Genomic DNA, 554,224 nt, shown 5'->3' on the forward strand with positions numbered 1-554,224 from the left:
CAGTGTCCAGACATATGAGGGGTGGGTGCATATCACTACCAGCAGTGGACAGACATATGAGGGGTGGGTGCAGAAGACTCCCAGCAGCATCCAGACATATGAGGGGTGGGTGCATATCACTACCAGCAGTGGACAGACAAATGACGGGTGGGTGCAGAGGACTCCCAGCAGTGGACAGACATATGCGGGGTGGGTGCATATCACTACCAGCAGCGTCCAGATGTATGAGGGATGGGTGCATATCACTACTAGCAGTGGACAGACATATGAGGGGTGGGTGCAGAGGACTCCCAGCAGTGGATAGACATATGAGGGGTGGGTGCATATGACTCCCAGCAGTGGACAGACATATGAGGGGTGGGTGCATATCACTACCAGCAGCGTCCAGACATATGAGGGGTGGGTGCAGAGGAATCCCAGCAGTACGGGTACAAGTACTACTAGTGCGTACCCGTACGTGTACTAAGGTAGTACACGTACGGGTACACACTAGTAGTACACGCACGGTGCTTGCACTAGTAGTACAGTGCCTACCCGTACGTGTACTACCTTAGTACACATACGGGTATGCACTAGTAGTGCGTACACATACGTGTACTAAGGTAGTACACGTACGGGTACGCACTAGTAGTACACGTACAGGTACGTGTACTACTAGTGCATACCCGTACGTTTACTAAGGTAGTACACGTATGAGTACGCACTAGTAGTACACGTACGGTGCATGCACTAGTAGTACAGTGCGTACCCGTATATGTACTCATTTCACACGCTTACAATGGTAATACAGGCGTACACATGACAGGAATGGAGGGCTACGAGTCGCACATGGATGTCCATCAAGTACTTGTCATTGCATACTTACATGTGCAGGCCCTAGGTGTGTTAGCCAGTGATATTGCACAGGTCATCTCATCTAGTTGCACAATTGATGTGTGATGACCTGTGGACACATGTCATGTGTGATGGGGCACTATGTGGCACACCTCACCTTGCCACTTGCCACATGTGTGTCTGTAGTCCAACTGTGTCATGCACAGCAACAGTGGGATGGCACAGTAATCAACACCCGCACCTGTCTCCTGATGCCAGGGACACTCTATCAACTGACAGGTCTCGATCACCGTGCCCCTTTGGGACTATGTCAGGTGTGTCAGGTGTGTGTCATGTGTTCCCATGAGCTTGATGTCAGTGTCCCGTCAACTGCATCTGCTGTTGGTGCATCCAACAGGGGTCTGTGTGGAGATGGGCATGTAACACATCTATGCACACCATGCCACATGTGGATTCCCACGACTGTAGGGTCTGTGTGCATCGTGCATCATATTTTCCCAGTCAGACACGTGTGCATTGTCTCAATGGCTGTGTCTTTTAGTTGTCACGTGTACCCCTTCATCGTAATGTGTTTGATATGTACATTTGACATTCCATGTGACCTGTGCGTGTGCCTTGCAGTCAGCTGTCTGGATGAGATGACATTCTTCCAATGCAGCTATGTGGATGTGTCTCACTCTGGTGATATCTCTGGCTGTTCACTCAGACTGGCCCCCAGCCCATTTCAGGGCATGTCATGTAGACTTGACAATCAACAGGTGTATCTGGCTTTTTGTAGGAGTGCCAGCAAGCTTGCATATGTGTCCTGGATGTATTGCACACACCCGACTCCATAGTTACCTGATGTGTATTAGCAGTGTAGCATGTGCTATGTTCATTGACATTGTTGTTGGCCGACTCTCAATCTTCATTCATCCAAACAATGTCTTGCAGGGCACCACCTGTCCCAAGACTAATGCCAGACTTGGGTGCCATGAGGGAACGTGCCTGCATCCGAGGTTACAGATTCACTCAACAGTTGATTGAGGACTTGACCGACAGGCTGGCACCACACCACCAACTGCGACACAGGTATCCTACTGCACTGACCCCAAAGATGAAGGTGATGGCAGCCCTAAATTTTTTTGCCACAGGTACGTTTCAATTCACCATAGCTGATGTTGGTGGCATGTCACAGACAATGTTCAGCCGTGTCCTGCGTGATGTTTTAGCAGACATGTTGGAGCACCTTGATGAATTCATCACATTTCCTACTCCTGAGGAGTTGACAGATGTCAAGGGTGATTTCTATGCCCTGGGAGGGATGTCCCATGTCATTGGGTCCATTGATGGTACACATGTGGCTTTGGAACCACCACAGGCACAGGAACAAGCCTATCGCAATAGAAAACATTACCACTCGATAAATGCCCTTGTGGTGTGTCTTGCTAACATGCTGATTTCCCATGTCTGTGCACGTTTTCCAGGATCAGCACACGATGCCTACATCATGAGGCGTAGCAGGGTGCCACAAATGATGCTGCGGCTGCACAACAAACGAGCATGTCTTGTTGGTGGGTATACTCTGTTTGTCCTATGTGTTGCGGTATCTTTGGCTCTTACGGCATCTCCTGACCCTGTTTTTTACATGATGTTTCCATGTAGGAGACTCTGGATATCCCAACATGCCATGGCTAATGACACCTCTCCGCAACCCAAGAACAGCTGCAGATCACAGGTACAACGATGCACACGGGCAGACCAGGAGAGTAATTGAGAGGACGTTTGGCCTCCTGAAGAGCCGATTCCAGTGCCTGGACAAGACAGGCGGGTCCCTCCCTTATGCCCCGGAGAAGGTCTGCCGAATCTTCCTCGTGTGCTGCATGCTGCACAACATGGCAGTTGAGAAGGCAGTGCCACTCATTCTGGATCCAGATGAGCAGGAACATCCACCCGTGGAGGATCATGGGCTTGCTTACGAGGCTAGTGATGATGATGAGGAGGAGGATATCTGGTGTCAGCTCATACGCAACTTCTTCTCATAATGGTGAGTCACTGGGTATGAATGTGCAAGCTTGTAGCATTGAGTGGCATGTGTTGTAATGTGTGTGTCCAGCTGACTGAATGCAAAGTGACTTGGATTTGTGTTCTGATGTGTCACTAGAGTGATGATGTCATGCCACACAGTTTTGCGGAGAGACATTCTTTCAAATTTGCATGTGTCAAACATTGTTCATGTTTGGTAAATGTCCATGTGTGCGGTGATAATTGATTTAGGTGACTTCTTGTGTGTCTGTCATTCCCAGGTATTTAGCGCCTGTTGTCTGCTCGTGTCATCGTTGTCCTCCTGCTATTCCTCATGAGGATTGCAACGTGTGCTGAATCAGCGTTCCATGCACGGACATGTGGAAAGGGCAGTCTTGGTAAGGTTTGCAGAAGGATTTTTTGTGGTGGTACAGGTTTGGAATGTGTGGGGACTGCTTCTGTGCATGTTGTGGTACCATGCATACATGTCTTCTCACCATGGAGCATATAACATGTAGCATCACTCCCATGACATGATAGTCACCCTTCTTGACAGTCATCTGTAGTGGAGTGTGGCGTCTGATGAAGGCATCAATGTGTGTAAACCTTGCCTCTGAAACATTGCAGATGCTACGGGTGGACATAGTGGGGGACATCACAACAACAGGCTCCATGGGAAATTGCAGCCTCTCCGTGTGCAGCAGGATGTGTTTGGCTCATCCCCTTAACTTGTGTGCCAGTTAATTGGGATTGACATCATCCGTGTTGTGAAGGGGGTGTCCAGCGTATGTCCCACATGTTCTGTCAACTGACCTGTGAGTCTGTTAATATGGATTCATATCCCTTTGTGTGTGTAAGTGGAATAAAGGTGTTCAGCACAATCCAAAGTGCCTCATCTCTGTCACTGCAGCTCTCTTGACAGTTTGCATGCGTCATCTATGGCATAATTGTCAAAGATTGAGCATCTGTGTGTATGTGTACTTTGGCAACATGCATGCAGTGCTTTATGGCTAATGATCTCTATTGTGCATGAAGTACCTTGTTGGGTATGTATTTGTGCAGCTTGCTCCCCACAATGGGATGTGAACGCCTGCTGATGGTGTGTCTCCTTTGCGCATCTCCGCATTTTGTTGCCTGATCCAGTGACTGTAATTTATGGTGATCGTTCATACATTTTCTCGTAGTGACCCATGAGTGACCTGACACACCTTCCTTTACATACACCTGTTGCACTGTGCCTTTCAGACCTTGTCTTTGTGTGCTACTTTTTGCCTAATTTCTAACCCCTTCCGCCTGCTGCTGCCTCACCTGTGGCACCGCCCCACCGAGTGCCCTGATTCTGCAACCCCCACGCCTCCAAAATGCTCTGCCCTTCCCCCTCCACCCATTCGAAATGCAGGCAGCAGCTTTTCTGTGCCACTGTAGCCCCAGCGCCGTGCCAAAGGCAGGTACGTATGCGCCTGCAACACGCACAGTGCACGACCCTCTAGTCTTTGCATGACCCACGTCACACAACAGGCTCATGCTGCAGCCACTCTCCAAGCAATGTCATCGTGACAATCATCCTCCTGCTATCAGGCAACCCCTAAGCACACACACAACACCTTCGCATGCTCAGTGTGCTACTCCAACTGCCTACACAGCGCTGCCCAGCCTACAAGACCCTGTCAGAACAACCAGGTAATGTGCCTCCTACTCCACACTTGCTCCATCCACCAGCACCCCATTGGACTCTGTTACCTCCTCAACACAACAGCCCCACACATCATCTTCATGACAGTAACCTGGACAAAAGCATCCTCAGCACATGACGTCTTCATTGCCATCTCACACGGATACAAGACCACCCGCAGGGACGGCAACACCAGTCCCGGGGGATGAATTGCTATTTATTCACAAGTACACCCTCAGGGTCACAAATCCAGGTTTGCAGCAACTCCATGGCAACCCTCAGTGTAACACTCCTCTACAGATCTGCAGGACTACATCCACTATTCCGCTAAGCCATCAACACGTACATCTGCACGCACGCCCTCACCTCCACGGGCTACATGTGGTTGTGTGCCAGTAACTTCTTGCTGGAGGGGAACAACACCACCATCCATCATTGTTCTATCAACATTTGATTCCACGTCTCCGACAAGCAACACACTGCCCCACACCCCGCTACCGATCCCCCAAAGATGCTTGATGTAAGTCACCACAGACAAGCTGTGTGGGACACTCAAAACAACAACCCCACCACACCCTGCAACCTCACGCACTGGATCAGCAACTGATCCAACAATCTTGCCACATTGACGGACTTTCCTGTGAAGCACAACAACAGTTCAGGCACCTGGGACGAGGCAGACCTACAGGACTCCTACAGACTTAGCCGGACTCTTGTGCATACCTTGCAACACAAAGAGCCATCATTTGCCTTACAGCCCTGGAAAACACTACACACAGCCATCACCATATCATCAGCAAGGACAAGTGGAGATCCTTCAGATAGTGCCAAGACACCCAAACACACGACATCAAGGAGCTCATCAGCATTATGAGTGAACTGACAGCAGATCTCCATCCAAGACACCCCAGCCTTGCAAGGCAGATCACATCCCTTGCAACTTTGTACCACTGCAAGCTCACGGGCATACACGACAGCCTTGGCACACAGACGCAGACAGCACTATTATCCGCAGGAGAAACCCCCATCAGGTTATGGACTCCCATCGGCAGCAATGACACAACCTGGCCCATTGCAACATACACTCTGGCACTCCATCAGGCCCCTTCCCACACAACATCTAAACCACATCATTCCACATCCTTGAAGCCCACGTCCATCGCGTCCTGAATGTCTCCTTTGAGTTTGTCACATTCCATGGGTGCAGGAGGCATGCAGAGACCCAGGCCCTTCTTAGACAATGGACGGCAGTACCGCAGGATCTCCTGGTACATCACCCTGCTTCCATACCCAGCAAATGTCATCAGGAAGACACTCAACAAGCAAATGACAATTTTCCTCCATGCAGCCTTCTCCAGGCAACCGGCACCAGACCATCTTCCACAGTAATCACACCACTGCAACCATCAGCATTGCCACCACCAACCACAACTTTGCCATGCTCAACAATGGTGAGGCCACCACCCTTGACCTCTCAATGGCATTCTACACCATGTGCTACCACACTGTCAGTTCACACATCTCCAACACTGGTATCCAGAGGAGGGCCCAGGGTTAAATCAGAAAGTCGCTCACCAGCAAGGTCCAGGGAGTCTGCCTCCACCCTGCAACATGTGGTACACTGGGGTCATCTGGCCCATGCCACAGGGCTCTTCTCTCAGCGTGACGATCTACAATGTCTCCATGACCCCCCTCTCCACCATCACATGCGCACACGACCTCATCATCATCTCGTCTGCCATTGACACCCAGATGCTCCTCCAACTCACCAAAGACCCAGCCATTGCCAGATCCAAACTTCAAGAAGGCATGAGATCCGTTGAGGAATGGCTGAACATCAGCCACCTGAGGCTGGACTTGGACAGGACAGAGGTCATCATCTGAGGATTGTCCCCTTACAGCTGGCTCAACTCCTTGTGTCCCACTGGTCTGTGCACCGCACCAGCACCCAGTGGCCACGCACGCAAGCTGGTGTTCATCATGGACCCATCGCTGACAATTACCATGCAACTCACCACCACAACTCCATGCAGCCCACCTTGCCCTGGCCACCATTCATCACATCCACATAAAAACTGCATGCAGGAGATAGTTCACCCACCTCGCAAAACAGACCTGGGACTCCCTCCCCGGGCACATCAACATGACCCATGACCTCTACACCTTCATGATACTCTTCCAAATTGGTCTGTCTGAGCAGTATTGCAAGCCCCCCCTCAGCATCTTGAGGCCATCACGTGTGAGTATTGGGCTCCATGTCTGTATTTTGTGATACATTGTGACCCATGTGTGTCCTCGACCGGACTCAGATCCAAGTGTATGGATGGCTGGAGTTTGTTCCACACTCAGGCATACTTCGACATATCCCCACACGTATGTTGTGTAATCATGCTAAATGATTGCAACATAAAATTTCATGTCTTAATTTTTTATTTATAGCTCTGGGGCGTGATTTGTGCACAGAAAAAGGTGCTATGCAGGGACCATAGAATCCAAAGTTCACAGGGGGAGATGGGATCCTTGGCATTTGAAGTCATCAGAGTCCACACCAGAGTTTTTGGCATCATTGGTCAGACTGTGACCAGCAAGTCCATGTGGCAGATGATGTCAGTCAATGAGGTGATGCTGTCGCACATGAAGGCCAGGTGCCAGGCCAGGTGACCTGGGAGATGTGGATGGGCCGCTGCCTCTCATGGTCTTTTCCGTGGACGACCCACCTTCCTCGCGGGACCCTCAGATGCAGGCCTTGACGATGCTTGGGACGCTCGGTCGGACGAATCCTCCTCCTCCCCCCTTCCTGTGGCTGGTGGTGGTCTTCGCCTGGTGGCACAGGGAGGGTTGCCCATGTTGTCGGCGATCCGACGGAGTGAATGGCTTATGTCCCTTTGCACCGCCAGGAGCTCAGCCAGTCTTGCCTCCATCCGTCCTTGGTGTTCTTGTTGACTGGTGTGTTGCTCGGCCTGCTGGTTCTTGATCTCTGTGAGGGTCACCACTACCTGGCTGAACTCCCTGGTGTCACGCCGGTATGCCTCCATGATGTTGTGGATGTGTGAGATACCGGTCCCTTCAGCTGGCTGGTCAGGTTCTCGCCTCCGCCGTCCTCCACTCCCACCACCCCTGCCCACATGAGCCTGGCCTGCCGTTGTGGCACATCGGGTCTACGAGACCCCTGAGGGATGGCAGTGTCAGTGTTGTCTGCCTCCTCCTGGGTGCCCGCCGCACCTTGTCCCTCCTGGTCAGACTGGCTCAGTTGTTCACTGAGGGCAGGGCTCCTCGGTGTCTCCTGGGATGTGGCAGGAATGGGGGTGGTGGTTGGCAGAGATGGTCCTAAACCAGGTTCTGCAGGGGCTTGGACACCAGAGGGTCCAGGTCGGTCGGGGTCATCCACGGAGTGTTGAGAGGCGTCGCTGCCGGTGGGATCAGGTTCCTCCCGAGCCTGTGACTGTGATTCTTCCCCCCCATTGTTGGGGGGATACTCATCACGTTGCCCTGTGTGTGAGACAAACAATGTTAATGCTGTTTCATGCAGCATGCATGTTTCATACACATTCAAGTTGGCACTGTTCCTCCAGGTAGTTGTATGTGCCTAGCATTCTCATCAATGTTCACTTGTGGATGGGTATGTTGCGGGGGACAGATTAATACGTTCTCCAGAGTCTTTGACATGTCGATTTGTGGCTTGGATGCTTCTTCGCCTATGTATTGGTCTTGTTGTGTTGCATGTCCATTGTGACAGTGGGTAAATCCATTGCCTGTCCTGGTGGTGTCTGCTTGTGTAAGGGGTGTGTGTGACAGGGCCTGCTGGTGGGTGTAGTGTGATTTGGCAGTGGGGCTCCCAGGTGATGTAGCTGTCCCCCATGGAGCAGGCTGCCATGACAGTGAGTGTGAGTTCCTGTCCTAGATATCTGACCTTGTTGTCTTGGTGTTTGTGTTTGCACTGGTCACAGGAGGGCCTTGTGCTGCCTACACCCAGGCCGAGTGTGAGCTATCTTGTCAGTACTTTCCCAATCCCTGTGCATTGCGCATGGTGCATGGGTATATAGCTGGGCCATATGGGATGAGGGCAATTGTGTCTGATTTATGATTCAAACATGCGTTTTGTGCCACCCACCCTCCCAGCATACCGGACATCCATTCTTGGGTTGGTGCTTCATGTAGCATGGGACGTAGCATGGCCTTGCTTTCTCAATGGGGCATACACATGTTATTGGCATTAGCGTAGTTTTTGACTGTGGTTCTGGCCAGTGATGGCTTGGGGGTAGTTGCGTGCATTTGGTGTAGTTGGGGTGTGGATGGCATTACCCCTATGTTACGTAAGTTGTTTGTGTACTCACCAGGCTCTGCAACTCCTTGGAGTCCATGTACTCCCACCGGCGGAAGCATGGCCATCACCTTCTCCTCCCAGGGATGGTAATGTACTGGTCTGCGGGGCGCACCACCTCCAGTGATGTTGCTCTAGGCGTAGTCGTCTTTCATTTGCACTTGACCGCCCTCCGCAGATCATACCACCTGGCTTGGCATTCATTCCTGGTCATTCTGATGGGTGCAACAGCATTCACCCTATCGACAATCCTCTGCCACAGGCGTGATTTTTCAGCTATGCTGGTCTGTCTGACCAATGTTCCAAACAGCTGTGGCTCGACTCTGATGACTTCATTGACAAGGATCTCCAGCTCCTCCCTTGTGAACTTTGGATTCTTGTCTATGGGCATGGTGTGGGGTGAGGGTGTGGATGGTTGTGGGTGTGTGGGTCTGAATGTGACGGTGTGGGTGTGAATGTGTAGAGGGGGTATGTGTGAAGGAGGTTGTGTGTAGGTGTATATGGTAAGGTGGATGGGTGCAGTTGTTGGTGTGTGCTCTGTAGCTGCAGTGAGTCTGTTGCAAAGGCTCATGGTTTGTGTGTGTGGGCTCTTTTTATTGGTCCATTTGTGGGTGTGGCTCAGTTTGAATTTTTGGTGGGTGTGTCATAAGGGGTGGTTGTGAGTTTGCCCCTCTGTTTGCCTGTTTGGATGTGTCCAGGTCAGTCCTTTCCATTTTTTGTGCAGTGTAGACGTGTTTTGTGGTGTTGTGCGAGTCGAATAGACCCTCCTTGTGCTGTTTTCCAGTGTCCGTGGTTCAGTACGGTACAGGGATACGAGTCGTACAGACACACGGCCCCATGCGTTGTGTATGTACGGGGCGTACACCGCCATTGCTATGTATGCTGCGTACACCGCCATCTCTTATGTACGGTGCGTACACCGCCATCGCTATGTACGGTGCGTACACCGCCATCGCTATGTACGGTGCGTACACCGACATCGCTGATGTACGGTGCGTTCACCGCCATCGCTATGTACGGTGCGTACACCAACATCGCTTATGTACGGTGCGTACACCGCCATCGCTATGTACGGTGCGTACACCGCCATCGCTATGTACGGTGCGTACACCGACATCGCTGATGTACGGTGCGTTCACCGCCATCGCTATGTACGGTGCGTACACCAACATCGCTTATGTACGGTGCGTACACCGACATCGCTATGTACGGTGCGTACACCGCCATCGCTTATGTATGGTGCGTACACCGCCATCACTATGTACGGGGCGTACACCGCCATCGCTATGTACGGTGCGTACACCGACATTGCTACTGTACTGTGCATACACAGACATTGCATTTGTACAAGTCATTCCCCGTGTACGGGACGGACGTTTTCCGTACAAATCGTAAATCGGTAAGCCGGTCCGGATTGTACTTGTACGCTCGGACTGTGTTTTTACGATTCGTACGGAAAAGTGTCTGGGTCCGTCTCGTAAAACTTTTCCCGCTACGATTCATACGGATCGGGCTGATCCGTATGTACTTTTTCCCGTACGAATCGTACTTCACGGGTCGGACGTGACTTGTACGATTCGTACGGAAAAAAATACGGATACGAGTCGTACAGGAAAAAAACAATATAGGATCGGAATCGACCCCTAAAGGTGGGCGGAATTTGCGAATTCGCGCTACGCAAATCCCCGCAAAACGGTAAAAAATCTCCGCAAGCACGCAGAGAGTTCCGCGAACACACGGAATTGCTTGTTCCACCTGTTCGCGATGCTTTTTGCCTGTTTGCGAACGCTGTTTCCAAATTGTCCACTAGAAGTCATTGTATAAAGAGAGCAATAATCAAATATTGGCCACTGTTGAGTTTGGAGGAAGATTTTAATGGGATTTTTTCAAGACCACCACGATTTGTGTATCTACGTACACGTAGCATTAAAGAAATGCTGAACCAAAAAGATGATCGAAAAGACAGGATACACAGGGGAACATTGCCATGTCATAGTTGTGGAAATTGTAATACTATAATTAAAGGTAATCAATTCCCCCATCCCAACAAGGGAACTCCGATTAGATTAAAAGTCACAGCCACTTGTGACAGTAGTAACCTTATTTACATGTTAAAATGTCCATTTGGACTAGCCTACGTAGGCAAAACTGAGCGCAAAATAAAAATCCGTCTAACTGAACACAAGAGCAACATTCGTTCAAAGAATTCCAAATCCACCATAGCCACGCAGTTCAACTCGTACAATCACAATCCGAGCCAGTTACGATTTTTGGTATTGGAACAAACACAAATTCTTACGGGAAGAGATAATACACAACATTTACTGAAAAGAGAAATACACTGGATTAATTTTCTGAATACGGTACATCCAAAGGGGCTCAATGAATGTGTTGATTTTAATTATTTTCTTTGAATTGATGCCCTAAAGAATTGGATATGAATGGCAAGATACTAAGACACTCGATAAAGGACTATTATTAATGATTAATGACATGTTTATATACATGACAATGAATGTGTTGATGTTTCGAATTTTTGTTTTCCTATCTTCTTATATTGATATATTGATCTTTGAGATGTATAGTAGCTTATAAAACTTATGTCTACAGGTCATATTTCATTGAAAAAAATGGTGTTACCAAAATGTTCACACACAAGAACACATATACACCACGTGTGTACCCGGGTGCTCATACCATCATTTACAATATTATGATTCTCTCATACTCCAAACATCGTGGTCTATTTGAACTCCATTTATATGGAGTCTGAAGTCTTTATTTCTTTTTTGACCGGCACCTCACCTCGTTTTGGAACGCAAGTCTTTTCACTTTACGATCACATGACACTTTAGGGTGGGCCCATAGAGGTTTTAACCTAAGTTTGGTAGTTGTGGATTACATTCTATGCGGATACCGAGGAGATACATCTTTTCTACCCGGAGTAAGCGTATTAACTTTTTGGACGCTTCTCGTCTCTTAGTGTACTTATTGGGTAAAAATGCAACGTTCACCGTTCTTCGTCATTACCTTGTTTTACAGCCGACAGAATGTTGAATATGTAAACAACGCGACACACGAGAAAACATAACATTGCATCGTGAGTTTTAACTTTTTGATTTCAACGTGTTTGTTCAATGGTTTTATGTTTCATGTTTCACACAGCACTTATATTATATTTACAGGTTTCACACCAAAAAGTTCGGAACCGCATTTTCTGATGTTTATGTAACAACTGGAAGGAATTGTGAGTAATTGAAAACCTCTTGCTATGCTTGTAACTTTCACCACCGATTTCTGCGGTGCACTGACCGCACGCCACAAGCCTTTTCACTTTTGATGCAGTTAAGCACTTCGCACTATCGACTCGTCTTTGTGTTGCACAATATCGTTTACCTGCATGCGTCCACGCATGATTCACGAGGTATGAGCACAACTAGATCTTCGCACACATTTATTTCGAATTTTTCATTTTCAAAACTTTATTGAATCGTCCATAAGTCTTTAATTTGATTCACGTGACAAATCACATCACACAATAATTGTGCACGAGTATGAAGTCGGGGATATAAGGTACTTTACCTTTCATTAAACGATGACCGATTTAGACAACTATGTACAATGATGGTACCAGTATAAAATTCAAAAGTTGTTACTTTATGTTTAATAATTGCAGAAAATAAGTCCCCTGATGAAGGAAACGGCCCAAAATGCATTGGGCATACTAAATGAAACATATGAAGACTATAATCATTATTGAAGAGAAAAAGATTTGAATAAATTACACTGAAGAAAAATCAAGAAACACTTGTTTCAACTTTAATGAATTTTTCCATCAGAGTGCACCCTGGGGACGTTTCCACCGCAAGGGATAACGCAGGTCTTGATATATTTTTCACCCTCATACTCAGGAGGGTTAACCAGGTGTGCGATTGCCCTAAAACCTACAGAATGTCTCAATAAAAAAAATATTTCTTTTCACCAAGTTTATCCTGACATTATTTTTCAATTGCATATCTTTGATTCTTAAAACTGTTAATGATGAATATTATATGTGTATTACATATTTATGCTTTCAATTATGACAGGAAATTCAACAGTTTTTCTAAATGTTAATTCTGTAAAGTTCATACACTAGTAAGTAAAGAATGTGATGGAAATGTAAATTGTGGTGCAAGCATTCATCATGAAAATATACACTTACACCAACCAAAGGGTGATTTTTTTTTAAAGTGTTAATACAGATGTGTTTATTTGAATTTGATAAGTGATATCAATAAACACATAGGTGTCGATTCCGATCCGGGAAAAACCGGGTACGAATCGTCGTACGGAGCGTTTTCTCCGTACGACTCGTACCCGGGAACTCCACCGTACAAACCAGCAAGTACGAATCGTACCGAAATACCATTTCCGTACGAATCGTAAAAAACACCGTGCGACAAAAAAATACATACAAGTCCGATCCGGGACAGCGCGTACGCGACATTCGCACGGAGTCAGGCAGCGTTTTACGGACCAGCAAGTACGATTCGTACCCACAGCACTCCGCATGGCAATATTTTTACGGGATCCAAAAAGTGCCGGAAAAGCTAAGTATGCTGCGATGCGTGAGGAAAAGGGGGCCCGGTACGCACCGTACCCCCAGCCCTACATGTACGCACCGTACCCCCAGCCCCCCGCATGTACGCACCATACCCCCAGCCCTACATGTACGCACTGTACCCCCAGCCCCCATATGTACGCACCGTACCCCCAGCCCTACATGTACGCACCGTACCCCCTGCCCCCCGCATGTACGCACCGTACCCCCAGCGCATAGCGCTGGGGGTACGGTGCGTACATGTAGGGCTGGGGGTACGGTGCGTACATGCGGGGGGCTGGGGGTACCGTGCGTACATGTAGGGCTGGGGGTACGGTGCGTACATGCGGGGGGCTGGGGGTATGGTGCGGACGTAAGCGGGAGGGGTGGGAGGCTGGGGGGTGCTGTACGACTCGTACCCCTCGCCCAGGTGTACCTGGGGTAGTGGTGGTACACAGTTTGCTCCGTACAGGACGTTTTACATACGATTGTGTATTCGGAACGCCGGTACGGATCGTACTTGTGCGCTCGGACTTCAGTTTTACGAATCGTACGTAAAACTGTCCGGGGACGGATCGTAGACTTTTCCCGAGGTCATTCGTATGTATTTTTCACGTACGAATCGTACTTGGCCATTTGTAAGGGACTTGTATGATTCGTACGTAAAAAAATACGGATACAAGTCGTACGGGAATTTTTTATTACGGATCGGAATCGACACCATAATCTTTACACCCTAAAACAATACTGTTGGAAAGTGGGTTATTGGTAGGGGCAAATGTAGGTCTGCTACTGGCAGTAAGGCCACTAACACATGATAGGACTCAGCATAGGTCTCAGAAAATTGTTCCTATGCTCAACCCTTGGTAACGTGGCTGTGAGCAGACAGGCGTAACTACCAAGACAGGTATATAAAGCATTTAAAAACACTATTTCAGTACATATTTAAAACACAACACATAATAAAAATCCAACACCAATTTATAAAAATAGGAGATATTCTTATCTTTAAAATGGCACCAAACAGACAAATATCCAATGTAGGGAACCGAAGATATGAATTTTCAAAGATTTAATAAAATAAGCACCATATTGTGACACCTGCTCGCGATAGACCGGGGCAAAGTCAAAGTTTCAGGCCGGGCACGAGGGAGCCCTGAGCGGCTACAGCTCCCGGCAGGTCCCGGTCTCAGTTTCTACCTTCACACTCAGAAACTTTTCTGGAGCTTTTCCTCCGGAGGGTCCTCAAAGCTCTCAGCCAGTCCGGATCCGGTGAGGGTTCGTCGGCTTGACTTGTGATGAGGTCCCAGTCAACTTCCCTGGAGCAGACATAGAAAATATTTCAAGTTTGCATCAGCGGGACAACCCAGGAATCCAGGCCGACACGTGATGGAAGGCAAGCGGCTGGGCTCTCGCGGTTGCTCCCGGTCACCTTTTCTACAAGCGGACTTAGAAACTTTTCTGGAGCTTTTTTTCGTGGGTTCTCTTGATGCTCCTCATGTAGCTGGATCCGGTGAGGGTTCGCCGGCTTCAGATTTTCTCTAGTCCTGGTCAATCTCTGGATGTTGATGCGATCGAGCTTTTAGCAGGACGAACCTGGAAAGCTTGGCCGTCTCGCTGTTGAAGGCAAGCGGCCTGGCTGGCCAGGTTGAGTCGGTCCCTCTATGGAGCTTTTTTTCAAAGTTGCTCCAAAGTTCTCCAAACTTCTTGAACTTTTTCCTGAAGTTCCTCAAGGGGTCCCAACGTGTCTCAAACTTACTCCAAGGGTCTGGAAGCTCCAAGATGGTTTCTTGAAAGTTGAGGACGTCAGTTCCCACAATCCACTGGTACAAAACCCTTACAAATTCACTGATGGGTCTCCAAGGAGTAGATTTAGTTGGTGATGTTCCAGTTGAGCTCTTTTGATCTGTAGCTTTCAGGGAGTCCACTCTTTAGTTCTTTTCCAGCAAGGTAATCCACAGGGCTGCAGTTTCAGATGGTGCAGTCTTCAGAGGTCATGCCTTAGAATTCTTTGCACAGCAAAATCTTCTCAGCAGGGCACTTCTTGCTTCAGTAAGCTTCAAGCAGCAGATCTGGAGGGCGCTGCCCCTCTCAGATACTTATTCCAAGTTCTCTGGGTCAAGCAATAGGGCACTTCTGACTAATGGGAGCAGGGTAACTCCTCATAGTTATGACCACATTCTGTAGAGTGTGGCATTATTTTGTCCCAGAGTGCATCAAATCTTCCAAATCCATAATGGCTGATTTTCCAGCAAGCAGGTAAGAGCTGGCTAAACACACCCCCTAAGATGGCTTATTTCCATAGACTCTCCCCCTACCATCTGCACATACCTTCCCTAATCCTGGGTCTGGTAGGGGTCAAAAGTGTAAAGTGGAAACTGACAATGTTGCCATCCCTCTGCCTTTGAAGCACATGGTTTACGACTCCTCCCCCTGGCCTGGCATTCCTATGGAACAGCATACTGCCCTCCCAGCAGAGCTGGATAACCACAGGGGCTCTTTATCACCACTTCAAGGCAGCCTGGTTAATCCACTTAACTCTGACCAATCAGGTCAGACCACTGGAAAGCTGAATTTGGACTTACAAACAAGAAAGTCTTATAACTTCTTGTATGTATACTTTAGGAGAAATTCAACAATATGATATTGTTGGGTTTATTAATACCATTCTGGGAAGTCTTTGAATGGCATGTCTAGTCCTTTCCTATCAATAGTTATTAATCAATAACTTCCTAGCTACCATGTTAACCTATGTATCAAGGGATTTGCAATGGGAAAAATGACTTGGGCCATTTTTCCAGCACCATGACTAACAAAAACAGATGTTATAAGTACTTGCCTTATATCTACAGGAACCCCACCCCATGTGCAACTAGGGGAGACTTTAGGGGTTCTGAATCTGTAGAAAGATTGCAGATTTTCCCTTTACAGTGCTCCTAGCATCAAAGTCGAATTTGAGTAGCACTGTACCAATGTCGGGAGTGAAATGTGAAATTTCACTTTACCCAGGCATATAAAAACTCATTTTATAAGGGCGTACCTTATAAATACCTGATCCCCCACCCCATGGGATACCTAGGGGAGACCCTGGGAGTCCCTAATAAGCCAAAACATTGTAGGTTGTCCATTTTTAAGTGCCTCAACCACCAAAGCAGAGTACGGGCACAATTTACTTTTTAAAAGCAGTCCTGGCACCCAGGGCTGATTTTAAACTGACCTTAGGCCTTAGCAGTGCTCAAATGCAAGTGCAGAAAAAGGCTGCTGGCCTCTAAATTACCATGCCCCAGGCTACTGGGGACTTCTAGGTAGTTTCAATCCCCTGCCCTATTATATACTAGGGGCTTATAGGGTAGGTCATGCCAATCACAGGGGTACCCCACCATACCATTGTGTACCCTAGTATATGTAGGTGTTTTAACTGTATTCTAATGTGTTTCTCTCAGCATAGCACTGGCCCTGGGACTGGTTAGGCAGAGCCCAGAGTCAGTCAGAGTCAGTTACCACCAGCATCAGTCAGTAAAAAGTTGGGGGGTGCCCAGGGAACAGGATGACTTTGCAACAAATAGACACAAATACCATTTAATACAATACAGGAAATGGACTAGACAAGGGGAAATGTTCTATCAATAAATAGATTAAATGATTCAAGTTTGGAAGTAACATTGATTTAACAGTTATTTTAAAGCAAACGTTTTACATTGTTTACTGCAATTTCCACTTTATATAAAATGTCACTTATCCCAGAAATGTGTAATCCATATATTTATAAGGGAAACAGTCGGAACACGGTTGCCTCAGCCACGCATGTTCCGACTACGCAAGCGCTGCCATGCTTGACTTAATCACGCATATGCCTTAACCACGCATATGCTTGGTTAAGGCACTGCACAGTCTAGCTGCTAGAGCTGGCTGGCGGAAGCAGCCAAGCAGCAGGAAGGATTGGGAGAGGACATGACCCGGTGTGGTAAGTGGGGCTGGGGCTGGGTTTTGGGAGGGGGCAGTTTGTATGGTTGTGGGGGCTCGAGGTAGTTTTCAGGGGTATAGGGGGTTCAGGGTAGTTTTCAGGGGTGGTGGGGTTCGCCCACGTTTTTAGGGCTGGGGCTAGAGGTAGTTTTCAGGGTTCAGGGGAGCTTGGGGTCGTTTTCAAGGCTGGGGGATTCAGGTAGTTTTGAGGGCTGAGGGGTTTTGGGGTAGTTTTCAGAGCTGGCGGATTTGGGGTCGTTTTCAGGGCTGGGGGGGTCAGGGTAGTTTCTTGGGCTGGGGGGGTTGGGTAGTTTTCTGGGCTGGGGTCGGGGTAGTTTTCAGGGCTAGGAGGTAGTTTTCAGGGCTTGGGTGAGCGGGTTGTTTTTTAGGAGGGAGGGGTTAGTTTTAGGTGTCAGGGCATAGGTTTGGGGGGCCTTTTAGGGCTCAGGGCAGCGGACAGGGATCCTAATACTTTTTAGGGCTTGGGGTCAGGGTAGATTTTAGGGCTCGGTGGGGTAGTTTTTAGGGGTTACAGGAGGAAGGGGTGGTTTTTAGGGCTCAGGGTACATTTAGGGCTTAAGGAAGAGCAGGGTCGTTTTTAGGACTGGAGGCAGGGAAGTCTCTAGGGCTCTGGTGGAGGGAGTTGGGTATCAGGAGGGAGGGGGTAATTTTAGGACTCAGGGTGGGGTCAGCAGGGCCGGACTGGCCGTAGCGGGCATGGGCGTTTCCCCGGTGGGCTAGAAGGGTGGGGGCCGGTTTTGTACCGGTGGGGCACGTTTTTGTTGCTGGGGTCTGCTTTGCAGAAGTGCTGCAAAATTGGCACCTTGTAACAAAAGCGCAGCAACAATGTTACAGCCTTGGCAATTACATCCAACGGCTGCCCTTCACCGCCCGGGGGCCGATCGAATGTAATTGCCAGGGCTGGTTTGCAATCCCAGTCTGGCCGTGGGGGGCAGGGGTCGGGGATTAAGACTTACCTGTCAAGTCTTAACCACAGATATGTGTTTACCATACATGCCTTAGCAATGCATGATGCATTGCAAAAACATGGGTGGTAGAGGCATATTCATGGTTAAGACATGCATTGTAGAGACTGTATGTAACCGGTATGCGTGGTAAACGTATGCGTGGTTCCATCACACAAACAGTTATAATTTATGAAAATTTATTAAACACACCTGAATGTTCACTTTTTGATTTTTGGATTGATGTCAATGTTTGGGTAAGTGTCCATTATCATGAAGGCAGTTTGCACCAAATTTGTATATTAAATAAAATGATTCAGGTTTGTTTACATTTTTTAGATGACAACATTATTCACATATGCATTACACATTAGTAGGTTATTGCTTGTAAGAGCGATTTAAAAATGCACAAGTCCAAAGCAAATGTTAACAGAGAAGTCAAAGGGTAACAAGTAAAAATAGAAGCTTACCTTCGATTTGTGCGACAACAGGGTTGATTTGCTTCGTGGCCAAGTAGCATCAGCAAAGGCAGGACTTGGACGATAGGGGTCCATGAGTGAAAAGGCAGTGTGAAACAGAAAGTAGGTAAGTTTCTGCCTTCTTCCAATCGGCAAACTCAGGTGTGGAGGTTTCTCTGCCACATTTGTATTGGCAGGAAGCCACATTGTGATTGGCCCCGTGGACAAACTGGCTATAGTTCTTCCGACATCTGCTTTTTCCTATGGCGTCGTCGATGCAGGAGGGACACTCTGACCGAGAGGGCGGCACTCGGATGGTCTTTCGGTCATCAGCCCACCAGCATCTAAATAGAGTATGTGGACCTCCTAGTAGGTGGATGGAGAATCCGACTGAGAATCCAACGAAAAAGTGAAGGCTGGAACAATTCCACCGGTTCCGAGGAGCTGCGAGGCTTCGATGCAGATTCCATCATCATCTGCGAGGTTGCTGTCGATGACGGATGCAAGGGCCTGCACTGAGGATGTGACACGCAGCGGCGGTTCCAAACGCAATGCGGGCTGCGGAGGTGATGCAGGTTTTTGCGATGGGTCCAACCCACACAGCAGTGGAGATGCATTGGTGCTGCGCGGGGCTGTGCTGTGCAGCAGAGGAGATGGGTTGTTTCCGCTAGATCCACAGAGGCTAGCAGAACATCTTAAGCCCACTTCCAAGGGTTCGGGACTGGGATGGCACCACTTGGCAGGGTAGGCTCAAAGATGGCAGAGTCCATGTACAAGGTTGTTGGAAATCTGCTATGTCCCTGAGGCTTCACATCAGCAGACAAGCCAACTAGACCTTGGAGTCACTCTGGGGTGCTGGGTTCAAGAGATGCAAGTCCATTTTGTTTGGCAAGAGGGCGGCAGATATATAGATATATATATATTAACTGAAAAACCATAGGTTTCAGGAACGTTATAGTTAGTTGGACATTTCACTCGTACAAAACCATAGAAATTCCGGTGTTATAGTTGGTTCAGCTAACTATAACTCGTGCCCCCGCAATGCACTGCTGATGACGTCACATATAACATCATTCATGACATGGTCAGTGACATCACTGATGACATCACTGATGACATCTCAAATGACATCACTGATGACATCATTGATGACATCATCCAGTGACTGTGTTTCTGTAAAGTTTAATTTTGTTTGTATATATGCCAAGCTGTATTGAGGAATGAGTGGGTGTATAAGTGTCTGTATGGAGGATTTAGTAGGTACGTGACTGACAGTATAAGTGACTGATTAAATGTATCTTACTGAATGCATGGGTTAGTGACTAAACTGTGTAAAAGTCTGTATCAGTCTGTCTGTTGTTGTGTAAGCTGCTGCATGGGTTGGTGAGTAGCTGCATGAGTGTCTATATGGGTTATTGATTGCTTGCCTGAGTATTTGTATGGCTGCCTGAGTGTGTGTGTGGGTGGGTGGGAGGTGTGTGACTCTGTGCATAGATGTGTGAGTGGTTGATTCACTGGGTGTATGGGTTCAAGAGTGCATGTGGAAACAGCTGTATTGGTGGCTGAGTGTGTGTATGGGTGTGCTGGTGAGTGAATGGATGTCTCAGTGGTACACGTGCAAGTAACTACATATGTAAAAGGCAGTATGTGTGAGTGATGGTGTATGTAAATAACTATATGTGAGAGTCAGTAATTGTGAGTGTGGCTGCATGGATGAGTATGTATTTGTATCAGTAATTCTATAAGAGAGTAATTATGTGTTAGTATCTGTATGAATAAGTGAGGTTGTGTCTGTATAACTGTATAGGGGAGTAAATGGAAGTATGATTGATTCTTTGCATGACTGACTAAGTGTGTGAGTAACTCTGGATATGTGGCAGTGTATGAGTGTCTGTATAGGTGTATGAGTGCATATGATAGTGTTGTATTGATGAGTGACTGCATGTATGAGTGACTGTATGGGTGAATGAGTGGATGTTTGTGTAGACCTAGGAATCAGTCAGTACGTATTTAGTAACTGGTATTGATGTGTCTATTTTTTCGAAAATGGTAGTCTGTATTTTAGAGTGAGTGTATCAAAGGTTATTTTCAGGTGTGAGGCGGTGCATCAGATTTTCACGTGGATGATGACATCAGTGATGTCATCAGTGGTGTCATTTGAGATGTCATCAGTGATGTCATCAGTGATGTCACTGAACATGTCATGAATGATGTAATATGTGACATCATCAGCAGTGCATTGCGGGGGCGCGAGTTATAGTTAGCTGAACTAACTATAATGCCAGAATTTCTATGGTTTTGCACGAGTGAAATGTCCAACTAACTATAACGTTCCTGAAACCTATGGTTTTTTCAGTTAATTTCTATGGTTTTTTTAAATGCTAATTAATAACTATAACGTGCCTGAAACCCATGGTTTTTTCAGTGAATTTCTATGGTTTCTTAAATGCTAATTTCTAACTATAATGTGCCTGAAACTTATGGTTTTTCCAGTGAATTTCAAAGGTTTTTTTAAATGAAAATTTGTAAGTCTAATGTACCTCAATCCTATGTTTTTTTTTCTCTCTCTCTCTCTCTCTATATATATATATATATTAAAAATTTGTGAATAATTTTTAGTTAGGAAAACTATATTCATTCTTTATTTTTTAAAATAGTATACAAAAGTCGCGCACCCATTGCGCACCCTGCACAATGGCTGCGCGCATTCCGGTAGCCATTTTGAAAAGTCGCGCTGGGGTCACGACTTCGGCGTCATTTGTAAAGTATGAAATATCTTTAAATTATTATAAATAAAAGTTTTCCTTTAAGTGTTTGTCTAAATGTATTAATAAAAGTATTTTTGAAGTATTATTTTTCAATATAATTTCGACTAAAAATTATTCGATTATTATTGGATTCGGAGGTTGGACACCCTCTTCCGGGTGGGGTATGGCTTGAGGATTCTATTCAAAAGGTGAGGAATCAACAGGCAGAAGTATCCATCAGAAGAGCAAGTTACTTACCTTTGGTAACGCTTTTTCTGGTGGTTACAGTATCTGCCTGTGGATTCCTCACTGTCCCACCCGCTCCCCGTTGTCCACCTACTTCTACTAAAAAGATGCTTTTACTGTTTGGCATGAATGTTTTTAATATGTCTTAATCATGCTTATGTTTTAATAGTGAGAAACGCTTGATCTGATGCTATTTCTTTATGCCTTTATTGGTTATGCATTTGTGTGTGTATATATATATATATATATATATATATATATATAGCAAGGCTCTTGGGAGCCGAAACGTCAAGACGACACTGCCAGCAAAATAAATAGCACTTAACTGGAGGTCCGTGTCCGTGTGGTCTTTGGAGCAGAGGTAGCGTCATTGCCTTCTTCAAATTTCTTATCGGTTCCTGTATATTAATATAAAGGAACCGGTACCATTGAACTCGTATGTCTTAACGCCATATTGGAGTATGCAATTCCTCAATTAGCCCGATTGGCTAATTGAGGAATTGCATACTCCAATATGGCGTTAAGACATACGAGTTCAATGGTCTGTCTTTGATTTCCATGCTAATTGTAAAATGCATCATGTGACCTATACCGTAATTTTAAAGGTGAGCCGTGTTGTGGCGCGAAACTTAAAAACATAAGACTAAGGCGTCAGCCGAAACGCGTCATGTTTTAAGAGCGGAGAATTGAATAAATTTGAAAGAATAATCCCCCTACGAGTGCTTGCCTTGTTTCTGGAAGGAGGAAGGAGTGAGCGATCATATATATATATATATATATATATTTATTAGTATACTATGTATACATGTGAAAATGTATCGGTCCACCTGTTTACCTCGGTTGTACGGAAAAAATGGGTGGAACTGACGTCAGTACGCCGACGAGGTCCTCTTATGGCTCCTATGACGTCATATGGTGTCGCGAGCGGAGCCGTGCGATTATGACATCGTCGTCGACATGGGAGAGCTAGGAAAAAATTTCCGCGGAATGCTGGCGCAGGGGATATTCACCTAAGTGTTCAGGCTAGTCCTTTGGGAGCAACTGTTTCTGTTGCCACTCCAGAAACCGAAACCAGTGATCCGAGGGCAAAGGCCCTGCAGATGGCACACGAGGTGGGGAGCCCAGTCGTGTGCACAGGCGGAGCAGCAAAGTGACAAGCACCACTACCCACAGAAAAGGTAACGAGGGCACTGAATAACACAGTATCTTCTCTTTGTATCTGGCAGGAACAACAAGGCTAAAATGCCCTAGTTCCAAAATGTAGAATTAGTGCTACAACGGTCTTCAAGAGGACCTGCGATGGATGCCACTTCTGCCTTCCGTACAATAGAGGCGGCACATGGGTCACGCGGTACGGTCATACTGCGGTGAGACGCACACTCGTTGACCTCTCATGGCACTGCTCCACACTTCGAGGACAACGCTTTCCATTAGCTGTGTTTTCTGATGACGTGTCGCGCCGGCCCGTCCAACAGCAGAACCCCTTTAGATTCAAACAGACTCTTCCACTCTCTCACCGGAAGTGAAACCAGGCCACGCGGACACTTTCACAATACAATAGCCGGGAATGCACTTTTCGGTAAAAGAAAACATTCCTTCCTCCTAATTTATCAAATAAACGACTCACTGAAGAACAGGGGCCAGCTTCGATCAGTAAACAGCCGTTACAAAGACTTTTTTACTTGGCGATACCATTACAACGCATGCATTACCATGCATGCGTTGTACATCGCAAAGTCATTACTACGCATTTTTTTAGAATGCATGGTCATTTACCACGCATGCCTTTACAACAAATTTTGTTGTAAAGGTATGTATGGTAAATGTTATAACAACAAAGAGAACCTATGGTCGAAAATATATAAAAAATGACACAGCAAGTGAGTACCATTACTGGTGAGAATGAATCCCATCAGCCACCAGGGTAGCAACCCACATCATCTGGGATCCAGTGGCCCTTGCTGTGCTCTCCTGATAGAACAAGGCAACAGCTATCGCGGGCTACCAGAATCTTACTCATGGTATAAGATGTAGTATCTACCGTAATACAGGAAAGATGTGGTTTTTAGCGTTAAATGGTGGTGAATAAAGCAGTGCAGTGAGTGTGAAAAATTAAAATCATCTACTGAAACAGATATAGTATTTTATTGGTTTTGTTTGAGTGATGAAAATAAAACCAGTGCAAGAGCTGCTTTGAAAAAATAACAGCTCACGTCCAGTTGGAAAACAGGTCTACATGTTTCAGCCTATGGATTGTGTGGTAATCCGGCTTTCGTCAGGACCTAGGATGTTTTGCTACTGCTAATTAATAATGTGTGATAACGAAATGTGTATAACACAGTGAAAGGAAATTATACAACCTACTTGGGTTGCGGAGTATATCTTTCAGCACTCTTTTCTGAATTTGTCAGGAGTGTGCATCCATTTCCTAGAAACAAAAGAACATTGGGTGCCAATTGCAATACAAACACTTGCTTTGTCATTTATAGCTATGTTTAGAAAGTTCTATAACAGTGCTGGGTCCATTGATGCCGTACATTGCGTACATTACAAGTGACCTATAAAAAAATGCTTACCCGTCGTTATACGGGGTCGCTCCTCTCCTCACCAGGCATCTGCTCTGGGAAATGAGGTTCTGCTCTGAATAAACATAAACGGGTGTATACTTTGTTTACCCAAATCGTACACATGTGCTAAGCACACTCTAAAAAGAAAGCAAACACATTTATTGCCAAACGTCCAAACGTCAGGAGACTCGATGGTTTAACCCATCCAGAATTACCTCAGTTATGTAAAGAGACCCTGGGTTTGAAAGGCTCGCAATCATCGGTTGATGTTCTTAAAACCAAAATGTTGTTTCTAAACAAAATCCCGCAATATGCTAATTTCTTAATAAAGCAAAGGTTCTGCATAGTGAATGAAAATCTTATTCGGATGTTTCTATTTGACAACAAATAGCGGATCGTCCTTCTCACCTCACAGACCACTATACTATAGCGTCATGCCCAACTGAAAGTTTACCGAGTTAAGAAAAGATCAAGACGCCCAGTTAAAAAGTAACTCTTTGGTTATGTGGTTAACTAACCTGTCCATCGGTACCTCAGGCTTTTGTTGAGCAGGAAGGGGAGGCAACGATGCGTATATGTTAGAGGATTAAATAATGCCGGTTAACTGGCGCAAAACTCCCGCGTCACTATTGAGCGCCAGGACCTGCGCCGGGACCTGCGCATCATGGGAGTAGTAGTTTATTCACTTTAGTGGAGAAATATCACTTTTATTCACGGAGTGTTGTAACCTCATGTATATGCTGTGTCTCTGTTCTTTAAAATTCTTACAGAAACACAAGCATGCAGGTAAACCGAACGTGGCTAGAATGTTTGTACAGATTTCTTCTTTCGTTTCGGCCAACAAATACCCATGACGCTATGAGGCATCATGGGAGTAGTGGTCCATTTGTCAATCAGAAAGTGCTGGTGAATTACATTACAGCCATCAACCACTTTATTAAGCCAGTGTTTATTAAAATATAATACTGAGTAAAGTTCCCCTTGTTAAAGGAAGAAACGGTACCCCACCTGAGATGTTATTTAATAAACCTCGTTTTCACTTGTTTTACTAAACAAAAACACTCTGAGCGGTACTGGCATACAGCGCATTATAGTCTTGCTGTGATCTGAGGAATTTTCAAGAAATACCAAAATGGACCTAAAGTGCTACCCAGGGTATTTCGTCATTCAATCCCTGTGTATCACTTTTGAGTTTGTAGACCCATCTTTGTTCTCTCTTAAACAAAAACTGTGTGATATCACTTATATGTGCAGGGATGTAGGGTTGTTCGAGCACTAGCCATTTCAGATCCTCCGCTTTGTGTTTGTAATCAACAAAGTGACTAGTGAGCCTGGTGGATTGTTTTTTGCACCTAATGGTGCTTTTGTGTTCACTAATCCGCAGCTTTATCTTGCATGTAGTCATCCCTACATACCGCAGATGACAAGGGCAGGTAATAATGTAGATGACCTTATCTGAGTTGCAGTTAGTGTGTTTATTCAAAACCCATGGTCTTGTTGTCCCTATATCTACACATTTGGTATGTTGAGTTTGCGGGCATACTGAACAAGAACCGCAGGGAAAATGACCTTGCACTGCCGGTAGGTTCCATAGAGTGTTGGTTGTTGTGGTTGATACAGTCTTAGGTCTTGTGTGTACCAGACTATCTCGTATACTGGTACCTCTTTTAAAAGAAAACAATGGAGGTAGAAGGGACTCAGATCCTATATTCAAAATACGCCAATGTTTGCGTATTGTCTTTTGTACCTGATTGGAAGAGGTGTTAAACGTGTGAACAAAGGTAAGTCTGTCTAACGGTGGTTTATTAATTGGTGGTTCTAAGAGGGCCTCTCGATTGTTATTGGAGGCTCTCTTCCAGGCTTTTTTTACCAGATGTTGGGGGTAGCCACGGTCTCTCAGATCTCTTGACAGATTTATTGCATGTCTCTGGAAATTGTGTTGTTCCGAACAATTTCTCCGTATACGGAGAAACTGGCCTACTGGCAAATTCTCTCGCAGAGCTTTTGGATGGTGACTTGCAAATGTAAGGAGAGAATTTCTTGCCATCGGCTTTTTGTACAGCTCACTTCCCAAATACCCTTCACAGGGGTATATAGAGATGTCTATGTACGTACATCTGTTTGAGCAAGAGCATGTCCTGACTAACACCAACCCGTTCAGAGATCAGATATTGCTATGGAAGCGATACATAGATGATATTCTGGTCATCTTTAGAGGTACTACAATGGATAATACAGCCTTTCATCAGTGGCTCAACCAGCAGAATGCTTTTCTCAAATTCACAGTAGAGTTTAGCAAGAAATGCTTGCCCTGTTTAGACATCTCTATATACCCCTGTGAAGGGTATTTGGGAAGTGAGCTGTACAAAAAGCCGATGGCAAGACATTCTCTCCTTACATTTGCAAGTCACCATCCAAAAGCTCTGCGAGAGAATTTGCCAGTAGGCCAGTTTCTCCGTATACGGAGAAATTGTTCGGAACAACACAATTTCCAGAGACATGCAATAAATCTGTCAAGAGATCTGAGAGACCGTGGCTACCCCCAACATCTGGTAAAAAAAGCCTGGATGAGAGCCTCCAATAACAATCGAGAGGCCCTCTTAGAACCACCAATTAATAAACCACCGTTAGACAGACTTACCTTTGTTCACACGTTTAACACCTCTTCCAATCAGGTACAAAAGACAATACGCAAACATTGGCGTATTTTGAATATAGGATCTGAGTCCCTTCTACCTCCATTGTTTTCTTTTAAAAGAGGTACCAGTATACGAGATAGTCTGGTACACACAAGACCTAAGACTGCATCAACCACAACAACCAACACTCTATGGAACCTACCGGCAGTGCAAGGTCATTTTCCCTGCGGTTCTTGTTCAGTATGCCCGCAAACTCAACATACCAAATGTGTAGATATAGGGACAACAAGACCATGGGTTTTGAATAAACACACTAACTGCAACTCAGATAAGGTCATCTACATTATCACCTGCCCTTGTCATCTGCGGTATGTAGGGATGACTACACGCAAGATAAAGCTGAGATTAGTGAACACAGAAGCACCATTAGGTGCAAAAAACAATCCACCAGACTCACTAGTCACTTTGTTGATTACAGACACAAAGCGGAGGATCTGAAATGGCTAGTGCTCGAACAACCCTACATCCCTTCACATATAAGTGATATCACATGGTTTTTGTTTAAGAGAGAACAAAGATGGGTCTACAAACTCAAAAGTGATACACAGGGATTGAATGACGAAATACCCTGGGTAGCACTTTAGGTCCATTTTGATATTTCTTGAAAATACCTCAGATCACAGCAAGACTATAATGCGCTGTATGCCAGTACCGCTCAGAGTGTTATTGTGTAGTAAAACAAGTGAAAACGAGGTTTATTAAATAACATCTCAGGTGGGGTACCGTTTCTTCCTTTAACAAGGGGAACTTTACTCAGTATTATATTTTAATAAACACTGGCTTAATAAAGTGGTTGATGGCTGTAATGTAATTCACCAGCACTTTCTGATTGACAAATGGACCACAACTCCCATGATGCCTCATAGCGTCATGGGTATTTGTTGGCCGAAACGAAAGAAGAAATCTGTACAAACATTCTAGCAACGTTCGGTTTACCTGCATGCTTGCATTTCTGTAAGAATTTTAATGAACAGAGACGCAGCATATACATGAGGTTACAACACTCCGTGAATAAAAGTGATATTTCTCCACTAAAGTGAATAAACTACTACTCTCATGATGCGCAGGTCCCGGCGCAGGTCCCGGCGCACAATAGTGACGCGGGAGTTTTGCGCCAGTTAACCGGCATTATTTAATCCTCTAACATATACGCATCGTTGCCTCCCCTTCCTGCTCAACAAAAGCTTGAGGTACCGACGGACAAGTTAGTTAACCACATAACCAAAGAGTTACTTTTTAACTGGGCGTCTTGATCTTTTCTTTACTCGGTAAACTTTCAGTTGGGCATGACGCTATATAGTATAGTGGTCTGTGAGGTGAGAAGGATGATCCGCTATTTGTTGTCAAATAGAAACATCCGAATAAGATTTTCATTCACTATGCAGAACCTTTGCTTTATTAAGAAATTAGCATATTGCGGGATTTTGTTTAGAAACAACATTTTGGTTTTAAGAACATCAACCGATGATTGCGAGCCTTTCAAACCGAGGGTCTCTTTACATAACTGAGGTAATTCTGGATGGGTTAAACCATCGAGTCTCCTGACGTTTGGACGTTTGGCAATAAGTGTGGTTGCTTTCTTTTTAGAGTGTGCTTAGCACATGTGTACGATTTGGGTAAACAAAGTATACACCCGTTTATGTTTATTCAGAGCGGGGCCTCATTTCCCAGAGCGGATGCCTGGTGAGGAGAGGAGCGACCCCGTATAACGACGGGTAAGCATTTTTTTATAGGTCACTTGTAATGTACGCAATGTACGGCATCAATGGACCCAGCACTGTTATAGAACTTTCTAAACATAGCTATAAATGACAAAGCAAGTGTTTGTGTTGCAATTGGCACCCAATGTTCTTTTGTTTCTAGGAAATGGATGCACACTCCTGACAAATTCAGAAAAGAGTGCTGAAAGATATACTCCGCAACCCAAGTAGGTTGTATAATTTCCTTTCACTGTGTTATACACATTTCGTTGTCACACATTATTATTTAGCAGTAGCAAAACATCCTAGGTCCTGACGAAAGCCGGATTACCACACAATCCATAGGCTGAAACATGTAGACCTGTTTTCCAACTGGACGTGAGCTGTTATTTTTTCAAAGCAGCTCTTGCACTGGTTTTATTTTCATCACTCAAACAGAACCAATAAAATACTATATCTGTTTCAGTAGATGATTTAATTTTTCACACTCACTGCACTGCTTTATTCACCACCATTTAACGCTAAAAACCACATCTTTCCTGTATTACGGTAGATACTACATTTTATACCGTGAGTAAGATTCTGGTAGCCCGCGATAGCTGTTGCCTTGTTCTATCAGGAGAGCACAGCAAGGGCCACTGGATCCCAGATGATGTGGGTTGCTACCCTGGTGGCTGATGGGATTCATTCTCACCAGTAATGGTACTCACTTGCTGTGTCATTTTTTATATATTTTCGACCATAGGTTCTCTTTGTTGTTATAACGTTTTGGAATCAGGGGGTTAGGAACCTATTTGTCTTTAAACATTTTCCCCTAGATCCCTTTTGATATATCTGGCAGATTCTAGATATATATAGTTAGTGATGTATGGTAAATGACCATAAGTTCTAAAAAAATATAGACGATCCACGTCGTTGTAAGGAAACAGAGGCTGTTCCGTTTCCTCACAATGATGTGCACCGCCCCTCAGAGACGACATGAAGAAGGAACCACGAGGAGAGGGGAACCACAAGCAGTGATAGGTAAGGGGGATTGGGCATGGGGTGGTGGTTACTTTTCTGGGGTTTAGGGTAGGTCAGTGGTGTTTGGGTAGTGTAGAGGGTCGTGCTGAGGGTAGTGTTTTAGGGTTTAGGGTAGTTCAGTGGTGTTTGTGTAGTGTAGGGGGTCGTGCTGGAAGTAGTGTTTAAGGGTTTAGGGTAGTACAGTGGTGTTTGTGTAGTGTAGGGGGTCGTGTTGGTGGTAGTGTTTTAGGGTTTAGGGTAGTGCAGTGGTGTTTGTGTAGTGTAGGGGGTCATGCTTGGGGTAGATTTAGGGTTTAGGGTAGTGCAGTGGTGTTTGTGTAGTGTAGGGGGTCGTGCTGGGGGTAGTGTTTTAGGGTTTAGGGCAGTGCAGTGGTGTTTGTGTAGTGTAGGCGGTCGTGCCGGGGGTAGTGTTTTAGGGTTTAGGGTAGTGCAGTGGTGTTTGGGTAGTGTAGGGGGTCGTGCTGGGGTAGTGTTTTAGGGTTTAGGGTAGCACAGTGGTTTTGGTGTACTGTAGGGGGTCATGCTGGGAGTAGTGTTTTAGGGTTTAGGGTAGTGCAGTGGTCTTTGGGTAGTGTAGGAGGAAGTGCTGAGGATAGATTTAGGGTAGTGCAGTGGTGTTTGGGTAGTGTAGGGGGTCGTGCTGGGGGTAGACTTAGGGTTTAGGGTAGTGCAGTGGTGTTTGGGTAGTGTAGAGGGTCGTACTGGGGTAGATTTAGGGTTGAGGGTAGTGCAGTGGTGTTTGTGTAGTGTAGGGAGTTGTGCTGGGGGAGTGTTTTAGGGTTTAGGGTAGTGCAGTGGTGTTTGGGTAGTGTAGGGGGTCATGCTGGGGGTAGTGTTTTAGGGTTTAGGGTAGTGCAGTGGTGTTTGGGTAGTGTAGGGGGTCGTGCTGGGGTTAGTGTTTTGGGTTTAGGGTAGTGCAGTGGTGTTTGGGTAGTGTAGGGTGTACTGCTGGGGTAGTATTTTAGGGTTTAGGGTAGTGCAGTGGTGTGTGGGCAGTGTAGGGGTACTGCTTATGGGTAGTGTTTTAGGGTTTAGGGTAGTGCAGTGGTGTTTGTGTAGTGTAGGGGGCAGTGTTTTGGGGTTTAGGGTGGTGCAGTGGTGTTTGTTTAGTGTAGGGTTCGTTCTGGGGGGTAGTGTTTTAGGGTTTAGGGTAATGCAGCGGTGTTTGTGTAGTGTAGGGGTCGTATTTTAGGGTTTAGGGTGGTGCATTGGTCTTTGGGTAGTGTAGGGGGTCGTGCAGGTGGAGTGTTTTAGGCTTTAGGGTAGTGCAGTGGTGTTTGGGTAGTGTAGGGGGTAGTGCGGGGTGTTTTAGGGTTTAGGGCAGTGCAGTGCTGTTCGGGTAGTGTAGGGGGTCGTGCTGGGGGAGTGTTTTAGGGCTTAGGGCAGTGCAGTGATGTTCGGGTAGTGTAGGGGGTAGTGCTGGGGGGTGTTTAAGGTTTAGGGCAGTGCAGTGGTGTTCGGGCAGTGTAGGGGGTCATGCTGGGGGTGGTGTTTCAGGGTTTAGGGCATTGCAGTGGTGTTCGGGCAGTGTAGGGGTCGTGCTGGGGGTGGTGTTTCAGGGTTTAGGGCAGTGGTGTTCGGGCAGTGTAGGGGGTCATGCAGGGGTGGTCTTTCAGGGTTTAGGGCAGTGCAGTGGTGTTCGGGCAGTGTAGGGGTCGTGCAGGGGGTGGTGTTTCAGGGTTTAGTGCAGTGGTGTTCGGGCAGTGCAGGGGGTCGAGTTGGAGCTGGTGTTTCAGGGTTTAGGGCAGTCCAGTGGTGTTCGGGCAGTGTAGGGGGTTGTGTTGGGGGTGGTGTTTCAGGGTTTAGGGGAGTGCAGTGATGTTTGGACAGTCTAGGGGGTTGTGCTGGGGGTGGTGTTTCAGGGTTTAGGGCAGTGTAGGGGGTCGTGCTGGGGCTGGTGTTTCACGGTTTAGGGAAGTGCAGTGGTGTTCGGGCAGTGTAGGGGGTCGTGCTGGGGCTGGTGTTTCAGGGTTTAGAGCATTGCAGTGGTGTCCGGGCAGTGTAGGGGGTCGTGCTGGGGCTGGTGTTTCAGGGTTTAGGGCAGTGCAGTGGTGTTTGGGCAGTGTAGGGGGTTGTTTTGGGGTTGGTGCTTCAGGGTTTAGGGCAGAGCAGTGGTGTTCAGGCAGAGTAGGGGGTCGTGCTGGGGGTGGTGTTTCAGGGTTTAGGCCAGTGCAGTGGTGTTCAGGCAGTGTAGGGGGTCGTGCTGGGGCTGGTGATTCAGAGTTTAGGGCTGAGCAGTGGTGTTCAGGCAGGGTAGGGGGTCGTGCTGGGGGTGGTGTTTCAGGGTTTAGGGCTGAGCAGTGGTGTTCGGGCAGTGTAGGGGGTTGTTTTGGGGTTGGTGCTTCAGGGTTTAGGGCAGAGCAGTGGTGTTCAGGCAGAGTAGGGGGTCGTGCTGGGGGTGGTGTTTCAGGGTTTAGGCCAGTGCAGTGGTGTTCAGGCAGTGTAGGGGTCGTGCTAGGGGTGGTGTTTCAGGGTTTAGGGCAGTGCAGTGGTGTTCGGGCAGTGTAGGGGGTCGTGCAGGGGGTGGTGTTTCAAGGTTTAGGGCAGTACAGTGGTGTTCGGGCAGTGTAGGGGGTCGCGCTGGGGGTGCTGTTTCAGGGTTTAGGGTAGTGCAGTGTTTTTTGTGTAGTGAGACAACGCATGTGCTGTGTCGCTAGGTGAGACCTAAAAATCATTGCACCAAGATGGCTGCCAACACTGCCTGGATTGAAGTGTTGGCAACCAATTAGAGCCAAGCTTGTGCTTGTGTAGTTAGGTCCCACCCAGATATATAAAGATTTTTTTCCTTTAATATCTCGAAAACTACTGAACGGATTTACACCATTTAAAACAAGCATTTGCAATGCAATAGGTCTCGCATTTACGCGAGTTTGAGCTATTGGCATTGTAAATAACAATGCCTTTTATTTATGTTTTAAAAACAGAAACAAAAATAAAAGGCATTGTCATTTACAATGTCAATAGCTCAAACTCACGTAAATGCGAGACCTATTGCATTGCAAATGCTTGTTTTAGTTAGGGGTTAGGGTGTTAGGCCTAAGGGCAATGGGGGGTTCGGGGTAGTTATAGGGACAGCGTGGGGTGTGAGGGGGTTGGGTAGTGTATTTAAAGGAGCAGAGTTTTAGGCCTCAGGGCAGGGGAATGGGTAGTTGAGGTTGTTTTTAGGGCTTAGGGGCTAGCGGAGTCGTTTTTAGGGCTTAGGGGTGGGCGGGGTAGCTTTTAGGGCTATGGGAGGTCGGCATAGGTTTTTAAATTAGGGGTTAAGGTTTTAGGCCTGAGGGCAGTGGAAGGGGTTGGTGTAGTTTTAGGGACAGCGCGGTGAGTAGGAGGGGATCGGAGGAAGGTTTTGGGCCTCAGGACAGGGGGGCAGGTAGGGAGTTTGTAGGGCGGGGGAGGGGTTCAGAGAAGTGGCGACTTTAGCCACACATACCCCTTTACCATTCATGGCTTTACCATGAAATTGTGTGATAAAGGCATGCATGGTAAAGGAATGTGTCTTTAGGACGCATTTGGGGTTCGAGCTGCGTTGTAGAGGCACATGTGATTAAGCCATGCGTGCCTCTATCATACAATCTCTGCAGCACACATAGCAAGAGGAATACATCTCTCCCAATGGTTTTTGTGCAGGAAGGTGCCCCTCCCTGCACAAAAACAATCCTGCCTGCAATGGAGGCACCCTGGTGCAAGGGTGCTTAGGTTGGAACTAGGCAACAAATTAATCAGCGCAGGGGTAAAGAACAGGAATGCACCTTGTTTCATAAATACGGTGCATTCCACCCGTTTCACATTGGCGTAGGACAGCGCAGCAAGAAAACTTGATGTGCTGCCCTACGCCAATTCCTCGTAAATGAGGCCCATTGTTCGGGGGGGGGGCGGGGGGGAAATAAACACAAGCATTGAAAATGCAATAGGTCTCGCCTTCGTTTATGTTAAAGCAAGTGTAGAGAGTGGTAGTGAGAGAGGTGGAGAGGTAGAGAGTAGTAGTATAGAGTGAGTATTTGAGAGTGAGTAGTAGAGATTGAGTATTAGAGTAGCAGAAAGTGAGTATTAGAGTAATAGAGAGTGGATAGTAGAAATTGAATTGCAGAGAGTATTAGAGAGTTAGTAGAGAGTAAGAGAGAGTGAGTAATAGAGAGTGAGTAGTACAGTGGATAGCATAGAGTAATAGTGATTGAGTAGTAGAAAGTGAGTAGTAGTTAGTAGTAGAGTGAGTAGTAGAGAATGAGTAGTAGAAAGTAGAGAGTGAGTAGTAGAGAGTGAGTAGATAGCAGTAGAGGGTGGTTGAGAGTGATTAGAGAGTAGTAGAGAAGTAGAGTGAGTAGTAGAGAGTAGTATAGAGTGAGTATTAGAGAGTGATTAGTAGTGATTGAGTAGTAGAGAGTAGTAGAGTGAGTTGCATAGAATGAGTAGTATAGATGAGTAAAGAGTGAGTAGAGGGTAGAGAGTAGTTGAGGTGAGTAGTAGAGGTGAGTAGTAGAGAGTCTGTAGTAGAGTGAGTAGTAGAGTAAAGAGTAGAGAATAGAGAGTAGAGAATAGAGAGTAGTAGAGAGTGAGTAGTAGAGAGTGAGTAGTAGAGAGTGAGTAGAAGAGAGTGAGTAGTAGAGAGTGACTAGTAGGGAGTAAAGAGTGAGTAGTATAGAGTATTAGAGAGTGAGTAGTAGAGAATGAGTTTTAGAGAGTAGTGTGTGTAGTAGAGAGTAGTAGAGAGCGAGTAGTATTGAATGAGTAGCAATTAATAACAGCAAGCTGCGTACTGAAAGCGGCATTTTAATATAAGAACAGCGTAGTGACACCTTCAAAGCTTCCGTTGCTCTAACTGCAAGCTGCGTACTGAAAGCGGCATTTTAATATAATAACAGCATAGTGACACCTTCAAAGCTTCCGTTGCTCTAACTGCAAGCTGCGTACTGAAAGCGGCAATTTAATATAAGAACAGCGTAGTGACAACTTCAAAGCTTCCGTTGCAAGCATTACCTTTAGCTGCGCACTGAAAGCGGTATTATAATAAGAAGGAACGGCAATTAATAAAAGCTCAAACACTCATCTGGATCCCTTAAGCAAGACGTGGTGCCACAGCACCTGCTGTACGTGTGACTGCACTTTGGTACGGCTGACTTTAGAGCAGTCTGTGGCCGCTGTGCTGCTGCTAGGCCATCGCTCAAGCAAGACGCGGTGACACTGCACCTGCTGCACGTCTGACTGCACTTTGGTACGGCTGACTTTAGAGCAGTCTGTGGCCGCTGTGCTGCTGCTAGGCCATCGCTCAAGCAAGACGCGGTGCCACTGCACCTGCTGCACATCTGACTGCACTCTGATAGGGCTGAAAGCGGATTGTAAAATAAGAAGGAACGGCAATTAATAATGGCAAGCTGCGTACTGAAAGCGGCATTTTTAAATAAGAAAGAGTTTTAAAGGAAGAAGGAACGGCAATTAACAGCAAGCTGCGTACTGAAAGCGGCATTTTAATATAAGAACAGCGTAGTGACACCTTCAAAGTTTCCGTTGCCAAAACAGCAAGCTGCGCACTGAAAGCTGCATTTTAATAGAAGAACAGCGTAGTGACACCTTCAAAGCTTCCGTTGCTCTAACTGCAAGCTGCGTACTGAAAGCGGCATTTTAATATAAGAACAGCGTAGTGACTTCAAAGCTTCCGTTGCTAGGACACCAAAATAAACAAGAAGGGCTGGGCGAGAAGGGAGGGGGGAATGCCAGCAACAGAGGAGCCCGCGAAAGTGAAAGTGATCGGATTACGATCGCTACGGAGTTAAGACACATGGCGCTGCGCGCGTGCACGTTCACGTGCACTGTAGCTTTAGGCCACGGCAGCACTTTGAAAAGCCCAGATATAAAATGTCTCTTCGAGCCTTTGGCTCGCGAGACCTAAAAAGGGCGCTTTCTGAATCAAGCACTATCTTGAGATATGTTTAATGTGTTACTTAAGTGGGTGGCACAATCAGCCCTGCAGACCCATTAGTGGCATTTAGATTACAGGCTCTTGTCATAGGTAGTGCCAGCTTATCAGGGACTTACAAGTAAATATGCCAGTAGGGTATAAGTCAATCTTTCCATGTTTTAAGGAGAGAGCACAAGCACTTTAGCACTGGTTAGCAGTGGTTAAGCGTGTGAGTCCTAAGGCCTGAAAAAACAAAGTCAGTAAAAAATAGGAGATCTGAAGGTAAAAAGTAGGGGGAAAACCACGACATTGTCAAGGACTTGCTTTCCCCACAGCTGTGATCATTCATCCAGCTGCCCAAGTTTGAACTTTCAGCGGTACACACATGACATTGTAACGCTATTAAAGTGCTTTAGAAAACAAGGTAATTTATAGTGTTTTTCTCTAGCAGCAGCCCAGATAGATGGAGGGCAGTCATTAACCTATAGGGAATTTTAAGTCTTCCTAGACAGTGCAACTGTCACCTTTCATTGTAACCTACAACATTATTCTGCAGTTCTTTACTTCCACACAAATACATATTCGTTAGCGTGCTATCTACGTATAATCCTTCTCATCCGTTACCATATAGCAGTCCCTTAAAGCCAGACCTACTGGCATTGCCAATGCTTCTTATGACTTGCATTGGACAAAGGGCAGCTTTTTGTATTCGGCTTTGGCTAGGCACTCAGGAAGATATTTGGTCAAAGGGGAATATTTTTGGGCCAAACTCAGACCAAATACCAATTGAAAGCCAAACTTTGACCATTACTGCTTCTATTTGGGAGGTCAGTCGAAAGTAGGGTTGGTCATTCATTTCTAGTTAGTCAGAGATATGCTGTCTTTGTTGTGCGAGACAAGGTGCTATTGGCCGTGCACCCTCTCTCGTGCCTGCATCTCAGGAAATGATACACTCTGTACATCTCCCTTCACTTCCTGGTCACTTCCTCCTCGCCGGGGAGCCCGGCTTTGCACTCGGTTCATCTGGGGCGCTCTGCATGATATGTGCGGTCTGCGCGCTGTCCACAACCGCACCACCTTTCGCATCTCCGCCTGATAGTACGAGGGGAAGCGGGGAGGGGCGCAGGGGCTTCTGGGTGCAACAAACAGCGCGGACGCTCAGGATGTGAGAGAGAGAAACACATTAAAAGACGCAAAACCCAGAGCTGATAGAATGGGAAACTTCAGCTGCATACCAAAGGAAAGGTACGTGCTACTCCCCTGGGTAGTACATTTCTAAAGTATGCCTCCTGCACCCCCCAGGGGCCAAGACACCTCCGAGCTTTTCCGTAGACGGCTGCTTGACTCTAAAATGAGTCTTCTGAACAGAACATTTTTCTCCCTGTGTTTTACACTTGCATCGTTTAAATTATAGTGAATCTTAAGAAATGTATTGGTAGAAAAAGCCCTCTGCTTTCCGTCCCGCATAAAAAAAACAATTTCAACTAGTTGAGCATTCCGCTGTTGTTCATCTGCTCATAAGCTCCGAGTCCTGGACTGTAGCGCGTGACAGTAGTGAGAAACGCTTCTTTACAACAGAGTGAACGACTCCAGGGTCAAACATGAATGTCGTACAGCCCTTCACTTCCGCCCCAACTAGTAAGAGTTCAATGTAGGCCAAATGATCAACTTTGGAGCATATGTCCACAACGTGTCCGACTATCGGCGACCAGCCACCACCATTCAAGGACAGCTACCACCTGCTAAAAACATGAAACAGTATGAAGTTAAACTATATACATACTTGATTTCAAAGACATTCCTGGCAGAGAATGTTCTTGACCAGGGTCAGACCCGCCTGTAGCGCAATCAGACAGTGCCCGATGGGCTGGTCTCACAGGCCAGTTTGTGGGCCAGCTTTTCGGCTGTTCGTCGGCTTGTTTTATGGTCAGCTGGTCAGGTTTTTACTGTTTTTTCCCTGATATTAAAACAAACATTGCCTGCAGCAAGCTTAAGTCCATGCAGTCTTCAATACTTTGCAAAACACTTCAGCAACGTGTCTTTAGAATTTTAAAACTGCCCCAAATTGCAAACGTGGACCACTTTTTAGGTCGAGCCTAAACAGCGCATGCGCTGTCGCAAGACCTGTAGTAAATACAATATTGAGGGTAATTTCTCCTGCTGCTTTGTGGCATTGCTTTTGCTAGCAGGCTTCTGGTTGGCTGTGGATGCGATACATCACTTCCGTTTTTAGGTCTTGCCTGACCCAGCGCATGCGCTGGTCTGGCGAGACATTTTGTGAGGGCTCCAAAAAGTGCTACCAGGCCAGCCTAGAGCTACAGTGCATGTGCGCGGGCGCGCGCGTCGCGCTTTACCGCGATTACTCTCACTTTTGCGGCCACACGGCCGCTTTGATGTTTGATCGCGATTGCGATCACTTTCGCGGCTGCAGGGCCGCTTTGATGTTTTCCGTGAGGCTTCAATAGATTGCAGCAGTTAAAACAAGCATTGGCATAGCCAATAGGTCTCGCTTTTGGGACCTTATAAGTGTTTAGTTATGCAACTGTTGCATGGCTAAACACTTAGAAGGTCCCAAAGGCGAGACCTATTGGCTATGCCAGTGCTTGTTGGAGAAAGCAGCCCCGACCAACTACAGTTAAATTACACTGCAGGGCTGTATCTTTTAACTTACTGACTACTTTGTTGTTTTTATGCAATGGCGCCTGGTTTGGCCATAACTGTAATATGCACAGCCGCTTTCATCTGTGTTGTCAACCCCCCCCCCCATCACCACCCGCCCCTCGCGCCTTGTTTGCTTTGATGTGGGCTTTTCTTCCTGTACGCGTTCACCCATTGCCAGTATGGAGCGGTTTTCTATCTACGATGGGCGCTGCACTGGTAGCTTTCTCTTTTGCTTATATCCTAAGAAGCGCTTAATGCACCATCTTCCTGTTCACAGCTCCAGCTGGTTTATTTTGTTCTGTACGTGTGTTTGAAATGTCTTCTGTATGGGTTCACCCTTCCGATTGCCTATATTGCTAATAATCTTAAGGCATTTGTTTACAGCTTTCGTCATTCTTTTATTTACATTTGTCAGATCGGCAGGTCTCTGCGTTAATGTTTTTTTGTATGCCTGGGGCCAGCGCCGAATCGAACCCAGTTCCACAATTTCAAAGGCAGCAGCTCTGAATAGTATACCACATCCTCTCTCACTAAACAACCAGCATTTTTTAAGGTTGTTTGTCTTTGTATCGCTCACTGAGTTACCCTCCCACTATGCACCCACCCTAAACCCCTTCCTCTTTTGTTTCCCTGAGCACCCCCACTAGAGTGTTGATGTGCTGCTATTATCCGTTTGGGCAGCTTTGAGAGCTTTGAAGCCAAACGTTTGAGCTCTGTAGAATTTTACTGTCAAGACGAAACTATGACAAAATGCCAGAAATAAAAAAAACAAGCATTTACAATGCAATAGGTCTCGCATTTGCGCGAGTTTGAGCTATTCACATTGCAAATAACAATGCCTTTTATTTGTGTTTTCGTTTTTAAAACATAAATACAAGGCATCGTCATTCACAATGCCAATAGCTTAAACTCGCGTAAATGCGAGTGTACCGGGGGATGGAACACCACGGCTGTCAGATGGACTCTTACCTGTCCTGTAAAGGGCTTAAAGGGTGATAGTGCATCTCAAGAATTGTATTCTATGATTTGTCTAAACCGACGGTTTAAACTGTTATCTGCCAAAGTTTCACTGAAGCTCAGCCGGAGCTTCTGCGTCTCAGCTGGGAGTCTCCAACCGTGGCTTTCCTCCCTTGCTTAGGACTTTATGGGTCCACTGGCTCTTAGGGAGCTGAGGGTTACTTTGAGAGACGGAATGCCTTATAAATATTGGGATAATGGGAATGGCGTGATTTCAGGGTGAATACATTTCGGTGTTGACATTAGATTCCCATCAGCATTCCCATCAGCATCACAGGAGTGATGACAAGGGAAATGAGGTTTAGTGGCTGTGGAAACGACGAGTGACGGGTATAGGAGGAAAGATGAATGGTTAGTATGGCAAAGACACAGATGACTTGCGAAGGGGATGGACAGGGCAAGAGCATCTGGCATCTGGTGCTAATCCAGTGACAGCCCCCCCCCATCATCATTACCGGGGGCCTATACACACACAACCCGCCACGTGCTGCTGGTGCTAATGTAATGACAGCACCCCCCGCCCGTGCCAATCCAATGACAGCACCCTCCCTCATCATCACCGGGGGCCTATCCCCCCACGGGCTTCTGGTGCTAATCCAGTGACAGCACCCTCCCACCATCATCACCGGGGGCCTGTACACCCCACCCCATCACTGGAGACCCATAAACACACCCCACCCACCACTTGCTGCTGGTGCTAATCCAATGACAGCATCACAGGAGACCCATGCACCCCCCCCGCCCGCCCGCCACGTGCTTCTAATCCAATGACAGCACCCCTCTTTGCTGCTGGTGCTAATGCAATGATAGCATCCCCCAATTCATTATGAGGGGCCCATACACACCCACCCTCAGCATGCGCAGCTGTCACTAATCCAGTGACGCCCACCCCCCTCTGAATCTATTATAGAGCCTCCAGCGAGCCCTGCTGCCACTAATCCAATGACAGCGCCCCCCTCCTCCCCAAAAAACCTTTTTCTCGCCCCTGCACAAATATATTAGAAGGCTTCCTTACTTCTCGCTATCCTCGGGGTGTGGGGGCACGAAATCAATAAAAAGCCTTCTCTCTACCCCCACCCTCCATTGCCGAAGGGGGGGGGGGGGGTTTACGAATCTAATTTTAAAAAATGCTTCTCCGTACCCCCGGGGGAGAGGGGGCACGAATAAAAAGCATTCTCTCTACCCCCCTCCCCACCTCCTCTAGTGGGGCGGGGGCACGAATGTAATGAAAAGCCCCGGTCACAGTTAAAGCCCCCGGTTTTGGGGCCGAAGGGTCCGCGCCCACCTCAGATCCAGTCCCAGCCGTGGGTGAAAATACCCCACGGGGCTCCCGGAACGGCCCCACCCACCCAGGTATTTACGGGTCTTTGTTTGGAAACGAACTGATACACAGTAACAACCGGTGCCTGATACACACGGACCGGCCTTTGTAGTTACAAACACTTCCTTGTGTTTCTAACAAACCGATTCCGAGGACTGCACCCTTCAGGGAGGATTTCCATATTTCACATCACTATGCGCAGCGGACGGATTTACTTTCGCCGTCCCTAGAAACCTCACCCGCTTTCCAGGAAAACTGAATCAAGGATTTGAACGGGTTAAAGATGAAGATAACAGTTTAACGCTGCAGGAAGAAGCGCTCCTCTCGCAATGGAAACCTGCACAAAAGTACAATGCAATGAAATATCGATGCGGTGAAGAAATCTATAGAATTACAGGTTACTGAAAATAAACGGAAACAAGCCTGGGATTATTGTACTCCGGGTACAGAGGGGCCCGGATGCCCGCCACCGCCTGGCCCTGGCCGGGAATGACGACTCCTTCTCTTCACGTGCGCACGCCATGACGTATTTGCTCGGCTTTCCTCGCCTGTTACCTTTTACGACGAACGCAAAGCAGGCGAGGCCGTCCCAATGGGACGGCTCAGAAAGCCAAGCAAATACGTCACCAACACCTCTTTTCCAATGGCTGGCCACCGTTTAGCATAAACGGTGACGCCAGCCAATGGAAAAGAGGGGCGGGGCTTAATGCCCCTTACAGAAAATACCCACATCTCATTTAATGCGCGCAGCCTACGCTAGGCGAGACCTAAAAAACGGTTATTGAATACTGGAGGAGAAAGCTGTGAGAATGATACACATGAGAGAGAAAAAAAAGCGTAATGCTTTCAAAGCGAAGACAGTGAAACCGGCAAGGTGCTGGGTAGGAGCTAAATGTGAAGAAAAAGCAGCGAAAGTGATGCAGGCAGCGATACAAATGCACACATAAGCAGAAAGCGTTCTCTTTGAAGTCAGCAAAACATATACAGGCCCACACAGACACTAGCGCGCACACACATAGGGCTATAGGGATCACTTTACCTGTTCTCAGTGCACTCCTGATGTTCTCTCTCAGCCTGTGACCTTGCGTCACAGGACGGGCCAGGGACCAAGCGCCATCAGTGTGCAGGAGGTACTCACCAGATTTGCTCCGTGGGTTTGTGTGCCTGTTGCAGAGATCTACGTTTAAGTTGAAGGTCAGAAGTTTGACTCTCTCAGCAGGGTCATCCTAGACTTTCATCCTTCCAAGGTCGACTCAATGAGTACTGTTGAATTGGGTCTTTTGTAGCAACTGCTATCAGAGAAAGGTGCATATGGCGCGAATTGAGATGTGAACCTCAAATTGCTTTTGACAAGAAAAACCTGAATTAGTGCACATATGTTAAGTGCTTTTGTATAGAAGAATTTTGCCATTTGTACGGCTCATGGCACTTAACACTGTAGCAAGTGAAGTATGGACTAATTTATTAGGTAACGATGGTTTAAACGCAGGACCACTGGAATTATGCTGCTCTGTGGCTGTGGTCTTTTCTGTGTCATTATCGAGTTTCCGCACGTGCCACATAATCTATCATCTTCCTCGTAATTTGCAAATTTAAACAAAAAAATGGTTCACACTCAAACAGATCGAAAGTCACTAAAACACTGCTACCCGAGTTGTCTATGCCACATAATTCCAGGGAAATTAAGTGATTTGCACAGACTCACAGAATATTGAGGCGATGCCGAGACTCAGTCTGGTTCCCCAATTCCCATGTCGACAGCTCTGGCCATTATTCAGCATTCTACCACCAAAGCGGCAGTAGGGTAAGCAGGACTAGCCTCTGGCATTTTTGTTTAATATATCAGAAAAATGCATGCGTCTTTATTAAGGGCAAGTAAACAGTTTTTGAGCCAGTACCTTCCTATAGGAGGACTAAAGCACCACAGAAGCAGTATGTTGCTTTTGGTTTTGCTACAGACAGCCCAGCCACGGTAAGCTGCTTGTAGTCAAACGGCAGCCTTCCTCACCTTTAAGAAAGGCAGTTGTCTTTTAGAAATGGTAGGCCCTAGTTAACCCCTGAATTGTAAGGCATGTTCCAATGCAGCTGCGGCCCGTGGAAGGAGTTCCGTGGGGCGGAAAGCGGGGCGGGGGAGGGGCAGGGTGGGGGTTACTAAACACCGGAACATGGATAATTGGAGGTAAGTAAACAATTAAATAAATAAAACGAATTTCGTTGCGCGTGCTGCATCGCAAAATGCGATGCAGCACGCGCTACGAAATTCATTTTATTTATTTAATTGTTTACTTACCTCCAATTATCCATATTCCGGTTTTTAGTATCCCACACCCTGCCCCTTCCCCGCCCCGCCCCGCTTTCCGCCCCACGGAACTCCCTCCACGGGCCGCGGCTGTTCCAATGTAATAGGTCTCGAATTTGCTAGTGTTTAAGCTATTGGCATTGTAAATGACAATGTCTTTTATTTATTTGTTTTCAGAACCTGCAAGCAGTGCGTAAATACGCACTTTGTGCTTATAGTATTTGCTTAAAAGAAGCAAGGCTGGCAGTAACTGCGCCTCTTTTACTGTCAGTCTTGCTTCTCGTAAGCAAGGACTATAAGTACAAAGTGCATGTTTACACAACGCTTGCAGGTTTTCAAAACACATAACTGAAAGACATTGTCATTTACAATGCCAATAGCTCAAACTCTCGCAAATGCGAGACCTATTGCATTGCAAATGCTTGTTTAACTATGTGATTCACTTATGGAGGCCACTTTTTAGCTATGTGAGTTGCTAATTGAAGCCACTTTTATTTTGGAGCCTGCGCCTTATTACCTATTCCAGTCCGACCCTGTCCTTAACTCTCCCAACCTGGCATGCACTACACACCAACCTGAAGTCCTTACTCATCCAAAGACCCCATGTCTACCTTAAAGTTACTTGGATCTCCTCTGTAAAACCCCCATCCCCTCACCGAAAAATTAAAGAGCCACCTGTGAAGCTGTTTTTTGTACAGGAGTGCGCTGGTGTACCCAACGCCACCTTACTGGTCTTCACTGGCTTCCAGTGCTCTTTAAAGCTTTGGTCATTGGGGAGAGGATGTGGCTTTACAGCCAAAGCTACTGATTTTGAAACTGGGGAACCAGGTACTCCCCTAGGCATTGGCCTGTGATTCTGGGCACATCACTTTATCTCCTCGTTCCCCGTGCCTCAAAAATAAAGAAAAAATAATGTGACCGTGTGTAATATAACTGGTGCTAATGTAAAGCTCTCCAATAGTTTGGGTCGAGTTTGCGCTATATGAAATTGCAAAAAGATATAAATATGGCGATCTACAGTAGGGCACGGATTCAGTGACAACTAAATGCAAACTGTTACGGTGCAGACGTCTTTTAGCCAGAAAGCCACAACATTTGTTGTTTTCTTTTGTGGCCCTCTTTTAACATGTTGCTACTTGGTTATATATATTTATTTTCAGTTATATTTAGCTCTTGTATTTCCTATTTTAGTGTTTGTATTATTTTGCAGTGCCAAGAAGCTCCTATTACAGTGCTCTACACAAATAAAATGAACCCAGACCATGATTTCTGAGTTATGCGGAGACTGGCTAAGCCGGGACGCCAATCTTTTCTGTACTGAGAGCTACTAATGTTCAAGTAAAAGCTTTAACAGCTACTAATAATATTAGTGCAGTATAATTTCAATTTTTTTTAGATGTATAATATTTCAACCAAGCTAAAACGTCATAATTTAATAAGCTGGGCTTCACACAGGTGAGCTACTAAGAGGTAGCTGGAGAGCTACAGTAGCTCACGAGCTACAGTAGCTCACGAGCTACTAGTTGGAGACCCCTGCGAGGCATTAACACAGGGACTATGACTAACCTGTGTTCAAGTTGCGGATAACACTCCTATGTCACAGCCTGACTCTCTGCAGTCCTGTGATTCCATGTTAGCCTGTGCTTTTATTTCCTTTGTGCCATTGCACATCTTGGGCCTGATTCACAAAGGTACCTTGCACATTTGAGTAAGTTTACACTTTTGAGTAAGTTTACTACTTTTCAGTGTTCACAAACTCAGGGGTATATTCACAAGAACGTGTGCTAAACAGCTCCAAAAAATGTTAACACAACTTTATACATCGCAGCCTATCGCAGGAAAATAACCCAGTGTCAACGTGGAATTCACAACACGGTGGTACCATGCGATAGTATGCCGAAAACGCAGCCAATGTCCGCGATACAACCACTGCGACGGAGACAAAAACACAAACCGCAATGCGCAAAAAGATGCGATGTGCCCAAACGCGATAAGAAAACAGTAACAACCAGCGAGAAGCCAGCAATACCCACGTGTAATGCGGGAAAAAGCACAAGAACAGCATACGGAAAATGCCACTAAAAAACTACATCAACTGCGGAGTACCACAGATGCATCCTGGCCGACTGCAGAGGACAACATGAACCCCACAATCCCCACGGAGGAACACCCAGGAATACAGGGCCCATGGAATGGCAATGAGAAGAGGAAGAGGAAGACAGGGTACAGTCGCCAGGAAAACCCGATTATCGCCACGGATGAGCCAGAACACCACCACCAACTGTACGTCACCTCCAACGTGTCATTGGCAACAAAGAGGCAAAGATGGCACACCACCTCGGACCATGTGAATGCCGTCGCATGGCAGAGGAGGACAATGGAAGAGCACAAGAGGCTCTGGACTGATGTGAATGGCAAAACCAAGCAGAAACTCGCTGCCAACACGAAAGCAGCAACGCACCCCGAAGGAGGGGGGCCAGCAGAACACCAGGAGCTGAATGACATGGAGGTGATGGCCACACGGTGACAGGAGTCGGGGATCCGGACACTGTCCAACATGACCCGACACCACATCAACAGGGTGCGCACAAACAAGGGAGTGTGTGGACATCGGGAGATGGGCGCAATGGCACACATGCACAATTAAGCAGAGCACACTGCACACCCACAATGACTCAGGATCATGTCCCTGATCCCACAGGAACACTTCAGCACACACACAAACACCAAGTAGTCCCACGTACACCATGTGCCCAAAGGGGCACCCACCCACCACATCACCAAGCACACAACCAACACATGCACACATGCGAAACACAGCAAACATGCATATACGTCAGCCACACTGACAATGCAAGAGACATCACATGACGAGTAGCATGGCTGCAGTCCAATCACCATGACAATGTACACAGCACGACACTGAGGTGGCTGAGTGCGGACCACAATCGGAAAGGAGCAGGTCACACTCGGACACAACCACCTGCACAAACAACCCCTGACGACAACGACATATCTGCGGATAAACCATGCCCAAGAGTCACAACTCGACAAAGAGCACAAGTTACCCAAGTCTGCAACATCCCAGCACCGTGGAAGCACAGAACTGGCAGGCATACCTCAAGAAAGGAACCAGTGGCAGACAAATCAGAGCCACAGGAGCGAATCACCCACCGTGCAGCATACGCACAGAAGTATAAGTGCTCCTCGACATTGACAACATCCCGGTACAATCAGCAACATCTCCACAACAGAACACAGGCACAACTGGTGCCTAAAATATGCACAACATGGCAAATCACATCTGGCACAGCAGGAAACGGTGAAATAACAATGTACAAGTACAACCTGTAACCTGCAAATATGTTTTATTCACCCATGCTGTGCTTTTGGACATTTGGTACTGTCCTATGATTGCCAGGGACGGCCACAATGTGACGTGCTCATGAGAAGAAATTGTCAATGATGGTGTTCCTACTGGCCATTCCTGCCTCAGCTGCATTGGGATGTGGGCCACCTGCCCCATCGTCACCATCATCGTCCAGTACTTATGGAACTGGGATCCATAGGGCATTGGTGCGTACACAGATGTTGTGCAACACACAACATGCAACGATCATCTTTCACACAATGTCCGGGCTGTAAGGAGCTTTCCACCTGTGCCATCCAGGCACCTGAAATGTGACATCAACCCGCCAAATGTGCGTTCAACAATGCCCCTGGTACGTATGTGGGCCGCATTGTACTGCATCTGGGCGGGTGTGTTTGGGTCTCGGAGGGGTGTCATCATCCATGGGCAGAGTGCATATCCCTGATCACCTGTGGCAGTGCAGGGAGAAAAGAGTCAATACTTGGTTCGGCAGGATGTGATGGCAGGCCCACTAATCCAGTGACGCCTGTGCTGGCTGTGTGTGGGATGAGTGTAAGCCAGCCCTCGGGGAGTAGCTGGTGCTGGCAACAACTCCAACAGTCATCAGGCCCTCAGAAATGCAATGTCAGAACAACAAGGGGGGATGACTTGAGTCGCACAGGGTTAGTGGCTCCGGATGGACAGCGGCCGGCACGGGCCCACCGCCACGGGACACTGACCTGCGGGAGACTGGGGTAGGGTCATGAGGGCAGACAAGGGTCTCGTATGTGTCATAGGTGCCTTCTGCAGAGTGTCTCGGGGGAGAATGGGAGGTCTACCCCCAGGGCATGATGCAGAGGGCACATGCCAGCTGTGTCCCGCAACATGGCGGATATGAATGCCACAGACTCATGCCAGACACCAAGTCCGTACCTGCCCGTTGCTGATGACAACCACCAGGCCACAGGCTCAAACACCAACGATGTTCTGCCGGAGGCTGACAGTCATTCAGGGCACACAGGGTTAGTGGCACCACGTGTCGCAGGACTGCGATGCGGAGTCTGGTGCTGTGGCCGCTGCCACGGACTTGGGGTCACTGCCATTCAGGACTCAGAACACAGTTCCACATGTGGGACCTACTGGGATAAAGAGGACACTGGTAGAGTATGTCAATGAGAAAGGAGTAATGTGGCCCAGCGTCGTTGGGGCCAGCAATGGTCTGCAGAGGCTGCAGAGGTCGCGGGACTGGGGCTTGGAGCTTGCACAGGCACGTGGTGGGCCCTCTTTGACACACAACGGTGTCAGCGGGGGAGCAGTGCGGCCTTGGAGCACTGGAGCAGGCAGGCCTGATCTGGGTATCAGCGTCTTGGGGTGCAGCAGGCGCAAAGAGTCGTCGCCCCGCTGCTCACAGTGTCGGCCTCGTGGCGGACTGCGTGTCGCCACCGTGTCAGTGACGTTGGCCTTTCCAGGAGAGAACCACGCTCTGCACCACGGGGTTTTTTTTCCACACCCCTACACAGCCCTGGCGTACTCAGGGTCAACCCACTACGCAAATGCACACAGGGGTGGACGCAGCAAGCAACATTTCCGCTATCTGACCCATGGTCTGGAGTGACATGGTTGCGTCCACTGTTCACTACTCTCCATTCACCAGCAGTTGTGGTCTGCATGGACATATCTGTGGTTTGTATACCCATGTCTGTCCTGCACATCCACGTCATTGTGTACATTACCATTCACGGGTCACTTGCATCGTTCACATATGGCTGCATTCCGCATCTCCACATGTGCAGCTGTTGTGTGGCTGTGGTGCCATGATATAGCTGTATTGTGTGCAAGGGTAGCCCAGGATTACCATTCGGTAGTGTTGTCGTGTCTGGTAGGTGATCATGTTGATTGACATGTTGTATGTGGTTTGGTCACGTGTGCATTCCCACAGTTGTGCGCTGTGTGATAGTGGCTTTGAGGTGTGTGGTGTGTTGATTTGGCACTTACCAACGAGCAGTCCAGTTCCATATGTGCCATCCTGGAAGCGCTGATTGATGATGGACTGTCGGATGATGTAGGAATTGTGCACACTGCCGGGGTAGTTTGCGACGACATTGGTGAACATTCCCCGGTGGTCCACTATTGCCTGCACATTGATGGAATGCGTGTGCTTTCTTTTGCGGTAGTGGTGTGCAGTATCCGGAGGAGGCACAAGTGGGACATGTGTGCAGTCTGTTGCCCCCAACACTGCCATGAATCCAGCTATGGCGTAGAAGCCTTGCTTGGTCTCCTGCTATTCCTGCGCAGTGTGGGGGAAGTGATGGCATCCAGGACAGCTGTGATGAACTTTGATAGGGCTGGCTGTGAGACCCCTCCGACTCTGGCAGTTGTTGGTGGGAAGGTACCAGAGGCCAACAGGTGCAGCACAGCCAGCAGCTTTGTCTGCGGAGGGATGTTGGTTCTCCACTGTGTTGGGACCGTCAGCCTTTGGGCGATGTGGGTCATGATGCAGATGATGGTTGACCTTTTGAGTCTGTAGTGGGCAATGACTTCCTCGGGCGCTAGGTCTGTGAGAGTAGTGCGTTTTCGGTAGCTCCGCTGTCTTACTCTGTTCTGCCTCTGAGGTGGTCGGGGGGGCGGGTCTGGGTCCTCGGGGTGCTGGTGGTCCTGGGGTGGTGGGTGTTGTGGCCCTGTTGGGTCTCCGAGCTGCATGATGAGTCGCTCCCTGGCGTTGTTTGTTCTCCGGGTGTGGCTGTGTGTTAGGCTCCATTGCCTACTGCAGGTAGTCGTCCGGCTTTACACCTGCAGGAGGCAGGTGTTAAATACCTGCTGCTATCGCGGCTTATTGCGTGGTTTTGACTCACATCGCGGATCTGGCAGTTCGTTGTGAAAGTGGTGTTGTGGTTTTTTCGTGTGTTTTAGCACGGGAATGCCTACTCTGCATCTCATTAGGGTTAGTTGGTGGTGTCCACCGTGAAGATAAATTTTGAGGCAGTTATCGCGGGAATACTGGCGATATCTGCAGTTTACACCGGCTTGTGAATGGGGTGTTAAATCTATCTCCACTTTTGATGCGTTAAGGTGGAGATAAATCGGAGATAAGCCCTTGTGAATATCCCCCTCAGAGTCTAACTTACTACTAATGAACACAGTGGCAACTCCAGTACAAGATAAAAAGTAAACCGTGCAGTCCCCTTTGGTAAAGTATAGGAACCATTAAAGATGTATTTAACTCAAAGATGAATATTACAAATATTTGTAAGTTAAATATTCATGCAAATTAATTTGATATATTTACTTTAAATGTACAAAATATGCCACAGCACCATTGCATTGATTTTAAATCAAAACATTAATTCATATAAATACATTTAATTAAAACGTTTTTTATGAAGTTTAATTAAAAATATCCCTAACTAAAGTCTAAAGAAAAAAAAGATTTTAATCTTTATTAACAATTATTAAAATTGATTTTTTATTACTAAAATGTATTGTTACATTAAATTTTAAATTCAATCTAGGTTGTTTAAACAATTTCCAATTAAATAATAAATATGTACTATTTATATATATATTTTCAACATTGCTGGTACATCTTAACAGTGGTCTTCTTCACAGTCTGATCCCCACCCGATATCTGTCACTCCATAGGGATGAGCATGGAAGGCTTCCCCTAGCGTAGCAGCAGTTTTTGTTATCCCTGGACACCATCCTTAACCTCCTCTTCACCAGACTGATCGCCCACTCCTGTTTACCACCTGCTTAAAGGAAAAGGGCTCTTTATTTAGGCTGAAATGGAGACTCATATGTGGTTTTGAACCTGGAAATACTGGGTTGGCATGTTATTCTCCATTCCGTGTGATTTACTAACAATAGCTGGGATTAATGTGGTAGGTACTAGTCATAATTGTACATTCCAGCCCTCTATCACTGCGCCTTAATCCAGACGACTTGCAATGAGGCATTCAGTGTATCCAGGAAAGTTCCCCCTTTCAAGTCAGCTGCCTCAGATTTAAAATCAATGCTCGCTGGTGTTATGCCCAGCAGGGTAAAATCAGCCTTTTATCATTCTGAGGCGGATGAAGTGAGGATCAGTTTCAATTGGTTAAAATAATTATACATGTAAATCCTCTATATGAAGCATTTCAGATAAAATCACATTCTGAATAAAAATAGTTGTTATTTTTACTATTACAGTTTAGTTCACTACAGACCTTTTGTAAAGTTAGGTGTCCATTCAGTGGCCAGATCTCATAGATTGCACCAATAATTTTGAAAGTTCCTTCTGAGGCTGTGAAATGGTTGACTGTGATTATGGGGAAAAGCACATTTATGGAATCAGTTTCTGGAGAAACGTTCTCCATGAACCCGTTTCCTCCATTGTTTTAAAAAAATTACATTCCCTGGATGCTTTATCTAACATGATATTGGAGATGCAATGTACTGCAGTGTGACGTACCATAGTAAAGTGGTATTACATGTACCCAGGGACTGTAAATTAAATGCTGCTAATGGACCGGCAGGATATAATGTACCACCCACTAAAGTATCCCTTTAAAATATGTCTCAGGCATGCTATTGCAGCCTGTTTGCAGTTTTAAACTGCCATTATGACCTGGGAATATTAAACATTTGCCAGACCCAAACCTTTCTTTTTAATACATATAAGTCAGCACTAGGGTAGGCGCTAAAAGGACATCAAGCAGGTTGCATTGTATTTAAAAAGAAGGTCATGTGTTCTTAAGTTTTACATTTCCTGGCAGTGGAAAACTCCCAAATTTGTTTTTCACTACTTCAAGGAATCTCTCTATCTGGATGACTTTGGGTTACGTTATTATGTTTAATAAGTGCTAACGTTTGATTGAGAACAGATAGGAAGGTCACGTTTGAACTCAAATTAATTGTAATTTTAAACCCTCTTTAATGGTAAAGTCAGATATTAAGTCACTATTTTGGAAATTTAAATTTTAGAAAGTTGACATTTTCCTGTCCTAACCATTTGATGGCTGCAGCCTCTGTCCACATGACTGTGAATACTTTGGCAGTTGGGCTTTGTGTATTCTTTGCAGACAGTGAGACAAAGGGGGAATAGATGTTGTCAGGATTGGTAACCATTTAAAGATGTTTGGAGCAGAGCTTTTCTCTGCCCCACTTACATTTCAAAGGGATTCCTCCAGCACACTCACAAAAGTACTTGACAGTAGTATTTGTAACCCCAGACTACTTGGAGCCTTTGCAGGGGAAACAAGGAACTTTCCTGAAGTAGATGTGGGGGTAGCCAGAATGTCATCCCACTTTGAAGGCTGGAACCAGGTACATATATTGGACCTCCTGAACCACCTCTTCCATATACTCCTGGGCATGTGGAAGAATTCGGAATGGGCTGCCTTGTACTCAAGAGGATTGGCCTGCTGCTTAAAGCCTATGTTGTTTCCCATAGGATTGCTCTGCTGCTTGAGGCCTGCCTTGTTTCTCAGAAGACTGCCCTGCTGCTACCAGAGGACTGCCCTGCTGTTTAAGGCCTACCTTGTTCTTCATAGGACTGCCCTGCAGCTTTGGGCCTGATTTGCTGCTTCAAGGAGAGAGAGGACCCTCTTCTTGATCCCAGGCTACCTGAGTGACTCTTAGGGTCAGTTGGCTAATCTCTTGTTTTTTGCTACAGGGACACAACATACTGCATAGGCCTCCCCGCAACTGCCCAGCTTACTGGCTGCACTCTGCCTGCCTGGACTTGGACCTGCACCTGGACCTGCCTTATCCCTGCTGGCCTCTTCTGGAGTGAGAGTCTCATTCCCAAGAGGTAAATGCCCAGGTCCTGAACCTTTGGCTGACATCCTCCTGGCTTAATTGAAGTTTCCATCAAATCAGGTGTGAGGCAACGCGAAACCCAGCAAATCCTCCCTACACAGGATAGTTGGGCAAAATATCGGAAACAAAAACATAGTGGGACAGAGTATTGTGTCAAAAATATTGAGAACAAGAATATTGTGTAGGTTTTTTTTTCTATGGGTAAGTAAAGCTTTATTATATATAACTCCACATATATGTACCTTGACAATATATATATCTTCAAGATACCTAGATGTGAAGTTAAGAATAGTAAATTTATACTCACCGATTTGCACTTACATACTCGACATTCATGTCCTTGACATTTCTGACACAATATTCTGTCCACACGATATTTGCGTGTCCGATATTCTGTCACTGATCCACGCACAGCTGGAAGCTTCACCCGAACTGACGCAGAGTGAACCAAAGCCCTGCAAAGCCTTGCCGCACAGCTGAAAGCTTAATTGAAACCAAAGTGGGGTGACGAAAGCCCTGCAAAGCCTAGCCGCACAGCTGTAAGCTTCATCGAAACTGACGCCGAGAGACGCAAAGTCTCGCTGCACAGTTACAATCCTCTTCAGAACCAATAATGAGGAATGTGAAGCTCCGCAAAGCCTCACCACACAGCCTAATCAGAACCAACAGCAGGCAACTCAAAGCCTTGAAAAAGCAATGCTGCACAGACTACGCTACCACAGACACTAAGGACATAAAGTAACTTGACCCTGGGCCTGGCCTGCGCTCTATCGCAGTTGGCCAGAACTTGTGACTTTGTCCCATGCCAGCGCAAACAGATACCCTCAGTTGACAATTTGTGCTTTTAGGCGCTATTTTATCTAAATCTTTAAAATTCAGTATCTCCAGTTCTACTGATTGGATAGTTCTGGTATTATTTAATGTATTAAAATGTGCTCTAGTTTTCTTAATTGTTTTGGGCCTTTTCACTTTATTACTGTTTGTGTGCTGCATAAATACTTTACAAATTGCCTCTTAGTTATGCCTGATTGCTTTGGGGCAAAGCTACCAGTGGGTTTAGCACAAATGAATTCAGTGACTTTTGTGGTTCACCCTGACAAGGGCTGTGGTTGTTGCTTGAGAACTATTTTCACACCCCTCAACCAAAAACCAAATTTCGTACAGTTAGCGTTTACCTTGTTAGAGGGACAAGTGGTGTTCAGCCACACAAGATCAATAATAACAGGTCTGTGATGCCCTTAGATGTCCGGGACTGCACCCATGCGACACTGAATGTATCAGTTTGTGTCTATCCTTTGCTGCCAGATGCGGGTAACCTGTTGAACACTCCTTTGTGATAGCATCTTGGGATTGCAATTATTTCCTATGAACTAGAAATTCCCAGTAAGTGTGGGTCATAAGCTTGTGCTGTCCCTACCGTTTGTGTACACCACCCATCACTACTACCGATTGAGTGGTTTAGTGAGGTCTCGGATAGGTCCAGCTGGGGTAGGCAATGGCTCTGGTGGAGCACCTAGAAGATCATCAAACTTAAAGTAAGTGTGTTATTACTATGCTGGGAACTGAGAAGACAGATACGATCTTTTTCAGCCTAGAGGACACTCTCTCGGCTACTAATAGTCTCAAGGTGTTAAAGGCCCCTGTTCCCGATCGTATCCCGGGTGATTTTTATAAATCAGAACCTGGGCTGTGGGCTAAATATGTGAACATCCTCTCTAATGCTATAGCAAGGAGTTGGGAGATCCCAGACACCTGGAGAGGGGCAGAAATAATTCCAATATTTAAAAAAGGAGACGTTACTGTATGTCAAATTATAGGCCCATTAGCTTAGTAGATAATCTCCAAAAGGTATTTGCCAACCAGGTCTTAAATAGATTGCAGGAGTGAATGGAAGATTAGAGGATATTAACTCCCTTTCAGGTAGGATTTGGTGGTAAAGTTAGTACTTTAGATCAGGTTTTTAAATGTTTCCTCCTTTATTGGAAATATGTCCTGTGGGAAACCAGAAGGTTTATGTGGCATTTGCCGATCTGCGTGCGACATTTGATCTTATACCCGGGGAGAGCCTATGGAGAGTACTGGCAGACATGGGAGTTCCAGCGGAGTTAATTGTAGTACTATTGCACTGCTAGTAAAGGTACTGCACAATGTAGTTTGTGAATAGGCCCCTTTATTGTTAAAGTGTGCTGACTATATCAGACTATGATGGCACACATCACCTGCAGGTGGTACCTGTCCTGTTCGGTGCAGATGTGTTGAGGCACAAGCCAGGGCTGTCCAGTGTCGCCGTTCCTGTTTTTGTTGACCCAGGAGCCTCTATCTGGGCCTATCCTTACAATACCTGATAATGCCAGTAGACAGAATCCAAGCAATCCTATAAAGGTGTTTCTCTACGCTGATGGCATTTTACTGACTCTATGATTATGTCCTTTGTATGCTCATTTTCCCTGTTCTCTTAATATAAAATCAACTATAACAACTCGAAAGTGCCTCCCATGACTGGTTGCATGACCAAACCAGCATACTTGGTTATTCTGTGAGATGGATTCCAAAAGGGCTGAAATATTTGGGCATTAAAGTGAAAATAGGGCTTGCCGAAATGGTGGAAAACATCATGAAGCCTTCAATATTCCAGACTGGCAATTATTTATTTCCAGGAGAGCCAGTTGAATGTATCACTGTGGAGCCGGGTGCAAATCGTAAAAGTGACTATGTACTTCCACTTAAATTTAAAGAAGACTTGTTCAACAAGATTGACATAGATGTTAAAAGGTTATATGAGGAGATGCCTGGCCTAGATTGAAACTCAGTTCTTTATGAGCATGTACTACCTTCAGAGGCGTAAATCTTCCTAATGTGGCATTATATTATTATGCAAACCATATATCTCAAGTGATTTGCTTCCTCCCAAAAACTGTACATAAACCTGCCTGGAACTCCATTGAGAAAAACCTTATTCCGTGCCTAGTCTTGGTGTTGTCAGTATACAGAATCCTCACTTACTCCCTTTATGGCATAAATCTGGTGCCTGAGAGCATGATAACAGTTTGCAGTCAGTGTCATAACCTTCTTAAGATCAGTCCATATGTTCATTCGACACTCCACTATGGGGTAATGTGAGGTTTTCCTAGCTGATAACAGACCTATGACTGGAAAGGAATGGGAAACAATAGGCATTAGAATCCTCAATCAGTTGTCTACGATAGGGGATTACAAGTCATTTCAAGACCTTCACAGTGAATTTGGCCCTGCTGAAGGCTTCTATTGCCGATATAGACAGACATGTAAGTGTCTCAGGGGTCCTTTATGGCCTCTGCCTCCAGAGCTCCCTAGTTCTCTGCTTTTAACAGACGTGGACGTGTTTGGACAGTGGAAAGGGTAAGTATCAGTGACTTAGGGTCTTCTGGTCTTGAAACTTGAAACTTGGTATATACACTACACTTGGCACCCATGGAATCTGTAGCTAGACTACAATGGTAAGTTATCCTCCATAAAGACTAATATGAGTCTACCTGGTCAGACCTTACGGAAAGCTATAACAAGGTGCTCTGAGAATCAAAAATGAAGGGCCTGATTCACTAAGGTAAACTGAGATGAAAATGTAACTTTGCGACTTTTAGTATTCACAAAGGGCATTTGCAAGTAGTAAAGTTAGACTTTTGTCTTAGTTAAACTTACGTTTTCGTCTTAAGTTTAACCAACACCAAAACTGAGACAAAAATCTAACTTTACTGCTCGTAAATGCCTTTGTGAATACCGAAAGTTGTACAGTTAGAATTTAATCCCAGTTTACCTTTGTGAATTGAGCCCAAAGTTTTCATAGTCAAAATGTTCCCCCTGTGGCATAGTTATTCATGACTTTTGTACTGGGATGGATTACTCTGCAGTGACTTATATTGGAGATGCAATGTACTGCAGTGTGACGTACCATAGTAAAGTGGTACTACATGTACTCAGGGACTGTAAATTAAATGTTGCTAGTGGGCCGGCAGGATATACTGTACCACCCATTAAGTATCCCTTTAAAATATGTCTCAGGCATGCCATCGCAGCCTGTTTGCAGTTTTAAACTGCCATTATGACCTGGAAAAATTAAACATTTGCCAGACCCAAACCTTTCTTTTTAATACATATAAGTCAGCACTAGGGTAGGCGCTAAAAGGACATCAAGCAGGTTGCATTGTATTTAAAAAGAAGGTCATGTGCTCTTAAGTTTGACATTTCCTGGCAGTGGAAAACTCCTAAATTTGTTTTTCACTACTTCAAGGCATCTCTCTATCTGGATGACTTTGGGTTACGTTATTATGTTTAATAAGTGCTAACGTTTGATTGAGAACAGATAGGAAGGTCACGTTTGAACTCAAATTAATTGTAATTTTAAACCCTCTTTAATGGTAAAGTCAGATATTAAGTCACTATTTTGGAAATTTAAATTTTAGAAAGTTGACATTTTCCTGTCCTAACCATTTGGTGGCTGCAGCCTCTGTCCACATGACTGTGAATACTTTGGCAGTTGGCCTTTGTGTATTCTTCGCAGACAGTGAGACAAAGGGGGAATAGATGTTGTCAGGATTGGTAATCATTTAAAGATGGTTGGAGCAGAGCTTTTCTCTGCCCCCCTTACATTTCAAAGGGCTTCCTCCAGCACACTCACAAAAGTACTTGACAGTAGTATTTGTAACCCCAGACTACTTGGAGCCTTTGCAGGGGAAACAAGGAACTTTCCTGAAGTAGATGTGGGGGTAGCCAGAATGTCATGCCACTTTGAAGGCTGGAACCAGGTACATATATTGGACCTCCTGAACCACCTCTTCCATATACTCCTGGGCATGTGGAAGAATTTGGAATGGGCTGCCTTGTACTCAAGAGGACTGGCCTGCTGCTTAAGGCCTATGTTGTTCCCCATAGGATTGCTCTGCTGCTTGAGGCCTGCCTTGTTTCTCAGAAGACTGCCCTGCTGCTACCAGAGGACTGCCCTGCTGTTTAAGGCCTACCTTGTTCTTCATAGGACAGCCCTGCAGCTTTGGGCCTGCTTTGCTGCTTCAAGGAGAGAGAGGACCCTCTTCTTGATCCCAGGCTACCTGAGTGACTCCAAGTGTCAGTTGGCTAATCTCTTGTTTTTTGCTACAGAGACACAACATACTGCAGAGGCCTCCCCGCAACTGCCCAGTTTACCGGCTGCACTCAGCCTGCCTGGACTTGGACCTGCACCTGGACCTTCCTTATCCCTGCTGGCGTCTTCTGGAGTGAGAGTCTCATTCCCAAGAGGTCAATGCCCAGGTCCTGAACCTTTGGCTGACATCCTCCTGGCTTAATTGAAGTTTCCATCAAATCAGGTGTGAGGCGACGCAAAACCCAGCAAAGCCTCCCTGCACAGGATAAGTGGGCAAAATATCGGAAACAAAAATATAGTGGGACAGAGTATTGTGTCAAAAATATTGAGAACAAGAATATTGTGTAGGTTTTTTTTTCTATGGGTAAGTAAAGCTTTACTATATATAACTCCACATATATGTACCTTGACAATATATATATCTTCAAGATACCTAGATGTGAAGTTAAGAATAGTAAATTTATACTCACCGATTTGCACTTACAACATTCATGTCCTTGACATTTCTGACACAATATTTTGTCCACACGATATTTGCGTTTCCGATATTCTGTCACTGATCCACGCACAGCTGAAAGCTTCACCCGAACTGACGCAGAGTGAACCAAAGCCCTGCAAAGCCTTGCCGCACAGCTGAAAGCTTCATTGAAACCAAAGTGGGGTGACAAAAGCCCTGCAAAGCCTAGCCGGACAGCTGTAAGCTTCATCGAAACTGACGCTGAGAGACGCAAAGTCTCGCTGCAGTTACAATCCTCTTCAGAACCAATAATGAGGAATGTGAAGCACCGCAAAGACTCACCACACAGCCTAATCAGAACCAACAGCAGGCAATTCAAAGCCTTGAAAAAGCAATGCTGCACAGACTACGGTACCACAGACACTAAGGACATAAGGTAACTTGACCCTGGGCCTGGCCTGCGCTCTATCGCAGTTGGCCAGAACTTGTGACTTTGTCCCATCCCAGCGCAAACAGATACCCTCAGTTGACAATTTGTGCTTTTAGGCGCTATTTTATCTAAATCTTTAAAATTCAGTATCTCCAGTTCTACTGATTGGATAGTTCTGATATTATTTAATTTATTAAAATGTGCTCTAGTTTTCTTAATTGTTTTGGGCCTTTTCACTTTATTAAAGTTTGTGTGCTGCATAAATACTTTACACATTGCCTCTCAGTTATGCCTGATTGCTTTGGGGCAAAGCTACCAGTGGGTTTAGCACAAATGAATTCAGTGACTTTTGTGGTTCACCCTGACAAGGGCTGTGGTTGTTGCTTGAGAACTATTTTCACACCCCTCAACCAAAAACCAAATTTCGTACAGTTAGCGTTTACCTTGTTAGAGGGACAAGTGGTGTTCAGCCACACGAGATCAATAATAACAGGTCTGTGATGCCCTTAGATGTCCGGGGCTGCACCCATGCGACACTGAATGTATAAGTTTGTGTCTATCCTTTGCTGCCAGATGCGGGTAACCTGTTGAACACTCCTTTGTGATAGCATTTTGGGATTGCAATTATTTCCTATGAACAAGAAATTCCCAGTAAGTGTGGGTCATAAGCTTGTGCTGTCCCTACCCTTTGTACACACCACCCATCACTACTACCGATTGAATGGTTTAGTGAGGTCTCGGACAGGTCCAGCTGGGGTAGGCAATGGCTCTGGTGGAGCACCTAGAAGATCATCAAACTTAAAGTAAGTGTGTTATTACTATGCTGGGAACTGAGAAGACAGATATGATCTTTTTCAGCCTAGAGGACACTCTCTTGGCTACTAATAGTCTCAAGGTGTTAAAGACCCCTGTTCCCGATCGTATCCCGGGTGATTTTTATAAATCAGAACCTGGGCTGCGGGCTAAATGTGTGAACATCCTCTCTAATGCTATAGCAAGGAGTTGGGAGATCCCAGACACCTGGAGAGGGGCAGAAATAATTCCAATATTTAAAAAAAGAGACGTTAACTGTATGTCAAATTATAGGCCCATTAGCTTAGTAGATAATCTCCAAAAAGTATTTGCCAACCAGGTCTTAAATAGATTGCAGGAGTGAATGGAAGATTAGAGGATATTAACTCCCTTTCAGGTAGGATTTGGTGGTAAAGTTAGTACTTTAGATCAGGTTTTTAAATGTTTCCTCCTTTATTGGAAATATGTCCTGTGGGAAACCAGAAGGTTTATGTGGCATTTGCCGATCTGCGTGCGACATTTGATCTTATACCCGGGGAGAGCCTATGGAGAGTACTGGCAGACATGGGAGTTCCAGCGGAGTTAATTGAGATACTGATTAGGTTGTGTGAAAAAAATACTTGCAGGTTAGGTGGGGCAATAGCGGTGAGTTGACAGAGCGCTTCACAATTGCAAGAGGGGTTGGACAGGGGTGTGTTTTGGCTCCCACCTTGTTCATCCCTATATATAAATGATGTGGTCGGGGAACTGACAAAGTGTATAAATGACTCCTGACCCTTAACGGGGCTAAAACACCTATATTTTTGTTTTGCAGATGACTCATTATTAATTTCTAAGTCCTCGATGGGATTACAGAACCTGCTAAATAAATTCTTGGAGTTCTGTGGCCACAGAGGTTTAGAATTAAATGTTGAAAAAAACAAATTCATGGTCTTTGGCAAGAATGTTACACGTGCTGTCCACTTATGGTGGGGAATGACCACCTGGAAAAGGTTTTCAGCTTTGAATAACTAAAGGAGCCCTCACGATAACACTTAGAACAAAGGCCATCCTACGACATGCGAGGCATTCGAGGAGAGTGATGCCCCGGGGCCTCTGAGATGGACACAATGCGAGAGGTAGGCCTCCCAAGATGGAACCCATCCTCTTGAAGCACAGACCAGGAGGGAACCGATTTGCAGTGCATCCCTGGGCTGAGACCCCCTAAGGGCCATGCCACCTAGAACCTCTCATGCCTGATCTTGGCCTGCCTGGGTTTCAAGTGACTAAGGACTGAAGAGTGACCTGTTGTGGGGGGCAGTGTAACCTGGATGAGAAGGAGCTGGTTCTCTTGGTGGATATGTTGTGCACCTCGAAGCAAGTGTGAACTGCTTTGAGGGTTGAGAGGAAAAGCTGACCCCAGCCCCTCAAGCTTCTAAAAGTGCATAGGAAGTGGGTGAGTCATTTTGATGGTGTGAGGGGACTTGGATCCCTTTGCCCTTGGTGCCTTCTACCAGGGCAAGGGGGACCCCAGAATGATGGCATGCTTTTGGACTGCTTGCTAGGCTGATGACTCTTAACATGCAGGGGTTAAGCCATGGCTTCCACCGGCCCCAGTGGGTGGTGGATAGCTAATGTGCAGATGGGGAAACCCTCCCTCGTTGCCAGGTCCCATGTGATCACACTGGGAATTAAAGATTTGTGTGGTTCCGTCTAGAAGTGTCAGTGGTGTAGGAGCTGCCTACCTCTGCTGCCGTGGGAGCCTCTTGCTTGCCTGCTCACCATGGCAGGAGGTTGGGGCTCCTTTGCCGAGCACCTGTAGCCACCCCGTGAAGGCCTTGCCACCAGGCAGATCCCAGGGCGGGGTGGTGTATGACCAGGCAGGAGTCTGTTGCTCCTGCAGGCTGAACAACTCCTGTAATGTCCCATCATGGGTGAGGAAAGCTGTGGATTTTACCTGGGAGGCCCAGGCCCTGCAGGTCAGGGCTCCAGGCACCAGGCAGGGCCACCTTCCCTACTTGGGCCAGGGTAGTATCACACGAGGAAGGAGTCGCCTCTTTCTTCAGACAAGCCACGTCTAAAGAAAGGTGCGCGTCTGCTATTAAAGTGAAAGCGTGGCATAGGCGCTTTTACAATAAAAACATGTGTTTTGTCAAGTTGACAACCAAATGATTTTTTTTGTCAAAGCGCCCCATGCCGCCCTTTTACTTTAATGTCGGCTGCGCCCCTTTCTTTAGACGCAGCTTGTCTAAAGAAAGAGGCGTGCCCTCGATGAATGAGAAAGTGCTGCATGGGCACTAGTAATTTTAGAGTTTAGCTATTGCATTGCCAATAGCTAAAAATCTTTTAAATGCGAGACCTACTCCATTGCAAATGCTTGTTTATTATGGAAAGCTTATAATAGGCTTTGAGAATTTATTTAGGGAAGCGAATAATTATTATTTGCCGAAAATGAAACTCATGTAGTTGTGAAAAATGTATTACTTACATATTATCTTGAAGCACTGATATCGCACACTCATTTAAGATGCTCTCACGCTCGTTCCTTCTATTTTAAAATGAACACAAACTAAAGATATTTTTCTGTGTAATAGTTTCCGGACTTTTAAATTCCCTAGGAGACGTCCTGTAGTTTCAATCGCAGTATGTGTCCTTGTGTTTTGTTGTTTCCTTGTAGTTAATTCTTTATAGTATTGCATGTAGTTTCTGAAAGTTAGCACTCTACAATTTGTGAAATGTGTTCCTTCGCTGCTATTGAAAATCCAGTTAAAAGCATCTTTGAGGTTTCACCTGTAAAAATGAAAAATGCAGGTAACCATTTCTATGTATCATACATGAAAGCTCCAACACGTTCTGGTGAGGAAAAGATGATTTTATATTATGTTAAAAGCATACATCTACAAAGGAGGGGAACCACCTGCAGCAGACTTGAACCAGAAGGTTCTAGTATAGCTAGCACCACCCTTCTACAGGTACTGCACTACAATATCGATAACTAAATATCGAGCAACAAACTATTGGTCATATAGAATAGATCAGTAAAGATTTACTATTCTGAACTCTACAATGTGAGAAAGTGCCTCTTTTTGCATGGTTAACCCCCACTTTTTGCCTGGTTCTGATGCGGTTTCGATTGTAGTGTGCAGGTTCCTGCGAACCACGTCCCCTGTGCAAGTGCTTCTTCCCGAAAAATAAATCCCCAATTGGTACTTCTACCCTCTGTAAGTCCCTAATAAATGGTACCCTGAGTACCTAGGGCCTGGTAGATGAAGAGGGTCCCAATGGTAGGCCTGGGCAAAAATTTCGTTCCGTTCGCGGAAATTGCGATAATTTGACATTTTTGCGTTCCGCGGAGAGCGCGAAAATGTCAAAAATTCCGGTTTCCGCAGCTTGGCGATAATTTGTTTCTTGCTCGCTCTGTAAAATGATACATTCTCGCGCGCGCGCGATCGCCTTACCTGAATCCCTGCGTTCGCTGACAAGTTTTCTTGATCCGGTCGCGTTCTCCATGAGATGTTGTATAGTTTTTAGCCATTTGCGCTGTCTCGCGACAGTTCGCGCCCGCAGTGACGTCATGCGTCGCGCGATCACGTCTTTCTTCTCGCGATCATGCACCGCGAGAACAACTCAAAACAAGATGGCCGCGCCCGCAAGCAACCACATGGGTAAGTTGGCGACCCGCAACCATGCAGAAAATCTCGCGAACGTGCCGGAAAAAAACTTCCGCATCTTCGCGATATTTCTGCTTGTTTGCGATAATTTTAAACATTCTCGCGATAATTTGCGAAGGTTAATTCCGCAAATTCCGCCCACCCCTACCCAATGGTACCCCCCTCGCTGGGACGATGCCACTGCCCTTGCAGCTTGCATGCCCCTGTGAGGGAGAAAACGACTAAGACGACATGGCACTCTGGCTGGGTGCCATGCCAGCCAACACAGCCTGAAGGAATAGGTAAGTCATCCCTCTAGCAGGCCTCACAGCCCTAAGCCAGGGTGCTCTATACTATAGGTGAGGCCATATCTGCCTGAGCAGATATGCCCCTACAATATTGGGGTCCAGTCCTTAATATTGTATTTGCAAGTGAAGCCATAGAGAGTACATGGGCTGAAAACATGACAACTCGAGATCCCCAGCACCTTGATGGCCTCACTGAATATTGGAGTGGTCAAACTACTCCTCTCAATAAATCCACACTGATGCCACTGTGGAATTTATAGTACAATGTACCCAGAGGGCCCCTCAGAGGTGCCCCCTAAAACCCTGCCAACCCTGGTGTGGTCTCTGACTGGCTGTAGATAGCCAGCCACCACCAGGCATGTTTCTGAAACCCCAGCTCTCTGGGACCAGAAACAATGCACATCCAGGGCAGATGAGTCCCACCTCCTCACCCAGGATGGGCCGGTGCTCAAAGAGGAAAGCTTCAAAGGCCTGCCGCCTCTGCAATGTGACCCCCAGCCTCCGCTACTGGCAGCAGATGGCAGCCCCCTTCTTACAACCCCACTTCAGGCAGGAAGAACTGCCCTCCTCCGCCAACTCCACCCCAAGGTGGGAGAGGGGAGATGAAGCACCCACCATCTTCAGTCCCCACCATCTTAAAGATGGGGGGACCCATCCAATCAGGACGAGGTCTATGCCCCCCTCCCACAGGAGGGTAGCATAATAGAGGGTGTAGTCACGCCAAGTAAGGTGCCCATCGGCCCTATCTTCTACTCCCCTAAAACACCTCCTAAATGTAGTATTAAGGTGGCTCCCTCAGACCTAGAAACTAGATTTGATGGACCAAAAGAAGAAGGTGAAAGACGAACGCTGAAGTACCATGAACTGATATGCTGCAGATAAAACTCGGTAAAACCCTCACCACCTGAAACCGGTTTGACCAATGGCCTGCTGTTCTTCCAGAAACCCTGCAAGGCCTCCAAGAAACCACAAAGACCTTTCAACCTTCAACAAAGAGCCAAGAACCTCCCTTCGGACTAGAGGCTCTAGTCCCTTGTGTCCGCCGGTATAAGAACTGCAACAGTGAGGGCCAATACTTGTGTCGACGTGACTTACTGCTACAAAGAACTCCATACCGCAGCGGTAGTGTACTGGCACTTGTGTCGACTCAACTCTGCCCTGCCAGAAGAAAGCATCCCAGCTGGATGGCCTCCACTACCTCGAAGCATCCTCTCGGCTCCACCACCCAAGCTATTCCCAGCTCTGTAAAAGATCTTCAGGTAGACAGACACGCAGTAGATTCACACAGCAGAGGTTTTTTGGTAACACCTCATCCATCAGCCGTTGGCCAGAAACAGCAAGTAGAGACACTAAACTAAATACATTCCAAGTTCCATGTTCCATGGAACTTTCATAGCATGGATGTAATGAAGAAAGACACCACACATCTCCCTTCCAATAAGGAAGTGTACAGGAAACACCAGGTAACAATATACAAAGAAAAGATAACATTATAATTTCATGAAACTGAGAAAGGTACTAGTTAACATAGTATTTAAGATAGGATGGCATAGTTGTCTTTCATCCACTACGTCTTAGATCCGGACGAGACAACTTATTAGAGTCAATAGATCTCTCCTTACCACTCATTTCCAACTCGGGATGAGATTTGAGAATAAACACAAGACTCAGATTCCAAATTCTTCCAGCCTCCAATTTTATAGCATTTTAAAAACATTTTGTTGCACAAATGGGTTTTGGGTACTTGGGCCAGGTCATGGTACCTATAGGAGCCTTCACTCTCACCAAATCACCTACACTTCTAGCAACCTGCTTTACCCTTTTTCTTTCATAAAAATGTATTTTATTCTTAAGCTGTAATCTTTCTTCTCTTATCCTCAAAGCACCAATACTACTATCTTTTATACCTTTACCCCAAGTCATCCAACCTGGGCACAATTTGGTGTTTGGAGCCCTTCCTTTGAATAACTCAAAAGGAGACTTTCGAGTAGAGGTGTGAGGTGTAAAGCGATGAGCCAAGATACATTTTTGCAACTCCTCTTTCCAATTTAAGAAGCTCACTCTGGACAGTTGAATGTTTTATTTTATCACTCTATTAAATCTCTCAACATTCCCATTGGCCTCTGGATGATAAATTGCACACCTTTTGTGTTGAATGCCACATGTCAGCAAGAAATCATTCATCTGCTTGGAACAGAATTGGGGACCATTATCTGACAAAAGCGTTCTTGGAAAACCTTCCCTTTTGAACACGTCCTGCAAAAAGGAAATTACACATGCAGAAGTAACATCAGACATGCAGGAAACTCCTCCCATCTAGAGTATAGATCAATCAAAACTATCAAATAAGGAGTAGCATGTTCACCAGTAAGTGGCCCAACTATATCTATGGCGATATCTTCCCAGGGACTATTTGGTAACCTTCGACAAACCAGGGGCATAGTCCGAGGGGTACGAATTTTATCGCTGAACTTACATTGCATGCACTCCCTAATCTCACACTCTATCTCCAAATCCATACCAGGCCACCAGAAACTAGCTCTCAACCTTCTCGTTGGTTTTCAATATACCCAAGTGTCCCTGATGTGCTTCTTCCATTAGTTTCTTCTTTAACGACGAAGGAGGAACCAACTTAGTGCCTCTCAACAGAATTCCTTTGTCGACAGCCAATTCATCAGCAATCATTCACCAAGTTTTAGACAAAGACTTATCAAACACATCTTTTGATTGTATCATGTTTATAACTTTCACCAACTCACAATCTTTTTGCATATCTTCTTTCCACTCATCCTCATTTATAATGCCTGAGGTTATTTCACAGACACTGACTTCATCCTCCAGGACATCTTCCATTATCTGATCATCTTCCACATCACATACCAAGCGGGACAGACAATCAGCAGATACATTATCAACACCTGGCAGGTGTTCAACCTAAAAATGTAAATGCTCTAGGCCAATTACCCAACGCCTTATCCTTGAGGAAATGAAATCCAGACCCTTCTTGGAAAACATTTCTTTTAGTAGTTTGTGATCAGAACATACTTTAAAATAAGTTTACCAAATAAAATTACGAAACTTATTTAATGCCCAGTAAATGGCCAACGCCTCTTTTTCAATTACAGAATAATTTAAATCTGCTCCACGTAAACTTATTGGTGCACAAGCAATGAGATGTTCCTTACCATCCCCAGTTTGTTTTAAAATTGCTCCTAAGCCCTTAGAGCTAGCATCTGTCACCACTGTAGTTTTGATACATGGAATATAGGTCTTCAATTTGGGAACATCTTTCAAGTTCTCTTTTAACTCTAAGAATTTATCCTGACATTCTTGCGACCATATAAACTCTTTGTTCTTACCAAGAAGTTGACTCATGTTATTGGATTTGCTTGCCAAATTATTTATGAATTTGACATAATACTCAATCATTCCCAATAATTAAACAGCTTCCTCTTTTGTTTTCGGTGAAGCTAATTTGAGAATAGTTTCCACTAATTCCTTCTTTGGAATTACACCTGTGGATGTGATACGATGTCCCAAATAGTTTAGTTCTGGAACCGAAAACTTACATTTCTCAAATTTCAAAGTGAGGCCAGCTTTTTCAAGTTTCTCTAGAACTACTCTTACTCTGATATCATGTTCTTGCTGAGTTGAACCAAATATTAATAAGTCATCTTGGTAGCATTTGACCCCTTTCACACCTTTTAAAATAGAAGACATCACCCTCTGAAAGACTGAGGCGGCAGACACTAGACCAAACTGCATTCTCTTATACTTGAACGTACCCATGGGAGTGATGAATGCTGTCAGGTCTTGCGAGTTCTGAGTTAGCTCTATCTGGTGATATGCTTGTGTAAGATCTAGAGTTGTGAAGAACTTATCACCATAATCTTGGTTATGTTTGGCAGGAGAAATGTATCTACTACTACCTCCTTGTTAAGTGACCTGAGGTCCACACATAGTCTGATGTCACCATTTGGCTTGTTAGCAACAACAACTGGTGCCAACCACTCGGATGCTTCCACAGGAGTAATGATCTCTTGTTTGAGAAGTTTTTCTAATTCCTGTTCAACCTTCTCCTGTATAGCAATAGGAATTCTCCTTACTTTAACCACTGAGGGCACAGCCCCACTTTTCAGTCTGATACAGTTCGTATACACTTTTAAGCACCCTAAGTCTTCTTTAAATAAATGAGGAAATTCTATCACAAAACCATTTGATTTGCTTTCAAACCCTTGAACTTGTACCTGAGGTTCAGCATTGGGATTTAGTGTGACTGCCAATAAACGCTAGTGTGGCCACCCAAGTAAACCATCACCTTGTTTGGATATGTACATTTTCCCCACAATCAACTTATTTTCCATCTCAATGCAAGCATTAAAAAAAACCCACATGCTAATGGGTTGGCCACTATATCCTCCTGGGTTAACATCCATTTTATGTAAGCAGTTTTTATCCTGAAACCACTTACAGAAGGTTTCTTTTGGAATAATAGTGAGATGGGAGCATGAGTCAAATTTCATCTCCAGATCAACCCCATCAATTCTTACACTTCCAATAGGATGATCAGTTTGTTTTGTTTCACTAACTTGACAAATTACCTCTTTTATATCCTTGTTTTGAAATCTTCTCTGTTTAGATCTACAAAATGTTATAAAATGTCTCTTTTTTTCCACAACCATGACAGACAACACCCAAAGCTGGACACATTTTAAAATTCGCTTTGTGACCAGATTTCCCACAACAAAAACATTCAAATGAATTTCTAGAAACATTCTCCTTCACTACCTCTTTAGAGGGTGTTTTTTAATTTTTTAGGAGACATACATTTTCTTGTACCTCCTTTAAAGTAGATTGTGTTTTACTTTTCTCACACTTTAACTCAGAAACGCATTTTAACATGTGTTCAACACTTTTTGCTATAGAGATTACCTCTTCCAATGGAGGTTCATCCTTAAGCCAAAACTCTTCACAAATTTTATCCTCTCTACACTTTAGAACAAATTGATCTCAGAGTCGTTCTTCATGCACATCTCTTTCAAAGCTTCCTACGCGCAGACAACACTTCAATTGGGACGATCCTCACGCCATTCTCATGCTGTGCTTTCCTCGCACTGATCGCGCACCGAGCACACAATGCCTGAAAAGGCTCTGACTCTCGTGCTGCAAACTTTCACGCGCCGACCGCACGCCGACTCCTCGCGTTGCCTTAGCTGTTGAAGAGTGATGGCGGAAACCGCGCGCTGCTTTCTTTAACTGCTATGCTTCTCATTTAAGTTGGACAATCCCCCCTAAAAAATGTATTTAACAGTACCTTGCAGGTCCAATCCGCCCGCATACCGTGGGAAGGTGTTTCAAAATCACAGCTCCCTTCTTTTAAGCACAGACTTGAAGAGTGTCACCATATTAGAACTGCGAGCACATTCTTCACCTTTTCCGACCTGAAGTTGAGGTGCTTTGTCTGCTTATGTCCAAAACACATCCCATCCTCGTCACCAGTAAAAGATCTTCAAGTAGATGAGACAGACACGCAGTAGATTCACAGCAGAGGTTTATTGTTAACACCTCATCCATCAGCCGCTGGTCAGCAACTGCCAGATGAGACACTAAACTAATTACATTCCAAGTTCCATGTTCCATAGAACTTTCATAGCATAGGTGTAATGAAGGAAGACACCACACTCTGCCCCCGGGAGCCCATATCCTCTTGTAAGTGGCCCTCTCTGCCTCCTCCGGCACCTCCTGCTTTGCCTGTCTGACCAGGACCTCTCTGTGATGGTCCAATGTCAGCGCAACTCCTTCATCCAATTTTTAGCAGCCTGCTCCTGGCAACCGCAATGGCAGCTGTGTGGGCGGTCTGCTGAATACCCTCCTGCTTCCGTGCTCTCCGCGGACTGTAAGGGTAAATATTATTGCCGGTATAGCCGCATGGGCATAGATACTGAATCCCGCACCTTCTGGGTTCCCCCAGTCCCCTGTGACTGACCTTTCACTCAGTGTTGTTCTGAGACACCCAAAGACTGGACTGGAACTCTAAGTGGCGTATTTGCCTGTTACCCTGCATAATGCTTTCCTCCACTGGATAATATTAAACTGTTCTGAAGTTGTCAACTTCTGAACCTGAAAATATTTTTAATTGAAAACATACTTACCTGATTGCGAAGATCTTGGTCTTAAAAAAAAGCACAAAGTACAATTTTTAAAAATTGAGCTAGATCCTTCTTGAGTTGTGTGTCCATTATTAATAACTGTTGTGGAAAAAATGTCTTACACTCCTCTGTGTTAGGCCTGAGGCTGCTCGTCCACACCCCCACTAATAGAGCACTTTGGGTTTTACAATGAGCCCTGTACACTTTTGGGGAACCCGTGGATTCTGTGCATGGTATTACCAACTAGTGGCAATATCATATACAGAGCCAGCTTCCAACATTGGTGGTGCAGCGTTGGAATACAAGCATTTGACATTTGTTGTACCACTTGATTGATAATTGATTTCATTGAGGAAATGCAAAAATTGTCTTTAGAATTAATTAAAAATAGTGCTAGGGTCTTGGTTAAGTCCCCCATTGTTTTTTTACTCTCTAAGAAGACCCCACTTACTTTAAACACCACGGCTGAGACTACAGGGACCAGCCAGGAGCACAGCCTGGGTCCCTATGCACATCTTAAAGTTTCTTAACTTAAAGATTTGTGCAAAGCATGGAAACTTGCAATGGGTCCTAAACCCAATAAAGCCCATTTCCAGCAGTTGCTGGCAGATAATGACAAGGCCCTGGGAAACAGATCTTCCCCCACTGGGGAGGAAGTATTAGAGGAAGAGGAGGAAGTAGATGGGGAAGACACTGACACTGGGGGCTTTGCCTAGCGCAATTACTGCCTGTCCAGACCCTACCTTGCCGCTATCTCCTGACACTGACCTGAGCTCCGGGGGTCGCTGAAGGTCGTTCCCCGCCGCCGCACCACCATCTTCCAGAGCGGCCGCAGTGTGGGATAGGACCACAAGCACCACGAGCCCTTGCGGCAGGAAGCCGCCACCGCCAGCACAGATCTCGCGCCAGGAAGCGTGTAAATACCGAGAGCATTCTCGGCAGAGCGGGGGGCTTTGCCTAGCGCAATTACTGCCTGTCCAGACCCTACCTTGCCGCTATCTCCTGACACTGACCTGAGCTCCGGGGGTCGCTGAAGGTCGTTCCCCGCCGCCGCACCACCATCTTCCAGAGCGGCCGCAGTGTGGGATAGGACCACAAGCCCCACGAGCCCTTGCGGCAGGAAGCCGCCACCGCCAGCACAGATCTCGCGCCAGGAGGCGTGTAAATACCGAGAGCATTCTCGGCAGAGCGGGGGGGTTTGCCTAGCGCAATTACTGCCTGTCCAGACCCTACCTTGCCGCTATCTCCTGACACTGACCTGAGCTCCGGGGGTCGCTGAAGGTAGTTCCCCGCCGCCGCACCACCATCTTCCAGAGCGGCCGCAGTGTGGGATAGGACCACAAGCCCCACGAGCCCTTGCGGCAGGAAGCCGCCACCGCCAGCACAGATCTCGCGCCAGGAGGCGTGTAAATACCGAGAGCATTCCCCGCGACACGGGACTGCGCGTGGGAGAAGCCCGGGACAAGGGCGGGACCGTCTGCGGCCGTCCGAGGCCGGAGGAGGCCGGGCTGGGCCATCCCATTTGGCTCGCGTGTCAAGCTGGTCACCTTTCCTCAGCCACAAAAAGACTTCCGCGAACGTTAAGATAAGTCAGGGAGGGGCGTGTAGATTAAATATTGTCAGTTGTGTTAAATATCACATTTGGGGGCACAACAATTTGCTTTGTTTTGTTATACCTTACTGTTGCTATAGCCTGTGTGTTACCAGCGTAGGTCAATTTCTCACTGTAGTGGGCAAGTTAATATATTGTGGACTTTTTCTTCCGGGTCAGTCTCAATCGTCATTTGGAGAACAGGTAGCGCGAAGAACTATACGCACGGCAGTATACGTCCATTGCCCCAGTGGTGACATGGGGAAAACCAGAAAAACCCCAATTAGACCAGGGACGGGAGTTAGGGGCACATTAGATGCATTCATTACACGTGCCGAATCCCTGTTGACACATGACATACAGTTAACGGAGCGTAGATTGTCCCTTGATTCCCTATTGGCACACAAACGCTCTTCGTTGGGGACAATAGCGGAATGTGTCACGCCTGGAGTGAGTAAACCGGCAGGTCAGGGACCTCACTCGCAGAGTAAGACTCAGGGCTCTACATTAGTACAAGTTCACACAAATAGGTGAAGTGATGGGGATGATGAGCTACCGATACTGGTGGGGCCCGCGGCAGATAAAGTGGTTAGCGGACCTGGGGGTGTTCAGGAGGGTGCCCAAGAACAGGATGCGATCACTCCCGGGGGTGAGAGGGTTCTTAATGCTTTAGTGGAGAAGGAAAGGGTAGTAGTTACCCGATCAAAAAAAGTTTTACTAGTGCCAGACCCCTCTCCAGAAAGTGTCACCACTGAGAGTTTAAAGTCCTCAACCAGGCCACAAAGTAAGGGGACAAGTAAAACTAAAAATGATACAAAAGCAAAAAAAGGTGGTTCCAGAATAGACCCTATAATAGTTGAGGATGAAAGTAATAGGCCATCTTGTTTACAATGTAATTCCAGCTCCTCCGAAAACAGAACGGATTGGTCGCAGGAGCTATTGAAAACACTCGAATCCAAATTGGAAGCCCTTTTTCTTAAACACTTGGCCCCCTTGGTGGAAGACATAAAGAAAATTGAGGAAAAAGTCAGTAGGTTGTTTGAGATGGAAAAATGTGTACACCCAGCCCCCCAACAAATTACGAATCCCGATGGGCTAGAGATTGTATCTTGCCCGGGACGAGCAGGGACGAAGCAGAGGGTTGATCGCAATGTGAGTAATGATAGTGACACACTCCCTATCCTGGCGCCTGTGAGTCTCCAACAAGAGGCTAGTACAAAAGCCCAGATAGTAGCCACCTGTTCCCAGAATGCCCAGGTGCTGAGTTCCCCGGGCCTGCAGACGTTAGATTTGCCCCCTGCATGTTGTCCCTACACAATAGTTTTAGCAGGGGTCCCTGCCCAAAATGGGGAAAGAGAAGAATCTACAGGTTCCTTGATAAATAAGGTCAGTCACTGGCTGCACAATAACGCGAAGGAATCCAAGCATTGGAGAACGCACATTCTCATGGCAAGGAGGGTAGCTTGGATTGGTCCCTCAAAGAAGAAGTTTGATGGAGATTGTGTTATTGTCAATTTTAGACACCCAGAGCTGGTAAACGAACTGTTGGGTTACAGTTATGTGGCTTTTGACAGTGGGACGACTATAAAAATGCTCCCTCTGAACTTTTTCTATAGGGACCAGGCAAAAGCATTGCGCCAAGGGCCACGAAGTAGAGGGGAAGTTCCGTTAATAAGATCATACAGACTGGGGTCAGTCTCAAATAGGTTCAATCCATTGTCTGATGCGGCAGTGATGGATGAACTAGATTGACAGACTCCAGTCGAAAATTCGGAAAATTCATCCCCTTCAGCCAATATCATGCTTGGGGATAATGTTGGTATCATAGGAAATATCCTTTTATCCGAAATCCCCCATAATGAGGTTGTAACTATCCACCTAGCCAATAGTTCGGCAGCAGATCAGAGTAGCTCAGCAGAAGTGGGATCTCAAATTCAGTATACCCCAGTAAGGAATATGACCACCCCGGGGGTCGGGGAACTTAGGGTGGTATCGTGGAACATTGCTGGAATCTCGTCCAAATTAAGAAACAAGGAATGGTTGGAGTACAGCAAAAAGTTTCACATTATTTGTTTACAAGAAACTTGGGAGTCAGATAGTAGTGCCCCGCATCTAGATGGGTACAAAATGTTTTTCGTGCCCGCCCAAAAATCCACGATGGGAAGAGCGAAAGGGGGATTAATAACGTATGCATCTCTGGCGCTACAAGGGACATGGGAAGGCATGGGCTGGAACTCGGAATATATTCAGGGTCTTAGTTACAGCAAAAAGGGGGTAAAATTTGTATTGATAAATTTTTATAATGCGGGCCAATCAATGCAGAGGCTGGTTGATCTGAAGGACAGACTGGCTGACTTGTATTCTAGGGGAAAGCACCCCCCAAATGTGATTTTGGTGGGCGATTTTAATTGTCACCCATGCCCATATATGAAATGGGGCGGGGGAACATGGAACTCTTGTCCATCCACTAGTGATTGGCACCTTGAACACACACAGGAAAGTAGCGAATTAAGCAAGATTCTGGGCATATACAATCTTGTCCCTACAATGGACTTGATCAAGCCCAGGATCTCGAACATCATAAATCCCACTTTTAAAGGCAGGGGAAAAGAAACTATCATTGATTTTATTTTTATTTCTTATGGGTTTAAAAGTAGGATCATAGATTTTAATATAGAAATTAGTATTTTTAGTGATCACAACCCACTGGTGTTGTCATTGCTGGACGCGGATGCTTCCGTGCAGTTAAGGCCCTGGATGACAAGGGGAAATTTGGAAGCAATTGACCAGGGTAGGCGAATACGTTGGTCTAATACTGATGGGGAAGCATTCTATAAAAAACTTCTCGCAAACCCAGAAAGCGGGATATGGTTGTGCCTAAATCAAGAAACTAGAGGCAAAGAACTGATAAGTGCATTTGAAAGCATGGCAAGGGATATTGACAGGTTATTGAGGATTAAATCACAAGCACCGCCCAATCTCACACCTAAATGGTTTGATAAAGCATGCTCCAGAGCACAAAAAGAATTAAAACGGGCACTCAAAAAGGTACCGAAGGACAGGAGCATGATAGTGGAATGTAGGGCCCATTATAAAATGGCCATAAAAAAGAGGAAAAAATCTATCCACTATGAAGCTTGGGCGAATTTAAGGGAGGCAGCCGAAACGAGAGATATGTCACGGTTTTGGAGGGTGATTAATGATCCTAGTTTCCAGCCCCCGAATAGCGAGAAGGTCTCCTGCAATATCTTGCCAGAAGCTTGGGTCTCCCATTTCAAAAAATTGTATAACCAGGGCAGCACCATGACTCAATACATCTCTGATGTAGGCATGTTACCAAGTTCATGGGTCCAGTTTACAGTGGGCGAAATTAAAGACAGAATTCAAGCCCTGACAAGGAACAAGGCCCCCGGCCCAGATGGGATTCCCCCCGATCTATTTTTATCCCAGGTTGACCTGTGGGCTCCAATACTTACTAGAGTTTTTAATACAGCAGTGGAAAGGGGAATGCCCAGGTCCTGGTCAACTGCTACCATCGCCCCCCTCTTCAAAAAGGGTAATAAAAGCGATCCTCAATGTTACCGCCCGATTTCACTAATTGATGTGTCAGCAAAGGTTTTAGGGAAGGTAATTCTAAACCGTTTGATGGACTGGGCTGAGGAAAATAAGATTATTACAGATACTCAGTACGGTTTTAGAACGGGTCGCTCTACATCAGATCAATGTCTCAATCTATATAATCTGGTGGCTAAGTATACCCTTGCCGATGATGGGACAGTTTATCTTGCTTTTATGGACCTAACTGCAGCTTTTGATCGGGTCAACCGGGAAAAATTATGGGAGATTTTAGAGTTGCTTGGGGTGGACCCCAGTTTGATTTTTATTTTAAAAACTCTACATAGGGACACAACTGCTCAGATTAGATACAGCAATGAGGGGAACCTAACTGATCATTTCGCTTGCACTGGGGGGGTGAGACAGGGTTGTATTTTGGCGCCCTTTTTATTCACGTTATACATAAATGGTTTGGATAAAGCCCTAGGAAAATTGGGGGTTGACTGCCCTAGAGTGGCCAATAGAAGTATACCTGTTCTGTTATATGCGGACGACGCAGTACTCCTCGCACGAACAGGGAGGGGTCTGCAGGCCCTCATTGACGGTTTTTGTGGGTTTATGGCACACCTATACTTATCTCCCAACTTAACAAAATCCTATATTATGGAAGCTGGAAAAAGACCAATGAGGAATTTCAGTTTCAAAATTGGGGGTCATAAGCTCGAGAAGGTCGAGGTTTTTAATTATCTAGGAATCATTTTTGATAAACACCTCAAATTCACGCCATTAGTCATAGAAAAGTGTAAACAGCACACAAATATAATGGGTTCAATCATGTCCCGTGCCACGAGGTTAGGCCACTGGTCCCCGAACGAAGTATTGAATTGATATAATTCAATCTGTTGCTCCAAAATTATGTATGGGAGTGAGGTCTGGGGTACTAGAAACACCTCCATGATACAACTGGAGGAAAATAAGTTTCTTAGAAGGATCTTGCAAGTACCACAAAGCATCCCGGCCTACATTATACATGAAGAGTTAGGGCTCCCTTACATCTCTGATAGAATAAGCCTTAAACCAATAATGTGTTGGATTAAAATTTGGACTAATCCAGATGCTAGCTTTAGCAGAGAAATAATCACAGATTGTATTAGAAGGGAAAAAGTCACAAAATACCATGGCTCAAATTCGTGAAGGACAAGTTGAAGTGGCTGGGCTATGTAAGATGTTTTGATGAACCCACATCCATGACGTCCCAATCGAAAACACTCATAAAAGCAGAATACTTGAGGCGGGTAGCCTGCTCTAGAGAAGATTGTGAAATATTGAAAGGGTCAGTGCGTGCATATATACTTACGAAATCTGTTGCAGGCATAGAACCTTACTTGGCGCAGATTTATAATAAAAATGACAGATTTTTAATGACCAGATTTAGACTGGACCTTTTACACCACATTTTAGCTGTTCCCGAGGGATTCACAAAAGATATTGGTTCAAAGGGCCCCTGTGGCTGCGATCTGGGATCTCCACAGGATACCCTTCATTTTGTATTCTTTTGTCCTCTGTATGAATTCCCGCGGTATGTTTTTTTAAAACCCATCCTAAAAGCGAATAAATTCACCCACGTCAGGGTAGCTCTTTTATATTTAAAACTTTCCGCGGAACCGCTTACACTGTTTTGCACTGTGAACTTTTTAAGACTTGCTGCAAAATTGAGGAAATCATCGTTGTCAGTGTATTGGAGGTGGGGTTTCGCTTCATGTTATTTGATACGTACGAGGCATATAATAGTAGTACTAGCCAAAGAAGTATGTAAATGACGTATTGGATGGTTTAGCGCATTGGGGATGTTATATGGTATTTTTAATGATAAAATTCTTTTATAATATGTGTTTTAAGTAGTCTATGATCGTATATTTTATTCTGGATGACGGTTTTTTGCACTTTATAGTTGCTTGCACCCTGCACTTTAATAAGTAACAATTGATGAACTTATAGTCTGCCAGTTGTTTTGTGTAACTCAGTCAATGAGGCCATGGACAGGCCATTCAGAATCGACCTATTTTGTTTTGCTCCCACTGTGTTAATGAGTTTTAATATGTGAATTTGTTTGCAATATTATTTTGTAACATGTGTAATTATTTTTGTTCTTTTCTTGGATGTTTTTATATCCGAATAAAGATATTTTGATGATGACTCCATCACGACCCCCTCAGATAGGAACTTATCTGGGGGAAATTGTCCTAGTAGTGTTCCAGATGAGGTAGACCCTGAAGATGCAGATCTTCAGAAACTGGCAAAGAGGATAGCCCCAGAAGCTAAACTCCTAGCCATTGAGAAAGAAAGAGCTGAGATGGGCCTAGGACCAATCTATAGTGGCAGCAAAACTATAAATAGGGAGCTAGACTATGTTGACCCTTAAATCCCCAAAGGGATTATCCCTAAATATTTCGAGGATGAAGATGTCACAAAGTGGATCATTGCATTTGAGAGAGTCTGTCTTAGTAGACAGGTCCACAGGAAGCTATGGAGTGCTATCCTATAGGAAATGTTCTCAGGAAAGTTCAGGCATAGACACCTGACAGTTAATGAGAAAGATGCTACATCCTATGACCTCATGAAATGTATCCTGATTGAGGACTTTGAATTCAGCACTGAGGAATATAGGATCAAGTCAAGGGAGGCCAAGAAAACCCAAGGCCAATCCTGGGTAGATTGCTCATAGAAAACCCTAAGAGGCTGGTTGAATGGTAACAATGTACATGATTTTGAAGGGCTGTATAATTTGATTAAGAAGGAGCAACTTTTAAGTAATTGCATCAATTCCTTGTATACCTGGGTCCACTTTATCCTCAGAAATTGGGTGAAGATAAGGGTCACCAAAACTAACAAAAGAAAGAGGCCAAAAAGCCCTCCAAAGGAAAAAGGGTAACCGTAAAAATAATCGAGAGTCTTCTAGAGCCCCCAAATCCCTGCTCAGGAGGGTGGGCCCAGAGTCTCTACACAGTCTAAGGGGGAGTACTAGGGTAAGAACTGGGATTCCAACAAGGCTTGCTGTCATGACTGTAAAGCCACAGGACACCGAACTGGAGATCTTAGCCGTAAAACAAAACAAAATGTCTCTCGTCCCTCTGCAGTACCAGCAGTTGCTAACATGCAAATGGGATCCCAGGTGTGGCCTGACCATGTCAGTAACCATACTGAAGTACCATCATTAGTCTTTGAGGGAGAAGTAGACTTAGTCTATGCTGCCTGTCCAGATAATATGCAAAAATACAGGCAGTTTCCCATGATTAATGGGTCCAGGATAGTGGCCTTGAGGCATACTGAGGATCATGTTACCATGGTGACCCAGCAGCTAGTTCACTCAGATCAGTACCTGATTGGAAGGACCTATCCAGTCAACAATGCTATCAATATCATTATAGTCATCCAATGTCTATGGTCACTTTGAACGGGGAGGGGGAGTAGTTGGAAAAAGAAATAAGTAGTTGTGTTCCCAACTGTCCCTGTAGAATGTCTGCTTGGAAATGATTTGGAGACTTCCCCTTAGGCTGAAGTCAAACTGAGGACCCATGCCAGCATGGAAGGTCTCTCAGTATAGGGCTGTGTTACTACCAGAGCACAGAGCGGAGCTCTGAGTGAAAAAGAGGTGTTGGATCCTGGATGAATGGACCAGCTATCCAAGAGAAAGGACAAGAAGACTGGGGGACCAGCTTCTAAACAAATCAAAAGTCAGAACCTTTCTTCTTAGAAAGAGGACTTGGTATTCCAAGAGGGAACTGAGCCTGAAAAGATTGGGCCTTACCAGGCAAATCTCTTGGGCCCAGTGGGGCCCTCTAGGATGGATCTTTGTCCTGGACAAGAAACCTGATATCAATGACACCCACAGAGTCTATTGGGAGGATGGGCTCCTATACACTGAGACCCGAGACCCTAAACCTGGTGCAACCAGGAGGGTGGTAGTGCCTTGGAGCTTTAGAGAGTTTGCCCTTACTTTGTGGAAGTTATTGTACCATGCACCCAGAGGGCACCTCAAAGGGGCACCCTAAAACCCTGCCAACTATGGTGTCATCTCTGGTCGGTTGTAGGCAGCCAGTCACCCCCAAACATGTTTCTGGTCCCCTTTGTAGAGAGCCCCTGCTCTCTGGGACCAGATACAATGCACATTCTAGACAGAGGTGTCACACCTCCTCCTCCAGCATGGGCCAGTGCTCGATGAGTTAACCTTCAAAGGCCTGTTGCCTTTGTAATACGAGCCCCAGCCTCTGCTGCTGGCAGCAGATGGCGGCCCCTGGTTTACACTCCCACTGCAGGTGGAAAAACTGGCAGGAGAACTTAAGAAAAATAGGAGATGTGCCCATCTCTGCCAACTCCACCCCTAAGGTGCAGTAGGTGAGGTGAAGCACATCTTTCAGTCCCCGCCATCTTGTAGATGGGGGACCTGTCCAGTCAGGTTTAGGTCTATGCCCCCTCCCACACTAGGGTGGCTTAATAGATGGTGCACACATCCTTAGCAGTATGCTTTTACCTTCACAGGCATGTTTTCAGGCCAACTGTAATGGAGTGTGGGCAGGATACACCAAGGCCCTGCTTCACACTGGTAAAGATTCATGTTTGTGTAAGTTCACTCTTTCTGATATTCACAAAACTTTGATTTAATAGTAACTTTATGACTGAGGAGACTCCTCATTAGGGGTGGAGAACTCAGCACATCATAAGACAGGCCTGTCCTACCTCTTCATGAGGTGAGTTCTCCTCCCAGAAAATAGAGCCTCTGCAGTCGTAAAGTAACTATTAAATCACAGTTTTGTGAATATCGAGAAAAAGTAAACTTACACAAACTGTAAGCTTACCTTTGTGAATGAGGCCCCCATGTGAAATGGTCCCAGTGAAAGTCTGTAAGTTGAAAAGTTTACAAAGTTTCTCAGATCCACCTCACAAAGGGACTTTGTCACTTTTTTGGACGAAAAATCCTCTCTGTGCAGAAGGTCAATGACATTTTAGCCACCACTGTGGAACTGAAGACTGGATAACCGAAGCAGGTTGGTCTTGCAGACACTCTTGAGCTTTTGAGATTTCTTGCTGAAAATCTTCTAACTCAGACATTTCTTTTAGAGGTGTAGAGATCTCCACATGGGACAAAGCTTTAATTCAATCCTAAATTGTGGAATTGCAGGTAAGATACTTTTCCTAGCAAGTCCAGCTCACGCTCTGGACCTCTAGAGGAAAAGTTTTCAAAAGTTTCCAAACCTTCGTTACGTAGTTGAACAACCACAGAAGTACACTTCTAAGGCCCCAGGACATCAGGGGAAGACCTTTAAAGATTCTTAGGATGTTGGACAGAGGCCAACAGCAAAAGACCACCCAAGGTTCGGTCGATACTCATCAGCTGGGCAGGTCACACAGGAGGCCAGGCAACTTACCCTTGCAGTCCACTTCTTTGTACTGGGTACAAGAGGGAGCAGGTTCAGTCTTCTTCTGAACTTCTTAAGGTCTTCCCTTGGGGTGCCACATATATGGCTGGCACTAGCTAGTGGGTAAAGGGACTCCTGTGAAGTCCACACCAATGGTTCAAATGTTCCATGGCCAGTGAAACCGGGTGCACATGGAACTGCAGAGCATGGCCATCTGACAAAGAGTGTGTTGGCCAGACGCAGCTGACGGAGGTACTGAGTTGAGTGGTGAGCGGCGCTGACCCCGGGACCATGGTCTGCTGGTTCGTGGCTGACCCAGAGTGGGTCGTACGAAGAGCCGACAGCTGCCTGGGATGGTGAGGAAGCCTGTGCGGTACCAACGAGGCCTGAGGTGAGGGCCAGACCCTGTGGGGGGAAGACTGACACACGACCTAGCGGTATTGATCCGGGGCCCTCTCCCCCCGGTAAACTGAGAGAGGAATTGACAGCACTGCGGGACATCGGGGAGGGCAGTTGTGAGGGACGGCATGCAAGATGAGAACACTGTCTGGGCCTGAGTGGCAGACAGTGCGGCTTCCACAACCGGAGAGTCCTTTGGCCTGAAGTAAGGGGGAATGAGGCAGAGGGTGGACGCAAGACCCGGACCACACTGCGGCCAAGGGAAGCGAGAAACCATCGAGGCATCCCGCTGTCAGAGGGGAGGTGTCAGCCTGGTCGGTTTGGATCGGTCCGACCCTGCATTCCCAGCCATTTCACACCAAGGGGCCCACTGCAGTGTCGGGGGGGGGCAGAGATTCTCTTGCCCTGTAACCAGCCCCACTCCCACATGGATTGGCCTGAGCCCAGGAGCGACTGGGAACGAGTGGAGTGGGGCCCAGCCGGGAGACATGATGCAGGAGGTTGGCCCAATTCTAACAGATTAAGAGGCGAGAGGTGCTTGGAGGTCAGGTTCTGAGGTGGGGGTGATGTCGGGCATGAGAGGTGGAATTCTCTCCGGGCCTGGTGTGGAAGGCGGGTAGTGGCCTATTGAGTGACAGGGAGCGGCCCTGATCGAAATAACATATTCCGTCTCTGGGTGGGGAGCCCTCTGCGAGTTGCATAGCCATCTCCACAGGGCGGTGATTGACTTGAATCGCCCCAGCTGTAGTCGGTGAGATGATGGTGATGGAGCGGGACCCTCTCAGTCTGACAATATGAACAACTACGCCATTCCGATGCCCGCAAAGGTCACGGAGGAAGATGTTGCTGAGGAGCTCACACTGGGAGCAATTATGGAGGCAATAAGGGATGTCCTGGGCACACTAGAACCCAAAATAGACTCTTGTCTGTGGAGGTCACACTAATTAGAGCAGACCTCTCCAAGCTGAGTGAAAAAGTCTTGACGGCTGAAACACACATTGCTCAGCTTCAGTTCACAACAAAACGTCTGGAGTCATAGGTGCTTATGCTGACTCAGCAAGCCCTACAGATGGTGGCGAGGCTGGAAGATAGGAGGGGAGAGCAAGGAGAAACAACATAAGAGGGGTGGTGGTCCCATAGGGGGCGGAGGGCCCCAGCATTGACCTATTGCTAGAGGATTTCATAGTGAATATCCTGCAGCCTAAAATTATTTTCAATTGAAAGAGCACACAGAGATCTGGTGCCCCTGACAAGCGGGGGCTCAACCCTACACGATTATTGCAAAAATCTTTAATTAAATCTTTAATTACTCTGATGAAAGATGCAATCCTCCAGATGGCCAGAGTGAAAGGGCAAGTACATTTTGACACCTTGGTCCGATTCTTCCTTGACTTTACATTGCAAGTGCAGAGCCAAAGGAGGAGCTTTGGACCAATGAAGACTGAACTCAGAGAGAGAGAGAGAGAGAGAGAGAGAGAGACATTAAATATATGATGCTTTTCCCTGTAAGGCTTTGTGTGATTGTGGACGGAAAGACCTGGCACTTTGCGTCCCTGCAGGAATTCTGGGAGTGGCTGGAGGGCTGGCACACAGTTGGGCGGAACAGAGGCAAGGGTCCAGGCCATAATTGAGGAGCAACTAAAGGCGGCACAGAAGTGGGAGATTCGCATAACCAGCATCCTGCGAGGTCACTAGTGGCAAAGCAGCAGATGGAAGAGGGGTGCGTAGGGACCTAAATAGATGGGGCTGCCTGTGAAGTAAGAGGGTGTGGGGCCTGTTATTGATCCAGAAGAAGGGTGAATCCTGGGGCATAAGAGCCAGGACACTGTTACAAACTGCCGGACTCTCTGCCGCAGGTGGCAGCTTGTTGTGGTACATGGGGACTGAAGTCCGAAATGGAGCTCAATCGGGGCTTTCAGTATTAGACAAGCTTGTTGATTTGCCTTGGTGAGCCGAGCCCACCCCATTTGAAGTTCAGACATGTTATTGAATGGGGGACAGGCGCTCTGCAGGTTGGGTAATTGGGGATGACACAACCAGTTTCACAGGGTAGCAGGGAGGGGGGAGGAGGACCAAGGTAGGGGACAAGGTGTTAGTTATGTACTTGTTATATGTAGACATCTCAGTGATAACTCAGTGAGTGGAGAGTGGGGTCATAGTGCAAAGAGTGGGAATCGGGGACGTGGACAACATTCCTTCGCAGCTCTGTGGATCTGGGAGGGATGGAGTCTAGACTTTCGCATCAATGCCTAACTGTCAGACATGATATGATATGGTCCTGGAACGTTAATGGCCTCAACGATAAGGTGAAACGTACAGTAGCCTTGCAATTCATTAAGAAACATGCCCCAGACATTATTCTATTACAAGAAACGCACCTCTGCAGAAATCATTGTAACGCCCTAGATAGATACGGGTGCGCTCTACTGGCACACGCGGGGTACACCACGGCCTCAAGCGGGGTAAGAGTGCTATGCAGGAAAACGCTCCCCTTTATCCCGGTGAAAATATGGCTAGACCCTTTGGGTGGAATGTGGCGCTGAGAGGCCAGTAGCCAGACCATTAACCTCTGCTCGGTGTATGTCCCACCCAGGCTACAGGCCTCCATGCTAGATGTGCTGGATCCTCTATTACTCGAGCTCCCACAGGGGCTACGGATCATGGAGGGCAATATGAACTATGCACTTTCAGTTGAGTTGGGTGTCTTGGGTGGGGTATCCTCGGGAGGAGGGCTGGGCACTGGTTGACTTGCTTTCAGCCATGGGGCTTGGTGACATCTGGCGACACCACCATCCCTCAGACAGTACACTCACTTGCATAGCAGCCTCACACGGCTAGACTATTTGGTCACACAAACCCACATCATGGGCTAATTCAAGGAAGCTAAACATATAACCCAGGGGATACACGACCATTTCCCGGTTGAGGCCACGCTAGAGGGTCCTCCGCTGGACTTCGTCCTGCCCCGCGGGTCAACCTGTGGTTCCTCCGAGATACACACTTTAGGTCTAGTGTCAGGAAATGTGCCGACCAATTCTTTGCAGAGAACCTGGGATCATTGGACTAGGGGACTAGGGGGTGACAATATGGGAGGCATTCAAGACAGTACTTAGAGGCCACGCCCAATTCCAAGCCTAGATACGGGCCTCCTAAAAAGAAAAGAGAATAAAATGCACTGCCTTGAGAGTGAGATTCTGAGTATGGAGGCCCAGGTGGAGAGGGAAGAGGGGACGCCTGGTGAATTGACACACCGCCTTGGCTTACGCCAGAAAGATTTAAGGGAGGTTCTGGAGGATGATGCCAGAGCTCGAGTTATGGCCTCACAGCACAGAATCTATGAGATAGGGGACAAAGGCCAGTAAATTGCTGTTGTGGCTGGTGAGGCGTCCATGAGGTTGGTCCCAGAGATAATGGATGACCTAGGAAATAGACATATGCCTGGGAGAGAGATTGCAGAGGTGTTTGTAACTCATTATGAAAAGTTATAGACATCTACTTCTGGGCACACAGAATCGGACTGTAGCGACGTCCTACAGGACATTGCTCTATCCGGCATGTCTGCCAAGGACGATTGGAGGGAAAACCTATGGTGGAGGAAATAAGTACGGCCGCCCGGGCTCTCCAGTCGGGGAGGGCCCCAGGGACCAGTGTCCTGCCATAGTAGCTGTTAAAATGTATGCTCGATAAAACAGTACCACATCTCCTTGTTCCAATGTTCCAGGAAGCCAGCCAGACCGGTGTTCTGCCACAGAATCAGCGGATGGCAGTGATAGTAGTGATACCCAAAGAGGCGAAACCCCGGATGTGCTGCGGGCCATATAGGCCGATATCCCTCCTTAACTTTGAAGTGAAGGTCCTGGCAAAGGTCCTTGCCATGTGACGGGGCACAGTTATTTCCCCTCTTGTACATCCAGAGCAATCTGGCTTTATGCCACACAGGGGCAACAGGCTTAACCTGCGTAGACGATCCGGGATCCTGCATGTCACAGAGTCAGACTCCTCAGAGCCATCGGCTCTCCTGTGCCTGGACGCCAGAATGGCTTTTGATAGCGTGGAGTGGAATCATCTGTAGGTGGTCTTGGTGCACCTGGGTTTTGGGCCAAGGTTTATTGGTTGGATAAAGTTACTATACGACCAGCCACTGGCAAGGGTGCGGGTTAACCTAACTGTGTCCCAGGAGTTTCCCCTACAGAAGGAGATGAGGCAGGGGCCCCTGCCTTGATCTTATTCTACCTAGCTCTAGAACCACTAGTCTATGTCTGGCGTCCATGGCAGTCTATAGACAGAATACTGCTAATATTTCGTATCTTTGAGGACTTCTCGGGATGCTGCATTAACTGGGATAAATCCATGCTGTTTCCACTGGTGGGGGAGGCCCCCAAACTGACGTCATGGTGTAAAGTTGCCCTGGAGTTGGATTGGTTCAAATACTTGGGGATATATATAATGAGGAACCCCCAAGAGTTTTACAAACATAATCTGTTAGCCCAGTTTAATAGATTTAAGAGGGATGCCCAGCTCTGGCAGTCACTGCCTTTAACGTTAATTGGCCATGCTGCCTTATTTACAATGATGACACTTCCACGCCTAATATATGTATTGCAGAACACCCCCTACCAAATACCGACACCTTTCTTCCGATCAATTGAGGCCGAGCTGTGATCCCTGTTGTGGGGTGGAGGTGCAGAATGCTGAGCTCTACATAAACTACAGAGGGGTGTATTTGAGGAAGGACTGGCAATCCCAGATGTAAAGTTGTATTCCCGGCCTCCCAGCTGGTCATGGTGAATGACTGGGCCTTTGAGGACCGGATGGAACCAGCTTGTAGAGATGACAGGTCGTATATGGCCAGGGGTCACCTCACCCTAGTCTATGATAGGAAAAAGAGTCTGGGGCTACTGGCACACACGCAGACGTAGTTAAAATCCGGCGGGAGGCAACAAAATACTTGGGCTGGGAAGGCAGGTTGACGGCAATGACCCCCTTGTGGGCCAGTGACTGGCTTCATGAGGTGAGCAGGTTGAAGGGTTTCGGTAAATGGGAACTCCTTGATTTGGAAAAATTAGGGAATGTTTGGAGAAACCAGGCATATGTGTCATTAGCTGTGCTCCCAAAAGAGTATGAAATGGGTCCTGGGGAATGGCTGCAGTATTTGCAGCTGGGCCATGCGCTTCAGGGTCACATTTGAGAGGGTGAATACTTGACTGAGGCATCCCCCCTGGAGGACAGACTCTTGATGGACCTCCTGGAGGGGAAGCCAATACCCTTAATATACAAATTGCTGGTAGAAAAATGCCTCATACCCCCTGGGACCGTCGCATGAGAGGGTGATGTCTGCTCAATAGACGACGAAGACTGGATAGAGGCCCTCAGGGCCCTAGAGATGTAGCAATAGGTCTCCGGTTCCGACTGATCCAGTTGAAGGTCTTTCACCAAACATATTGCTCCAGAGGGTTGTTGCATCATCTGGGCAGGACGGAGTCATCCCTGTTTCACAGGGAGTGCGTATAGGAAGGAACATTCTATCACCATTTATGGTTTTGTCCGGTGATGCAGAAATACAGGGGTGAAATCGCACAGGTGGCGGGGGTGGAGGTCCTTAAACACACCAAAAGGAGTAGAGAGTGATCAAATATATGTCTCTGTGGTGGCACGTGCTCTGTGTGGAAAAACCGCCCTCACTCACACAGTTGTGTGACATGCTTCATCATAGGGCTGCTTCAGTACACCCCCACGCAGACCAACGCCTGGGGACGAGCAATAGGGTTGGGGAAGGCAAGACACAACATATAAAAAATATATAGAAACAGTTAGGCTGGGATCACCGAAAAAGGAAGTGCAGTGTGAATTAAAACTAGCTCGGAGGTGTCGCAATGGGCAAATTTCATTCCTGGACCCTCCGGCCAGGATTAAAAATGTGAAGGATGGTGATGACTGGAAGAGATTATGAACTTCTTACACCCCTCCTTATAGCCAATTTGTCGACATGTTTCAGCCGTCGTTATGTGCCCAAAGTAGAAGATCACGCCGGCCTTCGTCAGGACCTTTCTAATCCCAAATACACAGTCACCTCGTTACCTGAAGTGTGGTTGTCCAAGAACAAATTGTTCCTACACCGAGGTATCCCCTAAGTAACACTCTCCCACAATACTACAGGGAAGAGAAATAAAAACAACAAATATGAAATGTCAGTATTAATCATTCCCTCTCGTAGGCTAGCTTCACCACAATGCATCAATCATTGTCAAATCACCACATCTCAGGTATAGTGCCCGGATCAGTATCCTTTATTAAAGATAACATGACTTCAATCAATATATGTGAAGCTGGTGTAGCTTCACCTACGAGAATCGTATCGCAGATCGTTGCACGTATGTTTTTCCCTTGCACACCTCACTCAAAATCAAAAAAGTCAAATGGTGCAGTGACACTTACCGAGTTTACACTAGAACATTACTAGAACTGGCGAGAGACAAGGAGAGACACCCTGTAGTCACACTCTGGGGGAAATAAATCAACAAGGAGACACACAGTGGTTAGATGGTCATGTATCAAAAAAACTTCCAAACTGGATTGACCCCTTCAGGTGTGTAAATATCAATGATCATGCCATGAGATCACTGTTCTTAGTACCCTCTATAAGTGGATAAGGTAAAGTGTACCCCACGATCCTAGAGAGTGCCCCTTATACCACATAGCTGCCACATACAAATGCGGTATTATCACCACTTGCCCCAGGTCTCGTCCTGTGTGCGATTCTTGTGGGCGTTCACAATATCTCCCCTCTGTTCCATTATGAACTCCGTTCTCCGGTCCGGTTGCGCACCCCTCTCCTTACTTCATCAAGGTAGGTGCTCTTCCCTCAGACCGCTTGACTTTTCCCGCCGTGAAGGTGAGCGGAGCGGAGTGTTTCACGTTTAAAATACCAGCCCCGACTCCGTGCTTCCCGTCACGTGGGAGCTAGGGCATTGTCTGCATCAGGAATGACGGTGAAGTCTGCCGACAACGAGCTCCGTTGCCCAGGGCGATGAAGACGCTCCTTCAGTACGGGCGGAGAAGTCACTAAAGCTACCCGTCCTTCTTAATTGCATATCTCTCTGGCAGCGCTCGTGTATAGCACAAAGGCCCGCACCTCCTGGACATGAAACTTACGTCCCATAGGCAATGCCCAACAAGTTAATAAGGCTAACCATGCAAAATGAGTGCAATAAGTACCATACGCTGATGGTAGTTAAAAAAGCGGAAAACAAGGGGGTGGGGTGGTTGCCCAAATATCAGTGGGACAGCAGGGCAGTGAAGCCCTGTCACTAGCAGTGTGGGGTGTTGCGCAAACGGACACAGGTGTTCAGAAAGGGGAGCTAGCCTACAGTGTATCCTGTATCTATGGTGGCAAGAGTCCCTTCCACCATGAGGCAGGTGTCAAGTGTATTACAGTTTTTCAACCACTCTTTCAAAGTCTATATGTAATCACAGGGTGGTTGAAGGTCATGTATGGGAAAGGTTCCCCTGGCACCCAAGTAGCTCCTGTTGAGGATTCCCGGGAATGAGGCTTGGCCCAGTTACATCAAGATATGGTTGGCGGTGGCTGTGGTGGTAGCGAAGCATAACATAACAAGGTTCTGGGGGGGACTGGCTCAGCCGAGGGTGGTAGACTAGCACACTGACCTGTACTGGTGTTGGCAGGCAGAGCACACTATATATCAGAGCAGAGGATGTCTGAAGAAATGGGGAAAGATTTGGGGACATTGGCAAGCTTACCAAGGGCTGTAGTGAGGGGCATTAGACAGGCAGGGACGGTCGCCCTACAATGTTGTATCCTCTCTGATTGCAAAATGATAACTGTAAACTCACTGGTCAGATTATTTTGTGTGAAAATTGTACCACTGATGTTACTACTTGTTGAGTGGTTTACAACAAAAAGATGTTTTAACAAAATGTAAAGTTACATATCCCTGGCCTACCTTCTTTTTCAGTACTTCCTGTTTGCTTTTCTGTAAATCTGCCTAAAAACGCAATGTGGCGTTAGAGTGAATGGAGTAACCCAATATCCTGCAGAACCTGGAAGGCAATCGATATAGGGAACCATTGGTTCTGTAGGGTGTAAGATACAGAAAAAATTAATTATTGATCAAACTCAAGCAAGCCACCCATTTGGCTTGTTATCTACACATAAATGTATAAATAAATTGATCCATGAAATAAAGCATTGACACCAGAAGTAGTTGAAGAAAAGTACTAAGGTACATTATAATTCATATACCATAAGTGCATATACTATCCCAAAGGCCATTGATAACATATATACAGTGAGTGAACGACCAACATTCAGTATGTAATGTACAATTAGTGCATGATGTCACAAATATAAACATTTAAATACACACACATTTAAATATACAAGACGTTACATGTGTTACATCACAGTACAAAACACAGAGATTTCTGCAATGGTGATGTCCGGAAATGTGTTCAAAGGGATTCAGGTCTACGTCTCCTTATTAATAGGTTATGAAGTATGCTTTATAACAATATGGAGCACCAGAAAAGTTTGTCAACGTTTCGACCCAATTATGTCACGTGCTCGGATTATGCATCAACGCGGGTCTTCATCAGGACAAAAAGAATATAAAAGGATGGCCTCTGTATTGAAGAATAGTTGTTGTCAATGAGGGGGATAGGCAATGAGTCACTATACTATATACTTTGTGACTCATTCCTGTCTATTTCCATTGCGCTGGCGCAGTTTTGGCAGCCTACCACCAACGCAGGCAACCTTGCACCAGGCAGGATTGTTTAGGTGTAGGAAGGAGCACCTTCCTGCTCGAAAACAATCCTGAGATGTGTGCTGCAGAATATATAAAAAGAGGTACAAAATGAGGAGAAATAAACATATTTTTGCTCGTTATGCCTCCCCTGGGTATCTGGCAAGGCGTCAAAAACCATAGGAGATGCGTGGAAACACCCATGCAATGCCCATGGAACGCCTACCCAGGGCACAGTAACGCAAGCATGGCAATTTGCACTGAATTACACCAAATTTGTGGGGCCACGCAAAGTATCTTTGAGTGACTTAAAAAAATATGACTTAAGGTTTGTTTCGCTCTTGCACCTCGCTGCATGGTGCAAGAGCGACACAAACTGGAGCATGAATATGACCCTGGGTACTTATAGTTAAAGTAAATGTGTTAATTAGGAATAAGCAAACTTAACTATGTTTAAAGGGGAACAGTCACTTTACTCCTGAATAGCAGGGGTATTAGTGCACAGAGTTCGAAGTCCAGCAAAAATAGGGCAAAAAAAGGCAATAAGTCTTTGGTGAACACTCAGAAAAAGCTAATTTACTACAATCCCCTAATAAATGAGTTGTGGCTGTTGAACCAAATTGTCAAATACAGGAGTATGGACTGTAGACTCGAGTATTAAAGCCTTTTTCTGTCCATTGTCGTTCTGAGTTGTTGAGGGCTGTTTAAAATGAGTAGGTCTAGAAGTGTTCAGACCCAGGGCATTGAACCTATGAGCTATAAGTAAGTACCCAGCAAGGATAAGCATTTGACAGAAGAACAGGAATTGTGATATTAAATTAAGTAAGATCTGCATAGCTCCTCACTCTTAACACCACAAAGAATGCCTGTAGGAGGCTGGCTTAGTATATGGTGCATAAGAGGGGCTTATGGTCTCTCTGAACAATGAAGTGAGTACCAAACGGGTAGGGTCTCAACTTTTTAAAGGCCCATACCACCACAAAGGCCTCCCTCTCAATAGCTGACTAACGTTTCTCTCTCAGGGTCAACATTCTGCTTATAAAAGCTACTGGTTGATCCTGGTCCTATGCATTAAGTTGTGATAACACAGCTCCTACCCCTATCTCAGAAGCGTCTGTCTGGACAATGAAGGTTTTGGAGTAATGAGTAATTTGCAGAATAGGAGCAGTGCATATAGCCTGCTTTAGGTCATCAAATGCCTTTTGAAAGCTAACTGTCCATTGAACATTCTTTGGCATTATTTTGGAGGTGAGATCATGAAGGGGAGTCACAATGGACCCATATCCCTCAACAAACCTCCTGTTCGGCCCAAGAAAGCCCTGACCTGCCTCATGGTAGTGGAAGCAACCTAGACCTTTATGGACTTCTAGGAATACCTAGGTCTACCAAATAGGTGACCTCACCTTTATTTTCAAGGATGGTGTGGGGGCCACTCCACTTCTCTTGGAGGGGTCCTGGGGCCATAGGTTCCAACACTCACACTTTCTGTCCTGGCTTAAAAACAGTCAGTACAGCTCGTGGCTGGCCTCAAGGTTTTAGCTGGACATCTTAATGTACTCAGCCATACGTGAACGCATGCCAAGGTCATAGCCCACAATATCCTGTTTAGGAGGTTTGAGAGGTTGGTCCCAGCCCTCCTTAACCAGACACAATGGATCCCTAACTAGATGTCCAAACAGAAGCTCAAATGGGCTGTAACGAACCCCCTTCTGAGAAACGTCTCTGTAGTCAAAGAGAGGGCAAGGTAGTAAGACATCCCATTTTTGCCTAAGCTTTTCTGGGAGTCCCATGATCATACCCTTGAGGGTCTTGTTGAACCTTTCAACATGCACATTGCACTGTGAATGGTAGGGTGTGGTGAACCTATAGTCCACTCCACCCTCTTTCCATATTGCAGCGATGTACCTAGACAAGAATTTTGTACCTCTGTCTGTGAAGAACTCCTTAGGAAAACCCACGCTGAAAAAGATCCCCAGGAGGGCCCTGGCCACCACAGGAACTGTAGTGCTAATACGGGGGATACCTTCTGGTTATCTAGTGGCATGGTCCACTACCACTAGGATATAACTGTGTCCAGAGGCTGTTGGAGGGTTTAAGGGTCCAACATCAACAATGTCTGTCCCTACCCATTCAAAGGGAACCCCAACCACTGTGAGTGGAATTAAGGGGGCCTTTGTAGTGCCACCTGACTTACCACTGGTTTTGCAAGTGATACAGGAGCGACAAAACTCATTGGTGTCTTCAGACATGTGGGGCCAATGAAAACGAGGGACGCGCCTGTCCCAGGTCTTGCTTTGCCTGAGATGTCCTGCTAGGGGAATGTCATGTGCCAGGGAAAGAAGAAAACCTCTGAACTTCTGATGTATTACAAACCTCCTGGTGCCACCAGGTTTGGGGTCTCAACTCTCAGAGTACAGGAGCCTATCTTCCCATTAGACCAAATGGGGTCCACTGACATCCCCTTCCTCCTCAACTGCAGCTTGCTGTCTGAGCTGTTCAGGAGAGGGGCAGGATTTCTGCTCCAAACTCAAGTCTGCCCTGGAAGGTACCCCTGCCCCAAAGAACTCTGTCTGCTCAGACCTAAGTTCCTCTGGGACAGTTCCTTCACAGGGACTGAGATCATCTCCCTCAGGAGACTGATACTCACTGGGAGTCTGGGAGGAGGATACATCTTTACCATTCCTGTCCCTCCTCTTAGGATCCAGCTGGTCCATTCTTCCAGGATCCAGTGCTCCCTCGGTGCTGAGCTGTTTGGCCTTAACTCTGGTGACAGCAAATGCACTGGCAGAGATGCCCATCATCTGTGCATGTGTCTTGAACTCTACTTCAGACCAGACTGAAGTTTCCAAATCATTGCCCAAGAGACAATCTACAGATAGGTGTGGAGAAACTACTACTTTCTGAGGGCCAGTTACCCCTCCCCAGCTGAGATTCACAACTGCCAAGGAATGGTCAGTCCTGACATTGCTAGGGTGTGCACTTGGTACAACTGACCAAGTATGATCTGTTCAGGGGACACACGTTTCTCTATCACCATCGTGACACTGGCCCCTGTGTCCCTGTAAGCCATTGCTTCTTTCCATTGATCAAAGGTTGTTGTCTGTACTTGCCCATGTTAGTGGGAATTACTAGTAAGGTTGCAAGAGCCATGCCCCCATCACAGACAATGACAGCCTGAGTGGGGGGTTCTGACAAAGCCCGAACCCACCTCAGAACCCACGGTTAACCCTACCAATCCCTTGGTTGCTGTACTACCACTTATACTGGTGCTAGGGGGAGTAGTTGCCTTAGGGGCAGTGGTAGTAGTTTCCTTGGCCTAGGACAATCAGCATCTCTCGTCCAATGGGTTTTTACTTTACACAAGTTACACCAAGGTTTCTTTTTACCTTTCTTGGAGTTTTGGGACTCACCCCTAGATGCAGGTTTTTGGGGACCTTGAGAAGACTCTGTTTTATCTTTGCCCTTCACCACACCCTTCTCTTGGGATTTAGAAGAATCGCGCTGCTTCTGGTCACCTCCATTGCGATGGTGTTTCTGCTTGACCCTGGTGCAGACCCATTTGTCTGCCTTCTTTCCCAACTCTTAGGGCGAGCTCAGATCAGAGTCCACCTGGTACTGGTGCAATTCCAGAATCTGACAATTGTTAAGGATGTGCTCCCTCATCAACACATTATACAGTCCTTCATAGTCGTGTACCTTGCTTCTATGAAGCCAGCCTTCCAGACCTTTGATAGCATTGTCAATGAAGTCCACCCATTCATGATTGTGTTCCCTCCTGAGTATCCCTGAACTTAACTTTGTATTGCTCAGTGGTTACGTCAAGCCCATCTATGAGGGCACCTTCAGAACTGAGTAGTTGTCAGCATTATCTTCTCTGACAGTGGTGAGCTTGTCTCTACCTTTGTTAGCAAAGGAGAGCCACAGGATAGCTGCCCACTACCCTCGAGGAAACCTTCTGAACTTTACAGGTCCCCTCTAAAGCAGTGATCCAATTATGGATGTCATCCCCCTCCTGGTAAGGAGGGACTACCCTGCTCAGGTTCCTAGTATCAAAGGAGGTTTCCTTAACTGTAGGGAAACTAGTGCTGCCACCATGTGACTCTAGTCCCAAATTCTTTCAAGCTCACTGGACTTCCTGGTGGTACTCCCTCTCTAAAGAATCCTCCCTCTTGCTAGTGATAGAGCTCCCATAAGCATTGGAATTAGCAGAGGAGGACCTATACCTCCCCTAAATTATCTGGACCCTCCCAGGAGGTACAAAGGGGGGCCTACTAGAGACACCCTCTGCCTCATCTGTATGGTTCCCTTGGGGATCAGAATTTACCAGCGTGGAGTCATCAGGCTCCTCCTGGTCATGCTCAGAATTAGGGTCACTAGGGGCAACCCCTCCTGATCCATCCTTCTGAAGCATCCCAACCCACTGGGTCCTTTCCCCCTGACCTATCAGGGTTCTGAAAGTCAACTAGGATTAGCAGCTCTAAGAGGTGCTTAGTGGTTGGGTTACTCCCTGTGATTAGCTTCCAAGAGCTACACAGGGTCCTCAGTTCCTGGAACTTAGGTCCACTGAATCTAAAGTACTGTGCCTCATTGTGGTCTATGACTAAAGACATGATGTCTAAGTGTAGTGTGGTCTTGCACCTACCTGCCCTAGTAAAAACACAATTTCCTAAGATTGGAGAAAGGGTTGTGCTAGACCCTTAACAACCAATCTAAATGTTCATTAGAACATACTTGTCTGAGAAATATTATTTGTGCCTAATGCTAGTGATGGTATTTCAATTAATCCATACCTAGATTAGCTGGTAAAACAGTGCAGAATTAAATCCCAACCGCTGCACACCAATGTAGGAGGCTGGCTTAGTATATGGTGCACACTTATTTAAGTGTAGCACCCTGCACTAATCCAGACAACCCTTATGGTGATTTTAGTGGTCTTAGACAACCTTAGAGAGCTCTCTAAGTGGTAGCTGTGGAGAGCAGTCGTCAGGCTTAGTCTAGGAGCCTAATCCTATGGTGTAGGTTAAATGAAAAAAACACACATAGTGTAGGTTTAAAAATAGGTATTTATTATAAACACTCACTAACACATTGCAATATCTCCTACCCAGAGATATAATCACAATACACACAATACTTCAACAATAGAACAGGTAAGTAGCACAAATACACAGTGCCCTCACAAACCTTAGAGTGAGAATGTGCATTTCACTATGGTTTTAATCAGGGTAGTGACCACAACTCATTAAAATTGTTCTGAGTGGATCACTATCTCCTGTTTTATATCTCACTTATCCCACACATCACTGTCACCTACACTAGTTACTATAGGGCCCTCACATGCCCTACACCCATCGGCATCGGAAAAAAGATCTCCGCGAAGAAGGCCCCCCTGGGTCTCCATTCCATAAGGAGGAACTTTCTCTCCTGTCTCCCCCTTACCCACACCCTAGTACCTCCAGTCTACTTACCACCACCTGCCACATCGTCGGAACTGCATACCAATTCTGGTTCTCGACCCAAGGAACCACCCAAGGTAAGTACCCAGGAACCACACGGAGGCCGTGTGCAGAGTGGGAACACGACAGCATGCACAACACAAGTCAATGGGGAAGTTGCGGTTGCAGTTTTCAAGAAGAAGGATGCTTTCCAGAGGACCCTGAAAAAACCTGTGGAAGATGGAAGGTTGGAGCGTCACCCACCCGTGGATACCCCAGGAACCAGAATACCTACACCAGGGAAGCCAGGTGCATAGGTGGTAAGTTATGTCAGAAACAGCCGTAGACCAAAATGGAGGACTTCAGTGAAGATGCCAATGGAGAAAAAGGTGAAACCAAAGGTGGATTCTTGAAAAGGATTACCAGCAAGCAAAAGGGACAGAGTCTATGCCACTTGGGAGTGACCAGGAGGCACGGAAGACCAATGACCGCTGATGAACGAAGATGCAGGAGAGTTGACAGTGACCTTGTTCCTGTAGCTGTGAGGACTAGGCAATGTTGTGGAAGACCAGAAGGTGTTCATGAGCTGCCCCACGTCAGACGTCGAGAGACAGGGGTCAGTGTCCGGCAGAAGCATCAACAAGCCATGGCAGCAGAAACAGACGAAGAAAGGAAAGAAGGTGCGGTGTCGGTACCAGCAAGGTCCAAGGGACTCAAAACGACTACATAAATCAGAGCTAGCACCAAATAAGCATGGGTGCCCACTGAAGCCAAAGAAGACCCTCAAGAGGACCCACAGGCCAGAGGCACAAAAGTCGCAAGAGGAACTCGAGGAGCTCACCAATTATGAATGACCACGGTGCAGAGGATACATTGGGGACAAAAATCTTAGTCACGAGAAATGCTTAAGGCTGGTGCTTAAGATCTCTTGAGGAGAAAGTCAACAAGCCTTGGCAACTGCAAGTCGACGCAGTGCACAGTGAGCTGCTCCAGCGGTTCCGACAAGGGGTACTGGCTTCAAACTTACTGTGAAGACAGGGCAGACCTCGAGGGAGTTGCAGACACCACCACCTGTGTTGCTGAATCTTTTGAAGTCTGTGGGAGCTAAGGAGAAGCAGACCCGTCAGCTTATTTGCAGTGCCTGCAGATGCAGGGGAGCGACTCCTTCACTCCAAGGTAGAATCCTTTGGGTGTCCTGGATGCCCACAGGTCTGGAGAAGGACCTATATGGAGCACAGGCACAGACAACGCAGAATATTGGCAGGACAATGAGACCAGGAGCAGCAGGAGTCTTCCAGTTGCAGTCTGGACAGAGGGGAGGATACTCCCATGTTGTTTGTCCAGTTTTTCACCAGAGCAGGAGCCAACAGCTCCTTTAACTGGTTCCAACTGGAGTATGCAAGAGGTCTGGTGGCACTTGCAAGCGCCCCCACCCCAGCTCAAAACACTAAATCCTGTCTCGGAAGTGGTTACACAATCTATTGTCCTACCTTCCCCTGCTTGAGTCTGGCTCAACTATATGCAAACAAAACGTGGTATAAAGGAATAGATATGGAGATTATTTTTGTATAGAGCACACTTAGTTACTCTATCTCTAGTTTATTAATCTAGAAGGATTTTATCAAAACATTTTAACATTTCTGCATCAAGAATGACATAGAATCAAGAAGGGGACAATAACTCAAAAATACAGATATACACATAAATTGTACATACGCAAATTCCTAACATACAAAAGAACACAAGCAACTTATACATACACGCTAACCCCTAGAAAAGCACAAATAATTTCTACTAGTGTCCTCCAAATAATTTTAGGACGGACCACTGGGAGATAGTCCAGGAGGTACGCTGGGACTCAATCAGTTAGTGTCGAACCTTCTCAGCGTACTTGGCATTGAGTCTCCAAACGTTGCTTAATTTCTGTGATTCCTCCTTCAAAGAAAGGGTCTACGCAATCGCGTTTCGGCCTTACACTTTCCTCGGCCTCCTCAGGACAGGGTAAATGCAATAACTGTACACACACTACAAAAAAGAAGAAATATATATATACACATATAAGGATCAGTCCTCTTGTCTCCACATAAACTTAATCACAAGCAAAGTCATTGTAGTTCTCCATGCTGCCCGGGGGGAAGGGTGGTTGGTGACAGCGGCCAGTGGAAACACCAGCACCCCAAGGCCATACAACTAAATACACCACCAAAGTGAAGGAAAATATCACTATCCAATGAACTACACCCAAATATCTCTCAAACCTCTCTCTTCTTACAGAAAGGGAGGAGAAGGGAATACCAAACAAGCACCCCCAGTGCACAGCCCACCGACACTCGTTTTCCGTAAGTAAACGGGGTCAAATGGGGGTGGGGGAAAGCTGATATATGTGTAGTCCTCTTTTTAGGTCTGCCCTTGTTGTGTAGCGCCGGAGGTATAGAAACAGGTGTTCCACGTTAGCCGTTACACGCTGACCGGCGTCTTTGGGAGTTTCGAGCATTGGTGCTGGACCCTGATAACCAGTCGGATTTTTCCTAAGGTAAGAGCTTATGGTGTAGACTAGTGGGACTTGAACGTGTGTCTACTTCTATACGCTTTAAGAGATTTAAGGGGTCCGCTTCTGCCTCCTTCAGGTTGTGGACCAGACTAAAAGACTAAACGGAAGTTTTCTACACGTAGCTTTACAAGGAGGGACTTTGCTTGCGAGGAAGGTAAGCCCTCGGCGACTTGGAACCTCCCGTGCACTGCTCTGACGATTGTATATAGCGCATTTTGAGACCTTAGCTCTTTTTCATTTTTGTCATGTATTCCGTTAGACCCGTCATTTAATGGGTCTCCGGGGACCCGGATGACCCCATTACACAAGCGTCCGGATGTCCACCGTCCTAACGTGAGTGCCAGCGTTTAAGGTTTAGGTTGAGATACACGTAGTAGTAGAACACAGCATGTTGGCACATTGGCTGTAAATTTTCCATCACATAAGCAGGTGTTTGTTTGTGGGCTGTAGAGTGTGAGATTTGGTCTCCATCTTATCTGTGTTTTATGCACCACGAGTGTCGGTGGGCTGTGCACTGGGGGTGCTTGTTTGGTATTCCCTTCTCCTCCCTTTCTGTAAGAAGATAGAGGTTTGAGAGATATTTGGGTGTAGTCCATTGGATAGTGATATTTTCCTTCACTTTGGTGGTGTATTTAGTTTTATGGCCTTGGGGTGCTGGTGTTTCCACTGACCGCTGTCACCAACCACCCTTCCCCCCGGGCAGCATGGAGAACTACAACAACTTTGCTTGTGATTAAGTTTATGTGGAGACAAGAGGACTGATCCTTATATGTGTATATATATATTTCTTCTTTTTTGTAGTGTGTGTATAGTTATTGCATTTACCCTGTCCTGAGGAGGCCGAGGGAAGTGTAAGGCCGAAACGCGATTGCGTAGACCCTTTCTTTGAAGGAGGAGTCACAGAAATTAAGCAAAATTTGAAAACTCAATGCCAAGTACGCTGAGAAGGTTCGACACTAACTGATTGAGTCGCAGCGTACCTCGTGGACTATCTCCCAGTGGTCCGTCCTAAAATTATTTGGAGGACACTAGTAGAAATTATTTGTGCTTTTCTAGGGTTTAGCTTGTATGTATAAGTTGCTTGTGTTCTTTTGTATGTTAGGAATTTGCGTATGTACAATTTATGTGTATATCTGTATTTTTGAGTTATTGTCCCCTTCTTGATTCTATGTCATTCTTGATGCAGAAATGTTAAAATGTTTTGATAAAATCCTTCTAGATTAATAAACTAGAGATAGAGTAACTAAGTGTGCTCTATACAAAAATAATCTCCATATCTATTCCTTTATACCACGTTTTGTTTGCATATAATTGTTCCATACCCAGGTATATATAGGGTCATAACCCTGTTGTTTGTTTGAGTCTGGCTCAACAGCAAGAGGGCAGAATCATGTCTGTGGTTTGCAGCAGCACTAGCTTGCTGTTAGACACTGAAAGGCTGGTACAGAGAATACATCCAACACTGGAATCGGTTTTGAGTAGGATTCCAACATGTTTGATACCAAACACAACCAGTTTCGGTGCAGCCAATACATAGTTAGACATCTCGTATTTGACTTGACGTCCACTATATGTCTAAAATGGCTGACCATACTTACAAAGTTCGGAGAATCGACTTTGTACTGGGGTCCTGTTCATGCAGGGCACTCTCACACTCACAACCCGGCAATCTGCCTTTAGGATTGAAAGGCCTACCTTAGGGGTGACTTATAGGTTTTAAGTGTAGTGACCTCATATATAAGGACATTTATATGTGTAGCGAGTGGCGCTAACACCAGCTCACACAGGCTGCAATGGCAGGCCCGTAGTCACAGTATGAGTGGTCTCTCAAGGATGGCATAATACATGCTGCAGTTCATGGGAGACCCCTGGTGTACCTATGCCCTGATTCCCTTAGTACCAAATACTAGGAACATAGAAGGGTACACCAGTAGCCAATTTGTGAGGTACCAAAGTACTTACCATAGTCGAATTTAGATAGAGACCACAGTGACTGGGGTCCTGATTAGCAGGATCCTAGACAGACTAGCTATAAATACCAAGATTGGGGAGTGTAGAGGTAAAGCCCTACACGGGCAATGGAGGTGGATATACGTCCTCCACATAGAATCAGTTACAAAACAGAAGAATCCACCTCTGGGGGGGAGGGGAAACCTGGGGTCAGATATCATGGGTGGTGGAAGGTGTGTATCCTACAGTGGTTGGACGCACACTGTGTTTGTTTAAATACCCCTCACACACCAAAATGGCCCTTGGTGTCATGCTTCATCATAGGGGTCTTCCCGCCCCGCTGCGGGACGGGGCGTGCTACGACCTGCGACTACGCGGGAGCACTGATAATGTAGTGCTATGTGTGATGCAAAAGAGAGAGTCTGGGGTGCATGTAGGTGGGTGTATTAAAAAGGACCTGGCCTCGTTAGACAAAGAAACTTTAATAGGTCATAGGAGGCTGGTGCTGTTAAAAAGGTGGCGCGGAGATGTCCTGCGTAATGTGCGGATACTCCTAATGAGTCAACATGTTTCGATGCAGCAAAGCATCTTCGTCAGGACAAGAAAAAGATCCCTCCTGTATTAATTACGTGTCCTCTAATTCGAGACTATTAATGTATGTGAAAATGCAGTCAATAAAGCATTTATATACAATACCTAATGGTATGCCTTAATCAGTGTCTGAAAGAAAGAAAAAGAAAAATGATAACTGAGTGTCCCAGGGAACATAACACACAGTACCTGCAAAAGTAAGCAGTTCGCCACATTGTGACATTAAGTGATGTTTAACCATAAGTCTTAAATGCAAAAAGAGGTGTAGTGACCTGTAGGGAAAAAGGAGACAATATAAGACATACACACAAAAAACGAAAAACACACACTCTATCGATTAGTGAGCAGCTCAAATGTCCAATAGGAAAAAGGGAAAAAGATTGCGTAAGTCTGATACATACTTATATATATATATGTGTTTTTTCTTTTTCTTTCTTTCAGACACTGATTAAGGCATTCCATTAGGTATTGTATATAAATGCTTTATTGACTGCATTTTCACATACATTAATAGTCTCTAATTAGAGGACACGAAATTAATACAGGAGGGATCTTTTTCTTGTCCTGACGAAGATGCCTTGCTGCATCGAAACATGTTGACTCATTAGGAGTATCCGCACATTACGCAGGACATCTCCGCACCACCTTTTTAACAGCACCAGCCTCCTATGACCTATTAAAGTTTCTTTGCCTAACGAGGCCAGGTCCTTTTTAATACACCCACCTACATGCACCCCAGACCCTCCCTTTTGCATCACACATAGCACTACATTATCAGTGCTCCTGCGTAGTCACAGGTCGTAGCACGCCCCGTCCCACAGCGGGGCGGGAAGACCCCTATGATGAAGCATGACACCAAGGGCCATTTTGGTGTGTGAGGGGTATTTAAACAAACACAGTGTGCGTCCAACCACTGTAGGATACACACCTTCCACCATCCATGATATCTGACCCCAGGTTTCTCCTAGACAGACTAGTCAGACAACCAGAGTGACACCAGCAAAAGTGGAGGCAACCATGAAAGCAGATCCTACTTTCCTACAATGCCTTTCACTTTCCATTGCCATGTGCAAACTAATGGTATCAGAAAATGTATAATGCATTCCTCACTGCCAAAAATGCAACATCTTTGCTTGATACCTTCCATGTATTTGTACCTAATATCCATTACATAAAACCCATAATAAAGGTTTACAGTGACTGAAGATGGGGATGCGTTGTGAAATGTGTCCTTTAATGAGCACAGTTGTCAAAGCTCATAAATCGTGGCACATCAAAAACATTGAAAGCACCAGCATATGATGTGATCTCGACTTCCTGTTTTTAGGTTTTGCCTACAGAAAAGCTGTTTGTAGTTGAAGACTTAGAGCCCGATTATGAGTCCGTCTGTCTGACTGCTGACTACCGGGGCCTCTGGAAGACCGCAATACCGGCGGTCTACCGACCACTGTATTACGAGCTGACTGTGGTACCCCCGGTGTGGCTGCAGAGGTCATTTGGTGGTGTTGATTGGTTTTTCATGTATACCGATGCCTGTGTGAGCATTTTGACTGCATATGTGTCGAATGCACTCATATGCACGATACATGTGAAGAAATACCACCTACCTATTGCCGGAGTTCAGCCCATATGTGGGCAGTCCAGGCAATGTGTGTATGGTACAAAAAGGATTTACCTCTATCTCGCTGCAAACAGGGTCATATTCCTCGGGGTGAAGATGCTGCTGTAATGGGGGGGCCTGAAGAGAGGGATCTACGTCAAACTCTGATGGGAAGAACACTAAAGGGGTGAGTATGCCCCTCAAATCCTTTGTTTCTGCTGACCTTTAGACGTTGGTCCCGCAGCTGCAGTTGACTTGTCAGAAATCCAACTCGTATTGCGGACAGTGGTGAGACTCCTCAGGACCGCCCTATGGCAGCTGCTTCTCCCCAACCACAGCTGTGGCAGTCTGCAGATGGCTGGAGGTATCAGCGGCTCGACTGCTCTCTTTGCAAAGGCAATCCAACAATCTCGTAATACGGCAGTCAGACCGCTCAACTCGCGGGTTTGGCAGTTCACAGACCGCTTTTGCTGGTCTCGCAACTTCGATAATTATTGGTAAAAGCATACAAATCAGATGTTGTCAGTGGATCATGCATCAAATTCACTCCATGTACTTGCCTTAAAGGGAATTCCACTAATGAAGTTGTCCCTATTTCTGAATCACTTGCAATACTTCCTGCCTTTTCCTCAGTCCCTTTTATTCACTGTCACTTGCTACCATTTTTCTCGATATTTCTTCAAATCATTCCAGTCTCTTGTTTCCTCAATTAAATCTTTAATATGAGCTCTTAAAGTAATCAAGCCTATTTCTTTAAACTCATCATGAGTTAAATCCATTTTCTAATTTCGTTTTGCATTTTTCATTTTGCTAACATCAACTTGTAACTCATCAGTTGAATCTTCCAATTTATTGTGAGCGACGTTAGCCCACCTAGCTGCTTCTTTTATCAAAAATCTAATTTCATTGGCAATGTAAATCCACATTTCCTTACAACATCTCACCAAATTCATTTTTCAGAATTCCAATGAAAGGTTCTTTAGGAGGTGGCTCTATCACCGCAGCTCTCTCATGAGAACCCTGTGTCTGATCCTCTGCTACCCTGCTCCCACTTTTATTTGGCGCTGCCATCCAGTGGCGGCTCCTCCGCTAGGGCAGAGGAGCGTCACCCCACTACTTTCTCATAGTGCAAGAAGCAGAAGCATTAAATGGTAATAACTTTCAGTTATTACCATTTAATGTTTGGTTGCGGGCAGGCGGATGGACAGGGCTGCTCTGCGAGCAGGGGAGGAGTGGTGTGCTCGCCCATTCCTGAGTGCGCAATGACAGTTTGGTTGGCCCCCTGGGGCCACCCAAACCAGTCATGTGCACTCTGCCCTTCTCCATGCAGGCTGCAATGCGGCCTGTATGGAGAACATGGACTCTCCATAAGCCCCTGGCTGGGCGGTGTCCCGACCAATCACAACGCTGCTTGCAGCACATTGATTGGATCAGGTGAAGGAGCTTAGCTTCCTGTGTCTGTTTCCTGCTCCTGCCGGAGGCATTAGAGCAGGAGCAGAGAAGGCGCGGGACCCGGCCGGTGGAAAGGTAAGATTAATTATTATTTTTTATTATTAAATTAAACCCCCACGCACCCTGCATAACCCCCCTCCCTGCGTGGACCCCGTCCACCACCCACGAGCCATCCCGGCCGCGACTGCTGCCATCATGTCCCTAACGTCTGTCAGGGCACTTGGTACAATTCCAATAGGGGCTTGTACCATTCCCATATCTCCCCTAGCATCCTTACCAACCCCCACAACAGTCTGGCTTGCTTCCATTGACCTAGCCATATACGGAGGTGGTTTAGAATTCACCAGTTCACTTAGGATTTGATTATCATCTGAATGACTTCTTTAGGTTTTTATCTTTTTTTCTCTCTTCTCTTTTTAGTTGCCATGCAATTCCATTTATTAAACACCTCAACCTATGTAGTTCTAGGCATTGATGTCATTTCTATTGGACTTGGCCCTTTCTGAAGGGTCATTCCCAAACTTTTCACCTTCATCCTCCTGTTTTCTGAACCCATTTTTGTTAGCTTTTTGGACTGTGTACCCTTTACCACTGCTAACCAGTGCTATAGTGCCTGGGCTCTCTCCTTAAAACATGGTAGGATTGGCTTATGTCCAACTGGCATGCTTTTTATTTTTTATTTTATTTATTGGTATTTTCAAAACAAAGTCTTAAACATTAAAAACAATGTGCCAGTTGCTAATTAGCACACCAAATGATTACATCCAGGTATATCATCATCACAGTGGGAATTACATACGTGCATTTACACCTCGAAGTATAAGTAAGTTAAAGATTGCGCACACAATGTACAGCCTTTAAACAATCAAAACAGTCGGAAGATACTATCTATAGAAAAGGGTACATCTGGGGGCTCAAATAATCCACCCGTCCCTCCTTACTCTTGCCTTTAGGTCTGTTTCAGTTGTCTAGATTGCCCCACTTGCAGTGCTCCCCATCTCGTCACCCACATGTCCCGTGAAACCCACAGTGTCTGACCGCGTATCCCCTGCTGTCTCCTGCATCAAACCATTCTCCCCTTGCGGCTCACGTGCCCATGTCACAAATGGTTCCCATATAGCTTTAGGTCTGCATGCTGATGGCATTAATTCTCAGAACGTGGTTAGTTGTGAGTGTCCAAATGTTACATCTCTCATCCATTCTGTTATGCTGGGTCTCATCTTCCTCCCTCAGTGAATTGCCACAGATCTTTTAATAAATAGAAGCAGCAAAGTATGTAGCTTCCTGTTTTTTGCAGGTGTATCTTTTACATACCCCAGTAAACCCTGAATGGGGTCTGGAGCCTCCTGTGTGCCTATGATGTCATGTATTTTTGTAAAGATGTTAACCCAGAATGACTCAAGCTGTGGACAGCTCCATGCCATGTGTAAAAAAGAGGCAGAGGCAGAACCACATCTCCAACAGCCATCATCCTCCTTCAGACCCATGCGATGTAAATTAACAGGGGTTCTTTAAAACCGGTGCAGGTATTTAAAATGTATTAAGTTAAGTTTATAGTTTGGCGACAGGGCCTTAAGCTGGCCACAGCAATAGGCCCACTAGTCTTCCGTGAGCGGCACTGGCAGCTCATCATTCCATGCCTGTAGTGCCCTTGGATGCGTCACTGGGGCTGAAGATTGCTTGCTATTGTAAATGCGTGTAATTAATCTGTGCGGGGAATCAGTCTTAAGGACATTTTATAAAGCAGACAATGTGGGCAGTGGACTGGGGAATGTGTCATGTAGTGCTCTACACGTGGACCTGAGTTTATGATGCAAGAACAGTCCTGAGAATGGCACCGCTCTATCGTCCACTGCTTCTGGTGGGTGTTTAAATGTACCTTTTGGATATAAGTCCGCAAACGTGTGGATCCTCATTTTGTTTGCCAACGCACTGCTGGCTACTTTCTCCATCGTCGGTAGCAGCGGATTTTGTGCCAGGGAGATGGATGGGGCATAGAGGACAGAGTGATTTGCCCTTTGCTTTAGACCATTCCACGCCCATCTCAGGGTATTAACTGTGTCTATATCACTGTGCGGCTGCTTTCCAATTTGTCCATCTGTCTCTACCGCTATATGGGGTTGAAAAGGGGTCGGATGCACCCAGTAGTGGAAGTATTGCGCATGTGCGCTCAAGGCATACAATTGTATGTCCAGTGCTCCCAGGCCCCCTTGGTGCAATGGTAAGGTGAGAAGTTCCCACAAAACTCTGACCTGCCCAAATCAGCAACCCGAGCAGGGACCTCACTGTTTAAAAAAAGGCTTGAGTTAGTGGAAGTGATATATTAACAAATAAATAAAGTAGTTTAGACAGCACCACCATCTTGGCCAATGCTATTCGTCCAGCCAACGAGAGAGGGATACAGGCCCAAACGATGATTTTCCCTTCCAGTCAATTAATGGCTCTCCCATAGTTCGGTTCCCATATATCCTGCAGTTTCCTGCTAAGCCATATCCCCAGATATTTTATCGATTCATTGGCCCACTTCAGGGGAAATTCGGAGTGAGTGGGAGTTGTGGTGTCAGTTAAGGGAAAGATGACTGATTTATTCCAGCTGATGGAAATCCCGGACAGGCCCCCGAATTTTATCAATTCGCGCAGCAGTGGATCAAGATTAATTACCGGGTCAATGACATACAATGTGACGTTGTCAGCATATAACGATATTAAAAGGCTTCTGGTACTAAACCCAATACCCCTGGAGGTGTGGTGCTGTCAAATGCGGGCTGCAAGGGGCTCCATGGCTGTTGCAAAAAGCAATGGGGAAAGTAGGCAACCCTACCTTGTACCTCGTGGAATGGCTTGGACACAAGACCGTTCACTCTAATCCTAGCAGAGGTCTTCGCGTAAAGCAAACGCATAGGGCCGCCCAACTGGCATACTTAATTTACTTATACGTCCCTAGTAAAGTGGTACTACCTGTGCCCTGGGCCTGTAAATTAAATGCAACAAGTGGGCCTGCACAACTGATTGTTCCACTCACTTAAGTAGCCCTTTAAAAAGGTCTGGTCTGCCATTGCAGCCTTTGTGTAAAGTTTTGAAACTGCCATTTTGACTTGGCAAAACAAACCTTTTGCCAGGCCTAAACCTTCCTTTTTAATACATATTAGTCACCTCTAGGGCAGGCCCTGAGGGCAGCCAAGGACAGCCACAAAGGTAGGCTGCAGTGTATTTTAAAAGTGGGACATGTACTTTAAAATTTTACATGTCTTGCTAGTGAAAAACTGCTACATTTGTATTTCACTACTGCAAGTCTTACCTTTCCTATAGGATAACATTTGAGTTACCTTATTACATTTAATGAGCTGTAACTTCCAAATGGGTGCAGGTAGACAATTGGAGTTTGTTGTCTAAAGAGTTGTAATTAAAAGCCCTCTTTAATGGTAAAGTTGGATTTTTAATCACAATTCTGAAAATGCCACTTTTAGAAAGTGGTGCCTGCAGCCTTATCCTGGGTCACATGCCTAGGTGTAGCTAGCAGCTGATATGTGTGTATTGTTCTCAGACAATGAGACAAAGAGAATATAGATGGGGTAGGATGGGCCACTCTGAATTAACATGGGGGAAGACCTGTCACCTACCTCACTTGCAAGTCACAATGCCTGAGAACTCTGACAAAGGGCTTGACACTGGTCTATTGTGACTAACAATCTGGGGCCAGGACACAGAGGAAAGGGATGCCTGGCAGCTCAGGGGGTTGGAAATCTCTGAAAGCTTCCTCCACTTCAAAGTGGGCACCAGGTATAAATGTTGGACCTCTGACCCCAACACTTCAGTACACTTTTGGACCTATGGACTCTGCCAGGAAGAAGGACCATGTGCTGCTGAAAGGAATGGCACTTTGCTGGACTGCTGCATTAATAGACTGCTGCCCTGATGTGCTGCCCTCTTGCTTGAGTGGGAAGGATTGGGCCTGTATCTCTGACCCCAGGGCCCCAGAGTGACTTCAAGGGCTAGGTGGCTGGCCCCCTGATCAGAAGCCTAAGGGATATAACAGGCTTCCAACAGCCTTCAACCTAGCACCTGTACTCTGTCATCTGTGAGTCCTGCCCTCCCAAGTGGTGCCACCCCAATCCTGGACTCTTGAAAGTGGGCATGAAGTTGCTCTGCTAAGCCCAGTTGTGGTGCCCACCAGAACCGATGGGAAGCGACGCAAAGCCCCACAAATCCTCGTCACACAGCTGTCAGCCAAAGCGGATTTGATGCTGAGCGACACAATACCTCAATGCACAGTTGCCAGCTCCATCAGAACTGACGCAAAGAGATGGCAAGCTACGCTGCTCAACTCACCGGAACCGACATAAAGCAATGCAAAGGCCCACTGCACAGCTTCATCTGGGCTGACAGTGAACAGCGCAAAGTCTCGCAAAGCAATGCCGCGCAGGCCCCAGACTAGGATTTAAGGTTCTGTGTTCAGAAGACCTAAGTGGGTCCATGTAGCCAGCCTGCGCTCCATCACGGTTGGCCTGAACTTGAGAATTTGTCCTAGTCTGGCGCGACCAGATAACCAAAGTTGGTGCTTTGTGCTTCTTGGCGCTATTTTCACTGAAATTCTTACATTTGCATATCTCTGGTTCTACTGATTGGATGTTTGGCATCTTGGTTTTGATTTATTTATCAAAATGTATTCCATTTATCTAAATTGGTGTGCAATTTTTCTTGTGTTGTGTTTTTACTTTATTACTGTTTTAAGTGCTGCATAAATACTTTAAACATTGCCGCTAAATTAAGCCTGACTGCTTTGTGCCAAGCTGCCAGAGGGTTGAGCACTGGTTAAATTGGGATTTGCTTGTGTCTCATCATGGCAAGGATTGTGGTTGCTGCTTGAGTAGGGTTTTACCCCCCCCCCTTAACCAGTAACTTAATTTCTCACAATATCATCTATAGTTTGTCTCAGGAAATCTAACTTGTTATTATTAAAAGTGCCCTCCAATGTAAACTGCAAAACCTCATCATGTTCTGTATATTTATTCCCTCCAGAGATCCAAATGCATGTGTAATATCCCACCTCTCCCTTATTTCATATGCTGGTGTTCCTTCACTCGGTAATTTCTGATTCTCCTTAGGTACCTCTTTTTTTGGTTTAGGTTTTGAAAATATACCACCCATGTTTTACACCCAACTAACATCAAAAAAACTCAAACCACAACAAAACTCTATAAACAAACTTAGCAAACAACAGCCAATAACAGTGCAGCTCTGTCAAAGTTCAACCCATCACAGCAAGACTATGCCAGCTACCGATCAAAATGATGTCTTACCAGTCCCAGCGCTGTTCACTGGTTGCACAACTAATCACAGCACGATTTCCTCGTGAGCAGGAAAACAATTATAGAACCATGTTAAATCACGGTATCTAGACAGAATATCGAGTTGGAAATGTCGTGACACAGAAATATCGTCAGCAAGAATATCTTGGTCAAGAAAATCGAATTTAAGGTAAGACATATTGTTTTCAAGAATATAGAAGTCATTAATATCGTTTGAAAAAATATAGTTGTTTAAAATATTGATTTTTAAATTAGTGTTATGTATTTTAGTTTATATTTTAAATGTATGTGTTTTATGATTTTTTGTATAAGTATTATTTATATGTTTTAATATGCATATGTGTTACATTTTTAGTAGTTATCAATTTTATTTTAATGGAAATTGTGTTTTTAGTTTCGTAGCGGGTCGTGGGTTTATAGGGGAATAGGGTGGGAAGTAATTTAATTATAATAAATTAATGATTATTTTTTATGTATGATTATTTATTTAATTGGGACTTTATAGTGTTAATTGTGGGAAGTAATTTATTTGTACTGAGGAGCTCATTAGGATGGCTGATGGACTGGAGTCTCTCCGCCATCCTGGAGTAAACCGGGACCATCTGCCATGCATGCGGCGGTCCCGCACACTGGATCAGGATGCGTCCGCAACCATGGCAGAGGGATCCTGCATTTTAACATTGTGGCGGGTGCTGCTGACAGCAGCACCCGCCGCGATGTGAAAATGCCGGGTGTTGCATTTCACAGCACTACCTGGCAGGCACCACGCGGTGCCTGCCATGTGGTGCAGTGAAATGTAGGGGGGAACCATTGGTACCCACCCAAGTGCACCCTCACCTCCCCCTACATATGGGGGCCCGCAACGGGCCCCCATCATCTTTCCCCACCAGCTAAATGCCAGGCGTAGCCCGCATCATGATTTGGTGGACGGTGCCTGCTAGGCAATGCCACCATATCTGGCCTTGAGGACCGTCCACCAGGCAATCCGTGAGATTGCTTTAGGCGGACTGGTGGCAGAAGGTCTTTGCGTCCACCACGGTCCTTGCACGATTCCCTCCACCATCTTAATGTGGCGGGGGGAAAAGCACGGTACGCTTGCGGAAGGACTGCCACCACATGGCTGGCAGTGACTGGCCTTCCGCAGTCGTAATCAGGCCCTTAACTTTTACTTGGATATTAATTATTATTAATTAATCTACTGGTAATTATTTATGGTAATTGTGTAATTTTTAGGTGCGGGTTGTGGGGTCTTTGGGGGTAAACGGTGGGAAGTAATTGATTTTTGATTCATTAATAATTAGTTAGTAATTTTACTTAATTGATTGAAAATTAATTATAGAAATTGTGAAATTATTTTTATGTCCGGGTTGTGGGGCTTATAGGGGCAAAGAGTGGGAAGTAATTTATGTTTAATTAATTAGTAATTAGTTGTTCATTATTACTAATTAATTGAAAATTAAATATGGAAATTGTGGGTTGTGGGGTTTATATAGGTAAAGGGTGTGAAGTAATTTATGTTTAATTAATAATTAGTTGATCATTAATATTAATTAATTCATTGATATTTAATTAGGGTAATTGTTTATATTTTTGTGTGTGTAGGTTTTACTTTTATAGAAGTAAAGAGTGGGGAGTAAATTAATAATTTTTAATTGTGTAACTAATTTTTTTACAGTTTATTTTAGCAGTGGTTTGTGGGTATTATAGTGGTAAAGTGTGGGAAGTTAATTAATTGTTATAAGTTTTAGTTTGTTTTTTAATTATTAATATTTCTTTAATTAGTAATTCATTATATTAATTATGAAAGTACAGTTTTTTTTATTTAGATGTGGGTTGTGAATTGTGTAGTGTTATATGGTAGGAAATAAAAAAAGTACATTTATTTAATAATAAATGTTTTTGTTTCTAAATAATTTCTAATTAAAGATTTGTTTGAGAATTATTTTTTATTTTATTAAATATTATATTTGTAGGTATTTGTCATATGTATTTAACATTATAATATGTTTTTTTAATTTTTAATATTACATTTCTTTGTATTTTAATTTTTTTAATATTTATATATTTTGTTTTTTAAATATTTCTGTTGTTAATATTTTGTTTGTTTTTCATTTTGAACTGACTAGAGTGAGAATAATAATTGTTATCCCTCCACAATCCAACACTTTCCCTACTGTTGCACTGATTGGAGTACGAATAGTAAATGTTATCGCGCCACTATCCAACACTTTCCCTACTGTTGCACTCACTGGAGTGGGAATAGTAATATTTACCCCTCAGCTATCCAACACTTTCCCTATTGTTGCACTCATTTGAGTGGGAATAGTAATGTTTACCCCTCCAATATCCAACACTTTCCCTACTCTTACAATTATTGGAGTGGGAATAGTAATTTGTACCCCTCCACAATCCAACAATTTCCCTACTGTTGCATTAACTGGAGTGGGAATAGTAAATTTTACCCCTCCGTTATCCAACACTTTCCCTACTGTTGCACTGACTGGAATGGGAAATGTAAGTTTAAAGATGTTTAAATAGCTTAAGGTTTTAATTTATAATAGAATGTTTTTTTAATTAGATTTCAATATTATTTATATATATATATATATATATATATATATATATATATATACATATACATATTTGTAAATTTCTATTTAAAATGATAAAATAAATTATAATTAGTAGTTTAATAATTGTTTTAAAGTAAATATATATATTGATTATTATGTCAGTCAAAAATCTTTATTCGGCTAAGTAACAGCCATAAAAGAACAGATAAAAGACATTATTTAACAAAGATAAACATGATAAGATTTTAACCGACCTAATCAATACCCAGAAATTCCTTTTCCAACAATATTACGGAGCCGAACTGCAGAGGAGATATACTTGTAGGACATAAGAGAAGTGAATTCATATTTTAAAAGGAGTAGATGACATAATGCAGGTTGACACTTTCTAATGTTTAAAAATCTTAATAATGGTTTTAAAAAAGTGTGTCTCGGGTTAAGATAAAGTTTACAAAAAAACATAAAGTGCAAAGTGCTCTGTGTAGAAATTGAATTAGATGGACACAAGTCTAATTTAGGATCACAATATACATCACGTGGGTACGAAACCAGCAAATGAGCAATACCCATGCTGAACCTGATCAAATGAAACATTTTGGCTTGGTTAAAATAAAAGGAAAGATAGGATTCAATTTGTGGGGAGCTAATTAACAATGAGTGCTCTACAACCCTTTTATTTTACCATCTCTTGACTATCTCTTACATGTTTCAAATATGAGAGGAAGTCACTTTTGAGCTTGGCTTTTGGAATTGCAGATATGTTTCCAGGTCTATTAAAGTAGTACTGCAATCCGAGCTTTTAAAATTGATCTTGCAGATAAGAGAGCCAGGGAATTTTTTTAACACAATCCAATTTCAGACGATCTAAAATTATATCACGATTCAGGGCTGGTTCCTTTTTTACCCAGATGCTACACCAAAGCATCAAAGGTGCTAATTGCATGTGAAAGGATAAAGGTGTTACGCCTAATTCATTGTGGCACATAGTGGCAGGGGTGCTTTTGGGTAATGTCAACACACGTTTTAAATCATATTCTCCGCTCTCTGGAGGCCCGAAGTATTAGTACAGCCCCAGACTCCAGTGCCATATAAAGTAACGGCGCATGTTCGTGCTTTATATATGTCTATAATTGCTTTTATGGGGCGAGAGCCTAATTTTTTTGTGAATCTAAAAATGGCCTCCACATTTTTGTTGCAGCCCTGAATCCTTGCATGAACTAGGTGGGACCAAGAATTTTCTTCATTAAAAAGAATACCTAAATAAGAAAAAGTTGGCACCTGACACAATGTTTCATTCTTTATATAGAATGTTTTTGTTTTAGATGGTGGTTTGCCTGCTACCATGACGTGTGATTTTGCAACATTTGTTTTTAACCCAAGGTCACTCATAAATTCATTAAAACTGGTTAAAAGCCTTTGTAGTCCTAACCCAGTTTTCAACATTAGGACACAGTCATCAGCATATAACAAGGTTGGTAAAGACATGCAGCATATTGTGGGTGCATCTACATTTCCTATTCTGGTGTGGCTTTCGAAGTCGTTTATGCATAAACAGAATAGGAAAGGGGCGAGGACACATCGATCTTTATAGGTGGGGTAAGCTCGCCAGCTGCTCCGTATCGTACTCTTCCTGTGACTCCCTGTCACAGGAACAATAGATGGATCAATGCCCATAAGCAGCATTTTGTCCCACAATTTCCCCCTCTGCACCCAGTCAAAGGCAGACGTCAGGTCCATAAACCCAAGGTAAAAGGACCCTGACTTAGCCATGGTATATTTGCCAATGACCAGATGCAGATTAAGGCACTGTTCTACAGTGCCCAGGCCTTTCCTGAAGCCGTATTAAACAGCGGAGAACTTTCCGTTTTTTGTTATCCAAGTCTCCAATCTCTCCAGTATTACTCATCCTATGATCTTACAGAAACTGTCAATTAAAGAGATTGGTTGATAACATTTAAGATCCGATCTATCTCCCTTTTTGTATATAGGGACCATTATAACTGATCTCCATGACTCCGGAGGGCCCTGGGCCACGTAACATCTTAATATGTTTGTTAGCAACGGTAGCCATAGTGGGATATTTGCTAAAAATAAATCCGCAGGTATACCATCCGGCCCAGGGGCCTTGTTCTTTACAGTCTGGGAAAGCGCCCTATTTACCTCATCTATAGTTGGGGGTTCCAAGGGAGATACCACATATTGAGAGTAGGCACCACATTGTGTCTCAGTGCTATTACTGTAGAGACCAGCAAAGTATTTCACCCACATTTGAGGCATAATTGTTGCATCAATATTGCCATTTTTTGCGTCACGAATGAACTCTTCTTGACAGTTTTCCAGAAAAGTTTAGAGTCTTTACACTGAGATGCCAAGTGTAATTGGCCCCATGCTTCTTACCTAATCTCCATCTTACGTTTCTCACGTGCGTGCTTATAATCTATGCGCATCTGTCTCACTTCCACCTTGTCTAGTGATTTGATTTTTAGGGTCTTAATTAATTTATTATGTAATTGAGAACATTCCCTGTTGAACCACCTTTTATTTTTCTGTATTCTGTTTGGCTGGTTCTTGGTTAGGAGTACCTTTATTGTCTCGGTTATTGCCTTATACGATTTAATCATGGTTGAGGAATTTAGGTTTTCCCCCAGACAATCCATTACTTGCCCAAGGTTGCTCTTTATAATCTCCACCAAAACAAGGTCTGGATTAACAGTAGATCACTTCCGAGTTAACCCCTTATTTTTAATATAAGACAAGGGGACTAATTTGACTGGTATAGTAAGAAGATCTGATGGGACCACTAATTTTAGTGTTAGTGGGTAATGATCACTAAAATTTTAGGTATATTTAAAATCACAGTTTGAGCGTTAAAATAATCAGACAGAATAATAAGATCAATCAACGTCCCTTGACCTCTTCCTATATATGTTACCACTTCAGAATTTAGGAGCTCAAGAAAATCTTAGGTTAAAAAGAGTGAAAATTTCAACAATAAAGAATTCAAAATATTCCCACAAGGATTATGTTCGAAGTGGTAACCACCCACCATGTCCCTTGCTAGACAGTGACATGCCTCACGTTTAGACAGAGAGCACAGTTTACAATTAAAATCACCCCCCCAAACTATTATGTAGTCCGTTTTTATCTCCTCAATATGCTTCATTAGTGCAGTTTCTAATTCCTGGTCAATGGTAATGTTTGTACTATTAAAATTATTAGGATAAAAATTAATAACCATGAGGGTCAAATTTTTCTTGAACAAAATATTAATAATCCATGGGATTCCAACTGCATTTTCCTAACTCTGCCATATAGGTGCCGATTCCGATCGGGTAAAATTATTTCCCGTATGACTCGTATCCGTATATTTTTACGTACGAATTGTACAAGTCCCTTCCCACCGGTGAAGTATGATTCGTACGTGAAAAATACATACGAATCGCTTCAGGAAAAGGTCTACGAGACGTACCCAGACAGTTTTACATACAAATCGTAAAACTGAAGTCTGAGCGCACAAGTACGATCCGTAACGCCCTTCCGAATATACAAGCGTATGTAAAACGTCCTGTACGTAGCGAACTCTGTACCACTCGTATCCCGGGTAAACTTGTGCCCGGGATACGAGTCGTACAGCCCCCCCTCCCCCCCGCATATGTTTGCATGTCCCCCCCGTATGTCAGCACCGTACCCCCCCATGTCCACACCGTATCCCAGCCCCGTACTTGTACGCACCGTACCCCAGCACCGTACCCCAGCCCCGTACTTGTACGCACCGTACCCCAGCACCGTAACCCAGCCCCGTACTTGGACGCACCGTACCCCAGCACCGTACTTGTACGCACCATACCCCAGCACCGTACCCCAGCCCCGTACTTGGACGCACCGTACCCCAGCACCGTACCCCCAGCCTCGTACTTGGACACACCGTACCCAAGCACCGTACTTGTACGCACCGTACCCCAGCACCGTACCCCAGCCCCGTACTTGGACACACCGTACCCCAGCCCCGTACTTGGACGCACCATACCCCAGCACCATACCCCGGCCCCGTACTTGGATGCACCGTACCCCAGCACCGTACCCCAGCCCCGTACTTGGACGCACCGTACCCCAGCACCGTACTTGGACGCACCATACCCCAGCACCGTACCCCAGCACCGTACCCCAGCCCCGTACTTGGACGCACCGTACCCCAGCACCGTACCCCAGCCCCGTACTTGGACGCACCATACCCCAGCACCGTACTTGTACGCACCGTACCCCAGCACCGTCCCCCAGCATCGCGTATGTACAGACCTTACAACAACATTGCGTATGCGAGCACGGTACAACAACATCACGTATGGACGCACCTTACATACGCGAAAACGACTCGTACTGAACCAGGACACTGTAAAACAACACAAGGAGGGTCAATTCGACTCGCACCACACCACACCACACAACACGTCTACAGTACAAAAAACATCAAATGAATGACCTGGCACATCCAAACAGGTAAACAGAGGCCCAAACTCACAACCACCTCTTATAACACACCCACCAAAAATTCAAACTCAGGCCCACCCTCAAATGGACCAATAATAAGGGCCCACACACACAAACCATGAGCCTTTGCAACAGACTCACAGCAGCTACTGAGCACACCCCAACAACTGCACCCATACACCTTAACATATACACCTTCACACACACTCCTTCACACATACCCCCCTTCACATTCTCACACACACCTTCACATTCACACCCACACACCCACAACCATCCACACCCTCACCCCACACCATGCCCACAGAATCCAAAGTTCACAAGGGAGGAGCTGGACATCCTTGTCAATGAAGTCATCAGAGTCGAGCCACAGCTCTTTGGAACATTGGTCAGACAGACCAGCATAGCCGAAAAATCACGCCTGTGGCAGAGGATCGTCGATAGGGTGAATGCTGTTGCGCCCATCAGAAAGACCAGGAATGAATACCAAGCCAGGTGGTACGATCTGCGGAGGGCAGTCAAGCGCAAAATGAACGAGGACTACGCCCAGAGCAACATCACTGGAGGTGGGCTGCCCCGCAGACCGGTACATTACCATCCCTGGGAGGAGAAGGTGATGGTCCTGCTTCCGCCGGTGGGAGTACACGGAGTCGAAGGAGTTGCAGAGCCTGGTGAGTACACAAACAACTTACGTAACATGGGGGTAATGGCATCCACAACCCAACTACAACAAATGCACGCAACTACCCCCAAGCCCTCACCGGACACCACCACACTCAAACACAACGCTCATACCACTAACATGTGTATGCCCCATCCACAAAGCACGCCCGTGCCATGTCCCAGGCTACACGAAGCACAAACCCAAGACTGGATGTCCGGGATGCTGGGAGGGTGGGGCTCACAAAACACATTGTTCAACTCTGAATCAGACACCATTGCCCTCAGCCCATATGGCCCAGGTACATAACATGCACCATGCTCAATGCACAGGGACTGGCAAAGTACTGACAAGGTAGCTGACACTTGGCCCTGCTGTGAGGGACACCTTTATTACTCAAGCTCACACTGAGGGAAATGCATCAATATGAACAGACTCACAGGTCATTTGACTGAACATGTGGGACCTACGCTGGACACCACCTTCACAACACGGATGTTGTAAATCCAAATGAACTGGCACATAAGTTAACAGGATGAGCCAAACACCTCCTGCTGCACAGGGAGAGGCTGCAATTCCCCATTGAGCCCGTCATGGGGATGTCCCACACTATGTCCACCCGTAGCATCCCGTATGTTTCAGAGGGAAGTTTTACACACATTGATGCCTTCATCAGAATCCAAAAACCATTACAGATGACTGTCACGAAGGGTGACTGTCAATTCATGGGAGTCATGCTACATGTTATGTGCCCCATGGTGAGTCAACATGTATGCATGGTAACACAACATGCACAGAAGCAGTCCCCACACATTCCAAACACGTACCACCCCCAAAATGCCTTGCTGCAATCCTTACCCAAAATGAAATTTCCCCATGTCCATGCATGGAACGCTGATTCAGCACACGTTGCAATACTCATGAGGAATAGCAGGAGGACAATGATGACACGAGCAGACAACATGCGCAAGAACCTGGGAATGACAGACACACAAGAAGTCAGCTAGAAGATTTTTCTCCACATACATGGTCATTTACTAAACAGAAACAATGTTGTCCCCATGCAAATTTAAAAGAAAGTGTCCCTGCTAAAATGTGTGGAATGACATCATCACTCGAGTGACAAATCAGAACACACATTTAAGTCACTTAGCATACAGTCAGCTGGACACACACATTGCAACACATGCCACCCAAGGCTACAAGCGTGCACACTCAGACCCAGTGACTCACCATTATGAGAAGAAGTTGTGTATGAGCTGACTCCGGATATCCTCCTCCTCCTCCTCCTCCTCCTCCTCTTTTGCCTCGTGACCAAGCCCTTCATCCTCCACGGGTGGAGTGGCACTGCCTTCTCCACTGCCATGTTGTGCAGCATGCAGCACACGAGGAAGATTTTGCAGACCTTCGCCGGTGCATATGGGAGGGACCCGCCAGTCTTGTGGAGGCACCGTAATCGGCTCTTCAGGAGGCCAAACGTCCGCTCAATCACTCGCCTGGTCTGCCCGTGGGCATTGTTGTACCGGTGATCTGCAGCTGATCTTGGGTTGCGGAGAGGCGTCATCAGCCATGGCATGTTGGGATAGCCAGAGTCTCCTACATGGAAACATCATGTAAATAAGTGGGTGAGGAGATGCCCTAAGAGCCAGATATACCGCAACACACAGGACAGAGTATACCCACCAACAAGACATGCTCGTTCGTTGTGCAGCCGCAGCATCATTTGTGGCACCCTGCTACGCCTCATGATGTAGGCATCGTGTGCTGACCCTGGAAAACGTGCACAGACATGGGAAATCAGCATGTTAGCAAGACACAGCACAAGGGCATTTATAGAGTGGTAATGTTTACGGTTGCGATAGGTTACCTCCTGTGCCTGTGGTGGTACCAAAGCCACATGTGTCCCATCAATGGACCCAATGACATGGGGCATCCCTCCCAGGGCATAGAAATCACCCTTGACACCTGTCAACTCCTCAGGAGTCGGAAAATGGATGAATTCATCAAGGTGCTCCAACATGGCTGCCAAAACATCACGCAGGACACGGCTGAACAGTGTCTGTGACATGCCACCAACATCAGCTATGGTGAATTGAAACGTACCTGTGGCAAAAAAATATAGGGCTGCCATCACCTTCATCTTGGGGGTCAGCACAGTGGGATACCTGTGTCGCGGTTGGAGGTGTGGTGCCACCTTGGCGGTCAAGTCCTCAATCAACTGTTGAGTGAATCTGTAACATTGGATGCAGGCACGTTCCCTCATGGCACCCAAGTCTGGCATTGGTCGGGGGACAGGCGGTGCCCTGCAGAAAATTGTGATGAATGACGAAGATTGAGAGCATAACAACATCAATGTCAATGAACAGAGCACATGCTCAACTGCTACTACACATCTGCTAAATACAGAGTCTGGTGTGTGCAATACATCCAGGACACGTATGCAAGCTTGGTGATACTCCTACGAAAAGCCAGATACACCCGTTGATTGGCAAGTCTACATGACATGCCCTGAAACGAGCTGGGGGCCAGTCTGAGTGAACAGCCAGAGACATCACAGGAGTGACATACATCCACATAGCTGCATTTAAAGGATGTCATCTCATATAGACAGCTGACGGCAAGCTAGACGCACAGGTCACATGGAATGTCAAATGTACAGATCACACACATTGCGATGAAGGGGTACACGTGAAAACAGAAAACACAGACATTGAGACGACGCAGATATGTCCTCATGTGAAAATATCATGTCCGATGCATACAGACCCTGCTTACGTGGGAATCCACATGTGGCATGGTGTGCGTAGATGTGTGCCATGCCCATCTCCACACAGACACATGTTGGAGGCAGCAACAGCAGATGTAGTTGACGGAACAGTAACAGCAAGCTCATGGTAACACATGACACACACTTGACATAGTCACATCGGGGCACGCTGATTGTGAAATGTCAGTTGTTAGTGTCCCTGTCCCTGGCATCAGGGGACAGTTGCGGGTGGTGGTGACTGTGCCATACCAGTGATGCTGTGCTTGACACGTTTGTACTACAGGCACACATGTGCAAAGTGTGAAGGGGAAGTGTGCCACATAGTGCCCCATCACACATGACATGTGTACACAGGTCATCACACATCACTTGTGCAACTACATGAGGAGACATGTGCAATATCACTGCCTGACACACCTAGGCCCTGCACATGAAAGTCTGCCATGACAATGACTTGATGTACAGCCTTGTGCGAGTCGGAGACATCCATTCCTTTTGTGTGCGCCTCCTATCACCAGTATAAGCGTGTGAAACGCACCATGCACACGCTCTGAGAGTGTGTATACGGTCCGTATCACTATAGTAGTGGTGCCATAGGAGTATGCGTGGTACGGACCGTACGAACCGTACACACGCTCTCAGAGCGTATGTACGGTCCGTATCACTATAGTAGTGGTGCCGTAGGAGTACGTGTGGTACGGACCGTACACACGTTCTCAGAGCGTATGTACGGTCCGTATCACTATAGTAGTGGTGCCGTAGGAGTACGCGTGGTACGGACCGTACACACGCTCTCAGAGCGTATGTACAGTCCGTATCACTATAGTAGTGGTGCCGTAGGAGTACGCATGGTACGGACCGTACACATGTCGTGTGTATGGTCCGTATCACTATAATAGTGGTGCCGTAGGAGTATGCGTGTTATGGACCGTACACACGTCGTGTGTACGGTCCGTATCACTATAGTAGTGGTGCCGTAGGAGTACGCGTGTTACGGACCGTACACACACGCGTACTCCTACGGCACCACTACTATAGTGATAGAGACCGTACACAGGTTCTCAGAGCGTGTGTATGGTCCGTGTCACTATAGTAGTGGTGCCGTAGGAGTACGCGTGGTACGGACCGTACACACGTCGTGTCTACGGTCCGTATCACTATAATAGTGGTGCCGTAGGAGTACGCGTGTTACGGACCGTACACACATCGTGTGTACGGTCCGTATCACTATAGTAGTGGTGCCGTAGGAGTACGCGTGGTACGGACCGTACACACGTCGTGTGTATGGTCTGTATCACTATAGTAGTGGTACCGTAGGAGTACGCGTGTTACGGACCGTACACACACGCGTACTCCTATGGCACCACTACTATAGTGATACAGACCATACACAGGCTCTCAGAGCGTGTGTACGTTCCGTATCACTATTGTAGTGGTGCCGTACGTGTACGGGTATGTGTGAAACACACCATACATGTTTTTTTAAATCAAAAATTACATAGGTGACAAGTATTAGGCCCAAAATGCATGCTGGTTGTCATGGATACAATGGTTTCAGTTGCAATGTGGCCATCATGTGGGCTTGAAAAGTCAGTTGGCCCAAAAATTACAATGTTGCATAGTGGTGTTTGCCTTGCTATGATGCTCAAAATTTGAACCATGCAAATTTGTGTCATAGGTGTATGTTTAAAGGGATTGGAGGAAACGTAGGATGCAAATGAGTCTGACCAATCACTCTGTACTCCTGTAAATGAAAGCCCCCAGCAAGACAGATATAAGTCAGCCAGAACCCATGAGAGGGCATTTGCCTGCACAACATTCCTGTCGACCACACTGCTGCTGTCTGTGCTTCCTCTGGCACCATGTCGCGGACTGAGGAGAGGGCCCAGCCATTCACCATGGAGGAGAATGAGGCCTTGCTAAATGTCCTCCTCCCACAGTACCCCAGCCTGTATGGGAGACTAGGAGAGCAGGTGAGTGCTGACCCCACTACCTTTGACTGTGCACCTTTTTCGTGGCTGTCACTTCTGGCATTGTGTCCAGGTGTGACAGACATGCAATGAGGTTTAGGGGGGTCTCAGGGGGGAAAGGCTTATGTCTGTCATGCAGAGCATGAAGTAATTCCTGTGTGCACTCCTCACTTGCATTGTGCTTACTGTGACATTCACTGCATAGTGCATGACACATTCAGCCTGGCAAATCCTTGGATGGCATTTTTTGGCTATTGTCCTGAGGTGATTCAGTGGTCCCCCCGGTGTGACAGGTGACTGTACCCACGGATGTGTATGAGTTGAGGGGAGCTGTGGTGATAGTGTCCAAGTGATGTGTACGCCCTCCTGGACATTGATGTGTGTGAAGGTTCCTTGTCATGTGGGTGAGTGTCTATGTGAAGTGTTGCACCACAGCTGCATGGAGGAGGCAACAACTCTACCCATTTGATGTGAGAAGTAAGCCGTGCTGTGTGTCTTACTTGCTGAGCTAGCCCGACACCTGTGACACCCCACAGGCAAGTGGCACATGTGCAGAGTGAGGTATGTATCCGCTGTTGCCAATGGCAGGTGATTGATCTGTGCCTGTGTGTGTCTGTGTACTCTGCTGAGGTTGCGTCAGTGAGCTGGGGCATGTAACTGCTTTGAGGTGCTGTCCATCAGCCTGGTGTTGCATGTGATGCACAGTGTGTGCCATGATCAGGGAGTGTGTTGCACCACTCCTGCCACCTGTGTAGTTTCAATGCCATGTAGTGCATTGGGGCTTCCACAGAGGCCTATGTCGATATGAGTAAGATGGGATTCCTTGGCAGCATCCTATGCCCTGTTCAACATATCATCGATGTTCAAATGTGTGTCTCTGTGACATGGAGCAGGTGTAGTGATGTTGTCTCACTTTGTCATCCTCACAGGTAACTGCCTACGAGAAGGGGGGATCTGGAAGCGGATCGTTAGGGCCGTGAGAGTGGCGGGGGGTCGCAGTCGGCGACTAGCCCAAGTCAGAAAACGGTGGCAGGACATCCGGTGCTGGACCCGGCGGATTGCCCGGGTCCAGCTGGGGCTCTCACCTCCAAGCCCCCATGGCGGGCGCCGACGCCTGACCACCCACATGATGCGTGTCCTGAAGGTGGTGTTCCCTGACCTGGATAGGCAGTTACAAGAGGGACAGCAGCAAGGAGGGGGTAGGTACCAGTCTGTTTGTTGTGTTGTGTGTCCCCAGCTTTTAGAAGTGCTCTGTAGCCTGGATACACTGCCAGGGTTTAAATGTGCAGTGCATATTCTGTTCCCCAAAGTCAACCGGTGCTCTTATTCGTCCCTTCCCCTGCTTGACATGTGTCCCCTGGTCTGTGTGTAATCACAATTGCACATGGTTATCTAGCCTGCCAGTTGATCCAAGTGCACATTGCTTTCTGCATCATGTGGGAGGGTGGTCTGTGACATGTGTTGTTACCTTGCCTGTGCCCTGTCCTGTTCACTCTGTTGGGGGTCCATATTTGTTGGCACTGATGATGAGTCTCAACATGGGAGTGTGAGTTCTCAAATGAACACCCTTGCAGCATGCATGACCAATGTTGTGGCCTCAGACATGATGTGCATGAGTGGGAAATATGCATAGTGCCAGGACGGTTGCTCATGTTACAGTCAGGAACAAGGAGCAGTGTGCCCACTACAGTCCCCTGAGACACCCTTGCCTCGTAATCATGTGTGTCATCCAACACTGTGTCCATTCTCAGTGTGTTCAGCATATGTTTGCCTCTGTGGCATTGTTCCCTGGCCTCATTTGTATTTATCCAAAGTGTGCTACATGTGTCCACTGGACAGGGAGACCCTATTTGGCTTGTGCATACTCACACTGGGCAGTGCCTGTGTGTCTATTCACAACTATCTGTCGATGGTTGTTAGTCACAAATATGTGTTGGCAGCCTCACGAGGAGATGTGGAGTACATTTGGGAAGTCATGCTGGACATTTTAGTAAAGCCTGATTAAGAGGTGTCACTTCTTGATCTGTCTCATTCACATTGTCTCAGGTATGGGGGATTTGTGCGGGCGAGGCCTACATGGCCAGACCTTATGTCTCCTTGCCAGGTCTGACCTGTGTGTGATAATTGGCTGGACAGAGACTCAACGTGCAGTGTCCCAGTGATGTTGTGCAGGGTTTAATGTTTGTGCTTTGCAGCATGTGTCAATTGTTTAAATACATGATTCCTGCTCATTCATTTTTTGCACCAGTGTGTGGTCAAGATGCTACGTAGTTTGGTCTTTGTGTGCTGACATCTGTGTGGACATTCTGGCTTGCCATGGGGGTGTCTCCTCAGTGCAGGTATGCCTTTTTACAACACAATAGCAGGCCCATTAGCTCATGCATTGTCCTGGGTTTGGACATATATAAATGTAAAGGTACTTATAGAGGGCACTGTCACCAGACGGACACCTTGCGCCTTGCGGTTTCCTGGCGCTGATACTCATACCGCTGTAGAACCCCTCCTGGCTTTCCCTGTGAAGTGTCCACTCCTGGGCACCCCCAGGGTGAAGCCAGGCATCCTTAGCGCTGTTGGGGCCGGTGTGGAGGCTAAGCAAGCTATTGCCCAGAGTTGCAGCGTGGGGCCCGTGATTAGAATAGGCACCGAGGCGAGAATAGACAGGTCCGAGGAAATTGAGCCCGAGCCCCGCCAAGGCGGGAATCGAACCCTGGTCCCTGGCCAGAACTCTGCTTCAGGGTCTGCCGCTCTAACCATTGCGCCACACTCCTCCACATGACAGGCAGTGGGTCAGATGTGTTGGCAACTGTGTCATCAGGTAACGGATGGCCATGTGACAACTGACATAATTCAAGTTGTTAGTCACAAGGTATTGTACCTTGGCACTCACAACACTTGTCAACAGGTCTTCATGTTTTCTATGCTTTAGTTTGATGTTTTGTTGCTAAGAACAATTATGTGCCAGCATTACAGATGTCTCCCAAGGAAGTGCACACCACACCACCTTTACACTTTCAGGGAACACGCTGGCACAATTTTAAAGAAGGCACTGTTCTAATGAGACAACATATACATGTTCCCCCAGTGTTGTGGAAATTGGGTAAGTCCTTGGTTGTTGGTGATACCAACTTACGTCATCAAGCCCTCCGTGGGCCCATGTATATGTACTTTCTGCAACAACATTTCTTTCTAACAGTGGCTTCTTTAAAGAAGGCTGCCAGCTTCTTCAATGACTGGGTAATTGTAGTTTTATGTGCACCTCCTTGGGAGCCATCTGTTATGAAGGTACATGTGTGTTCTGTTCACAAAATTGCACATTCCCACATTCTGACCATGTTGATTGTGTAAAGTATTGTGATTCCCAAGGGACCAACTTTTTTTCGTTTTGTGTTCCAAAGTACTTACAGGTCTCTGAGTGTGGGGACACCTTTGGTATTGAGGTGTGTTACTTTGCCATGGGTGCACCACTACTGTTTCTTTCAGGGTAAACAAGAGGTGGCATGACTTCATTGTATTGCTGTGCTCACCTGTTCCCAGACACTAGCTCCTCAGTGTTTTCTCATTCAAGTTTTGGGCTGGTGTGTCCTATTGTTCCTTGTGTCCAAGTGCCATGGTGGGTCTACCAACTGGGGAGTACAGGGCTTACATATGTGCGGAGCAATCTAGCTGTTACTCATGATGCATTGCCTGATATGCACTGTGACCTATTGTTTTTGTACTCATGTGTCAGATGTATACAGGTGACTGATGTTTTTCTGTATCTTCACCTTGCCCACAGCATCATCATTGGAAACCGAGGGAGACACCTGCACGGACCTGGATGAGGGACCCAGCACCAGTGCCACCACTGCTGGCGAGTCTGCGGGAGCCAGTGGCACGGAGGGCGAGGGGAGTCAGTCAGAGGACCTGTCTGGTGGCGATTCCAACTACGACGCAGACGGGTCCGAGGCTTACCTCATCGAGGGGGCGGAGGCTGCTACAACACCTGGCAGCAGCCCAACATCTGTCCCAGCCTCCTCCATTCCCAGCACCGCCCTCCCAGTTGCTCCGGTCCCTTCTGTCCGTGCAGGGCACCACCATGTCCCCTTCGGGACAGGCACCGCAACCCCCTGCCCCTGTCACGCCCTCAGTGCAGAGTCTGTGGACATACTGCGGCAGTTGCAGGTTGGGCAGGCATCGGTGCTGACTGTCCTCCATGGCCACACCACACTGCAAACACAGATGGTGTCGTTCATGGAGGGCATGTCAGCATCGATGTCTGAACAACGCAGGTTTCTGCGGTCCACAGACTCTTCACTGACGGCAGCAGTGAGTCTCCTGCAGCGCTTTGTCCCCCCCTACCCCAGCCCCATCCACACTTCCCTCTCCCATACCTGTCCCATGCACACCCAGACATTCCCAAGCACGCACCCCACCAGACACAGGCAGCACACCACCAAGTAAGGGCAAGCGCACACCTCCTGTCACACACACTCAGGGGGATGTAGGCACACCCACTGGGTCTGGGGCAAAAAGACATACACGCAGCCACAGTCTGAGTCCGCAGGCCTCACAACCCAGTCCCTCCAAAAGCACTCCCCTTGGCTCCCCTGCCAAACTGACACCCGAAGAGCTGGCCATCACCCCCACTGTGACACCACCCCGCAAGCGGGCGAGGAAGTCCCCGGGCAGGGTAGTCAAGTCCCCCCCGTCCACCCCCTCCCCCATGAGCCCTGCACCCCATCCCTTGGCCACCCCCCCCTCCGTTGGCCCTGGGGTTTCTTCCGGTGTAGGGCTTACCCTGGGCGCCCTGGCAGCAGTGTGCAGCGACGTGCTCAAATCCACCTTGGGAGCTGCCCCACCCCCTGCGTTGGAGACGTCCACCCCCGCACCCACCACACCTGCCCTTCCCCCTCTTGTCCCTGCGGTGCCTGGTCCTTCTCCACATGATGCCCCCCCCCCGGTCGACGAACCTGAGGGTTCCAATGTGCAGGCAAGCTAGGGGAGACACGTGCCCATGTGTCCCCCCCAAGGACTTCTATTGTGGACTGGCCATTGGCCTTTGTATATAGTGTCATTTTTTATTTTTTATGCTGAATAAAGCATTTTATTTTTACTTTGCACACTATTGCATTTCAGGTATTGATGTTGGTGCTGAGGCTCCTGGAGTTGGTGTTGTGGTAATGTGTAATGGTTCTGAGAAATGTTCTACTCTGATGGTCATGAGGTGGACCATGGTTTCTGCGTGCCATCACAAGGTCTCTGCAAAGAATCATTGGTAGTGTGTGTTATTGTGGTTTTGAGACATTGTCCCAAGGAGTGTTCCTTCCTCTGTGGCACCTGACATCTTCCCTGCAAAGAGTTGCACAATTTTTGTGCTGACCTGTGTCTACATTTCCTTTGTTGGTGACGGATCCCTTCAACTATGGCCATGCCTGCTCAGCAATGTCTCTGGCTGCATCGTCTGTGCCATCCTTGCTAGTCACTGTACTTGTGTATTGAGTATGTCGAAATGCCTTCATGGAGAAAGTTTACCTTTTCAGCACTATGCATGTGTGTACTCCCGGCCTAGCACACATATGGTACTTTTTCAGCAGGGTATTTGGGCAACTGACTCACAATTGTGGGCATTGTATCTGTGGGAAATCCACCCTAGTCCTTCCATGAGAGACAACATCTTGGTGGCTGACCCAGCACCTGAACATTCCTATCAGTCCTGGGATGTGCGTGACAGTATGTGTTCCCTTTGGCTCTCTTAGTTTAGTAGGCAGTGACATGACTATACAGTCTTGTGGCATGATCTCAGTGTGTGTATTGTGCTGCATCCGCCAGGGGTGGGTATGCATGTGTTGTTTGTCCTCACACCCACATGTGGTGTGTCATGCAGTGGGGGAGTGACATCCATCATCCTGGGAGTGGGACACTGCTGTCAGTGATGTGTTGTTATGGCACTATTATCATTGTCCACAGTTAGGGATGCGTACATACACCCATGGAGTTGTGGTCATGTGATAATGATGTACACCCCCCCCCCCATGTCTCTGTCCACTGCTGGGAGTCCTCTGCATCCACACACATATGTCTGTCCACTGCTGGGAGTCATATACACCCACCCCTCACAGGTTTGTTCACTGCTGGGAGTGATATGCACCCACCCCCATGTCTCTGTCCACTGCTGGGAGTCCTCTGCACCCACACACATATGTCTGTCCACTGCTGGGAGTCATATACACCCACCCCTCACATGTCTGTCCACTGCTGGGAGTGATATGCACCCACCCCTCATATTGCAGGCCACTGCTGGGAGTCCTCTGCACCCACCCCTCACATGTCTGTCCACTGCTGGGAGTGATATGCACCCACCCCTCATATTGCAGGCCACTGCTGGGAGTCCTGGGCACCCACCCCTCACATGTCTGTCCACTGCCGGGAGTGATATGCACCCACCCCTCATATTGCAGGCCACTGCTGGGAGTCCTCTGCACCCACCCCTCACATGTCTGTCCACTGCTGGGAGTAATATGCACCCACCCCATGTCTCTGTCCACTGCTGGGAGTCCTCTGCACCCACACACATATGTCTGTCCACTGCTGGGAGTCATACACACCCACCCCTCACATGTCTGTCCACTGCTGGGAGTGATATGCACCCACCCCTCATATTGCAGGCCACTGCTGAGAGTCCTCAGCACCCACCCCTCACATGTCTGTCCACTGCTGGGAGTGATATGCACCCACCCCTCATATTGCAGGCCACTGCTGGGAGTCCTCTGCACCCACCCCTCACATGTCTGTCCACAGCTGGGAGTGATATGCACCCACCCCTCATATTGCAGGGCCACTGCTGGGAGTCCTGTGCACCTACCCCTCACATGTCTGTCCACTGCTGGGAGTGATATGCACCCACCCCTCATATTGCAGGCCACTGCTGGGAGTCCTCTGCACCCACCCCTCACATGTCTGTCCACTGCTGGGAGTGATATGCACCCACCCCCATGTCTCTGTCCACTGCTGGGAGTCCTCTGCACCCACCCCTCACATGTCTGTCCACAGCTGGGAGTGATATGCACCCACCCCTCATATTGCAGGGCCACTGCTGGGAGTCCTGTGCACCTACCCCTCACATGTCTGTCCACTGCTGGGAGTGATATGCACCCACCCCTCATATTGCAGGCCACTGCTGGGAGTCCTCTGCACCCACCCCTCACATGTCTGTCCACTGCTGGGAGTGATATGCACCCACCCCATGTCTCTGTCCACTGATGGGAGTCCTCTGCACCCACCCCTCACATGTCTGTCCACTGCTGGGCGTGATATGCACCCACCCCCATGTCTCTGTCCACTGCTGGGAGTCCTCTGCACCCACCCCTCACATGTCTGTCCACTGCTGGGAGTGATATGCACCCACCCCTCATATTGCAGACCACTGCTGGGAGTTCTCTGCACCCACCCCTCACATGTCTGTCCACTGCTGGGAGTGATATGCACCCACCCCTCATATTGCAGGCCACTGCTGGGAGTCCTCTGCACCCACCCCTCACATGTCTGTCCACTGCTGGGAGTGATATGCACCCACCCCCATGTCTCTGTCCACTGCTGGGAGTCCTCTGCACCCACACACATATGTCTGTCCACTGCTGGGAGTCATATACACCCACCCCTCACATGTCTGTCCACTGCTGGGAGTGATATGCACCCACCCCTCATATTGCAGGCCACTGCTGGGAGTCCTCTGCACCCACCCCTCACATGTCTGTCCACTGCTGGGAATCCTATGCAGCCACCCACCCACCCACCCACCTCCTTGGGGCAGTACACTGCTGTCCTGGGCCTACACACACACCAATATAGAGGCAATATGCTGCACCAGGCCGTAGGCCAACATTCGTGGCGTATGTATGCCTTGTATCCCAAATGTACTGGTGCCGTAGGAGTATGCGTGGTACGGCCCTTACACACACCCTGTGAGCGTGTGTACGGTCAGTTCCACTCGTTCCCCCATGGCACCACTACAATGGTGTTACGGACCGTACACACGCTCTGAGGGCGTGTGTACGGTCCGTACCAAGCGTACCCCTACGGCACCACTACAATAGTGATACGGACCGTACACACGCTCTGTGGGCATGTGTTCGTCCGTACCACGCGCACCCCTACGGCACCACTACAATGGTGATACGGACCGTACACACGCTTTGAGGGCGTGTGTACGCTCCGTACCACCCGTACCCCCACGGCACCACTGATATAGTGCTACGGACCGTACCCACGCTATCTATGTGTGTGTACGGTGCGTATCACTATTGTAGTGTTGCCGTAGGGGTACGCGTACACGTCCACTTCCGTTGTTGCGTGAAGCAGGGATTGGTGGACACGCCCCCCGGAGTGACCAGACCCTTGAGGTAATGTATGTCCTCAATATTGTAGGTTTTTATTTGGGTAGGGGGTATGTTTCCTGCCCCTCACCCCCCCTTGGCCCCTGGGTGTTGTTCTCACCTTCTGCAGCGTGTGCGTCGGGTTCGGTGCACCAGGTCATAGGCTAAGAGGGCTGGGATGACACGTAGGATGGGGTCCATGGCTGTCCGTCGCGTACCGGGGCTCCGTTTTTGCGTTGGACTCAGTTTTCCAGCTTTTTTTGGCTGCCGTAATAAAATAGCTGTGCAGAGTGACATAGGGGCGAATCGTACTTGCTGGTCCGTAAAATGCTGCCTGACTCCGTACGGTCGTCGCGTACGCGCTGTCCAGGATCAGACTCGTAGGTATTTTTTAGCCGTACGGTGTTTTGTATGAATCGTACGGAAATGGTATTTCTGTACGAATCGTACTTGCTGGATTGTTCGGTGGATTTCCCGGATACGAATCGTATGGAGAATACGGTCCGTACGACGAATCGTACCCGGGTTTTACAGAATCGGAATCGGCACCTTAATGTTGTTGAACTCAGAGTAAATAATCCTCCTTTATTGTGACCACCTATAGACGGTCTAGCTGGTGTGTGAACAGAATAAAAGCCATTTATGTGAGCTATATCGCGCTTCCAATTTTCCTGTAAGCAAACTATACTAAATTTACTAACAAACTCTACACAGTCTTTAATACCTAATTTATTTGACAGACCTGCTATATTCTAGAAAAGACTGGTGTGTGTAATTGCACTAGTGTGAGGGGTGTCCTCGCTCTCTACACAGCCAGTATCTATGACATCCCCTTCTACTGTCAACATATTTGTTGATACATTAGGATTCAGAGCACTAGCTAGTGGTGCATCAGGGCATGCTAACAAAAATCTGATATACCATCATTGAGTGAGTTAACAGGGCTGGACCCTATAGAATATGTAGGATCTAATGAACAATCCTGGTTGAGATGACAAGAATCTTTTGAAATTTTAGTGTGGAAAAATGATGGTTAAATTGCTATTGGGGCATGGTTACTATCTCCTTCTGTTTCAGCTAGGAAATGCAATAAGGTTAAATTTGGGTTTGCAACACCAGACTCCTTCAGCAACTGATGGTTCAGTCATTCCACTTGATCTAGGGGAGAGAAATGATTAAAAGTTGGAATGATAAATGGGGAAAATGATTTAGGATGTAAGTGGGCAAGACCAGTGCCTACATTTAACAATGGCCTATAGAAATATCCTAGTGGTACAGCTTCAATAAGGCCCCCCAAACTGTTTCTCCAAGGGAGTCTGTCCGTAAGCCAATGTGCAAAGTTCCTGTCCCTAAAATTTATAACAATGCAATCTCCTATTTCAGATTTTGCCTGTGAGCCCACCCGTGAAACACGTTCTACATTGTTAATATTATCATTTAAAACGTCGCATCCTGACCAATCTAAAGTTTTCGCTAGCCAATGCATCGTTTTGTTTTTAAGCTGTTTCCAATCTTCTACCTTGCTGAGAGGCAAAGGTGAGACATTTCTGAGGACAATAACATAAGGGGTGACTTCCAGAGGTAAGTGGAGTATTCTCAGATTACTTCTATTGGTTCCCAGTAAGAGTTTATCATGATTTCCGCCAGTGAGATTAATCTCACTTTTTCCATCATTTGCTGTTGAAAGTCCTGACCGTGCCTTATTGAGTTCTTTCGATAAATGCGTTTTGGTCTCGAGGTTACTGATAGCACCAGCCATGGGAGTCATTATCTGGGGAGGTGGGGGGGCCTGAAGAATGTCCGAATTTACATTCAAAATGGAATTAGTCAGAGTCTCTGAGCCTGCAGTGACCTTCGAGATGCTAGAGCCAATTAATATTTTTAGCGAGACATCATTGCTGTTTAATACCCCTACCAAAGGGCCTAAGATTGACTTAATGATGCTCTCCATCGAGCTTGTAAAGTGTTTGATTAACGCGTTGTCCCCCATTGGCTCAGTGTTCATGGGGTTCGTGACAACATTCGTTGCTCGAGTCTTTGTTACTAGCTTTCGTGGTGGGACCATGGTTTTTCTTTCGTGTTGCTATAGGCAATATGTCTTTCTTAGCTTTTCCACAAGCCTTGGATTTTTTAGATGGCGGTGGGCAAAGAGTATCCATGAATCCCCCCTCCTGAGTGGTGCCAGAGTTAGCTGCATCTCCACTAGCTTCCAAATTAATAGATAAAATGTCTTCCGATGTTTTATCATGATCACGTGCAATTGCCGTTGAAGTGCCATTTTGCAATGCTCTCTGTGTTTCCCCAGTCTCTCCTCCACGGACTCTATTTCACTAGTTATTGCCCCCATCACCGTCGTTAGAAAGTTGGTAATTGATGAGGTTAGCGTTCTAGTCTTAGTTTCTCCATCTCCTTACTTTTGAGTCTTGCTTTCCCCAGAGTACTGGCTAAGCTGAGGGGGTCTTTCCTGGCGCTCCTTTCTCCGTGTTAGACAGCCAAGGGCTCTGGCCCAGCCCGGCCTTGTCCGGTCGCGGACGGGCACAGACGGGCCCGCCCTTGGCCTGGGCTTCACCCGGGGGTGGCCCGGGTATGCCTGCGCGCGTCCCGCGCTGCCGAAGCCCGCAGCCGCTTAAGTGTGCCGGCTGACGCACACAAAACGCGCTTCTGGCGCGAAGGCTGATGGGCGCTGTAGTCCGATTCCCCGGGTGAAGTGCGCGGTGCACCGAAGGGCTCCTGCTCCTTCCCGCTAAAGTGCTGAGGTGCGCTGTGCAAAACTGCTGATTATTATGTATGTGTGATTAGCTTTTTTAATTAAGTTTATTTGTTATATTTGTTAAAATGTGTATTAAATCTATTTTAGTTTTTAAAACTAATTTTATTATTTAATATATTTAATATTTATTATTTTATTATATATATATTTAATATATATATATATATATTTATATATGTATAAATCGATATTTTGTACAACTATATTTTTGACATCAATATTTCTTTTCTCAATATTTTTCTACTTACCTGTTAAGTATAGGGAGTCGATATTTTTGCATTCTATATTTTTCATCAATATAATTTTTACATCTATATTTTTTACATCAATATTCTGTCAGTGAACCTTCAAGCACATTACATCAATGAGCCTTTGTCTGTTTACCATACAAAGGAAATAAAAGTGAGTTATTTAAGTAAAGTAACTCAAACACAACCAATAAAGTAGTTAAAGAAAGAGAGGGTCACAGCAATCCTGTAAAGGTCTTCTACGCAGATTCTAACCAGAAGAATTCTACCTCCAAGTCAAAGTACCTTGTCTGGTGCAAAACTGCTGAGATTACTGCTGGAGGCTCCCGCACTGCGGGAGCCCGCAGCCGTTTAAGGTCACCAGCTGACGCACACGGAACACGCTTCTGGCGCGAAGGCTGCTGAGCACTGTAGTCCGATTCCCCGGGTGAAGTGCGCTGTGCACCGAAGTGCTCCTGCCCGCTAAAGTGCTGAGGTGCGCTGTGCAAAACTGCTGATTATTATGTATGTGTGATTAGCTTTTTTAATTAAGTTTATTTTTTATATTTGTTAAAATGTATATTAAATCTATTTTAGTTTTTAAAACTAATTTTATTATTTAATATATTTAATATTTATTATTTTATTATATATATATTTAAATATATATATATTTATATATGTATAAATCGATATTTTGTACAACTATATTTTTGACATCAATATTTCTTTTCTCAATATTTTTCTACTTACCTGTTAATTATAGGGAGTCGATATTTTTGCATTCTATATTTTTCATCATGATAATTTTTACATCTATATTTTTTACATCAATATTCTGTCAGTGAACCTTAAAGCACATTACATCAATGAGCCTTTGTCTGTTTACCATACAAAGGAAATAAAAGTGAGCTATTTAAGTAAAGTAACTCAAACACAACCAATAAAGTAGTTAAAGAAAGAAAGGGTCACAGCAATCCTGTAAAGGTCTTCTACGCAGATTCTAACCAGCAGAATTCTACCTCCAAGTCAAAGTACCTTGTCTGGTGCACTAAAGCTGTGTAAGGGGCACCTCGCTCTAGACACCACAATACAGACAAATAATAAATATATTGAGATATTACATTTATGACGAATCTGATAATCACCTCTACTCAAATCAATAACACATTAATCTTCAAATGGGATCCCAAATATGAATAAGACATCATCACAACAGTAATCAATCCACCAATAGAACCCAGGATCATCATCTCATATTCCAACAGTTCAACACAGAAACAAAAATCTGTCATCACAAATCATACTTCAAATACATTCACCAACTCAACTTCTTCCTATTTCTACTTGTGCTACGATTTCACAGCCAATACAGATAGTCACTTCCCAGGAGGATCCGACATCGGAAAATCAGAAAATTTCCCAAAACTCTTCTCTCCTTCAATTTAGCCATAAATGGTTCAAAAACGGAAACAAATCTTCATGGGAACCCTTAAAAATCAGTTGGTCTTACATCAATCATCCTCTGCTACCAAGGTTTGTGCGAGCCTAACCTCAGTAATCTTCTGAACCCCAATTTTATTAAACCCCAAAATATACTCTGCACAGTTCAGCCCCACTGGTCTTATCATTGATCTAGCAGCAAGAGATTACTCTCCCCACCAATAGCACAACTTAGCAGAGTACAATCATAATTAGAAACTGAGACCTCTCAATAACTGAGATCTTGATCAAAATTAGGGCCTCATTACAATGGCGGTTGAATGAGCGTTCGACTGCCATCGCAGCTGGATTGGGACCGTCCGATAAGTAGTCGTTGGTACCACCTGCCGTATTTTGATAAGACTGCTGTGTAACTGAAGTTTTCTACTGGGGCTTGTGCTGTGGTTCGGAAAAGGGCCACAGTAGAAAAAGGCATGTTTTCAAATATCCATGCACCATGTGCCAGGCACCAAGTGGTGCCTGGCACAAGGTGCTTGGATGTTTGTGAGGGGCACCATGTGCCTCCTTGGCCACTGAGCATTGGCCCACAGGGGTCAGGGGACCTGCTTGGGGACCCCAAAGTCCCTTTCCATCTGCCTTTTCATGGTGGTGGGACCGCCATGTAAAGGCTGAGGGAAAGAGACGTTGTAATCCCTTTGGCAGTGCCTGCGAAGGCACCACATCCATTGTAGGGATTACAGTTCTACCACTGTCCCGACAGCCTCCTTGAGCCTGTCGGAGGCAGCGGTCTTTACCCCCGACCACTGCGCTCCAACTGCCAGTATTGTAATCAGGCAGTCGTACCGCTGCCCTGGATGTCGGGCCGACCATCACCGATGGCCGGTCAGTAGCAGTCTGCCCAACATTGTAATGAGGGACTAAGTTTTAAAGGATTAATACAGAATTGGTAAAATGAGCATTATTGAGAAATTTGCATATTTCGCCATGAAAGCCCAGATACAGAATACAGAATCACAAATCACAACTGAAACCCTAGCTAGACAAACAAATGTCTTTAAATTCTGAGGACCTAACCCATAAAGAGTACTGACAGCATCCAAAGTGAGAAAAATCTCAACATAATTGGACAGAGTTTTAAGAGGAAAATGGAAAGTGTCTCGAATTCTTCAAAACCTGGGGTTTTTATAGACAAGTTATGCATATGAATTAATAAAACAGAAAACTCAGCATAACATGATCATGGCAAGGTTGCACTGGCAAATCAAAAACAATTCTGTAAACCCAAAAGGTTCTTAACACTAACTCATTTCATAAGGCAAGAGAAATCTTCTGCTTGCTTCCTCAGCAACTGCACTCCGGAGATATGAAAGACTTTCTCAACAATAGGTCATAGAATTATATTTTTCCTGAATGCCTACATCAGAATGTAGGGCCTGATTCTGATGACGGTGAACCCGCCACCGACAGGCTGTCAGTGGCGGGCTCACCGCCATCATGAGGTCATTTTCTGCCAACCTTATTATAATGGCGGGGGTACCGTGGCGACTGCCACGCATCTGACGGGCTCCTTGAGCCTGCCGGTGCTGTGGAGGCCTTTGTATTCCCAAAAATAGCTTGGGTTTACGATGGTCCATCCCCACGAACCTTTCCATGGTGGTTCACCTGCCATGGAAAGGACTTTGGGGGCCATAGCTGTCCCACCTTTCACCGGGGCACTTTAGTTTTGGGGTTTGCAGTTTCCTGCACCATGTGGCAGGTACTGCATGGTGCTTACCACGTAGTGCAGGGAAATGTAAAAAGTGATTTTTTTACATTGCGGTGGGTGCTGCAGCCAGTAGCACCCTTCGCAATGTAATGTATGGAGAGTGCGGCCACTGCGCTGGCAGCCGCATCGTAAAACACCCTGTGCGACCGCTGCCTTGTAGGTGAGCGGTACCACTCCCTAGATGATGGAGGACGGACTGATGTCCATCCACCATCATAATCAGCTCCTTAGGGCCTGATTCTGATGACAGTGAACCCGCCACCGACAGGCTGTCAGTGGCGGGCTCACCACCAATGTGAGGCCATTTTCCATCTGCCATATTATAATGGCGGGCGGTACCATGGTGGTCGGAAACTCCGAACACCATGCATCTGACAGGCTCCTTGAACCTGCCAGTGCTACGGAGTCCCTCGTATTCCTACAGGCACCACCATTGGGATTACCATGGTCCATCCCCGCCAGCCTTTCCCGCCATGGAAAGGCTGGCGGGGATGGACTTTGGGTGCCCGTAGCAGGCCCCCCCTTTCACCCGGGCACTATAGTTTTGAGGTTAGGGGCACCATTATTTCCCTGCACCATGCGGTACCTGCCACGTAGTGCATGGAAATGTAAAAAGTGAATTTTTTACATTGCAGTGGGTGCTGCAGCCAGCGGCACCCTTCGCAATGTAATATATGGCAAGTGCGGCCACCGTGGTGGAGGCCACATCCTAATACACCCTGTGGAACCACTGCCTGAAGTCTGTCCGCCATCGTACTCAGCCCCTTAGGGTGAAAAGTCTTCAAAATAGATAGATCAGGTACATGATTGCTAAGTTTCATTCACAGTAAGTACTTTCTAAAGCTAAAGTCAATTTATGTCATTGCTCTCTGTTCTGCAGAAATTGTAGGGAGAGAAGACTTGCAGTGGGTAATTGATTAGGAGGGGAAATGAGCAGGATAAGTAGAACACAAAAGTGGCATACATTTAAAAAATAATAGTGTCTTGAACGAAAATGTGGCATAACTATACTACATTATTAATCACACTTCTAAATGAGATAATCATTTTGTTTTAAGTGCAAAATCATTAATCCTTTGGTTACAATCATATGCATGATTAAAATGGCGAATTCACACAAACAATTTGTCGCCCAAAATTGCACATCAGAAAAACCTTTGACACCTGTAGGCACGTCAGACACCAATACCAGGAAACTGTGTAGGAGTGAGTGCACGCCCCGGACACGAAGCCACACTATATTGGTCACTGCTTAGCAGACCACAGCAATTAGAGCCATGATAAAGAGATAGACCTCAGTTGAAGAATAAAGACTGAAAGGAAAAGCTGAAATGAATTTGTTTCCAAGGACCTGCTGTTTCTTCTCACTTCTCGCTTTCGCTTCTGTACTTTCAGAGATGGGTAAGACTACTAGATAGAGAGCTGATCTAACACTTTTAGGGGCATATTATCAAGACAGACGATGAAATTATCGCCGGTTTAGCGGCAGAAAACTGCCGCTAAAACGGCGATAATGGGCTGGATAATGTGCTCTATGGGATTCCAATTGAAGCCCATGTTAGACGTCCTTCACATCTAACATGGGCTTCAATTGGAATTCCATAGAGCATATTATCAAGCCCATTATCGCCGTTTTAGCGGCAGTTTTCTGCCGCTAAAGCGGCGATAATTTTATCGCCTGGCTTGATAATATGCCCTTTAGATTTTTGGGAGGGCATCATGAAATATGGGATACATAAGCCAATGGGAATTTTGAAAAATTGTCATAATTAAGTGTAGATACATTCTTAAAGAACATGTTTTCCCTTTGTTGAGTGCCTCTTACTTATTACACACAAATGTGTTACGTGGAGAATCTGTGAAAATGTGTTCTTCTTTGTTCGTTTAAATCCTTATTCGAAAGTCTAGGCATTTAAAGTGTATCCCCGCAGTGATGAATAGTGTATGTATCATGTGGTATTTGTATAGTCAAAGAAACAGCAGAGCGCTGTACAGGGGCAAGGGTACAGCCAAAAGGAGACTGGGTGTAATGGTCGGATTCATTTTCTAGAACCCCATAGCTTATCTTTTTTGAAGACTCTAAATGTTTCTTCAATTAAGCTTCTGGACCTAGCAACTGCATAAAAGCGTTTCTTACACCCGCTGCAATTGCAAACACTTTTACAAACAAAATCGAGGAATTAAAAAAAAATGATGCTAAAAAGACGCCCCGCGCAGGTATGTGAGCTTAAGACTTCACAGCCGCTCACAGCTGGTTGCCTGGAGCAGTGCTGTGCAGCCCTCCTTTACTGCTGCCAGAAGTCACAGAGCTGGAATATCAGAAAGATGGTGTGTTACTGAGCAGCAGTAATGGGGCAATGTCAAGTGGAGCTGTGGTGGCTCAGTGCAGAGCTGAGTGCTTTTTCTGTGTGTTTGAAGTATGTGAAGTTAATACATATAACTCTGAGTTTCTCTGAAATGAGACATGAAATGCTCAGCACGAGCCAGAAACACTGTGCAGGCTTTGTACCCAGAGTTGGAGTGGATAATAAATAGACCAGGGCACCAAAACAATAGTGGCCATCATTGGCGAATCAGAGAGCTCAAAAAGTGCCCCACCTTCTGCAAATCAGGGGAGTTTTTAACATGTAAAGGCACGTTGCATGGCAAGGGAGATTGCGTGAATTGGCACTTGCTGCAAGTAATGTTTGTGTTAATATCAGAGCAATAAACAGCAAAAACAGGCCTATAAAAAAGGCCCACAAACAGTCAGAAAACGGCCCACAGACAGACCTGTCTGACCAACCCTTCTGGCACTGCCCGATTGCCCTATAGGCCATTCTAGCCATGATTGCCTCTCTCTGTTTCGAACTTGTGTTGTTTAAAGGTAAATCTTTGAGAATTTGCTAGCTATAGGTATGAACTTTAGACACCTCAAACACAATATGTATAGGTGTGCGGCTTTGTGCTGAGCCACCGCTGCTCTCCTTGGGCCCGATTCACAGAACTAACTTAAGACAAAATCCTAAACTTACTACTTTTGGTATTCACAGAAGGCATTTAGTAGTAGTAAAGTTAGGATTTTGTCTTAAGACAGACTTAAGACAGACTTAAGTTAGGATTTTGTCTTAAGTCTGTCTTAAGTCTGTCTTAAGTTTGCCATAAGTCTGGCCTAAGTCTGTCTTAAGTCTGTCTTAAGTTTGTCTTAAATTTGTCTTAAGCCAAACTTAAGACAAAATCCTAACTTTACTACTACTAAATGCCTTCTGTGAATACCAAAAGTAGAAAGTTTAGGATTTTGTCTTAAGTTAGTTCTGTGAATCTTACCCCTTGATACTAACCTATGGAGTTTTACCACTGCCATCCAGCAGGGCGGCAACAGCTCTGAGTCACAGTGACGAAACACATTCCCTGCACCTTGATGCCCATTTAATGTAGATAAAAGACTAGACAAAAGTAAAAACTACAACAGCATTGCACTTCTTTTCAAAGTGGGAAATTCCCTGATTATGTCTGCCTTCACATGTACAGTGCTTTCTTTTGCCTACACCTAAGTGTGAAATGGAGCGGTAAAATCACCATGGAGTATATAATGTTTGTGTTACGGGTGGGAGGGTTTTACACACACGTTAGACATAGGTTAAAATAATGAGAACAATGCGTGCAAACATTATTTCTAAGCTCTTTACACACACATTAGTACTCTTGTCGTCCTGTGTTTGTATTCATCCTTATTATGAGTTCGGTCCTGGGTACAGGGGTTTAACACAGGCCCCTGCAGCCCCCGCGGTGCAGTGGGGCGGGGGGGCAAGCTCCAGGGGCCCCCTCGGCACTGCACTCTGGCCAGAGAGCTCCTAATTGAGCCTGGAGGGGGCCCCTCTTTGTACAGTGCAGGGAGGCCCCCTCAATTTTCGTTACGCCAGTGCCTGGGTATAATTGACAAAGTACTTGTGAAAATATGAGTGCAGTTGATTTTTAAGCTCTTGTCCTTATAGGTCAGTGTAAAAAAGGTAGCTTGTAAGCCCTATTTCTACTCGATTTTACACGCATGTCTAGCTTTGAGTCCAATCCTATGTGTTCACTATTGTGAAATGATATACAATTTTCCCAAAGTAATCTACTTAAACATTTTATATGGTGCTACATTTAACATTTTTGTCAAGTCAAAGAGTTGCAAATATAGGTTGCTTATAGCACCAATGTAATTGTACTCAAATTACTGACCACTGAAAATTGAAAGTTTAGCTGGCCTTGTCCTGATATCAACTCAGTTAAATTTCAGTTCAGAACTGACACAGCAGTAAACTGTTAACTCACTGAGCCATCATGGCAGAGTGTGAGTAGATTTTGAAGCACTCTAGCGCATCCAAAATTAGACCACAGCATGAAGAATTGGGTAAGAGCAGAGAAGAAGGCTAGAATACCTCGTGGTCAGAGACCTGCTCTCACCCCCGCAGCTCCACTGGTGTGCCGCTTCTGTTATGGTGATGCTGCCCTGACTAGTAGGGTTCTAGTCTGCTCTCCTCTCAAGTATTGTGCCCTTGGTTGTCAGCCCTTGTGATGTGCCTCATATTATTTTTTACTCATGCCTTGTTTCTTGTACCCCTGTATTATGCCATGTACTTTTTGACTTGTGCCTTTTTTTCGTGCCCCTGTATTGTGCCCCGCTGTGCCTGCTGCCTTTCCTCCATGATCACTCCGCTGCCCCCACAGCCCCTACCCCCAGCCACTTCCAGCTCCTACCTCCCAGCTGCGCTTTCCCTCCCCCTCCCCTATTAAATGGCGGCCGGGTGCTGCTGGCGCGCCAAAGGCAAGCCCCTCTGCGACCAGACCGTGAACAGCACCAGGAACCCTGGATCTCCAACCATCCACCGCTATGGCGCAACTACCCTCCTTGCACTCAACTTGGAAGGAACAACAACTGCCAGCTGTCGACGCCAAGCATCTCGCACGGACAGTTCTCCTGCCGCCACGGACAGTTCTCCTGCCGCCACTGCCACCAGACCTTCAACACCATCAGCATCCTCACGGCCACCACCCCCACAATGAACGCCAACACCTCGAAACCCTGAGGTGCATCCTCCTTGCACAGATACGCCATTGAGATCTGGAACCTCCTTGACACCCTCTCACCAGACATCCCCTTCTTTACAGAAACCTGGACCAATGCCTCCTCTGCCCCCAATATCGCCACCGCCATTCCCGACGGATACAAGATCCAGAGGAAAGACTGCCCCAACCGCCCAAAAGGAGGACTCACCATTGCACACAAGAGCTCCCTCCAACTCTCCACCCCCACCACGAATGACTCCCTCTCCACCACCGAACACCTTCACTTCCAGATACAGACCAACCCTAGAACCACTCTTCGTGGCACCCTCTCTTACAGACCCCCTGGACCTTGCGCCTCATTCGCCACAACCATTGCCGACCTCATCGTGCCCCATGCCATCGCCTCCATGAACTACATACTCATCAGAGACCTGAACTTCCACCTTGACAACCCCAGCACCCCCAACATCACCCCTGAACTACGATGCACCATCAACACCACCTTCAAGACCGGCACCTTTCCCAAGGACTGCAAACAATCAGAAGTCAGACCCCTGCTCAAGAAGCCGTCAGCAGACCCCATGGATCTCAAGAACTACTGACCCATCTCCCTCCTCCCCTTCATGGCCAAAGTCACTGAGAAGATCGTCAATGCCCAACTAACAATATTCATCGAAGAAAACTCCATCCTCGACCCCTCCTAAACCAGATTCCGAAGCAATCACAGCATGAGACCACTCTACTCGCTGCCACAGACGACATCTGCACCCTCCTCGACCAAAGACACACTGTGGCCCTGATCCTACTCGACCTCTCTGTAGCATTGGACACCGTCTCACACTAAACACTCACCGCCAGACTCCACAACACCGGCATACAGGGAACCGCCCTCAAATGGATCCGCTTCTTCCCCACTGGCAAAACAGAAAGAATCAGACTGCCACCCTTCCTCTCCAAACCCACGGAAATCAACTGTGGAGTGCCCCAAGAATCGTCGCTCAGCCCCACGCTCTTCAACACATACACAGCCTGCACGGACTCAGCATAGTTTCCTACGCTGACGACACCCATCCCATCCTCTCCCTCACCAAGGACCCACCAGACTCAACTTCCAGGAAGGAATGAAGGACGTCGTATCCTGGATGAGCAGCAGCTGCCTGAAGCTCAGCTCGGAGAAGACAGAGGTCCTTGTCCTCGGGCCCTCCCCCTCCACATGGGACAACACCTGGTGGCACACCGTCCTTGGCAGCCCTCCCACCCCATGGACCCCGCCTGAAACCTCAGCATCGTACTTGACTCCTCCCTCTCCATGACCTGACAGGTCAACGCCATCACCTCCAGCTGCTTCAATACCCTCAGCATCCTCCGAAAGACCTTCAAATGGATCCCCCCGAATCAAGGAAGACTGTCAGCCACTTACTCATAACCAGCAGACTGAACTACGGAAACGCCCTTTATGTCGGGATCAACAAGTCTCTGCTCCACAAACTCCACACCATACAGAACACCGCAGCCAGACTTGTTCTCGGCATCCCTAGATACGAACACATCACCCAACACCTGTGCAACCTTAACTGGCTCCCTGTAGAGAAGAGAGTCACATTCAAGATACTCACCCACGCCTACAAATGCCTCCACAAAACTGGACCCCAATACCTCAATGAGAGGGTCTCCTTCCACGTACCCAAGAGAAACCTCCGATTCGCCGAAACCCCGCGCACCCGCAAAGCCAGGACAGGTGGAAGAGCATTCTCCTACATCGCGGCCAAGACCTGCAACGAGCTCCCGATCGACATCAGACGCCACAATCCCTGAATATCTTCAGAAAGACACTCAACACCTGGCTCTTCGACTAAACGCAGCTGCAAACCCCCCCCAACCACCAGCGCCTTAAGACCCTCATGGGTGAGTAGCGTGCTTACAATTCCTTTTATTGATTGATTGATTGAATACGGAGGGGGCAAAGGAATAGGGAGCACCACCCAATGATAAGCATCCAGTTCTTCATCAATGGCAAATATTAGCTAATCATGCAATATGTGGATAGCAAAATAATGCTGTAATCAGATGGACCAGAGTGAAAATGTAAGAATTGTTTTAGGCCAATTGTGCACGCCACTTCTTTATGGATCCAATGTTTGACCACTCAGTAATGTTCTTGAAAGCATCTATAAGGCTTGCTTAAGGCACCATCCATAACTTTGGCCCAGCAACGTGACGATGTAAAGAAATACATCCACTTGATTGCACAATGGTTTACTTTCACAGCCAGCTCAAAGCTAAATTTAGATCTAATTAAATGGTTGAATCATTGATTATCTAAATTTGTATAACATACTTCTATATAAACTCCTCTAAGAACTATGTTACCTGTTGGCAACTGAGATATATTCTCATCTAAAGAGAAAATTCAAGCTTTCAGATTCAATTTGAACAGAGCAATGGAAGGTTCCTGTCAAAGGCCCTAGCCATGGCCATATTTATAAAATAGGATTCAAGCCATATATATCTAAACTTCTGTGGTATATGGGGATATTGCATTTTATCAGGTTTTGGATGTGCACGTACAGTGAAGTTTGATTGTTTTATGTGATTACCATACTTAGGGGAGTTTTTTTTACTCTTTTGGTTGGTCGAACCCAGTTCCACTCGTTTGAGGCATCTCTGTCTCACTTTTTTAACATTGTTGAGAACAACTATTTGGTTGGAGGGCTGTGTTCTTTTGAAAGAGTGTATAATATGGACCTTTTTAAAACATATGGTTTCAGTGAAGTCCTGTTTAACAAAAGTATTAATGGTAATACAAAAATTGGTAATGAGGTGACTATTAGTGGGATAAATTAATACACCTGAAAAAGAAATGGGAGAGGACAGAACTGCATGACGGTTTTCTAATAGAATATTGTAAAACAGGTGGGATACTTACAGGTCTCCAGGTTAGAAATTAGCCGATGTTGTTAATTCAAAAGCTGAGGTTTAAACAAACATTTACCCTAATCGCGAATTGTTGTAGCAGGGATTGGATAGTATTAATTATAGAAACGGTGCAGGGGGAGATCTTGATTGAAAAGAAAGAAATGAAGGAGTTTGAGGGAGAATACAGCATAGGATGAGGCCAAAAAGAAACTGAGAGATGAATCAAGAGATTGAGAGATATAGAGATCATCTGGTTAATAAGAATACATTGAAGTTGAAGAAGAATATTAATAAATTTAATTATGAGATGATCTATCATGATGTAAACAAAGAATATTATGAGGAACAAAGAAATGAGCAATCAAAGGACCAGCAGTATCATTTAAAGATAATTTCAAAAAAGACCTAAAAATGTGTAATGTTTTCATAATCCTCATGTTGTAGTAGTGATGAAGATGGGTATAGAAGAGAGGAGAGGGAGGGTTCTGGCTTAAATGGGGAATATTCTGCTTTTGTAAAACAACCGCAAAAAAAAGGAATTAGAGGAACAATCAAAATAGGGGAAGGGGACAACCGCTGAGAAGTCAACCTCGCCAAGAAAAATCACTGACATAATATCGATGCGCACAATATTGAAACAAAAATATCAGAAAATAAATATCATTAACAATAAATTGGCTTCCTGTACTTAACTAATAAAACAACAAATATCGAGCAACACAAATATCGATTTTTACTTATATCGCAAACACAAATATTGGAAGCAAAAATATTGTTACATTTTAATTAAGAAAATAATGTCAGAAATATCATCTCATACAATAACGACTGCAAAAATATTGCTAAAATATTTACATTATCATGAATAAACATGAAAAAATGACATCAAAATAATAACTACAATAAACTTTTTAAAAATATATACACTTGTTTGAATTTAAAAAACTATAATATATCACCAAGATATTTATAATTCACACCAATAAAACATATAACTAAATACATAACGATATGAACAAAAGAATTATGTACATAAACTATAAGCATTTATACAACATCATATACAACTTTTGAGAATTTAGATCCGGATATGCTGGAAGAGTGGGCCACAGACAGCGCGGAGTCCTCCAATAATATGATGAGGATCCTTACCAAATATGCAAGAAAAGACAGAGAGAAGATACTTGATGAGATTAAAAGGCTTCAAATTGAACTCGCAGCAGTATCGAGGGTTGAAGCCATTGGAAAATTCAAAAAAGAGTTGGCATCGAAATTGAGCAAATATGAACGTACAATAAAAGAGAGGAAAGCGACAAAATTTACAAGAGACTGTTTGGATGATCAACGGGGGCAGATCTACACCTTAGCCAAGAGGTTCGACACGCTACGCAGACAAGAACTGTCTGGTAACCTTGCCCCGAAGAGCAAAAACAAAGAAAAGCCAAAAAATACAGACACAAGATCGGAATGGAGCTCAGAGGCAGACACAGACTTGGAAGAAGGGGAATGCCAGTGGCAAACGGTTCAAACCCTCCACAGTTGTCCAAGAGTTTCGTTTTTTAGGCATGGACCGCAACATGACTGCCAGACAAAAGCCGTTGAGAGGAGGAAGAGGCAGGGGCTACAACAACAAAAAAGAAAGAGAAGGCTAAGAAGGTATGGAACTAAGATCGGGCTCCAGGAAGAAGGAGTACAAACGGAATTAATGAATCACAATTCTATCACAGTAATACATCTCTTTGAGTTGGAACTATCGGAAGAAGATCTGAGCATTTTATCATTAGGCTAATCCTTCTGCAGTCGCAGCAACTTTAATTTTGCACGAACACGCATAGACTTTTTCAAATTTGTGCGTAAACTAAAACGGAACAAATATTTCAACAAGAAAAATCCACGTGAACAATTAATGCATAGCAGGCCGCATCATGAAATAGATGGCAACCTGGCGGTGGATGATGTGAACGTGCTCAGCAATATGGTTGAATTGGACCGAGAAGTCAACAACTCAGATGAGGAGTGATTCAATGCCAACACTGTCGACAGATTGGGGCTTAACATCCATGGGACAAGTGCTACGGAATTCCGGAAGAAGTCAGCTTTCACACCAGTCATGCCAAAAGACTCTATCGATCTATTTGCAGAACATGTGGTTAACGACCTCAAGGATTTGGCTAAAGAATCAAGTAAAAATGTCAACAAAAACATGAAAGAGGAAGATATCAAGTATGAAAAAATCATGAAAAAAATTGAATCGATGAAAGAGATAGTTGTCTAACAATCGGACAAAGGGGGCAACGTAGTCTTGTGGCCCCTGTGCCAATACAACGCTGAGGCAAGATCTCAACTAAAAGCAAAGAGTGTTATCGAAAAGTCCTGCAAAGCAGTGTGTTGGAGATTAAAGCAAAATTCCACAAGGAACTGGCATGATGGAGAGGTATGGGGTTGATCTCTAAGGCAGAACTCCAATATTTGAAAGTAGATAATCCTGTGACCCCCCATGCTCTACCTAATACCCAAAGTCCACAAGGATATATTGACACCGCCTGGGAGACCGATTATCTCGGCAATTGGCAGCCTCTTTGAAACGACATCAAGATTCTTAGATCATTTCCTACAGGATTTTGTCAAAGCACTGCCCTCCCATATTCAAGACACTTGGGATTTTCTGAGGAAACTGCATGAGATTATATGGGAATAGGGGGATCTACTAATCACCCTTGATGTCTCCTTGCTCTATACGAGCATTGCCCACACTGATGGACTAAGGACGCTGTGACATTTTCTAGGAAGCAGACCCCTGCGACTGTACCAACATTCAGAGATGCTAGTGAGAATGGCAGAGCTGTGCTTGGAGAACAACCTATTCCAGTATGCTGATGACACATTTAAGCAACTCAGGGGAACGGCTATGGGTACCTGCTTCCCCCCCCCCGCTATGCAAACCTTCACATGGGCTGGTGGGAGGAGCAGGTACTCAGAATCACATTCAGGAATGAGTGGGAGAATAACATCTTGTTGTGGGTCAGATTTATTGATGACCTGTTTATCATTTGGAGAGGATCATCAGCTGATGCAAAAATGTTCATTGCTTCCCTAAATGTTAATGATCTGAATCTGAAATTCACTGACAGCATAAGCCCTTCCTCTGTACACTTTTTAGATCTAGAGGTGTTTATAAATGATGGATGCCTGCACACACGCACTTTTAGAAAGCCTACCGCAGGAAACTCGTTTTTAATTGTAAAAGCGTTCATATCCAAAAGCTAAAACAGAGCATTCCCTATGCGGAACAGCTCCGCATGAAAAGGAACTGCAGCAAAGCAAGCACCCTAGCACAAGCCCAAACTCATCTGACATTGAGATTCAAAGAAAGAGGTTACAGTGAGGCCGTCCTTGATCAAGCCTTGATCAAAGTGGACAAAGCGGTACAAAAGGGGGTGGTGATGGACGGAGCATCAGAACCAATCAAACACTCACACCCAGTCAACAGATCTGGGTTTGATCCATCACCGTTCTTTAGCCCACTCTGCCACCCCAGTTCAGACATGGCCATATGCAAATCAGTCTCACCCTGTGCCTCATGGGAACAGTCCAGCCCGAACTGCCAAGCCATGCCTTCCCTGGACCGGAAACAAGCTTCCTAGGACTGGTTTCTGGCATTTCAGCCGTCTTCAGCCAGTCTTGCTTGAATCCAGTGGCAAAGTGAGCAAGGGGCTCACGTCTGAGCATACCCTGCCAACTTATGCCGAACAAAGCGGTACAAAAGGGGGTGGTGATGGACGGAGCATCAGAACCAATCAAACACTCACACCCAGTCAACTGATCTGGGTTTGATCCATCACCGTTCTTTAGCCCACTCTGCCACCCCAGTTCAGACATGGCCATATGCAAATCAGTCTGACCCTGTGCCTCATGGGAACAGTCCAGCCCGAACTGCCAAGCCATGCCTTCCCTGGACCGGAAACAAGCTTCCTAGGACCGGTTTCTGGCATTTCAGCCGTCTTCAGCCAGGCTTGCTTGAATCCAGTGGCAAAGTGAGCAAGGGGCTCACGTCTGAGCATACCCTGCCAACTTATGGCGAACAAAGCGGTACAAAAGGGGGTGGTGATGGACGGAGCATCAGAACCAATCAAACACTCACACCCAGTCAACAGATCTGGGTTTGATCCATCACCGTTCTTTAGCCCACTCTGCCACCCCAGTTCAGACATGGCCATATGCAAATCAGTCTGACCCTGTGCCTCATGGGAACAGTCCATCCCGAACTGCCAAGCCATGCCTTCTGTGGACCGGAAACAAGCTTCCTAGGACCGGTTTCTGGCATTTCAGCTGTCTTCAGCCAGACTTGCTTGAATCCAGTGACAAAGTGAGCAAGGGGCTCACGTCTGAGCATACCCTGCCAACTTATGGCGAACAAAGTGGTACAAAAGGGGGTGGTGATGGACGGAGCATCAGAACCAATCAAACATTCACACCCAGTCAACAGATCTGGGTTTGATCCATCACCGTTCTTTAGCCCACTCTGCCACCCCAGTTCAGACATGGCCATATGCAAATCAGTCTGACCCTGTGCCTCATGGGAACAGTCCAGCCCGAACTGCCAAGCCATGCCTTCCCTGAACCGGAAACAAGCTTCCTAGGACCGGTTTCTGGCATTTCAGCCGTCTTCAGACAGGCTTGCTTTAATCCAGTGGCAAAGTGAGCAAGGGGCTCACGTCTGAGCATACCCTGCCAACTTATGGCAAACAAAGCGGTACAAAAGCGGGTGGTGATGGACGGAGCATCAGAACCAATCAAACACTCACACCCAGTCAACAGATCTGGGTTTGATCCATCACCGTTCTTTAGCCCACTCTGCCACCCCAGTTCAGACATGGCCATATGCAAATCAGTCTGACCCTGTGCCTCATGGGAACAGTCCAGCCCGAACTGCCAAGCCATGCCTTCCCTGGACCGGAAACAAGCTTCCTAGGACCGGTTTCTGGCATTTCAGCCGTCTTCAGCCAGGCTTGCTTGAATCCAGTGGCAAAGTGAGCAAGGGGCTCACGTCTGAGCATACCCTGCCAACTTATGCCGAACAAAGCGGTACAAAAGGGGGTGGTGAAGGATGGAGCATCAGAACCAATCATACACTCACACCCAGTCAACAGATCTGGGTTTGATCCATCACCGTTCTTTAGCCCACTCTGCCACCCCAGTTCAGACATGGCCATATGCAAATCAGTCTCACCCTGTGCCTCATGGGAACAGTCCAGCCCGAACTGCCAAGCCATGCCTTCCCTGGACCGGAAACAAGCTTCCTAGGACCGGTTTATGGCATTTCAGCCGTCTTCACCCAGGCTTGCTTGAATCCAGTGGCAAAGTGAGCAAGGGGCTCAAATCGCGTACCTGGAATAATTTGTAACAAGGAACATTTTTTAACATCTTTGTAAATAATGGAATCATGTCCAAGTGGTCTAGCAATGACCTGAACTAGGTTACTAGAGGTCATATTGAATGAATTTCCATGCTTTGCAAGATGCGATAATGGAGCACTGTCAATAGCAACAAAAAGAAATATCCACAACTGAGTATGTTCGAAGCGGTAGTCCTTCACTCATGCCACAGTCCCAAAATAAATTCACATAAAAAGGGATATAAATGAAACAACATCTTAGCACGATAATTGCACACAGTAAGGGCTGCCCTGTAGCCAAGAGAGAAAAACTAAAATCATATCTGTGCAGTGCTCCGATCACCCCATAATTGAATGAAAAAAATGGTAGGGGATACCCATTCAAACTCCTCTCTGCAGCAGCATGATATCCCCCCTCATTTCTTCCTGTAATGGACAGAAAAAATATAAAAAATGTTAAAACCACTTCCATAAAGAACATCTTACACATGTACAAGAAAAGAAAGCAACAGCATGACACAATAGAAACACCCTATCCATCACCTAGGTGGACATTGAATTCCTCATCGGAGTTAAGCCCAAATGGGCTCATAGAATCCAAATCAATGATAAATTTAGACTCAGTTTATCTCAATATCTGGGTTCTGTTCTCTCCTCTATTGTGATTGGATATTTGTTCAATGGCAAATAAGGAAAGTTTAATACCGTCACTGTAGTGTGCCTCCTTAAAGTGCCTGGCTACAGGATAGTGGGGATCACAGTGGTCAATGGGCTTGAGATGCTCTAGAATGCATTTTCGAAAACGCTAGTGTGGTGCTGCCCACATATCTGAGTTTGCACAGGCATTCCAGGATGTAAACAACATATTGAGCGCTGTAGGTTAGAAACTGGATGATAAAACTCTTGGGTTCTCTGTGTGCAGTAGTATAGTCCTTTCTACTACTGCTGTGTTTGCATGCTTTGCCGAGACCACACTAGAAAAAGCCATGTAGACCCTGTTCCGTGGTCTTATGGATAATCTTACGGTATGTTACGGTATGTTATACTGGGTCTATCATTAATGGTATGTTGAATGATGGGATCACCCTTAAGAATCTCCTAATTTTTGGAGTTGATTTTGTGTACCTTGTTAGAACTGTTTCTGTAAGTCATTTTCATCCTTGTGATTTTGGTTTCATCAGTGTCAGATTGGTATTAAACAAAATGTTTTTTTATTGATTTTGGTCTTTTGCTGACTGCTTTGTTGAGTTCTCATTGTGGATACACCCTTTCCCTGAATCCGGCTACCATGAGTTTTTCCTCCCTTTTGTATGCTTCATCTGTATTTCAGTTCCTTCTTGCCCTCAGCAGTTCTTAGTAAGGAATACTTCAATTCAAAGTATCCGGATGACTTATCAGGGCATGAAAGAGACTGTTGCCAGTGGTGGGCTTCCTGGAGAGGCTGGTCTGTAACTTGTTGTCCCTGATCTCAATTCTGACATCCAGGAATTCAATAACTGCTCTACTGATGGTATGTGGGAAGGTGAGGTTATAGCTGTTAATGTTCAGGTTCCTGACAAAAGTCTCTGTGGACTCTCTAGAACCGTTCCAGATGATAAACAAATCTATCTCAGCCACAAAATGGTTTGTTCCATCCCATTGGTTATGGTGGCATCCTCGGATAGTTGCTCCTCCCACCTGCTAGAGAACAAGTTCGCAAAACTGCGGGAAAGCACATACCTATGGCAGTCCCAAGTAGTTGTCTGTACAATGTGCCATTAAACAAACATATGCTATGGGTCAAACAGTATCTGATCATTTTGATCTACATCTCCGTGTGTGCTAGGTACCTAATGGGAATGTCTGGGAGAAAATGGTTGCAAGCATGAATGCCTACCTTATGTTTGATGATTGAATAGAGGGAGCAGACATTGAACGTCATCAGTGGAAAGTCTTCCTCCCAGTTCAACCCTTCTAGTCTGCAGCGAATGTCCTTATTATCCCTGACATATGAGGGGAGGTTGGTAACAAAATCCCTCATCAAGGAATCAACATATGGTGACCGAACGTGGGTTAATCAACTACTCGGGATAAGTATAATTAATTTTCCTTATACTTTATTTAAAACAAAAGTAGTTTGTATATAGAAGGGAAAATAGCATCACAGTCTAGTCCTTAATAGTGTCTTCTTCTTCTGGTCCTTCGTAGTTCCTCTCCGTCAGTAACCTCGACAGAAGTAAAGAAGCCGGTAAATATCTGCACTATTTATTGTTAACTTAACATGAGTGGATTAGTGGGGTGTTCTCTTTTCTACCTTTTGATATAAAGTGTTCGTTAGCAAAGAATAAGGCTTAATAAGAAGGAGATAGCACAAAAAAATGACTACATCTGCAGTGAGACAATTAACCCATCAGACTTCTGGGTTTTAATAAATATTTCCTCTTTTTGTTTTTCTTTTTTTCAGTCCTACCTCCCACCTTCTTTTTGTTTTCAGTGCCTGTTGCTCCCCAACTCCAACTATTTTGTGCTCATTTGGTTCCTAATCAGGAACCGGGCACGCACCTGGTGGAGCCACATCCCTCATGGGACGTGGCGGGGCTCTGGAGAAAGCTGGTGAGTAGGAGACTCCACTCCTGCCGATGCTTTCCACTCCTCAATCGGGACGTCAGCTTCTTCGGGAACTGGCTCGCTGCTTTGTTCCGCTGTTCTTCTGATTCCTCCGTCTTCTTCTCATTCCTTCCCCTGGAGACACTGCCTTGCCGATACTGGTGCGCATCTCTTGAGACGCCGTTCTTCCTTGTCTTCATCTTCCGGGTCACATGAAGAAATATTACTCCTCCCCTCTGCCTGACTTCCGGGACAGGCAAGGAAGAAAGAGTCGGTGACACATACTTTAACACGTTCTCAAGTGCACTGACTTAGGATGACACTATGGACTCAATTAAGGGTCTAGCGGTCCACGGACCACCAGACTTGTGGGGGCGTGGTGATGGTGGTCTCCCGATTGCCCTATTATGATTCGGGCAGTCGGACCACCATGGCCCCACCACAGCCGTCAGGGAACTGCTGTTAGGGCAGTCAGTCCCACTAAGCATATTAGCAGTGTCCCCTCTGCCATGGTTTTCATGGCGGTTCCTCCTCCATGAAAAACCTGGCAGATAGGAAACAAAGGGCGCCCTGCAGGGCCTACGTGTGCCTCTGCGCCCTGAAGTGCATGCAGAGGGGCACAACATACATGTGCCCCCCTGTGTGCATGCACCCCAGTTCCTGCACGACATTGACTTTTCCGTCCATGACGTGCAGGAACTGTTTTAGGCGTTCCCATTGCACTGCCCATTTTTAGAGGCACCACCATGGGACCACCCAAAAAAAAGCCCGCCAGACAGGACGAAACTCCTAATCTGGTGTGCCGTGCGACCACGGATTTGGCGGTGTGGCAGTGGGTGCGGACCCGGCGTCACACTGCCAAACTCGTAATCATTCTCATAGTGTTGAACTTTGAAGCAGTTAGATTTACTATTCCTACTCCAGTCAGTTCAATAGTAGGGAAAGCGTTGGGCTTCGGAGGGACTAAATTTACTATTCTCACTCCAGTCTAAGCGACAGTGTGGAAAGTCTTGGACTTTGGAGGGGCGAAATGTATTATTCCAACTACAGTCTAAAGAACAGTAGGGAAAGTGTTCCATTCAGAGAGGTAAATTTACTATTCCACCTCAAATCTGTGCAACAGTAGAGAAAGTGTTGGACTTTGTAGGGGTTAGATTTACTATTCCCACTCCAAACAACACAATGTTCTGTTTGAAGCACCTCTCAGCCCTGCGTTATGGTGTGCCATATAGCAAATACGGCAGAGCCATGATGCACAAAACTCGCATAACGCAACACAGCACATTTTCACACAACTCTGCACAATGCAGCACTGCATGAGGCTTCGTAAATCTGGGTCCTGATTCCCCAGTTCCAAAAGTCGCCAGCTCTGATCGTTATGCCAAATACTCTCATATGTACAACTCTTTCTGAACTGTGGTGCATGCACACACTGAACTGGGCGAGTCACAGGGCACGGAAAATTTTTGGTTGAAGTTGAAGGCCGGCTGACATGCAGGCTGTGTGGGAGAGGGGTTGTCTGGACAGTCAGAGAGCTCACCTATCTGGGGAGTCTTGACCTCAAGCTCCACAGTGTGACGTGTTGTTGTCGATTGGCTGCAGCCCCACAACGTTATAAACCTGCATCTTCCATCTAAAAGACCCAGAATATTTCCAACCACTTGTCTTAATCTGTGTTTTATGAAAAGTGATTACTGAAAAAAAGAAACACACCTTATCTAAGAATAATGGAGATCAGAGGTACAGCAAATGCATTGCTGTTTCTGTTTTGGCGACCAGGACCCATCAGTGATTAGCATGAAGGGGTCATTTCTAGATGTATTTGGAAATCTATGCACAAGATTCCAGCAAGGTCAGGTCCACAGAACTAGAAAGCAGATTAGCCTGTTGAGTGTAGTGTCCTGCGGGACACATTCTAGTGTTCCAATAAATGTGACATGTAATCAGCCACTCCCTGAGGGCTGGCTGACACACTCATCCCACACCCATCCATAACAGGTGTCACTGGTCAGGTGAACTCGCAAATAAAAGGGTGCCGGGCGCATGTGCTTGGGGCCAGTTCCAGTTAACATAACCATACCTCTGTGTCACTATTCTAGTGGCATGAGGGCTAGGGCCCAAGACACCACAATGGCGATGAGCGGGCGGACCCACGTGCGAGTGTGCAGCAGCTCTGAAGTTCTGCGTAGGGTGGTGAAGTTTAGCTCATGCCTTGGGCATCCCCTGTGCCTCCTGCCAGTGACCAGGAGCATTGACGGGGGAAAGTTTCACCGCAAGTACCAGGCTTGAGACACCTGCAGGCTGTCGACCTGCACTGTGAGAGGTGAACCTCACATTTGCAATGCCCGCGAGGGGCTGGAGGATGGCGCAAGTGTAAACGACAAGGAGAGGGAAGTGCCAATCTCAGGCATGCCCTGGACCATTGAGGTATGGTGGGGCCCACACATGCCCCCTACATGATTTGGCACAAGTGAGCTGCTCCAGGGTGAAAAGAAGGGCCCTCCCAGCGTAACTGACTGCTATCGATGTGGCGCAGCGGCCTTTACCGGTAGGAGTGCCCGAGAATTATTGCCGATATCTGTGGCAGCAGCCGCATACTGCCCCAGCCTGTCGTCTGTGTTCAAGTGCATAGGTGCAGTGTGTGGCTGCACCCGACAGCAGAGGGACCCACCTAGTGTGTTGGAGAGCTGGTGGAGCTCTCCAGGCTGACTCTGGCCCAGGTAGTGTAAACAGGCACTGACTGCAGTGCCTAAAAGGCGGCTGTGGCCTGCATCGGATGAGATGGCACCGCCTTATGAGGGATAGAAACACTTACTGGGGCTGGTCGTGGGCAGCGGACCTGTCCAGGGCTGGACTTGCTAGAAGATGAGCTGCCTTGCAACAGTGACCCCCGCACTTGCACGTCCAGCCCCTGAGCGACCTGGACTTGGTGAGAGGCTGCCACAGGGAAGAGAAAGGAGACTTCTGCCAGCAGCCCAGCGGGCGGGAAGTGAATGAGGCCATCACTTCTCCTGCATGGTGACAACCACATCAGCAGTTCCTAGAGTGGGTTGGCCGTAGTCACCTTGCCGCACCCACAGTAAAGAACAGCTGCTGCAGCAGTGAGGAGAGGGGTGGCCACAGCAGTGAGAAGAAGATAAGAGAAGAGGAGAGAAAGGTGTGTTATAGAACCGTCACACGGAAGATCACTGACAGTCATAAGTGAGTGTCATCGCTGTCAATTGCATCACTAGAACCACCTAAGGGGCACCATACATCCAGAGTGGATCCCTATGCCTGCAGAACACCCAGAGTGACAAGGCATCCCAGGTGCTGTTGGAGGCTGGCCACCCAGAAACCATCTGTTTGACCCAGTGTACCTGAGACCTGCTGAAGAGAGCATACTTGACCATTGTACGATCCACCTTTGGGGTTCCACGAGTGACTTGGGCATGGCCCGGTTGGGAATTCCACAGTGACCCCTTTGCTCACCTTGATTGAGGCCCCACACAGTCGATGCAGTCCAGAGGCAATGCAGGGGCAAGGGCCTTGAGGGAATTCCAGTGTGAGGGAATCCCAGCAGAAGAGATGCATCTGCAGCAACTCCACGACAGGCACCGGTAGGCACTAAGGTTGCGGAGGGAGACTGGTCATCCAAAGACTATCTGGAGGATGCCTGTGCACCTAAGTCCTGATGACAAGAGCATTCAGACCATGAGACGACAACCCTATGTGCTAAACGAGTGACTTGGATGTGGCCCCGTAGGTGGATCCTACGCTACCCTTTTGCGCAGCCTAGGGGACATCCTGTACAGCGCACACAGTCCTGTGGCAGCCCAGTGTAAAGGGCCTCATGGAAATTCCCACGTGAGGGAGTCCTAGTCTGAAGCTGCTCCACCAACAGGTACTGAGATGCATCAAGGTCTTCGAGAAAGACTCCTGTCCAATGCAATGTTGTCCTCCATCTTTGAGGGTTTGCCATCCACAGAGCCTGGGCACCTTCAAAGAATTCTGTGCAGTGGACTCTTCCATAGTTCCTGATGCATTTCCCAGTTTTAACTTTTTTGAATCCCTTCAACACTATGGGCCTCATTTATGAAAAGTGACGCATCACTGCGTGAAAACAGTGATGCGTCACTTTTCACTGCGCCCTCCCTGCGACTCCAATGATGCGTCATATTTACAGTATGACGCATCATGTCGCAAGGAGTCACAGATACGTCAGTATTTCTGACGTATCTGTAGGCGCAAAAGTGACGCATTGCTGGAGTGTGTCACAAAAGTGACGCAACTCCAGCAATGTGTCCTTTCACATGGGGCAAGCCCCATGTGAAAGGGCCTGCGTCAGTCTTACGCCTGCTGTGAGGCAGGCGCAAGATATTGACGCATTTGCACCCTAGAAGTCACTTCTACGATGCTTACTTACGTGGGAACGCCCACCCTGCATACATTATAACTGACGCAGGTATAATGTAGCGCAGGGGTTTACAAAGTGACGCATCTAGGTAGATGCGTCACTTTTTAAATATGGCGCATCATGGCGCATGTTTTACGCCACTGGTGCGTCACAAAAAGTGACGCACCGGTGGCGCAAAAGTGACAGAGGGGCTCATAAATGAGCCCCTGTGAGCGCAGGCGGAATCAAACAACGCTGCACAGAGAGACTGTGATTCCACAGACAGGGGATTGAGAGAAGCTTCTAGACTTCATCCACTTGCGCCCAGAGTCATCTGGTGAAACCAAGGTTGCGTGCTGTGATGCTGGGTGAGAGCAGCTGCACCTATTTGCCGGTCCTGTATTGTCCTGCGGACTGCCTGAAGAGAGTCAGGGGTGTTTTGTTTTGTTGTTTCTTCTCCCCCACAGGTTGGACTTGTTGGTTTCTTTCCAATGAGGTTTGGCAGGGATGTAGAGTTCTGCGGGACAAGTTCTAGCGCTCCAATAAAAGTGACTTGTAACCAGCCACTACCCGAGGGCTGGCTTCCACACTCACCCCACACCCATCCAGAACAGGTGTCACCGGTCAGGTGACCCTGCAAATAAAAGAGGTTGGGGGCACATTCCCGGGGCCAGTTTCAGTTACCACAACCATGCCTCTGTGTCATTATTCTAGTGACATGAGGGCCCCTGGGGCCTAAGACACCACACTGAGCAAGATGAACTATGAGATGAAGACAAGGTGGCAGAGCTCGTAGCAGCAGTACATCACTAGAATAGGCAGATCTGATGGAAATGAGCTGACCTTTCGGGATTCAATAACTTTGCATCTTTGAACTATTCAAGTCTGTTTTTAGGTCTCGGCTGCGAAAGGCTGCGCTTGCGCAGTCTCGCTCCGAGATTTAATGAGTTGGAGTGATTTTGAGAAGAGGGGCTTGCACCCGCCCCTCTTCTCTCCTGTTCTCCATTGGCTGGCCTCGTAAATGCTGGCCAGCCACTGGAGAAGAGGTCCAGTCACTCCGATTAGGCCCCGTCCTTTTCGGATCGGGGGGCGTGTTTTTTGCGAGAAGTCTCAGGGAGGAGACAACAGCAAAACACGCCCCCCAATCCGAAAAGGACACTCTCTTTCTCCGAGGCATTTTCTGCTGTGCCTCGGAGAAAGGCGGTGGTGCCCCGGCGTTGCTCCCGCGCACACACGCTATCTCTTTTACTTTCGGAGCGTCGAGCCGGTACTCCTCGGCTCTCTTGGATTCGACCGCTTACATAGCCAATCAGCTACTCGGCACGGAGACAAAAGACTGATTAAGTAATCTCCTCATTCCTCGCCCCTGCCCCTCCAGCTGGCTCGTGCGTTGGTACGCACCAACGAGCGGAGCGCGAGCCCCCCTTAAAGGGGTGGGGAAAAAGCCGCTGTGGAACGTACCATCTTGTAAGTTCTACCTGCTTGTTGGAGGGGGGTACAGGTCTATGGGTGAGTTTTGCGCAACCGACCGCGCGATTCTAAACAAAATTATTGTTGGCGAACAACTATCAATATTTACAGTAAGACTGATAACTAACATAGACTGTGGCAGCACTAAGGAGTGCCTTTGTGAAAATGTTGTGATACCACATCTCCCCTTTTGCAAAAATGGTCTGGCCCGAGGAGTTTTGACGGTTAGTTCATCGACCTCTTAAAATGACTTCTAGTCAGGAGAGGGCCTGAGAAGGGAGTAGGGAGTAGAGCTGGCATCTACTCTGCAGCTGACTGAATGCCCCCTGACAAGAAGAAGCTACACAAATATATGCATAGATATATATACATTGCCGCGCGTCGACGACGAGACTGTTTTGTAATATTTACATTTTTAGGTCAGAATTTGTTTTTAAAAAGACTTTTTGTTATCTTCTCCGATAGCTTCCTTCTCTGTGTCGGATTATTTAATCATATATTTCCATATTGTGGAGTCGCTGGTTAGCGGCTATGCAATAGAAAGCACATATATATTATATATATATAAATAGTTACAGATACATTTAAGAACAAAAGCGGAGGTCCGAAGCAGTTTATTTTTTGCCGAGGATTCTCCCCCGCTCCTCCCCAAGACTGTTAACCAAGTCCTCGGAGCAGAGTTTTGAAAGCACAAGAGGAGCCGCCAAGGCCAGATATATGCCACACGTCGTGCGGGCAGAGGAAGGACTGCCCTACCTACGGCTGCGGCAGGGCTGGCAAGCCGGGCAGATGTACAACACCGTCTGGAACATGGAGCAGGAGGACGCCGACTGGAGGGAGCTGATGCTGCCCTACTCCACCGAGCTCATCTTCTACATCGAGATGGACCCTCCAGGTACTGCCTCCCGTGTGCATGGACGTCCCAGCGGGTCTTCCCCTGTCCTCTTGCCCTTTTGTGTTGGGGCGCTTTTCAGTAGGGTGCTGGAAATGCAATGCCGGGAAGAGAACTGCATGCGTGTGTGTGTATGTATATGTATGTATATATATATATATATTTATATTTATAGAGAGAGATAAATCAGCAACTAACTTTACATTTGAAAGGGGATTTTCAAATGTGATAGTGCACATTTGTCAAAGAGCATAAAAGTTGTTATCTAGATTTCTATAAAACGTAGCCCGCCAGTCATGAGAACTTTTATTGCTGATGTGGCCATAAAGAGACTGCACTGTCTTACGAAGGAAATCCTTTTTGTTGTTAATTTAAAAATGGTTATACCCTTTTCTTTATTCACCGTCGCCGGTTAAGTAACTTTCTGCTAATTTTCTTCTGAGAAGGGCCCCATTTTCTGACAACCCCGTCAGTCTATATCACCACTTTGTACTTTATGTTACGAATTTAGGGTACGTTCTGTAAGTAACCCTCGACAGAATTAAACCTAATGTGACGTAGTGGTGTTCATTTTTCCGGGAAGGGCATACTGGCTTTCTACTGAGCAATAATTCTAATTCTCCCTACCCCGTTATGCTGACAATACAAAAAGAGTCCCTTTCGCTGTTCGGATTGGAACGCATACTCTGTACTGTTAAATGTGGTTCAAAGATCTGATCGGTGCTGAGAATTTTGCAGGCCCCCTATCCCTTGAAGAAATAGAATAGTAGTTTGTTCTTTATGCCTGTGCCTTCGGTAGGGGCATCTTTTGCAGAAAATGTTAAGAATCGTAGCAGCAGCAATTCGCTATACATATCTAAAGCTCAACTTGCCATCCTAACATATGTAACTAAGAGCAAAATTTGTGTTTTTAGTCACTTATCCCTAGCCAAGACAAATCTCCCCTAGTATGAATGAAAAGTGTCAGTGTGCCCCTACACAGTTTCTGTTCCCAAAGACGCCCTTTGAAGAAAAGTGCTAGGAATGACAGGGCAGTGAATGAGTTGATGGATTAATGCACCTACAATGCAAAGCATAGTTTCGAATTTGGTAATGCTAGCTACCAATAATGCTCTCTGGTCACCTGTATATTTGAATAAACATAAGATCGTGTAGGGGTGGTCGTTAAAAAAACGCATCCGTTTTGGTTGAAAAGCTAATAAGCACTGCTGCTTCCCCATACCCGCGTCCCAATGGAAGATGTATTTTTGCACCTTATCTGAGCCCCTTGCCACCCACTTGCTTGGCTGTGAGCCAGTGCGCTCCACCTGTTTCTACTTTGCATTGTGCGTTCTTAGAAACTCGCTGTGCATGATTTTACACTGCTATCGTGTGCCCAGACTTTTTTTTGCTGTGCGTGCCTAGTGATAGCTGCACTTTTTAAACATTTGTTCGGGTCCTTTTTAGGTCTCGGACCATCCGGTCGGCAGACCGGAAGTCCGGAGATTTAATGACTTGGGAGAAAAGGGGCTTGAACCCGCCCCTCTTCTGCCCTGTTCTCCATTGGCTGGCCTCGTAAATGCTGGCCAGCCATTGGAGAAGAGGTCCCGTCACTCCAATCATGCCCCGTCCTTTTCGGATCGGGGGGCGTGTTTTTTGCGAAAAGTCTCAGGGAGGAGACAACAGCAAAACACGCCCCCCAATCCGAAAAGGACACTCTCTTTCTCCGAGGCATTTTCTGCTGTGCCTCGGAGAAAGGCGGTGGTGCCCCGGCGTTGCTCCCGCGCACACACGCTATCTCTTTTACTTTCGGAGCGTCGAGCCGGTACTCCTCGGCTCTCTTGGATTCGACCGCTTACATAGCCAATCAGCTACTCGGCACGGAGACAAAAGACTGATTAAGTAATCTCCTCATTCCTCGCCCCTGCCCCTCCAGCTGGCTCGTGCGTTGGTACGCACCAACGAGCGGAGCGCGAGCCCCCCTTAAAGGGGTGGGGAAAAAGCCGCTGTGGAACGTACCATCTTGTAAGTTCTACCTGCTTGTTGGAGGGGGGTACAGGTCTATGGGTGAGTTTCGCGCAACCGACCGCGCGATTCTAAACAAAATTATTGTTGGCGAACAACTATCAATATTTACAGTAAGACTGATAACTAACATAGACTGTGGCAGCACTAAGGAGTGCCTTTGTGAAAATGTTGTGATACCACATCTCCCCTATTGCAAAAATGGTCTGGCCCGAGGAGTTTTGACGGTTAGTTCATCGACCTCTTAAAATGACTTCTAGTCAGGAGAGGGCCTGAGAAGGGAGTAGGGAGTAGAGCTGGCATCTACTCTGCAGCTGACTGAATGCCCCCTGACAAGAAGAAGCTACACAAATATATGCATAGATATATATACATTGCCGCGCGTCGACGACGAGACTGTTTTGTAATATTTACATTTTTAGGTCAGAATTTGTTTTTAAAAAGACTTTTTGTTATCTTCTCCGATAGCTTCCTTCTCTGTGTCGGATTATTTAATCATATATTTCCATATTGTGGAGTCGCTGGTTAGCGGCTATGCAATAGAAAGCACATATATATTATATATATATAAATAGTTACAGATACATTTAAGAACAAAAGCGGAGGTCCGAAGCAGTTTATTTTTTGCCGAGGATTCTCCCCCGCTCCTCCCCAAGACTGTTAACCAAGTCCTCGGAGCAGAGTTTTGAAAGCACAAGAGGAGCCGCCAAGGCCAGATATATGCCACACGTCGTGCGGGCAGAGGAAGGACTGCCCTACCTACGGCTGCGGCAGGGCTGGCAAGCCGGGCAGATGTACAACACCGTCTGGAACATGGAGCAGGAGGACGCCGACTGGAGGGAGCTGATGCTGCCCTACTCCACCGAGCTCATCTTCTACATCGAGATGGACCCTCCAGGTACTGCCTCCCGTGTGCATGGACGTCCCAGCGGGTCTTCCCCTGTCCTCTTGCCCTTTTGTGTTGGGGCGCTTTTCAGTAGGGTGCTGGAAATGCAATGCCGGGAAGAGAACTGCATGCGTGTGTGTGTATGTATATGTATGTATATATATATATATATTTATATTTATAGAGAGAGATAAATCAGCAACTAACTTTACATTTGAAAGGGGATTTTCAAATGTGATAGTGCACATTTGTCAAAGAGCATAAAAGTTGTTATCTAGATTTCTATAAAACGTAGCCCGCCAGTCATGAGAACTTTTATTGCTGATGTGGCCATAAAGAGACTGCACTGTCTTACGAAGGAAATCCTTTTTGTTGTTAATTTAAAAATGGTTATACCCTTTTCTTTATTCACCGTCGCCGGTTAAGTAACTTTCTGCTAATTTTCTTCTGAGAAGGGCCCCATTTTCTGACAACCCCGTCAGTCTATATCACCACTTTGTACTTTATGTTACGAATTTAGGGTACGTTCTGTAAGTAACCCTCGACAGAATTAAACCTAATGTGACGTAGTGGTGTTCATTTTTCCGGGAAGGGCATACTGGCTTTCTACTGAGCAATAATTCTAATTCTCCCTACCCCGTTATGCTGACAATACAAAAAGAGTCCCTTTCGCTGTTCGGATTGGAACGCATACTCTGTACTGTTAAATGTGGTTCAAAGATCTGATCGGTGCTGAGAATTTTGCAGGCCCCCTATCCCTTGAAGAAATAGAATAGTAGTTTGTTCTTTATGCCTGTGCCTTCGGTAGGGGCATCTTTTGCAGAAAATGTTAAGAATCGTAGCAGCAGCAATTCGCTATACATATCTAAAGCTCAACTTGCCATCCTAACATATGTAACTAAGAGCAAAATGTGTGTTTTTAGTCACTTATCCCTAGCCAAGACAAATCTCCCCTAGTATGAATGAAAAGTGTCAGTGTGCCCCTACACAGTTTCTGTTCCCAAAGACGCCCTTTGAAGAAAAGTGCTAGGAATGACAGGGCAGTGAATGAGTTGATGGATTAATGCACCTACAATGCAAAGCATAGTTTCGAATTTGGTAATGCTAGCTACCAATAATGCTCTCTGGTCACCTGTATATTTGAATAAACATAAGATCGTGTAGGGGTGGTCGTTAAAAAAACGCATCCGTTTTGGTTGAAAAGCTAATAAGCACTGCTGCTTCCCCATACCCGCGTCCCAATGGAAGATGTATTTTTGCACCTTATCTGAGCCCCTTGCCACCCACTTGCTTGGCTGTGAGCCAGTGCGCTCCACCTGTTTCTACTTTGCATTGTGCGTTCTTAGAAACTCGCTGTGCATGATTTTACACTGCTATCGTGTGCCCAGACTTTTTTTTGCTGTGCGTGGCTAGTGATAGCTGCACTTTTTAAACATTTGTTCGGGTCCTTTTTAGGTCTCGGGACCATCCGGTCGGCAGACCGGAAGTCCGGAGATTTAATGACTTGGGAGAAAAGGGGCTTGAACCCGCCCCTCTTCTGCCCTGTTCTCCATTGGCTGGCCTCGTAAATGCTGGCCAGCCATTGGAGAAGAGGTCCCGTCACTCCAATCATGCCCCGTCCTTTTCGGATCGGGGGGCGTGTTTTTTGCGAAAAGTCTCAGGGAGGAGACAACAGCAAAACACGCCCCCGAATCCGAAAAGGAGGCTGCCTTTCTCCGAGGCATTTCTGCTCTGCTCTGCCTCGGAGAAAGGCAGTGAACAAGGCAGGTTCGAGGAGGCTAAGCTCATACCCATGTACGCACCTTTTCACCTCAGAGCAGTCTCCACAGACTGCTGTGCTTGCCTGCTTTTTACCTGCCAGCTGCCCCCACCTTGTGCAACACCTTCAACCAGTAAAGCTTTTCAAGTCAAAAGATGAAAAAATTGCATGTAGTGAAGTTTCGTTGTTCTTCTTAATGTGGGAAATAGGGTCAGCTGGTTACAAAGTCAGGACTGGCTATAAGGTGTCAATACGGAGTATGCATAACTGTCAGCACTAGGCTTAAGTGGCGGTGGAGAACTGCACAATATTTCCTGTTTGTTGATGCAGTTTCATGTGTTCCAATGGTTGTGGCGGATGCCAGCTGCACGTTTCCAAAGGGTCCAGGACTCTCGCCCAATCTTTGCCGCTCACAGATTCGGTCTGTACAGTTCAGTCAGAAGCCAGGCCCACTTCCCGTGGACAGCGTGGCGCGCGCTACGGAAGCTCCCGTGGTCTGACCTGTGCTTGGCCTCAAAGCGAGGCTGTGACACACGCGGCCTGAAGCCGAGTTTGCACTACACCGGCGGTAGTAGGCTGCGAGACAGGAAGCACCGCGCTCCAGTACCTTCTGCCAGGTGTATTTTTATGTTCACACCAGGCGCGCAACACCCATTGGACTCAAAGGGCTTCAGCCCCCCCATGTCGTGTGTGGCAGCCCGGGATGAGACACCTTCCTGGTCAAAAAAGCAGCCGCACCCGAGCACTTCACAGGTCTTTAAAAGACCATTTGCATGTTAATGAGGCCTTGCTGTTGTTTCACCCCTTCTAAGAGCCCCTGCAGCTCCACTCTGCCTATTGCTTAAAGTTCAGCCCCCACAGAAATGTTTGCTCAGCCGCCCCCCCCCCCCCCCGAAATTTGGCTCTAGTTGCGCCTCTGGTTCACACTGCCCGGGGTTGGACGGGAAGGGCCTGACGCCAACAGACAGGAAACGTTTCGGGCAATGGCATTTTTTTTTACATTTAAAACTTAAACGCTGGTTGCTCCTAGCATCAATCGAGACAATTACTGCACATTTACACATTTCAGTCATATTTTAGGTACATACATCATCTGGCATGTATATGCTGCTGGGTTTGTGACCAACATCATGCAAGAAGAAAATGAAGTATTTGGTAATTTACAAGATCTATGTTCTTATTATGTATAGCATGTCAGTATACTCACTATGGATGTGCTTAAAAATGTCAGTGTACACTTTGTCACCTGAACTAGGGGTGGGCGGATTTGGCGGAATTTGCTGGCTCTGAGTTACTTTTGTAACAGAGAGTTCTGGCCAAATTCCACCAATCTCCACACGGTGGAATTTCTTCTCGCGCGACTCCAGAAATGCACGCGAGATTTAGCGTCCTCCAGCACCATTTTCTAATGCGGGCAGTCACGCGAGAGGGCTGCGTCTTGAGTAGATTTGCTGCTGCTCAAGTAGATTTTCTACTTGAACAGCAGCAAAATCAACTCGAATGGCAGTACACTCCTGCGTGTGGTGCAGATTTTCAAAGCTGCGCGAAGTACTGGCGCCAAATTGCAGCGTCATATTTCTGCCCGTTGGCCGAACTCTGTGGAATCTCGCTGAGTTTTAATGTAACTCCGCAAATTCCACGGAGTTAAACATCGCAAGTTCCACCCACACCCAATTTGAAAGCAAGAAAGAGCTCCACTTGCTAAAAAAATAAATATATTACATTTATCTCTACATTGTGCCGAAATATTGCATTTTATTTTAACGAATGTCTGAATCATGTTTCTTCAGAAGCATGCCAGCCCATATTTGGCAACATGTAATTATGTCAGATCCCCGTCACTCCAAATTAACAGTCAAACGATTGGGGATCCTTGAACCTTCTTCCTTCTACGGCGTTGAGTGCCATTGATCAAGCAATTGATCATTTTGATGACGTGCTCTTGGTTGAAAGCTACAAAAAAAAATTGAACTTGAAAGTCAAATGAAACCATAGTGATGTACCTCATTAGTGAAGTGAAGGAGTTTTGAATTGTTATTTGGTGCTCTAAGATGGCCAACACTGTGCCTGCCACATGCAGGAGTTCATACGCAACGTCCCGAGAAGTCCGCTTTGTGACACTAGAACGCAGTAGGAAGATGGAAATTGTTGATTAACAGTGGTGTCCCTAAGCATAAGATACTATTTCATTCTAACCGAATACTCTGTTTAATTTACAATTTACTTTAGGAAGTGTCCTATTTTATATTCCAGGAAAACAGATTACTTACCTTTGGTAACACTCTTTCTGGCGGATACTCCAACTCCAGCTTCCCCACTTTAGAATATCTTCCAGGAGCCAGACTGGATCTGGGGATTTTTTCTAGCAGTGCTCCTGCGCGAAGCTCGGTGGTGTGGTAAAGCTCTGCGTTAGCAGCACACTGCCTCAGAAACGACAGAGTAGAGCCTCATTCAAGGGCCACCCCAGGCACGGATGCCAGTTTCTTATCTTTACCCTTTCCGCGACCTCAAAAGCGGAGTGTGAAAAATAGTTGGCAACAGGGTACTGAATACTAACTTGGGACCTCTTTAGATGTTAAAACGAGGCCACTTCTCAAGAAACGTGAGGTGGGAGGCAGTGAGGATAGATAAGGTATACACCAGAAAGGTAAGCAACTTACTTTTTCTGATGGGCATTTCCAACGGCAGATTCCACACCATTGAATAGATACCAAAGCAGCGGCTCCCCAAGATGGAAGGTCTGGGGAGTGGGCTCAGACCAAAATGTTTTGTAGAACCAAGCAGCCAAAATGTCCTTCCTACCGATCTGGCTTTCAAGGCAGTAGTGCTTCGGGAATCGCTTTGTGTATCACTTTTACCTCCTGGTGTCCTTTGTGTGTGGCTGTGTGTGTGTGGGGGAGGCTCTGTGTGTGTGTGTGTGTGTGAGGCTCTGTGTGTGTGTGAGGCTCTGTGTGTGTGTGGGAGGCTCTGTGTGTGGTGGCTCTGTCTGTGTGTGGGTATCTCTGTGTGTGTGTGTAGGTGGCTCTGTGGGTGGCTCTATTTGTGTGTGGGTTGCTCTATGTGAGTGGCTCTGTATGTGGGTGGCTTTGTGTGTGTGGCTCTGTGTGTGGGTGCAAATGCAATAGGTCTCGCATTGGAGAGTGATTAAGTTATTGACATTGAAAATAACAATGCCGTTTCTTTAATTGTTTTAAAAACAAAAACATAAACAAGAATAATGTCATGAGCAATGCCAACAGCTCTAACTTTAACAATGCCGAGACCATTGCATTGTAAATGCTTGTTTCTTTAACATTTAATCTGTGAGTTATCGTTCTTAACACTTCAGGCTTACAGTAACAACTGCCAGACATGTACTTCTTGTATTATTTTACTATTTTTGTTGTAGCAAGGCTTTACATCTATCTTGTATTATGTCGAAAGACACGGGTTGAAAGCCAATAAATTAAAATCTCCTCGCGGCTAGCTACATTTGGCAGGTATGATAGTCGGACACAACCAGGGGGGTGGCTACCATCGGTGCAGCCAATGCAATGCGGCCCAGGGAGCAAGGGGGCCAGTCTGACCTACACTGGAGTTGTCTGTGATGCCTTTACAATCTATTTTAAACACCTGCCACACTGGTTCACATTTTGTTTTCCTACCATTAGGAAGAGGAAGGGGCTGACGGGTCGATTAAGGGCTTACCAGCCTGCAAAGCAAGGGAGGCATGGGCAGGCCTGGGGCTGCTGCTTTCAGGAGATGAACTCGCCAACTGCTTTGTAATAGGATAAGGCTTCCAGTTCCATTTCAGCCGAGTATATATTGTCGCACGTGTTTTCACACGTGTGGGTCCAATCATAAAAGTCCACTTGCATCACATGCCCAGTCCAATGTTACAACTACAGTACCTGAAGGCCGCTGTGCAGAGGGTTAACCAACCCCACTGGCCTCCGGCTGACCTGTGCCCACTCTTTTATGCCCACTGAACGGAGCTTGGTGTACACCATGGGCTTTGGCAATCGCAGTGGCGCAGAAAGGGTGGCATCCACGCAGCTCCTAGGTAAGAAATGGACCTCTGTAGTAGGGTGCGTCAGGTGGCAGCAGCTGCACTCAGAGGGTGGTCTGGCTGTATGGGCTTCAGGGGATCCATGTGCATTGTTGTACTCTGAGATTAGCAGGACCTCCATACCCATGTGTTTTATTCTGTCCTCTTTGTGCAGCCCCCACCAGAGATGGCAGCTGTGATATGGTGGGTGCAAGTAACTCCTGTGTAGCTGTCAGAGATGGGGGGCTGTGCCACGGGGGAGCAGCGCACGGCTCGTTATATTCACAGACCTCCAGGCTTCTGCCCCTTCAAAGTATGCCAATACATGTGCTGGCACCTGGCCTTTCTACCTCATGTCTCTTTATTCCACCACCAAACACTCCCTGCGCATTTGTCTCACTCTAGCAGGAGCTTTTTCTCCCCCTCCCCGCCCCCACCCTTGTCACTGTTTATCCTGTCTTTCTCTTCCTAATTCAGTCCCCATTTTTTTTTCTCTCCTTTCCTCTGGATCAGACCCTGTTGAGTAAAGAAAGTGGTGGTTCAAAAAATGAATACGGATGGGGACCACACGCAACTACCAGCTCAAATTAAGCACTATGTAGGGGGCATATTTACCCATTGATTGCTATCTGTGTAAGCCATGCATGCAGTGTGTGTGCACAGGTGCTGGGGCTTGTGTTCATTCATTATGAAGTGTGCGCCTTCAGTGGGGTATTTCAATGTTTACAACCTCGGGGTTTTGTCTGCACTCGGCCCCTGTTGTGTGTATATGCAAGCAACAGCTGTAGTGAGTGCACATGCAGTGTGGTTGTACATGTGGGATTGAGTACCACATAGTGTATATGTGCACAGTGAATCACACCACGACGACTGTTGGTGACTCCTGCGCTCCCCGCGGGAGGAGGCGACTCCCAGATTTCTCCCACTGGTTCCTACTCCGTGCAGCTGCTCTCACTGTTGTGGGTTGCAAATACAAGTAATGTAGTATACATGCGTAACTGTGTGCGCGCAAACAGTGTGTTTATTATTGTGGACAATTTTATCTTATGTGCGGTGACAGAGAGGTGTGTCTGCACAGCGAACTGTGCTTGCATGCGTACAACCAGTGTGGAGTGGGTACACACCCACCGAGGTGAATGTACACAAATCATTGGTGTGTTTGCACAGTCATTTTGAGATGTATCTCTACAGCCGGTGTGGAGAGTGTACAGCCAGCCGGGGGTGTGTGTGTGTGTGTGGCTCATATTGTGGTATGTTTGTGCACAGCCAGTCAAACGTGTGTACAGCCAACTGTCTGTCTGTCTACTGCCAATTAAGTGACTGTGTGCACAGCCGATGAGTTGGGTCTGCACAGCCAGTGGTCTCTCATTGTGTGGCCATGTGTATGGGGGTGTTCTGTATGTGTGATGACGTGGTAGGTGTGTGGAGATGATGTGGTGCACGTTTGCAGGTCTGTAAATGGACCCGTTGATGCTGCTTAAGATAAGCCTCCTGTCTGAGGAGAGGCAAGCTTCAGGGAAGGGACTCGGGGGATATAGTTGTCTCTCATCATGGTGATGAGTATCGTGGACAGCAAGGAAAGGTACACAGACAGCTAGAACAAAGGTGACAAACAGTAGGGCAGTAGGGTGACCAACTGGTATGGGTGCAAATTCAGGACGGTGAGTGTAAAATTTCAGGACAAAGGGTCAAAATTCAGGACAAACATTCAGGACAGAAGGTCAAAAATTCAGGGCCACAATTGGGGACAAAAGGTACATTTTACAGACACATCAGAGGAAGTCACGTGACAGTATATACGTATTGTGTCAAATCGCTTCACATATCCCATGTCTGTTCCCCTGGTGATGACTGGTTCTGGGGCTGGTACAGTACTGAGTGATGTATATGACCCAAAGCAGACAAGTCTTGTGTGAGGGTAGGAGCATTAAGCAGGAAACAGGAGTTATTAAACAGCCTGCATGAGCTATAATTAGCTGCACACTGCTGAGTGTTATGGTATTATTGTAGGCCAGAACTGTTAGATAGCAGCTGACATTTTCTATAGAATGCCCTGGCTAGCCATATATCAGCCCTCTTTATTTTACCTGTATATGGGAAATAGTATACTGATTGGGCTGTTTTATTTCTGTGAGCTGTAAACTGAAGATTCTCTTTGATGCACAGAAGTGTAGTTCTCTCTAGCCTCTTGCCCTACATTCCTGTAGTGTTCTCTAGCCTCTTGCTGAGCTGCTGTCGAAGTCTACCACTTTCTCTCCCAGTCTCACCCTTTTTAGGTCTCGCTGAGCCAAAGGCTCGAAGAGACATTTTGTATGTGGGATTTTCGAAGTGCTACCCACAGTCTTTTGGCTGGCCTAAACCTTGAGTGCACGATCACATGCACGTGCACAGCTGCTCCCACTCCCCCCTCCCTTCTCTATAGCTTTGGCTCCTTTGTTTTTTATTACACCCTCCCTTCTCTCCCTGCTGTTTTATCACTACTCCCTCCCTTCTAATCAGTTTCCTTTCTGCTCGCTTGATCGCGTCTCCGATCACTTTAGCTACTTCAAATGCAGCGCGCGCACCCCTGCTTTCACTTTTGCCGTGTCCGCGATCACTTTAACCAAATGCAGCGCTCGCGCCCCTGCTTTCACTTTTGCCGTGTCTGCGATCACTTTAATGAAATGCAGCGCTCGCTCCCCTGCTTTCACTTTTGCCGTCTTTATTAAAGGTCGAGCTTAAAAATAAACATGTCGCAGTCTGCCTGTTCTGGCACTAGCTCGGGCAGGTTGCATGATCGGCGAGCATATGACAGTGCCACTTAGTATTTCGAATGGTAGATCGGTTTTTGGAGCACCAGAGCAGCAAGAAGCATGTTGGGGGAGGGTATGCCGTCTCGAGCACATGCCCGTCACATTTGCCCTTCACTTCTTGTGGCCGTTAACAGGAGTTCAACCTGTTCTGTCATTATACTGCTGACACTGTACAACAGGTTGTGGCGCACTGGCACTGGCTTCCATATCGCGGCACATCTGTTAGCGGTCAGTTCAACCCACCGTCTTGGCGCTGTCCACTTTCGCCACTGATCTTGCTCGGAGCGTCTTTTCAAGGAGAGCAGAGAGAGCACATCTTTTAGCTGTCATATTTCAGCAGATCACTTCCTCAGCCCCGTCGTTTTCTTGGGCAGTTTTTGTTACCGCAATTATTATGTCTTAAGTATAATTTGTTGTTTTGGGGAAAGCCGAGAAGCCAGTCTTTAGTGTAATAATGTGATTTGCTGCTTAGGCATTGAGTGTTTTTAAACAGATTAGGCAATTCGTTATAATATGCCTCGATATGATACTGATGTTGTATGCTTTATTGTGAAGTGTAACATGGCAGCTGCTTGCATCTTCATGAAATTTGGACAGATGGACGTTATCCTAAGCTAATGTAAAACTTGCCGAGACTTGTTTTTAATATAAAAGCACGTAAAGTGTTCTCAATGTACATATTTAAATATTTTATATATTGGCAGTAATAATGTATTTGTATGCACGCCTCGTACTGCACTGCTGTCATTCCTGAGTGCTGGTAGTAATAGATTTTAAAATTTTACAAGTTTATGGTACACAGTTTTCAAACCGCAGGAAGGAATACTGAGTTATGCTTGTCGAGGTTCAAACTAGTGAAAAGCAGGTCGCCGAAGTTACTTGCAAACGTATAACCCCTCAGCTACCTGGCCGGTCATTGTGCGGTATACTGCGGAGGGTACTTTAACGTTGCCTGTCATTCCTTTTTTTCCTCTTCATTTTTGTAGTGACTTTGTTACCTGTGCCTTCCATTGTAATGAATCACTTACATAGCATGTGCCCTGCGTTATGTTCGGTGCTCTTGGAATAGCTCGACGGAGATGAAGCTCTCTGCTCCTTAGCTTTATTTGTTGTTATAGAGACTATTACGTTTTTATTTCTCTAGCTGGAATAAATGACCTTACAGTAAATGGTGGCAACTGAAAGCCAAATATCATCTAGACTTGGTTCTCAGTTCAGGCCCCTCTGCACTTGAGTATCGCTTTTGCTCCAAGTGACACGGAGACAGCTGTTACTGCTCTCAAGGTGATTGAATGAGAACAAGCACACATCCTTCAGGGGGACCATCTGCTGGTCTAGAAAACAGAATTGGGCTCGTCTTCCAGAAGCAGCTTACACCGCCTGCTTTCCCAGAAGGAACCAGGCCGACATGCTCATGTCATTTGGGAGGGGTGGCGAAAATAAAAATACCTGAACCATGGATCTTTATTTCCTGACTGGTACAGATTGCAACCAAATGATCAGTTTTAGGAGTGACAGGTCACTGAGTGATAGGACACTGAGAGGGGCAATGTGTCACCTCCTTTCAGAGAGAGTTTGTTCCTAGTTTAATTTGCATTTTGGCTCGGCCCACATTACAGTAATTCGGTGTTGGTCATGATGTATGACATTTTGATTGTTTGCTGTACGAGTTTTGAGGCAAAAAAAACCTACAGTCCCGCTGAGTCACCAGTAAATTGCACTATGGCAACACCCTCTATGCCAGGATCACCAATCATCTTTCTAAAAGACTGGAAGCAATCCAGAACTCAGCAGCCAGAATCATCCTCAATCTACCAAACAGAATTCACATTACACCACATCTCAGGGAACTACACTAACTACTGATACACTAATACACACCATTCAAACTCCCCACACACATATTCAAGGCACCACACAACTCAGATACCTGTAGTGATTAATGGTCCTCAGGTGTATCATTCCATTTTCTTTAAAGTGATTCCATTAAAATGCTCGAGGGACTATTTTGCATTTGCAATGCTATAGGTCTCGCATTGACACAAGTTTGAGCTATTGGCATTGCACATAACAATGCCTTTTATTCGGGGGCGTGGCCAGGCGCCGTACGAAATGGCCGCCTGATTCCAGAGCTCCGCCGGGACCGTAGGTGTCCTCTTCCATCCGCCATCGATCCGAGCTGTGGGGCTGGCCAGTGAATGCCCCCCGGCTCCCCCAAGGCCCAGCGATCCAGCGGAGCACTTTTGCGGACCCCGAGGACCCTCGGACGGCTCGACGCGGCGGCCGCGACTGGCGGCGGCGGCCGAGTGCCTCGCTCCCGGAGCTGCGGTGCCACTTCTGATGCTACCTGGAGCCCCGGCTTCGGCCTGACGCGCGGGGCGCGCGGAGGGGCGCCGCCGAGGGACGGCGCCGTTCCCCTGCAGAGCCGAGGGGCCCTTGGCCTCCAGCAGCCTGCCACCGTTGTGTAAATGCCCCCACAGCCTCCGGGGGCCGGACATAAAGGAGTGGAGTGCGGCGGCAAGGGCCCTGCTTTCCGGCGCTGATACAGGTGGCGCCAGGATCCCGGAGGTGGGCTGGCTGACTTCCAGACTGCCTCAGCAGGGGCGAGGACATGAGACCAGCCGGGGCTGCTGCTGTGGGGTGACCGGTGTGGCGCGCCAGCTTGGGGCCCTTGTTCACGGCCGTTGGTGCGGCCTGGGCGAATCAGAACCGGCGGCAGGAGGCGGCTGAGGTCCCGGACCCCATAGCGGACGCGCAAGGTTCGTTTGGGGACCCCCCGCCCTGAGCTTCGACCAAGGGAGTGCCGGCGGTGCCAGGGTTGCGCCCGACTACACGTGGGCGACTGGAGCTGTCGCGGCCCCCTGCGGGCGCTTCCGAGCGAGGGAGGAAGAGGGGACGCTGTCCCCAGAGGTACCGGCGGCACCATGCGACCTAAAGGGGGAGCCGCGACCCAGTCTAACAAACTTGACAACTACACGGTGGCCAAACCGGCGGCGCAGCCTGGAGGGACGGCGAAGGAGGCGGCAGGCCAGGCGGAACCCTCCCTGACGTCCATAATGGCCGCAATTCAAACCCTGGGCACCAACCTGGAGACGAAAATGGATAAGATCACAATAGAAGTTAACTTGCTCCGGGCTGACTTGGGGACCACCACAGACTGCTCTAAAACCAATGCAGCTGACATCGCGACCCTGCAGGAATCCGAGAAGCGGCTCGCCGGGAGGGTTAACGAACTCATGCACCAGCATAGGCTGATGGCCTCGCGGCTCGATGAGCAGGAAGGCCGGGCCCGGAGAAGTAACATCCGTGTGGTAGGTGTGGCGGAAGGACTTGAAGGGGACTGTATGGAGCTCTTTATTGAGGATTTGATCCTTCAACACCTCAAACCCAAGAGACTATCTAAGCTGGTCACGGTCGAGCGGGCGCACAGGGCCCCGATCCCGAAACCTAAACCAGGGGCCTTCCCGCGAACAATCATTGCCAAAATATTGAACTACCGAGACCGCGATGCAATTCTCCAGGCTGCTAGACAACACGGTGATTTGAAGTACGAGGGCGCCACGGTTCGCTTCTTCCCGGACTTCACGCTCCAGGTTCAGCAGGAGAGACGCTCCTTTCAGGGGGTGAAGGCGGCGCTACGAAACCACGGGATTCGGTACATGATGTTCTTTCCCGCCAAATTGAAGGTCATAGCTGGTGGCAAATCCCATTTCTTCACCTCGCCTGCGGCGGTGCAGGAGTGGCTGGACTCGGAGGATACTTCGGGGGCCCCCCGGCGAGAAGGTGCACAGTGGAGAGGCGCAGGGCACTCCTCCCCGGGGTCAGCGACGGGACGAGTGGACGGAGGAGAGCAGAGCCAGCGGTCTTGGCGGTCAAGATCGAATAGCCCTCGTTGGGACACACCAAGAGACGACGCAGTGAGATGAGTCACGAACGCTCGACTGAGAAGCCATCGGACAGTAACGTATTAAAGTTGTTATCAGTGAGACTGGCTTGCTCCATAAGGTGCTTAGACTGTATGCCCGCGGTTGCTGAGCCGGGCTCCTTATGTAGCAGATATACTGTGGGCCTGGGGGCTGAGTACACTGGGCACCACGGGCGGGCGGCCAGGATGGGGCTGGCCCACGAACTTCCCACGTAGAGTTCCTCGGTGGGCTCTCACCGGGGTAGGGTTGGGCGACAGGCGCTCTGCTAATTGGGGCGGTGGGTAGTTTTGAGCCCACGGAGCAGGGGGCAGGGAGGGGGGGGTTTGTTGTGCAAGGGGGGGTAGGGATGTTGAGGATTGTTGGGGTTGGGGGGGGAGGGGGGAGTGTGAGGGTTGTTAGGTCCCGGACCACGGGTTTTGAGGGCTCTCGCGGGGTGGGGATCAGGGAGGGGCGGGGAGTTGGGGTTTATTTATGGTCACACGAACTAGGTCATCACTTCGTCAACCGGAACACTGGGGTGGTGGGACGAGGCACCCTGCGGAGCAAGGGCTATGGATAGCCGCTGGGAGAAGAGCCTAAAAGTCCTCAGCTGGAATGTCAACGGGTTAGGGGACAGGCTTAAGCGCACTATAGTCCTGCAATTCCTCAAACGGCACCAGCCGGACGTGGTGCTGTTGCAAGAAACTCATTTGATGGGTAATGTCTGTCAGGCCCTCAATAGGTATGGCTACACGCTGGCGGCGCACTCTGGCTTTACATCTGGTTCAAGGGGAGTGGGGATCCTCCTGCGGCGCTCACTGCCCTTCCATATAGACCTTATCAAAACTGATCCGCAGGGCCGCTTCACGGCTGTCTCTGGATGGTGGGAGGGCCGTACACTTACCCTGCTTTCTATATACATCCCGCCTGGCCTCCAGGCCCGGGCCTTTGCGGATCTGGGTGCGTTGCTCCTTTCCCTTCCCGGGGGTCAGTTGATGCTGGGTGGGGACTTTAACGCCGTGGTGTCAGGAACCCGAGATAGGCAGCCCCCCCGCGACCTCCCCCGAGGGCAGGGGTGGTTGGCGGAATTTATTGACAACTTCGGACTTACAGACGTTTGGCGACTGCTCCACCCTACGGACACCCAATTTACCTTCTTCTCGGGGTCGCATCACTCATTCTCCAGACTAGATTATATCCTTACCCTTCTGCAACATGATATGACAGTTCGGGAGACAGAGCTTCTGCCTAGGGGTATCTCCGACCCCTCACCTGTCCGTACACACATCGTATTTGGTAATCACCGGGAGGGAGGTATAGTACCCGTGAACGCTTGGCAATTAAAACATGAGGACACCAGGAAACACGTGTCCGACTCAATCTCCCAGTACTTTGATGACAATTTGGGCTTGGTAGACTCCCCGGTCACCTTATGGGAGGCATTTAAACCCGTGATTAGAGGGGAGGCGCTCTCGGTCATATCGGCCAGGCGACGGGAGCGGCGCCTGCAGGTTACTACGATCGAGGCGGAATTGGAGGTTCTGGAAGGGGAGGCGACGGAGGGTGGGGTTCGTGAAGTTAGGCACAAATTGCAGTTGAAGGCGGCGGAATATAGGGCTCTGGTTACCCAGGAGGCTCAGACAGTGGCTCAACACAAGCTAGGCAGGATATATGACAAGGGCGATAAAGCCGGGAAATTGATAGCCTGGCTGGAGAAAAAACAACATGCCAGTAAGGTGGTGCCTGAAATACGTACCGAGTCTGGAAATGTAGTGACAGAACCCCGGGAAATAGTTGACCAATTTGCGAGACACTTCCAGCGGGTCTATCGGAGTGAGTCGGACCGGCCGGAGGAGGACTCCAGGGTCCTCTTAACTGATATTCGCTTGCCCTCCCTCTCGGAAGAAGATCGTGAGGCTATGGATAGCCCGATCACCGAGGCCGAACTGCAGCATGCAATAGGGGAACTTCGCCCTGGAAAGGCTCTCGGACCCAATGGCCTCCCGATAGAGCTCTACAAACTCCGTCCAGACGTCACTAGCAAATACTTGAAACTCATGTTCGATCGAAACAAGGAGATGGGGGTCCTGCCCCGCGACCAGCGCATCACGACTATAGTGGCACTCCCTAAAGAAGGGAGACCCAAAGACTCCTGTGCCTCCTACAGGCCAATCTCGCTCCTCAACGCGGAGCCCAAAATACTGGCAAAGACGCTGGCCAACAGGCTCAAGGCAGTGCTTCCTTCGTTGGTCCATCCGGACCAATCAGGTTTCATGCCCCATCGTAACACGGCCCTTAACATTAGACGGTTGCACGGCGTTCTGGGGCAGCGCCACAGACTGCAGGAAGACGCAGTGGTGGTCTCCCTAGACGCCACAATGGCCTTCGACACCTTAGAGTGGCCATACATGTTCGCAGTTCTGCATAAATTCGGATTTGGACCTCAATTCATAGCCTGGGTGCGTCTATTATACACCGAACCCCTCGCGCGGGTACTGGTTAACAACAAATTGTCCGAGGTGTTTACGCTTGCAAGAGGGACTAGGCAGGGCTGCCCCCTCTCTCCTCTTCTCTTCGCCCTCTCCCTGGAGCCGCTCGCGGCCTGGATAAGGCAGGACGTAGACCTAAAAGGTATAGCATGGATGGAGGGGTGGGAGGACAGAATATCCCTCTACGCCGACGACATTCTCTTGTACCTTTGCAGGCCGCGCAGGTCGCTCATTGTGGCACTTGACATATTTGCTAGTTTCGGGCGTAACTCTGGCTTCCGGATCAATTGGGCCAAATCACATCTTTACGTCTTGCGGGGCAACCCCCCGAGGCTCCCTGATGCGTGCCCTATCAGGGTGGCGGAAGACGGTTTCCGGTATTTGGGAATATTCATCACGACTGACAAGACCCTGTTGTACGAGCGCAACCTCAGGCCACCGTTGGTTCGGCTGCAGAGGGAGGCCAAGGCCTGGCAGCGCCTGCCATTGTCTTTGTTGGGCCGGGCAGCCTTATTCAAGATGCTGGGGTTGCCACGGTTCCTCTATGCGCTACAAAACTATCCCGACTTAGTCCCCAACGCCTACTTTGCGGCAATAGAGGCAGCGCTGCGGGACCTCCTCTGGGCGGGGTCGCCCCGAATCTCGTTGGCTAAACTCACATTGGGGTGGTACGACGGCGGTATAGCCCTCCCTGACATTCGTAAATATTACTGGGCGGCCCATCTCACAGCGATCAATCACGGGACATACGGCGACGGGAACGACCCAGCTTTCGGTATGGATAGGTGGCTGCTTCCCGGAGGGAACTATGAGAGAGCACTCTACTCCAAACGAGGTACACATAACCTCACGGGCCCTACACTTAATTCGGTACAAGTCTGGCACATTGCCCAGAGGAAGCTCGGATGGGCGGGAGTCCTAACGCTAGCCACGCCACTCTGGGCGTCTGCAAAACTGGGCAATCTTGGACGCACAAAGGGCTTCCGAAACTGGGACCTGATCGGCATCTCCCAAATCAGAGACCTCTGGGGCCCCACGGGGATCCGCACGTTCGCCCAACTGCAAGACACATATGAGCTGGCACACACTGAATACTTTAGATACCTGCAGGTGCGGCACTCCTTACAGGCCAATATTCCACCGGAAACTAAGCCACCGCAAGCCTCCCCGCTGGAAGATAGGTTACTGGATGGGTATCTCCCAGAACACACCATATCCCTCACATACAAAAAACTAATTAACAACCCCCCTGATCTGCTGCTGCCCCTTAGAGAAAAGTGGGTCGCTGACGGGCTTGAGATAGACGACGAGGAATGGCTCTATGCATTAGCCTCCCCCAGGGAGGTCGCGATATCTGCCCGACTGCGCTTGATCCAACTCAAGCTTTTACATAGAATCTATATCTCCTGTACTAGGCTACACAAAATGGGTAGGGCGGACACAGTACTTTGTAGGAGGGGATGTGGGGGTACAGGTACCTTCTTCCACGTGTTGTGGGACTGCCCTCAGATTCAACGTTATTGGAGAAGGGTGGTAAAGTGTATGGAGGAGGTATGGGAGGTGGAAATTCGCCCGGAGGCCAAGAGGTGTCTCCTTAACATATGGGAGCCAACGGACCTGCCACCGAAGGGAAGGCTCTGGGTGACGCTTGGTCAAATGGTGGCGAAAAGGAACATTGCCAGACTCTGGGGAAGCCCTACTCCACCAAAACTCTCGGACTGGCACGGCGACATGGACTGGTGCATGCTGCGAGAAAAGACTGTATATATAGCAAGAGGGTGCCCCCGGAAGTGGGGGGAAGTATGGTCCAAATGGAATGACTTTAGGGGTGGCATTTGCGAGCCGCCTGCCGTCGAGCAGGATGACGCAAGGGCTATATAGGACTCCCAGGATTTTGTTGCTCCTGGGGCTGGAAAGTGGGTGCCGCGGTCGCCCATGGGTACGGAGTGTTTATGCGGTTCGAGTGGTGACTGGTTTTAAGGGAGTTTGGGGGGAGGGAGGGGGGGAGTAGTTGATCGTTAGGCGCCCGGCGCCATTGTGGTGTTCTCCACTTGTTTATGGTTGCACACAGAGAAAATGAGTCCTGCATTATCCTTCTCTAACCGGTGATACGCTTGCACCTTCTATCGCCGCCGTACCCCCGGGTTGACGGCACTGGGCTGTGTTAGATACGACAAAGTGCATGTATACAACTATGCGGCCGGCCCGAGGGGTTGTAGGCCTAAGCTGTGTATTGGTAAACATAACAATAAAGGTCTTTAAAAAAAAAAAAAAAAAAAACAATGCCTTTTATTTTTGAATAGTTTTTAGAAACATAAATAAAAGGATTTGTTATTTACAATACCAATAGGTTAAACTCTCGTAACTGCGAGACCTATTTCATTGCAAATGCTTGTTTTAAATCTTTGTCCTTTCTCCAATCCCTGCATGCCCTCTGTTCATCTCACCCACCCTCGGTCTTGTTGTCTCTTTCCATCACACCAGGTCCTGCTCACTTTTTCCTTTGTTACTGGTTCTGTAAATATACATCTCAGCTGCAGGTCTCGTGCCTACTTAAGTATCACTTATACAACTGTGTCCTGGCGGCGGAGACCCTGATCCGGAAGAAGGATGTACATATTGGACATGTGTGATGTATTATGCCAACATTATGTTTGTTGTCAAGACTTGTAACTTTAGTTATTCAATGTCTGCGTATGAAACAGTCTGTATTGCTTGAAAACATACAACTTTACTATATGTTTGGAAGTAAATTGCGATTCTCCTATTAACATGACCAGAGAATCTGGATTTCATTAAAGACACGGAGGCTAACATTATGCTTTACACTTTTAATTGCGTCACCAGGACAGCCGCATACATCACAAAGGAAGTATTCCAAATAGAACATTAACAATAGTAAAAGGCATGAGCCCACAGTATTCTGCCTCTTTTAAATCGCGAAAAACAACAGGAAAAGTTCGATAAAATCCTTTGAACTTAGTAAGTGAAGAAAAAACGTCTTAGTGAAATGTAGGAAGTCGTAGAAGGAAGGACACCGAAGATGGAGAAGGAGAAGAAACTCAAATCCAAAAATTCTTTAGAGAGCATCTGCAAAAGAGAGAGAATTAGTGCAAGTATAATAAGAGCAAAAGACTCATGTAAAACAACAATGTATAAAAGGCATGAAGAGTATGTCAAGTCAACAATAACAAGTCAAGTCAACAATATAATATCTATAGAATATAATAATAAACATTAGATTAATTTCTATAGAAGCATAACAACCTCCAAAGGGAAAGAGGAGGGGGGGATAATGTTAGCCTCCGTGTCTTTAATGAAATCCAGATTCTCTGGTCATGTTAATAGGAGAATCGCAATTTCATTACAAGACCGGAGGCTACCATTATGCTTGTTGGTAGCTTTGTAATACTACGTCAGACACATGCGGGATAGGTTTACAGTAATGATGAGCAAAGGTCCGAGCATTAGACCAATCAGCAGCCTTGAGGATATCATCCAACTTACCTCCGCACCAGAAGGACTTACTGGCCATAGCTCCTCTGATAGAGTGTGGTTTAAAAATATTAAGGTCGATACCTGCTAGGTTCATCACAATTTTAACCCATCTAGAGATAGAACTGGAAGAAACGGGCTTATGTGGTTTAACGAAGGAAATGAGCAATTGGTTTGCACTAGAAGGTCGAAGAGAATTCATTCTAGTCGTATTCTTTCATACAGTCAACTACACAGAGTTTGGGATAATCATCAAAACGAGGGTAAAAAATAGAATTGGACATGGTCTTTGTTCTTCTGAAGAGCTCAAAGTTTACTCCGAACATGCTATAAGATCTATTAGATATCTCCAGAGCCTTGACATCAGAGACTCTACGACAGGAAATTAAGCAAAGTAAAGTAGCTAGTTTAATAGAAAGTTTTTTATTGTCTAAGAGTGAATTAATGGGCCAATCTGAAAAAAGGTCAAGGATTAGGTTCACATCCCAAAGGGATTGATATATGGGTCTAGGAGGTCTTCTGAGTCTGATACTTTTAAGGACCCTGCAAATAATTGCATTTTTACCAATAGTTTTACCATTGACGAGGGAGTGGCCGGCGGAGATGGCAGATCTATAACAATTGATAGATCTATAACTAAGGCCTCTTTCAAATTGTTCCACTAGAAAGTTGATTATGTCAACGATAGGTGCCTGAACGGAATCCAGATTCCTTTCCAAGCACCAACGAACCCAAGATTTCCAAATGTTGTTGTATCGGTAGTGTGTGCCAGGGGCACAGGATTCGCCGAGGAGAGTTGAAGCTGTTGACGAAAGTCCTGAGAGATCATTGGATCTCCTGACACTCTCCAGGCAAGAAGGTTCAGTTTCCCTGATTGAACCATGGGGTGAAGATGACCGTCTATGTCTGTAAGAAGGTCCGCAAGGAACCAGGCTTGAGAGGGCCAGAAGGGAGTGATTAACACGATTGAGCATTGGTGGAGTCTGACTTTCTGAAGCACTCTCTGAATCATGGAAAAGGGGGGAAAGGCGTAGCTGTTTCTGCCTTGCCAAGGTTGGAGGAAGGCATTCACTGCCAGAGCACCCGGATCTGGCATCCAACTGTAATAATTCTCGATTTGGAAGGTTAGTCTGCTGGCAAAGAGGTCTAAAACCAGAGGTCCCCAATAGAAGTTGAGGGAATTGAAGACGGAGACGTTGAGTTTCCAATCGCTGAAGTCCAGAAGGAACCTTGAATTCCAGTCTGCCGATACATTGGATTTGCCTCTTAAGGCGATTTTGTGTTCCAAGCAGAACATCCAAAGTTTCTTGGCAAGATTGGAGAGGTCGGCAGATTTGGTTCCACCTAGCCGATTTATGTAGGCGACGGTGGAAATATTGTCCATTTTCAGGATGATAGACCTGCCCTGAATGAATTGTTTGAAACTCATCGAGGCGTAAAGACCAGCTGTCAATTCCAGAAAATTTATATGATGTAAGGATTCTTCCAGAGACCAAATTCCACCAGTGTTCTGGCCTTGAAAGCATGCTCCCCAGCCATGAAGGCTGGCATCTGATTCTAAAACGAATTCTGGAGTTGAGCCAAAAATTGCTTTCCCATTCCATGCCTCTAGGTTGTCTAACCACCAGGTCAGTTCTACCTTGGCCTCCTGGTCTAGCGAGATAAGGTCTCCGTACCAGAGGCCCGATTGAAGGGCCCTCGCTTTCACCCTCTGAAGTGCACGGTAATTTAGAGGGCCTGGGAAGATGGCTTGAATCGAAGAGGAAAGGAGACCTAGTAATCTGGCTAATTCCCTTAGGGGAAAACTCTGAAGTTTTAGGACATGTCTTATTTCTTTTTTTATTTTGGATATCTTTTTTGGAGGAAGGAGTAGTAGACAACTTGTGGTATCTACTGAAAAACCAAGGAATTCTAGTTTTTTTGAAGGTGAAAGGATGGATTTTTCTCTGTTTATAATAAACCCCAGGTTTTCCAAAAGGTCCATCACAGTATTTAGATCTTGGAGAATTTGACAATGGTCCTGAGAGAGGATGAGGATATCGTCTAGATAAACTATCATGCGAATACCTTTTTTTCTTAAACAGGAAGCGATTGATCTCATTACCTTGGTGAAACACCAGGGGGCTGAAGAAAGTCCGAAGGGGAGAGCCTTGAATTGGAAAAGACGGTTTTTCCAAAAAAATTGAAGGAAGGGTTGGTGGGATTTGGCCATAGGAATCGTGAAGTAGGCGTCTTTTAGGTCTAACTTTACAAGCCAGTCGTCTTTTAGAAGTAAATCCCTCAGAAGGTGAATACCTTCCATCTTGAAGTGTCTGTAGACAAGGAATTTGTTGAGGGCTCTTAAATTTATGACGGGTCTCCACCCTTTGTCTTTTTTCTTGACAAGGAACAGGGTGCTTATGAATTTTAGCATCTCTAAAGGGACTTCTACTATAGCACCCTTCTGAAGCATAGAGGAGATCTCCTCCTCTATAATCTTTTCCTGATCTAGGGAAAGAGGCATTTCTTTTGGGAAAGAAGATTGGTAAGGAGTTTGGATAAAGTCTATCATGAATCCCTTCACGGTATTTAAAACCCATGGGTCTTGTGTTATCAACTTCCAGTTGTTGAAAAAGAGTTTGAGTCTTCCACCCACTTTGGGGATAGGGGGATAAGGGGAAAGGGTAGAAATTATACTCACTTTGGTTGCTGTTGTCGGTAGATGGTCCGCGGGATCTGAAGCTTCTTGTGCGAAACCCTCTTCCTCTTTGCGGAAAGAATTGGGGAGTGTTTGGGTTAAAGAAGCCTCTTCCGGCATAACCTCTTCCTCTAGGCTAGGGCCTTCTGTTGAATCGGCCGGAAGACTGGCCCGTCTACCGGCCCTTGCGAAAAGGTTATTAGAGTTAAACACTCTCTTCATATTCTTATGTGCTTTATCAAGGGCTGTGAACGTAGAAACGTATTTCCCTAGGGTCTTAATCAGGTCTTCCCCGAAAAGCAAGCCTTTAGGGTTGGCAGAAGGCTCTTTGTCTGCTAGATCACTGAGTTTCGGGCTAATCTTGGTTAGGACCACTCTTCTCCTCTCAGAATTCAGGCTGGCATTAGCGTTGCCTAACAGAACAAGGGCTCTCTGACCAAGTCCTCTAATGAGTTCTGTGTCGAGGGGAGTGCCATTAATATGGCTTTCTTCCGAAATATCGATGATTCTTGCCAGTGGGCCCAGAATGTCAAGGACCCTATCCCGGCAGCCTTTTAAGGACCTCTCCATACCCTTTCTAGGATCTCTTCCGAGTTTGAAGAGGTACTTGATAAGTTCTGGGTCGAGATTAGGAGTCTGGCAAGTCTTATCTGCAATGGAAGGATGAGAGCATTCAGCTCTTAGTAGGTTCCGAGCATCTCTATCAAGGGGGTTTCTCAGCCATTTGTTTATAAATTTGCTCACATGGTCGTGAGGAATCCAATCTGAGCTCCTGGGATGTTTAATGTTGAGAGGAGAAAACATCTCTTGGCCCAAAGGGTCTAAGATGGTATCTTTTGAGTGAGAGAGGTCTTCATCTAGAGAGTTGAATTCAAGATCGTCTTGATCTAGGTCTAGGACATATTCGTCCGGAGAGTCAGAGGCGTCATCAGTGTAGAGATCATCATCAGTAGCGAGGTCATTGTTTAGAGCACTTTGATATTTTGTGCCGCAGAGGACACCATGATATTTTGTGCCGCTGAGGACACCTTTATGTGTTGTGCCGCTAGGGACACCTTTATATGTTGTGCCACTAGGGACACCCAGGGAAAAAGAGGTACGATGACCTCCCGTAAAAGTAGAGGTACTAGCCCCTTCAGTGCTCTTGGGGAAAAATTCTATGTTCTTACTTTTTTTGGTTCTTTTTCCCCTTGTGTGAGTGAGATCATTATTAGAGAGAGTATGTTGGTCAAGGGAGCTAATCTCTTCATCAGATAGGAAAGATCTTTTAGAAGTCATCACTTTGGACAAGGTCTCCAACATACATGATCTCATTTCCTCGTGAATTATGTCTTTAAAAGCCTCATTATTTAAATTGGGGGTAGGCGCACTAGCCTCTGCTTCGTCTGAGTCGAAATCAGACATGATAGATGAAGGTAGGGATAATATTATCTTAATAATTAAATATTAATAAATAAAATACTCACTCTCTCTTTTTTTTATTTTTTTAATAAATATAATGATGGGTTTTTTTTTTTAAATAGGGTTGAGAAATAAATAGCTCAACAGTCTGTTAATTTTAAATCTGCAGTGCAGTCTGCTTATTAATCTAGAGGGAGCGTAGGCTGGAGAGAAAACGCTATCTGGTAAACAACTGTCTTCCTCCGGTGATCGAAATGCGCTCGAGCGCGATCACCGGAGGTTGTTTATGGCCTGGTTGTCATGACGAGCATGACGCGTGTAATACAGGCTGAGAGGAGAGAGGAATGTTCCTTGGCAACACGACGACGTTAGCGACGCGTTGCCAAGGTTCATTCCTCTATTGGAGGAGGGGAAATGTACCGCTGAAAGCCCCCAAAAGGGCAGAACATGCAGAATAACGGAGTGTACCGTGGGGCGGACTGCGGGATGTAAAATCGGCTATGAGCGTCGGGAAACGGCACCAGTGCAAGGTAGGGTCCAACCTCCATAAATTGGAGGCGGAAGGGATAGAAACGCCGCTGAGGGAGGGAGAAAAAGTCCCGTAACAGCGTGAGAAAGGTGCGGAAGCGCGAGGGGGGGGGAGTCCCGAAACAGCGTGTGAAAGGTGCAGAAGCACGATAACACCAGATTGCGAGCGCGCAGGGTATAGGGAAAGACACCCAGTAAACTACATCAACGGGTACATGTAAAATACATCAAAATGGATTAAAACATTCTAAGAGCATCGCATAAATTGAACAAGACAATATAGAAGCAAGTTAGGTAAGGATCACAAAAGAGAACTTATCTGTCCTGGAGCCGCATTTAAAAGAGGCAGAATACTGTGGGCTCATGCCTTTTACTATTGTTAATGTTCTATTTGGAATACTTCCTTTGTGATGTATGCGGCTGTCCTGGTGACGCAATTAAAAGTGTAAAGCATAATGGTAGCCTCCGGTCTTGTAATGAAATCTAAGCTACGCCCTACCAACCACAAAACTTGCCAAGTGTGCTGCTTTCATAATTGGTGGTGTGAAGGGTGGGAACCTCCAGGACAGCGCACACATGCACACACTACTGTTCTTTCACATCCCCTACTGCTCATCTTTACTGGCACGATCAAATCTTTTCTACTGCTGCCTGCAGTCAGTCCATCACTTTCCCAATAGCCCTTGTATTTTTATTGGAGCTCTTATACAGACAGACATGCATAAACATTTCTCTATCTCTCACTTTTATTACAGAGGATAAAAACAACAGATTGGTTTACATTTCTTTAACAGTTTCATGGCGAGAAAAAGCGTTGTCCATTCCTTTCACACTACAAAATGAAATGGCACCAGAGAGTAAGAAGACCTCACAATTTATCGAACTCAAGCAGGTACATTTGTTAGAAGATACGCATCTTCTTATGACAGAAGGGCGAGATTATGCTTTCAACTGCACAGATCCCCTACTCGCATTTTTTCCAGGACCGAAACCCCCCAGGGTACCCTCACTGCCTGCTCTGTGTGCCCCAACTGCAGGAGAAGACTTCTTTTAACCCCCCAGTGATCTTCTGCTTCTCCTACCTTGTGTGTCATATTTAAGCTTCAACTTTGAACTTTACCTTCGGCTCGGCTCCTCAGTGATTTTAAGCTAAGGTGCTTTAGAGGTTCAGGGTGGGAAGTATGCTTTAGCAGCTCAAACTAGCCATTGTCATTCTGTATGTGGCAATCTGCCACATACAGAATGACAATGGGTAGGTGGGGCTGCTCTTGTGCACCGAGGAGGAGTGCGAAGCGCCCCATCAGGGAGTTGAGGCCACTCGCAAGGAACAGCTCTGCTCCCTGCAGGGCCCAGAATTACGGACAAAAGGCATCCGTAAAGGGCATCCTAACGGACAACAGACGTGAGGTCCAAATTACGGACAGTCCGTGAAATTTACAGACGGTTGGTCACTCTGTAGGGCAGTGAATAGAGGACACAGATAGAGAAGACAATGCAAGGGCAGGGCTGTAATACAGGCCCGTGCACCCACCATGGTGAAGGAGCCCCCCCAACCATTCAGTGGGCCCCTAACCCTTCAGTGGGGACCCATTCAGCCTAAAGCAAATTAATATGTGGGAATTATTGGCTACTTGGTAATCCCTTATCACATTCTGTGGGGTCATCATTTTACATTGCACCATTGAGCAGGGGAGAGAAAGCAGCAGAAGAGGGCATGTGATATACAAAATCATCATCCAAATCATAGAACTCTTTATCTATGTCATAGGCCATGAAATAAGTTCACTCGGACGGAGTAACTCCGACAAGGGACCAGTGCTCTCCTGGGTGTGGGCTGTTCATCTTCACTGTCACTTAGATCATTAGCTTCAGCTGCTTCAGTGGCAGTTTGGGGTATGCATTCAACAGACAGACTCGGTCTCACTCTCCTTTGCCTTCTCCGGCATTGATCTCCAGCTCCACTCAGCTGGTCACCCCATTTGGCCCTTTGCCGAGATCAAGGTTGACCTCCACCTGTGCCAAAGGCCAGGACCCTTCATGTGTCTTGACTTCAGACGCTGATACTTCAAAACCTCCATTGGGCTGGAATTGTGATACCGCAGGTTCTTGGACCACTAAAGAGGCGCAAGTCTCTTGCTCGTTCTCCGAGCCCCCCTTTTGTTCTTCTTGGTGCTCTGCAGTTCTGGTTTGCTCTACAGGGAGAGCTACCATCAGATCGTCATGTGGACACTCCTCTTTCTCTGTGTGTGAGACATACACCCAGTTGGATAAGCATCCACACTTAACATAGGTATTGGTCACCAGTAACACTTGGAAAGGGCCTTTTCAGAAAGGTTCCAGACATGTCTTCCGAACCTGCTTCTTTACCAAGACCTTGTTTCTGGGACTGCAGTCATGGCACTGCTTGTGATACAGAAGAGCAGTGGCAGCTCCAATCTGGTGAGACACAGAACACACAACATTAGCCAGCCCTTTGCAGTAGTCAAGAATCATATCATCTGTAATATTCACAAGCACTTTAGCAGGCATGGCACATGATGATCTCATGGGGAGACAGTCCTGTAATCTGGGCAGGATTACTACAAAGACTTTTCAGCACAAAAGACAAAGCATCTGGCCACTTCTGAGATGTCAACATGCCATTAACCTGCTCCACGATACCAGAAGCCCCAGGTCTATAGCATCAGTGTGGACTCTGCTCAACTTGCTATGCTGAGCACAACATTTTCAGGATCTCATTATTAATATGATTTTAAAGAAGTCAGAAAACCAAACTTGGAAATTAACTCCCTCAACAACAGTTTGGCCACAGTGAGACTGTCATTTCTCCCTGTCATGTAAGATTTAACCCAATGTGAGAAAGCTATCAGGCAACACAGGTCTTCCATCTGTTGATACCCAATAGTAATTGTCTCTTTTGACTCAACCTACTCTGACTCAGCCCTACTGTTCTACCGTTGGTACTTCTTGCAACCTTTTAACTTCTTACCAAGTATTAGCCTCTGTCATCTCATTTTCAGATTCATTCACATATTCTCCATGAAAGGTTCGGGACCCATGAGCGCAATACCATGAAAACTCATAAGAATAACGGTTGCCGACTGTCACATAGTCACTTTCGCTCCTGTGTACCGAACGATTTACAACTGCAATTTCACGTGCCTTCTGCAGATTCCAATAACTTCATGACATATTCCCCATTCCTTATGGGGGACATCAATGATGTCATAAATCACCTTTGGGACCATAACTGTCCAAAATCATGGACCACACCAAAGCCATACTGACTATCAGCAAAAACAGTTACTCTCAGTTGGTCTGAAACACAGCAGGCTCTAGTAAGAGCAGCCAGTTAAGCCACGAATGCAGAGGCTACACCTTGGAGCCAGGAGGCTTCCACTACTCCTTCCACAGCTGCATATGGGGCTCTCAGATTTCTGCCACCAGCTCTCAGGCAAGAGCCATCCACAGCCAGTGTAAAACCCGATTCTGTCAGGGCTCATGTCGAATATCTGTTCTCGGCTTGGTGCATAGCTCCATGGCGTCTAGACAGTCATGTTCCACTTCCACATCACCAATTTCATTTACGGGCGATGGCAACAAAGTATAAGGATTTAGCGAGACACACCACTTAAGGGTGATATTCTTGTCAGTGAGCGTGATCTATTCATATTTGGTTAGCCTGCTATTTGTCAGATGTTGCGTATGAGTGTGAGTCAATAAGATCTCAACAGAATGGGGTAACATGATGGTTAGGGGATGTCCTATTACTATGCTCTCACATCTTTCACTGCTCACACTTGTTGCCGCCACAGCTTTAAGGCGACTGGGCAGACCTGCGGCTATGGGATCAAGAGTAGCTAAAAAATAAGCCACAGGTCTTTGAGCATTCCCATGCATTTGTTTAAGAGAGACCAGCCATCCCTCTCACTGCAGAAATGTGTAAAAGCTTTACTGTAATCAGGGATTCCTAGTGTCGGGACATGACAGAGACTCTCAGCTCTAGGAATACAACTAAACAGTTGTCTCATGGTTGCGGATCGGACACATCTTTGTTTGTCAGCCTCTGTAAAGGCTCGGCCACTAGGGCAAAGCTGGGTATCCACTGTCAACAGTAGCCCACTATTCTCAGAAACATCCTGTACTCTCCTTGAGTAGTTGGTCGATTCATTTTTGGAATCACAGTGATTCTTTCTTGTGACACTCCTTGCTCCCTTCTCAATGTGGTGTCCCAGATACAGGACTTACTTTTGACAATATTGTAATTTACTCAGGGACACTTTATGTCCACTTTCAGCCAAGTGATTCAACAACACGATAGTGTCTTGTCTAAAGTCCTCTTGGGTATCCAACACTACTAGTAAATCATCGATGTACTGAACCATGATAGAATTGCAGGTATTACCAAGGACTTAAGATTCTTCTTGAGAATTTGATTAAAGATCAAGGGACTCTGCTTATACTATTGTGGGACTTGGCACCATGCCAAAACACGGTTCTGTAACCGGAAGGCGAAAGGCTCCTCATGCAAGGGTATATAAAGAAAGGCCTCACACAAATTGACAACAGTGAAGCGCTCAGCCTCACATGGAATATGGAACAGTATCACAGCTGGATTCGGTACCACAGGACAACAATAGATAACAATGTTATTAATCTTCCTAAGGTCCTGAACGATCCAATATTTACTGCTTAGTTTCTGCTGGTCTATAATGGGTGAGTTACATGGATTTTCCATTATCTCTTTCAAAATGCCTTACTGTATCAATGACTCAGTCACTAGGGTAATCCCATCTATCATTTCAGGTGCTATATTGTACTGAGGCGTTCTAGGGTACTCAACATTTGGTTTAACAGTTATTCAGACAGGCTCAACTCCCTTTATGAGCCCTATTTCCTTTCCTGAAAAGTCCTAGAATTCAGGCTTTACCGTATCCTTAAGATCCGATTGTAGATCATCCATAGTCATCAGGGGGTACAGTCCAATGGCTGTCCCTCGCCTCGTCAGTTTAAAATCAGCATCTTCATCATGAGTCTGAAATTCCACATCTTTCAGTGTGCAATAAATGGTTCTGTTTAATTTACACAGCAGATCGTGTCCAAGAGATTTACGGTAATCAAATCGCACACCACACACTGGTGGCTCTCTTCAAATTACCCTATTCTAACTGGAACTTCTTCTGTAATAGGGTTTGTCAATTGTTTATTAGCAACTCCTACAACTTGGATTCTTTTTCTCGAGAGGGGTAGGTTTGGAATTTCTAACTGTGGAACAGGTAGCATGGCATGGGGTGGCCATTCACCTTCTACGAAGGTCTACCTCTATCAAGTACACAATCTTCCTCCCCACTTAGGCACTGTCATTGTGACTGGTCAGAGCCATAGCCCTCTACTGAGTCAAACATGCGGGCCTTTTGGAATGGGTTTTGATTCTGAAAAGAGCTCTGGTTCAACTTTGAAGCCTGGTTAGTATTAAACCTAGGACCATTCACATTCTTCTGAGGCATGGGGGCTTGAGGAACCTGCATCACTGGAACTTGTGACAAGTTAGGACCTTGCTCTCTCTGCATTGTTACATTCAGAAGCTGAGCTGAATTATCATTTTGAGCCAGAAGAAACCCTGCATTGTGCACTACTTTCTTTTCTTTCAACTCCTACTGAGGTTCACGCTTCAAATGCTCCAACTTTTTACAATAATGACAAGTATTACATCTCCCCAACATCACAATATCAAGCCCAGTATTTGGGTCAATCGGAATGCAATGACCTCTAGCCTGTGGAACACTGTTTTCACCCTGCACCATAGGTCTGCTCTGCGGGTATGTGGCTCTTTGCATTCCACCCACATTCCCTACTTATGGCTGATTCTGACCTCTCCTTTGTGCTATCTTGATCTGTCCCAACTAAAACATTTCCTTCAGTCACTTCTGTTTTATGTCCAAGGATTACACAATAGAATTGTGGTGTGTTTTCTTGATTTGCTTTGGTGGGTATTAAACAATAGTCAGCATATGCCCACACTTACCCATTGCTTTCAAGAACATACATTGATCTTCCTATGTAGGTGCGACATTCGCAAAAACCAATAGAACCAAAAGCAGCATGACACTCGATGAAGTAGCAGCACAGCACCTACACCAACCGATCAATCCCAGTGCAGCCCACTAGGATGCAGTTGTCGCTCTTTGCTGTGAATAACCCTACTTTACAACTTTTCATGAACGCAGCTCCTCGCACAATAAACAAAACTTTTGTCTGCTCCACTAAAATGTAATGTATTCAATCAGCAATAATACCTTCTGACCCACTCACACACAGAGATGGCATCTCGTCCAGTGGGAAATCACCCTGACTAATGCTGTTTCTCCTTTGCATAACAGGTTTCACCAGCACCAATCACTGTTAGTACTCTCACAAAGAATTTATAGTTCCCTATCTCAATTGTGAGATTGATTGTACCTCAGGACGGACAACACAAAACTTAGCGGGCGAATTACAATGCAACACACAATCTCAGCACAACACCTCAAGCGTGACATACACAATTGCAACGCTTGACACTTTTAATACTCACTCTTCTCAGCTACTACAACTCCTTCTGCACCCCTGGAACATCACTGATCCTCCTGATTGGGTCATGGACTTTCAGGGCTTGGACTACTCCAAATATTATCCAAAGGTCTTCTAGTTCCCTACCCTTCAGTGACTTACCGTCCTCTGCTATGGAGAGCGGATATTGAAACCTAAGTCTCTTAGTGAAATCATCAAACAAATCCCCCCACTGGTCATATGGACCTTTGATAGTTGACGTGTGGCGTTGTGAAGGAGCTAACATTAGAAGTACATTTCTATCTCTGTGAATCCAATCCTACTTCGGAATGAAGTCCAACAATCAGTTATATCAACCATGAAGGTTTATTTTGAAACATTACTCCAACCAGTACATATGCAAAGCTTGAGCAGATTTAAAAGATATAACAATACAGTTGAAAGGCCCAAATGTTCCAGTAAGTTAAATTGTAATAGAAGATAAAAAATAGTAACAGCCCCAAAGCAGAGGAAACAGATTGACGCGATCGGGTGTTTCAGAAGGAAACTTTCCCTTTCTAGTCTGAATATAGGCTAAGACGGAGAACTCTGAAACGGTTTCTAAAGGGGAAGAATAGAAGTTGTCAGCATGGGTTTGAGATTCAGTAAAAGTTCAAAGGAAATGAAAGTGTTCAGCATGAAGTTGTACACTCAGAAAACCCCAGGGGAGAGAGTTCTACTTCCTCTCAAAGTCAGGACAGAGAGTGCCTTACTATGACAAGTCAACTAAAATATACCTGAAAGTTGCCAAAACATCCATATCTCTTTCCTACTACTGGGAGCCAATCCCGTAACCGCATTTAAGGAGAGTTGACATGCTCCACAATTTCCCATCTCCATATAATTAAGTACTCATCTGTTGTCATTGAGCGTTGCATCTTCCTGGTACATTGTGAACAGAAGGCTTTGTTTCGCTATCCTTGCTCCACAATCATTGGCAACTTTTATCTCCCAGGCCTCACTATCAGCAATCTAATACATAACAATCAACCTTTCTCTAGCTAACGAGAAGTACAATATCATACCTGCAAAGAAGAGAAAACAGCATGCTGGCAGCGTTAAAATTAACATTTTCAGCTAAGGCCTAACATCAAGCTAAGTTTATTCGAGAATCATAATGAATGCACAAAACAGTATTATGAATCAGTGGAAAGCAAACAATCATTATTAAACATTAATAAGTTACACATACGGCAACCTCCGTCTATCGATCATCTGAACACTCTTATATGTGAAATCCTAGTGATCGTAATGATTACTTGCTATTAATTCATTAAATGTACTACTCATGTTAATGAGGTTAAACCGCACTTTGAATATAAATGTTGTATGTATGAGTATAAACGTATGAAGATGACACATGTATTGTGGAGGCTAACATTGCACTGCTCCAAAAGTGACCTGTCTTCGCTGTTTTCATTCTGTGAGCTGTAAGTGTGGCTATAATGGTGACATGGCAATAGTGGGCGTCATCAATGTTAGTTGAACTGTTTTATCTAGCTTGAAGTACCTGTCCTGTTCCTGTCATGTGGTTCCTACAAATCTATATAGGATCTGAGCGTTTATATAACATAAACAAAGGGGTTGGTGTCCAGACTGATTCCAGGCACCCCCAAAGGATATGTTAGTCTGTAGACCAGATAGCTCACAGTGCCACTACAAGCCCCTCTTACCAAAGAGCGAATAGTTTTTGGCAACTATCGAACATGACAACCCTGACCCCTCAGGGATCGTGTAAACAGTACAGTGCCTTTCTCTCAGTCATTCGTGCTTACTTGGTCTCAGAGAGATACACAGAATAAATGAGGGGACGTTTTCAATAAGCATTTATTGAACCAGCGTCATTCTAGTATAAAGTATGCGTGCTGCAACAACCATGAGTCAGAAACAGATATATACGATTATGAGCACCAGTAGAGCAAATAAAAGGTATAATTCTACCATAGTGCTAAAACAATGAATATATGCAGGCATATAGATACATAACAGTAATAATGCGAACCCTAACTAGATTTACCTAAATATACCTAGCATGTATGTAGGTGTATAGCCATGAATCTCCTTAAGATAGAGCCAACCCCATTACCTGATGTGAAAGAGCTAAGGACACCGTTTTGGTCTAGAGATAGACACCTCGCAAGGGATGCCAGATCACCGCGTGTTAGAGTGTCTGTGTGCAGGTACAATAGCATCTCGTATCAGCAGGGAAGTCTTTCTCCTCTGGTTTGCCCAATGCTTATATACCTGAAAGATACCCTCAGGGGCTCTACCTAGAAGTTTACTATGGGCATGTTGAGGAAGGAGAACGTCAGAGGTGACCCTTATACAGAGTCATTATGCCGAAGATGGTAATACTGCTGTGATACTGAAAATCCTCATGCATAATACATGAGGCTAGTTTTTTGGAGAAAACCACATGACAGACATATAGCACTTAACTAGGTAAAAGGTCAGCGCCAAATCCATTATGTAGAACAATGGTAGGACAGATGTAAGTAAAAGGTTGTATAACTACCTAGTCCTATATTGGGGTACATACAGTAGGGTTCATACCATTCCCATGTGCATAAATAATGATCATGAATGATGTACAACTCTCCCTGGGTGGTTTAGTTGATGAAATAGCGCATTGTGTATTGTATCTGTAGAATGTAATCTGCAAACCTCCCCATTGCATGGTATTTTTATCTTTCACTTACCTCCGTGCATCTAAAATACACATATCTTTGTTTTAAAGTTAAAACAATATCCCACCACCAAAGGCTTCACTTGAGCACCTCATGCTTCTTCTATGTTTTGCAAAATAACCTATGATTTAGCTAAATCCACATTTTACTCTGAAATGAGCAAAGTTTCTTTTGTTAAGATACTAATTCTCAATGTTAAACTCATTAGTTCAGAATCTATCTTTTTCCCGTCTACTTTATCTTAATTCCTTAGCTATTTTTTTTTTACTTGTTAGTGTTATTTTGTGCATAGAGAGAAGGAATGGTTCGTGTTTTAATAGCATTCAAGTGAAAGGCATCATTGCATATTTGATTGCACAATCATGTAACTACCATGCCAAACTCTTGCCTGCAATCGCAAGTGAAGGGAGGTGGCTGCTTTTGTAGACTACTGAGGAGGAGCTATGTCTGGAGTTATAAAATAATTCAGTTGCCTTAGATTGTGATCGTGCCTCAGATCTTCAGATATGCTATGGTTCTGGAGTTGTCATTTACTATTCCTTATTCATTGCGAATAATAAATGCCCTACTGGAGGGCGTACCTGGCTTTCATTTGCTTTACTTAATAGACATAAGTTAACCATTGACCTTGAGGCTGACTTTACTCGTTCAATAATATTCATGCTTCCATCAGCAACTATGTTTCTTTTTTTAATTAACTCCAAATCATTGTTCCCTGGGTACTTTTAGGTAAGACTGTAATGGTGATTCTAGTAATGATTGCTGATATAATTAAGGGATGCATATATTTAATACAAAAGGGTTGGTCCTAATTTTTTTTAACATATTTCTTTTTTGGTTTTTCCATTTCACATATACATTCCACAGTAGGTAAAGCAAAATGGCATTTATAACAAACCTGACTGTGTTGATGAATCCCGCACCCTTTCTGAAAATGTACCCATTAATTTCAAAATGGGTTGGCCCTTTTCTTCCCCGCCCATGAGTAAAACATCCATCCAATTTAACAGTTCCTTTGTCTATATACCATACATCTTCCTCCCATTATCTGTGGATATTCCAGTACGTCTTGCCCGTTGGTGGTGCTCTGTTCCTTCATCTTACTCTTACCCATTGGAACACATCTATTCACTCGTCTACCCCTGTTGTGATGGTGTTGATGGGTTTGCCCCTCTCCGTTCCACTCACTGAAAGCAGCATGTATCCAGGACTTCCACAACTTTATTGTCCGTACGGAATATCCGAATGTGAGTCTCCTTGGCTACAACCCATTCCGTCATGTCCCTTGCCCAAAGTGCGGTTGCCGAAGCCTTGGGTGCCAGCCATCCCATGGCAACGTGCCGTTTCAACAATACCAGTGCAAGGTGTAGGAATTTGTATAGCATCTTTCCTTGTTTCAACTTTTTGAGGGTTCCCAACGAGCAGTGCCATGGATGAGCTTGAGGGCAATCCCAGTCAATTCTTGGAGACGAAGCACAACTGCTGCCAATATGTCAGCACCACAGGACAACTTTAGACTAAGTGAAGAAAGCCCGCGCCCCTCTCCAAATCTTTAGCAGGCTGCTGTGCAACCAAAGTATATACTACTTTAATCGGGGTGAGATAAGTACAATGCACATAATGAAAGTGTACTAATTTGAACCTAGCGCTACTAGACATCCCCCTGACCATTGCAGATGTTGTTCTCCAGTCAGTATTAGTAAGCTGTTCTCCAAGATCTTTGCCCCAAGTGGCTCTAGCCGCCAGGTTCTTCCTAGGACTGTCATCCTCATGGGCCGTATATAGCAGTGATATCAAATCTCCACCCTCTCCTGTGTTGAGCATTATTTGTAAAGCCTCAGCCTGGGGAGGAGCATTGGGGAACTCTGGCCAGATGTCCCTGGCAGCCCTAGCTAATGTTTCTTATTGTAGATATTGTCCCTCTCCTATTGAGAGCATCTCTCTGGACTCCTGAAAGAAGATGAAGTACTCCCTGGGATATAGGTCATCCAATAGTCATCATACCACCGCCTGCCACTTTACAGCAGACAAGTTGTTACTGATGTCTCAAAATGGCTTTACGACCCAGACTTCCAGATCCCTAATGAAAGAAGACCACAGTAGGATCCTCCCACCACTCAGTCCCAAATGGTGGTAGAATGTCACACTAGGTATAGGTACTCCCCATCATTTCAGGACCCCTTCTTTAATAGTGTCACCAAGGGTGTGTCAGCACACGTTCCCGGTAGCAGCAATGTTTCCCATTGCTACTCAGCTGACATCTTATGAACTTGGCAGGCAGAAGAGATATAATTTACTTTCCTGTCTTTACCATGTACTAGTTATTACAAGAATGACAAGTTTGTGTCTGAAATTTAGGGACAAGGATGCTCATTTTGTGGAAAATTGTTCTGTCTCACCATATACCTTTTTATCACATTGAATTTCCTGTGGTAAAAATAGGTGCGACACAACAGTGGCAGAGAAAGTATTGTTACCTCAGGATCATTCATTAAGGAGTATGTTCAAACTAACAATAACATTTACATTTAACTGTGGTTCCACCAGCTCTTTTAACATGTTTTGAAACTCATAAATTGTATACTTGAGGCCTAAATGAATAAACTTTGCATCTGCTAAACCAAAGGTTTCTCTGAAAGTTAAACACAATTTGTATAGGAAGATCATTAAATATGAAAAGTAATGTGTCCAATCATGGAAGGCTGAGTAGTTGAAAAAGCTGCAATATGGATATTATACTACATTGAATCAAGTATCTCACCATGTCATTAGTAATACACAGCACAACTCTTAGAAAAATGTGAAACAAGCTAGAAAACATCTAGTACATATAGTGAGAGAGTTAGAATGTTTTAGAATCATAAATAAAGGATTCCTCAAGTAAGTCCTTTAATGCTAATGAGAGTTCTTATATTGAGCCTACAGAATTCTATGACAGATGTATAGGTAGAACTTCCTTGCCTTCCGTTTAGAATAAAGATACTTTACTATCTTATGTTGTTTTCCCAGTTTTGAGTGAGGCGTAGAGGGAATCTTTACTAGTTTGATTTCTAATATTGGAAGTCCAAAATCACGTAAAACGGTTGGGCCAGATGGTCTACCATCAAAGTTTTACACTTCCTTTTTGAATATTCTGATTACTTCATTAGAAGTCTGTTTGAATATGTGTGATTGACATATGCTAGGAACATGTATCATATTTAATTGACTTTGTTTTTAAGTTAAACTGTGATTCCACTCATTGGTCAGGAGTGAGATTGGGTCTATATCCCAAAATAGATTTGTTTAAAATGTGTAGCCTCCCTATTTTCTTCCATGATGTTTCTTGTGTATCAATCTATTGTGGTGTGAAACATCTCTTGTTACTTTCTCTCGAATGTGTGGAAGAACCATGGAACATTAGAATTGAATGTAAGGAAGCAGGGCTGCTTTTCCTTATTTTCAGCTATATCAGAAATCCTAGGTCAAATTGGCTTATTATGCTCGAGACAGACTTCTCAAGTTTGATGATGATATTTGTTGGAGAGTGGGTTATTAGTAGTGGTAAATATGCATCTACCACTGGCAATAAGGTCACTAACACAGTCTAGGGCTCAGTACAGGTCTCAATAAATTATTCCCATGCTCAACCCAGGGTAGCTTGGCTGTTAGCAGGCAGGCTTAATATAGGAGACAGGTATGTAAAGCATTTAAAAACACCAATTTCAGTAAATATTTAAGACACAACACTTAATAAAAATCCAACACCAATTTATAAAAATCGAACATATTTCTATCTTTAAAAAGACACCTATTGCACCACTCTGGGATATCTGGTCGCGCTTGACAGGGAGAAAGTCAAAGATTCAGGCAGACCGTGATGGAGCCCTGCTCGCATACCTCTAACAGTGTGTAAAATTTGCTCTGCTGGCGGAGTTTTGCTACTCTGCTTGGAGCATGGACGTCAGCAAAATTCCACCTTCTGCCCGTGGCAGAGCTAACCAGCGCACACTCTAAAACAACTATCAGATCTCTGATCACCTCAGATCTAATTTTAGCTTGTAGCACATGCTGCTCTCCCAGTAAGACTCTCTGACAGCCGGCAGCTTGTTATAAGAGTCAGCCATCCATTTAATCCCAGACACTAAGGAGAAACGCTAGACCATGTGGGAGAGCTTGCAGGTGGGTGACTGTCAGATAGCCGTCTACAAATGCTCATGCCCAAAGTATATTATAGAGCCCTGGAACACAAGGCTGATTTTAAAATGACCTCAGGCTCTCAGCAGTGCACACATGCAAGTACAGAAAGGGCTGCTGGCCTCTAAACTGCCATGCCTTATTATGTACTAGGGACTTAAAGGTAGTTTTAATCACCCCACTCTATTATCTACTAAGGACTTATAGGGTAGGTCATGCCAATCATAGGTGTACCCTAACACATGTGCGTTTTCACTGTGTGTTTAACATAGCAGTGGGTGTTTGGAACATAGCATTGGCCCGGTCCTGCCCAGACCACAGCCCACGGCACTCTCAGAGCCAGAAAACCAGCATCCAGGGGTCTTAAATGGGGCCAAAAAGTGGGGGAACACTGCAAACAGGTCCTGATTTCCAACAATGTTGAATTCTGTGGCAATTTCAGCCTTCTTTAAAGAACACATGCTTTCAGTGGTCAAAAAGAGCATTTTAATGTAATTTCGAAGATGAATATATCAATAATTTCAGTCTGTGTACAAAGTTGATAAAGTCTTGAATTGATGTGTAATATTTGTTATAGAAGTATCCATAATGTAGTTTAGTGGAAAGCTTGAGCCAACATTGGGTTTCCACGGTCTCTTTTTCCAATGCAAAGAATTATATTAACTGAATACTATTAAAGCATGTTATCAATAGTTAGGTGAAACTATTCATGTTTCAACAACGCTAACAAATGGTGAGGTAGGTCTTTCCTTATGTGGTAATGTGTTTCCAGCTTCTAGTTGTACACATTGCTAATCTGACTCCATTTTATTCACCATTTTGTTAATCAGAAGTACTGGGTGTTTGTATATCTAATTTGGAATGACAGCATATTCAAGTTGGTATATTTCACTAGAAGCTAGATTCTAATTCAAGGATAGCTAAGCAGAGGATAATCTTTCATTCATATTGCATGGTTGATCCCTGGTTATGTGGAATGATGATGTAATACGGGGAGGACTTTTTCTAAATCTGCAGTTGATGTATTTCATGTTGCCCAAGGGATCCTCTCATGAAGCCATGTTGAATAACAATGCATCAGTTCATGGAATGTGCTGGAGTACAAAGCTCCTGCTCCAAAAGTCTTAATCATACCTAAAAATATAATAACATGGACATTTGAAGTTAAACACAAATTTGGTGACTGATTGGGCAGTTTGACCAAGCAAGCAACTATGAATAAATAAATATACTGCCTGAAACATACACAATACAAATTTGGATGCAGTTTTTTGACTTTGTTTATTGATGCTTTTAGCAAAAAAGGATTAATTCCCATCACTTTTTTTTGTGCTTATTTGACTACAAAACATTTTCGAAGTGTGACTTACAAAAATGTCTATCGCTATATACACGGCTTCATGGATAAATAAGATATTTTTAAAAAAGGTGACAATTTTCTGCTAACCTAAGTCCCAGATCCATAAGGGAGTCTTTCTGACATTCAACCAAGAGAGGGTCTTCAGTGGGAGTGTTGGGAAGCAAAAGAGCCTCTTCGTCCTCAGTCCTCACCAATTCATACACCACCAAAGTTTACGAATCCCATTATACTGAAAAGTGCTAATTAGAGGTGCAACGTTGTATACAACAGATTGGTGACGCGCGAGCGAATTCAAGTTGGCCCCCACTTTGTGACCTCCGTGCTGAGGGGGCCCGTTTTTATCGACGAATACCGCTATTCCATTCAGAAATTACTGGAATTTAATCCTACAGTCTTCTGAGGACCTACCTGATGCTGTGGTGACTTTCCTTGCTGTTTTTTGACATCGGCAAAGGTACTTTTCTTTCCCTTGGTTCTGATGCCATCTGTGTCTTAAGGTACTGCCCAGAGTTTCTGTCAGGGGGATGAGCAGGTGTTCAGGAAAGGGCCTGACTTTGGCCTTACCACGCCCACAGCCTAATTTAGCTGCTGCAACAGCTTTATCCTTGCAGTATTTTTCTGCTTTCACATTATTTCATTGTACTTTGCATTTATTTATTCCACATGATTTTATTATACTAAAATGGAGAATAAAAATGCGCAGTATCCTAATAATAAAAGGAAACAGCAAATTTCTCCTCCACCTCTAAAATCTAAAGTGGTGGAATCTAGTGAACCCTCATTGGCATTAATTATTGACGAGCTTCCTGATTTGCGTACCAGCACTGATACTATTGCGTCAGAGATTAAAAGCCTGCACAAAGATATGGCTAGTATGTCAATGAAAGTTTCAGATAACTCTATTAAAATACAAGATAACAAAGTTCAAATTGATGCTTTTGCTCCACTTGTGACGAAAATTTCACCTATGTCTTCTCTTTTCCTGGAAATGGAAAATCGTAATAGGCAATACAATTTGCGTATTTTTTATCCACCTGAGGATCTTGAAGGCCCTAATTGCAGACCATATCTGGAAAATTTGATACCTGGCCTGTTAAACATTAAATTTCCGGAGAAATTTGAAATAGATAAAGCGCATAGGATTCTATCCCATCGCAATCCTCATCACACTAAGCCAAGACAAATGATTTTTGAGGTTCTACGTCACCGTCATTTGGTCATCATCATACAAAAAGCAGCTCGAGAAATACCATCCTTAATGTTTAATGACAATAAGATCTTCATTCACCAAGACTTTGCTAAAGAGACTGTTAAGATTCGCAAAGAATTCTCTGACATTCGTCCTCAATTGAAGAAGTCTTGGTTTTAAATATGGCCTATTTGACCCTTCGGCAATGGGAATCTGGAAAGATAACCTTTCAAAGTACTTTCAATGTCCAGAAGATTTAAAATGATTCACTCACTGCATTCTATGGATATTCTGCTACTTGAACATTGTGCTAATATGTATTTCCTACTAATTTTTTATTCTTCTCTTCACGCTGGGCTCCAACGGGCTCCAACGGTTTGGTCATGCTAGTCAAGCGCGTGTGCGTTTCAAATCTGTTATTAATGTTTATTTGTGGTTGTCTTTTTTATGTTTGTTTGTCTCTTTTCTTTTCCCTCCTTTTCCTTATATATTGTCCTAGAACTACTATTTTGTATATTTTTATTCAATTTTCTCTCCTCTTCTTAAATCTTATCCTTTTTACTCTCCTTTATTTTTCTTATGGCTAATGTTCATAATGTTAAAATAGCCTCTTTAAATGTCAAAGGTGCGAGACATCCGGTGAAACGTACAAAGATTTTAGATTATTAGGTTGTTGTAAAGCAGATATTTGTTTTATTCAGGAAACACATATTGAAGATAAATTATTAGATTATATGAAAAAAGTGGGTTGATATTATTATATCTTCTACTGCTAAAGGTAGAAAAATGGTGTTGCTATCCTTTTTGCTAAAAGACTGCATTGTCAAATTTTGAGTAAGACTTCTGATTTAGAAGGTAGATATGTCATAGTTACAATTAAAATTCATGAATTTAATTAATGTTTATGGTCCAACTGCTGATGATCCTGTGTTTTGGTCTAATTTAACTACTGTAGTACTTAAATTATGTAATGTTTCTCTTATAGTTGGAAGAGATTTCTATCTTATTTCTGATCCTTTATTAGATAGATCCTCTCTCACTAAATTTCGACCTCCAAAATCTTTTCTAACTTTTAAATCTTTTTTAAAACTACAAAATTAATTGAGATTTGGCAATTGCATTTTTTCTACGGAAAAAATGTTTGCCTTTTTTCCTAATCCGCATAACTCTCATTCGAGATTGGAATATTTACTAATTTCTAGACAATTAATTACTTCTGTGGTTACTCCTGCCATTGGTAATATTGATATATTGGATCATGCTTTAATATCTTTTGTTTTGCAATTTAATTCAAATTTTAATTCACAATCCAGATGAAGGATGAATTCTGATATTGTTCTCAATGACCAAAACAAACTGAAAATATTAGATGCTATTCAAGATTATTTTCTACTTAACCCAGAAGGTTCTTCATCCCTGGTGAATAGATGAGACACTTTAAATCTTATATTAGAGGTGTTTCTATCTCTCTCATGGCATATGAAGACAAAACCTTTAATGTAAAGATTAAAGAATTGGATAAGCAAATTGCAAAATTTGAAAGGCTTTTTATTACTTCTAATGATCCTCAATATAGGATAAAATTACAAAAACTCAGATATGAATTTAATTCCATTCTTAGCAGAAGAGCTGGTATACAACTCTCCAATTCTACAGCCAAATTTTGTTTAGAGCTAATAGATCTCCAAGGCTTTTAGCTAATTATTTACGCATTAAAAAAGATAACACGCAAATTAATTCGATTCACGGCCCTAATGAGAAAGTTGCCATATGGCAAATTGATATTGGTAATACATTTTTTAATTATTATACCACTTTATATAATCAACCTAATTTTGTTGATTCTTCTTTAACTGATTCTTTTTTAAATAAATGTGGATTACCCAAGGTTCCCCATTTAACAAAAATTTAATTAGACCTACCCATTACTGAAGATGAAATTCGATTAGCTATTAAATCTCTGAAACAAAAAAATCCCAAGGACCAGATAGTATTCCAGCTGAATGTTACAAAGAATTTCAATCACAACTTATTCCTCATTTGTTTAATTTATTTTCCTTTTTTAGTTCCACAGGGACTACTACAGGTTCTTTTACTGAAGCGTTAATTGTTGTTTTGCCTAAACCTAATAAGGACCCTTCACTTGTTTTCAATTATCGTCCTATTTCCGTATTAAATCAAGATTGTAAACTCTATGCCAAAATACTTGCAACTAGACTAACCTCTGTTTTAGATTATATTATTCATCCTGATCAATCAGGGTTTATGAGAAATAGATACTCTGCAAATAACACAAGAACATTATTGCATGTTATTGAACAAGGGTCCAATTTACCTTTACCAGCAGGAGTGTTAACATTAGATGCTGAAAAAGCCTTCGATAAAGTTCATTGGCAATTTTTATTTCGTACTCTATTGGCATTTAATTTTGGTGATATATTTATTTTTATGATTTCTGCACTTTATTCTACTCCTACAGCTCGTTTATTTATTAATGACCAAACTTCAAACCAATTTTCTCTTTTCAGAGGTACCAGACAGGGTTGTCCCCTTTCCCCGCTATTATTTCTTCTTGTAATTGAAACTTTGCTTATTTCAATTAGGAATTGTAATGGTATTCATGGTATTAGAATCAAAGAGGTTAATGTTAAAACGTTAGCATATTCAGATGATATACTTTTGTTTATTAGTAATCCTATCTCCTCCTTTATTTGAGATTATTTCATTTTACTCCTTAATTTCTGTTTATAAATTAAACACTTATAAAACAGAATATTTTCCTATAAATATTCATTGCACCTCAGATATGTTTCCCTTGCAGGATATAATCTGGCAAAGAGAAACATTTAAATACTTAGGCATTTTGTTTTCATCTTCTATGAAAACTACGACATCATTAAATTGTGAGTCTATTTTAAGTTACATTAAAGATAAAATATCTAAATGGTCTTCCATTCATTGTTCGTGGTGGGGGAAAATGGAGTCCATAAAAATGACTATTGCACCTAAAAATGTTTATTCCTTAGCCATGATTCCTACCCAATTTCCTATGAAGTTTTATAAAGATATAGATCGGCTTCTTACTAAATTTCTTTGAAGCAATAAGCCACCTCGAATTAGTTATAAAAAAATAAAATTACCTAAAAGTCATGGAGGTTTTGGTGTACCAAATTTCTTGTGTTATCACAAAGCTTTTATATTAAACCAAAGATCTTTATGGTTTAACCATTCTCATTTGAATAATCCTCCTACATGGCTTTCTATTGAAATTAGTTTAATTAAACCGTTTCCTTTACCTTCTTTGTTAACTATGTCCAATAAATCTATATTTTTCAATAAATCTGTTATTTTGAAGTCCACTAAGTTAATATTATATGATTTTGATTTAATCTTTCAATCACCTATGTCCATTACTGAAGACATGTCATTATGGTATAATTCTAATATAAAACTTACCAAAAATATTAGATTTTGGCACTCATGGATTAGGGCTGGGATTTGTTGCCTTAAAGATATTTATCATAACAATGCTTTTATCTCTTTTGATGATTTAAAGGAGAAATGTATTTTGCCTTCTTCTGATTTATTTAAGTATGAACTTTTATGCAATTCCATTTTAGATTAATTTCCTCATTTTATACCTTCTAATGTTGAGTCAGATTTATCAGTTAATATTCAAACTCTTTCTACTTTACCTCATGGTGTTTCCATATTGTACAAAAACAAAAATTGACTTCATTTAAGGGTGACAATATTAATATGCTTTTAACATTTTGGAATTATGAGCTTTCTTTATCTTTCTCTTATGAAGCATGGAAAACTATTTGGCTTAATAGTGTTTCCGGATGGTTAACTGTTTCACTTTATCAAACTAACTCATATATTTTAAATAATTGCCTGTGGTCTCCGCTGAGATTGTTTCAAGCTAAACTCCTTCCGACTTCAAAATGTTGGCACTGTAACTTACATACTGGTTCGTTAAAACATATGCTTTTTGACTGTCCTTTTATTTTTAAATTTTGGCCTGAAGTTTGGGATACTTAAAATTCGTAATGATTTATCATTTATTTTCCTAATTTGTAAATCTGTCATTCTTTCTCATCATTTAGCTGACTTAGAAGGTAAACTTTTTTATTTCCTGTTAACAGCAGCATTAAAATCCATTACTTCATGTTGGAAAGATGTTTCATCATTATCTGTTCATGTCTGGTGGTCATGGGTTATTTTTACTAGAAGAGGAGCCCATTTATCCTTGAAAGGTGTTAATCATAATTATAATTACTATCACTTATTCTGGAAACCTGTTGATATCTATTTCTCTTCTTAAAATGTATTTTTGTCTTTAAGTTACAATTTCTTTGATATTTTTGCATAGTTTCTTCTTTAGTAGTAGTTCTATTTTTGCTGATTATTAATATCTTATGTATAAGTGTTTGTTTCCTTCCCTTTACAATTCTCTGTATTAATATAATAAGATATTTATCATACTGTACCTATTATTACTTAATGTTTAGTAATTGTCAAATATTCTTATAAGGTACTTATATTGTTATATTGTACTATTTTTTGTATTGTCTATCTGTTAACTAAAAATTCAATCAAATATTTTGAACACAACAGATCAAAGAAAAATAATCAAGTCTCGGCACACAAAATGGGGTGGGTAGTAAGAACATGTAGAGATTAAGGCTGGTGTTAAAATGTGAATTTAGTCTCAGTTGTTTAGGAAGCAAACAAGCATTTGCAATGCAATCGGTCTCGCTTTTAGGACCTTATAAATTTTTAGCTTTGTAGGCAAAGAAAACAATGAGTATAAATTCTATATTTTAGAATGCCAATTGATGCCATAACTGGTTCAGCGCGATTATGATAATTTAGTCTTAGATATTATGCGGCCTCAAACACCATGATGCTATTAAAACAAGCACAGAGAAGCAGTACATCTTTCAATTGTCCTTTGTAATATGCAACTAACGGCCATTGACAAAGCCAATAGTCCTGGCTTGTTGTAGGTGTAATGTTACTTGTTGTATTATATAAGTGGATGCTGACAGAACCAGCAAAATACCAGTAGTGTTGCACACTATGCTAAGCACAGATTTTTAGCTTACGTGTTTTAAGCCATGCCCTTTATTAGATTGGCCATGCCCCTTTAAGAGACCTCCCCCTCCCGTTTCTTCATCTCACTAGTCAGAAGTGGGCTGAGTAAAATACATTAATGACAATCTACCTGACATTTTTCCACAATACACCAGTAAAAAAAGATTTCCGGGATTTGTGGGTATTGAAATGTCAAACACCATGATGCTATTAAAACAAGCACAGAAAAGCAGTACATCTTTCAATTGTCCTTTGTAATATGCAACTAACAGCCATTGACAGAGCCAATAGTCCTGGCTTGTTTTAGGTGTAATGTTACTTGTTGTATCATAAAAGTGGATGCTGACAGAACCAGCTAAATACCAGTTGTGTGGCACACTATGCTAAGCACAGATTTATAGCTTACTTGTTTTAAGCCACAGCCTTTATTAGATTGGCCACGCCCCTTTGATAGACCTCGCCCCAGTTTCTTCATCTCACTAGTCAGAAGTGAGCTGAGTAAAATACATTAATGACAATCTACCTGACATTTTTCCACAATACACCAGTAAAAAAAGATCTCTGGGATTTGTGGGTAATGAAATGGGAATGATGTGTTGTGACTGTCTCACCTTGCTATAATTAGTAAAATGTGCCAATTACATACAGTTATTCCCAAAATTACATTTTCCAGATGTAAATAAAGCAGGAAAGGGTGCTAGGAACAATATATTGATGCTTCTGTCCTTTCCACTAAATTCACTACCAAGTTCTTAGGGCTTAGCTGTTGACTCTGACAATTGCTACTGACAAACACAAAAATGTGCCTTTTATTTTTCCACTGCATCTGTTTGTAGTTGAAAGTCAAACAAATTTAGAGAGTAAGCACAATTAGTTCTTTATTTCATGGGAGTAGACTATGGCAAGAAAATAGTTTGTATCATGCTTTGGTCGAGGGTGTATGTCTTATCTTCCATGTATGCTTAGTCAGCCTCTGTTGCACTCTATGTGTGAAATGTTCAATCTTATGTTGTTCTGTTGTGTAATAACTTATAAAGCGCATAGCTGCCAGGAAACAGAAATGCCATTACGCCATTGAGTAACTGAAATTTGCTTTAGGTAAAAATCCTGTTATTGTACATGGGAACAATGCATGAATGAGCAATACAGAATGCTTACAGCAGCTGTTTTTGTCACACACGATCCGATTTCCACTATATAAATCGCTCTAAAAGCTGGAGTGGCTTTTCACATAAGAATGCTTTATTTTTTTTGACATTTTGGGGCCGATTCCGATCCATTAAAAATATTCCCCGTACGAATCGTATCCGGATTTTTTTCCGTACGAATCGTACAAGTCCCGTACAAACTGGCAAGTACGATTCGTATGTTAAAAAATCCATACGAATCGCACTGGGAAAATTCCCCGACACGTCCTTGGGTCGGAAACAGTGTCCGACACGTCCCCGGACAGTTTTACGTACGAATCGGTAAACTGAAGTCCGAGCGCGCAAGTATGATCCGTCCCGTCCGTCCGAATGCACAACCGTATGGAAAAAACACCGTACGGAGCGAACTCCCATGGCAACCATGGAGATGTCTAAACATGTGCCCACATACGCGTTGAACACCCCCCCAGCCCACCCCCCCATGTATGCGCCGTACCCCCAGCCCCACCCCCATGTATGCGCCGTACTCCCAGCCCACCCCCGCAGGTACGGAGCGTACCCCCACCCCACCCCCGTAGGTACGGAGCATACCCACACCCCCGTAGATACGGAGCGTACCCCCACCCCACCCCCGTAGGTACGGAGCGTACCCACACCCCCGTAGGTACGGAGCGTACCCACACCCCCGTAGGTACGGAGCGTACCCCCACCCCCGTAGGTACGGTGCGGACCCCCAGCGCGTAGCTGCCAGGAAACAGAAATGCCATTGCGCCATTGAGTAACTGAAATTTGCTTTAGGTAAAAATCCTGTTATTGTACATGGGAACAATGCATGAATGAGCAATACAGAATGCTTACAGCAGCTGTTTTTGTCACACACGATCCGATTTCCACTATATAAATCGCTCTAAAAGCTGGAGTGGCTTTTCACATAAGAATGCTTTATTTTTTTTGACATTTTGGGGCCGATTCCGATCCGTTAAAAATATTCCCCGTAGCGTAGCGCTGGGGGTCCGCACCGTACCTATGGGGGTGGGGGTGCGCTCCGTACCTACGGGGGTGTGGGTACGCTCCGGACCTACGGGGGTGGGGGTACGCTCCGTACCTATGGGGGTGGGGGTACGGCACGGACATGGGGGGTGCTGGGGTACGGCGCGGACATTGGGGGGGCTGGGGTACGGCGCAGACATGGTGGGGGTGCTGGGGTACAGCGCGGACATGGGGGGGTGCTGGGGTACGGCGTGGACGTGTAGGGATGGGGGTACGGTGCGTAACGGGCCCACTTTTCGCCGTGCATCGTGGCGTACTTAGCTTTTTGGGTCCCGTAAAAATATTGCAGTGCGAAGTGCTGTGGGTACAAATCGTACTTGCTGGTCCGTAAAACGCTGCCTGACTGTCCCGGATCGGAATTGTGGGTATGTTTTAGCCGGTCGGTGTTTTTTACGATTCGTACGGAAATGGTGTTTCTGTACGAATCGTACTTGCGGGTTTGTAAGGTGTTTTTCCCGGGTACGAGTCGGACGGAGAAAACCCTCCGTCCGACGGTTCGTACCCGGGTTTTACAGGATCGGAATCGGCACCTTTGTGTATTTTTCGCATGAGATTCGTCCAGGCCAAAGCATAACAAGGAGAATTGGGGAAATTTGCATGAATCAAGTAATGACGCCAAGCTTTGACAGATGAAACCTTCATAAAACGAGAAGACTCGCGTTTTCAAATGTAAAATAAGTTGCAGCTCTTGTTTACATAGTTTTTTTAGGTCTCGCCTGAGCTAGCACATGCGCTGCTCTGGCGAGACATTTAGGAGTGGAGTTTTAAAAGCCCGACCACATGGCATTGAGTGTGCGGCTGTGTGCGGTTACGCGCACAGGCACGAACAGAGGCGCCATCTGGCTTTCCTCTCGCTCGGCCAAGTGCACGCGCCTCGCTTCAATGCCCCTCCCCCTCCCCACCACAGAGTACGTCTCGCAGCTTGTTACATTTTATTAACATTTAAGCTTCTGCAGTCACTGCATTTTGTTTTCACTGTTAACGTGACTCCCGCTACACGATTCTTTTTTTTTATAGCACGTACTCGACACAAAGGTATTGGAGCGCTTTACATGTGAAGTAGTTATGTTACACAAGGACACAATTGCTGTGTTTTATCCACTTTTATTTACTTTTCTCAGGACAAGCACTTCCCAGTAGAGGTTGTGCTTTGTTTCATCTAAAACGCGCCACTGCTCCACGATCGGCTTGCTTGATTTGATTTATTTTTGTGATAAGGGTAGAGCAGGTTATCCATTTTTAAAATGTATAGGCAACATGATCCCTCCCAGTAATTTTTACAACATAGAAAAAGACAAACAAACGCATACCGGTATCTTTAGTGTTGGCACGCTTTTCTGAGTTGCAGGTAATTTAACAACATTGTGAAAACTGCTCCGTGGTGCTAATTTGCACGCTCCCTTTATTCAGCAGTCCAATTCGCTGTGCTTGAGAATGCGACTTGAAATACCCCAGCAGTATGGCTAAAGAAATGGGACTGGCTATGTCACACTCTGTAAGCTCAGCTGTTGCAAATTAACAGCTACAATGCCCCTTGAACAAGCCTTTTATCAGCAGCCGCATCTGTCAAGCAGGGGCTTGTCACACTCATTCTCCACAAGTTTGATGTGACTGAGGAAAGGTTTTCATGTTGTCAAATACAAATGTGTACGTAGAACAATAAGCTGTAGGAAAATGCTGGCAGGGTCAATTGCATAGTTTTTGGTGAGTCTCCACACATGTATTATTTTTATCTTGGCATCACCATGCGTTAGCTAGAGGTCATTTTTTTTTTTTAAATCTTCTTTATAGAAACGCTGCCAACTGAAGCACTATGCTTGACATTGCAGTGTTTCCTGCTCAGGTTCTGATGTTTGCTTTGCCTGGAATGCAGGATATCATTAAAAGAAGAATGGAAGCCCTTAGAAGCACAGCTTTTCCTAATGCTAGTTGACGCTGATGTAATCCTCAGCTTTATTGCTTTTTTTCTGATAAAATGTTTAACTTAATCATGCGTTAAGAAAAACACTTCTAATATGTGTTCAATTGAGAATATTAAGTTCTATGTGGCTTTTGAATATGTTAAACATGTGTGTATGCCCTTCCTATACTCTAGTTTAATCATTATTTCCCTTTAAGTTTAACAATGTACATATGTATACACTGTGCCACGTTTTTTGTATGAGACAATGCTAAAATCCAAAACAAAACTTTTTGATCACAGTTTACATAAAACCCTTGTTATTTTCTAATGTATTCACATTTAATTTCTTCTGAATTTTGATCCATATAGTTCGAGAGAGTGCGCCATGGCTGCATCTTAGACAGATGCTACCCTTGTTTGTTAATTACAGTTGACATTAAGGATTCAAAGATTAGCTTCAAGGCCTTGCTGGTATTTCATGTGTGGGGCCGAATGTGAGTCCTACAGAAAGTTGTTTTTCATAACAACCCATTTACAGGACACATTTGTTTGTATAATCGATAGCAGCATCTTCTGCTGTGGACATGGACCACCGTCTTCTGTGCTCACAGCTAACACAGCTTATATCTTTGCAATGTAGTGACATATCTGCTGTTGCTGTCAGTTTGGGAGGTTCAAGCCATGTACATTCTTGAACATAGTCAAAATACTTCTGAGGATATGGTATTTGTCTGGAGGTGCTTTTTGGGCTTCTTGTTTATGGATGATGTTGCAATAGACTGTGTTACAAGTTGCCAAAATGTACTTATATAAATTATAGTAATTAAAGCCTGGTGCACAAAATGTCAGTTGCGTAATACCAAATTTTCCTGTGAACAACATACATTATTAATTAACATTAATACACATTAATGTAATTTGATTTCCCATTGGCATATTTCTTTCAGGCCTACCTTTTATATTATCTTACGATTTGAGAAAAAGCAAATTTACAACTTTTTATTTAGTAGTTCGTACTATGTCAGTTGTTGGTGTCAAGGCACTGCACAGCCAGCCAATCAGCATAATTTCACTCAACACCACACAGTCCCAGGCCACACAGTTCAACTCCCCACATTTCCAATACACAACACATAATTCCACACCAAACCACATATTTCAACCACAACACAATTGCAAAAAACACCAAATACCGCCAAACTACACCACAGATTTCCAAATCAAACCACAAAACTTAAAAGCGCACCACATAATTCAACTCCACAACATGCCACACCACAACACCATTCCACATATTTAACTCCATAACGCACAACCACATTACATAATTCTAGTACAGTTAAGACCATTTAATTACTAGCCACATATTCCACAGCACACCATGCCACATATTTTCACTACACAACTTCACACTATAAAACACAATTCCATACCATACATTTCCACATCACACTTCCACCAACTCTGTCATCTCCCTGCCTCCTCTCTATACTGCCTGCTCACACATGCTACGTCCTCGTGCTGTGCACTGGTCCACCTCTCTCCTTCACCCACCGGTGCCCCTCCCATTCATCCCTCACACTCTCATATTCTCTAACCCTTCTCACTCACTCTCTCTCCGCCTCTCATGTGGTTCACTTCTGGTCTTCAAGCAAAGTTTCTTTCCCATACCTTTTCAAGATTTCCGACCCTCAAACCCATCTCTCATCCTCTTCTTGGGTTTTTTCTGTGTACATCTTTATGAATCTATTTCCTGCTCTCCCCTTCTTTCTCTCTTTCTCACATACCCTTTCTGCACCTCTGTCTGGAGTTCCTTCACCACTTCAAGCACAAACTACCTATCCCTCTCTATCTACCTTTCTATCTATTCTGTGCAGCTCTCACCCCTATCTATTCACCATGCCATATACTTCCACTACACAAATACACTACACACCAAACAATACCACCCCACACAATTCCACAACTAACAATTCCAATTCAGCCCACATAATTCAACTTCACACCTCATACATCCACTTCACTCCAAACAAAAGCATGTGGGTAAAATACATTGTCATTTACAATGCCAATAGCTCTCACAAATGCGAGACCTATTGCATTGCAAATGCTTGCTCTTTTTAATCTTGGCTGCCTTCTTTCTTTTGTGTTTCAGATGAACCTGTAAACGCCATCTACATGTGCAATCAGATGTTAATCGGTCTTCATGAAAACAAAACGCTCAAAGAGAAGAGTAGCTCCTCAAGAGAAGGAGGATGGAGGGGGGGTAGGGTTATTAAAACAGCAGGAAACCGAGTGAACCAGTCTTGAGACAACGAGGTGTGAACTGTCCCATCAAATGCAGCGACAGAAGAAGCCTAGACACCATCCTGACACATTGTCTGAGTTCACAACTGTGATCAGAAGGCACAGCTGAAGAAGAGACGTGGCCATTAATATCACATTCTGCAGCGTCTCGCGCTGCCTCTAAAGCAAATGAGCGTGACACATTGCATGCGCCAACTTTGGTGAACGTTGATGTCATGAAAGCTGATGAACGTGAACTGCAAATGTATTGCACTGGCATCTGGGGTGCTGTTTTCTTTAATAAAAACGCACACTTGTCTTCAATGCTCAATCAGATGCATAATAAAACTTTCCCTGGTGCCTTACTTGGACGGGTAGACACCTGTTGTGAAAAGTGTTCCAGATTAGCACATACCAGCCAACACTCTCCGTTTGAGATTTAGCAGCAGCGCCCGGCAGCAGATGTACGAGCGGCTAAGCACCCCGGAGCGCTCAGTTCCGGTGGACAGAGCCACCTGCAGGGGAGGGGCAGCGCGGTCACTGCGCTAACGAGCCTGAATGGATGACAAGTGTGAAAATAGGTGGTTTTAGATGGAGCTCGAGAAGACTACCTTGAGACAAAGTGGCAAAAGACACAATGGAAACACTTTTGCAGTTTAGTGGCCACTTGAAAATTATGGCAGTATTGCCCTTTCTTTTAGGTAGCTGCCTTCAGTTAAGATAGAATGCCCCTCGGAACTGAGTAGCAAGATTCCGAAATGCATAGTACGTGAAGATTAGTTGTGTCAAGAAGACTGGCAATGTTGCTTTGAAGAGGTTTGGAAGAGCGGACATCGTTAAGCATGCATATGAAATTCAGAGTGCTCCCCTTGATGTTTCTACTTACGGCTGGAAGAATACTGGCCTGGCAGTGACCTAGTGTCTTGGCAACCTGGCACTTATGTGCGCACCCCTCCGCATGTGACACAGCCCCTCTCGTACACATACCTAGGGGGTCGGGCTACCAAAACTGAGAGGTTGTTGACACTAAGGTGTCAACAACATAATGCACTGGGGCTGATGTGAGGTATTATCACCACCTCCTTGTCAGAGCGGCGGCATGGGGCACCACAGTCAACATGATCCGTGGGATACGGCGCCGGCCACAAACACCCCTGCAGTGCCAGACCACAGTGCCACGGGGTCTGTGTGCGCACAGTCGGCGCAGGCAAGGAACAAAGGACAGCTTGCTTGGCCCAATTAACGGCGACACACCTGTACTGGAAAGTAACCGACAAGGCTGTCCAAGTGAAGCTGCATAGGCGCACTTGCTTTCTGTTTATCTAGGGACAGCAGAGGGTCGCGGCAGGACCCACGTGACCCGTAGATGCTGGTCTCACATATTTTTCCATTTAAAGGAACAGTCCGAGCTGGGGGATCTACGGGGGGGAAACAATAAATGAGTGTCAGCTAATTGTGCGAGGGTTGCAGAAAGGGAAGACGCACAAAGGGATCCCTCCCTCGAGCCTCCCAATTAGCGAAATATTGAGCATGCAGGGGCGAGGAGGGGAATTCCTCTGAAATGACAACAATTAAGAACAAGCATTGGCATAGCCAATAGTTCTCGCCTTTGGGACCTTATAAGTATTTAGGTATGCAGTACAATATCCTTGGTGTATCAACTGTTGCATGGCTAAACACTTATAAGGTCCCAAAGGCGAGACCTATTGGCTATGCCAATGCTTGTTTAATGCAGGTCGGCAGCTCGATTAGAGGGGTCTTCCCACTGCCACCCTCCCTCCCCCTTCTCAGAAAATTGTATTTTACATAACCACCGGTTTGCTTTTACCTCTCTACCACGTTATTCAAACTATGCACAATATTCCAATCTTGTGCTCCTTGGCTGTGAACACAAAAACACATAACTGAAACCCTGGGAGTCTCGAGAGGCGTGCAGCAGCCACGGCTATTCGTTTTGCAGCTTCCTTCGTCGTGTATTCGTGTAAGACTGGCCAGTTCGCAAGCACACAAAATAAACATTGCCTTGTGCACTTCTGTAATAGAAGTTATTTTAACCCACTCCAATTGTGTTCATGTGATCGAGTTCAGAAGGGCATAAAGTCCAAGGTTTCTTCAAATGTGCAGCCTGCACGCCTCACAGCAAACACAGCAGCAGGTGGCACATTAGCCCGCCGAGCTGCATTCGCATCTACATAACAGGCATAAGCAATTCTCGTGCTCCCAGGAAAGAAAATGAGTCAGACTCGGAGACCGGTGTCGGGTGCACAACTGTAAACGTTTAGTTTAGGACTGGGAAGCAAATCCCATTTTGGTTGCAAGCTCCTTGTTGCACCTGAAAACTGGGTTACAAGTTGGGTGAAAATTATGCCCCAGTGATGAACTTGTCTCTGAGATTTTCAGCAGGTAAAATATGCTGCACATTACAAGAGCAAATTGAGCACAATGTCATTCAGCGCAACTGTTAATGGAAGAAATGATGTGCAAATTATGCATTTGCCCCCTCCTGGGTGCATAAAAAAATGTATCAAGTTGCACTTTCCACTCCAGTTTGTTTCCTCGTGATGTGCTAATGCAAAGGAGCGGTTTGCATGTGGCGCCTGCATTTTGCAGAGTCATTGTGATCGGATCTAAATGTTTGTAATATGCACAATAGTGAGGAATACATTTTCATATACATAGAAATACTAATAAAATAATCCTGTGACTAACTTGTTTCATCAGCAGCCACTTCTCTACTTGCTAGTCTGTAAAGCATATGATAACAAGATTAGGGAGTGTAGAGGGAAGGCCCTACATGGGCTCAGGAGACGGATACGTCCTCCACTCTAGATTGATTATTAAACATAAGGATCCATCTCTTTAGGGAAAAACGGAAATTCAAAAAACCTGGGTTCAAAGAAACGGGGATAAATGGGTGTAGGTGTCCCACAATGGTTGGACACACACAAAGTTGTTTAAATACCCCTCACACACCAAGAATGACCCATGGTGTTGTGCTTCATCATAGGGGTCTTCCCGCCCCGCTGCGGGACGGAGCGTGCTACGACCTACGAATACGTGGGAGCACTGATGATAAAGTGCTATGTGTAGTGCAATGGGAGCTTCTGAGGTAAATGTGAATGTGAGATTAAAAAGGACCTGGCCCCTTAGGACAAAAAAACTTTAATAAGTCGAGGGGGGCTGGTACTAGTAACAAGCATTTGCAATGCAATAGGTCTCGCATTTGCAAAAGTTTAAGCTATTGGCATTGTTCATGACAATGCCTTTTTTAATCTATTTTATAAAACAAACACATAATGGCATTTATTTATCATTTACAAAGCCAATAGCTAGTGTTGCATTATTCTTAGCAATCAAGTATAACAAGATTAGGGAGTGTAGAGGTAAGCGCTAAGGTGGATACATCCTCCACTTAGGTATCAGTTTATAAACAAAAGGATCCACCTTATAAAAGGAGGTACTCGAAAGACCAGATAACAGGGGTAATGGTGAATGAGTGTCCCAAAACGTGGTTGGACACACCCAGTGTTGTTTAAATACCCCTCACACACCAAGAATGGCCCATGGTGTCATGCTTCATCATTGGGGTCTTCCCGCCCCGCTGCGGGACGGGGCGTGCTACGACCTACGACTACGTGGGAGCACTTTTGATGAAGTACTATGTGTGATGTAAAGGGAGGGTCTATTGTAGTTGTGAGAATGTGTGTGTTAAAAAGCAACTGGCCCAGGGAGACAGAAAAAACTTTAATTTGTCCCGAGAGGGCTGGTGCTAGTAAAAACAGAAGTGCGGAGTTTGCCTACGTAATGTGGGGTTACTCCTTGTGGGTCAACATGTTTCGATGCTGGGCATCTTCATCAGGACAGAGAAAAGATCCCTCCCAACTTAGAAGCATGTGCTTAGTAAATACGTAAAAGTGAAAAAATGCAGTGAATAATGCACGTATATACAATACCTAATAGTATGTATGAAGATCTGCAAAGGGAAACAGAGACTTTATCAATTTCCCTAGAAAGAGAGCGTAGTACCTGTAAATGTAAACAAACGCCACAATGTGACTTTAAATAGCGTGCTTCAACTGTAATATTAGCGTTATCAGGAAGTGTGCAGTGACCTGTAAAAGAAAGGACAATACAAGACACTACATAACAGAAAACACACACTCTATAACTAACCGTGAAAAATCATTGGCATTTCAGGTGGGAAACGTGGTTAAAAAACAAAGGTGCATACTTATATGTATATGAGGAAAATGCCTCATGAACCTAGAACGGGTAGGATCGTAATGGAGCTTTTGTTCTAGTGGGGAAAAAAAGGTAAAAAAAGGATCAGGTTGTTACCTCCAGCGAATGATTTGAGTGATGGACGAAGTCTTCAAACCGGAGCCGTGGCTCCGTACTTACGTGCCCTGGCTGACAATCTCAGCTACGAGTCTGTCCCTCCCGCGGTTCCGCTGTGTAATGGAACCAGGGCGGCTAAAACGCTCTTAAAGCTCCCGTAATTGGCTTGGAAATGGGAGTCAGCTGATGACGGCGGAGCACCTAGAAGCGCTTCCGGGTTGGGGCTTTTACAGAGACTAGACCGCAACCCTTGCACACTGGGATACGGAAGTGGATAAAAATCTCTAGGTTGAAGAGATGTTGAACAAAAAAGGGTTTTATAGTGCACCAATGTCTGGGGAACATTCCGTCTATGCCGGTGTGAAGTGACAAAAATGGATTACGGGGCTGGCGAAAAAGCAATGCTAAACTCATGATAGATGTTTAAACAGGATTTTACGCTGTGGTTGATTCCTACATAAATACGTAAAGTCCGTTATGTGCACCAATGTCTGGGGAAAAAAATCGGTCTAAGGAGATGTGAAGTGCCAACAATGAATTACGGGGCTGGCGAAAACAATGCTAAGCTTAAGATTGATGTTTCAAAAGATTTTATATATACCTTGGGCACAATTGACATAACAAGGGTGTCTCCTTACTGGATTACTATCAATAATCTATGAAGATCGACGAGGTGTGAATAGTCAGAATTTGCCAAAACGTTGTGGGTGTACTTGCATACACCAGAGCACTTCCCCCACAGGGTGTTGTGCCTTCCCCCTCCCCCCTCCCCCCCTCCTTTCCCCCTTTCTTCCCCCCCTCCCCCTTTTTTTGATTACTGGCGCGACTCCTTCATTAGGCGCACCGTGTCAATAACGGACCTTACTTATTTATGTAGGAGTCTATCACAGCTTAAAATCTTTTTAAACATCAATCTTAAGCTTAGCATTGTTTTCGCCAGCCCCGTAATTCATTGTTGGCACTTCACATCTCCTTAGACCGATTTTTTTCCCCAGACATTGGTGCACATAACGGACTTTACGTATTTATGTAGGAATCAACCACAGCGTAAAATCCTGTTTAAACATCTATCATGAGTTTAGCATTGCTTTTTCGCCAGCCCCGTAATCCATTTTTGTCACTTCACACCGGCATAGACGGAATGTTCCCCAGACATTGGTGCACTATAAAACCCTTTTTTGTTCAACATCTCTTCAACCTAGAGATTTTTATCCACTTCCGTATCCCAGTGTGCAAGGGTTGCGGTCTAGTCTCTGTAAAAGCCCCAACCCGGAAGCGCTTCTAGGTGCTCCGCCGTCATCAGCTGACTCCCATTTCCAAGCCAATTACGGGAGCTTTAAGAGCGTTTTAGCCGCCCTGGTTCCATTACACAGCGGAACCGCGGGAGGGACAGACTCGTAGCTGAGATTGTCAGCCAGGGCACGTAAGTACGGAGCCACGGCTCCGGTTTGAAGACTTCGTCCATCACTCAAATCATTCGCTGGAGGTAACAACCTGATCCTTTTTTTACCTTTTTTTCCCCACTAGAACAAAAGCTCCATTACGATCCTACCCGTTCTAGGTTCATGAGGCATTTTCCTCATATACATATAAGTATGCACCTTTGTTTTTTAACCACGTTTCCCACCTGAAATGCCAATGATTTTTCACGGTTAGTTATAGAGTGTGTGTTTTCTGTTATGTAGTGTCTTGTATTGTCCTTTCTTTTACAGGTCACTGCACACTTCCTGATAACGCTAATATTACAGTTGAAGCACGCTATTTAAAGTCACATTGTGGCGTTTGTTTACATTTACAGGTACTACGCTCTCTTTCTAGGGAAATTGATAAAGTCTCTGTTTCCCTTTGCAGATCTTCATACATACTATTAGGTATTGTATATACGTGCATTTTTTCACTTTTACGTATTTACTAAGCACATGCTTCTAAGTTGGGAGGGATCTTTTCTCTGTCCTGATGAAGATGCCCAGCATCGAAACATGTTGACCCACAAGGAGTAACCACACATTACGTAGGCAAACTCCGCACTTCTGTTTTTACTAGCACCAGCCCTCTCGGGACAAATTAAAGTTTTTTCTGTCTACCTGGGCCAGTTGCTTTTTAACACACACATTCTCACAACTACAATAGACCCTCCCTTTACATCACACATAGTACTTCATCAAAAGTGCTCCCACGTAGTCGTAGGTCGTAGCACGCCCCGTCCCGCAGCGGGGCGGGAAGACCCCAATGATGAAGCATGACACCATGGGCCATTCTTGGTGTGTGAGGGGTATTTAAACAACACTGGGTGTGCCCAACCACGTTTTGGGACACTCATTCACCATTACCCCTGTTATCTGGTCTTTCGAGTACCTCCTTTTATAAGGTGGATCCTTTTGTTTATAAACTTATTCTTAGCAATGCCAGCTGCTCACACTTTTATAATGCGAGACCTATTGCATTGCAAATGCTTGTTTACATCTGCCTTTCTTTCTTGATTTAACTTCCTCTACGCTGTATCGTGGCTTAGACTTGTACACAGGGTCTCCAGGTTCACAGATAGCTTAGATGCCACCAGGAATTGTAGTTGTCAAGGTGGCCTTGGTGGACCTGTTTGACCTTCTGATGTAGTTTAAAGGTGTGGTTAAAAAAGGTGTGCTATCTTAACAGACCCAGGTTGCATCATCTGTTTCAAATACCCTGGTTGTCCTAAATATATCCAAGCAACCGCTACTGCTTTTAGCTTCCCTGGAACATTCATATGATAGCGTATATGTGTAGGCATTGTTACAGGTCACTGTTATTTGGGCACGGTCCCGATGGTGGTGATAAATTTGTCTGCAGCTTTCCATCTACTCATGGAATCTGAGTGTAAAATGTGCAGAAACCAAATGATAAGGGGGGTCAAACCTTACTTTTCTTCAGCTAGAGCTCTTCAATCACTTTGACAGATGCAGCTTACCATTCTAGCATCAATGATATTCTGATTGTCCTTTCCCTTTTGGTTGGCAAAGCACAATGCTTTCACCACCTTTGGACCTTGATACATAAAGACTCTTCGGTGTTGGCATTTGTAAAATAAGGCTAGAAACGTAAAGCACCAGAATGCTGCTTTCTCTTTCCTCCTCTGACTAAGAGCATTTTTGCACTTCTTGATGTATAAGTACTCTTGACAATCACGTGCATTGGTCGTTAACTAGAAAATCTTTGAGTGGTGGGTTTGTACCTGTGATATTTCGGGTTTATGTAAATAAACAGATTAGGCCCATTCAGTATTTATCTTTGTTAATGTCAATCTGTACCTACTGCCATTTATTAAAAATTGAAAAGGAGACAGTGCTGTGAATTTGGCAGGAGTACTCATGTTGTACTTTCATGTGGGCGAGAGGAGCATCTGCCTCTGTTAACACTTTAGAAGCAGCAGGCTGGCTTGGATTCCCACTACTAAGGTATTACCCAGGGTGGATTAATGTCCCTGCTGCCCTGACAGAATGGTACAGCACACCAGCTTTTTTCTAAAGCTAGTCTTCAAGTAGACCGTGTCTGACGTCTGCACATGCAAACCATTTTTGTGGTGAAAGATGAGATTTTGCAATCTATTGCATTCATGTTGTACTGCATGCCAGAATCTAAATAAGAGTTCAATTTGCGCCCCGCTTTAGATTAGAAAGAAGAGCCTCAGTCCAGGTGTGTTATGATGAATCCAGTAGTTTCTGGGAGTGGTCTGGGTTTAGCATAGACAGAACATATTATGAGGGTGTCTGCTTGATATCAAAGAGGCACTTCTGAGAGGCTTTATTTCAACGGTCTTTCAGAGTCTCATTAGACGGGAACTAAGGGCCTGATGTACAAAGCCATTTTGCATTTTTTTCAGAATCGCAGAGTTTGTGCCAACAATTCATTAAAGCATTTCCAGACTGTAAAATGGTTTTACTGACTCTTTCTGAATTGCCGATAGCAATGGGCATCAAAGGGGCTTCCCTCGCAATTGTGAAACACGATGTATCACTGGCTTGGTTTGTAACACCAGTTGGTGTTGCAAACCATTGATAAGTTACTGAATTATCAAAAAAAGCATTTACAATGCAATGGTCTCGCCTTTTGCATAAATTGGAGCTATTGGTATTGTAAACGACAAACTTTTTTTATTTATGGGTTGGTTTTTAAAACAGATAAATAAATGGCATAGTCATTTACAATGCCAATAGCTTTAGCTCTCGCAAAGGCGAGACCTATTGCATCTATACACACACACACACACACACACACACACACACCGAGCCCCACACACACAATCCTTTGGTGAATATGTAGTGTTGGAAGGGGTCCACAGGGGGCACAGCGGTGGGGAAACGAGTGGGACAGAGGGCAAAAGGGGCACAAAAGGGAAAAAAACGAGTGGCGCAGAAGGGCACAGAAAAACGAAAGGAACAGACGGCAGAAAGGCACAAAAACGAGGAAAAACGAGTGGCACAGAGGGCAGAAGGGCACAAAAAAACGAGTGGAACAGAGGGCACAAACAACAAGAGGACCAGAGGGCAGAAAGTCACAAAAAAAAGAGGGAAACGAGTGGAACAGAGGACAGAAAGGCACACAAAAAAGAGTGGAAAACGAGTGGCACAGAGGGCAGAAAGGCACAAAAAAACGAGTGGAACAGAGGGCAGAAGGGCACAAAAACGAGTGGAACAGAGGGCAGAAGGGCACAAAAACGAGAGGAGCAGAGGGCAGAAAGGAACAAAAAAAGAGGGAAAACGAGTGTAACAGAGGACAGAAAGGCACAAAAAGAGGGAAAACGAGTGGAACAGAGGGCAGAAAGGCACAAAAAACGAGGAAAAACGAGTGGCACAGAGGGCAGAAGGGCACAAAAAAACGAGTAGAACAGAGGGCACAAACAACGAGAGGGGCAGAAAGGCACAAAAAAAAGAGGGAAACGAGTGGAACAGAGGACAGAAAGTCACAAAAAAAGAGTGGAAAACGAGAGGCACAGAGGGCAGAAAGGCACAAAAACGAGTGGCACAGAGGGCAGAAGGGCACAAAAGACGAGAAGAGCAGAGGGCAGAAAGGCACAAAAAAACGAGTGGAACAGAGGGCAGAAGGGCACAAAAACGAGAGTGGGACAGAGGGCAGAAGGGCACAAAAACGAGAGTTGCAGAGGGCAGAAAGGAACAAAAAAGAGGGAAACGAGTGGAACAGAGGGCAGAAGGGCACAAAAACGAGAGTGGAACAGAGGGCAGACGGGCACAAAAACGAGAGGAGCAGAGGGCAGAAAGGAACCAAAAAAGATGGAAAACGAGAGGCACAGAGGGCAGAAAGGCACAATAACGAGTGGCACAGAGGGCAGAAGGGCACAAATGACGAGAGGAGCAGAGGGCAGAAAGGCACACAAAAAACGAGTGGAACAGAGGGCAGAAGGGCACAAAAACGAGAGTGGAACAGAGGGCAGAAGGGCACAAAAACGAGAGGAGCAGAAAGGAACAAAAAAAGAAGGAGAACGAGTGGAACAGAGGACAGAAAGGCACAAAAAAAGAGGGAAAAACGAGTGGCACAGAGGGCAGAAAGCCACAAAAACTAGGCCTCAATCTCTCTGTGTAGCCCGTAGTAAGTGTTTCCGGTCCTATCTTTTGCCACCCAAATGTGTCCTGTGACTTGTAGTCATTAATTGCTTATACCAAGCAATATGGTCTGACATATGTGAAAAATATTTGAAATAGAATGTATATGATTCCTAGGTGATAAGAAGAGGTACAGTATTCTTATGTGAAAAGGGCAGAGCATGGATGAGTCCGCACTGGAATTGTGGGAATCGGCGAAGTGCTGCAGGAGCATCAAAAAGAAGATACTGATACAACGGGGGCGGGGTTGCAGAGTAATACAGGGATAGGGTCAAATCAGAGTTGGTAGTGACCCCAGGCGCTCAATAGATTCTGTTAGTCTTGGTTTTTATACAATTCTTGTGTAAGTTTCGGCTTTGGAGTACATACTTAGTTCAACTCGGAACTGTAAGTTATAGAATTCAACTTGTTGCTACTGAAATAAGGAAAGAGTGAGCAAAGGGTCTCAGTAGAGTCCCGATGCTGCCAGAGAACATGGCGGCCATCACAACACCCTGTTTATGCAAAAGGCACCTTTTCACACAGTGCGGAGGAATCTGCCCTGCATCTCCTGTGCTTGACCTAAGTTGTGCATAAATAAATCTCAAACATTTGTGGAGTTTGTTTCTCCGACAGCTGCCACTAACCAAACGATGAAATTATACTTTAAAACGGGTATCAAATATTTGAATTATACATCTGCTCGATGTATGTCTCACCTCTTAAGGCAGATAAAATAAAGATTTGCTGGCAATGGATTGGCAAACAACAATACTTGGGTATCAAACAAATGATCAAACCAGTTTAAATAAATTAAACGCTGTAACGAGCATACCCTTTAAACAAGCAGGGACGGTGGGGAAGAGTCTCGAGCAAAACATACAAGAGAGACTTGCAGGGTGGGAGGAGAAAGGGAAAAGTGAAAGCACGAGTGCACAACAATGTCAACAAGCCCGGCGGAGCGTGGGCGCGAGCGCTTGGGGGCGGGGGAGCGGACCCTTTGAAGTGCTTCAAAGGAGCCAAAGCTATAGGTATGGTGTGGGGCAGCAATACAGAGAAGTGCACGGTGGGAGCAAATAGGAAGAGTCTCGAGCAAAACATACAAGAGAAATCCTAAATAGAGAGTGAGCAGCAGGGAGGTGACGGAAGGCAGCAACAAGGAGAAGTGGTAGGTTGGAGATGAAAGAAGAAATGCGAGCAACTTTTTTTATTAGCTGCTGAAAACACGAGCGCCACAAACAAAACATTTCAAGTAAATTAAAAAAAATCGTAAATCACACTGTGAACATATGAATAACAAATAGAGCGACGGGCGGGAGGTGGTCGGTGAAATGAAGGCATGCGTTCTGGCAAGATGGATTGGGGAAACTCCATACTTGGGTTTCAAACGTACAAGCACAACAATGTCAATAAATAAAACTCTGAAAGGAGCCTACCTTTTAAACCAGCGGTGACGGTGGGGAGGGGTGTCGGGCGGGGGGGCAGCAAGACAGAGACTTGCAGGGTGGGAGGAGAAAGGGAAAACTGCGAAAGTGAAAGTGATCGTGAATACGATCGCTACGGAGGAAAGACACATGGCGCTGCGCGCGTGCACGTTCACGTGCACTGTAGCTTTAGGCCACGGCAACACTTTGAAAAGCCCAGATATAAAATGTCTCGTTCGAGCCTTTGGCTCGCGAGACCTAAAAAGGTGGTGCGGAGACTTCCTACTCAATGTGCGGTTACTCCTAGTATGTTGTCAACATGTTTCGATGCAAAGCATCTTCATCAGGACAGGGCTGAGATCCCTCCTATGTGAAAAGGTATGCACTTATGCAAATACTATAAACATAAGTGAGAAAATGCAATTGATCATGCGAAAAATACAGTACCTAATGGTATGCGTATATGTTCTGTAGAGGAGAAAATAAAGACAAGTACTCGTTTAGTTTCCCAGGAAAAATAGTCATTATACCTGCAAACATAAGAGGTGTGCCACAAACGTGACAAAAACGTGATAGTTAGCCATAACTCTTAACTGTTGCAGAAAAAGGTGCGGTGACCTGCAAGAAAATAGAGACATACAAGACACTACAAACAGATAACAGAAAACACACACTCTATAAAATGCGTGGACTATACTCTAAAATAGAGATAGACCCAGTGGTGTATTGAATACATACTTAAGTGTACGTGAGGTGTTGCCTTATGAACCTTAGGGCGGGTGGAGAAAACAATAAGGAGCCTCAATGCTGAAAAGAGAATGGAAAAGGAGAAATGGCTGTAATCTCCTGAATACTCCTTGAGAAATGCCGGGTCCGGTATCCTCGAGCGGCTATGCCGTACTCACGTATCCTTAAACTGCCAATAGCTTAATGTGCATCCATCCCGAGGTTCCGTCGATATGCGGAAAAAGTTCTAAAGTGCTCAATTTAAATAAAGCCAGCTATTGTTGAATTACGGGGAAAACTCGCTGCACCTGGTGTACTACAAAGGCTTCCGGTTCAGGGATAGACGGAAGACTAGACCTGATCGAGTGGAAAAATCCCGTCAACCGGAAGTGAGGACCCGATGTGAATCATCGGAATAGGATTTCCTGTATACACATCGTAGGCATAACCGCCCGTTGTTGCAAAATATCTCGTTTCAATGAACAAAATAAAGATATAAACACTAGAGGCATCCCTCGCGTACCACAATCGTAAGAGGGTACGGTGACTGCAATCGTTATGAACGGGAGGCGAATGCGGGTAATATTAATAGTAAGAGAGAATAAAGATGTAGACGCTAGGGGCATCCCTCGCGTACCACAATCGTAAGAAGGTACGGTAACAGCTATTGCTATAAACGGAAGATAAATGCGGGCAATATTGACAGTAAGAGTGAGGTCCCGGTGTGGGGTAAGTTAGGGATGGCACATTCATACTTGAGGTCTAAAAGAGTAGGTAGTCCTATGCTAAAACAGAAAGAAAAGTTATACTGACAAAAATAAGGAAGAAGGCTTTATACCAAATAATGGTACAGGTGTCATAAAAAATTATAAAAAAATACCTATGATGTCAGTATTTCTGTGAGTTGTACCAAAAAGGAGTTGCTGCTTCTGATTGGTAAGTCATACATAAAAGGAGGTACCGAAGAAAGGCATGTGTCGGTAGACATAAATGGGAGAGAGATATGGTACTATGTCAGCTGTGACCATGGTATGTCATTATTCAGACCCATCACATGTGTGCCCAGACGGAACACCCAGCGTTGTTCTTTTTCAAAGAGTCCATGTTCGGTCTGCAGTTGTTCTATGACCGTCCATCTTAGGTCATTGACCCCATGGTTCTCAGTCAAAAAATGGGTTGCCATCTTTGTAGTGCTTTTCTTACAGCGAATATTACTCCTATGTTCGCCAATTCGAATTTTTACTTGTCTGGTGGTCATACCCACATATTCCATCTTACAGGGGCAGGTGATAAGGTACACAACATTTTTGCTGTTGCAATTGGTGAATTTTTTCTGTTCCCAGACAGTACCGTTGGCGAAAGGGATGTTGGTACTCTTTTCAGTTAGAGTGCAAGTACTGCACATGCCGCATGGATGATGTCCTTTGACAGGTGGTTGAATACTTCTTGTGATCTGTTGGACAGGTGGTTTACGTGGTCTCGTGTGAACCAAAATGTCTTTTAAATTTCTGCCCCTCTTATGGGAGAACATGGGTTCGGTAGGTTTAAGCCGCCACAATTCAGAATTTTCCAATTCTTATTGAAGATCTTGGATACTTGGTTAGAATGTGTGTTGTAGGTTGTGACACAAATAGGTCTAATCTCTTCTTCCTGTGGTATCCGGTTCTCTAAAAGAGAATCCCTATTGTTGTTTCTTGCTCTCTTGAATCCTTTTTTAACAATTGACTCTGGATAATGCCGGTCTAACAATTTCTTCTCCAGATCTTTAGCCTGGGTCTTGAAGTCTGTCAATTCTGAACAATTCCTCCGTAAACGCAGGAACTGGCCATAGGGGAGATTATCCCGAAGGTGCCTGGGGTGGAAACTATCATATAGCAGTAGGCAGTTTTTGGCCGTTGGTTTGAAATGTGTACTGGATTTTAATCTGCCTTCATCTGCGTAGATGTTAAGATCGAGGAATATTAGGTTACTGTTAGATGATGTGTATGTGAATTTAAGAAAGGCATTCTGTTCATTCAACCAATTCATAAAGGTGGTAACTGAATCAGAGTCCCCTTTCCAAATCACTAAGACGTCATCAATGTAACGTTTCCACAGAATGATGTTCTGATAAAACGGGTTATGTGGATTGAGTATCCTCTGGGACTCCAGGTGATGAACATATAATCCCGCTAGGCTCGGTGCAAAGGTACTACCCATGCTGGTACCGTGTTTTTGTAGATAGTGCACATCCTGGTACAGAAAAAAATGTACCCCGCAATCTAGTGATGGAATGCATTACCCTGGCCCTCAAAAATGTTGTGTACCTTATCACCTGCCCCTGTAAGATGGAATATGTGGGTATGACCACCAGACAAGTGAAAATTCGAATGGCGAACATAGGAGTAATATTCGCTGTAAGAAAAGCACTACAAAGATGGCAACCCATTTTTTGACTGAGAACCATGGGGTCAATGACCTAAGATGGACGGTCATAGAACAACTGCAGACCGAACATGGACTCTTTGAAAAAGAACAACGCTGGGTGTTCCGTCTGGGCACACATGTGATGGGTCTGAAGGATGACATACCATGGTCACAGTTGACATAGTACCATATCTCTCTCCCATTTATGTCTACCGACACACGCCTTTCTTCGGTACCTCTTTTTATGTATGACTTACCAAATCAGAAGCAGCAACTCCTTTTTGGTACAACTCACAGAAATACTGACATCATAGGTATTTTTTATTATTTTTTATGACACCTGTACCATTATTTGGTATAAAGCCTTCTTCCTTATTTTTGTCAGTATAACTTTTCTTTCTGTTTTAGCATAGGACCCTGTGGGCTTTAAGTATTACTACCTACTCTTTTAGACCTCAAGTATGAATGTGCCATCCCTAACTTACCCCACACCGGGACCTCACTCTTACTGTCAATATTGCCCGCATTTATCTTCCGTTTATAGCAATAGCTGTTACCGTACCTTCTTACGATTGTGGTACGCGAGGGATGCCCCTAGTGTCTAAATCTTTATTCTCTCTTACTGTTAATATTACCCGCATTCGCCTTCCGTTCATAACGATTGCAGTCACCGTACCCTCTTACGATTGTGGTACGCGAGGGATGCCTCTAGTGTTTATATCTTTATTTTGTTCATTGAAGCGAGATATTTTGCAACAACGGGCGGTTATGCCTACGATGTGTATACAGGAAATCATATTCCGATGATTCACATCGGGTCCCCACTTCCGGTTGACGGGATTTTTCCACTCAATCAGGTCTAGTCTTCCGTCTATCCCTGAACCGGAAGCCTTTGTAGTACACCAGGTGCAGCGAGTTTTCCCCGTAATTCAACAATAGTTGGCTTTATTTAAATTGAGCACTTTAGAACTTTTTCCACATATCGACGGAACCTCGGGATGGATGCACATTAAGCTATTGGCAGTTTGAGGATACGTGAGTACGGCATAGCCGCTCGAGGATACCGGACACAGCATTTCTCAAGGAGTATTCAGGAGATAACAGCCATTTCTCCTTTTCCATTCGCTTTCCAGCATTTTTTTTTTTTTTTTTTTAAAACCTTTATTTGACTTCAAGGGGTTACAGACATGGGCCTACAACCCTTTGGGCCGGCCGCTAAGTAGCATGAGACGTACCATTCACCGTTATACAGATTGGTCAATCCGGGGAGCCCGTCAGTCCATCATAGCACCCAGTGTAGGCAGAAGCGATGGTTGAGTGACAATATTAAATACGGTTTCAGTTTTCAATTTAAAACTAAGAAACATTACACACAAACAAGGCAATAGACATTGTAAAGGACAGGACGCGCTCCCCGGGGTAGGGAATCAATGATCAGCGGCAGAGAAGGGAGGGTGGCACAGGAACAGAGGAAAAAGCAAACTGTAACACACTCGTAATTTAACAGACGAGGAATGCTTGGCTAGGGGGACGAAGAGGCATCCAATACAACAGCCAGTGGAGGGGCACAGATGTCTCTGCGATCAGCGTTCCACGGACCACACACCCCAGTCCATTTCCGCGGCTTGCCTCTCGCTACATACACCGTCTTTTCTCTAAACATGCACCAATCCATATTCTCCTTCCACACCGAGACCGTGGGCGGCCTCTGGGAACACCATAACTGGGCAATATTGCGTTTGGCCACCATATTTCCCAAAGTCGCCCACCGCGTCTGTGCCACATTATAATCGTTTGACTCCCACACGTTCAGCAGGCATCTCCTAGCTTCTGGAAGCAAAGCAACGTGAGTGACTTCCTCCATTACCGCATGCACCCGACGCCAAAAGAGCGCCACCTCAGGGCATTCCCATATAACGTGAAGGAAAGTACCCAGCGAACCACAGCCACGCTTACACATCCCATCCACGGAGAAACCCATGCGCATCAGGCGGGGACCAGTGACGTACACTCTATGGAGTATCTTTAGTTGTACGAACTGAAGGCGGGCCGGAATTGCCACCTCCCGCGGGGAGGCTATTGCCGAAACGCAGTCCTCATCATCCAATTCCAAACCGTCAGCCACCCAGACCTCCCTCAAGCGGGTCAACAGATCCGCCCGATCGTTGATAAGCTTTTTATAGATCAAGGAGATTGTGCTGTCAGGCACGTAGCCATCGAGCACCCTATCCTCCAGCGGGGAATTTTCCGGGATAGCGGTAGCATCAGGGAAAACCGAGCACAACGCATGACGGACCTGGGCATACCGGAAATACTCCCTATCGTTTAGCTTATATTCCGCTTTCAGCATTTCAAACGTTTTAAACTCCCCTTTCACCCAGAGGTCACTCACCTTACCTATGCCAATCATATCCCATTTCTCAAACCCTTTGGTTTTCCACAAACAGCCCAGCCTTTCCGAAGCATACAGTGGAGTCGCTCGAGTCAGGCGGTCCTTCCAACCCATCGCAGCATTAGCAGCATGCCACACCCGTACCGCTATCTTTGTTGGGCCTGTCAACTGCACACCAGGAGACTTCGAATAGAGTGCTCTATTATAATCCCCCCCAGGCAATAGCATTTTATCCATCTCGAACGCCGGGTTCAGGGCCGGCCCGTACATCCCATGGTTCACCGCCGCCAATTGGGACGCCCAATAATATCGCTTGATATCGGGGAGTGCAATACCTCCATCATACCAAGGGAGTGTCAATTTTGTGAGAGCGATTCGGGATCGCCCGTCCCAGAACAACCGCCTCTGCAGGCTCTCCACCTCACGGAAATAGCGGGCCGGTATGACGTCGAGTGTATTTTGCAGTGCATACAGGAATCGTGGCAGCGACATCATTTTAAACAACGCCGCGCGCCCGAGCGGCGAAAGCGGAAGCCGTCGCCACCTCGAGACGTTGGCCCTCAGTCGTTGGAGTGGGGGGAGTAATCTGGATAGGGCAGCCACGCGGAAGGAGAGGAGCGTCCCCAGAGAGAACATAGACGCATGACTTGGCCCAGTTAATGACCAAGCCGGAGTTGCGACCAAATGAGTTCAGAACATCGACCAGTACTATCAAAGACTGCCGGGGAGATGTGAGGTACAGGAGAATGTCGTCCGCATAAAGAGAGATGCGGTCCTCAAATTCAGGCGTCCACCTAATGCCGCGCAATGAGGGCTCCCATCGTAACCAGGCAGCCAGAGGTTCCAGGGCAAGTGCAAAGAGGAGGGGTGACAGCGGACAACCCTGCCGCGTGCCTCTTCCCAACCCGAAGGGCGCCGACACTCTGCCATTCACAACTACCTGGGCCAACGGTTCCTCATACAGCAACCTCACCCAACCGATAAACCCGGGGCCAAAACCAAATTTCGCGAGCGCCGCCCAAAGATATGGCCATTCTAGGGTATCGAACGCCATAGTGGCATCCAAGGACGCCAAGACGGCCGGTTCACGTATGTACTCCGCTCTGGCGAGCACTCCATGAAGACGCCTCAGGTTCAGGGCCGTATTACGGTGAGGTATGAAACCGGACTGGTCCGGATGGATCAAGTCGCCGACGACCCCAGCCAGACGGTTAGCTAAAACCTTAGCAAGAATTTTAGGCTCAGCATTTAATAAGGAGATGGGCCTGTAAGAAATACACCGATCCCGCGGTTTCCCTCCTTGTGAATGACGACTATGGTAGCGAGACGCTGATCATAGGGGAGGGAGCCCACGTCACGTGCCTCAAGAAACATGTCGCGGAGATGAGGCGCCATCTTGTCCGGGCGCAGTTTATACAGTTCAATGGGAAGGCCATTGGGACCCATGGCCTTGCCAGAAGCGATCGAGCGAATAGCCAAAGCAATCTCATCAGGCGACAACGTCGCATCCATCAGTACCCTATCCGCCTCTGACAAAGACGGCAACACTATATCTCTCAGCAACAGATGAGAGTCATCCTCAAGGCCATTCGAGACTGGAGAATATACGTCGCGGAAATAAGTCGCGAAACATTCAACAATTTCCACAGGGTCAGTCACACGCACACCATCCGCTCTCTCAATAACCGGCACCACTCGACTCGCTCTCTCCTTCTTGTCCAACCATGCAATCAATTTACCAGCCTTGTCCTCCACATCGTATAAGCGCCCCTGTTGCTCTCTACTCATCACTTTGGCAGCGTCAGTAACCAACGCTCTATAGTCAAGCTGCTTAAGACTGAGAACATGCAACGTATCTTTCGTAACACCCAGCTCCAGGTCCCCCTCCAACTTGGCTATGTCGTTTTCAAGGCGAACCACCTCTTCAGTCTTGCTTTTCTTGGAGTGGGAAATGAGAGAAAGAGCCTGCCCACGGAGCACTGTTTTGAAGGCTTCCCATAACAAGACAGCAGAGGACACTGACCCCACGTTTTCAGTGAAATAGCGCTCAATAGACTTGACCAGGTCCGCCCGGATTTTAGGATCACGCAGGTACCAGGGGTTAATCGGCGCCACCCTCCCCTCAGCCCCGTGGGTGACCCCAATGCGCAACAGTAGTGGGGAGTGATCGGAAATACCCCGGGCCAGATGTCTTACTTCTCTAATCATCACAGCTTGGGCCGCCGGCATAAGGACATAATCAAGTCTTGACACACTCCCATGAGCGCCTGAGTGGAAAGTGTATAGCGCCTGTCCCGGGTGCATTAGTCTCCAGCAGTCTATCAGTCCGAGGGTATCTATAAACTCACTCAGCCAGGCCTGTGCCCCCGGGAGATCCCTGGGAGGGTGACGATCCGCCCCGCCAGATACGACAGAGTTAAAATCGCCCCCCACCACCAGAACCCCCCCCGGGAGTCCCAGAACCACTCGCCCCAAATCAGCGAAAGTTACGGTCTGCAATCCTGGTGGGATATAAACAGAAACGAGCGAGATGGTTCTGCCCTCCCATCGGCCTACAAGTGCAGCATACCGCCCTCTATCATCATGGATCACATCGTCCACCTCCAACGGGAGAGAGGCTCTAATCAAGATGCCCACCCTACGTGAGCCAGAAGTGAAACCAGAGTGCACAACGAGACGATATCCCCTCCTATTCATAGCATGGCAAGAATTCCCAATTAGATGCGTTTCCTGCAGAAAGACAATATCTGGCGACAGCCGTTTCAAAAACTGCAGCACTACTCCACGTTTAATCCTATCCCCCAAGCCATTCACATTCCATGAGAGTACTCTCAATCCCCTATCCCCCATCCCATCCCCGCGCACAACTCCCCCCCCCCCAGAGAACACGATCCCGACCATCAGTCGTATGGCGTGATGTTGCCTTGTAGAACATTCAAACATTCCCCAACTCCCCCCCTCCCCACCAACCTTCCCGTTACAACTCCCCCCACCCTGCACCCCTGCGTGAACCCATGTAGCCCCCCCAACTTGCAGTGTGCCTGTCGCCCTAACATTAACTACGCTACAAAAAGAAAACCCAGAGGAGGAAAGGGCCTCACTGAGCACCCCACAACCCCCGGGCATTGAAGGATAAGGCGCTGAATAGAAACACCAAACCAAAATATGGAAGTGTCATCACAATAGTCAGTCACCGGGAACCAAAAGTCTACTCCTGTCCAGCTGAGCCCACTCCGTTCCCTTCGGTCTGTCCCTCTCGACGTCGTTGCTGAGGCAGGGTATCAAGCCAATCTCCAACCTCCTCCGGCCGATCAAAGAAGTGCGTCCGATCCTCAAACTCAACACGCAACCTGGCCGGAAAGAGCAGCGCATATTTCAGGTCCATGTCTCTCAGTCGCCGTTTGACACCCATGAACTCCTGTCGCTGCGTTTGGACCAATTGTGTGAAGTCCGGGTAGAAACTTATATGAGTGTTCTCGAACTTCGTCGGCCCACTCACCCTCGAGGCCTGCAGTATAGCATCCCTGTCCCTGAAATGAAAAATTCTGGCGATGATGGGCCGTGGGGGAGCGCCCGGTTTGGGCTTACCACCCGGAACTCTATGGGCCCGCTCAACCGCAAAGAATTTACTCAAGCCTTTGGGTGCGAGATGGTTGATCACAAGGTCTTCCACGAAGAGGTCAGCCGCAGGGACCTCCGATTTCTCCGGCACCCCGATTATGCGCACATTATTCCGCCGAGCCCTACTTTCAAAATCCTCCAGTCGACGGACAGACAAGGCAGTGGACGTCCGCAGATTATGGACCTCGGCTTGCAGGTCAGACACGTCCGTTACCAGACTCGACGTCGTCAGACCCAAGGATTTGACCTTTTCATTCGTTTGTGAAAGGTCCGCTCTGACTAGTTTAACGTCGATCAAAACTGTGTCCAATTTATGGGCCAATGTATCGAATCGCTGGCCGACCGCCGCTTTCATCTCATCGATGGCACCCATGACGTCCTGCAATGTTAACTCCGTTGACGATCCCGGGCCATCCTTGGGTCTCTCCGGTGACTTATGCGGGCCACCAGGGGAACCTCTCGACTGGGTATAGCGGTCCATGTTGTTAGCTTGGGTATGAGCTCCCCGCCTAGTCGTCTTGGATTTTTGCTTATCTCCGTCCAATCTAGCCGCCATTGTCTGATGGTCGCCAAGGGTGTCGGCCACCAACACGATGAGCGATCCCCGGAGAACCAATCTAGGGAGCCTCGGCGATCCCAAAAGGTAGTCCCGGCTAGTGTCCAAGAGCAGGCAGGATACCCAATCGTCCCACCATAAATGTGTGCTGACAATCCAAGGCCCCTCAGTTTCAGCGAGGAGACCCGAAACCGAAAGTGAAAGTAGGGGGTGCGCACCGGCCCAAGTCCTGCATGCCGTTGTTGTTCACTTTCTGCCCGAGCACCATGCCAACTCGAGTCCGGGGCAAGGTCCGGAGTAGGCCGCCAACTTGGAATCGATACTATTCCGATTCCCGATGTCCGATTTGAATTTGGACAGCAGGTATCACCTCCACGTAGGTTCGCCCGTAGAAGCCCGTCGATAGAATCAGGATAAATTCAGGATAGACGTGGGAAGTTGTGGAGGCCCTCGGGAGCCCTGTGCCTACGCGGCCATCTTGGTTGCGCGCTAGGCTCCTCCCTTCCTCTTTCCAGCATTGAGGCTCCTTATTGTTTTCTCCACCCGCCCTAAGGTTCATGAGGCAACACCTCACGTACACTTAAGTATGTATTCAATACACCACTGGGTCTATCTCTATTTTAGAGTATAGTCCACGCATTTTATAGAGTGTGTGTTTTCTGTTATCTGTTTGTAGTGTCTTGTATGTCTCTATTTTCTTGCAGGTCACCGCACCTTTTTCTGCAACAGTTAAGAGTTATGGCTAACTATCACGTTTTTGTCACGTTTGTGGCACACCTCTTATGTTTGCAGGTATAATGACTATTTTTCCTGGGAAACTAAACGAGTACTTGTCTTTATTTTCTCCTCTACAGAACATATACGCATACCATTAGGTACTGTATTTTTCGCATCATCAATTGCATTTTCTCACTTATGTTTATAGTATTTTCATAAGTGCATACCTTTTCACATAGGAGGGATCTCAGCCCTGTCCTGATGAAGATGCGTTGACAACATACTAGGAGTAACCGCACATTGAGTAGGAAGTCTCCGCACCACCTTTTTACTAGTACCAGCCCCCCTCGACTTATTAAAGTTTTTTTGTCCTAAGGGGCCAGGTCCTTTTTATTCTCACATTCACATTTACCCCAGACCCTCCTATTGCACTACACATAGCACTTTATCATCAGTGCTCCCACGTATTCGTAGGTCGTAGCACGCCCCATCCCGCAGCGGGGCGGGAAGACCCCTATGATGAAGCACGACACCATGGGTCATTCTTGGTGTGTGAGGGGTATTTAAACAACTTTGTGTGTGTCCAACCATTGTGGGACACCTACACCCATTTATCCCCATTTCTTTGAACCCAGGTTTTTTTGAATTTCCATTTTTCCCTAAAGAGATGGATCCTTATGTTTAATAATCAATCTAGAGTGGAGGACGTATCCGTCTCCTGAGCCCATGTAGGGCCTTCCCTCTACACTCCCTAATCTTGTTATCATTAGCTATTTCGACAGCGTACAGCTGTGGGGGTTCCCCTTCCCCTTGTGGGATACAAAGCCAGTGTGCTTTTTTTCACTATTTTTAGTAAATAATTTTTCACAGATTACACTGTAAACACACACTCGCAGTCACCACCAACTACCTGTAGTCTCACTTTCATACTCACAGTTCTAGCCATTCACAACAATGGCTGAGTCTGCGGGCCTTACATTTGATGACGAGGAGGTCGACAGGATTCTGGCAGGCCTCAACCCTTTTGAGGGTTTGAGCAACACAGACCCCGGGCTCAGCAGTTCCGACTGGGATGAACTTACCAACCTAAGGAGAACGCAGATCAAGACAGCGCTGCATGGTCTTCTGATGACGGAGTACCTTAGGGCCAATACAGCGCCTAGAGGTTTGATAGTCCGTAACGAACCGTTTATCTTCCAGCACGATAAGACCTTTAAAAGAGATTGGTCTCTTATATCATGGCACTGCACAAGGGACTGGCTTGTCCTGATCATCAAGACAGCCACGTGCCTTACCCAGGAATTGAAGATTGACATACAAAAGATTGAGGTTCAACTGAAGAGCTACCAATCAACCACTGTCCTTAAAAAACGACTTGAAGAATTAAACCAAGAGATGAGTGAATATGAAATCTCACTGAAACAAAGCAAGTATAAGAAATTGAAAAAGGACACTGCAGCTTTCAGTCATGAACAAGTATACCCCTATATTAGGGCTGATTATATCCAACGGAAAACAGGCAGTGATCAGGACACAGACAGCGATCTCTCTGATGCAGCATCCAACGATTCCTATTCTAGTAGAAACAGCGGTTCAAGAAATCAGAGGGGAAGAGGTCAACAACAGAGACCTTACAGACCGAGAGGCAGGGGATGGGGTGGGTATCAAGGACCACCACTATACACCCAATATCCCTTTGGACCTCCACCTATGGGAATACCCTTTCAACATTGGAATCCCGCCCCACAAGACTACAACTACTATGGTCCACCTCCTTTTTTAGGGATGCATTCAGGACCACCACGAGGAAGAAACCGGAGGGGCAACCAGGTCCATTGGAACAGCGACCAAGAGTATCCAACGAGGGTATCAACACGGAGCATGACAGCAGCGTTGAACCAACCATCGACCAGTCGAAAGGACAACTAGTGGTTAATCTTTCAACCATTACCCTAACCCATCATCAAACGGCAGCTTTGAAGAAAGGATTGGGTTTCGTGCCCACCAACAGAGTAGATAAATTCAAACTCTGCCTGGAAATTAAAGAGTTAATGCGTAAGCTTAAACTCAAAGTCTTTTTCTCTGATCAAATTACAGTCCCCACCCAGTCATCTGATACGGGATTGAGATCAAAGTCCACATTTACCCCGGTGGATTCTACTTTACCCATCGAACTGCCAACTTTCGAGAAAGCAGTTATGGAGGATCTTAACAACGTACTCCAGAAGGACCATAAGACATTCCAGAATATGACTAGAGCAGAGAAAGAAGCTCTACAACAACTAGCCAACAACATGGATATTACCATTAAGCCAGCCGACAAAGGCGGAGCCACGGTCATACAGACAACCACTAACTATGATAACGAGTGCAGGAGACTACTGGGTGATCAGAGGAACTATGAAATCCTTAATGATGACCCCACCGAGAGTATTCGGGTTCACATTGTGGGGATAGTGGAAGAGGCCACTGCACATGATTGGATCACTAGAAAAGAGGCTGACTTCCTAGTTCAGAAGGCACCCAGAACTCCCTACTTCTACACGATCCCCAAAATCCATAAAAACCTGGACCATCCTCCTGGACGCCCTATTGTATCTGGGATTGGTTCAATAATAGAGCCTTTGTCGAAATTTGCGGATGCATTTCTTCGACCACTAGTCCAAGGGACGGACACTTATTTGAAAGATACAAAAGCAGTCTTACAACTCCTTGAAGGTCTTACGTTTGATCCAGCACAACACCTGCTAATTGGATTGGATGTGGAGAGCCTCTATACTAGCTTACCGCATGATGACACCTTGGATATCATAGAGGAGGTTCTTTTCTCTACAACATGGAACTATCACACTCCCCGCAATCTAGTGTTGGAATGCATTACCCTGGCCCTCAAGAAGAATTTTTTTCTGTACCAGGATGTGCACTATCTACAAAAACACGGTACCAGCATGGGTAGTACCTTTGCGCCGAGCCTAGCGGGATTATATGTTCATCACCTGGAGTCCCAGAGGATACTCAATCCACATAACCCGTTTTATCAGAACATCATTCTGTGGAAACGTTACATTGATGACGTCTTAGTGATTTGGAAAGGGGACTCTGATTCAGTTACCACCTTTATGAATTGGTTGAATGAACAGAATGCCTTTCTTAAATTCACATACACATCATCTAACAATAACCTAATATTCCTCGATCTTAACATCTACGCAGATGAAGGCAGATTAAAATCCAGTACACATTTCAAACCAACGGCCAAAAACTGCCTACTGCTATATGATAGTTTCCACCCCAGGCACCTTCGGGACAATCTCCCCTATGGCCAGTTCCTGCGTTTACGGAGGAATTGTTCAGAAATGACGGACTTCACGACCCAGGCTAAAGATCTGGAGAAGAAATTGTTAGACCGGCATTATCCAGAGTCAATTGTTAAAAAAGGATTCAAGAGAGCAAGAAACAACAATAGGGATTCTCTTTTAGAGAACCGGATACCACAGGAAGAAGAGATTAGACCTATTTGTGTCACAACCTACAACACACATTCTAACCAAGTATCCAAGATCATCAATAAGAATTGGAAAATTCTGAATTGTGGCGGCTTAAACCTACCGAAACCCATGTTCTCCCATAAGAGGGGCAGAAATTTAAAAGACATTTTGGTTCACACCAGACCACGTAAACCACCTGTCCAACAGATCACAAGAAGTATTCAACCACCTGTCAAAGGACATCATCCATGCGGCATGTGCAGTACTTGCACTCTAACTGAAAAGAGTACCAACATCACTTTCGCCAACGGTACTGTCTGGGAACAGAGAAAATTCACCAATTGCAACAGCAAACATGTTGTGTACCTATCACCTGCCCCTGTAAGATGGAATATGTGGGTATGACCACCAGACAAGTGAAAATTCGAATTGGCGAACATAGGAGTAATATTCGCTGTAAGAAAAGCACTACAAAGATGACAACCCATTTTTTGACTGAGAACCATGGGGTCAATGACCTAAGATGGACGGTCATAGAACAACTGCAGACCGAACATGGACTCTTTGAAAAAGAACAACGCTGGGTGTTCCGTCTGGGCACACATGTGATGGGTCTGAATGATGACATACCATGGTCACAGTTGACATAGTACCATATCTCTCTCCCATTTATGTCTACCGACACATGCCTTTCTTCGGTACCTCCTTTTATGTATGACTTACCAAATCAGAAGCAGCAACTCCTTTTTGGTACAACTCACAGATATACTGACATCATAGGTATTTTTTATAATTTTTTATGACACCTGTACCATTATTTGGTATAAAGCCTTCTTCCTTATTTTTGTCAGTATAACTTTTCTTTCTGTTTTAGCATAGGACCCTGTGGGCTTTAAGTATTACTACCTACTCTTTTAGACCTCAAGTATGAATGTGCCATCCCTAACTTACCCCACACCGGGACCTCACTCTTACTGTCAATATTGCCCGCATTTATCTTCCGTTTATAGCAATAGCTGTTACCGTACCTTCTTACGATTGTGGTACGCGTGGGATGCCCCTGGTGTCTAAATCTTTATTCTCTCTTACTGTTAATATTACCCGCATTCGCCTTCCGTTCATAACGATTGCAGTCACTGTACCCTCTTACGATTGTGGTACGCGAGGGATGCCTCTAGTGTTTATATCTTTATTTTGTTCATTGAAACGAGATATTTTGCAACAACGGGCGGTTATGCCTACGATGTGTATACAGGAAATCCTATTCCGATGACTCACATCGGGTCCTCACTTCCGGTTGACGGGATTTTTCCACTCGATCAGGTCTAGTCTTCCGTCTATCCCTGAACCGGAAGCCTTTGTAGTACACCAGGTGCAGCGAGTTTTCCCCGTAATTCAACAATAGCTGGCTTTATTTAAATTGAGCACTTTAGAACTTTTTCCGCATATCGACGGAACCTCGGGATGGATGCACATTAAGCTATTGGCAGTTTAAGGATACGTGAGTACGGCAAAGCCGCTCGAGGATACCGGACACGGCATTTCTCAAGGAGTATTCAGGAGATAACAGCCATTTCTCCTTTTCCATTCTCTTTCCAGCATTGAGTCTCCTTATTGTTTTCTCCACCCGCCCTAAGGTTCATGAGGCAACACCTCACGTACACTTAAGTATGTATTCAATACACCACTGGGTCTATCTCTATTTTAGAGTATAGTCCACGCATTTTATAGAGTGTGTGTTTTCTGTTATCTGTTTGTAGTGTCTTGTATGTCTCTATTTTCTTGCAGGTCACCGCACCTTTTTCTGCAACAGTTAAGAGTTATGGCTAACTATCACGTTTTTGTCACGTTTGTGGCACACCTCTTATGTTTGCAGGTATAATGACTATTTTTCCTGGGAAACTAAACGAGTACTTGTCTTTATTTTCTCCTCTACAGAACATATACGCATACCATTAGGTACTGTATTTTTCGCATGACCAATTGCATTTTCTCACTTATGTTTATAGTATTTTCATAAGTGCATACCTTTTCACATAGGAGGGATCTCAGCCCTGTCCTGATGAAGATGCTTTGCATCGAAACATGTTGACAACATACTAGGAGTAACCGCACATTGAGTAGGAAGTCTCCGCACCACCTTTTTACTAGTACCAGCCCCCCTCGACTTATTAAAGTTTTTTTGTCCTAAGGGGCCAGGTCCTTTTTCATCTCACATTCACATTTACCCCAGACCCTCCCATTGCACTACACATAGCACTTTATCATCAGAGCTCCCACGTATTCGTAGGTCGTAGCACGCCCCGTCCCGCAGCGGGGCGGGAAGACCCCTATGATGAAGCACGACACCATGGGTCATTCTTGGTGTGTGAGGGGTATTTAAACAACTTTGTGTGTGTCCAACCATTGTGGGACACCTACACCCATTTATCCCCGTTTCTTTGAACCCAGGTTTTTTGAATTTCCATTTTTCCCTAAAGAGATGGATCCTTATGTTTAATAATTAGTCTGTAAAGCAGCCTTTCTTTTCCCGACGGTTTTCCTGGCTGTTGTTTCCAAAAGAGAAACATTATCCCTGCATTTGAATCTTGTATAGCCGCCCACTGTGAAGCGTGAAGACAGCGATTCTGATGAAAAAAAACAATGCGTGCGCCTCGCGCTAAAGGAGGAGGCAGCAGGGGGAGGGGAGAGAGGAGGGGGCCTGCGCCTGTTTCCCTTGTGGGAGCGAGCAGGGGCACCATATGTTTGCAAGTTAATTACAAACATATGGTGTCAAAGCTCGCTCCTGCAAGGGAATCGCCAAACGTACACGCATTGCCATTGAAAGCAATGCAATGCATGCACGTTTTTGGCTGAAAAGGCAAATCGATGGCTAAAGGTCTTTTTCCTATGCAACGCATGCACGCTGCGTAGGCGAGACCTAAAAAGCAAGGGACTCTGGGCCCTGAGTGGGTCAAAATGTAAACGGCGCACCCACATTTAAAACAATCAACAAACGGAAAGCAATTTTGCCTTCTGCTGAGCCCCGCTCGGAACTCATGGCTCGCCAGGCTGGTGTTAGAGCTCCCCCCCCTCCCCCATCATATATCAACGCCCATTACAACGTTTTTCATGCTGCATCAGGCACTTTCACTCCATGTTCTGTTGGGTGCCTACATTGTACGTCATCACACACAGACCTCCGTATACCTGTGATAGAAAAGAAACGGAAAACAATACAACAAATCAGTGGCCATGTTTGTGAGTAATAACTCCATTGAAAATAAACGTGGTGGAGAAAAACAAATGCAATTTTTATTCAAATCAGGAGGATTTGTCTAGAATAAGTATTTTATATTCAAGTATTGAAGGCGTAGGAAACTACCAGACTCTCAGAACGTAAAATAAGTTTCATCTTTGTCCTTTGAAAATGTAATTTTCAGTTTCGTGGCTTTCTTCTTTTCGAAAAAACAACAACTCTAGAAGTTCATGGTGGCCGTCTTGCTTGACAATTTTGCTGGGAATCCAAACAAGCATGTCAGCATTGATCTTCGAGTGCCACGTTAATAAGGTCCTGAAGTTCAGCCAAAGAAGTAGACTGCTGCCAAATTACTGATGCTTATTGGAAAACGAACACGAAGGGGAGGGGGCGCGAGAAGGCATCGGACTGTGGGAGGGAGGGGGGGAGGCATCAGACTGCAGGGGGGAGGGAGGGCACAGAAGAAAGTAGACTGTGCTGTGAAGGGCCAGTAGCCATTGAAGGACACAAATGACTGACATGGCTGTCATGGGGAGGAACTAACAATCTTCAAACCAATCGGAAGACAGCATTTATAACCTAAGCCAATGAAAAAGATGGGCCGGAGAGTGGGCGGAGCTTTCACCATGCTTCCACAATATAGTGTATACTGCATGCCTCGCAAAGCCATGGCAGCACATTTGCGCTGCAACGCTAGGCGAGATTTAAAAAGGAATACTTCTGAATTTAAGATAGCAAGAGGCACACGTCAAGTAACACAGAATCTAATGGCTGCTAAACTAGGGGTAATTTTAAGTAGTCTGTGGGAGATTTGTGCAGTCAATATTCATGTATGAGGTTTACTTTAATATCTGAACATGAAAATGTATGCATGTCTCAGTGTCTCTTGCAAAATATAACCTAATCTCAAAAACTGTTTGTAATCGCAGATGATTTTATCTTTTTGTTAACTACTAAACTAGATAGCATAGTAAACTATTTTATTAGACTGTGGTAATGTAATTATGATGTCTATTTTATGAGTGAGTGAAGGTAAAATAATGTTTTTGCAGTCCACTAGCCCACAGGAAAGGGTGTGTATGGCTATAAAATTCAGACCTTTTGCAATTACACTTGCATCCCACATGAGGACTGCTGCATGTCTGGGCAGACAGGTGTATTTGGATTCGTTGTACTTATGTATGACCCTTTCAGATTCCTAATTGGCTGAGGTGGCTGGGAGTGTCCGAGGTGAATACATGTGAAATTGGAAACAGTGCCCCCCAATCACCCCCATGATTATTTTCTTTACTGTGCTACTTTGTGTGCTGGTCTCCCTCCTTTTTTTCTCTCTAGGTCCAAAAGAAAGCTTTTCTTGCTACTCTCAGATCCAACTGTAATTTAAACCCTTTAGAGAGACAAAGTGCAGCTCTTTCCTTGGGCTACTGTCAGGGCAGAGCTATCTCCTGGTCAGGTAGATTTGGAAAGGGATGAATCTTAATATGTCCAAGAAGAGATAATTCTAGTGCTTTACCACGGAAACTTGTGGGTGGGGCTATAATGTGTGCTGCTTCTTCCTACATGGGTTGGTGATTGTATTTATTCAATTAAGTTTGTTGGGTGTGGACTCTGGGTTGTAGTGATTTCCAAAGCAACATGACCTCTATCGTAAATTGTAGTCAGTTCTGCATTTCAGCAACAGGGTTTACACTCTCCTGTGTCATAGAATGTACCATCACAGTATCGGCACAACTTACAAGCAACGGAAGGGCTCAGTATGCCATTCCTTATTGAAAATAGAGCACGGATCCACTGTCCGCTATTACTTAATAATTGAAGCACCAGTTCTTGACCACATTCCAGAGCACTCAGATATACAAGATAAAGGAGGTGACTTCATACAAGGGCAAGTAGCTGCTCGAGAGCAGTTAGATTTTAGTCGGATGAGAGTGAGATTCCCAAGCTGTCATTCTCAGTTGGTGTCCCTAGGTTATTCCTTCAGGGCACTGTTCATCTGAGTGTCTGTAGTTTGAGAAGTCTAACCTCAGGTGTAGGTCAAGAACAATCCAGTATTTGGGATCATCAGGTACTCCCAGTGAACCACAACATTCTATTTTCCATTGAAAGATCACTAGTGGATCAGATGACTGGCAAGGATTAGAGATTCTGGGCGGTGCTGCCATGAGGAGTCAGCATTTGATGTTTGTTCCAATGAACTGGTAAATGGTGCACAGTGTCTTAAGCCTGATCTTTAGCTCAACTGGGAGCCACATTACAGTAGACGTTTCAGACACAAAGGGGCAATCCAATATTCCCTTGAGGGTTTTGGGTGAATATCACATAACAGTTAAGGATGCCAGCAGAGGATTTGTTCAAACACATACACTTATACATACATTCATAAATCTTTCAGTATGTCATAGCTTGACATCGCAAACTTAATTGAAGGTTCTTTTCAAGTGAAGTAAAGAGAAAACAAATCTCAAGAGCAGGTGTGTATATTCATAATTTTTATATTGAAAGATATAATTCTTATTATATACAATAACAGCCGTTCACAAAAATAGATCTCATGACACATTGACAATGGTCATTAATAGATTGTATGCACATTTTAGTTCCATATGACAATGTATCTACCGGCCACTTCCTATATACACAAATTGAGCTTGTCACGTACAAGATACTGGGCTATAGATCACATGTTTAACAATGACTAAGAAGGAAGTTGGGTTGTGCGTCAACGCTTCGGTCTCGGTCTTTACATATCAGTGAGACCATCTTCAGGACTGTGGGTATTTCAAGATGATAAAAGACCACTCTCTAAAGGCTCAATAGTGAAGGGTTGACTGGGACTGTGAATGCGTGCTCAAAATGACTTTGTCATGGTCTGGCATGACCAGATAGCCACAGTTAGCGCTTTGTGCTTTTTGGCACTATTTTTTTTTTTTTATAATTCTTTTTATTAACAAAAAAAGGGAACAAAACGGTCACTTCACATTTTTAGGTCATTAGGGTTACAGTGGTTCAGCCGTTGATCATAGGACAGTCCTGTAATGCCATATGTTACAAGAGAATAAAAGAAAACATGTTCATGATCATAATGTCAGTGGGATAACATTTCTTCAAGGGGCGAAGAGATTGGGGGCTCACAGATATTACCTCGATACACATTCCAGGGAGACCAGATCATCACCCAGCTCTTGGGGCAACCTCTCGAAACATATACTGTCTTCTCCTGCAGCATGCACCAGTCCATGTCCCTCTTCCATGCCCCAAGCTGTGGCGGTGCCTCCGCCCCCCACAGGCGGGCAATGTTACGTTTTGCCACTGCAAGCCCCAGTGTTGCCCACTTTTTGCCCTTTGCCGGCAGGTCCGTGGGCTCCCAGATATTTAAGAGGCATCGTTTAACTTCGGGCCGCAACCTAACCCCCCACACCTCACTTATACAGTCATGTATCTTTGCCCAGTATGTTTGAACCCGTGGGCATTCCCATACTATGTGAAAAAAGGTCCCCCTGTCCCCACACCGCCTCCGACAAAGCCCGTCTGCACTCCTCCCCATCAACTCCAGTCTGGTGACTGAGACATACACCCGATGCAGTATTTTGAGTTGGATCAGGCGCAGTTTTGCCGAAATCGCCACTTCCTTAGGGGAGGAGAGTGCTTCCCTCCACTCCTCCTCGTCAATTTCCAGGCCGTCCGCCTCCCACCTCCCCTTGAGGGGCCCCAGTGGGTCCGGGGAGTGGTGTACAAGTTTTTTGTAGGTGAGGGATATTGCCCTCTCCGGAAAATGACCGTCTAGTAGTCTATCCTCTAGAGGGGAGGATTCCGGGAGTAGCGCCCCCGGCGGAATGTTGGATTGGAGAGAGTGTCGGACCTGCATATATCGGAAGTATTCCTTGTGTGCCAATTCGTGTGACTGTTGTTTTTGGCACTATTTTGACTTAAATCTTTAAATTTGCATATCTCTGTTCCTTCTAATTGAATTGTTATCATTTTTGCCTTAAATAATTGATTACATTGCACCCTATTGTTCTAAATTGGTGTGGGGTTTTTCTTATGTTGTATTATCCCTTTATTAGTGTTTGAAGTGTTGTGGAAATACTTCATACATAGCCTCTATGTTAAGCCTGACTGCTTTGTGCCAAGGTACCAGAGGGTTAAGCACAGGTTAATTTTGGAGTTTGCTTATGTTTCACTCTGACAGAGGTTGTGGGTCCTGCCCCCCAGCCAGTAACCCAATTTTTAACAGCCACACAGTGCTTAATTTTAGCTGGCGATTGCAGTTCGGCCACTCCAGTACCACTGGCTGTGATCCAGAGAACGAGAGAGAAAAACCCAAAAGATGGAAAGAATGAGGAAGAGAAAGACAGGAAAAACAGTGACAAAGGGAGAACAAAGTCCTGCAAGAGTGAGATAAAGGTGCAAGGATTGTCTGGTGATAGATTAAAGCGGCAAAAGGTAGAATCAACACATCGCTGCCTCGGTATTTAGCACCCTGACAATCTATAGTGCCAGTCGCAAGCTTTCGGTGCAAAACTTTGCCCCTATACTTGCTGTGCACCTGCATGCATTTCTAAGAATATCAGAGTGGGCATGTATTATCAACCCAGGAACTAAATAAGAAGCAACGGATAGGCCAGGTACCAGCACATGTATGGGCATACATTGAAGGAGCAGAAAACCTGGAGGTCTATGAATATAACCGAGTAGTGTGCTGCTCCCCCACAGCCCCCCATCTCTGTATGCTACACAGGGGTTACATACACCCACTGTAGCACGGCTCCCGTCTCTGGGGGCGGCTGCTCAAAGAAGACAGAATAAAACACGAGGGCATCCTGCTGATCTCAGAATATAACAATGCACTTGGACCCCCTGCAGCCCACAAAACACAGAGACACCCCGAGCACACCCTCTCCACCGAGTGCAGCGGCTGCCACCTGACCCACCCCCACCACACAGGTGTCCCTTCTTAAGTAGGAGCTGCCAGGATGACACATGCTGTCCGCCCGCTGCATTGCCAAGCCCCTGGTGTACACCAAGCTACATTCAGTGGGTATGAAAGGATGGGCATAGGTCAGGCTGGAGGCCAGTGGGCTTGGTTAACTGTCTGCACAGCAGTCCTCAGCCCTGAGCCCTGAGGTACTGTAAGTGCTTGTAGTTATGCTGGGCACGTGATGCAGGTGGGCTTTGATGACTGGAGCCTCACCTACACTGTAAACACGTATGACCATATGAACTCAGCCGGCTGCTTTGTAACAGGAGGCATTATCCAGTTACAAAGCAGCTGCAGTTCATATCCTGAAGCAGCAGCCCCGCCCATGTCTGTGCCTGCCTTGCCTCACAGGCTGGCAGCCCCCTGGTCGACCCTTGTCACCCTCTGCCTCTACCCCATGGTTGGAAGAGGAACCGAAGCAGGCCGGCAGGCGCTTAAAACAGAAAGTAAATACATCTCAAGTAACTCTGCCGACGTGGGTCTGACCGGGCCCCAGGGCCCCGGTGCACTGCACCGGCTGCACCACTGGTAGCTGCGCCCCTGGGAGTGAACTCTATTGGTGCATGGAACGGTATGCAAGCTAGTCATCTCTGTGTCTGTGCGCCTGGCTGCCATAATGTCCAATGCAACTCACCTTGTTTGCTGTTCTCGTTTTTTGTTCCAGCAAAAAAATACACGTTGTATGCAAGGAGTGGCCAGGAGATTGCTATTGACTGCTCAACTACACCGATCTCCCAGCTATCAACGAGGATCTGGAGGATAGCAACGCACAATATAAACTACTGCCTTATGTCATTCCGAGCTGATACGGGAACATTTTTTACAAACTGCAGTGGGCACCTAGGATGGAAGCCTGGAAATGAAGCTTTCTCTGTTCTCCTTATAAATCCAGTTGGAATAAAGGATGACGGGATGTATATCTGTGAAACTACAAATACAACTGGCTTATACATCAGCGTCATTATGATGAATGTACAAGGTAAGACTGATGTCAACCAGACAGACCTACAACTGACTCTCTCTTGGGCTACCATTCTAGGTTAGAGCTAGTGTTGGAGCGCATGTGGACGAACACAGGGGGCTCTGGTGGCCAGCAGGTTTGGGGGAACACTTAAAGGAGGGTGGGGGGGGGGGCTGATGCTACATGCAGGTGAAGAGACCGGATAGCAGTCGAGGTAGAGGAGGTGGTGGCACCGGGTGGGACTGGAGGAAGCACCGGGTGCAAGAACTCCATGAGGAGCAGTGAGCAGCTACCACTGGGTGGAGGCAGAAGGAACAGTGATGAGTAGAGGGTTGCAGTGCTTAACTTGAGCAGGTGGGGCCCACTGGCATCTGTTTCTGGGCACCAGCACCTATTTTTCCTCATCAGACTTTGACCCAGATCAAGAGAGAGAAAAACACACAAGGGGGAAGAAGGAGGAAGACAAAGATGGATAAAGAACGACAAAGGGAGAAAGCCATAACTAAAAAGAACGTGCTGGAGTGAATTTGATGGGCAGGTAGTGTCTGGTCATGGATTAAAGATTATTAAAGATGCATGAGGGGGAATCAAGACTTCGCAGCCTTGGTATTTGCCACCAGGGTCTTCTGCAGCGCTGGCGGCAGCTACCAAGCACAGGTTTGGGGCCCAACACTTATTTTACAAATTAAGCACTGGAGGGCTGTCTGGACAGAAGAAAGCAGCAGACATGAACTTTGTTAGGAGGGGCTTTGGCAGCAATCAGAGCGAGCAGGTGGAGAGCCTGGGCACTGGTATAGAGGAAGGGGGCACCAGAGGAGGTGCAGCAAGACCAGAGGAAGCACAGTTTGTCAGTACTAGAGAAAGGGGCATGGGAAGTGGGAAGCCCACAGGCAGATCCTAGAAGAGGAGCTGCACAGGCCTCCCACAAACAGATGACATGATAACTGTTCTCTAAGAGAATGGTAGGCCAAGCAACCGAAGACCTATGCAGGTAATCTCGAAAGACTGCTTGAACATGCCTGGTTCATATCTGTGCACCAGGAGCCAGTGCTAGGCTGCAGACAGTGCATGTAGATCAAGCATGTTGTTAAACACATACAGGCAACTTAAGAGATCTACAACCCACTCTCGTATCACATATGGAGCTTGTATTGTATATGTTATTCAATATTTGTATAGCGCTTCCCACCCCTGAGTAGGTCACAAAAGCACTTGTCCATGAGGGTAGCATGCAGCATCGCGTGGGTGTGTGCTTGGAAGAGTGTTGTCTTTGAGCCTGTGTCGGAAATGTTTCCAGGTCCTGCGTTTTTGACCACCGAGGTGCAGTTATCGTGTCATGAAATGCAGCATTTACAGGTGTGATGGATGAGATCTTACAGCGCTTAGAGGTGTGATGGATGAGATCTTAACCTTAGCCCTGCAGCTGGCTCAGAGTAAAGCTTTTGGGGAACATCAGCACATGACATGTCACGCTCCAACCGCACTCCCATGGCACTGCCAAAGATGAGGTGAAGGGTGTGTCTGGACATGCACACAACAGATTTAGAATAAAATATTCTCCTAATTCTTCCAGCTTAATCTGCAAAACAAAAACAAAAATATGAAGAAAATATTCCCGAAATCTGTGAAGAAAGAATTTGTGGGAAGAATCACAAACGTTGGGGCATATTCTCAAGGAGCTATCGGCGAGTTAACGGCACTTTACCGCACCCAAAGTTGCGATAAATTTATTGCCCCATTTACAAGCCGTTGCAAACAGCCCATAACACCAGTTTACCCGCAATAGCAGCTGCAAAAAACATCGCCACAGATGACCCGGCAACTATCGCTAATGAGATGCAGAGTAGGCGTTCCCGTGCCAAAAGCCGTGACAACACCACTGCGCAACCTTCTCAACGACCAGCCAGATCGGCGAAAAGACCACAAAACATGAAATAAGGCGCGGTAGCAGCAGAAAATTAGCACCTGCTTTGACCTGGTGTAAAGTCGGACGGCAGCCTGCACCACAAAAGGGAGCCCTGCCCAAACCCATACCTGAAGAACAACAGATGCCATGGAGCCACTGAACATGCGGGCCGGACACCCAAGAGGGCCCCAACACCCATTCCACCACCCCCCGAATGGCCCACCGCCACCCACCTGGAACAACACTGAGGCAGCGCAGACAAAGACAGCGACCCTCCGAAAAAGCACCAATCTCACAGACCCAACACCAGAGAATGTCATTGCCCACTACATGCTCAAAGGGACAACCCTCCTCCGCATCCTGACCACCATTGCCCACAGACTGACGGTACCAACACAGCAAACAACCAACATCCCACCGCAGACAAAGCTGCTGGCCGTGCTGCACGTGTTGACCTCTGGTACCCTCCAACCAACATCCGCCTGAGATGGAGGAGTCACACAGCCAGGGCAATCCAAGTCCCTCACAACGGTCATGGATGACACCATCAGCTTGGTACCCCACTATCTATACTCCCCACACACTGCGCAGGAACAGCCAAAGACCAAGCAAGGCGTGTACGCCACAGCTGGCTTCCCGCTCGTGTCAGGGGGCAAATGACTGCACGCATGTCTTACTAGTGACCCCTGGCAACACTGCACACAATAAGCGCAACAGAAAGCGCACGTATCCCACCAATGTGCAGACAATAGTGGACCACCAGGGAATCTCCGCCAATGCCGCCGTCAACCACCCAGACAGTGTGCAGGATTCCTACACCTTCCGACAATCTATCATCAACCTGTGCCACCAGGATGGCACCCACAGAAATGCACTGCTCATTGGCCAATACCAAATGCACACACCACACACCTCAACTCCACAATCATGCAACACACAACACAGGAAATGCACACGTCACAAGCTCACATACAACATGCACACCCACCAGACACTACAGCACTACTCACTGTGGGAACATGGGCCAGCCATGTACATTAGCCATCAACGGCATGGCACCTCGGCCACACAATAGCAGAATGTCGGAAGAGGTGGGGACCAGGCATGTGCGAAGGAGGCAAATGACTGATGAATGAGACTGTACACAATGCCAAGTGTAGCGTGGAATTGCTGGCCAGACTGCAGAATGCAGACCACACACATATCCATGTAGACACACACCGCTGGTGTTTAGAGGATAGTGGACAGTGGACACAACCATGTCACCCCAGCCAGTGGGGAAGATCGTGGAAATGTAGCTTGTTGCATCCCCCCCCCCCCCGTAAGCTTGGGCGGAGTGGGCTGGCCTGGCGTACGCCAGGCCAGCGTAGGGGTGTGAATAAAAGCCACGTAACTCTGGGCGTGGTCCTCTTCTGGAATGCCCAAAGTCTCTGCCATGGCGACACCTCTCACCCCGCCATGAGGCTGACGCCGTGAGCGGTGTGCCAGCGATCCTGTGCGCCAGCTGCACCCCGGGACGCTGGTCCCCGAACCAGTCCTGTCCACCCCTGCGCACCCAGGCCTCAATGCCCACCTGCCAACACCGGCATGTGTTGAAGAGGGCCCACCACGTGCCGGTGCAATCGCCAAGCCTGAGGCCTGCGACCTTGGCAGCCTCCTCAGACCATCACGGCCTCCGCAACACAGGCCCACAGTACTCCTTTCTCATTGACGTACCCCACCGGCATGCACAGCGGACAAGTAGGTCACACATTTGGAACTGAGTCTTCATTGCACCATGGCAGAGCACATTAATTATGGCTGAGTGTATGTCACTATACACCCTTCGATGTGGTGCCACAAGGTCTTAGTAGTACATCACAACCACAAGATTCTGTGGGCCCACGCGGACTACTGCTCTCGGCCTACGCTGCGCTCGAGTAGGTAACAGAATTGGAACTGAACATCGATTATTCAAAGGCAGAGTACATATCATTGCACGCAAGGAGAGGCGTGGCTGTGGCCCACTGCTGACCGCTGCCTCCGGCCTACACTGCGGTCCAGTAAGTCACAGAGTCTTGATTTGACAATGCCGGAGTTCATATCAGTGTACCGGCATCATCGCAGACTGCATCCCCTCTCAGCCCCGGTGCCACTAAGTCTGTTCTCTGACATTCATGGACACTCTCTGGTCGTACATTGGTGGCGTCTGAGTCTATGGACTAGGGGGTAGTTTTCAGCCTCATGCAGCTGATACCGAATTGGTGGTGGCAATGAGGCTGTCGCTTTCCACTCCTCCATTTGCTGCTTCTGGATAGCTTCTGCCCTCTGCATCATGCCCTGGAGGACACCTTCCACTGTCCCCCGCAACCCTCCGCCACATTCACCTTCAACATCGACGAGGACCCGCTCAGTCCGCGTTACCCTAACCCAGTGCACCGCAAGTCACCGTCCCGTGGCGGGGTGCCTGTGCCAGCCGCTGTGCATTCGGAGCCACTAACTCTGTGCTGGTCAGGTCAGGGACCCCTTCTTCTGAGATATTGGATGGCCTCTGAGGCGATGGCCTTGAGTTCATCAACGCCATGTGTCTGTGGCCCTGCGATGTCTGCTGCCTCTGGCCTCAACTGCGGCCCTCCAGGGCTCACACATCAAATCGAGTCCTGACCGGCCTGGATGTCGCATCACAGTAGGAGGCACATGCACCACTGCCAGGACCAACTCCAACCGCCAACGGCCAGTGTCGAAACGGTCATACTGGCGGACTGACTGAGTTGCTCGCACCTGTCGTGGATGCCATCTTCTGCCTCATCCACTGCTCAGCACTCCAGGTGCCACTAACTCAGTGCACCATGAATCATCGTCCATTAATGTTTTGGTTATGTGCTGTGGAGAGCCCACGCAGCAATGTCACCTCAGGCAGTGTGGGAGACGTGAGACGACGATGAGGAAGATGATGGAGGTGTGACACCCCCCCCACTGCACCTGCATCAGGAATGTCCCGAAGGGACACAATCCTAGACATTTTCTTCACATGAGCGCGCTCAGCTCTAGTGCCCCAACCTCAGCGAACTACAACTCACAGAGACGTCATTGTGTGACCTCTGGACTTGCTCCGCCTACCTCCATGATGCTCCGGAGTTGTCCCTGTAATACTGGTGTTGTGTGTTTCCGTATTCATGGTCTTTCCTGTTGTATTTGTTGCTAGCACCAGCAACTCCCTGGGGGCTGGCTTGCACTCACCCCACACACATCAAGCACAGGCGTCACTGTCCATGTGACCCAGCCAATAAAGGATCCGGGCACAGGTGCCCATAGGCATATAAACCATCTTCGTGTGGTCATGATGTGTGCACGAGGGCCCTGGGCCCTACAACATTACATTGTGCTGTGTACAGCTGGCGCAAACCATGTCATCGCAGGCAGCAGGTTAGAGCTTGGAGATGTAGCTTTGTCGTCAGCCACTCGATACGTAAGAGGGGTGTACTGGGCCATCGTACGGAGGACCATCGTGGGTGTGTGGATGGTATTTACGGGGCTCTGTGCGTAGTTCAGTACAGTGAATGTGTAAATGCATGTGTCTCTGTCGCAGCGTGGGTCTCCTTTGTGAGGTGTAGGTGGTCCCTGATGGGACTTCGACACCCCGTATGTGAGGTAGTTCGGCTTCTATGCGCTCTGATCCCACCTGCACCTGTTCAGCCACCTCCTTTTGGCATTCTGACACCTAGCCTTGGAATGCGATGTGTGCCTCTGTGAAGTGTTGTGAGCCAGCCGTGGTGGCGGGTGCTTCCTGCTCTGTGATCTGTGGAGGGGCTGGGATCTTCTCTATGTAGCTTGGCTGCCCTGCTCCTGGGGGTGGGTTGCCTGAGATGTCCATGAGCTGTTGTAGAGCGTCGGTGTCGAAGGTGTGGTGGTCGTCTCCGGCATCACTGATGGGTTGTCTGGTCTGACCTGCTGGAGGTGTTTTTTGTCCCTTTGCAATGTGAAATGGAGATGCATGTTGACATTGTGTTGACATTTATGTTGGCGCATTGTTCTCGTTGATATGCAGACTTTGTGACAATGTACATTGTGACTGTTTGGGCGGTGCTGGCAATTTGAGGGGGGACAGTGGACATTTGGACTACATGACGGATGTGAGGTTGTATCCGTACATATGCATCTCACAGTTCCCTGCTCTGTCAAATGTGATTGGCCTGTTTTTGCGCATGATCGGACCCTGTTGTGTCCCCTTTTCTGCAGTGTCGGTGTTGCACTTTGTGCCACATTGTCATGGGATGTGCTGTGATTGCTATGTGTGTGTGCTGCAGTGTGCCACAGGGATGAGGGACATGATCCTGGGTCATTGTGGGTGTGCAGTGTGGTATACTTAATTGTGCTTGTGTGCCATTGTGCCCACCTCCCCCTGTCCCCCAAGTCCCTGGTCTTTACTCACCCTGTTGTTGTTGCCAGGTCCTCTCGAGCTGTGTCCGTACTCCCACCTCCTTGCACCGTCTCCACACTGATGACTGGCCTCCACTTCCTCCAGCTCCTCCTGTGGCGCAGGACTCCCACCTCCTGTCGCCGTTGCTGCCTTCCTGTTGGCAGCGGCTGTGTGCCTGGTTTAGGTTTTCACGTCCTCCATTGGCCTCCTCGACACTCCGGCTGCATTCAAGGTAGTCTGATTGTGAGTCAGTTGCTGGTAGTGTTCTGTCACCTCTGTGATGCTGATCTTGTTTTCCTGCGGACTGAACCCTGTCTTCTTCTCCCTCTTCTCCTTGGCCTTCCCCGACCCCGTTGTTCCTTGCTGGTGGTCTGTGGGGCTTGTGGGGTTCGCGTTGGCCTCTGAGCTCGGTCAGGGTGCATCCATGTTGCTACGCACTTTGGATTGCTTCTGGAGTGTTGTTTTTGTAGCTTTTATAGTGCATTTTTTCACCAGACGCGTGGGATTTGCAGGCCTGCCACTGGTTTTCATTGCTTTTTGTATCGCAATTGGCCTCATCGCAGCATCTTTTGCGTTCATGTTTCGCATTTTTGCGGCGTGGTATTAATTTTAACGCGGCCATTTGATGCGTTATCTGGTGACTATTGCATGCTACCGCCGTGTTGTGAATACTTAGTTGACACAACATAATTTTCATGCGATAGACTGCGATGTTGAGAGTTGCATTAAGTTACTTTTGCGATGGTTATCACACGTTCTTGAGAATATGCCCCGTTGTCTCATGTTTTGGGATATATTCAAAGTGCACGTACACTGGAGAATCGTGGCCCTGCTGAGGGCAACAGCACAACCAAACCCAAGAATGTTATGTTTTTTATTCAAAGAAAGCATTTTGGTGTGGCTTGAAATGGAATGGACAGTGAAAATAACATACTTTCTAATATCTTAATCTAGTATGCACAAAATAAGACATAAAGTAATAATCTGTTTCTAGTTATTTTACACCAATATTTAGAAAGGAAAAACACATTCTGCCCAAAACATTGTATGGCATACAATATATTGACATCTCCCCAAACACTCCATGTCATAAGGGTGATTTAAACTACTTTCTTTTTTTATTAACTAAAGCACCGTGCGTTATGGTGCTTGCATTTTCATTATGCGATTCAACTTTTGGTCTACATACCCTCCTGTGCTTTGCATCACTGGCTGAAAAATAAACTGGACTGACAGACACTCACTCTACAGATATATGGTGACTTGAAAGCTGTGTTGTAATGCTTTATACTTACATCAATCAGAAACCTCACGGTTTTCAATTCCAGATGAAAGATACATGACCCTTGAACTTTGATTTTAAATCGATTTCTCTTAGATTAGCTTACCTATTTAAAATGGATTTTGCTTAACGTTTTGGTGTGTGTTTGATTTTGAGACCAAATGTATTTTGAAAAACAATGGGGCATATTTAGAAGTTAAGTGACAAAGCGTATTTGTTAAGCCAAGAAGGCTAATGACATGCTCCGTCACTTTAGAAACGCAGGGCTGCACCATATTTACAAGAATATGGTGCAGCCCTGCTTGTCCCCTTGCTCTGGCACTAAATTTAGCTGCCTAGCACCATAGTGCAAGGGTGTCTGTGTTGAGAGGAGTGATTGTTTATGATCACAAATGGCGCATTGTAACTTCTATGAGTGCTGCTCAATGCAGCACACATAGAAGTTGCAAAACGTCATAATGGTTGTTTATGTGCAGGAAGGAACACATTCCTGCACATAAACAATCAATGGCGTTTTGCTGTTTCCATGAGTGCTCCACAACGCAGCACACATGGAAACAGCAAAAACTCTCTGCTACTTACTCGGTCATGAGCCACTTCCTGGATTGTGCCAGTGGTCTGTTTGTAGGTTAGGAAAAAATATATGATCCTTAGGGAATAATGCAAAGAGGCCAAACTGCAGAGACGTTTATGTGTGTCTCTAGTTTTGGATGTTTCCATCACAATGCAACAGGAGTGGGAGCCTCCCCCTTACTTTCAGAAAGCTAAAAAATCTAAAACGCTTCCTCTTTCACCTCTTCCTGACATAATGGCGACAGCTCATTGCAAACTACAGTGCCCAATGCCTCTGTAGAAAAACCTTGCTCCATATGCATGCAGCCCAGCTAAATCAATTGGTTATTCAAGCAGTTTGCATGTATATTTTGTATATCTAATGTTTTATTGTAATTTGTGACTTTTGTTTAGTATGTAAAGCATCCTAATAACTTATGGCCCAAGTGCCCTAAATAAGAATCCTAAACAAATACATTGCAAAGTAATCGATTAGAGGGGAATGACAGATTGATGTGGTGATGACCCCCCAGATGGAGCATCTAACAAATTGAAGGCTGCTTGTTGTTGATTGGTTAGGGCAGACGGATTTCAGCTCTCTACTCTGAGGAAGCCCCTTCTTGCAGCCCCTTCATAGCTGTAAAGCATTCTCATGTGCCTGCTTAGCCTCATCCTTGAATACCTACACAACCAAACAAATGCATATGTGAACCATCGTCCAAAACAGCTCATAAGCAAATAAAAAGCTACTCTCCTTTCACAATTCAAGTGTCCTCAAAGAACATACGTTTTTCCCAAAGTCAATTTTGCAGTTAGATTAATTAGAACCAATTATAATTTGGAGGATATCAGGAAATATCAAGTTGTGGAGCACAGATGACTACAGAGATATAGAAGAAAAGTGCATGCCGTATGTATTTGAATAATATGTGTAGTTTAGGCTAAAAAAACAAAAATTTGCAATGCAATAGGTCTCGCATTTACGCGAGTTTGAGCTATTGGCATTGTAAATGACAATGCCTTTTATTTAAGTTTCAAAAACGAAAACAAAAATAACAAGCATTGGCATAGCCAATAGGTCTCGCCTTTGGGACCTTATAAGTGTTTAGCTATGCAACAGTTGCATAACTAAATACTTATAAGGTCCCAAAAGCGAGACCTATTGGCTATGCAAAGCGGCCGCGGAAGTGAAAGTAATCGCGGTAAAGTGCGGCGCGCGCGCCCGCGCACATTCACTGTAGCTCTATGCTGGCCTGGTAGCACTTTTTGGAGCCCTCTCAATAAGTCTCGCCAGACCAGCGCATGCGCTGGGTCAGGCGAGACCTAAAAAGCATTGTTGTTTGCAATGTCAATAGCGCAAACTCGCGTAAATGCGAGACCTATTGCATTGCAAATGCTTGTTTAAACTACCCAAGGCGCCCAAAAATCCGGGGACAAACAGTAAAGTATGACACTTCCGTGGGCCAAACAAGGCGAATACACTACGTTTAACTGAACAATATTCGTTCCTTCATGAAAAAGAACATATAGATGTGTATTTTAAATGCATAGATGTAAATGAAAAGCTTTTACAATATGTTAGACCTGGCACCTTGGCGTGAGTCTCCCTTCCACTTTTTGTCGCTGTGCCTCATGTGTTTTGCTGGTGTTAGCTGCTCAGAGCACTGTGCCACAGCCAACCAGTGCCACAGTGCAAGTGCTCCCTATTTAAAATGTATAAGTTGGTTGGATTCCATGATTGGCTTATTTGGTTTACTGTCAGACCCCAGTAAAGTGCACCAGGAGTGCCCAGGGCTTGTAAATACAAATGCTGCTGGTGGGCTTGCAGCACTGGTTTTGCCACCCACAGAAGCGGCCTAGTAAAATGTGTCTAAGGTCTGCCATTGCAGAACCTGCGTGCAGTCTGGTACTGTCATGATAACTTGGCAAGTGCACCCACTTCCCAGTCCCTAAACCTTCCCTTAACTTCATATTAGTCACCCCTATGGTAGGCCCAAGGGCAGGGTGCATTGTAAGCATAAGGTAGGACAAGCCCTGATGTGTGTGGCATGTCCTAATAGTGAATTACAGCCATTTTCGTTTTTCACTATTGTAAGGCTACCTGTTCCCATAGGCCAGAATGGGCTGTTAGAATTGTTACATCCTATGATCCTAACAGACCCAGGGAACATGGTAGAAAATCGAGTTTAGTATGCCTGAACTCAGAATAATAAAATACATCTTTTAGTAAAGTTTATTTTAATATTCTGTGTTTGCAAATACCACTTTTAGAAAGTTGGTATTTGCTTGCCTAACCATTTCAGCCCGCCTCTGCTATGATGTGTATCTGCCTGTCTGGTTTGTGTGAGTGACAGGGCTGGGGAAACCCAGAGGGGCAGGGATAGGTAGCCTGGTGGTGAATAGAGAGATTGACATCCAGATGGGTGGGAGGAGTGCACCTGGACTCTGAATAGGGCTGTGCTCTGCCACCACAATGCTGGCTCCACCTCCTGTGGAGTGGCTGATGTCTCTGCCCTGCACCCTGAATAGAAAGTCAGAGTCATGTCAACAAAGTGCTCAGGAACTTGTTTGGACTGGGCAAAGGCCCCTCTACCCCAGAGGAACAAAGGAATTAGGGGTATAAGTATTGGGACCCTGCTCCCAAGAAATTAGATCCTGCTTGACAAGAAGAACCTCTGCCTGAGGAGAAGGAACTGGGAAAGCTGTAAGGAGGAGTACTGTCCCTGACCTGGGGGATTGGCCTGCAGTGGTTGCCTTGCTGCTGGAAGGAGAGGAGAAAGAATACAAAGACTTTATTTCAACTTGTGCTTAAAAGATCTCCAAGGGCTTGTGCTGAGCTTGCCCCCTGAACGAAGTCCCAGGACCAGTGGACTTCACCCCCAACTCCCCAGAGTTCTTTGGAAGTGCCTGCTGCTGTTGTTGGGCCTTCTGAGGGACTGCGTGTCGCAAGGAGCTGGAAGCGCGACTCAAGAAGGAGAAGCGTGCCGCCGTCGGAGCTGTTGTCGTCGCATCTCGCAAAGGGTGTCGCCGCTGCAGCATCGCATCGAGCGGAAGCGTCTCGTATCATTCCGGAAGTGTCTCGCAACGCCGAAGAAGCGTGTCGCCATCGCAGCCATCATAGCTGATGCATTGCACCGCATCAAGAGAAGAGTCTTGCATCGAGGAAGAAGCGTGTCGCCATCGCAGCCATCGTAGTTGTCGCATTGCACTGCATCAAGAAAAGCGCCTCACATCCACGGAGAAGCGTGCAGCCGTCGGAGCTGCTGTCGTCGCATCGCGTAAAGGGTTGACGCCGCTGCAGCATCGCATCGAGCAGAAGCGTCTCGCAAACGTCGGAGAAGAGTGCCGCTGCCAAGGCCGCTGTCGTCGCATCGCATAAAGGGGTGACACCGCTGTAGCTGACGCATCGAGTCGAGTCTTCTCGCAACATCGGAGAAGCGTAACGCATCTGGAAGATCTTCACGTCTTTATTTCTTTGCACCAAAAATTTAATCGCATTAGCATCGTTGCAACACTTTCGTTGCCCTACGTGTCGCATCTCAGGTACATTGACTTAAAGTGTCGCATTTAAGAACTTAAGAGAGCTAAGCAAACTTCTACCATCTAAAGTAACAGTATTGTGTATTTTTGTCGTTTAATGGTCTTGTGGTAACTCTATATAAAGAATCCTTATTTTTAATATAAAAACCTGTGTAGTGTCCATCTGTAGTGTTGTCACTTGGTTACTGTATGTGTTCACAAATGCTTAACCTATAACGCCCTGAGATAAGCCTTGTCTGCTCGCGCCAAGCTACCTAGAGGGTGAGCAGGGGTTATTTTAGGAGTGTAACCCCTTACCCTGACTAGAGGAAAGGTTCCCTGCTTGTCACAAGTACCTACCTGTGCCAACCAGAGAACCCAGATTCTAACATTGGTGGTCAGCGGTGAGGATTCTGGACTTGCATTTGTGACTCATGTACAGTAATTGGTGAACACTACTTAGTGAGTGCAGACCTTAAACGCAACCAATACTTGTTGGTAGATTTCTTTTGGGACTGTCTATTTTTGAGCACTGCCAAGCTTAACCATGGTGGAGAAAGCAGCATCCATAGTCTCTGTTAATACTGAATTTGAATGGGAAGAAGAGAAATTGGATAGCTACACTGCCAAGCAGCTGAAATTCTTCTGCAAGAAATTTAATGTTTCTATAACTGGATGTAAAAACAAGGCAGAGTTCTACAAGGCGCTGAGGGCCTGTGTAGAAGCAAGGAATGCCACTGATGATGATAATGCAGATGATCAGCTGGATGGGCCAGTGGGTCCGAGAGGAAGGAGAACCCCTTCCCCTGCAGGTAGCAGTGTTTCTAGTAAAAGTTTATCTCCAGAGGAGTTGGCAGAAAGGAAGGAAACCAGAGCTCATGAGATAGAGATGGCGAAACTAAATGGACAGCTGGCAATGGAACAAAAAAGGCTGGAAATGGAAGAGAGAAAAAGCCAAATGGAGCATGAGATGAAAATGAGGGAGCTGGAGTTGAAAGCCCAGGGCTTGTGAAGCACTCCCTCTGGTGGCAGCACACCCCCAGTGCAGGTAGAGTCCAGAGTGTACATACCCAAAGATGTAGTGAAGGAATTTTTTAAAAATGATGACATGGGGCAGTTGTTCAAAGCCTACGAAGTAGCCATGTCCTCCCACCGGGTCCCTGAGAAGGATTGGGGAGCGGGGTTGTGGGGGCGGTTCTTGAGTGAAGGGCGGGACACACTGCTAGATTTGCCCTCAGATTCTATAACTCTTACCCCCATATGAAGGATGCTTTAATGGCTAGGTATGGGTTAACCCCTGAAATGTATAGACAGAGGTTCAGGGGTTGCACTAAGATTCCCAATAGTACGTATGTGGAGTATGTGACTTTTTTTTGCAGAGCACTGGATGGTTGGGTGAAGGGTAGCAAGTGTGAGAAGTTGGCCTGGTATATGATGTTCACTAGTTAAAGTGACCACCTTGTACCATGCCAAGCAACCCTTATGGTATGGTTGTAAGTCAACCTTTTCGGACTAGCTGCCCTAGTGGTAGCGTAAGCTAAGCAGTCTTTGAGGCTAAACTCGTTAAAGCGTGTTAAGCAGGCTGTTTTACCAAATGTAACCCCCCTTTATACCAATGAAAGGACACCACACAGATATATATTCAAAATATATATGTATTTATTACTCAAAGTATCCCCTAGACTCTTTATGAGCACAGGAGCACAAATCGTTAAACAAGACAATGTTATAATATACAGAAGTTGCACTTTATATTGATGGGCCCTGGTGGCCCCTCAAACCATATACTAAAATAGTGGTATAAGTACCACGAACAGGAAAGTGAAAAGGCCTAGGGCCTCTAGAATCGCTGGGCCTACAAGGAGCTAACTTTAGTTAGTGACCAGGAGGTCCACGGGTCGCGTGTGCAGTGAGGAAAGTTACACGCGGGCTCCCATAGGTTTTCAATGGGTGCGTAAAAGTTACAAAGTTACTGCAGAAAGGGTCTTCTGGGTGGACTACGATCTTAAGATTTGAAACACAGACACTAGAGAGGATTCTCTACACTTGGGCACCGGAGTGCCAGCTTTACCTCACCCACAGGAAGCGGGTGCATAGGTCTCGAAGTGCGTCGGGTTTCTTCTATCGATTCAATGGAGCCTGTCGACAAAGATGCTGCAGGCGGTCGGTCCAGAAGAGATGCGGTGGATCCAAGAGTGGATCGGAGTTGTAGAAGACCTGAAAGCAGAGGGGACAGTGTTCACAGTCACTAGCCAGTGACCGGCGTGGCACCAGGTAAGTACCAGGCGATGTCGGGTGCAAACAGGTGATGAGGTGTAGCTTGTCTCCGCAGCCACGTGGTCCCTGAAGGTCGACGATGTCCAGGAGTCGGTTCACAAGCTGTCCCACGCAGGCTCTCGCTGTCGGCGGTGTCGGCGACTCAAAAGAAGCAAACAAGCCTTGGCAAGGGCAGGAGTCGTGGAAAGAGAGGAAAGCTGATTGTTCTGACCAGCAAGGTCAGAGGGGCTGCTCTTTTGGAGAGCAGCTAGGGCCAGTCTGGAGCAACCAGACCAGCATCGTTGATTTTAAGTTTCGTCACCAAAATGGCCACTAGCCAACGGGCCAGGGACCGGGCAGGCGCGTCGAGATGCAAAGTGCAGAGGGGCCCCACGCAGATCGTGGAGATGCTGGAGGGCTCACCTTTGGTGCAAATGCTGCTCGATGGTTGGGCTTCTCAGGACCCAAAGCACAACTCGGAGAGAGCCTCTGTTGCCGCGCTTGCAGCTTGTCGTCGGTCTTTCAAGATGGCTGGCTCCACGTGTCTCGGTGCCTCCACGGGTTCCTTCTTCTCAGGGACTGTGGATCGGGCGGTGAGAGGTCTGGAGGTCCAGGTCTTGTCGGGCTCTGGGCTCGGGCTCCGGCAGGAGGCGGCGGCAAAGCAGACGTTCAATAGCTGGTTGGTGCTTGCGTTAGCAAGATGGTCACTCCCTGACCATAGGGGAGATTTCCTTCAGTCCTCTGTGCAGCAGAGCGTCGAAGTTCCCGTCTTCTTCTTGTGGTTAAGTTGATTCCAGAATGTCTGAAGTCTTAGGACACAGCTCCTACCTTTAAGCGGATTCTAGGGGCCGGACTACCTGCTAGGTCCCTCCCTAAGGGTGGGACCAGGAAGGGGGGTGGTTACACCCCCAATCCTTTGTCCAGCTCGCCCCAGGTCCGGGGCTGGTGTGCCCCAGGACCGGATTGAACTGGCATATGCACCGAGGCTCCTTGTGAGCCTCAGGCATGTCTGGTTTCTTTCAAGCCCTACCTGACCAATACACAAAATCCTGTCTGGGGTGGTGCTCGCACCTCCCCTGGCAGGAAACCCTTTGTCCACGTCTCCCAAGCTGGAAGGACTCCCAGCAGCAGGAGGGCAGACTTGTGTCTGTGGTGGCAGCATCCATTTTGTGGAACTGAGGCTATGTCGGATTTTACCCGGGTTTCAGGTACTGTACATGTCGTGTCCCTCTAGAAGGGTGGAATGCTAACCCCGTCGCCAGAATTGGCGAGGGGTTAGTATTCCAATTCGTATGACACCTTACTCGACATGTTTTGATAAAGCCAAACCAAAGATAGCATTTAACCGCGAGGTTCATAACGCACCTAAGAGTATATGGTATGACGATATCTGGAAACGGTAGAAGGAAGTTGTTCCGACCACTGCAGACAGGCTCAGCTCATGCCAGAGCACCATCTCACATGGAACCAAGCACTCTGCCTTCAGGATTGTTAAGGCCTGCCATAGGAGTGACTTATAGGTTAACATGTGTCCCATTTAAGGTTAGGTATAGGTATACTACACCTAAGTAAGAGGTGGTTACACCAACTTACCCCAGCTGAGTGATCAGCCAGTTGTGTCAAATTTATTAGGCCAGTCCAGGGGTGGCACAATACATGCTTCAATAAAAAACAGGGTGCGCCCGCCACTGTGCCGGGCGCATCATCCTAATTAATTGTCCCCACGGGACCCCCACCCTTTTTAGCAGTCGGATGGCGGGCGGACAAAGTCCGCCCGCTATCCGATGTTGTAAGTAAGTATGAGTTCTTGGGGACATTTGAAGAGTGAACTAGAAGACTAGAATTCCCTTTAATTGGTATAGGACTAGGAGCCGGAGTATTGAGTAACCAATGTCCTCATCTATCTGATTTCAACTCCGCTTTGAAAGTTTTATGGAGAAGAGCACCTGGTGCACTGTTCAACTAAAAAGTGTAAGACAGGTGGAAGGAAGAAGGACGGGCGACATTTAAAATGTTATGTACTACTGTGCTTTATTTTATAGTGCTACTCTACCATGCCACTATGTGTATAAATAATTACCTTGTCCTACTGTTTTATTAAGACTATATTTTACAATTGTCTTGTTTTTTTCTTTTTGATACACAGCAACTCCGAAACTCAACGTAAGGAGTTGGCCGCCAAGGCACGGCGCCGGAAGCTGGGGGCAATCCAGCAGGAATACCGGCGGCTGGTGGTCCTAGCCGAGGAGGAGGAGGAGGCTGCTGCAGCTATTGAAGCCTCCTCCAGTGCCCCGGGCCCCAGCCACCGCCCTCCAGCGGTACGGCGCCACCGCCGGACGGCTGCCCGCCGCCACCGTGTCATCTCCGGTGCCCCCCCCCCACTGTGGCTGCAACTGCCGCGGCCTTAGACGCCGCGTCGCCCATTTAGAGGACCAGATGCGTGTCCTCCTCCAGTCCCGCCCACCAGTTAGTCCCTGTCACTGCCCCTTTTTTAATTCCTGTTCGTTCTTCACTCGTTTGGGCGTTCTCTACTTCTATGGACAGTCGTTGGGGTTAGGGAGGTGGGTGGGTCAGCTTTTGTGGGTTTAGTTTATTTGTTAGGGTCAATTAAATATATTTTTCTATGTTACATGCAATGTTGTTAATGTTTTGTAGGTGGGGTAACTGTTTTACATCACACTGTGTCCTTGCTGGTGCATGGCCGCCCATAGCGTGTGTTTGATTTCAATAATTTGCTGACTGTATAAGACACAAACAGATAGATGCGACACACCTCACTCATTGACTGGTCCTACTATGCATTCTTTGGAGTGGTGTTTGAAACTGAAATCATTGACAACATGTCCATTATTAATTCTGCCTCCCCCAAACTTCTCTCTTACCGGTGCTTGATGTTTATGTCCAACTGTGGCACAGCACTGGCTGCATGGTGAAGATGGTTTCCTTTTTCATACATGCCATGATTGGGGTGGTGGTGGTAGTATAGTAGTAGTATACACTGGCAGGGTGGCAGCATTTCCAAAAAAAGAAAAGGAGATAGTCAATCGCCTTTGAGAGACTGTTAGAGGAGTAGTTGAATGAAGTACATCACAGAATTTACCGAGCAACAATTATATGCTCAAATATTTGACAAAAAAACTGAATGCTGGTTATTATGAGGATAGCCTACTAGACAGAGTTACAAACTATAGTTTTGTCGACTTGACTATGCCTACAGTCTAACAGTTAGTGCTGTATATGAGGAATGACAACAAACAAATCCAATCAATGCCGGCAATTCATGCTGAGGTATATGTTCCTTAGTTAAATAAAATAACCTCTGAAATATCCTACTCATGGGTGGGCAAGCAGAAGAAGATCATCGCTCTGCATTGAAATTGAAGTAGTGTTGCTTTCACCACATCCGCCCCAGCAAGTGTGTGATTAAGTATTGTTGTACATTTAATTTAGTTACACCTCGACAATAAGTCACACAGCCCGGGGGAAGAGGGTTAGGGTCCGTTGATTGGATGGGAAGGGGGATTTTGGGAAAGGTTTGACATAGAAAAACAGTATGCATACATAGACAAACAAACGACAATCATTGAAGACTACCATACCATATCCATTCCATATGTTAAGGTAGAAAAAGGAAATGCATGCATGATGATGAGACCCGGATTACATACACTTCTATTTCTTGTTCTGTTCCGGCCTTAATACTTTAACAGATAGCAAATAGAAATTTTAAATATTGGTAGTGAAGAATCATAAACACAGAGCAAACGTAATGATGATTGATAATAACAACTCCAAGAACACACTGTTGTAAAGAATGTATACAAGATATTAATCAAATTATTTAAAAGAAGTGAAAAGTGGATACTGTTACTGTCTTATCCTGGTCAAAAATGTGGACTGTTTTTTTGCATCTCGGCATTCCTCTTGCTCCTCTCGTCCATCAATCTTGGGTGTGTCGCCTCACCACTCGCCACTGCCCGGCTGGAATAAAAAGGTGATTGATTGGCAAGGTAATTAATATGCATTGTAATGTTTTACAAAGTTTTGGACAAGGCCCGGCCTGTAATTTTAGATTGAAAACCAAAGGGGATATTCAGAAAGAAAGTGAAAACAAATGCACAAGTGATGGTGTAGTGCAACAAGAACACTTTCCGAGGTGGCATGTATGCATATGCATCATCTCTACTGTAGTCTGTTTCCAGCATAGACCTTCAACAGTAACAGGAGAGATCAGGCCCACAGTGCTTACCATTAGCACATCCTACGTTAACACTTTAGAGTCCTTTTTTTTTCTCTCAAAGAGTTGGACAAACGCAAAGCACATTATCCATTCCAGACATAGCATTTTACAGTTAAAGTTAGTAAAATCAATGCACTGCAGTCATCCCACCGCTACACTCTATTCAACTTCTACACAGACATTTGGGTGTGCTGTGGTTGTTGTTGACGTGTTTACCTTTAGGCTTTTCCGTTTTATGCCACTCATGAAACATCCTCCTGACTTCATCATCAGCTCTGATACTTCTACTGACTGAAGATCGGCCTGCAGTACAAGTGTAATTTTTATAACACAACAAGAGTAGAAATATAAATCTTACTGACTTGAGTCATTCTTTGTGTACAGAAAGATAGATTACCACTAGTACACTTTGACATCACTTTGTGCACAACAAACAACGCAAACACAAAGACCAATAGCTCAGAGTCAGGTGTCCAATGCATGCCATTAATTGTCATCATTCATTACCTGTTCCTTCTCATCTTAAGTTAACGGGCCGTCTCTTTCGCCATCATCATGATGGACGGTGCTGTTAAGTCACAGTCATTTGCATTGCGCAGATTAAGTGAGTCCCCTTCCTGTATTGAATTAAAAGCAATGTATCACCAAGATGCAGGAGAAGTACACATTTCTTGTTTGCCAGAAGGGGAAAATTAGTAATTACTTGTGTGTTCTGTAGAAAGTTGATTAGTGGCAGTGCACAATTACATCAATTCATGCGCAACACACACCACAAAATCTACATCATTCAGTCTGCCATTCTGCGGCCAATGCATGGCATCAATCATTACCTGTTGCATCTCATCTCGTTAACGCTGCAGGCCGTCTCTTTCGCCATCATCATGATGGACGCTGCTGTTAAGTCACAGTCATTTGCATTGCGCAGATTGAGTGAGTCCCCTTCCTGTATTGAATTAAAAGCAATGTATCACCAAGATGCAGGAGAAGTACACATTTCTTGTTTGCCAGAAGGGGAAAATTAGTAATTACTAGTGTGTTCTGTAGAAAGTTGATTAGTGGCAGTGCACAATTACATCAATTCATGCGCAACACACACCACAAAATCTACATCATTCAGTCTGCCATTCTGCGGCCAATGCATGGCATCAATCATTACCTGTTGCATCTCATCTCGTTAACGCTGCAGGCCGTCTCTTTCGCCATCATCATGATGGACGGTGCTGTTAAGTCACAGTCATTTGCATTGCGCAGATTGAGTGAGTCCCCTTCCTGTATTGAATTAAAAGCAATGTATCACCAAGATGCAGGAGAAGTACACATTTCTTGTTTGCCAGAAGGGGAAAATTAGTAATTACTAGTGTGTTCTGTAGAAAGTTGATTAGTGGCAGTGCACAATTACATCAATTCATGCGCAACACACACCACAAAATCTACATCATTCAGTCTGCCATTCTGCGGCCAATGCATGGCATCAATCATTACCTGTTGCATCTCATCTCGTTAACGCTGCAGGCCGTCTCTTTCGCCATCATCATGATGGACGCTGCTGTTAAGTCACAGTCATTTGCATTGCGCAGATTGAGTGAGTCCCCTTCCTGTATTGAATTAAAAGCAATGTATCACCAAGATGCAGGAGAAGTACACATTTCTTGTTTGCCAGAAGGGGAAAATTAGTGTGTTCTGTAGAATGTTGATTAGTGGCAGTGCACAATTACATCAATTCATTCATGCGCAACACACACAACAAAATCTACATCATTCAGTCTGCTATTCTGCGGCCAATGCATGGCATCAATCATTACCTGTTGCATCTTATTTTCAGTTAATGGCCAGTCTCTCTCGGCTCTGAAGGAGGATAGCTATAGAAGTCATCAGATTCATGGTCCACTTGTTTTGGAAGGACGAGGAAAGTTTGAATTTGTTGTCTTGTTACCATCATCCAATCATCATTCATGAGGGAAATGGAATTGACCAGGAGATGCAGTATGATCGAGCGGAGGAGCTGGATTCTGAGGACTGTAGTGTCAAATGGCAGACACCTGAAACTTGTATCTTAAATTAGAAGAGTAGAAGACGGTGATAATGCATTGGTTGCGATTCACAAGTTTATAACCGGAACAACGGACACAAACAAAGGGGGAAAAAAGGGAGGAAGACAGTAAGTGCGAGCCTAATTGTCAGGGAAGTATAGCTCGTCCTCAAACTCTGGGGGATCTTCCAGTAGTAGGTAATCATCTGACACAATACTTCCGTCACCTGAGCCGCTGTCCTCATCTTCCTCTGTTGATTCATGCATTGTGTAATTCGGTGGTATGAAGTGCTGATTCATTTTGATCATTGTTAACCTCTCCACGGTTTTGGGAGATAGACTGGTCCTTCTCAAGGTTACAATGGAACCAGCAGCACTGAAAACACGTTCGGAAGAGACACTTGCGACAGGGCAAGCCAGATAGCTTATCGCCAGCCTGCTGAGCTGTGGCCATTCAGACCTTTTCCTATACCAATACTGCACTGGGTTTTGATCAACGTACACCTCTGTTGGGTCGTCCAGATAGGCCTGGACCATCCGCTCAATGTTCAGGGTTGCTGCTGGTAAGCTTTTGTGCTGTTTTTTCTGTGCATCAGCACTGTGCTTACGGCCCATCTTTACATACCAATCTGATAATGATTGTACTCGGCCGAATGATCCAGTTATTGTTTTTGCAGTCGATGGTGATGGTGAGTGTTGCGATTGTGAGCCAACCGCACTGCCCTCAGCCGACGAAGTTGCACTTGATTCTGCATGGCCTGCTTCAGTATCAGTACTTGTTGTGGGTTGATGTGGCGGGCTTTTAATTAGCAGCCCTTCGTTTTCAAACTTGATGGCTGCTTCAGCTATACAACTTTTGTAGTGGGCAACATCATTGTCGGAAAAAGAAAGGAATAGTCCTAATTTTGCACGTGGATCCAGAATTGTGGCACAAATGTAATGTTCTTGTGACAAAATTTTATTTTGTATCCTTACATTTTCTGATAAGCGCCTGGATAAGCTCTCCACCAAGTCATGGGCTTGCCTTCTGTCCTCTACACCTTTGTAGGATTCAGACACATTATTCAGCTCATGCTCTAGCATTTGCAACAATGGGATAGCTTGGCCCATTGTACAGTCCTCCTTGCTGACTTCACGTGTGAAGACCTCAAAAGGAGACAGCATCTCAGTCAGGCATTGAATTAGGGTCCATTGCTCCCTCTGAAGGGTCATGCCTTTAACACTAGCATCACTGCTTCTGTACCAGACATATTCATTGAGTGACCTCTGCTGTTCGTACAGACGATCAAGCATGTAATACGTTGAGTTCCAACGTGTTGCCACCTCCTGGATGAGTGCCTTGACTGGCATCCTACGCTCACGTTGGAGGATCCTCAGCTGCTTCCGAGCTTTAAAAGAATGGCTGAAATGAGTGCATATTCTTCGGCAGATGGCCAGTAAATTGCTTACTATGGGTTCTTTTTTCAGAAAGTCTTGCACTATAATGTTTATGCAGTGTGCCAAACACGGAACCCTGAAATAGGAACCAAGTTCCATGGCCTTAAGTACATTACTGCCATTGTCTGTGGCAACAAAACCAATACCAAGCCCTCTGGGCCGCAGCCATTCCAAAACCTTGGTGCGAAACTCTTCTAAAATGTTTTCAGCCGTATGAGATTTCTCCATGGCGAACATGGCTACAGTTGCATGTTTCCGAGTACCTTCAAAAATCGCAGCTGTGTCAACAACACCTCGTGCAGATAGTTGATCTCTAAACCCACAAAAGAGATCCAGTGTGCAGTGATGCACATGTAATCTGTGGCTTGGCAACTGGTCCACATGTCTGTTGTCAGGTGGATATTGTGCACAGCACTCTGCTGCAAACCGTGACCAACCAATTCCAGCACATCATGATGTAGTGCCAGAACAGCAATTCTTGCGAAATAGGACAGGCTGGGAACTTTCCATTTCGGGCAGATGGCAGACACAAATTCAAGGAAACCCACCCCTTCCACAAATGAAAAAGGAAGAAGGTCCAGCGCTAACATTTTAGCCAGCTTCGCATTGTACAATCGTGCCGTTGGGTGGTTGCGTTGGAACTGCCCCTCCAACCTAAACATGCTGTCAATGGTAGGCTGGCTTACTTTCCTTAGTGGTGCTGTTTTCATTAACCCACTAAGGCCCAACGACACAGATTGTCTCATTGAGGTACTCGCCGGTCGCCTTGGTGTCTCACCCACACTCTGAGTATGGCTCTTACTGTGGTGCCACTCTGATGTTACTGAGGAGGATGTGGGCGTTACCACTGCAGTGACTGCACTACTGGAGACAGGGCTAGAAATGCCTCCCTGTTCTTCACCTGCCACCACAATAATATCGCTCCCTGATTCTGAATCTGATTCCTGACCAACTTCAATGGGTTTAGTTTTTCTACTTTCTTTTAACTTAAGTAGGTGATCCTCCCACACGATAGTGTGGTGTATTCTGAGATGACTTGCTTGTCCTCCGGTACCATAGTTTGTACCAAGCTTACCACGCCGAACACCTTGCCGACAAATTGCGCATATAGCAACGTTCTCCTCCTTGGCGCTAACAGAAAAGAAGTCCCAAACTGGGGAGGAGAACTTTCTGGCACTGCTGGATGTGCCACTTTCAACACCAGATGAACTTGAGGGGGTGCTTGAAAATATGTGACCCTGTCCACCTACACTGTGACTTTTACTACCACTTCCTACTGAGATGGTTGAGCTGGATGTAGGTCCCTGCCGGGCCTTGGAAAATATGGCAGCTGGAGGTAGTGGTGGTGTAACCTGTGTTGGTGAGATCCGTGCTACATCCCGCTCAGTAGCAGCCTTTCTGGATAGGGTGAGAATGTCGGTCTCCAATCCCTTTGGGGCGGGAGTAATGTGCGTGATGACTGGCTCGTCTTCATCAACATCATCACCCCCCTCTTCTACATCTACCTCCATAACTCTAAGTTTTTCTGGGACCTTCCTTTTCAGAAGCAATGTCTTGTGGCGTACTTCACTCTCAGACCGAGCTGGTGGGACCCAAGTGTCATCATGATCATCAGAAGCGGGGCTTGAAGAAGAAGATGATGGACTAAGCCTCCTTTTCCTTGCTGGTGGTCTGGAAGACAATAGATGTTCTGAAACAGTGGTTTGACTTCGCTCCGCTTTGTCTGCAGGAAGCCCGATTTCCTGAAATGCCCCTACGTCAGGAGCAACAACTACTATGGTGGGCTGTTGCGGCAGCTGCTGCTGTTCTGGTTGCGGCGGCTGCTGCTGTTCTGGTTGCGGCGGCTGCTGCTGTTCTGGTTGCGGCGGCTGCTGCTGTTCTGGTTGCGGCGGCTGCTGCTGTTCTGGTTGCGGCGGCTGCTGCTGTTCTGGTTGCGGCGGCTGCTGCTGTTCTGGTTGCGGCGGCTGCTGCTGCTGTTCTGGTTGCGGCGGCTTGACACTGATATGCTGAGTTTGCGCCTGCGTTGAACTTGATTGTGTACTACTTTGCGGTAATGACATTTCTTCAACATCGCTGCCCGTTAGTAGACTGGCTACCTCTGCGACAGTAAAGCCCTTGGGCCTAGGTTGGTGGGGTTGCTGGACCGCTGTGCTGGTCCCAGCTTGGTTCCCGGACAACGCTTTGGTGCCAAAAAAAACCTTGGCCGGCACACCACCAGTCGTGGTTAATGGCACTTCCTTTTTCTGTTCCTTCTTCTCACCAGCAACTTTCTTGGTACTGGACCTGGTACCTTTCTTTGGGGCCATCTTATTCCGATGTCAGGCAGGAGGCAAATGCACAACAAGTTCTGGTCACACGTGGGCGTGATGCGCAGCAGGACTTCTGTCTGGCTGGCAGTACAACGGGTAGCCAGGTGATGCCGATGACACCTCCTACTCTGTCTTTTGTGCACCTAAAAGCAAAGAAGACAGGAGAAGAACATCAGTGAAATGTTGCATTTGTTTTTGTGGTTCAGTTACTTAGTACTGTACTAGTGCAAACAAAAGATAGTCTAGCCATTTATGATTTTTTTTTAACTAGAGCTATGTTTTACTACTAGTACTGTGTACAGCCACACACTACACTCTCAGGAAGGTGATGTCTAAAAATTCAACAGATCACATAGAAAACACTTGATCAATAAAGCTGTGGCTACCTGCTCTGATCCTAGTGGATGAAAAAGCAGGCCTGTTGGCAGACAAGGCCAGGCAAGCTTGCAGGCCTAGGCCTCAAAATGGCCACCAGCCACATGGCCAGGCCCAACAACATCAGCAAGGCCACCCCAAAAAACACACTTCCCCAACTCAATCCAATGCCATCCATGCCCTAAATGATGTCTAAATTCAACAGAGCAAACAGAAAACAGTAGATTACTAAAGCTGTGGCTACCTGCTCTGGTAGCAGTGGATGAAAGCAGGCCTGTTGGCAGACAAGGCCAGGCAAGCTTGCAGGCCTAGGCCTCAAAATGGCCACCAGCCACATGGCCAGGCCCAACAACATCAGCAAGGCCAGCCCAAAAAACACACTTCCCCAACTCAATCCAATGCCATCCATGCCCTAAATGATGTCTAAATTCAACAGAGCAAACAGAAAACAGTAGATTACTAAAGCTGTGGCTACCTGCTCTGGTAGCAGTGGATGAAAGCAGGCCTGTTGGCAGACAAGGCCAGGCAAGCTTGCAGGCCTAGGCCTCAAAATGGCCACCAGCCACATGGCCAGGCCCAACAACATCAGCAAGGCCACCCCAAAAAACACACTTCCCCAACTCAATCCAATGCCATCCATGCCCTAAATGATGTCTAAATTCAACAGAGCACACAGAAAACAGTAGATTACTAAAGCTGTGGCTACCTGCTCTGGTAGCAGTGGATGAAAGCAGGCCTGTTGGCAGACAAGGCCAGGCAAGCTTGCAGGCCTAGGCCTCAAAATGGCCACCAGCCACATGGCCAGGCCCAACAACATCAGCAAGGCCAGCCCAAAAAACACACTTCCCCAACTCAATCCAATGCCATCCATGCCCTAAATGATGTCTAAATTCAACAGAGCAAACAGAAAACAGTAGATTACTAAAGCTGTGGCTACCTGCTCTGGCAGCAGTGGATGAAAGCAGGCCTGTTGGCAGACAAGGCCAGGCAAGCTTGCAGGCCTAGGCCTCAAAATGGCCACCAGCCACATGGCCAGGCCCAACAACATCAGCAAGGCCACCCCAAAAAACACACTTCCCCAACTCAATCCAATGCCATCCATGCCCTAAATGATGTCTAAATTCAACAGAGCACACAGAAAACAGTAGATTACTAAAGCTGTGGCTACCTGCTCTGGTAGCAGTGGATGAAAGCAGGCCTGTTGGCAGACAAGGCCAGGCAAGCTTGCAGGCCTAGGCCTCAAAATGGCCACCAGCCACATGGCCAGGCCCAACAACATCAGCAAGGCCAGCCCAAAAAACACACTTCCCCAACTCAATCCAATGCCATCCATGCCCTAAATGATGTCTAAATTCAACAGAGCACACAGAAAACAGTAGATTACTAAAGCTGTGGCTACCTGCTCTGGTAGCAGTGGATGAAAGCAGGCCTGTTGGCAGACAAGGCCAGGCAAGCTTGCAGGCCTAGGCCTCAAAATGGCCACCAGCCACATGGCCAGGCCCAACAACATCAGCAAGGCCAGCCCAAAAAACACACTTCCCCAACTCAATCCAATGCCATCCATGCCCTAAATGATGTCTAAATTCAACAGAGCAAACAGAAAACAGTAGATTACTAAAGCTGTGGCTACCTGCTCTGGTAGCAGTGGATGAAAGCAGGCCTGTTGGCAGACAAGGCCAGGCAAGCTTGCAGGCCTAGGCCTCAAAATGGCCACCAGCCACATGGCCAGGCCCAACAACATCAGCAAGGCCACCCCAAAAAACACACTTCCCCAACTCAATCCAATGCCATCCATGCCCTAAATGATGTCTAAATTCAACAGAGCACACAGAAAACAGTAGATTACTAAAGCTGTGGCTACCTGCTCTGGTAGCAGTGGATGAAAGGAGGCCTGTTGGCAGACAAGGCCAGGCAAGCTTGCAGGCCTAGGCCTCAAAATGGCCACCAGCCACATGGCCAGGCCCAACAACATCAGCAAGGCCAGCCCAAAAAACACACTTCCCCAACTCAATCCAATGCCATCCATGCCCTAAATGATGTCTAAATTCAACAGAGCAAACAGAAAACAGTAGATTACTAAAGCTGTGGCTACCTGCTCTGGTAGCAGTGGATGAAAGCAGGCCTGTTGGCAGACAAGGCCAGGCAAGCTTGCAGGCCTAGGCCTCAAAATGGCCACCAGCCACATGGCCAGGCCCAACAACATCAGCAAGGCCACCCCAAAAAACACACTTCCCCAACTCAATCCAATGCCATCCATGCCCTAAATGATGTCTAAATTCAACAGAGCACACAGAAAACAGTAGATTACTAAAGCTGTGGCTACCTGCTCTGGTAGCAGTGGATGAAAGCAGGCCTGTTGGCAGACAAGGCCAGGCAAGCTTGCAGGCCTAGGCCTCAAAATGGCCACCAGCCACATGGCCAGGCCCAACAACATCAGCAAGGCCACCCCAAAAAACACACTTCCCCAACTCAATCCAATGCCATCCATGCCCTAAATGATGTCTAAATTCAACAGAGCACACAGAAAACAGTAGATTACTAAAGCTGTGGCTACCTGCTCTGGTAGCAGTGGATGAAAGCAGGCCTGTTGGCAGACAAGGCCAGACAAGCTTGCAGGCCTAGGCCTCAAAATGGCCACCAGCCACATGGCCAGGCCCAACAACATCAGCAAGGCCAGCCCAAAAAACACACTTCCCCAACTCAATCCAATGCCATCCATGCCCTAAATGATGTCTAAATTCAACAGAGCACACAGAAAACAGTAGATTACTAAAGCTGTGGCTACCTGCTCTGGTAGCAGTGGATGAAAGCAGGCCTGTTGGCAGACAAGGCCAGGCAAGCTTGCAGGCCTAGGCCTCAAAATGGCCACCAGCCACATGGCCAGGCCCAACAACATCAGCAAGGCCACCCCAAAAAACACACTTCCCCAACTCAATCCAATGCCATCCATGCCCTAAATGTGCTTGAAAATGAAATATATTCAAAAAACAAAAGGAACAGTTGCTTCATCATGCACACACACACCCATGAGGCCATGCCCATGGCTAGCTCGGGCCTACTACTACAACCCACAAAATAAAAAAAAAAATTTTTAAAAAAAGGAATGATGATAATTAATTATCAAAAATAAATTGTAGTTACACAACAACTGCAATGCCCACAATCAAACACAACAACCACTTACTTGTAAAATATCCTATTCCAAAAATCCTGAAATCCAATTGCAATGATGCAGCAGACAAAAAGAGTGATCTTTCCAGCTCCAAATCCAAAGGCAGAATGAGCAGGAGATGGACAAAGCACTGGGAGGAGCCTGCTGGACAGGAACAGGAAGTTGGAGATTCTGTGTCCCTTCCTCCCTCTCTCCACCTTGTAAAAAAATGACTCCTTGCACAAAAAAGGAAAGCCAAATGTGAATGTAAGGAGTTCTTTTCATCCAAAATCAGTATTTGCAGATGGTTTCATGCTGCTAGAGCCGATATTCCTCTCCAAATTGTAAATTTTACGTTGTTGAGTTCTCGAGCTTCACATTACTTCCGCCGGCGTGTCGAAAACGATATGATCGCGTTCTCTTCTTTGTCCCTGTCGCGTTGGATATGACGTGTTCGCAGTCTCTTTCTCCTGTTCGCGTTCGATTTCACGTGCCCGCGTCCTCATCCTCACGCTCGCGATGTAGAATGACATGTTCGAGATCTCAATCTTCTCATACTCGCGCGGTGCATGATCGCGAGAAGAAAGACGTGATCGCGCGACAAATGACGTGATCGCGTGAAAAATGACTTTAATGCGGCCGCGAACTCTCGCGAGACAGCGCAAAATGGCTACCAAAATCCAACATCTCGTGGAGAACGCGACCGGGTCAAGAAAACTTGTCGGAGAACGCAGGGATTCAGGTAAGGCGATCGCGCGCGCGCGAGAATGTATTGTTTTACAGCGCAAGCAAGAAAAAAATTATCGCTAAGCTGCGGAATGCGGAAATTTTGACATTTTCGCGCTTTCCGCGGAACGCGAAAATGCCAAAATATCGCAATTTCCGCGAACGGAACGGAATTTTGGCCCAGGCCTAGTAATTGAGTCCTCAAGCAGTCCTTGGGCCAGCCCAGTGGTCTTGGTCCCAAAGGCTGCAGCGCCGGGAGCCACACCCAAACTCCGGTTCTGTGTGGACTACAGAGGACTCAATTCGGTCACCAGGACTGACGCACACCCCATCCCCAGAGCTGATGAGCTCATAGATCGGCTAGGGGCTGCCAACTACCTTAGCACGTTTGATTTAACGTCTGGGTATTGGCAGATCGCCTGGACCGATGGGGCCAAAGAGAGGTCAGCATTTTCCACCCCTGATGGGCATTACCAGTTCCGGGTTATGCCCTTTGGGATGAAGAATGCCCCTGCCACCTTCCAGAGGTTGGGCAACCAGGTGTTGGTTGGGCTGGATTCGTTCAGTGCAGCCTGCCTGGATGACATCGCAGTGTTCAGCTCCACGTGGGAGAAACACCTGCGCCACCTCTGGGAAGTGTTGATGGCGCTGCGGAGGGCAGGCCTCACGATCAAGGCGATCAAGTGCCAGATCAGGCAGGGTTCAGTGGTGTACTTGGGGCACCAAGTTGGGAGTGGCCAGGTGGCACCCCTTCAACCCAAGATAGAAACCATCCTGAATTGGGAGTCGCCCAAAACCCAGACAGAGGTGAGAGCCTTCCTAGGTCTCACCGGGTACTACAGGAGGTTTGTCAAGGAGTATGGCAACATTGTTGCCCCCTTGACAGCGCTGACTTCAAGGAAGCAGCCCAGGAAGGTGATTTGACCTGACACCTGTCAGAAATCTTTTGAGGTCCTGAAAGCTGCTATGTGCACGGCTCCCATGCTTTTGGCTCCCAACTTCTCCAAAGAGTTTATCGTTCAGACAGACGCTTCAGAGCATGGTGTGGGGGCTGTTCTTTCACAGATTAATGAAGAGGGCCTAGATCAACCTGTAGCCTTTATTAGCAGGAGGTTACTACCACGGGAACAGAGAGGGAGTGCTATGGAGCGTGAGGCATTTGCTATGGTCTGGGCGCTGAAGAAGCTAAGACCTTACCTGTTTGGGTCTCACTTCCGGGTTCAGACAGACCACAGGCCCCTCAGATGGTTGATGCATATGAGGGGTGAGAATCCAAAGCTGTTGAGGTGGTCCATTTCCTTAAGGGTATGGATTTCACGGTGGAACATCGCCCTGGTACAGATCACGCCAATGCTGACGGTCTGTCCAGATTTTTCCGCCTTAGTGACGAGGAACTCACTGGGATAGGGTAGTTCTCCCCACCTCTCAGCTGGAGGGGACACGTGTTAGACCTGGCACCTTGGCGTGAGTCTCTCTTCCACTTTTTATCATTGTGCCTTATGTGTTTTGCTGGTGTTAGCTGCTCAGAGCACTGTGCCATTGCCAACCAGTGCCACAGTGCAAGTGCTCCCTATTTAAAATGTATATGTTGGTTGGATTCCATGATTGGCTTATTTGGTTTACTGTCAGACCCCAGTAAAATGCACCAGGAGTGCCCAGGGCTTGTAAATACAAATGCTGCTGGTGGGCTTGCAGCACTGGTTGTGCCACCCACAGAAGCGGCCTAGTAAAATGTGTCTAAGGTCTGCCATTGCAGAACCTGCGTGCAGTCTGGTACTGTCATGATGACTTGGCAAGTGCACCCACTTCCCAGTCCCTAAACCTTCCCTTAACTTCATATTAGTCACCCCTATGGTAGGCCCAAGGGCAGGGTGCATTGTAAGCATAAGGTAGGACAAGCCCTGATGTGTGTGGCATGTCCTAATAGTGAATTACAGCCATTTTCGTTTTTCACTATTGTAAGGCTACCTGTTCCCATAGGCCAGAATGGGCTGTTAGAATTGTTACATCCTATGATCCTAACAGACCCAGGGAACATGGTAGAAAATCGAGTTTAGTATGCCTGAACTCAGAATAATAAAATACATCTTTTAGTAAAGTTTATTTTAATATTCTGTGTTTGCAAATACCACTTTTAGAAAGTTGGTATTTGCTTGCCTAACCATTTCAGCCCGCCTCTGCTATGATGTGCATCTGCCTGTGTGGTTTGTGTGAGTGACAGGGCTGGGGAAACCCAGAGGGGCAGGGCTAGGTAGCCTGGTGGTGAATAGGGAGATTGACATCCAGATGGGTGGGAGGAGTGCAGTTCAAAATACAAAAAATGAACCCCTATTAAAAGGATAGCATCTCGATTACCACAGAAAAAATCAGAAGGAAAATGTTTTTATATAGCTTTTTCTTGCATTTTTTTATTATTATAAAAATATAGAATTATTAATCAGTTTCTTGTTTACACGTACATGATTTAAAAAAAGTTTTTTGTGTTTCAAAAATGATCATTAATAGCCAGCTATTCGTCAGGCTACAATCAACGAGGCAATACAATTTACAGACAAATAAACAACCAAACATACAATTGACAATCAGTGCAAGAAGTTAAACAAAATACCATATGAATGTTTAGACCATACAAAAAATACACACAAAAGAGAAAAAGACAAGCAGACAATTTAGCCTATCAACAGGTACGCCTGGGTGGGAGGAGTGCACCTGGACTCTGAATAGGGCTCTGCTCTGCCACCACAATGCTGGCTCCACCTCCTGTGGAGTGGCTGATGTCTCTGTCCTGCACCCTGAATAGAAAGCCAGAGTCATGTCAACAAAGTGCTCAGGAACTTGTTTGGCCTGGGCAAAGGCCCCTCTACCCCAGAGGAACAAAGGAATTAGGGGTATAAGTATTGGGACCCTGCTCCCAAGAAATTAGATCCTGCTTGACAAGAAGAACCTCTGCCTGAGGAGAAGGAACTGGGAAAGCTGTAAGAAGGAGTACAGTCCCTGACCTGGGGGATTGGCCTGCAGTGGTTGCCTTGCTGCTGGAAGGAGAGGAGAAAGACTACAAAGACTTTATTTCAATTTGTGCTTAAAAGATCTCCAAGGGCTTGTGCTGAGCTTGCCCCCTGAACGAAGTCCCAGGACCAATGGACTTCACCCCCCAGCTCCCCAGAGTTCTTTGGAAGTGCCTGCTGCTGTTGTTGGGCCTTCTGAGGGACTGCCTGTCGCAAGGAGCTGGAAGCGCGACTCAAGAAGGAGAAGCGTGCCACCGTCGGAGCTGTTGTCGTCGCATCTCGGAAAGGGTGTCGCCGCTGCAGCATCGCATCGAGCGGAAGCGTCTCGCATCATTCCGGAAGTGTCTCGCAACGCCGAAGAAGCATGTCGCCATCGCAGCCATCGTAGCTGACGCATTGCACCGCATCAAGAGAAGAGTCTCGCATTGAGGAAGAAGCGTGTCGCCATCGCAGCCATCGTAGTTGTCGCATTGCACCGCATCAAGAAAAGCGCCTCACATCCACGGAGAAGCGTGCCGCCGTCGGAGCTGCTGTCGTCGCATCGCGTAAAGGGGTGACGCCGCTGCAGCATCGCGTCGAGCAGAAGCGTCTCGCAAATGTCGGAGAAGAGTGCCGCTGCCAAGGCCGCTGTCGTCGCATCGCATAAAGGGGTGACGCCGCTGTAGCTGACGCATCGAGTCGAGTCGTCTCGCAACATCGGAGAAGCGTAACGCATCTGGAAGATCTTCACGTCTTTATTTCTTTGCACCAAAAACTTAATCGCATCAGCATCGTTGCAACACTTTCGTTGCCCTACGTGTCGCATCTAAGGTACATTCACTTAAAGTGTCGCATTTAAGAACTTAAGAGAGCTAAGCAAACTTCTACCATCTAAAGTAACAGTATTGTGTATTTTTGTCGTTTAATGGTCTTGTGGTAACTCTATATAAAGAATCCTTGTTTTTAATATAAAAACCTGTGTGGTGTCCATCTGTAGTGTTGTCTCTTGGTTACTGTATGTGTTCACAAATGCTTAACCTATAACTCTCTGAGATAAGCCTTGTCTGCTCGCGCCAAGCTACCTAGAGGGTGAGCAGGGGTTATTTTAGGAGTGTAACCCCTTACCCTGACTAGAGGAAAGGTTCCCTGCTTGACACAAGTACCTACCTGTGCCAAGCAGAGAACCCGGATTCTAACACAATACTTGTGTGTATTCTCCATACAAAAGCAGTTTTTGCGTTTCTGTTTACAGCAGCAGCATCCCTCCTGCCCCCGGGCACTGCCTTATTCCACAGTGTGCATCTCTGGCCCTTCAGTAATAGGACAAGGACATTCTCCAGGCCCCCTGTATCTGCGTGGGCTGCCCCCTGACTCGGTCAGGCCATCTGTCCGTCTGTCTCGTTGATAGCACTATGGGGAGTTATCCCACTCTTATCTCTTCAAGGTATGCCTTGGCCTTCTGTCCGGCTGTCTGTCTCTGTGGAGTCTGGAGGCCGAGGGTTGAGGGTTGAGGGTGGGGAGAGGGGAGATGAGGGCTGGGGCCAGAGAGAGGTGAGGGCTGCGGTGTGTGTGGTGAGTGAGGGAAGTGACAGGAGGGCTGGGGCCCGGAGGGTAGGAGGGCTGGGGGTGTGTGTTGTGAGAGAAGGAGGTAACAGGAGGGCTGGGGTGTGTGTGGTGAGAGAAAGGACAGAAGACTGTGGGTAGACAGGGCGGAACCACTATAGGAGCACAGAAGGTTGTGTCTAAATTTAGAACTTGTGCAATTGTTGCCTGTTGGGCTCTGGGACAGCCAGATAACAGACTTTTAACTTTTATCATTGCGGAAGTGTTTCCAAATAGTAACTCGCATACCTTCTGCAAATATAGTTATATATGTAAATGAAAACTGATCTCACACGTCTTTGCATTAGCAACCGGAATTAGGTAATTAATTGATATGGGATTCGCCCAGAATCGCAGGATGATTGAGCCTCCCATCATACTCAAACCCGCTTCCCCATCGGCCGCCCTAGCCTTTAAGCCACACCCTACATGTAGAGATTTCCCGTATAATATGAGGAGTTAGCCAATATTACAGTGCCCCTCTTTTGCACAGAATAGACAGATAAACGATGTGCATGATCACAGCATGGCACATCGTTTTTAAGAAATTGGCTAACCACAGCTAGTTGCAGCTGCACTAAGCAGCACAGAGTGCAGCGCGATGTTGCAGCTACGTCAACAGAAGCATTACTTTCTTTTAAAACCGCACGTTAGGTAATGGTGGGGGAGGGCACTGCACGGCGCATGGCTGCATCTATGTGAAGAAAATCATGTAAAAAAGACGATATGACGTAATGGTGGAGAAGAGCACAGCACTGAGTGCTGTGATTGGCAGCGGGTCCCAAAAAATGTTTTGCTCGAAATACATGCAGCTACGCGCTGCACTTCGTGCTGTGCCCTGCAGCGCCATGTGTGCTGCAGAAACGGGGACGGACTAAGGGATGGTTTGGCCAACATGGGAAATGGAAGGGCGGGGCTAAAACAGCACAGAAAAAGACACCCTCAAGCCTAAAAGCACTGCGGCCCGATTAATAAAAAAATGCAAATAAAAGGCACGCCATGAGGAGGGAAGGGCGGGGGCTAAAGCAAGAGGGACACAGACACCGTTGATCCCAAAATCACTGCGGTGCACATAAAAAATGCAAATGAAAGGCAAGGCATGGGGCGGCAAAGCAGTTTCAAAAAGAAGAAGGGAAGTTAGGATAAGAGAGAGCACGAGGGCTGGTGCAGAGTCATGACGAGGGCCGCCATTGTCCCTGCTTTGAAAGTGAAAGCGGACATGGCATGTTGAGCGCGAGAATGGGAGAAGCTACTCATAAAGCAAAGCGGTTTCAGAAGGAAGAAGGGGACTTACCATAGGAGAGAGCGCGAGGGCTGGTGCACAGTTATTATGACGTACGCCATTGTCCCTGCTTTGAAAGTGAAAGCAGGCATGGTGCGCTGAGCGCAAATCAAAAAACAAGTAGTCCCTAAATGTATAGATAACAGCCAGGAGCGAAAGTAAACAGTAGTTGGTCGGTGCTGCTTTCTGCACAATGGAAGCAAAACAGAAGTGACGTTTCGGACCACCAGACAATCAAATAGCTACATAAAAAGAGCAATGCCAGGTTTAACCAATGGCAAGCTAAAAAACATATATAAACGCAATGGGTGGAGTTTCACCACTAATATGAACTACTTAATGCCTCGTAGAGGCAGCGCATGCGCTGCCCTATGCGAGACCTAAAAACGAATTGCTTACAGTGCGCTGTCAGCACAATTCCACTAGAGATTTTATTTTAATCAAATCCATAAATATTATACTACCTCTTAGCCTAGTATGTAATTCTAGACACAATTCATAAGCAGGTGAGCATCTGTTCTGAGTTGTATCCTTCCCTCTAAGGGATATCTGATATAGGTTTCTCTAGAAATATGGAGATTACATCCATAACAGAATCACTGCTTCATTCTGTGTGTCCTTTGGCCTATTCATTAAATTTCTCATTCATTATGTATACTTTACATTAAATCTTAGAAATGTTGACAATAATCACATTGCCCATCTTCGTCATCAAAATCCTTACTTCAGTGACTGTTGTCCTACACTTTCTGACAGGCAACCATACTTGGCTCTAAAACATTTTGTTGCAGGACTTTAAATTCTTGCCATTATTCAGGGAGTATAATATCCTAACCCACCCAACCTCATCCTTTATTGACCTATTTTGTGACCGGGACCAGAGAGAGGCTGAAGAGGATCCAGCATTTACTAACAAGATTTGCTTGATAAATAATGGCACCACATCTCGGTTTCACAGTCGCAAGTCATGGAGGAGCGAGTTCATAGGTCAAATATTTACTTAAGGGTAGGAAAGGTTGGTTGGTCCGTCTTCAGGAAAGATTGGGCCCAGATCGCTTGGCACTGCATCCGCGACTGGATTATACTCATAATCAAAACATCAGTGAGACTATCTGAGGCCATGTTGGTTGAGATACAACTCACAGAGACCCATCTGAAAACAACCATCACAGCTTACAAAAGAAAACTAGATGAGTTGAATAAAGAAATCAATGAGTACAAGGACGATCTGGCCCAACAAAAGATCCAAAAAGATCCCAAAATTCCAAAAAGATCTGAAACGTTTCACATATGTAAAAACATACCCTTATTCTGATCCAGATTTCACCCGCCCCCCTTCCGGGCTGATAGAAATTCAAATACCTCTGGGGATGATTCTTCAGTTAGCAGTGGGTCAAGCACGGGCAGTGGAAGGTTCAGACAGAGGGGGAAGAACAGATTTCAGAACCCACAAAACAATTGGTCTACCTTTAATCCCCCGATGTTGGGAGGTTTCCCGGGCCATCCTAACCCACACCAACAATACCAGATGTTCGGTTGAAACCCACCTTTCCCCCAACTAATATTCCCCCAAAACACATTCAGACCGCCTTTTTTAGGGAGGGGCAGGAGGGGAAGAGGCAGAAGAAAGGGACAGAACCAAGTACAGCGGGAGGAAGAAGAACAGGTGGGAAACCACACGAGAAGCAAAACACGGGACCCCAGGCAGGGACAAGCAACAGCAGAACCTAGTCATTAATCTATCCACTAGACCTTTGACACCAACTGAGGAGGAGGTCCTCAACAAAGGACTATGTTTTGTCTCAACTGCCAGATTAGATAAATTCAGTCGCCACTGTGAACTTGCAGAATATTTTAGAAAGTTAAAACTGAAAGCCTTTTTTGAAAGACAAGACACCAAGGAAACCATTTCTAACCAATGCGAGATAGGCTTATGTTTTAAGTCTACCTTTACTCCACCCCTACATCTAGTCCCGGTGGAAGCGCTAACCTTCAAAAAAGCCATCTTCAATGACGTAGAGACAATGGAAGAAAAACAACCTGTCTTTAATATGAGCAAAAAAGAGAATGCAGCACTGGAAACACTAAGAAATTGTGACATGATTGTCATAAAACAGGTAGATAAAGGGGGCGGAGTGGTAGTCCAGGACAAAATAGCCTATCAAACAGAGTGCCGTAGATTGCTCACTGACAGGAGAAATTACACTCCCTTGACTACCAACCCCACACAGGACCTGCAAAAGGAGATAAGATCGTTAGTAGACACCACAGACACCAGTGGCCATATATCAAAAATGGAGGCAGACTTTCTCACGACAAGCGAGGAGAAAATTCCATATTTTTACACACTGCCGAAGATGCATAAGAACAAAATTCCACTTCCCGGAAGACCCATCGTATCCGGGATAGGGTCACTTTTGGAGCCCCTATCACGCTTTTGTGATTTTATTTCTAAAAACACTGGTTTAAAATACAGAGACTTACCTCAAAGACACCAAGATTCTCCTTGTTCTTTTGCAAAATATCCTTGTAGGCGAAACAACTATTCTAGTTAGCTTTGATATTGAAAGCATGTACACCTGCCTTCCCAAGGATGATACTCTGGAAGTACTAAGAAATGCCCTTGGTGAAACAGACTGGAATTATAAAACGCCCAGACACTTTATCCTAGAATGCGCCTCTTTGGCACTCAAGAGGAACTACTTTGAGTACGAAGGAGACCTGTACCTTCAAACTACCGGTACTTCGATGGGCAGCACTTTTTCCCCTAATGTGGCGGGCTCTATGTCTTTGACTTTGAGAAGAAATACATCTTGAGCGACACTAACCCATTTTTGCCCCACATTACATTCTGGAAAAGATACATTGATGATGTCCTTGTCATTTGGCAAGGACTGAAAGAAACTCTAATGGAATTTTTCACATGGATCAATGCCTGTGACATCAATCTAAAGTTTACCCATTCAATGCAATTCGACACCATGGTGTTCCTTGACATCCTAATCACAAAGGAGAATGGCAGATCGGAGACAAAAACGTATCAATCAATCAATCATATCATTTGTAAAGCGCACTACTTACCCGTGAGGGTCTCAAAGAGTTGGGGGTGGGGAATGCTGCTACTGCTCGAAAAGCCAGGTCTTGAGGAGTCTTCTGAAGGTCAGCAGGTCTTGGGTCTGCTGTAGGTGGGTGGGGAGGGTGTTCCAGGTCTTGGCGGTGAGGTAGGAGAAAGATCTGCCGCCGGAGGTCGCTCTTTGGATGCGGGGGACTGTGGCGAGGGTGACGCCGGCAGAGCGGAGCTGGCGGGTGGGGATGTAGAAGCTGAGTCGTCTGCTGAGGTACGCTGGTCCGGTGTTGTGGAGTGCCTTGTGTGCGTGGGTGAGGAGCTTGAAGGTTATCCTCTTGTTGATGGGGGGCCAGTGCAGGTCTCTCAGGTGGGGTGTGGTGTGGCTGCAGCGAGGGATGCCCAGGTTCAGGCGTGCAGAGGCGTTCTGGATGCGTTGCAGCCGTCGCAGGAGTTTGGCCGAGGCTCCTGCGTAGAGGGCTTTTCCGTAGTCCAACCTGCTGCTGACGAGGGCCAAGGTGACTGTTCATCTCGTTTCAGTGGGGATCCACTTGTAGATCCTGCGGAGCATGCGGAGGGTGTTGAAGCAGGAGGAAGAGACAGCATTGACCTGCTTAGTCATGGAGAGGGTGGAGTCAAGGATGACCCCTAGGTTGCGTGTGTGGTCGGTGGGTGTTGGAGTTGTTCCCAGTGCGGTCAGCCACCAGGAGTCATCCCAGGCCGAAGGGCTGGATCCGAGGATAAGAACCTCCGTCTTGGCTGAGTTCAGCTTCAGTCGGCTGTTCCTCATCCATTGGGCAACGGCCTTCATTCCTTTGTGGAGGGTCTCATCGGCATAGGAGATGATGTTGAGGTCGTGCAGTCGGGCGACGTGGGCAAGAGGTGCCATGTAGATGTTAAACAGCGTTGAGCTGAGGGATGAGCCCTGGGGTACGCCGCAGATGATCGCGGAGGAAGGAGGTGGTCCAATCCGGGGCCTTCTCTTGGATCCCGTCGTCGTGGAGGCAGGAGGCATGTTCGTAGTGTGCGATGGCAGACCGTGTTGAAGGCGGCTGACAGGTCCAGGAGGATGAGGGCCGCTGTTTTTCTGTTGTCAGGGTCCTGATGTCATCGGTGACGGCAATGAGGGCAGTTTCGGTGCTGTGGTTGCTGCGGAACCCGGACTGGGAAGGGAAGTGGGCTGTTCTCTTCAAAGTAGCGGGTCGGTTGTTTGTTGACGGTCTTCTCGATGACCTTCACCGGGAACGGGAGCAGGGAGATGGGCCGGAAGTTCTTGAGGTCCTTGGGGTCCGCCTTGGGTTCCTTGAGTAAGGCGTTGATTTTGGTGTGCTTCCAGCTCTCCAGGAAGGTTGCTGTCTCGAAGGAGCTGTTGATGACTTTCCGGAGATGGGGTGCGATGGCTGTGCTGGCTTTGTTGAAGATGTGGTGTGGGCATGGGTCTGACAGCGATCCGGAGTGGATGGTGTTCATGATCTCATCTTCATGATCGTTGTTGATGTTGGCCCAGGCGAGCAGGCGGTTGGTGCGGATGGTGGTCGTGGGGGCGGAGGTCTCAGTGGTTGTCAGGGCGGTCGTGGCGTTAAAGCTGTCATGGATGTCTGTGATCTTGCGGTGGAAGAAGATGGCCAGCGAGTCGCACAGGTCTTGCGAAGGTGGGATGTCGTTGGTGTTGGAGCTGGGGTTGGAGAGTTCCTTCACGATGTTGAAGAGCTCTTTGCTGTTGTGTGCGTTGTTGTCTAGGCGTCTTTGAAGGAGGCGCTTTTGGCAGATCTGATGAGGTGATGGTGTCTGCGGGTGGCGGTCTTGTGGGCTGCGCAGCTGTCCGGTGTTCGTTCACGAAGCCAGTTCCTCTCCAGTTTTCGGCAGGTTTGCTTGGAGGCCTGGAGGTCTTCAGTGAACCAGTTGGCTTTCTTGCTGGTGTGACTGTTGGAGCGTTTCTTGAACGGGGTGAGGGTGTTGGCGCAGTCGTTGATCCACTGTCTGAGGTTGCATGCGGCAGTGTCGGGGTCGGTGGGGTCGGTGGGTGGGCTCTGGGCAAGGGTGGTGGTTAGCTGGTCTTCAGTGACTTTGCTCCAGCAGCGGTGAGGCATCTTTTGGGTGCGGTGGTGCGTGGTCGGCTTCTTGAAGGTGAAGTGGATGCAGCGATGGTCGGTCCAGTGGAGTTCGGTGGTGTGGTTGAAGGAGACGTGGGGGCTTGCGGAGAAGATGGGGTCAAGCATGTGGCCGGCGGCGTGGGTGGGTGTTGTGACAAGTTGTCTGAGTCCAAGGTTAGCTAGGTTGTCGATCAGGGTGGTGGAGTTGGTGTCGTTGTTGATCTCGAGGTGGAAGTTCAGGTCCCCGAGGAGGATGTACTCCGTGGAGGCGAGGGCGTGTGTGCTGATGAAGTCGGCGATGGAGTCGCTGAACTGTGGTCGGGGTCCGGGGGGTCTGTAGACGAGGGTTCCTCTGAGGGTGGTGTTGGGGTCGGTGTGGATCTGGAAGTGCAGGTGTTCGGCGGTGCTGAGGGTGTCGTCGGTGTTGGTCGAGACTCTGAGAATGTTCCTGTGGATGATGGCGATTCCGCCTCCTACTCCGTTGCTGCGGTCCCTGCGGTTGATCTTGCAGCCTTCCGGGACGGCTATGGCGATATCGAGTGCTGAGGCGGGGTTCAGCCAGGTCTCCGTCAGGAAGGCGACATCTGGGGAGGTTGAGTCGAGTAGGTCCCAGAGTTCAACGGCGTGTTTGCGGGCGGAGCAGGTGTTGAAGAGGATGCATCTGAGGGAGTTGGGTTCTTTACTGGTCGGCGGCTTGGCGGGGCGGATCATTTTCACTATTGTAAGGCTACCTGTTCCCATAGGCCAGAATGGGCTGTTAGAATTGTTTCATCCTATGATCCTAACAGACCCTGGGAACATGGTAGAAAATCGAGTTTAGTATGCCTGAACTCAGAATAATAAAATACATCTTTTAGTAAAGTTTATTTTAATATTCTGTGTTTTCAAATACCACTTTTAGAAAGTTGGTATTTGCTTGCCTAACCATTTCAGCCCGCCTCTGCTATGATGTGTATCTGCCTGTCTGGTTTGTGTGAGTGACAGGGCTGGGGAAACCCAGAGGGGCAGGGCTAGGTAGCCTGGTGGTGAATAGGGAGATTGACATCCAGATGGGTGGGAGGAGTGCACCTGGACTCTCAATAGGGCTGTGCTCTGCCACCACAATGCTGGCTCCACCTCCTGTGGAGCGGCTGATGTCTCTGTCCTGCACCCTGAAAAGAAAGTCAGAGTCATGTCAACAAAGTGCTCAAGAACTGGTTTGGACTGGGCAAAGGCCCCTCTACCCCAGAGGAACAAAGGAATTAGGGGTATAAGTATTGGGACCCTGCTCCCAAGAAATTAGATCCTGCTTGACAAGAAGAACCTCTGCCTGAGGAGAAGGAACTGGGAAAGCTGTAAGAAGGAGTACAGTCCCTGACCTGGGGGATTGGCCTGCAGTGGTTGCCTTGCGGCTGGAAGGAGAGGAGAAAGACTACAAAGACTTTTTTTCAATTTGTGCTTAAAAGATCTCCAAGGGCTTGTGCTGAGCTTGCCCCCTGAACGAAGTCCCAGGACAAGTGGACTTCACCCCCCAGCTCCCCAGAGTTCTTTGGAAGTGCCTGCTGCTGTTGTTGGGCCTTCTGAAGGACTGCCTCTCACAAGGAGCTGGAAGCGCGACTCAAGAAGGAGAAGCGTGCCACCGTCAGAGCTGTTGTCGTCGCATCTCGGAAAGGGTGTCGCCGCTGCAGCATCGCATCGAGCGGAAGCGTCTCGCATCATTCCGGAAGTGTCTCGCAACGCCGAAGAAGCGTGTCGCCATCGCAGCCATCGTAGCTGACACATTGCATCGCATCAAGAGAAGAGTCTCGCATCGAGGAAGAAGCGTGTCGCCATCGCAGCCATCGTAGTTGTCGCATTGCACCGAATCAAGAAAAGCGCCTCACATCCACGGAGAAGCGTGCCGCCGTCGGAGCTGCTGTCGTCGCATCGCGTAAAGGGGTGACGCCGCTGCAGTATCGCATCGAGCAGAAGCGTCTCGCAAACGTCGGAGAAGAGTTCCGCTGCCAAGGCCGCTGTCGTCGCATCGCTGTAGCTGACGCATCGAGTCGAGTCTTCTCGCAACATCGGAGAAGCGTAACGCATCTGGAAGATCTTCACGTCTTTATTTCTTTGCACCAAAAACTTAATCGCATCAGCATCGTTGCAACACTTTTGTTGCCCTACGTGTCGCATCTAAGGTACATTGACTTAAAGTGTCGCATTTAAGAACTTAAGAGAGCTAAGCAAACTTCTACCATCTAAAGTAACAGTATTGTGTATTTTTGTCGTTTAATGGTCTTGTGGTAACTCTATATAAAGAATCCTTATTTTTAATATAAAAACCTGTGTGGTGTCTGTAAGAAGTTGGCCTGATGTATGATGTCACTAGTTCTAGTGTACACCTTATATCAGTCCAAACAACCCTTATGGTGATTGGTTGTAAAGTCAACCTTATAGACCAGCTATCCTAGTGGTAGCATGGACAAGAGCAGTCTTAGGCTAAACTCTGAATGGCATGTGAAGCCAGCTGTGATACCATATATAATCCCTTGAATACCAAATGAAAGGACACCACAACAGATATATATATAAAATAAAGTGTATTTATTCTAGACAAACCCTCAGCACTCTTTATGAGATTAGAGGTAAGTACAACACAGTCTTATTTATGCATACATTAAGTCACACAGGTAAGTAATACAGTTAGGCCCTAGGGGCCACGCAAACCATATACTAAAGAAGTGGTATAAGGACCACTGTCACGGAAATAGGATAGGCCTAGGCCTAGGGAATCGCTGGGGCTACACTACACTAGCAACAGTTAGGAAGTGGGAGGCCCACGGGATTCAGGTGCAGAGTGGAAACACTCACGCGTAATGCGTAAAAGTCGATAGAATTACTAGCAGTTAGAAATTAACAGTTTAAGGACACTTCTGAAGGAGCTAGAGAGTCGAGACTCGGAAACTAGACCCTAGGATAGTCACTACCCTTGTGAGCACCGAAGTACCCAAGTTACCTAGCCCACGGGCTGCGGGTGCATAGGTGTGAACTTGCGTCGGGTTTCGTCGTGGACTTCTATGGATGCCTGAAGGAAAGTTGCTGACAGGCAGTCAGTGAAGAGTGTCCGGTGGATCCCAAGGCTGGGATCAAGAAGAGAGGAGACCTGCAAGCAGAAGGGACAGAGTCAAGGTCACTAGCCAGTGACCACGTGGAACCAGGAAGGAACCAGGCAATGTCGTAAAGATTGCAGGTGAAGGTGAAGCTTGTCGCTGCAGCCACGGGGACCAGGAGACGTCGAGGACGACCAGGACCAGGAGGCGAGCTGTCCCACGAAGGCTCTTGCTGTCGGCGGCGTCGAAGTCGAACTAGGACTCACCAAGCCTTGGCAAGCGGAACCCACGAAGAACGGAGGACTTGCTTCTGGTGCAGACCAGGAAGGTCTGGGGTGCTTCTCTTTTGCAAAGAAGCAGGAGCCAGTCTGGAGGAGCCAAACCAGCAGTGAAGATTTCAGGGTGCGTCGTCACAGAGGCCACTAGCCAACGGGCAAGCAACCGGACAGACGCGGTAAGCAGGAAGATGCAGAAGGGCCCCACGCAGGACTCGTGGAGTGTGGGGGGCTGATCTTCGGTGCAGATGGTGCTTGGTGTTGGGGCTTCTCAATCCCCGGTGCACAACTTCGAGGGTGCCTCAGAAGCTGCGCTGGAAGATACTAGCCACTTTTCCCAGGTAGCCGGTCCCACGTCTCTCGTCGCCTCCACGGATCTCAGCTCGGCTGTGGATGTGGATCAGGGTCGGAGAAGTCTGGAAGTCAAGGCTCTGGTCGGGCTCTGCAGTCGGTCCCTCGTAGAACTTCAGCAAAGCAAAGGGTAGTCTCTTGATGGTGCCTGTTTGCACAGGGTAGCCACTCCTTGGCCACAAGGGAGATTCTTCAGTCTTCTTCTTTCGTCGAATGTCGAAGGTCCAGAGTTTCTGCTCAAGTTTCAGGTTCAGGATAATCTAATCTCCTGGGGCCCAGCTACCACTCTTATCCAAATCTGGGGGGCTGGGTTACCTGCTAGGTCAAGCCTTATGGGTGGGACCTGGGAGGGGGGTGGTTACCCCCCTTCCCTTTGTCCAGTTTCGCGCCAGGACTGGGGATGGAGTGCCCCAGCACCGGTTTGAACTGGACTATGCACGGGACACCTTGTGTGCCCCAGGCATGTCTCATTCTTTTCATCCCTCCCTGCCCCAATACACTAAGGCCTGTCTGGGGTGGTGCTCGCACCTCCCAAGGCAGGAAACCTATTGTCCAAGCCTCCCTTGCTGGGATCACTCCCAGCAGCAGGAGGTCAGACTCGTGTCTGTGGCAGCAGCATCCATTTTGTGATGCTGGGGCTCTGGTTAACTTTAACCGGGTAAGTAGGTTACACCATGTCTTCTCCCTCTAGAAGGGAGGGATAATATCCTCATCCCCAGAAATGGGATGGGGGTATTATTCCAAAGTGTTAGACACCTTACACGGCATTTTTTGATAAAGCCAAACCATAGTTACCATAACCGTTTAAGATTATAAGGCACTTTAAGAGTATATGGTAGGCTATATCATAGAACAGCTATAAGGACATGGTTCCGAAAGCTGCAGACAGGCTCAGCTCATGCTAGAGCACCATCTCACATGTTACCAAGCCTCCAGGATTGTTAAGGCCTGCCATAGGAGTGGCTGATAGGTACACATGTGTCTATATGTAAGTTAGGTATAGGAATACTACACCTAAGCAAGGGGTGATTACACGACCTTGCCCAAGCTGAGTGATCAGCCAGTTGTGTCATAATGGAAGGCCAGGCCAGGGGTGGCATAATACATGCTGCAGCCCCTGGTAGGCCTAGGGTACACCTATGCCCTGGGTACCTAAGGTACACTGTACAGGGGCCAATAAGGTGACCCTATCCAAATGGGTTATGCACCTAGAGTACATAGTATCAATTTAGAGAGAGAACAGCAGGGCTGTGGGTCTGATTAGCAGGCCCACAGCCACATCTAAGTCGAAAACCAGTAAAGCAAAAGCAAAAAGTGGGGGTGAACATAGAAAGCAGACCCTACTCTCCTACACAACCCCCCCCAAACTTAGGGACATTAAACTAACCTTGACCAGTTGAGTCTTCATGTTCTAAGTGGAAATATTTGGAGAGTCCATCTGCATTGGCATGGTCAGTCCCAGGTCTATGTTCCACTGTGAAGTCCATCCCCTGTAGGGAAATGGACCACCTAAGAAGTTTGGGATTTTCACCCTTCATCTGATTTAGCCACAAGAGGGGCTTATGGTCTGTCTGAATCTTGAAGTGAGTGCCAAACAAGTATGGCCTCAGCTTCTTCAGGGCCCAAACCACAGCAAAGGCCTCCCTCTCAATAGCTGACCAACGTTTCTCTCTAGGGGTCAGCCTTCTACTTATAAAAGCAATAGGCTGGTCTTGACCATCTACATTCAGTTGGGAAAGAACAGCTCCCACACCTAACTCAGAAGCATCTGTCTGGACAATGAACTCTTTGGAGTAGTCTGGACTTTTCAGAATAGGTGCACTGCACATGGCCTGCTTCAGGTCATCAAATGCTTTTTGACAGCTTACTGTCCACTGAACTTTCTTTGGCATCTTCTTGGAGGTCAAGTCATTAAGTGGTGTGACAATGGACCCATAGTTCTTAATAAACTTTCTGTAGTACCCAGTCAGGCCCAAGAAAGCTCTGACCTGAGTCTTGGTAGTTGGAGGAGTCCAGTCCTTTATGGTCTGGATCTTGCTCTCCAGTGGTTGAACCTGACCCCCACCAACTAGGTGGCCCAGGTATACAACCTTTCTCTGTCCTATCTGGCACTTAGTGGCCTTGATAGTGAGGCCTGCCTTTTGCAGGGCCTCTAAAACATTCCTCAGGTGGACCAGGTGATCCTCCCAGGTGGAGCTAAAGACAGCAGTATCATCAAGATAAGCTGCACAATAATCATCCAACCCAGTAAGGACTTGATTCACCAACCTTTGGAAAGTGGCAGGTGCATTCTTCAAACCAAAGGGCATTACCACAAATTGATAATGTCCTCCTGGGGTCGAGAAAGCAGTTTTGGCCTTTGCATTCTCAGCTAGTCTGATTTGCCAGTAGCCTGCTGTCAGGTCAAATGTGCTCAAAAACTTAGCAGCTGCCAATCTGTCAATGAGCTCCTCTGCCCTAGGTATTGGGTGGGCATCTGTCCTAGTGACAGCATTGAGACCTCTGTAATCCACGCAAAACCTCATCTCTCTCTTACCATCTTGGGTGTGAGGTTTTGGCACAAGGACTACAGGACTAGCCCAAGGGCTCTCTGAAGGTTCAATGACTCCCAGCTCCAACATCTTTTGTACCTCAACTTTTATGCAGTCCCTGACATGGTCAGGTTGCCTGTAGATTTTACTCTTCACAGGCAGACTGTCACCAGTGTCCACCTCATGGGTGCACCAGTTTGTCTGACTTGGGGTCAGAGAGAACATATGTCTGTAGGACTGCAGAACCTGTCTGCAGTCCTGTTGCTGATGGACAGTGAGGCTGTCTGAAAAGACCACACCATCAACTGAGCCATCATCAGGGTTCTGAGTCAACAGGTCTGGGAGAGGGTCACTCTCTTCCTCCTGCCCCTCGTCTGTAGCCATGAGTAAGCCCATGTCTGCCCTGTCAACATATGCCTTCAATCTATTGACATGAAGCACCCTGTGGGGGCTTCTGGGAGTCCCAAGGTCTACCAAGTAGGTGACTTCTCCCTTTTTCTCAACAATAGTGTGGGGTCCAGACAATTTGTCTTGGAGTGCTGCTGGGGCCACTGGCTCCAACACCCACACTTTCTGCCCTGGCTGGTAAACAGTCAGCACAGCCTTTTGGTCATGCCAAGCTTTTTGGAGTTCTTGGCTTGCCTCAAGGTTTTTAGAAGCCTTCTTCATATACTCTGCCATCCTGGAGCGGAGACCAAGTACATAATCCCCTATATCAAGTTTGGGTTGTCTGAGAGGTCTATCCCATCCTTCCCTTACTAAACATAGGGGTCCTCTTACAGGATGCCCAAACAAAAGCTCAAAAGGGCTGTAGCCAACCCCCTTTTGTGGGACCTCTCTGTAAGCAAACAGAAGGCAGGGTAAAAGGATGTCCCATCTTCCCCTAAGCTTGTCTGGTAAACCTTTTATCATTCCCTTTAGGGTCTTGTTGAATCTCTCAACAAGCCCATTGCACTGTGGATGATAGGGTGTGGTGAACTTGTAGTTCACACCACACTCCTTCCACATTGCAGTCAAGTATACTGACATGAAGTTGGCACCTCTGTCAGAAATGACCTCCTTTGGAAAGCCCACTCTGGAGAATACTCCAAGCAGGGCCCTTGCCACAACAGGAGCTGTTGTGGTCCTCAGGGGAATAGCTTCTGGATACCTAGTGGCATGGTCCACTATGACCAGTATGAATCTGTGCCCAGATGCTGTTTGTGGGTCCATTGGTCCTACAATATCTATGCCCACTCTTTCAAAGGGAACCCCCACCACAGGTAGTGGTATGAGGGGGGTCTTTGTGGTGCCACCTGATTTGCCACTGGCTTGGCAGGTGACACAGGAGCGACAAAACTCCTTGGTATCTTCTGACATATGGGGCCAGTGAAAGTGAGGGACAAGCCTGTCCCAAGTCTTGTTCTGGCCTAAGTGTCCTGCAAGGGGAATATCATGGGCCAAGGTAAGAAGGAAGCCTCTGAACTTCAGTGGTATGACCAACCTCCTGGATGCACCAGGCTTGGGGTCTCTAGCCTCTGAATACAGTAGCCCTTCATCCCAATACACTCTATGGGTACCTTGAGCATTCCCTGCAGCCTCAGCAGCAGCCAGCTGTATGAGGGGTTCAAGAGAGGGGCAGTCTAATTGAGCCTGCCTCAGATCTGCCCTTGAAGGTCCCCCTGTCCCAAGAAACTCAACCTGATCAGGTTCAAGTTCTTCTAGGACAGTTCCTTCAGGGCTCTCAGAATCATCCTCCTGGGAGGGCTGATTCACCACCTGAGGCAGGGGGGAAGGCACAGCCTTAACCCTACTGCTCTTTCTCTTGGGTTGTGACTGGTCCATAGTTTCAGGATCCAGCACTTGTTCAGTGGTGCACTTTTTGGCCTGTGACCTGGTCACAGCAAGGACATGTGCATCTATCCCCAGCATTTCTGCATGGGTCCTATACTCCACTTCAGACCAAACTGAAGTTTCAAGATCATTGCCCAGTAAACACTCTACAGGAAGGTCTGAACTAACAACAACTTTCTTGAGGCCAGTTACCCCTCCCCAGGAGAAGTTAACAATAGCCACACTATGGGAGGTAGTGGCATTGCTAGCGTTGGTCACTAGGTAATTCTCACCTAGTATGATCTGTCCAGGGTCCACAAAGGCAGGTGTCACCATTGTGACACTAGCCACAGTGTCCCTGTAGGCCTGAGCCATTATTTGGTTGATAAAAGGAGTCTGTCTGTACTTGCCCAGGTTACTGGGGCCTACAGTAGAGGACAAAGCTAAGTCCCCATCACAGATCAGAACAGCCTGAGTAGGTATTCTGACTAGGCCAGAATCCTCCTCAGTTCCCAGGGTTAACCCTACTACACCCTTTTGCTGGGAACCACCACTTACAGCTGGACTAGGGGGTACAGTTGCCTTAGGGGCAATGGTGGCTGGGGGCTTATCCTTTTTGGTGCACTCACTAAACCAATGTGAGTTGGACTTACAATAGTTGCACCATGGTTTCTTTTGGCCATCTTTCTTTTTATCCTTTTGGGAACCACCCTCCCCCTGAGCCTTTTGGGGGCCTGGTGAAGACTTCTGGTCTTTTTGTTTCTGATCATTACCCTTCTGGTCTGCCTTTTTCTGATCACCGCCCTGGTTCTGGTTTTTCTGCTTAACTCTAGTCCTGACCCATCTATATGCCTTCTTTCCCAATTCTTGGGGAGAAGTCAGATCAGAATCAATCAGGTGTTGATGCAGTAGCTGGTTTTGACAGTTGTTAAGGATTTGCTCTCTCATTATCAAATTATACAACCCTGTATAGTCCTTAATCTTACTTCCCACTAGCCAGCCTTCCAGAGCCTTAGTGGCACAATCTACAAAGTCAGTCCAGTCCTGAGTCTGTGTCTTCTGGGTATCCCTGAACAACAACCTGTATTGTTCAGTGGTTAGGCCAAACCCATCAATTAGAGCACTCTTCAGGACAGTGTAATTATCTGCATCCTCATCACTAACTGTGAGGAGCTTGTCTCTACCTTTCTCAGAGAAGGAGAGCCACAAGATAGCTGCCCACTGACTTTGGGGTACCTGCTGTACTTTGCAAGCTCTCTCCAAAGCAGTTATCCATTTGTGGATGTCATCCCCACACTTGTAGGGAGGGACAATCTTGCTCAGGTTTCTATTATCATAGTGCCTGTCTCTATCCTTAGGGATATTGCTGCCACTAGTGGGTTCTGACCCACTTAACTTTTGCTCTCTAGCCAGAGCAAGCTTCTCCTTGGCAAGGGCTAGTCCTTCCCTCTGAATCCTCAGATTGGCTTCCCTCATTCTGGCTTCATGCTCCTTTCTCTCAGGGGAAGTCATTCCCCTGTGAGAGGAAGCATTAGAGATGCTAGAGACATGGGAGTGGATGGATTCCCTTGAAGGGGATCTGTCCCTCCTGCTTCTCTGTGTAAGCCCACTTGGGGGTCTGTATGGGGGGACCCCATGCAAACTCCCATGTAAGCTTAGGTTAGCCTGGCTAAGTCTTCCTACTTGGCCCTGGCTGTCTACCTCTTCATCTGAAGTCCCATCTGACTCATCTGTGGTGGTTAGACCCTCCTTTGTACCTAGGGTACTCGCCTGTGAGGCCCTCAAAGTATCATACTCCTCTAGGAGCTGTACTAACTGAAGGAGGGTAGGGTTTGCACCCTGTTTTAACTTTCTGGAGGTACACAATTGTCTCATCTCCTGAAAAGTTAGGGTATCATATCTAGAGGGGGTCTTCTTCAGACCTGCCCCTCCTGAGAGAGCATCTACTTGATCTCCTCCCAGAGACATGATCTAGTGAGGGTGTGGTGTGTGCACCTACCTACACTAGTTGTTTCTACTAAACCTCTCTGGTAGTTGTAGTCAGGGTGTGTTACTCCCTTCAACCTACAACCACTAAGTCCAGTAGGACTTAAGTATTATAATCTATGTTATATGTACCTAAACAATATCTGTGTGATCTTTCAATTTAGTATCTCAAGATTACAATGGTATTACAACAGCAAGCTCAGATCCCAACCGCTGCTCACCAATGTGAGAAGTTGGCCTGATGTATGATGTCACTAGTTCTAGTGTACACCTTATATCAGTCCAAACAACCCTTATGGTGATTGGTTGTAAAGTCAACCTTATAGACCAGCTATCCTAGTGGTAGCATGGACAAGAGCAGTCTTAGGCTAAACTCTGAATGGCATGTGAAGCCAGCTGTGATACCATATATAATCCCTTGAATACCAAATGAAAGGACACCACAACAGATATATATATAAAATAAAGTGTATTTATTCTAGACAAACCCTCAGCACTCTTTATGAGATTAGAGGTAAGTACAACACAGTCTTATTTATGCATACATTAAGTCACACAGGTAAGTAATACAGTTAGGCCCTAGGGGCCACGCAAACCATATACTAAAGAAGTGGTATAAGGACCACTGTCACGGAAATAGGATAGGCCTAGGCCTAGGGAATCGCTGGGGCTACACTACACTAGCAACAGTTAGGAAGTGGGAGGCCCACGGGATTCAGGTGCAGAGTGGAAACACTCACGCGTAATGCGTAAAAGTTGATAGAATTACTAGCAGTTAGAAATTAACAGTTTAAGGACACTTCTGAAGCAGCTAGAGAGTCGAGACTCGGAAACTAGACCCTAGGATAGTCACTACCCTTGTGAGCACCGAAGTACCCAAGTTACCTAGCCCACGGGCTGCGGGTGCATAGGTGTGAACTTGCGTCGGGTTTCGTCGTGGACTTCTATGGATGCCTGAAGGAAAGTTGCTGACAGGCAGTCAGTGAAGAGTGTCCGGTGGATCCCAAGGCTGGGATCAAGAAGAGAGGAGACCTGCAAGCAGAAGGGACAGAGTCAAGGTCACTAGCCAGTGACCACGTGGAACCAGGAAGGAACCAGGCAATGTCGTGAAGATTGCAGGTGAAGGTGAAGCTTGTTGCTGCAGCCACGGGGACCAGGAGACGTCGAGGACGACCAGGACCAGGAGGCGAGCTGTCCCACGAAGGCTCTTGCTGTCGGCGGCGTCGAAGTCGAACTAGGACTCACCAAGCCTTGGCAAGCGGAACCCACGAAGAACGGAGGACTTGCTTCTGGTGCAGACCAGGAAGGTCTGGGGTGCTTCTCTTTTGCAAAGAAGCGGGAGCCAGTCTGGAGGAGCCAAACCGGCAGTGAAGATTTCAGGGTGCGTCGTCACAGAGGCCACTAGCCAATGGGCAAGCAACCGGACAGACGCGGCAAGCAGGAAAATGCAGAAGGGCCCCACGCAGGACTCGTGGAGTGTGGGGGGCTGATCTTCGGTGCAGATGGTGCTTGGGGTTGGGGCTTCTCAATCCCCGGTGCACAACTTCGAGGGTGCCTCAGAAGCTGCGCTGGAAGATACTAGCCACTTTTCCCAGGTAGCCGGTCCCACGTCTCTCGTCGCCTCCACGGATCTCAGCTCGGCTGTGGATGTGGATCAGGGTCGGAGAAGTCTGGAAGTCAAGGCTCTGGTCGGGCTCTGCATTCGGTCCCTCGTAGAACTTCAGCAAAGCAAAGGGTAGTCTCTTGATGGTGCCTGTTTGCACAGGGTAGCCACTCCTTGGCCACAAGGGAGATTCTTCAGTCTTCTTCTTTTGTCGAATGTCGAAGGTCCAGAGTTTCTGTTCAAGTTGCAGGTTCAGGATAATCTAATCTCCTGGGGCCCAGCTACCACTCTTATCCAAATCTGGGGGGCTGGGTTACCTGCTAGGTCACGCCTTATGGGTGGGACCTGGGAGGGGGGTGGTTACACCCCCTTCCCTTTGTCCAGTTTCGCGCCAGGACTGGGGCTGGAGTGCCCCAGCACCGGTTTGAACTGGACTATGCACTGGACACCTTGTGTGCCCCAGGCATGTCTCATTCTTTTCATCCCTCCCTGCCCCAATACACTAAGGCCTGTCTGGGGTGGTGCTCGCACCTCCCAAGGCAGGAAACCTATTGTCCATGCCTCCCTTGCCGGGATCACTCCCAGCAGCAGGAGGTCAGACTCGTGTCCGTGGCAGCAGCATCCATTTTGTGATGCTGGGGCTCTGGTTAACTTTAACCGCGTAAGTAGGTTACAACATGTCTTCTCCCTCTAGAAGGGAGGGATAATATCCTCATCCCCAGAAATGGGATGGGGGTATTATTCCAAAGTGTTAGACACCTTACACAACATGTTTTGATAAAGCCAAACCATAGTTACCATAACCGTTTAAGATTATAAGGCACGGGGGAGGAGCCAAGATGGCGACCGGAGCAGACGCTTGAGCGCCCGGCTCCGTCGGCCCTTGGCCTCGGACTATCATCCTGATTCCTATCCTCGCCGATTTTCGAGGTGCACCGTGTGCGACGACGCGCTGACCGCGCCGCCGCTTTCCCGGAGTCTTAGCCCGCCCGGATGCCAGAGTTTTTGGTGCCTTTGTTCTCCGCACTGGACCCCTGCTCTATTGTGGCCTTGGCCGGCCCCCTGGAAGCTCCGCAGTCACCGGACCCGCTGTCGCAAACCTGAGCCCCGCGGCCCCGATCCCGCCTCACACCACGGACTGTCGCCTGATGAGCCGGGGGAGAGACGCCCGGACACCTCCTGCACCCTGCACCTGACGGGCTGGAGCTATAGGGTAAGCCCCGGAGTGGCGGGTCTCCTGGCCCGCTCTGTGGACCGCGCTGCGGAAGGCTGCAGACCCCCCTCTTCTATCGCCTAGTCGGCGGCAAAGAGAGCCCGAGGGAGGGGAAGCGACTGTTGGCTTTCACCTGTTGCGGCGTAGACCTGATGGCAATTGCCTCCTTGTAACGACCCCCCCCTGGCCACTGCACCGTTCAGCGGTAAAACATGGCGTTGATTGCCTGCTCGCTGTCGGGGGGTGATGCTTTGGTCTCGCCCGCTGCCCGCTTCGCCCTCCCTCTACCAGACTCTAGCTCCGCGGTGCCGTCCCGGAGTGCTGCCGATGTGGGGGCGCAGCTTCCGCTGACATGCGGCTCCGTTCTGGCTGCCCTGCGGGACTTTCGTCTGCACTTGTGTGCTGGCTTGCAAACGCTGAGTGAGCGGTTCGACTCCATACTGTCGGATGCGGGTCGTGAGCGCCCCGTTTGGTATCAACAAGACATGGGTCAGCCGGTGCTTTTGTCCTCTTGCGGGGACGCAATGACTGTGTATAACCGTGCTACACTGGTGTCTGCAACTGGCTTTCCCGGCACCCAGGATCACTCGCTCTCCTGTTCAACTGCGGACACTTTGCTTCCCCGTTCATCGCTGCCTGCTTTGTTGTTGCCTGCCTCACCGCGCCCGCAAGAGTATCCAGCTGAGCGACACCTGACGTCCTCGAGGAATCGTTCACGGTGGGCTACGGCTTCTTTTATGTGGAACTCCTGTACTTTGCAGGCCAGGTCTGGATTTTATGTGGTGCAAAAGGGGACCTCAATAAATGATCGGCGGCCATTTTGTGACTCTACTTCCCCATCTTTTCCCCAGCGGCCATATTGTCTTTGTTTGCACGGGATGCGGGGCCTTCATGTGGGGGCTGGTCTAATCTTAAGCCCGCGATCGGGCCAGGGCTAGGTTGAGTTCTATCATCAGGGTTTCACGGATGGACTGGACTCGGACTGGAACTGTTTGCATATGTTGTGCGCACTCGTCGCGAATTGTTTGCCTTCATTTAAATTGCTGTGACATGCTATCTACACACGACCGCTTTTGGGGGTAGTGGGTTTTCAGTGTGTGGAGGCGTGGCCGGCCGGTGGTTCCGGGCGCTCTGAGGTTACGTGGGCTCCTCCCCGCTTTCCTTTCTTCTTTGTTTTCTTATTTTCTTTATTCTTTTCCTACTTTCTCTCTTGTCTATATTTCGGGTTCATTGGGCGACAGGCACTATGCTGGGGGGGGGGCAGGCCGTAGCCTCCGCATTGGTGTAGGGTGGGGGGGTAATTCACTGTTTCTTTTTAGTTCTATGGGCCTTTTTCTTCTATGTCTCTGTGCTATACTTGTTTCGATTCGGAGTCCGGGGGTGGGGTGAATTGAGTGGGGGCGGCTTTGGAGGGGTGCGTATTTACTCATGTAACTATCCTGTTGTCTAACTGCACCGCCTCACTGTCTGAGATTTTCTATGGTCGTTTTAATGATGCTGCTGTTTCCCCGTGTGGTGAAGCCATCTTGCGGACTCGAATCTCCTTCGTTCTATCCTCTATTGACTTTTTTCTCGCAAAAATCATTTTAAAAACCTTAAAATTAACCTTCACTTCTCCTTCCCCTGGTGTCAAGGATTTCTCCAGTGTATACCTCTTGAATCGTTGCACGCTTGACCATTGATGCACAAGGGATGTAATGTTTGACTCCGTGCTTCACCGTATTGTGGCCGGCCGGATGGTTGTAGGCCCGTATTTGTTCTTTTACTATGCACAAATAAAGGTTTAAAAAAAAAAAAAAAAAAAAAAAAAAAAAGATTATAAGGCACTTTAAGAGTATATGGTAGGCTATATCATAGAACAGCTATAAGGACATGGTTCCGAAAGCTGCAGACAGGCTCAGCTCATGCTAGAGCACCATCTCACATGTTACCAAGCACTCTGCCTCCAGGATTGTTAAGTCCTGCCATAGGAGTGGCTGATAGGTACACATGTGTCTATATGTAAGTTAGGTATAGGAATACTACACCTAAGCAAGGGGTGATTACACGACCTTGCCCCAGCTGAGTGATCAGCCAGTTGTGTCATAATGGAAGGCCAGGCCAGGGGTGGCATAATACATGCTGCAGCCCCTGGTAGGCCTAGGGTACACCTATGCCCTGGGTACCTAAGGTACACTGTACAGGGGCCAATAAGGTGACCCTATCCAAATGGGTTATGCACCTAGAGTACATAGTATCAATTTAGAGAGAGAACAGCAGGGCTGTGGGTCTGATTAGCAGGCCCACAGCCACATCTAAGTCGAAAACCAGTAAAGCAAAAGCAAAAAGTGGGGGTGAACATAGAAAGCAGACCCTACTCTCCTACAGTGTCCATCTGTAGTGTTGTCTCTTGGTTACTGTATGTGTTCACAAATGCTTAACCTATAACTCTCTGAGATAAGCCTTGTCTGCTCGCGCCAAGCTACCTAGAGGGTGAGCAGGGGTTATTTTAGGAGTGTAACCCCTTACCCTGACTAGAGGAAAGGTTCCCTGCTTGTCACAAGTACCTACCTGTGCCAAGCAGAGAACCCGGATTCTAACACAATACTTGTGTGTATTCTCCATACAAAAGCAGTTTTTGCGTTTCTGTTTACAGCAGCAGCATCCCACCTGCCCCCAGGCACTGCCTTATTCCACAGTGTGCATCTCTGGCCCTTCAGTAATAGGACAAGGACATTCTCCAGGCCCCCTGTATCTGCGTGGGCTGCCCCCTGACTCGGTCAGGCCATCTGTCCGCCTGTCTCGTTGATAGCACTATGGGGAGTTATCCCACTCTTATCTCTTCAAGGTATGCCTTGGCCTTCTGTCCGGCTGTCTGTCTCTGTGGAGTCTGGAGGCCGAGGGTTGAGGGTTGAGGGTGGGGAGAGGGGAGATGAGGGCTGGGGCCAGATAAGAGGGGAGGGCTGCGGTGTGTGTGGTGAGTGAGGGAAGTGACAGGAGGGCTGGGGCCGGAGGGTAGGAGGGCTGGGGGTGTGTGTTGTGAGAGAAGGAGGTGACAGGAGGGCTGGGGTGTGTGTGGTAAGAGAAAGGACAGAAGACTGTGGGTAGACAGGGCGGAAGCACTTTAGGAGCACAGAAGGTTGTGTCTAAATTTAGAACTTGTGCAATTGTTGCCTGTTGGGCTCTGGGACAGCCAGATAACAGACTTTTAACTTTTATCATTGCGGAAGTGTTTCCAAATAGTAACTCGCATACCTTCTGCAAATATAGTTATATATGTAAATGAAAACTGATCTCACACGTCTTTGCATTAGCAACCGGAATTAGGTAATTAATTGATATGGGATTCGCCCAGAATCGCAGGATGATTGAGCCTCCCATCATACTCAAACCCGCTTCCCCATCGGCCGCCCTAGCCTTTAAGCCACACCCTACATGTAGAGATTTCCCGTATAATATGAGGAGTTAGCCAATATTACAGTGCCCCTCTTTTGCACAGAATAGACAGATAAACGATGTGTATGATCACAGCATGGCACATCGTTTTTAAGAAATTGGCTAACCACAGCTAGTTGCAGCTGCACTCAGCAGCACAGAGTGCAGCGCGATGTTGCAGCTACGTCAACAGAAGCATTACTTTCTTTTAAAACCGCACGTTAGGTAATGGTGGGGGAGGGCACTGCACGGCGCATGGCTGCATCTATGTGAAGAAAATCATGTAAAAAAGACGATATGACGTAATGGTGGAGAAGAGCACAGCACTGAGTGCTGTGATTGGCAGCGGGTCCCAAAAAATGTTTTGCTCGAAATACATGCAGCTACGCGCTGCACTTCGTGTTGTGCCCTTCAGTGCCATGTGTGCTGCAGAGGCGGGGACGGACTAAGGGATGGTTTGGCCAACATGGGAAATGGAAGGGCGGGGCTAAAACAGCACAGAAAAAGACACCCTCAAGCCTAAAAGCACTGCGGCCCGATTAATAAAAAAAATGCAAATAAAAGGCACGCCATGAGGAGGGAAGGGCGGGGGCTAAAGCAAGAGGGACACAGACACCGTTGATCCCAAAATCACTGCGGTGCACATAAAAAATGCAAATGAAAGGCACGGCATGGGGCGGCAAAGCAGTTTCAAAAAGAAGAAGGGAAGTTAGGATAAGAGAGAGCACGAGGGCTGGTGCAGAGTCATGAAGAGGGCCGCCATTGTCCCTGCTTTGAAAGTGAAAGCGGACATGGCATGTTGAGCGCGAGAATGGGAGAAGCTACTCATAAAGCAAAGCGGTTTCAGAAGGAAGAAGGGGACTTACCATAGGAGAGAGCGCGAGGGCTGGTGCACAGTTATTACGACGTCCGCCATTGTCCCTGCTTTGAAAGTGAAAGCAGGCATGGTACGCTGAGCGCAAATCAAAAAACAAGTAGTCCCTAAATGTATAGATAACAGCCAGGAGCGAAAGTAAACAGTAGTTGGTCGGTGCTGCTTCCTGCACAATGGAAGCAAAACAGAAGTGACGTTTCGGACCACCAGACAATCAAATAGCTACATAAAAAGAGCAATGCCAGGTTTAACCAATGGCAAGCTAAAAAACATATATAAACGCAATGGGTGGAGTTTCACCACTAATACGAACTACTTAATGCCTCGTAGAGGCAGCGCATGCGCTGCCATCTGCGAGACCTAAAAACAAATTGCTTACAGTGCGCTGTCAGCACAATTCCACTAGAGATTTTATTTTAATCAAATACATAAATATTATACTACCTCTTAGCCTAGTATGTAATTCTAGACACAATTCATAAGCAAGTCAGCATCTATTCTGAGTTGTATCCTTCCCTCTAAGGGATATCTGATATAGGTTCCTCTAGAAATATGGAGATTACATCCATAACAGAATAACTGCTTCATTCTGTGTGTCTTTTGGCCTATTCATTAAATTTCTTATTAATTATGTATACTTTACATTAAATCTTAGAAATTTTGACAATAATCACATTGCCCATCTTCGTCATCAAAATCCTTACTTCAGTGACTGTTGTCCTACACTTTCTGACAGGCAACCATACTTGGCTCTAAAACATTTTGTTGCAGGACTTTAAATTCTTGCCATTATTCAGGGAGTATAATATCCTAACCCACCCAACCTCATCCTTTATTGACCTATTTTGTGACAGGGACCAGAGAGAGGCTGAAGAGGATCCAGCATTTACTAACAAGATTTGCTTGATAAATAATGGCACCACATCTCGGTTTCACAGTCGCAAGTCATGGAGGAGCGAGTTCATAGGTCAAATATTTACTTAAGGGTAGGAAAGGTTGGTTGGTCCGTCTTCAGGAAAGATTGGGCCCAGATCGCTTGGCACTGCATCCGCGACTGGATTATACTCATAATCAAAACATCAGTGAGACTATCTGAGGCCATGTTGGTTGAGATACAACTCACAGAGACCCATCTGAAAACAACCATCACAGCTTACAAAAGAAAACTAGATGAGTTGAATAAAGAAATCAATGAGTACAAGGACGATCTGGCCCAACAAAAGATCCAAAAAGATCCCAAAATTCCAAAAAGATCTGAAACGTTTCACATATGTAAAAACATACCCTTATTCTGATCCAGATTTCACCCGCCCCCCTCCCGGGCTGATAGAAATTCAAATACCTCTGGGGATGATTCTTCAGTTAGCAGGGGTCAAGCACGGGCAGTGGAAGGTTCAGACAGAGGGGGAAGAACAGATTTCAGAACCCACAAAACAATTGGTCTACCTTTAATCCCCCGATGTTGGGAGGTTTCCCGGGCCATCCTAACCCACACCAACAATACCAGATGTTCGGTTGAAACCCACCTTTCCCCCAACCAATATTCCCCCAAAACACATTCAGACCGCCTTTTTTAGGGAGGGGCAGGAGGGGAAGAGGCAGAAGAAAGGGACAGAACCAAGTACAGCGGGAGGAAGAAGAACAGGTGGGAAACCACACGAGAAGCAAAACACGGGACCCCAGGCTGGGACAAGCAATAGCAGAACCTAGTCATTAATCTATCCACTAGACCTTTGACACCAACTGAGGAGGAGGTCCTCAACAAAGGACTATGTTTTGTCTCAACTGCCAGATTAGATAAATTCAGTTGCCACTGTGAACTTGCAGAATATTTTAGAAAGTTAAAACTGAAAGCCTTTTTTGAAATACAAGACACCAAGGAAACCATTTCTAACCAATGCGAGTTAGGCTTATGTCTTAAGTCTACCTTTACTTCACCCCTACATCTAGTCCCGGTGGAAGCGCTAACCTTCAAAAAAGCCATCTTCAATGACGTAGAGAAAATGGAAGAAAAACAACCTGTCTTTAATATGAGCAAAGAAGAGAATGCGGCACTGGAAACACTAAGAAATTTTGACATGATTGTCATAAAACAGGTAGATAAAGGGGGCGGAGTGGTAGTCCAGGAGAAAATAGCCTATCAAACAGAGTGCCGTAGATTGCTCACTGACAGGAGAAATTACACTCCCTTGACTACCAACCCCACACAGGACCTGCAAAAGGAGATAAGATCGTTAGTAGACACCACAGACACCAGTGGCCATATATCAAAAATGGAGGCAGACTTTCTCACGACAAGCGAGGAGAAAATTCCATATTTTTACACACTGCCCAAGATGCATAAGAACAAAATTCCACTTCCCGGAAGACCCATCGTATCCGGGATAGGGTCACTTTTGGAGCCCCTATCACGCTTTTGTGATTTTTTTCTAAAAACACTGGTTTAAAATACAGAGACTTACCTCAAAGACACCAAGATTCTCCTTGTTCTTTTGCAAAATATCCTTGTAGGCGAAACAACTATTCTAGTTAGCTTTGATATTGAAAGCATGTACACCTGCCTTCCCAAGGATGATACTCTGGAAGTACTAAGAAATGCCCTTGGTGAAACAGACTGGAATTATAAAACGCCCAGACACTTTATCCTAGAATGCGCCTCTTTGGCACTCAAGAGGAACTACTTTGAGTACGAAGGAGACCTGTACCTTCAAACTACCGGTACTTCGATGGGCAGCACTTTTTCCCCTAATGTGGCGGGCTCTATGTCTTTGACTTTGAGAAGAAATACATCTTGAGCGACACTAACCCATTTTTGCCCCACATTACATTCTGGAAAAGATACATTGATGATGTCCTTGTCATTTGGCAAGGACTGAAAGAAACTCTAATGGAATTTTTCACATGGATCAATGCCTGTGACATCAATCTAAAGTTTACCCATTCAATGCACTCTGACACCATGGTGTTCCTTGACATGCTAATCACAAAGGAGAATGGCAGATTGGAGACAAAAACGTATCAATCAATCAATCATATCATTTGTAAAGCGCACTACTTACCCGTGAGGGTCTCAAAGAGTTGGGGGTGGGGAATGCTGCTACTGCTCGAAAAGCCAGGTCTTGAGGAGTCTTCTGAAGGTCAGCAGGTCTTGGGTCTGCTGTAGGTGGGTGGGGAGGGTGTTCCAGGTCTTGGCGGTGAGGTAGGAGAAAGATCTGCCGCCGGAGGTCGCTCTTCGGATGCGGGGGACTGTGGCGAGGGCGAGGCAGGCAGAGCGGAGCTGGCGGGTGGGGATGTAGAAGCTGAGTCGTCTGCTGAGGTACGCTGGTCCGGTGTTGTGGAGTGCCTTGTGTGCGTGGGTGAGGAGCTTGAAGGTTATCCTCTTGTTGATGGGGGGCCAGTGCAGGTCTCTCAGGTGGGGTGTGGTGTGGCTGCAGCGAGGGATGCCCAGGTTCAGGCGTGCAGAGGCGTTCTGGATGCGTTGCAGCCGTCGCAGGAGTTTGGCCGAGGCTCCTGCGTAGAGGGCTTTTCCGTAGTCCAACCTGCTGCTGACGAGGGCCTGGGTGACTGTTCATCTCGTTTCAGTGGGGATCCACTTGTAGATCCTGCGAAACATGCGGAGGGTGTTGAAGCAGGAGGAAGAGACGGCATTGACCTGCTTAGTCATGGAGAGGGTGGAGTCAAGGATGACCCCTAGGTTGCGTGTGTGGTCGGTGGGTGTTGGAGCTGTTCCCAGTGCGGTCAGCCACCAGGAGTCATCCCAGGCCGAAGGGCTGGATCCGAGGATAAGAACCTCCGTCTTGGCTGAGTTCAGCTTCAGTCGGCTGTTCCTCATCCATTGGGCAACGGCCTTCATTCCTTTGTGGAGGTTGGTTTTGGCGGTGTGGGGGTCTTTGGTGAGGGAGAGGATCAGCCGGGTGTCATCGGCATAGGAGATGATGTTGAGGTCGTGCAGTCTGGCGACGTGGGCAAGAGGTGCCATGTAGATGTTAAACAGCGTTGAGCTGAGGGATGAGCCCTGGGGTACGCCGCAGATGATCTCGGTGGCGGAGGAAGGAGGTGGTCCAGTCCAGGGCCTTCTCTTGGATCCCGTCGTCGTGGAGGCAGGAGGCGTGTTCGTAGTGTGCGATGGCAGACCGTGTTGAAGGCGGCTGACAGGTCCAGGAGGATGAGGGCCGCTGTTTTTCTGTTGTCAGGGTCCTGATGTCATCGGTGACGGCAATGAGGGCAGTTTCGGTGCTGTGGTTGCTGCGGAACCCGGACTGGGAAGGGAAGTGGGCTGTTCTCTTCAAAGTAGCGGGTCGGTTGTTTGTTGACGGTCTTCTCGATGACCTTCACCGGGAACGGGAGCAGGGAGATGGGCCGGAAGTTCTTGAGGTCCCTGGGGTCCGCCTTGGGTTCCTTGAGTAAGGCGTTGATTTTGGTGTGCTTCCAGCTCTCCAGGAAGGTTGCTGTCTCGAAGGAGCTGTTGATGACTTTCCGGAGATGGGGTGCAATGGCTGTGCTGGCTTTGTTGAAGATGTGGTGTGGGCATGGGTCTGACAGCGATCCGGAGTGGATGGTGTTCATGATCTTGATTGGTGTCGTCGTTGTTGATGTTGGCCCAGGCGAGCAGGCGGTTGGTGCGGATGGTGGTCGTGGGGGCGGAGGTCTCAGTGGTTGTCAGTTGCTCCCCCAGCTGTTCCTCACCCGTTTTTTCCCACTGCTGCGTCCCTGCGGCCCTGTCGCCCTGCTCTCCCATTCGCCACCCCTCTCCTGCCTCCTAGCTACTCCTCCCTCCCACCTACCCTCATATGGAGGCTACGCAGCGGGCGCGCAGCGGGCGCGCCACTGGCGTGCCGAAGGCAAGCCCATCTGTGCCTGGTCCGCGCCCAGCGCCAGACCCTCTGGCCCCTGCAGACGCCACGACGCCCGACACCGCTACGATGCCAGCACCCTCCACGCACTCAACACCGGACGATCACACACCTGCTTCCTGGTCGCCCTGAAGCGCACCCAAGGGCCTTTCACCTGCCGGAACTGAAGCTTCACCAGCATCCGCCCCGCCAAGCCGCCGACCAGTAAAGAACCCAACTCCCTCAGATGCATCCTCTTCAACACCTGCTCCGCCCGCAAACACGCCGTTGAACTCTGGGACCTACTCGACTCAACCTCCCCAGATGTCGCCTTCCTGACAGAGACCTGGCTGAACCCCGCCTCAGCACTCGATATCGCCATAGCCATCCCGGAAGGCTACAAGATCAAACACAGGGACCGCAGCAACGGAGCCATCATCCACAGGAACACTCTCAGAGTCTCGACCAACACCGACGACACCCTCAGCACCGCCGAACACCTGCACTTCCAGATCCACACTGATCCCAACACCCCCCTCAGAGGAACTCTTATCTACAGACCCCCCCCGGACCCCGGCCTCAGTTCAGCGACACCATCGCCGACTTCGTCAGCACGCACGCCCTCGCCTCCACGGACTACATCCTCCTCGGAGACCTGAACTTCCATCTCGAGAACAACAACGACACCAACTCCACCACCCTGATCGACAACCTCACCAACCTTGGACTCAGACAGCTCGTCACTCCGCCGGCCACACGCTTGACCCCATCTTCTCCGCAAGCCCCCACGTCTCCTTCAGCCACACCACCGAACTCCACTGGACCGACCATCGCTGCATTCACTTCACCTTCCAGAAACCCACCATGCACCACCGCACCCAACAGGTCCCCCGCCGCAGCTGGAGCGAAATCACCGAAGACCAGCTAAACACTGCCCTCGCCCGAAGCCCACCCGCCGACCCCACCGACCCCGACACCACCGCCAGCAACCTCAGGAGTTGGATCAACGACTGCGCCAACACTCTCACCCTGATCAAGAAACCCTCCAACAGACGCACCAACAAGAATGCCAGCTGGTTCTCTGCGGACCTCCAGACCTCCAAACAAACCTGCCGAAAACTAGAGAAGAAATGGCACCGCGAACAGACACCAGACAACCAGGAAGCCCACAAGAATGCCATGCGCCAACACCATCACCTCATCAGAGCCGCCAAACGGACCTTCTTCAAGGACCACCTCGACAACAACGCACACAACAGCAAAGAGCTCTTCAACATCGTGAAGGAACTCTCCAACCCCAGCTCCATCACCAACGACATACCACCATTGCAAGACCTGTGCAACTCCCTTGCCACCTTCCTACATTGCAAGATCGCCGACATCCACGACAGCTTCGACAACCTGACCACCCCAACAGCCAACGACACCTCAGACCCCACGACCACCACCCACAGCAACCCCCTGCTCACCTGGACCACCATCAACGATGACGACACCATCAAAATCATGAACACCATCCACTCCGGCTCCCCGTCAGACCCATGCCCACACCACATCTTCAACAAAGCCAGAGCCACCATCGCACCCCAACCCCGCAAGGCCATCAACATCTCCTTCGAGACCGCGACCTTCCCAAAGAGCTGAAAGCACGCCGAGATCAACGCCCTGCTCAAGAAACCCAAGGCGGCCCCGAGCGACCTCAAGAACTTCCGCCCATTTCTCTGTTCCCGTTCCCGACAAAGGTCATCGAGAAAACCGTCAACAAACAGCTGACCCACTACCTCGAGAAGAACAACATCCTGGACCCGTCCCAGTCCAGATTCCGCAGCAACCACAGCACCGAAAATGCCCTCATCGCCGCCACCGATGACATCAGGACCCTGCTGGACAAAGGCGAAACCGCGGCCCTCATCCTCCTGGACCTATCAGCCGCCTTAGACACTGTCTGCCACCGCACCCTATGCACACACCTCCACAATGCAGGGATCCGAGACAAGGCTTTGGAATGGACCACCTCCTTCCTCTCCGGCAGAACCCAGAGTGTCTGACTCCCCCTTTCCGTTACGAAGCCTCCAAGATCATCTGCAACCGGTCCTAGGATGCTTGTTTCCAGTCCAGGGAGGACCTGGCTTGGCAGTTCGGGCTGGACTGTTCCCATGAGGCACAGGGTCAAGGCTGATTTGCATATGGCTAGGTTCCAACTGGAACGGCATGGTGAGCAAAAAAATGATGGATTTAGGCCCAGATCTCTGTACTGGGGTGAATGTATAACATTTTTCTGCATTCTGTCCATCAACTGTTTTTTTTGCATTTGTCACCCCGAGTGGGAAGGGTATGGCCAGACGTGCATCCCGTGCTGTCCATGCCACTGGAATCAAGCTATCCTGGCTGAAGAGGGGTGAAACCCCGAAACCGGTCCTAGGATGCTTGTTTCCAGTCCAGGGAGGACCTGGCTTGGCAGTTCGAGCTGGGCTGTTCCCATGAGGCACAGGGTCAAGACTGATTTGCATATGGCTAGGTTCAAACTGGAACGGCATGGTGAGCAAAAAAAGGATGGATTTAGGCCCAGATCTCTGTACTGGGGTGAATGTATGACATTGTTCTGCATTCTGTCCATCAATTGTTGTTTTTCCAAGATCATCTGCGGCGTACCCCAAGGATCATCCCTCAGCCAGATCGCATGGCATTGCACCAGAGACTGGATTATCCTAATAATTCAAACAGCCAAAAGACTTTCGGATGCCATCCTGATTGACATCCAAGCAACAGAACAGCATTTCAAGACCACGCTTACTTCATACAAAAAAAGACTAGAGGAGGTCAACAAAGAAATAGCAAACTACAAAGAAGAACTCACTCAGTCTAAAATCCACCAATTTCAAAAAGATCTAAAGAAATTTTCCTTTGTGAAAACATATCCATATTCAGACGTAGACTACAAAGCGCCGACAAGATCAACCCATTCTATATCATCGGATGAGGGCTCCTTGGCGAGTAGCGGTACAAGTACTGAGAGTTATGGATCAGACAAAGGTAATTACCGAAATAGACAACGTGGCAGAGGGAGAGGAAGAAACACACATTGGCAACAACCATGGTCCAACACATACCCAGGAGGACAACAAAACTACCAAGGGCCTTTTCCCCCTATGGCTCCACCTATGTTCTATGGCTGGAACCCACATTTCCAACAACCACCGCCTCAATATGGTAATCCAAACCAACGGTTTCCTTTTTTACGATCAGGCCAGAGAGGACGTGGGAGACGACCACGAAAAGGACAAGTACACTGGGAAGACAACGAGAACCCAAGTGCCAATACACGCAGCAGGACAAAGGAACCACAACCGGGAACAAGTGCAAGCATACCCTAATAACAAACCTTTCAGACCACACTCTCACTAAAGAGGAGGAAGAGGTACTGAACAGAGGACTAGGTTTTTCACCAACAGCAAGGCTTGATAAATTTAAACTTCATTGCGAGTTATCAGAATTCTTTCGCAAACTCAAACTGAAAGCCTTTTTTGAGAATCAGTCACCAAGAGATACACAAAATGAGGAAATAGGCGACACCACCCTCAAATTAAAATCTACGTTCATTCCACCCCCTCACACAACACCAGCAGAACTCATTGCCTTTGAACAAGCGATCTATAAAGGTATAGAAAACACCCATGAGGATCATGTGTTCAACAATACCAGTGCAAAGCAGTTCACCACCATAAAAAGTCTCAAAAACAACAAAGACATCATCATAAAACCGGCGGATAAAGGTGGAGGAATAGTTATTCAAAACCAAAATGCTTATCATACGGAATGCATACGTCTTCTTGATGACCTTAAAAACTATAAAATACTGGAAAAAGATCCGAGTGACCAACTAAAAACCAGAATTAATATTTTGGTACATGAGGCAGAAACAAATGGCCATATTAGCAAACATGAAGCATCCTTCCTGACCTCAGGTGGCACCTCAATACCATATTTTTACACTATTCACAAAAACAAAATACCACCACCGGGCAGACCCATTGTATCCGGAATAGGTTCACTCCTTGAACCTCTATCCCGTTTTTGCGATTTTTTCTTACAACCACTGGTTCAATGAACACCGGCATACTTGAAAGACACTAAAGACCTACTCAGCCAAATTAACAACCTTGAGTTCAATCCCGCTACATCAATTCTAGTGAGACTGGATATAGAAAGCCTTTATACCAGCCTACCCCAAGATGACACTCTCGAGGTCATCCATACATCTCTTGATAGAACAACCTGGGACTACAAAACACCCAAATCCTTCATCATGGAATGTGCAGAACTAGCTTTAAAAGACAACTTCTTTGAGTATGAAGGCACTCTCTTTCTGCAACAATACGGTACATCTATGGGGAGCACATTTGCTCCCAGCGTAGCCGGGCTGTATGTGTCTAATTTTGAGGATCTACACATCCTTAATCCTCAATCGCTATACAACAAGGACATTACATTCTATAAGAGGTACATCGATGATGTCTTTCTGATATGGACAAATGAGAATCAAAGACTTAGTGAATTTCTAAACTGGATCAACACACTGGATCCAAATCTACGATTCACACATACTACAAGTCGTGAAAGTATCATTTTTCTGGACCTAGAAATAGAAGCACCAAATGGGGTCCTCATGACAAAAACACATTTTAAACCAACGGCTAAGAATTCCCTTTTACACTTCCAGAGTTTTCACCCAATGCCATTGAGGGACAATTTACCCTTTGGACAATATCTGAGACTACGCCGTAACTGCAGTGAAATAAAGGAATTCAAATCCGAATCAGAAGAACTGACAGAAAAATTGAAGAACCGAGGGGGGCGCTAGGTGGCGCTGAACCAAGATGGCCGCACTATAGTGAGGCTCCTGCCCGACCGGGCACTTTCATCCTCCTGCATCCTATCCTGACCATGCCATTCTGGGATAAAAACCTCATCGCTTTGCCCGCCAGAGTCTGCTGATTGCAGCGGTGTAAAGACCGGCGCGCTCGTGCATTGGTGAGCCGTGCTACCGGCTGCGGTTCTATTTGGCGGAGGACGTTGCCTGTGGGGGACCTGAGGCCATCGGCTGTGCACGCTACGAGACTCCGCGGCTCTGGGGCCTGCTCTGGCCTATGGATGTGGTGGTCTGCTGAAAGCTCCGCGTTTCGGGGGTGAGTGCTTCTGCCCCACAGTCGGGACATCGCCTGCGGGCTGCGGGGGAAGACGGAGCGGGGGGGGAGTGTGCCCCGAATGCCCTGAACGACTGCTGCCTGCTGCCGTGGGCTAGGGCTGCCTGATACTGCCGCTCCGGGCTGCGGGCGCTGTACGAGCTGGAGAGCGCCGTTGCCTACCTCGCTGGGACCCTGACGGATGCTGCAGCTCCTCTATGCTTCTGGCTGCCCTGTGCTCTGGGGGAGCTGGCCACCTGCCTGCTGTAGCCTGATATCGGCTGTGGGGACTAGCGGCGCTGCGTGGCTCCGAGGCGGGGAAGCGCCTGGGGCCTGGCCGGACGCCGCGCTGGAGCTGCTCTCTGGGGGTCCCGCTGAACGTTTGGAGCCCTCCGCCGCCCTCCGCGTTGGGGGGCGGTAGGCACCGCCCTTGCGACCGGTGGACATCCTGTGGCCACCATTGCGGCGAATTGCGTGTGCTCCCGGACCTGGTCTCGCTCCTGCGGCGGAGAGACTGCGGCGCCGAACCACTGCGGAGCCCCCCTGACGCCTGGTGACTGGGCTGCCCTTTGCTGGTGCCCTGCTGCGGCCTGTGGATCTGGGCCCTCCTTCCCCGCCGCCCTTCCTGCCCGCACCGCTTGCAGCCTGGCTTTCGACTCGCGGCCGGAGGCCGCTGGGGGGACCGCTGCGCGATTCTGGACCGCGCGGCCGGGGCACCGGGGAGCCGAATCCGCCTTGATCTTGCCGGCTGGCTGGTGGGTGCCCCGCTTGCCCCATTTCCTCTCCGCTACTCCGCACTTCTCTGACACCTTCCTGGTCGTTCTCACCTGCTGTGGTTGATACTGACCTGGGCTGGGACCTACCTGGTCCCGTGGAACTCGTCCTCTTGCCGACCTCCTGTGGATTGCGGACCGGGACCCGACTCCAGTTGGACTGCTGCCGTGTGGGGTTCGGAGACGGAACCCCTTCACATCCCGACTGGTCTTCCCCTCTGGTTGGAGTACGGGCGGCACTGTGACTTGCCCCCTGGCCGCGCCATGGGCCGCAGCGACACTCACCAGTCCAGGCTGCCATTCGAGACCAAGAAAACCCCCCCTGCCCCCCCGCCAACGCCTGGCGCGGGGAGCGGGCCTCCGGTCGCCGAGGCCCCTGATGAGGACTGGAAGTCCCTATTACTGGGCATGAAGCAAAGCCTCTCGACCATCGACTCCAAGATTGATACCATGAATGCCCGACTGGACGGAGTCGTGGCTAAACTGGATCACCACGACATCCGGATTCAGGAGACTGAGGAGCGAATTTCTTCCCTGGAGGATGGCGCCACTTCCGCAGGCAAACAGATGTCTCAAATGGACAGGCTCCTTAAAATAATTGCGGACAAGAATGAGGACCTAGAAGCCAGGTCCCGTCGCAATAACGTTCGCATTCTAGGCCTTGCGGAATCCACCAATACAGGGAAAATGGAGGCCTTCATTGAGAACCTTGTGATTGAGCTATTTGGGAAAGACTCCTTCTCCCCACACCTAATCGTAGAAAGAGCGCACAGATCCTTAGCTGCCCGCCCTCCTCCTGGGTCCCTTCCAAGGCCCACCATTGCGCGATTCCTGAACTACAGGGATAGAGATGCTGTCCTGCGCCGTGCACGGGAGATAGGTACAGTGCGATACGGCAATGCGACGCTATCCTTCTTCCCCGACTTCACTGCATCTGTACAGGAGTCTCGACGCAAATTCGCTGTAGTCAAAACGAAATTACAAGCCCAGGAGATTCCTTATGCCATGCTCTACCCTGCGAAATTGAAAATATCACACCAAGGCAAACAACTCTTTTTTCAGCAGCCGCAGCAGGTTGAAGACTTCCTCAAGCAGCATAGGAAGGACATGGCTCGAGAGAGAAGGCGGCGCCACATCGCTCTAGGTCGCCCTCGCCGATGGGGCAGCAGGACTGACCGTACTTGCGGTGGTGGCGCGGCCACTTGCACGTGCCGCTGCAGAACTTCCCTGATCACGCTACTGCATTTCCTGGTGAGGTAACCCTCTACTATTATCGATGCCCGAAATGGTAACTGTTTACTTCTGTGCTCGGTCACCCACCTCCGTCCCACACTGAGAGGCCGGACATGACGTCTGGGTTCTTGTGGGTGTAAGTAGGGAGTTGGGTGGCAGGTTGGGCGCCCCTAGACATTATCCCCCCGATGGGTGAGCCCCTCTGCACCCCCCCCCAGTGGGGTAGGGGCTGATGTTCTACAGTTTTCACTTGTTGGGTTGGTATTTATGGGGATGGGGAGGGACGGGTGGGGTCACTATTCCCGGCCAGTTGGGGTAGCCGGTGTGGGTGGGCATAAGCTCCGATGTTGTTGTTCTCATACCACTGAATCCCGCGTAACGAATGAGCGGAAAAGGGAAAATGGGATGGCTCCTCGGGGGGTCTCTTTTGGTTGCTACACTGACTGCTATGTGTTGTATCATGCTGTAAATACTTGTAAAGCTTTACTGGGTCGGGATCAATGGGGGACGTAGGGGACACGGGACCTGTGCAGCAGTTTCAGCTGGTCTCCAGGAATGTACGTGGATTAAATGACCCGAGAAAGAGGCGACAGGTCTTGGGTTACCTAGATCGGCAGGGAGCGTCTATTGCCATGCTTCAGGAGACACACTTACGGCCCGGGGGGACCCCTCTTTCGCGTCACGCTGGTCTGCATGCAGGGTGTTCTCGTCCTACTCAACGTATGCTAGGGGTGTGACCATATTGGTGCGGCGCGGGATGGGGTTTATACCGGCGGGAACAGAGGTGGGGCCCTGTGGCAGATATTGCATGATCTGGGGGAAGCTGCACTCTCACACAATACTGTTTGCTTGCTATTACGGCCCCAATGTAGATGACCCGGCGACACTTCTGAACATGTGGGGAAAGATACAGACACTAGGCATCTCTCATGTCGTCTTGGGAGGTGATTTCAATACCGCGCTTCGGCCCGTTTTGGACCGATCACACCCTCAGCCGTCTCATTACTCTCATACCCAACGCACCCTGGTTAACATAACGGACGAGCATCAGCTGATTGATGCATGGCGGCATCTCCACCCCTCACTCAGACAAGGTACACATCACTCCGCTGTACACTCTACTTGGGCCCGCATCGACTATATATTTCTGTCAGCTGGCCTTGCCCCATGGCTGGTCAAGGCGTGTCACCTGGCGCGAACATTCTCTGATCACTCCCCTGTATTACTGTCGCTTCGCGTTCCCATTGATGTGTCCCCATACCTGAACTGGCGCCTCAACTCAGTATTTCTGGCAGAATTAGAGGACGACATAACAGACTTCTTTAACCGTAATACTAACTCAGTCTCCAAGTTTACTACCATATGGGAAGCTTTCAAGGTTACTGTGAGGGGGTTGTGCATAGCGAAGGGCGGCGGGGTCCTCAAGTGCCTGCGCGGAGACGTGCGCAGGCGGGAGGCGGAACTGTTGCTACTAGAGCGCGAGCAGGCACGGAACACTCATGATCAGGGGGTCGCAGCACGTCTTAGAGAGAAATTGAATGAATATACAGACGCTGCTGCTAAAGAGTGCAAGTTTCTGGGGAAGCCTTATGTTGCGCGGCTATATGGCGAGGTGACAGGCCCGGTAGGGCTTTGGCTTTGGCGGTACGGCCATCTAGGTACCAAAATTACGTGTCCTCCCTGCTGGATGGACACGGTGTCCCGCAGAGGGACACTGCGGCTCAGCTCCGAGTCCTTACTGATCATTACATCGGTTTGTACTCCTCCCGTAGGACGACACCAATTGCATTGCATGAGTATCTCGATGACACCGCAATAGCCTGGTTGGGCCCATCCCAGCAGAAATTTCTGCATCACGAACTGGAACTTGATGAGATCAAAGACGCGATAATGTCCATGAAGTCGGGCAAGATGCCGGGCTCGGACGGCTTACCGATAGACTTCTACAAAGCCTTTATCCATGTCCTTGCCCCTATACTGCAGCAAGAGTATTATTCCGCCCTTGAGGAAGGTATCCTACCGGGGACGATGCGCGAGGCCCTCATCACATCTCTGTTGAAGCCGGGTAAGTCCCCGGAGCACTGTGACTCGTACAGGCCCCTCTCTTTGCTGAACACGGATAGTAAGATACTGGCGAAGGTACTAGCAACGCGTCTTAATCTTCTGATGGAACGTCTCGTCCTTCCCGACCAGGCTGGGTTCGTCCCGAACCGGGCGACTTCCCACAATCTGCGCACCCTGCAGGCGGTGATCCAGGACATCGATCCCCGATGCGAGGCCGCGGCGGTTTTCCTGGACGCCACTAAGGCGTTCGACTCCCTTGAGTGGGATTACCTTCTGGCCTTGTTGGAGCGGATGGGAATACCCTTCAACTTCCTGGACTGGATCCGGTTGTTGTACCACCAACCTCAAGCCGCGGTCCTACTCAATGGGTCCCGCTCTGCCCCCTTCGTTATCCACAGAGGCACCCGTCAGGGATGTCCTCTCTCTCCAGTCCTATTCGCTATTGCTATAGAGCCGCTGGCGGCCAAACTTCGGCAACACCACAAGCACCGATCTATTATTTATCCGGAGCGCCAACTACTCATTGCGTTATATGCGGACGACATGACGCTGTACGTTCACAAGCCGCAAGAGAACCTTAACCCCTTATTGCGGGAGGTGACTAAATTCGGCGCTATAGCGGGCGTACAAATAAACTGGGCGAAGTCTGCTTTATTCCCCCTGACTGACAATACTGCGCAGTTCCCGTTAGATTACCCCTTGGTGTGGGAGGCGGACGAGATCACATACCTGGGGGTTAGGGTGACCAGGAACCGGGAAGCCCTTATTAGAGCAAACTACGGGACTGTCATAGGCAAGCTCTCCTATAAAATCACGCAATGGAATCATCTCCCGCTGTCTATGGCGGGACGCATCTCCCTGATTAAGATGGTAGTGCTTCCCAAATTGTTATACCTCTTTACCAATATACCATATAGCCCAGGGGCATACTTCTTCCGGACCCTCAATTCCCAGCTGACCCGACTTATTCGGGGCGGGAAGCAGGCCAGGATTGGACTGCGGACACTTATGTTGCCCTATCATCAGGGTGGGCTTGATGTTCCAAACTTTCGAAGGTACTATGATTGCGCCCAGGGCCACTTTGCGGTTTATTGGTTCCACCCCCCCCCCCCCCTTTATGGCTCACCTGGCAGTGGAAGATGGGTTTATGAGGCCTGAGAAACCCTCCGGGTATCTGTACATGGAGGCTCGAATGGGGACTCGTGACCCCACCACGGTTGATTGCACTGTTCAGGCCTGGAAACGCTTGGCAGATTATATGGAAGTTAAATTTCTGTACTCTCCCCGTATGATTCTGGCACATGACCCCAGACTAAGTGTTACCTGCGAGGAGCTTGGACGCAGGCTGCTCGCGCGGCTGGCGATTCACACATGGGGCGACCTATACCACCAAGGGAGCTTTCGCGCTGCTTCCCACTTCTTTAGGAACACCGTCCCTTCTGTGATGGATACATTCCTTTACACCCGACTTTGGCAAAATATTAGAGCCGTCACGCCTAACTTCCCTGATGAGCCGGAAACCATGGCGCCTTTACATGCCCTGCTCCAGGCGACCACCCCGACACATGTGGTCTCGATGTTATATAAACATGTACAGGCAGCTCCTTCCCCCCCCTCTCTTAGGGCGCGGACTGACTGGGACAGCGATCTGGGTGCCCCAATGTCAGATGTCCAGTGGGAAGAAAGCTGCTGTCACACTACTGCAGTGACGGGCAACGCCCGCTTCCGCTTGGTACACTTTAAGTTCTTACATCGCCTTTATTTCACCCCGGCTAAATTGTACCGCTTCGGACTCCGGGACGATGATCGCTGTCTGCGATGCCGAAAGTCAGGAGCGGACTTCATGCACCTGGCATGGTCATGCCGGGCGGTGGCTGAGTACTGGATTGCGGTGTTCGCGGCCCTTTCTGTAATGGTCGGGGTGGATATACAACCCTGCCCTATTATTGGCCTTCTGGGCCGCTCATGCCCCGCGTTAAAGGCGCATCGGAAATTTTTTGCGCTGGGACTTTTACTGGCTAAGCGCCATGTGGCATGCAGATGGGGACGAGGGCGGGCGCCCAAGTTCAAGACCTTGTTGGCTACGATGTCAACCTGGCAGGAACAACTTCACAGTTATGCGGACCTCTTGCCTCAAAGATCCCGTCCCAAAGACTTATTGGGACCCCTCACTGCATATCTCCTGCGATCTCAGAGCTCGACTGAAGAAGGGGGGGAGCTGCACGGTGACTCGGAGAGAGAAGGTCCGCCTACTACACGCTGTCCTGCGCCTGCCCCCACTGGCGTCCATGGCTGATGCATCTCCTCACCTCACTTGCACCTTTTCCTTTCAACGCATGCCGCGCACCGCGTTTCTGACTTGCCCTGACTTGCCGCACGCTTTCTGATGTGCTTTCTGATGTGGGCCTGTTCATTCAGGTTGTAGGTACTAAGCTGTGTAAGATTTGACTGTGACCAATAAAGGTTTTTCAAAAAACCGAGGATACCCAAATAAAATTATCCAAAGAGCTCAGAAAAGAGCAAGGAACCAGAATCGGGACAGTTTACTAGAACCCAAAGTCAATATGAAAACAACCATACCACTTACCTGCGTCACTACTTTTAACTCCATCTCAAACAAAGTAGCCAGACTAATTCAAAGTAATTGGAAAATTGTAACCTCAGGAAAACTTCAATGGGACAAACCACTGTTCTCCTACAAAAGATCTCATAATCTCAGAGATAATCTCGTATCTACTCACCCTAAAAGAACTGTGAATACCCCAAACACTGTACGGAATGCATGGGGTCTACCAGAAGTGACTGGCCATTTCCCATGTGGGAATTGTAGCATTTGTCTTCTCACACAGACAAAAAAAAACCTACAGTTGGAAGAAGGTAAAAGCTGGACCATCAAGAGACATATAAACTGTAACTCTGCAAACGTAATTTATTTGATAACATGCCCTTGCAAATTACGCTATGTCGGGATGACCAGCAGAAAAATTAAAACAAGAATTTGTGAACATCGCAGCAACATCCGCTGCAAACGAAGTACCACGAAACTCACAGATCACTACCTGGCAAAGGGACACACTACCAACGACATGTCCTGGGTTATAATTGAACAACTGGAGCCAAACTTGGGTAATATCCAGGAACAGTTGTTCGAAAAAGAACAACGTTGGGTATACAGACTCTCCACCCACATATCAGGGCTCAATGACAACGTACCTTGGAACAGTATACGACGCCTATAACCACATCTCAGAACTATATTCGCACATAGATACATCAATATATCCCCATGATTCATACTTATACCATTCTAGGCATTCGGCTTTATAATTTTGGGGCCGATTATGGGAAGGATATATATAACAGAATATATAATAAAATACAATATATTTATATATTTTTATCAAGTCAAGTCACCGGTTCATTATGGGCTCCCCACACTTAAGATGACTTCATTTTATTTATCCCGCAACAAAAATAAGTATAGATATATTTTTGTCATGCATCAAATACTGAACACCACATATGTCCCCCTTAATAGTGTGTACAACAGCATTATGCTGTCGTCTCTCAGGATACCGCATTTAACTTCATCAGCACCCTGGCACGTCCGTATAGAACCACACTCGACACGTGGCTAGAATGTAAACAATACTGCTTAGCACGTTGCTCTGGTTACTAACTTTGTTAGGGCACTGAAACTTACACACATACTTTACGCGTGCGTCTGTGTTTCCTACACGTGACCTTCCTCACGGTGGTAGAACACTAACTATGTGCTCAAACACGCTACGCTGGCTACAAACTTCATTTGGGACCCTCACCTAGTATTCGAAACAATATGCCCCTTCGTTTCGTTCCCACTTTTAACATGAAGCACTTTAACATCATATGCTTCTCTTGTTTCACCCGCCATGGACGCTCTAATCTCTGCAGTCCTTCAGCGCATGCGCCGCCCAACACCACTTAGCACGACAACGCTCTAGTGGTTTAGGTCTTTTCCACACGCGACCTTTTTGAGTATTTCCGCTTCCTACTTAGTGCCAGCCCACTCACCAGAACAGGGCCAAACAAGCGGATCCGATCGGCCACATAGGTGTACACGACCTTTCTCCCCCGACAAACGTGAGTAACAGACTTCGACTAGCCACACCATGATGCACACAGGAAGTTATTGGCTTCTAACAGCTATACCTTGCAGCACATACGAAGTTTTTCCACGTAATTTTTCTATCTAGAAATCCTTAGTACCTCTTCATTTCGATAGGGTCAGCAGGGGATATTGCAGACCGATCGGATGTCAGAGGCATAACACACTGAGAGTCAAAGTGAGACCGCCATTGTCAGTCCTACATGTTGTTGGTCTTTTGTCAGTTTTCACGTGATTTTCACAGTATAGAACTACGCGCCACAACTAAATGTATATCTAAAGTCTGTCTCTATGGTTTATGTGAATGCCACTATGCGCCACAACTAAGTAGAGTGTCCTACATTTAGAAGTTAAATGTATAACAGCACTTAATAATACTTATAGGCGATAGTTTTTATGCGGACAATGTGCCCTACTTTGTCGCGCCATTTTTCACTTACCATCATACACCTACGGATTCCCCGTTTAATATCAGCATCACCGGGGCACATTGTAGCCACGCAAGTTTTTTCAGTGGTCATGCATGCCCACTCTGCCACATGCATGATACCACCTGCTACAAACAAATAGGAGCATGCATTTACAAGACAGATGCATGAAAGAACAACTGTGTACGTGTATTCACTAATCTCTTTATTTACAGGTACTCCCATCAGAGATTTTGTGAGTAATCATCACTACCCACTACACTCACAGCACACTTTAGGGTGTGTGCTGATACTTGCACCCCACGTGGCCTCCTCCAATTTTTTAGGCCACACACTATTGTTTGGTCCTGAAGAAAGCCTTAAGAACTATCTAGAAGGCTGAAACTAGTAGACCTCATTTAATAGGGATACCAGGGTATATACCATACCTTTGCAGAGATCCCGACTTTGTTTTTAACTCATGTCCTAGGACCCTTCTAATAAAATTTTCAAAAGGGCATTCCTCAGAGACATTTTTAACTCATAATCGCACTTCACATAACACATCACTTCCTTTTCACCCAACAACCTGCTCCGCTGTAACTCAGGCGTTGTAGCACAGCTGGATTGCATTAGGCAATGCTGTTGGGCCCCGATGATGAAGCATGCCACCTACTAGGTAGGTGGGTGAGGGTTTTTTTACCACAGTTGTGTACTCTCCTTTTCAGTCTCACAACAGGTGACGGCAAAAAACGTTTGCTTGGAGTTACCTTACCAGAAAAACTTGTCCATTTTGTTTCTTAATCATCCCTCAGCCTGACATTGTTCAACATCTACATGGCCCCGCTCGCCCATGACGCCAGACTGCACGACCTCAACATCATCTCCTACGCCGACGACAAACAGCTGATCCTCTCCCTCACCAAGGACCCCCTCACCGCCAAAACCAACCTCCACGAAGGAATGAAAGCCGTCACCGAATGGATGATGAACAGCCGTCTGAAGCTGAACTAGGACAAGACAGAGGTCCTCATCCTCGGATCTACCCCCTCAGCCTGGGATGACTCCTGGTGGCTGACGACTCACGCGACATGGGGTTCAGCCTCGACTCAAATCTCTCCGTGACCAGGCAAGTCAACACCATCTCATCCTCCTGCTTCAACACCCTCCGCATGCTCTGGAAGATCTACAGGTGGATCCCCACTGACACAAGAAGAATGGTCACCCAGGCCCTCGTCAGCAGCAGGCTGGACTACGGAAACGCCCTTTACACGGGAGGCCCGGCAAACTGCTGAAATGACTGCAAAGCATACAGAACGCCTCTGCCCGCCTGATCCTCGACATCCCTCGACACAGCCACATCACACCCCACCTGAGAGACCTGCACTGGCTTCCCGTCAACAAGAGGATCACCTTCAAGCTCCTCACCCACGCTCACAAGGCACTCCACGACACCGGACCAGCATATACCTCAACAGACGACTCACCTTCTACACCCCGAACCGCCAGCTCCGCTCCGTCGACCACGACCTCGCTACCGTCCCCCGCATTCGACGAGCGATGGCAGATCGTTCTCCCACCTCGCCGCAAAGACCTGGAACACCCTCCCCATCCTCCTACGACATACCCGGAACCTACTAACCTTCAGGAGACTACTCAAGACCTGGCTCTTCGAGCAGGAGCAGCACCCACCCCCTAGCACCTTGAGACCCTCAGGGGTGAGTAGTGCACTTTACAAATTTCATGATTGATTGATTGATTGATTGATTGATTGATTTTAGTTGTGAAGTTTCAAAGCACATGATTCCTCTTAAGGCATGGTATGTGTGCACAAATTAATCACGTACATGCTGCATGCCATTATCTAGAGACACAAATGAATGAAAAATATGGGCACATCGCATTTCATAAAACAATGGAATATGTATGTCTTTGTTTTTTATTTTCAGATTCATTCCCTCTTTCACACAGAGATGAAAGAATAACATATCGTAAGTAGCAGTATGTTTCAGAAGTAACTCAGAGAAGGGTGCACCCTAGTGTGTGCACACCCATCGGGTTACACCACGAGGTCCTGAAGAAAGCCTGGCAATGACAATAAGAGGCTGAAACATATAGACCGTGACCTTTTTCACTTATTACATAGATGCTTTAGGCCAATTTAACCTTTTTAGGCATCCCACATTGTTTTTACTTTGTTTCATTGCTCCACATTAAAGTTAATGGAACGATAAAGATAATTTTAACCTGCACTATTTCACTCACTTCCACTGCGTTCATAACATTATCCCGCTCGACTGTAATCCAGGCCTTGTAGCACACCCGAGTGACATTCGCTCATTCGGGTGGGACCCCTATGATGAAGCATGTCACCAACTAGTGGTGAGTGAGGGGTCTTTTAAAAAGGAAATAATTTTTTCCTTTTTCTCTACTTGTGTGTCTCTCTACAACACCATTGTGCTGTGGGGCATACTCCCTATTTTGTGTACTGATTTATCCCAAGGGGACTGGGAGTGTTCCCTGAACTCAAAACCCTTTCTCTCTTTTTGATTGATCCTGGTCCGTCATATAGCCTTTCATGTGCTGAAACATATAACACAAGTATAAAATGTGTCATTATTTTTCAGTAGTTTGTGGTCACATGAATATTTTCAGGCAAATGGTGCCTTTGCGAGTATAGCTATACATAGAGGGCCCGATTCACAGAACTAACTTAAGACAAAATCCTAACTTAAGTCTGTCTTAAGTTTGTCTTAAGACAAACTTAAAACAAAATCCTAACTTCTGTGAATACCAAAAGTAGTAAGTTTAGGATTTTGTCTTAAGTTAGCTCTGTGAATCGGCCCCAGAGTGCCCTGGTCCAAGATTGTGAACGGCAAGCATAATGGTTTTGGGTTTTGAAAATGGCAAAGAGGCTGCTCTGTGACTCTAAGTCTAGACACTTACCAATTCACACACAATAAAGCACATCCATCTTCTGGGGTCCTGTGATGGGTGATACATCACTGACTGAGTGTGGGTCACTGCATGCATGGTGGGCCCTTCTGGAGCTAAGCTTTCATAATTTTTTTTTTGATTTTCAAAAAACCTTTATTGTAATCTAGAGTTAGTGAACACAGCTCGGTGCCTACAACCCTAGTCGGGCCCGCAGCGCAAGGCAGCATCAGGTGTAGCTGTATAGGCGGGGAGAAACTACACAGCAATCCGCCTACAACCACTTTGGGCCGGCCGAGTTCAGTAAAGCATTATGGCGAATATCATTGTAGAACCGTGAGCTTAATAGACAAATCATAAGAAATAAACAATACCACTAAGCATTATTGACATTGTTAGTTGACCATTCAGATAGCATGAACGTACTTTTAGTCTCGTGAGTGACTCTTCCATAGACCCTAATGTCTCCCTGGGTGTTGTACTCTGGCCTGGGGGTGATGCAATATGCTTTCAAGTCGTAGACCCTTCGCGTGACCCCGCATCGTCAGGTTGGGGTTCAGCAGCTGTGTCTGTGGTGGTGGTCTGCTCCAGAAGATATGCTTGGAGGGGAGCACATATGTCGTGTGGGCGGGAGGATGGTGGCAAGAGCTCAGCATCAATGTGTAATTTAACTTGGCAGTAGATAAGATCTTGCAGCCAGTCCTTAAATTTGGGAGCTCTCCCTCTACACCACCTGCAGGCGATCCGCCTCTTAGCGAGAAGGAGCGCAAGGGAGACGTATTTCCATATCGCCTACACCAATGCCTCAGTGTACTCTAAAAGCGTGATCAAGGGGTCGTCGGGGACGAGTAACCCAGTCATACGGTCGAGCGACGCCAGCACCCCCGTCCAGTAGCATTGCATGGGGGGCAGTCCCAAGCTAAATGATGGAAATCCGCTCCCTCGCTACCACCGCGATCACAGCGGTCATTGTCGCAGAGGCGCTTCAAGCGCAAATGTGTATAATAAAGGTGATGAATGAATTTGTAGTGGATGATGCGTAGTCTGCTGCTATCCGAAATAGTACCAGTTTGGCGGCAGCAGTAGGACCACTGGTTGTCCGTGAGGGGGGGGGGCTCAGGTCCTCCTCCCAGCATGTTTTGGCTGAGGGGGTTCATACGTGCGGTTCTTTTGAGTAGTACCGTATAGCAACGACACAACATGTATAGGGGCAGTTTGCTGTAGAAGGGCATGTAAGGGAGCCATGATGGGAGGTTCTTGTGGGAAGCACAGGGAAAGTGCCTTCACATCTTGTCGTAGCCTAAAGTAGAAGAAACGCTCCAGGGGGGTAAGTAGTGTGGTGCCAAAGAATTCCTCACTGGTGCAAAATGTGCCTTTGACGTAGAGTTTACCCCAGGCCTGGATGGAAGGTTTTCGGAGGAGCTGGCGGCAGCCCCCTCCTGATTGACAGGTAGGTCGAGTCTACCATGAAGGGGCAGCAGGGGGAGTAGAGGATGGTGGTTTGGAGAAGGTTAGCCAGATCACGCCAAGCGCTGGCGATGCAGTTGACGGTGGCTGAGGCCAGGTGCCTCTGAATGGCCGGTGCACTTAAGTTGGCGGAGCAGGGGGTTGGGGTCATATATCCGTCTTCTATTTCCAGGTGGGACATGCAAGGGGGGGTTTTAGCCAGTACGCCGTGAAGTGAGCCTGGGCGCAATTGAAGTATTGCAACAGATCTGGTATTTCTAAACCTTCGGCATCAAAGGGCTGAGTGAGAGTGTCCCATCGCAGCCTAGCTTGTTTCCCTCCCCACGTGAGGCAGAGGAATTGAGTTTTCAGGCCTTTAAAGAAGTGTCGGCTGGGTGTATAGGGAATATTAATGAAAAGCTAAAGCCATTTGGGTAGTATCACCATTTTAAATGAGGGAGGACCTCCCAGTTAGGGAGAGTGGCAGAGCAATCCATCTGGTGATTTTTCAGTTAGAAGATCAAGCGTTCACCCGTAATTGGCTGTCATCAAATCACTACGATTGCGAGAAATTACTATGCCAAGGTATGTGATTGTATCTTCGTACCATGTGAGGGGGTAGTCGGGTGTGAACTGCGTAGTGGCGTTAGTTAGAGGGTAGATCTGGGACTTCCCCCAGTTTATGTGGAGAAGGTGACCACCGTGTTTGCAGAGATCGTTGGGATTAGCGCTGTATTGTGGCTCGCGCTTTTTTTAAAAACCACCCAATTCTGTATTTGTGTTGATTCTTGCTTTCTTTTCCCCTAATTTTAATCTGCTGCGGCGACCCCCCCTGGCCCTCACTGCACATAATACTGAGTGAAACCACCGCTATTTTGCGGGTCCGGGCTCCGGGGCTCCTGGGTCACGTGACGACGCCATCTTGGGAAGGCTGTTCCCTTCCTTTGCTTGGGGGTTAGCGCGCTAGCGCTTCTCACCGCCACTCGCCTATTTAAGGTGAGCTTCGACACGGGGTCAGCCTGGAGAAGGTGACCACCGTGTTTGCAGAGATCGTTGGGATTAGCGCTGTATTGTGGCTCGCGCTTTTTTAAAACCACCCAATTCTGTATTTGTGTTGATTCTTGCTTTCTTTTCACCTAATTTTAATCTGCTGCGGCGACCCCCCCTGGCCCTCACTGCACATAATACTGAGTGAAACCACCGCTATTTTGCGGGTCCGGGCTCCGGGGCTCCTGGGTCACGTGACGACGCCATCTTGGGAAGGCTGTTCCCTTCCTTTGCTTGGGGGTTAGCGCGCTAGCGCTTCTCACCGCCACTCGCCTACTTAAGGTGAGCTTCGACACGGGGTCAGCCTGGAGAAGGTGACCACCGTGTTTGCAGAGATCGTTGGGATTAGCGCTGTATTGTGGCTCGCGCTTTTCTTAAAACCACCCAATTCTGTATTTGTGTTGATTCTTGCTTTCTTTTCCCCTAATTTTAATCTGCTGCGGCGACCCCCCCCTGGCCCTCACTGCACATAATACTGAGTGAAACCACCGCTATTTTGCGGGTCCGGGCTCCGGGGCTCCTGGGTCACGTGACGACGCCATCTTGGGAAGGCTGTTCCCTTCCTTTGCTTGGGGGTTAGCGCGCTAGCGCTTCTCACCGCCACTCGCCTACTTAAGGTGAGCTTCGACACGGGGTCAGCCTGGAGAAGGTGACCACCGTGTTTGCAGAGATCGTTGGGATTAGCGCTGTATTGTGGCTCGCGCTTTTTTAAAACCCCCCTATTCTGTATTTGTGTTGATTCTTGCTTTCTTTTCCCCTAATTTTAATCTGCTGCGGCGACCCCCCCTGGCCCTCAGTGCACATAATACAGAGTGAAACCACCGCTATTTTGTGGGTCCGGGCTCCGGGGCTCCTGGGTCACGTGACGACGCCATCTTGGGAAGGTTGTTCCCTTCCTTTGCTTGGGGGTTAGCGCGCTAGCGCTTCTCACCGCCACTCGCCTACTTAAAGCTCGCCTGGAGCGAAGCGGCCACGCGGAGCGGCCACGCCTTCCCTACGCCTGAGTCTCGCCAGAGTCCTGCCCGTCTGCGCCCGTCAGGGCTAGGGCAGGGCACTCGGGCTCTCCCAGGATGATAGCTGCTGGAGACCTGCGTCTACTGCGCCGTGTGGTAAGTGGATGCCATCATGGCGCCCTGGATCCTCTTAGTGGGCCTTACTGGTGTCCCACCTGTTCCTTCAAACTTCCGAAACCGCTGCCTATCTCGAGTCTCCAATCAATTGCTCCCATGGTCCATATGCCAGCTGCTGCTCGGGGCTTAGTTACCCGTCCTCCTCTTAAAATTTTCCATCTGAATGTGAGATCACTGGCTTGTCATTCTCAAGAAGTATTCTCTCTGATCACTGATGAGAACCCGGATATCTTCTTTTTCACTGAAACATGGTTGCATGACCAATCTACGGCTGTCATAAACTTAGCCCTCCCAGTGGGATACACCATGCACTCGCACCACCGTAATGCTAGAGGCGGTGGCATTGCGGTTGCGGTAAAAACTTGCTATCCGTGCGCCTGGAATCCTACCATCATAGCAGGATGCGAGAGTGCGCATTTCAACATCACAGTAAATCCCCACTTCACTTTTTCGGGACTATTAATCTATAGGCCTCCTGGTCCCGAGGGCGCTTTCCGTCTCAGCCTCTTGGAGGTGGTCTCCTCCCTAGTCTTGAAAACAGCTAATTTCACGATCATTGGAGACCTTAACCTGCACATGGATGCTCCACTTTCCAACACGGTCCATAGCCTCCTAGCTGATCTCGAAGCTTTCCAATTAATCCAACTTGTAGAATTATCGACTCATACTGGCGGACATTTGCTAGACCCCTTTCTGACGAATATCTCCACCAATATCTCAGTGCTCCAGTCCAAGCCTATGGCCTGGACCGATCATTATCTGATCGAGACGCATATCACCACTATCATCCCTCCCCCTAGAAACAACACTCCTGATATTCTTAAACGTCCCTGGAGAAACCTGAATTTAGAGCACTTTCTCCATCTTCTGATGAAGCACCACCCTCAACCCCCCAAGGAAGTCTCCCTTGGCTATGATAGCTTCTGTAAGTGGCTAGACCACTCACTAGATACTCTTATACCTGCCAGGTGGAGTAAGTCCAGATCAAGTCCCTCCAGCCCTTGGTACGATGAATCCCTTAAGATGCTTAAATCTTCTTGTAAAAAAGCGGAACGTGCTTGGCGCAGAGCCTATGATGCTGACCTTAAATCAGCCTATAGGACCTGCACCAGAACGTACCATCGGGCCATATGCACAGCCAGGGCAGCCTTTTACTCTCAGGAGATAAAGAATAGTACGAATCCTACCAAGGTTATCTTTAGGGTGTGCAAGGACCTTACTAGTAAAAAGACCGCTACTACTTTTACAGCTTCCATGGCACATTGTGAGGATTTGGCCTCGTTCTTTGTTGAAAAGGTGGAGGCCATCTACAGGTCATTCTCTCAGCCCTCCATCAGGGAGAATACCAGCGCTCCTTTGGCTTCTAAACTTTTACTAGCCATTCCAAGTCCCACTCAAGAGGAGTTCAAAGCTTTGACGATTAAAGTCAAATCCGGGTCACCGGATGTCCCTATGAGACCCATTCAATTTCGGGAACTCGCCGAGTGCTGCTACCCGGCTATGCATAGTCTCATTGATCTCTCCTTTAGCACCGGCAGTGTTCCCACTGCTTGGAAGCAGGCTACCATTGTACCGATTCTTAAAAAACCTTCCCTTGATCCTACAAAAGCAGAGCACTACCGACCCATCTCCCTTCTCCCTTGGATGGCCAAATTAGCCGAAGCTCACGCGAACCGTATTCTATCTTCTCACCTGCAGGAAGCTAACATTCTGGATAATTCCCAGAATGGATTCCGAGCGGGCCACAGCACCGAGACTGCTCTCTTGGTTGTGGTGGAACATATTAGGAAAATGCTGGACCAGGGTCAGACGGCGGCACTGATCCTACTGGATCTTAGTGCCGCCTTTGACACGGTCTCCCATCAGATCCTTTTACAGCGTCTTGTGGAGGCGGGAGTTGGAGAGATGGCACTTGAATGGTTTTGCTCCTTTCTCATGGATCGAACCTTCAAAGTATCTTCACCGCCCTATGTCTCTGCCTCTCGCCCCATTCTCCAGGGTGTCCCGCAGGGTTCGGCCCTCAGCCCTACCCTATTTAATCTGTATGTTCAGCCGCTGGCGGAGGTAGCCCACAGTTTTGGCCTCACCATGGTGTCATACGCCGATGACACGCAGCTGGCGGTGGCACTCAATGGTGATTCCAATATTGATGCCTCGACCTTCCAGTCAGCTCTTAAGGCAGTGGCAGGTTGGATGGCGAACAATCGACTCCAACTCAATGCCACTAAGACCGAGGTTATCATCTTTGGCAGGGAAAGAGGGCTATGGGGAGACCATTGGTGGCCTTCTGAGTTGGGTCCTGTTCCCATTCCTGTAGCTGAAGTCAGAAATCTCGGGGTGTGGCTTGACGACAAACTTTCTTTCACCCCCTATACCAAACGTGTAGCTGGTATCTGTTTCGGCGCCCTGCAGTGCCTTCGGCCCATTTTCACATTTTTTGATGCAGTGACCAGACAGATTATAGTTCAAGCCCTGGTTCTCACCAGATTGGACTATGCCAGCTCTCTGCTCTTGGGCGTGAATCAGGCAGAACTAGCTCGCCTTCAGCGGGTTCAAAATGCGGCGGCCAGGATGCTGGTCGGGCTTCCTAAGTTTGTCTCTGCTCATCGTACCATCCAAGATCTCCACTGGCTACCAGTAGGTCAAAGAATTAAGTTTAAAGCTCTTTGCTTAACTTTTAAAATTCTTAAGTTAGCCTCCCCTCCTATTCTCACCCAGACAATCCTTCACTATGTCCCTTCCAGAGCCCTTCGATCCGCTGGCTCTAATCTAGCCATTGTTCCACGCTTCAAAAAAGCAAGAATGGGTGGACGTTCCTTTTCGGTGCTGGCGGCAACTCTTTGGAACTCTTTGCCTGCCTCACTTCGCTCCATCCCAGACCTGCTCCCTTTTAGGAAGTCATTAAAAACCTTCCTATTTTCCACAGCCTAGTCTCTTTTCCCATCTGGTTATCTCTGCTGTGTTGTGTTTTTTCATCTGCAAAAGCGCCGGGACGCCTCTTGGCTGCGGCATCTGTGCGCTATATAAAACAAAATAACATAACATAACATAACATGTTGACCCCAGAGAGGTGACCAAAGAGAATGAGCAGTCTGAGGATGGGGTTGAGGCTTTCTTCTGGGTTGCGAAGGTAGAGGGTGAGTTCGTCAGCGTATAAGGAGATTAATATTTGTCTCTCTGGATAAATGAGGGCATGTTCCCGGAAGTGCTGTCAGACTTTGGCTGCCAGGAGTTCAATAGCCAGGGCAAAAAGGAGGGGGTGAGAGAGAGCAGCCCTGTCTGGTGCCCCTGGCTTTTGTGAAGGGAAGGAGCGAGCACTAGTGACCATAATGCTGCCCCGCAGGTCTGTATATAACAAGTTAATCCAAGCTAAAAAAGGAGTGGGGAATCCCATACGTTGCAGGACAATGCAAGATAGTCCCATTCTAGGGAATTGAACGCCTTGGTGGCGTCGAGAAAGACGGCCGCCGCGTTCGTGTCAGGGTCAATGTCCTGGAGGACAACAAACAGGGTGCGTAAGTTGTGAGATGTGCCTCTGCTGGGTACAAACCCTGACTGGTCAGAGAGGACCAGGACAGTCATGAGGGGCTAGGGTGATTCGCGATCAGTTTTGCTAAGATTTTGGTATCAACATTTATTAGGGAGAGGGGCCTGTATGAGTCGCATTGCGTGGCCGGCTTACCCGGCTTCGGCAGGGATATTATCAGCACTTCTCGCATTGTTTGGGGCAATTTACCAGTTTTGCATGCTTCCTCAAAGACATGGAGCAACACGGGAATGAGTATATGGCGATAAGTTTTATAAAATTCGGCCAGGAGGCCGTGATTGTAGTTGCATTATAGCAGTTATGATCTCCTCGTCCTCGTGATGTGCGGGGACAAATTCCCTCTGGGTGTCCCCCAGCCAAGCTATCGCTGTGTTCTCAAAGAAAGGAGTGAAGTCAGTGGGTTGTGTCCTATGTGAAGTGTAAAGGGCTTTGTAGAAGCGCCGAAAGGCGGCGACTATCTCTGGTGTATTTCTGTGCAGCTGCCCGTCCTCATCTACGATCTCCAGGATGGTGTTGAAGAATCTAGATGGGAGGATCAGAGATGCGAGCGCTTTGCCCGGTCTTTCCCCCTCTCCATATTGGCGAGCTTAGTGATATTTTCCTCTGAACCTGCATTACCGCTCGGCCGTCTCCTGATAGTCAGTAAGCAGGTCTTTCAGGTGCGCTTTCAACTCCAGGGTGGGTGCAGTCTGTATTTGAGTTTGTTTGTTTAAGCTCTAGTTCTAGTTTGCGAAGTATAGAGCGGATGTCCTTAAGGACCCCTCTGCCTTTAGCTATACAGAGTCGGCGCACGGTGACCTTAAAGGCCTCCCAGACCATGGAGTATTGCGTGATGGAGTTTTCGTTGCGGGGAAGAAATCAGTGATCTCTTGTTCAAGTTCAGCCTTGAATACAGGGTCTAACAGGGCCTGCGGGGGCAAGCGCCAGGACAGGTATGGCGATATTTCGTGAGGGGGTGTAAGGGTGATGAGCACCGGTGAGTGATCGGAGTATGTGCGGGAGAGGTGAGAAGCGCGCAACAGCCATGGAGTTAGTCCTCTAGTGAGAAGCCAGCTAACTATTCGTGACCAGGAGGAGTGGGCAGTGGAGAAACAGGAGCCCTCTCTATCATGTGGGTGAAGGGCGTGCCAGGCGTCAACAAGGCCATGGTCGTTAAATAGGTGGTTGAGGGTGTGATGCGCATTGGAGTAGTGGTGGGGTTGCGGGTGCGATTGGTCTAGCGTTGGGTCAAGGGTAACATTAAAATCACCCCCCCCACATCACATGCATTGAGCCAATGTCAAGTATCTTGGCCATGGTCGTTAACTATGTGGTTGAGGGTGTGGTGTGCATTGGAGTAGTGGTGCGGTTGCGGGTGCGAACGGTCTTAGCATCGGGTCAAGGGTAACATTAAAATCCCCCCTACATCACATGTGTTGAGCCAATGTCAAGTATCTTGCCCCAGAGGACCCGAAAGAATTCAGTATGGTCAGTGTTTGGTCCATAGCAGGAGACCGGTGTTATAGATAGAGCAGCCAACCTGCCCCATAGGATACTGTATCGACCCTGCAGGTCGGCATACGATCCAATGGAGGTGTAAGGCAGTGTGTGTTTGACTAAGATAACCATACCACGGGCATAAGAGGAGTATAATGAGAAGCACCTATAGATCACCCATCGGGATGCGAATGAAGCAGGGGCAGTGGGGCCTAGATGTGGCTCCTGGGGCATGGCACAGTGGACATTGTGGTGATTGAGGTAAGAGAGGATGTGCCGGCATTTGCGAGGGTCTCCTAGTCCTCGTACATTCCATGTCAAGAAGTTATAGTCAGGGTGACTAGGTTGGTTCTCCATGGCAGTGTATCAGAGTTACAGTGGTGGGTAGTGCATGTTCACGGCTCTGGTCAATCAAACAGGGCGCACATTTGCTTGTCAGTTCAGTAAAAAGTAGTATGAAACAAATCCCTTCCCCTCCCCACTCCCGCAACGACAGCCCAATCCTGCCATGTTGTATGTCCCTCCCTCCTTTCCCAAAGTTATCACACCCCATACTCCCAACTGAGGAGGTTGGACGTAGGGTAGCAAACATTCCGAACCAGAACAGTATGGGGATTTCCTGGGTGGGTAGCAGGAAGAGGGCGAGCCAGATACTCCTCGCTTCGGCGAGGGCGCTCGGGGGGAACAGTAGACTGCCTCATCAGCCCGGAGAGACTGTGGTAGGTACTGCGTGCTAGGGGTGTGGTCATAACATCTTTGGGGGGCGAGGCCCGGCGGGGGACATGTGCCACCCCATGAAGCGAGGCGCAATGTTCCAGGTTGTGGGTCAGAAGGGGGCCCGTGCCCGCAGGAGTGACCAAACAGAGAGAGCCACAGATGCCTCAGGGTGGAGCGGAGCTATCACTCTATATCCGACATGCCTCCCCATCAATGGAGCGGGTGGAGGGAGAGGCTCGGCCTGTGGAGTCCTTGGGTTAGGTTTTAAGAAAGTCGTAGACGTGTTGAGGATTGGTGGAAAAGTGATGTTTTCCCTGGTGAAAGACTTTGAGGCATTCAGGGAAGAGCATGACGTATTCGATGTTCATTTGTTAGAGTTTCTTCTTCACTGGAAGGAACTTCCTGCGCCCCACCTGGACGGCCATGGTGAAGTCAGGGTATAAGGATACCTCGATGCCGTTGAAGAGCACCTTCTTGCGTTCCCTGGCAAGCCGCAAAGCGGTGTCGCGGTCTCTATAGTTAAGGAGCCTTGCCATGATGGGATGAGGAGGGGCGCCGGGTACTGGTCGGGAGGCCAGTGAGCAATGTGCTCTCTCAATGATGAGTACCCGCGAAAATGCCTCTCTTCCGAAGGCGATAGTGAGCATGCGTTCTACATATTCATCCATCCTGCCCGTGACGGTGGAATCCGGCACCGCTAGGATCCGCAAGTTGTTGCATCTTGAGCGCTATTCCAAGTCCCCATTTTTCGTGGCTACAAGCTTTAGAACTTTCTCCATGTCGAGCGTTTTCCTCTCACTCGTGGTGGAAGTGTCCACCAGTTCAGATATACGTTGCTCTGTTTCCTTGATGCGCTCATCTTGTTGGTTGCATTTATGCATGAGCGTGTCTATACGGGCATTCATAGTGTCCATTTTGGCTTCTACCGAGGGCAGGCTGGATTGTATGGCGAGGAGAAGGGCCTTCAGGTCGTCCGTGGACGTGGGCTGGTCAGGGGTGCCGGTTTTTTCACCCTCCATTTCAGCCTGCGTTCTTGTGGACTTGTGCCGCAAAATTGAGTTTGGGCTGCTTGCCATCAGTCCTCCCCATGGTGACTCCGCAGACCGGTGGAGAGCAGCTGGCGGGCGAGTCGTTGGGGTAGTGATGCCGCGCAGCAACAGGGTAGAAGTGGACCCACTGAGGTGGGTAGGTGCCAGGCGAGGTCTGCAGTCTGTCACAGCATGGCTCGGGGGCCCAGCAGCGCGCCCATACAGAATGTGGGGCACCAAGGGCACCACAGGTGGTCACATGCTGTTGATCAGATGAGGAGGGTGCCATGCGGGGTGAGAGAGGTGTAGAGCCGGGAGTTCCCGTGTTCAGCGTCTTGGCCAAGGCAGCAATTAGTGCGAGTGCGGATAGAGAATCCAATGCTTGGCGTGGCAGGGGGTGCGCCCCGTCATGGCCAGAAGATCCACAGCCACGACAAGGTCTCCGGGGATCCGAGGCACCTGCCAAAGAGAGAGGCCAGCTCCCAGGAGGTGGGTGCCGCCAACCGCCGGGCCAACAAAGAGGTGATGGGGACCCACCAGCCACAGCAGCACTGGGGTCGCCAGCGATGCCCAGTCTGCAGCAGTGGCAGTGAATCAGCCCTCCAGGAGCGGCGAGATGCAGCCAAGCAGGGTAGTCAGTTAGGTTCCAGGCCAGTCAGGGGACATACCGCCCCCAGGAGCAGGTGCAGCAGATGGGCCCCTCCCCCTCCTCAGCTCAGGGAGGAAAGCGGGGTTATGGTGGAGCAGGCCGGCCTCCCAAGCAGGTCCAGGGGATGCAGCTGTGCAGGATTACATTAGGCCCAGGAGGTCACGGTGGCAGGCGGCGCAGTTCTGCAGAAGAGGCTGGCTGGGCAGCGCGGGTGAAGAGAGCGTAGTTGTTGGGGAGCGCGGGTGTGTGCCCGCATCAGCAGGGGGTGAGTCAGGAGGTGCATCTTTAGGGCTGCCCGGAGCAACCAGATCGGGCAGCGGAGCCGCTTCGCGGAGCAGGGGAGCGGGCCCACGATGCTTGGCAAGCCTCCAGTCGCACAGGCAATCTGGTCCCCAGCAGCACGGCCCGGAGCTCCCCACAGCAGAGGCAGCCCAGGCCAGGCCCCCACTCACGCATCGATGTTCGCAGCGCCGGTGGAGAAGGCGGTCGGCTCCTCCAGATCCCGCGGGCCAGTGGCGTGTCAAGGTCAGGCGCCGTCCCAAGACACAGCCTCCGCGTAGACAGCAACGGGCGTAACAGCCGCCGTGGCGGGGATCCCAGGGCAGGCAATGCCGGGGCAGGAAACCAGGGAGGCAGGCAGGCACAGCAGGCGGTAGGTGTTCGGCCCAGCGGCAGCAGGTTCAGTGGCGGACGACATACACGGCCACCATCTCAGGCAAAGCAGGCCAGGTTCCACTGAGGTCTCTTCCAGCGGCCACAAAGAAGTTGCAGCTTCGATTTGTGCTCTAGGAAGTGGTGCAAGGACTCCGCCACCCCTGCAGGAAGGTGTGCTGCTTGAAGGAGCAGATGATGATGAGTATTACAGGTGGATTGTGTCCCAAGCCTCAAGAGCCTCACTGGAGTGCAGCCATCTTGCTTGGCGCACTCTAGCGCCCCCAAGCTTTCATAATATTAAATTGTGCTGTTGGAAATGGAAAGAGTTTTAGATGTGGTTGGTGCGATAAAGAAATGAAAATATCAGTCCCTAGTCAGATGGGTAAGGTTAGAGTCCCTCGTGTACTTAAGAATTGTTATCATCCTAAGAGCAAGCACAATGCCAATGTCCAGATACATTTCTCAAAAATGGAGGTGGTGATCGTATCTCAGAGTGAATGACTGTGATATCTTGGAGTATTGGGGATTACTGATTTCAGGAGACCCAGATTTGGGCATCATCAGCTGTTGGAGAGGTGAAATCAAAGAGTATTAGACAGCTGAGCGGCAGGCTTAGGAAAGGATCAATTGATTCTGCTGCCAGCGTTCGAGAACACATGAGATTGAATTTGGACTTTCCAGTTTCTTGTACTTCTTGGACTTAGAAAGCCTTAGTTACCAGAATAGTCTTTTGTTACCACTTTGTACTTAAAAGCTGACCAGAGAGATGTGGAAGCATCATTCCTACGATACGTTTTTTTCCATCTCTCTATAGCTTTTAAGTTGAGTTCTCAGGGATGATTAAGGTGAATTTCTTGTTGAATCTGTACTTCTCTCAGACTCCCAAAGACACATTCATTTTGAATGATAAAAATGGGGCTGCAACCAAAAGGAAGTATACCACAAACAAATTTGTTTAAAAAACTGGATCATTTTGCAAATGCTGTGAAGTATACTTGAGAAGAAATTTGCCCATCGGGCAATAATTCTTGAAAACAGCATAGAAAAATGCCTATACCTTGGCTGCTTTTGCTTTCACACTGATGCCTGGTTCAATTGAACCAGAAAGATGGCATTTATGGCTCTGTTATTGGATGTTATCAAACGAAACAAAACCCGGAGGGACGCGCGCGATGCGACCTAAGATGGCCGCCTAGCCCCGGCGCTATAAGTCCTTCTTTCCGCTTCCTGTGAGCATCTTTGGTGAGCATAATGTCTGCTCCACAAGAGGTTACCTTCAGTATATTTCTCCTTCCTCCATGAGCTGTGTTATTCCAGGTGATGCTTTTCTCTCATGTTAGTGGCCGCCATTTTGGTTTTTTTCAACGCTGCATTTCAGGAATGCTGGTCCTGCTAAATAAGTAACTTTTTACATGCTGGGTGAAACATGTTTTATACAGTGCCTACTGCTGGTGTGCTTTTTCACGTTTCTGAGTGCTTCTCGTCACGCAAATCCTCTCTTTCTAGCGGCTTGTTGTGTTGATCTATGGGCAGGAGTTAAAGCTTATTCAGGTGTACCAAAGGCCCTCCTTCCAACCGACCATCCTCTTGCTCTTCACGAAGTGACTCCTTGTACTCATCTGAGATAATGGCGCAGTCTGTGTCTTCTCGTACTGCAGTTTCTCCTGTAATTGCGCCTAAAGCACAACTACCTTCTACCATGAATAAAAGGGTAAAGCAAGACCCCCCTTCTCCTCCTAAGTCTTTGTCTCCTGTTTCTTTAGACATTGTTCTGGAGGAGATACGTACTCTGGGACCCTTTATTGAAGATACCAATTTTCGCCTACAAACTTTGGATAACAAATGGTCAGACATGGATTCTCGGTTATCCTCGGTGGAGCAGCAGATCAGTGAGGTACAAGACTCATCGGCCAGAATCACTTGTCTGGAAAAAGAGGTGGTACAATTGAGGAAATCTTCTGAGGACCTTGAAAACAGAAATCAAAGCAATAACCTTCGCTTATGTGGCCTTCCTGAAGGCCTTAAAGGTGGCAACCCTGTTTCTTTCATCACCTCTTTTCTTCCACAACTTCTGGACTTACCTGCAACGACCAAACTAAACATTAAACGCGCGCATCACCTTGGCCCGCGTTTATCTTCATCTGCTGCTCCTTCAAGACCTCAAGGTGTAATCTTTCTATTCCTGGAATTCACTGACCTTTTATAAGTTCTGAATGCAGCTAAGCTTAAAAAAGAGCTGTTTTGGTCTGGCTCCAAGTTGTTTATCTCCCAGGATGTTTCATCAGCCACTGCGAAATGGAGAAAGGAATTCCTGGACCTTCGCCCTGCTCTTCATTCCCTTGGTGCACGTTATGTCTTATTCCATCCCTGCTTATTTAAAGGCACCTACCTGAAGAAAACTTCTTCTTTCGACGACCCAGCGGATCTCAGAAACTTCCTCCTGTCACACTCTACGACATCAATGCAAGTTGCTGGACCTTCCTCTCACACTTGAATCTTTTACCACTTTTATTACATTTGTTCTTTTTGTTGCTTCAAGACATGATACCTTCATTCATTAATTAATTTGTTATTACCTACTGTTCTTTGTGGAGATTTTGTGGATTCCCATATATACCCGCCCTCTGTTCCTGATCCTTTTTATGTTCGTATGGCGTCCTGGTGTGGTGCGTTGCCCTCCTCGTTGGGTGTACTGTCTTCCCCTGTTCGTCCTCACTCCTCATTGTTTTTATTTTTCATCCCCCTGTCAAGGTAAGTATCACAGTTGTCAGTTCTCTGACATGTACTGTTTCCTCTTCTTTCTCCTTTACTTTCCTCTCTCACTTTTCCTTTTCAATGCTCCCTCCCTTTTCTACCTTTTGATGATTTTGCAGTCTTTTCTGATTCTCTCCCTCTTCTACATTTTCTCCTCCTTGTCTTTTTTTTAATGCTCTTTTACTATTTCATCTTTTATTGTTGTATATATGTTGTATATATGTTGGCTCAGTATTGGTTTTCCCTACAAATACAAAAAAGAACGTGGTTGTTATTCTATGCCATAAAAATTTTTAATGCTCTGTTGTTACGCACGATATAGACTCTGATGGTAGGTGAATTTTGGTCAAATTGCTAGTTAATAATATCCCTTTCATTGTATTTAATGTCTATGGCCCAACTCAACCCGATCCCACTTTTTGGTCTACTATTACAGATAAGTGTGTTCAATATAAGGATGATTTTTTTATACTTGGAGGTGATTGCAATCAAGTCATGGACCCTTTAATGATCGCAAATCCCAGGTACGTTTTTATTCCCCATAAAACTCATAAACAATTTCTCAGCACTATCATGCGGACTCATCTTGTTGATGCCTGGAGACTATGCAATCCAGATCAGTCAGAATTTTCCTTTTTTTCTCCTCCACATGGTTCCCTATCCGGGTTGGTAACATATTTCTTTCCAAACCCTTGGCTCAGAACCTTATTTCCTCCTCGATCGAGCCCATTTTGATCTCGGATCATGCTACGGTGGTTGTTGATTTTGACCTACTTCCTTCTCGTTCCAAATATTCCAGATGGAGATTTAATAATTCTCTTCTACAAGATCCAGTATTTTCCTCTTCCTTCACCTCTTTTGCTGAAGAATTTTTTTCTATCAATGAAGATCCTTCTGTCTCTCCAGTCTCGGTGTGGGATAGTTTTAAAGCCACTGTTCATGGCTTAATTATAAATTTTGTATCCAAGAAAAAGAAGCAAAACCTCAATAAACATAAAGGTTTGTTATCTTCCATAAAACATTTAGATCATCAGTTTTACACTTCCTCATTGGATTTCAATTTGCAGAAACGTATTCGTGCAAAGATGGATTTTAATAACATTTCTACTGACAATGCTGCCTTCACTTTTCTTCATAGTAGTGCGGGATATTATGGTGGACAAAATAGAGTTGTCTCACTCCTTGCTAACTATCTCAAATCTAGAAAAGAGAGAGTACTAATTGATTCTATTCAATCAATGGAAGGTAAATATCTTTTCAAGGATCAGGTTATACTAGACGAATTTACAAAATTATATAGTGATTTATACACTCCAGAGTCGCCTCCATCTGTCTCACTTATCGATAATTATCTTAGCACTATTCCTCTTCCTTCCCCTTGGGATCTTGATTTTGCTTCTTTAGACACAGACCTTTCACTCCAGGAAATCTCTTCTTCCCTGAACTATTTAAAGAAAAATAAATCCCCTGGCCCTGATGGTTTTTCGGTAGGATTTTATCTTCATTAATCAAATCTGTTGCTCCCAAAACTTTTTAAACTTTTTCAATACTTTTGTACTAAAGGTGTGGCGAGGGGTATTTTTCTAGAGGCCTCTATTTGTCTTATTCATAAAGATGGCAAGGATCCCAAATTTTGCAAAAACTACTGCACCATATCCTTGATAAATGTTGATTATTAGATTTTTGCCAAACTATTATCATTACGGCTTGCATCATTTCTCCCTCATTTAATAGGCCTAGAACAATGTGGCTTTGTCAAAGGTAGGTTAACCTATGATAATTCTCGAATATTTTTTAATGTTCTGAATAAAGCGTCTACTCTACCCTCTTGCGGAAATTTCGATTGACGCAGAAAAAGCCTTTGATAGGGTGGATTGGACCTTTCTGTATAAATCTCTCCGATGGCATGGTTTTGGCCCTAAATTAATTTCTCTTATTTCCTTACTCTACTCTACACCCTCTGCCTCCACCATCGTCAACGGTCAAGTCTCACAACATTTTTCACTTCATCGAGGAGTTAGGCAGGGCTGTCCATTATCTCCCCTTTTATTTGTTCTATCTCTCGAGCCTTTTCTTTCTTGTATTTGCCATAACTCCTCTATTTCTGGATTCCCTTATGGAGATCGTCACCTGAAGTTATCTGTTTATGCTTATGATATTTTACTTTTCATTTCTAACCCAGACTCCTCTATTCCTCCATTATTACAAGAAATCTCTGATTTCTCAGCAGTGTCCGGTTATAAAATCAACTCTGACAAGACGGAGGTCTTACCAATCACCAAATTTTGCCTTAAACAACAATTTGATTCCACTGGCTTTCACTGGAACAGTTCTAAAATCAAATATCTTGGTATTTGGTTTTCCAATGCCATTTTGGAATCGGTTAAAATAAATATGAGTGTTGCTCTTCCAAAACCTGGAACCCTCTTTCTCTTTCCGGGTGGGGTCGCCTGGATTCCATCAAGAGGAAGATTACTCCAATTTTACTATATTTCTTTTCAATGATTCCAGTCCGTATTCTATTCACCTTTTTAAAAAAAATACCCTCTCTTCTTTCCAATTTTTTGTGGAAAAACAAAAAGTCCAGCTTTTTTTTATTTCATCTCAGAAAACCGAGAGATGTTGGTGGTGTAAATTTTCCAGACTTCCGGTCATATCATAAGGCTTTTTGCCTAAAACAAGCTTCTTTTTTTAAAAACAAATTTTATTAGGTTTTCACGTTGCAATAGAACATTGGTATTTTGCATTAGCATAGAAATGTAACAAATTACAGTTTATGAAAGCAAGAGTGCACGGGATCTTATTCGCCTCCGTATGTAGGAGGCGTGAAATAACATATATTATTGTACATCTATGTGGTTCTCGGTTTACCAGTACAGTAATTTAACAAGTATATTGTACTTTTGTTTTAACCATATGTCTCTACTTGTCACATGTATGTAATAGACATCTTGGCATATCTCTAACATTTGAGAAACTAAACCTTCCCTTGAACACCCCCTTGCCCCCACCCACCAGTCCAGTATAGTTTTATATTATCGGCATAGTCTTATTGACATTATTTGTGGCTCATGACGATACATCTGTAATAAGCACACTTCTTATTCCGTTTCGTTCAGGTTGAGACCTCTTAGGTGTGTGCACTGATGTGTGTTGCTATGGGCAGCATGAAGATCTATGTCCAGTGCTTTAAAGGCTTCCACCATAACATCCCACTCTAGTGCTATTGGAGTTTTACGTAGTCCTCTAGCTTCTTACCGTCTTATTACCGCACTCTCGGCTCTGTCCCACCGGGTCAATTCGCTATGCCATACGTGTACAGTGGGTAGTTTTTTTGATTTCCAGCGCATAGTGACGGCACGTATTGCTAAGATAAGTGCCAAGTCTGCAAATCGATATTTCACTTTGTGCTTGGAAGCCTTTATGCAGGCCGAGAATGCACTCCTCTGTGGTGTTGTGTATCTCTTGGTGAATGGCCGTTTTGGTAAATTGCCTAACAGTGTCCCAGAGCCCTCGTAAATGTGGGCATGACCAGAGCATATGCACGAGGTCAGCACCCTCCATAAGACACCGTGGGCAGTGGTGCTGTGTCTGCGGGAACATTTTGTCTAATTTGGGAATGGTAAGATAGGCCCTATGAAGGATCATGGTTCGAACAAATTTAAATTTTGCATTTCTTGATACTCTTTTGAAATGTTCTACAATTTTCGCCCAGTGTTTATTATCCAAATCCCATCCTATATCCTCCGTCCAGGCTGCACGCAGTGTAGTTAGTTCAATCTCTGTATGGGAATGTATCCCCATATACAACCAATTGATGAGGTGTCTACCTCTGCCCATATAGTATAGCGCTTTGACTAGTTCATGTGTGGGGGGTTCCTGTCTCTGCGGGGCCCATTGAGTTTTAACATATTGTGTTAATGCGGCATGTAATAAATATAGGTGGGCAGGTGCTCTTGCTTTTCTAACAAAATTATCATGATCCAGTAGCACCCCATCACTGAATAAATCAGCCACCGTACTGATCCTTTCGTCTAACCAAGGGCTTATCCTACGCTTAGTTATTTGTCCGTCCCTCAACGGTATTCCCAGTAATGGGATATTACCGGCGTAAACAGGAGACATGCTTATGTATTGTAATGCCGCCTTCCAGCATTATAAGGCTGTGTGTAGTAAAGGAGGGAGGTGTTGTGGTGTTTTGCTACGGGGCAGTAACAGGGCATGTAGGGTTCCTCGATCTATATCTTGTTCCGTGAATCCTATCTCTTGCAAATTACGCCCAGCCATCCAGAAGGACAGCCATTGTAATTGACATGCGTAATAATACGCTCTGATGTCCGGTACACCCAAACCCCCTCTATTTGTGCCGAGTTGTAATTTTTTAAAACTTACACGCCGCCTGCCAGCTCCCCATATTAAGTCAATTAACATGGTATTCATTAGTTTCAATGTGGCAAGTGGTATTATAATTGGTAGGTTAGTGAAATAATAGATTAGTCGTGGGAGGACCACCATTTTCGCTAGCGCCGCTTTACCCGTAACTGACAGTGGCAATGTAGTCCAGAAGGCAATGCTAGAGCGTAGGGCTCTGAGGTCTCTGTGTAGGTTACCGTTCAACATGTCTGTGTGCGTTCAGTAAACTTGGATACCCAAGTATTTGAACATATGTTGTGCAACCTGGAGTGTTGTATCGCCAAATTTAATATCTGTAGGATTTACATTTTCTTAGAAGAAGAACACATGTGACTTCACTGGATTAATGGCAAGGCCCGACATTGGTTCAAGGTGTTTAAGGTCCAGGGCAGATCGGAGGTCCTGGAGGTATAGAATGACATCATCTGCATATGCAGAGAATAGATGCATTGTGTTCCCTATCTTTATGCCCATGTGAGTGAGTTCTGTACGTATCTTAAGCGCCAGAGGTTCTAGGACCAGGATAAATATGAGTGGTGATAGCGGGCATCCCTGCCTTGTTCTTCTATATATTGGGTATTCTTCCGAGATATTTACTTCTGTGCGTGCGCGAGCAGTAGGAGCGTCGTATAATAGGCGGAGCCATTTGATGTAATCCGCCGGCAAGCCAAATTTCTCCAGTGCTCGGAACCTTTATTCCCAGTTAATTGTGTCGAACGCTTGACGCATATCCAATGATATGCATCCTGCATGGTCATAACGACTTGGGGCCTCTATCATGAGGTGATGTAATTTCCTAGTGTTCATTGACGTGCTGCGGGCAGGCAGAAAGCCAGTCTGATCTATGTGGATCAGTTTATTCAGAGATGGCAAGAGTTTGTTAGCTAGTACCTTACTAAGTATTTTGTTCTTATTGGCTTCTTACGGAAAGTTCTCCCTTAACTCCTTATGAGTCGAACGCTGTCTATTTGCCCCTTTTTTTGACTAATAAACTTCTCACCTTCTCTGCCAAGAATGCTCTCACATCCCTTCCAATATTTAATCACACCTGCTCACTGTTAAGGCTTCATTGCCAACCAAAAATAATATCCAGAAATGCTTTTATACATTCTCCTATATGGTATAATCGTCTCATTACCATTAATAACAGACCTCTGTTTTGGTCTTCATGGAGAATCAGGGGTATTATCTGGGTTGAAGATTTGCTTTTTTGGTACATCTCCTTGTTCCTTTCCTCTTTTTCAAGCTACTTTCAACTGCCCTCGCTCATTTTTATACAAATTTTCAATATTTATGGAGGAGATTCTGTGTGTTTTTATTCTCTGCCTTCTGAAACTCCTCAGATACACAGGATCCACTCCTTAAAATGTTGGTGTTACTTCCAAAAGCTTCCTTAATTTACAAATTCTTCTATTCCATTGATCCAGGACGCTCTAAGACTAAGTTGGAACTCGCTTGGGAAACAGACTTAGAATGTCAGTGGAGCACTGATATGTGGAAAAAGATTTGGGCTCGATCATTGAGAATTTCGAGATCTGCATCCACCACTAATTCCATGTTTTTTCTATATCACAGACTGTATTTCACTCTCATCTCTATAGCTAATTTCGCACACATTAAGAATAAGAATTGTTGGTCCTGTGATTTTCCCCAGCAGACCTCACACATCTCCTATTCTCATGCCCCTAGTAGCTTCGTTTTGGTCTCGCCTTTCCAATATTTTTAAGATACATACTCCCATATCTAATCTCCTTCTCTTTATGGGAATCTTATCAGAATCCCTCACCTTACCATCTCATGAAAAAGGGTTGTTCGATTTGATGTTAGCTTTAGCATTTCAACAGATTACAATGAACTAGAAGTGCTTGACCAAACTCTCAACTAAGTCATGGTGGAATACTGTATGCCACTATCATAGACTGGATGTTGCTTATGCCTCCCAATGCAATCCACATGTAAACAGAGATATATTTTGGTTGCCATTAACTACTTATCTGAATAAGGTTTCAATCAGTACGGTTTCTCGCTATCGTTCAGAAAGTTTCCAACCCCCATGATTTTTCCCTCTATGTCCTCTTTTCTCTTCTTTTAATATTTGGCAGAGTATTATTCAGTTGTTAAATTGTTCATTATACCCTACTTGTTTCAAAGAGTATTATTGCTACTTGTTTACTGCTTGCAAAATACATATTTTCTTTCCCCTTCTTTACCTTTCCCCCCTTCCTCTTTGCTATATTATCCCTAAAATGTAAACAGCTTTCTTCTATGATTTTCTTGCCTACTTCTATTCTACTTGCGAGGTATCTTCTAAATTGTTATACTTTAGGCCTATGTTGTATAGACATTATATGATCCAATAAAGCTTATTAAACTTGAAAAAAAGACGCAAAACCCAATTTACACTATTTGAGGAAGTATATTTCACCATCATATTGAGAAACCCATCAAGAAGACATTGGAGGACAGTAATATTTTACTTAAGTCTGATCTCCAGTTCTGTTCAAATCCTGAGCATCATTGACCAAATATGATTTTTTTAGGTGCTAACAGGGTTGGCTTGACATCCGGTAGCCAACAGTGAATTGGCCACTGACCCACTGTTTTCAAATGCATAACTAGGCATCTATTATTTTGAAAGTTAAACATGTTTACCCTCTTGTATCTACCTAAGAGATATTTGTAATTGGAAAGTGAGTACTTGAGATTACCATACTTTGCATTTTTCTGCTTCTCCTTCCTAAATTCAAGGACAACTGGTTGAAGGAGTAAGCTAGGTAAAGTAGTCAGCTTTGCAGCAGCATATTTAGGAAATTCTAAACTGTAAGAAATTTGGTTGTTGGTTGGTGAGGGGAAAATATCCTGAGCCCTTCTCAAGCAACAGCCACAATGCTTGCCAGGGTGAACCACAAAAAGTCACTAAAGTAACCTGTACTTAACCCTCTGATAGCACACCACAAAAGCAGTCAGGCTTAATTTAGAGGCAATATGTAAAGTATTTATGCTGCACTTAAACAGTAATAAAGTGAACACACAACACAAGAAATATCCCACACTAATTTAGCAAAATAGATTACATTTTATTAAAATATTTGAAACCAAAATGACAAAAATCCAATTAGAAGAACCGGAATTATCAATTTTTATAGCTTAAGGTATAAAAAATCACCTGAAAGATCAAAGCGCCAACCGCAGACATCTAGTCGTGCGAAACTAGGGCAAAGTTGAAAGTTATGACCAAACATGATGGAGCATGGGTCAATTAAACAAAGTGGATTGAGCCTGGTCTCCGTTTACCTACAAACTTAGAAGAAATTTTAAAGAAAAATCTCTGAGAAGTTAAGGTTCAGCAGGGCAAGGCAGCAGGCGGTATCCGAGGAGGAGTCATCGTCACCGGGGAGCTGCTTGACAAAGTCGCAATGAAGATTTTTACATTTAGACTTAGGGGCATATGTACAACCGAATGATGGAGCATGGCCTTGAAGCAAAACTTGCTAACTCCACGCTCTGCCATTCTGAAAACACAGGGATGCACCGTGTTTACAAAGATACGGGGCACCCCTGTGTTTTCCCTAGGGCTTGCACCAAACTAAGCTGCCTAGCGCCAACGCAGGCCCCCCTGCACCATGGGGCAAGGGTGCCTGCACTGGGGAATGATTGTTTACATGGAGGAAGGTATCCCTTCCTGCCCATTAACAATCACAAATGGCGATTTGTAACTCCTATGTGTGCTGCATTATGCATTTCTCTTCACTTGGCCATGTTAAGAATTGAAAATTCTGGTCACGAACGTTGAACAATTTTGAATTCTATGTCAGGACCGAAGGCTCTGATTATGCTTGTTTAAAGCTGCACCACCACAACAGAAATTTTTGAATAGAAGGGGGTGCACCGTTCCAAAAAGTCAAAAGTCAAATAATTATAGATAAATAACTTCTTTATTTTAGCTTTAATGAATCCATCTGATGTAAAATTGTCCAGCCAACGCGTTTCGTTCCCCCATAGGGAACTTCATCAGGGCTGCAACATGACAAAACAATATATATTTTACATTCAAATCATAAAACACAGGACTTACATAACACACAAATATATCCCAACATTATTTAAATAAACCAACACAAAAAGGAAAACAAACATCCCAATGTAACTAATACATATAATTATTTGACTTTTTACTTTTTGGAACGGTGCACCCCGTTCTATTAAAAAATTTATTTTGATCTGGAGCACAGTACGCCTTTCAACGGCTGGCGTAGGGGTTGTTTTGCACGATCACTCTAAATATTGGAATTGGTGTGAGGTGCGGCAAGAAAGGTCCGCCGTTGTTCCGATTGGAACACCACCACAACAGAAGCAACATCCACAATTTGTTTCCAGTAGAATGACTTAAATGTAGATTCCGCTGACCAATCGACCACTTGTAGAATGTCAGTCAAACTAGAACCCAAATTATTTAGAAGCCATTGCGCCACGTGCTGAGTGGGCACCAAACATGGAAATATCAATACCAGCTTCATCCATAATGCAACGCACCCATCTCACAAGAGTGACAGAGGCCACTGGACGAAAAGGTTTCTGCAAAGTAATAAGCAATTGGCCTCTCATATCAGCATGAAATTCAGCAGTACTCCCCTTGTACGCTTTCAAACACTACACTTTGCAAAGTTTGGGGTTATCCAGAAAAGCGGGATAAGACACTGATGAGGAATTACATTTGGTGGACTGCGAATTCAAGAAAGTAACCCCTTCCAGTGGGGACATTACCGTACGAACGCCGACACCGCCATGAGTCTTTGCTTACCGCAAACAGCGCCGCCGCCACGGGACTACAATTCCCGAAGTCCTCAGCGGCGGCACGCTCTGTCCACGCCACGACAGCGCCCGGAGGCGCATTAAAGCATCGCTGAGGCCGGCAGAGCGGGGGGACATTACCGTACAAACGCCGACACCGCCAGGAGTCTTTGCTTACCGCAAACTACGCCGCCGCCACGGGACTACAATTCCCGAAGTCCTCAGCGGCGGCGCACTCTGTCCACGCCACGACAGCGCCCGGAGGCGCATTAAAGCATCGCTGAGGCCGGCGGAGTGGGGGGACATTACCGTACAAACGCTGACACCGCCAGGAGTCTTTGCTTACCGCAAACAGCACCGCCGCCACGGGACTACAATTCCCGAAGTCCTCAGCGGCGGCACGCTCTGTCCACGCCACGACAGCGCCCGGAGGCGCATTAAAGCATCGCTGAGGCCGGCGGAGCGGGGGGACATTACCGTACAAACGCCGACACCGCCCGGAGTCTTTGCTTAACGCAAACAGCGCCGCCGCCACGGGACTACAATTCCCGAAGTCCTCAGCGGCGGCACGCTCTGACCACGCCACGACAGCGCCCGGAGGCGCATTAAAGCAACGCTGTGCCCCGCTTCGTGGGACGCGCGCGGGACGAGCCGGGCGAAACCCGGGCCAAGGGCGGGCCCGTTTTAGCCCGTTATAGTCCGGTAAAGGCCGGGACGGGTCACCCCCCTAACATCAAACCTCACTAGCCAAGGTCAGTGCGTGGCTGTCTATACTTATACCCTTTTGTGTCTATCATTACTACTATGTCTGCTTCCTCAACGACTGGTAGGGACACCAGTAAACTAACGGGAGGAGCGTTAATGGGCACTTTGGACAGCTTTTTAGTTAGAGTTTCCTCGGCTTTAGCAAAGGACATTGAGCTAACAGAAAAAAGACTCTCCTTGGACATTGCCTTTGATAAAAGATCTTCTATGGGTGGGCTAGCTGAAGTCCGGTCCCCAGATTTGCAATGGATTAATACCGGCGACTCAATGATTCTACAGAGAGGGGAGGTAGGAGCCGTTCACCTGAATTAGCTGGTCTATCGAGTAATCGGCCACCCTGTGCCGTCAGTACATCGGATAAAAGGCTGGATAATAATACAATTGCACTGACAGGTGTTATACGCTCGCCTAATATAAAAACCCGATCAGCTAGTAGTACAAAGGTGCTGTCAACCCAATGTGTACAGGGTCTGCCAGTAAAACGGCACCAAACTGGTGCTAAAAAACAGACTCCCAGGAAGAAGTTAAAATCTGGAAAAACTTTGATGTCTAATAAGCCCTTAGCTCAAAGCCCATATCAAACGTTTGGAAACTCACAGCCTGTTAGTGATGGAATGATTATTCATCCTGGGGACGAAGAAAAAAGATTGAATGAGATGGGCCCATCGTTTTGGTCAAAGATGGAAAGCCTGCTTAAGAAGGCTTGTGCCCCATTAAGAGAGAGGCTGGACTCAATTGAAACTAGGCTAGTGTGTCTTGAATTGTTGCTTGCTTCATCTCGGGTCAGGGAGGGAAAGCAAGTCAAAGGGCCAAGCAGTAATCAAGTAGGTGTCTTGGGGTCAAATGTTACCACTGTATCAGTTATAGATAGTCCCCCCAAAGTATTGAGTCTAGAGGGTGACAGTGGCAACTTGGCTGATGCCCGGATACAATGCCCTGCATCGGCCCTTAATCACCAGCCAATTGCTGTGCAAACTAGAGAAAGGGAGAGGTCACAGCAAAGAGAGATCATTAGGTCTGTAACCTATCAGCAAGCTATCAATAAAAAGTCTTCTGGCTATAGCGAAGCTACCCTTCCGAATATTCAGCTCCCCCCGGAGTCCTCACCTTATGTGGTGGTTCTGGTGGGGATTCCTTCACTAAGCCAGGGTAAAAAGGAATCATATTTGGAGCTAAAAAATAAATTTATTTTCTGGCTTAACAAGAACCGCCCACTGCCATCCCACGAATCTGCAGAAATTATTTTTGCTAGAAGAGTGGGCTGGGTGGGGAATAAGCCAAAGTCTGTGGAGGGGGACTGCATAGTTATCAATTTCAGGAACAGGAGGGCAGTGGAATACATCTGTAATTGGCACCAAAGAGACTCTGTATCAGGAATCCATTCTTTTCCCCTGTCTTATTTTTATGTAACTAAGGATTCATGGCGGGGGGAAAAATACCTAACTGGGGGGCAAAAGGAATGGACTGTGCCGGGGAAAATAATGCTTTCCAATAGGTTTGAAGGGCTATCTGGTCTGGAAGACTGCGACTGACTGCAAGTCGCTAATTGTGATCAGAGGGCTAGTATTGCTGACCATATTGTGGGCAATGACGTCAAGACTGTAAATGTAACGGAATGCTCTGACGTTAACATTGCTCCCCAAGTGTCTTTATGTAAAATTCTGAGCTGGAATATAGCTGGGCTGAGAAGCAAGTGCAGGGATAGGATATGGTTGGCCGAGATAAAGACTTATGATATAATGGTATTCCAAGAAACCTGGGACATAAGTAATAATTTTACTTTAGATGGGTATTCGCATTTTTCCATTCCTGCAAAACAGGCCCAGTCCGGAAGAGCGAAGGGAGGTCTAGTAATATTTTTCTCCCTGAAATTAAATGGCTCATTAAAACAGCTTGACGTGGGTTGCCATAATTGTCTGGTAGTAGAACTATCACTGACTCAATTGGAGAAACTGCTACTGGTTAATTTTTACAATTCTCCTGAGAGTGAGTGCCCAAATCAATTCTTAACCTGTTTAGAGGACTTTTTAGTAAAATATAAAGTCAAATATCCAAGCTCTGAGGTTATTCTCATGGGTGACTTCAATATTCATCCTTGCGCTCAAGCGTGTGATTTTAATAATCCTGATGGCCCCCAATATTCAGTTCAACCGCATATTGAACATACTAAGCAAGGGGAGGCCCTGGAGAACCTTCTGGCCACTACGAATCTCTATGAATCTGGGTGTGTCGTGGGAGGTGTAAGGGCTCCTACTTATAAAGGTACGGATCGGGGCACAGTCATAGATTATATATTTGTGTCAACGCTAGTCTTGACTAGAGTGTTAGTTTACAAGGTGGGGACCTCTGTATTTTGTGATCATAACCCCGTGATTTTAGAAATGTCTCCAGGGGACTATTTAAGTTTTAATAGAACAGAGACCATGGGTACTAGGCGTGAGATGATACCAACTGACCAGGGCAGGAGATTAAAATGGACAAAAGTAATCCCAGAATCTTTTATGGGGGAAGTCCTGTCCAAAGTAGGGAGTGAGGTTACCATTTGCCTGGACCCTGCTGCACCTAGTACACTGATTATGGAGGCCTTTGATGCTATCTGTAACCAAATTAATAGCTCTTTGAACATGAATAGTCATCATGCATTTGGTGAAGGAAAAAGATGGTTTGATAGCGCCTGTTCTAGGGCACACTCAGCTCTCCTTAAAGCATTAAAAGAGTCCCCCAGAAACAGGGAGCTAGTCAAGGAGTTAAGGAAGTCATATAAACAAGCCATTGGGGTTAGGAAAAATCAGATCAAAGAAGAGGCATGGGATAAACTTTTGTTACCAGAGACTTTAAGGGACAGTGGGAAATTTTGGCTTATTATTAATGAGCCCTTTTTTTCTGGAGTAGATAATTCCCCTCTAGACTGTATTATTCCTGATAACCAGTGGATAGCTCACTTTGAGAAGATTTATGGAAGTCAGATAGCAGTGGGTTCGCAAAATGCGATTTTTAACCTAGAATTAGTCCCATCAGTGGTTTTCCAGGAGACTGAAGTGGGAAGAGCAATTGAGGAGACCAGAAAAAATAAGGCGCCAGGACCGGATGGGGTCCCAGCGGACCTATTTAAAAGTTTCCCTAGATTATGGGCAAGGATATTGACAAATGTCTTTAATGCCTCGGGTCAAATTCTTTTCCCGCTTCTTGGTCTAACTCCATTATTATCCCGGTTTTTAAAAAAGGCCAAAGAGATGACCCATCATGCTACAGGCCTATCTCCCTGATAGACTCTGCGGTGAAAATTCTAGGCAGAGTTATTTTGGCGAGGTTGACAGACTGTATTGAGGGGAGAGGAATTTTGTCCAATGCTCAGTATGGTTTTAGATCCAAAAGGAGCACATTAAATCAATGTTTAAATTTACAGCTCCTTATCAATAAATACACCATAGCTAAAAAGGGTTCACTTTATATGGGGTTCATGGACCTCTCAACTGCATTCGATCTAGTAAACAGATCGAAGCTGTGTCAAATTCTATTGAATATTGGCATAGACCATGCTCTAGTTAAATTCCTGGCTGACCTTCATTGTGGCTTACTAGCCACTATCCGAGTAACCCAGGAAGGGAGATGCACACGGTATTTTAACTCAGAAAGAGGGGTCAGGCAGGGGTGCATATTGGCACCCCTTCTTTTTACACTTTATATAAATGCATTGGAACCTGCCTTGAAGGGAGCAACATTAGACGTCCCGCGTGTAGGAGAGACAATTATACCAGTTCTCCTTTACGCGGATGACGCGGTTTTATTGGCACGCACTGGTGTCGGTCTAAATAACCTGCTGGATAAGTTTGGCAAATATATGGAGTCATTAGACCTGAAAATAAATGTTAAAAAATCACATGCAATGATTGTGGGGGAACAAAGCAGAAAGAAAAGAATGATGTATTTTTTCTGTGGGAGTGATGAAGTTAAAAGGGTCCCCGTTTTTACTTATTTAGGGCTCTTATTTGATGAACTGGGGTCCTGGGGTCCCCAAATGAAACACAAAAGAAATGTATTTGCCAGATCTACCTCAGCCCTTATGGGCTTTTCAAAACGTCTTGGGGCTAGACCCATGGAAGCCATTTTAAAGGTGTAAGGCTAAGTGCCTAGCAATTGCTACTTATGGCTCTGAGATTTGGGGGTATAGCTCACAAGATCTTCAAATTCAAGTGGTAGAGAATATATTTCTAAGAACCTTGTTATCCGTACCACAGTCTACCCCTACCTTTTCGATTCATGCAGAGATGGGGCTGGGTTATGTCTCTGATATATTGAAAACAGCCCGCTAATTTGCTGGCTTAGGACCTGGCTTAACCAGGAGATCACATTGAACCATATGATTCTAAAAGACTGTTTAACTCTTGACAAGGCTGGTAAAATTCCCTGGTTAGCATATATCGAATCTACTTTTAAAAAACTTGGATGTTCTGAGCTTTTTACGGCCCCGGAAACTATTAAGAAAGCAGATGTAAATTTTATAAAAACTGCCATGGCAAACCTCCTATCAACTAAAAGGGAGGAATTAGAGCTGAAAAAACCTATGGCAAGATTGCATTTTGGGCTAGTGAGCTCACCAGGTTTGGAGCATTATCTTAAGACAGTTACACGACATTTTCATAGGTATCTGCTAACCAGATTCAGATTTAACTTAATTCATCTCTCTTTGGGAGATTTTCCTAAATGGGGATTACCGGATAATGCTGAGCCCTGCAAGTGTGACAATTCTTCATTACAAAATACTTTGCATTTTGTCATATTCTGCGAGTATTACTCAGACATTAGGAAAAAGTATCTGTTACCAGTGTTTAGGGATGCAGGGTTTGTCCAGGTTAGGCCAGCACTTATTTTTCTGCAACTGTTGAGTAGTACCCGGATTATTTTTCATGTTGCGAATTTCCTAGTGGCAGCCGTGCGGATCAATAAAACACAGAATAGAGTAGGCCCTTCGGGAGCTGCAGTTTGTTTATGATTGCTGAAGTGATTTATTTTTAGTTTACTGTATATGGAATTGTTCGCTATTTTTATGTGTAGTATCTAGAATGGATTTTTTAGGAAATTTTAATGTATTTTAATGTTGGATTTGCACAAATGTGATAAATATTGTATTTGTGTCTTTTTATGATTTTAAATTATCGAGTAAAAGTATGTGACTGACTGACATCACCCTTCCAGTGAAAAAATCATCGTCCTGCAAGATCCAATGCTCCAATCTGCCATAGTGTGGTGCACCTTGACCCCATGATTGCTTGCTCTTGTAATTCTTCAATAGTGCTGGGCGGGAGGCTGCAACTCCGACCTAAAGGGTTAAATCTGTCTCTGACACTAGGTTCCAAATTACCAAATAGTCAAAGCAGGCACTGGCCCATGGGTCCCACTCCTTTTAGGGGCCCCGCGACAACGGCTCAAAATAATATCACTTGATCTTGAAAGAAAATGTAAAAGTTTTGTTGGCTTATTAACAAATGTAACACAATATTTTAGTTTAATTACATTATTAATTGTTAATGTTTAATTTTGTGTAAAAACATTGGTTTATTAAAATTGTTGGTTGGTAAAATTAAAAACATATTAGGAGATGATTTGCGAGGAGGGCCCCGAAATGTTGACTGCCTAGGGGCTTCCACCGGTTTGAATTAGCGGCGGCTTGTGCATAGAGGGCGCATGAGCGGCGCCCCACAAGCACTAGTACTGACAGAAAGAGAAGGTGCTCTTTGAAGCTTCGACCGTCGGAAAAGTTAACACACATTACTGACTGAATTGTCGCTTTGTTTGTTTTCATACCTCTGTCCTGTGCTGCTAACAGGCACATTGCGCATGTCAGCAGTAGAGGGGAGGGGGCATTTGTAGGGCTCCATCTATGAATTGTGCATGCGTGAGGGGCGCTTTTCATTTCAGCCCTCTCACAAAAGCAGCACTCAGCAGGCCCCTGACTGGAAAAGAAACTTGTTTCGTCGTGTACTAGTAAGTTAACTGTCATGAAGGAATGGCTGGCTTCAAAGTGGGTGATTGCCTTAGGAAACAGGTTACATCGGCATGTGTTTGCCATCCCATGTTGATTGCTGAGTGACAGAGGAGCTCCGGAAAAGCACAGGGATGAAGGGCTAGATATTTTGCAGAAGAAACTGACCTTCACAAGGATGCATGTGTGAATGATCCTATTGGCCTTCAGGAAACTCAGATGCCTACGAGAGCAGGGTAGAGATGATCATTGTAATGAGGTGCAAATGTAGTTCAACTGGCATTTTTCATATTATTTTGTTTGGACGGTGACCATGAAACTGTAACTTATCAGCTGTCAGGATGAACAAACAATACACAATGGATACTAGTTTACAACGGCCCTCTGAAAAAGGTCACGAGTGGAGTGTGAGTTTTATTCAAGTAAGTATTAACCCATGTTATATAGCGCTTATGCCGCTGTTATTCCACTTCAGAGCGCTGAGCGGAGGTGAATAGAAATATTTATGTTCTGCATTCCATTTGGTAAACAGAAAGCACAGCTGCAGGCCTTCACAGAAATGTCAGCTCAATGGCTTGGATTACCCCATCTGCTCATTTTCAACTTTAAAAAGTGCCAACGGATGCTCTTTCCATTAGAAGATATTTTACAGTCACATAATGAACTGCCACCCTCCTCCAACAATGCGCATGATTCTAAAATATTCAAATAAAATGCATCTTCAAACTCTGCCTATCTTAGTAATGAGGTTAGCTAATATTCGACCTCATGGAGCATTGCAGAGAAAAGCATACAGTTTGACATGTGCGTACTTGCTATGCAATGGGTTTTAGACCCAGATATGCCATCTAGAATTATTCTCCCACAGCCAGTGATGGGATTTAGGAAGCCAAGGCGCATTAGTGATGGGATCTGAATGAGGTACAGGCACAATAATTCACAGTACGCCTTGTCAGTAATCACACAGCTCACTGCTGATTGAATGCTTGGTAGGTTAGTGACCCGACAGTAGCATAGCAATGTTATGCAGTAGAGGTGCCACAACCATAAGGAGTGGGACTTTCTTGAAAAAATAAAACGCCACACATCATTTAGCAGGCACCATCTGATCATAACCACCGAGTTCTCTATTGTGAAACCAGCAAGCAGAGGGGTGGCATAATATTCAAAGGGACTTGTTTTAGGTAGCATGCTTACCTTACACTTGTATTGGGCTTTTTGTTTTTTACTAACACATGTAGTAGCATTCAGGAAGCATTTGCAAAGTGTATGCATCTCCTGCACCAAAGTACAGATCACAACAGCATGTATTGCTTATTAGAGCAAAATAAATACTTTTTTCATAATCTTGAATCATAAATTCTGGGGGCAGGGGTGAATTGCCCTTACCAACTCAAAGACAAAGGCATTTCCAAACTTATCTATCCCTTCACAGGAATGAATGGGAAATAAAAGGAGCTCGCTTGCACAATAAAGAGGAATAGCTATGCTAAACCTATACTAGAGACACATACCACACACACTGTTCTTCTGCGTCTCCCACTACAGTGAAGTGCTCTCACAGAAGACAGATGGAGCAGTTTGTGTCTGTCAGTACATTGGCAGGAAAAGGCTGTGGTGGTGTGTAGTGAGGAGGAAGATATGTACCTTAGACATAATATGGGCATATCCTGATTCATTGTGGCTATCCCTGGTGAACAGATGTCTTCTATATCACATTCAGAGATTTCTATTCCCTCTATGAGCGAGCCCATTTTTGACTTAGTGTGGGTATTCTGGAAATTATTGTAATTATGGCTAATAATTGCATTACAATGGCCTGTGCACAATGGTAAATGTCTTTTACGTAATGTGGATATTTTTGATATGACTTCATGTGACAGTGGTGGTGAAAACTCTGTTATATGACAGCCATGCAATCTTTTAATGATGATGATCAATAGGTATAAAACGACTCTGTCATTTATGACAGCAGTACATTTGAGTACTTGATGACAATGACAAGCTGATGTTTTGGGATCATATATATATTTTAAGGCTTGTATTTTTGAGATCAGAAAATTAGGGAGGTTTAACGCTGATTTTGATTACCTGATGCCAGAGGGCACTTTCTGTGATGGCTAATATTTTATGACTTGTGGGAAGTAATTTATTTTATCTTTAGTGATAAAGCATGCTATGATATTATCTCTACTGTTGTATGAGGCCTGAGCATGTACAACTGGTATAATCTGTTTAATCTTGTATGCTCTGTCTAATTTACCAAGGAGATTGCTGTATGAGCCTGTTTTTTTAACTCCTGTCTTCGACCTGTGATTGTATTACGTTAAATTGTTCTGCAAAAGATTACTAACTTGCTACCATGTTTGTAATATGCCATTTGGCCCTCTTATTTCCTAATATTTTTGTTGGCCTACACCACAAAAACTCCTGTAGTGAGTTAGTCTCGCTGATCGTGCTTGCTCAATTATATTCAAGATAGTCATTTTCGCCACACCACTTTCAATGTTCACCAGCCGCCACTGCTAGGGGAGGGTGCGTGAGATAGAGCACCATGCATGAAATTCTGAACGTGTGCTCATTTTGCTCTCTGCCCTTGTGTGCTTAGACTTTCTTCCTGTGAGCCTCCTTGTTTGTCTTCACAGTTTTGCTGAAACATATTAAAAAGTTGTTAATTTTCCTCAAACAAGTTCATAAACTGGGCGTTGACAGTGCGCCATCATGGCGCTTTCTTCTGAAAGTATTAAGAGTAGAACACCTTCCCCCAGTCTCTAAGCCCCCTCTTCCCAGCTCCCACAGCCAGACAGCGATCTGGAATTTCTTACTCAAAGCTGCTACACCTGCGGTGATAAAGTGAATATTTGTGCCATTTTCTTGTTTTTCTTCAAAACCAGGTAAAGACCTCACTGTTCCCCGGGGCCCGACCCTCCTTTTAGCTTGCTATTGGTCTCTGCTGCTGAAAATGTGCCTTTTGCCCTGGAAGTGATGTACCCGGACTTATGGAGGAACCAGTGGACATTTTAATTGTTCTGTGCTGATATTTTCTGGGGGTGTTTTACCAGATAAACTGTTTGTATTATTTGACGTTTATCTTTTCGGATGGGATCAGAGTTCCTGCCTCATAGTGTTGAAAGCCATCATCATAGTAGTATTCTAGGTTTAAGTTTGGGGAATATAAGTTTAAATACCAGCAGGGCCGGCTCTGCCTTAAGTCTGGTAAAGCTGGTGTATTCAAATGTCCTGAAGATTTACCCCTCATTTTATTCTCCTCTTTTGGTAAAATGTGTTTTCTGCAGTGCACTTTTGTCATCTCCTGAGTGCGTTGTCTCCTCAGTGCGCTTAGGGCTGTCACAGTGGCCCCTTTTGTTAGTGTGCATAGGGTCAGTGACTGTCCTTACTGTTTGTTTTTGCTGCAGGGGGATGATGAAGGCTGAAGGCTACAGACTGAGATGAAGGTAGATGTGTAGGTTTGTGTGAATGTGTGTTTATGATCGGGTGTGAGTTTAGCATAGTCTGGTGTGTGCATGTGACTTTTAGTAATAGCTTGTGTGTACGCATGTGTATGATTGTTTTATGACTCTGAGGGTGAAGGAAGCTGGTAGGAGGTTATCAGAAAGCTTGGAAACCTTAAAGCTATCTGTGGGAGAGCACCCATATATGCAAGTTATCTAATTAGGTTCGAGAGTGCCCAAAGGTGTGTTCTACCAAGCGAAGGGACCATGGCTATCAGTGGAAACAAAACCAGCAAGTAGAGAATTAGATAATGTTTAGTTGTGAAGTTAGTCACACAAAGGGATCCTGCCTCTAGACATTCGTCATGAGGTTCTGGACCCCACCGCTTGTGGATTTGGAGTATGTACCTTTCGGCTAATAAGCCGGGACAGAGCTGGTGAACTGCACTAACCAAAATTGGTTGTGCGTTGAACATACTGAACAGGCTAAAAATGTACTGGTTCAGTATCATACCATTATTTGTTGCACATGTTTTTCTATTGTTTTTTCACGTAGCTCACAATTTTCTATTGCAGTTAGCTACATCATTGACCCTGAAGAAGGCCGTGACACTTTTATAGGTCTGTTGGCTGAAACATGTTGGTCTTGATACAACACAGAAGCCTCTAATGTCAGCACCTGTGTTATCAGCAAAATTCTGTTTTTAATCCTGACACCGGGTAGCTGAATAAAAGTTGCAGCATAGCTAACCCCGTAGTCAGTTTTAAATCACTCACATTAGAGCACTGCACGATCCCACAACACACCAGGCTCACATAGGGTTTTAGTACACCCGCTGATCTAAAAAAAACATCCCTGAGCTCCTCCCTCGTAGTGAGGGGGTTGTAGCCCGCGTAGAGACTAGGTCTCTCACATGAGGAGGCATCCCTGTGATGAAGCATGACACCTCTGGTGTGTGAGGGGAACCGTCCTAAAAAGGAATCCCTTGTTGCACGTAAAAGTACACTCAGCCCTCCATTGAACCACCTCCTTTACCATTATGGACCCTGGTACTTATTTGTGAAGTTATGCATGAGACAGGCAAGTAAATGTGATAACTGTTAATGGAGGCCTGGGCAACACCATTCATAAATAATCCATATTAATCAGATGTGTACATTCTATGCATGGGTGGAAACTAGGGGGAGCACAACACTGAGATCTGAGACCATGTGATACATGACAACTATATTTTTGTTTTAATTTGAAATTGATTTTGCCTCATGTAGCCTTGGATTTAGTTAGATCCTAAACACACCTCAATTTTTGGTTCCTATGGATCAGCATGTTTACCCTTAGTGACATCCCTTTTCTGGAAGTGGGGACACATTTGAAGCCAGCCCTAAGCAGGGGCGTTACACAGGCCCCCTCAGCCCCCACAGTGCGGTGGGGGCCCCAAGCTCTAGGGGGCCCCCTTGGCACTGCACTCTGGCTGCAGAGCTCCTGATTGAGCCCTAAGAATACAATGGTGGCTCCAGAGTGTACAGATCATAAACAAGAATCAGTGGTATAAATATAGGGATCTCGGCGCTCCAAGGGTGCAGTCACTAAATATCTACATTTGTATATAGTTGAACGGTGCAGTAGGGTGTAGAGAACCACCAGCCTCCCCGAATCTAGTGGCCATAGTGTTAGAAATGGGATTTCTGGTTGGCTAGGGCTTGCGCCAAAGCCAGGCAGTATCCACCACTCTAATCAGGGCTGGGGAGTTACACGCCAAAGATAACCCCTGCTCACCCCCTTGGTAGCTTGGCACGAGCAGTCAGGCTTATCCCGGAGGCAATGTGTAAAGCGTTTGCGCGTGCACCCAGCAACAACACCCAAGGCCCACCACAAAGGAAACTCCACACAAGGTATTATATAAAAATGGCCTTTGTATTATACCAAAACACATTAGATAAAAACACACACTTTACAATGTGCCAACAGGCACGGGCAGAATTTACAGGGGATATGTACAAGACAGGGCCACCTGGACCACTGTCAGGAATAAGCACTTTTGGAACTAGAACGTTGTAGAAATATCACTTTAGAACATAGCACATACAATCACTGTAGCACCAATTAGAACATGTAGTGCACAACCAGTAACCACTGGTAACAGGTAAGTACCACCTACGCAATCCTAACCACCTTAGGAGAATATTGCGCAGGGAACCAGGACCTCACTAGCACCACCTGTACTAGGAGAAAAACAACCACCTAAGTATCACAATACCTGTAGGGGTCTAAGCACATTACACATGATGCATCACAACACATTCAGAGGTGTAGGGAAGGAAAACACATGATGCATAAAAACATTCAGCGGTGTAAAACAAGGCACATGACGCATAAAAACACATTCAGAGGTGCAGGAAAACACAATTGCGCCCAACCCACATAAGTCACCACCTGTGACTGTCCATAGGCCAACTGGCCTGGTTGGGGCTAGGACGCCCTGTCCAGCAGAGTCAGGGCCAGACTGCGCACGCAGTCAAGGCAAAGCGCAAAGGCCACAATCTATACGTTGCAGCTGCCCACTAAGTGCTGAGCAGCTGGAGAAATGAGCCTGGGCACCACTGTGCCTTTTAAATCCCATGTGTCACACGTGGGAGCGCTTTCTGGCTCTTGACAAATAATGCCTGTGGGAGTCCCTCTGGACTCTAAACAAGTAATGGGGCCAAACGTTGGAGCCTCACGGGGCTCGGGAACACTGCCTTCGGTGGAGTCCCACTCGGGGGACTCTTTAACGACACAGATGCCCCCCTGAGCCTTGCAGGATCTGCAATAGCTGTGGGGCGCGTTGGAGCCTCGCAGGCTCTTTGGATAGTCCAGCCCGAACTGCCAACGGTGATGGATCAAACCCGGATCTGTTGACTGGGTGTGAGTGTTTGATTGGTTCTGATGCTCCGTCCATCACCACCCCCTTTTGTACCGCTTTGTTCGCCATAAGTTGGCAGGGTATACTCAGACGTGAGTCCCTTGCTCACTTTGCCACTGGATTCAAGCAAGCCTGGCTGAAGACGGCTGAAATGCCAGAAACCGGTCCTAGGAAGCTTGTTTCCGGTCCAGGGAAGGCATGGCTTGGCAGTTCGGGCTGGACTGTTCCCATGAGGCACAGGGTCAGACTGATTTGCATATGGCCATGTCGGAACTGGGGTGGCAGAGTGGGCTAAAGAACGGTGATGGATCAAACCCGGATCTGTTGACTGGGTGTGAGTGTTTGATTGGTTCTGATGCTCCGTCCATCACCACCCCCTTTTGTACCGCTTTGTTCGCCATAAGTTGGCAGGGTATACTCAGACGTGAGTCCCTTGCTCCTGGGGGGGAAACAACTAAACCTATTCCCTCAACTGAGGGGGTGCGTCAAGGTTGCATTTTGGCGCCTTTCTTGTTCCTAGTATACACAAATGGACTAGAAAAGTACTTGTTGGACCACTGTTGTGATTTTCCTAAGGTAAACGGTAGGAGTATTCCTATACTCTCATATGCAGACGATACTGTTTTAATGACCCTCACTGGAAACAGTTTGCAGTTGTGCCTAGATGCCTTTAACACCTTCATGCTGGATCTTGACCTGAAGGTAAATTTTGGAAAATCTTTTGCAATGGTCTGTGGTCCTAAAGGAACAAAACCTAGAAAATTTGTGGTGAATCACTCTACTATTGAAAGGGTGGAGAATTTTAATTACCTTGGAAATCTTTTCAATAGCAAACTAAGTCGGGCTCCTTTAATGAAGGCTCGAGCCCAGAGTGCTACCCGCTCCATAGAAGGTCTTTTTCGCTTCTGTGGTAAGTTGGGTCAAAAACCTGTTGCGCACCTTAAAACTCTTTATATATCTAAATGTTTATCTGTGGCTACCTACGGGGCAGGAGTATGGGGGACCGAAAACCCCTCAGTGGTACAAGTGATGGAAAATAAATTCCTAAAACGGGTATTACTGATTCCATCGGGTTCATCGAATAGCTTCTGTCATAATGAAATGGGAATGACCAAAGTGACTGACATCATTCGTCTGTCACCCCTATTATTATGGGGCAAAATATGGTTATCTGACGATTTGCAGCTCTCGAGAGAAATTCTCTCAGACTGCTTGAGCCTGGATAATGCAAACAAGATCCCCTGGTTGTCATACGTCAGGGACATGTTGAATAAGATAGGTTTGGGTCATGTTTATGAAAATCCTGCAAACATCCAGGGAAACATAAAAACCCAAATTAAGTCAAATTACTGGAAGTTTTTAGGCTCACGGTGTCTGGGAGGCCCTATTGGCTATGTACCTAAGTTACAGCATCAATTTTATTTAACTTTTACAACTAATGTCCAATGGCGGTTTTATCTCACGAGGTTTAGGCTAAATACCCTCCATTTTCTTTTCGCCTTTCCTAAACAAGGGGGTTGGTGTGAGCAGCTACCCCCTTGTCCCTGTAATGACAGAGTTAGCCAAAGTACTATACATGTTGTCCTGTTTTGCTCCTTATATCAAGATCCTAGGATTAGATTTATTAAACCTGTCCTGAAGGGGCGGCAACCATGCACTTATAAAGTACTTATGATTATTTGCTGTCATTATCTTCTGTTGATACTTGCTGTGCCATGTTAAATTTTATAAGAGTTTCACTTCAGATTAGGAAACGCTATGGATAAATTAGCTGTAGAACTGTGCTTTGCCATTGGATTTGTATTTATGCTGTATGATGGATTTTTTTTTGAATTGTAATTTTTATTTTATGGATGGATCACCTTATTTGTGTATTATGTTTTTTAACTTTGTGCTTTTATGATTCATTGTATGAATCGAATAAAGATTTTTGAACCGAACCGAACCGAGTCCCTTGCTCACTTTGCCACTGGATTCAAGCAAGCCTGGCTGAAGACGGCTGAAATGCCAGAAACCGGTCCTAGGAAGCTTGTTTCCGGTCCAGGGAAGGCATGGCTTGGCAGTTCGGGCTGGACTGTTCCCATGAGGCACAGGGTCAGACTGATTTGCATATGGCCATGTCGGAACTGGGGTGGCAGAGTGGGCTAAAGAACGGTGATGGATCAAACCCGGATCTGTTGACTGGGTGTGAGTGTTTGATTGGTTCTGATGCTCCGTCCATCACCACCCCCTTTTGTACCGCTAAGTGCTTAACTATGCAATGCCCAAAACGTGCTCAAACCGGAAATAATCACCGGCACTATGCCTTACACCCCGCTGTACGAATGGGTGATCACTAACCTCTAACAAAATAGACAAGGTATAATATAGTAAATGTGTAGAAAGGCTACTACCTTGATTATACACAACAGGAATTCTGCATGTCATGAATGAATTCATCATGGTGAACCTACTTCATGTGTGGTGATAATTCCAACCCACACAACCCTCTGGCATGGGCAGAAGTACTAACTTCCAAGCTGTTCAGAAAATGACCACCTTAATATGGGTGTGTCGTTCTGCAAAACAAGGAGGTACAATTCAAACCAATATCAATTACTGGTATATAGTACCTCAAATATTTCCATGAGACTGGTCGGACCGTTTCCGATTGCTCCTATATTATTGTGATAATCTTCCTAGACATACTGTTTATCCAAACGTTATATTCGTAAATCTATTCCCGTCAGCACCATTCACTCATACTAACGCCACTCAAAATTGTAGTGAAAACATCTGCACAAACATCAATCACAGTCATGTCAATTAAGGTTTCCTGTACCTCTTGTAATTACATAAACTGGTTGGACAGTTTTCAATCACTCTGTTATAATAGTGGACATCCACCTCGACATACGGTTAACAGAACACTATTTCCGTGAATAGTATTCCCGTCAGAAACATATCTCTCATCCCAATTGCACTATATGCACAGGGAAAGTACCAGCTAATCCATCGCAGCCATTTCAATTCCTAAGTAGATATTACGTCCTAGCTCAAAATTGCTCAAACTGGTGTACTTCTTACAGTGTTTCTTCTTATTCAAAAGTGAAACGTCCTACGCCGGTCCCTCAAGTACGAGAAGGATTCCTTCAATTCCACAAATTCAAATACTTCTGCTTCTGGACACGTGTAAATAAACACTAAAGACAGACTCACCCGCAATCCCTAATCAAGGCACGCCATCTTGGACAGTGTTCAATCGTAACAAAACTCCACTGTTCTCACTATTTCTTACCCATATATTCCGACTGATAATGAATTAGCAACAGTTCCCAAATACACAGCCACCATCTCTGAATAGTTATAAGGTTCACATCGCATCAATCGTCAATAAGGAAGAAATCATTTTCTGATCTTTGACATACAATGGATTAGGTCAGTATCATTGTCCCAACATGATACTCCTCCCTAATATATAAAGCTGCGCTCACCCAACATGAAATATTGTGCATCACCATTTACGGCTCACACAAACAACTATTAAGAGATCAGAATCTGCTGATTCCTCTAAATTGACCAAATTGTCAAATCCATAATCTGACCAATCTATATAACCATAACACCAAAATAAGGTCTAAATCCGCTGATTAAAAAATTAAGAAAATTCACAATTCCATAATCTAACCAAACATGCTACAATCCACCCATTGATTATCAATCAAGTGACCAGTGAAAATATTTAATAAGGGTGAAGGAATATGTGTAATGTCAGAGACACTATCTCGAGTAGTCAAGCCTCTAAATCAGTGACTATAATAGGTTTGGCATCATTATGCTATAAGATAACACATTATATAGGTATGGATTAACAGTAAAATTAAATACATACTATCATCCTATATATTGCATAATCACAAACAGCTTGATGATTTAGTGAGATATTATCTGCCCAAAATGTAGTGCAATTCCTGATCTAAATTTAGGTCCATTTCAGTGGACCGTAGCTTCAGTATCCAGAAAGCCTCACTCCAGCGTAAAGTTAGCTCTCAATTTCCGCCCCTAGGATGTCTCATGTCTGATCAATACCATAGTATATGAAATCTTTGTTCTTATTCTTGGACGTACACTGTGCTATGTTTGCTGCGATAGGGTACCTTACGTCTCCCTGCTTAACAGCTCTCATGTGTTCCCCACTTCGCTCTCCTAAGGTCCTAATCGTGCTTCCTACATATTTCTTGCTGCATCTGCATTCAATCACATACACAACATATGGGATGCTACAATTTATATTCGTGATAAACTTATATCTTTTGTCTCCTAGGCCACTGAAATGTGTTTTCTTCTGGCTTGCCCACTTACACACAACACAATGACCACAACAGAAAAAAACCTATTGTGTGTGGTGGTAACCAGTTTGTAGCAATTCTGGCCCCTGAGTAACTCAGACTCAAAAAGGTTCCTAAGGCAAACACCCCTCCTGTTTGTAATATCTGGTCTAGTATTGATAGGTCCACTCAGAGATCTATCTTCCTTCAGAATATGCCAATGCCTATTCAGACTCTGTACAAGTACTCTAGACAAGGTGTTATAGTTTGTCACCATCCGTATTTTGTCAACCTTCCTATTCACACTGGTCAGTTCTTTCAAGCTGTCCTGTCTCTTCACCATTGCAATCCTTCTTCGAGCTTTCTCTAGTGGATGTTTGTCATGTCCCCTTCTTATAAAACGGGCAATCATAGTGCTTGCACATTCTGCAAATTCTTGGTCATAGCTGCAATTGTGTCTAGCCCTAATCAATTCTCCATAGGGAATCGCCTTGATCTGATGAGGGGGGTGTAATTGTATTTACTGTGTTTCACAAGGCGAATGTTGTTATCAAATTATCAAAGATTTGATCCACACCTTTTGTAATTATACACTGTGGTGGTTTTAATGAGCTTGTTCATGTAACATTACATGCCAAGACGCTATTACATCGATGGTTTACTTTATATTTTTACTTCGCCTTGAAAAAGTCGTGGGCTTGTATTCCCACTGTGGCGACAAAACACGTGTTGGCTGGCTAAGATCTTGTTTGAATAAAAAGAAACCTGAAGACAAGAAATAAAGAAACAATGAACTTTATTGTGCCACCTATCTTGTATTGAATTTGGACTTACAAGTGCCACTGCAGTCCAGAATTGAAATTTTTAACGTGTGCTGGGGATTGCTAATACGTGTGCAGATCATAGTTGTTTTAAATTCTTCCTTATAACATTGGGCTTTGGTAAGAGTATGGAAGCAAACAGGAACAATTGCAATTAGCATTTGCAATGCAATAGGTCTTGCATTACTGATAGTTTGAGGTATTTGCTTTGCAAATAATAATGCAATGCCAATAGCTCATACTTTCTGTAATGCGAGACCTAGTGCATTGCAAATGCTTGCATAGTGAGCCAGGACCAGCATTGTATGTCTCGGTGCAGTACCGCAAGCTGCTCCTCGAGGTCTCTAGTGAGCAAGGCACCAGCACTGCATGTCTCGGTGCAGTACCACAAGCTGCTCCTAGTGGTCCCTAGTGAGCAAGGCACCAGCACATCATGTCTACAAAGTTGGAGTTATTGGCATTATAAATGACAATGTTTTTTACCTAGCCATGTTGCAGGGTTCAGTACCATTTGTGGCCAAAAGGGGACCTCTTTTGGTCACATATGGTACTGCGCACTGCAGAAGATATGGTAAATCCACCCTTCCCATAATGCATTGCTTGCAAGACAGTACTCTAAGTACATTCAAATAGCTATGTCTATATTTACAATTAGTAGCTTTGAAATGTGACATAAGAATTTATAGACAGTCTCATAGAAATGTGAGATGTTCTAGTGAGTGAAATAACCACTGCCAGCCTAGCTTAAGACCAAGTGTGTGTCCTGCCTGAAGCCTTTTAAGAAAATAGTGCATACTAATCCTATTGACCAATGAAAAGCCACCATTTACAAAGGACAGGAACAGGAGCCAATTAAAACAAGCATTGGCATAGCCAATAGGTCTCGCCTTTGGGACCTTATAAGTGTTTAGACATGCAATAGTTGATGTTGTTGCACCAAGGATATTGTGCTGCATAACTAATTACTTATAATGTCCCAAAAGCGAGACCTATTGGCTATGCCAATGCTTGTTCCTTATTTGCATGGCGTTCGCTACCTTACAACTATCCTTACGTGCCGTCTTTAAATCACCCTTTTCTTCACTCCACAGAGACGTGTGTCTCAAAGCCTAGCACGTAAACATACTTACAGCGTGGGAATCAGACGATTTCGTAAAATAAAGTTCAATCTCCCGCACATTAGCTAGCAACAGATTAAAAAAAAAATTGTTATTCTTGCCTTTGCCTCCCAAAAGAAAAACAAATTGTTTAATACAGTGGTGGAAGTGCATTAAAAAAAGTATAGGAACTCTAATGCGCGCAATGGGGGCGGGGTGAGTGAGGGTGGAGGTGTGGTCTAAGGTGCAGTTAAAAAACCGAAATATTCTGTAACTTTTTTAGGTCTTTCATCTTCAGGTAGCTACATGTATGATAGCGCACAGCCTAAATGAAAATAAAATGCAAGTTATGTAAATCAGTGGGAAATGCACTATCAGACATTATGAAGCCTCTATTAGTTAAGGCAGTGCACCAGAGAACCACAGAATTGAATCCTGGTTGGTGCAATGGGAGAATAGTGACTTGTGTATGTTTAGTGCTACAAGGTCTCTGTATGGTCAGTGACAGAAAGCAAAAGTGAACATGTAAGTCATTGTTTTAAACTTGCAGTATTCACAATATAAGATAGGCTGCTACAAAATGCGCAAAATAGATTTTAGTAATACCCAGACTGTACATAGTGCACACACTCAACAGCATAGCTAGTAGCTCCCTTACAATACCTCTCAAAAAAAGTAAAGGTGTGTCATCATGAAGCTTCAAGTGATTCCATCATCATCATGAAGTGTAAAGTGAAATAATCAATTAAAGCCAATAAAGGCAGCCTTTACATTTGCAGATTAACCAGTTGTGCACATTTTCATTTCTTGCAGGCAAACAGAAACCCTGGCAGTATGGCCTGCTCATCTGTCTGCGCCTCCGTCGGTTTCACAACACAAAAAACTGTCACAATTAACCGTCCCGGGACGGTGGTCTTTTTACACAAACTAGTAGGGGAACAGTTTTTCTAAAATTAAAAACGTATGGGCATGTCGAACCCTTCAGATCCCCCCACTTCGACCACCGGTTTTATACCGAAGATAACCTGCTTTGGTCCTCTGTGTGGTAAATGTTTTTGGCGCGCATCCAGTATTTTGTGACGCACTGACGTGTGTGCTGCTGACAACGTTTGTAAATCGAGACCTGTCTGTAGAAAAGGTGGGCTCGCAGAATTGCAAAGAATAGAGGAGATCATCTCGGATTTTCAACTCCGATTTTATAAATCTGCATCAAAGTTGGTTTTCTTCTTCCTAACAAAATAACTGAAAACCTTTGCGTTTTAATTTGTTCTACTGGAAACTATGCCACTATTTAGTATTTTTGTTGGCAGTTTTCCTAATAGAGCAAGTGGAAACATCTATGTGAGTTTTTTACTTATCTATTTTCATCTAAGAATTTGCTATTCTTTTTAGGAGATTGCAGCCGCAATAGAAAGGTTCAGTGTAAATTTCGTCATCACGGTGATTGAAACAAGGAAAAAGAAAGCACCTTCACTCAACAAGAGCTGTATCCTTTAAACAGGCCTGATTGGAAGGTGACGGATTTGCCTGAAGCACCAGAAATGTGCTTTGTGACTTACGGGCACTTTGATAAATATATTCTGATGGGCAGGCAGGCGCAAAGTTTCCTGCGACGAAACGGAAGGGGAAAGGAAGAGAGGAAATGGCAGACCCAAGATTAAAGCGAGGGAAGGAGAGAAGGGGAGAGGGAAGGATAAAAAGAGGAAGACCTGATATAAAGAAAGAACGGAGGTGAGCAACGCGGGTAAAAAAAAGAATACAGCATATGCAAATGTGTTTAATCAAAAACATCAGGGACGAAGCACAGATGGTTAAGAAATTGCGTATCTTTCAGCTTTGATGTGCTTTGCCAGCAGGACAAGGGGTTAATAAGTGGGTTTTTCTGTTTAATAAAACTGTTTTATGGACATCTCGGTTAACAGGTTTACTAATGACGACCTATTAAAGATAGAACAAATTTATTCCTGCGTTAGAAACAATAAAACGATGAATAAAGAAAGAGAATGTCTCCGTGAGCCCTGTGCTCGGCTGACGCCTCGGGCATGTTTACTACGGGAACAGATGGGAATGCAAAGCCATTAATCAAGCAGGATGGCTCTGTCTCCCTTCACGCCCAGGGAGGAGGGAGATGCGAGCAGAGCATCAAAGGGCTGGGTGAAAAGTGAGGGGGGAATGCAAGGGTCAAAGCGGCGAAAGTGAAAGTAATCGAGCAGAGCATCAAAGGGCTGGGTGAGAAGGGAGGGGGGAATGCAATGAGCAGAGGAGCACCTGTGCACGTGCATGTGATCTCGTGCACTCAAGGTTTAGGCCAGCCAAAAGTCTGTGGGTAGCACTTTGAAAATCCCACATATAAAATGTCTCTTCGAGCCTTTGGCTCGCGAGACCTAAATATTGGCGGAAAGTGGGTGGAGCTTTATGCCATATCATGAATACAGCATGTCTCGAAGAGACAGCGCAAGCGCTGCCTAGGCGAGACCTAAAAAGGGTTCCTCTGACTGGGAAATAAGCATGTAAGAGCATCAATTGATAAGAGCACCTCTTAGGGTGAATGTAACCTCCATGCATACCTCAACTGTCATTGAATTATTTTGTGATTTGAGTGAGGGAGGTACCTGCAAATTTGAGTGTAAACTAAAGGTATTGGGCCACAGTCACTGCTGTCACCTGGAGGGAAGTAGTGGGCAAGGAGTGGAGTCAAATATTGAATTTATGTATGGGTTCATCTCTGTCTTTGTTTGTGATTGTATAGGTTTGAGTGTCTGCATGTATGCATATCACATATGTGCATATGCGTATGTGTCTGGTCAAGGGAATGGGCTCCGCCATGCCTAATCAGACTCATTCTTGAAAAACTGTTCTTGGGGGGATACTTCCAAACCCAGATATGAAGGGTCATCTATGACGTCATGTGGCCACTCCAAACGTATTGAACTATATCATTAGGGCCTCTTCAGAATCTACTTTTTTACTCATTTTTAGGTCTCGCTGAGCCCAGCGCATGCGCTGGCTCGGAGAGACATTTTGTAAGGGACTTTTCAAAGTGCTACCGCTGGCATTTAGCTACAGTGCACGAGGCGTGCACGCGCTCAAAGCAGCCATATGGCTTTACATCGCCGCCATGCGCTAGGCCAGCCAGCAGCACTAGTGCGTCATCGCGATCACTTTCGCTTTCACAGCGATCGTGATCACAATGACTTTCGTGGCTAATGCTTGTTTTCCTTAACTTTGGGTATCATCGCGGCACCCGCGCTTTACTTTTAACATTAAAAGTAAAGCGCGGGTGCCGCGATTATATCAAAAGTAAAGAAATATAAAAAACATCTATTTCTTTACTTTTGGTATAATCGCGGCACCCGCGCTTTACTTTTAACGTTATAAGTAAAGCGCGGGTGCCGCGAATATACCAAAAGAAAGAAATAGATGTTTTTTATATTTCTTTACTTTTGGTATAATCGCGGCACCCGCGCTTTACTTTTAACGTTATAAGTAAAGCGCGGGTGCCGCGGCTGCCTGGCGAGCGCTTGTTGCCTTTGAACGGCACCCTTAGGGCAGCACTTTCGTCAGTGCTCAGTGTCTCCTTCTGGCTGAAGGAGGGTACAGTTCTCATACCAGATCGTTCCTAACCACAGTCACTACCACTGGTAAAGCTGAACTTCAGAAGATGGGTTCAGCTTCAGGAAAGAAGGTTTATCCAAAAGAGATCCTCGTCTCCTGTTTCGTGATTAGTGGACACTTGCATTCCGAGCCAAGCAGCACGAGGTGCTAGCACATGCTGCTCACTTTACTCCTGCTTGGACACGCATCCTTTTGTGTTCAAGTGTGTCTGGATAGGGCACAGCAGAAGTTAATGAGCAAACGGTGGGTTCTTGCAGTAGGCTTTCATTTGTCATGTTCAGCAGGGGGTTATATTTAGTTTATATTTATTTTTGTATAATTATATTATACTTAAATCTCTTCTCTTGGACTGGACCTGTTGGGGGATGGCATGAGGTCCTCTGCTATCACTGATACAGAACCCGGTACATCCCCTGGGCAGGGAGGTCAACCAACATGACTATAACTCACTTTCAATGTCGATATGATGGTGTTTTATCATGTAACATGGTGTTTTTTCCCATTTGCACTGCGTTTTAAATTGGATTGGATTGTAATTACATTTATATAGCGCTTACTACCCATTGGCATAGCCAATAGGTCTCGCCTTTGGGACCTTATAAATGTTTAGCCATGCAACAGTTGATGTTATTGCACCAAGGATATTGTGCTGCATAACAAAATATTTATAAGGTCCCAAAAGCGAGACCTATTGGCTATGCCAATGCTTGTTTTATGTGTTATAAAATGCACCAAATAGCCCTCATTTTTATTTTAGCGTTTTCTCAAATGTGAGAACACTCTCAGACCCTCTGAAAATAAGTTGCCTTGCACTTTTGCTCAGTCTAATTAGAGGAAGGTATTTACGCCTCACCACTTTCAAAGTTCAGCAGGGGCAACTGGCAAGGAGGTCGAGAGAGAGTGATTTGTTTGTGCTAAAGAGAAAGAGAAAGAGGGGGCGACTATAAAGGAAATGGGTGGAGGTAGAAAAATAGAGGAAGCCAGAAACAGGCAGGGATTTAGAAAGGTGAAGGACAGGGAACAAAGGTAGAACAAGGGGGTGGTTGAGAGGAGAGGTAGAGATGAATAGTGTGGTAAATTGAGAGGTTAGGTAGTGAGCTAGAGTGATATGGTAGAAAGAGGGGAGGTAGTTAGAGAGATATGTAGTAGAGAGAGAATTGAGATAAGCTGAGGGGGAGCTGTGAAGTAGAAAAAAGACTCAGAGAGAGGTAAAGCAGTAGAGACATGCAGAGAGATATAGAGAAGTGAGGGGAAAATAGCAATCAGGTTGTGTGAGAAGTGACGTAGCTGGAGGGGTGATACAGGCAGGTGCTATGGAAAAGATCTGTGAGATACAGAGGAAGGTTGAGGTAGAAAGTGTTACGATAGAGGGGATCGAGAGTGGAAGATATATATGTAAGCACATAGGGTGATACAGAGAGGGCAAGCTCATGAAAGAGAGGTAGAGGGAGATGAGTTGAGTTGAGTGACATTGGCTACGTTGAAAGAGAGGTGACGGTGGAGTAGAAAGAGCGGAGATAGAGAGTTAGAGAGGGTGAATGTTCTTAGAGTAGCAGAGAAAGAGAGAGGTTAAGAGAGATGGTTAAGGTAAAGCAGGGAAAATGAGATGACAAATAATTAATATTTGGGGATTTAAATGCCACCAACTGCCTGGGAGTGCAAGGTATAATGCTGGGCAGGCATGTACACCAACTGGCAGATTTATTATTTTTAGCGCAACACAGCGCAGTAAGCAAAGCCGCTGCCCTGCATTCTGCAAGAGGGAGCAAGCACCACAGACACATATTTATCAAAAAAGGCCTGCTGCTGCTCACTACCCCTGCACTGGTGCTCAAGCAGGCTTCCTAAGGTCAAAGACAAACGTCGCACAGTGGTCCTGCACAGCATAGAATTTGTATTGAAAGCTTAAAAAATCCTATGCCTAGATTATTCTTAAATTCAGACTTGCATGTGTGCTGCAGAGTGTAGCACACATGCAATGTCTGGAATATTTCAAGAAGTTAAAACATTCCAACATTTAGCAACTGCTTTGTAGAGGCATTATTTCTATGTAAAGAGCAGTCTGGCTTTTTTAAGTAGGTTGGGTTTTGCCTGATAAACCACCCAAGTTACATCCAAGTAATGCTTCCTTTACGCAAAGCGGTGCAAAGAAACACAAAGAGCGATCTGTGCATGAGAAAAGGGCACTTTTTCAGCACAAAAGATTTTTTTGCGCTGTAAAGTAAATACCCTTGCAAGAGTTAGGGCTGTTTTCTGTCACTTTGTGTGACTTTGGCTGGCCCAAACTCTTAGGGCCATTTTTATGAGGTTTTACTGTAAGGCAGCGCCGCAGGCCTTCCTGCTGTGCTGCACTACTGTAATAGAAAAGGGCAGGAATGTGCCGTATCTATCAGATACTGCGCACTCCTGGCTCTTACCCCTGCACCGGTGCTACAGTGTGCCAATGCAGTCACCTTTGCACCATGGTGCAAGGGTGCCTGCGTTGCGGGGATGAACGCAGCACACATAGAAAAATAAAAAACAAGGAGAAATAAAGATATTTCTCCTTGTGGTGCCTCCCTTACACTCAGATTTACGATTTCTAGTAAATCTGGGGCAGTGTCAAAATGCCATGGATGTTGCTGGGAACAGCTCCAGCAACACCCATTGCATGGCCCTTTAACGCAGAAAACTGCATTAAAGGGAGCTATATTTACGAGGCAGCAGTAAACCAAAAAAGTGGCTTAGTGCTGCCACATAAATATGGAGCAGGCTCCTGCGCCATGGAACGTCACAAAAAGTGACGTTCCGGTGGCACAAGGGGCCTCATAAATGAGGCCCAAAGTGTAGAAATGTGGGTTATTGGTTGAGGAGGGTTTAAGCTTTTCTCACGCAACAACCACAATCCTTTGCAGGGTGAACCATAAAGTCACTAAATTAACCTTTGCTTAACCCTCTGGAAGCTTGGCACAAAAGCTGTCAGGCTTAACTTAGAGGCACTGTGTTAAGTATTTATGCAGCACACAAAAAGTAATAAAATGAAAACACAACACAAAAAAAATCTCAAACCAATTCCGAAAAATAGAGAACATTTTAATAAATGAATTGAGTCTGGAACAACGAACATCCAATCAGTAGAACTGGAGATATACAATTTCAAAGTTTTAGGTAAAGTATAGGCCTAAAACCACAAAACGCCACTCACAGTCATCTGGTCATGCTAGACCGGGGTAAAGTTATAACCGACCAGAATGGCATGCAGGCCAGATACAAGGACCAGGTTATTCCTGCTGAAAAAGTTACCTTCTCAGATTCCGGAACAAAGAGTCCTGAACTTCATGATTTCTCCTTTTCTTGTAGAGGAGTGCACTTTGATGCCAGCCAAGGTCCTGGACCTGGAGAGGCACATTTTGGAGATCAGGAACTTGCTCTACCACAGGCCGGTAGTGTTCAGGCTGGTCCATTTTCAAGTCCAGGCAGGTCTATTTGCAGTTGGCTTGTCATGTCCCTGTAGCTCAGAAGAGGAGGACAGCCAACTGACCCCAGGAGTCACTCTGGTAGTCTGGGAGGAAGGGAGCACGTCCAGTCATCCTTAGCAGTGAGCAGTGCAGGCCTCAAGCAGCAGGGAAGTCTTGTGGGGAACATAGCAGGCCTCAAGCAGCAGAGCAGTCCTCTGGTAGCAGAAGGGCAGTCCTATGGGAAACAAGGCAGCCCTTCTTCTGTAGTGCCACAGGTCCAGGAGTGTACTGGAGAGTGGTTAAGGAGGTCCAATATTTATACCTGGTGCTACCCTTGAAAGTGGGGGAATTGTTTAGGCTTTCCCTACATCTGGCTCTGGAAAGTTCTACCATTCCCCTGCCAAGGATCCAAGAAGTCTGGGGTAACAAAAGACTAGTGTTAGGTTCCGTTTTGTGAGCTGAAGGCAAGCCCTTTGAAAGGTAAGTGGGGCAGAGAACAGCTGTGCACGACCATCCGGGCCCATCCTGCTTTCACACTAGAAGGGGGATGGGAGCACACTGCCTCACATCAGAGCACACTTCACCCCTGAGCATTATGTTTAATGCTGTACAATGTTCACGCTTACTTGAATATTAGCTGTAGTTTGTCTCCAGAGTTGGTGCAGATAGTGCTGTTCATCTTTAGACATGTTTCTGGATGTTATCCATCATCAGCAGAGATCAGGAAAAAGAATTGCATCAGGGGTTGTTGAGAATGCTGCCACAGTCCTCTCGGGTTTCAGTACCTCTCACTGGCGCACAGGTTCCTCTCCAAAAGCTTTTCAGCTCACTGGCTCAAGGGAGCCTTTTCAAACAAAAGGGGGATTGGAGCACACTGCCTCACATCACAGCACAGTTTGCCCCTTAGCCTTATAGTAAATGCAGTAAAATGTTCGCGCTTACTTGAATATTAGCTGTAATTTCTCATCAGAGTAGGTGCACATAGTGCTGTTCATCTCTAGACCTATGTGTTTCTGGATTTTATCCTTCATGAGTAGAGGTCAGAAAGGGTTGCTGAGAATGCTGCACCAGTCCTCTTAGATCTCAGTACCTCTCACTGGCACACAGCTGCATCTCCAAAAGATAGTCAGCTCGCTAGCTCAAGAGAGACTTTTTAAACAGAAGGGGGAGTGGAGCACACTCCCTCACATCACAGTTTTTGGAGATGCACCTAAAATCCAGGAACCCATGTGTCTAGAGATTTCAGAGCTCGCTCAAAAAACATGGCACCTGCTTCGCAGAAGAGCTGTGCTATACTGAACAAATGAAGCTCAAGACATATGGCAGGTGTGGTCTACCTGGTGCCTTATTCTGTGTGTAAGAATCTGAAGACAAAGAAGATTTTCTACAGGAGTTGCGGATCTTGTGTTCACCCAGCCGAAAATCTTGCGAGAGTTTCCGGGAAATGGTGAAGTGCGGACGTTATGTTCTGAGCTGCGCACTTCACCCTAGACTGCTCCACAGTAGTGTTCCTCTAATCACGTTTGCTCAAACTAGTTAGTTAGAAGCTAGGGTAGTGTCTCTGTAATGCGTGTGTTGCAGTATTAGTGTTAGGTTAGTGCCTACCGAGTGCGCAGGTGTAGTTAGATAGTTCCGTTCGGGTTGCATATTCGAATATCTATGTCACCAGCAGCAGTTCAAGAATTTTCAGGCAAACAACTCCATTCTCACAGGAAAATCGTCACAGAAATCTTGCGGTAGAACCAAGAAGTGAAGAATACTAACCAGAATGAAGTGGTCTTGTACTGAAAGAAGAGTTGACTTCGAGAAGGGTTTGGAGTTCACACAATTACCCAAATCTGTGAGAAAAAGAAAAGTCAGTTATGTTTAAAAGGAAAATAATAGAATGTTAATGTGTATATTTGGAAAAAACAAAAGAATCAGAAATAGCCGTATTTAAAGAGCAAGTTAGAAGAATATAAAGATAAAAGATTGTAGAGTCAGTTATGGAAGACAACCACACGGACTACAGTCAGTACAGTTTGCCATCATTAGAAGAGAATCTAACAACCTTAGTCTAGAGGGTCACAGTGTTAAAGATAATAGTGAGATGTTGGCCTGATATATGATGTCACTAATTCTAGTGTACACCTTGTATCAGTCCAAACAACCCTTATGGTGATTGGTTGCAAAGTCAACCTTATAGACCAACTATCCTAGTGGTAGCATGGACAAGAGCAGTCTTAGGCTAAACTCTGTATGGCATGTGAAGCCAGCTGTTATACCATTACAATCCCTTGAATACCAAATGAAAGGACACCATACCAGGTATATATAAAACTAGAATGTATTTATTCTAACATATACCCTCAGCACTCTTTAGGAGTTCAGAGGTCTAAGTACAAACAATTTCTTAAGTAGCATACGTTAAGTTACACAGGAAAAATACAGTTAGGCCCAGGGGCCACGCCAACCATATACTAAGAAAGTGGTATAAGTACCACGTCACGAACAGAGAGTAGGCCTAGGGCCTAGGGAATCGCTGGGGCTACACTACCCTACCAATAGTTAGGAAGTGGGAGGCCCACTTGAAGCGTGTGCAGTGTGGAAACACACACGCGGGTTACATCAAAGTCACGGGGAATGTAACAGTTAGAAATAGGAAGAATACGGACACTTCCGAAGTAACTAGGAGGAAGCAACTAAAGACTTAGACACTTGGATAGTCAATATCCACTGGAGCACCGGAGTACTCGCGTTACCTCACCCACAGGAGACGGGTGCATAGGTGTGAAGATGTGTCGGGTGTCGTAGCTGGATCCTATGGATGCCTGAAGAACAGATGCTGGCAGGCGGCCAGGAGGAAGATGTCCGGTGGATCCAAGGATGGATCTTGAAGGAAGAACACCTGCAAGCAGAGGGGACAAAGTTTGGGTCACTAGCCAGTGACCGTGTGGAACCAGGAAGGAACCAGGCGATGTTGTGCAGAACACAGGTGATGTCTTGAAGCTTGTCTCTGCAGCTGCGTGGACCAGGAGGTGTTGAGGACAACCAGAACTAGGCTACTAGCTGTCCCACAAAGGATCTTGCTGCTGGCGGAGTCGACGTCCCGTTCGGAGTCAACAAGCCTTGGCAAAGGCAACCCACGCGGAATGGGAAATTCGCTTCAGGTGCAGACCAGTAAGGTCTGAGGTGCTTCTCTTTCACAGGGAAGCAAGGGCCAGTCTGGAAGAGCCAAACCAGCAGTGAAAAGTCAAGGGTTCGTCATCACTGAGGCTACTAGCCAACGGGCAAGCAACCGGACAGATGCGTCAAGCAGGAAAATGCAGAAGGGCCCCACGCAGAACTCGTGGAGTGTGAAGGGCTGATCTTCGGTGCAGATGGTGCTCGGGGTTGGGGCTTCTCAATTCCCAGAGCACAAATTCGAGGATGCCTCAGAAGCTACGCTGGAAGCTACTCGCCAATTTTCCCAGGTAGCCGGTCCCATGTCTCTCGTCGCCTCCACGGATCTCAGCTTGGCTGTGGATGTGGGTCAGGGTCAGAGAAGTCTGGAAGTCAAGGCGCTGGTCAGGCTCTGCAGTCGGTTCCTCGTAGAACTTGGGAAAAGCAAATGGCAGGTCGCTTGTCTGTGCCTGTTTGCAGAGGGTGGCCACTCCTTGGCCACAAGGGAGATTCTTCAGTCTTCTTGTCATCGAATGTCGAAGGTCCAGAGTTTTGTGTCTAGTTTCAATTCAGGATAATCCAAAGTCCTAGGGACTCAGCTCCCACTCTTATACTATTCTGGGGGGCTGGGTTACCTGCTAGATCCCTCCTATGGGTGGGACCAGGGAGGGGGGTGGTTACACCCCCTTACCTTTATCCAGTTTCGCTCCTGGACTGGGGCTTGAGTGCCCCAGCACCAGTTTGAACCGGACTATGCATGGGACACCTTGTGTGTCCCAGGCAGTGTCTCGTTTCTTTCATCCCTCCCTGCCCCAATACACTAAGCCCTGTCTAGGGTGGTGCTAGCACCTCCCAAGGCAGGAAACCTATTGTCCAAGCCTCCCTCGCTGGAAGGACTCCCAGTAACAGGAGGTCAGACTTGTGTCCGTGGCAGCAGCATCCATTTTGCGATGCTGGGGCTCTGGTTAACTTTAACCGGGTAGTAGGACTTCAACATGTCTTTTCCCTGTTGAAGGGGGGGAATACTATCCTCATCAACAGAAATGGTGTGGGGGTAGTATTCCAAAGTGTTAGACACCTTACACGACATGTTTTGATAAAGCCAAACCATAGTTACCATAACCGCGAGGATTATAAGGCACCTTAAGAGTATATGGTAGGCGATATCATAGAACAGCTATAAGGACATGGTTCCGAAAGCTGCAGACAGGCTCAGCTCATGCTAGAGCACCACCTCACATGTTACCAAGCACTCTGCCTCCAGGATTGTTAAGGCCTGCCATAGGAGTGGCTGAAAGGTTACCCATGTGTCTATATATAAGGTAGGTATAGGAATACTATACCTAAGCAAGGGGTGATTACACAACCTTGCCCCAGCTGAGTGTTCAGCCAGTTGTGTCATGATGGGAGGCCAGCCAGGGGTGGCATAATACATGCTGCAGCCCCTGGTAGGCCTAGGGTACACCCATGCCCTGGGTACCTAAGGTACACTGTACAGGGCCCTATAAGGTGATCCTTACCAATTGGGTTATGTACCTAAAGTACATAGTATGAATTTAGAGAGAGAAAAGCTGGGCTGTGGGTCTGATTAGCAGGCCCACAGGCACATCTAAGTTGAAAACCAGTGAAGCAAAAGCAAAAAGTGGGGTGACCATAGGAAGCAGACCCTACTCTCCTACAAACAGTAGTAAAAAATAAACAAATAAAAGAAGGGATATAGAATAGGGAATAGTGTGAGAGTGTTAATATTGTTTTATTTGCATTTTCAGTTCATCTAGCCTCTCCCAAAAAGGTCCTCCAGTAAGATGAATAAGAACAGGTTGAGGAGAGTATTGAGGTGAACCCAAGAAATTCTAGACAAGATACTCTCTTCTCTCTATCCCCATCACCTTTCCCCCCTTGGAGTTCACTTAGACCTCCATCAAAAACTGGAGGCTGAGAAGGATTCTGGGGTGGGAGTTGGGATTAAAGCATTGTTCTGCTCCTGTGAAGTTGTGGACTTATCTGTGAGTACTTATGCCCCTCAATACAGTGAAGTGCCCATGTTGAACTATTCACCTGCGCAGAATGATGGAAGATTGCGATCTAAAAGGTCTGGGGGAAATCTTAGAAGTGCTTCAACGAGAATTAATGGCAGTTAGAGAGGAGAATAAGACCTTCCAATTAGAGATGGAGGCATCTAGAAGGGAAACTTTGGAGTGAGCAGTTAGGATTTATTGGGGAACTTCTGGTGTAAAATTTGCCCCATCATTTTCTGATAGTCGCGTCTCTGGTTCAACTTCAATTCCTACACTAGGGGTTACAACTCTGGCACTGCATTAATTGGCTCCAGTAATTCCTTTAGCTCCATGGGAGTGTTTTAATGGAGATCCCCAGAAGGCCCAAATTTTCCTGACTCAATGTTCCCTGCATTTCATCTGCCGTCCGGCGATTTTTTCTGATGCACATTGTCGAATAGCCTTTATCCTGTCCTGTCTCAGTGGAGATGCTGCCTCGTGGTCAATGCCCTTGGTAACTCAAGACGCACAAATCTCACATAATTTTGAAGAATTCAAGGAGTTTCTACAAATATTTGATCAGATGAAGGTGGCTCAAGCCACAGATAATGATTTACTTCAATTAAAACAAGGAAATAGTGAGTTGGTGGCTTACCTTGCACAGATCTATAACTTGGTGACAGAGTAGCCTGAGAACAAAAGAGCCCACCATGTTTTATCTGGGTTTAAGGGATGACTTAAAGTAGGCTTTGGGGCAAATTTCCAACCATCCTACGGAAGTATCAGCACTAATAGATTTGGTCCTTGAAATAGACTATCGGCAAATGGAAAGAAAAGGTGAGCGAAGGAGAGAACTTCGTCCCAGTGTTCCTAGATTTGTCTGAATAAGAGCAGATTCCACAAAAAGCTTGGAGAAAGATCAAGACATGGAACCTATGCAAATTGGTGCTGTGAGAGGGCCCCTTACTAAAGAAGAGATGGAAAAACACAGCCAAAATAATCTATGTCTCTACTGTGGGGCTAGTGGTCATTTTGTTAAAATTTGTCCAAAGAAACCAAAGAGTTTCTAGAAGGAAAACTTGCAGCACCATCAGTAGGGTGAGTTGGGCTGGTGAGTGCATTTGAAGAGACAAATCCAACAGATCTTCATATCGCTAACACTTAACAATCATCTGCTCCACATCTCATTTTATCCATGACACTTGAATTCAGAGAGGTTACGCTCCCAGAAGTAGCAGTGATGTTGGACTACGGAGCAACCAGAAATTTCTGTGATATTACATTTGCAGCTTAAGTGGGCCTAGAAGCAATTTGGAACCTTAGAAGTGAAACTGTGAGAGCTGTGAACGGGACCAATCTATCATCAGGCCCAATTGTAAGCCATACAGAACCCTTTGAACTCATCTCAACTGAAGGGCATCGGTAAAAAATATAATTTAACCTAATTGATGCTCCACAGTTCCAAATCATCTTGGGATTATCATGGTTAATGGAGTATAACCCCACTATTGACTGGAGCAAGAGAACAACAGTCCTGAATTCCACTTAATGCAAAGACCAATGTAGAACCTTGGAACAAACAGAGGAATCCAGCCACAATGTCATGTGAAAATGAGGTGGTGGTGTGCGTAGTTCATACAATGGAGATTCCGTAAGAATATCAGAAATTTGCAGATGTCTTCAATGAGGTGGAAGCTGAAAAACGTCCTACACATCGATCATACGACTGTAAATTAGACCTGGAGCCAGGAGTTAATCTTTTATGTAGCCGGATATATGCACTAACTGAAGCTGAATATTTACATTTGAAAGAATACATTCAAAAATATTTTAATAATGGTTTCGTTCAACCCTCGCAGTCACCTGTCTCCTCACCATTATTCTTCGTTCATAAACGAGCAGGTGAGTTGAGATCTTGTATAGACTATAGGGTCTTAAATAGAATCACCAGAAAGAATCGTTATACCCTGCGACTGATCTCCGTTTTGTTAGACCAACTGAAAGGAGCCAAGATGTATACTAAATGAAACCTAGGAGGGGCTTACTTTTTCATAAAAATAGACAAAGGAAACGAGTGGAAAACTGCCTTCAGAATGAAATATGGGTTTTTTGAGTATCAAATAATGCCATACGGCCTCTGCAATGCCCCAGCATCATTTCAGTATTTCATAAATGATGTGCTGAAGGAATTTATTGACCAGTGGCAATAGTGTATTTCGATGACATAATAATTTATACCACTTTTGAAAATGAAAATCAACATCAAGTGAAAAGAATTTTGCAGTAGTTATGGGAGAACAGCCTCAATGTAAAACTAGAGAAATGTGCCTTCAATGTAAAATCAGTGGATTTTCTGGGGTTCATAATTTCACCTGAGGAAGTAACCATGGATGAGAAGAACATAGGAGCAGTTCTCAATTGGCCCTCTTCAACCTCAGTAAAAGAACTACCAAGCTTCATAGATTTTGCAAACTTTTATCGAAGGTTCATAAAGGATTTCTCTCAAAAGATCTTTATCATCACTCGACTGTTAAATAAGGGAATTCCTTTTTAATGGTCTGAAGAAGCCAATAAAGCCTTTCAATCCATAAAGAGGAGTTTTACAACTGCACCAATTTTTCTTTATGCAGGCCCTTCTGAACTATTTTATCTGGAAACTGATGCCTCAGATCAGGCCATTGGAGGAGTATTGTAGCAGAGGCATGAGGAAACCGGTCAGTTGCACCCAGTGGCTTACAGATCCAGGAAGTTGCTACTTGCAGAAGTGAACTATACCACCACGGAAAAAGAGCTTCTAGCAATCAAAGAGCCTTCAGGGAGTGGAGGCATGATCTCCACGGAGCAAGGCACATAGTAATGGTGTTGGAGACCAATAGAACTAGCAATTTCAGTAATCAGGAAGAAGTCTGACCCCCAGGCAATTCCATTGGTCTCTGTATTTTGCAGACTATGATTTTGTCATTACTTATCGGCTGGTAAAAGAAATGGAAAGGCCAAAGCCCTGTCACGAATCAACACAGAAGGAAGAAAATCCCCGATGATAAATCAGAAATTCATTACAGAGACAGAGATAATTGGGCCCACAGTTAAAGGAACTGCGGAAGAAGAAATCAAGAAAGCAATGGCCCCAGATGAATTACAAAAACGGGTGCTAGAAAATCCACTGAGTGAGATTCATCATCAATTACCGTATCATAATATGGCACTGTACTTACGCACTTATGAACTTCAACAGAAGGCTCTATTCGATTGCCACAACGGTCTGTTGGCGTGGCATCAAGGAATCCATCATACACAGGAATTAGTTAAGAGACAGTTCTGGTGGCCAAATCTGGATAAAGATGTCCATCATTATGTGGAGGCTTGTGAGACTTGTGCACAGGGAAAATCAGACAGACTAGCCCCTCAAAGACTCCTTCGGCCAATGCCTAATCCTCCTTATCCTTGGTTCACCATTACCATGGACTTATTTGTCGATTTGCCTTTTAGCCAGGGGTACAATTCAATTCTGGTAATAGTAGATGCTTTCTCTAAAAAGGCCCACATTGTTACTTTAAAGTGAATGCCCACTGCTAAACAATTAGCAACACAATTTAATTTGCATGTGGTGAAGATTCATGGGATTCCTAAAATTATAATCTCAGAACGGGGTTCCCAGTTTCTGTCCCATTTTTGGAAGGCCTTTACAAATGGGTTGGGTGTGGAAACCAAATACTCCTCTAGTTACCTCCCAGAAACTGAAGAGCAGTCATAAAGAGTCAACCAAGAATTAGAGACATTCCTGAGACTATTTCTGTCAGACCAAGAAAGGGATTGGCCAAATCTTTAGACAGCAGACTTCACACTTAACACAAAAAATGCTTCTACTGGATACCCACCGTTCTTCTTGAATTATGGTCAACATTCACACTCCACAGTGAAGTTTAAAGAAGTGGCAGTACCAGCAGTGCAAACCTTAGTACAACACCTGGCGAAAGTGCACAAATCCGCCACCAACAATCTAGTTAGAGTTAAAGAATGTTACAAATTTCATGCTGATAAAAGAAGGAAACCGGAGCTATCTTTCAAGGAGGGAGAAAAGTCTAGTTGAGTCCTAAACATTTGACATTGAGGGAGAATCGGAAATTTCAACCTCATTTTGTAGGTCCATATTTAGTGGAAAAGGTGATAAATCCAGTGACATACAAAATAAGACTGCCCTCACATGACAAGATTCATCCAGTATATCATGTATCCCTTCAAATAAAGGTTTCCTCCCATTTGAGAATGTTGCAACCTCCTAAACCTATTATGATTGAATGAAGAGAAGAGTTTGAGGTCAAAAGAATTCTAGACTCGAAAAAGGTTCATGGTAAAATTTACTACTTGGTGGACTAGAAAGGTAATTATCCAGAGGAAAGATCTTGGGAGATACAAACAGATGTGCACGCTCCGAGACTTTTAAAAGCTTTTCATCAGCAATACTCTCATAAACCACAACCGGAAGGCCCATCCTTGCGAGGGGATGCCTTCAGGGCTTGTTCCAAAAACATGGCACCTGCTTTGCAGAAGATCTGTACTACACAGAACAGATCAAGCTCAAGACATAATGCAGCTGGCAGGTGTTGCAAGTTACCGACCTAGTGCCTTATACTTCGCGGAAGAATTGGAAGGCAAAGAAGACGTTCTAAAGGAATTGCAGGTCTAGTTGTCACCCGGCTGAAAATTTCACGAGAATTTCTGGGAAACGGTGAAGTGCGCACGTTTCAATCTGAGCTGCGCACTTCACACCAGACTGCTCAACAGTATTGTCGCTCTAATCACGCTTGCGCAAACTAGTTAGTTAGAAGCTAGGGTCTTGTCTCTGTAATGCGCGTTTTGCAGTATTAGCGTTAGGTTAGTGCCTCCTGTGTGCGCGGTATAGTTAGATAGTTCCGTTCAGGTTGCATATTCGAATAACTACGTCAGCAATAGCAGTTCAAGAATTTTCAGGCAAACAACTTGTACCTAACACAAAAATCGGCACAGAAACCTTGTGGTAGAACCAGGAAGTGAAAAATACTTACCAGGATGAAGTGGTCTTGTAGTAAAAGGAGAGTTTGACATTGAGAAGGGTTTAGAGCTCACACAAGTACCAAAATCTGTTTTAAGAGAAAAAGAAAAATCAGAGAAAAAACTAAATGATCAGGAAGAGCTGTATTGAAAGTGCAAATTATAACAATATAAAGATAAAAGATTGTAGGGTCAATTATAGAAGACATCTACACTGAGTACAGTCAATACAGTTTGCCATCATTAGAAGAGAAGCTAACAGCCTTAGTCTAGAGGGTAAAAGCGTTAAAAATAATAACAGGGAAAAAACAAAGAGCAGAAGAGAGACAGACTAGGGAATAGTGTGAGTGAGAGTATTAATATTGTTTTATTTGTATTTTTGAGTATTGAGGTGAACCCAAGAAAATTTAGACAAGACAGTCTCTTCTCTCTAACCCCTTCCATTTTCCCCCTTGGAATTCACTTAGACCTCCCTCAAAAATTGGAGGCCGATAAGAATTCTGCGGTGGGTGCCAGGATTAGTGCATCATTATGCTCCTGTGAAGTTCTGGGCTTACCTGTGAGTACTTGACAAGAGATGACAGCACTATCTGCACCACCTCTGGTGAATAACAGGCCCAGGCAGCTGGAAACTCCTATAAGGCCTTAGAAACTTTTGGGCAGGAAAATGAGAAATTTCTACAAGTGGTATTTTCAAATTATGTAATCTAAAATCCATTTACCAATAACGAGGATTTTATGATACAATTCATTTGAGTCCCAACTTGATAGCCATATCTGTTCCCAATGAAACACGTATTAATTGTAATGAGGTAATCTAATGTTTTCCAATGGGAGAGATAGGCCTTACAATAGTGAAAAATGATTGTAAGAGATTTTCACTACCAGGACAGTTTAAAACTTCAAAACATATGTCTTAATTTTCATGTAAAAAGCACCCTGACCTAAGGGCTGTTTAGGGCCTACCTTAGGGGTGACTTTTATGTGTTAAAAAGAAATGTTTAGGCCTGGTAAAAGGTTTGTCAGGTTGAATTGGCAGTTTAAAACTACACCACAGGCTGCAGTGGAAGGCATGAAATGTGTTTTATAGTGCTATTTTATTGCCTGACACAATGAGTGCTACGGGCCCAGTATTTGCATTTAACTTACTGGCCACGGGTACATGTAGAACCATATAGTAGGGACTTACAAGTTAAATTAAATATGGCAATAAGGTGTAAGTCAATTTTGCCATGTTTTAGGGAGGGATGCAAAAAAACAAACAATTGATGAACAAAGTACTGAAAGATGTCATACATTCACTCCAGTACAGAGATCTGACGCTAAATCGACCATGTCTTTGCTCCCCATGCCATTCCAGTTTAGACCCAACCATATGCAAATCAGTCTTGACCCTGTTCCCCAGGGAAACAGTCCAGCCTGAACTGCCAAGCCAGCTCCTCCCTGGACTGGAAACAAGCATCCTAGGACCGGTTTTGGGGTTCACCCCTCATCAGCCAGGCTAGGCTTCTAGGCATAGCCATCCCACTCGTGGTAACAAATGCAAAAAAGAACAATTGATGGACAGAATACTGAACAATGTCATACATTCACCCCAGTACAGAGATCTGGGCTAAATACATCATTGTTTTACTCCCCATGTCATTCCAGTTTAGACCCAGCCATATGCAAATCAGTCTTGACCCTAGCTCGAACTGCCAAGCCAGGTCCTCCCTGGACTGGAAACAAGCACCCTATGACCGATTTTGGCGTTTCACCCCTCATCAGCCCAGCTAGCTTGACTCCAGTGACACGTAGAGCACAGGACCCACGTCTGGGCATACTCGTCCCACTCGGGGTGACAAATGCAGAAAAGAACAAATGATGGACAGAATGCTGAACAATGTGATACATTCACCCCAGTACAGAGATCTGGGCCTAAATCCATAATTTTTGTGCTCCCCATGCCATTCCAGTTTAGACCCAGCCATATGCAAATCAGTCTTGACCCTGTTCCCCATGGGAACAGTCCAGCCCGAACTGCCAAGACAGGTCCTCCCTGGACTGGAAACAAGCATCACTGCTCTACTGGATTCAAGCTAGCCTGGATGACGAGGGGTGATGACCCGAAACCAGTTCGAGGATGCTTGTTTCCTGTCCAGGAAGGACCTGGCTTGGCAGTTCGGGCTGGACTGTTCCCATGAGGCTCAGGGTCAAGACTGATTTGCAAATGGCTGGGCCCAAACTGGAGTGGCAGGGTGAGCAAAAGAACAATGGATTAAACTCAGATCTTTGTGACTGGGGGTGAATGTTTGCATTGTTCAACATTCTGTCCATCATTTGTTTCTTTTTCCATTTGTCCACCCTAAGTGGTAATGGTATGACTAGACATGAGTCCCATGCACACTGCACCACTGGATTCAAGCTAGCCTGGATGATGGGGGGTGATGGCCCGAAACTGGTCCCAGGATGCTTGTTTCCGGTTCAGGGAGTACCTGGCTTGGCAGTTCGGGCTGGACTGTTCCCATGAGGCACAGGGTCAAGGCTGATTTCTATATGGCTGGGTTCAAACTGGGGTGGCGTGTTGATCAAAAGAACAATGGATTAGACCCAGATCTTTGTGATTGGGGGTAAATGTTTGCAGTGTTCAGCATTTCGTCCATTATTTGTTTCTTTTTGCATGTTTTAGGGGGACAGCACAAGCTTTTTAGTACTGGTTAGCAGTGGTGAAATGCACAGAGTCCTAATGCCCACAAAAACGAATGCAGAATACAGGAGGAGTGAAGGAAAACATTTTGGACTGATCCTGCAGAGAGAGCCATGTCCAACACTTAGTAAATCTGGCCCTAAGTTTGTGTTAAACATGCTCTCCTGTATGATTACAAAAAAAAACTGCTTTTTATGAGCATCGTTATCATGGAAGGAATTTCGACTTTCTCAGGTACTTTACCAGTCGTCCCCTTTGAAGAGTAGGGGGAGACTGAGCAATTGACAACTTTGGCCATGCCTTCAAACGCCTTTGCGGTACCTCCTAAATTATAAATTACTCCAAAGTTGTCGTTCAACTGATCATATGGTAGAAACACATTTATAAAGGGTACAGTATGACATTATTTTGTGGTGTAATGGCCTGATTTAGATTTTGGTGGATGGGTTACTCCATCACAACAGTGACAGATATCCCGTCTGCTGACATTGAAATCCCATAGGAAATAATGGCATTTAGATTTCGGTGGACAGAATATCCATCATCATTGTGAGGGAGTAACCCATCAGCTGAAATCTAAATCAGGCGGTAAGTCTTTTTAGTAATGTTTTGCAAGCTTATCGGACAAATCAACTCTGTGAATATGGGAAGCTTAGCAATCCATAATGAATGTAACCTGATTGTGATCCACTGTAGGGACCACCTTTACATTTACTGGTGGTGGTCTCCTAGGGTCCTCCTTATACTGTTACAGAGCAGAATAGCAGAAGACCACAGATTAGATCAGAACCACTCAACCCAATTTCAAAAGTTTCTTTACACCCATATAAGCAACCCGAAATATATATTCAAATTTCAGGCTCATCACTGAGTGATTTTAGATTATTTGTCCATTGGTTACCCAGTCCATGAAAGACATCTCAACAACGAGACTGCAATGACAGCTCCAGGCCACTCTAAACCAAACAGAACAGATGTCTTATTAGTTGTTCTTACCCTTCTCCCAGCTGCAATCTAAGCCAAACTGAAGTGGTGTCTCATTGGTGGATCTCATCCTCCAATGAGCTGCAATCTAAGCCAAACTGAAGTGGTGTCTCATTAGTTGATCTCATCCTCCACTCAGTAGCATTTTCAGCCAAACAGAAATGATGTCTCATTTCTTGGTCTTATCTCCCACTCAGTCGAAATCTGAGCTAAAACGCAGTAATCACTCATTGGTTAGTCTTAGCATGTGAAGCAGTTTTATTTAATATCATTGTTCTCCTCGTCTCCTAGTCCCTCCTACGATTACCCTGACTCGTGAGGACCCCTCAAGGGCAGTGTGCCGGGCCTCCGGAGGAAAACCAGCAGCGAACATCTCCTGGCACCCGGCATGTGAGAGCTGCATCACGGAACAGCAAGTTCATCCAGACAAGACGGTGACCGTTGTCAGTACAAACAGAGCGAGCAATGAAAATGAAACACTCATCACATGTGTGGTGTCACACCCAACCTTTTTAGAACCACAAAACAAGACAGCAGGTAAGGACAGCATATTCCTTAGTCTCAGGAAAGAATGAATGCTTTGATATTCTTATTTCAAGTAACATTCCCCCTCCCTTTCTTAAATTCCCCGAGATATGTCACTTTAATCGTTTATTGTCAATAACCAAACATTATGAAGCAAGGGATACGTATCCATCAGACCAAGAGGTTGAGGTGGAGTAGGAAAGCTTTGTGAGTTGCAACATAAATATAAAACGTATCCAAGCAGGGGAATATCAGGCTGCAAACATAACAATTTAATTGTATTTTATTTTACAATATATTATATTTTATGGGAAATGCACTACGAATTATTTTAAGAGATAATTTCTTTGGAGAGTGATTAATTATCGACATCCAGTAAAAAATGTGTATTGGGATTAAAAGGTGATGACGAAATGTGTTGGAACCTCATATGAGGAATCAGTTTTTTTTTTATTGAGCGTAGATAACATACATAATGCAAACAAATTTGCAGACTCTCCAATCACGTATAATAAGTAGACAATAAGTATAACAAATTTCATAATCCATTCGTACATGATAAATATGATACACAAAATATACTGAGAGGCTAAGAAGATCAAACTTATTGCATATTGAGTCTCACATTTAAAATGTACAATAAAAGAAGATGCAAATTCATGATGCACAATACCCGCATTCTAAACATCAAATCTGTGATAGCATATGACCCCTAACTTGATGACCTGTATGATTACAGTCTTCGCCTGGAAATTCCCCATAGAGATGGCACGTAGTATCATTTATGTGTGTGATTGTAACATAGCCCTTCCATGTTATCCCAAATCTCTGCACCGCCCCATCCTCTTCACGTAGGCATCCTCAAATTTGTAAGTCCTCTCCATCTTGTGTAGCCACTGGGCCATTGTAGGTATTTTCTGAGATCTCTAATTCTGTAAAATTAAGGATCTAGCTGCTGCTATAGCTAGGGAAACGAAAAATTGCTCGTATAATGAGAGCTGATCTACTACATAGGAGAAACCAAATAGCGCCAGAGATGCAGAAGGAAGGATATCTAATGAAACACATTTACTAATAGACCTAAAAACCTCATCCCAAAAGTGTTGTAGTCTTGGACAAGTGAAAAATATGTGTTCAGTCCCCTTCCTCTGGCATATTGCATCTAAAGCATTCGGTAGCATAGGGAACCATCTATGGAGCCTGGAGGGAGTGGAATAGGCCACTTATCTAGAAAGGAAGGACATTCTTTGAAAATTGGCTGCTCTCAATGCCCTGTGGCCACGCTCACAGACTCGAAGCCATTCCTGTTTACTAAACCTACAGTTAGTTTCTTGAGCAATTTTTGGGAGCATTATTTCAATGAGGTTCTTGTTCTTCTCCTGATGTAATACCTTATACCAGTTGCCAATGCCTGATAAGTTTGACTCAAAGGCAGCTTTTAAAATTACTCTAGTACTCTCACTGATTCCTCTGAAGTTAGTCCGGAGAAAGCATGAAATCTGTCTAAATCTTAGCCAGAGGTCACGGCTCTGCATTTCAAATTGTGTTATAAAAGCCTCCCACATCATCTGATTAGTAACATTATAAAAGTCACACAATTTACAAAAACCCAACAGAATGTAAGGCTGAACCCCATTTTGTGGGAGTTTAAGGCCCCATGCCTCACAGTTGTAGAGAAAGGAAAATGCATGGCATGATGGGGTATTATAATTTTTGTTGAATCGCTGAATACGGCTTAATATTATATTCACAATCTTATATCTTGTTCTTTTTGGTACCTTTGCAGTGCACAAGAATGCTGGTAACTTAATAGCACTCTCCCTTAACATACGATTAAAGAAAAAATGATCAAACTTCGAAAAAGGGGACAGAAGCTGAGTTGTTAAGCTAAGTAATGCAGCTTGATAATAAGTAGCTAAATAAGTTACTGCAAGACCTCCCTGTTCTACATCCAATTGTAAAATAGATAGCTTAATTCGATATTTTTTCTTAGCCCAGATAAACTCCCGAAACACCTTATCGACTTCATTAAAATACGAGGTTGGAATTTTTAAAGGAATATTTAAAAATAAAAATGACAACAAGGGAAGAATCAACATTTTTATCAGAGAAACTCAACCTATTATTGACAGGGGCAATAATGCCCATCTTTCTAACAGACTTTTTATTTTATCAAATGTTCTACCATAATTCAGGTCAAAAAGTTGAAGGAAGTCCACTGTCACATACAGGCCCAGATATCTAATAGGTTTGAAAGGCAGAAATTTCCGCCCTTCCGGCAGCTCTATATCTGGTGCATTAAATAGAAGAATCCATTTTAGATTGATTGACCCTATAACCCCCCAATTCTGGAAACGCCTGGATTTCTCCGAATGCTCTCTGAATGTTTGATTTCTCTGGATTCAGGTACAAGATCAGATCGTCAGCAAACAATGTTATTTTGCTCATTTCTAATAGGGGGCTTGGATAAGTATGTTAGAACGGATTTTTATCACTAATGGCTCAATAAGAAGTGAGAACAGAAGGGGGGAGAGTGGGCATCCATGCCTAGTACCCCGCCTTATTACTACCTCTCCCGCCTCCTCTAAATTTATAATAATTTTTGCAATGGCTCCCCTATAAATTCTCTCCAGCATCTCGATCAGATGGCGTGAAAAGCCAAACTCTCCCAAAATAAAGAAGAGGGCCTGCCAATCCACCAGGTCAAACGCTTTTTCTGCATCCATCATTAAAATGGCTGCAGCCTCCTTACTAGCAGAAAAAAAGTCGATGGCTTGAATCAAATAAAAAGTATTCGCAGCCATAGATCTCCCAGGTAAAAACCCTGTTTGATCTGCACGCACCAAGTAATGCGCGCAGCCCGCAATTCTATTTGCCCAGATTTTCATGAGAGGCTTATAGTCTACATTTAGTAGACTTATTGGGCGATAAGAACTTGGATCGTTAGGGTCCTTATCCTCCTTAGAATTGAGATCACCACTGATTCCTTGAATCTGTCTGAAACCACCATTCCAGCCATAACTTGGTTATAAAGTGATACCAAGAATGGGGTGAGTTCCTTTAAAAACAGTTTATATACTTCAATAGGGATCCCATCATTGCCACTCGCCTTCCCGTTTGCCATTTTTTTAATGATTTCACTTAGTTCTGTAATTGTAATCGGTTCACTCAAAAGCATACAGTCCTCCTCGCTGACTTTAGGCAGGTGAACTGTCGTAAAATAATCCGCAAGAACTCGAGGGTCAACTGTCTGGACTTCCGCATATATCGTGCTGAAATGTGATATAAAAATTTCGACAATTCCGTCTTTAGCCTTCACCAGGCACCTAGTACTCGGATTTATAATTTGTGGAATAGACTGTTTGCTCTGTTGCGTTTTTGTGGACCAAGCTAAAAATTTCCCAATATGCTGGCTTTCCTCGTACGCTTTTTGACGAGCAGCTTTACTTCCAGCAATTTTCTCGAGCAGAAAAAACTTTTGAGCTCCTCCTTAGCCCTTAATAGTTCCTGCTGAAGTACCTCTTCCTCCAGTTCCACAGTTAACCTCCCCGAAAGTTCTCTCCTAGCCTGCTCCACCGCATCCTGGAATCCAGCAATCTTAGGTTTCCTTAACTTATAAAGATTAGCTCTGTATGCCACCACCGTCCCCTAAACGTGGCCTTAAAAGCCTCCCACACCATTAAACCTGGCGCCGTATTCATGTTTTCCTTGAAGAACCACCCTATAAAATCGCGGGTTTAACCAATCCATTTTTGATCTGATAACAGTGCTTTATCAAAATGCCACCTATTACTTTTTCTCCTGGGGGCAGGCAATTGTGATACTAACGATACCAATGAGTGATACGAAAATGGGTTAGAGAGAATCAAGGATTCCCCCCTTGTGAACCGATTACTTATTAAAAAGAAATCCAAACGGGATGCTGTTTTAAATCTCGCTGAGTGACACGTAAACTCAGTGACACCTGGATGATCTACCCTCCATGGATCCAATAAGGCGAAATCCTCTTTAATAATTTTTAAGAGCCTATCTGTTATAGGTTTTAATTGCTTTTTTCCCTTGTTGGAGGTATCCAAGCATAGGTCTTGTATTAAGTTAAAATCTCTCCCCATGATTATAAACCCCTGCGCACTTATCAGCAGGTCATATACCTGTTCCAGGGCCGCACAGCCATCGCCAATTGGACCATAATAATTAACCAGGACGACAGGTATTCCGCTAACTAAGACTTCTATCCACAACCACCTTGCTACCTCATCCCGAATCACCTTACCCACCTCCAAATCCACCTCCGAAGATAAAAGAATACCCACTCCTCGCACTGCCGCCTGGGCTGAGGCAAAGTACGCTTGGGCATATTTCTTCGGGAGAGTAAAGTTGGGGGAGTTAGATTTGAGATGCGTCTCCTGCAAGAAAATTACCTGAGGGGAGAAAGATTCCAGCCATTTTAACATTGCTCCTCTTTTTTGTGCGTTCAAGAAGCCATTCACATTACATGAAATTGCCTTCGACAATTGTGTCATCCCTTAGACCAACATAGCACTCTACAAAAAAGTCTATTATAGTCTCTCTTCCAACTATCTTCCATTTGTGCCAGCTCCCTCAATAAAGACAAGTAAAGCCCCTTGGTGACAGAGACAATGCCAAAATCCACTTGGCCTCCAAATTTAACCGTTGCTAAACAGCCCAAAATTCCTAGTCCGCCTGAAGTCTATACGCTAATTTTCTTTAATGCTACCTCCCTCTTCCACCTCCGCCCTACCCACCCCAAACTGTCTGTGGAGTGAGGTTACCATTCCCTCACCACCACAGCCTCCCTCCAACCACAAGGTGCCTTGACTTGCAACCCGGGAGCATGTCGTCCCCCCTTCACCTCTATAAAAAATAAACTTCAATTATATTAACCCCAGGATATTTAAAGTATATAACTTGCCGCAGGGAACCCTTAGCTTACTTTCGTAGTAACTAAAATCAGCATAGTAGGAACACAAAACAAACGTACTGGAGTACAGAAGCACTTCAATATTGCAATAAGTAGAAATTCTTAAGACAAAAATTCCAAATCAAAATATAATTTGTGAAAAAGTGCACACTTTTAGCCTAAATAATAAAATAATTAAAAAAAAACAACAAGAAGTGTGACATATAAAGTGCAATGTGCAAAGTGCAAAGTGCCATATAAAACCATCAGCTATAAGCTTACTGCATCAAATGCAATGATCAATAGTGCAAAAAATGCAATATACTACCTCAACACACATTGTGAAAAGGGGGTAGACTATATAAAGTGCCATGTAAAGTGCATTTTCAACTCATCTCCCCCCTCCCCCCCTTAAAGGAGAGTACAGTACAAAATGGCAATAAGCTCTGAGGAATCAGTTTACCAAAGATTTGTTAACAGTGTGTGAATGTATTACTACAAGTGTGAATACATTTAACTTTGCAGTATCCGTGGAAAGAGTGAGAGTAAGGCTGCATCGCAATAGCAGCATTCACATTGATAGTTACTGTTTCTGGGTGTCAAGTACTAGGGCACAGAGTTGGAGCAGGGATTCATTAAATTATACCTTTACACTGTTTACTAAAATAGATTGCATTTGTAAGTGCTGTTCTGAGCTGCACCAATTTGGATGTAGCAGAAGAGAAAGCGTCTGGCTGCATAGGCTTGCGCTGTGCTTGAGAAATCTGATGTTTTTAATACAAGCTCAAAAGGGGCGTTACATCCCGCCTCCTCCCTTTCCTGGCTTCTCATTGGCTCCTGTGCGTGCCACTTACCTTTCCTCCATTTCTATTGGCTGTTGCATATTTCCCTGCATTTGCCAATGCTTGTTCCTCGTCTGCTTCTCTTATCAGTTTCCTGCTGCCGAAATAGAGTTACCATCCGCTTTGGTGGAACTATATTTCCATAAAATTTTGCCTTCTACTCTTGCAGCATATTTAAACAACAATGTATCACCCAGATTAAGTGATTTGTATAAAATCACAGGATGTTGTTTGGCGCAGCAGAGACTCGAACCGGGATCCCCGGCCCTCCAATCAGCAGCTCTTGCCCCTGCACCACATCCTTTCCACTCCCATGTTTCCTGTCAGGGAGCTCTTTTCTTCTGCAGGAGAATGATTGATGAAAACAGTTTTTTATTCATTACATAGGCGAAACTGATGCATTGCCAATGCTTGTTCTTTTTTGTGCTCTCAGCACAAGTATTTCAATTTCCTTATCCTGCGTTTTGCAGTATGCCAGAGAAAGAATAGAGCCATACAGCAAGTTCTGTAATGCCACCGCTAATTTCTTCTGTGAAGTCATAATAACTGCAGAAAACTGCCATATTAATGTTTCAGGTGATACGGAAATTTCCATACCCTAAGTGCCTGACACCGCCTATTCCTAACACACCTGAATATTGTGACAAGCTTGCATTATTTTTACGAAGAAAATCACCTATAACTACAAAGGCATCAAGAAAATTCTACAGGGAACAGTGACAAGTCTATCCTTTACAGGAAGGTATGGATGGCCAAATTCTAGAAGATAGCCTTTGCTTTGTGTTCAGGATTTGAAGTAGGAAGACTGCGTTCAGGTCAGAAATCATGCTCAATCCAGATGTTTGTCCCACAGACATCCTGATAGGATTTCAAAGGTCATTGTGCTGGCCTTTACTTCCCTCTTGAAGCGTTCATTCTCAGAAGCACAGGTTCCTTCCAGATGGAAAATAGTCAGTGATGGAGCCCCTCTTGAAGAAGCTGAACGTGGCCCGTGGACATTAGAGCACTTTACATGAGCACCAGGTCTGATCCATATTTGTTTTAGGTACAGAGAGATTAACTGCCCAGAATCACAGGTTGTTCGTTATGGAAGTTCTTTTCATGGCATATTGTGGCACAATGTTGATGCCCATGGGCACTGTTATCATCTTTAGCAAATGCCTGCAAATGTCTGCAATACAAAAATAGATCCAGATCTAATCTTACTTCAATTGAGGCTAAAACCTTGAGTGGCATAGCTAGCCCTCTGGCTGCCCATGGCAGTCCCTGCATTGGCCGCCCTGCGGGGGCTGCATTGAAGAATGGGGTTGGGGTCTGCTGGCGAGAATCCTCTGTTTCGTTTGCTGCCCCGCGGCAGGCGATTGAAGAGCAGGGGGGATTGCCGCCCTGAGACGGCAGGTAAGAGCGGGGGGAGGCTGCCGCCCCCAAAACTTGCACCTCCCAAGGCACACCCTCCCCCTTGCCAAGCCACTGGGAACCATGGCACTTTCTGTCCAAGGTCCGGTGGGATGTCCCTTTATCATGAATCTGTCTACTTTGGTTGTAATAATTATGCTCCTTGACTTTTTGTGCAAAAGATTTTGTCCCATTCTTTTAATTGTGTTTAAGATTTATCACAGTAGAAGACACTATTATTCATGTTGTCCAGTAGAGAGATAGTAAACATGTTGTACTGTATTGCAAAAAAACTGAAGAAGGCATTGCTTTATTCATTAAAGCTCTATATAGCTGGACGTAATAGTTTCAAAGTTGAGTTCGACAAACTTTCAGAACAGCCACTGAATGTTCTAACCCTAGAGCTGACAAAGGGGAGTGAGGTCTTTGAAGTTTAGCAGTTTTCATGCCTGAAATTGATACGTAGCACAGGTGTTGGCTTGCGAATGCTTAAATGATTTGTTTCAATTATTAATTTCACTCAAAAGTAGTGCCTTTAGAAGACTGCTGGTAGAAAATTGGAACCAACAGCTGCCTTTGTGATTCTTTTTCAAGTTTTAAAAAGCTTTACTGAGGAATGAAATGTATACAAAATAGTAAATGAGATAAATGTGATACCAAGCGCAAACGATGAAATAAACATATGCAATAAGAATATACACACAAAGTCGTTTACTCATAATAAAGAGAAGCAAACACTCAAGAATAAAAACACAAAGAATAAGCTAATTTTGGCTATATTTTTCTTTTGGGGTGGGGTTGGGGGTATAATTATAAATGAGAAGTAGAAGTCAGTATACAATTGGTCAGTCAAAGATACAATAAAAAAGTAACATAAAAAGGATTACAACAATAAAATAGGAGAAGTTTACGGGAAAAAACTAAAAGAAAATGAATGAATGGATGGAAATTAGCAAGTGAATGTAAAAAAAAAAAAAAAGAGGTTTAAAAGTTGAAGTTTTGGAAGCAGGATTAATACTAGATAAGGTGCTAACTGTGTTTAAATATGTAGTGAGAGAATGCCAAATGAGGTCTCTATTGTGAGCTCCAAGGGGGGTGATTGTGCATCTAGCTGATGATAACAAACTGCATACCCCTATGCATAAGTAGAGATTCTGGATATATCTTTTCAATTATCTGTAATCTGTTGGTAGGCAATAGTGAGCAAAAGATCAAGCAGTTTTTTATCATAGTGAGAGTGATGACAACAATGGCTAGGGCGGTGGACCCAAGAGCTGTGGAACTGGGTTCGAGTCTCGGCAGGGACGCTCAACATTCTGTGATTCTGGGCAAATCACTTAATGGCTCCGTGCCAAACAAATCTGAATGTGTCTGTCTGTAACGTAACTGAGGCTCATTTAAAGTGCTCTAATACCTTTGGGTCTAGTTCGCGCTATATAAAACTCCACAAAAAAAAATGAATCATCTAAGTCGCCTAGAAAAATTGATATAATATTATATGGGATGGAGGTATGAAAAATATAATTGATTTGTCTCTAAACATCATGCCAAAAATGTAGGGTAATCAGGCAGGAAAACGTGTTTAATATCATTGTGTAAACTTTGAAGATGGCCAACAGGAAGCACCAGGATTGAGAGCGGAACAGGAAAGAGAAAGTGGGGTAAAGTTAAGTCGATTATAAATTAAATATAATGTTTGAGTTAGAGTAGCACTTCTAGATGTTTTGGGGAGTTTAAGCCATAATTTGTTTCAAAGGGAGGAGGGCCAGAGGCATCCTAAGTCGACTTCCCACAGGAGTTGTATGCGACATTTGGTCGAAAGGGAGGTGAAGCCATTAGGGATTTATACATAAGTAATGGTCTTGGTAATGTAGTTAACATCCGAAGTAATGGAGGAGGTGACAGAACTGCAGAAGTGTTATCAGGTAAAGTGATACAAATATCTAACAAAATGTTGATAAGATGGGAGAATTTGAGACAGAAGGAGGAAGGATAATGACATTTTTATTGAAATTGAGGAAAAGAAAGTGTATTATTATGAAGGAATGGAATAGATCTCCTACCCAGACTATGCCTTTCATTCTCCATGCTTTCCAAAAGATAGGTTATTACCTGGGGCGTCTGGTATTAAGGAGCGTATGGGGCGTTGCCCCGCCTACCAGCATCGGGGAAAACTAAAGGGAGAGAATGAACACCAATGGAGCAGTTTAAGGAAGTGCTCACTGCTTGGTGCTCTCCCGTGAAACTTGAAAGACAGTTAAACTATGTAAAATATATATATTTTTTTACTTACTTTGTCTCGAAGTGGAAGAGTCTTCCTGCGCAATGTGCGCATGTGCAAAGCTGGGCGAGAACTATTCCTCGCCCTCGAGGCACAAGTGAGAAGCGAGGAGGCGGGTGACATCAGCCTTGTGGGAGTGGCTGCATAAAGCGGCAATGCATGGATTTCAAATGGGGCGCTAATGAATTGGCCCATGGCGCGGTCAGTGGAGCACCATTCAGGGTAATGGGAAGGGGCAGGGCTGGCTCATAGTGCACTGAGTGCAGGGGGGGGGTGACAATTACAGCACTCCTTTCGCCTCCGTAAATTAGGCTTGCCAATTGGGTAAGTCCGAGGCGACCGGGAGTGGCTATGCATTTATTTTCAGTTTGGAAGGCAGCTCCTATTTCCTGGAGGAGTCACAGTTGCTGGAAAAAGAAAGGCGCCTGCAGCCGTGGTTTCAAACAACATGCGTGCAGGTAAGCCTTTTCCCTTTTTTGAACCCCAGGACTCGGCAGATATCTGCTTCCCGCATTGTATTTGGTGTGAGACGCCATTCTGCTCCGGAGTTTCGGTTACTTCCTGGAGACTTGTGGAATAAAGTTCCACACTGCAGGCTGCATATGCGTTGGCCTAAATAAACAAGCTAACTTCCCTCGGTACTGTGCGGTGCCCGGCAGCCCCCAGTCCTGGAGTGGGCCAGGTAATTTAAAAAAAATGCAGCACTTGTTGTTCAAGTATTTAGAGCGCCACTACCGCTAACAGATGCCCTAGATGAACAGTGCAATATGTAGCTTAGAGTTTTTTCTTTTCCTTATTCATTTGCAATTAATTTTAGCATCCCGCTTATTTCAGCGATGCTGATAGGATAGGACACCCTTGTCACCTAGCTCGCAAGCGCCTAATGCAACACTCAATATATGCATGTAGATGTGTATGTCCAAAACCTAGATGGTAAACAAGGGATAACTGTAGTATATGCCATACAAGAGTGGGGTGACTCTGGATCGTGCACAAAGTGGTGGGAAGAGGAGGTGGTGTAGTTTTCATTCTTATTAAGACCCAGGAGGTGATGGGGGGACTCATGCTCCTAATCTATTGTTAAAACTTTCAATGTGCAACATTTAAAAGGCACCACATTGCAGCCGCAGGTCATTCATAAAAAAAGTTGCTTATTTTGGCACTGGGGATGAACAGGTCGATGAAGGATAAAGAGCGGCCATCTTGAACTGGTACCGAGTACCGAATACTAAATACTAATACCGACCACATCGCAGGAACAGGTGGATGAAGGCTACAGAGGGGCCATCTTGAAATGGTACCGAGTACCGAATACTAAATACTATTACCGCACACGGAAGGGTCTGATACCCGAGAAAAAAAAAATGGATAAAAAACTTGAACCTTCAGGCCATCATGCCTTTACCATTCTTTACCCACCCGATCTCTCCAAAAATGCAGCAAAGAAATTCAAGCACAAGCTAATGGTAACCCACCCTGAGACTCTTATTTCAGACCCATACTTCTGCATCAGCTAAAGGCATATTATCCAACGACCTTATCTTCCACACAAGGAAACGTGCCCAGTGGAGAAACATCTTTCACTCATTGCTCCGAATCTCCAATGTTAAAAAAACCCAACATGCCTTTAAATTGTCATTAACAGCTTAAGTTTTTTGCCCAGCGAATGCCACAATCACCATCTACATCAACGGTAATATCCTTATACAAGCCTCCAACGCTAATCTAGATACCATAGGCAGGATCTTCCCTATTCTCAAGAAAGCAGTAAACAGCAAGAATAGCACACTCTCCGCATCTTACCATCTTCAGTTTCTAGATGACATCCCAATTCCACGACAAAACCCCATCGCAAATTTCTCCGAACTGACATCTCCTCACACCCCCAATGAGCCCTACCTCCCAGCCATGGCGGTCACAACTACAATCGGGTCCCATGGCCCAGGAGGGACTGGGCTGCATGCAGCTACCAACCATTTCACTACAGACACACCCATTGATTCCTACCCCCCAATCACATCAGTCGCTTCCACACCTGGATCCCCCGACCTAGAAGGGACAGGGTTAATCTTAACCACCAATCGAAGCATTGATGATTCATCATGGTTATCCCCGTCGAACATGAATAAAGCCACCAACCTGGACTCCACCCACGTAGTGTCTCTATCCCCACTCTCATCTAATTTAGATCACATAGATCCCCCAGACCCACCGTCTACCACGACATCTGATCCGACATTAACACCTTCAATTCTCATTCCACCATTCCGAACACAACATACAATGGCCAGTCCACACACCGACTTGGACCCCACGACAAATCTCCTTCAACTTACCACTCCGATCCCTAATGATGATATCCCCTTGCAACCTGAGAACCTGTTCACACATACAGACCCTACCTGCAGATCGCCCTCTATAAATGAACTTACACCTACACATACTACTAACCTTCCTAACTCCGTTTGGTTTGCACGATTCAATGAGTTAGCCTTAGACCTAGCCCATCTCAAGGCCGAGATGCATAACCTATCTACCATCACCAATGAACTTCTAAACGTGCACAGAGCCACCAATGCCATTGCGAACCAAATCAGTCTCCAAACTAGTAGATACTTCCCCAAGAATTCAAACCAAGAGAAAACTAGTCAGAGCAACCAAATCAGTCCACAAAGTAGTAGTTACATCCCCAAGATCTTAAACCCTGACAATAATACTCAAACTAACTTACCTTCCCCTCTTGGCCTAGGAGGACAAACGTTGATCAATCCGACAGCGACATAGATGACCTCCTCATATCTTATACCTTACCAATAGATAAAAGTACGTCACAATGTGGCACTATCCAATCCATTCAAACCAACCCCTTCAGAGGACCTACCCACAACAACAGATCCGTAAATAGAGATAATCTCACTAATATCAACATAGAGCAGACTACCCTAACCCATTCTATTAACAAGATGATGTGTGCTCTCATTAATTGCAGATCAGCTTGCAAACATGCACCCGACATATTCGACCTCATCCTAGAGAATGATTTAGACATTATCGTCCTCACCGAAATATGGTTAAACAGTTCCTCCTCTCCCATCCTTGATCTATTGGTTCCTCCTAGTCACGACCTAATCCACCTAGACAGAAACTTGGCGCCCGGAGGTGGGTTAGCCTACATTTATCGTAACACAATCTCAGTCAAGCAAGCAGACGCCATCGCTCTAACCTCCTGCGAATATCTATGTATCAATATCATTGATGATAAGCGCCTCGCCAGCAAGCTTCATTTATTGTACCAACCCCGAGGGATAATCTGACTTTCATTGACGAGTTAATGGAAGTAATTTCTTCAAATGTCAATTCACAAGTACCACACATTTTCCTGGGTGACTTTAATCACAACTGGAACACTGCAAACGATCATGGTGTAGGATGTCTTAAAGCGTTTCTGGCAGACCAGGACTTATCCCAATTCTGTGACAGCCCAACGCACGACAAGGGAGAGACACTGGACCTCATCATAGCTAAATCAAGCATCATCTCATTAGAATACATCACTCCTTGCGACTGGACTGGACTGACCATCACAGCATCTTCTTCTCCATCAATATCGAAGTAATTCCAAAAAGGAGTCAACCAACAAAAACAAAACAATGGAAAAGGAACTTACAGAATATCAACCCCATCACCCTGGTAAACCGATGCAACTCCGCCCTGACCCCCACAACGGGCATGGAGGACGTCCATGACCTCACAGCCCTTTACAATTCCACGATGCTTGAAATCTTGGATTCTACAGCACCCATCCAAGAAAAAAATGTTTCCGACCAAATTTCCAAACCGTGGTTCAATGACTCCCTGAACTCGGAGCGACGCAAACTAAGAGCATCTGAACGACTATGGAAATCAGCACCCACCGACGTTCACCTACATCAACTTAGAACGTTAAGGAACTCATACAACAGGAATATTTTAAAGGCCAAGGCAGACTTTTTTAGAACCCAGCTGAACCAAGTAATCAACCGTCCAAAAAAACTCTTCGAAATCGTCAAGCAACAAGCTCGCAACTCGGCTAACTCTACGGATCTAAACGACCTGGCTGCACCTTCTTGCGATAAGCTTGCTAACTTCTTCCATGAAAAGATAAAGGCCATTGAGCTCGACATCCAATCTAAGAAGGCCCTCCCACAACCTGTGGCTCAGGATCCTAAAGTTAATTCACAATTCAAGATCTTTTTCAGTTCTCCAGGGAAAGTCACAAAAAACAATGCCTCATGGAACACCTTCGAGCCAATCTCTGAACAAAAAATCTTCTGGCAATCAATCCCTCCAATCACTTCACTGACCCCCTTCCTCCTGCCCTATTCAAAATGATAAAGCATTTGACCCCACACAATATGGATTTAGGCCAGGTCATAGTACTGAATCTGCCTTGATCAAAGCAACGGAAGAAATTAGAGAGGCGGTGGACCAGGGAGGGAAAGCAGCGCTGATTCTGCTTGACCTGTCGGCAGCGTTCGACACCGTCCACCACTCTATTCTTCTGAATCGCCTAAAAACGTGCGGAATTGTCGGAAAAGCATGGGACCTCATTAGATCTTTTCTCACAGACAGAGAACAAGTGGTCACCTTGGGGGAGTTCCATTCTAGACCTTTTTCCACACCTTGTGGCGTCCCTCAGGGGTCTTCACTTAGCCCCACGCTATTCAATATTTATGTGAGTGCTCTGGCCCCTGTGATCAGCGCGTATGGATTTGGAATCACTTCCTACGCAGATGACACCCAAATCGTGTTCTCTCTGACACCTGAGGGCGAGCTAGACACGGTAAAGCGCCTACAGGACTGTATGCTAGCAGTGGGGAGCTGGATGGCGAAGAATTGCCTCAAACTAAACTCAGATAAAACAGAGGTTATTCTGTTCGGAAATGTTACTAATTTCTGGACCCCTGCCTGCTGGCCGGACTCTCTTGGCACGCTTCCAGTCCCGGTCGTCAAAGCAAAAAACCTTGGCATAATCCTGGACGACAAATTGACCTTTGACTCTCATATTAAAGAGGTGACGTCCAAAACCATGTATACCATTAGGATGCTGAGGAAAGTGCTACCCCTACTTCCATCGGACAGTAGACACACAGTGGTCAGGGGGCTGGTACTTGCCAGGCTGGATTATTGTAACGGTCTGTATTTAAATGCGCAAAGTAGAGCACTGAACAAGCTTCAGATTTTAGAGAATGCTGCTGTCCGCCTCCTCACGGGCGCCTCACGATTCGCCTCGGCGTCTGCAGGAAGAAAAACTCTGCATTGGTTACCAGTCAATAGCCGCATTCAGTTCAAGGCCTTGACCCTGACCTTTAAGGCTCTGCATGGCTTAGGCCCAGATTTCTTAAAGAATAGATTACACTGGTACGTGCCAGGCAGAAACCTACGCTCTAAAGAAGCAAATTTGGCGCAGGTCCCGCGAATTAGGAAAGCTCGCTGGGGAGGCAGAAGTTTTGTCTGCGGGGCCGCCAAGGCATGGAACGAACTTCCTTTGTACCTTAGGTCGGCAACGGATTTGCTGTCTTTTAGAAGGGAACTTAAGACTTGGCTGTTCCGTAATGAATAATTCTGATCTCCTCTTCCATCTGCCTTTGACTCAGCCTTCTTAGGATCTGCTAGACAGCGCCAGGACGCCTCCGGGTAATTGTCGCGCTATATAAAAACCAATAACATAACATAACATAAAAACATCCATCCTACCATTAAAGGCAAAAACTGTAAATGCCTCTCTGAAGCAAGGCTCCATACCAGACTGTCTTAAAATTGGGCAGGGTACGCCTATCCTAAAGAAATCAGACGCCATCCCATCAGATCTCAACAATTACCGCCTTATATCTAACATTCCCACCTTGGCGAAACTGCTGGAGTATTGTGTACAAATACAATTATGCAACCATATTGAGAACTACAACCTCCTAGACAATCACCAATCTGGTTTCCGTCAAGGTCACAGCACAGAATCTGCACTCAAACACATATTGGATGACATACTAAAAATGCTCGATCGCAATGAATCTTGCCTAATGATACTGCTTGACCTATCCGCCGCCTTAGACACGGTTAAACATGACAACCTACTATCCCTATTGGAAGGAAGGATGGGCCTCTCGGGCACAGTGTTACAATGGTTCTTCTCCTTCCTTAATAACAGGACACAAAGAATCAAGATGAAGAATGCACTCTCTCAACCATCCGTGGTTGACATAGGCGTTCCCCAGGGCTCAGCCCTATCACCTATTCTTTTCAACCTACTAATGGAAGCCCTAGCGAATGCATTAAAATCAGCGAATATCCTATATCACATGTATGCGGACGACACCCAACTATATTTGAAAATCTCCACTCCAGAAGACTTCATCTCCCTCAACGCTATTCTACAGAACACGCAAAGTTGGCTCACGAACAACCACGTCATGCTCAATACAAAAAAACAGAATTCATTCTCATCTCCCCAGCTAATCACACACCAAAGATAGAGCAATGGTTTAAACAGCTAACCGCCATTGACTGTGCTCCCCTCATCATTGATTCTGCGAAATCCTTGGGAGTCACCAAAGACAAACACCTGAATATGAAGTCGCACATCAGTAAGGCCTCCAAGGGAGCCAATCACCAGATGAGTTTACTAAGGAAACTTAAACCCTTCCTCCCTCAGAGCGACTTAAAAATGGCAGTGCAAGCCTTAGTGCTATCAAGATTAGACTATGGAAGCATCACTCTCTGCGGTCTCCCCAGATACAAGCTGGCTCCACTGAGGGCTTCACTTAACGCTGCAGCAAGATTGGTATCAGGATCGAAAAGAAATAGGCACATTTCTCCGACCGTGAAAACGCTGAACTGGCTGTCATATGAGGCAAGAATACAACTAAAGGTTGCCTGCATGACCCATAAAGCACTACATAACAACACACTCAGTTACCTAGCTCTAAAGCTAGAACGATCCAGAGAATGCAGACAATTATGAAGCGTGAGTTATTTACTTCTGAAACCACAATCCTTTCATAAAAATGGAACTGGTTGCAGAGCTTTTGCAGGGATCGCTCCAAAGATCTGGAACTCCTTACCTCCAGTGGTTCGGGGAATCTCCTCCTTCACCGCCTTCAAAAAAGAGGTAAAAATACTCCTAATGAACAAATTCACGTCCTAAGACCCGACCCTATGCTGGTATCGAGTCACCGATCCGATCCTCATATCACTGGCTACCTCGTGTGGATTGAAAGAGAATATTATAGATTTGTTTATTTCCACAATACTGACCTAAGGCTCAATAACTGTATAGACTGTAATATGATGTTGCCCTCTGGGATCATCATGTTTTCGTCCACTGGTCACCTATGTTATCTTATACCTTTTACCTCTTTTGTAAGTAATGAAGAATATCAAATGCGTGTATACTACCTCATTTCTTATGTCTTTATAACTGTATACTGTCAAGCTGGCCCTAGCACATGTTTTCATGTCGCTCTACTCAGTGTCAAAATCCCATGGGAAAGCCTTATGAGTGTTTTGATCAATTAACTTGCTTAATTCTAGGCTTGTGCACTTCTGTGCCTAGAAATTAAGTGCTATCTTTCCTGAGAGTATGAACATCCATCTATTTCGCTACATTATTTTCTCACAAGGTTTGCTATTGACTACAGAGAGTCGTGTCCAAAAGAGGACTGAATGTGTAAGAATATATGAAATGCTCAATTTATTTGTCATGTAGGTCAATAATGCACTAAGGCCTGGTTTTTGTGGTTGTAAGAAGTAGACAATAGTAATTCTTTCTTTATGTTTACTGAATAATTTATAATAATGTTTATGTCTGTCTTTGCAGGAGAATGGAGCTCTGTTGGCTCGCAAGCATTACTCACTATTCGGCTCCCTATAGTTTTGAGTTTCATCACATTTTCCTCGATTTTGGGATATCTTGTCTGCAAGAGGCCTCAGGAGCTCAGGTAACTTACATACATCAAACTTATCAGAGAAAAGGGTCAATGGATAAGGGGTACTAATGACAGTATGTGCAGTGGAAAGGCACCCAAAGGTAACTCAAAATACTGTAAGTGATGCAACCAGATTTTCATGTTATTCGAAAGGAGAAGAAGAGAGAGTGATTTATGAAAGTGTACGGCATGGTCGGTAAACTATAGTGTTCGTAGTGTTTAAACATATTTGCTTTTTATAATGTGCCAGATTGGTTACATAGATCAGTGGTGGAAGTGATTGGTGATAAATGATTTAAATACGATGACAGTATATCACGCATATTGACACAATTTTATTTATTACATATACTTCCAATTTCTGGAAGGATTCTTAAAGATTTTGCCCATTTTCAGGGGTGGCTCATTCGTAGAAATACAGGAGTAAGTCAGTAGAAAGACACTTTTTCGCGGAAAGATCTTCTGAAACAGACCCCCAGAGAACCTTAGATGTGCCTAGAAACACACAATATGATGCCAGATCTCAAAACGGAAATCACAACTCAATTTTCACCTTCTAACCAGCAACTGAGGGCCAGATTTACCAGCATTTGGGGCAACACAGCAATACAACTTGATGCTCTGCGTCAAATGGAGACTGCAGGAATGTGCCATATTTGCTAAGATATGGTGTATTCCCGCTCTTTCTCTGTGCTGGTGCACTGTGTGCAGCCTTGTGCCAATGCACCATTGCACCAGAGGCATTTTCCTCTTTCTATGTGGCTGCATAACGCAGCACTCGTAGAAAGAGGAAATAACTTTAGTTATTTTCTAACGCCATACATTGTGTAGTATCTTGGTATAGTGTTGTTCTTGCCATTCACTGCTCCACCAGTGGAACACTGTGGAGATGATGTAATGTGGAATGTTCATCTAAGAATTACACAGTTGGAGAAGGGCTGAGCGCCTTGCTGGCTGCTCCTGGTGGGGCTGATTACAACTAATCTACTGCTGAATACTACTGAATCTACATCTTGTAACCAACCTGAATAAACCTATCTTAAACTACATTCTGGGTGGAAAGTGTTTTTTCCATCTTTAACTCATCTCTCCTGACTCGCTGCAACACGTTTGGATTTTCCATGTTTTGACCTGAGGACTCCAGAGCCATTAGTGTCCAATGAGACAGTGGACACATGTTATGTTGCAGTCATGCTACCTTTATTTTACAATCAACTCTGCTTTTATGGGTTTACTGCTTACTTATCATTTGTATTTCATGTAGCTACAGTTCTGCTGCTTCCACAGTGCGATTATTGGATGATATGTTTACAGGTCTAAGAGATGAGTCATGGGATCCTACCCTTATATATGGGTTTTTCCACAGTTATTCCACCTCAAATCTTGAATCAGTTTTAGTTTCAGGTTCAGCATTCTCCTATTCCTCTACCCCACACGGGGTGCACAGTGTGGCACCTGTTTCCATTACTACTGTTTTCAAACAGTGGGTTATAGTCCCATTTTCCTTCTTAACATGACTTGTCACTGTTGTCTTCACTTACCATGTCTGGTATGTATGTCAGTCCCATATCCACGCCTCGATGGATGTCTTGTGTGTAAGCCGCCCTGCGCCTCACGTTTGTCCTGTGTGTAAGCCGTCGCGTACCTCACGTTTGTCCTGTGTGTAAGTCGCCCCGCGCCTCACGTTTGGGCTGTGTGTAAGCCGTCCCGCGCCTCACGTTTGTCCTGTGTGTAAGCTGCCCTGCGCCTCACGTTATATGGTATGTATAAGTCGCCCTGCGCTTCATTTGTTCTTTTGTGTGTAAGTCGCACTGTGCCTCACGCGTTTCTTTGTGTAAGTCGCCCTGCGCTTCATTTGTTTCTTTTATGTAAGTCGCCCTGCGCTATATCTTTATTTACACTGGGTGCTATGTTCTTTCTCTACGTATTGTTCCTGTTTTAGTACATTGTTTTACCCAGGGCTGTTAACATTTTATTATCTTTATTTCTATTACAGGGAAGCATGAGTAATCTTTTGTATTTCTCTTCTTCTCTGTCATCTTGTTTCTTCCCGATGTGGATCGCTCTCTCGCACGCTCACCTGGCCAGTTGGTGTGCAGAGAGTACTCATTGATGGTTTATTTTTCTTTTCTTTATTTCTTTTTCTCATTTATAGAAAGGAGGATGGGAAACAAGTTATTTCATCTGTTTCTTTATCTGTTTCTTTAAGACCTTTGCTTGTTTTCTCTTTTTCTACCTCCGCTCTTTTCTCGCTCTCTCGCACGCTCACCTGGCCAGTTGGTGTGCAGAGAGTACTCATTGATGGTTTCTTTTTCTTTTCTTTATTTCTTTTTCTCATTTATAGAAAGGAGGATGGGAAACAAGTTATTTCATCTGTTTCTTTATCTGTTTTTTTAAGACCTTTGCTTGTTTTCTCTTTTTCTACCTCCGCTCTTTCCTCTCTTGTACTTTCCTCTCGATTTTGTTCTTTTGAGCTCTATATCTAATTCTTTATTTCTCTGTTTTGTTTTCCTTCTGGAAGAAAGGAGGATATGTAGTATTTTGGTATAGTATTGTTCTTGCCATTCACTGCTCCACCAGTGGAACACTGTGGAGATGATGTAATGTGGAATGTTCATCTAAGAATTACACAGTTGGAGAAGGGCTGAGCGCCTTGCTGGCTGCTCCTGGTGGGGCTGATTACAACTAATCTACTGCTGAATACTACTGAATCTGCATCTTGTAACCAACTTGAATAAACCTATCTTAAACTACATTCTGGATGTGGACCTGATTACTACACATTGTTTAGGTGATGTGCTGTCAGAGAAGGCACAAACAGATGTCTCCGTTTTTTTTGTTACCAAAGTGAATAGTTAAGACATATTTGCTCCATCATTTAGCACAAGCATAAAAAAACTAAGTATAGCAAAGTACAGCATTTGCGTCATTTTTGTACTAGTACAACATTTGCAGAAGTGATCAATCAAGATTTTTTATTGATTTCGGTCCCAGATCTGATAAAACAAAATAATACATTACAAGGTCACAGAATAAATAACTCTTTCAAACAAGATGCGGCGGTGACCCTAAAATACAAGATTCATACAATGTCTATAATATCACCAAATATCTTTCATTTGGTCAAATTCATTCATATGAAATTGTTTCAATTATAGTATAAAAAGTGCATAGCATGAAAAAAATCCATAAAAATTTATAAAAACTGAAAAATGTAAACATTTTGTAGTACACACTTTCATTTGGCAGATTGTATAAAAATCTATGTGCTTTTTGTACAGCAAAAATCATCTTATGTATGAATGATGGCTTTAGAAACTTAACTCATTGCAAGTATGACTCTGGATAAAAGAACATTACATGGTGTAAGTCCTGGATTCCCTGTGAATTTAGAGGTAATAATCTTTAATTTCTGTTAATACTGTCTCAGGCCCCAGTCACACTCCTTAGTGGCAACATTTGAAGTCTGATAAGTAAAAACAGATGGAGAACTTTGTGCTCTATGTTCCAACTCAAATAGGGCTCCATTCGTTTATAGTGCATGAGGTTTAAACGCATTCATCTCTGACCTGGCGAGAGCACAGGGCCATATATAATTCCATGCTTAACTTGGGACTTGAGCTCTTAAGAAAAGCTTTAAACTCCAGTGCAGACATAGCCCACAGTGTGTCTTTCTTTAAACAGATCTAGGTGGGTGATGCGCTCTGATCACAATGCTCAATGAATATTTCTCTCCAGAGTAGCTTTCTTAAGGAGCCCTTCGCCGACTGTAGTAAACGGTATGCCCAGAGGATGACGGACATCAAGCCTGTACGTGCTGGATAGACCCACTTTTAGACAGAGTGCACTTACAGAGGCAAAGCAGTTCAACCTGCAAAGTTTATGGAGGATTCTGACCTCGATAGAATTCATAAATGACAAGTGATCAATTCCCACAATCTCTGTTGCATGCAGTAGACTTGGCAACATTTTTAGACGAAACAAAAGTGTGGCAAAGTGTCTCCTTCTGTGAGCATTATAAAACCTTTACAGACCATTTGTTTGACTCCATGCTTTGGAAGATAGGTGTAAACCATGATCCTTCATGGTTTTTAACTTGCTGTTCTGGTTTACTATACATGTCAACAACAACCTCTGGGCGACCTACCACCGGGGTATCAACTGTCACAATCCCGACCCACAGTCTATTCCCGGTGCTTCTCTCCACCTAGGTTTTTAACAAGGCCCTTATCTGTAGCCTTGAGGAGCCTGTGAAATAGATCCTAATGTTGGACCCTTCTCACTACCACATTTATATAAGTTCTGCTGTGTACTGCGGGGCTAGCTCCACAACGCTGTTGCCATCCTCACAAACATGATTTGGGGTGGGTGGGGTGATGGGGGAGAGGGAGATGGGGTGTGGGTTCTGTGGGGGGTTAATTTTCGTTCTAATTTGCCTTTGTCTTTGCTTTACTTGATGTGCCCGATGACTTCTTGCTTTTTCCTTTCATGTTTATCCATGGTTCATGTATATCTTTTCAGACAAGCCTTACCTCTTTACCATAGTTTCTCTTGTCAGTCCTACTGCATTAACAGTCCTGCTCTGAGTTTCTGGGTGGCCTCCATTTCACAGGGACTCTTCTCCTATTCACACACATGATGATTTACTCCAGCACTATATCTTCACAGATAGACACTTTCACTATGAGTATCCACAAACACTGATATGAACCAGAAAATTGCTTCCCTTAATGTTAGAGGTTTAAATCATATGGTTTGAATATTACCTGTACAAACTCAAAGCAGATTTGTTCCTCCTTCAGGAAACAAAAGTTTCCAACAAGGAAGTGTCCTCATTTGGAAGTAGCTGGCTCTCTGACGTTCTTTGCTCACCAGCCATCAATAAAAAAGTGTGGGATTCTTACACTAATCGCAAAAAAGTCTGGCCTTTCAGTTGACTCTCATGTCACAGACGATAAAGGTAGATTGGTCCTCTCAAAACTATCCAGGAATAACGACTGCTTTCACATTCTCAACACGTACGTTTCGAACAATGATGACCCAGATTTCTGGGATTCCCTTACCCCACAGCTAAATCAAATCCCCTCTAACTTTCTCATCATCTTAGGTGGTGACCTCAATCTTCCAATGGACCTAACATTAGATCGGCAATCTATGTCAGTACTACGTTCTCTTAGGTCCCATAAAGCATTTCTCAAACTTTGCAACAGATTCAATCTCCTTGACCCATGGAGACTACAGCACCCAGACACTAGTGACTATATTTTTTTTCTCCAACCCCCATAAATCCTACTCTAGGACCGATTACCTGCTGATTGCTAAATCCCACACACACCTACTAGATCAGACAGACATCTTACCCAGGCTGATCTCAGATCACTCGACTGTCACCTTGTCCCTTTCGGGCACTAAGGCAAGAGCTTCTAAAAAAATGTGGAGATTCAATGATAAATCAACTAAAGACACAGCTTCCAGAGCCACTATTGAAGCAATGATGAAGAACTACTTAAAGTAAAACTTGGTGTCGGAGACCTCCCCTACTAGACACTGGGATGCGCTCAAAGCCACGGTTAGAGGCTCCTTAATGAAATCCAAGCTATGCTAAATCAAGCCCATAGCAAAGAGATAGATACTCTCAAAAATGATATTAAAACTCTAGAAGCCGTTCTCATCTCTCGCCATGATGCACATACATTTTCCGCTCTAACGAACAAGAAATACGAATACAATAGATTACTGAGCCAGAGAGTGAGGATCTGGATCAAGAAATATAAGTCTTTAAAACTATGTGAAGCTAACATGGAGGAGGGAAATTCTGGCCTCAAAGACAAGAATAATATCCCACACTCCACTTCCGATAAAATAATTGAGATCCTTAAGGATTTCTACACATCTCTCCACAAAGAAGACTCTGTCTTCTCGGCAGAAGAATGTAGATCTTACCTTGAGGAGTCAGCCCTCCTGTCTATCTCTCACCAGGACAAACTACTGCTTAGCACCCCAATATCGTTCGAGGAGGTGAATAGAGCTAACAATTCACTTAAACTTAACCAAGCTCCAGGCCAAGACGGTCTCAATGCTAAGTTCTATAACACTTTAGCCCCTGCACTTTCCCCCAATCTTCTTGCCCTATTCTGTCTTTTCTCAGATTCAAGCTCCATTACCAGCTCAACCAGCGAGGCCACCATTGTGGTTATCCCAAAAGAGGGCAAGGATCCACAGCTGGTAAAAAACTAAAGACCAATCTAATTAATAAACTTAGACACAAAGCTCTATGCCAAAACACTGTGTAAAAGACTTGAGCCGTTGTTGCCATCTTTAGTTAATCACTCCCAGGTGGCCTTCATAAAAAACAGACTGTCAAGTGACAATACCCATCTTCTCTGCCACACTTTCGAGAAAGCAAAGCTTGCAATATCAGACACTGTGGCCATCACCATTGATGCTGAGAAGGTTTTGGACAGGGTCTTTTGGTCCTTTCTTATTTAGTGCCCCTTCTGCTAGAGTACGTTGGGATGGTCTCTTACCTCAGCCTTCAATTTAGAGAGGGGTACCCAAAAGAGTTGCCCCATATCTCCATCACTCTTCATCTTGACACTAGAACCATTACTTCTCAGGATCAAGGCAAATCCGGATATAGCTGGAGTTTCTTTCAATTACACAAAAATAAAAGTGGGCGCATATGCGGACGATATACTGATGTGACCGAAGACGCATCTCACTCAATCCCTACTTTGCTAAAATGAATAGAGGAGTATGCCTGTGTGTCTTGATACAACTTAATAAAGACAAGTCTGAAATCATGGGTTTGAACAACCTCTGCACGAGTGATCTGTTCAAATCCATGGTTCTAGCTTGGCAGCCCCATTACATTAAATACTTTGGCCTAGAATTCAATGCTGACGTATTAGAATCACTCCACCACAACAAAAAGCTAACACAAAAAAAGTTGAAGCACTGCTGGAGGGTTGGAATCCCAAATTTATCACTTGGTAGGGCTGCTTTGAGACCATCAAAATGATGATCACACCGACAGTAAACTATCTGATCAGTATGTTACCCCTTGTACTGAAAGAGGAATATCATCACAAGTTGGACAAATTATTAACTAAATTCTGACAAAACAAGCGGGCAAGAATATCTCTTAAGAAATTCCACTTAGGCAGTGTTAACCTGGCAGACTTCTAAAAGTACCAAACCGCCTTCCTAGCTAGACAAGGCTCTCTTTGGCTTTCCCCACCCTCTAACTGGTGTGATTCTTTTGTCCCTTACCTGCGGACCTGTGGACCTGCTGCCCGTCAACCTGGTGATCTCGCCGCTCCTGGGTTCCTGACGCTGTAGGTCTCCCCTGACGCCGCTTCATTACATCGCGGCCGCGACAGGGGGAGACTACAGCTCCCATGCTGCTTTGCGGCCAATTTCCTGCTGCTTTTGCGCCCGGAGGCGCTCAAAAGAACAAAGCTCCCTCTGCGTCGCGGGACGTGCGCGGGCGGCGCAGGGCTAAGCCCGGGCAAAGGGCGGGCCGTCTGTGGCCGTCCGGGGCAGGAGGAGGCAGGGCTGGGCCCACTCTCTGAGGCTTGCTCATTGGCACGATATACGTAAGCCCCATCGTGTGACTGTTGTGTCCTGCAAAGCATTTAATATCTTCGTGACCGTCTATTTTGCATGAATTGGGTATAGACATTCACGCCTCCTAGTGCTGCTTAGAGTTATATTAATCTCCTATTATTATGTCGTCTCGTACTCCCAAAAGTGGATCGTCATTGCTGGGAGGGTCAGTGCGAGGAACACTGGATAACTTTATCACAAGGGCTGCTTCAGTCCTCGAGAAGGAGATTGCCTTGGTGGAGCGGCGCCTAACGGCTGAACATTTACAAAACAAACGCTCCTCGATTGGATCCATTCAGATGGCCATTTCACCGGCGCCAGCACCACCCGTGCCCTGCTTAATGAATAACCCTCAGAGTGTTGCCAGAATCTCCTCACCTATGCGAGACTCTAATCTCCTGTCAAAATCCCACACCCATTCAACTCCGCTTGTTCCTAACTCACCTTCTGATTTTTCCTCTGACCCTATAATATTAGACTCACAGTCTCCTAGGGCCGTTGCTGTAACTCCTCAGCTAAAGAAGGGCAGGGGAACTATCATCGTAGGCCCTCCACCAAAAAATAGAAAGAGGGGAGGGAAGAAACTTAACAAAATGAACACACTTAGTAACAACAAGTGTAAACCAGCGAAAAATATTGAGACTCTTGTTCCTCCAGTTGTTACAAAACCACAAGGCCCCGAAACCCAATTGGACCTTCATTACTTTGATCCATTAATAAATGAATTAACGGGCCGCTTGGAGTTACTTGTAAGATCACTTCTTCTCCCACTATTTGAAAGAATGAAGGGAATCTCTAAACAACTTGGGTCATTGGAGAAGCTGATCCCAAATAACACTGACCAACTAAAAGAGCTATCGTCGAATAGATTGACACCTTTAAATAGTCCCATTCATTCTAAACCATCTCTACCGACAGAAGATAGACAGTCTAAACTAGTGGCCAATAAAACCTTACCACCTTTATTAAGTTTAAAAAGTTCATTATCCAATCGGAAGGATAATACTGAGCTAGAATGTGGCCAGACAATTGTCAGCTCCCAAATTAATGGGCCCGACTCCCAAATACGCAATGTATGTGCTGCCACCGCGCCGGGGAAGACCGACGGCGCAAACTGGCATCACATAGATTTGCCCCCGGAGGCGGTCCCTTACGTTGTCGTCTTGGCAGGAGTCCCAACACTAGAAACAGGGAAAAAAGAGGGCTATCACGACCTAAAAAATAAGGTTATATATTGGCTGGGACAGAAAAGACCCCTACCTCCTAACATCGATGGCGAAATTTTAAATGTTCACAGACTTGGTTGGGTTGGTTCACGGCCGAAGGAAATTCAAGGGGACGTGATTATTATTAATTTTAGAGATCGCAGGGCTACAAGGCATATAATCAATTGGTTTCAAGGCCAAGACCAGAGCGTCATTAGAACCTACGACCTGACCTACTTCTATCCCCAGACACTACTTAGGAACATAACACAGCCCAGAACCTACCCACGGCCCCAACTAGGGGGCTTTAATTTTAACATTCCAATTTCCAATTGCTTCTCTTCTCTTAGAGGACTAGAGGACGTTGACTGACTCCCTATTGGAGAATATACTTGGGTCCCTCTTGATTCTGGATCCAAGGTACGAGCGAATAGTGATCTTTTGTCCCCTCGTTTAAATCCCACTGCAGTTTACAATAAGAAGCCACTACATCTGGCACTAAGCCCTGTCCCTCAATCGACGGATGAAGCGCTGGTATCCTCAATACCTTTATCAAACCCTACCACCGTTTATCATCGAGAGACTACCAAATCAAAAATAGTGGCTGTATTTTGGAATGTAGCTGGACAACGCTCCAAATTAGGGAACGATGCCTGGATTAATTTTACCTCAAATTTTAATATTTTGTGTCTACAGGAGACTTGGCTGACAACAGCGATTCATCTCGATGGCTATAGAACGTACTTTTCACCTGCCCAACCCTCCATGTCTGGTAGGGCAAAGGGTGGCTTAACTACCTATATATCAAATTTGATTAAGATCGACGAGATGAGGGTCCTAAAACTCGACCCCAATTTCCAGCTCCTTAGCTTTAGTATAAATGCGAAGGACTCCTTTCTGCTGGTTAATTATTATAACAATCTCCCCGAATCAGAAGCAGTGGAAGTAGTTAATACCATCTGCTCCTTAATATCATCTATTATTAGGAAATCAGCCAGGGAGGTAACTATTATATGGGGTGGCGATTTCAACCAGACCCCCTGTTGTGTTTCTGATCAATTTTTATGTGGCTTAAATGACGAGACAGATAATCCTATTCCTCATTTCAGCCACTCGACTCTAGGTAGCTCCCTAAATGAAATCACGTTCAAGTTAGATCTGGGAATTGCCAATAATTTGGCCAATCCGAATATGGCGCTGGCCCCTACCTTCCATGGGAGAGGTTGCAACTCCACCATCGATTTTATTCTGATCTCAAATGGAGCCATAAAAAGGGACACTGCTTTTCATATACATCAGATTGTTTTGAGCGACCACTACCCTCTTAGCATCACCATCTATCTCTCCGACAGGCCCAACCCTAATATTCCCAGTTTGTTGGACCAAAATAACTTGGTATTAGCCAGACTTAATGGCTATTCTCTCAACTGGGCCCTAGTCGATCCCATTGAAACTGTTAATACCGTGGTAACCGACGCATACTCGTCCATCCTGAAATGTTTGGACTTGACCACTACAGATGCCGAGGTTACCATCAATTTTGGCACTGCGATTCAGACCATAAATAAAGCCCTAACTGTAAAAAAGAATAATAATGTAAAGAATAGACAGGGCTGGTTCAATCACATGTGCACAGCAGCGTATTCAAAGTTAAAATCTGCTTTACGCAAGACAGTTAGGGTCCCCACTGAGATATCCGAACTGAGGAGGCATATAACTCCGCTATAAAAGAAAGAAAATCGGAGTTAAAAAAACAACTTTGGGACCAACTGCACGAGAGCTGTTTTTGTAAAAATAGTGCCGCATTCTGGAAAGTGGTTAAATCACCTTTCTTGACCGATAACGGTGGCTCTCCCAAAATAGAGGTCGCCATAGATGAAAAGGACTGGGTAGAGCATTTCTCAAATTTTTTTATGATTGACCCATTATCAACAAATGTTAGTGACAATGATTTTTACCATCAACAGTCTTCGCCTTTCCCTATTGACCTGACCATTTCACTTGATCAGGTCACTCGGGCTTTAAGTGCAAGCAAGAAAGGGAAGGCCCCGGGCCCCGACGGGGTTCCAATAGACTTTTTTAAAACCCATGCTGACCTTTGGATTCCTCTTTTGACCAGGGTCCTTAATGCACTCTGCATCATCGGTATTCCGGAATCCTGGAAAAAATCTATACTGGTCCCGATCTTTAAGAAAGGGGACAGAAGCTCAGTCTCCTGCTACCACCCTATTTCCCTATTGGACACCACTGGGAAAATGATGGGCCGCATAATTCTTGGTCATATGCAGGAGTGGGCAGAAGGAAAATAACATCTTATCCGATCTACAATATGGGTTCCGTGAGGGTTTGGGGACCATAGACCAAGCCTTAAACTTATCACTTCTGATTGATAAATATGTAAACATTAAGGCTGGAGCACTCTACATGGTCTACGTAGACCTGTCAGCCGCGTTCGATTGTGTCAGCCACTCTAAACTCTGGTCCATCCTATTAGACCTAGGGATGTGTAGTTATCTTTGTGAGGGAACTTTACGCTGACGCGACTGCCAGGGTGAGGTTTGGCACCAGTGGAGAACTCACCGCGTCGTTTGGAGTGGAGAGGGGCGTCAGACATGGTTGTGTCCTGGCCTCCTTCCTCTTCACCCTTTACACTAATGGTCTGGAGAGGGAGATGTTGAGGGGAGCCCAGGACCTTCCTATGGCAGCCAATCGTCTAATACCGGCTCTTCTGTATGCAGACGACGTGGTGATATTGGCCCGCACCCCAAACGAACTTCAGAGGGCCTTAAAGAGCTAGGCTCTTTTCATGGCCAATTTGGATCTCAAAGTCAATATTGGGAAAACCTTTGTTATGAAGGCGGGGGTTGGTAAAAAAAACAAAACCAGGGCTATTTACTTGAACAACGAAAAACTGGCGACCACTGATAAATACCCTTATTTAGGTGTCATGATTGACCAAAAACTTAGCTGGAAACCGGCAGTTGAAGTGAGGAAACTTCAATTCACAAGAACCACTTCCGCTCTTGTAAATTTCTCTAGGAAACTAGGGAAAAAAGCACCCGTGGAAATGGTTAAAATTTACAAAGCCAAATGTATTTCAGTGGCTTTGTATGGAGCGGGTGTATGGGGCCACGTAGCCGTGGGTCCCATTCAGGCAGTAGAGAACTGTTTTCTGAAATACCTTCTCTCACTACCAACCACTGCTGCAAATTATTTCTCCCACCTGGAACTGGGTCTTCCGTATGCGACAGATCTGGCGAGAATCCAGCCACTGTTATTGTGGCACCGAATTTGGTCGTCGGAAAGAACAGTCTTTACTCAAAAAATTATTCAAGACTGTAAAGCCCTTGAAAACGCACACAGATCTAGGTGGTTAGTGTATATGAAAAGTTTTTAAAGTGACCTAGGGCTAGTAAAATATTACTATGACCCTACCTTGATTCAGGAGATACCGAGGAAGGTCTTTTACAAACTCTGTTTTAACCACCTCGAAGACTTACGACTTAACTCAGAGGTCATGAAGCAAACAGCTAGACATAGTTTGACTGTCCAGATGGTATTCAGGATCCAGCCTTACCTAACATATAGTATTACCTCCTATGAACTGTTTCTTCTAGTTAGGTTTAGGCTGAATCTTTTCCACCGTTTAGTTGTTTTTCCGTTGAGAAATAATTGGGCCAAAATACTACCTCCCTGCCCTTGTGACGGGATTTCCACCCAGTCTACAATCCATACTACTCTTTTTTGTAAATATTATATGGACCAACGGAAAACACTACTCATCCCTCTACTAAAACGTTTGGGCTTTCGTACTTGTCGTCCAGCTCTCCTCTTTTTACAGTCACTGGAGGGGGCGGGGCTAGTCTATATTGTTTCCAACTTTTTACAGTACATTATGCGACATAGACCGAACTTAGGCTGATTATAATGGGATTTTAAACGAATAGGCTGGGTTGATGATGGGATCTGACCGTTTTTTAGCCCATATTTATTACATATTTGATTTTATTGTTAAATTGACTGTTGAAATTAAATTGATGCTCTTTGCCCAGACACTTTACATGCACTGTCACTTTAAAGTCGTGAATGAAATTAATGTGATTATTCTTGTCTGTCTATCTGACGTTTTACCATGTATTTTATTTGTATCTTTTATGACCTTTCTTCGGAAGGCCGAATAAAGAAAGTTTTTTTTTTTTAACTATAATCCCACCTGGCTATTAGTCGAAAAAGAATTACTCGGTGCATTTCACCCTATCACGTTTTTATCCAGTAAGGCATTACCCCTTACCTACCGAAAATACATCCTCTCCAATACTAAAATATAGCTCACAAAAATTGATAGACTCCTAGAGACCCCTCTCACCCATTCTAATATGAGTTCATTATGGAACAACTCAAAGATCAAAATTAAAGGGAGACCCATATTCTGTAAATTGTGGGCATCGAAAGGCATCCACTTCCCAAGACATCTAGGCACCATGGGTTCCCCACTCTCCTTCTGAGAATTAAAACAACAAAACAACCTCTCAGACATAGATTTTTATGACTTCCTTAAACTCAAAGCAAATCTGTCCAAGTTAAACCTCCCGGATAAAGATCCCTCCACCTTCAAGACAATAATTACCTTTAACAAGTCAGGCCACTAAGCCTCTCAGTTCTACAACCCCATGAAAACTGTCTTGGAAAAATGGAAAAGTCATGGTACCATCCCATCGGATAACTGGGAACTTATTTGGAAATCAGTCGTATCCCACAAGATATCTCCCGCACTTTCACAAACAAAGTACTGGCTCCTACACAGATCCGTTTGGACTCCGTCTCAGCTCCAAAAAATGTCTCTTAAGTACAACTTCTTATTTTGGCACTATAATGCAGCTACCGGGAACCTCTGTCATGTTCTATTTTACTGCAGTAAGGTCTCCTCCTTTTGGGACATTGTGTTTGACTTTATCCACACTATCTGTGGGGCCCGTCTTGGTAAGGAACTTCCCTCGCTGGTTCAAGGTTTTCTAGACCCAGAATGATAGACTCCTAGTGGACATACTAGTGACGTCGGCGTGTATGTCGATTTTGGCCAACTGGAAAAATACCGCCGCCGCCTCCTCCTTTAATTCCAGGCTCAACTGGATCTCCTTCTTAAGAGGTGCAGGTAATATCTCTCTTCAGAATTCCCCTTGGACACCCCAAAACAACAGGGTATGGACATCTTTGGACACCTACTTCTCTATGACAAAACCTCCCTGATCCCTCATCCATCGTGGTCTGCTTTCCTCTTCGTGCACTGGGCGGGTGTCATCTTCTGGTCCCGAACATTGGGTTAACTTTATATCATCACACCCTTATATTCTGTGGACCCACTCTGTACCCTTATTATCACCAAAGATAGATTACTCAAACATCTTTACATATTCCTCACTTGTCAATGTACTATTTTCTGACCCTAATCTCCCTATACTTGACCGTTGGAACAATTTTTTTGTTTCTATTTTGTATTAATACTGCAGTGCTATGTATATTGGTCTCACATTTTGCTTCTTTCTTATTTATGAAATTATAGATGGCCATCAGATTCTGTTCATGTTGTCTTATCACACACTTTTTTTTCCTTTGTTTTGCTTTGCTTTGTTCTAGAAAACCCAATAAAAACCTTTTGGAAAAAAACAACCATGATCCTTCACTGATAGGTTAGCAATGAACAACTACCCCAGGTAAACGTAGTATTTACCCACATCCATTTTTTTCTTTCCACAAATGGCAACAAAAATGGGTTTTCTTTAAATGATGCTTTCCTTTAAATGTCAATATTTTACTTTTGGATATATTTATTTTTAGAAAATGTCTATACACGTAAGATTGGAATTTGTATAACCTCTTTTGCAGGCTTTTGGGAGTCAGGTCTAGTAGCACAATATCATTCGCATATAATAAGCAGCTTATTTTTTCACCATCAACTTTTGGGCGGTCCCCCTTGACTGATGCGAAGGCTGCTGGTAAATCATGGATATACAGAGAAAACACATAGGGGGCTTACAAGTACCCCTGTTTTAGCCCATTATTATATATATTTTTGTAGAAAGACCCTGGTTTCCTCCCAGCAGCACTTTACACCAGGTCAAAGTGTGCAGTGCTACTCAATGCAACAAGCATTACGGTATGCAAAGAGATGCTAATTTCTTTCTAAGAGTGGGTCTGACGACCGGGTCGAATGTGGTGGAAAGTCAATGAAAGCTGTAGGTACAAATTGCCTTCTTGTCCCAACGTATTTTTCAGCAATTGCTGGAATAATTGGAACATTGTCAAGTGTGGCCCATTTCAGCCTGAAACCTGACTGTCCCTTTGGGAGGATAATAGTTTTGCAAACCCAACTTTGTAAATGATCGAAAATATTATTTGCGAATATCCAGTCAGCAGCCAGTGCTATTTGTCGGTAATTACTCAGGCGAGATCTATCGCCCTTCTCATATAATGGGAGAATGCTGCTGCCTCTCCATGAAGGCCTGACCTCCGAGTGCTCATAGCAGTGCTTGAAGATGGGAGCTAAGAAATAAGACCAAAGACAGGGCTCTTTTTTTAAACTGAAATTGGGACCTCATTCTGGCATATTGCACTGGAGCATCTGGATTTTGGAATGTATGATTTATTCATGCGTGCAGTGAGGGGCCCATAGACCATGTTGGAAGTATCAGGCTTTAGCGCTCCATGATAAATTACTTCAGTCACTTCGCTGTTTTGGTCATACAAAGCCTGGATGTATGGGACCCATTCAGTGTTGCTGAATAGGCTCGACTTTGCCGCTGTTCTTGCTTTGTAGGTTTCCGCGATTAGAGATCAAAGCTTCTTACTATTGTAGACCAGAGCTTTGCTTAGAGCAATCCATTTATGTTCTGCTTGATTTTGTTTCATTATAAATCTATGTCTTTGTCTCTTTTTCTTTTTAATACATTTTTTCCGTACAAATGAGTCAATATTGGGATCTTGTCGTCTGATTTATGACCCTCGTTATACTTCTGAGGGTAAAAGATTTGTTGAGGGAGGGATGATGCTTCATGCGGCACTTGCCAATGTTACACTTGAATCTACTTTCTTTCTGCCTGGCAAATATTCCTATCCATTGCGAAAATGTATCTAATAAGTTGGGGGAGGGTCACCTTGCATCCTCGATTGCCTTGTTGAGGAGGGTCTTTTTGACAGCTAGGCTATTCCTGTCCTAATAAGACCACTTGTTGTCATTAACCAACACCAGGTTGGTACCCTGGTTATTCCACGTGGATAATTCTTCAAGCGATATATCTCTATTAGGAAGAGGTGTGGCGCTGAGGCCAGGACGACTGACTCCAGAATCCGGGGATCACGGCTCGATCGCCGGCGGCAGATTAGCCCAGCACCATGTGACTCTGGGCAATAGCTTGCTTAATCTTCCCGACGGCCCCCAGCGCCTAGAGACCCTTATGGGTGATTGTTCGCGCTTTATAAATGTGGATTATTATTCTTATTATTATTATTGGAAGAAATTATATTGTGATTACTCAGCAGATTGTCTATGACCCTTAGGTCATTTTGTTAACCTCTCTACTTATTTATTTTTTGTAAAATCCCTACATTAAACCACTCCTTAGAAAATTTGACAAGCCTCTGAAGCCATATTCCTGACCATCCCTCCACAGGTAACTGTTGTGTACTGTGCTCTCTGCAATAGCTCCTCTCTTTTTAGCTCCATGTTTGTGTTCAAATCTGTGAACTCTCCTATGTTTGGGATTGTGGGGTGAACCATGAGCATGTTCTTGGACTGCTGTGTGGGCATAACATCTTTTCCTTTGCAGAGAAAATAATCATAATTTTCCAAGACTGGATTAGCTATGGTCACCGAATAGAATTTGGCCATTATGCGGGGCCCGCTGCAAATGAGAGATGTATACTGATTGAATATTGCAGCTTTTCACAAAGGCCAATCTTTCTATTTCAGCATAACAGCTTAACAACAAGGATCTGTTCACTGGTTTGGCATTTTCATTGAATAAAATCTAGCACTGGGGACAAGTTCATCAGACACCTCCCCTGTGCACCAGGGTTTTTTGGATTTTACAGAATTTTTTTTTCAAATTAACTGGTATAATGCATGGGGGGTGAAAGGGATGAGCCCATGGGTTTAAGCTCTTATGGGCTGTTCTTCCATTGTCTCATGGAGCTTCAGGGTGCTGAACTGTGTTAGAGGTCCCTATGACTTTTGGATCGCTAACTGTGGGGGCGTTTTCAATGGTAGAAGCTAGAACAGGTTGTAGGGGATCCAGAGTTTTCATGTTTTGAGTCAGCGAGTTTTCGTTGTCTTGACCAGATTTCGAGGAACCCTTGTATTCGCCTCCTAGGAAAATGGATTTTCCTGGGTCTTTTTTGGCTTACTTTCCAAATTTTCATTTCCTTGACCCTCGATAAGACCTTTTCTGATTTTCCTTTTTTATTTCCCAGTTTGGTGTTATGTGGTTCCGATGGTTTAATAATACTACATCTAGGTGTCTCCTGGACGTCGGTTGTAGTTGTTTGCTTCTGACAAATTATAAGGTCGAGAGGTGTAGACTGGAGATCCTTAACTTCATTTTTTCTCTGTGTCTTTCTCTGAATAAGCTCTTCAAAGAGAAGACTATATGGTCTTTTTTCCTGGTTTTCCTTTTTTTCATCATATTGGGAAGACAACCTCGAGTGACCAGACTGAGTTCCATTGTGGGTAAATGCAGCCTCACTTAAGGAAGGCTTCATTTTTTCCTCTTGTCGAGCATTACTCTTTCCTGTTGGGCTGTTGTACCTATTTGCCAGCAATGAGTTTGTATGTTGCATATTCCACTCTGTGTTGTGGAGGAGTTTGCATTCTTTGAAGTAATTCAGCTTACTGCAAGAAAATATTAACCTGAAAGTGCCACAAGCATAACTTTGAATCTGTTTGCAATGCAGGAGTAAGTGTTCATGTCTCTTGTTTTCTATTTCCTCACAGGCGATGTTACAAATGTACATGCTCGCAGAACACATCATTACATAGAGAATATGGGAATACTGAGGTAAGAGACATATTGTAATAATAACTTTATGTCACGGCTCAAGATCTACTGCTCCAACAAGCACATAAGGGAAAATGACATTTTATTAACAAAGAATACCTGCAGAGTTAGCAGTATTTGATAGTGTCAACAATGGAGGGGGAAATGAGGTACAGCTTTATTAAATTAAAGTAAGTAATAATACATTTTTGGTATGTTTCTCTGAAGACGTTGTGTCTGACTTCATTTGCTTCCTCCAACACCTTCCACCATGCCACCAAATGAAACCAAGCATTGAAGTGGAAATCCTGATACTGAAATTCTAATTCAAACTTGTGCACCCTCAAGCACACCAGGTTCAAGCAGATGTGGCAGAACTCACAGGAGCTACTTGCACATCCTGGAAGATTCACAGCACTGGGACACAAGGGAACAGCTAGCAGACCTCCTCCCTTCTATGCTCTGCACAGCCTCCAACATGCCCAACAAAAAGGCTCTGAGGGGCCCACCAGCATGCCAGACACAGCTTCCAATCCTCTAGAATGGTCAGCACTGCGCGTCCTCCAGCATGGCAGGGTCTGGAACCTATGCCAGCAGCCCCACATGGGCACCCTCCATCATGTCAGATGGTTGGACGCATGATAGCAGGTCATGCATTTTCCAAAATAGAAGGCACCATGGTCCCTTTGCGCACCCTCTAGCATAGCAGGCACCATCATTTAATTCGCGCAGAGCACGCCAGTGTGCCTCTGAGGAAGCGGGATCTGGCTAGAGGTGTCTTGACTCTCGTTGATGGTGGTTGTAGGTTAGTACGGGTTGCTGAACTATAACTTTGGTAGTTAAAACTCCAGTTCGTTTGGTGAAGAATGGGAACATTCTTTGTTTTATGAGGAGAGTGCAAATTAACAATAAGGAGAATAAGGATATTGATTGATCTATATCATTTAAAATTACCTGACTACCACTAATGAGAAAGAGTGATCTGTTTGGCGATATAGCGCGGGGCTTACTAAGTACTCTGCAAAAACTTGGTGTTACCTTATAACCCTGATTAAGTTCGCAAGGACGAAAGGCGTTGGCTGGGCTAATTGATTGTTTGTTTCCGCAAAGAATACAATAAATGAAGACATTTTCATCAAGACCACGTGACTCTGAGTAGTAATAAAAATCACTTCTATTTTCTCAAATTGTATTCTATGTATAGACACATGTATACTTTGTCTTATCAAACTTCTGTATGAGTTTAGATGAAACTCATGTGAATGCTGTGGCATATTTTGCTGGATTTAAGAACAATGTTATGGTCTGTTTAACAAACACTCCTGTTTTTGCTTGTGTAATGGGCTTGAACTAGCCTCAACTATGTCTAATTGAGCCTGGTTTTGGTGCACAGGTAGCCTATTGCAGATGGGACCTTTAATAAATAAATGCAATAAAGAATTTATAGGCTATAATCATTTGATTTATTTATACAGGCACTTATACAGGTATTTGGGCTTGCAAAAAGAAATGTTCCCATTTCTCATTGACTATAGTGTGAGTCTGTAGTGATTTACTGTAAGTCTGTAGTGCCTAACTGTAAGTCTGTAGTGCCTAACTGTAAGTCTGTCGTGCTTTACTGCATTCACACTGTAGGTAGATGCTGCACCAAAAGTTCAACCTTGCATTTGCTCAGTCTAGAGAAAAGTTCAATGCCACTTGCTCTAGGCTTACTAAAGTACTCAGTGGAAACATACTAATTTTGAAGGCTATGCTCGCTTAATTGTCTTAAACATACCAGATATATTTGGTGCTAAAGCTCTGCGGCTCCAATTTGAATGTGTTCATTAACTATTTTAGTAGAAGAGGTTATGATTAAACGTATTGCCCCCTTTTCGAAAACATGTCAGCTGCTGGCTAAAGACCGTTTTTATGAACTTTTTAGAAGTGAGTTATTATTTGCAGAGAAGACAAAAGGGCACACCTGGCGGAGCAGCGGGCCTGAGGACGGGGCCCAGGGCTGGAGCGCCTGACCTGGGGCCCAGTGAGGCCCCTGGACCCCATCTGGGCTCCCAGAACCCAGAGGCTCAGGGGAAACCACCCCAGGCCTGCGGGACCCCATCCCGACAAGGCAGGCCGAAGGACGGAGCCCGGGTGGGGAGGCCGCCCTCCCCAGGGCCCTCAGGGGTCCTGGCCGGAGCTCCTGAACCCAGCCAAGCAGGGGGAGGCTCCCCGGGCATGAGGGAACCCCGTTCCGAGCCTTTGGCAGAGCGGCAGGCCGGGGGACGGGGCCCAGGACTACAGTACCCGACCCAGGGCCTGGCAGGCCCCTGGACCTTGCCGGGGCTTCCAGGCCCAGAGGCGCGGAGGAAGCCTCCCCATGCCCGAGGGACCCCATCCCGGGCACCCTGCCACGCGGCAGGCTCAAGGATGGAGCCTGGGCTGGGGAGGCCGCCCTCCCGAGGGCTCTCAGGGGCCCCAGCCACCCTAAACCACATCCGGAACCACACAAAGTTAGTGGAGCTGAGTCACCGAGGAGATGCTACACACCACCATCAACAGCAACACCCACAATGCTGCAGTCAACACCAATAGCGCCAGTCCGCGAGTTTCAGACATGTATCTCCAACTGCGCATGCACACTTACCCCACTATGCAACTCCAACATACAGTGTGCAATAAATACCACCTCGGTCACCAACAACCTCAAAGTTGGCAGATGCATCTGCTGACACATGGAGAAGAACTGGTGCAACTTTGAGGATACCATTAAACATCACCACCTACAAGGACACCAAGCTCATGATCTCCCTCAACAATACACCCACACCCCAAACTGAGCTTCCAGGAAGGATTGCTGTAAGTTGCAACATGGATGATCAACAGCTGGTGGGTGCTATACGCATAGGAGACATGAGTCCTCATCCTCGTAACTAACCCATCAGCATGTGACATCACCTGGTGGGCCATCACCTTCGGCAGTCACCCCTCCAATTCTAGGTACCTAGGCACCATATTTGACTCCGCACTCTCCATGAACCAACAGGTCTACACAGTGGCCTGCAGCTGCTTCAACTGCCTCTGCATCCTCCATGCAACCTTCACATGGATCCTCCCATTGTCAGGTAAGACAGTCACCCACACAGTCATTGCCATCAGGCTGGACTACGGAAACACACTATATGCCCACATGGGCAGGTCTGTGCTCAGCTTAGTCCCGACTGTCCAGCACAACACCGACTCACTGGGCCTTGTGTGCATACTTTCCTTATGGGTCAAGTGCCTCAGTCACACATACTTGGTTCCCACCTCTCCCCGCATTTGCAAATGAGTGGCGGAGGATTGTTTGTCTAAATAGCTAGCCACAGTTCCCACAGTTACTTGTGTTGTTGTGTCTAGTAAGTGGGCATGTTGATTGACATGTTGTATGTGAGATTGTAACATGTACATTCTCACAATTGTGAGTTGCATGAATGTGGAGTTGAGGCGTGTGGTTGGTTCAGTTAATGCTTACAAACAAGAACTGAATTACCATATGTGCCATCCTGGAAGTGCTGGTTTATGATGGACTGTCGGAAGATGTAGGAATCATGCACACTCACTGGGAACTTGGCTATGACATTGGTGTACAGTCCCCGGTGGTCCACTATTGCCTGCACATTCATAGAATGGGTGTGCTTTCTGTTGCGGTATATGTGTGCGCTGTCCGCAGGGGGCACAAATAGGTCATGTGTACAGTCAATTTCCCCCAACACCTGCGGGAATCCGGCTATGGCTTTCAAGCCTTGCTTGGTCTCAATCTGTTCCTGCAAAGTGTTGGGGAAGTGAAGGTGCAGGGGTATCAGGCTGAGTATGCCATCCAAGACAGTCGGGAGGAATATTGAAAAGGCGGCCTGTGAAACTCCGCTGACTCTGGCCATTGTTGGTTGAAAGGACCCAGAGGCCAACATGTGCAGCACAGCCAGCATCTTTGTCTGTGGAGGGATAATGGTTCTCCGCTGTGTTGGTGGCGTCAGCGAGTTTCAGACATGTATCTCCAACTGCGCATACACACTTACCCCACTATGCAACTCCAACATACAGTGTGCAATAAATACCACCTCGGTCACAAACAACCTCAAAGTTGGCAGATGCATCTGCTGACACATGGAGAAGAACTGGTGCAACTTTGAGGATACCATTAAACATCACCACCTACAAGGACACCAAGCTCATGATCTCCCTCAACAATACACCCACACCCCAAACTGAGCTTCCAGGAAGGATTGCTGTAAGTTGCAACATGGATGATCAACAGCTGGTGGGTGCTATACGCATAGGAGACATGAGTCCTCATCCTCGTAACTAACCCATCAGCATGTGACATCACCTGGTGGGCCATCACCTTCGGCAGTCACCCCTCCAATTCTAGGTACCTAGGCACTGGGAACTTGGCTATGACATTGGTGTACAGTCCCCGGTGGTCCACTATTGCCTGCACATTCATAGAATGGGTGTGCTTTCTGTTGCGGTATATGTGTGCGCTGTCCGTAGGGGGCACAAATAGGTCATGTGTACAGTCAATTTCCCCCAACACCTGTGGGAATCCGGCTATGGCTTTCAAGCCTTGCTTGGTCTCAATCTGTTCCTGCACAGTGTTGGGGAAGTGAAGGTTCTGGGGTATCAGGCTGAGTATGCTATCCAAGACAGTCGGGAGGAATATTGAAAAGGCGGCCTGTGAAACTCCGCTGACTCTGGCCATTGTTGGTTGAAAGGACCCAGAGGCCAACATGTGCAGCACAGCCAGCATCTTTGTCTGTGGAGGGATAATGGTTCTCCGCTGTGTTGGTGGCGTCAGCCTGTGGGCTATCAGGTTCAGGATGTGTTGGATGGATGTCCTCTTGAGCCTGTAGTGGGCAATGACATCCTCTGGCATTAGGTCTGCGAGGCTGAGACGTCTGCACAGGGCCCGCTGTCTTCTTTGGCGCTACCTCGGTGGTGGGCCTGGGGGAGGTGGCAGTGGCGGTGGTGGTTGTTGCCTTCGTGGTGCTCCAAGTTGAATGATTGGTACCTCCATGGCGTCAGTGGGTCTTCAGATGAGGCTCTGAGCTAGTCTCCCTTATATACCTCCCTTTATCACCATTTTTAGACCAGGTTTTTTCTGGTCTTAAGTTCCGGCAGCTAAAGGGTCTTAGTGCGACTTTTTTTGCCGCTTCGCGGGTCCGGGCCATCATTGCTAATAGTGCGATGTGGTGTTAGCAACAGTTTTCAAGAAATTTTGAGAAGGAGCGTCTACTTTGCATGTCATTAGCGATAACTATCGCTGGTATACAAGGCGATAAACAAACCAGCTGCCATCCCCGGAAAGCTGTCACTAACGCCTGTTAGCGACAGCTTGGTAATAGGGCGTTAAAAAAAAACGCGTAAGCAGCACGAAAGTGCTGCTATCGTGTCGATAAATGGCTTGCTATTATGCCCCATAGTTTACTACTCTAATGGCAATAAAAATCATAGATTAACTGTACCACATGTTATTGTTTACATGGTTTCCTTTAAAATAAAACATGTATAAAAAGATAAGATATACTAGGTTACAGAAATATTTAAGAGACCTAGGGCCATATGTAGGTAAAAAGGAATTTGCTATTCTGAAATTGCGATTTTCCCCGAATAGCATTTTGAGAATCGCAAATTCCAATGTAGGTAAATTATCGCAAAATAATAGCGATTCCCAAAAAATCGCAGATTTATTTTGCGATTACCGAAATTGCGATTCCTTAATTGCGAGAACGCAATTAAGGAATCGCAAACCCGTTAATCTACAATTCAGGTGCAGAATGATGACATCACAACCGGGAAGTGTGACTGCCCATGCTACACCTGATTACCAGAAGCTGAGTGAGAGCCAGAAGCTGAGTGAGAGCCTGTGAGGAGAGTTGGAGATGTGTGCTCAGCTACTGAAAGCAGGATAAATGGAGTCCCGGGGGACAGAGAAGCAGCAGGAAGAACCACCCAGAAAGAGGAAACAAACATTTATCGAAAGTGAGTTGGAGGTCCTCACACAGGAAATAGTCAGCAGCCATGACCCCCTGTTTGGAAAAAGTTCCCTACGTGTGTCAGAGGCACGAAAAAGAAAAATATGGAGTGACATCCAGGAAAAAGTAAATGCCATTGGCGTGACACACGATTCAACAAAAAAATGCCAGTACTGCACTTTGATTCAATAATTTCTTCTGATTGAGTAACAATCCTCAATTCATAAAGACCAATCTTTTAGTCTGGCTTCTTATAAACATTTCTTTTATTTTGATTATTAATCCTAGAATTTTTTAAGTTTTTTAAAAATTTTTTGTAGGACTTTCTTTAAACAAAAATTTAAGTTCACAACAAAATAGAGACTTGAAAGGTATATACAATAACATACAATATATACAAAGACATAAAAAATGTCACTACTTTCATGCAATGTATATCAATTTACAAATTATTTGGTGAGCACATTAAACATTCAAAAAGACAACATTGAGTGCACTTAGAGACATAAACATCAAGACTAAACAAATTGACGGCACATTAACACATATAGCCTGTTCAAAGACAAGAGAAAACGCCCTGGATTTAATAAAGTTTTTTTGAGAGCAGGTGCGGATTCTAGTGATTAGTACAAAATTAATTTGTTCTTGTTTTCATATAATAGACCATCAGATAATTTAATTTTTAAATTATAATGCTGGAAAGATTGGTCTATTTGAGAAGACGGAGATAAAGGGAACAGGGGTCGACGCGTTTCGAATCCCTTGTGTAGCAGGGATTCTCATCAGGACCATGAGGATTCAATCTATAGAAAAAATGATAATAAAAACATTCTGTCAGTCATACTCAGAACACTCGACTTCAATCAATCAAGCACACTCTCAGATCATACCTGTATTTACGATTCAGTGGTCGATCTCCCAATAAAGTTTTATCGTGTGGCTGAAATGTTAAAAATTCAATGGGCTTAATTAATATTGGTGAACCAATGGAAAGGAAGAATAATGACTTTCGTTGAGGAACTTACATTGAGATGCTGTGTGGCCGCGTGGTCAGTTCCTAATTGTTAGTTTCTTCAAACAATTCTGAAATGTAAAAAAATCTTATTTACTTTGTGAAGAAAAGACACGCACGAGCGGTTTAGTGAGTGAGGTTGACTCGAGCTCCTAGGTTTGTTAGCACGCGGCGAGTCTGATTCCTTAAAGAGGTGTGCCCATAGATGAGATGGTTTTGCGTTCGGTAGCATCCATTAATCAAAATATATTCAGGCGATGCAGTGTCTATACTCGTTTTAAATGTGGCCGCTTCCCAATTGCACGGATGGGTTAAAACTTGTCTGCTGCGCGCTAAGAAGATCTTACCGGTATTGGTTTTTCGAGTCTCCTCCATACGCGTCCATGTTCCATTGTGCCAGACCATGTGAAAAAAATGTCGTCAATAAAACGTCAATTACAAACGCGCCTCAGTGATGGACATGGACGCGTATGGAGGAGACTCGAAAAACCAATACCGGTAAGATCTTCTTAGCGCGCAGCAGATAAGTTTCAACCCATCCGTGCAATTGGGGAGCTGCCACATTTAAAACGAGTATAGACACTGCATCGCCTTAATATATTTTGATTAATGGATGCTACCGAACGCAAAACCATCTCATCTATGGGCACACCTCTTTAAGGAATCAGTATAGTATATAGTAGACAGCATTTCATATTCCGCGCTAACAAACATTGGAAACTACGATACCCAGAATCCTTAGTTGCAGTCTTCAATCACTTATACAACCGGTTCAACCGGGTTAATTACAAACGCGCCTCAGTGATGGACATGGACGCGTATGGAGGAGACTCGAAAAACCAATACCGGTAAGATCTTCTTAGCGCGCAGCAGACAAGTTTTAACCCATCCGTGCAATTGGGAAGCGGCCACATTTAAAACGAGTATAGACACTGCATCGCCTGAATATATTTTGAATAATGGATGCTACCGAACGCAAAACCATCTCATCTATGGGCACACCTCTTTAAGGAATCAGACTCGCCGCGTGCTAACAAACCTAGGAGCTCGAGTCAACCTCACTCACTAAACCGCTCGTGCGTGTCTTTTCTTCACAAAGTAAATAAGATTTTTTTACATTTCAGAATTGTTTGAAGAAACTAACAATTAGGAACTGACCACGCGGCCACACAGCATCTCAATGTAAGTTCCTCAACGAAAGTCATTATTCTTCCTTTCCATTGGTTCACCAATATTAATTAAGCCCATTGAATTTTTAACATTTCAGCCACACGATAAAACTTTATTGGGAGATCGACCACTGAATCGTAAATACAGGTATGATCTGAGAGTGTGCTTGATTGATTGAAGTCGAGTGTTCTGAGTATGACTGACAGAATGTTTTTATTATCATTTTTTCTATAGATTGAATCCTCATGGTCCTGATGAGAATCCCTGCTACACAAGGGATTCGAAACGCGTCGACCCCTGTTCCCTTTATCTCCGTCTTCTCAAATAGACCAATCTTTCCAGCATTATAATTTAAAAATTAAATTATCTGATGGTCTATTATATGAAAACAAGAACAAATTAATTTTGTACTAATCACTAGAATCCGCACCTGCTCTCAAAAAAACTTTATTAAATCCAGGGCGTTTTCTCTTGTCTTTGAACAGGCTATATGTGTTAATGTGCCGTCAATTTGTTTAGTCTTGATGTTTATGTCTCTAAGTGCACTCAATGTTGTCTTTTTGAATGTTTAATGTGCTCACCAAATAATTTGTAAATTGATATACATTGCATGAAAGTAGTGACATTTTTTATGTCTTTGTATATATTGTATGTTATTGTATATACCTTTCAAGTCTCTATTTTGTTGTGAACTTAAATTTTTGTTTAAAGAAAGTCCTACAAAAATTTTTTTAAAAACTTAAAAAATTCTAGGATTAATAATCAAAATAAAAGAAATGTTTATAAGAAGCCAGACTAAAAGATTGGTCTTTATGAATTGAGGATTGTTACTCAATCAGAAGAAATTATTGAATCAAAGTGCAGTACTGGCATTTTTTTGTTGAATCTTGTATTGGCGCAGCCTTACTGCGTTGAAGCCAGAACCCTTATTGTTGTCACATTGGCGTGACACACAGCGCAGTCGAAGACCTCAGAAAAAGGTGGTACGACATGCGGCAAAGGTCAAAGGAGAGGGTGGCTACAAGATTGGCCAAGGCCAAAAAGACTGGTGGTGGGCCGTCCACAGCAACAGACCCAACGCCCCTGGAGGAACTGGTGGAGGTCACCCTTCAGCCTGAGAGTGTGAGTGGCATGGCTGACCTGGACAGCTCCGAACACCCAAACACCAGACAAGGTAAGATGCATGCCAAAACTCCCTGATACATACCCAACCCACTCACACACCCCGAAAGGCAACCTGAGTGCAACTCCAGTACATGTTCACCAGCACACCCAGAAAAGCATTATGGGAGATGTAGTCACATGCACTGATACCTGGGCCAGTGAGACACAGTTAGGTGGAATAGGGATGAATCCTTCAGGAAATGAGGGAAACAGACAGATTTGTAAACTGTAATGCATTACAAATGAGACAGGACACAGAATTAATGTGTGCATTTAAATTCACCGCACCACCACCAACACAGGAAATCGTGCCAGAAGGGGAGGAAACACCAGAAATGGAGGACGAGGCAGGGCAGGAGTAGAAGGGCAAAGCAAGACCAGCAAACCCTGCAACATGCAGGTGACGCAACATAGTGTCACCACTGCCACTGTTGGAGGCACAGGCACCAGACACAGCAGGAGAGGCACAGCCAGTGCACAGGCAGCGTGCAGGACAGCAGACAACACAGTCCCCTGAACAATCCAGAGACGGGAGAGGGTTGAGACGCAGGGCACGGCCGTCCACCAGCACTGCTCCTGTCGAAGAAGACACGATGTTCTCGGGCCTTGAGAGCAGCATGCTGAAACAACAGCGCCTGCAAGTCAAGGGAATAAGATCAATACAGCGCCAACTGGCTGCACACAATCATAACATGACTGAGTTGCGGGCTGGTGTAATGCCCATGACTGGTGCTTTGGAAGGACTCTGCAGGGAGATAAGGAGAGACAGGGCAGCCCGGCGCTGGGAGAGACATCGCTATCACACCCGGCTGGATTTGTACACAAGAGCAGTCAACCGCCAGTCAACCATCACATCCCTGCTGGCCCAAAGATGTGTCAGTGTGCAGCATGAGATGGCCCACTGCTGCCAGGAAGTGGGCAGAGTCCTGGTGCAGGTAACACATGTGGTGGACCAGATGCGCGCAGCTGCCACAGGTGGCATAGGCCCACTTAGTACAATAGATAGGGATGAACAGTCCAGCAGGAGCAGCATCACTCCCCCAATTCCACCGGATAGACACTGGGGTGCGTGCCAGGGGAGAGTGGATGATGACTCCAGGGAGGGCAGTGGGCAGACAGAGCGAGGGGCAACAGGGCATGCACGTAGGAGGTGAAGGTACACCAGGGACTAATGGCCATGTGTGAAGCAACAAATTCCATATGGACTTATTGGCTGATGGAAATACTTGCACTGTGGCCAAAACATGTGCAAGCACTAACAATAAAGGCACGCTGTGTGACAGATGTATTACTGCACCAAAGGAAATAACCATCACTGTTAAACACCATTCAGTGGCATTGTGTCCTCATTGCTCACTTAGAAGTAGTTCTGTGTGATCTCATCTCGTCTCATGCGCACAGCAGCCCCACCTGCTGGTCCACGACGTGGAGCTGGTTCCACCTCATCTGATGATTCAGAGTCTGTCAGATCCACTGGGGTGCCTTTCTTGGTAGCGATGTTGTGTAGCATTGCACAGGCAACCACAATTTTGCAACATGTCTCAGGGCTGTACTGTAGTGCACCTCTACTCCTTTTTTATTTTTAACTGTTTTTCTTTGCAAAACCTTTTTATTGGATTTTAGTATCATGCATGTCATACAATAATCAGACTCATCTGCTGCGGCATTACAGTTGATGTCAACATTTCTGCATTAGATAGCCGAGTGTCTGTTGATGGGGGGGAGGGGGGAATGCCTCTCCGCCTCTAGATTAGATGCCGGGAAACATACTTGAAGATGCTGTTGGTAGGGTTGCTGTGTCACCCATACCCGTATGACAGTCACTAGTCCTTTGTTCCCTGTATAGGGTGATGCTAAATGGTAATCCAGGATCTTCACGGAACTGGGGATTTATAACTCGGGAAGTGATGGATCGGGGGGGGCGTGGAGTGGGGGTAGGTGTGGTGCAGCTCCATGTTGTTATGCTAACTGCGGGCAATGATTTCCAACATTACTAACGGTGCGATCCCCTGAGGGTGGCCTGGGGGGTGAGCCAGTGTGGAGGAGGGGAGATTTTGGGTGGGTCAATGCCCGCTGGGCCCTAGTTCTGTCTGGGGGGCTTGCCGGGGTTCTCTGCCGGTAGTTTATACTTGCTGGACGTCATGAAGGAGCAGCGCCCATTCCAATGATATAGGTTGTTGTCGCATGCAGCGAGCCTCCTCCTGCCGGATGATATCTTCTTCGGCCGTGCCCCATTTCTTTACCGCCCCCCACCATGCTGCTATTGGAGGACCACCCGGTGAGCGCCAGTGCATTGCTATACTGCATTTTGCTAGAAGTACGGACAGCATGGCAAATTTGGTTTATACCTTCTTTTGCTTCTTGCGCTTAAAGATGCCAAGGACGCATGCTTCCCACATGTGGAAATCTGTCAGACCTGTGACTGTTTGTATTGTAGTGTGTACCGTTGCCCACAGGGCTTGTATCGTGGGGCATGTCCAACACATGTGGATGAATGGGGCGTCCGGAGTGTGGCAGAGGAGGCAGTCAAAGCAGGACATCGGGTAAAAGTGCTTAAGCCGTGCCGGCGTGAGATAAGCACGGTGAAGTTTGTTGAACTGGACATTTTGAAATCTTTGATTGCGGGACACTTTTTTGTGGTGTTCTAGGGCTATAAGCTACTCTCTATCATGGAGGGCTCATGGAGCCATGATCGCATCAGTGGTGCGTGTGTTAGTTCCATAATGGATTTATAGATCCACGTAACGTGATGTCTGCCTGTTCCCATGTGTAGTAGTGTGTGCAGTACCGGGTGTGTCTTGGGTTCTCCGTCCCCAAGGTCCCAGGTCCGTCTGCAGTCCACCACCAGCTGCCGGTGTAGGAGGAATTGACCAACCGGGAGCCCGCTTTCTTCGGCCAAGCCTGCGTACGATGTCAGCTGGCCGTCGGTGAATAGGGCTTCAGCTTCGGTGAGCATGTGCACGGTCCAAATTCTGAGCTCTCCCGCGGTATAGTACCCGTGCCCCTTAGGGAGGCCGACTAGTGGCAGTAATGGGGAATACATGGGTGTCCCTTTGGACAGACGGTGAATCCATAGGGTGCACTTTAACCAACAGTGGATGAGCAGGGTTGGGTTTGGTACCCGGGAGGAGTATTCGGTTTAGTTCCGGGCCTGTTACCGGTCCCTCCTGGGAGTCCGTCTCCCCGAGGTTGCGATGCGCTGTCCAGCGCGTCAGCCACTGCAGTTGCGCTGCCAAAAAATAGGCTTCGAAGAACGGGGCGCCCATTCCCCCATTATCACGGGGCAGCTGCAGGGCTGATAGGGCCACTCTGCATCAGCCCTTCCCCAAGATCAGGGAAATTAGTAATGAGTTTAGCTCTCGGAAAAACGACCGCGGTGGGATGACCGGGACATTAGCGAGGTAATAAAGGAGCCGGGGCACCATAATCATTTTGGATAATGCTACCCTCCCTATGGGGGCTAAGGGTAGGGTCCGCCAGATGCTAATTTGGCTTTTAAGCCCTCGAAGGGCTCGGTTGTGGTTGCCCTCCGGGAGGTCCCGAGGCGTGTGGTAGAGTCTGACACCCAAGTATCGCGGGGCGTCCCCGGTCCATGCCACTGTGGCATCTCCCAGCCTAATTTCGCTGTGGGGTATATTCGGGTGCAGGTGAAAGACAGAGGATTTATCCCAATTCACCCTCTCGAAGTCTGCGAGCGTGGTCCAGAGAGTAGTGAGGTCTGTTGTGATATCTCTGACATAGATAAGGAGATCATCCGCATATAGGGATACGCTATGTGTGCGGCCTCCCAACAGAATGCCCCAATGCTCGCCCACCTCTCCTAGTCATGCCGCCAGTGGTTCCATGGCTATGGCAAATATGACGGGGGACAGGGGGCAACCCTGGCGCGTGCCACGCATGATCGAAATGGGGGATGATATGTGTCGACCTTTTCTAACCCGTGTGGTGAGGTGAGTGTACAAGAGCCAGGTGTACGCTATGAATTGGGGCCCCAAGCCCACCCTCTGGGGCACATCAAATGAATACTACCATGCCAGGGTATCGAATGCTTTCTCGAGATCCAGCACAAGGCACACTGCATGTGGGAACCTGCCCCGCACGCCGTCCTGGATCTGGAATAGCCGGCGTATATTTTGGGAGGTATTTCTCCCAGGGACGAATCCGCTCTGGTCCGAGTGTATCAGTCTGGGGAGTACCTCTGTGATTCTGTCTGCTAGGATCCTCCCTAGTACTTTGCAATCCGTGGTCAGGAGGGTGATGGGGCGATAGGAGGCCCACAGTAGGGGATCTCGATCGGGTTTGAGGAACGTCACCAGCACGGATTCCCGCATAGATTGAGGGAGTAACCCTACCTCCAACGCTTCTTGAAAGACGGCATCAAGCTGTGGGACCAGTTGCCGAGAGAATGTGGAGTATTATTCTATGGGGAAACCGTCATGTCCTGGAGCCTTGTTTTTGGCCAGGCCGTGAATGGCAGATTTGACCTCACCTGTTGTGAGAAGAGCGTCTAATGTTGTCCGCTCCTCATCTGTTATTTGGGCTATGGTGTCTGTGGTTAGCATACTGCGAATATGTTCCCCCCGATCCTGGATCGGCTCCTTGTATAGTGTGGTGTAGTAGTCGTGGAAGGCTGATAGAATGTCAGCTTGCGTGTATACTACCTCCCCAACGGCATTTCAAATACCGGTGGTTGGCTGCACTTGCATGTCTTGTCTAATGAGCCAAGCTAGTAGGGTGCCAGCACGGTTCCCTTCATTGTGGACTCTGGTGGTGTATGTACGAAAATTATATCGCCGCAGGTCAGCACAAGCCTCCTCGTATTTGGTTTTGGCCTCCGCCATTTGCGCGGGAGGGAGCTCCCGTTGATCTACTGCCTTAGATAAATGCGCCACTTGTTGTTCTGTGGTTTGTACCGCCCTCTCGAGTGTTTGCCTCACTCCTGTAATTTGCCGAATGCATGCTCCCCGTAAGACTACATTGAAGGCGTCCCACTCGAGTGATCTAGCTGGTGTAGTGGTGTTGGATGGTTTCTGACTGCCCGTGTTGGAACACTGGGTCTGTAAGGCAGTCCTTGGGGAGGCGCCATGTAGGGATCGGTGGTGTGGGTGGGCACCATGCCAGAGTCACGACATGCGCGTCATGGTCCGATATGACCCTGCCCATGTAGTGCGAGTGTTGAATGCGTGGGAGGATAGACTGTGTGCACATGAAGCGGTCTAAACGAACTCGTAAGCTGTGGGGGATAGAATGGAATGAGTAGATTTTGGTGGTCGGGGGTGTATGTCGCCACGCGGCCGTTAAGGACCAGTGGGTGGCCCAGGCGTGGAGTCCCGCCGTGTGTGTGTGGGCTGGGGAGTGTTTGGAGTGGGTGGTAGGATCTATCTAGTGCAAGATCTAGGGAGCAGTTGTAATCCCCTCCTAGCATCCTCAGAGAGGATGTGAACCGCGCCAGGGTGCTCATTAGGGTCCCCCAGAAAGGTGCCTGGTCTATGTTGGGGGCGCAGATGCTACCTATGAAGATGGGCTGCCCATCCAGTAACCCCTCCAGCAGCGCGTAGCATCCCTTGGGGTCCACCAGACCAGCGTTCCTCGCGCGAAGGCAGAATGTGCCCCGTCATTTCTTCTGGAGTTTGCCCAATTCCTCCCGAGTGAGGTGGGTCTCTTGTAGGGAAATGATCTGCGCTTGTTGGCGTTTAACATATGCATAAATCGCATAGCGTTTCCTGGCCGTGTGCATCCCCCTCACATTTAGGGTTAAAAAAGTGAAATCCATGTGTGTCATGGTGGGTGATAAGTTGTGTTGCGGCAGTGTTGGGTCTCCGGAGGTGTGTAGCCTCCCATCTCTTGCCAATGGGTGTTGCTCGCGAAGCTATGTGGAACTGTGGGTGACCGCCCCTGCCCTTTATATGGGAGGTAATGAGAGGACATGGGTGAACTAAGAATTGGGGTCGGGAAACAGTCTCAATACTGGGGACCTATCGCTGGGGGGGATACGTCCAAACTGGCTCTCCTGAAAGAAGAAAGCGCCCAAAAATAACCATGGGGTGGTGGTGCGTGCATGCGAGGTTGGTCCTTGGACGGGCTTGTGAAGGATCAGTGTTTGTCATCTGGTTCAGGGAATCGTCGGGACGATGTTGCGTGTGTAGCATGGGAGAACTGCAGATTTGCTGGGGGCTATGAAGCTCTTAGTGGGGCTGCTCTGTGCCTATCTGCTGCGGGTTACCCTTGACAGTGTATCGGCGGCAGCCTGGGAAGTTGCTAGGGGCGCGGTGCACCGTGCTCCGCAGGGGCGCTTCCCTTCGCAACAGTCAACTGCAACCCAGGAGAGAGGGCGGGTGGAGGGGTCCCTGGTGGGCTCGGTCTGTGTTGTTTCAGCCAGCCGCCACCTCCCTTGAGACGCCTAGTGTGTTCATCTAGTTATGAGATCCGCTGTCTGGGGGGTGACCTGGGGTAGCGTGATTGAGTCTCCCCTAGACGAAGTCCCATCACTGTCCACCTCTTCCGCCAATGAGAACAGGTGTAAGGCTCGATCCAAGTTGTCTCGGGTGGAGAGGCCTGCAGTGCTGACACTGCCCGTAGAGCGTACCCGCGCTCCTGCATAATTTGCTCCAAATCCGGGGATTCCAGAGTGGGTCTCCCTGCCGTAGCGGTCCCTCCGTTCTGCCCCCGGTTTGAGTTGCGCCTCCTGTGTCGCTGCGCCCTACGCCCCTGCTCTCGTGCGGTCTCTGTCCCGGACAGCTTCGGGCAGTGCTGGTCCACCCAGCGTGTGCCTCTTCTGCGCGTGTAAAGAATATAGCAGAGCTGTTATGGATAACTTTGAGCCTGGCGGGGAATAGCAGGTAATACTGAATACTGCTCGCACTTAGCTGTCGTTTTACCTCCAGGAATAGCAATCTCTGTTGCTGCACTGCCCGTGCATAATCCGGGAAGATCATTATCTGTTTGTCTTCGGCCCGGAGGGGGTCCGATCGTCTGGCGGCTCAGAGCACCGCGTCCCGGTCTCTAAAGTGGAGGAATTTCGCCAACATCGGCCGAGGGGGGAGGGCTCCAGGCTGAGGTCTGCGCGCCGGGACCCTGTGAGCACGCTCAATGGAGAAGAAGGCCAAACGGTCGGCAGTTGGAGTAAAGGACTTCACCCACGCCTCCATGTGCCCCACTGGGTCTGACCCTTCAATTACTTCCGGTAGCCCCAGTGCCCGGATATTACAGCGCCTAGAGCGTCCCTCAAGGTCGTCCATTCGCTCCTCCATAGTAGATAGACAGGTCAGGACAGCGTGGATTGTCATCTGTTGCACCTTAACTGTGGGTTGCAGGTCAGCCACGATCTTCCCCCCTTGTTTACCTTGTCGGCCAGCTTTCGGTGGTCTTCCCTGATAAGGCTTATGTCGGTTGTCAGAGTGCCGAGCCGCGCCTCCAGAGACACCCTAGAGAGTTCAATAGCCGCCAACACTTGGTTGAGCTTGTCTGATATGGATGAGTTAGACGGGGTCGCGGCAAGCTTGGCCCCAGCCCCGGCCCTGGGATGCGACATATTCTCCGGTGCCGTCTCCGGCACAGTCGAGGTTTGCGTGGCCCTAGGCTTCCCCATCATGCCTCCTGGGGTGCCTCGTTCCGTGTGGGGTGATGTGATGTGATGCCGGGCTCTGGAAGACGTGCCGTCAAGCCCCTGTCCCTCTGAGATGGGTCCCGGGTATGCTCCGTTCCACACCAGTCCCGTGAAATATGGCGGTTGCCCCGGCCGTCAGGATCTAGGGACGTTGACCCCCGGCCGAGCGCCGATGCTGGTGCCGTGTGGGCCAGCCTGTATGGTGCATCCGCAGTGGTCGCAGGGCCTTCTCGCCTCCCCTGCCTGCCGCTGCTGTCGCTAGGCGTCTCGTGAGGGCAGGAGGGCCCAGCCCTCCAGTGTGGTGTGGGGCTGAGGAGGCGTGTGCTGCGCCGCGTTCCCCGCGGCCATTGGCTTGTTTCATGCCGAGCGTCGGGGTGGGCGCCAGGCGGGATATCGGCTAACCATCCCAGGGTCAGGCAGTGGTCGTGCTGGGCCTCGGCGGTGGGGGGGGGTCACCGTACACGCTCTCCCCCGGTATCGGGCAGCCCAGGTAAGGGTCCCGCCATTCACCGTCCCAAAGTCTGTGCAGCCCACTCCCAGCGGGCCCGGATCTCTGCTCCCCCCTCGGAGGGTCAGCCACCGTGCTCACCAGGCACCATGTTGGGGACAGGCAGTCTTGACCCAGACAGATCTCCGGTCCTTGGCGGCCCGTGAGTGGGAGTCGTCTCGGTGTCTCTGGGCCTCCGCTGTCTAGTGAGTTTCTCCTGGCCACACTCAGGTGCTTCCTGTGTAACGCACCCCTCAGGACCCATCCGCTGTGTCTTGCACGGTGGGCCTCCGGGCACCCGCTCAGCACCCGGCGCTTTCCCCGGTGCCGTACCTGGTGCTAACTGCTGTCGGGCACGCTGGTCCCGTAATCTGCGCTCCGGGGCGCACCTCACATTTCAGGCCCAGGTCTCTTGAATTCGGGGTGAGGTGCAGGTGGCACCATCTTGCCGCCGAGCGCTGGGTCCCTTAATGGCGCGGTTTGCTCTGCAGCTCTGCTCTGTTTCAGAAGGGGTTTAGCACCGCAGGATGCTCCATGTGTTCCGACGGCTGGACGTCCGTTTAGTTGCCAGAATCGACGCAGTGGAGTAGGTGAAATGTGCGCCCGATCGCGGAGCCTCAGCAGGGCACGTCCACCATCGTAGCCTGCTTGGCCACGCCCCCCAGTGCACCTCCACTCTTATGGAGGCATCGGAAACGGCTCTTTAGGATGCCGAAGGTCCCCTCAATGGCAGAGAGTGTGGCTCTGTGTGCTCTGTTGTACCTCCTCTCACCTGCAGTGGCTGGATTCAGTTACGGTGTGAGGATATAGTCATGTACAGCATACACACTGTCACCTGCAGGGTATAAATAGATTTATGTTTAATACTGTCCTGCCACTACATAACTTTACTGGTTGTGTGTAAGCCATGCATTTACCTAGCAGGTAGCCCTCTCCGAATTCGCCATTTGTGAGTCTGCGATGTAATGCACAGTGGCAAAACATGAATGAGTCGTGTGTGCTTCCTGGATATTTGGCCACAATATCAGTGATTATATGTTGGGCGTTGCACACTACCTGGATGTTCAGGGAATGATATGACTTTCTGTTCCTAAAAACATACTCATTCTGTGATGGAGGTGAGATTGTGACATGGGTCCCATCTACTCAGTCAATGACGTGGCGGAATTGGGCAATTTGGTAGAATTCCTGCTTGGTCTGATCTAGTGCCTGTTGTGTGCTTGGAAATTGTATGTTGAGGTTCTGTAGCGATCCGAACCCGTAAATTCGGTATCGTAGTACTGACACGATTTTGGTACCAATGAACCGCAAATGATCCATTATATACATGACGGTGTTTTCGCTACGCCACTAGCATGAATTCACTGAGAAATAGGGCATTCTGTTGTAAAGTCATGGCATCCATTTTAGTTACGGCATCCATTTTGTTTCTTGCCCTCACATAGTCAATGAACGGACGATGACCCCGGCAGAGTCACCTTGTTAAGGACACGTAGCTCAAGCCCCGAGAAAGGCTGACGCTGCATGACTAGGCAGAATCAAGCTGCCTCCCTTGCCTGAGGCCAGTCCTGCTATACTGGTTCTCGTGTCCGTTGTCCTTACTGAAAGGCCGAAGACGGTAGCCATGCCCGTTTATGATCCATAAACATCTCTTATCCTACTTTTCAATCCTTTGCACCTGGCACTGCTCCTCTCCTTCTGGGCTTTTACAATGGGGAGGTTACGATTTTTATGATGGGGAGGATCGGGAAAAGAATGGAAATCTGACAAGGGGATCTGATTGAATACCGAAAACCCACGACAAATTATTGTTTGATGTCTATTTTACTGTTTGTTTGGGATACCGGGTTGGGCATGAGAAATATTCGTGTAATGTTGCCTAAAGACATTTTGCGTGTATTTAAAGAATAACCCACTTAATGCAAATCGAACAGTCTCGTAGATTCTGCCTCTGTGTGGTTCCTATGACTTCTGTGTCCCTGCAGTAAATAAACCTTGGTCTTTGACGCCACCATCGAGAAGCCCGTGTCTCTGTTTATTTGTGCACCGAGACAGGAGGAACTCAGAGGTCTTTGGGTATTGTTTCCCTGACACCTCTGGACTCTTAAAAAGTCCAGAACCTCAAATTGGCGCCCAACGTGGTGCGACGTCATTCGGTACCGGTCCAAAGCCTGAAAAGTTCGAGAAGTTTCGTGTGAAGATTCCGGAGGGAGGTACCCCGCTTCATCGATCCCTGCATATCGTAAAAGTGGCCCGACGATCTCTTCCACGAGGGTTCCCGTTCCCAGACGGCTACAGAGAACCGCTGCCTTGACTGTCGCCCTGTCTTGGACCCGAGGTGCAGACCTTAGTACGGCGAGACGCAGACGGGTTCTCCTTGGTGACGTCTTCCATATTTCAGTTAAGTATTAAGTGGGTTATGCTCAGTTTGGTTGTTCCTTGTTACTCTGGTTTTGATTCGTAGATTATCATTGGTTGCTCTTGTTTAGATAATCTTTGTTTTGGTAATAGTTCATTTTGGTAGGCCTAAGTTCTTTGCGCATTTTGGTTGGAATTTGTCTTTGTTTGTCATGACTGCCAGAAATAATTGTTTCCTATCCTGGTTACGTAGCAACAGGGATTCCCGGTTGGAGGATTCGTGTTCGGTTCCTCCGATTGGAACTCCTACATATGAGCTCTATTGTAAACATGGTGTTGGTCCTATTACGTATAATGAAGTATGGGTCCGTTATACCAGAAAAGATGGTGTCCTTAGTTGGCCACCGCATGGTAGCTTTGAAACCGAAATTCTAGACAATCTAGAAATGAAGTTGTTTAAGAGAAAAGCCCAGCCGGCAATGTTTGATTCTTTCCGCATGTGGCGCAAAGAAGCCAAACAGAGAGAAATTAGGAAGACGAAGAAAGAACAGAAAGAGAAAGGGTTGACTTTAATGGAGTCTGCTAGGCAGCTGCATGTCAACGAGACTGAGAAAGCAATGGAGATGGCGAATAGAAAATATAATTTGGCAATTGACAAATGTTACCCTGTATTGCCATCTTGTCCTACTAAGCCGATAGAGGATCATGAAAAGGATCCTCTGTTGTCTTACCTGTTGAATTCACCTCCACCGTATGCACATGGTATTACAGTACCACAGTTACTACCTGTTGTACAGCCAGCTGCTGGTCAGCCTGGAATAGTTGCTCCACTTCCTTTGATTCCAGCACCTGTCACTCCCGTAGTTAATGTTCCTTCGGCACCCCCTCTTCCTGGGACTCCTGCTCCGCCTTTACCTGTCGTTTCGCAAACTGCTTTACCTGCTACTCCCACCCTTACTATTTCATCTGCTCCAGCTGCCCTGTTCCCGAACACTGTGAATATTCTGACTCCGCTTTCCGTTCGTCGGAAAATAACCGACTCTGTAACTAATGTCTTAACTCCTCTCTACAGGTCTTTAATTGGGACCCCCGTTTCTGACTCTATACAGAGACGTAGCCAGCTTCCTGGTCCTCAGGAAGGAGAAATGTTAGATTCGACAGCTCTTAGGTGGATGTCGAAAGCTGTGAAGTATGATGCACAAAGAGTGTTAGATACCTTTATGCAATGGAATGAACCAACTCAACGTTATGTCTTTGACGTGATGTGTTCTCTTGTGCGTGAAGAATGGGAAGATGATGACTTAGATTCCGTCCCTTCTGATTTGATAAATGTTCAACAGAAGTTCGCCGCAGGAATGGTGATAGGTTCAGAAGTAAGAGGAGCGATAGAACTGATCTTAGCTTGTAGGGATAATTCCCCTCGTCGAGCGACAAGGGACCCTGATGGTTCACCGATTACCACTAGGAAAAGAGGAGGTCAATATCCGATGAGGGAAGTTCCGCCGATATGGCGCGATGCAGTTCAAGCTGATGCAGTTAATGGTATTGCAGCTGCTCCGGCACAATTCCAGAGAGTGTGGATACACATCCCTTGGAAGCGGGCTGAAGTATTAGCAGTAAAACAAGCGTTGCCGGACCCGCGTAAAAATCCTGCTGGTTATTACAAAGAGTTAACGCAGACAGTTCAAGCGTGTGTCATGAATTTGGCAGACATTGAAATGCTATTTGGTAATGTAGTCCCACAGCCTATATGGGCCAAGATTCGGCAAGAGAACCACCCAGTCGCCTTAGGAGGTGATTGGCCAGCTATTGTAGCAGCAGATGCGCAACAAGTTGGCGGTGCTAAACCTGAACCTCTGATTGCTGCCTTGCCTGGCAGAATAATTAATCTGATGAAAACGCTGATGCCAGCGTTACGAGTTAATTGGGATAAACTATCGGCATGCAAGCAAAAGAAGGACGAAAGCGTCTCTGACTTTTTCACTAGATTTGAAGAGACCTTCGTAGACCACAGTGGGCAACATATGAGTACTGAGGGAGGCCAAAGATTGTTTGTCGACAAGTTCGTGTTTAATTTACTGCCTGAGCTTAGTAACAAGTTAAAGGATTCTGAGAGTGCATGGGCAGTATCGACAACAGCACAGATACTTGCAACTGCTCAGTATTACGAGAACAGAGAGAAAGAAGAGAAGGAAAAGTCAGAAAAGAAAACGAAAGATTTAAAGACTAAGGTTCTTTTGCAACAGGCGTATCCGCCTCGCTCAGTTCAGTCAGATTCACAGCAGCGACCCCAGTTTCAGCAACAGTCACAATTCCAGCAAGGGACGGCCCAAAGATTTAATTATGGTTTCTCCCGAAAACAGTTAGCATGGAATCAGTGTGCCTATTGTAAAAAGGAGGGTCACTATAAGAATGAGTGTCCGGTACTGCACGCACAGACTAGTGGTGTCCCGGCTCAGAGAGGAAATGCTGGGTTTATGCAAACTCCTAGAGGTAGAGGACGTGGTACAATGACACCACAGACAGATCACCAATCGAATTATTTCGATCAGCGAAATGCACAATCTGCGCAAGCAGGTAGATCTCCACAGTATCATGTTGAAGATTATTATGATCATAATGAGGAGATTCAGAGAAGCGAGCACTAGGACAGCCACAGGCAAAGAGAGGGAGTAGTATCAGTTCCAGTTGATCAGAGTGGACCTTATGTCGCAGTAGTTACATCAGGCGTGGTCGAACCGTTTCTGTTGGATACTGGTGCGGCAAAAAGTTCAATTATGCATGCGAAACTCCCTGGCGCACCTTTGTCTGGCTTAACGAACACTTCAGTAGGTTTCTCAGGCGCCCCTGTTCACAATCCTGTTTCTAGTCCTTTGTCAATTTCTGTTGGGCCATGCGAACTAGAAGCACCCCTCATTCTAACAACCGGTTGTAATGAGAATTTGCTTGGTTTAGATCTGTTGAAACGCCTGCATGCGACACTGTACTGTTCTCCTTCGGGAGTACAGCTCACATTAGGCAAAAGAGTCATCTCTCCAATGTACATGTCGATGGATAAGCTCCCACCGGAGCTGCGTTCTCTCCCTGATACTCTTTGGGCAACTGGTCCTAACGATGTAGGCCTCTTGGAAATTCCCCCTTATGTGGTAAGTCTGAAAGCAAATGTTAAATTTCCACGAATCCCACAGTATCGGATTTCGAATGAAGGGGAACGTGCACTCTTGCTGATTGTGAAAGACTTAATACAGAAAGATGTGATAGAGGAAACTAGAGGAAATGTCTGCAATAGTCCTGTTCTGCCGATTTTGAAACATACTGACCCTTCAAAACCTCCAATCTACAGATTTGTGATTGACCTCAGAGAAGTTAACAAAATAGTGATTCCGCAGTTTCCTGTGGTACCAGATATCACTGCATTATTGACGTTGATTCCAGCCTCGGCTTCATGGTTTACAGTGATCGATTTGAAAAATGCATTTTTCAGCATTCCGATAGCCGAGGAAAGTAGAGACATTTTTGGTTTCTCCTTAGGAGGTCGCAGTTTCAGATTCAAACGCGCTCCACAAGGTTATTGTGAAAGCCCTTCAATTTATAGCCAAGCATTAAAAAGTCAATTAGATGCTCTCGTACTTCCTCCTGGTGTTGCCCTGATCCAATACGTAGATGATCTTTTACTGGCTGCTGATGACAAGAAAACTTGCAAAGCAGCTACAATTTCTTTATTACGTCATTTGTCAGACTTACATCACAAGGTATCACTTTCTAAACTGCAATATTGTTGCCAAGAAGTGACCTACTTAGGTCATCTCTTGTCAAAGGAGGGAAGAAGGTTGACCCCAGAGAGAATCAAAGCAATTTCGCAGATGACTGTACCAAGCACACAGAGAGAAGTGCGTGCGTTTTTGGGTATTACGTCATACTGCAGGCAATGGATCCCAAATTTTTCTCTCATGGCAAAACCATTGGTAGCCCTGACTGGAAAAGGTGTTCCGAGCCCTTTGCCATGGTCTGACGAATGTCAACAGAGCTTCTCCGACTTACGTGATGCGCTGTGTTCAGCTCCTGTGTTGGGTACTCCTGACTACAGTAAGCCGTTTACTTTATATGTTCATGAGAGAGAAGGTTGTGCGTTGAGTGTTTTAACGCAACAATTTGGCGACAAACAGCGACCTTGTGCATATTTCTCATCCACATTAGATCCGGTAGCCAGAGCATTGCCAAGTTGTTTGAGAGCTACAGCAGCAGCTGCAGTGTCTATTCGACAGTCTGCTGGATTAGTCATGAACAACATGTTAGTAGTCATGGTTCCACATGCTGTGGATACACTCATGAATCGAACGAAAACTCAGCACCTCACCAGTGCTAGACTATCAGGCTATGAGCTGACGCTTTTGGCAAGTCACATTCAGATCAAGCGATGCAACATATTGAATCCAGCAACGCTGTTGCCGACTACTCAAGAGTCGAGTGATTCAGAGCCCCATGACTGTTGTTTCAAAACTGAGGAAGAGACAAAAGGTAGGATTGATTTGAAAGATACCCCGTTACTAGACCCAGACGGCACTTTATATGTTGATGGGTCATGTTTTAAATTACAGAATGGTGATGTGACGGCCGCGTATGCAGTTACGACTTTGAGTACGATTGTTGAGACCGCAAGGGTGAGTCAGATTTCTGCCCAAGCTGCAGAATTAATTGCATTAACAAGAGTGTGTGTTTTAGCTGAGGGAAAGAGAGTGAATGTGTTTACTGATAGCCAATACGCCTTCGGCGTAGCACATAGCTTTGGACGTCTCTGGAAAGAAAGAGGTTTTCTCACGTCCCATGGGACTAAGATCCAACATGGACAGTTAGTCAGCGATCTATTGGAATCTCTGACCCTACCGAATGAAGTTGCGATTGTGAAGTGCAGTGCGCACCGGAAGATTACGGATGATGTTGGCCGTGGGAATGCGTTCGCTGATGAGGTCGCTAAAGAAACGGCCAAGAACATGACGAGCCGAATGTATGTTGCAACGTCTGCAAGATGGATTGCTGAATCAGGAATGTGTGAGAATACAATTGAAAGTGTGAAAGCAATCCAGAATGAAGCAACTGAAAATGAGAAGAATGAAAGGAAAGAGAAAACGGGTAAAAAGGATTCGAGTGGATGTTGGGTTGATTTGTCTGAACAACAGCGTTGGATGTTACCTGATGCGTATGTGCTTGCGGTAGTCACGATGGCGCATGGAGCGGCGCACATCAGTTCGAAAGGGATATGTAAGATGTTAGCTCCAGTATGGAAGAACGATGGAATTACTAAGTGTGCGGAAAGAGTGGTGAAAAACTGCATGATATGCCTGATGCATAATCCTGGCAAGGGAACCCCAACCCCAACTGGTCATTTTGCTCCCCCTTCTTGTCCCTTTGAAGTGATTCAGTTGGATTTTATCCACATGGACAGGTGTAACAATCTTAAATATGTCTTAGTGGTAGTCTGTGCCTTTTCAAGATGGATTGAGGCATATCCGTTAAAGGATAACACTGCTATGTCCACTGCCAAAATCCTCCTTAAAGAATACTTCCCCAGGTATGGTATGCCACGGATTGTTTGGTCGGACAATGGAAGTGAGTTTGTAGGGAAAGTTATGAAGAGTGTGTGTACGGGTCTGGGTATTACCCAGAAATTTCACAGTGCGAATCACCCACAGTCAGCGGGTTTGGTTGAAGGGTACAATGGCACCCTGAAGCTGAAACTTGCTAAAATTCAAGCTTCCACTGGTCTATCTTGGCCAGATGCACTGCCTTTAGCTCTATTGTCCACCAGAGCAACTGTACACTCTCGAGTAGGGCTTAGCCCATATGAGATTGTGTTCGGTCGTCCTGCTAATGTCTGGGGAGTCCCTAGGCCAAAGGAATTCAAACAGATTGAATACCCAATGTTAATTGATTATCTTTATGATCTGACTGCTAAATTAAGTCTTATTCATCAACAGGTATTCGAATCCTTGCCTAAACTGCCAGAGAGTCCAGGCCACACGTTGAAACCAGGCGACCAAGTTGTAGTTCGGAACTTCGAACGAACTCAAAACCTCCAGCCAAGATTTGTGGGTCCGTTTCAAGTACTCCTAACAACGAGAACTGCTGTACGCCTGGCTGGAAGGAAGAATTGGGTGCACGCTAGCCATACGAAGCGTGTCCCTCTCCCACTCCCCTATGACAATTGGATTAGACAGGGATTTGGTGTATCCGAGACAGAACCTGTTCCTAGGCACATCCCTTTCAGTGATGCAGAGTATATAACGGACCATCCACGAACTGGAACACAGAACTTTGACACCTCAGCAGGAACCGCTCTTTTGAATCCTGGACCGAGTATTGTACAAAGTGAACATTTGTCACCTGAGGAGTCGAACATTTCCACACCTGTAGACCAGCTATTTCAAGATCAGACAAGACCCGGAAAGTACAGATATAATCTACGTTCTCGTGTTATGAACTAATGACATTGCATAATTACCTTTTTGTTTGAAAACTGTTTTGATCTTACTGCATTCCATTCAGTCAGGAAGTTTGCTCAGAATTTTTATTCTTTTTGTTTTTTTTATTTGTTTTCCTCACCTTGCCATCTGGGTTACCGTAGGGTCGTAACGTGTGCCTTGTTTTGATTTGCAGGGAACCAGACACAAGGTCGGTTTCTTCTGTCTATCTTGGGAACTCCCAGGGTAAACAGAGGCAAGTTTTTAACAGGTACAAACCATCCGTTGCGAACGGTTGTAGAAGATGGAGCTTCCTGAACTACGACGGGTTAATGTCATAAATGTGCACAAGACAAAGCTATATGACATATTACATAGTAAATGTTTTCTAATGCAATGTACTCTGACACTTCTAATTGTTTTGATAACTTTGGTGGGCGGAATTATTTTTGGTATTCAGTTGATCTTTACACCTGTTACATCTACAGTATCTCCTCATGTTCCTGTTTCTCCAACTGTTGTTTCTCTTCATTCTTTCCACCCTTTTCCTGCCCACGAGCAAGCTCGACGCTCTGAGTTTATAAATAACACTTTCATTCAGCTCTTGCACCAACATCAACTAGTAGTTAACACAACAAACTGCTGGGTGTGTGGCTTGATACCACATACCATGGACAAGGGCATCCCTTATCTGGTTCTGCCTTTTAGTTATAATGGATCATTTTGGGCATTTCAGACCATGTTCGCCTATGCCCTAGAGACCTATCCTCCACGACCTCCGCGTTCCACTCGGTATAACTCTGCTAATAGAGCCTTGGTAAAAGGAATCACTGACATGGTTAGAGATGTCAATAATACTCCGTTCATTCCCAAGGATGAATTGCGAGTTTACATGGGTTGGAATGTTACGGAATATGGCATTACTCTGGGTGAGAACAAACTTAAAAGCTCGACTCCGATCTGGGTCGTACCCCACCAAGGTCAGGTCTGTTTGGCAGGAAATGGGAGGAATACGAAAGCTCGACTAGGGAAGAGTGACTGTATCGAAACATATGTTTTCCCGTCACAGTCTTCTCCTGCATTCTTAGCTGCTAAGGGTACCTATTTTGTTTGTCAAGACAGCGCATACACATGGCTGCCTGCTGACTTCTCAGGCTCATGTTATATCGCTCAACTGCTACCTCCGACATACACTGCTGCACCGGACTATCACAAAACTAGAGTTGTGAGAGGTGTTTTCAGTAAAGAGGATACTGCTGGCCAAGAGGCAGGAGACTTCTTCAAAGGATTCCTTCCGTTCTGGGGGCCTATGGTTAACAGTAGAAACTTACGTCAACTAACACGGGTAGTTGAATCCACCATCACCGAAACTGCAGGTGCCCTTAGTAACCTGACAGCTGAGCTTCAAGCGGATCGCCTCATGACGTTACAGAACCGTATGGTTCTTGATGTGTTACTTGCAGATCGAGGTGGAGTATGTAAGATGATCCAATCGAGTTGTTGTGTTTTTATCCCAGATAACGCGCCAACGGTATACAAGGCCATCTCTAAGTTACACAAAATCTCTGACTCTATACATGTAGAGGAAGATAACTGGTCATTAATGGGATGGTTCTGGAGCATATTATCTGCGTGGGGATGGAAGGTTCTGATAGTCATTGGTGTTACGTTGGTATTATTATTTTCGTGCTGTCTCATTGTTCAGTGTGGTCCTGCCTTATGTAACCTCTGCATTTCAACATGCGTAAGAAGACCACCTGTTTTTAAAGATACGCCACGAGATAGAGTAATGCTCCAACAACATATCAGTGACCTGATGAACATAGAAATGGACTCTGACATAGAGTAAGTTATTGCCTATGTAAGGGCAAAAGGACGGTCTGAGGTTCTGTAGCGATCCGAACCCGTAAATTCGGTATCGTAGTACTGACACGATTTTGGTACCAATGAACCGCAAATGATCCATTATATACATGACGGTGTTTTCGCTACGCCACTAGCATGAATTCACTGAGAAATAGGGCATTCTGTTGTAAAGTCATGGCATCCATTTTAGTTACGGCATCCATTTTGTTTCTTGCCCTCACATAGTCAATGAACGGACGATGACCCCGGCAGAGTCACCTTGTTAAGGACACGTAGCTCAAGCCCCGAGAAAGGCTGACGCTGCATGACTAGGCAGAATCAAGCTGCCTCCCTTGCCTGAGGCCAGTCCTGCTATACTGGTTCTCGTGTCCGTTGTCCTTACTGAAAGGCCGAAGACGGTAGCCATGCCCGTTTATGATCCATAAACATCTCTTATCCTACTTTTCAATCCTTTGCACCTGGCACTGCTCCTCTCCTTCTGGGCTTTTACAATGGGGAGGTTACGATTTTTATGATGGGGAGGATCGGGTAAAGAATGGAAATCTGACAAGGGGATCTGATTGAATACCGAAAACCCACGACAAATTATTGTTTGATGTCTATTTTACTGTTTGTTTGGGATACCGGGTTGGGCGTGAGAAATATTCGTGTAATGTTGCCTAAAGACATTTTGCGTGTATTTAAAGAATAACCCACTTAATGCAAATCGAACAGTCTCGTAGATTCTGCCTCTGTGTGGTTCCTATGACTTCTGTGTCCCTGCAGTAAATAAACCTTGGTCTTTGACGCCACCATCGAGAAGCCCGTGTCTCTGTTTATTTGTGCACCGAGACAGGAGGAACTCAGAGGTCTTTGGGTGTTGTTTCCCTGACACCTCTGGACTCTTAAAAAGTCCAGAACCTCAATGTGGTGATGCAGCCTCTGTACCATTGCATGAAGGAAAGCGTGGAAGAAGCGCGAAAGTGCACTTTAAGAGACCCCTCCGTTGTGGCGATCACCCCCTGAAAACTCCCTGATGCCAGTAAGTGCAGTGAGCACAGGACCTGAACATGGGTGGGAATGGTGTGTGCCCTGCGTGTGGGGTGTTCAAGTATGGGTGTCAGCTCCTCTATTAAATCCAGGATGCTGTCTGGGTGCAGCCTGTAGTTCACATGGATCTCCTCCTCGGTCAGTTGGAAGAGGGTGATGCGTGCTCTGTAGATCCTTTCCTGGCGTCTCCTTCTCTGAGTGGCATCTCTGATTCGCAGCCTCCTGGCTATCAGGTACAGGCCAGCCATGGTGAGAAGTCCCAGTGGCATTGTGGGACTGTTTAAATAGGTTACACCTGGTAACCACCTGCTCAGAGTTGGTGGTAATTGAGAAGTGCAAAATTGCGATTCTCGTAAAATCGCTAATTGCGACTTTTTCCTACATCTAAATTTGCGAATTCGCATTTACCGAGAACGGTAGTAGCGAATTTTGCAGTTGATGTGACGCAAACTTTGATTTTCCTGAATAATTTGCAGAATCTGTGTTACGCTAAAATGGTAATCGCTAACTTAGCGTTTCCCATTTTTGGGCAGCGGAAACCTTTCCTACATAGAAACGGTCTGTTTTGCGATCGCATACACCCTGATTTTTGCGATTCGCAGTATTTGCGATCGCAAAACAGCTTCCTACATATGGCCCCTACACATACATTCTCTCTAACAGATATATGTTCTACGGATGTGACCTACAAACTGAAAGCATGCGATGTAGAAAAAGTTTAAATGAATAGTTCAGCTCTGGTGTGCATTCCTCTTACGTGAACAAAAAGGAACCCCCACCCCATAGTGTTTTGCCCTATAAACTTGCATTGATCTTTAATCAAATATGCTGTTCCAACACCCACTGCTGACTTCTGATGTGGGGTCTCTATATGTTTCATATTCTCTTTAACAGTTGTAAAGGAAGGAAACAGCAAGTAATAGAAATTCAAAAGTGTCCTGAGATGCCTGGGATAGTTTCAGCAGAGACTCACCAGTATCCCAGGATTGATTTCTGTGATGGCTTCTATCAAGACTCAATGGAGTCGCAGGATTTCTGTGATATTCCAGAGACATTTAAAAAATGATCAAATAAAAACGAGAATAAATCTGACATGAGACAAAATCAGGCTATTTTATCCTGTCAACATAAATGAGCTGACATGGTGGGAAGGAAGATACATTCTCAGCACTGCCCAGATAAGAAGGGATGGAAGAAGCAGCTCTGTTTCTGAAACGTTTGTTTTAACTGTCAAGCTTTGAAACTCTCGCTTCCGCCATGTGATGCTTTTCCAGGACTACCATGAGGCACATTCGGGGTCCAACTGGTCTATAGGACAACCCGGCAGTGCCTGAAGGGCTGATCTTACAGGTTGGTGTGAGGGCCGGTTTTCTGGCGTGATATTAAAACAAACATTGCCTCCAGCAAATCCATCCAGTCTTTCTTATCTTGAAAAACACTTATACAGCGTGTCTTTGCAACTTCAAATCTGCCCCAATTTGCAAACATGGGTCACTTTTAGCCTATCTATTGGAGGCCACTATTATTTTGGTGCCGGGTCTGGCCAATTTTTTGTTCCAGTCCGACCCTGGGTACATTAGATTAGTTACATCAAAAGCCTGCATCTTCTAGAACCAGAACTCTTGCTTTGAAGAATCTTGGGTCAGAATGTCCTAATACCTTACAAATTATGGGTTTCGAAACTACGTGCAAACAACTTTGGTTCCACAGGTTCTCTGGGCGACCTGCTGTGATCAGATTGAATCCACTGAAGCATCCTATGCCTGATTGATTGGCTTGTCTTCTGTATATTTTGCAGTGAAACATGATTTTATTTCTAGCATCTTCTTTTACAATTTCTTTCTTTCTGAATTTCTCTAGGTTGAAGCAGTAGAGACTTATGCCAACTACACACCAGAATTGACCACCGCTTACTGTTCAGTGTCAGAGCTGGCCGCCTGAGTGAATCCATTCTTGAAAGGTCCACCCACATCGAAAAGAGCCGCTGAGATATCTCAGCAAGGAGAACAATTAAAATTAAGACGAGTGCTGAATATCTTCTGAGTGCTTTTTTGGGACATTAGTCTTTGAAAAATACCAAAGCCTTCACAAAAAAAAATCATATCATATTGTATTTCCTACTACTGCATTCCATAGTCATGAACATTTGAAGGAGTTGCTTCTGAGAGTTCATGGTGGGCAGTAAAGTGTTAGGCATAGTTTATGTTTGGTATTTGCATAGGATTGAGACCCTGGTACAGAAGAATAAGGACTCTTTCTGGGAATAAGGGATGAATGAAGACATAAAATGGCACCTATCCAGAATACCCGGGTCATCGGCGGATTGTGGTCGATAGACAAGTCAACCCTTGCTAATCGCCTTCCCATTATCAGATTCCCCTTTAGTACAGAGGCGAGCATCAGAAAATGGGCATGAAGTGTCTACACGCATCAAAATATATCAAACACCCATAATATGTATTGTATTTGTTAAAACTACGCATGGATAGAACGGATAAAGTCAGCAAAAATGATCATTTGGATAGAGCCTATTTACAGGGTCTTCAATATTTACCATGACCAGTTTCTTAATGGAGGTAAAAGGAGGAAAGAGCACACCTTGAACAATGAGATGTTGCAGAAATATGAAGCAATACATTATTGTGAATCTCACAGATTTGATTAGTACTGTCAGTGAAGGAGTATAATTTTGTGATGTTTGTTCACTTCTGCAAAAAGACAGATCTATGAATTTGTTTCCAATTATCTAAAATTAGATCTTTTGAAAATTAAACTTCACAGCATGAAAAACAACCTATGGATTCTGTATTTCATTGTCAATTCATGCATCTGAGATTGTTTGAAACGTGCATGTGTCAGAGACTACGTTTTTGCATTTTTCCCTTCAAATTAGTGGTATGCCATGCATGTGTACATTACAATTTTCATTTCTCTAATCATAGAAGAGAGTCTTGTGATTGACATCTGTCTCAAGTAAAAAACATCCCTCTTGACGGGTTTCTATGTAGGAGCAGTTATAAAAAATGTTATCCTAGAGGGTATTGTAGGTGCATGTTCACTATCACTTCACACCAGTTCTCAGTAGGCCCTACAGCAATTCGATCTAAAGAATTGCGATGTAAAGGTATCGCGTTCTAACAACGCGGTTGTTGTAATGACTGCGTTGTAAAGGAATGCGATGTAATGGCAGCGTTATACATGCTGTTTCCCACACATATAGACCGTAATCTAGAATTTGACTCATACTCAACTCATGAGCCAACTGGAGTTTTCTCTCTGCCAAAGCGAGAGCATTCCTCCTCTCTTCCGCCTTCTTCTCACTGTCAAGGCGCAATTTTCTTTCCTCTGCTTGAGCTTTGAGCTTAAAAAGTTCAATCTCATGGGCCCTAATCCTCTGATTCTCCTCCAGCTCCTCTGGAGAGAGGCCCCTACTGGAAGGGGTGCTGCCAGCCCTAGATGCTGGCCTATTCACTGGCAAATCACTGGATCCAAATCCATGCTCCTGTGCACCTTCCTCTCCAGTCAAATCCTCTGGCGCAACATGTTTGGCCTCCCACCAGGCCCTTAGAGCTGTCTGTAGCTCTTCTTTGTTAGCGCTGCCCTTCACTGGGCATCCTAGCTGCTTGCAGAATTGCTTCAGCTGCTCCTTTTTGTATGTGAGCAACTCCTTTACTTCAAATTGCAATTCCATCTCCTCGCCTACTCCATTCAGAGACATGATGCTTCCTAGGTCCTCCAAAAATAGGTTTCAAAAACTTTGCGCAATATGTAACTGCTAACTAGACTAGTGATGTACAAAGAATCACTGCAGGTCAAGTGCAAATACTGGTTCTGATCCGCACCGCTGACCACCAATGTTAGATCTGGGGGTCTCTAGTTGGCAGAGGTAAGTACCTTAGACCAAATAGGAACCCTTGCTTCTAGTCAGGGTACAGGGACACACACGGTAGACAACCCCTGCTCACCCTCTAGGTAGCTTGGCTCGAGCAGACAGGCTTATCCCCAAGGCAATGTGTAAGGTATTTGCACGTAACAACTACAATGACCCCCCTAGTACACCACAAACGTAGACCACACAGGTGAGTATATCAAAAAATATAACTTTATCTAGTTTCAGCAGTGGAAATCAAATTAACAAAGGGTTGCACATTAATCGCTTTCTTGGGTTGTCAGGATCGTAAGAAGATAGTCTCTAGTCTCTTGTGTGACTTCGTATTCAAAGGAAAAAAAAAGAATACGTTCGTAGGCTCTCAGGGTTTAAATAGCCATGTTCCTCTAGTGGTGCCTCTGCGCTTATAACTAAAGCGCTCCTCTCAGGCTGCTCGGTGCAGGGCTTCCACAGCTCCCGATCGATGGACCAATCCAGTCGCGGCTCCCTCAACGAGCCCCTAGTGACGATGTTAGATGTCACCGGAGTCAGCCACTCGCAGCGCGGCTCCTCCGGCCAAGCCTCCACCAGCAACCAATCAGGTCGCGGCCTCCTAGTTCTCTCCTCCGCGGCTTCGCAGAGCGGGAAAGTGCAGCTTCTGATCAGTTTCGGGCCCCCGGGCCGCGGGGGTGAATAGCGGGCAGTGTATTCCACCGCGCCCCGTGTCAGCGGGTCGATCGTGACGCCACCAAGCCTCACAGCGGCTCGGTTAGCACGGGGGGCGCCCACAATCCTGCGGCCACAGCAATACACGTGCCGATTAGCACGTCGGTCTTCTCAATGTGGCAACCGGTGTCAGACCAAGATCAGCGCGGCACTCTCCAGCAAAACAGAGAGCAACCAGCGCCCTTCCCGGGGCAGATGCTTGGAAACTTGGTAGAAACAGCCCACGGTCCTTGCAGCACACAGCAGCACAGGGGGGACACAGCAGAGTCTTAAAGTCTTGGCAACCTTTCTGTCCCTGGGTTGCAAAACAGGAGGCCAGCTCTTCTCAGGCCCTTGGAGATTCAGAGTTGAAGACACAGCACACAGCAAAGTCTAGTTAGGTCAAGTAGGCAGGGTCACAGCACACAGCCAGGCCCCTTCTCCTCCTCAGCTTCAGTTGCACAGCAGAACAGGTCAGCCCTTAGAGCATACAGCAAGGCAATCTTCCTTCAGTCCTTCAGCGGTCCGTCTTTCAGCAGAGGTTCCTCTTGATTGTAGAATCTAAAAATCTGTGGTCAGGGGTCCTGTACTTATACCCCTAAAAGTCTTTGAAGTCTTTGTGCAAGTGGGTCCTGAGCCCGGTCTGATCCAGTTCTGGGTGTTGCTTGAGCACTTTGTTTTCCTGGTTTCTTCTTTCCTTTCAGAGTGAGGGGCAGAGTCGTCAGCCGCCCAGCAGGAGGTGGAGCCAGCAGTGTGGCAGGCAGGCACAGCCTTATTCACTCCCAGGTGCTATCTCCTCCCTCCACTCTACTTGCAAATGCAGTCATTCAGCAAAGGGCTGACTCATCCAACCTCCTGGGGGCTCCCCAGCCCCTGTCACTCTCAAACCAGACAGTCAATCCACAAGCATGCCCAGGCACACAGAAGGGTCAGACAAGAGAACAGCTACTCTCTAAAAAGTACTGTTCTCCAACTCAGGATTTAAAAACAACCTCTCCTAAAAGATGTGTTATTAAATGCTGAGCTCAGGTATATCAAACACTCATGTCTTATCTTGTTCCTGTGAGAAGATAGGCTGATGGCCATTGGCACCAGACCCCCCATGTTAGCCTATGGAGCAAGATAACCTTGCAGCAGTGAACACACAAAATGGCCGCTGTTCACTTCCAGAGCATGATACCTGCACTAGTACATGCTCTACCTTTTACATACACTGCACCCTGCCCAGGGGGGTACCTTGGGCCTTCCATAGGGATGACTGATGTGTACAAAAAGGGAAGGGTTAGGCCCAGCCAGTGTGGACACTGGCCATGAGGACATGGCAGTCCAGGGACTGCAGGCAGGCCTGCGGTGGCAGGCCTGAGACACCGTTTAGGGCTACTCGTGTGGGTGGCGCAATCAGCGCTGCAGGCCCACTAGTAGCATCTGTCATCACCAGCCCTGGCACACACAGTGCACTTTACTAGGGTCTTCATGGTGATACAAATATGCCAATCAGGTATATCCAATCAATACGATATTTTACACAGGGAGCACTTACACTCTGGCACTGATTAGCAGTGGCAGAGTGTCCAAAGCATCTAAACCAGCAAAAACTAAATCCAGCACTGCATCAAAAATCCAGGTAGCAGAGGCAAAAGATAGGGGAAAAACCCACGCCAAGGATGTCAGGTCTAACACCTGCCCTGCAAACTCTTGGTCCACTCACCTAATTTAGATCTGCTATGTTAGTCGATACCGGTGGAAAAATAGCCTGCAAAGGATCTAGAGCACGAAACATGGGACGCTTTTTTTTTGTGCAGAGTTTTATATAGCGCAAACTTGACCCAAATCCAATCAGGTATCAGAGCGCTTTACATAGCACCAGTTACGTTACATGAGGACACACATTCATTTTTTTTTTTTTTGTTAGGCATGGGGAGATTAAGTGATTTGCCCAAAATCACAGGATGTTCAGCGTTGTTACCGAGACTCGAACCCAGTTCCTCAGGTCCGAGGTCGAGCGCCCTAGCTGTCAGGCCAACTCCTCTCCCCTAGACGCTTATTATTATTAATTGGCAGGGTTTCCCGGCGCATATGTGTCCACAGCTGTAGACTAAGTAAACTGAACTAATTACTGAGGGAAGAGCCAAGTTTTAAGATCTCGGCGTAACTTGAGATAAGAGGATTCATTTTTCATGAAATTAGGGATAGAGTTCCAAAGTTTGGGTCCAAGACAGGCAAATGATCGCCCACCCATTCTGGTCAGTTTCAATCTAGGAAGTAGTAGATTACCTAGGGTGGAAGAACGTAAGGCTCGGGAGGGGACATAAGGACAAATCAGTTCCTGCAAATATGCAGGGGAAGAACCTTGCTTAATTTTGAAAATGAGACACAAGGTCTTAAACTTGATACGGCTTTCAATACGAAGCCAGTGCAGATTCCTAAAGTAAGGAGAGATGGAAGGTTTCCTAGGACCGTGGCAGAAAAGGCGAGCCGCAGAATTTTGAACCACAGTTTTTTGTGTAGAGACAGGAAGCATCCAGATGATCTTCCGCAGCCATCTAAGAATGGTAAAACAGATGGCAGCGGTGCTAACCGCCTGTTCACGCATAGACAGTTCATTGTCAATGACAAACCCAAGGTTGCGGACCCGGGCAACAGGCTAGGGGAACGGAACCATTTCCTGGGGCCAGTGGTGAGGACTCCAAAGATGTTTATGTTTGCCCAAGATGATGACCTCAGTTTTGTCACCGTTTAATTTAAAAAAACTGGCACTCATCCACTCTGATACTTGACGTAAACCACTCTGCAAAGAAGATATGGGCGCTTCTTTAGTAGAAGATAGAGAAAAAGTTATTTGCGTTTCATCGGCGTAGGAGTAAAGGGAGAGGCCAGCGTTCTCTACGATGGTCGCAAGGGGTCTCACATAGATGTTGAAGAGCAGTGGGCTCAAAGTGGACCCCTGGGGAACTCCATACGCAGATGATCGAATAGTGGATGAGGAGTCGGAAGAGAAAACCTGAAAAGTACGATTACTGAGAAAGGAGGTCAGCCACAATAGGGCAGAACCTTCAACTCCTGCCGACTGGAGAGATTTTAACAACATGGGATGAGACACAGTGTCGAATGCCGCACTCAGATCTAATAAAATGAGTGCCATAGTCTCACCTCGGTCAAGACAGGAGCGCAGTTTCTCAGTTACCCCCAGTAAGGTGGTCTCTGTTGAAAAATGGGTCCTAAATCCTGATTGAGACGGGTGTAAAAAGCCTGAGTTTTCTATGTAAGTTGTGAGCTGAAAATTTACATGTCTCTCTAAAATCTTAGAAAGCACGGGTAAAAGTGACATTGGACGGAAATTAGACAGGATGGATGGATCAGCATTGGGCTTTTTTAAAAGGGGGACCACCATCGCATGCTTCCAATCTAAAGGAACAAAGGACTCCCGTAAAGAGGAATTTAGGAGCGCCTTAAAAATTCCCAGAACAACAGGAGATAATTGTTTTAAGATATTAACCGGTAACAGGTCAAGGGGAGAACCCGATTTTACCCTAGCTAAACAATCAAAGAAGGCTCCATCTTCAAGGAGGGGCCAGTTCGAGATTTTGAATGTCGAGGGGGGAGGGCTCGTACAAATGGTTCTTGACCAAAGCCTATCAGAGTTAGCGGGAGCAGAAGTAGTTAATTTACTGTATATAGTCTCCACCTTGGTGATAAAGAAATTGGCAATATTATTACATTTGGTGGCGTCAAGGGCAGGGGGTAAAGAAAGGGTGTTAGCGCCTGCCAGCTCCTTAACCATTGAAAATAGTGCTTGGGGACGATTCAATGAATTATTAATAGTATTGGAGACAAAGATGACTCTTGCAGCCTTACAGGCAGAGTGATAGGTATGAAGAGCAGCTTTATAGTCGGATTTGCAGCTGGGAGCATATAATTTACGCCATTTTCTTTCCAAATGCTTACATTTGGATTTCATAATCTTCAGGTCATTATTAAACCAGGGGGCAGGGGGATGATGGGAGAAACTAGGTTTCGGTATCAAAGGCAAACAAAGATGAATAGATGTGGATAGCCAATGGATACCGCCACATTTAAAGATCGAAGAGGGAGGTTCAAATCTGGAGGATTCGCCACTAGAAGGCTATTTAATGAGACTAGATTTAATTTGTGCCATGGTCTTCTACTCCCAGAATTGCGTGTAGGGATAGGCGTGAAATCTTCTGAGAGGGTAAGTTGGAAGTAAATAGCAAAATGGTCTGACCAACCTAAAGGAAAAGCAGGTAGACTACAATCCAGAGAAAGGTTGGACAGAATAGGATCCAATAAATGCCCCGCCTGGTGTGTGGGCCCTTTATTTCGTAGTATCAGATTAAGAGCTTCAAGATCAGCCAAGAGAGTAGTGCTCTCAGAATTCTGGGGATCTTCTAGATGGAGATTCAGGTCACCCAGACTAGGGAAATTGGCAGCTTGTAAGATAAAAGGGGCAATTAGGTCAGGAAAAGAAGATAACCATTTCTTAGAATTACCAGGGGGACGGTAAATGAGCATGCCGGATAAGGTAATTCGGGGAGAAATGGCAAGTTTAAACAAAGTAGCTTCGCAGTCCGGAAAGGATTGAGGTTCCAGCTTACAAGAGTACTTCGATTGAAAGATTATCGCTATCCCACCTCCCCTCGCGGTGCCTCTATCACTCCTGGTAATAACATAGCCAGGGGGAAGGGCGCATGCAATATCTGGACCGGAACTGGCGTGAAGCCAGGTTTCCGTAAGAAACAGAGCATCAGGCTTCTCTGTGTATAGGAAATCGAATATATGTACTTTGTTCTTAGGAAGGGAACGGCAATTGAAGCTCCAAAAGTGTAAGTGCTCGCCTACCTTTGGAAAGGAATTTTTCTTAAATGTAGAAGAAACTGTGGCCCTTGAGGCAACAGTTGGCCGCTTAGTGTGACAGCGGCCCAGCTCAAAGCTGCAGTTGGGACATACATATCCCTGTGACTGGTGGTTGTGTATAGTGCACAGCGGGGAAACATTGCCTCTCAATGACCACAGATAGTCGGCAGTGTATATTAATGAATTTGAGATGGGTGAGGCAGATGAAGAATCGCCGCTGGCCGCTGGGTGCAACAGGGCGCGGACGGGCGCAGACGGGCGCAGATGGGTGCAGACGGGCGCAGACGGGCTTGCCTCTGGCGCGCCTCTGGCGCGCCATCGGCGCGCCCGCTGAGCGCTTGCATCGGGTCATTTTAAAAAGAAGCCGGTGCAACCCGATAGGCAGTAGGGATAGAGCGGACCCCACGTGACTCCGGTAGGAGGCTAAGGACGATTTATAGCAGCGCCATATTGGAAGTGCAAAGAAGCAATACTAATACTACACACAATTAAAATAGTACCACAAACATGAAAATAAAGGAACAAAGGGTTCCTAATGTTTATTATTTTAAGATGCGGGTGTGAGGGCATGAAACAAGTGCAACAATTACTAAAACGTTTTTAAAATATCCTCGATAGCGATCAGCGATCAGCAAGTAGCAAGTCAGTTACTTACAGCTGCGCGCTTGCATCGGGTCGTTTTAAAAATAGTAAATAACAGAATCCTGCTCAGTTGTGAGTACAAGGGAAGGGTGGTAATGGGGAAAGTTAGGGGAGGTGACATAAGCATGTGAGTGTGTCTCGAGGCATTATGACATCTGCCCAGGTGCGGCGTCATGCCGATATATAATTGGAATGTAAAGAGAAGCAGCGCACAAACGCATCCAGCTGCCAAATGCCCAGTTTTAATGATGGCAAGTGTACAAAATAATATATAAGCAAGAGGGCCTTTAACAAACTGCAATAGCTCTTTTCCTACCATATGTGGTGCCGCTCGCCGGACTAACTCCTTGGATACTTCGTGGCTGCTGCTTGTCCCTGCCTGGGTCTGCTGAACTTACCGACTCTGCACTTGGGAGGCACTTGGGAGGCTCCTGCATAACATCGCTGATCCGGGACTGCGAGGACCAGGGTGCTCGCTGTTGTTCGATCCAGCACACCTGTGTCCTCTTCCCGGCCCCTCCCTCAGCCAGTATATTACCTCTCGCGGCCCCCGCTTCGCGGGAGCCGCTCGCCGGACTAACTCCTTGGATACTTCGTGGCTGCTGCTTGTCCCTGCCTGGGTCTGCTGAACTTACCGACTCTGCACTTGGGAGACACTTGGGAGGCTCCTGCATAACATCGCTGATCCGGGACTGCGAGGACCAGGGTGCTCGCTGTTGTTCGATCCAGCACACCTGTGTCCTCTTCCCGGCTCCTCCCCCTTTTCCAACGTCTTTGTAATTTAAGAGTCCCGCCTAACCGCGCCAGCGGATCGCGCCCGGAGCGAAGACCGGGCTAAGAGCGGGCCGTTTGAGGTCGTTCGAGGTCTGTGAGGTCTGGTCGGGGCCACCCTCTTTTGTTTTTGCTTCAACATTTCTGTGTTTGAGCCTAATTCTTAAACTATTTATTACTGTATCCCCACTGCTAAATCAGGGGGTTGCCTTTGTTGTGGTTGTTAAGCTATGTCCACTAGGTTAACACGGAGTAAGGCCGCAAATGGCGGCCTCCCAATTAATGGCCCTATGGACGATTTTATCACCCGCACCAACACAGCTATAGACCATGAAATTTCCAAACTCCAGACTCGTGTCTCCCTGGAATTGGCATCCGCTAGGAGACTGTCCCAGGTAATCGATCTGTCAAAAAAATCCTCCCTGGGCCATATTGCCACCGCGGTTACCCCGGCGCGTCCAGCTATCCCCCATTGTGTAGTCACTCAGGTCGATGTCCACCATTCCCCGTCTTTTCCATCACTACCCTCTACTTTAGAGCCATCGATTCAGGATAGTGCAGTGAATCTACCTACCATTCCTCTTAAGCAGGATGCTAGTTCTAATTTTTCCATCCCTGCAATGTTTTCACCTAGGTGCACCATTAGTAAAGATAATCAATCGAAAAGAAAATGCACCTCTCGGTCTGCTTACTCTCGTAAGAAGGCTAAAATTGCGGTTGCACAACAGCAGAATTTGACTAGCGTTCCGGTTTCTAATCCCATTGGAGGGTGTGTGTTTAGGGAACAACCACATTATGAGGGAGTTAAAGAGGGGACAGTTTCTGCTCTTTCGGCCGCCCCTACGGCCACTCTGGAAGTGGATGAGGGGTTACATGCGGAGAGTGTGGAAAGGAATGAAGGGGAATTTATAGGTTTAGTTTGGGAAACTCTTAAGAAACTTCTTTCCCCCCTTGATCTTAGACTCTCACGCATTGAGAATAATTTGCTTGAGATGGAAAAGAGCATTATTGCTCTGGCCACTCTCGGCCTGAGAAGTCTAGAAAATCAGGGCTTTCCTGCTGTTGAGCCATCACCTCATGTTTTAATTCCTCAAGTCCCGCAATCCTCCCCTCCAGTACCAGCTATTGCACGATTGGTTCCTACATTGGGGACTGTGGGTGTGGATCATAGTACCACCGCCCCCATACTTAAGGCTCCCAAACGCCCCACCCCTCAACCATTAGTCAAATCCAATGCAGGTGCACCGCATAGACCCCCTCCCAGTGAAGTGGCGTCCCATCCAACCCAGAGCCCTCCTGTTAAGAATAATTTTAGAGGGGGTTACATTGATCTCCCTCCAGAGGCCAATGATTATGTGGTTGTATTGACGGGTGTCCCTCAGATGGGAAACGGTCAACATGAGAACCACTGGTCTCTGAAGAATAAGATAATGCATTGGCTCAATGTGAATAGACCAATTCCCAATGGACAGAGAAGCAGAATCTTGATGGTACGTAGAATCCCCTGGGTGAGCCCTACAAGGAAATCTAGTCCCGGGGATTGTATAGTGGTGACCTTTGAGGACCCCCATACGGCACACCACATCTGCTCCTGGCCTATTGGCGAAGGTTCTCTTGTTATACCTAGGCCATTGTCCTTTTTTTATCCACCGCGTCCTAGATATACACGGGAAGAGGACTGGTCTCTAGTACACCACCACAATTGGAGGAGTCATCCCAAAAAATTCCAAGATTCCCCCATAAACTGGAATGGTTTCCCAACTTCGAACAGGTTTGCTGGTCTTGAGGAGGTAGATTGACTCGCATGCCAACCTGCTCCCCAAGTTCCTCTGCCACAGGTTTTAGGGCATAATGAATCTTTTCCTGTGTTGATTGAACCTTCTGTTGCTGGCTCTCCAAGCCTAGAGGGAATGCATTGTGTTTTACCTTTAGAGGCGGGCCTGAACACGTCATGTATTTTTGACTCTCAAGTCGTATCGGAACGACTGGACCCACCACATATGATTCCCTTGCCTCCAACTCAGAATGTTAAACCAATTAGGAAGTTGACTGATGTAGCAATGGCTCCCTACCACCACCAGACTGAGCCACTGCCTAGGTTAAATAGAACTGCTGCGGGGGTGGTAGGACCTGTGTCCAATCTGGTTACACTAGACAACCCTCTAGGGCAGATTATCTCGGACGACCCCTTGCTAAAGATTATAAGCTGGAATGTGGCAGGGCTCGCCCGCAATTTTGAAATTCCTGAATGGAATGCTTTTTTGGCCTCTTATAACATCTGTCTTTTGCAGGAAACCTGGTGCCTTGAACCCAGGCATAGAGTGGGCTTTACGACCTACTTCGTCCCAGCTTCCCAACAACATGGATGTAAAGGTCGCCCGTCGGGTGGCCTTCTTATATGGGTTAATATCGCACTAGGTTTAAGTGTAAGCCAAAAGTCCACGCATTCTCTGGATCTCCAGAGGATAACCATACTATGCCCAGGGGGTAGGAAGCTAGAAGTTTTTAACCTCTATTTAAGGGGGGCCAGGGGCGGGTCATCTACCCTATCCTCTATAGGATTAAGCAGCGATCTAGCCGCCTGCAGTATTGATTCTTACGTTCTCCTTGTAGGCGACTTCAATTGCTGTTTTGAACCATTGGCTAGGGAGGATATCCTGGACACTTGGGATGAGGACACAAGGAGAGGTATTCCCACCCTGACCCTAGATCCGATCCCTAAATGGTCCCAGAGTGCGGTAGACATCAATGCACTCTGTATGGAACATGACCTAAGACCAACTAATGGTCGATCTAAATCGGATCTTTTGGGTGCGCACACCTACAACAGGATGGGACATACCTCCAGAATAGATTATGTTATGTTGAATTATAATTTGTGGTCATTTCATTATGATATGGAGGTTATAGCGCCTTGTGATTGTGGTAAATAAAATATCACGCTGTCATAATTTTTCAGATATCAATAAGATCATGCATAAAGCAAGAGGCTGAGTCTGTGGTATCAGATTCATAAAGGGCTTTATTCCAATAACTCGAGTCAAAGGGAGAATATCTCCATCACCAAAAAAGGATCTGGACGGGGCTGAAAAGTATTCTCAATATTCTCAAAACATTATTCACAGAGTACAGTATATATACATTTCTCAATTGTACGTAAGCAAGAGAGCAAGAGAGAATGAGATAAGAGCATGTGGGCGTGTAAGTAGGCGTGAAGGTGGGCGTCCATGTGGGCGTCCACTTGATGATAATGGGTAAATTGTCATGTGTGGGTGGATACCTGGAGATGATTTCGCAATGTCAGCAGAAATACTTGGCAGAGATGCGCGTGCAGCAGCATGACGTGTGATAGACGTGCAACTAGAGGGAGAAAGGGACTTGACATTTAGCTCTACATGTGGAGACAAAAGTCTGGGGTTATGTCAACCTAATCCCAAATCATATCTAATATCCTATGTTTAAAGAACTGTGTTATCCACAAGGGAAGGGCTCTCGGACAAAATCTATTCTATACTGACTGAGTGCGTGTACAAGCGTCTAAGTGTCTATATGAGATGCAAGGGGCAGAAACTTTCCATGGTAACAGGGCTATGAATTACTTGCATGAAGACAGAGAAGCCGGGCCTTTTGCTTGGTAACTGGAAGAATGTTTACTTAAACTACTAGGCAGGAATGCATCGGCTGAGGGGGAAGCAGATAATTCGAAGGTGAAATACAGTTTCTTGGCAGGCAGGCAAAACTGGCCGAGGCAGGCACCGTTAGCCGCACAGGGAGTAGGACAAAGTTCATGGATACAGATGCGAGCTCAAGCTGAAGCTGTCAGAGGCAGAGAGCAGGGAAAGGCTTGAGGACAGAATCGGGCCTACTCGCCTGAACTGTAAAAATGGAGTAACTGAGCCATATAAAGTCGGTGGCTTTTCATACTTAGGAAGCGAATATCCAGCCCATTCATGGCGGATCTGACAGAGGACATGTTGACGGTGGACGCACATGTGTTTGCGTCATCAAAACTGGAACTGGAGGGAACATACATGTACTTGTGACATGCACATAGAACCGTTGGGGTCCAAGATAGGGGACATAACTGACCAGGAAAATCCACATTTCCACATTCCCTCCTTGTCCCCTACTTGCCCTTCAAGAGATATCAATCTTCATCAATCCATTGATCTGTTCATATAGCATCATTTGTTCTTCTTTCTTCTTCCGTGATCTTGAATGAAATCTTGGTGGTGGAATACACGATGTGGCACACAGACCACAGATCGCTGGTCCACATTGTAGACATAGACAGCAACTGAATAGTATGAGAAGGCCAATACCTAGGAAGGATAGGACCCTCCATCCAAAGGTAGATAATACACTCCAAAACCAACCGGACCAAGTCCAGGTGCCTGGATTCTGGTGTATCTGGCTTACAATCTTATGAAGGCGAGTTATGGCTTTATATACAGATGGCGAATTTTCTGGTATGAAAAATGCAACAGCTTGATTTGATGACCCTACAAGCTCCGCCCCTATCGGCCAGGATAACGTCAAGGACAAGACTATTTTGAAGCACAACAATCCGCATAGCAGACTGCTCTTCTGTTAAATTGCCTAAGGCGGAAATAGTTTCGTTCACTACTGCTTCAAGGGTTCTGGTTAATCTACGTATCAGCTTACTATTGGTAACTGTACCTATATAGGGAAAGAAACCTTTATTGAAATCTGTGTATTTTTCCCATGCTGCTTCAGTGTAATCGACAATTGGGAGATCTCTCTGCTGTCTATTGTGTACTAAATGAGTATTTCTATGATAATCAGGAGGAGCTAGGAAAACAGGTGGTAGGAGGAATGCTATGTAACAGGTACCATCCCAATCTAGAGGTAGGCGTATATATGCGGTCTGGCCACATATAAAGTAGGAATGACGAGAAGCTCTAAATGTAGACTTGCCTTGATCACTGAATTTTATTACAGTGGTGCATTTACTATGGCCCATGTGTATGGAGCCATTCTTTCTTATACATAATTCCCCTTTTACTGGGAATACGGACATGGCGGGCAAGATTGGTGTAGCTTCAGATTCAACGTTCAGGATCATGAGGTTAAGTGTAAAATTACCTAATCCATATACTTCATTTCTTAGATCAGTTCCTGTTCTTTTTGGAAAGTCCCTCCTTGTTAGGGTAGCAGACTTTAAGCAAAACTAAGTTCAGGTTTCCCCATACCCAGTTGTCTTGATAAACTGCGGAATTCGAATCTAGGGAATTAATCAAACTAAACCATGCTCCACAGGAACCATTGTGTGTGAACGGATAGAGAATAAAGGGGCAAAAACTCCCTTATAGTTCTGATAGGGGGGGAGTCGGCCACAGACCCAGCAGTCTGTAGCATTGCTAGTCTGATGTGAATGGTGCAGCATCTGAATAAAGGTATTGTTGCGTAAGGCAAGTCGATATGATAGCTCATAGGATGGCAGATCACTAAATGTGTGCTTTATGGTATCATTAGTGGAGGAGTGTAAAAGTGAGGCAATAGGAGGAAAAATAGCATGTAGTATTAAGCTGATACATATTATCGTGATGTACATAAGAGATTGAAAAATTACAGTCACTATACATCTATTTGCTTCTTATCTAGCTCTCTTATTTTTGCTTTATGTTATTGTCCAAGATCTTATGCGAGCCAGAATACATGTTCAACCGCTTCACCACCTAGTGGACTTAATTGATCAAACGGGTTCTGACTTCTTGGATCACAATTTAGCTTTGTGGAAACTTCTGGGCATTCTCCTCTAGAAAATGTTGTTCAAAATCCAAAATCCAAGTTCAAAGTTTTTTTTTTCCTTTGTAAAAGAGTGGTGAAGGTGCAATCATCCTTTCCGCCTTTTGACTTTAACGGCCGTCCCCGTGGTCCAGAGCACTGACTTTGGCGCCTTCCATCCAGGAGCGATGGAGTATTCTTTGACCTGGGTGTTGTCAGGGAAGGCGGCAGCAACCTGCGAACAACAAGAGAGTAGTGCAGACATCAAGGAAGCCAGGTAATCTGTCAGCATGTTATTATCTTTTAGGCATTGGAGTGCCCCACATATTTGGTGGTCTACCAAAGACCACTTCATAGGGAGATAAGCCTGTTCTAGAATGAGCTACAATTCGCATGTAAAAGAGGGCAACCGGCAGGGCTACCATCCAGTCTATACCTTTGTCTGCGCAAATTTTTAATGTCTGATTATGTCTTTCTACAAGGCCTGCTGCTTCAGGATGTCGCACACAATGGAATTTCCAGGTATACCCTAACAGAAGGGACACCTGCTTCATTAGTACCAGGACATATTTGTAACCTCTACATCTGTTTATTTGGATGTAATCCATTTGGAGCACTTCAAAAGGGTGGTCAGGTGGATGGAATCCACCTTGTTCCATCGGAATGCCTTTACCTGCATTGAATTGGCAACAGATCATACATGTTCTGACCTTTTGTTTCGCTGCTGCACGCAGGTGCTTCTTGAACCATATATTCTGTAAGCTATCTATCATTGCTTTCTCTCCTAAGTGTGCAGGACTATGTGTGGTATTTATAATCACTTGTACCCTTGAATCAGAAAGAAACTATGTGGATTTGCCCTTATTCATCCAACCCTGATCAGTCAGCACCCCTCCTTGTTCCGACCATTTCTTTAATTCGTCTAGAGTAGCATGTGTCTGAATGTCTTGTACATCCCTGGAAGGATCCCTAACTGTCATGGCTTTGGACAGTGATAGTATCTGTGATTTTGTCATGTCTAGTGGGGTCTGAGCTGTCTGTTTAGCTGTTCGGTCTGCCAGATCATTGCCTTGGGAAATGGTATCTGTGGCTCTAGTATGTGCTTTACATTTTAGGATAGCTATGGCTGTTGGTAAATGTATTGCTTCCAGTAGGGCTTGAATATGGGGGCCATGCTGTATCTTGGCCCCATGAGAGGTCAAGAAACCTCTTTCTCGCCAGAAAATCGGTGTAAATGTTTACTCTCAGGTGCTTAGCTCTTATGCACGCTTGTGTCAGGGCGATGAGCTCTGCTGCTTGTGCTGACAATATGTCTATTCTTTTAGTCTCTATTATTACAGTATCAGCAGTCACTGCATATGCTGCCACTAATTCTCCCGCCCCTGTCCTCATGCATGAGCCGTCAACATATAGTGTTAGGTCGGGGTCTGGGAGTGCAACATCTGTCAAGTCTTGTCTTGGTTTAGTCACGGTATGTATTACTTCAACACAGTTGTGTGGTGAAACGCTTTCTGTACTGGAGGGCAAAAGGGTAGCAGGATTCAGTATGTTGCATCGTCTGATCTCTATGTGTGGTTGAAATAACGTTGGCTCATAATCCGTCAGTCTAGCTACAGTCAGGTGTTGTGTTTGTGTCCGGTTCAAGAGAACCTCTACTGCGTGTGGTACTTGTACTGTCAGAGGGTGGCCCAGCACTATCGAGTCACTTTGTCTTATGGCTAAGGCCGTTACTGCAACTGATTTAGGCACGCAGGCAAAGCCTGTGCTACTGGGTCTAATGTACTAGAAAGATAAGCACAGGGCTCGTGTTTTCCTGCATGATCTTGTGTTAGGACAGATAGTGCTGTTCCATCCCGCTCTGTCACAAAAACATAAACGATTTGTTGTAATCAGGGTTTGCTAAAACTGGTGCTTGACATAAAGCTCTCTTTAATTCTTCAAATGCCACAGTGTGTTCTTGTGTCCAAGGGAGGACTTTAGTAGAAGCTGTATTAGGGGCTTGGACTAATTCCCCTGAAAGATCACAATAAAACATGAGAAAAAGGGGAAAGTACCATACCTATTTCCTCGGCTTAATTTCTAAGGGGGCTAATTTCTTAAGGGGCTAGCGGGAAGCGAACCTCCTCAGGGGCCAGCAGACAGCCAATATTCTCCTCCTTCCCCCCCCTTTTTGACAGGAGGAAATCTGGAACAGATTTCACTGCTGTCAAACACTATCAAACCCTGTGTCTTGTCAACACTATTAATCCCTGTGTGTGGCTACTGGGCGTAAGCAAAATTATAGGAGATACACAGCGTATGTGAAACGGCGAGAAATCCTTCAAATTAATGTACAAACCTCATTGTGTTAGCTCATAAGCTGGCCAAATGACATCTCATATGCAAATGTCCCTATTACATGAACCTACACCAACCTGAAGTCAATATTAATGCTAGGAGGCCCTAATAGGAATGCTAAATTACCTAAATATTCGGAAAACCAAGTTTAAGAACAGTTGTTAATGTTGATAATTAATATTTTATCTGCTAAAGAAATCAGTCATTGTGCAATAATTTCCACCTATACAATAAATAGCCTAATTCAAAAACAAGTCAACTTTTGGGGCCACCACTCACAAGAATGAGCTTACTAAAGCAAACTTTAAAAAGGAAATTCTGTCAGATATTTTCTCATTACCCTAAATACCGGGCCTCATTTGTCACTCTGTGGTGGCAGTCCTTATTTAAAACAGGCCTTCAAGAGTTAAGATGCAAGTGCACAGATCATAATTGTTCCTTAATGTCCAATCTGGAAACATATGACCGAGGCTGCCTGTCTATAAGAGAAAGGCAGTCATGTGATACATATTTTAGTCTTGCATAACTTTTCCTTCTTTTATTCATCTCCAATACCAATTAGACATACACTGATAATGTGTTGTCTGCTATTTTGACAGCATGATAAAGGTAATATCACGTCTGTGAAATTTAGTAATTTAGTAACGCTAAACAGACTGGTCAATACAACACAAAAACAAAACATATATAAAATACATATGCCAAGCCATCAGTATACCAGGCACAGAAAGCATAGACAATTACACTAACATATATAAATGAGCAGCGATGCGCAATTACAGTACCTACAGCTCAGATGCGAACATTCTGGCCTGCTTAATTTGTCAGGCTTATAATCAATAACTTATTTACCTGCCCTATACAACCCCATCTGGCAGTGGGTCATCCCAATGATGACCGCGTCAAGTCTGACACACAGGATCAGCAACAATAATCAAAAAATGACGAACACACGAACCTGTCTCTTTTTTTTTTTTTTTTTTTTTTATAAAAATGTGCTATGCTTCTTTGTACACAATGTACCCTCATGTCCTAGTCGAAGATGCATCTCACATCTTTCCTCACAGACCCGTAACCACTGGATCATTTATCCAATGCAACTGGTGGCAGCTTGTGGCCACAATTCAAAAATGTCTGAATTTGAAAATCGTTTTTATATAGGCACATAGCCCTTAAAATTCCAAACAAGAGCAACATTTTACTTTCTGGCCAGAAGCAATATAACAATTGCTAAAAAATAAAACAAATCTTCTCCATAGACATTTCCTCGGGGCACTTGTTTTGCACAGAATAGAACAAGGGAATCTTTCTCGACTTACATTTCTCAGCTGCCCTGTCTTATCAGAGAAGTTAAAAATAGCCCCTCAGCGCGGCCTGAGCCTGGGCTGCCAGCCATCTTTTTTTTTTTTTTTCCTACTCCTGGCCCCAAGGCTCTCCAGCTGCAGGCATTACACAGATGCGATGTCAGAGAAGCCTTCTAAGCAGTGCCCTGTTCTGCTCCTCTCATCGGCCCCCACCTACACTGGCTACAAGGTCAGAATCTGTCTCCGATTTCTGTATCACATTCTGCTCTACACAGCCCCCACCTTCTCCTCACTCTGAAGCTGTCAAAGACAAAAAGACTACTCAATTCCATAAAAACTGCAATAATTCGCTCAATTGAAAAATTATTTTTACATACAATTTGCACTCAGGGGGTCATAATCTTACCGACTTGACCCAGCACATTGGCTCACTGGACCACCAAGAACACAAACCTGTATTCATGAACAATTTGCAAATTCGAAATACCCACAATTCTTTTTTCAAGCTAAACTTTTCACTAATTATTTTTCCGTTAACACTTTGTACATTAGGGGTGTCATCAAATCACAGGAGTTGCTCCTTCTCTAGCTGCACCCCTCTCAATTTCCTATTGACAACGTAGTCAAATGTTGGACCATGTAAACACCAGCTATGCGCTGTTCATTTGGTGGGTGGCTCAAGAACCTTTGGGCTACTATGTAATTATTATATGTATTATAACTGGTCTTTCTACTGGGGCCACTCTTGCTAGGTCCTCTGAAAGGACGGGATAAATACCAGCAACGTCAGTATTTCTTTTTCTGTCAGCCTACGCTCATTTTACCAGCTCTAATTCCTCCTGTAACATCTCATCCTTGGCTTTTCCAGACACCAGTCCACTTCTCTCTGCTTCGTGAAACACTTACTCTGTCCTTCTATGTCACTCCTTGCGCCAAAAACTCAATGGCATCCTTCCAAGCTGGTCTACATTTCCTCTTTCATAAGAGTGTTTCGTTGTCTGTCTACTTGTTCTGCTTTTACTCAGATACCTTCCTCAACTAATACGCTTTCTCGGGCTTTGTCTGAATCCTCCCTACTTTTTCTCTATTTTTCTGAGCGCTTACTCTGTGCGTCTATGCTATTCTTTACGCCATAATTCAACAGCGTCTTTCTGTGACTGTCTAGCTTTCCTCTTCCACAACTCTTCTTCGACTTTCATGATACATTCGGCATCCCAGGTCCCAGCTACGGGCCATCTCTGACTTTCTGGTAACTCTTTGGTGTAGTCCACCCATAGATCAAGGAATAATATGGCGTCTAAGCCATGCTTGTGATACATAAAGTGCCCTGGAGTGTCCCTAGGAGGAATAGGAACTGCTTCTTCAAGCACCCCTTTTCTAGTAGTAATCTGTCTTAACTTCGAAAAGAGCGGCATATTGACAACTGATCTGACACCTGGTCTTGAACACACTTAATACAAAAAGCACAATAATGAACAATCATTCATACCACAATATGCAGGACATTTTAACACATTAAACATTAAACATTAAAACATTTTTTTAACCTTTAAAAATGACCAACAATGATGACAGTCTGCATAACTAATCACCAAGCAGAATTCTTGACAATAACTAGATACTTCGGAATACTTGATATACTGCTAAACAGTACATATACACTGCTAAACAGTGCAGACCGGATTTGTGTACCCAAATCCGTCTTGACCGGCACAACCTATGTGCGCGTCAACACGCCTCCCCGGCGATGGTACTCACCGGGTAGCTCCTTGAAACGGAAGGCCTCGGAGAATGGACTGGACTCGACGACTGCGGACATCGGACCCTCTGGACATCGGGACTTCGAAAACCTGGTGGGCCTCTGTATACCTCGGACACAGCTCTCTCGCAGGTGGGCTCTGGGTAGACAATCTGCGTTCCTCACCGCCTCGTATGGATGCCTGGTCGCAGTCTGTCCCCTTCATTGGCCTGAGGGAGTTGGCGGGAAAACCCGCGACGTGCGCGCTTGAAGTCCATCACGGCCATGGAAGGGGGCAAAACTGGACCTTCATCTCCGGCGTGTGGGGAAAGAGATTAAACTGTTCGGGCGCCATTCTGTGGTAAATAAAATATCACGCTGTCATAATTTTTCAGATATCAATAAGATCATGCATAAAGCAAGAGGCTGAGTCTGTGGTATCAGATTCATAAAGGGCTTTATTCCAATAACTCGAGTCAAAGGGAGAATATCTCCATCACCAAAAAAGGATCTGGACGGGGCTGAAAAGTATTCTCAATATTCTCAAAACATTATTCACAGAGTACAGTATATATACATTTCTCAATTGTACGTAAGCAAGAGAGCAAGAGAGAATGAGATAAGAGCATGTGGGCGTGTAAGTAGGCGTGAAGGTGGGCGTCCATGTGGGCGTCCACTTGATGATAATGGGTAAATTGTCATGTGTGGGTGGATACCTGGAGATGATTTCGCAATGTCAGCAGAAATACTTGGCAGAGATGCGCGTGCAGCAGCATGACGTGTGATAGACGTGCAACTAGAGGGAGAAAGGGACTTGACATTTAGCTCTACATGTGGAGACAAAAGTCTGGGGTTATGTCAACCTAATCCCAAATCATATCTAATATCCTATGTTTAAAGAACTGTGTTATCCACAAGGGAAGGGCTCTCGGACAAAATCTATTCTATACTGACTGAGTGCGTGTACAAGCGTCTAAGTGTCTATATGAGATGCAAGGGGCAGAAACTTTCCATGGTAACAGGGCTATGAATTACTTGCATGAAGACAGAGAAGCCGGGCCTTTTGCTTGGTAACTGGAAGAATGTTTACTTAAACTACTAGGCAGGAATGCATCGGCTGAGGGGGAAGCAGATAATTCGAAGGTGAAATACAGTTTCTTGGCAGGCAGGCAAAACTGGCCGAGGCAGGCACCGTTAGCCGCACAGGGAGTAGGACAAAGTTCATGGATACAGATGCGAGCTCAAGCTGAAGCTGTCAGAGGCAGAGAGCAGGGAAAGGCTTGAGGACAGAATCGGGCCTACTCGCCTGAACTGTAAAAATGGAGTAACTGAGCCATATAAAGTCGGTGGCTTTTCATACTTAGGAAGCGAATATCCAGCCCATTCATGGCGGATCTGACAGAGGACATGTTGACGGTGGACGCACATGTGTTTGCGTCATCAAAACTGGAACTGGAGGGAACATACATGTACTTGTGACATGCACATAGAACCGTTGGGGTCCAAGATAGGGGACATAACTGACCAGGAAAATCCACATTTCGTGATAGTGACCACAATCCTCTCTCCTTAACATTGATTTCGCCCTGGCAGGCTGGGAACTCAATTAAGATTCCCCACAAGTGGAAAACCTCTCATGAGCTTGTTCCCTCGTGCTGTGGTAAGCGCCTAAAGTGGGCTAAAGTAGCAGCGGACGAGGAAAGGATGGCACAGGCAGGGACCACTATGCTAGAGGTGGGGCCGCGCCTTGATGCCCTGGGTGCTACCAGTCAAACTGTTCTACCAATATTCACAGAAACCATTGCGGTGTTAAGCGATTTGTTTATTATACCCCTACCCAGCGTGAGGGTTTCTGCGAAAGGTGCTCCCAGGGCAAGAAACAAGTGGTATTCCTCTAAATGTCGGGTTGCTAAGGGGGAACTCATTTCCGCAGTGAAAAGCAAGGATCCAGGCAATATTAGATTGGCGAGAAAACTTTACAAAAAAGTTGTGGCAGAGGCGAAGGAGGCCCATGAATACAGTTTTTGGTGGGATCTAGTGGAGGCAAGCACCAGGAAAGACTCCAAGGGGTTCTGGGATCTGCTGAGAGCTAGGGACAAACCTCTTGATTTCCAGTTTACTTGTAATATTCCTGGTGATGTCTGGTTTGCCCACTTTTCCAAACTGTACTCTGTCCAATGTGGGGTACCCCATCTTAATACGGGTCTTCTCGCCAGCTTACCAGCCGAGATTTCCATTAATGCCTGCCCCTTCAGCACTGAGGAAGTTGAAAGGGCAATCAGTTGTATTGTATCCAATAAGGCTGCTGGACCTGATGGAATTCCGGGCGACCTGCTGAAGAAATATCCATCACTGTGGAGTAGATTAATTGCCTCACTTTTGAATGAGGCTGTGTTGGGTGGTTCTCTCCCTGACTCATGGAGGGGTGCTGAGGTCGTCCCTATTTTTAAAAAAGGCGGTCGGGACGACCCAGCTAACTATCGCCCTATTAGCCTGCTTGACTCAACACAAAAGGTCGCGGGCAAAGTGGTACTAGGCAGGATCTTGCAGTGGGTTGAAGAAAACCAGGTTTTGTCAGACTTCCAGGCAGGTTTCAGATCAGGGATGGGTACCATCGAGCAGACGTTTCGCCTCTTAATGATATATTGGAAAGTGGTTGTGCTGGGTGGGGGCAGCTTGTATTTAGTCTTTATAGACTTGCGAACTGCCTTCGACCTGGTCCCACGTGTCCAATTGTGGAATGTCCTCGGTAGGTTGGGCATACCTCCCTATTTGTTGGCCATCCTCATAAAGTTTCATGAAAGCAACTTTGCTCACATTAGATGGGGTACTCAGGGGGAACAAACATCTTGTATTCCCGTAGATAGGGGCGTCCGCCAGGGGTGTGTGCTTGCCCCCACTCTGTTCTCTCTTTATGTTAACGGAGTGGTGGAGCATCTGCTACAACAACCGTCAGATGCACCATCCTTGGCTGGTAGGAAAGTCCCTACGCTCCTTTTTGCGGATGATACCCTCCTAATCTCAAAGTCACCAGTAGGTATCCAAAAGTTGCTTTCTAGATTTAAGGCCTTTTGTGACACCAAGGGCCTGTCCATAAACATAAACAAGACCAAATTCCTTGTTCTTAACCCTCCCAGGAAAACTGTTGTTCCTCCCACCTTGGACTCTGTTCCTCTTGATAGAGTCAATGAATTTGACTACCTAGGTATTCGACTGTGTGTCAATATGAGTTGGAAGGCGCACCACCAAAAGGTGTTTCTGACCCATAAGAGGATTGCAGGGGCCCTGCTCAAGGAACAACGTGCCTCATTTTTAAAACCTATTGGGGCACTACTAGATATTTATAGGGCAAGGGTGGTGAGTGCAGCTTTGTATGGTGCGGAATTGTGGGGCACACAGAGAGTTGACATCTTGACCCACCTCGAAAATAATTTTTTCAAAGATCTTATGAAGTTACCCCATAGTACCCCTACAATTCCCCTCTTGCTAGATGCAGGCACACGCCCTATCTCTGAGCAAGCTAGGCTACGTCCCCTTTTACTATGGGCCAGGATATGGAATGTCCCTGAATTGAGTAGTTATGCAGATGCCCTAAGCGAAATCTTATCCTTATCTGGCTGGTATAAGGTAATCTGGCTCAGGGAGGTTAAGCGACTTCTTTTTGAGCTGGGTTTAGGAGATGCTTGGGTCAATAGAACAGCACCTTCAAAACAAATGCTAAAGAAGGCTTACTGGCTTTGGGTGGATAATGAGAGGTTGTGTAACCCTAATCATTGTAAATCTGTTGCACAGTTTCTGCTAGTTAAGGAGATCCCTTTCAGAGAACCTTACCTGGACTCAATCCATAACCCGGGTGACAGAGCATTATACTTTAAATTCAGGGTGGGTGTTCTTCCTTTAGGATTCCTAACGTCTACTTGGAAACCTCCATTCCAAACTATTCCTTATTGCCCCTTTTGTGACTCAAGGGTTGAGTCCATACCTCATTTGTTGTTTGAGTGCCATGCCTATGTTGTGCCTAGGTCGAGATGGTTGAAGCCTTTATGTAGGAGTCTGGGCACAAGATCATCCTTGGAAGCTTTACGCATATTGCGCTCAGATGCCCGTCCCTTCTTTGCCTGTTGTATGGCTAAATTTCTGGGTTGGGCATGGAGGATAAGAACCGCAAGGAAACAGTTGTTACAGTAATGTGTTTTGCTTGTTTTGGCTTTTAAAAACTTGGTTATTATTCTATTTTGTTGATTCTGTAGGTTTTTATACTGTGCTTGCCAAAATGTTCCTTTTCCTCCTCTTTTTGATGTTGTATTACTTTTATGACATGTTTTTATGTCGAAATAAAGTTCAATTCATACCATATGTGGGGTGCCAATGGGTTTAGAGCCAGCTGACACCCATCTAACATAGACACTGGTCTGTCTTGGGCTGGCCTACTACCGCTGATTCTCTATTCCCAGCCAGGGAAAAACTCTATGTGTCTGGGCCATTGATTTTTTCCCCCTCAATATCCCACTCTGGAATAGACTATAGTCATGAGTCCTGGTGGTAGCCTTGGTGTTTAAAAAACATGTTTGTTACAGGGTATCTTAGGGCCTTATTATGAGTTTAACGGTCTTTGGCGGTCTTTGATTTTGGAGGTCTTGAAGACCCTCTCTATGACCACCAAAGCCATAATGGGACCACCCGCCAGATTCCAACTGTAATCCAAGTCTGGCAGTCCTGCGGCAGCTGGCCCACAATGGTGCCGTGCTAAGGCGCATATGTGGGCCTCAGCAAGGCACGGCAATGGGAATGCCATTTTTTAATTTTTTTTATACAGGGGAACTTGACCCGACGGTATCAGAGTGCTTTACATGAGCCCAGTTGCATTACAGATGGACAAATTCATTCTGTTAGATTCTGTTAGGCATGGGGAGATTAGGTGACTTGCCCAGAATCACAGGATGTCGACACTCAAACTCGGTTCCCCAGCTTCGAGGTCGACCGCTCTAGCCGTTAGGCCACATCCTCTCCCCTAACTGGACAGTGAAGTCCATGACATGCAGGAACTGGGGATTCATGCAGATGGGGGCACATCATGTGCCCCTCTGCATACATCCCCTGGTCCAGAGGCAACAGGGGCCCCTGTAGGGCCTCCTTAGTTTCCTCACCACCACACTTTTCTTGGCGGGCTCACTGCCATGAAAACTGTGGTGGTGAAGAAACTCACAGAATGCTTGGCGAAGCCGTAGCAGCTCCGCCAACATATTGTAGCCTCAGACTGCTGCGACAACGCAGAGGGATCGCGGATCCCCAGCGGCAGCAGTAGTCCAGTGGCGGTCCGAATATGGTGAGTGGACCACCAGTCTGATGATCAATGGCCCACCACCATAAGTACCTAAGGCCCTTAATCTGGCTGGTCAAAAGATCTTTTTGTCTTCATAGTCAAAGGATGCTGGTAGTTAAACAATGCGGTAATGCTAAACGGCAAAATATTTCTAACTGCTTGTGGTGAAAGGAATGAATAGTTCTGTTGTATTAAACATATCATCGGGCGCTGCCCGTGCAGGTATGAGCGGTGGGGCAGGGTGGGGGCGAATTCGACAGATGACGGAAAATACATTTTTTATTTAATTTTCCCTCTGCGTCTTCTGTTGAATCGCCCCCACCCGGCCCCACTGCTCTTACCAGAATGGGCCGCTCCTGCATATCTTGGTCCTAGTGATCAAGGGATGTCTTGGTACTTGCGGTGATAAGGTCTTTTAAACATGGTAGTCAAAGTGCAGCTTAATCCTGCTGGTCAAAGGATATCTTAGCCCTAGTAGTCAAAGGATGTCTTAGGGCCAGATGCGAGGTGCAATTTACAATGTCCTACAGTGTCAGAGACACTGATTGTGATTCCCAATGGGGTTGCAAAATGCGAGGCTCATGAATATTAATGAGCCAATCACAATTTGCGACCCCATTGGGAATGGCTGGCCCTCCCAGGGATGGTGGCCTGCTGGGCTCAGCAGACCACCATGTCTGGGACTGCTTTTCAATAAAGCAGGTTTTTTTAATTAAATGCAGCCCGTTTTACTTAAACGAAAACGGGATGCATTTCAAAACAAAAAATGAAACGTTTTTGTTTCATGATTTAAAGGGCAGCCAGTGTTCCTTGGGACCACTGCCTGTCCCTAAAAAATATTTTCCCCTGCGTTTGCAAAGGGGAAGGGGTCCCTGGAAACCCCTTTCCTTTTGAAGAGGGTAGTAATTTGAGAGTGTTTTGCGACCGCAATTGCAGTCGCAAAACAGTCATACATGGCTTTGGGACTGCTATTAGAAAGGGAACGCACCTTTCTAATACCTTTCTAATAGCGGCTCGCAATTCCTAAATAGCAAGTCGCAAACTCGTTTGCGCATGCAAAATAGGGTCGTACATCTGGCCCTTAGTTCCTTAGTCCTGGTGGTCAAAACAATTAATTTGAGTGGTAAAAAAAGATCTCTTGGTCTTGGGTACCAAACGATGCGTTTCTACTAGTGGCCACAGGATACCAAGGACACCAAGTGCTCTTCCTGGTCTCTTAGCTAGTGTAGTATGAAGAGTTGTGGAACACTATGCCACTCCATGTGGCCATTCATACATTGATTGATCATACCAGAGCTGGGGAGTATACAAAAGCTCTGCCTCAGAACATTTAAAACAGTTAAAGTCTTTAGCAAAGCTTTTCATCACCTACATACCGCAGTGAGGGGACTGGGTGACCCTCAAAGTTTTGCTGCACCACATAACTTTGTAGAGAAGAAGAGCTAAAGTAATTGAAGGTAATGTTGAGCTGGCGGTTACGATGTTCAGTGTCGTTTTTTGCCATGCCTCATGGTTCATGTGTTTCTCATCCCATGTACAAAAACTTGAGAAGAACCAACCTCAAAGTATGAGTCTTCTTTGGAACACATGTTACAATGGTAAAAAGCAGGTGCATTCAAATCAAATCAATTAATCTTTATTCGGATAAAAATATCCACAAAAGAGTCACACATAAAATTTACAAAGATCTTCATAAAAAACATACAATGCACAAATTCATACAAGATGGTCTCGTAACATGAACAAATTAAATATATATAAACACAGAGCACCAGATACCAAGCTAGGCATCAACTCAATTGCCAACAAGTATAAAAACATTACCAGAAGTTTTGGATAGAGGATAATTAATTTACATATATCCGAGCTGTTAAAAGTATAGTATACTTAGCTATTCATTTTCATATCTTGAAACGTCCAGGTATAGCAGCTGTTTCGCTCTTTGAATGGCATAAGAAACGTAGACATAAACTCAATAACATAAAATCACATTATCAAGGTTATGGATAAAATTAAAACCAGCTTTATGATAAATTATTTTTTCTTTGTAAAACAATGGCAGCAGTTTTTGTGTCCTCAGATCCCTGTAAAAGTTACAAAAGAGTAGAAAATGTATTGTGGACTGGTTGGACTTGCAATAGCATGACCATTTGGGTAACTTTTGGGAGCTAAAGCACATCTTGGAAAAAGCAACCAAAAAGTGCCGGGGCCCATTTTCAGTCATGTTAAATAAACTCTATGTTGAATGTTCGATACTAGGGTGAGGTAGCTCTGGGCTCTTGGGTGTATGGGGCCTGTTAAGTACATTGAAATAGTAGGTTTAAAATCATTCTCTATTTTTCCCTATTAGCCATCATTTTCCCAATCAGAACCATTTTTAAATCTATCTTACTAAATTGTAACACTCCCTCCAGAGCCTCAATGTTCAATTTTCCATCCACCTCCATTAGCAAACTGTTTACATAGGCTAGCCATGGTATTCTTGCTCTATATTGCAAAGTAAGACAGTCTGTCATCATCGCTTTAGTGAATTTAGTGCGATCTTTGCTCCATATATTTTGCCAGTGTGATGGGATTTGTCTGCAAGCCGTACTCTAAATAGGGGACCGCTAGTTCCTATTGAGCTATATAAGAGGAGGTTTAACAGGGCACTGGTAATAATCTGCACAGGAAAAGATTTTCCTGTGTATGCAACAATTTACAGTTTGTCAGGCCCCACAGGCGGGCTCTGTAATTGACACTAGAAATAAATGTACTTCTGTATATGGTCAACAACTCTAATGGGCGTATTGACAATTTTCGATGCCATCCGAAAAAATGGCTTCCGAAGATCTAATAAATTTCAGTTTTGCTGCTTCGAAATGTGTCCCCCATTGGCCATTTCTAGAAAAATTCACACCTACATATGTACTACTCCCTTGATATGATGAGTTTTCTTCTTGGGTCTCCCTTTCCTGCACGTCATTGTTAAAGTTTTTTTTTATTATTAATATTCATATCCTTATACATGGTGAAACCGTCAATCAAGAGTTGGAGGCCATCACCAGTTCTAGAGATCAAAATGGCGTGATCTGCATAAGGGAGTACCAGTGTTGGACGTTGGCTGACTTTTGGGGCGTCTACATTGATCTTTTGCAAAAACTCATCTACCCGATTAATATATAATGAAAATAAAAGGGGGCCAAGGACACAACCTTGCCGGATTCCTTGGGTAATTTTAAAACGTGGTGTGACTTCTCCCTTGACCCATAGCGTACCCTTGGTATTAACTGCGCCTGGAGCTGTGACAAAAAGTTCACAATCTCAATGAAGGCACCCCTTTGAACTAGTGAATGTCACAACTTAGAGGGTGATTAACCAGATCAAACGCACTGCTCAGCATAGCATAAATGTATGTGGCCCTCTTTCGCCAGGGTGTATTTGCTGATGAGCAGATGAAGATTGATACACTGTTCCATAGTGCCCACATCCCTTCTAAGACCATATTGGGCATCTTTTAGGATCTGATTGTCCAGTAATTCAGATGGGGAATCCAGGAGGGATGTTGGGCGATAGCACCTTGAAATCCCCTCTGTCCCCTTTTTTAAAGATCAGGATTATAATACTTCCTGTCCAAGAAAAGGGCAGATATCCTCTGGCTGCTGCTTTTTACACCTGTGTCAATATTGGAGCCCATAAATGAATGCATGATTTAAATGTGTGAATTGGGACCTCATCAGGGCCGGTTGCCTTCGCAGCAACAAACCCTTCCAAGGCGGTAGTAACCTCTTCTAAACTAATGGGTTTTAGATGTGATGATCCTACATAGCATATTGCTACAGGGGTAACGTCCAGGCCATTATTTTCTGTATTAAAAATTCCTCCATAGTGGCTCAGCCAGTCCGCCTGTTGGATGAGCGCCTCTGCCCGGGGAGCTGATGAATCTTTTAATAGGGGCTGGTTTATTGTTTTCCAAAAAAGGATAACATCCCTTGTTTCAGATGCCTTTTGCAAATTTGCCCAGGCTCCCTCCTGTAAATCAACCCTTCTTTTCCTTAATGAGTCTCAGGGTTAAAATCTCCTCCCTATTTCTGGAGTGGATCTGGAGGGCCTTCTTTAGGTTCCAGTGGGCCTTTGAGCAGTCCCGGTTAAACAACCTGATGGGTTTATTATCAGGCCTCTCTCTGGTCGATCTCAAGTTACTCGCAATAGCTGTTAATATTTTGCTGAGAGCATCTATAATTTGGCCGGGCAAAGAATTTTGTTAAGTGCAAGTGGAAAATTCAATGGGGTGGCCCTTTATCACTTTATCTTGTAGGGCAACTACATTGACATTTGTCCATTTGAGGCTAATGTGACATGGTTTCTATATGTCCCGCCATTGAGGTCCCTTAGACCATTGTGTTTTAATATTGAGTGACATTAGCAATGGGTGATGATTGTTAAAATGGCTTGGTATAATCTTAAAAGAGTCCACCCATCCTAGTCCGGCTACAGAGACCAGAATGTGGTCAATAGTAGAACCAGAACGGTTCCCCTGGAAGGAGGATATTAATTTTCCCTCACTGTCCGGTGTATGTTCCATAAACTTTAATTATGTCTGAAGATCAGTTCATTGAGGGCCTTACCATATGGGCTGGGTGGTGAGTGTGTTTGGTTACCCACATGGATGTTTGTGAATCCACACATCTTAATAGAGGGCTTATCGCAAATTTCAGTGCTGAAATTCTCAACCCATATGTAAGTACAGATATCTGAAACATGTGTCTCAAAATATTCCAGTTCACTCCCCAGGTCATCGAGCACCCTATTCCTCTTGTTGTCAAAAACATTATTATAAAAATTAATTAGAATAAAATTGACTTTCTCTATGGTCTGGAGATTAAATACCTGGAAAAAGGATGAGCTGGAGAGACACTTTTCCACCATTATTGGGGAGGTGGTGGAAATTAGTAAAGCTAGGTTCCCTTTGCTCATCCATGGTTGGAGGGGATGGCTGGGGCATTATAGGTCTTATCTTGAGGAAAATCCTACTTATGCCAGGTTTCTTGTCAACAGATGATTTGGGATGACATAATTAGGTCTACCCAATCCTTGTGTCCTAATTTGGTTTTAATACCTGCAATATTCTAAGTCCTGATTTCTATTTAGGTACCCACACTATGCAGGTTTGGGGATCCCCGCCCAACCGTATCAGTTGGCTCAGCCAAATTCCCACAGGTTATTGCCAGACCGGTGGTGCTCTGGTTATTATACTTAAACTGCTCCCCAGAAAGGTCGAAGGGGCCCTTCTGGCCATTGGGAGTTTAGGCTCTTTCCCGATGAGTTCAAGGGAACCCCCTATGGTACTGCGCCTTTAAGGCCATTGCGTCCCTTTCAAGATCATCATGAGCATCCATTCAATCACAGTCATCGAGGAAATTCAGAGGGCATACTTGTTAAAGAGATCCAAATCCCTGGGAGCTGGTTGGAAGGCTGGGCGCCTACGGAACTGCTGCTGGCTTAGTTGGGGGACCTGTACATGATTGGAGCGCTATAAAAGAAGCCTTGTGGGAGTGCCCAAATGGATTGGGGAGACTGGTTAACATCCGGGTGTCACTGATGGCCTAATACAATGTATATCAACACAGTCTCCATTCAGGGATTTTGCTTCTTTACCTATCCGGTTTACTCTTTGTACCATATTGATCCAACCACAGAAATTAACCCCCAGCGTAGAATAAGAATCTAACCAGTGCATAACCTTGTTCTTCAGTCGGCTTAAACTTTCAGTAGAACTGGCCTGTAGAGGAGGGACATTTCCCAGCACTATTACATACAGAGTCGCTTCTGGTGGCTAAAATAATTTAGGCAATCAGGAACAAAAGACTTACTCAAACAATGCGTTTGAGATCAGTGAAGACCATGAAGGTTTATTGAAATATAAAGTGTAATGCAGAAGACAAAATTAAGGCGTGCTTAGCTTAATAAATCAAGCAAACACAAGGAGATCAGTCATAAAACTTTAAAATCATTTGCCATAAAGGCATTTAGTGATTTCAAATAAACGCAACAATGAGCAAATCTGAAATATTAACTAAGTTCCAAATGTGCAACAAATCAACAGAGAATTGGTCAGCATCCCTAAAATCTAAAAAAAAAGTCTGGCTTATCCCCAAATTTGAGGGTCTTTTATTATGAATTTCACTATAGAAAGCAATGAGAAATGCAATGTCTGCTTCAGTACAGCTAGTGCAATTAAATCAGGATCCCCACTAGATCCAGCCGATACAGAGATCCTAATGCAGGGAGGAAATGTCATTATGCCACACATCTTTGAGCTAATTGCACCCTCCTTCCAGCTGGGAGAAATTCCCCATGGAAGCAAGCGATAGTCCGTCCACTAAGGAAAAAGCCGTCAATAGATCATTCTGTCCTAGAAAATTTATGTCCCACCTCGGTATTACCTTTCTTCACAAAAATTGCAGAGAAAGTAACAAATAAGCAGTTAGTTGACCATATTAACCAGAATGACCTATTTCATTCCTAACAATCGGGTTTCAGAGCCGCTCACTCAACGGAGTCGGTGTCGCTCTTGGCCACTGAAACCTTGAGGAAATATGCGGATGAAGGGCAGACCCCTGCCCTGATCCTTTTGTATCTCAGTGCCGCAATTGACACCGTCTCCCATGGTCTCCTGCTCCAAAGATTAGAGAAATGTGGCGTTAGAGGCTCTGCTTTATGATGGATGACGTCCTTTCTCTCTTCGCGGAGCTTCCAAGTCAGGCAACAGACGCATACATCAAAGAGCATTCACCTGACGCAGGGAGTTCCACAAGGGTCAATTCTAAGTCCCACATTGAACAATCTTTATGTGGGACCACTTGCAGAGCTAGTGGAAGGTCATAATGTGACCTTCGTGTCATATGCTGACGATACTCAGCTGATCGTCACGCTGTCTCAGAACACGGGACAGCACACCAATTCTCCTTGTGTCTGGAGGAATTGACAGCGTGGATGTTCAACCATTGACTGAAACTCAATGGCAGTAAAACAGAGGTGCTGATGGTGGGAAAAGCTTCCGCAATCTGAACCTCTGCATTGTGGCCCGAGATGTTAGGTCAAATACCAATCCCAAAAGCATAGTTTGGTTCGACTCCAACCTGACGTTTTACAGCCAAATCCGGAGAGTGGTGGGGAAATGCTTACTACCTACCAATACGAGGGAGACAATAATTCATGCTCTGTTCACCTCCCAGATGGACTATGGGAATGTTCTTTATCTGGGGGCATCCAATAAACGTCAGACCAAGCTCCAGTCGATACAAAATGCGGCAGCTCACTTAGTTTTCAGCCTCCCAAAAAGACGGCGAAGCCTCTGGCAAACTTGCACTGGCTGCCTGTGGAGAAGAGAATCAAGTTTAAGGCAATGTGCTACTGTCACCGAATCATGTATAAAAAAGGTCTGCATTATCTTCAATCAATGATAACAACTTATACACCTACACGGAACTTAAGATCTAAAGGCAGGGCACTGGTGAATGTACCAAGAATACAGAAAGCGAGGACGGGTGCACGTTCCGGTAGATACCTCGCAGTGAAAGCCTGGAACATACTGCCTGCAGACCTAAGAGTAGAATCACGTGAAACTACTGTTTGCAAAAATTTAAAAACATCACTGATTCCACCGTCAAACTAGCTCTGTCTCCACTAGCACTTTTGTTACATACCTCTAGTTTTCCCTCGGTAGAATCCTTCTCTACCTCACTTGGAGTCTGTCTATAGCGCACGGACACACAGGTGGTGTAATTAGGCGCTTTACAAATGGAAATAAATTAATTAATAAATAAAGATAAGCAAATCTAGCATTCTAACTACAAATCACAGTTCAGCATTTTAGAGCATCATGTAATCCCACTGTTGAACTTGGCCCTTTTTTCAGGGCCATAATCAAGCTTTTTGCCTCCACTCTCCTGTTTTCTGAACCTGTTTCAGTTCGCCATTAGTACTTTGCACTCTTCACCACTGCTAACTAGTGATAAAGTGCCTGTGCTCTCTCCTCTAAACATGACAAAATCGGCTTACACCAAATTGGCGTATTTAATGTACTTATTAGTCTCTAGTAAACTTGTACTACTTGTACCAAGGCCTGTAAACTAAATGCTACTAGTGGGCCTGCAGCACATATTGTGCCACCCACTTAAGCAGCCTTTTAAATGTGTCTCTAGCCTACAATTGCAGCCTGTGTGTGCAGTTTTAAACTGAAAATTTCAACCTGGCAAAATAAACCTTTTGCCAGGCCCAAACCTTCCTTTTGCATACATATAGGTCACCCCCATGATAGGTTCTGAACAGTCCAGGGTGCAGTTTATATAAAAAGTAGGACGTGTTCTTATAAGTTTTACGCTCCCTGGTAGTGAAAACTCCTACATTCATTTTTTACTGATGGAAGGTCTACCTCTCCCATAAAATAACTCCGGAGTTACCCTATTACATTAATAAGCTGTAACTCCCAATTGGGGAGGGGTAGATGGTTTGAGGTTGGTGTCCAAAGATTTGTAATTAAAATCCCTCTTTAATGGTAAAGTTGGATTTTTTATCACAATTCTGAAAATATCACTTAAGTTGGAATTTTCCTGTCCTAACCATTTGGTGCCTGCAGCCTGATCCTGGGTAGCGGAACTAGGTGAAGCTGGCAGTTGGTCTTTGTGCATTGTTTCCAGACAGTGTGATCAAGGGAATATAGGTGAAGGACAGGCTACTCTGATTTAATGGAGTGGAGGAGCTGTCACCTACAAGCATGCACATCACAAAGGCTCCGGCTGAGCATTCTCAAAAAGGGTCTGACTCTGGTCTTTTGTGAGCCCAGATAAGCTGGGGCCAAGACTGGGAGGAAGGGGGTGGCTGACACCTCAGGGGGGTGGAAACCTCTAGAAGCTTTATCCACATCAAAGTAGGCATTAGGGATAAATATTGACCCTCAGGCCCCAACTCTTCAGTACACTTCTAGACCTGTGGACTCTGCCAGGAAGAAGGACTGATGTGCTGCTGAAAGGACTGCCACTCTGCTGTACTGCTGCACTGAAGGACTGCTGTCCTGCGTTGCTGACCTGCTGCCATCTGGCACGGGTGAGAAGGACTATGCCTGCATCTGTTGAACCCAGGACCCCAGAGTGAATCAAAGGGCTAGTTGGCTGGCCTCATGACTAGAGACTCAGGGACACAAGGCTCCAACAACTTTGAACCTAGCACCTGGATGTATATTGATGGAGTGCTCTATGTGACTTGATCTCCTCAAAGACTATGTTGAGATTTTAGAAAGTTCCCTTACTACACCACAGAAAGAGCTCCACCCCGGTGGTGAATATCTCCCAGTGGTACAGTATATGGGACATTTTAAAAGTTTATTACATTTGTAAAAAGTTATGAAAACTATTTTTTATGTAAAATAGTATTGTGAATTAATTGTATACATTTATCTTAAATGTACAACAAAAGAAAAAATGCTGCAGCACTATTAACTTCACTTGAATTCAATTAATTTGTTAATTTAAATATATTAAATAAAATTAAAATTAATTTGGTGATGTTTAAATTTCAAAATCTAATTTTCCACCTATAGGACAAATATTTGTTACTGTGCATTAGTCATTATTACAAGTGATTTATAAAATTGATTTAAAGTAATTTAATTATATTTTATTAAAAAGTAATTTTACATTAATTTCAAATCCAAACATTGTTAATAAATATGTAATGTTTGTGGAGATTTTTCTTAACATTAAATTATATTTCTTTTTCTTTTTACCTAATTTAGACAATTTAATTTAATTTAACATTATTTCCTATGGTGTTTTATTTAAATCCCAATCTCCCATATTTTCTGTGGAATGGTTTTGCAGTACCAATTGTTTGCCATGTTTGGTACTGGACTTACTATTGTTTCTTTTTGGCAGTAGTAACTTACAATTGTAAATGTGGCTCTAACCCCTTTTTCGGTGGGGGAGAAGTGTTCAAGTCTACACGCTTGATTAACTGTACACCTAGATTTTGTGAATATCCCAGAGTAGCAAAGTTGCTCAAAAGTGTGAGAGTAAATTATCCATGTAAATTACTCACAAGTGTAAGTTACCTTTGTGAATAAACTCCAAAATGTCCACTCTGTAAATCCTTGTGGGAGACGAGTCCACAAATGTTGAGTCTCGGGGAATGTGGACTAGGAAAAATACTGACTATCCTACTGCATGGCGATGGAGAAGGAGGCAGATAAAAGATCAAGCAAGGTGAAACAGTGGACATTGGCAGGGATGCAGCAAAGAATGGTCGCGGGGTTAGGGACCACAGGAAAGCTTGGGAGCACCACATTATTTTTAGCCCTTGGAAGAACCTGTGCACGTTGGCTTTATTTGCCTTGTATCATCTGCTACTGGAGGGGTCCCCTCCTCTGCCTCTGGTTTTTGTTCCTACTGAAGTAATCAAATTAGCTTTTTCTGTGGACTGGTCTTCAACTTTCAGGTTCCATTGAGGAGATGAATCCCATATACTTGGCCCCTGTGGTCTTCAATGTGAATTTGTAATTGTAAAAGTAATTTGGTTAAATCAGGGCATGACAACATGGCTGGCTTCCTCTCAGCAATTCAAGGTTTCACGCAATAGTGCAAGTACTTTACTCTCTGATTTTTTAGGCATATTCACGAACACCTCATCTGGGGTACCAAAAACAACATGGTTCAATGTACAGAAGATGTTCCTGCCAAGCAGGTTTGTCATAGAAGTGAAAGTAAGCGAAAAAGAAATGTTTGTCACTAATAGATCCAATAGAAATTGACATGGGGTCTGTAGTGTTGTGTGGAACTAATTGACTGGAAATTCCACCTGCATTTATGGACAAGCCAGAGAGCGTCAAAGAAGGGAATTCAGATATTTTGAGGGCTGAGCATCTTGCACCTTTGTCAGTGAGGCAAGTTGTGTGTTTACCATTCATGATGCAGTTTAGATAAGAGTGCTTCTAATCTAAAAGTATTAAGGTTTTCATAACATCAGGATGCCAAACTATTTGGTGATATCTAGGTTGGTCCGGGACTCCTGGTGAACCGTAAGCAGAATTGAGATAGCCTTGCTTCCAATGCTCCAGCTGACCACATGCAAAGAAACAGCCTCCTAACCCTGGTCCTTCTTTTCTGTCCCTTCTGTTTCCTCAATTCTCCCACCTCCCCACCTCTGTAGAGCTCCTCACCCCACTCTTTCAATCACTCACTGCATGGTTTGTAATTTTGATGACATACATTTTTGTTTAGCATTCTCTTTGTTTTTCTCCTAAGGCACAGAACAGTGGTCCAAACTGTTCACTAACTGGGCTAACTTAATTTTTTTGTGTGGAATTTTATATAGCGTGAAGTAGTCCAGAAGGTATCAGAGCGCTTTATATGTGCACCATCCGCATTACAGATGGACCCATTCATTTTTTGCACGGGAGATTAAATGATTTGCCCAGAATCACAGGATGTTGAGCGCCCCTGCCGAGACTCGAACCCGTTTCTCCAGCTTCGAGGATGACCACTATAGCCATTAGGCCACATCCTATAAATCTGCCATCCAATACATATAGTGATCTTTTTAACATTCAGCTACAATCCCTACACAAAAGCAACACCAACAGCTATCTGAGCCATCTCCTTAGGATGGGCTATACCCGAACACGTTTCGGCCCAAGCCTCACCCTTATTCTGCTTACAAATGGGAATTTTAGTCCTGTCACTTTTCAACGGGCATATCTCCGGAATTGCATTCAACAGCACATCTCTTGCTGCATTCAACCTCCCATCATTCCCAGGGTCCACTGTCTGACACTACACTTTCTTTGCTATTCTTTTCTCACCTCACTTGGCACTATCAATCGCAATAACTGATTCACATCTGCCCAATTGGGTCTGTGCACCTAAACACCTTCAGCAATCCTTTTCGAAATTGAGTTGTGTTTTCCCAAATGTTGGTTCATTGTTTCTGAATACTCATTAAATCAGAGTGGCTCACTCCTGGATAGGCCTTCAAATGGAGAAGGGTGGAAGAGGGCAGGCTCTTATCATCAGGGTCACTTGGATGGGGAGAACAGGGAGGCCTTCTAGACAGACGCCCTGCGGTTTGTTACAAGTTTTATAGGTGATCGTAGGATTCTGCTCCCATCAAGTCAGGGGCGTAACACAGGCCCCCCGCATCCCCCGCAGTGCGGGGGGCCCCGAGCTGCAGGGGGCCCCCTCATCACTGTACTCACCCCGGAGAGCTCTGGATTAAATCCGGACCGGGGCCCCTCTGGGTACCTTGCAGGGGGGTTACGCCACTGCATCAAGTAGCTAATGGCAGAGACGCTTTTGTGTGAGAAGCCCTTCTCATTCACATGGAGGATGCAAGCTGCCATAGCCTTTGTGCAGTGAAGGTTTTACTAATCCCTTCTTGCGTAAATGAGTAGAAAGCATCACTGATAAAGTCAGTTTGGCTCCTTCAGGTTTACGCCCTGAAGTGTCCAGGGCGGTACATCAGTGACCCCTCACACCATCCTTTCCCGACTGGTCAGAAAGTAGTATCGGCAAGTCTCACTGACCCCACCTCCACCGTGATGAGGTACAAAAGGTCCCTCACTGATTTGCTGATGCTTGTTAAGATTAGCCAATGAGAGGAGGGAGTGGGATCATCTGGTTCCTGTTTCTGCCCGAAAGTGTCAAGCTCCTTAATTCTGGGCCACCGCGTTTCTGTATCTAGCCACCCACTGTTGTTGCCTTCAAAGCCATCACCACTTATCACTGCCGCAGCCCATCATATAAGTCTTTGATTGACTGCTGGGTGCAGATGTGTATGTATGAATGCACGTGGGAGTATTTCAGTGAATTTGCTTGTGGATGGATGGGTGCAAGTGTGTGCTTGTGAATGGGTGGATGTGGGCATGTGCACACGTGTTTTCTTGCGGATGGGTGTGTGTGTTTGCCTGAGAATGGGTGGATGTGAGGGTGTGTGAGTATGCACACGTCTGCTTGTGACTGGGTGAGTGTGAGAATGTGTGAATCTATGTGTGTGGGTTTATAATTTACTTTTAAGAACCCCTCACTCCACATATTTAAAATGTTGTAAAGCTACCACAACACCCTCTACATCACAAGCAACAAACGGACGACTTCAAACTATTCAGATCTTGGCAGCCAGGGTCACACTCAACCTTCCACACAGCACACACATCACACCAAACCTCACATAGCTCCACTGGCTCCCAAAACACAAAGGGGCAGATTTACGAGTTCTGGCGCATCCCTGCAAATCCTTGTTACTCGCAAGGGTTCGCAATGTATGCATTGAGGTTCATAATCGCAGTTTAAAAATGTCAAGCCTCATTGGCATATTGTAAATGTATACTTTAAATACACATATTCAAGAGCACTGATTCTGCCAACACAACCGTTTGTGCGAATATGGGCCCAGTGTTTGAAACATCGGTTTTGAAAATTTGATGTATTTACAAACATCCACACATGAGGGCAGCAGAGTGTAATGAATGTCAGTGTGGTGCATTCATGACAGGAATCGTTTCGACAAAAATAGACCTGGTTCCTGCTGGGTAGAGTGTGTGGTTTTCCAAGTTTAAAAGCTACTATCTGCCTCACTCATGTTATTTTTGTACTGGTTCATTGGCAAAATAACTCAAGCTTACAATAACCAACAACAACAAACCAGACGGAGTCGCAAGAGGACTTTTCTCAATTACATTAAATCAATCATCGAATATCATCACCTTATTAAAATACATCTCAGCAACAACCCACACCCATTACTTCCCACCTTTCAAGAGTTTTGCACATCTTTGGACAAGTTGTGTGCTGTGGAAGTAAGAGAATAACTACTCCCCCATTGCCCGTGACTAGGGGGTAGCTTCCTTTGGTGCAGCACATTTTCTTCCTTGAATTGCCCACGAAACCCTTGCTACGCTCTGACTGCGCTGGCATCAGGAACCCCTCTCTTTTGCAGCTTAAGTGGAGGTAACTACTGAGGGCCTCATTTATGAGGGCCCTGCAACACTTTTGAGCCACCGGAACGTCACTTTTTTGATGTTCCGGTGGCGCAATGTGCCACAGCATATTTACAAGGCCACCTAAGGCCACTTTGCAGAACACTGTGTGAAAGGGGCGTTCCATGGTTGTTACTGTGGGTGTTCCCAGACAACACTCATGGATTGTGAAGCATTCCCAGATTTACGAGAAATCGTAAACCTGGGAATGTGTCAGAATGTAATGCCACCTGATGGGTGGCGTTAAGGAGATACAATGAGGAGAAATATTTTAATTTCTCCTTGGTTTTTTAGGCCTCGCCTGGCGAACGCAGCGCGAAGCGCTGTCGCCAGCGAGATCTCTTGTTGCTAACTTGCCTCGGAAGTGGGACAGGAGATGGGCACGCGCGGGCTTTTGGCAGATTGCAGCCTGTGTACGCGCTTGTGAAGACGCGCTTGCATGTAACGTGTACAGCCACGCGGCGTGCACATCTCCTTTCGTCCTCAGCAGCCTCATGCACTTTCACTTTCCATTCCCCCCGTCGGCTCCACGGAGACAGCTTGTTTTAATAGAGATCTGTAAAGTACACATGCCTACACCATTAAAATTGCTGCCCTGCAGCCGTAGCTTGAATCAGATAGGTTTACTTCCTGTCTTTCGGTGCTTGCAACGTGAGCCCAGCTGACGCAGAGATTTTTGACGAAGCCGTAGCACATGACACAACACTCAGTTTCCTGAGATAAAGCGAAAAAACGCAACAAAGAAAAACGTGATTCATAGTGTACGGCGTTCGCGCCATTGATTTAACTGAAAGACTACACTTCCCAGAAAGTGACAGTGGTTCTAATAAAGACTAGAACTGTTAATGTGTTGAAACGATGACCCCACTTAGAAAGCAGTTTGATATTTTTTAAAAGGTGATCACACACCTACCTGGCATTGCCTGCCACGCGGATTACAAGGGTTGAAGGCGGAACCTGCGATGACATTTTTACCAGTATGTCTTTAAGGGTGGGTATTCGCACTGAACACCGCTCTCCTCGAGATGCTCTTCCTTTGGAGAGCCGCTATAGTCCTTCTAGCAGGTACTGTCAGAAGAAACGGACCAGGTTCTTCTATCTGACGACGTGCACTCGCTTTCCGCACTCTGGCAATAAAGGTGAAGTGGCAAAGCTTCACTCTGTCACAACTCCAGCAGTGTGTTTTCCAGATGCACGGAGGAGGGACCCGGAGTGAGTGAAGAGGGCGGAGCCTCGCAAAGAGCCAAAGCGCATGGGATTCGAATTCCAAGGGAGATTCGTGTACCTGGCTCTTTGGCAGCCTTTGGAAAATAAACGGCTTCCTTGCCCTGACCCCTGTATGTACAGATGGAAGCAGCAGACTTCCCCTCAGAGCTGCGTTACCGTGCTTATCCTGTGCAATGTTTACATTATTGCACAGGTTCGGGGCGGGGACGTAGCTTCCAGTGGAGCAGCACGTGCAGTGGCACCGGGTTCAAAGGCCTGAGTGGCCCACCGCTTACAGATCATACATGCCAACATTTGGACAGCAATTCAATTCAATTACTTTATTCGGATAAAACATATCCATAACAGGACAAAATCACACAGTAATACATATAGCACACAAATTCATAATGGACATAAAGGTGTTATGTAAAACCAATACAGTGCAAAACAATGAAAACATTATTTATACAGTAATCCTGCACGAACAGCAGTTGGCAGAATGGTACCCACGCAGAATGCTAGTTCATCATCTTCCAGGTTAAGAAGAGTCCTATATGCATCTCTGTAATGAACAGATGGGTGCCTTTTAAACAAGTATTTGCAATGCAATAGGTCTCGCATTATTAAAGTTTGAGCTATTGGCATTGCTAAATAATGCAACACCAATAGCTCAAACTTTAATAATGCGAGACCTATTGCATTGCAAATGCTTGTCCTTTTTCTATGTGTGCTGCATTCTGCAGCACACAGAAAGAGGAAATCGCTGGATTGATTGATTTTGTTCAGTAAGGTATTCCTTCCTGCACAAAATCAATCATCCCATCAATGCAGGCACCCTTGCACCTTGGTGCAAAGGTGCAAGGGTGCCTGCGTTGGCACATGGCAGCACATTGTGTGCCAGAGCAGGGGAAAAGGGCAGGAATGTGCTGTATCTTATAGCTACGGCGCAGTCCTGCCCTTTTCTTTTGACTCAGGGAAGCGCAAGGAAGAGTGAGGCCGAGGACGGATGGTTGAAAGGATGAATGGATGGATAGAATAGTGAATGGATCAGTTGATGAAAGGATTGATGGAGGAATGAAGAACATGAACAGAAGAGTGAAAGGATGAATGAATGAATGCATGATTAAATGAATGGATTTCTAGAACAGGCAGTTACTGCAAGAGTGTCCAGGCAGTAAGGCGAACGGCCACTGGAAGGTATCAACCACCTTACAGTTTGAACAGATGCGTTTTCAGTTGCTTGCAAAATAAGTTCTTCTCTGGGATGCCTCTGAGAGGAACATAGAGATGGATCCTGTACTTGGCTGCCAGAACCAAGCAGGCTGAATCGCTCTATTTCTTCCATTTGGGGTGGGGGATAGCTAGCAACCTGCCAGATTGTGAAGGAAGAGTTCTTTTTGGACAGTATTCTACCATACTTGTGGTCGGAGAATTCGGCTCTGTCTTATAAAAAGCAGAACATGCCACAGTGAGTGCTTTAAACATCATTCTGTTTTTTAACCGGAAACCAGTGCTATTGGTTATGGTAGTGGGAGATGGAGGCATGCTTGCGTAGTTTAAACAAGAGGCGAATTGCCGTATTCTGCATCATTTGAAGTCATTGGATGTGGTTGTCCGGGACCCCTAGGTACAGGATGTGAACGTAATTTAGTGTGGAGAGGAGTATTGCCTGAACCTCTGTTTTCTTAATTTACCAGGTTAGGAGGATAAGACATTTTCTCAACGTCCTCAGTATCCAACAGGAAGTTTTAATCACTGCTGTGATCTAGAGTTTGAAGGATAAGTGCTTGTAAATCTGCACCTCCAGATTTTTAGCCACCTCTGCAAGCAGGGCAGGGGTAAAGTGCACCTAGTTGGCCACGCCCCTGACCAGCTGGGCAAGTGGTTGGTACCAAACAGTAGGACCTCCATTTTCTCCAGGCTGCATTGGAGCAAATTGACCTTAAGCCATCTTATTACTGCTACTGTACAGGCTGTAAAAATAGTTTTAGCTTCCAATGCATTGTTGCCATAGGTCAGCAGGAGTTGGGTGTCATCTGCATAGGAAACCACTTGGATGCCAAATTATCCCGTTAGGTATGTCAGCGGCGTCATGTAAATATTAAAAAGTGTGGGTCTCAGGGCCGATCAATGAGGAACTCCACACTTGAAAATCCTAGCTTAAGAATAAAACGGCTTCAGCCATACAGCCTGTTCTCTCTGCTCCAAAAAGGAGCATAACCAGGAGAAAGTAGTCCCCTCCTCACCAATAACAGCAGGGCGATGTAACAGGATCCAATGTGAGATCGTGTCAAACACAGTGCAGAGGTCTAATAAGGTTAGGGCAGTGTTGTGGCCGGCGTTGTGCGCACATTTGATGGAGTCCGACATTTCCATAAGCGCTGTCTCCGTGCTGTGGGGAGCCCTGAAGCCAGACCGTGAGGGGTGGAGGAAATGGAGGTGTTCAAGTAAAGTGATAGTTGTGTGTTTATATTCTTTTCAATAATCTTGGAGACCCCCAGGAGCAAAGAGATGGGTCTGAAGTTAGAGAGGATTTCTCAGTTCGCATTGGGTAATTTGAGAAGCGGGATGACGGTCGCCCTTTTCCAGGAAGTGGGGACTGTCCCAGAAGGCAGAGAGGTGGTGACGAGATCCTGGTAGGTTGGATTTAGACTATTCCCTATTCGCCTCATAACATTAAGGGGGGAAAGGATTGAGGTAGAAACTGATTTTCACTTTTTGAAAAAATCCTCCAATTTCATTTGCAGTTGGAGAATTGAACTGTGACAGTTGACCCTGTACTGGGGGCATTATTAAAATCCAAGCATCCCTGGATAGTTCATTGTCCTTCGTTTTCCAAAAGATTGTCCTGGGTCTTTAAAATGTTATCTTCAAAAAATGTACTCGGTACATAGTGAAGTACTCGTCTCCACGGGGGTGCACTAGCTTTTGGGTCTGGAAAATTTGACACAATTTTAAACATTTCTTTTGCGTTATTGCTAGCTTCAACAATCCTGTTAGAATAGAGAGTGCGGTGCGCAAGCTTTAGATTGTTGTGGTAGTTGCTCGGGATAGCTTCGTATAGGGTTTTGTCTGCTTCAGAGTAGGGTTTCCACCATAGCCATTCTAACTTCTTACAATACTTCCGTTCTTCTGCTAGTTCATTAGTGAAGCAGCGGGCAGAGGGACGGTGCCTGGTGGTTCTTAGACATTACCTGGGCAGCCATGTTGGCGGCCTCAGACAGTCAGTTATTCACTATCACCTCATCTGACACAACATCTTTTGTTAACCCAGTTTTGGTGGATGCTAGAATATCCTTCAGCGAGGACATATCGACCTTGTTCCAAATTGGGTTCTTATGGAGGGGTCCATCTCCTTCCAAGGCATTTTGAGATTTACTATGGTATTTGAAGATATTGCATCGAATTGTGTGACCTGCTCTGTGTGTCGCTCCCATGGGGGTCATTGATAGATCAACGGCCACTAGCATATCTGATAGCTTCAGTGCTAGGATAGCAGAGTAGTTGGAAATTAAAATCTCCCAGGATTGTAATAGTTAAAATTTTTATCTGCAAGCACCTCGGTGATAGAGATGGTACATTTTTCCACATACCCAATGGGGCGGTATTACAGGACCCCATGAAAGAGCAGTGAGCGCGGGTGAAATGCAGAAGCCTCAGCGCCTATCACTTCTTCGACCTGGAACACGGAGCATGTCAGTGACTTTGCAAATGCTAGGGTTATCCTCCCACAGCTCCTGCCCTCTCTGTCTAAGTGTACACATGCATAATTCGGTGGGAGGGACAGTTGCAAGTCTGGACATGTGCCTTCATTAAGCCAGGTTTCGGTCATAAAGAGGATGTCTAATTGCTCCTCCTCAAGCTCAATCAGGTTATATATGTCCAGTGCATGTTTAGGAAGGGATCGAAAATTAAGGCCGTCTCAAGGCGGGAGAGTGAAAGGATGATAGATCTATGTGTGAAGGGAACGGTGATTGGATTAAAGATGGGAAGGGCAAAAGGTGGATGGATAGGTAATAGGATTGATGAATATGTGAACAGATGGATGGATGTAATTTCAGTAGCAACTTAGAATAATGAAAGGATGGATGGAAGGGAGAAAAGATGATGGATGGGTGGAAGGGTTGGAGGATGGCTGGACAGATGAGTGGATGCAAGGGTGATGGAAACTATTATAGGAAGGGCCACTCTTACTTTCTTTGCTTGCTCGGTGTCATTAGAAGCTTGGTTCTAAGTGGAGGGTATTGTAATTTTTTTACTACTCCCTTGACTGTCCATGACCCTGTGTCCATCAATGATCACAGGAGATTGCATCCTATCTTCCAACACAGTAACCTCTATCAAGTCTCCCTCTGCGAGTGTCCCTGCAAATCCATAGACTAGTAATTTACCGCCCCTCTAATAGAGTCATATTCAGAATTTTCCACCTGGGGTCCCTCCAACCAGTCTTAGAGATCACTACAAAAACACATGGTACCATCGAACAATCAAAACTTCGTTTATTTGTGGTGGACAACCACAAATACTACAGCAAGATGGTGGCTCCTATTATGCTTCTTTTTTCTGCTATATAGGGATGGCTGCCAAAAGCAAAAAAACATATGAGCTACATTTCACAAAAAACATTAAGAGAGTGCATAACCAATAAAACCACAGAACAATCCACCAGAGCACATAATGCATTACAGTAGTGGTGATTACGAGCAGCTTGTCATCTTTTCTTGCTGCTCTCAATGTAAATATTCTGCTCAGAGACATTCTTCACAATTTATATTCCCTTTCCATAATTGTTCTTTTTTATTGTTGGACATGGCATCCTTTAAAATGGTTTTTACCAACTTTTTGCCTTCGATCCTCCTGTTTTTGCTGACTTCATTTTTGCTGTCCTTAGGACTCTGCACACTTTACCACTGCTAACAAGTTCTAAATTTCTTGTGCTCTCTCCTTTAAACATGGGAACATTGGCTTCTACCCAACTGGCACGTTCAATTTACTTGTAAGTCCTGAAGAAGGACCCAACACTTGCAAATTAAATGGTACTAGTGTGCCTGCAGCACTTATTGTGTTACCCACTTTAATTGCCTTTTAAACATGTTGCAGGTCTGCCATTGCAGCCTATGTGTGCAGTAAAACTGCCATGTTGACCTAGCAAAATCACCCTTTTGCCAGGCCTAAACCTTCGCTATTGATACATATAAATCCCTCCTAGGGTAAGTCCTAACAGCCCATAGGATAGGGTGCAATGTATTTAAAAAGTTAGACATGTACGTTTAACTTTACATGGCCTCATGGTGAAAAACTCTTAAATTTGTTTTTTACTACTGGAAGACCTACCTCTCATATAGGATAACATTGGGTTACCTGATTACATTTAATAAGTGAAAACTTTCACTTCGGAGGAGGTAGGAATAACAAGTTTGGTGTCTAAAGAACTGTAGTTTAAAACCCTCTTTAATGGTAAAGTCAGATTTTGAGTCACAATTCTGAAAATTACTTCCTCTTTTAGAAAGTTGCCATTTTCTTGTCTCAACCATTTGGTGCCTGCCGTCTGTATTTTGGGTCACATGACTAGGTGTAGCTGGCAGTTGGACAGTCCCAGACAGTGAGACAAAGGGGTAATAGGTGTTGCCAGGATGGGCCATCTCTGTCAGGATGAGGGTGAGGAGCTGTCCCTTACCACACTTGAAAATCACAGAGACTCTGCCTCAGCACACTCATAAAGGATTTCACATTAGTCTTTAGTGTCCCCACACAAGCTGGGGCCAGGGCAGGGAGGAAGGAAATTCCAGACAACTTTCGGGGCAGAAAACTGTTGCTGCTTCTACAAAGCTGGCATCAATGATAAATAGTGGACCCTCTGACCCAAATCTTCAGTAAACGTCTGGACCTGTGGACGACTTAGAAGAGGAATGCTGTGCTGCTCTGCTGCAAGAAGATCTGCCCTGCTGCCCTGATACTCTGTTGCCCTGACACTTTGTTGCCCTGCTGTCTGAGTGAGAAGGACTGGACCTGAATCTTGAACCTGGGACTACTCAAGTTGCTCCAAGGGCCAGTTAGCTGGCTCCTGATTAGACCCTCAGGGAAAAAATAGGCTCCAACCATTGTTGTGAGTCCTAAACCCCCAAGTGGTGCCCCTCCAGTCCTAGACCCTTGGGAGTCGGGCTAAAGGTGCTCTGCCAGCCCAGATGAGGTTCCTACCAGAAACGATGCAGCACAAATGCAAACCTGATACAGCTCTTTGCAGCACCCCATTGGAACTAACACAGTGCGACAAAGCCTCGATACAAGGCCAATTCACAGCCCTCGCAGCTCATCGGAACTGCTGCCGCGCGATATATCCTAGATGCAAGCCCACATCGCAGCCCTTGCAGCTCTTCAGAACCACCACTGTGCGACATCCTCCACGCAGACTTCACAATACTCCTTGGGTCCGTTGTTGCATTGAGCAAAGCTTCACAACCAGAATTTAAGGTATATTTCTCAACAAGACTAAGTTAGTCCCTGCATCTGGTCTGCACTCTATCATGGTCGGCTGAACTTGTGACTTTATCCAGGTCCAGGGTGACCAGAGAACCACAGTTGGCGCTTTGTGCTGTTAAACATTATTTTTACCTAAACCTTTAAAATTGCATATCTCTTCTTCTACTGATTACATTTTTGTCATTTTAGTGTCAAATATTTGATTCTGTTTTTCAGAAAAAATTCTTGTGTTGTGTTTACAATTTATTACTGTTTGACGTGCTGCATAAATACTTTACACATTGCCTCTAAGTTAAGTCTGACTGAGGGTTTTGCACAAGTCCATTTGGGGTTTCCTTGTGTTTCACCCTGACAAGAATTGTGGTCACTGCTTGAGTAGGGTTTCACCCCCCTCACAACTAATAACCCGATTTCTCACAATATCATACAAACAACCCCAACCAGTAACCCAATTTTTGACATTGATATTTATTGAGTTTTTATAGTTAAAATTCTGTATTTATATGTAATTATATTTAACTGTCACTTGTATTGCGCCTCCAAGGTTGTTTAGTGGCCCACCCAAGGCCCATTCGTACATAGGAAATAATCTTTTGCTCTTTTTCTTGGTGATTTACATGGGTCAGCAGCCTCACATTCTCAGTTTGTTTAACTTTCATGATTAGCAGCAATGCCTTGGGATACTTGAAGTGCCTGGGGAAAGGTGTGAATCAGTGGGGATGGTGGCTGTTACCATGCACATAGGAGCAGATGAGGGTGCCTCTGACACACTCACTGGATCAAAATAGAATCAGGCTTCCAGCACACAATATTTAACAGCCGAAAACAGTCGTATGGCAGAACCAATCTGATCGGATTTTGGCATCCCACGAAATGTTATTGAAAATGTGCATTCAATTAAGATATATATATTATTAAATGTGATAAAATGCCTTTTTTCACCCACAAATAGTTTGAACTGATGCTGTTGTTTTTTTGACACTGTACACTGGGGCCTTGCTAACCAGGCCCCAGGCCCCAGTGCATGTGCTCTAATCTACAAAAACATGTTGAATTGGGTAAAGAAATAACGATTGGCATATTTAACTTACATATAAGTCCCTAGTATATGGTACCCAGTGTCTATAGGTTTAATTTCGTTAGAGGACTGCAGCACCTATTGTGCCACCTGAAAGTACAAAACGTGTTTCAGGCCAGACCCCTGCAGCCACAGTGTGCAGTTTTAAATCTGCAAAATTCAACCTGGTAATATAACCTGTTTCCCTGGTCTAAATCTTCCTTTTAAAAATACATATAGGTTACCCCTAAGGTAGCTCTTAATGCCCATCAGGCACGGTGCATTGTATTTTAAATGTTGTACATGTGTACTTACGTTTTACATGTCCTAGCAGTGAAAAATCTCTGAAGTCATTTTTCACTGTGGCAAGGTTGGCTCCCCTATTGAAAAGTACTAGGTTACATTATAAATCCTTATAATGCATAACTTCAGTTAAGTTATAGCTAGGACCATGGTTCTAGGGCTCAAATTAATGATAATTTAAAAAACAGTCGAAAGGCCAAGTCGGATTTAAAATTACTATTTTGAAAATGCCACTTTTAGAAAGTTTGCATTTTCCTTCCTAAAGCCTATATTAGCCTTTTCAGATTTAATCCCCAACTCTTACCTGACAGCCTGCTGGAAGGTGTGAAGGTGTGAAGGAAAGGGAAGCTAAGGGCCTGTTGTGAGGTTAACTGGGCCCATGCACAAACACATCAATTTTTACATGTTATCATTAAAGTTGACATCTTTTTAGACAGTGACTCTTAGCACATATTTGCTTGCGTGCTTGTATGAGATAGTGTACTCAGAAAGGGTTTGCTTACAAATACATTTATTCATAAGCACATTATATACCTACGTACACTTTGTCCGTACACTGCACAAAATGCCCTTGTTTATTGCTGTACATTTGTCGACTTCTCTGCATGGGTAGAATAAACAATGACAGCCGGATCAGAACCTAGACACAGTGCGAATGTGTCCAGATGTTATTATATAAACTGCCCCAACCCTTTGTTTGGCAGAGGAGCATTTTGAAGGATTGTCGTGGTTGCCACCCACCTAAATTAAAGCCCAGCTATATCTCATTACTATCCTGACCCGACTAGCTGCCAGATGGCACATGCACATAGGTAAATGGGAACTCAGACCACTCCAAGGTATCTAGCAGAACTATAATTATCCTAGGCTCTCTAGGCTAGGTTGTATTAGGCAGCGGTACAGTTGTATGTATTCATATAATCAATGTACTAAATATAATGACTGAACTATTCATCTTTACACCATTCTTGTAATACTTGTTACAATGTGTTGTTTCCTTCTACTAAGCATTGTAGCACACGTATTTTACACAGAAATCCAGTTGCTTCAATAAATGTTTGAAATGGCAATTTGTGTACTTTTTGTGTCTCTCTTTGGGCATGCCTGAGTTAACAAGGAAAAAGATAGATCTGTTTCCATGATTTCCTTGGGGGAATTAGGGTTTTCATATTTTAAGGTTGCAGACACCATCAGGTACCCTGTAAGGTTTAGGAGACCAGATGGTGCACTGTAAGCTAGCCAGGAACTAGGTCAACATATCCTGATGGTATGAGCAGATGTAGTCCCCATAGTTCTGACACCCATGTTGCCGAAATGCACAGTCTTACTGAATAACTAGGAGCCGTACCACAGGCCTTGGATGATAGGAGGTGTGATTAGCCTTTTGAAAGGATTGCCTGGGGTTGTACCCACTAACTGCATGAGCTTCAATGGGGCATTTCCTGTCACAGGTAGATGTAGCTCACACCTAGGCCTGACCCTCCAATTGTCCAATTAGCCAGAGTGGCACCAATCCCACTATGGGGGGAAAACCTGTTCCAGAAGTGGTTTGCAGTGGGGAGTTCCCCATTTCCCGAAACATGCCTTATAGGTGTGCCAAGAGCTCTTACCAAGGGAAGTCAGGTTCTGCCATGTTGGATGTTGTGGAGCATGGCACTGTGGTATTGGTTGGGGCCAAACCCCCAGGAAAGTATGTCAAAGTGGGAATGTTGCCCCTGGGAATGTTTTCCTATTGGCCAGGGGGTTTTCCCCACGCACAAGCTAATGCCAGACATAAATGGAGTAACCATGGGTATCTTCGTCAGAACACCACTGGTTTTGTGGAAGACAGAAAAAGGACTACACCTGCTGTTGGACCTGTGGGGAGAAACCCGAAGGTCTGAACCTGGTTCCCACTTGACCGTGCCATTGTCCACATAGCCAGAGTGGAACCAATTCCACTCTGGGGGCAAAACCTGTTCCAGAACTGGTTTGCAGGGGAGTTCCCCTTTTCACTAGACACACCTCAGAGGTGTGCTCAGACCTCTGACCAACGGAAGAAAGGTACTACCATGTTGTATTTTGGAAGGGCAGTGCACTGTGGGGTTGTTTCGGGCCAACCCCCCAGGAAATGATTTCAAAGTGGCTATGTTACCCATGGGTACTTTTTCCTTATTGGCTAGGGGATTTCCCCACCCACAAACTAGTGTCAGTCTGAAATGTAGCACCCCTGGGTACCTTCTTCAAACAACACTGGACTTGTGGAAGAGAGACGAAAGACTATCCCTGCTGTTTGACCTTTGGTGAGAAACACCAAGCGCTGAAACTGATCCCCACTTGTACCCAGGACAGAAGAGTGGAAACCACAGGCTAGTTAACTAGCCCTCCATTCAGTTCCAGGATCACAAAAACTGCTAGAAGCTCATATCTCTGCTGAACCCGGCTGACCAGTTTCAACTGGATTTGGCCTAGACCATGGTAGTGGATTCTGGGGGATTGAATCCTAACCCTTAAATGGTACCCAAAGGTCCTGGAACCTTGGCTGGTGTTAAAGAGTACTCTTTTGCCCTCCAAAACAATAAGACTGTACATTTAAAAACCTTTTCTGAACTTTTTAAAAAATGAACCAAAGGCTACCACCGGACTACGGCTAAGCTACAGCTACCGATGTTGAACTACGGGTCGATTCAATTTATTAGTTTGCCCTGCTGAAAGAATCGTGACAGAGAAAAGTTCAAAGCAAAGCCAAAGGGGATGATGGACGGAGTGTTGAACATTGCAAGCACTCACCCCCAGTCAACTGATCTGGGTTTATTCCATCATCATTCTTTAGCTCACTCCGCCAACCCAATGTAAAGACATGGCCACATGCAAATCAGTCTGACCCTGTGCCTCATGGGAACAGTCTAGCCCGAACTGCCAAGCCATGTCTTCCCTGGACCGGAAACAAGCATGGTTTTGCTTCGTTCGCTCTAAGTTGGCAGGGTATGCCCAGACGTGGGTCCCTTGATCACTTTGCCACTGGATTCAAGCTAGCCTGGCTGATGACGGCTGATTTGTCAGAAACCGGTCCCAGGATGCTTGTTTCCGGTCCAGGGAAGGCATGGCTTGGCAGTTTGGGCTGGACTGTTCCCATGAGGCACAGGGTCAAGACTGATTTGCATATGACCATGTCTGAACTGGGGTGGCGGAGGGATGAACCTGGTCCCTATATATGACACAAACTCCATGGCAGTCTGTCTTAACTTTTGACTTTGATAAGGTCCACTGCTGCCAAACACCTGTTTTTGGCGCTTTCTACTTTTTGGCCCTATAAACCTCTAAAAATCTTATCTCCAGTTCCCTACATCAGATTTGTGTCATTTTGGTGTCTATTTGCTCATTAAAATTGACTCTAATTTTGGAAATTGCTGCTGGTTGTGTTTTCTACATATTAGCTGTTTTGATACAGATGAAAGCTTTACATCTATCCCAAGTTAAGTTGTCTGCTCTGTGCTACAGGATTAAATTATTGAGATCTAGCTGGACATAGTAAGGAATTGAGCCACTATTACTTGAAGAGGATTACCATCCACTTCAACTATTAATTAACTTTTTCACAGTAGAGTTTTTTTTTCTTTCAACAGTGACATTATCTCTAACCTGCAGTGATATTTGAAAAACAACAGTTCCAGTGCCAAACATTTTGTTGTTTCTGAAGTTAAAACAAAACACAGTTGCAGAATGAGTAGGAGCAGTGCAACTTCCCATCATACCAAGAACAAGTATAATGCAGCAGGAGTGCAAGGTTTCGATTACACACACCAACACGCCAATTCTACCACGCACAGCCACATGCGCTGGTCAAGCTTCCTTTGCATTCCCCAATGGTAGCAGCAGTGGCTCTTGAAAGGCGGTGCTGGAGGTGCTGAAGCCCCCTCAGATAAACTTTAAGGAGTTCACATTGAAAATAAACAACAGATGCTTTTGCATGTTTGTCTTGCAACATGTAATTTTTTTTAAAAACAGAACATCAAATGTCAGATTGCTTCTTCTGACCGGCTGCTGATAATTATTTTAACACAGTGTTTAATTTTCCTTTCTTTGACTCTAAAATGAAGGAATTTCTGACACTCTATAATGACATTTAAAAAAAATCTGCTTGGTCTACAAATTAAACCTTTTTAAGATTAGCAAACAGTAACATTGAAACACAGCAGGGATGATTATGAGACTAACAGTATGTGGGGTTGTAATATTGCACCCAGTAAATTCACCAGTTGTGCAGTATTTTAATAGCTGTATTATTTTCTTCATATTCCGAGTTCTGCATCTTGAAATGAGGGGAAATATGGTAATAGCATGTTTTCACCTGTTGCAAGCGGCAAAATGCAGAAATCTGATCTATTTCCCCATACAATATCTGCCAGGTTTTACCTGACATATTTCAATAAATGTATTTCATAAACAATGGGGTGACCCTGTGTCCCTCAGAACCTGGGTATAAATTATATAAAGTACAATGGTTCTGTCGGGTATAACCACACAATTACTTTGCTTTGCAATAGGATTTGGAGAAAGCTGAATATATCAATCAACAAAAAGATCAAGTACAAATTACATTTAAAAAGAACACATGAAAACAAAAGAGAATGCACAAAACAGCGTGGAGTCAGATCTGCTGGGTGATAAGATATTCTTTATATATAAATTGCATCATTTATATTAACACCCATGTAATTATTTTTAGCAAAAAAAGGCTGCCAAAATTGTGAACATTAAAGTGAATTTGTGAGCAAGTGACATAGTGACATAAGTGACACAATTAGTGCGTAATATATACAAAGTGAATAGAAAAAATATATACACAATAAAACAGGCCAGTATAAAGAAAGGCAATGACACTGTTTCCAGAGATGACTTAAATTCTTTATGAAACAAGGTCTTGGACTGGGCCTCAGTGGTGTCGACGTTTCAACCCTATATAAGCGATCCTAGATCGTCATGCGGGTCTTCATCAGGACTAAAAATACACAATGGCAACCTGCAAAGGCAAGTAAAGCACATATCAAAAATGATCCTTGATAAAATATTCATGTGTTCCAACTGCCACCGAAATATGGTAGCAGAAATGGATAGCCTAGACTCACCTAACGGACAGTCTAGGCGGGCCTTGTATTGGCACGGTGTGGAGTAGAGTCACTCATCCAATGGGATTCTATGGATCAAGATTTAAAATGGAGTAAGTTGTATTGTCATTTGCACTCTGTGCAGTCACTACAGAATGAGAGATCTAGCCCCCACCAACTGTGCAATCAAGCACACAGAGCGGTCCAGAATGACACCTGACGCATGTGACCCCTTGCAAACAAATTGGCATGCTATAAACGGATGGCCTGAAGACATCTGTAGGGAGCTAGTCAGTGCAAGCGCATAGCCGCACACATATGGAAAAATTATTTATCAAGCGAGACTCTAGTTCTTATCAAGATAACTAATACTAGTAACGGTGCTAACCAAACATCACAGTCAATATAGAATGATGGCTGATCAAATTATGGAAGTATTCAAAATGAGTCTGACACATTTTAAATACACTATTATGTAAGACATAGTTGATTATTGAGAGATATTCGGAGCTCACCTTAACGGTAAATATCAAAGGCTGGCTGTGAAGCTCAGCCGAATGCGAAGTCAACGTCAAACTTAATTTGGAAGGAATGTTGTTTGGGTCCTTTTATCAGCGTCTATAACAAAAAGCACAGACGCATGCTTAATTAAGCGTGCTAGAGGACAATATGCAGAGAAACAAAATGGGAAGCCACTCAAGCGCTCACCTTAATCAATGACAAACGGAATAAATCACGGTAAACGCGTGGAAGCAGTAATACATCCTGCCGTTAAGCCATCTTTCGTCAATACGCCACCGCCGCGTTTGAACAGCACGTAAACAAGTCGACCAATAGTTATCAGTGTACGTATACACGTTCCTACGTGACGTGAAACGTAAAGGGCTCCGTAACGGTTGCTAAGCGAACAAAGCAGCTGGTGGATAAACGTATCAGCACACGCGTCCATAAGTGATGTAGGACGTCTATCGTGAAGAGTGCTGTATAGGTTACTAAGCAACAGGAATTGCAGAATAGGGCCAGACCACGCAACCGATCAAGCGGCATAACAGTGTATGCCTTCATGGGAAACTTGAAACAAACAAAGCTCAATGTGTTGTGGATCTTAATTGGGTTAAGCGAACACCATATATTGTGGATCTTAATTAGGTTAAACAAACACAATAATCTTGGAAACAGAAAGATCTTAAAAACAGTTTCATGTAATAACTTGAAAAACAAATACACACAGAGAGCAAAATCGTTCCAATAAAGTTTCAACATTTCATCAAAAAAGAAAACACGTTGTGGTGATATGTCATGGCATTCTAACGGACAAATCGATTAAAACATTCAGGTAAGAGCGGCACTTCTAAGTGTTAGAAATCCAACAGAGTTAGGACACACAAAGTTTTTACAGTATGTATCTCTTAAAAGGAAAACACCTAAATTATAGTGCAATAAATTTACAACTAGGATATAAACCTAAGAGTACATAGTGTGTTACAGTGCACAAATCATGTATTAGTATACACATTGAAAGCCTAACATAATCGGGATAGCAAATCAAATGCTGGCCATATTTATGTGGTACTAATAAAGATGAGGGCCACTCAAATCGTTAGATTTGACATTAATGAATCATAATTGACCCATCTGTCTAGAAGCCTCTTCAAACTCATTCAGGCCATGTTGGACAGTATTCAAAGCATGTATCCACCTACATTCCTTTCTCTTCAGAATTGGTGTAATGGACCCCCTCTTGGAGCTGGGCTTATTTTTTCTAACACCCACCATCTGATGTTTTCTGGCTGATGGTTCTGAGAAAGAAAGTGGTCCACCATCGGGGCCCCTTGTATTTTGCATCTAATGTGGCTCATGTGTTGGAGTATCCTAGCTTTTACCTTTTGTGTGGTTTGACCCACATATAGTAGGTCACATGGACAACTTATCGCATAGAATAGATTAACACTGTTGCAATTTGTAAAGCACAATGATTTGTATGTTCTGTTATGATAAGTGAAGGAGGAAGCCTCCACCGTCAACAGACAGGCTTTACAGCGGCCGCATTTATGATGGCCGGTAATTGGAGCCAGACCTAGTTGGTCTCTGAGTCCCAGAGATTTTGGTGGCTCAAGCTATGCTTTGACCACGTTATCTTTTACGCTCCTGCCCCGTTTAAAGGAAAAAAGCGGTTCCTCAGTGGTTGGAAGTTCACTGGCCACGAGATTTCAATATTTTTTCAGGATCTTCATCTCGTTACTTTTAGTATTGAACGTAGTCACACATACAATGTTCTCGATTCTCGGTGTTCTCTTCTTAACTTCTAAGAGTTGGTCCCTAGGACAATACCACGCACGTTTGCGTGCATGTTTCAGTAAACCCGTTGGGTACCCCCTCTCCTTTAAACGACTGGTAAGAATCTCAGTTTCCTTGAAGAAGTCAGCTCGTCGTGTACAGTTCCTTCTCAACCTGAGATATTGACCATACGGGAGATTATCTCTCAGGCTGCGTGGGTGGTGGGAATCATACTTGAGGAGGGTATTCCTCTCTGTGGGTTTGCGGTACAAGTCACAAAATAACAATCCATCTTCAACTTTGAATGTTAGATCCAGGAAGTCAATTGTTTTGGTATCATTCAACATAGTGAATTGAATATCGCCAGATCTTGCATTAAGCCATTCATGGAACCGCTTGAGTTCCTCCTCAGTACCTGACCAAATCATTATAACGTCATCTATATAACGTTTCCAAACCATAATTTGGTTGATAAAGGGATTTTGATGACTATAAAGGTGTTCCTCCTCATATGCATCCATATAGATATTGGCCAAGCTGGGCGCATAGGTGGCCCCCATCGCAAAGCCTTTGCATTGATAGTAAAACTATTTCATAAAAATAAAATAGTTGTACTTCATCGCAATTTCCAAGAGACCAATTAGAAAATCAGTTGGTATCCAATGAGGTCTTATTCTCCTGTCAAGAGTAGCTCTAACCACCTTAAGAGCCTCAGCCTGGGGAATAGAGGTGTAGAGCGAGGATACATCCAGAGTAACGAGTAATTGAGTTTGGATGTCAAATGGTTGTCCTTCCAACAGTTGAATAATGTGCATTGTATCACGCACATATGATTTAGTCTCAGGTATCCAGGGTTGTAAAAAATTATCTATAAACTGATTGAGTGGTTCCAAAATAGAACCGCAACCAGAGACGATTGGTCTACCTGGCGGTTTCTCTAAGCGCTTGTGTATCTTGGGAAGGGTATAGATGGTGGGAATTCTAGCTTCCCTTTTGTTTAAAAAGTCGCATTCCGGTTGGCTTAGGAAACCCATTGCCACTCCATCCATGGTTATTTTCTCAATCAATGATCTGACCTCTGACATAGGATCCCTCAATATAGGACAGTAACAGTCTCTGACTCCCATTTGGAGCTCTATTTCAGCAATGTAATCTTATGTGTTCTGCAGAACAACCGCCCCGCCCTTATCAGCGGCTTTCATGACAATTGCCTTGTTGGTTCCTAATGTAGATAGGGCCAATCTTTCTTGCTTACTGATATTATGCCTTATGTATTTCTTCTTTTCCATCAAGGCCATGATTTCTTCAAGGACAATTCTTTCATATGCCAGTATTTTTTCGCTCATCATGTAAGCACTTGGTGTAAATGTGGAGGGAGGTTTGAATGGTGTAGCTGCCACTGCTGGAACATAGACATTTTTGCTGAAATAATATTTCAAACGGATTTTCCTGAAGAAACGTTGCAACTCAACTTTAACATTAAAGGAGTCAGGCACGGTTGTAGGAACAAATGTAAGTCCTTTAGCAAGGATCACCCTTTCCTCGATTGATAGTGTATAGTCAGAAAGATTAATTATAGGGTCCAAGGTACCGACTGTCAGAGGAACCGAAATTCCTTGAATAATTGTAGGACAGATATCGTTTTGAAACACAGGCAATGTGTCATCAAGAGAATTGGGCTGTGAGACTGCGATGGGAGTAATATCTAGATTATCAAGATTATCCAACTGAGGAGTTTCACCACCTATGTCAGCGACCCTCAAGCTCAAGGTCGATTCATATGCCTCCAGTCCCTGTTGCACGGCTGGTACAGGCAAGGATATACCATAGGTATCTGGGTCTCTGGGAGTCTGTGGTGAAATGGTCGGACCAGAGCTAGTTGAAATGCAATGCAGATTGAAAGCAACTCGAGTATCACTTTGTATGCTCACCATCTGTATGTTTGTCTGCGGGCCGAGATGTCGCCATGTGTTTCTGGCTGGAAGAAGCGGACCCGTGAGTTGTTGCGCCGAGTGTTCCCACCCCTGTGATTGTTCCATCCTCTTGCTCGTCCCCAGAACTGATCTGGACCACCCCCCCTGTTTGATTGTCGGTGGCCTTCCCCTAAAAAATGGGACCCCTGGTTATCCTGACGGCTAGTGGAGGGTCTATCTACATCGGAATCAGAACCGCTGCCCACTGAGGAATCAGAGAAGGTCTTAAATCTCCTAGGTCCCTGCCTGCTTTTGTTAGAAAAGAAACCCTGACTGTCCTGTTGATAATAGTCGTCAGCCAGGTATGGGTATGTGAATTTTTTATCGTAATTTCTTATGTCTTTGGATAGTTTATCCAACTTTTTGTTGAGGGTTATTGTGTTGAATTCTGCTAGGACCTTTTCTGCCCGATCCAAAGCCTCTTTAGCATTCGTGAGGGCGCTGTCCCCCAGTATTTCCCTCTTGAGTTCCGCAATCTCTTGCGTAAGTTTCTTAACGTACTCAATCGCAGTCTCTACTCCAAGCACCATCCAGTGCCTGGAGCAATTATTGGCCACGTAATTGAAACCTTCCCTGAACTTAGGTACATCTATAAATATTGCTGGCTCGTTTCGAACCTGCAGTCCTTTGGGAATTATATTTGATTGTAAATATTTGGTCAGTACGTGCCATTGTAATCTAGATCGGATTAGTTTCTTCTCCAATCTCTCATTTTTAGCCAATTTTTCATTCAGGCCAGCATCTACTGATAATCTGTCTGAACCCAAAAGGAAGTTGGAAACCCCCTGCTCTTGTATAAGGTGTGTTATATATTCCTCGCTGTATGCCAATGTCTCTTTATCTGACATAATATGACTAACAAACAATTACACTTTAAGGACAAAGACTAAGGTGCCGATCACGATCCGGTAAAAACCGGGTACGAACCGTCGGACGGAGCATATTCTCCGTCCGACGCGTACCCGGTCGTCAAAATATACCAACATGGAATTACGATTCGCACGGAAACACCATGACCGTACGATTCGTAAAAAAGTCCGACCGAACAAAAAAACACCTACCAATGCGATCCGGGAAAGTGCCGACCTGACGTCGGGACGCTCGCAGCCAGCCATTCACGACCCAGGAATCACGATTCGCACCGACGTCACCCCGCACGGTGAATATTTTGCGGCAGCCAAAAACTGCCGGGAAATCAGGACGACGCGAACAAGGACCACCAGTACGCGACGGACAGACGACGACGCAAACAAGGAGGACCAGTACGTGACGGACACACAGGACGACGCCACCAAGGAGGACCCGTACGCGACAGGACGACGCGATTGGAGTACCAGTACGCGACGGACAGACATGGACCCGAACCTACGAGTCATCCCTGCCCTCATAGCAGTCCACCTGTTCTACAGGCACCGACGCAGACGCCGCAGAAGGTCAGAATAACTAAGGGAGGGGGGAAAGTGGGGTGGGGTGGGGGTGGCACGACCAGGGCAGACCACAAAACAACCACATAAGTCACACATGGCCTGGACATACCTGACTCCCATGCCCTGGTCACCACGAGGGGGTGGGGGTGTGTCCTGATAACCCAGCGACCGCCACAACGGAAGTCCGTCACCACGCGAACCGGCAACACAACCAGACAGGTACGTCCCGTACCCACGCCTCAAGAGCGTGGGTACGAGTCGGACCACGCCCACACACACGTCACCCCAACAATGGCGGGACGGATCATACCCACGTGGCAAAGGCCTGGGTACGGCCCGCACAAGCATCACATAGCGTGGGGACGGATATGTACGGACCCTACCCCCACCCGCGTATGCATGGAGCGTACCCCCACCCCAACAGTGTAAGTACGACTCGAACCCTCACCCGCGGATGTACGGACCGTACCCCCCATGCCAACAGTGGAAGTACGACCCGTACCCCCACCCGCGTATGCATGGAGCGTACCCCCCATGCCAACAGTGTAAGTACGACCCGTACCCCCACCCGCGTATGCATGGAGCGTGCCCCCCACCCCATCAGTGTAAGTACGACTCGAACCCTCACCCGCGGACGTACGGACCATACCCCCACCCCCACCAGTGTAAGTACGAGCCGTACCCCCACCCGCGTATGCAAGGAGCGTACCCCCCACCCCAACAGTGTAAGTACGACTCGAACCCTCACCCGCGGACGTACGGACCGTACCCCCACCCCCACCAGTGTAAGTACGACCCGTACCCCCACCCGCGTATGCAAGGAGCGTACCCCCCACCCCAACAGTGTAAGTACGACTCGAACCCTCACCCGCGGACGTACGGACCATACCCCCACCCCCACCAGTGTAAGTACGAGCCGTACCCCCACCCGCGTATGCAAGGAGCGTACCCCCCACCCCAACAGTGTAAGTACGACTCGAACCCTCACCCGCGGACGTACGGACCGTACCCCCACCCCCACCAGTGTAAGTACGACCCGTACCCCCACCCGCGTATGCAAGGAGCGTACCCCCCACCCCAACAGTGTAAGCACGACTCGAACCCTCACCCGCGGACGTACGGACCGTACCCCCACCCCCACCAGTGTAAGTACGACCCGTACCCCCACCCGCGTATGCAAGGAGCGTACCCCCCACCCCAACAGTGTAAGTACGACTCGAACCCTCACCCGCGGACGTACGGACCGTACCCCCACCCCCACCAGTGTAAGTACGACCCGTACCCCCACCCGCGTATGCAAGGAGCGTACCCCCCACCCCAACAGTGTAAGTACGACTCGAACCCTCACCCGCGGACGTACGGACCGTACCCCCACCCCCACCAGTGTAAGTACGACCCGTACCCCCACCCGCGTATGCAAGGAGCGTACCCCCCACCCCAACAGTGTAAGTACGACTCGAACCCTCACCCGCGGACGTACGGACCGTACCCCCACCCCCACCAGTGTAAGTACGACCCGTACCCCCACCCGCGTATGCAAGGAGCGTACCCCCCACCCCAACAGTGTAAGTACGACTCGAACCCTCACCCGCGGACGTACGGACCGTACCCCCACCCCCACCAGTGTAAGTACGACCCGTACCCCCACCCGCGTATGCAAGGAGCGTACCCCCCACCCCAACAGTGTAAGTACGACTCGAACCCTAACCAGCGGACGTACGGACCGTACCCCCACCCCCACCAGTGTAAGTACGACCCGTACCCCCACCCGCGTATGCATGGAGCGTACCCCCCATGCCAACAGTGTAAGTACGACCCGTACCCTCACCTCGAATGCATGGAGCGCACCCACACCGTGTATGTCCCAAGCGTACATATCCAGAAATTGGAGGTGTGTGTGCAGAGTCCTCCCAGCAGTGCCCAGAGACAGGAGGGTGTGTGCAGAGTCCTCCCAGCAGTGCCCTGAGACAGGAGGGGTGGGTGCAGAGTCCTCCCAGCAGTGTCCAGACCCAGGAGGGGTGTGTGCAGAGTCCCCCCAGCAGTGTCCAGACCCAGGAGGGGTGTGTGCAGAGTCCTCCCAGCAGTGCCCAGAGACAAGAGGGGTGGGTGTGGAGTCCTCCCAGCAGTGCCCTGAGACAGGAGGGGTGGGTGCAGAGTCCTCCCAGCAGTGCCCTGAGACAGGAGGGGTGGGTGTGGAGTCCTCCCAGCAGTGCCCTGAGACAGGAGGGGTGGGTGCAGAGTCCTCCCAGCAGTGCCCTGAGACAGGAGGGGTGGGTGCAGAGTCCTCCCAGCAGTGTCCAGACCCAGGAGGGGTGTGTGCAGAGTCCCCCCAGCAGTGTCCAGACCCAGGAGGGGTGTGTGCAGAGTCCTCCCAGCAGTGCCCAGAGACAGGAGGTGTGTGTGCAGAGCCCTCCCAGCAGTGCCCTGAGACTTGAGGGGTGGGTGTGGAGTCCTCCCAGCAGTGCCCTGAGACAGGAGGGGTGGGTGCCCATCACTCCCAGCAGTGCCCTGATACAGGAGGGGTGTAACACATGTGTGTGAGGCCAGAATTATCCACATGCATACTGGCTACAAGGGAACATGTCCCCATGAACTCATGTCAACAGACTCCACACACAAGTACAGTGATCACCAAGGATGCCACGATTGTCGCAGGTGGAGACATGGCCCTGCATGCATGGCCAAAGTAGAAGGGCTCCGTCACACACACAGCTCATGTAGACACAGCTCTGCGCTAAACATTGGGAACACCCTGCAGGGAAGAAAGCTGGGTACACAGAGGAAGGAATACACCCTGGGACAAGTGCACCATGCAGTAACTGCTTACATGAACAAAGAAAGTTAGCCAACACCTTGTGATGGCACACAGATCACAGGGTCCCACCAATGAGCAGTACACTACTACACATCCCACACACCCAAACCCTTACACACCACCCAAAACCATGTAGCAGCCCCACCAACACCAATACCAGCATAGCAGTAGTGTGATAATGAAAACAAAATTAAGCTTTATTCAGCATGAGCACAATGTCCGTGGATCGCAGGCAGTTCAATCTTCACAAAGCCCATAGGGCAGTCAATGATTCTCAGCTGGATGGGGGACACAGTGGGATGCGTGTCCCCTACATTGCCTGCACAGTCAAATGGCATCGTCTTCCACACTGGTGAGGGCATCAGGGGGGGGGGAAGCAACAGGCACCGCAGGGACATCAGGGCAAAGGGGCGGCGTTGTGGGTGCAGGGATGGAGGACTCCACCACAGGGGGTGGGTCAGTGCCAAAGGCGGAGGCCAGGATGGCACTACACACCTTTGCAAGGTCCTCCAGGGAGTCCCCTGCACCCGAAGGGACCTCAGGCCCCAAGGAGGGGGGGGGGGTCAGAGAGATGGGTCGCAGCGCCACCGGGGGAGGGTGGAGACAGGGGGGGAGACTCAACCACCCTGACCGGGGACCTCCTTGACCGCTTGCGTGGTGGTGTAACTGTGGGGCTCAGGGACAGAGCGGCCATGAAGGTGTCCTTGGGGGAGATGTGGCCAGGAGAGCTGAGGGGAGGGGATTTGGAGGGAGTGGACTGGGTGGAATGCGGACTCCCACTATGGCTGCGTGTCACACGTTTGCCCCCCGACCCAGTGGGTGTGCCTACCTCACCCTGTGTGTGCGTGTCAGGAGGAGTGCGGTGGACCTTCCCTGCTGGTGTGGTGCCCGTGTCCGTTGATGTGGGTGCATGCCGACGTCTGGGTGTACGTGTGACAGGCATGGGAGTGGGAAGTGTGGATGGGGCAGGGGTAGGTGGGGGGAGGTCGCGCTGCAGGAGACCCACTGCTGCAGTCAGTGTGGAGTCGATGGACCTCAGCAAGTTGCGTTGGTCAGCCTGCGATGAATGAATGCCCTCCAAGAAAGCCTCGATGTTGGTGAGGGTTTTGCCGTGGGCATGGAGGACATTAAGGATCGCAGCCTGACCAACCTGCAGTTGCCGCTGGATGTCCACAGACTCTGCATTGGCGGCAGCAGTGGAGACAGGGGCAGGGGGTGCGGTGCCTGGCAGGAAGGAGACATGCTGTGACCGGGCACGCTGGGAAGGGACACGAGCAAGTGGGAGGCGGCTGGTGGAAACTGAGGGGGCGGTGCGAGGTGTTGTTCCGCTGTCAGCTGCTAGTGCAGCCTCCGCCCACTCGGAGACATCGTCCCCGGACCTGTCAGCTTCGTAGTCTGATGTGCCAGTCGACAGGTCCTCGGCCACACTCTCCTCCACCTCTGTACCACTCGATGTGCCAGACCCGATGTCACGGCTGGCACTGGTGCTCGGTCCCTCCGCCTGGTCTGTGTCCATGTCTCCCTCTGTGTCCCCCGACGATGCTGTGGGCAGGGTGGAGAGACAGAAATAATCAGACATCTGTACACATCTGTCACATGAGTCCAATCCACATAGGTAACATTGCATGGCCTGAAAAGGAAGATCCCTAACATCTACTGAACAGGGTACCGATGTAGGGCATGAAACACACAGTTGGTTGAGCCACCATGCCACTGAAATACCATGGAGAGCATGAGACAATAGCTAAACACAGGAAAAGGAGTCTGACATAGCACCCAGGCCCTGGGGACAATCCAGCACTGCATCTGCACCACACAGCGTTGGCGAAAATACCGATGACCAGGGACCATATCCATGATCTTGAGACACATGCTGCATAGGTAATGCTGAAAACATGCACAACATGACTCTGTCACTGCACATTGCGTGTGTGTCCAGACACATCACACACTGCCCAGACCCAGCAAGTGGTAATCAGGATTTAACACATAGGCATTGCCCGCCCCAACAAGACCCTACACGAGGCAAATTGTTGAGACACAGGTGGCACCAACATCTCATAGTCTGGGTGATACACACAGGGGCAGGCAAAAAGCGAGATTGAACGCCAAACAGCCAAGGTGCGCCTGTACAAATAATGTGGTACCAGTGCCCATCCTCAGATGAGTATAGCAAGACACACAGGCACTGGCAACTGTGAGTATGAAGAAGGACAATCAGGTCAGGCTGCACAGTGGACACCTGTACAAAATAGCACGTCTATATACATGGTGACAGGGGACAATGGCAGAGAGCACAACTTACGCTGTAGACACTGACAGTGGCCACGTTTATGATGACACATACACCACTGAGGAAAAGGTGCCCCAGGGGATAGTAGTGGGCACGCAACTACATGCTACTGAATGGTAATGACTGCAACACACGTCACCATCCCTGCACTATGTGTATCGCACACTCATGCACATCATGTCACAGGCCACTACATGGGACATGCGCGCTGTAAGGCATGACACATGAGAGACCAACTCCCATGTCTGGAGTCAGCAGCAGTGCCAACAGATATGGAACCCACATGCAGTGAACTTGTTACACACCACCCCCACACATGATGCTACAGACATTGTTCCCATGGACAAAGCGCCAGCCTACATTACCCTGTGGAGGAGTGACTACACACAGACCAGGGAACACATTGCAAGGAGGGGAAGGGTGGCAGGGGCACAGCGCTATACTGGGGCAAACAGGATCTGCACAGCACCTTTAAACCCTGCCAGTGAATTCATGCTACTGTGCCCTTACAAATGCCGGTGACACACAACAAACACACATGTACCTACCCCCTTCCGGCTGCTGCATCGCCTGTAAGCGCCTCTCCAGGTCTGGAAAGACCACCGGCAGCACACGCCTGTGGAGGTGGCTCAGACGGCGGCGGCCGCGGTTCTTGTGGCTCTCAGGTGAGTCCCCCAGCAGGAGCCGTGCAATCCTCCGCGTCCAGCACCGGATATCCTGCCAGCGTTTCCTCACCTGGGGCAGGCTCCGCCTCCGACCATCCACACGCCTCACGGCACTGACGGCGGTCAGCCAGATCTGCTCCTTGGCAGTGGCGCCTACCTGTGAGGTAGAACAAGTGACACCACATCAATACACCAGCCACATGTCACAGAGAGACATATGGGTACAAATTAGCTGGTTACAACAAGGCATGTCATGCAGCCAACGCATTGCACCTTTGTCATAGGGACATCATCCCCTGGTGAGGGGAAAAAGCACTACGTGCCACAGTGGGTACACAGGTGGAATGATGGCAATGTCACAATCAATGATCAAGGCTCACACTGTGCATCACACCCACCCCTCCTGTCTCAGGGCACTGCTGGGAGCACTCTGTACCCACCCCTCCTGTCTCAGGGCACTGCTGTTAGTGATAGGCACACACCCCTCCTGTCTCAGGGCACTGCTGTGAGTGATAGGCCCCCACCCCTCCTGTCTCAGGGCACTGCTGGGAGACATCAGGCACCCCCCCCCTGGGACCCCCCCGACAGTACATGGCATGTGTGTTACACCTGGACGCAATGGCAGAAGTCACAGTCACAACATAGGGACAGTCTGTGGCAGTGGCCTATGCACTCACCTGATACCCTGGTCGCCCATACAGCATGGGGTACTGTGGGAGGATCACATCCAGCAGAGCCATGTTCTCCTCCAGGGTGAATGGCTGTGTCCTCTCCACAGCCCTTGACATGGTTCCAGGGAATCAGTAGCAGCAGCTGGGTCGACGAATGCAAAGATGTGCAGGCAAGTGCTCCCTCATGGGACCTGGCTGCCTTATATGTGCCCTTCTGCCCAGTCTCATGCACAGGAGTACAGAGAGATTGGTCACTCACATTTGCATCCTATGTTTCCACCAATCCCTACAAACCTAGCAGTCTGTGTGTTCTCTATCGGTTTAATTCTCCTGCATGATGTCAGCCCCACAAACACATTGCAACAAAGTAGACAAATTCCAACTGACTTCTGCTGTGCACCTTCCAGAACAATTTCGAATTTTGAACTTGGTCTCCATGACAACCAGCATGCATGTAGGCCTTAATACTTGTCCCCTATGTAATTTGGTGCATCACACACAGGTACGGTGCGTGTGGGGGCCCTAGGGCACCCCAAATGCATGGCAACGGCCCGTACATGCATGCCTACCCTCTCCATCACTATGGGTCTGCACGCGTATGCGTACTCGTAGTGATAGTGAGCGTAGATGCGAGTGTACGGTCCGTACCACTACGGGTACGCATACGCGTGCAGACCCATAGTGATAGTGAGCGTAGATGCGAGTGTACGGTCCGTACCACTACGGGTACGCATACGCGTGCAGACCCATAGTGATAGTGAGCGTAGATGCGAGTGTACGGTCCGTACCACTACGGGTACGCATACGCGTGCAGACCCATAGTGATAGGGCCGTACACTCGCATCTACGCTCTCTATCACTATGGGTCTGCACGCGTATGCGTACTCGTAGTGGTACGGACCGTACACTCACATTTACGCTCTCCATCACTATGGGTCTGCACGCGTATGCGTACCCGTAGTGACACGGACCGTACACTCGCATCTACGCTCGCCATCACGATGGGTACACATACGGCAGCACTCCCACAGTGATTTGGGAACATGCACAGGCCCTCTCAGCAGCAGTACGGCGGATTTTACACATCACTGTGGTGATAGGCGACACACATGTAGGAATAGGGCGGACATACTTGTCCATGGATGGACATACTTGTCCAGGAATGGACATCAAGGCATCGTCTGTGCATTACCACATGTGTGGGGCACAGGTGTCACAGGCTGTGATGTGGAACATGCCTCCTGAGTGGAGAAGGCACCAGATGTATGATGAGATGTGTACATGTGTACTGTGTGAGGGTGCAATGTGTGCCAGGCATGCCCTTGACTCCTTTGACATGTGTGCATGTGGGACTGCGCACTTGGGGTGAGCGTCACTGGCATGGCACCGACACCAACACACGGAAGTGTCCCATGATGCCAGGTACAGGGGTCATGACACATGACTTATCACTACCCACAGTGCACAATGTGACTATGCCATATATGTGTCCGGGATTTACATCAGGTTGATGTTGTAGCACCCTCAAAAGCTGCAGCCGTTGCAGCAACCAACATGTGGCTGTGTGTAGATTGTCATTGCACACTGTTCCCAACACCATGCCACATGTGTTCTCGGATGTGAGGTGCACATGTATGCAAGGGACACGGAGTAGCGTGACAAGGCCATGTCAGCAAACTCACAAGGAATGTGTGGTGAGTCATGACATGTGCACCTTCATGGCAAGGTGTGTGGGCTGGACTAGTGTAATGTCATGTGACCTGTGGCTCAAGTGTTCCGCTGCCAGTCTCTGCAATCGGCATCACACTTCTGCTGATGTGTGGGTGTATGTCACTCCTGTCTTGCGTCGGGCAGTGCACTTGCACTGGGACACAGCTATTTCCATGGCGTGGCATGGGGAGGTTCTCAATCACCGTGTGTAGCTGGGTCTTGGAAGGAGTGTCACCTTGCATCCATACGTGTCCTGGGCATGTAGCACATGCCTGACTCCCTATGTGGCATGTGTGTATTGCCAGATTTACATGTGCTCAGTAGACATGAGTTGTTCTCGTAGTGCACTCACTCTTCCTTGTCACTTCCAAATTACTGCAGAGCGCCTCCTGTTGCCCGAAGAATTCAAGACTTGGCCACCATGCAGGAGAATGACAGGATCCGGCTCTACCGCTTCACCCAACCGTTGATTCTGGAGCTGACGGCGAGACTGGCACCACACCTGCAACCGCAGCACAGGTATCCTACGGCACTGACACCCCAGCTGAAGGTAATGGCTGCCCTACATTTCCTTGCCACGGGTACCTTCCAAAATACCATAGCTCATGTTGGTGGCATGTCCCAGAGCATGTTCAGCGGTGTGCTGCATGATTTCTTGGAGGCCATGTTGATTCACCTGGATGACTTCATCAAGTTCCCAACCCCTGAACAGATGACTGAGGTCAAGCGTGGTTTCTATGCCCTGGGAGGGATGCCCCATGTCATTGGGCCCATAGATGGGACACATGTAGGTTTGGTACCACCACACGCACGGGAGGTGGCGTACCGCAATCGGAAGCACTACCACTCCATCAATGCCCTTGTGGTGTGTCTGTCCAACATGGTGATTTCACATGTCTGTGCTCGTTTCCCAGGATCAGCACACGATGCCTACATCATGAGGCGTAGCGGGATGCCTGATATGATGATGCAGCTGCGCAACGAACGAGCATGTGTTGTTGGTGGGTACAGTCTGTCTGTCCTGTATTCTGTTTGGCCGAGCAGCACTACCGCTTCGCCAGTTCTAACGATATCCATGTGCTTTCCATTTAGGGGACGCTGGTTATCCCAACATGCCTTGGCTGCTGACACCTCTCCGCAACCCCATCACGCCGGCCCAGCTCCGCTACAACACCGCCCATGGCCGGACAAGGCGAGTGATAGAGAGGACGTTTGGCATGCTGAAGAGCCGATTCCGGTGCCTCCACAAGACCGGCGGCGCACTCCCATATGCCCCGGCAAAGGTTTGCAAGATCTTCATGGTCTGCTGCATGCTGCACAACATGGCAGTTGAAAGAGCTGTGCCACTCATCCTGAATCAACATGACGAGGACCATCCACCCGTGGAGGACGAAGGGCTTGGCAATGGGGCTAGTGATGTGGAGGATGTGGAGCCGCAAGAGGACATCCGGACTCGGCTCATATGCGACTTCTTTGCTTAGTGGTGAGTACCAGTGTCTGAGTGTGCACGCCTTGGTCCCCGTGTGGCATGTGTTGTGATGTGTGTGTCCACCTGCATGTATGGCACGTGAGTCAGAGGTGTGTGTGGGTGTGTCACTGGAGTGATGGTGGCAGTGATGGTAGTATTTCCCCAGTCATAATTGTGACCTAGCATGTTGTCATCCATACATGTGTCGAGTCAATGCACATGCAAGTGGCTGTGCTTTTTGTGGCTGACTTCTTGTGTGTCTCTCTTCCCCAGGTACCTGCGCATGCCATCTGCTGGTTGCATTGTTGTGGCACTGCTATTCCTCATGGACATGGCATCGTGGGCTGACTCAGCGTTACAGGCACGGACACGTTTGGAAGTCTCCATGGGGTAAGGGATGCATCTGGGGTGTATTGGGTGTGGCAGTTGTTCACGATGTGTGCACACTGCCCAGGTCGGGGTTTGGTTCCTCTGCAGTCATGTGGCATCCCCATGGGACACGACATGCAGCTGGGTACACCAGAATAGATGGGCTGCCTGGTTGTCAGTCATCAGTGATGGGATGGTGGATTGTGATGATGGCATCAATGTGTGTGACACTGCCCTCGGACACATACGGTTGACATTGGCTTGACATGGCGTGGTACTTCCACATCAGCGGATCTATGGTGTATGGCAGGCTCTCCGTGTGCAGCTGTGGGTATTTAGCTGTTAGCCGACGCTTGTGTGCCAGTACCATGGCTATCACGCATTTGTGCTGCAGAAGGGGGGTGCCAGTGTTTGAGCCACATGTTACTCCACATGATGTGTTCATGTGTACTTCAAGTTGCCTCTGCAATCCCAAAAACATGACTATTAAAGGTGTCCCTATGCCTCCAAGGTGCCTCTGCTCAGTCAATGCTGGTGTGTTGGCACGGTGCATCCTGCATGTCTGGCATGGTATTCCCAGATTGTGGCTATGTGTCAATGTGTCGAGTGGCAAGATGCAAGCTGTGTGTGTGTGCTGAGACTGTGTATTGGGCATGATGTCCATGACTGTGTGGGTAGTGTGACATGTGCCATCCCCATGCATCCAACGTTGTCCAGGCCCCCATTCTCTGCATCCACCGGACTCAAGCTTGCAGGACATGGTTCTGCCACCTGTCTACACGTACCTGGGTGCCCCCCAGGACACGGGCCAGGTTCCCTGACCTCTGCGCATGACTGTTGCTGTACTCAATGTGTCTGTCAGCACGGTTGTTCGGCCACCCCCTCAGCTGGTTCTGCACATCACGGGTGTGTATGGTGCTCCATGTCTGTCTTGCCTAATAAACTGTGACCCATGTGTCCTGTGCCAGACTCAGGCCCCAGGGTGTGGATGGTTGAAGTGAACAGATGACTCAGGCATGTTTAGACTGTACAAGACACATGTTAGGTAATAATGCTACCAGCAGGCATCTACTCTTAATAGTGTGATTTATTAGGGGGGGGGGGGGGACAAAGTGGGGGGCTTTCCGGGATTAGGGAATCCAAAGTTCAGTAGGGGAGTTGGTGTCCTTGCCATTGGAAATCCTCAGAGTCCATGCCACAGTCTTTGTCAACATTGGTCAGCCAGTGACCAGCAGGGCCATGTGGCAGAGAATGTCTCTTGATGCTGTGATGCTGTTGCTCCAGTGGGCCAGGTGCCAGGCCAGGTGTCCTGGGAGATGGTGATGTAGCAGCCACCCTCACGGTCCTTTCCGTGGACGACCCGGCTTCCTGCGGGGAACCTCAGCAGCAGGCCGTGACGACGTCTGGGATGCTCCGTCGGATGTTTCCTCCTCCTCCTCATGATCCCTCCCTGTGGGTGGTGATGTTCTCCGCCTTCTGGCACAGGGAGGGTCGGCCATGGTGTCGGCCATCCGACGGAGTTCAGCGTGAATCCCCTGGGACGCCGTCACTTGCTCAGCCTGTCTGTCCTCCATCCTCCGTTGGTGTAGCTGTAGACAGGCTATTAGCTCCGCATGTTGCTGGGCCTGCTGGACCTTGATCCCCTCGAGGACGGACACAACCTGGGCCATGCCCGTGGTGTCCTGCCGGTATGAGTCCAGGATGTTACGGACATGTGAAAATACCGGATCCCCAGCCAACTGGTCAGGCTCGTGCCTCCGCCGTCCTCCACTCCCACCACCCCTGCCCACTTGCGTCTGGCCTGCACTTGTGGGCACATCGGGTCTCCGGGACCCCTGAGGGGTGGCATTGGCGTTGTCGCCTGCCTCCTCCTGGGTGCCCGGGACACCGTGTCCCTCCTGGCGAGCCTGGCTGCATTGTGGTGTTGGGGCAGGGATCCTGGGTGTCTCCTGGGATGTGGCAGGAGTGGGGGTGGTGGTTGGCACGGTTGTACCTGACGCAGGTGCTGCAGGTGGTTGGACACCAGAGGGGCCAGGTCGGTCGGGGTCGTCCGCAGAGTGGTGAGAGTGGTCGCTGCCGGTGGGATCGGTCTCCTGCAGATCCGGGTCCTGTGAGTGTTCCCCCCCAGTGTTGGGGGGTGCAGCACGACGTTGACCTGTGTGTGAGAGAGAAAATGTTAATTTTGATCCATGCAACATCCATGTTTCATCCGTTACAAAGTTGGCACATTTCCTCTTGGAATTAGGATCTGTCTTGCATTCCACTCGCAGTGCACTTGTGCATGTGTGTGTCCCTTGGGCACCAATTTGGCCCCTTTAACTATGTGTGGCACAGTCTTACTTGCTGCGTCAAGTGTGACTGCAGTCAGCAGTGGAGTGTGCATGTGTGCCGAGCTATGCATTTGCGCCTTCCTTGTAGCACTGTACATGTGCACATGGAGTGGATCCACACACTCATATGATGCAGGTGGCTGTCCTTGTGCTCGTGTACAGGTTGTGACATGGCCCTGCGTTTTGCCATGATGAAGAGGGGGGGTTCTGGCACTGGCCACCCTTGTCTACATGCACGCAGTCCACCTGCTGACGAGCAGACATTCCCACACACCACAGGACTGATTTGCTCTCCCTGTGTCTCCCTCCTTCTCTGTCCCCCTCTCCCTCCCTCTCTGTCCCCCTCTCCCTCCCTCTGTGTCCCCCTCTCCCTCCCTCTGTGTCCCCCTCTCCCTCCCTCTGTGTGTCAGCCTCCTCCCTCTGTCCGTCTCCCTCCCTCTCAGTCCCCCTCTCCCTCCCTCTGTGTCCCCCTCTCCCTCCCTCCGTGTGTCACTCTCTGTCACCTTGGCCCAGCTTCCTGGGCACACACTGTTAGCAGATCTTTGAGTGGCCCTTGGCCTGTTGATGTGAGTTTGTTTCTGATCTCCAGGCACCCATTTTGTCTGCTGTGTGTCTGTGCGCTGCTGCTGTGGTGGTGTGTGCTGCCACTCTTTCACACTGTTGGCTGTTCATTAGCTGCTGGCATGTGCAAAACAGTGCCTTCACCCCCATGTGTTGATGCAAGGCATCCGCCATTTGCTGGCAAGTCATTCCTGTGTTGGGACACAGTGTTTGTCTGGCTGTGACCTAGGCCATATGGGCAGAGGGCATTGTTGTCTGCTTTGGAGTCGCACTATGTGATTCTTGGTGCCCAGCCTCCCGCCATCCGGGTTACCGTGCCATGTGTTGTTGTCTTCTGTGGCCTGTGACTTGACATTGTCCAGCTGGGTGCATGGGGCATGGTGGCAGCAGTGGCATGTGCCTGCTCATGGAGTGTGGTTGAGTAATGCGATGGCTTGTGGTGGTTGCGTGCCTGTTATTAATTTTGGTTGTGGTTGCAGTTCCCCCCATGTGAGGTGCGTTGTTTGTGTACTCACCCGGGTCTCGGAGTCCTTCTACTCCTTCAACTGCCTCCACCGGCAGTATGGCCATCACCCTCTCCTCCCAGGGATGGTACTGTACGGGTCTGCGGGAGGGCCCTCCTCCGGTGGCGTTGGCCTGGTCGTGTTCCTCCTGTCTCTTGGCTCTGACCCTCCTCCGCAGATCGTACCACCTGTTCTGGCAATCCTGCTTGGTCCTCCTGGTGTCCGCAACAGCATTCACAGCATCGACGATGGTCTGCCACATGGCTGTTTTGGCTGCCTGGCTGGTGCTTCTGACCAATGTTCCAAAGATCTGTGGCTCGACTCTGAGGATTTGATCAACAAGGACCTCCAACTCTCGGTGACTGAACTTTGGATTCTTGGTAGTGGGCATGGTGAGGGGTGTGGGTGGGGATGGTGTGGGTGTGGGGGGTGTGTGGATGTTGGGGGGGGTGTGGATGGTTGTGTGTGTGTGTGAATGTGATGAGAGGGTGTTTGTGAGGGTGGTCGTGTGAAGGTGTGCAAGTGTAAGATGTGGTGTCGCTTGTAGTCTGGTTCTGTGGTGTCTGGCAGCAGTGGGTCTGTTGCAAAGGCTCATGGTTTGTGTGTGTGGGCCCTTTTTATTGGTCCATGGGTGGGTGTGGCAGTGTTTGAATTTTGGGTGGGTGTGTTATAAGGAGTGGTGGTGTATTGGGCCTCTGTTTGTTTTTGACAGTTGCAGGTCAGTGATTGTGTTATTTTAGTGGTTGTTGGCCATTTTAGTGGCTGTGTGCCTTTCGAATGGTGTATTGTTGAGTTGTTTTGTTTTGTCCTTGTTGTGTACGTGCGTTTTGAGCGTGTGTACGGTGTGTACATGGGCCATTTGGTTGTACGATTTGGTCCTTGTGTGTGGCTTTGTACGACTCGTACATGCGGTTGTGATGTTGGGGCATGGGGTGCGCTCCGTACTTAGGAGGTTGTGTTGGGGGTGCGCCAGGAACGTACTGGGGTGGGGGTACGACTGGAACGTACTGGGGTGTACATAGACGGTGGTACGACACGTACAGGGGTGGGGGGGTGTACATAGACGGTGGTACGACACGTACTGGGGTGGGGGTACGACTGGAACGTACTGGGGTGTACATAGACGGTGGTACGACACGTACAGGGGTGGGGGGGTGTACATTGATGGTGGTACGACACGTACTGGGGTGGGGGTACGACTGGAACGTACTGGGGTGTACATTGACGGTGGTACGACACGTACAGGGGTGGGGGGGTGTACATTGACGGTGGTACGACACGTACTGGGGTGGGGGTACGACTGGAACGTACTGGGGTGTACATAGACGGTGGTACGACATGTACAGGGGTGGGGGGGTGTACATAGACGGTGGTACGACACGTACAGGGGTGGGGGGGTGTACATTGACGGTGGTACGACACGTACTGGGGTGGGGGTACGACTGGAACGTACTGGGGTGTACATAGACGGTGGTACGACACGTACAGGGGTGGGGGGGTGTACATAGACGGTGGTACGACACGTACTGGGGTGGGGGTACGACTGGAACGTACTGGGGTGTACATAGACGGTGGTACGACACGTACAGGGGTGGGGGGGTGTACATTGACGGTGGTACGACACGTACAGGGGTGGGGGGGTGTACATTGACGGTGGTACGACACGTACAGGGGTGGGGGGGTGTACATTGACGGTGGTACGACACGTACTGGGGTGGGGGTACGACTGGAACGTACTGGGGTGTAGGTAGACGGGGCCATGACACGTACTGGGGTGGGGGTGTGGCTCGAACGTACTGGGGTGTAGGTACACGGGGGGTACGACACGTACTGGGGTGGGGGTACGACTGGAACGTACTGGGGTGTAGGTAGACGGGGCTATGACACGTACTGGGGTGGGGGTGTGGCTCGAACGTACTGGGGTGTAGGTACACGGGGGGTACGACACGTCCTGGGGTGGGGGTGCGACTGGAACGTACTGGGGTGTACATAGACGGTGGTACGACACGTACAGGGGTGGGGGGGTGTACATTGACGGTGGTACGACACGTACTGGGGTGGGGGTACGACTGGAACGTACTGGGGTGTACATAGACGGGTGGGGGTATACATATACGGGGGGTACGTGTCGGACGTACGGGGGCTGGGGGGAGTGTTGGGCGCGTATGCGGGCACATGTCTCCATGGTTGCTATTGGTGTTCGGTGCGGACGGTGTTTTTTCCATACGGTTGTAGGCTCGGACGCACGGGATGGATCGTGATTCCTCGGTCGGACTTGGATTTTTACGTTTGTAAGGTAAATCATCCGAGGACGTGTCGGACACATTTTCCGACCCGAGGACGTGTGGGGAATGATTCCCGGTGCGGTTCGTATGGACTTTTTACCATGCGAATCGTGATTGCCAGTTCGTACGGCACTTGTACGATTCGTACGGTGAAAAGACCCGATACGAGTCGCACGGGGGAATTTTTTACCGGATCGTGATCGGCACCTAAGAGTGAGACTCTTCAAGTATTTACCTGTTTTACCTGACAACATTTTTGCTAGGAAAAAGTGCAGTATTTTCAGACAAGTTGGGATCCTGACCCAAGTGCCAGTTTCAGGACGATAAAATACACTCTACATTTTATCCATATATTTGTTAACATTTTCATATGCAGGCCCATTGTCATTTTCCCCTTTGTTAGCATGAGCACGTTGCGGGCTGCTCTCTGCTTTCCGCACATTACTATACAAACATATTTTGTTTGTGCTACGCTGTACAGAACCTGCTGTTGTTTTTGCATTCTGTTCTTTCTTGGGAATTAGTCTGAACACAGTAAACAAGGTCAAACAACATAACGCCTTGTTATTCTGTTTTGGTCAGGCTCTAGCACCTAGACAAAACACACAAATGCAGCTGCTGTTTGGGAACACATACTCTTTGTCATATAGGTATGCACAGACATGCAAATACACACTTTGAGAGACATTTTTCACCGAAGAGATCACAACTACACCTGAGATGTAGAACTTTCATCTGTGCTTGCTGAGGTAGGGGTCTTCTGCAAACACCCAGAGGTCTTTTGATATATAATCATGCCACTGGAGTCAAGCTAGCCTGGCTGATGAGGGGTGAAAACTTGAAACCAGTCCCAGGATGCTTGTTTGCGGTCCAGGGAGTACCTCGGGCTGGACTGTTCCCATGGGGAGCAGGGTCAAGACTGATTTGCATATGGCTGGGTTTTAAACTGGAATGGCAGGGGGAGCACAAAAACAATGGTTTTAGGCCCAGATCTCTGAACTGGGGTGAATGTATGACATTGTTCAAAATTCTGTCCATCAATTGTTCTTTTTGCATTTGTCACCCCGAGTGGGACAGGTATGCCCAGATGTGGGTCTCATGTCCTCTATGCCACTGGAGTCAAGTTAGCCTGGCTGATTAGGGGTGAAATCCCGAATCTGGTCCCAGGATGCTTGCTTCCGGTCACGGAATGATATGGCCTGGCAGTTCGGGCTGGACTGTTCCCATGGGGAGCAGGGTCAAGACTGGTTTGCATATGGCTGGGGTTAAACTGGAATGGCATGGGGAGCAAAAAAACTATGGATTTAGGCCCAGATCTCTGTAATTGGGTAAATGTTTGACATTGTTCCCCATTCTGTCCATCAATTATTCTTTTTGCACTGCAGCTAATTCAGCACTCAATTCAGATGTTGCCAGCCTTTTCAACATGATTTCAGACCACAAATATTCCCTACGAGAGGGAGAGGTTTTACAAGTGTCCTCTGCAAGGAAGACTGTTCTTGCAACTGTCTACTAAAACCATCTACTAAAACCCATATGAAGATGATCAGCGTTGTTTGCTTCATAAATGGCATCAGCTTCTCCGTACCACAGTGTATCACCTGACTTCCTTTGCAAGTGCCTCAGAAAGTCTCTGTCTGTATGTGCTTTTCCTGTCCTACTGCCAGTTCCTTCCTGCCAAGCAGGCAGTGAAATTTCAGTCTTAGTCATTGGATCGCACTGTTTTACCAGAGTACTAATTTTGAGTAAGCAGAATTGTCCTTATAGAACTTATAATGCTTTAGCCGGGTTCTAGCTAATTTATACGGTTGCCTTGGTAGAGCGGAAACAATACTTAAAGTAATGAGTGTGATCAGGGGATGTCAAATCTGATTATCTGTTTTCCCTTGATTCAGAAAATGTGGTAGTAAAGTTTGCTCTGTTTTTGAACTTAGGAGTTTATTGAGAGTATGGTGGACTGCACTCCATTCTGCCAGAACAAAAGAGGGATGTACTTTGCTGCCCTGGTAGACCACAGGCCTGTCATATTTAGAAATCTCCACCTGCCTGCAGAGACATCTGTGCCTTCAAGGGAGCCGACACACCACGGTGGCTCCTTTGAAGGCATTCCAGGTTTGCTGAATTGTCATCATGTTTAATGTGGTCATTCACCAAAGTTTAAAAAAAAAAAACTTATAAAGCTGGAGTTTGTTTTTGAAAAACAAAAACTGAATGGCTATGTCTCTCTGGGAATTTTCTCCTGCCATGTGAGGCCATTTTTACAGTTCCGTCTTAAAGAGGGCATGTGATGTCAATTAACAACCTAATACCCAACAGGCCATTGGAGATATCACCGGCGTATTGTTTGACTCCTGGCTTTATATTGATTTCTCCTGTCTCAAAGTGCCCCCTGCCGTCCGCTCTCGAGAATGCTGCTATCCTCAGTGTACAATTCCTGTCTCAAATAGTGTTTTTTTCTATATTTCCTACATTCTGCCCTCAGTGTATGATTCGCCCATCTGTGCTCTTGTGTCTCTTCCCTTACGTTTACTCTTGTTGTAGTGTATTTGTTCATTGCACTGTCTCCCTGCCCTAGACTTCCAGTCATCCCGACTCCATGGCTTGTGCCCTCTGGCCATGCTTATTTGGTCTTTAGTCCTGGTGGATGCGTCTCCTTGTTTTTCATTTTGTATTAACCTTGCAGAGTATAAGCTGTAACCCAAATTGCATGCCCACAAACTATACTGTGAGTGTACTTCTAGTCTAACCCTATCAGAATTTGCGCCTGTGAGAAAGTGCCTCTTTTGACATGATTAGCCCACAATTTCTGCATGGTATTTGATGTGGTTTTGATTGTAGTGAAAGGGTACCTACCAAACAAGTACCTTAGGCCAGTGCTTCTTCCCCAAAACTGTTCCACAATGGGCCCTTCAGGCCCCCTGTAAGTCCCTAGTAAATGGTACCTGGTTACCTAGGGCATTGGGACTGAAGTGGGTCCCCTAAGGACCCTTCACCTAGGCCTTGCAGACTGCCACTGCAGCATGCATGGCCTGGTGTAGACAAGCCAACAGAGTTGACAAGGCACACTGCATGTGTGCCTTGCCAACTAGCACTGCATAAGGTATAGGTCAGTCACCTCTCTAGCATACCTTACATCCCAAAGACAGGGTGCACTATACCACAGGTGTGGGCAAATCGCATGAGCAGATATGCCCCTACAATGTTTAAGTCTGTGAGTTTGTGACTTTGCATTGTGCTAATTAAATAAGAAGCACCAAAGAATTTGTTCTGAGAGCATGAATAAGCTTTCATCCATCGCAGTATAAGCCACTTTTCGAATCTTCACAATTCCTGTGTGACCTTGCAAGTTGTTTCTAACTTAGAGTCACCAGCGGCCGATTGAGCAAATATAATTTTCTGAGAGTTCAACTTAAGTATTTGAAATATCAGATTGATTTGGGGATTGCCTGACCAAAGAAGGCTCTTGTCTTGTGCTGTGTTTTAGAAGAAGTAGAGATCTCTATCACACTACTCCACAACAACTGTGTGATTCATCCAGTCCAGGAACAACTGATCAAATCAGAATTAATCTTCCACAGTTAACTTTTTGACATCGTTCCAGCTCCAGGAATGGGCTGTCCTATTTCCCTCTTGTCCTGAAGAAAACCTGCATTGACAAAACCACATTATTGCTATTGTCAGGGTCGAAACGTCGATGGTTTTAATTGTCCAATCCTTAATAGGTCTCATTGCTCTTAAATTAATGTGGTTTAGTTCTTAGGCTTAAGACACTTGTATTATATTCTGAAATTGGACTTGTTTTAAAAAATCTTCACTTGTAAATATATGTCAATTGTTTTTTGCTTTCACTTGTAGGCCATACACACTGATCTTGTCAGGTATGCACTTTATTCACCTTGTCACTGTAAATATCAATCACTTGCGCCATTTAAATAAAATGAATGATTAGACAGCCTGTTCTTATACAAAGATTTTTCCATTGAATAAAACTCTTGATTTTGAAGTTCCGCATTTGAGTTAATCATTGTTCTATTTCCATAAATCAATTTGCAATTTCAGTCTGTGTTTTAGCACCATTTCTTTGATTTACTGTTTGCAGGACTTTTTCAAATTTACAAAGAAATAGCTATACCAGACAGAACCATTGTTCTTTATAGTCATCAGCATGACAGCAAAGTCATCAGGGCGCGACTTGGGGGTGGAAATGGGAGTTTGTCTGCTGCTATGGTTTCCCCACACTCCGCGCACAAAAATCACGAGCAAGTTTTGCGATTTAGGGCTGGTTGTGGCCAAAAGAGAGATCCCCCTGCACTGGAAATCGAGAGCTGGTCCCAGCTTTAAGAGATGGAAAGCGACCTTCACTAAATGGGCGGGTAGTGAGGGTGCGCTCAGGCTACAGTTAGCGCTGCGGGGGACCGATGAAAAGGCGCTGGACATGGCGCGTGCATGGGAGGCGCTAGTGGTTGAGCTCCAAGGATGGGGAACGGATGTGGATGAGGACGATGAAACACTGGAGCAACTTGCAGAGGCGCAGTCATAGAGAGGTACTTGGTAGAACACACGAGCTGGCGCGAGTGCTTCACTTCTTCTTATTGTGCTGAGCCTGACCATGGGGAGGGGGAGTGGCCCGCAACCAATCACACGGTAGCTTAAAAAGAGGAGAATTATATTTGTACCTTGTATTATGGCACACTGACATGGGGGAGGGGGGAGGGTGTATATGCATATGAGAGTGCTGATGGTCAACGAATATCTGGATGGTAGTGGATTGGGTGATATTATGCATTGGTTCCTAGAAGCTGGATATGACCATTGGCACGACGACACTTCACGATGGTAATTGTAACTGTGTGATGCAATAAAAATTGTTTTTGCAAAAAAAAAATGACAGCAAAGTCATGATTGATCTGAGCAGCCTGGTTCAGCGCTCAGACAGGTAGTGGAAGCCTGTGCATGTTCTCCACCCAGCTGGGGAATACAGCTTGGTGGAAAACATGCTAAGTGCGTATGTCTAGCCGGCCCAAGATGGCCAGCCAAACTATCATGCACACTTAGAAAGTGCCCACCAATCCTGCCCTGTGTGCAGCCCAGCCCACCCGCACCTAAAAGAAACACAACAGAGCCAGTACTGAAAAATAAAATGATACTACCATGGTGTTAATATCCTTTTATTTTTCCTGTGGGGCAACACTCCTCTGCCTTAGCACAGGAGCCACCACTGGTGTGTAGATCTGTCCATTTTGTTGAAGGATTCTTTCATGAGCAGAAAATGATCTCTGCTACCAGGTAATATTCAAATAATTACCTCTGGGTACTCTCTTCCTCCACTTTATTCCCATAGTGATTTTTACCCACAGTGAATGATGAGAATATTCATGTGGTACCTGACTGTGCTTCACTGTGTTTTTGTCACCTTCTGCAGTATTTTTGTTCTGGAAAGGGAGCTGTGTGCCCGTTTGTTCGAAATATGTCTTGGGTTGCTGCAGAGCTATTTCTTGAAGAAACAGGAACAACTCTCCCACCTCCAGCTGTTTCTTTGTGCTGCTGACATACCATTTCTTGAAATACAGCTGTGCGCATTTTTTGCATAACAACAGGATCCTATTTTGTGCCTGTAAATAGAAGCAGAAGAGGCTACTCACCCTGCAATATCAGCAGCACATACACTAACTGGGATAATTGCATGAGCTGAACAGCAAAGCTCAGCAATGGAAGACAATAGCTGCTGCTCGATGATTCCAAGCTGCAGGTTATATCTGCTGCTTCTCAATAAGTCATATAGGGCCAGATTTACCATGATTTTGCGTCAGAGTTGCATCAGTTTTGTGGAGCAGACCCAACGTAAAATAATTTTTGGCATTTACTAAACCACACAAAGCCATGTTGTGTGGCTTTGCATGGTTTGGTAAATATAAAGTAACACCATGCAGTGCATAGAGCTACCTTGCATTATTTTGCGTCAGGTAGGTGTTACATGGGTGAAGCATGGGCATTACCATGCATCTATCCAGGTATTTTGATTCAAACCCAGATTTACAAGGGCTTGTAAACCTGGGTTTGTGCCAAAATGTAGCGCCTACCTGACAGATCTTTATTTCTCCTCATTGCTTTCTCTTCCTAGGTGTGCTGCATTTTGCAGCACACAGAAAACGAGGACTATGCCTTAAAGGATTGTTTTTCTAGAGGAAGGTGTCCCTTCCTGCAGAAAAACAACCCTACCGGTAACTCAGGCACCCTTGCACTATGGTGAAAAGGTGCATGATGCAAGGGTGCCTGCATCAGCGCTAGGCAGCACACCATACACCAATGCATGACAAAATAGTAAATGTGCCCATATCTAAAAATGTATAGACCCACATGGTGAAATAATAGTTTTATTAATCTATAGAGGCTTCTGAACATACTCATTTTTAGTACCAGCACTGTTAAACAGAACGATCCTTTGCAGTGTACGTTTTCTGTCCCAGCCTTAAGTCATGTGCAATATGATTATCTCATGATCTGGGACAGATATACAAAGGTTTTGCATCAGGTTTGCATCACTTTTTTTTAATACAGACATGATGCAATATACTTTTTGGTATTTTTTATGCTTTGTAAAAAAACCAAAAAGATGCACCAGGCAGTTCATTACGCTGCCTTGCGTTACTTTGCGTCAGGGAGTTGTTCCATGAATTTTGATGATGCAAACCTATATCTACAAGGACTTGTAGATATGAATTTGCACCCAAATCCTGAGCCTCCCTAGGGCAGGCTTAGCAAGTAACAAGGAATAATATCTTTATTTCTAATCCTAATTTCCTTTTTGCATGTGTACTACATTGTGCAACAACATACAAAAGGAAATAGCCTAAAACAATAGTTTTTGTGCCGTAAAGAACCCCTGCACCAACACTATCCAACACTGGCACCCTTGCACTAAGGTACAAGGGTTCCTGCATTGGTTATAGGCAGCACAAAGGGTGCCTGTGCAAAAAGAGAGCAGAACTGTGCCATTTATTTGAAGATATGATGAAGATCTGATCTCTCCAGGTGACGCCATGGAGCGCAGCATTTTTGCTAGTTAGTATATTTGGCCCCAGATGTATAGTCTGATATTTCAATATATTTACTGTTTATGTGCAAAGGGAATTTGTGCTGCACAGGTCATATTACGAACCGTGCTACAAGATATTGCTTTCTTACGCACAAATACATGCACCATTACAAATTGTCATCATAGCTGGCACTGATATACTACAAAATTGAGAACACACTGTGCATTGCATGGGCAGTGAGAGATGTGCATTCATCAGCGGCGGCTCCTCGGCTATGGCGGAGGAGCGTCGACTCCCCACCAGCTGCCTCAAAATGGCAAGAAAGTTCAAATAAAACGAAAGTGAACTTGTTTTATTATCGTTTTAATTTTCTTTTCCTGCAGAGTCTTTGGGGGTGGGGCCATGGGGGATGACAGGCACAGGAAGAGTGGTAGTGCACTGCGATCAGTGAGCATGACAGTTTGGCTGGTCGTCTCAGGTCGGCCAAACCGTCATGCGCAGTAAAGCTGTCTCCATCCCGAGCAGCACTCCCGGGTTGGAGACAGCAGGCCCTGGGAGCACAAATTCAGAGCGCTCAGGCCAATGCTGGCGCTGCTTTCATGACATGAGTCTCCTCGCAAATGTATTTTCCCCATTTATCAGTTGTTTGGTGTCACTAGTGCCCCGTAGCTCTGATCCATACAATGCTGCTGCCTGGACCTTGCATTTGTATAGCTCAAGCGCTGGTGTCACAGATTTGCTTGAGGACAAACTGTACTTCTGAAGGATTGCCGCTGTCTCTTGGGCGAACCGTAATCCTGAGTGTTTGACTTGCTGTTTCCAAGCTAATTTAGAGTCTAATAATATGCCCAGGTAGGTAAAATTAGTGGCATGTTCTATTCTCTGATAACTCACGCAAAGTTTTTTTTTCTTTTCCCATTTTCAAAAACCTTTATTGAAAGCAAGCATTGTTAAACACAGCAGGGTGCCTACAACCCTGGTTGGGCCGGCAGCGTAGAGGACAACAGGTACAGCAGCATTACCAATGTATAAGTACACAGCAAGCCGCCTACAACCACTTCGGGCCGGCTGCGTTAAGCTAAACATTGCACCAGAGACTGATTAAATTGTGAAGAGGCCTACCGGCCATGTGAAGCACCTGTCAGCCTAGTGGAATCAGGTGCTTACTAATTCAATGACCCGGGCCCCAAAGGGATACAGTCAGCGTATGGGATCAGGGGGTGTGGTCGTTCTCCTGCAGAGGAGTCGATTGCCAGACGACTTATGTAGTCCCTGATTTCCCGCTGCGACCAATGACCTATGTGTACATGGGTGTAGAGAAGAACGCGGCCAGTGTGGCTTTAGTAAAAGGAAGAGAACAGTAACAATAAAGTAATAGTAACTGTACAGGTTGTGACATGTCATGTGACGTTAAGCGTCTCGCGCGTTTCAAATAGGGGGGTAAGGTGGGTTTGGCGGAGGAGGGGTTGGTCGACAATCGCAGTGCCCAAGACCAGCCCCCAGACTAAGGCATGGATGCCTTTCAATCACTTGGGAAGAGTTGCAGGGCCTTCAGCTTCGGGGGGCTAAAGCAAGTGAATTCAATGCACATTAGATAGGCTATCAGTGGCTGCCAAACAAGCTGGAATTTCTTTTCTGTGTTCGCTATGTAATGAGATAGCCTCTCCATAGCCAGTATATGCCACACACGGACGAACCACTGGGCTATAGAAGTGGCCGTGGTTTGTTTCCATGTGCATGCTATGAGTTGTCGTGCTGCTAATAGTAAATGGCTTATAAGGGCACAGTCATTGCCGCTAGAGTAGAGGGGCGCATACCCAGGACCACCACATGTTGCAGTGGCAGAATCGGGTGCCCTACCACGCCCTTAATGTGGCCCAGGACCTCCTTCCAGAAAGTAGCTATCATGTGACTTGACCACCATATATGGTAAAGAGTACCTTCCTCCTTCCCACATCTCCAACAGAGGTTGGATACTGTGCAGAACATGGTGGCCAGACGGGAGGGTGCATAGTACCATTATAGCATCAATTTATATGTGGTTTCACAGGAGGCAAGGCTGCGGTATGCTTTGGGGATATCTTGCCATAGTTTATCCCACTGCTTGGGAGAGAGTCCTCCCAGGGTCGCGGCCTGCCACACAGTCTGATATTGATGTGGGCGCATTGGAGTCGAGTGTTGTATTACCCAATAGGTCTTAGATATAAGTCCTTTTGCACACTCAAAGGCCCGCACCAGTTTTTCGAACAGAGTGTAGGGGCGTGTCGCCGCAGCATGGATTTCAGGAACAGAAAGCGAGTGTCACAGTTGCATGTATTGATAGTTTGCCGTGTGAGGTAGAGCAAAGTCAGAACTGCATTCATCATAGGACTTGAGGACTCCCCCAGTAAATAAGGTGCTAATTGTATGACACTCCCCATCGTTCCATGCACTAAACGCCTGCTTTGGCAAGCCCTGCTTTGGCAACCGGAATTCCGGGTTGCGCACGATAGGATTATGTGGGGACGGAAACGTGGTCAGTCCCTTTTTGACCACTATTTTGTCCCATATGCCAAGGACTGTTTTGGTTAGCACAGCAACATATGCACTCCGGGGTCGGGCACGTTTAGGCAACCAAGCAAGGTCCAACAGTGGTCGGCATGCCACCGCACGGTCCATGTGGAAACAATGCTTCTTACTCTCCCGCGGAACCCACTCAGAGATGTACCTCAGATGCGTTGCCCAATAGTATTCCTGTAGGTTCGGGCATGCCAGAACTCCTCTATCCGGCGGGCGCATCAGAAGTGAATGTGTTACTCTCGGTCGCCTCCCGCTCCACACAAAAGCACGTAAGTCTCCCTGGAGACATTGAATATCCACCTGCGGGGTTGGCAGCATCTGAAACAGATAGAGAACCCTCGGCAGAACATTCATCTTGATGATGTTGCTGCGTCCCAGCCAGGAAATATGAAGGGGCTTCCATCTCGAAAGGTCAGCCAGTACAGATCGGTGTAGTATCGGCCAGTTTACACGTGACCAGGAGGTGAGTGCAGGGGTAAGCTGGAGACCCAAGTATGTAATGGAGGTCTCCATCCACTGGAAGGTGGTCAACCCATGCAGTATGCTGGCCTCGGGGGCTGGGATATTGATGTTGAGAGGGAACGATTTAGAGAGGTTGATCCTGAAGCCAGAGACAGCTTCAAAGGACTGCAGAGTGTCAACCAGGCATGGAAGCGACACTTGGGGCTCAGTCAGTGTGAGCAGAAGGTCATCCGCAAAGAGGTTAATCTTATGGATTTGGCCTCCAAAGGTTAAGCCCTTGATCCCCTCTAGCTCCTTCACCCGTATGACCGAAGGCTCTACCGCTATCACAAAGAGGAGGGGCGAGAGTGGGCACCCCTGCCACGTGCCCCGATGTAGTTATTTTGGCCTTGTGGCCCATCCATTGAGTCGGATGCAGGCTGTGGGGGCCACATACGACAAAATGATCTTCGAGATGAATGCCCATCCCAGGCCTATTTTACTCAACATGGCGTGGAGATAGGACTAGTCTACACGGTCGAATGCCTTCTCTGCGTCAAGTGAGAGGAGGCATGTAGGGATATTCAGGCGTTGAGCTTTTTCAACAAGGTGCGCTATGCGACGGACATTGTCTGCACCCTGCCGGTGACGGATAAACCCCACCTGGTCAGGGTCAATGAGGCCCGGCAGATGGGGCTCAAGGCATACACCAATATTTTAGTGAAGATCTTGGCATCAGTGTTGAGCAAAGCTATTGGGCCATAAGAAGAACACTGCGCCGGGTCCTTACCCGCCTTAAGTGTAAGGGGGATCTATGCCATAGCCATGGTGGAGGTGAGACTTGTGTCACCCGTGAAGGAATGATACACTTTCAAGAGGTGGTCCTGTAGCTGCGGTAGAAACACGTGGTAAAAATTTACAGGCAGCCAATCCGGCCCTGGGGCCTTACCGAGGGGTAGATTCTTGACGGCTGCACCTAGTTCCTCCATGGTAATGGGGCTATCTAGGAGGCATGCGTGATGTTTGGACAGAGGGTCCCATTCACAAGCAGCTAGGTAGGAGTGGAGTCTTGTGGGAGAAGGGTCTTCCCGGGAGTACAGCTGCTGGTAATAAGCACGGAACGCCTCCGCTTTGTCCTTTTCAGCCCTTGCCCACGTGGCATCGCCTGTCTGAATCTGGGCAATGTGGGCCTTGGCCAGACGCTGCCCCAACTTACCAGCTAGAAGCCTGCCCACTTTGTCACCCCCTTCATAATACTTTTGCCGCAGAGACAGCAAGGCCCGCTCTTTCTTACCCGCGCGATGCATGTGAAGCTGGCCACGCAGCAGTGCTAGTTACTGTTTAGTGCGGCCAGTGGGTGCCTCTTTGTCCGCACGCTCTAACAATTTAATCTCCGCGGTGAGTTTAGATTTTACTAGCTTCCAGTAGAGGCTCCTGGTGGGAGCGCTGCGGGGCAGTGGGGCGGGGCGGGGGAGGAGCAGGGTGGAGGGTAGTAAACTACAGAATACGGCTGAACGGAGGTAAGTAAACAAATAAATAAATAAAATAAATTTTGTTGCACGCACTGCATCGCATTTGGCAGTGCAGCGCACGCAATGAAATTCGCTTTATTTATTTATTTGTTTACTTACCTCCGTTTGGCCGTATTCCGTAGTTTACTACCCCGACCCTGCTCCTTCCCCGCCCCGCCCCACCGCCCCACAGCACTCCTCTCTCTATTGGGATTAGTTTTGTGAGTTCCCCATTCATACCCTACCGGACTCTAGCATAGTTTCCATTGTGTAGCTTTTTATCTGTTTTATTAGGCTGTGGGGAGCTTTTTGTTTTTCTAATGAATCCCATAATAGACATCTGGGTACGAGGTCAAAAGCTGCCCTCAAGTCAACGAATGCTACATAGAGGTGGCCCTTCCTGACCTTGACGTATTTCCAGATGATGCACAAGAGTCTAAAGACTTGATCTACTGTACTAGTGCATGATCTGAATCCTGCCTGGTATGGGGACAATATATTGTTGGTCTCTATCCAGTCGTTAAGCCTATTCAATAACTGTCTTTCATGGATTTTTTGAAGTACGTCTATCAGGCTAATTGGCTTGTAATTTTCAGATTTATGTTTGCCGCCTTTTTTATGGATGGGGACAATTTCCGCCCCTTTCCACGTTCCCGGAATTGGGGCCCCTGCTGCTATTGCATTGCTAATGGCGTTAACGTATGGGACCCATACTTTTTTATCGTGTTTAAATAGATCAACAGGGAGTCTATCTAATCCCAGTGCATTCCCCGGCTGGATATCTATAGCATATTTGGTTTCTTGCAGTGAGAAAACGATCACTTCACTATCTCCATAGATATTAACAGGTCCTCTGTCTCCGCTCGGAGTTACAATGGGCCAAAAGCTGGAGTACAAGTCAGTGAGGTGCTCCGTCCAAACTGCCGAACCCAAATAGTGCTCCGTCCTTGCTGCCTGGTCCTTGCCCCCACATGCTATAATTTTCCAGAACTCAGCTGAATTATTGGTTTTTGCTGCCTGCAAGAGATCAAGCCAGCTATTTTCCTCCCAGTTCCTCTTGGCAGTAGCCAATACTCTCCTGTGAACGTCCCTGGCCCTCCTTACTGAGTCTGCATTTCCCTGCTTTATTATTTCAAGTAAAGTTATCTTAAATCTCCTATATTCTGATGTGTACCATGGATTTACCTTTAATCCCAGTTTAGGGTTGGGTTTCGGTTTCTTCCCGATGTTTTTAGTGAGAAGGGGCTCTAGCTTTGCAGCTAGGGCAGTGTGCATAGATGCTGCAGGCAAATCGCTTGTCTCCAGATGTGCGCCCACCACCTCACAAAAGTATTATCGATGTTTGTCATAAGCTCTGTCTTCCCCGTGACCTTAGTCTTGTAAATAAAGGGACCCCCTCTAAGGGCATATAAGGCACGCACACTTCGAGACACTGCTGGAGACGCTGTTGGATTTAGGAGAGGATTAAACTACCCAGATAGGAGGAGGCCTTGGCCTGTGAATATCTATAGAAATTCAACCCCCTATCTGCCATCTACAAATCTGAATAAGGGGCATAGCATTTGACTGTATGTACGTCGACTCATATTACATCTAAATAATTAATGCATTAATGCACAGGAAACTGCCATCTCGTTTTTAATTAGTGCCACAGAAGTGAACCCAAGCATTTCGTACGAACTAGAATTCGCATCCGTATCTTGATATAACAGAAACGGCGTGCTCAAAATGTTCTGTTGAGCTCTGGATTACGAAAACTTTATTCGACCCCAAACAGTATCCCTACACTGTGCTAATCTGATGTCACTATACCCTAGTTGGGCGAGGTCCTGATGAAGGTGGTCCATGTCTGTGTTAATCCACCGAAACGCGCGTAGACCACGTGCGCTCTGACCTATTTAGATTGCTGCCATCTAAAACCACATATTGGAGATGTCTTTATGTTCTGATGCTCCCTGTACCCATTAAGTATATGTGTTATGCATGAGTGAGAGTGAGGCAGAGTTACAAGTGTGTCTGGGAATTGATTGTGTTGTTATGAGTAGGGTGCTATTTTTTGTACAGATTAGATAAAAAACTCTGTTCTTAAAAAATTTGTTTTGTCGAATAGGAAATGATTTGTATTGTTTCAGAAAATAATGGAGAGTGATGTATAACGGACATATAAGGATTACATTTGAAAATTGACCAACAAAATAAATGGAAGATTTTTACAAAAAATATAAAGACTATACATTTATGTATTAAAGTATAAAATAATATATGTACTATAAGTAGTGATCAACCCATGCGCAGATTGATTCTGGGGTAAAAGAAATATAGGTCTTTGAGGAGTTGTTCTTCATTTGGTTACCCGTGACCTTAGGCCACTTGATAGATCTTGGATTATTTCCTACTAGGGGCTGTACATTTTGCGTGCAAATGTCAAATTGGTCATCCCTTGCTAATTGGCCTATTACTTCCAAACATAGTGGCTTTTGGTCACTGTCGTCCCTCGTCTCTCTTCTGAAGCTCACTATTCTGCTCCAGCTGTGAATGCTGTGCATTATATAATCAATTCTCGACTGTGAGCTGCCACGCTTAAAAGTATTAAGAGAGGCTTTTTCGGAGGAGCCTAGCGCGCAACCAAGATGGCCGCGTAGGTGCGAGGCTCCCGAGGACCTCCGCGACCTCCTATCACTATCCTGAACATATCCTGTCCCAGATGAGGGGACTGTGTTGGTGAGCCCGAGCTGAGGTGGCGCCCGTTTTCCGCTTCCAAATCGGACCTCGGACACCGACTTTAACACCGATTGAGGTTTGCGGCCTTCTCCTAGCCGAACCCCGGATTTGCGTTGTGGGGCGATCCAGTGACGAAGTGAATAACAGCGGCGGACAGGGCTTGGTGGCTCGCGTAACCCGCACTTTCACTTTCGCTTTCGTACCCTCCTTGCTGTCTATGCGAGGTTGGGTCACGGGGCTTGGTGTGTTGGTGTGGCCTCGCTGGGGGACCCTGCCCGCCCGCCGGCTGTGATCCGCCCCGCAGATCTGGGGTGGCACCCCCCCGGAGCCCGTGGACCGGCTTGCCCGCCCTTCACGACGTGGCTGGTGCGATCGGGAGACTGGGACCATGGCCACGAAACAAGATGGCGATCGGGCAAAGGTAAAATCGACCCGGCGTGGCGCAGCCCATCAGTCCAACAGCATGGATCGCTATACTGTCCAGAAGGGATCTCCTGAGGTGCCACGCAGGTCCCCTGAGGGCCCTACTGATGCCCCCGATCTGCCCACGGATCTGACTCTACGGGATGTCATGGGCGCCATCGCCGAGATGAAGGCCTCTGTGGGCCAGCGTTTTGACACACTGGCCCAGAAGATCGACTCGGTCCTCGTAGATGTTGGCCTGATAAGGGCCGATCTCTCCAAGACCAACGACCGAGTCGATTCTTTGGCCCACACCGCATCGGGCCTTACGACAGATGTGGCGGCCCTGCAAACAGAGGTGCGCCGACTTGCTCGGGCGAGTGCGCTGATGGATCGTCGCCTGGAGGACTCCGAGAGTCGGGCCCGGCGAAACAACATCCGTATCATCGGGGTGCCTGAGGGACGTGAGGAAGCGGCGGCGGACCTTTTCGTGGAAGACCTGATCGTTACCCATCTCCAGCCACGGGGGCTGAGTAAATTCTTTGCTGTGGAGAGGGCCCACAGGGTTCCCGGGGGAAGGCCTAAGGTCGGAGCCGCTCCGAGACCTCTCATCGCCCGGATTTTTAATTTTCGGGACAGAGACGCTATCCTGCAATCCTCCAGACTACAGGGACCGATTAGACTTGATAATATGGACATTAATTTCTATCCTGATTTCACCCCTGCGGTCCAGAAGCAGAGACTGAGCTTCCTTGGTGTCAAGCGCCGTCTTCGGGACCTAAATCTCAAATACGCCATGCTCTTCCCAGCTAAGCTGCGAGTGGAGGTGGAAGGTCGCACACACTTTTTTGATCGTCCCGAAGCGGCCGGGGACTGGCTGGATACTCTGTCTGGAGATCGGGATCGGGGTGGCGGGGGGGGAGCGGCCGGGGGAGAGGGCTCGCCGGATCAAGCCTGAGGGACTAATATTAGGCCTCGCTCGGGACAAAAATGATGCCACTTTTGACTATACGTCGGATTGATTAAGTTCCCCTCCTATGGAGGTTGTGTGGGGTCTCTTGGGGATTCTCCCTCCTCCTCTGGGGGTCTAGTTAGTTTAACTATCTATGGGGCGACAGGCACACTGCACGTTGGGGGGGCTGTTTGGGCTCATGCAGGGGTGCAGGGAGGGGGGAGTTTTGTTGGGGTGGGTGGGCAGGGATGGGGTGTTGTTCGTTATTATCACAAGGCAACCCTTTTTTTGTGTTGGTTCTACTGTGCTCTCGGGGGGACGAATGATGGTTTTTGTGTATGATGGGGGGTAGGGAATTAACTTTGTTGTCTTGGAACGTCAATGGACTGGGGGACAGGATTAAACGAGGTGTGGTCCTACAGTATCTGAAGCGACTCTCGCCTGATGTGGTCTTCCTGCAGGAGACACACCTTATTGGCAATTCCTTCTGCGCCATGAATCGGCGTGGCTACCGCCTCGTGGCCCATTCGGGCTTCACGTCAGGCTCGAGGGGTGTGGGTATCATGGTAAAGAACTCGCTCCCGTTAGAAATTGATGAGGTGCTCCACGACGACAAGGGACGTTACACTGTCTTGGTGGGGAGAATGGAGGGCAAAGTGGTTGTCTTTGTGTCAGTGTACGTCCCACCGGGGCTGCAGTCGACCAACTTTGCAGATCTGGGGCGCCTCCTCCTTGGCCTTCCGGGGGGGCTTCTGGTGGTGGGGGGGGATTTCAACGCAGTGGTTTCTGGGACTGTGGATCATCACCCCCCTAGGGACCTCCCCCGGGCACAGGCGTGGCTATCCAGCCTCTTGGATACACTGGGATTGGTGGACTGCTGGCGCTTAAAACATCCCACGCAGCTGCAATACACTTTCCACTCGGGGGCCCATGGTAGTCTCTCACGGCTTGATTATGTCCTTGTCCCGGCGGCCCATGTCGGGAGGGTGGGGGAGGTGCGCCATTTGGCACGGGGTATCTCGGACCACTCCCCGCTATTGTTGCAGTTTGATGTCTTTCCGAGGGCTGAGAGTAGGGTGGTCCCAATCAATTCCTGGTACCTGCGCGACCCCACCATTCGCGCTGACTTGATTAAATCCCTCCAGCGCTATTTTGAGGAGAATGTGGGGTCAGTGCCTTCAGCTATCTCCCTGTGGGAGGCCTTCAAAACAGTACTTAGAGGGGAGGCCCTGTCCCTTATTTCCCACGCCCGGAGGCGCGAGCGGGAGGAGGTGACCCGGGTGGAGGCTGAAATAGCTGAGCTGGAGGGTAATCTAGAAGATGGGGTGACGGATGCTGCATTACATGTCCTCCAGCTCAAGCAGACGGCTTATAGGGCCCTCGTTACGGAGGCGGCCAGGGGCCTCAGTAGAGAGCAACAGGGGCGACTGTATGATGTTGGTGATAAGGCTGGTAAACTGATAGCGTGGTTGGATAAAAAGGAGAGAGCGAATCGTGTGGTCCCGCTGATTGAGAAAACGAATGGTGTATGTGTAACTGAGCCAGAAGAAATTGTCTCCTGTTTCGCGGAGTATTTCCGCGAGGTGTATTCCCCGGTCTCTTCTTGCTCAGAAGAGGATTCCCATGCTCTGCTCAGGGATATCGCGCTGCCTTCCCTGTCCGGGGAGGACAGGGTGTCGCTGGACGCCGCTCCCACCTCCGACGAAATCGCCCTCGCCATACGCTCTGTCGCTTCTGGCAAGGCCATGGGCCCGAACGGTATCCCCATCGAGCTGTATAAGCTGCGACCGGATACATTGGCGCCTCACCTCCGCGCAATGTTCCTCGCGGCCCACTCGCTGGGCTCCCTCCCGCTTGACCAACGTCTGGCTACAATTGTGGTGATCCACAAGGAAGGGAGACCTCGGGATCGGGTTACTTCCTATCGGCCTATCTCACTACTGAATGCGGAGCCCAAAATTCTCGCTAAGGTACTCGCCAATCGGCTGGTCGGCGTGGTGGGAGATCTGGTTCATCAGGACCAATCTGGCTTTATTCCCCATCGCAATACAGCCCTTAATCTGCGGCGTTTGCATGGGGTGCTTGCCCGCGTCCCGTTTATACGGGAGCCGGCCATTTTGGCGTCCTTAGACGCCACCATGGCGTTTGACACGCTTGAGTGGCCATACATCTGGGCGATGCTTGCGAAGTTCGGGTTTGGCCCAGGATTTATCAGTTGGGTCAAATTGTTGTATGCGGGCCCATTGGCGCAGGTGGTCGTGAACGGAAGAGTATCGGCCCCGTTTGAGCTGGGCCGGGGCACGCGACAGGGCTGTCCCCTGTCGCCGCTCCTTTTTGCGCTTGCCTTGGAGCCCCTGGCGGAGTGGCTGCGGTGGGAGCCCTCCATCCGTGGTCTCCGTTGGACCCCCGAGTATGAGGACCGCGTATCCCTATACGCTGATGACATCCTTCTGTACCTAGCCTCCCCACGTAAATCGCTTATAGTCCTAGTTGATGTTTTACACTCGTTTGGTCGTAACTCCGGTCTCGTCATCAACTGGGCTAAATCGTGTGTGTATGTTCTCTCTGGGGAGGCTCCTATTCTCCCGCTGGGCTGTCCGATCCAGATCGCCCCGCAGGGATTTCGGTACCTGGGTGTCTTCATTACTCTGGACCCGGAGGCCCGGTATGAACGGAATCTGCTCCCCCCCCTCCAGCGTTTGCGGGTAGATGTCGCACGCTGGCGGCGCCTGCCGCTTTCGCCGCTCGGCCGGGCGGCACTGTTCAAGATGATGTCTCTGCCACACTTTCTGTACGCTCTGCAGAACACTATGGACTTGGTCCCGGCGCGCTACTTCCGTGAGGTGGAGAGTCTGCAACGCCGCCTGTTCTGGGACGGGAGGCCGCGTATTGCTCTGGCTAAGCTGACGCTCCCATGGTTTGACGGGGGGATTGCCCTCCCGGATATTAAATGGTACTATTGGGCCTCCCAGCTCGCTGCCATTAACCACGGCCTCTATGGGCCCGCCTTAAACCCGGCATTTAAAATGGACAAGATGCTCCTGCCAGGTGGCGATTACAATCGAGCGCTCTACTCTAGCGCGCCCGACGCTCGTCTGACGGGCCCCACGCGTGTCATGGTGCAAGTCTGGCACGCGGCCAATGCAGCTATGGGGTGGAAGGACCGTTTGACCCGGGCATCACCACTATACGCGTCCGAGCGGTTAGGTTCCTTGTAGACCTCTAAGGGCTTCGAGAAGTGGGACATAATAGGTATCAGTAAAGTGGGGGATCTTTGGACGAGGGGAGGATTTAAAACGTTCGATATGCTGCAGACGGAATTTCAGTTGCAAGGCAGTGAATACTTCCGGTATTTGCAGGTCCGACATGCGCTGGGCTCCGTCTTCTCGGACGTTGCCTCCATCCCGGAATATTCCCCCCTGGAAGATAGAATGCTGGATGGGCACGTCCCGGACAGCACGATCTCACTTATATACAAAAAGCTGATAAACGACCGCTCGGGCCTGTTGACTGCCCTTCGTGCGACTTGGGTTGCCGACGGGCTGGAGTTGGACGACGAGGACTGGACCTCCGCGGTGGCCTCCCCGAAGGAGGTGGCCATACCGGCTCGCCTCCGCTTCGTCCAGCTCAAGATACTCCACCGGGTCTACATGACGGGGCCAAAGCTTCTGCGTATGGGCTATGCTGGAGATGGGTTGTGTAGGCGTGGGTGTGGTGCTTCGGGGACCTTTATGCATATTTTGTGGGAGTGCCCGGAGGTAGAGGGTTTCTGGCGTGGTGTACATGAGGTGCTGCGACTGGTTACGCATGTGGCGCTGTTGCCTGAAGCGAGGAGATGCCTGCTGAATGTGTGGGAACCGACTGATTACTCAGCGCCGCAGACGTGGTGGGTGACTCTGGGATATATGATAGCCAAGCGTGATATTGCTCAACTGTGGGGATCCCAGAGGCCCCCGACGGTCTCGGCCTGGAAAGAACACATGGACTGGTGCATGTTTCGCGAAAAAGTGGTGTATGTGGCGAGGGGTAAGCCTGGGACATGGGTGAAAGTATGGGGCCCCTGGAACGCCTACCGAGGGGGTATCTGCGCGCCACCGCTGCTGCCTGATCCCTCGCCAGCCCCATCCCCTTAACCGACTCGTTCCCCCGCTGCCGGGCATTGGGGTCCCCCAGTCCTCGCTTTGCTCTCTTCCCCCTCCTCACACTTCTGTGTATAGTTGGGATCCCCCCTCTTGGGGAGCACGTGCTGCTATTTTTGATTGTGGGTTGCCTTGTGGATGTGGTTTTAATTTTTGTTGTTCTTAATTTAAAATGAAACCGCATAATGGGGCCTGGATGCTGTGGCTTTTGACATTGTTATCTAATGAGAAATGCTCCTCCTGTAATACTACGTGTTCCATAAATGTATGTCGTATGTTCCCACCATTGCTAGCGGCCCGCCGGAAGGTTGTGGGCCCATACTTGTATACTTTTAAGACCTGTAATAAAAAAAAATAAAAAAAAAAGAGAGGCTTTTTCATCCCCGTTGCTAAATACCCTTCCATTGCATGCCCTTATACGGTGTTCTATAGTAAGTTGAACTATTTACAATGCAGCGTTAGTGCAAGGTTTAGGTGGCCCTGCCACTAGTTGAGGGCAACCCAATAGTTGTATCCTCTTCTTCTGTTACATTTTCTAATCCATTTAGTGGCTCGTGGCACAAATAAAATTCCCACATACAATCACAGTGTCGCTAGGAACTACAAGATCCAGAGAGCTACCTGGTGTGTTGATGGTCTCAAAATTTAGAGTCTGCCTGATTGGTCTATCATAGATGTTAAACAAATACAGTTTTTTGTTGCTATCATCTAGATGCACTGCCAGCAGGTCTGGAGAGTCTATGGTAAAATGTATGGATCGCATCCCCAGTGTTATTTTGACCCATATTACATTAGTATGTTTTGTAACCTAGCTTGTGGGAGGGGGGTGAGTAACCATGTCTCTTGGAAAAGGCAGATGTCAACTGTTATTTATAGTTTTTAGAAGTCATTTTTTTACTACTACATAATTACATGTACTATAATGTGGGAACATTTCCAATGACAGCATAGTTACAATATTTTTGATTGTATAATATGAGTAGTGGTAATATTCCATCTTTTTATCACATGACATGGCCAACGATAAGAGAGCAGCTTCTTCTACCACAATAAAAAGGCACGATTAGATTTGTCCTTCATTCATTGAGAGTTAAAATCAAACCCAGGCGGTGGAGGAAATTCTCCCATCAAAAGTACCCTTACCCCATTTAAAAGAAATAATGAAAATATTGAGCAGATTAAAAAAGACTTCTCTGCATTCAAGAACATTAGTTGAGGGTACGTACCCATCCCAAGAAATATTCACAACCCTTGTCAGGGTGAACCACTAAAGTCACTAAATAAACCTGAGCTTAACCCCCTGGTAGCTCTGGCACACCTACCTGGCTTACCTAATAGGCAATGTGTAAAGTATTTATACTGTACTAAAATAATAATAAAGTTAAAATGCAAATCAATAAAAATCCCATAGACAATCAGGGGAGTAAAATGCAATAAAGAAAATGCCTACAAAATGACAACAATCCAATAGGTAACCAGACATGATTTTTGAAGTTTTGAATAGAAATAGCACCAAGAAGCACAAAATGCCAATAATAGTCAATGTACACCATTGAATAGGACCTAGTTTGGGCAGTTGTAGGAAAGGGCCTCTTGGATTTTATTGTGTCCCTGTGGCTTTAACAGGATGTCAGTCTTATGACCCTTGGAGTCCACTTCTTTGTCCTGTGTACAAGAGTCCTGTGCAGGTCTGGTCTTCTAGGCTCTTGTCAGGTCATAGATAACAGGCCCAGTCCCCTTCTATCTTCCACAGGTTCAGGAGTGTTCTGAAGTAGGTGCCTGGAGGGGCCACATTTATGCCTGTCTCGAGCTAGTGGGTTGGAATGATCCCTGGGGATGCTCTAACCAATGGAGTAATGGTTCTCAGGGCTAACACTATGCACTTTGTGCATTTTCAAGATGGACAATTCTTGGGCCACAATAAACTTGGGCTCTGAGGGCTGGGGTTGTGCACGGGGAGTGTACTATGATAATCCTAGTGTCCTTCCACGCCTAACACTAAAATCCAGGTTGATGCAGGCTCTGTACGCACAAGAACCTCTGAAACAGACATCTGTAGAACAAAGCTGCGATATCATCAGCCACTCACGGGAAACACATAGATTGTTTTGGCATCCTGCTTTCGCCCAACTGTTATATGTAAACCCAGCAGACCAAAGAAGCTGTGAGACTTTAATGTCAAAAAGAAGCCAACTGTGATTGGGGCCTGGCTGTCTAGGATGTCAAAGGAAGGGCCCTACCCAAGTATCAGATAACATTGACCTGTGAGAGGGGAAGCTTCTTTGAAGTACAGCCCAAGTGTCACATGAAAGACCCCAGCAGTCCTGTCAAGCAGGATGTGACATTCAAGCAAGACTTGACACTTTAATGTATATGAGGATCCTCCCAGCCTCCCTGTTCATAACAGGTTCAGATGGATCATCTCTGCCATTGTTTCCTTCCGGGAGCAAGTTCACACCTCATTCACACCTATTCAAATGCTTATTACTGGCTGGCAGAAGTTGGACAGTAAAATGCAGATCAGGCAGTGCAAAAGTAGATTTCTAAAAGCTACTGTCCTGTAATATTTAGAAAGAAATCTAACTTTGCCATTGAATTTGATTTTAATAAGTAGTAAAATAGTGGTTTCGTTATTTCTCTAGCTAGTCTCCTTCCCAAGGTTAATATTGCACAGGGGGTAACATATATATATTTTCTTGCTACGCTTTATATCAATGGACTGCCAGAATATCTAGTTAAAATGGGGAAGGAGGTTTTGCTACCTGTACTTCTACATGTGGATAGAACTGCAAATAGTCTCCAGGTTCTCTAAAACCATTCTACTATTTTAATGAGACATTTGGATCAGAATATTAAATTAACAAAATCATTTACTATGATATGTGGCCCACAAAATACCAGAAAAAGCTCACATTTTTTAGATGGTTCTGTTGTGGGGTGTGTCAAGATTTCACTTATTTAGGTATCCACATTCAATCTTCACTTGATTAGGGGCACTTGGTAAATATCAGACCGCAGCAATTTGCCAGATCCCTGGAGGCTATTTTTACATTTGCAAAGAATTTGGGCTGTAAGCCTATAAAGGACAGGTTGACACTATATAAGAGTAAGTGCTTGAGGTTAGCCTTCTAAAGAATGAAGGAGCGTATCCATTGCAGAAGGTAGAGAATAAATATCTATTATTGGTGGTTCCTCAAAGGTAGCTCCAATTTTATTTGCCATAATGAGTTGGGATTGCCTTTTGTTTCCAACCAAATAAAAATATGACCGCTATTACTGTGGAATTCCATAGGGTCTAAACAGCAGTTGGGTCTTACACACGAGATAATTTGCTCCTGGAGAAAGGTTGGCGTATTTCTTGGCTTGCTTATATAAAGGATATCTTTCCTTTGTTGCAAGTCCACAGTATTTTAATGACCTGAAAATGTTGAGGGTATTAAGTAAGGACAAGGTGAAAAGATTGTATACAGCATACCTTGAAGAAGCTAGTTTCAGGATTGAAATAATCAAACATATGATGCAATCCTATATAGATTTACTGATAGCGGAAGATCTAAACCCCTACCTTTCAATGGTATAAAATACTCAGGTTATAGATTTTACCTAACACATTTTAGATTGAATATTGTGCAGTTTTTGGTTCTTTTTGCAGAAAAGGTATCCGGACTTATGGAGCCCTCATTGGCTACAGGCTTTAGCTTTGGAGGAATCTGAGCACCAAAACAATGAACAAGTGAGAACAAAGAAATCTTGACCAGGCGAAGGAGCCAATCGTGTCCGGTCAGCAAGGGCTCATACTTGGCCATGAAATTTGAATATCTTTTGCTCTGAGCTTTCCTGCCAAAAAACCTATCCAACCTTGTGGAATTCTTCTCTGCAACAGCCTGTTTCCATGCCTCAGTGAAGATTTTGGACTACCATTTTTGTTACTAAGTCCTAAGATAAAACCTCTGATTGGGTCAAACCTGTTTTCTGTATTTTACATATGCTCGTCACATTCAGCCTCAAATCGTGCCTAGGTCACAACACAATAAAAAGATAATGCTGCTGCTGTGCAACTAGACAGAAACAATTTCTGTCCTATGGGAGCAACAACATTTTAAAAATGGTAAATAAGTGAGGATCTGTCAGCCATGGAATACTTTGTAAGTTTGCCTACAACTTTAGTTATAGCCCACAAAAGGAGCATTCTGATTGGCTACCCAGCTACCAACATTCTAAATTGTATGTTCATTTTCTTTATGTTAAATATATTACACATTCCATGTGTTAGATGTGGGTGGAATTGCCAGCTCTGCCCAGGTCTTAAAACTGCCAACATCCTGCCATCCCCACCATTCATAATGCCCTTGATTAGAGGGCAGTGGAGCTTGACGGGAGGGTGACTGTGGGAGATATCAGCGCAGTAGTCTGTGAGTTGTCAAGCACGTGCCCCTGTTTTCCCTTGCATGAGGCACCAGTATTCCCGGTTTATTGCCATTAATGCATGGCATGGGAGGGGCCTCCAGGCAGTGTGCCAGAGAGAGGAGCTTGGAAGCAGTGAGTTTATGTCAGAGGAAAAGGGGGCAAATGCGCAAGACCTTCGGTTTGGCGATGATAAACGGAATTCTGCTAGTATAGGTGTATTTTCCAGGGGGGGGATATTGGTTGTCAGTTCATCAACTCACGAGTGCAGGTCTGAGAAGTGATTCCTGATTAGGCCTGGGCAAAATTTCCGTTCCGTTCGCGGAATTTGCGATAATTTGGCATTTCCGCGTTCCGCGGAGAGCGCGGAAATGTCAAAATTTCCGCATTCCGCAGCTTTGCGATAATTTGGTTCTTGCTCGCGCTGTAAAATAATACATTCTCGCGCGCGCGCGATCGCCTTACCTGAATCCCCGCGTTCGCCGACAAGTTTTCCCGATCCGGTGGCGTTCTCCATGAGATGTTGTATTGTTTTAGCCATTTGCGCTGTCTCGTGACAGTTCGCGTCCGCAGTGACGTCATGCGTTGCGTGATCACGTCTTTTTTCTGGCGATCATGCACCGCGAGACAACTGAAAACAAGATGGCCGCGCCCGCAAGCAACCACATGGGTAAGTTGGCGACCCGCAACCATGCAGAAAATCTCGCGAACATGCCGGAAAAAAACTTCCGCATCTTCGCGATATTTCCACTTGTTTGCGGAGATTTTTAACATTTTCGCGATAATTTGCGAAAGTCGCTTTCGCAAATTCCGCCCACCCCTATTCCTGATGCCTCAGGCATTCACTTTGCCACCAGAGAATTCCGCAACATTCCCTTGTCAGCAAAGTGCATGCACACCATAGAAGAATGGTAATACCCAGGGATTCCACTGCTAGCACAGTGCACGTGTATTTAAAAGGCATTTCTTACCCAAATAATACAATTTGCAACAACTCTCTGTATTTATTTGCACAGATTATGGATGTACATTACCTTCTGTCAAATCAAGTTTTACAGTGTTTACTACGGAAAGCTGTTAAAGTCGTATCCATTAATTTTAAAAGCGTATATAATATTTCAATTCCATGGCTCGAAATACAATTGTATATTACATTGTAGATTGGATGATGCAACTAACATGTTAATTCCTAATGAGGACTGAGGTAGCCTTTGGAAATGTAATCATGAGGAGTTTTCGAGCCTCTATTTTGCAAACTAATTACTTTCTAATTTATGATGTACTATAGGCGTCCAAAAAATATTTAAAGCTAAATTACAAAAAATATGATCTGCTAAAAATGCAATGATGAGGAAGATAGGTTATCAGATATAATTAATTCTGACGTAAAATTGTTAATGCTGTCGGGAATGGT

The 554,224-nt window shown here is 46.3% G+C and overlaps 1 protein-coding gene across 1 annotated transcript; it reads left to right on the forward strand.

Annotated features, from left to right (window-relative positions):
- The first annotated feature begins 135,910 nt into the window (after window positions 1-135,910).
- Window positions 135,911-404,876, forward strand: LOC146801704 (cell surface glycoprotein CD200 receptor 1-like). Its single transcript, XM_085623711.1, has 4 exons — window positions 135,911-136,023; window positions 244,859-245,173; window positions 387,224-387,469; window positions 404,752-404,876. Exons 1-4 carry the CDS (start codon window positions 135,954-135,956, stop codon window positions 404,874-404,876), a joined length of 756 nt encoding a protein of 251 aa, XP_085479837.1. The 5' UTR covers window positions 135,911-135,953.
- Window positions 404,877-554,224: the final 149,348 nt, after the last annotated feature.

Source organism: Triturus cristatus, chromosome 8 (genome assembly GCF_964204655.1).
Source record: "Triturus cristatus chromosome 8, aTriCri1.1, whole genome shotgun sequence".
Classification (NCBI taxonomy): domain Eukaryota; kingdom Metazoa; phylum Chordata; class Amphibia; order Caudata; family Salamandridae; genus Triturus; species Triturus cristatus.

Bases quoted from the DNA above. Each gene is read 5' to 3' on its own strand.
- LOC146801704 (XM_085623711.1), top strand. From the start codon at position 135,954: ATGAATTTGTTTCCAAGGACCTGCTGTTTCTTCTCACTTCTCGCTTTC. The intron at 245,174-387,223 runs GTAAGACTGATG...CTCGTCTCCTAG, and splicing joins CATTATGATGAATGTACAAG to TCCCTCCTACGATTACCCTG. The intron at 387,470-404,751 runs GTAAGGACAGCA...CTGTCTTTGCAG, and splicing joins ACCACAAAACAAGACAGCAG to GAGAATGGAGCTCTGTTGGC.